The sequence below is a fragment of the Gavia stellata genome, chromosome 21 (assembly GCF_030936135.1).
Source record: "Gavia stellata isolate bGavSte3 chromosome 21, bGavSte3.hap2, whole genome shotgun sequence".
NCBI lineage: Eukaryota > Metazoa > Chordata > Aves > Gaviiformes > Gaviidae > Gavia > Gavia stellata.
In genome coordinates, this window is record NC_082614.1 from 13,788,984 (window position 1) to 14,296,361 (window position 507,378).

The window sequence follows — 507,378 nt, forward strand, 5'->3', positions numbered from 1 at the left end:
AAAGATCTCTTTCTTTCTCTAAACAGTCTCACGCAGTAAACCAGGGTCAATCTAACTCAAGTATGAAAGTCTGGTTTGACCTTTCTGGGATTTAAACACGCTGTACCAGAACATTTAGCTTTTCAGATACGAGGCTCAGCCATGAAACCACCCACTCTGAGAGTGCAACCGGTCTCAACTGCCTTCGTGACTTTTAAACTACACTGAACATTATAGTCATTTAGAAACTCTAAAAACGGAAATGAATTTTCAGCTCAGACTTACAAAAACAATTTCCAGAAGTGCTGAGGACCCACACAATTCACTGGGTCCGCAGCGCGGTCTCGCTGTACAACGCCTGCTGCCCCAGCGATTTCTGGCCCTGGTTTGCATGTGCGCCGTGCCAGGCACACGCTTTAGGACCTCTCCCAGCTGGAGCAGTTCATGGATTCTACCATCGGGAACAGCCGTCCTGAACAATGATTAACTGCAGACAAAGATCATAGTCCTGGAAAAATGCGCAGAGAGGTGCAAGTACAGACAAAGCTGTCTAAGCTCCCACAGTATTATGGTCTGGCTGAATCCTTTCAAAGCCTGTGTTAGGCAGAGCTAGTTTGCGTCAAGGTTAAACACACCAACGTGAAGGTTTAAATGCAGGTATTGCTAACATCCAAGTATCTATTTAAACATAAATTTTCAATCCCAGGAAAGTTAATAACCGATGCTGTTTAAATCTGCTCTTTCTTTAAATCACTTCACGGGCTGACTTAACTCATGATGATGCAAGCTGCAGAAACGTTTTCATTCCAGCTCAAAAAAACCCTACAAAACCAAGAACAGATCGACACCGTACTTTGATCTACACGTCGCCTGTTTCGGCCATTTCCAGGAAGCTAAAATGCTGTTCACCTCTATTGAAATAGTAGAGGAGCATTTTAATGGCGTTTAGCTAAGAATAACGTCACCGTTTCTTCCCAGTTTATTAGCAGACTGTTATTTAAAGCAATTGTAAACCCGGGAGGCTGTTGCAGGACTGGCACAAGCAAGGGCCAGGCGTTTCAAGATGGTCTGGCCGGACAAGGCGCGTCTCGCAGGGAGGGAGCGGAGGGTCTGGCGGCCGCCATGGCTCCGAGCGCCGCAGAGCGCAGAGGTAGCGTTTTAAAGCCAGCCTGGCAGTGCGGAGACATTTTTTTTTTTTGCTTCCCCTCCATGGAAACGTGTTTTATGTTTTGTGCGGACGGTTTGTCGCTTGTTCTCGACAGAGCCTGACCCGGTGAGGACGGAGGGAGGGGGGGAAGAAGAAACGAAGAGATGAGCGTAAGCCCTCGCGTCGTTGCGAAAGGCGCGGGCTGCGGTGCCTCCTTCGCGGCAGCAACCCTGCTCCCTCGCAGGAAAACACCCCTGAGCCTCGGCACATACCACAGCACAGGTTTTACAAACCCACGGAGCGGCTGGTCCTGAGCCGCAGGAACTGGCGGGCAGGGCGCACCCTGCCCGGCACATGCCGCTCCCGCAGGCAGCCTCTGCCAAGCAGCCACTTACCTTCTCCCTCCCACAGGGTCCGCAGGACGGTCCTGCTCTAGCCTTACCAGGGAGGCCACCTCTCTACAAGTGTTTGCTTTTCCTCCCTCTCCTGCCCTCTGAAGTGGTTGCTCAAGCCAGGCTTCCCTAGCTCCCCTAATCTGGGTCTGCGGTGGAGCACAAGGTGCAACTCCCCGCAGAGCACAGCCAGGCTCGTGAAGCTCCGAAACAACCCCCACGCCTCCACCCAAAGCGAGCTGCAGGAAAATCTGCTCGGAAAAAAAAAAAAAGGAAAGAAAAAGAAAAAAAAATAAAAAAAAGGCACATTAACACCTCAGACGGCCACGGCGGCTCGCACTGCAGCACGGCAGCCGGCTCCGCGCCAGCCCAGCCCCGGCTGCGGGCCCGGGGAACCTCGGCGCTGCAGGCCGGCCGGGCCGGGCCGAGCCGAGCCATCCCACCCGGGCTGCGGGCGGGCGGAGGCAGGGCAGCGGCTGGCGCGGCTGGGCGATGGCGGAGGGGGAGAAAGCCCAGGAGGGGCAGAAGGCAACAAAGAGCCATGTGACGAGCGGCGGGGAGCGGCGGCCGCGCTCCCCCCGGCGCGTTGGCGGGGCGCAGCGCAGCCCGCTCCAGGCGGGGAGGCTGGCGACGCCGCCCTGCTCCTCCCGCGGCCAGCGCTGCCTGCTCATTTGCCTGGCTTCCCTCCCTCCATCCCCCACAGCTGCCTGTGGGGGTTTTTTTTTGGGGGGGGCTGTTGTTAGTTCCTCTTAATTTTTTCTCCCTCTGCATTAGGCTACTTTCATCTTTTGGTATTTATAAAAGCGAGCGGGAAGCTGCGGCGGGGGGAAGGGAGGCAGGCGAGGGGCGGGCGGCGTTATTTATAGGCACCCAGGGCTTCGCCTGCATTATGCGAGCTGCCTTTGTCCTGCCCGGCCCTCCCCACCCCCGGCCGGGCTGGAGCACCGCCAGCCCCGCCGCCCGCAGCGCTGCCTCCCGCTGCTGCAGGGCGCTCCCTGCCGCGGCCATGTTGTGCGCGGCAGCCGCGAGGAGAAAAAGCTGCCAGGCGCCCCGCTCCCTCCTCGGCTTCGCCTTCCACAACCCCTCACAAAGCGGTGGGGGAAGGGGGGGGGGGCGGGAAAGGGGAGAGAGGGGGAGAAAAAAAAAAAAAAGGCAAAAAAAAAGGCCATTTCCCTCCAGTGATCGGGACGCGAAGCGCCGCCAGGCAGTGGGGGAGAGCCCGCCTCGCCGCCGCCCCAGCCCTGAGGAGAACGCGGCGCCGAAGGAGAAGCCATGATGGCGGCTACCCTCACACAACATGGAGCGCGACCGGGAGCGCCCTGCCCGCCGCCAGCCGCCCCTCCCGGCGCCCGAGACACGGTGCTTCCGCAGGCTTTCACATAATAAAACCACCAGACTTCGGCGGGGAGGCCATTTCATGGGCTGGGTGGCTGCACTAAAGCACAACTGCTGTGAATATCAACTGCGTCACGGCTCTCCAACTGTAAAACTCAGGCTGCAAAGGGTCCCTCACTTGGAAGGAAACTCCCTCATTTTGGATTTACTTCCAGACCTCCTTTTTCCCCCCTCTCTCCAAGTCTCCAAGTCACTGCCTCTCGGTATGAAGGATTTTACAGTGCTTTTTAGTGAGACATCCGCCATTAAGACTCACCGTCTTGAAAAACGCCCCCCCCATTTTGTTGCCTTTTTTTTTTGTCGCGCTTCTGTAATTAGACGGATAAAACATGTAGGGGATCCCTACCACCACCGCCTTTTCGCCTTTTTTAAAATCAACCTCACTAACATCTTACTGTTCGCAGGCAGATTTTTTTTTTGTGCGTTCAATTTAACAGCCACGTAACGCCTGCAATGGATTCACAGCGTCTCTCCGCAAAAAAAAAAAAAAAAACAAAAAAACCCCACAGGGCTGCGGACGACGAAGCGCTTTGTGCAGAAAAAGAAATCCCTCCCTGAAAAATAGACATTTCAGAGACGCTGTTAGATGTATCTGAGGAGAAGGAGATCGCCACCGCTCCTAAAGACGACCATTAGGATCTTTCCACCCAGGACAATAACATTAGCCGCACAGGCCTGGTCTATATGTTTCTCTGCAAGGGCAAAAGGGTTTACTTACCCGCGCACCATAGTTGAATGCCGCTCTGAAGGTGAAGTTGTTAACGCTTTTTTAAAATAACGGCTATAAATACATATGATCTGGATCATCACTTCTCTCGTAAGTTTGCAAGTCAAAGCGGATCTTGTTAAGATAGTTACGGATCTTTGTAGGGCAGTGGTCTAGCATCAAAAAAAAAGGGGGGGGGGAAATGCTATAGAAAAAGTTATCCAGCTATGTTGACTGACCGTACGCAGCAAGGACTCCTACTCGAGGCTTAAAATCTACCTTCCTGTGGCAGATTTACTCTGTACATAAAAAGGACATTCAGTGTTTTTCCACGGAGCACGCAGACACTAAAGATGTTCTCCTAAAGAGTTCTAGGCTGCACGTTAGTGTGAAAACACCTGGTTAACACTTACTGGTTGTAAACAACTGCTAAGCATCTCTTAGCCAGGTATTTTGCTTTAGAAGTAAAATAGTTCAAAAAGCATAAATTGGTTTAGATAAACAGACAAAAACATAAGACATGCAAATGAAGGCTTAGCAATAAGGACCACTTCAGTAACATTAACATGAAAACTACACTTAGCAAGGACAGAATGGATTTGGTACTTACAACGTAAGAGGAAAGAAAAAAAGCTTATCAAAGTAAAATTGCCTTTTTTTGCCAGAATTCACTATTCCTACGCCTATATTTAAAACATTACCTTATAAGCACCAAAGGAGTTAATAAAAATGGCCAGGAACCAAGTGTTTAATACAGGAAATACTCTCTAAAATTTATTGTTCGGTCATCAGAGAGCTCTATAAAGCTTAAAAACCCCCAAAACAACAACAAAAAAATATTAAAAATAATGTATTTACTTTCTTTTTGGCATTCTGTTAACTGCTGACATAGGGTGTGCCATGACCTAGTTACACAAGACAAAGATGGATCCCGAATCATGAGGGAAAAAAAAATCCGCATTAATTTTTTTTTTTAAAGGTTTTGTTTGGTTTTTGTTTTTTTAAAATCTTCCTTCTTCAGTGAGTCCTCTAGCCTGGTGCCAGACATTACCACCACCCCGAGCGCTTCCCCGCGAGTGGACGGTGTGGATTCACATGGCGGATCCCCCTTTTGGAACAAAGGAAAAGCCCAGTTGGCCATTTCGCTCCATTGCAGAAAAATGGCTGCCTGATCTGTTGGCCTCTCCTTAGCTGTCTGCTGAAGGATGTTTTTACACCGCCGTCTAATAACTCAAGCCCCATGGAAGCTGCTCGCCCATTGGCTGCGGCCGCCCCGCTGCCTTTAACCAGCCAATTGCCCGACCGCGGCCGGGCTGCCGCGGCCCCGCGGACCGAGCGCAGCCGCGCCATGCGCCCACCGCGCTCCGCCCGGCTCCGCGCCCCGGCGAGCGGCGGAGGGACCGCGCCGCCCGGCCTTTAATACCTAAAACAAAATGGAAGCTCCCCGCTGATTGGCTGCCGCCGGCCCCGGACTTTAATAAGCAAAACTGCTCCCCCCCTCAGCCCCCCCCCGGCCGTGTGTCGCCGAACGGCGGCGCGCCCCCCCCCTCCCCTCCTCTCGCCGCAGCAGAGCGGCGGGCTCGGCGCTCCGCCCGCCCCCGCGGCCGCCCGGTCCGGGCTCGCCGAAGTCTTTCCCCTAAAAAAAAAAAAACCCCAACTTGTCCCACCTATAGGTCCATCTTGTTTAGAAACAGTTTGCGCTAAGGTAAATGCAGCGGGCAGATTCCACTCACCCCCCCGCATGCCGTTAACCCCGGGGCGGGGAGGAAAAAAAAATAAACCCACCCCGGCGGCGGCCCATGCGGCGGCGCTCGGCGGCGGCGGGGCGGCGGCGGGCGGCCGCGGGCCGGGGGCTGCGCGGCGCGGCCGCCGTGAATGTGCAGGCGGCGGAGGGCGGTTAGGCGTTCGCGGCGCTCGCAGCGGTGTATTGTGGGAGGCCGCCGCCGCCAGCAGCGAGCACACACAATATGTGGTGGCTCGCGAAAACGGGAGGCAGGAGCCTGGCGGCCAGCCCGCGCCGGTAACCGGCCCCATGTGAGACGGGAGCTCGCCTTTCGCCGCCCGGAGACGATCGGCCGCCGAGCGCGATGTCTTTCCGAGAGATCAAGGCGGGGGAAAAAGCCAAGCACCCTGAAGATCATGGCAAAAAGCAGAGTTCAAGTGAGATTGGGTCTTTTTTTTTCCTCCTTCTCTCCTCCTCCTCCCTCTCTGCCTCTTGTCTGGCTGGGGTGGAGGGGGGACCCGGCTGGCAATTCCCCCATTTTAGGGCTCGCTTCGCCGTGGATTTCCTCCCTGCCTGGGTGTGTAGAGCGGGCGGCTCGTTTAAAAAAAAAAAAAGAAGAAGAAGAAGAAGGGGTCTTTGTTGGATATTTTTTTTAACTTTATGGTTTTCCGTGTGTTTTTTTCTTTTCTTTTCCCTTTCCCCCTTCCTCCCCCCCCCCCCCCCCCGCCGTCCAGGTTGGATCAACGGAATGGAGAACAGCACGCAAGCCAGCACTTCTGTCGAGAAAAGAAATCACCATTGGAGAAGTTACAAGTTGATTATTGACCCGGCTCTGAAAAAAGGACAGCACAAACTCTACCGTTACGATGGGCAACATTTCAGCATGCCTGTGAGTGGGGGGTCGTGGGTTTCCCCCATTGTGTTGTTCCCCCCCTCCCCCCCCGCCTCCGTTTTACCGGCGTTTCGGGGGCTGGGGGTCCCTCCGGGTCGTGGTAATCCCCGCCGTAGCACATGTGTGTGGGAGGGGGGTCTGGGGGGACACACACAGCCACCGAAGTTACTGCCACCTGACACTGTGTATTCAACTGTCAGGAGCCCGAGAAGGAGCCCAAACCTGCGGCTTTATTTCTGTGTTTCCAATCTGTGTGCATTTCCCAGCAGTATTGCAATTTGACACGTGTGTGTATGTGTGTGTGTGTGTGCTTTCCCCTTCCCTTGAGACAGCCCGTGCTTCCTTGGGGTTTATTTTTTCTTTTATTTGTGTCTTAAATTTCAAGCCTTGTTATTGTTGGTTTTGTGCTTTTTCTCCTCCTCCTTCCAGAACTCGGGAATCGCTCCTGTGGATTGTGTCAGGGATCCCAGAATAGGGCGAATATGGACCAAAACTAAGGAGTTGGAGCTGTCTGTCCCCAAATTCAAGGTACCACCCTCGACTTTTGGGTTTAGCTCTGTATTCTTGTTTATCCGGGAGTGAAGCTTCAGTTCCAAATAGTTTAATGGACCGTTTAAATGACAGTCATAGTCCTATTAACATTATTATTTGGCAAACTGTTTAACAATAATCCTCTTCTATAAAGATAACGAGAAATCGATGCATCTGTCTAACGAGATCACTTGAAGGTTTTGGAGCTGTGTCTTGGGGGATCCTCGGGTGGGGGGCAGCGGAGGGGGGCTCTCTGCTGACGGTACTGCTCAAAATACATATTTGTAGCCCAGAAGGGAGCCGGTTTCAATGGATGGCTGCAGCGGCAGAGGCTCTGCTCTGCTCTGGGGTTTGTCCCAGAGCCTTGGAGGCAGTTTTCTTTCCCCAAAGTTTGCAGGACGCTTTAACCCTCTCCCTCCCGTGCCATCCGTATGCCCTCCTCCACGCTCGTTAACGATGACGATTATTTTTATCGCCCCCCCACCTTGTGCCCCTTTCCAGATTGATGAATTTTACGTGGGGCCAGTGCCTCCCAAGCAGGTCACCTTTGCCAAGCTGAACGACAACATCCGCGAAAACTTTTTGACCGACATGTGCAAGAAATACGGCGAAGTGGAAGAGGTGGAGATTCTCTACAACCCCAAGAACAAGAAGCACCTGGGCATCGCCAAAGTGATCTTTGCCACTGTCAAGGGTGCCCGGGAGGCCGTCCAGCACCTTCACAACACCTCCGTCATGGGCAACATCATCCACGTGGAGCTGGATACGAAAGGTGAGGGGGCACATTTCGGCCTCACGCGTTTGTGGTTTGCAGTGCCCCTGCCCGTCCCTCTCCTAGAACGAGAGGCTGTTGCAGCCCGGCGATTAAAAATACGAAGGGAGCGCTCCTGTCCCCCTGCGAGCGGGTCTGGTTTCTGGGGCCTTTGCAAGTCACGTGGAGCCAAATGTGTTGTCTGTTGCTAGGAGACAGCCCTGTAATTTGCAAAATGCTGCCATCCTGCCCATCCCCTGCCTGTACCCTGCCCCGTCCCCTGCTCTCTACCCTGGGAGGCCTCCCCAACACCCCATCTCCGCGTCCCAGGCTGGCCCCGCTTGGCTACCTCCCGGGGCTGCCGGCCCCCGTGGCACCTGGCTTTTGCAAACTTGGGATTTTGGGGCAAACCTTGGGGGTTCCTGGGACCCAAATGTCTGGATTCTGGTGGCGGCAGCAGGGCTGGGTGCTGTCCTCTGCATGCTTGGCATTTCATTGATACTTAGCAGCAAACTCGAGGCTGGCAGCAAAAGAGTGCACACACAGCACTTGTCAGTGTGTGTGTGCGAGTGTGTAAGTGTGAGACTGTCTCTTAAAGCGACAGGAGCTCCGAGTCCTGGACTGACTCTCAGCCCCAGAGCCCAGCCCTGGGGAGCCCAAGAGAGTTTCTGGAAGTATGAAAGCAGCGCATTTCACCGCTTTGTCTTTTCTCTTTCCTCCAAGCATGTTAGTGAAGGGCTTTGCTAAAATGTGCCCGAATTTTAGAAAATGTCTAAAGCTGAGGAGGTGTAGATCAGTTGCCGCTTGTACTTCTTCATTCCGAACACGGCATTTCTAGTTTAAAACTGACTTACTGCACTCTTTCTTGGGAAGAGGACATTGTTAACACCATTTTCTTAAAAGTGCTGATATTTTTGTTCTGTATTAAAAGGCTTCAACAACTTAGTGCACAGCCTGTACAGCAGTTGGTGTGCCACATGTGGTAAGAGGCTATAGCAGGACGTTTATTGACATTACTGATCACCGTTAGAAGAAAAAGCACAGTGGTAGTATAATATTTTCTATTGTGAGCTAAACTTGACCTTACATATGTATACTTCTATATACTTCTAGATTCTAGTATCGTTAATTTTTACAGACAGGCTCCTTCCCCTGCTTGCTTTGAAATTCAAAGGTAAAAATTACGTCTAAGAACAAATTAACCATTTGTAGACTTAATAATGTAAGCTAAAGCAGACTCGTAAGTGGTGGATGCCTTAATGAGAGGCATCTTAAACAAGGTGATTGTACTGCATTCCTCCTTGTTCTCCTCCGTTTATAAACTACTCTGCAAGTCTTGAACAGACAGCTGTTCAAGGAAGTTAGCTGTGCATCAGGGAAATGAGGGGGTTTTATGCTTCTGTTTCTTGGGAGAAAACATGGAAGTCTTAGTTTCAAATTGCATTTTTGTTTTGTTTGCCAGCTGTATGCTTCTAATGTATTTTTTTTTCCCCACGGTTGCATCTCTTTCATTCTAAAAGAGTAGGACGGTCAGTGTGCTATAATCTGTCAGAATCGAGTAAAAATGTTATTCCTAAAATAGCATTAGCAAGGTTAGGACATTCTTAAAATACATATGTATAGGTTTCAGTATTTCTTTCTAGTATTCAGCTTTTCAAGAGAATGAAAGGTCAGTTAACTTGATTTTCATAGTCCAGCAAAATAAATGTTAGGAGCAAAAGTGCTGTTTTAGCTGTCTGGCCAGAGCACAGGCCTGGGAATCTGGAACTAATAAATCCAGTCTCCTCATCTAAGACAGGCTAGTTCAAAGCAACTTCTCTGCCTCAGTTTATCCATCTGCAGAATGGACACACTTAATAATTACCTGTCCTTAGAGAAATAGATAGGAATTGTTTCACATTCATGAACCTCTTTGAAAATGAAATTGTAATTTTTACTGCATTACATTGGGGATCTAGGAAGAATTATGAAACTTTCTAGCAATTATTTTGTATTTATTTAAAAACAAGTTTTGAAGTAAGCCTAACATTTCTATATCCACGTCGTTGTAGTCTTATGGGGGGGGCAGTGTGTGTTAATGTTTCAAGCATAATATTTCAAGCATCTCTTCAAGCTTTTGTCTTGAAGAGACCTATTTCGTTATGACTTTAGTTGAACTGGAACAGTTTATATAGTTGAGGATGTGGCTCAGGACTTTGTGAAATGAGATTTGATGACCAAATGTCATCTGCAGCATTTATTCAAGATAAATGAGTCTTTTCCAGTACGCGGAATCGTGCTAAGGGGTGCTTTGCTTTCAGATTGCACAGAGTGATTCACAGGGAGTTTGGGGTTTGATCCTGCAGGACTTCCTCCTGAAAGTAGTCCTGTTTTGGGGGAGATCTTGCTGAATTAGTGTTCTGGGCTCAGGTGCTGGGTCTGTCCATTTTCCCATGTATTTTTTATCTTTCAGAGCAAAATTCAGACAGTTGTGGGGTCTGATACTGTTGCCTTTGAAGCTAATGACAGATTTCTTACAGACTGCAAAATAAGCAGGACTGGGTTTTTGTAGTAGTGAAAAATCCAATATTAAGAAGCTGGGTCTTTGTAGAATTTAGGAATGAAAAGGCCTAAGGCTCAGTAACGATATATGGGACAGTATGCTTCTCTGGCTTTTATTCTTCGAAGGATGCCACTGAGCACACCTTAAACTAGGGGGAAAAAAAGGATTAGTTGGTGCCTTTTTGGAAAAGCAGCGTTAACGGTTTTGTCCTCAGCATTCCCATGCATCGTGTTTGCATTAGTAACAGCCAGTTTCTACTAGCAAGGTGTGTTGGGAGAGCTTTCTGAAGTGGCTCTGGGTGTTGGCAGAGGCCTGTCCCTTGGGTGAGAGTTTCACTTCTCAAATCTGCAAGCTATTTGCTTGGCACTTCGGAGAGGAGGGAAAGTGCTGCTTTCCAGAAAGCATGGTAGAGAGCGGAGCTGCCAAGCAGGCTGAGAGGAGGAAAAAGGATTTGGAAAGCTCCTTGTCTTGGCTGGAGAAGGGAGTGTCTGAGTTCACTTGCCTAGCAGATTATTTAAAAATGATCCCTGTGAGCCTCAGAGGTGTGATACCTGCTCCTCCGTCACGCGGATGCAGCAGGCTGGGAGTGGTAGCAGGGTCGTGCGGGTGTCAAGAGTATGTATTTTTATGTAGGCTGTGTTACTTCTGTTTAATCACCTCTTCCATTGTGGTCCATGCAGGTGAAACCCGCATGCGATTCTATGAACTGCTCGTTAATGGTCTTTACACTCCTCAGACCCTTCCCGTAGGCACTGAACAGGATGTGTCGCCAACTGTGAATGAAAGTCTCCAGGTATGTTTGCTTGCCTTTTTTTTTAAGAATAATTTTCTAGAAAATTCCAAACAAATTCATCATTAACCTTAATGTTTTAACACTTTTAATTTAGCTTCTTTTTTTCTGTCTTGCCATAGTTTCAGTGGATGTTACTAATTCACATTTAAATATAACTTGCTCATAATTACCATAGCAAATGTAACTCTCTGCAAATGCAGTGCATGTGGCTAATCTGTATGCCAGTGTCTGCATAGCGTGGTAAGTGCTTTTTGTCTTTTGGAATGAAAAATACCTACAGAACCGACAGCATGTGCCCTATTAACATCAGAAATTCCTGCAGTTAAGAGGACTGGATCAGATCTGCCCCTGAGATGAGATTATTCCCTTGAAGTCAGGGGGAATGATTTACAATGGTACATTTGGCCTAGCGTCTGCAGTATGTAATCCTTAGCGCGTACGTTCTTCAGGCTTGCTTAAAGGCTAAAGGAGGGGAGGTGTCAGATCTTTAATAGTGGCATCAATTTTCCAGAATCTTCATTAGTCGCCAGAATCAGTTGTTAATAAAAGCAGTGGACAGAATTCCTGAGGGCTTCCAGGGGTCCCTCGATATTTATGGTACGATTCTCTAAATGGCTTTGTATGGTTACCTGCTCCCCTGCGAATCCCACTGGGATGAGGTGACAAGGTGGAAGTGAAGCCTGTTTGTGTGAAGTCATCAGTCCCCTTGGCTTGTCTAAATGTACTTTGGCTCCTGATTGTGGCTTAGGAAACCACTTTAAGGAATCGAATTTGAAAGACATTTGGCAGAGATTTTTTTTTTTTCCTTCTCTCTACTTCTCTGCTCTCTTGCGACTTCTTAAAATGCCGTAATTTCATTAATTCTGTGATCCGCTGTTTTCAGGACAGGTGAGGGCTGTACATTGAACGTGAAAATCCCATTGATCTGAAAAAATAAAATTCTCCTCTTCTCCTCACCCCAACAGCAACAAGGCAAAACCCCAGTATCCTCTTAAGAAAATCGTAAAGAGGCTGATTCTTCCTTACCTCCTAGGAAGGTGTTTTTAAAGGCAGGAGGGAGGCAAGTAATGATTTTGCTGGGAATCCGCTAGGAGCAGGGACTAGCTTTTCATTTCTGCTGGTTACAGCACATCTCAGATAAAAATGGACAAATTCGTTCTTACTCCTTTTTCAGGGTTAACAGCAAAACACTTAATTGATGATATCCCCCAAAGTAGTCCCTGCTGTAATGATCTTTAAGATTGTTTTTCTAGATATTGTGTTCATGCATTATATTATTATCCTGAATTGATTTTTCCCACAATTACCACCAAAATTATTGCATTGTGGGTAACTTTAACTGTTTGCATCATGTTCTGGTCACTAGAATCTGCCAACAAGCTTGTTTGCTGTTGTAGTTTAGTAAAATACTGACATTTGCTTTCCCCCTCATGCAGTACAACAAAGACTTGATAGTTCTTTGAGCCACAATTCCTGCCTCCAGGCCGTATCTAAACCCCACTGAAAAAACAATCCACATCACATCTATACCAAAGGTGCAGAGATGTGGATTTTAGCAGGAAGCACGTGGCTGGTTCCTGAGCCTTTCTGTGGGTTTTAGAACAGTTGAGGAAGAAACTTTCCTGATGTCCATGTGGTCATGGTCTCTAGGGGTCACACCAAGAGCAAGTCCACACTATTGAGTGGGTGAGATGTGTGGCAGGTGGGTGAGAGCTCAGCTTGGGTTTGATGGTGCTGGCGTGCTATAAACAGCTTGTTTTAAGGGTCTCTTTACCCTACCTGTGCTTGGGAGAGTAGCAGCCAGCCTATAGTCTCACCAGTTAGCTGTCCCGGTGTGCTTTGGGGAATTTGAGCTCAGTCCTGCCTCTTTTGCTACCAGGAGGATTCTCACTGAGCTCTTGCTTTGCATTATGGAAAACTGATTCTGGCACTGATGATTGGTGTGGCACTGTCAGGAGTCGGCAGAGTCTGAGTTGGGGCAGGGCTGCTCCTAGAAACCCCCTGAATGTGCCTGTGGAGTTAGTTGCAGAGCAATTACTTGGCTGCTCGGTAGGGTTATAGGGTTTCAGTTTCAAATGCCATAATCAGTAGTGCTCTACCTGAGCACGTGTCTTTGGGAAGGGGTTTAAAATGTGTTTTTAGCAGTTGAGAACTTTTTGTGCCTTTTATACCTGTAGCCGCCTCCTTTGTTACAGATGAACATTCGGTAGGGAGGGTTTTGGGTCAGCTCTCTCAGTTGCACCAACACAGCCCTGCTGCATAGGTTTGGTTGCAGGCTGGCATTTTGCCGATTTGTATGTTTTGATTTGTTCACAAAAAAAGGTAAATTGGTAATTTCATATCTCAGAATTTTCTTTATTATCTTTCCTATTTGCAATTTAGGCAAGCCTTACACAGTTAATAGAAGTTGAAACTCTTTTAGCTAAAAATATTGTGCAAGTCTCCTGTTAACCTGATGCTCTTGGGTGTAGCTTATAAGGAATACTGTTGTACCTGCTTTCTTCTTCCTCCTCTTATAAACAAGTTCCTCTTTGCTTGCCTTTTTCGTTTAAATCAAAGGGAACTGTTAATAATAGATAATGGTTTGTGTTTTCAAGGATGCTGTAACCTATTTTTTTTTGCCATGGAAATCAGTGCAAACTCCTGGGTACTCAACTCCTCTGAAAACCAAACGGATTAGACAAACATCTTTTTAGAAGTGTGTGTTTAGGTGCTTTTCTCTCTTCTGTTTTTATAGTTGACGGATTCCCTGAAGCGCCTGAAAGACAGTAACCTTTCTTCTGCGGGATCATCTGTTACCCCAAACAGTAGCACGCCGTTTTCCCATGACACAGCCTATTCCAGCTGTCGGCAAGACACCCCAAACTCGTACAGCCAATTTACACCACAGTCCCAAGGAACACCTCACACCCCACGGTTAGGGACGCCGTTTTCCCAGGATTCCACCTATTCTAGTCGTCAGACAACGCCTGTGTACCATTTCGGGCAGGATAGTGGGTACAAACCCAGGAGACACGAAACAAAATTTACAGATGCCTACAACCGTCGACCAGGACATCACTATGTTCATAACTCGGCAGGTGTTTACCGAGGGACGGAGCATCAGTTTAGTACGTACAAATCCCATCAGCAGGAGCCAGTTCAGTTCTCTCACACTCCTCCCCTGAGCCACTCTAGTTCTTCGAGCTACAAATCTGCCTTCTCTCCCTACCAAGCACCAGCTGTATTCCCCCAATCTGATGAGCAGCAGTTTCCCCAAACTTCCAGGGAAACAGAGTACCGAAGACCTGCGCCACCTCCCACTGAGATGGTTGTGGAAAGCAGCGCTGCCACTAACATCGATTTTGTCCCGGTGAAGGAGAAACAGGAGGAGCCTCCGCCCTTGCCCGATTCAAACTCTGTTCCTGAACCGAGCACAGCATCCTTCTCTCAGACTCCAGAGAGAAGTGAGACCCCCGGCACCCCCACCATGGAGTCAGAAATGCAGCATAACAGTTTAGACTCAAGGATTGAGATGCTCTTAAAAGAGCAGAGAACAAAGTTACCCTTTCTTAACGAGCATGACTCGGATAATGAGGTCCGAATGGAAGGTAGCCCTATCTCCTCTTCTTCTTCCCAGCTCTCTCCCATCCCAATGTACGGTTCGAACTCTCAGCCCGGTTACAGAGGTCAGACGCCTTCCTCACGCCCTTCCAGCACAGGCTTGGAGGACATTAGCCCAACACCGTTACCTGACTCTGACGACGATGAGCCCATCCCTGGGACGGCTTCTCTGAGTCAGAATTCCCGGGGGACGTCAGAGGCCAGCATGACTCCCATTGATCAGCTGAGCAGGACCTCCAAAATCGAGACCGCGGAGGCTAAAGAAATGGTGCCTGGTGACCAGACTCCAACGTCAGAAAAAATGGACGAGGTAAGTGAGCTGGAACTGAGTTATGAAGCTTCATGCGTATCCCCAGAGCTGGACAGGGCAGGGAATCGCTCTGCTCTTTCAGTGTCGTTAGACCGTAGGGTTTCTGGTGGCTTTTTCTTTTACTCAAGGCAGCTGGAAATGAGTTAGACGTGACACGAAGTGATGGTCTTAATCAACTTGCCAGTTTCCAGCTTTCCTTGTTTATAATAGCAGCCTGCTTCAATTTATAGCTTCAGGAGAGCTCAAGGACTACACAAGCTACGGAAGTTTGGGCAGTGCTCATGCTGTGTGAATGTCCTGAGTGTCGACAGACACTTAAGCCGCTAGAGGAGTTAATCGAGCGCTTTCTGCCATTGCTTTGGTCCCTGAGCGTGGGTGCGTATGTATGCACACACTTGCTTAACGGGGCTTTCATGTTATGCCGAAGTATTGAATGTATACTTTGTTTGATAGCTCTCCAGCTATTTATGCCATCTGGTTTGAACGGGAGACAGTTGCTGGGTTTTAATACTTGCTTTGCTCAGTTGCAAGGGGGAGGTAGTTGGCTTGTGGGGGATGTGCTCCACTGGGTCTTCCAATAATAGAGCGGAGCTTGCTGCCTCTGCTGGGGCATTTGTGGCTGAAGGGACAGCGAGAGCTTAACGGTGTGGAATGGTGCCAGCAGACAGAGAAATTACGTTGCATGGCCTGTCTGTTTGGGAGGTCTGTTGCAACAAATGTGAGTATCGCTGCCGTGGACGTGTCGGTCCTATTCTGCTGTGTCAAGGAACGGTCAAAATACAGATCTTTGCAAATGCCAGACCCTTTCTCCTCAGTGTTTATAATGTCATGCAAGCAAATGAAACTGCTGTCCCTGGTGTGCAAGAACTCTGCAGTAAGGGGACCTCAGCCATCCTAGAGAGCTGGTCTTGTGTAAATGTCCCGAGTGTGGTAGATCAATTTAATTTACTCATGAAAGTTTGCTGGGGTTAAGCTGGCGGAATGGATTTCCCTCCAGCGGTCTGCAGTTGTGAGGTTTTCATCCGAGAAGCAGCTGCATTTCAGGAGAGGAGGAGCTGCTGCTGTAGCTAGAGGCTTTGCAGAGTGCTTAACTGGAGGAAAAGCGCTGCAGCAGTAACACAGTGCAGGTCTCAGTGCTAAATAGAAAAATAATTGTAACTGTACTGGATATTTTGTTTTTTCTACATGCCTTTCCAAACCTGCTTGTCCTTGCAGTTGCCAGTTTAGCCTTTGAAGCAACTCAGCTGCTTGAGGTCTCATTCATCATCTAGGCTGGCCTAGGCTCCCCTGTTGGGAGGCAAGTCCTTGGCTGGTGGGACCTGATGATGTATTAATTAGGAATGGAGTTTTGATTCCTTGAGCTCGGTTTGGCAGGCTTAAGAGGGGATACTCCTAGTTTGTCTAAAAGAATGAGGAAGGCATCCTTCATCTCCTTGCCATTCTGGGCTTGTATCTGCTGTCCTTACTCTTGTTTGAGAGGGTTGTAGCCAATTCTGAGCATGTTTAGGAAGAGGGATGAATGCCAGTATGGTATGTGGGGTCAGGCACTTTCGGTAGCTGAGATCAGTGTTGGGGGACTGGCTGGGATGTTATATTTGTAGGTTTGTGATACCGGGCTGTGGCATGCTTATGTTGAAGCCCATGTTAAGTCTTTGTCTCCCCTTAATGAGATGCTGGTGTCAGAAGTTCACGTCAGTGGTTCTGTGATACAAAATGATACAAATGCCTGGATCCTCTGCAGAATTCAGAAGGGTGGTAGCTGGTCTCCATGCAGGTCATTGCTGCCTTAACTGTCTCCTCCCCCCAAAAAGTTTGATGTTTTTTGTTGTAGCTGTTTATTCAACCCTCCTCTTGGTTACAAATCACACTAAGCTATTCTGGCATGTTTGAAAAGTTGCCTGCGCCTTTCATTGCTCCTTCTGATGCACAAAAAACGATCTCCATGTGTTTTTGCTTCCTTCCCCCGCACTTCTCCCCCCCCAATTTTTTGCTTTAGAAAAAGGCTCTCCTGGCTTCCCTCTCTTTTGCTGAAGGAGCAGAGCTGAACAGTGACTTAACATAGGCTGAAATTTGAGCTGCAGCTTTCCAACTGAGTTAGAGAGGGGCATTGAGTCTGTCTAAGGGCTGGAAAGCTGAACCTCCGGCTTCAGCCTATTGTGATACCACTATTCAACTTTCAGTCCTTCAGAGAATCTTCCAGCAAAACAGAGGGAAGGCAGACCCGAATATTTCTAGTGACTGTGTGGCATGGGGAGCAGAGCAGAAATGATGTATTAGCGTAGGGAGGGCTCATTAAGTATCATAAGGAAGCAATAAAGGGCAGAGAGTTTGAACTTCTTACTTCATATTTGGCTCTTCAAGGGTCGGAGCAGCCCCAGGCTAGCTCTCTCTGGGCGGGTGCTCTAGCTGGGAAAATCTCAGGGTTCATAAGGATGCCAGCAAAGTTGCAGGGAATTTTTTCCTGAGACAATAGGTGCTTTTCAAGGACCTGCTCCTGTTTCCCATCAAAACAAGCATGATTTCTGTCAATGATTGCTAATATGGTAACATTTGTTCTATAGGTGAAGCTCTGTCAAATCGTCAGGGAAGTTAACCACCCCAGACTTGCCATAAGTAAAGGAGGTACAGCCAAGCTCCAGCAATTGCTCTGATTTATCATGCAAGACCCCGGAGTTTGATTTCAAGATCCGGTATGATACTCCTAAGCCAGAGCTTGGCAGGGAGTTTGGGTGTGGGAGAGGAAGGGCTGTGCATCTGTCTGCAACACCTAACTCCGACTAATCTCAGAGCAGTGATTATGGTCTGCAGAGAAAGTCCTGCTAAGCTTAGCGAAGGCACGAGCACTGAGAGGTGGAACAGAGCGGGATGTGGGCAGTACGAGGTAAGAGGAGTAAAGGGATCCTTTACAAACAGCACAACCTGCCAGCCAGGAAGACAAGGCAGAGAGGGCTTTTTCAAGAAACTAGAAGATGGCAAGGAAAGAAAACAGGCGAGCTGCATTGTTATTTTAGGAAAAATTTTTGAGGGTGGCAATGTACGAACTTTCCTTCCTGTGTTCCTGAGAGATAACAAGGAAAGAATTGTAATGATTTCTTTTTCACAGGATCTTTGCTGTTTCAGAAGTGCAAAGGTTAAGTAAGTACAGTTTGACGTTTTGGCATCCCATTTGAGACAGGTCTTGGTTTTGCTTGGCTTGTTATAAGACGAGGCCCTGCCTGTGTGTGCTGGGGAGGGTGACAGCATTATGACAAGTCACGTTGCTGTGTATTGATGATGCCTTTCATGTTTCAGCTTATGAATGTATTCGTTTGTGTGCATAGCCAGTGTGTAATAGGAAGACTGTATGATTGACAGTGGTATTTTTCTAGATTTGTAAGGACAAAAGTACTTTTTAATTGAGGGATCAACAGACTCCTGTCTTCCTGGTAGTTTGGCTAAGCACCTAGTTACTGTGGTGGGAGGGGTGCCTTAAAAATGCCAAAGATAATCGTAAAAGTATAGATCCTGAAACATGAATGAGGTGAGAGCAGTTCTCCTGCTGCTTGCCGTGAATTTAGTAAATGGTTTGGGGAGCAAACTGGAAGTCGCCCAGTGCACAGCAGCCCTAGAGACCCTGAAAGCCACTGCTGTTGCCAGCACCCCTCAGTGTCTCACTCGGCTGTTGTGAATGTTTCTAATGCCGTGCTGGATGCTGAGGTGCCTCTTACAAGACAGCATTGACATCCCTGTGATAAGCTGTGTGTACGCAGCAGATTCTCTTGCAGTTACTCGGGGAGAATTTCTGAGCTGCGCTTACAGATAGATGAGGTGGGTCAGGCTCAGCCCTACAGTGAGCTCTGCTGAAGTCCCTGAGGTTACATCTGGGCTGAATTTGCACTTCACATTGAAGTATCTTCGGGTTCTTGTGTGGTCGCAGCCAGAACTGGAAGAAATTTATGTTGAAGTGTCACATTGTCCCTCTGGAGCCTTAGCAGTATGTGATGACATTCTCCACAAGACAGTGCCTCGTGCCGCTCCACACTGCGGCATCCCCATCCAGACAGGGCTGTGTTTCAGTCGCTGGTAAATGATTCCCCTTTCCTACAGAGCCAAGTTCAACCTTTAGTTGTCACGAGTGCCTGTGAGAGAAAGCAGTGCCCCGATGCTGTCCAGGCAGCGAGAGGAGCTGCAGGGGGTTTCTCTGCCAGCAGTGCCTGGTTGGCCCAGGAGCAGTCGATGTCCCTTGGAGCTGTGCTGTGCAGGAGCGAGTTGGTCTCGGCCTGCAGAAGGATGCTCTCTCCTCGTGTACCCTGCTCCCATCTGCCGGCTGTGCGGGGTCGGAGGCAGCACTGTGTTCCTGGGATGTTGACAGTGGGTTAGATGGAGCCTCCTAAAGATGAACTGAAACGGACTCTACTAAGGGATGTTTCTGCACTGGAGAGTACAGAAGTGATTTATTCAAGGTAAATGCACATTAAGGTTGAGAAGGTAGAGTCTTAAGAGCCAGGAAATTTGATATCTTGGTTTCCACAGTAACTGTGCAAGAGCCCTTATGCCCATAAGTAGCTGTTATGTATGTATAATATATATGGGTACACCTGGGATCCAATTTACAGCTAGAGTGGGATTCATCGTTTCTGGAGGGAGATGGGGGGAAGTAGATGTGGGGAATGGTTGCTCTGAATGTAGATTTTTAATTGAAGAAGGGAGAAAAACCTGAGAGCTGTGATTTATGCCCAGTCTCATAAACACTTTTTCAAATTTTCCTGCCTCCTGAGCTCTTGCGAATGCAATCATGCCTGACAGAACTGGTTCCTAATGGAAACTCAAAAATAGGTATATGTTATGACCATGAATTTCCAGAAATGCAGCCAGCCAATGCCCAGGCAGCAAAGATTTGGATGACTGCTGTGGTTTTACATGTGAATTACACCAGCCGTGCTAAACCTGTGAAATTAAAATGAGAGCGAGCTGCTTAAACTGTGGGTTCAGTTCTGCCCTCCCTGACCCATGCACAGCAGCAGCGAGAAGCCACAGGGACTTCAGGGGATCTAGTGGAGTTTAAGCTTGTTCAGAAAAAAAAGGCAGCACACAAATCCCTCAAAAGGTGATTTAAAGACGACCCTACACTGGGCCCTTTTGAGAGCTCAGAGGAGGGAGCAGGCTGGGGCAGGACTGCAGCCCTACATGCTCCTGGGGATGCTCAGGACTGAGGGTCAGTTCCCATATAACTGGCCAAGGTAAGGATGTCCTGGCTCCTGAAGCAGTGGAAGTGCAGGGTATTGTAATCTTACCTTTTTTTTCAGAGCTGATACTGGAAGACCACAGGCAGGCACTGCTTCCTTGTACATCTGATTCATTTACTACATGACAACCTGCTGCTCCTACAAAAACTTATACAAAGTAGAGAAGTCTGTTCGTGTTTGCTAAGTTGTATTTCACTTTTGCCTTTTTGTATTTGGCTCCAGTTTGATTCTTGGAGTGCTCGCAAGGTTGGTGGTTAGCAGAGGGCTTGACCAGCCGAATGTGTTCAGTGCAGGAAGCAGTGAGAGGTTGCAAGCCAAGTGTCAGTTCCTACAGTCATTTTTTCAGAGCAGAATTGCATAGGATTCACCTGGCGTTCCTGGTGATGCACCCTGTCATATGTGTATGCTCATGGGGGGAAAAAAAACTAACCGGAGAAATACTTGCCTGTTTATGGTTTTGGTTTTTTGGATACCTAACAACCACAGTAGAATGAGAGAACATGTCTCTTGCTGGTTACAGAGCTAGAAATGGTGAAATGCTCTGGAGTGTAACTGAAAAATAGAAAGCAGGCTGTGGTTGGGAGGCTGAGTGGTTCTTTCACTCTCTCATACCAGGCCAAGACTTTGAGGCTTTTGCATTTTGCATACCTAATAGAAATGACATTGCCATACCTTTTTATAAATCACTGTTGCTGATTATACTCTTGCCACTAGCTCAGTTCGTTCTCTGTTTTGCCACCAGTGACTTTCTGTAGATTTTCAGTTCCTGGTGGACTGGGTGTGTATAACTGAATTGCTTGTTAATAGGTAGAGCACTGCTTATTTTGTCTTTATGTAATCTATAGATGCTCTTCTGCACTGGAAACTTCAGATCCAAATTACAATGTTTAACCATAGCATATAGCTTATGACGGAATAATAATTGCAAGTCTGAGCTCTGCAGAACATTTACAGTCAGAGAGCCTGTGGCATCTTCCTTTTGGTGCTTACAGAGTTCTTCCTATGCTTTTCAACACTCAGGTTTTAGCGGTGACGACACTGAATGTTCAGATGTCATAAATGCAGGCTGTGAAGCCTCACATCGAAGTGACGCGTTTTCCTCGCAGTTTCTCCAACCCATTATCATTCTAGTTGTGTTTCGCATCTGACGGTTGTGAAAGGTGACCAAGGGAATGCAGACAAGTTACTGGATGGCAGTGTGTGTTGCAACATGCAGTGACACTGAGAAAATGTGCCAGTGTGTTAGGTAATCAGTAAAAATATTGAGAAAATAATTGCTGTTAACATATTGTGCTGGCAGCCGCCAGAACAGCACTAATTTCTGGGTCTGATTTTGAAGAAGACGGAGCAGCCGCTGTGTTCTATATGTGTCTGTGTCTGACACAGAGCAGTGAACAGACGAGCGCTTATTCAAATTTCTGCTGGCTGTTGCCTTTCCTGGAGTCCTCTAAATAGATACAGTTCATCAGTAGAACGTTTTTGCTGTACGCATTGATTCTGAGTCCCATGACTTTGCCACCCCCCTTCTATTAATTCTAATTTTCAGTTTGGGGAGCTTGTTTGTACCTACTGAAGATGGGGCAAAACTCAAAATGAAACCCATGAGTTCGTTAACTCCGCGCATCATGTACCTGCCCACGAGGGCTCCTTTGACCCAGACACGTTACTGCTGTCTCAGGCTTTATTATGAAAGTGCAGTGCTTACTTTTGGAAATGCCTATTCATCACAAAAAAAAGGTTGCTCAAATTTTTCAGCTCCTAAAATCAAAGTATTTTAAAAAAAATATTAAAAAAAGTCTTTTAAAATGTTTTTTATTTGCTTAGTGCTAAAATAAAGCCAGTGGCTGCTTTTGCAAGTTTCCAGCTGTGCAGACAGGCCTGATGAGGTCAAGATGTATATAAAACAGCAAGACGGCAAATTGGGGTTTCTAATTTCTCCCCAGGTTGGAATAGGTTCACTCCTCTGGGCGTTGCAAACATGTTGCTTCAGGAGCAGTTTGAGTAAAGGAAGTTGTTCGCGGCTTGGGCTTCGGCAATCACTCTTTGCATAGAGGGCACTGTGAGCACCGCGCAGCCACGGCGCGGGGAGGAAATGAAACTGCTGCTTGAACTTGAAGTTGGCAGCAGTTCTTATGGTTTGGAGGTTTGGTTGCAAAAGGGTCAGACAGCTGTAGCAGAACTTCCAATTTTCACTCCTTAGGACGTGGGTGTTTCGACTTAGGCACTTTTTAGTGGCGTTTGGATTTGTTGGCTGCTCTGAATGTGTGTGTTTTGTGGAGTGTATATTTATGTGGACTTGATAACTGTGTACTAAGTGCAATTTATCACACACCTTTGACCAGCTCACCTGCGTTTTGCTCAACGTCTCTCTCCATATCACGCAGTGAGTCAGGGAGATAGTTAGGAAAAAGGCTCTGGAAGTGGTGGGGAGGGGAGGAAGAGGAGTAGCAAAGATGGTCTCACCAGGGTCCAGTCCTTGCCCTTTCCTCCTGGCCTGCACCTTCAAGCATTCAAGGTGGGATGTCAGCTCACCACTGCCCAAATTCCCTGTATCAATGAGTGCAATGGCATGGAGCCTTAGGAAGAAGAGGGCTGTGGATGGTGCAGGTTGGGTGACATGAAGGAAGGACTAGGTTTTATTTTTCCTGGGGTTGAAACAGCCCTTTGCTGGCCTGGTCAAGGAATTGAATGTCTGCTGCTTTCGTGGATGGTGTGGAGTGAGAGTCACTTTCTTATATCCATTTTTTTTCCAAAGAAAGCTGTGTTTCGCAGTGAGCAGTATAGTTTTGTGCTGATGTCCAGGTGGTGTGCAGGATTAACATGTGTCACACATGTCGGGGAGACGTTCCCGCTGGAGCCTGGGGAGGGATTGCTGAAGTAGGCGGCTTCTTTCCAGGTTTCCCTTCTCCCAAAGGAGCTTGTTATTTCTGGTGCCTTGTGTGTCCCAGGCAAAACAAAATATATACATTTCAGGTGATAGCAGTGTTACTTGGTGGAAGCAGGAGCTGGTTTAATGTTGGTGCGTAGCTCTGGAGACAGTTTCCCAATCCAGTGCTTGTTGCTAAGCGGTTGCCAAACATGGCATTTTGGTCAGCAGATGTGGCTGTGGCTGAGAGTTTCCAGTGCAGATAATTGAAATACTGTCTTTGAAGGATGCAGATACATGTGAGCAACTGTTATCATGGTGCTAAAAGCATTTTGCTATTATCCAGGAAAAAAATTACTTGGAAAATATGAAAATCCTTAGTACTACATAAAATTATTCAAATTACAGTAAAACATAAGGGGCAATCTACCGGTTGAATATATGCCATGGAGATGTGTACAAAAGGATGCATTTTGACAAGGGAATCTCAATGAATTTATTTGCTTGTTAATAAAATGTCAGGTGGGATGTATCTCCCAAATTACATCAGAAAAGTGGTAACAGCAGAAGGTTTTGCAAACCTGAGGCGTATTCCAGGTCAGTGAGAAGCAGGCAGGAGGGTGGTGTGGGTTTGGTGGCGAAGGGCAGCCTGGCCCCAGTATAGCCCTTGTGGAGGATGGAGACCTGATGCTGGGGTTGCTTTGAAATTCCCCAGGAGCTGGCATTGTGCAGGGAGCACCCAGCCTGGCTGCAGGACACCAGAAGTAAGCTATGATCTCTGCTGGGTTGGATGCTCAGACTTCAGCTTGAGGAAATCTTGTTGCATGACTTTGTCTTGACTCGTTGCTGGGGTGCATGTGCTACAAAAGGGCTGTGGCCCAAGGCTGCAGTCGGGGAAGTACCTTTTGGCATGGGTGCTGTGGGTGCACGGTCCTTTGGGGGGACCCTGGGTGGCTTTTGCAGCCCAGCCCAGCTGATGGTGTGTCACTGTGGGGTCATGGAGAGAGGGGAAGCAGACAAGGGAGATGCAAGGAACTGTGCAGGAGGGTTTGCACTGTTTTTTTAGGGTCAGCCACTCTGCAGTAGATGCAGCTTCCACATGACCTCTGTCTTTGCTCTGAAAGGGTTTGTGTGGATCTGCTTTCAGGGTCCAAGCTGAAGAAACCTTGAGCTTTAGATAGTACTTTAAAAAAAATAAAATCAGAAGGGCAGCTCATAGTAGCCTCTAGACTTCTGACTTGGGATGGAGATTGTGTTAAGACTAGATTTTATTGTAAGTGAATTTGGGGCTAAATGTACAAACTGAGTTGTAAGAAGGATGAATGTTGGACCCTTGTTATGACCCAGTTTTTGCAGTATTTTTACTACTTTAACTGAGCTCTGGTATCAAGAGTATTGCACTGTCTAACTCTATTCTAGTGAGGCACAACCTTAGTATCGTTCCAATAAGTGAGATGTGTTGATTACGGTAGGTAGTGTTAAGAAGTACTGTGCGGCTCTGGTGCTTCACAAGGTGCTGAGGCTAAACCGTCCTAAGTAAAAAATGATTACTTGCAAACCGCCAAGCCAGCTGTTCCTGCGCAACTGCTAGAAAGAAAAAAAAAGATGCCAGTGCCTTCCAGCTGGTCGCCTGAATCAGTGAGCAATACCTGGAGTGCATGAGCACAGAGCTGCGTTCGGCTGTTTTTGTGCCTTTCTCACAGCTGTTTCACGTACCTCTTTAAATGAGTAACCTGCCTTTTCAAGAGTTCATATGTAACTTCAAACTAATGAACCAATCTAATGGGAAAGTTGCTTTAAAAAATAAAAATAAGAGCTGTGTGATTGAGAGTGGTTTAGGTATGTCTGCTCAAGTATGGGCTGTACTGCTGTGTGCTTCTGCAGGGCTTTGCATTCATCTTGATCATTTTAGCAAAGTTCTTTAAAGCAAGTATTAAGGAAGTGAGTAAAATAAGTGACACCAACGTGGGGAGGCCTGAAAGAGCCTGAGGGATGGGGTGGTCGGTCTGAGGAGCAGAGCACGGGTCGCCTGGCACTGGCTGCTCTGAATGGCTTTGCCCGTATGCACTCAGCCCTTCCTCTTGAGCGGTCATCTGTGGTAGAGCTTGATGAAGGCTTTGCTGCAAGAGAGAACAGAAAGAGGCTTTGGGCTAACTCACAAGCAAGCAAGGAAAAGGCACGTCTTTACCTTTCCTTGGTTGTCTGTGTTGTTGGGGGTTATTTCCTCTAGCTTACTGAAAGACCTTCAGTGGGAGGTCAGAGCAGTTCGTGCCATGCAAAAACCCCGTCAGCAGCAGGGCTGTACGCGGTGGTGCTCCCCTGGGGTCCCTCTGCTACTCATGACCAGCAGATTAGGACGTGACCTTGTTCAGTAGTTGCTGGTGGACCTGTCTTCCACAAAGGTCTAATCCATTTTTAAACCCATCTGCACTTGAGTCTTTGTGGTATCCTGTGGCAATGAGGTGCACAGCTGAATTTTGCTGTAGGTGAAAAGTGTTTCCATGTGTTTGTTTTAAACCTTCTGCTTGCTAATTAGGGGACAGGTGGGAAAATCAGCATACTTTACCTCTTGTCTCTTTTTTGAATATTTTATGCCTGCACAAATGGCAATGGGAACGCAGCCCAGCTGTGGGGTATTTCCACTCTGGTAATTTAGAACAGTTGCGGTTACACAATTTATTTTGTATGTAGTGAGGATAGTTTAATAGCAAAAGTTTGGTATCCTCTAGAAGGCCATGAGAAATGTCATGTCCTGCACAGAGATTATTTTTGTTAAGGGATCAGTCAACAGTTGGCAGCCACAAGGGTTATGTTTCCATCACCCGAGAGGAGTGGTATGGGGAAAAAATTGCCTTTCCCTCACTGAGCAGGTTTTGGAGAGGGACAACTTAAAGGTATTTCTGGCTGGATATTGCTTTAGGCTTTGTCTTAGAGTGAGGAAGATTTTAAATGTTTTAATGACTATGTTGCGTACCTCAGCTGATGTGCTTGATTCTCTCCTCTCTGACTGCATTTAGTTAAATCAGAGTACAGCAAGAGAAGGAAAATCTAAGCAGGAAATAAAGCAGTGAAAAATTCAAGATGCCTCCAGAGAGAAGATCCGTAAGAGAAGAGGAATGTTACCAAAGGGGAACTGTTTCTTGCTGGCCTCACCCTTACTTTTGAGGAAGAACATCTCTACTCAGCCTCTTTAGCTGCTTGAAATAGGTGCCTTGGAGTGAAGTCTCCCCTGCGGTCTAGCTGGGTTTTAATGCATCTACAGCACTTTGCTGGAAAGGACTTGTTAGCTTGTGTTGTAATGCTCAGAAAATGATTTGAGCCTGCTAAGCTCATTAGGGTGCCAGTCATCATTTGTGGTCACTGCTGTGCAAAGGGCTCAAAGTCTGGCCACAGCAAGTTAGAAGTTTTTTGTCTTGTGAGCCTCTCGTTCCCTGGGGTCATTCTCTGCTGCGACATCCCAGCAGTCCTGGAGCACTTACACCACCTGCAGCGGGGGCTTCATCCAAAGTGGTTTTAAATGCTTTTTGTCAAGATGAGGTGGACTGGCTGAATGGTCTTGTCTGCAGCAGTTTTGTTGGGAATTTCAGAAACACAGCAGATGTCCTGTTTGTCCTGTCTTGGGATGACGGCAGCGGCTGTCTCCAGAGCAGAAGGCTGGAAGTTTTCTTGTTTGAAACCATACTGTGTTGCCACTGTGACTGCAGTCAAGATGCTAACAAGGTCATAAAGACCTTATTAACAGTATGTTCCCTCTTTCATGCTTTCTTATTTCTTCTCAAATAGTTGGTACTGGGATAGAAGAGAGCTGCTGGGAGGAGCTCATGAAATCTCAGCAAAAGTGTTCAGGAAAGGAAAAGGTTCACATAAAAATCAGGACTTTAACTCTTTCCCCTTGATTGTTCCACACTTTTTGGAGAGTAAAAGCTGTACTTCTTTAGAAAGGGCTGTTCTGGGCTACCTCCATCAGCTGTGGGCTACAGGCTCTTGGGTTTTCTTGCAGGTGCCAAAAAAGTTGGGCCTCTTTGCTTCCCAGCCACATAAACACATCAGGACTGCACCCTAGAAATTCAGGGCAAGAATAGCTCAAGCTCTTGGAGCGGGGAGGGAGGAGCCAGGCTCATCATTTGGGATGCCTCTTGAGAAGGAAGGCAAGTGTCTGAACTGCTGCCTCAGGATATACTAATGGCATCTGGGTCTGAAAGCAGACGGCAGCAAGCAGAAGGGCATTAAAGATGATACTGATGAACGGTCTAACAAAAGCTTATCTTTTTTTCTTTTGCCCATTGTCCTTCAAGGCCTTTATTCCTTCATTTCTGCTCCTCCTTCGGAGGAGACTCAACGTTGCCCAGGTTGCACTGCAGACGTCCAGGAATTGCAAACGAAACTGCTGTTGCTACTAATGCTGGAAATGCAGAGAGCACTGAACATGCTGCCATAACAGTAACAGCCATGTGATTTCAGATACTCGAGGGTATAGTAGTAGTACGTAAAAGGGGAAGAATATCAAATTGGCCTAGTTCTGCTGATTAGAACTTGTTTAAATACAGTATGTGTACAACCTATTCTTCAATAGGCTGTTATCAGCTAGGAAGCTAGACTGTTTTCCAAGCTTATCTACTTTCTTATCGCCCTGTTGGTTGCAAGATCTGAATTCGTGGCTCTGTTTGACCTAAGTTTTAAGTATGAGGGTAAGCTCAGGGGATGGCATGTGAGCTCCTGCCTGGCACTGAACTGTAAGGTATCTATGTACTCTGCACACTCAGTTATTGCACTTTTTTTTAACTTATAGGTGGACTCTGATCTAATGTTGCCAATTCCCTTCTTTATCTTCAATTGTAAAGTACCTTCTGCTCTTTAGAAGTGTGGGTGCATTTCTTACAGCAGTGTGAAGAACAAAATAGAGCATTTCAGAATCATTTGGGAAATGAGTTCTCCGTATACAGTGTAATTTATCCTAAATTCCTTGCTTTTCTTTGCATCTTTAGAGAGGGAGATGCTGCCTCAAACTCTGCATCTTTTGCGTGTGGACAAACCTTAGAATAAAATCTCCTGATAATAGCTGAGATGGCAGAAAATGACAGAGAAGCCCACTGCATACTTACTGCCGCCTTTCTCTTTTTCAGAGAGACTGTTTAGTTCCTCTGTTGGATTTGGCTGGTTTGTTCCCAGGACTCTGCATCACTGAACCTGGTGTCTGAAAGGGGCTTTACCTGGGTAAAGCCAGTCTGGCTGTATGAAAGTCTTTGGGAGAAGCAGAGAACATTCCCTGACTAATTTATCTGTAGGGGGTATTTTCTTGCCACTCTACCATCCTTTTATGCATGACTTAGCTTCCCAGCCGACTAAAGCCTTTGAAGTTAGATTGCAAATAGCTCTTCAGCTATCCCATCCCCCAATCCAAAATAGGGAAACCAGAACAACCATTGCTGTGGAAAGAGCCTGCCTTGTTACGTGGCTCCCCAATGTTAACACCCCTCTCTCTTTTCCTCCTTCCTTTTCCCTACCTCCTCCTCCCCCCATAAAGAAACCTTTTTTTTCCCTTAATAAGATCTACTTAAGACTTGAGGGAAAAGGCCATGGTTCCATGAGATGGTAAATCCAATTTTAGGGTGTTTCATATGTGATGAAAAACACTATGGCCACATGACGCAGCCCCTGAATTGGCATACATTCGCCCTGCCAGTTCAGATTTGTTCATATAATGCAGAAGGGGCGACTGTCCAGGCAAGCTTCGCATCAGGGCACACATGGGCTGCCCAGGCATCCCTGATCTCGGGCTGGGGGCCAGTGACTCCCCGTCTTGTACTCTCACTGTATTTTGTGATCTGCCCAGTTGTATGATCATGTTTGTCTTGGCTCAGATCTCTGCAGTCAGGGGGTCTGGAAGCTTCCAGTCTGAGCGTTGATGAATGTGGACCCAAAGAATGTTATGTTAGCCTGCACTCTTCCTAGAGCTGTCCCTGCAGACACCAGAGATAGCCCTTCTTCAGTGATCTTGCCAGCAGCAAATGGTATAACCACGTCATATGCTGTAAAGCTTGCAGTTCAGAGCCTCCTTTCCCTTACTGAAGGGAGAAAGACCTGAATTAAACCACCCCTTTTCTGGAAGGTAACGCACTCAACATTAACAGTGCAAACCCCTCGGCAAGTTATTGCCCTCTTTGCCAATTCATCTCTTTAGGCTTTCTGCTGAGGCAAATCTGGAAGTTGTTTTCCCACTGGGTTGATTTATGGCTCTGAGGCTTGCTATCCTAGGAAGCTCTTGAAGTGGGTTCTTGGAAGTCGTGTTGAAAAATAAAGTGTGGTCCTCTCTTGCCAAGAGAAGGGATTTTTGAAAGTTCTAAATGCGGCTTGAGTCTTTTTCCTTTGGGATCACATTTGTGAAGTCGTCTTGTTTATGGACCAGTGAAGATCTGGTTACCTTGGACCACTAATTGCACTGTGTTTGCTTCCCATCTCTGTCCTCTTTGCTTCACGTAGAGTTGTCTGTTCTTCCCTGGATCTCTTGTTAAGTAAAAGAAGTTTTTAGCCTCCTTACTTCAGGATCTGTCTCAACTTTTGGACAGAAGAATCCATGCAGCTTCTACAGCCACTGGAGCTTCTATTAAAAATAGCCTGAATCCCTCATGTTCAATTGTTGCATTTATTTTCTCCTATTTTTGGGGTTTTTTTGTGGACCACTGTTTCATGCTCTGTGTCACATCAGTGATCCTTGGGCTTTGCTTTGGGAAATACTGACTTAAGCTACTGCTCCGTTCCTTTCCATGGAGACATTGATGTTATTTTCACTGCCCTGTGGGGAGAAGGCAGGGGATAATCCCCTCTGGAGTCTGAAAAGGTGCCTCGAAGTGTTGAGACCCATCTCAGATGCTCGAGCCATCATCCGACGGCCTGCAGGAAACTGGCGGTGCAGATTTACATGAGTCTGGAATGCTGTCCTTGGCATTTCTGTCATTTTAACTCATTTTATGATCTTAATTCACTAGATTTTCTAATGATGGCACGGACTGGTGGGCAGCCTTCCAGCTTTTTGGCTATCCTTAAAACACAAGTCAATTTACTTATGTTTCTAGTGTCAGGAAACACTGGAAGTGAGTGAGGAGACCTTTTCCCTTTGTAAGCATTAGCTCCATGTGTTTTCCCCCCTCGAGAGCCTCCCCTATTGTGCACTGGAAGCCCAGGTGAGCTCCTTCCTCGCATGCTTCCAAATCCCAACTTGTGGCATCTCCCCATGTGCAGGACAGTCTAATTGAGGCTGCACACCTGAGGCAGCACATTGCGAAACACAAACAAGCACCACAGTGGCTTTTCCTCACCCCTATCCCCCTGTTCTGGGACCGACAGGGACTTCTAGGGAATTCTCCCTCTATCCTTCTGTGGTTTGAGGTATCAACTTCAAGTTCCCTCTTGGCATTAGAAAAAAAAAAAGAAAGTGGCATGACTTAGGCTGGTGTTTACAGTCCTGTTTGTTTACAATGAGCACTTGAATATTATTGTCACTTGTTTTACTCGTTGCACAGCCCTGTAGGTGTGGGGAGGACAGTCTGTGCCAAAGAAGTGCTGCAAATAAGTACCAGACCAAAACAGAAGCCGAGCCAAGACAGTGTATGTGTCAGGTAGGATATTGTCATCTCACAGAGCTTGAATTCTCTTTTTCAAGTAGTGAGAGATATTTTTGCAATCAATAATAAAGGAAACAAAACACCCAAGTAACTTCTCTCCTCCTGCAAGAAATCCCTGCTCTGTTGCAGCCTTTTTGGTGCCTGTTTTTTGTAGGACATGGTGATGAGTCCATTGCCCTGACCTGTCTGTGTTCTGCTCTGCTTCATTTGCAACCTTTGCCTCTGAGTTAGATTTGCAAAGTGCTGTATAAATATATAACTATATAAAGATCTTGCAATCTTCTGTTCTTGAGATAGAAATACATGTTGCTGAAGATATTTATAACCACTGATCTGTAATGTGTTAATTTTTCCATTTGCCTGTTCCTGAACTGGGCATTTTATTATAGTGCAAATACACCTGAAAGCTGTTTTTGTCCCAATTAAAAGCTGCCGTGATTGTAATCGCATGCTCTGACAGCAGAAGGAGGATGGGTGCTCTCTTAGCTGCCCAAAGGAGGTTGAAAGACGTGACTAACCAACCCAGGGCGTCCGGGGAGGAGGCAGTAAACAAACTTCAGCATAGATCCAGGCTGCAGTGGTGGTGTGCTGGCCGACACGAGGCACCACGGGTGCTGGTGATGGCACGGTTATCTGAACAGGCTTGAAGGCTCACTCGGGAAGGTGCGGGCAGTGGTTTACTCTGTGTTTTTTCCTGCTGTAGCTAAACTGCTGGCAAACCACCTTGGGTAGCTCTGCCCTCCCATGCGCCACTTCTGCGACGCCAGCAAAGTACCACCCTTGTGTGTGTTCTTTCAGAGGGAGAGCTATAATTACAGTTAGCAAAGTAAAAATATTTGTATGTATTGTAAATACGGTACCAAGTCTGCCTTGTTCACACCTGACACCATGAGGCGTGAATGCTTAGCATGATCGCTCTGCCCTGTCATCGTGCCCAAGTGTTGCACTCCCAATAAGCAAAGAGGGCAGTTCGGAGCCATGGCTGCTCTTTACGTGCTTTGCCGAGAATGTGTGGAACCTGCAAGCTCTTCTCCAGCTAAAAGCAGATTAAAAATGAAAAAAGCAATACTGTCTCAAGCCCTCACTGTGCTCCGGTATGTAGATTTTGGACGCAAGAGGTATTTCACTGTTAGCAAAGTGAACGGTGGGATTCTCTGGGCCAAACTTGAATGAGCATGGATTTTTTTTAAAAGGAGTTTTTCATTGAAATTGTGTCTTTGAAGAAGAGTTGCAGGTGACTGGTTTGCATCCTCAGGCTTCCTTTTTGTTCTGGACGGTGTTGTAAGAAACGTGGCAGGTTTAAAATGTCTCGTTCTCTTTAATGTGTTCTGCTGAAGGAGTCTGGGAAGAGAGTGTTGTGTCTTAGACAGCTTGGGCTATTTTCACCCTGGGATCACAGTGTATCGCGTTAGGGCTGTTTCCCCTGTCAAACGCAGAGCGTGTGCAGCGAGGAGCATGGCCCGAGCTTGGCGTGGGGAGGCGGCTGGAGCCGGGGACTAGGAAGTCGGAGGGACCTGGAGTCTATTCTCAGCTCCATCAGTGACTTGCTGTGCGACCCTGTTTGGTCAGTTGTCCTCTCGCCCTCACCTCTGAAGGTTTTTCTTTACATACTTTTTTGTAAGGATAAAGGGTGAGACTTGCTCACTTGTGAATTTTTTAGACTCTTGGATGGACTTAATCCAAAAACAAGTGATGACTGTTTGACCGGGTTATGAAAACCTTTTGTCCAAGAGCCGCTTCTGATTTTTGTTCTAGTTTTATTGAAAAGCTGCTTCTTAACATTTTAAATGGCAAAGATTTTCAGTATTTAAATATGGAGTTTTTTAAGTTTTAGGGCTTAAAGAGTGATTTTTTTTTTTTTTTTTGTTCTGTTTGGTTTCTATGAGTGCAAGTTGCAGCAGGCTTAAAGGTTTGCTACTTCTTGCAAGCATGGGATGCTTCACTTCATTAAAGCTAATGACCTTGCATCGTGCTGAATGCCATTGATCCTGCATTTCATTATTGTGATGCGCCAGAGCTCAGCCAGGCTATGTCAGAGTAGTTGCTACGTTCAGTGATACAAGTTCCCTACCTCAAATATAAGTAACTTGGTACCCAGCAGAATATTTAAGTGGAATTAGCTGTAAGCTGACAGTATTCAAAATGCATTCTGAAATTCTGAGTAAATTCTTTATCAGATGTCCTTTTTAAAAGGAAATGAAAGCATGTGAAGTTCCTCTGCCCGTAGGAAAGGTACCGAATGGCACATACGATGAAGCTCCCAACTGCTGCCGCAGTGTCAGTGCTCCTCTGGGTCTGGGAGAGAACAGCCTCTTCACATCTGGAAACTGCCAGTTCTACATGCAAATATTAGGATGTAGTTTCTTTTTTCCCCGCAGGTATGAACATTTGCTTGCTAAATGCTGGGTATTGATCTGAGATGAGACCGATATCCTGCATTCAGTGGCTCTCTACCCTGTCACTGTTCAGGGTGATTCAGGAGTGAGATCTCAGGATGTTCCTTTCACTTAACTCAGGAGGCTCTGCCTGTGCTAAAACGCACTGTACTGGTATTAAAGGTGGCAGTTAGCATTTTGGGTGAACAATGAATGAGGCCATTTATAACCAGTTACGCTGATGTGAATCTCTCCCAACAAATTTGCATCGTTAAAACACCTTTGGAAAAATGTGTCATGCGTATAATTAAATACCTGTTTTGCTAACTCTTAATTTAATTAATGCAAAGTAAAGATGGCAGCACAAATTAATTTAGTTGGAAATGGCTTTTCTCTCAGTGGGCTTAAGGGAGGTTTTCTGGAGGCGTTGTACCAGATGCCCTCAGAAACGGGCAGGTGAACGCCAGGACTGATTGACACAGTTTTTTTGACAGTGATGGCCATGACATCCTCATAGCAGTACATATGCCATATATCAGCTCACGTTTTTTCCCCCCTTGTGAGAGCAAAGAAGGAGGCCAGCTAGAAGGTGGTTTCTTTGGAAGGACAGTGTAGCTACTTTTCGGCTCTACCCTGAGAGGTATTTGGTAGCAACCACAGTAAATCCAGGTTCAGACAGGTGAATGAAAAAAAATTCCATATAACAAAAGGTTTTTCTATGTCTCCCCTTGGTTTTTCCTCCTGTACCTTGATCTCTCTCACTCAGTTGGTGCCCATGTTTTTCCCCCTTAGATACAACTTTCCTGTAGCAGCTCATCCGCTTTAAATATTCATTCCTCTTAACTTTCTTTAAAGACTTCCTTGTAGATGATCTTCCTTTGGTTTGACCTCTTTCCTAACCTTGTGTATTCTTCCCCCTCCCCGCCTTTTTGATCTTTTTCTCTCTGCCGCTTAATCTCTTTCCCTTTCCATCTTGCTTGGGATAAAACTGGAGCACAGACTGTATTCACTGTGCAAATGCAGGTGAGTTGTCAGCCCAACATTGTAGCAAGCAGGGAATCTGTTGTTGCGTTTGGCAGACCCATCCGAGCACTAGAAAAAAATACAAAAAATAATCTTTCAATCTTCCAAAAATGCTAGTTGTTGCTTTAGCAGTTCTTATTTCAGCTTAAGTAAAAATAAATGCGTGTATGAATGAAGAAAGCTGCTGTGTACTACAACATGGGGTCCAGCTAGTCCTTCCACCTCTCTGCAATTTCAGGATCGGCTTTTTCTATCTGGTATTTCCTTCAGGAGGGAAAACCAACCTCATTTATCAGGCAGGATTCTTTGACACTGAGACTGAGTAAAGGGCTGGTGGGCTCTGGGCGATGGGCAGGAGCACGCGGGTCTCCTACAGTGGGACTGACTGGGTTGGGCTGCCCTGGGCCGGTGGTGCTCCAGGAAGGGAGGATGTGTTGGCTCAGGCAGGCACTTTGGGACTGGTGGTGTGTGCTCACCAGAGACTGATCTTGAGCAGAGACTCAGACTGGTGCTGGGTGGCACTGGGAGGGTGCAGGATCCTGCAGGAGGGACTGGGGATCAGGGAGAGTTTGTGACTTGGAGCTCCCTGTGGCATTGCCTGGTGCTAGCGCTTCTCTGAGACTTCATGGGGTGGCTTTTCTCCATACCCCATCAGGTGAGATGAATGCGAATATGAAGCTGATTTTGTCTGTCTTTAGTAGCCTGAACACTCCTGGCTTCTTATCCAACACTGACCTGCAGCATCATCCAGCTTTTGCAATTGGAGCCAGTGCTTTCACAGTGCCTTTTGTGTTCACTTACTGAAAAACGGGGTCGGTTTCGCAGGAAACTTGTTTACACCTGCCACAGTTGTAATCTTTGCTCTTCCTTTGCCCCTTTCACTGGAGCTGCGGTAGCTGAAACTGCAGAATGTCCTTTTATTCCCCGGCATCCTCGGCATGGGACGTGACGGCAATAGAGCAGCTGGGGAGAGGATGCAGGGTGTGAGACCCACTTAGAACTATGTTAGCCAGATGTGGACAGCTCAAGGAGGAGATGATACAGTTTGGCTCTGGAAGGAGTCAAGTGCAAGGGCTTATTATTTCTACTTCTCCTTTTTGAGCTGTTCATTTTAGGGTTCACAAAACAGCCCTTGGAGTACCTCCCTGCACGTAAAGATGCACAAAAGCAACTCGGCAGCGACGGGAGACTCCCCTCTGCGTTACCATTAGCAGAGGGTCCATAGCACTCGCTGCAGGGTTTGCCAGGCTCATGCTTTCAACCCTTCTGTGGGGTGAATGGTGGTCTCCTTGTTGAGCTGAGGGGTTGGGCATTTTCAGACCACTGAAACTGCGAGTGGCTTTTTGGGGGTGACCCTTGCGGTGGGTGAGCCGGTGGGTTCATGCTGCAGCAGAGGAATGCAGGGAAGCCAGGGCGAGGGGAGGTGCTAGGACAGGAGGATTTGCAAAGCTGCTGTTGCAAGCATTGTGCTCAGCCTGCTCTCTGGTGGTAGCTGCTGTAGCAGAGGTGACCTTTGATAAAACGTGAAGCATTTGGTTTGATTTGGATAGTTGTGGTTGCTCAGCTTCATACAGCTACAGTTCATAGCAGAGTTGTCAAGTCAGCTGCTCTTGCTTTTGTTCCCTTACCCCTGTGCAAAATTCACAAGTTAAAAATGAAATCACAGCAGCTTCAGGATGAGAACTGCCAACAAAGCCTGCTTCCCAGCAGCTCTCCCCAGTGCAGGTTCTCCAGTGTCTGATAAGGGCTGAGCTTTATTGCTCTTTTCTTTCAGACTCGGGAGACTAGTAGGAGAGCAGACAGAAGAGGCATCTGCTGGCACGAAACATGGAAGAAATAAACATCTTTGGGATCTTCAGTCAAATTTGGCTGAAAACAGCCAGCACGTTCCAAAACTCTTGCCAGGATTGAGACACAGAGAGGCACTTAAAGACCACTTGATCTCTTACTGCCTCAGCTGGGCTAGAGCCTGCAGCATCCAGGGCAGGCAGGAGAGCTCCGGCGGAGGTGGAGCATCGCTGCTGTGCTCTGGTCTGCGCTGGTGAACATGGGGATGCTCTTTATTTAGATCAGCTGGTGGCAACATGCAAACTGTTCGTCTGGCTTTTTTGTGTGAAGCCATTGTGAGGAAGGAAGTGCTTGGTAAGTTGTTTGAAGGAGGCAAGCCAGTCTGCTTGTAGAGAGCCTGGGAGAGAAGGTTGTGATGAGTGCTTCTGCTTTTCAGTCCTGAAAATAGCTGAGGGATGTTTGCTGTGACAAGAGTGGTGAGTTTTGACTATTTTAGCTGGGAAAAAAAGGAAGAATGGGAGAAATAGTTTTGGAGAAGGTTGTTGGGACCCTGTCTTTTCTTTGCTGACATCCCACTAGTAAAAGGTCAATCCCATTCATGTTTCCTAGATGAACTGTCAGGGTGTTGGATATGTCTTCCAGCAGTATTTGGTTGCTGTATTTTTTATCATGATTTGTTCTAACAATACCTGAGGGATGTGATAGTCATACATGTGGTTTCTTTGTGCTGGAGACACCTTCAGGACTGAAGTGCTTGTAGGACATAGTCTGCAGATGTGACCATTTGCTGTTGAGGATGGAGCTAGCTTGTAAGGCTTTTCTGTTGTATGAGACCTTATCAGGCAGCTTTGAAACTTCAGAGCAAGCAGGCACCCTCTGTTTTAATTCAGTTTCCATCCCTTTGACAGTGGAGGTGGGACATTGTTACAGCATTTTATATAACTCTGTATTTCTTGTGGCTAGTAAAGTATTCATTTTGCCCAAGAACATGCTATGTCTTTGAATGCCAGCATTTATGACTCTGATGTTTAAAAGCAATTTAGGCAGATTTGGGGTTCTTTTTTTCCATGTGAATTGCTGTTGTCTAGTCAAGACAACTTTTAGTAGCAGCAACCATGTGGAAGTATTGTCTTCCGACAATTAAAGGTTAAGAGTTGGCAGCAAAAGAGCCAGGGATTATAATTAAAAAACAGGGTAATTCTTTGTGCGTGGTGAAAATTAAGGAATAAAAACTCATGGTGTAATGCACCTGTCAGTATTTGATGCAAATAAGAGATAATGTGAAAGACATTTGGATTGTGTGTATTTCGCCGTGCACGGGAGCAATTCCTCCTATTCCATAGAAGCTGAGGTTTTTGTTCAGTTGGTATTGATGCTCTTTTAGAAAGCTTTTACCTCTCTGCTTCCTGAGGTCTGACATGGAAGAGAAAAGCTTCAATAGGCACCAGCTGCTCAATGGGCCCTGTCTTTTCAGAGCATCGTTCGCTTTTCTCCATTCCCAATTAAAATGTGTGTTAAACTTAGCTTTTGTTTGAAGCAGCCAGCGCTGTGGTATTTAATGTAAAAGGAATGTGCTCCTCACCTTTTCTCTCTCTTTTGTCGCAGGGTCAGCATTCTTCAGGGGAGGACATGGAAATCTCTGACGACGAGACCAACCCTGCGCCCATCACCAGTGCAGAATGTGCCAAAACCATTGTGGTGAACTCCTCCGTCAGCAACACGGCCGTGATGGCCCCATCGATCCCCCCCATGCCACCACCGGGATTCCCTCCTCTTCCTCCTCCGCCGCCTCCACAGCCAGGCTTCCCGATGCCTCCGCCGCTACCTCCGCCACCTCCACCCACTCACCCTGCCGTCACCGTCCCCCCGCCTCCGCTCCCTGCCCCCCCTGGGGTCCCTCCGCCTCATATCTTGCCTCCGCTTCCTCCGTTCCATCCTGGCATGTTCCCTGTCATGCAAGTGGATATGATAAGTGTCTTGGGCAACCAGTGGGGTGGCATGCCAATGTCCTTCCAAATGCAAACTCAGATGCTGAGCCGCATGATGCAGGCACAAAACACATACCAGTATCCGCCTTTCATGACGGGCCGGATGCAGTTTGTGAACCTTCCGCCCTACCGGCCTTTCTCAATGGGAGCAGCTCTTGGTCGTGGACAGCAGTGGCCACCACTGCCCAAGTTTGACCCCTCGGTTCCACCACCAGGTTATGAGCCGAAGAAGGAAGATCCCCACAAAGCCACTGTGGATGGAGTCCTCCTGGTCATAGTGAAGGAACTAAAGGCTATCATGAAAAGGGACCTGAACCGGAAGATGGTTGAAGTGGTAGCGTTTCGGGCATTTGATGACTGGTGGGACAAGAAGGAACGTCTGGCAAAGGTAGGCTTTCACGTACTCTGTGCTGGATCCTGGGGAGAACTGTCCATAGTGCTTGTGGCCAGGGCACGGGTAAGCAGGGATCTGGAACTGACTTTAAAAAAACACCCACAACCCTAAAATTTGATGGTAACTAAAAGAGAAGCAAAAAATAAAGCCATGGAATAGCTTTGCTGTGAGAAACCACATTGCTTGAGGCTGTTGAAATAAAGTGGGAGGCATGCGTGTCCCTGTCCCTCACCTGCCTCTGTGCCTCCCCATGGGGCTGGTCTTCGTGCTGAGGCAGGCGGCAGGAGCGTGTGCTGGGAGCAGCAGATCTCAGCCTGCAAATATCTGGAAGGTGCTCAATCACTGCAGGCACCTGCCTCGGGACAAGTTAGCACCTGGGTATTAAACCTGGTTCCATGGTGTCACTCCATCTATGCAGGCATTTCATGCTGCTTTGCCATCAGAACAAACACAGGCTGGGAATTTTAGTCTTTCCTAGTCAGTGATGGAGGTAACCTGTGCAGAGTTATCTCTGAACATGTGTGGAGCCGTAACTGCTCACCTAGGAGTGAACTGCTGCTCTGTCTCACACCGTCCCGCTGATTTGAATGTGGGCCTGAGGAAGAAGTGTTTAGTTCTCAGTGTCATCCCTCTGCTTTGGGGTGCATCTCCTTCTCATCATCCCCTCCAGCTTTGGGGCCACCTCAGAGCAGCCCTTTCTGTGTGAGGGTCTAAGCGCAGCTTGCGGCTTGAGAGGGTCTTGGAGACCATGTTCAACTTTGGCGGCGTATTGCCCAAGCTGGCCTGCATGGCTGCTCCACTTGTCTCGGTAGGATGCACCGGCCATGCTGGGGCATGATCCAGGAGGGATCTGCAAACGAGCTGTTTTTCCAACTGTGTTTCGGAGAGCTGTAATGTCCTTGCACAGGCATCTCTGAGGAGGAGCACCGCCGCAGCTGCTGCTGCCCCAGGGCAGCGTCATGGACTAGGTGACCTCCTGAGTGTCACCGCAGCCCCGTGGAGTGTATTTGTAGGCTTTCCCTGCCGGGGGGGCTTGCACGCTCCCATTAAAGCTGACGTCCACCGAGCAGTAGTCATAGGACAGGACTAGCTGCTCCTACAGACAGAGCACACACACATGGGAGAGTCCTCTCTACTGTGCTCCTTTCAGGAAAGCCTTCAAGAATGCCCCAAAATGCCTTACACCCCAAAAGCCTAGGGTTATTCACTCCCCCCCCCCGCCCCCCAAGTCTCCTTTCCCTTTTCTCCCCTCAGTGCAGTAGTTCCAGGGCCTGAAATTTGAAAAGTTTAGCTGATTTTATTTTTTTTGGTGGTCTGGGGTACTGCTGGCTGCCTCCAGGTAGGGGTTTGCAGGAGGAAATGACCCCGAGATCAGGAGACAAATGTGCAAGGGTTTCTCCTGTCTAAGAGGAAGCTGAACTTCAGCTTCAAAAAACTGAAGTCAGATGCAAAAGGAATGTTTGAAACCACCACGCCGCTATTTTGTGTTCCCCACTTTGTGTGATGAGATCTGTGGGTATTTCCAGTTCTCTGCGCTCCTCCTGCCTCCCCAGTGCATGTACGCAACAGCAATTAACTCAGAAAGCTGAATGTTGGCCAAATACACAAGGAGTTCCAGGGATTAGTTAAGAAAACAGCTTTGCATGAATTGTCTGATCCTTTCTCAGCCAATTTAAAGTGTACCTCAGTCAGCGAACAGCTCTGTGATCTAATACGTGGTGAATTTGTCTCTATCAAAAAAAAGCTGACACTCTAGAAAGGTTCATGCAAGCCTCAAAATTAGTATTACTGTAAATTATTGTAAAAAACCAACAAACCAAAACCAACGCCACAACCTGTAGATACATCTTCTATTTCAGATGCCAGTTTTCAGAGCAGTATCTTCACCACCTGCTTTTGTTAGCCAGTTGCGTGTTAACTCTAGCGCCTGGGAGAGCTCCTTGGCTTTCCAGAGAGGTTGGTAATGCTGCTGCTTAACAGCTGTTTCATGATGGTGTAATTTGCTCTGGCTCGGAGTTGGCTGGTGTGACGTGCGGCGAGAAATCCGGTCCCTCTCCTCCTGGCTAATGCTCAGAGCTTCTGCCTCCTACCAGTGAGCGTGTGCTGACAATTTTGGAGGAGGCCCCTGAGTTTCCAGGGCAGTGAGGGAAACAGATCAAGCAAATAGTTGCAAAAGCAGCAACTGAAGTACCCAATAAATTGTTTTAAACCAGACGTCCGCAGTGAAGAAGCAGAAGCAAGTTGAGGCAGGTCTTCAGTGGCTGCTCGGGCTCTTTTATATCCCAAGCTATGGTTGGATTTAGCATGTTCTTCCCTCACCTGGAATTTGCAGCCCACTTTGGGAAGGGAAGCTGACTGTACCGCAGCAGCTTGCCACAGTCCTTGCCACAGGTTATGCTGGATGTGAGCAGCCTGATTGAAAATATGAAATTGTTGTGTGGAATAACACTTGTGGCTTCTGTCCCGGAACAGAAATGCCAGAACCATTGCTGCTTCAGGGCACCACCTGGAGAAGCCTCTGCCAGACCATGTGTTACTGTCGCATGCAGAAAAATTACACAGATTTCAGAACCTCCTTTCTGCTAGGACTGGGCACCCCCCGACTCTGGTGCAGGACGGGATTCCTTCTCAGTCATAAGCTGCCTGCTTTTGCCAAAGGAAAACAAAATATGAGTATTCAGCTTAAACTGTACCTTCCTATTGCTGGTATCTTTGTGCACATGTGAGGACGAACCATCTGCACTCCTTGCTGGCAGCTGGAGGTCAGTTCCCCACATACTTGGCCAGCACGCTGATTTTTCTAGAACGGACCAAGACCTCCAGGCACTTTGAGCTGAAATGACCCTCCAAAACAGGCCCTGCATCCCCATTTCCTTTCTCCTAACTGTTTTAATTGGAGCTCCTCGTATTTTTCCTTACTGATGGACAGTAGTGAAAGAAATTATATTATTTTCAGAGGTTTGGAAGTATAAATAAGACAACCTATGTGCTTGTTTACATCTTTTTTTCTTTAGAAATAAACGAGGCAGATTTGTAGGGAGAGATAGTATCTTTTAATATCTTGTATCCTGGGACCATCAGCTGCAGCAGTCCTTCCATTATTCCACAGGAGACATCAAAGCTCATCGTGGAAGCGCATGAGCTCCACCATATGCCAGTTCCTACAGTAGGTGTGTCCCTCTTTGGTCAGAGGCTTTGCGGATCTGCTATCTCCCTGACCTTCCCCAAGTGTAAGAGCAGGAAGCCTTGTGGGTTTCTTTTTTCCCCTGACTGACCGACAATATTCAAGTTTAGTAGGACAGCAAATATTATCTACAGAATGCTGCTGGCAGCCCCTGAACCTTCAATGATGCAGAAGAAGGCAACACACTTGTCACCTCCCATGCCTCAGCTTCTCTCTTTTCTCTTCGTTTTCTGGCTGCTATATTCCATCAAAGGAATCGACTTGGGCAGCTGGTTGACTGCCAAGAAGTATCGTGCTATAGGTAAAAGGTGGGAAAGCTCAAGGGTAAAGCTGGTGCCCTAGGTCAGGCAGGATGGAAAACGTATGGGGTGAAAGCTGCTAAGGAGCATGTTGCTAGGGAAGGCAGCACGTACCATGGACCTTGTCTGCCTGAGCTACGGGAAAGCTTTTCCCTGTTCCCGAATCTAGTGATGGGTTTAGGTTTGAAAGCCTCAGTAAGATGCATTAAGCAGAGTGTCAGGTATAACCAGCCATCCCTGGCCACAGAGTGCCGCCGCCTGGATTCTCTACTTGATATTCCCATTAGTCCTGTCCCTTATTAGCAGGAGAGCTGGGCTTACGCTTCCTCTTCGGTGATTACAGCCAGCTTCAGCAAATTAGCTCTGTTAATGTCTGTAAGGGAAACCAACTTTTAGACAGTGTTACGCCACTGGCTGATGCGAGTGAACGTTACCCCCGGTGCCCTTCGCTCAAGAAGAGCGTGGCATGCCGCTGCGCGTGATGCTCTCCCCGGCTCGTCTGCCTCTCCACAGCCACAGAGGTTTGAATTCCTGCTCTTCCTTCACACCTCAGCTCCGGTGAAAAGGGGTTTGTTGTGGCTGAGCAGAGATGAGGCTGTGTGTCTAGTTACCAAGCTTTGTAGACCCTTAGGTGTTTTGCCTAAATATGTTGATTTTCCTGTTTCCCAGGACTGGAGCCTTCTGGCAGTTTTTGTGGACTTGGGCTGTGGTTGCTAAGCAAACGCAGGGATGTGTGTGATTTTTGACTCGCTGTATTGTGCCTTACACTAAAAGGAAGAAAGGTCTTTCCAACCAGAAGGTCTGAAGTTGCTTTCAGTTATGTGGACTAGCAAATGAAGGTAGATAACACAGCATTAGGCTAACTTTGCCTAAAGCATGCTTGAGCTATTTGTAAGAGGTATATGTGTAGCTCTATTTCTCACATAGCTGTGACCAGACCAGATGGGCTCCTGCAGCGTTTGGGAGTTCGGGGGTGGTGGTGGATGAGGATAGTGTATCCCAGCTCCTTAGCTTCCCTTCAGAGATCAGGACCTTTGTACAGTAGCTGCTCCTTGGCACTTGGTAGCTCCTGCCTGGGTGGAGGAGTGTGTTCCCTTGGGCTGTTGAGTTCTGGGTTCGTATTTGCACCTTTTCTTCCTCTCTCATCTCTCCTTTTTATGGCCTTTGCTTCTAGCAGCTGCGTTAGATTCTGGCCGTTTGGAAGGTGGTCACTGTGGTCCCCGCACTAGGCACTTGGGACCCCTGAAATGGGCCATGGGGGCTAATGGGTCTGTTAATTTCCCTGGTCCTTTCTTGTGAAGTGCTTTGGCCTATGTTAAGCTGCATGTGAGGGAACTTGAGATCATGTTTCAAAACACTCAGTGGAGAAAGCAGGAGTGTTTGCTCTGTTACCTGCCAGCGTGATGGCTCCAAATACAAGATCACTCAGTGTCCCATGCTAAGCCGCTGTTCTGGGAGTCCCAGCAGTTTTGTCTTAATAAGTTTTAGTGAAAATAACTTCTTAAAATGCAAAGGGGAGAAGGCTTCTCAGAGGTGGAAAGGTCTCGTTATCAAGAAGAGCTCTTGCACCTTCTCCCTTTCAAATGTGTGTGGCCATGTGGTGCATCTTCAGATGCCCTTGCCTTCAGAGAAACTGATGCCTGGGCAAGGCAGTGATATTCCGCAAACCTCAGCTGTCTAAATGGTTTCCAGCGTTTGTGTGCTCCTCAGGAAACTTTCCCTCTCAAGTGTGCTTTCTCTGTTGCAGGCGTCTCTCACTCCAGTGAAGTCTGGAGGAGAACTGGAGGAAAAACCAAAGCCGAAGGATCGAATCACATCTTGCCTTCTGGAGAACTGGAACAAAGGAGAAGGCCTGGGATATGAGGGAATCGGCTTGGGCATTGGGTTACGAGGGGCCATCCGGTTGCCATCCTTCAAGGTAAAAACAAAGATCTGTCTTCATTATGCTAACGTTCCCTAAAGGAGCATTAGGAGGACAGACCTCTCTAGGTTTGTGCCCCAAAGCCCTACAGGCTGTTAGCCCCACTCTGTGTTCACTTATGGCGTTGCTTCTGACAGCATCACTCGTAAACCACCAGTACACTGTAAGAGCAAGGATCCTCTTTCCCAGCCTTAGCTTTTCATCTACCACTTGTGTGAATTGTCTGTAAAGGATCTCACTGATCTGCAAAGTAAATGGGACATTTGCCTGTGTTTAGGACACAGCGTTTCAGCGTAATTGTAAAAATATGCTTATGCTCGTAGTCCTTTACACAGTTATTTCTTTGCTTAGAATGTCTTGCAGTTCGGCAGCTGAGTCTCACCTGAAGTTTGGTTAAAAGTGTTCTCTGCCTCATGCAAGTTTACAGAATCAGATTTGGAAGCATAGGGTCACATATTTTAAAGAGCGTTTCCATAAAAAATGGAAAGTATCTTAAAAAAAAATGGTGGTGGGGGAGGGCGAGGGAGGGGAGAGGCCTTCCCTGAAATTAAGAGTTTTGAATGTGCAGAAGGTGCAAATAAACATTTGGGATGAGACATTCTGCAGTCTTCATTTAGAATAAAACTTGCTTTGAGGTTCATTAAGATGTCATAGGTTCAGGCTCTCTTTCTGTTCTGCTAGTCTCAGACACATGCATTTGTCACGAGTTTTCTCTGTCATCTTCAAAGTAGCTGGTGATGACATGCACCATGCTGGTTCCCAGAGTGTTTTGATGCAAATTGAAGGGGTAGAATTTCATTCACAGTGAAATTCTGTTTGCAAGCAAATAAAGGGATCAGGAGCTGGGGAAGTGGCCCTTGGTTTCTGGGTCTAAGACACCATGGCAAAGTAAAGCAGTAGCAGTTCGCTGAAGAAGTTGATTTCTGCTGTTTCTAAACTTTTAGAAATGCTAATTGTGTCTTTTGTTCAGGTGAAAAGAAAGGAGCCACCTGAAGCTGCCTCAGCAGGAGATCAGAAGAGAATCCGGCCTTCTACTTCTGTCGATGATGAAGATGAAGGTTTGCAAAGCACATTTGTTTGAAACACAAGAGCAGATGCAAACCACATGCAAGCTGAATTCTTTTAAACTTCACAGCAGTGTGCTCCCTTACAGTTAGACACAGAGTCAAGGATCTGAGCCAAAACCCTGCTTCTCACAAAACTGATCAGCTGGGAGACGTCTTCTCTGGATTCAGTTATCTTAAATTCACTGGCGGGAAATTTAAGACCCACATTTTATGAATAACTCATAACCTATTTTAGTTCTGCTGATGCAGAGCTGGTCACCCAGTAGAGGGAGCTCAGATGAGTTCATGGACTGTTCCAGGGGCTTGCTTGCAGCTGACTCGGTATGTTGTGGGAGAAAGCACGCAAGAGACAGTTTGCCCTGCATTTGATTTTAAAAACAAAACAAAGTTATTTGCTGGAAAAATCTATTTGAAAATATTTTAACATTTTTTCCTGGAAGGAGGGAAGGGTGTAGAGATAAGACAAAGCTTTGAATACCCTTTGTTTTGCACAAAAAAGTGGATTCAGGTTAGTTGTGCCATAAAGTTGATTCAGACTAACAACTGGTTTTGAGGCCAAAGTACCGAAGCAGGGTTTTGTAAAGCACTTAAATAAAACAAAAAGGCATTAAATTTGGCTTACCTGTTCTGGTCTCAGTCATGCCATGTCTCCTAGCTGCTCTGCCTATAGCTTGTCAGCTTTGGCCACCCGCGTTTTGCCACCCTTGGCATTTCAACACTCTGCACCCAGTCTTGCCCTCACTTGCACTGTGAAATTACTAAGCCCCTGTGAGCCTGGGGACTCACACTTCACACGGGCACATTGCTCCTAACTTTGATTTTCCCAAAGAAAATTTTCCATTATGTAGTCAACTCTTTCCCTCCCTTGCAAGGTATTTGATGGCAATTTCATTCTTGTTTTTGCTTACCAGAGTCGGAGAGGGACAGGGATGCTTCTGATACAACATCTGACCTGTCAAAGAAGGATGCAGAAGCGGTGGGGCTGAGGCGGCGACCAGCAAGGCCGCTGGAGCTCGACAGTGAGGGAGAAGAGGGAGATGAGACATCAGAGAAAGAGGAAGAGTCCTCCTCAGAGAAGGAAGAGGAGCAGGAAGAAGAGGGAGGCTTGGTGAAAGCAGCACCTGGCAAGGTGTGTTGGTTTGTGATTGCCGTTTTGAATGCTGTCAGTAAAAGGGAGCCTAGTAATTCCAGATGCCAAAGTTACCTTCCCTAGAAGGTGAGCGCTCCTATTGGGGCCTGTCCTAAGAGAACCTCTGTAAGATTATTCCCTCTTCAGGTTCTCTGATCAGCGTCCCCGATAGTCGCTGGTGGTTACTACAGTGACAGCCAGGTCTCAGAGTCAGACACTGTTCATTTTTGGCAATGTTTTCTTGCAAAGGAGGAAGAGGAGGATGAGGAGGATGAAGATGATGATGAAGATGATGATGAGGATGAAGATGATGAGGAAGAGGAGACAGGCATAGACACAAGTGACAAGGAGGAGGAGCAAGACTCCGACGAGGGTAAGCAGTTCCAGTGGAAGCAGCAAGCCTAGCCTTTGGGTCAGCTGTGGTCTCCCTTTAGCACGTGTGAGCTGATTTTTTAATTTGTGCACCTTCTTTCACTGAAGGGCAGTTTCATACAAGATAACGCGTACAGGTATTTTTAATTGTTACCTGCCAGGCTCAGGTCTGTGGGTCCCTTTGCAATAGCTCTCCAACCCCTGAGTGATCTCGGCCCGGCTTGACAGAGGGACAGAGCTCTTAAAGCCAGCTAAGTTAGTGCTTGTTTTATGAAACGTGTGTGGCTGGGAGGAGAAGGGGCCACATTTCAAACAGGCGTAACTTAGCCGCTAATAACTTTCTGTCCTATCAATCAGTTCCTGCTCTGGAAGGTGGTAGTTTCCACATTTTAAAGCTGTGTATAAAGGCAGCAGAAAATCTTAGTGCAACTCCAGTAAAGAGGCAATCCACCCAGAGACCCACGTGGGCAAGGTGCCAGGCAGCGCTAGCTCTCCTACTCACGGAACTGCCTGTTGTATGGTGATTGTTGTAAGCATCCAAATACATGGATTGTAAGTCTCTGCAAAAATAAATAAATTGGGAGGCAACTCCTTCAAACCCACACACTGCTGTTGATGCTGTTTCCACGCTGTTACAGTGTGAAAGTAGTATTTGCTCCTGTAGTAGACCCTGATTGTTTAATGAAGTTGGAAAGCAGAACTAATAGTAGTTTGTTCTTCTTGTAGATGTAGCAAGTCCCTCATCTTCTAAGGCTGAAGTTGAATCATCCGATGAAAGTGAGGACTCCTCTGAATTTGAGTCGAGTTCAGACTCAGATGACGAAGATGATGATGATGATGAAGAAGATGAGGAGGAGGAGGAAGAAGAAGAGGAGGAGGAGGTGGTTGAAGATCAAGACAGAGAAGCCATGGTTGCTGAGACAGAGCATGAACCTGCTGGTCATGAGCTTCCTGATGATGAGAGGGAGACTATTTTGGAGCTGTATCCTGTGGACGACTACATGGATGCAACAGGCTTGGGACTCACAGAGCCAGCTTTGGCAGTGAAAGAGGAAGGCATGGAAGAAATCAAGGCAGGGGAAAGTGAATGTGGTGAAGTCCCAGAGGCATCTATTGCTGCTGAAACGCTGAAACACTTGGTTATGGAAAGAGACCAGGAGACAAAACTTGCGCTGTCTCCCATCTGTAGGCCAGGTATGCACTTCCGTGTGGTTTGGCATTTTTTACCACGTTTCCAAGTACAGGTTTCTCACAGCACCAAATATATATGCTTTTGTATTTCCCTTGTTCTCTTTCTTCCTCTAGTCTTGGCTCTAGGCTAGGGGTTATCTGTACAGGGAAAGAGATCTGTGCTGAACTTGCCTTCCTAGTAAGGAGTTCTACACAAGCCATCTGCTACTAAAAATACTGTGGTTATTGTATCCAGAATCTTATCCTGGGCCAGTTTAGTTAGTGTCCTACAGGAACTGAACAGTTGTCATCGTCTGAGGGTGACTGATTGGATGGTGTGGTGGCTGAAGCTCAAGATAGAAAAGTCATGGCTGCTAAAACAGAACAGGAATCTGTGCTTAATGAATCATTACTGTCTCTCTTTCATTTTAATATCAAAGCAGTATGTGACTGGGAAGCTATATGGGGCATGTGAGTGGACTTTCAGAATTATATCTGGTTCCTGATATTATTATTTGTGGGGTTTTTTTGCTTAGTCCTTTCAAATGAGTGATACTCCCTGGTTTTCTGGAAGACAGAAATTTTCTTCATTCAATACAGAGTTGTATTTAACCCAAGGAAATTAGAAACCTTTTACTAATAGGAGTGAGATGCATAAAGGTTGACAAATACTGCAGCTAGGGGGGAATTGGAAAGTTAAAAACTGGAGCCAACAGAGAGGGCACATCTAGTGTGGCCTGCAGCGTGAGCCTTGGGCAGGACTGGTGTCTGAGGACTGCGCAGTATTTTGCCACTTGGAGAGCTGGAAATCCAGTCCCTGCACAGGCTATCACTGCTTGGCTGCCATAAAATCTGAAAACTGTAAAGAGGCAAAATGTTAAACTGGGCAGGGCAAAGAACCTGTTTTGCACAGATCCTTTCTAGAACAGGTCAGTGTGCAGAAAGGACGTGAATCTGGGGGAACCTGCATTTGGGCACCTTGATATGTGGAATGAGCTTTACAGGTAAGCTGTGGGAACAAGCTCAAACTGCAGCATTCTTCTTGTGCAGCCCAGCCTGGTCATACAGGAGCTACAGGGATCGAACCCTTCTCCAGTGTCTCTCTGGTTCATTCAGGACAAACGGGGAGCACTTCCTATCCAGCTCTCCAGGCATTTTCACCTCCTTTTGCTCTCCCACTTGAAAATGTTAGGCTGCTCAAAATAACAAGATTCACTGTTGATTCCTTTTGGCCCTGGCCTTAGTGGGGGTAAATAAACTCCAGACAGATGAGCCTGCTGCAGGGAGAGCAGCATATAAATTGTCTCATTGATACCATCTGAGTGTGTCCTCATTCATTACAAGGGCTTCCCGTTTCCTTCATGTGTTGTTCAAGAGTGTTATGCTCCTTCCTTCACTGCTCCCTCCTTGGAGAGCTGAGGGTGCTTCTTGGCCTTACAATTAGTTTACCTTCCCACATCAGAAAGCTGATAGCTTGGGGCTCTGACAGCTCTCCTCCAAAGTCCTCGCCCCACAATCCACTGATTCTTTTCATGTCTGTACAAAAGGTGGTCAGGGGTTTTGAAAGCAGAAAACCTTCGTTCTGGCCCGTGTCGTAGCTAATCCTCAAATTAATAGTGTGTTTTTTTAATGGTCCATTAGGGATGTCTGTGGTAGCATCTAATTACTCCATGCTCTGTGCCTCCAAAATGTAAAGCATTGAAGTTTTTAAAGCCTCCCAGTGGAATTGAGCTGTTCTGTAATTGCGGTATCTTAAACATGCCTTTACTGGCAAGTGGTGAGTAACCGAGCGGAAGCAAAGCTCCTGATTCTCCTCTCTTTTCCCCCTTTTAGAGGAAGAGTCCGAACCCGCTACCATGCTGGAGCCAGAGGTACAGGAGGGTCCAAAGCCTGAATCTCAAGTTGAGGAGGAGACAGTCTGTCTCTCGACTCCAGTGGGAGTCTTTGGAGAACCTCTGCCCAATAAAAGCAGCTTCTTTAGCAAGTCTGACGACAGCAGCTTAGAAGCTCGTGTTAAAACAAAACTGCCCTCAGCAGCAGAGGAGGACAGCCGGCTGCCTCGCACGCCTGGACGGGAGGTGATGATCCATTCAGAGACTGACGCTCTTTTGCTTCCAGCCCACAAGGTGCCATCCTCCATGCTTCCCTTACCATCGACTCCTGGTAAAGAAGAGTCTTTAGTCCCTCCAGAAAAGTTCCCTGAACAATTAATGGTGACCAAAACGTCCGTGGAAGAGGAGATTCCTAGGACTCCTGGGCGGGACATTTTGGCCAAGTCTTCACACCCCCTTGCAAAGTCACAGAGCACGGACACTGTTCCAGCCACGCCAGGAAGCGATGCTCCCCTTACGGGAAGCAGCTTGACCCTCAGTTCCCCTCAAGTCCCAGGGAGCCCGTTTTCCTACCCATCCCAATCTCCTGGCATTAACAGTGGCATTCCTCGGACTCCTGGGAGAGATTTCAATTTCACACCTACTTTCCCAGAGGCTGGTGCTACCATTCCTTGCCTTCTGTCTGGCAAGAAACAGTCAGAGGATGAGCTAGATGAGAAACCCTTTAAAGAGCCTCTTGGTGCTTCCCTTACGATCAGCATGAACAGTGTTCCCTCCCCTATCCCCTTTGCCAGCCCCCCACAAGCAGATTTCCACACGGACATGGGTTTGCCACCTGATGAGCCAATACCTGTAGCAACCCTGCCATGCAGGCATGGAGATGGAAGAATGCCTATTGAGGAATGCAAGGCAGAAGTAAAATCTGTTTTGCTCTCACCAGAAGTACCCCCCGGTGCTTCTATTCTTCCTCCCCCCCCACCACCTTCTGTTCTTCCCAAAAGGAGGCCAGGTCGGCCAAGACGGTCACCACCTTCTGTCCTCTCGTTGGATGTGTACTCGGGCAAAACCATAGAACCTCCTCCTGTGCCAGTGGCCTTGGTGGAAAGTGCTGTGGGCAAAGAGCTGTTGAGTGGACATCCTGATGCTTTCTATGGACTGAAAGACCCTGAAGCCGTCACCCTGGACTTCAGGAATGACGGTTTCCACGAGAAAATAGCGGCTGAGACCGTTGCAGAGAAACTGCCATTTAAGGAATTGGAGAACCAGTGGAATGAAGACTTCAAGGAAGAAGAAGCTCACGTGAAACCTAAAAGACAGTGGCGAAGGCAGAAGAAGACACCTGAGGACCTCCCAGTGATTCCTTCCCCTGAGTATTCCCCACCCCGGCCTCAGTTCAGGCCACGCTCTGAGTTTGAGGAGATGACCATTTTGTATGATATTTGGAACGGAGGCATAGATGAGGAAGATATCAAATTCATGTGTATCACATATGACCGCTTGTTACAGCAGGACAATGGTATGGACTGGCTCAATGACACCCTGTGGGTATTCCATCCTTATATCCTTTCTCACTGCCGCTCTGTGTTATACAACACGTGTAAGATGCACTGGATGGTCATTGTGTAGGACTTGCAATGCAAAAGACCAAGTTTGGTGGAAGAAGCATTTGCTTACTAGAATAGCAATTGCTTATATCAGCGGGGAATTTTAGACTGTTTTATTCCCTGAAGCTGCAATACAAAAATATTGCAGAAGTGGCTGTTCTTGCTGCATTTTCAGTCTAGGACTGCAGGGAAAATCTGCATGTGCCTCTTTTGGGGAGGTTTCTATGCTAGTTTGAGAAGCTTCTGTCTGCATTTAAACCAGGCTTTTTTTCAGCTTGCCTGTGGAATTTCTAGTCTACACATACAGGGCTTTAACTTGGGACTAAAACTTGCTGTAAAAATAATCTCACCATCTGTGCCCAAAATGATGAGTGAGTGGTGCTAGCAGCTTTAACTTGCTTTGAGTTTGAAATACTAATAAAAGCGATGGTTTCTAAGCGGCACATCAGGGACAGACATGGCCCCAGGCTGGATGGGGGAATGCACTGCTAGTGCTGCAGCAGGGAGTGTGTGTAGCACCAGCTGGTGCTGGTGGGGCCGGATCTGGCCCCTTCCCCTCCCTCCCTGCCCATGATCTGGTAATCAGCAGCATAAGCTGTAGCTTTGAATCTTTGGGAGTGTTTTTAGGACACAGAAGCTGTCTCAGAACAAGTCTCTATATGTGTACAGCCACCAGTAGTGATCTCTGGAATAGAGCCTAAAAGGCTGTGCTCATAACCTAAGAACTTTCTAGTAATGTTTTTAGGAAGGATATACGGATTTATATGTTAAAGAATACAAATGCACCACCTTGTGTGTTGCTAGAGCTTGCATGAAGTTAAAATATCTCATCCCTTACTCCCTGCAAGACACGAAAGCAAAAGCAAAAAAGCCCAAACCACTTAAAATAGTCAGAGATATGATACTAACAGAAAGCAAGTGCAGCTCAGTGTGGAGCTGTGCATTTTAATACTTTCTTTCTTTGCATCTCAGAGGGCAACGTGTAAGATTAAATGTATAATTTTCATACCAGTGCAATAGTCTTGAAATAGATTTATTTAAACAAAAAGGAAGTATTTTAAAAGCATCATGAAATGCATCATCCCCAGTAATTCTCAGTCTGTGTCTGCCCCATTTGGGGAAGCAGTTCCAAAACCAAACCTGTTTCAAGGTGGGAGTAATTGGCCCCGCAGTAGTGGGGGACCACAGCCAGCGAAAGGCAGAACGGGACGGCTGAGGGTAGGGCTTGCCTGTGACTGTGCACTTAAGTGTGTTTGCATTTGGCAACTTACATAGTGGAAATATTTGAAATATGTTTCCCTGTTGATAAGGATTATCATAACAGCAGATTTACAGTCACTTTTTAAACCATTTAAAAATAATCTGCAGCCAGTTGTCAGTTCATCCTGTGCTGCGCTGCATGATAGGTGTGAAAGTACCTGCAGGGTTCACCTTGCAGCAAGCTCACACCTCAGCACTCTGATTTCAAGGCCATCACTTCTTGCTTTTTATGGTCCTTCTGCTTCAATTTTTCTGGTGTTAAGGAGATGTTACGACTCACGGGGAGTGTTTTTGGGTAGATCTCAATTGTCATAGGCTTCATTGCTGTGTTTTGGGGGTTAGCTGCCAGTAGTACAGCTCCACTGTCCTTCCAGAAGCCAAAAACCCAAAGGTGTCTTCTGCCTGCTCAATGCAGTGTGTCCTTGCCAGGCCAGCTGCAGGTTCTTCTTGACTGATCAGGACAGTGGGGTTTGAAACATCTGCACAGGGTCTTACCCTTCCCATCAGGATCTGAAGGAGCTGGTTTACGGAGGCTGGTGTGAGCAGCGTCTGTCTCCGAGCCCTTTGGGCTGAGGAGCATCTCTTGCCCATCTGTGCTGCTTCTAGCCCTAGTCGGTGGGGATGGTTCCTGCGGTGAGATCAGTCCAGTGTCTTCAGGGCTTGGGGTGGCTGCAGGGAGTTTCTGGAGATAGAACGAAAGCGTGTCACTCAAAACAGAGAAAATGGTACGTCCAGATGGCTGGGCAGCTGCTGTCTGTGTACGTAGTGGGCGCTGTGGGGAAATCCTTTCTCAAACAGGTTTCTCTTGACAGCTTAACCTTTTTATATTTAAATTTTCATTATCTCTTTACTTTAGTTTCCCAAAGCATGCAGCTAAGAAGGAAAGAATGTGCTTGGTTTTCCTGTAGCCATGTGGGCTTTAGTGATGTTTTTTTATTTTTCAATAGTATTGTTATTTTTTTGCAAACCCTCCCCCCCAACCCTTCATAATTTTCCAAGCTCCTGGTGTTAGCTCCATGTACCTTTAGCAAGTTTTGTCCGATATCCATGGGTGGCTGTGTTTCTCCTTAACTTCTTTCCACCTACTAGCTTTTCTACCCCCAAGAAAAAGAAGCGGGATGATGGGATGCGGGAGCATGTGACGGGCTGTGCACGAAGTGAAGGCTATTACAAAATTGATAAGAAGGACAAACTTAAATACCTCAACAATAGCCGAGCTTTTGCGGAGGAGCCTCCAGCTGACACGCAGGTGAGGACGTGTCCTCCACTGACTGCTGGGGTGTGAATGGGATTTGGCTTTATAACGTGTCACGCACAGTGGCTGCTTCCTGCCTTTTGGCAAGGAGGGAGGTGAAGCTGTTGCTACACCTGTGTCGAGTTGGTCTTCTGGGAGCTGCTAGGGAGGTGTTAGTGTTTGATGTGGGATGTTTTAGGAGGCCGAACGTTCTGCGGTGATGTGTTGTATGTAGCACGAGGGATTGCTTGCAGGGAGGCTGCAGGTGTGGGGTCCGTTGGTTCAGCTTTGATTACCCATTTGTCTTCTCAGGGTATGAGCATCCCTGCCCAACCTCACGCTTCCACCCGGGCTGGCTCCGAGAGACGGTCAGAGCAACGCAGGCTCCTCTCCTCCTTCACTGGTAGCTGTGACAGTGACCTGCTCAAGTTCAACCAGCTCAAGGTAGGTCACCCTGTGGATTGCTGCTTTGCACAGGGGCCGGTTGGGAGCAGGCTGAGGCCAGGGCAAGGGACCTCCTGCCAGTTCGGTCTCACCTTGGCGACGGCCGTCTCAGCATTGGGCACTGCTGTGTGGGCCAGAGGATTGAATGGTACCTGGCTCTCCTGCACTTCCATGAAATACAACTTGATATAACAATACAACTTAATGCAACGTGTAATACAAATAATTTACCTGGAGAAATAGGAACAGAGCAGTCACAGGGAAAACATGACACTGAGTCCAGGGTGCTCGCTTGTGAGAAGCAGAGGCATGAGCTGGCTGATAAATGGCTATAAATAAGCATGTGATGATTACAGAGCTTGACCCCTAGTCAGAACCATCAGGGTTATGCAGAACAGAGACTGATGGCCTCAAAGGGTCTGTTCTCCCCAGCGTGTGGTCAGTGGTAAAAACCCAAGTACTGCAACTCTGTGGGACCTTCCATGACCTCTATCCTGCTTTCCTGTCACTGCGAGATGGAAGGAAACTAAATCGGATTGAAGTGTACCCCAGCATTGCTTGTGGCTTGGAGTGTGCTGCAGATGCTGGACCCAGGGATGGCCTTTCCTTTTCCGTGCTGTGACTGATTCAGGGTTGGGGTTTTGGGGTGTTCTCTTCATGCAGTTCCGCAAGAAAAAACTAAAATTCTGCAAGAGCCACATTCACGACTGGGGCCTTTTTGCTATGGAGCCCATTGCAGCTGATGAGATGGTGATTGAATACGTGGGTCAGAACATCAGGCAGGTAAGCTGGACTGTGGGTGAAATCTGAGCAAAAACCAGCCCTGAAAGAAGCACTCGAGTGTGACAGCTGGGGTTGGAGCCCCTGCTGTAAGGCGTTAGCTGTGTGACCTAGGCAGAGATTGGCATATGGTTTGGAGGTACAAGGGTGGGATTTTCAACAACCCATAGAAACTAAGCACTCAGAATCACTAAGGTTGGAAAAGACCTGTAAGATCATCAAGTCCAACCATCACCCAACCCCACCATGCCCACTCAACCACGTCACACAGTGCCATGTCTGCATGTTTTTTGAACACCTCCAGGGATGGTGACTCCACCACCTCCCTGGGCAACCTATTCCAGTGCTTCACCACTCTCTCAGGAAAGAAATTTTTCCTAATATCCAGCCTAAACCTCCCCTGGCGCAACTTGAGGCCATTTCCTCTTGTCCTGTCACTTGTCACTTGGGAGAAGAGACCAACACCCACCTCTCTGCAACCCCCTTTCAGGTAATTGTAGGGAGCGATAAGGTCTCCCCTCAGCCTCCTCTTCTCCAGACTGAACACCCCCAGCTCCCTCAGCCGCTCCTCATCAGACTTGTGCTCCAGACCCCTCACCAGCTCCGTCGCCCTTCTCTGGACACGCTGCAGCACCTCAATGTCCTTCTTGGAGTGAGGGGACCAAAACTGAACACAGTATTCGAGGTGCAGCCTCACCAGCACTGAGTACAGGGGCACGATCACCTCCCTACTCCTGCTGGCCACACTGTTTCTGATACTCAAAATCTTCGGAGATAAGCTCTCAAGAAGCCCATCCTGAACTTCTGTGTTTTCAGTTAGGTCTGCGTTCCCTTGGGGTGTTTGGGATCATGTATCTGTTGAGTGGCACAAGTGCAGCTCAGGTGAGCGTTGTTTAGATCTCGGCTCACAGATCACTGCTGCGACGTGTCCTGACGCTACACATGGGATTCTCTGTAGGTCATTGCTGACATGCGTGAAAAACGATACGAGGATGAAGGCATCGGAAGCAGTTACATGTTCAGAGTTGATCATGACACCATCATCGATGCCACGAAATGCGGAAACTTCGCCAGGTTTATTAATCACAGCTGTAATGTAAGTATTGTGTTTTTGCATATAATTGTACTCTGACATACTGATAAACCCATTGAGTCCTTGCTAACTTTGATTTGGGCCATGTTCAGAAGTAGCGGGGGGTCACAGGGTTATAATTAAATGTTAATGAGCTGCAGCAGATCAAAGCAGAGTCTAAACTAGCATAAAGAGATTTGAGAGACCTGAGAAACAAAACATGCAGCAAGACGGAGTGCACTCGAAATCCTCCTGACTGTTGGGGGACCCTGACAGAGACATATCTACATAGATACCAAACATATCTAACAAATATTTCCTTAAAACGAACCAAATTTTAGCTTTGTTATTCTGGGGGACTAGTCTCCTTCTAGTGTCCACACGGAAAAAGTATTTTCTACCCTGGCAGGTAGAGAAGCTGCTTTCCTCTCTGCTCTGTGCTGCAGCCTACATGCAAAGACTTAGCTGCCTGACCAAATTATTAAGCAATAGTGGAGCTGCTCTTAGCCTATGCAAACTTGGTGGAGCATCATCCAGGCTCTTTTGCACCACAAATGACCAGAACGTGGATATTTTGGAGGAGCACAAGGAGGGCTTCTCTGTTTTCTGGCTTCACACCTTCTTGTCTCTGCTTCCCCTGGGTCCAGGCTCTGGAAGCGTGACTGAGGCTGTCTAGGGAAAGTACTGCCCTGCTCTATTTTAGCTAGGAATAATTGTGTGGAGGCTGGGAAGCCATGGCTATCGGGAGCCTAAATCGTTACCTGTTCTGTCACCCTTGCAGCCAAATTGTTATGCTAAAGTGATCACGGTGGAGTCTCAAAAGAAGATCGTCATCTACTCCAAACAGCACATTAATGTGAATGAGGAAATTACCTATGACTACAAGTTTCCAATTGAGGATGTAAAAATCCCATGTTTATGTGGCTCCGAGAACTGCAGGGGAACCCTGAACTGAACTCGAGGTTTCTCGTCACACTTGCACCTTCAGCCATGTCAAAACTGTGGTAACCAGGTGTGGTTGCACTTTGCCAAAAAAAGAGGAAAAAAAAAAAGAAAAAAAGGAAGAAAAAAATATTAAAAAAGGAAAAAAAAAAAGAGAGAGGAAAAAAGAGAAGAAAAAAATCAAGCAAGTTTCGCACTTCTGCCAGGATCATGAATGAAAGCAAAAAGCGCACATGCTTACAAGGACTGTTCATGTTTCAGGTGCTCTTTCCTTTTCAGATCCAACGCGCACACAAAAAGGTGACTACCGTTTTGTGGCATGGTCTATCCAAACACTAGCTTCTCTGTTCAGTCCCTACATTAATGCTCCATAATGGGATAATGGTACCTTTTTTTAATTGTTGTTATAAACCTTTGTCTTTTCATAAATGCTGCTACCTTTTTCTCATCAGTTTTGTTGGTTGAAAAAGACATTCAACGTTTAAATGTGAAGCAGAGACTGAAAATGCCATATAGGGTTTGTTGGGAGCTTGATTGACTGAAATTGCACAGATTTCTCAGAGTAAGCTGTAAATAAATGTAAGGTTGATGTTACAGAGCAAGCCAGAGGCTTGAGGGTGTGTGAATGGGTGTGTGCGTGTGCTTGGGTGCGTGTATGTATGGAGTTGTGTCTGCAACGAGACTATAGGTGAACTGTCCTGCCTTTTCATTAGGGATGAGTCTGAACAAGTCCCCTAAGCCAGACACCCCAGGGAAGAGTCAGGTCAGCTGCAGACCTCAACTTAGCGCCTTGGGCTCGTCTCTAATTTTTGTATGCCATGCTGGTATATTGGGGGATCAAAACCTCTGCACCCGTACATGAAAAATACTTGGATACCGCAGTCGCTAATAAGAAGTCGAGTCAGTTGTGTACCTGTAGCATCGTGGCACGGCATGTGGCCTTTGGGGATGCCTGTTTCTTGGAGATCAGTTTGTCTTGCATGCAAAAAAGGCTGAGGCTGAAATTAAGTGGACAATTCAGACCGCGTTTATGCTGTAGAAATCTTACCCTTACAAGAAGCATATGCTACGGCCCACGTTTATAACAGGATTTTCTTCCTGTAGATGGCAAACAGGCTGATGTGTATCTTGTATTAATTTTTCTCATTTTCGTCTGCATTTCCCTGCCCTTCCAGCATTTTACGTGGAGTATTTGCTCTGTCCTTGAATGGGGGAGATGCCTCCTGTGATAGGAGCGAGCTGTGCCGTGCCGCTCTCCTCCCTCTGTTACTCAGTAACTTGCCCTGGGGTGGTCCCATCCCTCCAGTAAGAACATGGTAAAAGTGTCCCCGAGAGTAGGCTGCGGGAGCAATCCTCTCCTCCCCCATCTACAGCATGAAAATGAATGCTTCTTTAAATTTGGAAGGCATATTTTGAAATTATTTTTTGATATATTTTGTCCTTGTTAGATGTGCTGAGGTGAAGGTTGCAGTTCTTCGAGAGGTTCCATTTAAAAATGGGGCAAAACACCAAAGAAATACTTCTTTGGATGTGATCTGGAAATGTTACACGACCGTTCAGGTATAGACAGGATCGGTTTTTCAACTTGCATTGAATTTCTCCAGCTTTAGAAGTAGAGATTAGTTGTACTAAAACCTTTTTAATTGGCTTATAAGGGGAAGTTGCAATGTCATTATGAAATGGGAAGATTATCTGCATAACTAAACATCTTCTCCCCGCAGAACAAATTGTACAGCTGTATTCTTGTAGCCTTTTAAAATCAGCGATAGTTGCTGTATGACCACAGCTCCACGATCAGAGGTTACAACCTTGCAAAAGTGTTTCCTGGAATTTTTTTCAGCTGTTACATGGAATTGCCAGGCCTGCACAGCGGAGTGGAGCTTGTAATGTAGGTTAGACCTCTGCATCTGAATTTCTTCTTCAGGCAAAAGGCCTGAAAGAATGGGAACACACAGACTGCTGCAAGCTGCCTTAATACCGCCTGTATTTCTGTCTGAGGGTGAGGAAATTATCCCTGAGACTGGACAGTCCATAGTCTCATCTCTGTTTTTGTTTTGTTGTTCCCCCCCTGTTTTATAAATCTCTCCAGTAATTGCGTAACGGTGACCCAGAACCTAAAATTATGAGAAGCACAACTAGTTTCTGTCATTGAACATTGGTTGTAACTGCAGCAATGGCAGGAGCATTTGGGAGTTAAACCAGCTGCTCAATTTATTTTATTCTTTTTAAAAATAAGGTTCATCTTGTTGTGTTGATGCTCCAAATGGGATTTCTGCAGCTTGGCCTTTTACTTTCAAAGCTTTGGAAATGCACGGAAGTTTCCTGTGTCTCAGAACTGAAGCCACCGCGTGCAGCAGTTCTGCCAATGTCCTTGGTCTTCTTCCTCTCTGGTCCATCAAACCAGTGCATTAACGGTGGTGTTGTGGGGGTGAAGACACCCCAAATGGCCCAGCCCCGCAGTACCCACTGACAGTTTTGTATTTCCCAGCGTATCTGTGTGCTCTGGGCGGCATTAGCCCCTGCAGTTTGCCTTAATCTTTGTTGAGGAGAGGCAGGGAGGCAGGTCATGGTCTTCTGAAATGAGATCTACAGGTTGGGTTCCTTCACCATGTTTTTAGGAGCACCAAAGGGATTTGGGTGCCGAAGACCATCAGCACCTAAATCCCTTGGGTACTTCTGAAACTACCCATAACCCATCCCTTTTTATGATCCCAGACAAATAATGTGAGGTTTTGGAAGAGCTGAGCTCCCAGTAACTCCCCAGGAGGAAACAGAGATGTTGGACCTGCAGCACTTCTGAAAAATCGCATTGGTCTGATCTCAAAGCCAAACGTGAGGCTTCTCTTTTCTTCCCCATAAATCTTGCTTTGCACAGTCCTCCCCATGCAGCTTCTGTCTTACACTGCGGACCTGCCCCGTGCCCCAAACCAGCATTTTATGGTGAGGTTTTGTAAGTCTGGTTTAGTGATTTCCATGAGCTGCTGCAGTTGCCTGTGGCTGCCCTGTGTCCCTGCAAGGCGGCGGGGTCTCATCGGGGCAGGGGAGCTCTGCAGCCACGGACGTGGTTTTGGAAGGCAGCCCCACAGAGATGCCTTTCTAATCCCTCCTGGGTACTTTGGCTCGTACTTAGAAAGGGGTGAGATGAGAGGAGAAAGGCAGAAGGTGTGCGATTCACACACCAGCCTGGATCAGACCCAGTGTTCGCCTCCCGCGGTCAGCACGGGCGCCCTGGCACCCCATGGAAATAGTGGCAAGGACTAAAAAGAAACCTCACCAGCGCGTGCTGCTTTACAGAGAGATTTACTGAAGTCGTTTTGTTCTCTGAAAGGCATGTCCCCAATTTATCTTCACTTAAATTGCAACCTAAGACAAAAAAGAGAGAGACATTGACTGTGCTCCCTGCAAAATTGTATCTCATTAGGTGAAATGACCCAAGAGAATAGTGCAAAAGTTTTGGAAATATAACTTAAATCTTTAGTTTCCCAACGTGGAGCTGGCTTGAGTTCAGGGTGCAGATGCCTCTGCAGTTGGCGTTTCTGGGAAGCGCAGTCTGTGCTCGCAAATCCTGCCTGCCGCTGCCCGACACCTTCATTTATCCGTTCGGTTCACACCCCTGTCTGCAATTCCAGGTTGGTCCCAATAAGTGGTCTGTGACTATCGGGGGTCCGGGAGGGAAAGGGGCTCATCTTGCAGATATTTATATTGTATAAAGCAGCTTATTTCTACAAGAAAAAAAAAAACAAAACAAAACATTTTTAAACTCCAACAAAGTATACAGTAGTTTCAGTTCCGGTTTTTGTGACCTTTTTCAGGGATCATTTCAGTGCATTTCTGTATAAAATAAAAATTTAAGGAAAAAAGGATTTTGAAGTATAAAAAAAATGCATCTTCTGTACATAGGCAAACTCAAGTATCTTCTCTTCAAACACTGTTTCTTGTAGAAACATGTTGAAATTTTTTTGCTGATTTCTTTGTACTTCAAGAGCATGTAAATAATTTATTAAAAGTGACTATTGTAATTTGGAGTTCTTTTTAAACAGATTCCAGCTCTAAATCATGTCGAGGAAATGGGGAGGAAGAAGGACTAAGTATAGCAAAGGAGCTGGTGGCATTTACAGCTTGTGTCAAGCTTTGTATAATGTAAATTCTGTATAAATATGTTTTTTGTCAAATAAATAGATGGAATTAGAAGCATTAAGAAACTGAAGACAAAAAATTGCCAAGTCAAGGCTTCTTCTTTCCCCCCCCCCCAGTCTGAAACCTAATGTGCAAAATCTATTTATTTCAAGCGAGGAAATGTGTACAGTCTAATAGACAACCTAAAATGTATTTAAGCGAGTTTGCAACTGGATTTTTTCAATTTAATATTTGTTTTGTTTTTATGAGTTTCCTCCTTAATTGCCACTGTAGTATTTGTCCAAGGGAAAAGAAATGCGTCGTAACGGACACTCTAAAACAAATGGGCAGTTTTAAAAGCAAAATGGAAGAACACCCGGCTCCCAATCCTTGCAGTTTTCTGGTTCTATAAACAGGTTGTTTTAATTCACAGTGTGAAAATAAAGGGCCTCCTTTAAAAGGAGGCAGGTAAAATGGTTTGCAATAAATGAAAAATAAAAAAATCTTATTTTTTTTTTAAGTTCCTTAAAAAAACAACTCTGCTTTGAAGATTTAGGATTTCTGCTTTTTCTTTCGTTAAGCAAATTTATAAATTTAGGGATGTTTTGTGCATATAGAATCTGTCACCAAGTATGTACCTTGTTTTGAAGAAAGTGTTTTTGTTGTGGATGTGTCATGCTGTATATATTTGTTCATATTTTTGTGAATTGAATACTATGTACCATTGTATTATAGTAACTTTTATAAAGCAAACCATAAATATACTGACTTTTCTTACAGAAAAATTATGTTGTGCTTAATGTATAGCCAGGGCAGCTTTTTCCTCTCAGACCTGTGCTGGGAACCGTGAGAGCTCAAGGAACCAGATCCAGAAACAGAGCAGTCCAAAGAACTGATTTTCGGCAAAGTTTACGGAAAATACTAATCCTGGTGAGCAGGAAATTACTTTAAGCAACATTATATTGCATGAAAGAAATAAGTGAGTGATTTAAGTTTATAAACTTAAAGAAAACGGTCTTAGGATTAAAAATCCTTACAACCCTTCAGAGCTGAAGCCCAGCCAGGCGCTGGCCCCCCTGCCCCGGAGCCCGGTGTCCCTAACCCATCCAACCTCAGCCGTGCTGCCGGGGCAGGGGAGGGCTCCCTGCTCCTGCAGCCTCTGCCCTGCGCTTTTCCCAGTTCACGTCTTTTTGTATTAAACTCTATGGAGTCAAAAGCCCTTAACCTACAAAGCGAGGTGTTAGTGTTGCTGGTTCGGGTGATGCTGTTGGGGCCGGAGCCCTTTGGTTTCTTTCTTCCTTTTAAATCGGTTTATTCAAATCGAAAATGAATTCTGTTACCTGTGGTTTACAGGAGGGGGGAGCTGGGCCAGCCGCTGAGGTTTGGTGCGGGTGAAGGCACAGCCTGGAGCCGTGCCCCCCACCCTCCCTCGCTGGGGGCTGCTGCCGCGGTGAACGTGGCGAGCCGTGGTCAAAGCGGCTCCTCTGAGCTTTAGGAAAAGAGATGCCCGGAGCAGAGATGAATGGAGTGGCTGAGGGAGGGGGAAATGGAAGAGACGAGAGAGCCTGGGCTGTAGGTGACTTCCCAGCTCAGTTCTCGGCTTCTGTAGCTGACCACGGCAGCTGAAGGGCTGGGGATGCAGGACAGCCCAACCTCGCAGGGCTGGCACGGGGCAGGAGGCAGCAGGGCTCAGCCTGGAGGGTGGCCAGACGGGGCCGGGGCTCGTGTCCGAGGAGCCCATCCTGAGCCGAGCGCTTGGCAGGGGCTTTGGCTGCTCGGGGTTCGAGCAGCTTCGATGCTGGGAAACTTGGGGAGCAGTGGTGGGTGCACCGGGGCTTTGGAGGGCAGATGTGCAACAGCGGGGAGACCTGTGGGCACCGGAGACCCTGAGATGGTCTTCAGCAGTCATGTACTGAGGTCTGCAGACTCCTCGGGGAGCGTTCAACCTGCAGCCGCAGCGAACGTGGCATAGAGGGGCTCCAGCCCCGCCACGTTAACTTACCAGGCACTCAAGCTGTGACAGAAAAGGGTTTTATTGTGTCGGTGGGGAAAGTCCCCTTGCAAAGGACAGTGACAACACCACAGCGATGCCCAGAGGAGACTTTGCACATGCAGCTGGGATCTGAGCCAAGGAATCGCTGCCAGTGCCAGCAATTACTTCTTGAAATACAGGAGAAACCCCAACCCTTCATTAATTCAGGAATTTACAGGTATTAGAGCAAGACCACGTTGCCTTGGGAAGGCTGAAATACTTCAATTCAATTAAGTCTCATTCCAGAATGTTGTAGCTACCTTAACACCATGTGTTTAATCTCAGCAAATTCAAATTCAAGATTGAATCTAAAAGCAATTAAAATAAAATCTTACAAAATGAGACGCACGGAGAGGCAAACGCCTCCGTGCTTTCCTTTCCCAGCTTCCCGCATAGCTAAAATTAACAGAAAACTTTGGATAGGCTAAATTTAGGCACTCCCAGTTGTTTCTTCTGTCTTCCTCCGTAGCTGCGTGTCTTTGGCACATGCCTTAAATCTGCCTTTTGTTAAGAATTTGGTGGTTTGGGTCAGATTAAACTGCTTTTTAAGAGCGTGTTTGCTATTTCCCATGCTCCCTCTCCCAAGAAGTCACTGGAGGGCAGCGCCGGGGCTGGGTCGGGATAGGTGTTGAGTCCTGTTACATCTCCAACTTGGCAGCAGCTTCCCTGGGTTTATGACACTTAGGTCTGGGCTATTTACCAAAACAACGGCCATTTCCTGGTTCGTTTGTGAATCAGCTCGTCAGGGACGAGGGCGGCGTTTTCTGCCATCCTCTAGATGCGCTTGGTCTCCCCGTTGGGCTCCAGGACAGTCAGGTTTCCTCTTGCGTCTTGATCTGTTTCGATGGCTTCAAACAGAGACTTGAAGTTCCCAGCACCGAAGCCCTGCGGAGACGACAACGTTACAGACCGCGGGGACAGGGTCGTCAGCTCGGAACCGGCTGAGGAAGAGCAGCACCGAGAGCTGGCTGGGTGACGGTACTTGATGGCACTGAGGTCCCGAAGCCAAGATCATCATGAAATCCTCAAACCAACCTGGTGGTTATGCCGCTGGATGACCTCCAGAAAGACTGTGGGTCTGTCTTGAACTGGTTTGGTGAAGATCTGGAGCAAGTAGCCTTTCTCATCAAAATCCACCAGGATTTTCAGTTCCTGGAGAAAAGGAAGAGGGCGACAGCTCAGAGACCCGCAGAGGAGCAAGGGGATCCCTCTGCATCACCCTCATCCCTGCGAAACATGTTGAGGAGCTGGTCCAGCCCTGGGTAAACCTTTTCCATCTCATGCCGGTCTGACTCACCGCCAGCTTGTCGATGTTCTCCTTCACTTTGATTTTGGCAGTTTTCAGCCTCTCCCGCAGCATCTGATAGTAGCTGGATGGCACATCCATGAACTGCACGCCCCGCTGCTTCAGGTTGGTGATCTGCAAGGCAGGGGAGACCCCGGCGTGGGTCGGGCTTGGGACTTGTTCGTGGAGTGGTTTGTGCCAAGAGGATGGCCCGGGACGGACAGTGTCGGGAGGCAGAGCGGTACCTTCCCATTACATTGGCCAACGTCGCGCATGGGGACCTGTCCCACCTTCTCGCTTTGGGCACCAGGAACGGGAGGGCCCAAGATGCACTCCCCAAGCAATGCAGGGATTTGGCCACCGTGCAAGGATGCTTCACCCCACCCTGACCCCCGATACCTCTGGAGGCCCTTTGGTCTGGAGATGAGTCCAAAACCAAGTGCTCAACAGCAGCTGGCTCGGTCCAGACCAGCATCGGCCCCAGGCAGAGGTGGGTGATGTGTTATGGTGGCTCAGTCCAGCAGCCCGGGCTGCCTGAGCTCCCCACCGGCCACCCCCCAAGGACAGCACGTGCCATTGGGGTCCCTGCAGACCCCAATTGCTTTGCACTGGAGGGACGGGCATCTCCCAGCAGCTTACTGGTGCAGGCAGGTCCCTTTCCAGGGACTCGCTGGGCTGTTAATCCTGGTTGTAAGACAACCACGGCAGAAAACCCGCTCAGCCTGCCCGTGCCCTCGTACCCCGACGGGGGTCATAGTCCACCACCACCCTGTGACGAGGACTGTGCCTGGTGGGACGGGGTGGAGGCACCGGGACGGGATGGGACGGGGCAGGGGGGTGCCCGGGGCTGCACTCACCGCCGTGATGATGTCGGAGGTGTTCAGTGCGATGTGCTGGACTCCGGCCCCGCCGTAGTAGTCAATATATTCCTACCAGGAAAAAATGTCACCGCGTTAGTGACACTGCAGCTACAGCGTGCAAAGGGCTGGGCGTGGGCTTAAAAGCATGAAAGCAGAATCAGCTCAGGGACACACTGAAATTAAAAGAAGACACTATTGGCGAGATCAGGTGAGATCAGTCCCAGCAGCTCCCCCAGGGTTTGACAGCCCTTGGCAGACCCAAGCAGGGCCAGGGCTGCTTTCCAGCAGCCACCTTAGCACAGCACGTCTGCGCTGGCTCCAAATCGCTGACCCTTTGGCCCCTTTTCCTTCACCAAAGTCCCGCTCGAGGCGGTGGCAACCTGATGGATCAACCCACCGGCATCCGCTCACCTGAATCTGGGATTTCTTCTTGCCAAGCGCTGGCTCGTTGATTGGCATCTTAATAGTCTCTTCGTAGTTGGTGACCACGATGGAGCGCAGGGCGCTGAACTCGGTGTGCAGCTGCTTGTCGTCCACCGACCAGAAGCGGTGGAAAAGCAGGTTTTTCTGGTACCTGCCCAGGCCACAAAGGGCACGATCAAGTCCCTCACTCCATCCCCGCACTAACGAAGCTCTGCTCTGGCTTAATTAGCGTCAGCCCCCACTGTCGGAAGCGGTGAGACCAGCAGAGCAGCGCTGCTGCTCCATCCCGCCTCCCGCCAGCCCTCCCCACTCTTACCAGTCCGCCACTGGGACCATCTGGAGATCAGGCTGGTTCCCCACGACGTGGTCAACAAAGTTGAGCTTGGCGCTGGGTCTGCGGGGGGAAGAGGGGGGCGGCTCTCAGCCGGGCTCGGGGGCACCCCACAGCGCGGGGGGCTCCAGGCTGAGGCAGCGGGGACTTGTCCGGCTCCTCGGTGGGATGTCCCACTGGCGCACGGCGGCAAAGAGCTGGGCAGGACCCTCTGGGAAGTACTCACAGCTTTGGCAGCAGGGGGTCCTTGAAGAGGGGCGGGTGGTACCCGGGTAGGAAGAGGCCCCTGTAGTTGAGCTTTTCTACCAAGGTGTGGGTGGTGTCACCGTACTGCGAGGGGGGGGAAAGTGGTTGCATGGTGGCCCTGATTTTCGGGGACCTCCCGGGTCCAGTCTGCTCCCACGGACCCCGCTCTGGCGCGGGGGCTCAGCCTCCGCGGTTGCCCTGCCACTTACCGTCTGGATCACCGCGAACTTCACCTTCCCGAATTTGTCCTCCTCCACCCAGGGCTCCTTCACCACCACGGCTCCGCGCTCCTTGGCTTTCTGGGCAGGAGAGAGACCCCCTCCTGCCCCAGCTGCTCCGGGCCGGGGGGAGACATCCCCAGGCCTTTCCCCGCCTCCCCTCGCCGTTTCGGGGTGCCGCGCAGGAGGGAGCAGAGGGGCTGCCTACCTGCACGATGAAGTCGCAGTCCTCCACTTCGAAGGCGATGTCCTTCACCCCGTCGCCATGCTTCACCAGGTGCTCCCCCATCTCTGCCCGGAGCGAGAGCAGCCGCGGGCATGAGCAGAGGTGCTTTGCTCTGCCGCGGCCCTTTCCCACTCTCTCTCCCCCCCACGGACCCCCGCGGTACCTACCCTCATTCCCCGGGTTGAGAGCGGACGAGAGAACAAAGACGATCTGGTGAGGAAGAGGAGGACAGGTGAGGGATGGAGCCGTGGCGGTGCCCCCAGGCTGGGGCAGATGCGCTGCAGGCGCAGGGTTTAATGGTGCAAACAGGTTTTGGCAGCACCCGCACCTCCGACGCCGCCTCGTCTCCCCCCAGCCTCCCCCCGGGCGGTGGCACCTCTGCAAGGTGCATCAGTGCCCTTACCTTGTCCTGCTTGATGGCGTGTGAGACCACCTCCCTGCTGCCGGTCTCCAGCCCCCGGTACGCCAGCTCCTCGAATCCCAGCTTGTTGCAGTAGTAGGAGGCAGCCTGCGGGCAGGCGAGAGCCGCCCCGGGTGAAGCCGTGGCGTCGGTGGCCCCCGGTTCCCGCGGGGCTCCCCCCAGCCAGGGCAGCACCAACAGCCCGTGGAGAACGGCTACCGTGGCGTGTGCAAGTCACGCGTGTGCAAGAGCATGCACGTGCATGCGTGTGGATGTGGCATTGTGGGATGTAGCTTGATGGACATGGTGCTGTGTGGTGTTGGGTGGGTTGTGGCTTGTTGTTGTGTGGTGTGGGTGGGTTTTTTTTTTTTCTTTCTTCTTTTTTTTTTTTTTTTTCCCCAGGTTGGACCCGATGATCTTACAGGTCTTTTCCAACCGTAGTGATTCTGTGATTCTGTGATTCTGTGTGCAGGGAGCAGCCGAGCTTTTCTGCTTCCCTCCAGCAGCCCAGGAGGAGCAAGCAGAGGTGAGAAAGGGCCCATACTGGGGAAAAAAAAACCCAAACTCAGCGGGAAGCGCTGCCTCCAGAGCCCTCCCGCACCCAAGGCGGCCAGGGACAGGCAGGGCGCAGCGGGCGCAGGGCTGGTGCACGGCCGGGCAGCAGGCAGGGAGCCGCTGCCGAGGGGGAAACGCTTCTGCCCATCTCCTGTTCATCTGCCAGGTTGGGCAAAAAGCAGCTCAGGTTTGAAGCAGAGGGGTTTTTAACTCGCCAGCGGTCTTTTACCAGCGAGTGATGGAGAGCAGCTACACAATGCCCTATCGCTCTGCGGGTCAGTGACCGTGGTTCGAGCCGTGCCGCGTGTGCTGGTTTGCGTTTTCTGGGCCCCTCCCGCGCACACCCCCGGGCAGCCGCCCCTCGCCTTGCGCAAGGGCCCCCAAGGCCGTTGGCTGAGGCCGTGCCAGTGGGCACGGGCGCTGAGCCAGGGACAGGCTTTGGGAGACCGGCACGACCCCAGTCCGGTGGGCTGCCGGGACGAACCGCCCCCCCGGCTGCCAATAACCAGAGCGGCCGCCCTGTCCCGGCACAGTGGGCACCCACCGTTACCCGTGCCCGGCCAGCCGCAGCCTCTCACCTGCTTGGCATTGCCGACCCAGAAGGTGATGGAGTGGAAATGGATGAAGCGGCCTCGCAGGGGCTAAAGGGAAGGGGAAAACAGGGCTGAGAGCCGCTGCCACATCCTTTCCCGCAGCATTGCTCATCTCTGGAGCAGGGAGAAGTGGCAGCTGTGACCCTGCAAATGCGTCTCCTGCGAATGCATCTGAATTAACCGGGTGAAACCCCGGCTGCTGCCCCGAAACAGCGATTTTCCAAAGCGCTTTACAGTCAGGTGCCGGAGGATCCTGCTCTGCGGGGTGGAAGGTGCAAAGCTCCATCTCGCCTGGGGCTGGGTCAGTCCCGGTGCTCCTGGTGCTCCCTGCAAGCGGCCCCTGCAGCGGGCTGCCCACCCATGAACCTTGTTGTGTTAAAGATTAATTCTCCCCCGAAACGCTCTTACACAACCACCAGCGCCGGGACAAATCCCCCTTCGCTCTGTTCCCCACCGCTGTCCAACCCGCGGCGTCGGGCACCCGGCCGCGATGCGCACCGCTGGTTTGGAAAGCGCTTTAGAGGGGAAAAAGGTGGTGAGTAAGTGCAGCATTTGGCAATAAATGTTGCAACAAATGAGGATTCTGCTTAGGCATCGGCGTCGGCTGGGCAATACCCATCCTCTCCCGATTGTCGCTCTCCTCCCAAACCAGAAAGAAAAAGGAAACAAAAAGTTTCCATCATTAACATTGATTTACAACGAGGAACCACATCCTGGGTGGCCCAGCCAGAGAGCGGTTTTACTTCTGATTTTACCAGGCAATCAAGGAGTAAGGAATGAGTATTATTTGCGTTAACACGGCTGATGTTTCACACCAGGCAACGGGGCAGGACCATGGACGCAAAACGGCTCTTACCTTTTCTCCCTTGTCTGTGTAAGACGTCTAAAAGAGAGAATCAGAGAAGAGAGACGTTAGCGGTTCGGGAAGGTACCTCAGCCCCCAGGGAGCTTGAATGCAAAGGTCAGTGTATGAGGAACAGCTCTTCTGCATGACTTCCAGCAAAGTCCGCATTGAAGCAGAGATTAAACCCGGTAAAGCTCCCAAGACGTCCCGCGCCATCCAGCCCCAGCCATTTAATTTAATTCCCATCCGCTGCCCCTCACCATTTTTGTGATCTGGTGATGTGACAGCGGCAAAGAGGGTGGGAGTCCATGAGGGCGTTTAATATAGCGGTGGGACGGGGGAAGCTCCTCCTCGGCTCCACCTCCTCCCACCCCCAACCCGAAGCATTTGTGACCCAGAGATGTGTTTGGTTTGGGCTGGGATCCGCCAGCACCGTCCCGTGGGCGGCTTTCCGGGCCCGTGTCCCGGGGTCGTTCGCAGTCCGGGCTGTGGCACAGCAGAGTCAGACGTGGCGGGTGGTGAGCATGCGAGCGTGCGAGGCTCTGCGGCGCGGGAGCCCGCTAACCCCACAGCAAAACCTCCCCAGCCCCACGTGTGCCGGGGCCACGGAGGGGTGATGCAAGCGCAGCAGCACTTTCTGCCCCCCTCCGCCCGCCTGCCCCCGGGGACGTTCACCCCTTCGCGGGGACGTGTCCCGTCCTGTGCCCATCGGCCTTCCCGGCCGACATCCAGCTGCGGCATTTCGGCTGCGTGCAGGGTGCAGCTGCGCACACGGCGTCCGGGCGTGGGGCCACGCGGTGCCGCCTTCGGCTCCGGCGAGCCCAGCGCTGCGGGGGTCCACGAAATGTGGGGGCCGCAGAAGGAGGGGGCAGGAGGCAGCCCTGTGGGGGGGACACCAGCACGTGCACCCCGCGGCTGGGAGCGGCGGCAAGGCGGAGCGGCCGGCGGGGCTGGGGCGGACGGGCATGGGGGGGCTCGGGCGGGTGCCGGCAGCGTGGCGGTCTGGTGGTGGGGCTGTCCCGGGGGGGCACAGCCCTGTGCTGCCCCTGCGAGTGCGCTGGGGCACCGGCTGGAGAGGGGCCACAGCAGGGACAGGGTCGCCCCATGGCACCGTCGCAGCTGTATAACCCTGTGGCAGCGACACTGCTGTGTCACCGTCATGGCCGTGTCACCCCACGTCACTGCCACCGCTGCGTCACCCCATGGCACCGCCACCACGGTACCACCCCCGGGCACCATCGCACCTCTGTGACCCCCCGGCACTGCCACCGCTCCCCGCGCCGCCGCTGGCCCCGCCCCCGCGGTGCTGGCCCCGCCCCCGCGGTGCTGGCCCCGCCCCCGAAGCGATGACCCCGCCCCCTCAGTGCTGACCCCGCCCAATCCCCGCCCCGCGGGCGGTGCTCCCGCTGCCGGCCCCGCCCCGCCTCCTGTGACGCCTTTTGTCCGCTCCCGGCGCCCGTAGCGACCGTTGCGGCGGCGGCCATGGCGGAGCCCGGCGGGAGCCGCCCCGTCACCGTCAGCGACGTGCAGCAGCTGGTGAAGAGGAAGGACGAGATCGAGGCGCAGATCAAGGCCTGCTACGAGCTGCTGGAGGGCGTCAGTGCGGCGGGGCGGGCGGGCGGTGGCGGGGCGCGGGGCCCGGGTCCGGCCTGCGGGTCCGGCTCGCAGCCCCACGGCCGCCTCTTCCCTCGCAGCAAAAGGGCGTCGGGATGAACGAGCCGCTGGTTGACGCGGAGGGCTTTCCCCGCGACGACATCGACCTCTACCAAGTCCGCGCCGCCCGGCACAACATCATCTGTGAGTGGGGCCCCGCGGGGGGCGGGCGGGGGGCCCCTTCGGGGGGCCCGTGGGGCCGGGGGGCCCGTGGGGCCGGGGGGGCCGTGGGGCCGGGGGGGCCGGGGCCTCCGGCAGGAGCCCGCAGCGAGAGGCGGCCTGGCCGGAGGCCCACAGGCCTCTGCGGCTGGAACGAACGTCCCGCTCGTAACGGCGCAACGGGCGAAGGACCTGCAGCTCCCGTCGCTCCGCCCGGCCGTCCCGCGTCTTCGAAAACTGCAAACCGGCCTCGCCCCGAGTTTGGTTTTGGGTGATTTCGCTCCGTGCTCGCGGCCCGCGGGGATCGGCTTAGTCAGGAAAACGCTCTTGGCCACAGGTTGTTGCGGCGGCGTTGAAATTCCGCTTCTGCTGTGGAGCCGTTTGGGATTTGTGAAATGCAGCGAAGCCGTTTTGTGGTGTTTGTAGAATAAGCTTTGGGTAGAAAATAGTTTGGTGTTTATTCCTTCCCAGGCTTCCCCCCTGCCCTGTCTTTGGGGATGGCTTTTGTTCTACATACGTAACAGTACGGGGTGTGATGGAAAAAAGACTTCAGCTGCTCAGTGATTTCTAGGTGACCATGGGCCTCTGAGCCCCGCTTCCTTGGAAAAATTTCTTTACGGAGAGAGCGGTGAAGCACTGGCAGAGGCTGCCCGGGGAGGTGGTGGAGTCACCATCCCTGGAGGGGTTCAAGGAACGTGTGGATGTGGCACTGTAGGACATGGTTTAGTGGCCATGGTGGGGTTGGGGTGATGGTTGGACTTGACGATCTTACAGGTCTTTTCCAACCTTAGGGATTCACCAAAATTTGTAGGGTGGTTTTCTCTGTGTTTGACTTCTACCCATAGACACCTTCTGGGCGGTGTGAGCAGGGCTGGCACCGGGACCCAGCGGATACACCAGCAGGAGGTTATGGCTCGCCGCAGCTGGGATCCGAGGCACCCGGAATACCCTTTTCAGCACAGCTGCAGAGGAGAGCATGTGCTGAGAAAGAACCCTTAGGTGTACCTCGCTCCTGCTCCCTCTGTGCTAACGGTGTCACCCGCAGGTTTGCAGAACGATCACAAGGCCCTGATGAAGCAGGTGGAGGAAGCTCTTCACCAGTTGCACGCCCGGGAGAAGGAGAAGCACGCCAAGGATGAGGCGGAGGCGCTGGCCGAGGCAATGAGCCAGAACCAGAGCCTGCCACAGGCTTTTGCCAAAGTGAACGCGGTGACTCCAGGATCTCCTGCAAGTGTCTCGGTAAGTTGGTGGGGTCTGACAGCTCGTGGGGAAGGCTTCTTCTGGACCCAGAGAGAAAACATAGCAGGTGGCTTTCTTGGTCTCTTGTTAATAAGTGGGAATAAGTTGGGGGTTTGATTAGGGTTCTCCCCCCCTCCTTTTTTTTTTTTTTGTCACACTGGAATGTCCTGTGAATAGACTAGTCACTGTGCGGGAGGGAGATGAGTACTCTCTTCTCAGCTGTATCGCTGCACCACACAGCTCATACCAGGCCTCACTGACCGTTCTAGCCTCAGTATTTCTCTTCCCATAGAATAGGACGGAGGAATGAGTACTTCCTTCAATCTAAGGACGTGAGGGGGTGTAATGTAGTTCAGTTGCCCGAATGGAGAGAAGAGTAGCGTTGTGGCACATCTCTCTCCATGTGGCTGGGTGAAGGGTGATGCTGCTGTGATATTACCTGTCTTTGGAGAAGGCAGATGCTCATCTCTTGTCTATCTCTGTCCAGGGACTTCAGGTCGACGATGAGATTGTGGAGTTTGGTTCTGTCAACGTCAACAACTTCCAGAACCTGCAGAACATTGCCACAGTGGTGCAGCACAGCGAAGGGGTGAGCTCATTTCTGCTGTAACTGCATTCTCTTGCCTGTCTCTGTTAGCCACAGCTTTTTCTATGGAGCTCAGATCTCTGGGATCATCATTTCCATGTCAGAAACAGTGTCAGATTCAGTCTGTGCTGTTGTAGCCTTGTTCTTTCACAGCATTGAGCTAATCCTGTTGGATAGAAGAGAGCTAAGAGGTGCGTTCTCTTTTCCGTGAGCATCACATTGTCTGTTCTCCCCCGGGGACTCCCTGCAGCAGCAGGCTGCATTGCTGTGCCACCCTCGTGGACTGGCCAAGGAAGCTGTCGCAGCCACCAGGTGCTTTATAGTGGAAGTGAGAGATCTCCTGGAGATGTCTCCACACAAAACGCTCCTGTCTGTCAGATCTAGCTGCAGGGATAGGAATGGGTGCCGCTGGAGAACACGTCCTCTGGGCCTAATGTTCTTCAGCAAAAAAAGGAAGAAGAGAGTTGACTTGGTGATGGAAAGTTGCCAGCTTTTTTTCTTTTTTTTTTTTTTTTTTTTCCCCTCCCTCTCAGAGACCCCTGAGTGTGACTGTGATCCGCAGCGGCAAAAAAGTGCACTTGGGGCTGACTCCGAAGCGCTGGGCTGGGAAGGGCCTCCTTGGGTAAGCTGCTATTTCGTTTACTAGAACAGATGAGGCTTTCACCCAGCTCGGAGCACGTTTCCTGCAGCGGGGCCAGCTCCGTGCTTTGCTGTCAGCGCGTGTTGCTGCCCGCTCTGATGACCTTCACTGGCGGGTACCAGCTGAGAGCTGGAGGCTGACGGTTTTGCCCAGTGATGTGGGGAGGCGAGTTGCATCAAACATGAGGACAGGGAGGAAGGGCTCAGCAGCTAGTTTGTCCACTAGAGGAAACCAATGGAGGAGGGTTGTGGTGGGTCTGATTCATGCCATGTCAGACCTTCTGTGCTTGTTTGAGAACTGAGACTTTAATGTTTCCTTCTACCCTCTTCTTTTTCAGCTGCAATATCATTCCCTTGCAAAGATGACCATTGCTTGGAAAACAATAAAGCTGAAGCTTGTGCCTGCTTTCTGGACTCTGATCTGATTTGAAAACTTCCCCATGCATTTTTGCCGAAACAAACGTTTCGGAAGCTGTGACCTCTGCGTGCCAGACTCGCAGAGTCTGAAGAGGTTCTGACAGAGTAAGGTCTGACTGCAATTCAGAATTGCACAGGTTCATCAGGAGTAGCTTGCAGAGTCGCAAGGTGTGGCTTCTCATCTCTTGCAACTTGTATCAGTTTGGAACGAGGCTATAGAGGGACCCAAACTTCAGGCTCTAAAGAGCGTGAAGTGCTCTCACTTGGTGATAACAGAGCATTCCTCTTTTTCCCCATAAAATTCCTTGCTGAACATCTTGTAATATATGCTAAAAAGTCCCGGAGCACTTTTTGGTGTCTATAATAGTAGATCACAGTCAAGAAATACGCAAGTTTGATACTTTATCTTCCCTGTGTTGCCACAACTTTTGAAGTCACTGAACATTATGAAAGAATTTTTGGAATGCTTAATTTATTTTAAGTCAATGAGATAAGGAATAGGGGTTATAATTCTACTTTGCTTTACTTAAAGTATTTTGTATGGTCATGATAAAAGTCCTCCTAACCGGATGAGTTTTTTACTTTGTTTCGTTTTTGTTTATTTGTGGTAGTTGGGTTTAGGGTGTATAAGCTCTTCAAGGGGATTTCGGGGATGATTGGTTTGTTGTAAGCTTGTTTCCAGTTTAACTTCAAAATACTCTTCCGAAATAATAAAACTGAGTTATGCCTCTCTCCGTTCTTGTAGAAGTTGTTATTTTGGGCAATAATTGTGGGCCAAGTTGGGTGGGTTAAACGCAGATCTGCACAGACACAAAATGATGACCTGTTGACCATCTGGAGCTGAAGCCCAGGTAAGGTGCAAGTCTTCCGTTAGTGCTTCATAAGCAGGTTGCGGCATAACACATCACACGTAATGAGAATTTTGTTAGAATTGTTATTAACCAGACCTGAAATAGACTGAAAAAGTGGACTAAACCCCAGACTTTTAAATCACTCACCCAGGGCTCTGTGTTAAATTGAGTACGTTTACCCTTTTGATATTTCAAGCGCTTGTGTTTGAGTGTACAGTCCAGCAGAGCAGATTCTCACTGAAACAGTAAAGCTTCAAAGCGAAGCTCCTTGCTCGGTGATTCCTGCAGGCTTCATGGCGCTACAGAGAAAGCGTTGCCACAGCGGCCCGTGGCGGTGTTCCTTGGATAAGATTGTATCTAGACCATCCCCATCAAAGGTAGTCTCCCCCTGGTCTTTCAAGTATTTTAAAAGGACTGAAACGTGGCGCTGTTTTGCTCCATCTCTTTTCTTGAAGAAAGTCTGAGACTGGGAGGTGTTTTGGGGTCCTCTGTTGCGTGTGCATCCTGCCTCGCTTTACCAGAGCAGTTCTGAGGCTAAGCCTGCACTGCTGACCTTCACCAGGCGCTATGACGCACAAAGGCCACCGCATCTCCTAAATCCCCTGTGGAATCCCACTGGAAAGCAGTGTGATGTCCCTGTCTATAGTTACAAGGTAAGTACCCCCGTGGGGTTGTTCTGTAGGAGGGCTGCGTCTCTGCGTGGGGCCAGGGTGTCAAAAGACTTATGTAAAAAGCTTTTTTTTAAATGCGTGTTGTATCAGGTTTGGGAACCTCATTTGTCGCAAAAGGGGTTTTCGTATTTGTAGGGGCTGCTGCGGTTTCTGCGGTGGCTGGCTGCAAGCTGCCCCTGTCTTCTGTCCCGGTAAAATGGAATGCAAGCGTAAGTATGTGGATAAATCGGGTATCAGTTGGCAGCTGAAACGTCAGAGCATCAAAGGGCTGGCCTTGGCCATGCCTACGTGGGAAATGTGTCTCGGTATCCCAGCTGTGGCTAGCTTTTACCCGAGCGGCAAGTGAATCTGGGTCTAGACACCGGTCCAGAAGAAAAGCCCAAGGGACACATCCTTCCAGGCCTTTGCCTTTGTGCCTCCTGGGATGAAATGATCTAGAAAATCCCAACTTTCTGTACCGCTCTCGAAATGAGGTTAGGGGGTCAGTCCAGCCCCGTCAGCCAGGTTAATTCCCGCTCTCGGGGAGCTCGTTTCCCCGTCAGCGTGGAGGGTGTCCGCACGCTCCAGAGGGCTCTCAGCTCTGCGAGGCTGTTGTAGAAGTGCGTCCCCTAACCCGATGTCCTAACCGCTGCATCTCCAGCCCCTCCGGTTGCGTGTCCTGACTAGAACGGGTTGAACAATCCCAACGAGTGTAATTAACACAGATTATGTTGCAAAACCTGCTGTGGATAGGTTTGAGCTTCTTCCTCAGACCACACTCAAACCTCTGCTGTAGGACCTGAGCAGAAGAGGAGCTGCTCATAGTCGGAATAAATAGGATTTTCATGCTGGAGAGCACTCCCTGTATCCTATATGATCAGGGAATGTGGACGCTGCTGCCTGGGAGGAAAAGCACCGTGTCTGAACAAGCCTGATGTGCAGGTGCCGATGCGCTGAACAAGGCTGCCTTCTTGCACCCAGCAGAGATGGGGCTTAAGGACCAAATCCCGGCTCCCGAAGCCACAAAACTCCCCCCGTTCGAAACAGCGGGTTGTGCCCCAGAAGAGGAGTTGAGAGCAGCCGCCTTTTGAGGACCCGCCTCTGCGCGGCAGCCTCTTCGGGCGGAGGGGATAACGTGAGCCGATAACAAAACTCCGTTCCTCTCCCAGCAGGGTACGAGGCTCTTGCCGGGCGGAAGGAAAAACAAATTAGATTTAGAAATTGTTATTGTTTGAGCTTAACAGCGAGGCTGAAGTCAGCAGTTGGGAGTGCTTAGAGCTGAGTATCTGCGGTGGCGAAGGCAATAGCTTGGGGTGGTGGCTGGAAACGGGGTCCCCTGTGCAAGCGCCGTCCTGGCAGAGGGCTGGGGATGGCGGGGGGACCCGGCTGTCGTTGGAGGCTGATTTTTTTTTTTTCTAGCTTTCACTCTGCTTGTCCTGCTCAGGGGTGCCAAGGGAGCTGCCCACAAACCCCCATGGTGGGACATTAGGTAAAGAGCCCTCATCTTGTTCCCCAGGCAGGGCGAGGGTTCGGTCCCCAAGGTGTCCGGCGATGCCAAGGGGGGCTTTGTCCCAGCCCCGAGGAGGATTTAGGCTGGGGGGGGTGAAGGGCTGAATGCCCCCCATGCCACCAAGTTCCTGCTTTGTGCAGGGGGTCAGCACTGCCTCTCCATGGCAGCCGGTGGGGACAAGGAGGGTCCCCCCCCCTCTCTCCCGGCACTTTCCAGGCTGTCACTGGTGGCAGCCGTCGGCGCGGACGTTGGTGCAGCCGTTGCAGCCGTTGCAGCCGTTGCCTGGGAACAGCAGTTGGACGCGAACAGAGCGGGGACCGAAGCGGCGACCGGCGTGATGGTGAGCAGTGGGGTCCCCAGGGGGGTCTCCCGGAGCAGCGGGAGGATGGGACAGTTGGGGAGGCACCAAGGCCTGGAGGGGCTTGGGAACAGCTCTGCGGTGACCCCGGTGAGACCTGTGGGGCCGCGGCCATCCCCGAGCAGCCGTCCCGCCTGCCAGGGGCCAGAGGGAGGGTTTCTCCCGGGCCCCCTTCCCGCTCCAGTGAAAGCTCTCTGTGCACGAGGTTTCAGCGTTGGCTCAAATCCAGACCCGTGAAGCCGGAGAGGAACCAGTTGCCACCCAGGAGTAGCCCTGCTGCTTACGGGGACGGTGACAAAGCCCCATCTGAGGGGAAATGTCCGTGCCTGGCGCTGCGTGCAGGCAGGCGGGGAGGGAGCCTGATCTCAGCTGGAGTAACTGGGGCCGTGCTGGGCTTGCTTGTGCTCAGTGGGGGTGTTACTGGAGCTGAAAAGGGACTCTGGGACCTGTTTCCCAGCTTCACAGGTGCCCTTTCCTCCTGCTGGGCCAAACTCCAGGTCATTGTGCAGCCAAACCCGGGGGGGGGGGAGTATTTCAGAGCCTCTCTGTGCCCCAGCAGCCTGGAAGGAGGGTGAAAGTGAGGATGGATGGCTCATGTGAAATTACACCGGAGGAGCCAACCGGGGGAAGAGCAGGAGTAAGCAGCGAGCCCAAGGAGACATCCCAGGGTGGACAGACAGCTCAGGAGACGGCCGTGTTGCCCGAGCGGGCGAGGGCGGCACCACAGCACGCTCTGCCTGGGACAGGGTCTGCGGGCAGGTCCTGATGGAAGCAGAGCCCCCAGCTCCAGGACCAGAGGGTAATGTCTCCCAGACGTGATTTCTCCCGAGATGTCCCTGGGGAGGCAGAGCAGGGACCACACCAGCGGGCTCAGCGGATGCAGCGTCTCCGCGTAGTCTCGCTCCAGCCATCAATATTTGCTGAGCGCTTGAGAGTTACGTGAGCAGGAGGGACCGTGGCCTCGTCCCTGCGCTGAATGAAATGTTATCTTACCTCCCTTGGAAACAGAAACAGTGTCCAAACGAGGTTTATACCTTGCATGAGAGATTGCTATAGGAAATCGAGTAGCCCCGTAGGGAGAGGCGAAAGCTGGTGTGGAGCCCAAGAATGAGATTAAGCGGCCGGTGCCCCGATTGGGGAAAGCCTGTCCGAGGGCTGCTGTGAGCTCTGATGCCCCTGGGCTATTTAGTACATTTATTAACAGGTTGACAAGGGGCCGAGGAAGGTGGCGGTGGGATTTTTACCTTCGCTTTCTGTCTGCTTGCCAGGCAGCACGGGGAGAGGCACTGGCAGCAGAGCTGGGATCGCTGCAGAGCCCTTCGCAGCCATCTCAGCCCCAGTCCCAGGGCCTGATTCCCTTGTTTTTAACCTCAATTTGCCATCACTCCCTCTCCAGCCTTCAACCACGTGCCCTGTTGCAGCAATCATCAATAATGGGGGGGGGGGGGGGGGGGGAATAGTCAGGGGGTGGACAGCAAAAAGGCCAGAATTTTTGCCTTCAAAGGATCTATAGGTTAGTTCTGGAGGAGAAACATGGGCATCTTAGCCCAGGTGATAGGAGCTGCCCGGAAGAGGTGCTGGTGTGAGACACAGGATGCTGTGGAGGTAGAAAGAGGGCAAGACTAGATGTGCAGAAAGAGAAGCAACTGGTGGGGAACTTTTCCCTGGTACAAATCCACAGGCAGTTTAGGAGCAGAGGAGTATCCTGATAGCGGAGCCTGCCCTGAAAGTGATGTAGGTTGGATCTGAGACGTGCTGGGGTGTGTTCCCATAGCTGCGGACCAGCCCAGGAGCCAGCGTGCACTGAAACCTCTCTCCCTTTCCAAGGACCCCCTCGCTGCCGCCAAGGAGAAGGAAGGAGCACTGGAGGATGCTGGAGCAGATGCACCGTTGGGTCCCCTGTGGTCTCCTTCAGGGATGGGGATCCCAGGCACCCTGCCCAGCACCTGGGCTGGGAGGCAAGACACGACCACCTTGACGACTGCCCTGGGAGCAGACAGGGCTAGGACAACGCACCTGGAGGGTGCTGGACCCCCTGGACCACCCCCAGCACTGCCTGAGCCCAAGGGGGCCGTTTCCAGCCCTCGCTCAGGCTGCAGGGAGCAGAACACACAGCAGAGGAGCGAGGAGGACGATGGGCACGATGGCTCTGCCAGCTTGGTGTGGGCGGCCACGCCGGGGATGCTCTTCCAGGGGGACAAGCAGACCGGACTTCACCCCCTCGTGAGTATCAGTGGGCACGGTGCCACCGTGATGGTGGCAACAACCCGGCTCTCTCCCCCGGCTCTCTCCCATCACCCCAGAGGCGTTTCGTGGCTCTTTTGTCCCAGCTGCTAAGCGCCAGGGACAAAAGCTCTGCCTCTTCCCCGCAGAGCCTGTCCTGGGTGTTGGGCTACAACAGCAGCCTGGCCGTGCACAGCCTGATGGACAGCGAGGACCGGGTTCTTCTCCTGTACGTCTCCTCCCACACAGCGGTCATCCACGATGTCCCAGGGAACAGGCAGTACCACCTGCAGGTCTGGCACGCGGCCCGTGCATCTCCCCTTCCTCCTCCTCCCCTTCTCCTGAATTCTCTCCCTCCGTCTCTTTTCCCGGTGCTTGGGGGTCACCTATAACTGAATCGAGGAGCAGCCCGTGCAAAGGAGCGCATCGTTCTGCTCCCATGCCTGTTGCAATCCCCAACACGTGTTGGTGGAAGGCGCTTTGTGTCGCATTGCAGCGGTGACCACGAGCAGCGTGTGCAGCGTGGCCCCCCCGTCTCCGCCGCTTCTTGGCTCAGGGAGCCGCAGCCAGCGCAAGGCACAAGGATGGGGTGATGGGCTCGGAGGAGCCTGTGAAAAACGGGATGCCAAAGTTGGGCTGGAAGGATGAGAGTGGAGGACCCTTGGGAGGGAAGACATGGGGAGCTCATGAGCACAGCAGTTTGACTGCTCTGAACAGCCAACGGGTCTGGAGCTTCCGAGGCACTTTGCTGCTCGTCTTTCCCCAGGGCCACACGAATGTCATTTCTTGCCTGTGTGTGAGTGAAGACAGGCGCTGGGTTGCAACCGCGGACCGAGGGCCAGATGCTCTGATCATCGTGTGGGACTCCTTCTCCGGGTAAGCTCCCAGGACCCTCCTCTTTGGAAACCTCCTATGTCCGGTAAATGGCTCAGGACTGACTCCAGCCTCAGCTGGGAGTAAAACGGGAGAAATGTGGGAATGGGGTAAAGCAGCCAAAGGAGCTAAAATCAAACCAACGGCTTCATCGTCCTTGTATCACCCACACCCATGGGACACTGAGACGGGGCCGAGCTCCCCCAGACTAAGTACATCATGGCTCCAAGCTGTAGTATTTTCTTAAAAGATCACTGGCGAGTTGTTTCCCAGAGCCATTTACTTGGGAGGAAGGGATGGAGAGGACGTTGAGCATCAGCTGCGGTGCTGGCTGCTCCCGTGACAGCACCAGTGTTTGCAGACTCCCTCCCCTCCACGCAGAGCGGGGTGGGCTGTGCCGCGGATTTTGCCAAGCAATTGCCTTGAACCCGCTGTGCTGCTGTGAGTGCCCACAAGGACTTTGCTCCGTAGGATACCGGTGCGCACCATCTTTGAGAGTCATCCAGAGGATGGGGTCGGTGCTATTGCTATTTCGCAGGATGCAAAGTATTTGGCAACCATTAGTGCTGGTACAGTGCAGGTAAAGAAAGTATCTTCTCTTTCATAGCTTTGCAGGATAGATCCCTGGAAGTTTTTCCCAGCACAGCCAAGGGGAGGGGAGGATTCGGATGGGGAGAGCAGAAAAGAGGTTTGCAGAATGATGGCCTATTTTTGCGGAGGCATTGGAAGACAGATGTGGATTTGACTAAAGTGAATGCTGTGGAGTTGAGAAAATGGATCTTAAGTTGGGATAAAAGCTTCTGACTCCAATGCACTTGCATTGAAGCAATTTCTAGCATTATCCCCTGAAAGTAAGCGCTCTGCTGTCAGGCCATGTTGGGTTTATCCTGCCCCAGTCTCTTATGCCCCACCATCCCCTGCAGCGGGAGGGAATGGGGTTCACCTGGCTCCCCTGAGCTCCCAGAAAGCCACAAACATCCCTTGGTTTTCCATTCTCTGCCAGAGAGTTTGTGTTTGGAAGTGGACTTCGCCCACAGAGAAACCGGTGTGCAGCACAGAGCTGAGGCCTGAATTTGGGTATCAGGTGGGTGACCGCGGCCGAGGGGTGCAGAGGAGCGTGGCGGGGCTGGACCAGGCAGCTCCCTCCTGCGGCCCCGTGCCCCCATCCCGTACGGGGCTGCTGGCTGGAGGTGGGAGGCAGGATCACACCTCATCCCTGCTGCACCCCGATGCAGCGGAGCATCTCGGGGCCGTTATCACTGCTCCTCCGCTGCCCAACAGCCGTGGGACACGGAGGGGACCCTGGGGGGATGTCCTCCACTGCAGCCCTGGGACTGGCCCTGCCAGCTTGTCCCTGCTCACAGAGGAGGGAGCACAGCTCTGGGGTTTCACGGGGAATTTGGCCTCTGTTTTCAGTTCAGTGCAGGTGGTGAAGTGGGTTTTGGATAAAAGCAGATGTTTCACATGAAAGAATAAGCAGAAAGCATTGCTCGGCTTGGCATTAACGCGATTCTCACTTTTTACTTTCAGGATTATGTCATTTTTAACCCCCAAAATCCCTATGAGTTTGTCAGCAACAGCAAAACCCAGGTGATATTTTACCTGTGGGTAAGTAGGGACATGGGAAGTTGTGTTTCTGGTGCCAGACGCGCTCCCAGAGGGTGGGGAGGTGGCTTGGGAGGCTGCACGCTAGCGAGGCAGCATGGGCTGTGGGGCCAGATGTCTGCCCACGACTGGGGTTGCACTTTGCTTTGCAGATCTGCCCCTGCCCTCGCCCCCCGACTCCCTGCTCTCGATAGAGATGAAGGTGGTCTGGCCGGAGCATCGCTCTGCCTCTGCTCCCGCGCTGTCCCCTCTGGTCCCAGCCGTGGCGGCGATGCTCTCTGCCTCTCCCACCCGTGCTTTCCCCCGGGCCCTTTGTGTGCCTCGTGCTGGTCAGCAGCTTTTGGGAGAGGAGCAGGAGGAGGGAGAGGGTGTTTTGTGCTCTTGGGAAGGTCTTGGAGCCTTTCTGCCCCAGGACCCCTGCTTTGGTCACCACGGCGCGGGGCCGGTGCCCAGACGATGGGGCAGGGACACGCTGGCACTGCAGAGCACAGTTACAAAACACTTGTCCTGGACATTTTCTTTGCTTTCCCCAGGGCGATACCGGTTTGCAGTACGGCGCACCGCTCCTGAGCAGCCAGGTGAGCACAGGGGGGACCACAGCACGTCACCCTCTTGGTTTCCTCCTGGCAGCAGCACTGTCCCTTCCCATCCCCTTAAGCAAAAAACAGTGGCCACGTCCCCATCCTGTCCCCCTTGGTCTCCTGAAGGGACAAGCCAGGATTGCCTGAGCTGAGGTCAAGAGGGGTTCTCTCTCCCAGAGATGCCCCAGTGCATCTTCTCCTGGGGCTCTTGCCTCTGCTGGTCCTGCCATGGGACAGGGAGGGAATGTCACACGGAGGGACCAAGCAGGAACATCTCTGCTTGAGGAGGGAAGAGCCAGCACCCAGGACGAACGCATGGCCTCGCTGCTTTCTCTGCAGACCTTCAACAGCGTGGTGGGACACTTCGGCCAGTCGGTTTTTCATTTTAAGAACTCGCAAGCTCTGACGAGCACCTCAGCCGGGAAGCTGGTGGTGTGGGAGGCGGTCAGTCCCCGCACCCCCTCCAAGGAGCTGCGGGTCAAGCCGCACAGCATGAAGGCCACCAAACTGGTGCCTATGCAGAAGGACAGCCTTACGGTCCTCATGGTGTTTGAGAGGTAACGGGACGGCAGTTTTCAGTAGCCATAGGTGAAGTCCTCAGACATTTCAGCCGCAGAGCTAATGTTGATGAACTACGGCCAAGTGTTGCAGTTTTAAGTCACTTGGCAGCGTGCAAGGGCCAGGAAATTCATGCAGGAAAGTGCTGCTGATTTATGAGACGTTGCTCCGGCTTTTTTCACCAATTAATTTGGCTGGGGAAACAAACAAAAAAAAAGGTTGAAAACTCCCGGCAGTGTGATTCCAGCTCTGCTGGGGTAGCTCAGACGCGGCGTTGGCCATGGTCACGGAGGATCGTGGATGAGTCCTGCTCAGCCTCCTGGCCTTTACCGGCAGAGGGAGCAGACAGCCACCAAACGCCTTGACAGCCTTGGGGACAGGGCAGGGGACACTGCAGGGTCACAGCAGAGCCTGGTGGTTTCTGCACAGCCCTGGGCTTTCCCTCTGCACATCTGTACGGGGCTCTTCTCATGCATTTGTGCAGAGAAAAGGGGAAGAGATTTGCTTCTGCCCAAGGATGCTATCCAAGAAATATTTGGGAGTCCTCAATCAGTGTGCTGATTAAAAGCTTTCCCTTCCTCGCAGCTGCATAGTAACAGGTGATGTGAAAGGTCAGGTTAAATTCTACGACGGAGAGCTGCAGCTCCTTGCCTGCTACAGCCACAGCAAAGTGGGTCCCATTCGGTCCATCTCCTTCTCCAAAACTCTTCCTGATCCTCCTGGTGCCTCCCCAGCCTGCTCCACCTCCTGCACCGCCAGCAGCCAGCCCTTCGTTGCCAGGTGAGTGCCCCTTTATAAACCCGGGGTCTTCTCCTGCATTTGCTCTACAGCTTGAAAGCTGGGGAGATGGTCAGCTGAAAGCCGCCCCATGGGCTTCTGCTTGGGCTGGAGCAGGGTTCAGCCCGGTACCCAGGCTTCTGGGCAGGGCAGGGACGAGGAGGGAACGTGCCCCTTTATTCCCCTTCTCCGCAGATTTTCAGTTTGGGTGTTCGTCCCACCTGCCCACCAGAGAGAAGCGGGGGGGGGTTCTCCTGGGCAGCCCCTCTCCGCCTGCAGCCCCCAGGCATCTCCCAGCAGCCCCCAAAACCCAGGTGGGCTCCAGCACATCCTAAATTCTGAACTTGATGTGACGCCTTGGCGCAGGTGAGAGAAGTGTTAATGCGGGCACGGAGATGATCAGCTGGTCCCAGGGCGCGCAGCTCCTCTGTCACGTACCCAGCACACCAGGCAGTGCTAATGCTGAGCCTCCAGCTCCTGCTGGGCCCCTTAATCTCACCCCCGCCCCCCAAACCCCTCCCGTGGATGACTATTTCCAGTTAGACTTTATCGTGGCTGGGCAAGCTCATCTGGGAAGTGGCGGTGCGGAGGCTGCCCCAGCGGCGATGCCACCCGTGCTGGGTTGCACCACATGGACTCGGGAGCCTGGGACAGCCCCAGCCCGGTTGCCGGCCCCTCTCAGCCCCTCTGCGTGACATAGCTGTGTCTGAGGATTTATAGGAAGTCTGCAGGCCAGATTAAGCTGTTCTGCGGCTCAATCCAGCCTGCAAACTGTACGTCTGTCACGCCTGCTAAGGCTCTCCTGGCAATGTCTGTCCTTAGTCGCACGTGTTTTCCAAAGAGCCATGTGGGACGGATTCCTCTCCAGCCTGCAGCAGCGCCCTGGGGAATGGTTTGGTTTTCCCTGTCGGTCTCAGTTGTCTCACCCCTCTTCCCGGGTCGCTGCTGCAGCTCCTGCCGCTTGCAGCTGCTCTGGGCAGCACAAAAAGCAGAAAACCAAAGGGGAAGCCTTGAGCCTGCTCACCTCAGCAGGCTGGTGGGATCAGGTATGGCTGAAGAGCCCAGCTAAGGCATGCAAGAGGCGCAGCATCCTTCAGTGCCCAGGCCAGATGTGCATAAACCGACGGCTGTCACGGGCCAGCTAGCAAAAGAGGCTGCCGTTTCCCCACTCGTGCTTCCCATGTGATGCAGCCATGCGCATCTGTCTGTGCCACTCTTAGATCTCTGTGTGGTCCTCTCTTGACCCTCTGCTCTCAGTCCAGACCCTCAGGCGGACTGACGACCATACATATTTGCTCTGTAACGTGCATAATTATTCAGATGTCTGCTTTACATATCACCAATTATGCAGCGGGACCCTCTTCGCTGCGCTGCGGTCGGCGCGGCTGAGCGAGCATACAGGCAGCCGCTCTGTCTGCGGTGCGGGTCTGAAACTGTCCTCTGACCTTGTCCGTGGCAGCGCGGTCAACATGGAGCCACTGACAATGGTGGCATGGAGACATGTGAAAGGACTATTCAGAGTATCCTCAATTGCTCATTTGTCTGTCTCACACACCAGTGACTTGCAAATGGCAAAAGCTACCCAGATGTCATTCATCTTCTGGCTTGCCTACCCGAGTAGAAAATGGAACTGGCTCCAGTGTCTTCCCCGGGAGATTTACCAGGTCATGAATACAAAGTGCCACCTGCCTCCCAGGTCAAGAAGTGTTTGCATATTGCATATCGCAAAATATAAGTGATTGTCCAGCTAAGTTGCCAAAAAGAGACTAATGTGTAATATAGCCTGGAGGGACATGAGCCAGCTAGTCTGATTCATCAAATTCTGTTCCTCTCACACTAAACAGGAACTTTATCCTTTCAACCTCTGATGCAACTGTGCTCCATGTTGCAACAGACAGGACAAACTTTGAAAAAGTCATGGAAGAGGCAAAGAAAGCTGTGAATGCCCTTGCCTGTCACCCCCGGCAGGCACTCGTTGCTGTGGGGAGTCACTGTGGGCTGCTGAAGGTGTGGGACTACCAGCAGACCAAGTACCTCGTTAGCAGGATATTCACCCAGGCCGGCATCCAGTGCTTGTCCTACGACCCTGAAGGTATCCTGGTCTCATGACCTCCCCATGTGCCAGGCTCTGGTCTTCCCGGGAAGAGCGATCGTGCTGTGAGAGTTTTCTGGCATGCTTTTCAGGTTATTTTCTGGCCGCTGGTTTTACTGATGGAAGCGTTTATGTCCTCGATGCCATTTCCCTTCAGTCCAGCTGCAAAGAGTTCAAGTTCTCGCATGGTCCCGTGACTCATATTAGCTTCTCTCATGATTCGGAGTACCTCGCAACTGCTGTAAGCTTGTTTTTTCCTCTCGGTGATTTACGTGCGCTGCTCGTGGCACGGCTTTTGGTGGGACTGGGAATTGCCGGCCATCCTGCGAGGCACAGCAGAGCGAGCGGTGTGGAGGGCTGTTCCTCCCCAGGGACTTCGTGTCTCTGAAATACTTTTCCTGGCTTGAAGAGTCACTCTGTAAAAACGTCACCAGTCACAGCCGCTCCAGAGACCTGGTGCAGGCAGCATCCCGTTGCTAACTTTAGTGACAAGCCTTAGCTCTGCGTCCTTCTGCAGAAAGGGCTGGAGTGGGGATTTCCTCCTGGCTGGAGCACCCCAAGGGGGGTTGCTCCCTTGGTCCCACATATCGGTGTAGAATTGTTGAGGCAGCACTGAAGCAGTTTGGCACAGGGTTTGTAGCAACTGGTGATAATCTGTAGAAAGAAAAAGGCTCTCCCTTCACGCGCGGATGCCAGGGCGCAGCAGTGGGAAGCATCTTCCTTGTGATTTCTGGGGAGTCACTGAACTTGATTTACTGCCCCTCCGCTGTGAGAGCACGGCAGGGAATGCCCACCAGCCAGCTAGGATGCTCTGGCCAGGCTGAGGACCGCAGCGGTGCTGCCCTTGGGAGCAGCTGCCCAAACCTCTCTGACCCGGTGCTTTATCCTAGCTGTGACTCTAACCCTCCTGCTGGGACTCACAAAACCGAGAGGGCCGAGCTAAGCCCGGAGGGGACGTGCGGGGCTGCCCACTGCCAGCCAGGGAACGTGCGCAGCGATGGTGGCTCAATGACCTTCGTGCTGTCGTTCCAGGATGAGAAATACTCAGTGACTGTTTACAAGAGAGTCCTGCAAAACGGGAGCAGATGCTGGGAACACTTAGCAGGGCTGCACTCCCACTACAAACCCATCCGGAGCATCCTCTTTGGGGTTCAGTTAGACAGCAACGAGCCCAGGCTCCTGAGCCTTGGGGAGGACCGGCAGCTGGTAAGTCGATGTGAAAGGTTAAAGGATAGTGGAGCTTTGCCGTTAAAGTGGGGGCCTAGACAAGAGCATCAAGGGAGACTCAGTCTTTGGTTCTGCAGCTCCTAACCTTCTCCCCACCAGCTCCGTCTCGGTGGGTTGTTTCGCAGCCTGGTTTCAGGGCAGATCTGCCCAGGGTTCAGGGCTGAGGCTCTGCTGCTGCGGACTGCTCGCCCCAGCTGCTTCACGAGACACTAGATCCAGTTAATCCAGAAGGTCCAGGGTGCTGGCAGACCACAGGGGAGTTGCTGTGTTTCCTTGTCTTCCTTCCAGGTTGAATACGACCTGAAGAGCAGCAGCCAGGACCACCTGGTGGTCTTGCACAGGGACCGGGTGGAGCAGGCTGCTGTGCCGCTGTGCTTGGCCTGGTACCCACAGCTTAGCACCGAGTCCTTTATCCTCACTGCCAACAACTACTACAAAATGAAGCTCTACAACACGACGACCAAAATGTGCAGGTAGAGGAGAGATTCACGGCTACCACTGCCTGGGAGATCCATCCTAACTCCATGTTCTCCTCTGTCTAATGTCTGCCCTGCTCCCACCCATGAGTATGTGTTTGCCCATCCGTGACGCAGATAGCGGGATGACTCCAGGGCTCCCAGGTTGCTCCATCCTTGTGTCCACTCTGCTGTCCACTAGTGTGTCATCTAGTAAAGTTGTGGCTGCAGGTGGGTCTCAGCCCACCCAGCACGTTGGACTTGAGACACAGCAGTTGGATGTCAGATAAAGAGACAGGAGCCCACACGAACAAAGCACAAGGACTGAATGATTCCTGATCACTAAATTCCTCTCTTAGCCCCAGCGTGGTCCCTTCTAGCCAGGGACCCTGTCCTATCCTGTCCTCTCAGCCAGCAGTGCAAAGCCTTTGCACCCGCCACACCTTCCCATATCTACCCATCCTGGTGCACAGCAGCCGTTCAGAGATTGAAAAGGTTTTGTGAGCCCTAGAATGGATAAAAATGTTGTTTGCCTTTAGAAAGACCCTTCTGGGACCGACCTATGGCTCCCCGTTGGAGAAGATACAAATCCTCCCAACCAAAACCACTACGGACCCCCACAAACGCTATCTGGTGTACATTACAAAGGACAAGGTATGGAGTCCCATCTGCCCCAGCTGTACGAGACCCCCCACCTGTAGAGGTGGTGGTCCCTGGGGGAATTTCACTGCAGACAAAACCACGCGTACGCTGGTCCTGCCTGAGGGCTGAGCGAGCTCCCAGGACCAGGGCGCAGCCCTCCTGCGGGATCCCCAGCCCTCCCAGGTCCCCCCTTTCCTTACAGGTAGGCTTGCAGGTTTTGCCTGTTGATGGCAACCCCCACAAGTCCTCAGCTTTCATTTGCCACCCGGATGGTGTCTCTGACCTTGCTAGCTCCTACGACGGACACTACGTCTTTACAGCAGGGGGGGACGACTGCACTGTCATGAAATGGGAGGTCAACCTAAAGTGAGTACCGCAGGAAGGAGAAAGGAGTCTTGTTACGGCTTTCCACAGCTGCTTGGCCAACACAGCTGAAGCAAATGTTCCCCAGCATTTACACTGAGAATGGGGCTTTTGTCCTAATAGTTCTCTGTTTGTGTCCAGAGGAGTTAAAGGCAGGTCTCCCAGCTATTTCTGCCCTTATCCCGGTGTATAGGGTGGTGCTGCACGGATGGGGCAAGGCAGCAGGGTGCTGCACGGGGAGCGTTTCTTTGCAGGACTCTCTTGAGCACGGGTCCTTTTGGGGCAGGTGACAAAGCCCTGCAGCTTCACTCTCCTTCCACAACATCATGCCCAAGGCCAGGCCAACAAACCGTATCCGGCTGGGCGGGTCACAGGGTGGAGGACAGGTCCCAGCGTTCACGCAAGCAGGAGACCCGCCACTCGCTGAGAGGAACGTGAGTCGAGGCTGGCAGCATCTCTGCTCAACCCTGGGGGCTGCCAGCTCCCGGACACATGGCCTGCAACTGGGTTTGTTAATAGCGGGGCCTCACGCCCTGTGTTCACACAGGCTCTCCGAAAGCCCTAGCCCAGCACCTACAAACAGCTCAGCTCGGTGGGCACGTGCTGGGGATGGTGGCATGGCAGTGGGGTCAGCCCAGATTGCAACGACCTGTTGGGCCCCAAGCAGCTACATGGGGTGGCAGCTGAAACAGGAGGGACACGCTTTTTGGGGGGGCTTTGCTCCTCTCTGTGTGATGTAGCCACATAGTCAATAGTGGGGATTGAAGCAGCAGACCTTGCAGGCGGTGGCCATAGCGCCTATAAAATACTCCAGACTGGGAAGTGGTACCCAAATGGTAAGAAGCTGAGCAGAGGATTTTCTGGTCCTTGTGAGGGCCTGGCCGCTGTGACGGGGGATTGTCGGGGTTAGGCAGGGGATCAGAGGAGTGGCACTGGCTGCAGGAGGAGCGTATGGGGTGGCTGCTGATACAAAAGTGGCTGCTCTCCAAATGGGATAGGCCAGCATTTACTAGGAAATCCCTTCTGCATTTGAAGACTGGATTTAGGACAAGCCACCTTAATCCTATAAAGCTTTCCTTACATGAGTAAATGGGCTGCAGTAAATGGGGTGGCTGGAGGAGTGAAGGCTGCTTTTGCAAACGAGGATTTCCAGGCTCTGGCCCAGAGTGTCAGCGATAAACCCTGCCAGGTTTCTTCTGTCTTTGGAAGTGTGCGATTTCCCTCTGCCAGCTCCCCGAGCAGCACTGCCAGACGCGTGCTCCCACGTGGCAGGCGGGTAACACGGCAAAGGCAGGATATATATTTTGGTTTCTTTGCATGTCAAGGACCAAAGCTGCTCATTGCAATGCGCGTGCAGGGCAGAGGGCTCTCCCCTCATGAGCGTGGCTGCAGACGCCCGGTAGATACACGTGTACATCGAAAGGGAGCAGGCAGCTGCGAGTGAGCTGAAAACTGCCAGGCCAGCGCAGAGCAACTTCGCACCTCAAGGGCTGGAAAGGAAGCTTAGCCCTTGTCGGAGCTAGAAAAGATAGTGTGGCATGGTCTCTGTCGGTGTGTGGCTGGGTTTTTTTATCCTGGATGTCACCCTACTAGCACAGAACGCGTCTCCTGGTTTCTGGCAAATCAACCCCACTGGAGCTGGCTTTTAGCCCTTGCTCCTATTTTTGCCTTTTGGAGTGCACTGAACCAGTGAAACACCATTGCCCCTCACCGTCCTAGGACAAAGGCTTCGTGGTTAAGACACACGCTGGTCCTGCATAAAACATTTCTTGCAGGTACTGCTCGCTCAGAGGAGAGCCCAAAGGGTGCTGAGCCAGCTCACCTTCGCATACCAGAACAAAGGAAACCTGGGTGGGAAAGCAATGGGCTTATTTATTTTCTTTTCCACTTTGTGTGGCTTAAGCAGTCGGGGGTCAGAATAAGCGACATTTTAAGGAAAGCAATAGAATATAAATGATCCTTCTTTATAATGGTTGGCCAGGGTCCAGGCAACATTGCATTTCTGTGTAATTTATTTTCGGCGCAAAGCTCTTGATGAGCTAATTATCATTTTATTGCTGCTTCTGGCATCTTGTGTATCTCCACTGTGTTTAATACCCAAATAACTTAATTATGAAAAAAGCATGAAGCTTGCAAAAAAACCCAGTGGAAGCAGCACTACAGAGGTGTGTGAAAGCTGCAGCCTTGCTGCCAGGCGTGGGGTATTATGTGGCAATGCTACGCCGTGATTGCGCTACCAGGCTTGGTTTCCTTTTTCATCTGCACGAGCCGAACAGATTCTTTTGGCTCCAACTGCCTATGAAATTGAAACAAAGAGGTGGCACTCAGATGCTTTCAGTTTAATGTAGACTGCACCTGCGACAGTCACCCGTTACAGCAGAGGAAGTAGCGTAATGGATTGCACTGAGTTATTGGGGAAGAATGTGTTAGATCAAGGAACAGGGAGCTTAGGTTTGTGTGGTTTATTGCAAACACCAAGCCCCAGCCCTCTCTGCATGTTCAAAATGCTGATCTAGCTAATTCATCTCCCTCAATGTCTCTATAAGGAAGCAGAAAAGCTAAATGCCAGACACCAAGCTCAAGTCCATGGAAAAGCTCCTGGCTCCCAGCCCTGTGCTCATTCCACTAAACAAGAGGACCATTCAGTAATAATTAATTCCCACACTGTGCTATTGTATGTAAAACCTGGGTATGAAATATGCTGTAGAAGTGCAGGCTGATGATAAAATAGCACACGGTTCAAGGCAATGCTTTTCTTTCCTGAATTCTGAGGCCCAGGGATTTTATTTATTTATTGCAAGTGCCTGTGAAGAATGACTAGAAAGGGAAACATGAAATCTCGCCTCACATGAACCCTTCCTGTACCTTCTTGTCTCTGCTTCTGCCAGTGCCTTGGATGCTGCTGCTTCCCTGGGTGGGGAGGACTTGACCCCATTCTACAACCTACTGGATGGCGGCAGAGAAGGTGAATTCTTCAGGGTAATTATGCTCCCCGTGAACGCTGTCTGGCAACATCTGGTTGGAGTTTAAGATTCATTTATACAGGCGTGACATTTCTTTATTTTTTTGTCCAGCTCGCCTGTAACAGCAATCTCATTGATATGCCTGTTAGTAAATCTTAAAAGAAGTCTTATCTTCCGTGCCTGTTGGTAACTGAACTTTACAGTATCTTGTTTGAATCCCTCGCAGGAACTGGAAGACTATTTTTACTACGCACAGCTGCGCAGCCATGGTATCGATACGCTGGAGACCAGACAGGTGTCAACGCATATTCCCTTGGAGGAAATTCCTTCTGTAATGAGAGCAATGGGATTTTATCCATCAGAGGAAAAGGTCAGTTGTTTTTATTGTTGTTATTAAAAGAAAAAAGAGCAAGATTGATTGCATTTAGCAAGTGTCCCGAGGGCCAGATTCTGACCATTGTCATGTTGGATGGCTCCAGAGTATATTTGCTGGCTTTCAATGTGTTTAACTTGGTCTGCATCAATATGGTGCATCAAAGTGGTCAGAATCTGGCAGCTAATTCCTGAAAAAGTAATGATTCCTCACTAGAGAGCTGGGCAACCTCAGAGGCAGGCTGAACAAACCTGGGATCTGATGGTTCAGAAGTGTTCAACAAAAGATGACCTCAGGGTCTGCTGGAGGTTGAGTGCTTTGCCACCACTGCAGAGGGTGGGTTTCTTCAGAAGGTGAACTGAGAAAGTTAAGGAATTAATCTTCAGCTCCCAAGGGCAGCAGCCTCCAACCTTCCAAAGTCCATGGGCTAAGGTACCTTGTGTGCAGGCAGCAATGTGCTTTGGTCTCTCTGTGACTTCTGCTAGTGGTTGAGCTGCTTTACATGCAGCATCTGGTTGCTGGGCTATGGGCTGAGTCCCTCCAGGTCGGATGGAGACTCAACCAGAGCGTCCTATATGTGTTACCAGCGGGGTGGGAATGTCCAGCTCCATGCAATCGCTCATTTGGACATTGACAGAGCCTCTTTTTCTTGTTCTGCCTGGGACTGATGAAAGAATGATTTTAGATGGAGAGAGCAGCTTTTATTCCCATGGAACTTAAAGCTCTTTCATAACTGATAAACTCTGCAGAAGCTCTCTCTGAGCTTGCCTTTCAGATTGCAGCAGCGGAGCTTCCTATCAAACATTTCTCAAGAGCTTTTTAGCTTCAAATTTTACAGTAGACAAAGACAACTGATTTAATAAGGGTGCTGCTTCTTCCCCTTTTGTGGCTGTTTCTACAAGGCAGTTTGTACTGTATACAAATCTCATTTGTAATGTTGTAACCCGGTAAAAGGGTAATTAAAGCACATACAAAAAAAAAAATTACTGAATCTCATGCAAGGAGATTTAAATAACGATCTCTTTGCACCAGCTACAGCCCTCCAGTGCAGGAGGGGTTCTCCCCAGGGAAGCGGTACATCGCTGTGCTCCCTTCATCTTTCTGCGGGGGAGGCTGCGTTCATCTCTGCCATTGCACAGGAACCCCACAGGCTGCTGAGATGGTGCAGTGAGTCAGTGCCACCCCATCTGCCCGGGCACACTCTCTGCCAGGAGAGCCAGCAGATGGGACGCAGGACCTTTGCCACAGCCACCACCTAACAGACTTGCTTTGGAGCCCCCGCAACCAGCAAATGTTCGCCTGAGTCGCGACTGCTTTGCCCTTGTGTCAAGCTGTGGTGTTATCCCCTTGTACTTTGTTAGATCTTTTCCTTGGCTCATTACATTTTTGCCTCTTGGGGACAGAGAGGACATATTCCCCTGGGAAATGCCTCTGGAAGAATAACTGTTAATCCCCCCCCCCCCCCCCCAGCCCCAAATCAAAATGGAAATAGCATTTCAGGCATGGAAACAGAGGTGCTAAGCTGCTGTGAAACCAGGCAACCTACAGTCTGCTTCTCAAAGCAGGCAGGACAGTATTAAACTCCAGAGAGAAAGTTCATATCTCTCTAGAGTGTTTTAATAGAGGAAAAGCAGGAGGGAGAAAAGGCAGCTTGGGCTGACTAGCAAAGCTTTTGGGAATTGGTGTTTTTCTTTTGTAGTTCAGTGGGGCTCATAAAAAACCTAATCCCAGATCAGCCAGAGCTGAGTGAAAATGACTGTTCTTGCCTGGCGTGACATTCGCTACAGGAAAAATATAAGGCTGAGATTTCCCTCTTCTCCGGGCTTCATTCAGTGGAAAAACTTGTGACACAAGGACAAAGGCCCAAGGCTGAATGCAAAGTCCTCCCCAGGGAGATCTTGCATCAGCTTCCCTTCCCGGGGAGTAGCAGGCTTGGTATGTGTTGGCACAGGGAATTCGCCCGGCATTTCTCTGCTGCCCATGTATCTCCAAAGGGGCTGCCTCTTGGAGCACAAGTACAATAAGGCATGGAGCAGATCCTGCCTTTCGGACACACATCTGCACAGTTGCCAACTGGGCTGACTCACAGCACCAGACTTCAGGAAAACCACTAGTATCCAGCACAGCCGGTGCTTGCCCGTTTGCCTGAGAGAAGAGTGAGTGATCCAGCTGTGCAGGATGTCAGCCCCACTGAGCACATTTCAGATTTGGCTTGTGCAGCGGCAGAACTGCACCAGACGCGTGTCGGATTGGGGCGGGGAAAGATTGCTTATGCTGGCCAGGGTGTGTATGTACTGTGCGCAGCCTGGTTATTTTATATTAATATATATTAATATATATTAAAGCTGGGACTTTCATGCATGTACTTTTGTAGTGGGCCAACCACTATTTACTGGTTTGTGGTTTGCCTGCCCATTGTCCCCAGAGTGGAGAGACAGCTGTGGCAAAGGTACCGGTAACAGCTGCAATGTCACCAAGCGCCTAGCATAAGAAAACAGAGGAAATCCAAAATGACTACTTATCTGCCACCCCCGTCTTTACCTAATATTGCCACAACAAGAAGCGCGTAACCGTTAGCCATGTCCATCCTCAGCTGCTGAGTGCTAGCTTATTACTGGGATATGGTCACGGCATCTGTGGTACCAGTACGTGAACGATCACGGTACATTGGCATTCATGAGATCGGAAACTGGCCTGATGCTTTTCAAAAAGAAAACGTATAACAACCTGTCTTGCCTTGATCTTTAGATTGAAGAAATGATAAATGAAGTAAAATTCAGCAAGTATGTGGATACTGGAGAACAAGTGACAAAAATCAATTTAGGGGATTTTATCAAACTTTATATAAATCATCGACCTGCACTTGGCTTGTCAATGAAAAAAATACAACGAGCATTTCAGGTTCTTGGTTATGATAATGAGAATGGAGACAAAGTTATTGACAGAGGAGACTTACTGTTGCTGCTTCAGTGCAGAGGTGAGTTATTTCTTTTCTAATATTAGTTTTATGCTTGCTAGTTCTGCCTTCAATTTCAGCACGTATTCACTGCAGCAAAAAATTAATCTGGAACTATAGCTTGGTAACCAGGGCAGGCGTGTGGAGCCACCTGTCTTACAATTTTAGATTGAATAATCACATCTATTGTCTCAGCTGCACTTCTTGTACTGCTCTGGGAATCTCTGCTGGCCTGAAGTATCTTGTCTATCAAATGATGAGTATGGATCTTGGCAAATTGTATCCTTCTTCCAATGTACCCTTATCTGAATCACTGTTCTCCCTTCCAGTCACACAGTCTCCAGAAAGGTAGTATAAAACTGAAAAAGAGGGGGACAAGAAAGAAGGGATGAAATTGGCCAGTCCCAGACTGCATCTGTGTGAAAGACTGAAAAGAGGGATGGTTTAGTTCAGCTGAATCAGAGGGAGTTCTGTAAAGGCATGTATAAATACCCTTATGGCCGATGCTATGGGGGGGTAAATAACAAACCTCTATTGCCTTGCTCCTGTTGTAAAAACAGGGAGCATTTAGTGCAGCATTAAAACAGGTAAAGGGAAATGCTGTTTTACTCAGTACATCACCTGCCACAAACCCCTTGCCACAAAGATCCTTGGAAACCAAGGATTCGACCAGTGTGAGAACGGTTAGTTATTTATATGGATGGTATGAACATCCATAAATAGATAGAACAGTTTCATAACGGATCTATAACCTTATGCTTCAGGGCATGAGCCAACCACAAACCGGGAACAAGTGCTATGTCCAGGTTATTCCAGGATACTAGATCAAGACTTTCCTGCACCTTCCTCTTCCTCCTCTGCGTGGAAATGGCTACAGCCGTGGACATGGGGCGACACAGACTGTGGTCTGTCCTATGCCACAAATTCTTCAGTGAGAATAGAAGCTCAAGCCCCTGCAAGTGCAGTGTAGCCTAACCAGCCGTCTGCAAAAGAATTTCTCCCTTTGATAAATATTTTGCCCCAAAATGCAATATGCAAGAACAATTTTCCTTAGGATCAACACTTTCCTGTGTTTGGATCACGCATTTCAATTGGTGATGTGTACCTCTGTATCTCAGAGAAGCCGAATCCTCTTTCAAACTGTCCTGTTTCATTTGTACACTGTTCTTGTTCGAGTTGCCTTCTAGTTTTTGTGCTAACGACACCATAACCCAAGAGGCTGGTTTTGCTTTGATGTGTACAGGAGAGCATATAACAGAGGACGAGCTGGCGCAGTGTCTGACCACCCTGCTGGGCAAGCATCCTGGGGGAGGAGGATCTGAACCGGACACCTACGATCCCTCAGGTACAGGATTAGCATTCCACACAGCACAGAAGCAGGATCGCTTCAGTTCCCAAATAGAATAATTTAAATTGCAAACCCATTACCCTGTTAGGCCAAGAGCTGTCAAAAACGCTCAGACGGGATTGCAAAAATAGTCATAGAGCTATAGATTGTCCTTCATCCACGCAGCGATTGCATGGGTGTATCTAAAAATAAATGAACAATGAAATATAACTGGGACCTGACAAGATTACATTGCTGGCTTGGAACTGAAATTAGAAACACACAGTGGCAGGTTTACACGCCAAAGTCCACAGGCAAATAGGAATCCTACAATATGCAAATTACAGTGTTGATTTCATCCAGGCGGCAATGCCCATTGTAACGGAGCTGTTGATAACTACTGCATTTGTCCACAATTTATGTCCCAGTCTACACCAGTCTAGAACAGCAAATTACAGTGTTGATTTCAGCCAAGTGCCATTGCCCATTGTAATTGGAACCGCTGGTAAGTGCCACGTTTTTGTACAATTCATATCCAAGTCCACAGCAGTCCAGAACAACATCTGGTTAGGGCCATTGGCAACGGGCCGCACGCAGTGAAGGTGCAGCTCCTGAAGGGAACTGCCTAGCACCGCAAAGCAACTTTGAATTCCCTGGATTCCTTGGGATCCTAAAAATCACATCAAATCGCCGGAGTGTAAAAGTTGGCCCCTTGACCCTTCTGAGGCAGGGACCTGCTGCAAGGTGAGACTCGCAGCCTCACGGATTCAGCAGATTCAATCCCTGATACGAATGCATCAAGTATTAAGCTGGTAAACCAATACTTTTTCACGATGACTTTGTACATCTTTAAAAGCATTCCATCTACTTACTGCTGCTTATAAATTTTACTGATGTGGAAAGCCATTTTTACATTGTTACTGTGTGTTTTGTGTTCTTGCTACTGCTGTCCAGGTGCAGCAGCTTTGATTGAAGAAGAAATTCCAGAGGAAATCACAGCAGAGATATTCGCTGCTGACATTCTTGGCTTACCTATTGCTGAACGAGAAAAAAATGAATGGAAATAAAAAGAGAGATGAATCTTTGGTCTACGAAGACACAGAAGCATAGCTGCCACAGAGTTTCCTAGTTGTTTCTACTTTCCAGCCTCGTCTCCTCGACTACCTTCAAAATTTTTATTTTGTGTTTATTAAAAAGTAAAGATCACATAGTTTCCTATTAATCAAACTCTAGCATAAGCCCCCAGTTCAGCCCATGCCACAAACCTACGGGATCAAACCTACGTAGGGAAACAGCGGGATGGCTGTAAAGACTGAAGCAGTAGTTGCCACATTGTCTTCTGGCATTGACCATCCCTACCCCTGGCTGGAACCTTCCTAGAATTCATTTTAGGTGGGTTTATGCCAGATGCAGTCTATTTTCATTAGGTTAAGGCAGTATTTATTTGTGAAACATGACAGCAAAATAGTAATGTAAAAGTATTGTATTGATTAAATACATTGATAAATGTAGTGTACAAAATGCTTGGATAGGTTAGAATGGATTTGTAATTATAAGTGCAATGGACCGCAGTAAAGACAGGAATGCTGTGATACACATTAAAACCAGGTTTCCATTTTGGCCTTTAAAACGTACTCTTTCTGAAAGTAGTAGTTCCAATTAGTAGTGTAATACCAATGGGACGGCATCTTACTGTGTTTGTGTAAACAGCGTAATGAGGCTGATAGAAGTTGCTGTAGAAAGATCAGTGAAGTGCTGTTGAACAGGCTTCCTTCTTTACCTCATCCTCAGCATCAATTTGAATAATAATGTAGGCCCTTAAGAAGCGTTCCTTTCAGTGGCAATGTTTTTTAAACAGAGATCGCTGTTAGGTACTCTGAAAGTACCTGTGATTGTACAACTAGTACCAACAGCAAGGTGTGCGCTAGGTGCAAGGTAACGAAGGAGTCCAGCAGCACTGTGACCAGAGGACACGGGGTATGTGACAGGAGAAATTTTCTGCAGAGCGTCGCTTGGCGTGCACCTCGCTGCCCATTTACCGGTATGTTCGCGTACTTCCATGAATCTGCGTCGGAGCAGACCCCCCCGCTACTCAAAACCAGCCCCATTCCATGGAAATTACTGGAATTATTTTAGGCAGCTGAGAAACCTTACAACCACTGCAAAAAAAAAAAAAAAAATCTGCATACTGTGGGTTTATTGAGTACCCTGTTTAACAAGGCAGATGTTTTGCTTAACAGGAAGCACTGCCAGTCCCCACGCTCAAGGTCTGCAGTGCTGTGACAGCGACTCGCACGAGGGCCGGACGGGGCTGTCGCTCCCCCCGAAGCGGCTCCCCGGGAGCTGGGCTCTGCTCCGGCACCCAGCCGCGGGCCCGCGGGCCGGCTGCCTGTCGCTGGCGGAGCTCCCCCCGAGCTGCTCCGCGCCTGACAACGCCGCGGGGCCGCGCTCCCTACGCCCGGGCTCACGCAGCCCCCTCAGCGCCGGGGGAGGCCAACGGGGAGCCGCGGGGCCGGCCGCCGCCTCACAACTCTCCCCCGCACGGCCACCCCTCCGCGGGAGGGCCCCGCCGGCAGCTCCTCCGCGGGCCCCCGCCGGTTCGTCCCCGCAGTTCCAGGGCGGCTGAGGGGGCGCGGCGGGAAGCGCTGAGGCGGCGTCGCCGGCCCCTCAGCGCCGGGGACAGCCGCGGAGCCAGGCGCCCGGGCCCGCTCGTCCCCCCCCTCAGCCCCTCGCCCCTCTCCCTGCCCGCCGGCTCTACCCCCTCGACGCCGACAAAGGGACCGCGGCGGCCGGGCCGACCCCTCACGGCGGCCGTCCCGCGCGCTGGCCCCTCCCCCTCCCCCCGGCCCCGCGCGCGCGGGCTGCCGGCGGCGGCGCGGGGCGCGTGCGCAGTGCGCGGGCCCCGGCGGGCGGGCGGAGCCGAGCCGCGCCGATCCCAGCCGCGCCGCGCCGCGCCGAGCGGAGGGAGCATTGTGCGGGCGGGCGGACGGAGGGACGGACGGAGGGACGGACGGACGCACGCCGTGAGCAGCGCCGAGCGCCGCATTCCCCGCTGAGGCCGCCGCCGCCCGCCCCCCCCCGCCCCCCGCCCCAGCAGCATGTCGGGCCGGTCGGTGCGGGCCGAGACCCGGAGCCGGGCGAAGGATGATATCAAACGGGTGATGGCGGCCATCGAGAAAGTGCGCAAATGGTGAGCGGGCCGCGCCGCGCCGGGACCCCGCGCCCGTCCCCGTCCCCCCTCGCCCCCCGCCGTCCCCTCGCCCCCCGCGCCGTCTCCTCACGGGGCCGGGGCTCGCCGGGCGGCCGCGGGGGGCGGGGAACCGGCGGCACCCAGAAGCCATTTCGCTCCTGCGAGTCACATGAAGGCGGCGGCGGCGGCGTGTGAGCGCGAGAGGCGGCTCCATTGTGCGGCCGAGCCCCCTCCCCGCCGACCCCCGCCGCTCCCCGCCGACCCCGGCCCGCCGCACCGCCGACCCCGGGCCGGGCCGGGCGGGGGCGCGGGCGGGCGGCGCGTCGGGCCCGGCTCCTCCCGCCGCCCTCCCCTACAAAGGGCCCCGAGGAGCGGGCCTGGGGGAGCTCCGCCGGCGGGTCTGTGAGGAAACAGTGCTCAAAGAAGTATTAAGAAAAAAGAAAGAGCGTTAAAAACGCCCCTGTAAAGCTCCCAAGAGCTAATTTTTTATGATTACCGATTTATTTTGCCTTTCCCGTTCCCGAGGTTTGACCGAAGCGCAGCAAACCCGAGCGGGATCGTCTCCCGCAAACGCTCCGGCGGTTGTAAATCCCGAGCGGAGCGGGAGAGAGCGCGTAATTGCTGCTGGAATTCGCTTTAAATGATATAATTAAAGGTTGTACCCCTAGTGAAGTGATTCCCTCTTGTTAGGCCTTTTATACGTGTTTTGGCATTTTCCCGCTTTTGTCTTTTTTTCTGCTTTTGTTAGGAAAATCAGCGTGAGGTGTTTAAACAATACAGTAAAACAGTCACTGCAATGTTCTGCACAGTCGGTCCAGGGTTTTTGGATGGGATAAAGAGCAGTGCCAGTGTGACTCGAGAGCGAATCTCTTTCTTCCAGCAAGCTGACCGACTGTTCAGTAGTCTTTGTGCATGTATCTTAAAATACTTTCTTGAAACATTTGAAATCCACAGGGAAATCCCTTGGGTTAGTGTCAATCTGCGTAACTCAGCTTTTCTGAACCTGGTAAAATAAGGGGGCACTTTCGTTGCAATCCACAGCTAACGCTTCGCTTTCATTAAAAGAAAAGCGAAATACAGAATTAAACATGTGTTACTAGGGTGAAATGGATTTTAGTGTTTTAAATGGCCTTGAGCAGATGAATGGGCCCGTCGGCTTGAGCCGGGCAAAGAATCGGGACGTGTGTCCAATAACGCAGGGCACGAGATGGGGATTTCAAAGAATCCGGCCATTGTGTAGGGAGCCGGAGCAGCCCGAGCACTGCAGTTCAGTTGGTTTCAGGAACTCTCTTCTACTAGGGTGGTGTTTTTAAGTGCTGTTTGCTGACTGGTGGGCCAGCTTTGAAGGGTCAGAACAATATATAGCGATGTGACAGGACTTTTGTTCAAACAGGAGCGTTGTTGGATGTGTGGGACTATTTTGTCTGTAGGTATTCCATTCATGAGCGCAGCATACTTCCTTTCAATCCTACTTTGTGGATTTCAGAGGGGAGTAGAGGCAGAAGCTTGGCCATTCAACAAAATATCTAATATATTTGGTTTTTTTCTTGGCAAGGGCTCTCTGCCATCATGTCAGTTGCTATGGCTTCCTCTATAAAACAGAAATCTTACGGTATAAATAGGTTTTGTCTGTTTTAACTCTCATGAGAGACAACTTGCTTTAAAGGGTTCCTGTACAGGATCACGCAATGTTTCTTCTGATTATTGTCAGAAGTATTCATATAGCTTTTTGTGTGTGCATCTCACAAGTATTTACATAAACCAGTTTTCGTAGAATCATAATTTGATGGCGAATCTCATGATTCCCCCCCACCTGCAGTCAAGTACAGTGGGAAATTGGCAAGAGAGATTCTGTGTCTTGTGGTTTAAATGTTTTGAGAAGACTTGGCTTGTTAAATTGAACTTTACACGCTAGCAATTCCTGCATCTTCAGAAGAGCCACATAGGCAATTTCCAAGTGTGCAGTTTCATTTGCATAATAGGAGCAATTTGATGCCATCCACAGCTCTTCTGTGGAAATGCAGCCACCGAAGATTAAAATACTTTGCACCCAACATCTCACAGAACAGAGTTTTCTGAGACTTGTGCGCTCGGAGCGCCACATGCCCAAGATGAGTAGAGAGGCAGACCGAGCTGTAAACTCTTCGGAGCGGACAGTGGCTCCGGCGCGTGCTGCCCAAAGCTCTATCGATCCGTGAAGGTGCATAGCAGCCCTGCTGTGCAATATTACTGAATGCCTGTACTGCCACATCTTTGAACGTGCCTATTGGAAAGCAGTTTCCATCAGCGCAGACTTTGTTCCTTAGAGAATATGTGTTCTTTCTTAGGCAGTGAGCCCTTTGATGCAGGTACCATATCTTTATGTGTGTTTGTAGAGCACCTAGCACTTCTGGTATTGCTGAAACTTAGTAGTAAACAGTGAAGTTGTTACGTTTTTATCTTGAGGTTAGTGTAATCCTCTGTCCTTTGTTTGAACCACTCTCATGAATGAGCATCTATTTCAGAAAACGCATAGCACGTGTCTTACAGAATACATGGTTTTGCTGTATTTGGGTGGCAAAAATGTTAAATTTCCATGGCTGAGAGGGTGGTTCTACATTTTTCTAACAGTACTTAAATTTTTTTCTTTCAGTCTGTTTAAATTTATCTCAAAAGGATTTTTTTTTTTTTAATCTCAATGAATTGTGAAAGGTACAGGATTGTTTTTTGTCTTTAACGATTGATGGGTATGTGTAGATTCTAAATTCTTCTGTAGATTCTTCTCTCTCAAGAAGAGAGAGGCAAAAACTATCGTGCCCTCAATCAGCATTAGAAAAATAACAGAAACACTCTTGTTTTATAAAAGTCTGATTTATTAAATGAAAGAAAATGAAGACATTTACTAAAAGACAAGTAATGGGCAGGAGGCAAGCATAAGTGGTAGGACGTCTTGGGAGGCACTGGAATAATTTGCATGGGTACGTAGCACTGCTGAGCTTTTGGACAACTGCACAAACATTTAAGGATGGAGCTATGGTGCGGCTGACGGAGATACGTACCCTGATTTAGAGAACGCACCAGGAGTGAGGAAATGTCATTGTGTTGCCTTGTCTTTGAATTGCAGTATCTTTGCAGAAGTCATTTGACCTTTTTCTGACCCATTAAAGCTGTAATCAAGGAATAGTGATAGCACCTTATGAACAAGAGGTGAACTTGGACAGCTGATGAAATTACTTACAGAAAGTACTAAATATTTATTATGGCAGGGAATTGGCTGTAGAGCCAGACATGACTTGGGATGTAGCTTAAAACAAAGCAAGTTGTGTAAAAGTTGAGCGAAGTTACCACAGGCAGTGAGATCATGTTACCTGGTACCGTTGGTTGGGATCGCTAGCGGTGGCTAGTTAGAGTAGGATTTCTAGACAATGCTGCTGTAGGTTTTCTGTTTGCTGTTTCCATTCAGACTTGCTAAAATATTTTTGTGTGGTATGTAATGCTCTGAGGTTGAGCTTCTGCAGGTTTTGCTGCTTGTGCTTCCTTCTTTAAATAGGCTTTCACTCTGAAAAGTAGTTGTGATGTAGAACTTCTTAACATGATGTTTTTGGAAAAGACTGTTTGCTACTAGCAGATTGCCACTCTAGTTTAGTCTGGGTACATTGGCTGTGTTTGGTTTCCTGCTAAGATTGTAGCTCAAGTAGTGGCAGTTGGAGTAAAAATACCCAGTGCATGTGCAGGAACTGTACTCAAGTACTGTAGTGGCCCAAACATGCTGTTATCATGCTTGAATGATGATACGCTTTTTCTGGCTCATGATTATTTCTTTTTGAGCCAGGATATGCTCTCTGACTTCAGTAGAAGTTGGATGCATGTTAAAGGTAGAGTTTTGTCATGCGTAAGCCATGTTTCTCTGTACTGTAAGAAAAGGTGCTTGTTGCAACGTGGAACTTAGCAGGACTTGTTTAAAAACATGCTGGCCTGTGTAAGTTAAAGGGGACTCTCGTAATGCACCATATTTAGATAAACTCAGAGAGAAGGTATCTTTAACCATTAGTCTTTGTCCATTCGTGCTACATGATATTTTGTTGTATTTGCAGCGTGGTCAAGAATCACCATCTATATTTGGGGCTACTTCACGTTAGTCACTAGAGAAACATCTACACAGCAATAGGCGTGCTCTGGAAAGCAAGCCTACGTTTCAAAAAAATCTTTTTTTGTGCATCCTACAGCACTTTTTGTGTATAATAATGGCATTTTCTTTCCCATTCCCCTTTCTCCTTTGCTTGATCCCACAGGGAGGTCATAATTCTGTGATTTTCACCAAACTCTGTTGCAATGCAAGTGAGTGTGATGTGATAAATTCAGCATTATGACGTCACTTCGTGATCATCAACAGAAGATGGGGTATGTGGGAGCAAATACTTGTGTAAATACAGATCACTATGATAAATGATAGTCACGGTAAAAGGCCAAGCAAGTGTGAAAGCCTTTTCTTGAATGACAATATATTGGCAGTAAAGGCTTTCTGTTTCTGTGCCATCAAATGTTTCTAGCACTCATTGCTGCTGCAGAAGCTGCCTTGACACTTTATGTGTAAGTGTAATATACACTGTTGTGTTTGCTCATCAGTATATTACTTTTATACATGGAATTTGATACTCATCTTTGGAGCTTTAGTGTTAATATAGAAAATATAAATGTATTTAAGAGTCTTGGGCTACTTAGAATGGGGAATTGAGTCTATAATTATGTAAGTTCTAGGATATTAGTATGCCTCAGGCATAAGCACTAAAGAAGCGTTGATACTAATGCTTACCCTACGTATCCTTGGCTGTCCTTTAAATGCTGTGCAGATATGGTTCAGAATTTAAAAATTCTTAAACACAATTTCAGATAAATGTAAGGGTTTGTTTTTGTTGCATTGACTAGTTTCTGAATTTACTATAACTAAAATATTTAAGGTACTTCTCAGTGTGGAAGATTAAAAATATTATTGTATGTATTTTAAGTTCTGCTGTTTTCCATTGTTGTTACGCCTGAGTCATTCGTGGAGGAACAGGGGAGGTTTGAAACCAGAAAAAATGTTTTTTTTGTAAAGCTGTAGAGTTTGTCAGCTAGACCTGGGCAAGTAAAATTGATAATTGCCACATTTTTAGCCTGATTAACTTTCAGGTTGATGGTCTTCCATCAACCACCTTTTCCAATCCATCAGTCAATATAGAGATCAACCTGTCTAGTATAACAGGGGACGGTGCAATAAAAAATATTGCCTAGTGACTGTTTAACAAAGGTGGAATAGAGTTACAGGGGTAGAATTCTGCTCGGGTCTCAGGATGAGTGGGTTCAGCAGCAGATCCATTTTACAGATGGGAAAACAGGTGGAGAAACTACTTAAGGTTTCACAACAGAATGGGCACAAGAGTTCATTAATTCCTCGTTCCTAGTCCGGCATTTGGTCAGCGAGAATATTTTGCAGTTTGTGCAGTTTGTGCAGCATTTAGCAAGCTTACTGTTATGGGCAGTAGGATATATCAGGATATTGTCAATTCTAACCAAATGAAAAGGGAAGTCCCTGATCAGCGGATTGGGATGGTGTCTTTGCAGAAAAGATAAAAAGTTAGTGTTAAGAGTAGAAGTGGGTTTGGGGTGGGTTTGTTTGGTTTGGTTTGGGTTTTTTTTTTTGAAATGGAAAGGCAGTAACTATTACAGATAATATTCAAAGCTTTATTTGCAATAAACATCTTAAATCCTGAAGTTATTTTACCCTGTTGATCTTAAATGTCTGCAAGTCATTACGTTTCTTTGTTAACAAATTTGTGTTTGTGCTGCCAATGATTTTATTCCGTTTTAGGTGAGGTTGTTGCTTTTTTTCTTATTAATACTTTTATGGTCTTAAACCTTCAATACTGTAAATGCTTACGCATGTAAAATATTTGAATAATAGCGGTGTGATGTTGGGTTTTCTTTTTAGCCATAAGTGTTTGCAGGACTGGGATGTTGGTGTACTTCCATCACAAAATATCCTTATTCCCATTATTGTCTGAATTGCTGTGTATTGAATTCAGTAAAAAAATCCCTATAGCTGAGGGTTATCAAAACTTAAAGTGGTACTTAAGAAGCTCAGAAGAATTAAAATGTCAGGGCTAACTTTAATACTGGAAGGAAAAAGTTACTAATATAGGTTTCCTCCTGTGTTCTACAGTCTGTCCAGTGAAGATGCTGTGTGAGGCTGCTTTGAGATGCTAACAGGTATCTTGAACTTTTGGTTTTCCAGTGCAGCATCTCTAAGTAATATTTTGCTGTAGGAAAAGACTAAAATCTTGATTATTTTTTTTTTAAAGCATTTATTCACCTCTCCCCACACCCAAAACAAAACCCTAGCTAGTTTTATTTCCATAATTTCAAAGGTTTTCCTAAGTAGAAATAAGTTTAGTTTGTCTTGTATACTTAAAAAAAAAAATTATATCATGATCATATCCTCACAATTAAGTATGCTCTCATTATTGACATGCCCTCATCTCCACTGTCATTTTTATCACATCCAGCAGTAGAGCTCCAAATTAGTGTAAAATTGGGTTTTGACATACTTCAGCCATCTAGCATACCCAAATGGATGTATCTAAACCCATTGAGGAAGAACTGTGCTCCAGGAAGAGCAGGGGGAAAGAAATGAATCTGAAATAGTTTTGTTCTTTAATTAAGATATCCTTGTGGACAGATCCCAAACTTATCAAATTGCCATATATAGCTGCTTTTTTTTGTTTGTTTTTTAAACAGGAAAGTGTCTCCTCTAAAGGGAAAACAAATAAGATCTGCTTTAGTAGAGGAAATAAATAGTCAGAGGATGTTCGTGGCATTTGTACAATGTGGCTGCTTTTGATTCTGGAAGCCCTTTCTAAAAATGGAGCTATCACATACCTATTTGGAGTCACATCCAGCTTCTCCCATCCTGCAAAGAATATATTTTATTAAAAATTTATAACTGGATCCCAAATCTATTATTTAAATGTGTTTTTAAAAGAGAAAAATGCTTGAGATCTCATGCCAAATTAATTTCAGATGTTCCTGAATATTTAATGGAATTGGTCTTTGTTGTTAACTTTTAATCGATCCATTTGCAGAGCTATATTATAAACCCAGGAACCAGCAGTGGTAATCTGTGACCTGAAAACTGATCACAGAAATGTGATGAAATTTCTCTGGCATTGTGGACCTTCCTTTAATATTCTGATGTAAAGAGCTCAAGGAATTCATCCCTTAACTAAGTGTTCAGCATCCTTTCCATCTCCACACTCTGTGTCTGCGTGACCCCCTAACGTAGTGACGCCCTCCAGCCAGATTTCCTTCACAATTTGTCAATGTCACGACTTCATGGCTGGCTGGCAGGGCTCTGCAAAGAGTGCCGTAGGTTATGCTTTTTCTCTCTCTGATAGCCGTCTCAGCCCTTGCTGTCCAAGAGAGCTAGGCTCTCCAGAGTCTGAATTCTGCATCACGGCACATATTGCTACCAATAAGGCTGTTGGTTCTAAGGCTAGAATTTCAGAGCTGTCTGACAGGAGTGTTGAGTGAACGTTAAATTGCCAGCAGCAAATTTCTACCCAAAACCAAACCTCAGATGGTCAAAATGCCTTTAGATTTCGAATACCATTAAACAGCTTCATGACAATCAAAACACACTGGTCTGTCTAAAACCTCTTCTGCTCTCTAGAAACTTAAGTGAAAATTGTAAGCATTAAAATCTGCATTTTCAATAGCTGTTCTTCTTAACTGTATCTTTAATCCAGATCTTATTACTGCTACTGCAGTTACTCACCTAATCAAGTAACAACCCTGAGAAATCTGGAGGTTAGCAGTGCTCTAGCAAGTTTTTGAAATGCAAAGAACAATTTGCACAGTGCAGTACTAAAGACGATGTAATAGAGATCATCCTACTTAATAGCCTATTTAAATCCTTGACAACTTACAATAGTAGATCCCTTTCTTTTGAATCTGAAGTTTAACTTCTCCTGCATTGTAATTTTATAGGGAGAAGAAGTGGGTGACAGTTGGCGACACATCCCTAAGGATTTACAAATGGGTACCAGTAACAGAGCCTAAAGTCGATGATGTAAGTATCCTGCAGATGTCTTGCTTTTTTCAAGATGTAGACACTCGTGTTTAGGGAAAGTCAAAAGAAATACGCTCTCTATTATTTGAGCCTTTAAGCTAAGACTGGTGTGGTTCTTGCAAGCGTTTGAATAGAAGAGCTCTAGGGAAAGTGTTGATCTCTACAGAAAGTGATGGTGATGGTTCAGTGGGTGGCAGTCTTCCCGGAGTCAGCTTGGATCAATTCTCAGATGACTGTCAAACATTCAGCTTGAAACTGATTTTTGAAAACTTTCTCTAACATAACGATTGGGAGGTGAGGAGGGAAAGCTAAGACATCAATTACTTTTCCCCGCTTTCTGCCTGATGCTTTAAAGGAAAGTAGTTGGTTTGGAACTGTGCGGAGAATGTATTCTGTATGTGCATCACTGCTGTTTTGCTCAAAACTAGGTGCAGTAAGGGTAGGAAAATCCTGTGGAACTGAGATCACTTGTATTAAGATGTCCAGCCCAAGCAATACAGCAGATATGCCTCTATTGTAATGTGTGTTTTCTCTTGATAAATGTTTTGTGTATGCATCACGTTTATGTTCTTAGTGTGCACTGTTCATTTGCCATGATACAAAAATCATGTGGCATAAAAATAAGCGTAAAAATCGAAGTCAATAGGGCATACAAATTGTTTTTCAAAATGAACATGGCTTGCATTTTATAAATTGAGATATCGTTACAGAGAGAAAAATAATCCATGGTACCACAGTAAATTAATGATACAATAGAATATATATCCTAAGTTTGGTACTCCTTCCTTGGGCTGTCATATGCTTTTACTTTATTTGAAATATGAGTTAAGACCTACCTGGAAGAAAACTACTACGTTAATAAATGTGTCAAACAATGTTTTTTCAGACAAGACAGTCTCATGATCTTGTCTTACTCAAAGTCCAAATTCAAGACCTATTTTTGATTAGCGTTGTTTTGACTGAGTTTGTTTCTTTCTGTACCTTTGGTTGTACCACAGATTTCTGTGACTGTCAGAGTTGTGGTAGGCCTCTTGTATTCTTCCAATGCTTGAGCAGCATCTCTGTGAAATAACCCCCTGTGAAGTGGGAAACCTTTCCTGGTTTCTTTACAGAAACTTGTTCATTCTTTCTAGTTGTCAAATGTTTCATCTTGATGTTACTATTTATAATACATAGGGGGAAAAAGCTGTGCTATCAGTGTGAGAGAGTTATTTAGGATATTTAGACTCATGGCTTGTGAAAATTGTTTTCTCGCAGTTAAGCTGTGCTTGCATGATGGGTACCATGGAAATTTGAAATAGAATTTCTAGTGAGTTTCTGGATGAATTTCCAAGGTGACTGGTACCTGAAGTCAGATTCTCTGTTAAGAAGAACGGGTTTATATAATGGTCTTTATGTGCAGAGTTTAATTGTATTTTTTGAGCCATCATCTTTAGGTTTAGGCTCCAGATTTGCTGAAATTGAGACACTTGTTCAAGACCAGTTACTTCAGTGTCCTACAGTCACATTCTGTTCAGTATGAGTAGAGGCCATTGTGTGGCTGCAGTTGCTGCAGGCTTGATGTCATAAGATTTTCTGTATTTTTGCTCTGGAACTTCTCACAATTGCGCAGTTCTCACAAAACTGCGTATAGTTAAAAAATAAATATCAGGTAGTGGACATCCTTTTATGTCTACCTGTGAAGGAGCAGACAGTGTACTTGCTTTTTACTAGAATAGGAGAATGGGATCTCTTTTACTGCTTCGTGTTTCAAATGGAAGTTGTCTTTGATTTTAGTGAACACAGATTAGATTACTTCTCCCTCTTACATGCTGTTCCTAAGCCACGTTGACATTTCTTTGAACTAGATTAGCTAGGCTCTTTCTTCCCACTGGTTTCGGAAGGCTGTTGTAGAACCTCACCACTTTGATGGTTAAACCTTTTTAAAAAAAACTTTTCAGCTTAAATTGCTCGCAGTCATTTTTCAATGTTTCTCTTGTGGCAAAAGTGTCCTTTTTACTTTAAAAACAAACAAAAAACCAAAACCCAAACCTGAGAGAGATTATGCCCTCTTTGAACTTTCATTTTGCAAAGGTAAAGAAGTCCATGTGCTTTCATCTTTGTTTCACATATTAGGGAATAAAATCTGGCTTCTCTGAAGTAAAAATACAATTTAAAAATAAGCCTAATAATCTATTTACAATAGAGGGAAAAGTCCTTCCAGGTATCACTTGTTGAATTTCTTCTGCAGTCTTAGAGAATATTTGATTGTGGTTTTAGTTCCTTCCCTTGTTGGAGGACATTGTCTTACCCGAATGGATGGATCGCCGAGCATTCTTCCTAGAGTCAGGCTTTTAATTGTCTTCTCAGCAGGCACGCAGGATCCTCCAAAAGCAGTGCAGCTGGCTCTTTCTCCTATGAGACCGATTACGTCACTTCTTAATTGAAAATGCTGCATCCCTTAGCAGACGCAGATTTTCCACGTGATGGATGCCACTGTCTCTTCCTTTGTTTTAATGCTTACAGTCCATACTGTTGTTTGGTCATGAGCATGTTGTGACCTATTGTTCATGTAGGACTGTCTTGCTTATGCTCTTTGTTTTAGGCCAATCTGATTTTTCTTAATCCATCTTTTAGTTTTAATGAAGAAACAGCATTAGTTGTAGAGAAGGAAGAGGTCTCTGCAGTATTGGTCGTTGAGAAAGAGGTAAAAAGCTGTTTCTTTAGTGCTAAAATTCTAGATCTGTTATCATTCCTGTTGTGCATGCATGCATATTGTCTAGGTGTATTCTACAAGCTTTCTGATGTGAAAGGGAGGATGTATTGAATTTTGTAGCAGTGTGTTGATATGCATAAACCATACAGTGAGCAGTTAGGAGCTCAGAAATCGGGTAGTTTCATGAATCTTAGCCCTGCCTCTGATCAGCGATGTTCTTCCCTTTTCCTGGTGTAGCAGAGATTCTTTTGACCTTGCTTTTGTAGCTCTTTGGGCTGAGTACAGAGTTAGCAGCCAGCACCTCCCAAGTTCTCCGACTCGGTTTCAGCAAGCCCTTTAATCATTGTGCCTCAGATTCCCTGTTTGTAGAATGAGGGGTATTACTGAGAACTTTTGTACTTCTTACAAAAATTGTGCAGTTGTTTGAAGATGGAAAACATGTTTAAGTGCTAACCTTTAGTAGAATTTCTGTATAAAAACCTATATATCCTAGTATCTTGTGTCATTAAGAATACAATTAGAAAAACAGCCCTGCAGTTATTGGGACTAATGCATTATTGATAATGTCAGTTATTATTACATTGGCTTTATTTCTCACTTGAAATTAAGAGAGATGTTTATAGAAGTAATGAGTGGGAAGGGTTTTATACTGCAACATGGATTTCTCTTCATGGTGATAGTCTCATTTGTTTGTGGTACCTTTTGTTTTTCAGAAAAATAAGAATAAGAAAAAAGGCAAAGATGAAAAATGCGGCTCTGAAGTGACCACTCCAGAGAACAGCTCCTCTCCAGGGATGATGGACATGCATGGTGAGTGGGAGAAGGTCAGCCCCAATTACACTATTACACTGCTATGAAAGTATAACCTAACAGTCTCAAATTCTCTGTTGCTCAGATGTATGGACAACATAATTGAGTCAAAGTGAAAACAGCATCAGATACTCATTTGGTACCTTGGATTTCTCCTGTGTGGATGTACTAGCAGTTGTTTAAATGCCGTTTTTATTTGGGCTGTGTGTGAGGAAAAAAAAAATGGTTAGTGGAGGTAAATATGAAAATAAAAATAGGAATATCTACCATTCAAAATACTACACTCAGGTGAAGTAGTAACTCTGTAGAGTTTGCTGTTTGAAGAACCAAAAACCCCCCAAAGCCTCAGTGGCACCTACTATAATATGTGCAAGTTTTGTACTTTTTAACTCTATAGGTGAGTCAGCTCAAAAGAATTCTGTTAGAGCCAAGAAAGCAAGCTCTGGTTCTGTGCTGTCTTCCTTTTGCTTCAGCTTGATGAAATTAAGTGGTTAAGAAAACATTTTTTTGCTTGCCAGTCAGGCACTATCAGGCCAATTTTTTTTTAATAATTTTTTTTAAAAGTGTGAACTGTTGAGTGTTAACCTGGTATTTATTACAGAGGAGCTTGCGCAGCTCAGCTCTGTTTCAATTTTCTACCTTCTAGGTGTTTGGATAATGATTATGTCTGAGAGTGCAGCACTATTTGAGCTGATAAGAGGGGATCACTTTTTAGTGGGTTGCAAATTTTTCATTTTGGTTTTATTTGTATTGCCTCCTGGTTGGTTTTTGCAGCATTCACAGTGAGTATGGTCTTGCAATTAAAGGATTGAGCAGAATTTTCACAGATCTGGATTAATTTTTCATCTGTTTCAAATTTCTTAGCTTTTGCCTTGGTCAGATAATTTAATTTTCTTAAGTCTTTTTTCTCCTGTTAATGAGGTGAATATACTACTTTTTTTTATCACATATCACTTGTGTTTTTAAGCCATACTGTACAATTTCATGATAAAGTTAATCTGATCAGACTTAGAGCTGCTCTGAAAAGAGGTGGTTCCATCACCAGCTATGTGTTTCTGAAGTCGTTTGGATGTAATGATTGTACAGATGCAGAAGGAGGTGGATGGACTTGTGTGCTAGTAATTTAACTAATAATGTTTTACTGAGTTAGTTTTCTTTAGGGAGTGGAAGCTTCCCTCTTGGTTACCCATGGCTGTTATGCTGGCTTAAAGATTACAGAAGTTGCACCCCACTGCTGTCCATAAAGTATTAGCTGAGATACTGAAACCACTGTCATTGGTTTTCACAGGAAGAGGGCACAGGCAGAGCATTTCCTGTTAACTACCGAGACACAGAATCATTAAGGTTGGAAAAGACCTTGAATCTGTGCTGCAGAACGTTACTGTGATCCAAGTTTTTGGAGGCTAGAGAATATTCTCGACCATTATCACTTAGACTACTGATATTGGGACTGGATGTTACATTTTACCTTGATGGGGTTTTGTTGTTTTTTTGGTTTGGGGTTTTTTTTGACCTTGAGGACACACTTCAAAAGCTGTCTGCTCATCTGGACATTGTAGTGATGGGTATTTGTAAATCTGCAGCATGAACACTTAATTAGCCCGGTGTTATATAGACTGTAAAATGAGACTGTCACTTCAGTTGATCTGCTTTACTCATATTACAAAATTCTGGATTCTTTTGGAAGAGATCCAAGTAAAACACTTGGTTTTATTGTATGATATTAGAGCACCTTTTTTGAAGTTTTCTGATTTTCAGTAGCTGCTAGAAAACTCTTGTTTTACAACATAGGCTACAAGAGCAAAAATTGTGGTGGCATGGAAAAAAGTTAGATGTAGTGTTAGTCTAAATGCTTGGATTTGATCCCCAACAAGCTAGACGATACTATTTGTTATCAGGGAATAATAAAGGAAAAATATGGAAGAATTAAGGTATGCTTTTTATCTTGTTGAATTAGACTTTCTTGGTTTTAATTCTTTTGTTAACAGATGACAATAGCAACCAGAGTTCAATAGCTGATGCTTCTCCAATAAAACAAGAAAACAGTAGTAATTCAAGTCCAGCACCAGAACAGAACTTGGCAACACAAGCAGATGGCACTGAAATAAAGTCTGATGAAACTCAGACAGAAGCAAAGGAGCAGCCTGGTTCAGAAGGTAAGCTGAAGAGACCATCTTCAAAGCCAAACAAAAACTGTTACCCTTTAGTGTATCATTTATTTGCTTATCCATTTTAAGAACTGAATAATAACAATTGGAAAGAAATGGTTTCTGAATTCTCAGCATTTATGTGAAAATGGGCCATAATCTCTCTGGCCTACCGGTGATCCTTCCGTACAACTGGAAAGGTCAGATTCACATTCAGGGTCTTTTCAGAGAGGAAACAAACAAAATACTCGGTTTATTATTATCACAACCTCAGTCTTGAGAGAAGAAATAATTTAAAATTATCTTTAAAATGGCTGCTACCATGTAATCACACAAATCCTGGGAAGTACTACTTTTGTAGATCTGTGACTGTTCGTTATCTAGTGTGAAAATAAAATAGAGGCGAGATACTTTGAAATTATTTTTTTTAATTGTGTAAACTTAATGTAAGCTTTCTTTTTTCTTAACCCTGCTAGTTATTTATTCAGAAGTTACCTCTGAATTCTGTCCTAATTTTTGAAAAGTGTTACAATATTGTACTGCAGTTGTGCACAGATTAAAAATACATGTGGGGTAAGAGATTGTTCTGAACTCCACTCTTAAAATGGTATTTTGTGTAATTGAAACATGCTCTGTATTTATATTCTTGGGAAGATAGCTTTCTTCATCCTATTATAACAGATGAAAGATGTCCTTAACACCATTCTAATGATTTGGTTGCAGAATTCTTCCCATAGCAAAGCAATTAAATTATGCCCTCCTGATTTAGTTCTTAGCCCAGGAGATCCACTAACCAATTTAAATTTAGAGCTTTTATCTTGGTAATACCAAAATGGTTAAGTATGTTAAATGCTGTTATTGTTAATTGGGGTTAAAATTTGACAACTGAATCATCACCAAATTGAAATAAATTAGAACACCATCTCCTTCAAAGAAAATCTCAACTAGCATATTTGGTCACGGTAAACGGTAAGGATTTACTCCTAGGTCTAATATTGTCTGAACCTGCTTGTGTGAAGTTATTACATAGCATACATGCTCCCCTGACTAAATTTAGGTTCAGGGAAAATCATACCAAGTTCTCTGGCTTAGTTCCAGAGCCAGTTACTGTAAAATGAAAGGGAGAAGTAGTAGCAAAAAATACCCATTATTAATGTGGTTTTTTGGTATTGGTTATATGCTGTGTTTAAACATTTATTAAATAATTATTTTATCTACCAAAGTGTTATGATCAGTCAAACCCCTGGAATTGTGACATTGTTCAACTGGATAGGCTTAATGACCTTGTACATCTCTCTCGTGTTACTACACAGAAATCAGGGAGGTTCCCTAAAGGCAGGGGACAGTTTGGGTGGTCAGAAATGCCTAATGTGGACTTCTCAAAGAAAACAGGTGCATTCAAAACATTCTGCTGTGTAAACAAGTCATTGCAGGCATCGGAATAGATTGGGGCTTGGCAGTTTAAAATACGGATCCCCTTGCCCAAAGGCCAGCAGCAGCACGAGTGGTAGCTGTCAGTAGCAACTGGAAGAGAACCTGGCAGCTATGACCTGTCCCTTGTGGAAGTTGCTCTTAAGTGTCATGGGGAGACGCTCACATCACAAAGTGCTCCTTAGCTCAAGTTGCAATGTATGCTCAAATATAAACAACAGAAATTGAAATTCCTTCTGACCCTTGGGACTGGTTTCTTTATCAGTATGAACATGCTTTTCTAGTGAGACATGGAAAGGAAGACAATTCTGTCCGAGTTTGCTGAATATGATCTTTGAGACTGCTCATCATAGGCATCACTTTATGTTGAATTCAATCAGAGAAACTTTCAGAAATGCTTGTGGTGCTTTTTATACAGTACACCACAGAAATATCCATTACTCGCTGGTTATGTCATCTTCATTAACCAAAGCTGTCAAAAAAAACGTTTTGATCTTGCATTTCCCTTCATCTAGAATAAATGTGTATGTTTCTTGGGTGAGGGACCTGTGGAGAGATGACGTCATAAAACGTGACTCCATGCATACTTCTGAGAATTCATTCAAGTCAAAAAGGATTTTTAAATGAGGTGAAGGAAAGCATGGGTTCCACTCCTTACACTGTTCTTGATGTGGATACTGAAAGAAATATAATTGACCTTTTACAATCAAAGGGGTTTGGTTTGGGGTGGTTTGCGGTGTTTTTGTTTTCGGGGTTTTTTTTAATTTGTTTTGTTTTTTTCCGTTGACTCTTTGCTTCTGGACATACTGTGTTAAACTTCCAGGGATCTTTAACCTGTAAAGACATTATAAGTGCCCCATCCCCTCTTCGAGTGAATGGGTGCTTTAACCCTGAGTCCTCTGTAATTCTTGCTTTGAGAGAGAGGGAGAAGGGTTTAGAAAAAAGAAAACAAAACCCCACAAACATTGGAAGCAGGTAACAGCTATAACAAGCTGGAAGACTTCTCCATAAGTTTGCACCAGAATTAAAAATTCTGCAACCTAACGGTTAAGCTAGCTAGGTAGCCAAATTTCTAAATTTTATCTTAAAAGTAGTATCAAACAAGAAAGTGGATTTTAAATATATGGCTGAATTCCGATTCAGATAAATTTATTCTCTCTCCTTAGCTACACAGTTTTAGATCCATTAGTTATCACAATTCAGCCCTTTTTTGTAACTGCCTTTTATTTCTGTTTTGAAGCAAGTTTCCTTGCGGTCAGTCCCTTTGCAAAGTTGATGTTGAAATTTGCTAATCGCATTGATGTCGTTCTGTGTCACAGGGAGTGTGGGAGCTTAGCACCCTCTAGGGACTGATGCCAGCAATTGTATCCTGCCAGCAGCGTGGAGGCGAAGGTCTTCTCCAGTGGCCGCAGCCAGTGGTTTTGGCCCTGGAGTTTGAGCTTCATTCATTATATTCATACTGTTATGTCTGTTACCATTAATGGTTACACCTGGGTGAAATTTACGTGTTCGGGATGTTGCTAAGGAGAAGACATCCTAAAAGCTCCTGCTGGATGCTTTCATTTGCTTGTTTAAAATTATTTCTTGAAATTTCAGATACCTCTGATGAACAGAATTCACAGTCTTCGATGGAAAATTCCATGAATAGTTCAGAGAAAGCAGAAATTCAGTCCTCTGGAGAAAATGATATAATTACAGAGGCATCTAAAAACTCTCAGGTAACTTTAAGCACGAAAGCCCAATTACTTGGAATTTGGAAAAGAGTAGTTTTCCCAAAAAGCAAATGCAGGGAGGCCAGTTGTGTATTTAGACTCATTTCCAAAGGTGACGACAGTAAAGCAGCTGTAAAGAATTAAATGTACATCTGTCTGGTTTGGTGGTTAATTTGATTGGCTTCTTGCATTTCACATAATTTGAACAGTAAGACTAGATTGGTCTGATTTACTTTCAGTTTCCTAAACCAGTCTGTGTTAAGTTTTGTAAGGGAATACTAAAATGTCAGGTTAATACATTGCTTGGACCTAACCTACTGGACAGGCCCCTGTGAGGACCATTCAGAAGTAAAATAACTTCTATAAAAGTAAATGTATATAGCAGTTAGGGAAGCTAATTTTTGTAGATTCAGCGGCCGAGAAGTTTGGATGTTTACTCACTGGTATAGTGAAAAATTCTGGGTGGGTGGAAGAAAGAAATTAGCCTTGCAGTTTGTCCCCCTCACACCGAGATCCTCAGGCACAGCACTGCTCAGTCCATTGGTTTTCCTTGTGGGTGGCTGGCTTGTTTCGGTGCACACCTTGCGCTTTCCAAACCTCGCGTGTTCTGTCCTGTAGAGATTGCTTTGGCTACAGCAGGAGAAAATTCGTGTGCACTTGGTGCGGGTTGTGCTCGAGTGTGGAGCTGAGGGAAGTCTGGGTATAAGCATGCATCAAGGCTGTTGCCTGGAATATTCACTGTGGTTTTTAGCCCGGAACTAGAATTTTGCCCTTTGTCAGTAGACGACAAGAAGTGTAAAGATGTTGAGGTAAGATGTAAGTAGAGGAGTGATTTCAGGGAGCAGCTGCTCTTGGTCACGTCATTCTCGCATCCAGGGATGCTTTGTATGTTACAAATGACGCACCGGGGAATTTGTTCATGCTTTTTGTTTGATGTTTACAGCGCCTGAAATTCAGTGCAATGATAACGTGGTTGTTTTTCTTTTCCCCCTCATTAAGGACTCTGAAGGAGTGCCACCTTCTAAAAAGATGAAAGTAGAGGCTTCCCAACAAAATGTTGAAGAGATTTAGACTATAGATTTTTCTGGTCAGTTTTTATGTAAGGTACATCAGTGGGCTTAATTATAGAACAACCTTACTTAAGCATCTTCTCTTGGATGAGGACAGAACTCCTAACTTTTCAAGTTACCAAGCAAAAATCCAAGAAAGCCTAACAAAGGTTTAACTTCTCAGACACTGAAAACTTTTTCCTGTGAAACAAACATTGAGAACTTTTAAGTTACTGTCTCTGAAATGGTTGGAGTAAACAACTCAGGAGGGGTCTACGCACTGTTTCTAAAGTCAAAATTACAATTATGTTGCTGCTGTATTTTTTTTTTTTTCATTTCTCTATTTAACATTGTAAGATATTTAAGGATGGTACAGGTCAGGTATTAGCTTTCATGTGAAGTTCATTGTTCTGGCGTGATGTCTGCTTTTGTTTTGTGCCTTGTGTTCTGAAAACAGTGCTAACTTTTAAAAATTGTTTTGCAACTGTCTCCTTTGCAAAGTGGCCTATGTTTGTATAATGCCATGTAGTAAGGCTTTTTCTTTTTTTTTCTTTCTTGTTTGGGGTTTTTGTTTCGTTTTTAATTTTTAAATCCCTGGTGCTTAAATTTTTAACAAATAGAGATCAAGAAGCCATTTTCACTCTTGGAGTCCAAGGAGAAAAAGGAGCTTGATATTTTATTTTAGCAGCTATGGTGGAGATCTTTTATTGAATGCATGGCATTCGCAACTGTAAATTTGGTCTTCTAAATACTTAACTTCATCAGAAGTTCACATGATCTGTTTACCATTTGTAGTCCAGATCTGAATATATACTATAACACAACAGTTAAAATGCTTACTTATCAGGTCCAGATCTCTGTACTGGGTACAACTTGCTTTACAGAAAAGTTCCACTATGTACATAAATAGGATCAAAGGGATTGATGCACAGTGAATTTATTTTCAATTGGTCTTTTTGATATATGTTTTCACTGAACTGGATTTCATTGTACTGTTTCTTTATAAGATGTTTACTTCCATGTTCCAGGTTCATACTGTATTAGGGGTTTCTTTTTTTTCTTCCAGCAAGTCTTGTAAGTAAGCCTTGTTGTTTCCATAGTCCCTACATCATCGTTAGAAATGCTCCTTCTTTTCCAATTATGTCAAAGTGTGCTTACGCTAAACTTGATTGATAGGCACGAAGTACGTGCAACTCCCTTCAAATTCCTGGCACGCAGAGGTGCAGAACCATCTGCATCAGGTCACAGGGGCCGGATCTTACAGTGGGCTTTGTACCTCCAGGGTGAGCTCCCAGCGATAAATAACCTGGTGTCGGTGGGAACCGCTTATTTCTCACTTCAGTACGCACGCGCGCGCGTACATACAGATGTACGTACAGATGTATTGCTGGATCGGGCCCTTAGTCTGTCTTCACTTTGTGTGGGAGATGGAACTTGTAATTTAAAATACGATCTCACAGCTATGAAAATGGTTGCATATAGTTTGTAAGTTAAGAACTGTAAATACTTTTTTAAATGAAAAAAATATGCTTCCAGTTGATACATTTTCATAATTAGCTCTTCATTAAGCTTATTTATTTCTGAATCCTCCAATAGTGAAAATGGCTTGCACTTAGACTACTGCATTGCGTTTGCAATTACCACTTTATTATGAAAAACAGTGGGAAGTGGGGGGAGGGAGGAGAGGGAGGGAGGAGTGGGGAGCCGATACTGACCTTCCGTAAGATGTTTGTGGGTTTGAACTCCAAGTAACGTATGACACTCAGTTTTGGAACTTTTCCTTTATGTTGAAATAAAACTTTTAGGATTTTAACTGAATAAAACCTGATTGCAAATCATTCATGAGGACAGTCTGCTCCCTAATAAGTTTTTGGGATTTCTGGTCTGATCATGAAGTCCATTAACATTCTGAAAATAAGGAAATGAGGAGCCAAAAACTATATTTGCACAATATATGCAATGAAACGGTAGAATTCTCTCTTGAATTGTGTGTATGCCGAAAATGTGGATAACTGGTCAATGACGATTGATTTGTATGTATATTACATTCAGATTTAAGTGATATTTTGTGAGAAGTTCTATTGATATATTAAATGGGCAAATCTAGAAAGATTCAAACTTAAAAATATTTTTGATTTACTAACTTTTTGTTGTTTTTAATGCTAAAACAAAACAAATTTGATGCCACCTTTGACAAGTAGTCATGTTTACTAATCCCTATCTTTAGGTGCATCGCAGCAAGTTTTTAATTTTAATTTTGTAGATGTTTCCAAGGGAGTAAATAGACTTTTCATTTAGAAACTAATTCCTGTACTTTAGGAAGAAATAAAATATATAAATAGCACTAAAAATACCTCAAATTTTTCATTAGATAGAAGCATTTATTGGCATTATTGACATCAACAGGTTTAATTATAAACTTCCTTTTCTCTCCTGTGACTTCTGCTCAGAACTGTTCATTGTTCTGTGGCTTATGAGACAAGGCATCATAACCATATTCCTAGAGGCTTTATTTCTAAAGTAGTAATGCTTTATTTACAGCTTATACAGAATGCATTCAGAACTTTTTTTTTAACCAGAGATTCTAGTGACAACAGACAACTGAACAAGCAGATAGATTTGGGTTCCTTAGACCTGTTATTGTCAGTCTCTAAGGGAAGAGACTTTGACATTATCTGGTATGAAGAAATCCAAAATAGTGTATAAGACTGTTATTAGTCTTTTTTTGAAGTGCCTGATAACATTTATGGGCCAACGGATGTGATTAAACACATTTTAATGCCAGAAAGTACAGATGGGACCAAACCAGAACATCGAATTCAAATCGACCTGAGGTTTGAAACCAGATCTAAATCAATTTTTTGGCTTGGACCTGTCTCTACCAGAAACTTGTTTTATGAACTCACTGTAAAAGGGTTTATCGAAAGCATTGAGACGTGGAGCAGAAGGAGAGATGTAATTTTCTTCAAGATGACTGAAAGTTCTCATACAGCTAATGTTTTAGAAATAGTGCAAATATCAAGAAGTGCTTCCTTGCTACAATGCTGAATGTTGGAGCTTCAGTTACAAATAAATACAAAAAAAGAAAGAAAAAAAAAAAAGAAAAAAAAAAAGAAACTAGAAGCAAGCAAGTAAATTAGCTGAGTTTGTGGAACATGTGGGAAGGCCTTCCGAATAAGCGATTTACTCAGCCAAACATTTTATAGCAGAACTATTCCTTGGAATTTTTATGCTTGGGAAAGTAGTTGTTAAACATTCCAAAAAGTGCTGGCACTTACAAAACAACAAAAAATAATCAACAAGGCAGTATAAAATATTGGTTTTGGGTGGCTATCTTCATACATAAACATTGTCATGTTTTGGAATGTTCTTTATATCTAAGGGCCTGTTAGAAGGTGTAAAGAATTTTGTTTTCTTCAATACCTAATCGTTTTCCATCTTATGATTTGTGTGTGTGTGTGTTGTACAGCAGTATAATTTTTCACTTATTTATTCCATCGGTAGTTATGGTTTGTACAATGTACAATGGTTTCATTTAAAAAATAAAATAAAAAATCACAACATGAACGCTGTGTGAATAATTTTTATCAAGAAACTTAATCTTTGTTTTTTTAAATTTACAATAAATTTCTGTTTTTATAAATGGTATTTTTAAATGTGCATTCTATGGTGTTGTCTCATCTGGTAACATGTAAAATGATTCACCTTTGAGTGGACCAAAGGTGTCTTGATATTGCAGCAGGACACGGAGTGGGGCAGGGGCAGTTTGTTGTTGTAGTAACAACAACAAACAAATAGATATGGCCAATGTAATTACAGCAACTTGCAGAATAACTTGGTAATTTAAAGTGCTTGCTGTTGGCTTGGTACTCGGTTAATGTGTTGTGGTAACTTAAGTTGGAGGGAGGAGGGCGCAGTGTGGAAACAGGCTTCAGTTTGGAAGCATGCTCGTCTGATGCTAGCAAGGGTATAAAACTCCTTAAGAGTTTTGGAAAGATTCTTTACATTCAAGATGGATATAAAGTGTCCAGCTTATTTTTAGTGTTCTGTGTGCTCTGTCCCAAAGTAGCCTGCAGTTTCACAGACAGCTGAACCGGTCTGCTGGCTCACCGCTACCAGAGGGGCGAGCCACAGCCAGCTTGCCTGCTCCCAGCTTGGTTTTGTTGCCTCCCTTGCATTTACTGGGGTGGTCATAGCACCCTCTCATCAACCACTTAAATTGGCTAACCTGAGAAGAAAACTACCCATTTTAGTTAGGTTTTTTCCTTCTCTGGATTAGTGAGTAAAATCAACAGACTTGCATAAAGGAATTATATATAGGGTGGAACTGGAAAGAGAGAAAAGAACAGGTAGAAACAAGGATGTCATTCAAGACGGGTCCCAGAAGGAAAGGTCTCTGAACAGGTAAGGCTTCTGCCAGTAAAGGGTGAAGGAGTGAGCAACAGCCTAGCCTAGAAGCAGGGTAGGGAGCTGGAGGTTGGCCCTGTGGTTTGCCTGGGAGCAGGATGGGCAGAGGAGCCAGGGGAGTGGTGGCGGGATGGCTGGACTCCCAGTGCCTGCAATCCGCCCCACAGTCTGAGGCTGTGAGTAAGATTCCTTGAGCTCTTGCCCCTCATCAAAATGGGAATGCTTATCTTCCTGTCTGTAGATTTAGGAGGATAATCTCTTACCACTAAGTGTTGTGGAGTACACCGCGGGTATATTTTTAAACAGCTTGAATGTCTCTCTGTTCAGTGTGTATTACAGTTGAATTCTAAGTTGGTAAATGGCTGTCTCCTGTGCTAAAAGCCTGCGCTGTTGAAGGAACACCATCAGAAGATGGTGGCCTATGTTTCACCTTGCACTGCAGATTGCTAAAAAGAAACAGTAAGAAAAAGCATACTCAAAAGATGCTGCTGTGGCTCCTTAGTGTTTCCCTGCACCTCCTGGAATTCCTTACTGTGGCAGAGAGGATAGCTGGGAGTCTTGACCTGTTGCTGATCACCTAAATGCTGATCTTAAAAAGGTAAACCAAGAGGTCTGTCTCCAAAATAACTGGATTTATTTTAAGAGATGCCTCTTTCCTCGCATCTGCAGTGTTTGCACTGAGGATGTCTAGAGGAGAAAACCCTGAACTGCATCAAGTGGTAGTCACGGCTTTAGACAGCTACACCCGTTTTAAATGATGGGTTGGTGTACTGCTAACTGTTCTTAGAAGATTGCATTGCTACTTAGCAACTTTATTTTAACAAGTTGCCCCTCTTCATACAGGAAGAAGCAATTGTAGATTGCTTATAATTTTGTGAGGTAAATGTATAGGCTGTTGTAATGGAAGTGTTGTTACTGATGTGTGGTTGTGATTTTTTTGTAGTTCAGGTTTAGTTCTTAACAAAGTGCATGTAAGACTTGAAATAGATATTGTAAAACTATGAATGTCGTTTTGAAATGTTTTCATTTTTTGCACTTAAAGTACTCCCAATCAGAATGCCTTGCTGGGAGGTAGCATTGTTTTTATTATTTTTCTTTTTTTTTAAAACCAACTTTGATATAAGGTAGCAATAACCAGCTTTGAAGCTAAATATGACTGTGGCCTTTAATTTAGTCATATGTGATGCTGACTAAGAGCTGAATGTTAGTCTTGATTTTTTTAAAGATTTCTAACAGAGCCCTCACATGATGTGACCATGCCTTACTGCTCCTTTCATGTGTGGGGAAGTATTTAACCTACCAATCCTCCCCAAAACACAGCAATCCGTCTTGATTTCGTGCCCTCTAATGGAGAATGTTAGATCACTGCAAAGGCATTATTGTGATATTGCAGGAATGCCTCTTCCTTCTGTGCCCAAGACTTGCTATCTCTCTCCCTTGAGTTTACTTGGTCTTATTTCCGGTTTTACAAAGGAGAAAAAGTAGCATGTGGCAATTTCATGTTTGGGTTTTTTTCCCCTCCTGAAGATGACTGTGTAGAAGAGCCTGGTTTTTTCTTTTAAGAAAAAGTCTTAGAACTGAGATAATATAAGCAATTTAGTATAAATGCTTTGGAGTACGCCTTCTAGAATACAGTTGCGCTCCAGGTGATGGAGGTTTGCTCTACAGAGCAAGCTAGAGATCTTTTTTTCTTGACTTTGTATATACATACGTATGTATATGGAGTTTTGTGCTGTAAGCTGCTGTTCTCTCCCCAGACTAATACATGTACTGCCCCTGTTTGCTGTGCTTTCATCTTGAGCTACAGGATCCATTGCTTCCTTCATGCTTTTGAGAAGGATGAAATCCGATCTTTACTTCCCCTGCAACAATTGTGCTTACTTTACACATGCCGAGCAGGTAGGTGGGTTAGGTGTGAGCCACCAGGCTGGCAGTAGAAGCTCCGTGTCCCGAGCTTTTCTCTGCGATTCCAGGCTGATCCCTCCAGCTGTGTTTGAAGCCTGTCTGCTGGACGTCTCCAGCTACTTCTGTAGCTGCCTGGTTTCCTGCAGACTGCTTCTGGAAAATAATAAGCAATTTAGTGTATTAAAAATAGTTTAAATCCATGAAATGTTTCTAGCCCAATGACTTACCTCATCAACATTCTTCAGCCAGTTCCTCTGCATCTTCTCATGTTCGTGAGAGTCCCTTGAGCTTAGGGGTGTTTTTTTCTGAGGAAGTGTATTACCGAAGACCTGCAGTTAGCTCCTTGTGATGGTTCTGTTCGAGTGACCACAGCCTCCCCAGGCCTCTTCGCCGTTTTAAGGCCAGAGGTGGCGATGTATTTCTGGTCAAGGCCCACCTCACGTGCTACAACACTGTCCTGCTGGGTGGAAGCGCTGTGCTGGATGGTTTAAACTACCGTGGGAGGAGTGGGGACAGGACGGCACTAGTGTGACAGCAGGGCCTTGTGGCAGCAATGTCTTCTGCTTTTTGGGTGAGGCTGGTGGTGAAGCAAGGTGGCCGGCCGCCGTGCAGGGCTGTTTCATGATGGAAGTGGTGTAAGGGGAAGGGTGAAACACGCTGGGTGCCACTGAGGCGGTGGTGTGTGGGAGGAGGCGGGATGGTCCTGCCCTTCCCTCTGAAGGAGCTCTCTTGTAACTGAAGGGCAGTGGGGTGAGGGAAAGCGGCCTCGGGGGCTGCCTCGAGGGAGAGCTGCCTCCAGCGTGATGGCGGGCTGCACCTTTCACTGAGGGAAAAGACCCTCGGGGGTGTTTTCCAGTGGCCTTCGGGCTGGCTGATGGTGGCCTGGGGCTCTCCCTGAGGGGACAGTGCCTCAGGGGGCCGCGTCGAGGGAAAGCGGCCTCGGGGGGGGCAATGGCGGGATGAGCCCTTTGCTGAGGGAAAGGGGCCCGAGGGGGGGCCGGGCGGCCCGAGGGCCGGCGGCCCGGGATCGCTGCCGCTGAGGGAGGCGGCTGAGGCGGGAGCGAGCCGGGCGCAGGCCGCAGGGGAGGGGCGGTGGCGGCGGCGCTCCGGCGCCTTTAAGCGGCGCGGCGGGGGCCGGCCCGGGGCGGAGCGGGGCGGTGGCGGCGCAGAGCGGGCGGCGGGCTCGGCCGGCGGCTGGCGGCAGCGGGGCCATGGCCGCCGACGTGTTCATGCGGCCGGCGCGGCTCCTCGGGGCGGCGGGGCCGCTGTCCCCCCGCACGGAGCCCGACGAGGACTCGTCGGACACGGACGATGGGGGCGCCTCGCCGGGCGGAGGGCGGCGGTGCGGGCCGCGGCGGGGGCAGCCCCCGGGCCCCCAGATCATCCACTCGGGCCACTTCATGGTCTCGTCGCCGCACAGCGAGCACCCGCCCAAGAAGGGCTACGACTTCGACACGGTCAACGAGCAGACCTGCCAGACCTACCAGTTCGGGGCGGCCCGCGGCGCCGGCGGCGCCGGGGGGCGCCTCAGCATCGACGCCTCCCTCACGAAGCTCTTCGAGTGCATGTCCCTGGCCTACAGGTACCGGCCGCCGCCCGTGGGGCCGCGGGGCGGGGGCCGGGGCCGGGGGCGCGGGGCAGGCCGGCCCGGGGCCGGGGGCGGCGCGGAGGGGCCGAGCGGCTCCCGGGGTGAGTCACGGCCGCGGGGAAAGCCCCGGCTGGGCGTCGGCTGGGGGGGGGGATATCGGCCCGGGGACCTGAGGGCGCGGAGAGGGGGGGAGCGAGGCCTGAGGCGATCGGCCACCCCCGGGGGCGTGGGGGACACCGAGCGTCGCCTTTCGGCGGCGATGCCTCCCCCCCCGCCCCCACGCGTGGGTGTTCGTGTCGGTTTTGTTTTCGGCGAACTTTAGGATCCTTGCGGGCACTTTCCGTAGGCCTGAGACCACGGCGGCAAAGCGTCGCCCCAGCCCTCGCCGCGAATGGTTTCGGGTGAGCGGAGGGGTTGTCATCGCGCCTTGAGCGGGGCTGGAGGGGAGGGAGGGAGGGAGGTTGGCTGGAGCGTGTGGGGCGAAGTGGGACCTCGTCCGCGGCGTGGGAGTGCGCGCTGCCTCTGCAGCCTCTCCGTGGCACTAGAAAATGCTCAGCATCTCACGGCCAGGCGTGGAGTTAGTGAAACATCCAGTGCTGAAGAGTCTGGGAAGAAATCCCTAAAGGGCACAGTAAACGTTTGTGCCCTGGTCTGTGTGAAAACCGGCCAATTTTTCTTTTTTTTTTTTTTTTTTCCAAATTTTATAACAAATTCAAGAAAGCGGGATCTGTCATTGTTTCCTTTGTTCCGGTGGTTGCAGCTGGTAGTAGCACTTCCTGGGTTTATCTGTGCCTTTTGCTCAGACTTCAGTTTTGCTTTTCATCTGTTTAATAAGGCATTATATTCACAGTTATCCCCTTTGTCTGTCATCCAAAATGGAGGCAGAGCTATGGAATAGAAGTGTTTGGAGAAGATGTATGCCTGCTCAAGTCTTTTGTTCCCTGTGATATAGCAGAAATTGGATCCAATCTGATGTTCTCTATTGAGCATATTTTGGAAGTTGATTAAAAGGAATGATGGAAAATGCCTCTGAGCGTATCAACGGAAATATTTATTTTCATTTATAGGAACCATATTAGCTCGCTAAAAGAAAATTAACTTTGCCCACCCCAGATTCCTCTATTTAAGTGTTGCTCAATGAAGAGGAAACAATAGAACTATCCGCTCTGTACAGTTAGCGAGAAAATGTAAGTTATCTTCTCATTTTGATAATTTTTACCAAGCAAGTTATTAGTTACTGGCAAGAGAGTGAATCATAGATAAGGTGTGTACAGCAATGAACATAAATTCTTTGTGTTTACAAAAGAACTAAAAATGTAAAACTTAACTAAAAATTAACCCATCTGCCTTTATTGTACAAGCTGAGAGGAACACGCAAAGGAACCACAAGTATTACGAGGGACAGAACTAGACCTCTCGTGTATCTTCTCATCAGCCTCTATAAGCTTTATTTTATGTTGTGCTACCACTAGCGTATCCTTGGGATTTTGAAACAGGATCACATCTAATGCAAAGGAATAATTCTGTGATACTAATTTGAAATACCGAACTCTGATGCAGATGCATAAATTGAGCACCAAATCTATTTTAGCAGAAATAATTTTATCCTGCTTGCTGGTGATAGTATGAGGCAAGGCTCAGAAAATACCTTCTTAGAGGCTACCAGAGAAGAACATATTCTTAATACTTCTGTACTTGGATACCTTAAGGTTTGCTTAGTTGGAACCATGAAGCATCCTCCCCAGATTCAGCCTGCCTACTCGATGGCTTTGTGATAATTTTTTTAAATCTGCCTAACAAACCAATTGTAAACTTGGGTCTAAAAAGGATTAAAATAATTTTGGGAAGCCTGATTTGCGGTGGTGAATGTGGGTATGAAATGAAGAATCATCACTGTTTAGCAAATGATTGATTAAGCATGTAGGTTGAACCTTTCTACCTTAAAGTGGTCTGTCTGTCCATATCCTCCTCAGGCAGCATACAACACTCGGGTAAACAGCAACTGCCTTTTGTGCTGTGCTTCGTTTGATTTGAACTTGGTTGGCTTATGGGGATGTTTGCAGTGCTGTTGCCTGAGCTGTATCTTTCCCATTATTGTCTATCTGATCTAGCACTGACACAACACGCAGATTCTGTGTTTACACTTTTGGTCCTGCCTTTGCTGGCTAGAAATGCACTCTAGAAAAGAACTGGGGGGCGTGGAAACCAACATCAAAAACTGTAAAACAGAAAGGTGAAGAAGTGTGGTTTTTGCTTTGTGGCTGTTGCAGAACCAGCGACAAGGGGCATGAGCTAACTCCTCATGCTTCTAGAGTTGGGCTAATGCAGATATCTCAAATACAAAAACAAGGAAGTTGCTGTAACAGGGCTCTGTGTGTAATATTTATTTACACTTGACACCCATTGCTAGTATTTCAGTGTTTAAAGTTTTAAAAAGAGGCACTAAACTGTGTGGTATCCAGTAGCTTTACCAATGAACTAGAAAGCAAAGTTTTTCTAGATTACCTGGGTCATTACCTAGGATGGTTTATGTTTGAAAGTGACCAGCTTTGTGCTGAATCATGTTCACGATGGGATGCACAGTGTAGCCTGGGCTCTTTTAATTGTGCTGTAAAAAAAAAAAAAAAATTGTTTTAATATGGCTTTGTGCTGTTAACTGTCAAACTTTTTATGATAAAAAAGCTATTTCTGAACATGGGGGAAGTGATTCCCTCAGGCCTTTGAGCAGTACAAGCTAACCTGATTTTAATTTTCATCATAGCTGTTTCAGTCACGTATCCAGTTGCGCAGCTTGAAAATCCTCATTTCAGATGAGCCGTTTCGCGGGGGGAAAATATGGCCACAGCATACTCCCCTGTACAATTAGGAGATTAAAACAATCTCCTAAATCAATAAGTTACTTATAAACATCAGGGTTTACAACAGGTATCACGTGGGGTGTACTTTGTCTAAATGTCACCCGTTTTTCTCACGAGATACATTGCAGGAACTATACCACGCTGATGAAGGTAAAAGAACCTTGGTTTTCCTCTTTTAGCCCCTTTATCTCGGCCCTTTAAAACAATGTGACCATGCAGATCTTGATGTGTGTAGGTAGCTGTAATTGACCTATGGCAGGCAGGACACTTTAAAGGCAAAAAGATTTTTTAAAATGTGCTTTCCGAAATGAAAATGACCTTTGATGCTGTTCATTCTAATGAGAAACTATGCCAATGGTTATATGGCCTACAATGGTTATTAAGCAGAATTAAGTCAAATGATATGTAATCTTGATATTTAGTTTAGTAAAGCCCTTTAATAACTTTACAATTATCCAAATAATTACATTACCCAAAGGTAAGTTCCCAAAACTGGACTTATTCTGAGGTGTTCTGACCGCGGCATGTCACAAAAGGGGTTTTTTTGAGATTGGGACAGAAGAATTTTTTTCTCTTCATTTTGGAGAGCTGTTGTCTTCAGCGGAAAAATAATGTTCAGCTCCTTGTAGAATGCAGGCTGAAGGCTGATGCGAAGTGAAAAATTATGCTTTACGTAAGGGCACTGTAAACCGTTTATTGCCCTAACAAGCTGGAATATGGGGATGTTAGACTTCCCTGTGGAAAGCTCTGCTTTGGGAACCAATGGCATATAGTTTGTTTAAGGTCCAAAACCTGAAATATGAACTTGGAAATACAGATCTACGTATTCTGAACTCTGCATGTGGAGCTCTGAAAGATGTGCAGTAGGAATCGGTGGCACTGTGCTAGTTTATCTCTAGAGTTCTGATGCTGAGGTGGTAGAGAGGTAAATTGTGCTGGCATGACTAATGTAATCATCGCAGGGAGTAGGAAATGCAATGGAAAATGCCTGGAAAAAGTAGATTTAAGTCTGTTCTTTAGTTCCTTTCTCTAGGTGTAAAATGGGTAAGTGACAGTGCAGACTTCAGTTAGTACTCACCCAGTGTGTCTTATCCATGCTCTGTAAGGAAATAAGAGGCTGATCAAGCTCTGAGACCATGTAAGTCATTCATTTTCTTTATGAAGCTTCCCCTCTTGCAGTGCTGGGGAGAATATCTCTGCAGTTGAAAGGATGGGCTAGTCAGTTGTGCGTAGTCATGTACAACATGTAAACAAAGCACAAGCTTTATTTGAGGAATTATTAAAGATTTAACTCACACTCAATGTAGGTGGTGTTCTTTTTAAACTTCTGTTACATATTGTCAGTTGATGTCCATCTTACTTAGCGGTAGGGTATGACAGGGTAAATGAAGATGACTTTGTGAGCTCATTTATTATTAAGTAGCCTCAGAGTTTTCTCACCTTCTAATAAGAGCTTAAGGAACATGCCAGGTGTTGTACTTTAGGTAAGAGTGTTAACATTGGCATCAGACACTTGTCTAAACCCTTCTGGATCCTGCTTGTTAAAGTTGCACAGAACAGGAGGGTAGGGTCTGGGAACTGTGACGAAGGCTACCTTTTGAAAAGCTTGCCAGGTCATTTCTAGATCTTATCTCTTCTCTTTAGCAATATGACCCCTGCACTTCATGTAGATGTAAGCCAAAAATATTCCCTTCCTCAGTGAACTGACGTTAGGGATCAGCTTGTTTCCAAAGCATGTTTGCCACATGTTCTTTGTGAATGCAGCATGTGTTTTGGGAAGTTCTTAGCAATGGTGATAGCAGGTTTGTAATTAAAAACTTCCAGAATTTAGTTATGAATTTTATGTGCTGCTTGTAGAAATTACTCTGATAAAAACACCTGTGTTCATCCTGTGAATTGAGACTAACTTGAGCAGAGTTGCTGTGTTATGAGTACTCGTGGTTAAGGGTCATTTCAAAGCAAGGATGCTATATTCAGAGTGCAATATGAATCAGGACACTGTTACTGAGCCTCTTACTTTGCTTATGTCAAATGCTTGATACGGTCCCAAGCTTTTAAGCTCTATATAAGATGCACTTTTAAATTCCACCTTGACAACCTTGAACCTCAGAAGGGTTTGCGGAAAGATTGCTGAGCTGTTCTCCTTTCAAAGATGCATTTCTTTTGCCAAAGTAAACATTTAATAGTGGTAGTGTGAAAAGGCCTTGGCTGAAATTAAGGTTTTGGTGTCTTCAGGGATACACATGACTAGGAAGAAAAGACAAATTCTGTAGACAGAGATTTAGATACAGGGACAAATATTTTTGTTTTGCTCCTGGCTATTTTGGTGGCTCTGCAGGTCACGAGCTTTTAGTGGTTTCTGTAGACCTGGCTGTGTAGGGTGTTACTACAGATGTGTGGTGCACAGTAGTAATTTTTCATTAAAAAAGCACATCGTTGATGTAATCTTTTGATTTACCATTTAATCTACATGTTTTGTTGTAGTTCTCTTGTCTTGTGTTTTCACACAGTAAACAGATCTTATTTTCTGGCTTAAATACAACACGGATTTCATAATCATAGTTTTTGATGGGTTGCTGAAATAGGGAAGACGGAGCTAGTTTGTCCTCAGATTGCCAGTTCTCAATAACTTCCGCGTGGTCTGAAAAAAGCTTGGCTGAACTGTGAGATTTGGAATTACTTTTAGTGAAGATTTTATGTTGCATGATTATGATGTGCTTTGAATGAAGTAGAGTTTGATGGCAACAGAAATTAACACATTGATTTCCAGTTCTCTCCCCCTTACCAGGTTTCATTTCTTTCTGCTGAGTAGCAAGAGGAATTAAAGCCAAGAAACCCGAAATTCAGGTCTTAGCTTTACTCATGTTTTTCCACATGCTCCTTTAGTAGGTCACTGAATCATTCTTGTTGTTACTCTCCCATGTGGGGGGAAAAAAAAAATTCCATTCTTTTGGAAGGCAGAGTTGATATACAGTCACTTCAGCAGCTGCTTATCTGTCTGTGTATCCTTGAGCTGTGATTAGTCTTAATCAAACAAAGGGGTATCTAGTGGTGCAGCAAGCTGGAAAGTGGTGAGGAGGAATAAAGGGAGCTTTGTAGCCATGTTGAGCTGATGGCTTACCATTTCTGAGATGTCAGAGAGGCATTTTAAATTTCAAGCCTGTCAATTTCTGTGTAAGTAGGGAGTGAACTCTCTTAACTTGTGTGTGAGTGGAATTTTCCCCCTAATAACAGTACTCAGAGATGTGTTGCAAAGAAGGAAGAATTGAGAGAGCAAGGAGTGAGGCCAGAAGCTCACTGAGATTTGGAGTAAAATTAAGAGGATCTTTGAGGAGTGCATTGAATGAATTAGAAGGGCCAAGATAAAGCCACACAGTGGGGTGGATGGTGTTGATAGAGGAGGTCACAGGGATGGAAATGTGAAGGAAGAAAAAAAGATACTGTGAAGTTCCAGTCAAACAAATGACCTTTCAGCTGCCTGGGTGGGTTTGAGCCTCGGTTACAAACTCACTGAACACGTATGAGTGAGGAAATGTTCAGCGGCAGGGTTGGGCGGAATGGCAGCAAGGAAAGGGAAGTTTCCGAGGATGATAGGGACGTTGTGGAGAAGAAAGATTGGAGTTGTATTCAGAGGAGAACTGATAAAATGGACAAAGGTGAATGGATGATGATAAGTTGGGGAGAAAAGAGGATGATGGTGTAATGCCGTTCAGGGCAGGAGAAATAAGTACGAAAAGGAAGATGATGTGGAAATTAAGGGTAGATGATTGAAGGTATGGCTGGAGTCAGAGAAGTCCAGCATTTTTTCCCCATCGTTGATCTGTGATGGGAGAGTTAGCTAGGAAGCTCTTCATAAGGGTGTGCCTGATAAAGGGAGAGAGTAAGTTAGATGGACCCAGATATGGAAGTCATGGGTGATCATGTGATAAAATGGGGGCAGGAGAGCTGGAGTTCCAGGTTTGGCTCTTCTAATGCTGCCTTGCTTCCTTTTGCTGTTAGAGAGAAAGGTTTGTCTTTTTAAAACAACAACAACAAACCTTATCAGTTTAGAAACTTGGACCAGTTTGGGTTTAAGCTGGTATTTCATTTTTAATTAACAGACTTCAGGCTATATGCTTGCCACTTCCTTTCTTTTGTATGCAGAAATTAATTGCATTTACAGTTTTCCTCATCTGTCCTTTGATATTTTAACATTACTGGCACAAGCAGTCTCTTTAAAGACAAAACTTCTAAGCTACTTCTGAGGAAAAAGACAAGCTTTCTAGACTCTTTGATGGCTATTGAAATATTTTACAGCTTTCATACAATTTTCCTTTCACTCTGGGAAGGAAACCTTTAACATGTCTATAAAACAATTATGAAGATGATTAGGAAAAGTACTTGTTTCAGTTGCCTCCAAAGAAAATAGAGTTGGTTCTTTGTGTTTCAGACAGTGATGGAAAAACCTGAATCTGATTGTTTTTAGTGGAAGCTAGAATTACACTATTGTCACAGCTTCTGAAGCAGGAAGGCTTGGAAAATGGGGTTAGGAAGAGCTAGGTTTTCCAGAAATCGTTTCTAATAGTTTTACTACTAGAATACAAATTCTAAACATGGTCTTTTCAAAGTAATTTTTCATTTGTTTGCTCAAATGGGAGTTGAAAGGTCATTTTTGTTTGTTTTGAACGTAAAACATGCTGTCTTGGTGCCATTCATAATGTAATTAATATAGACAACTCTTTGTAAGTATAGCTGGATTGGCCATCGGATATGTTCTGGTGTGCGTTTGCCAGAGCTTATTTACTTTGTGACACAAGCACAAAGCTTTTCAGTAGCCCTTAGTTTCTTGGCTTGTTGATCTTAGATAAATCAGTGAACTGCTTTTTCCTCCCTTTCTCCCTTCTAAAAATGACCAAAACAGTCTCAACACTTCAGAGACCCAGATGTGTGTACTGGCCTTTTTGAAAGGGGGAAACAAAGGCATGAAGTTTAGAGGTGAGCTAACATAGGAGTCTAAAAGGAAGCCCTATCAAAGGTGAAACTTCAACTACAAACTTAAAGGAAAGGAGGCAAATGGAAGAAGGATTTAGGACGGGAAGAGGAAGAAGATGTGCAGCTTGCTGACACCTCTGTTAGAAGTTGTAACAGATGAGGAACCCTACAGATGCAAATTAGAGGGTAATAAAACCAGGCTGGTATCTTCATGGTGAATATAATGCTTCTGGAAGGCGGTGTTCTGCTGGCTGCCTTTGGCGTTCACTGAACTGCCTGTGGAAAGCACCTGCTCCCTGCCGTGACTGGTAGTTGTGGTTCTGAGAGGCGTCATCGCTCTCCTTGTGAAAGGGCTGTGCTTAGCAGTTGCCAAAGCAGCTTAAATATCTGGAGCATCAGCTCTGGATTGCTGAGTCTATTGCTGGTGGTGGCCTTCTGGAGAATCTAGAAAACCCTTCTGCTTTTAGAACAACGGGAGCTGTATTTTTCATAGAGGAGTTTGGATTTTTCACCTGTGGAGAGCTGTTTGGTTGGGCTTGGAAGTCTAAATGGTATCAGTCTCCCTGAGCTGCCCAACACCTAATTGCCATGTGAGGCATGACCCCTTTCTGCAAGAGAGATTTGTTCAGAAGGCGAATGTGCCACTCCAGTTAGCTGAAGGACCCTGTCTATTATGGAACCATCTTTACTCTGCAAGCAAGAATGACGAGGGCTCCTTGTCTGCTTTCCTCCCTTGGCTTGATGTGCTGCAGTCACTGGACTCTGCCTCACTGCATTAAATGTAGTGTTGGATTGAGCAGATGTTTGTCTTCTCAAACTCCTGTGGGGATAGTGTTTATCTTACTGTCATTCTCATACATGTGATGATCTCTTACAGGTCTCTTACAGGCTTAATGCCTCTGAGGAGGGGGTGTTAAAGGAGAACCTGAATGACACCTTGGCCATTCTGTTGCAGTGTGAACAGTTGGCTGTAGGGTAATCCCCATTCCCTCTCTGTTAAGTAGGTTTTAGTTTGTACCTTAAGGTATTCAAACTCGGGGTGCTACTTAAGAGCGAGCTCAGCAACAGACAGTTACCTTTGTGAAACACTAGTATTTTTAAAGTTGGGCTGTCCAGCTGTGCCGTCAGATGGGTAATAGAAAATGGGATTGGAGAGGACCATAGGAAGCCAACTAGGCCCAAGGCACAGTGACATGATTCCTTCCCTTGGTCAGTTACCTGGGCCGTGGCCACTTGGAAGGTACGAAGCCCAGGGTGTTATGAGTGGCTCTCAGAGCTGTTTTGTCTCCTCTGAGACTGTAAAACAAAAGGTGACAGGCCAGATGGGAAGGGCCTGCAGGCCACCACTTGGATTATCATCTAGCAGGGTATTAGTGAAGGAATCTGATTCTGTTTAATTAGTGATATGTAAGTGTGTTTAGGCCAGACCACTCCTGACCTACAGATAACCCTTTTGACACGATACGTTTTCTGACGTACCGTGATGCTAGGAGAAGGGTTCAATTGTTTAAGTAGCTAAGCATGCTACTTAATGAATTTAATGCTTTTTCTGAAAAGCACAGGAAGATTTTAATAACTTGTTAAATTTTAATGACTTGTTAGACAGCTTTTTGATCCTTGGTTTTATATTCACAGCATAACATTATCTACAACAGTAATCCACAGTTAGAGACTTTCTCATTTCTCTGCTTCTAGTTTAGCTGATGGTGTAGTGCAAGGAAGCGGTGGATGCGGTCCTTTTTCCTATATTTAATGCCTTTTCTTACTTGAATTTTTTATATGTGGGAATGTCTTGCTACATAGAGAGAGAGATACTTTTTTAATACAGTGGGAGATTTCTGGATTTCCAGAGGTATCTTTATTGCTCGTTTATACCACACCAGAGCAAGCAGAGGATATCTTTATGAGTGGAGTACGTATGTGTTGTTTGTGCTTCTCTTTAATTGCAGTTTAACAAAGTTTCCCTTTGCATTCTCTCAGTGATTTGGGAAACAAAGAACAGAATTTTGGGGGGACAGTTCAGAGCAGAAATAGAAGAGCTGGGGCTGATTTCAGCTGAAGGAGCAAAGGAAGAAAGCTTGAGATCTACCCTCTTCAGTCCATAAAGAGCTGTCCTTATACAAGTACAGGGATCTGATGCTTGCTACAGCTTTGTTTCTGCATGAGCATGAAAAGGCTTCTTCCATCTCAGTTGGGAGGTGAAAGAGTGGTCTTGTCTTTGTTGGTGTTAGGTGGGGTTTACTTGTACTAGGGTTGGCTTGTGAATAAGAACAAGAATTGAAGAGTTGAGCCTTAAGGGTGACTGTGAGGGGGTAAGGAGAAGATCCAAATAGCCTTACTCTTGTGTAATAGGTTCGCCCTTCTTGAGAAAGAGGATTGCCTTTATTAGTTTTGGAAGTGACAGCAGCTGCGTTGTTTATACTTGGGTCTTTCAAATCTGGGGGGAAGGTGACAGCTTGCAAGTCTGCCCTGGTCTGAACCCTCTGTGTGGTATACGTGTGGTCCTCTGCACTGCTTGCCTCCTATGCCGTATCTACCCTGGTATTCTTCCAAGAGTCTTGCTTATGTGGATGCTTCAGAGGTAGCTGTGTTGGGAGCTCGTGTGAACACCAGAGCCTTACTGCCATTAGAGTGGTTGTGGTAAATACAGGAGCTTGGTCCTGGGGCTGTGTCCTGCCAAGCTGGGTGCAAGAGGTGTTCAAGGCTGTTCTGTCCTGAAGAGTTTGTGTTGCATCTTGTACTACTGCTTAGAACAGATCCTCAGAAGCATACATAAACAGGATGAGGCCTTTTCTTTTCACTGATGCGTCCAACAGTGAAGCCTGCTAGTCCTCATATATCAGCAGGGGTTCTTTTTAAGTGATATGTCTGTGTAACAAGATCCAAGCAAACATTGCAGAGGCACGAAGGACGCTTTTGCTGCTGGAATCTGTCAAGTTCATTGTTTTCAGAACTCTAGCATGGGATGTTTACTCGAAATCCTGGCCTCTGTTTCTCTCTGCCACTTTGTTTACTCTCCCTTCCCGCAAGGTCCCATAGTAACGGGTGCTCTGCCTGCAGCAGTTCAAGGACACATCAACTGAAGTGACCTTGGCCAGCATGGCTGTGAGACCTCTAGCAGGGCTGCAGCGAATGCAGTGACTTCTCTATCCGACAGCCAGACCGCTTTCCCAGCCCATGTGAGCTAGTTGTCCAAAACGCTCTTCTTGTCCGCATCGCTCTGTCTGTGCCAGGGGCTTCGTCGCCTTGGCTGAATTCTCACCCGGCAAAATTCTAATGTAGGGCAAGGGTTAGACTCAGACCATCAAACCATGACTGATGATACAGAGCCCAGGCCTGTGTGATGGTATTGTTGTGTCTTCGGAGCAGCTGGAATGAAGTGACATTGGGGTTTCACAGTAGACCTAAAAATAACTTAGGCCGCTGCATTTAGTTACTATCTAGCAACTGTACATTCCTGTGAGTGTGCATGTGAGCCATTGCAGGCTCTTCTTCTAAATTCTTCTTGCTGCATCTTGTATCCAGATTTTAGGCTGCTGTTAAATTTATTCACTGTTTGTCTTCACTATTGACACCATTCCCAAAGGGACAGGGACCAAATGGAGCATGAATTGTGGAAGAGCTTCTCAGTTCTTTGTGATTCTTCTTTGAAGTCCATGACTGTTCTTCATTATCTTCTTATTATGCAGACTTTTGCTTTTGATGCTGTGGTATGACATTTGATGTAGCCTGTGTTAGTTATTGAAAACTATTACTTTGTGGTGTGTCAGAGACAGAAGTGATCAACAAGGTAAAAAAGGAAAGGCATGCATGTAGAAGGGGAAACTAAAAAAAAGTAAAAAAGGAAATACCTGAGCTGTGGGCCTGGCAGCTGTTAGAGAGGAAGTGCCAAACAGAAGAGACCAGTGGAAGATCTTGTTGCATTCCTGAGCTGCCAGTCAGTGGTTATGGATATTATCTGCTGCCACATTTCCCAGAGCAAAGAATGATATAATTTGTTATTTTCTAGGATGGTTGGTCACTGCTCATTCTGATGAATTTCTGAACGTTTTTATAGAAGCTGTAGCAGTGTGAGCAAGCTTATCCATGGCAAGTCAAGCTCTGTTAATAATATTTACAGTGACAACTGCCTGCATCAGGAGAGCTTGCTGTATTTGAGTGAGAGGCGACACAATGAAGTCCTAGTTCTTCTAAGCTGCATTGTGGATTCAGGAATGGGCTCTGAAATTTGCTTGTCTGTTAGCAGCACGTAACGATCTGGATGTTACATAGCTTGCTTCTCATGTTAGCTCGTTCTGTACAGTGTCCAGGAAGGTATAAATGTTTCCCTGTATACATTCAAACTCCGGCATATTAGTGTCTGCACAGATACTTCAGCTTAGTCCAGCTTTCTGTTTGATTGGTAAACATCTGTCCCTGACAGGATGGAGGCTGAGAGAACTTGAATAGAAAATACAGTGGTTGCATGCCAGATGTGGGAAAACATGAAGCAGTGAAAGGGAACGATCTACTTGCTTTTGCTCTTTATAACACAGCTTTTGAGAAGAAAAATTGAGAGGAGGGGTTGTAGTGGGGGGAACAGGTTAGTGACCTGGGAACACACACAAAAATGACTTTTCTGGGTTTGAGGATATAGAGCTTTTTAAAAGGAAGGACAAAGTCAAGGGATTTGGATATGATTGCGAAATACTTAGATCTGCTACAGAGCCAGAGAAGTTCTTTGCATGTTGTCAGCTTATTTCAAATGAACCTAGCGTTGGGATGGGAGAACTGACTTGATCAAAGATACAAATATCCTCAAGGAGGAAACTGCACTTATTTCAGGTAATTAGCAACCATGTTTGACACCTAAAACCTGTTGAAAATAGAAACCGGAGGTTGCGAAATAGCCGAGAGCCTGAAGCAGTCTATCCAAAAGCTGGGGCATCTGAGTCTTGCGGTAGTCACCATAGTGGCTGTTCTCCATTAAAAATGTCACTATCCCTCCCTTTTCAAAGCAGAGACCTGCCAAATCAATACATGTATTGAACTCACCCAGGTATGGGGCGGGGGGGGAAGTGTCTATAAACACAGCAAAAGTAGAAACAATGTAGTTCTTCCAATGTACTTTTAGGGAGTAAGTTAATATAATAGTTAATATAATTTTCCTTTACAGTTGAGAGGGGCTGTAGGGGGCTGGTTGTTGGGAGCTGGAGGGAGTGTCATACAAACATGCTCGTCCTGTTCTCGCTCTTCCCCAAGCATTGTCTTGTGTCCACTGGGAAAGCTGGACCTTTGGCCCAACCTGTGTGGGTGTTGTTACAGCTCTTGCTAAAGCAGGCAAGTTCTGGTGCCAAGTACTAGAGTGAGCTAGACAGCGTTTTAGTATCAGCTGTGAAAAAATTCCAGGCAGCACTTTCACTATTTGCTAACCTTTTTTCTTCTAAGTAAGAGATTTGTCTTTTGCCTTATAAAAATTACAGCTTTAGAGTGCTCTCATTTTATAGCTTTTGCTTGGTACAGAAACATGTGTTCTCTTCAGGGCAGCATGGGTCAGTGTATGTCAGCGGCATTTGGTCTCTGGAAGCTGCAGATAAGCCCAGTTTGTGTAGCTGCGTGGCTATTTGTTGTGGTATCAGCCTCGTTCTGTGCTGCTGCCTTCCTAACCGGCTGCCTGAAGGTACTGGATATTCCGCTGTATTGTGAAAGCAGAGAGCCAGTATGTTTGTGACTTGAATGACTCTGTGATCTGAGTCATTCCTCCTATGACAGAGGGGTAATCTGTAATCAAACTGCATGGGAATAAGAGGCATTCCTGTGTTCTGGTCTGTCTCTCTTGCTGTGTGAAATAGTTAACCCTTCATAGGAACCATGTGATTAGATTTTGCTCATTTACTTTATCAAATCAGCAAATGTTACTGAAGAGCACAGCTCAACTTAAAAACTCTCTAAGTAGATGCACAGAAATCTGCAATAAAAGCTAATTCCTTACTGTTTCTAATAAAGTTTTGGTCTGTGAAGGCTGTTGTTTAGGAGCCCAGCATGGATCCCATCTGTTTTCAGTATCCAGTCATACAAGTAGAACACTCAAATCTCCAGTAAAAATCTTAGCGGAGCTTAAGGAGCCTAAAATTTTTATTAGCAGTTTTTATTAGCACATTAGTAGGCTTGGGGTCTGACCTCTGCATGTGGTGATTATAGGCTGTGTGGATATAGCAGGCTTTTTAAAATGGGGAGACAGGTCCTAGGAAGTTTAGAGAGGTTGCTTCTCTCTGTAGCAAAAAACGTGTGAGAAATGTTATTTACCTTTCATTTGAGCATTCCAAGGGACTTGATAAAGTGAAGGTTGATGCTGGTTTATTTTGATTGTGGAACATGGAAAAAAACATGGCTCAAAGAAGAGACTTGCGTGAGGGTCATTTAGTGATGGGGTTTTTTCGTTTGTTTGTTGTAAGATTCAGGGAAGTGCTGATATTGTCATTTGTTTTACTTGGGAAGTCACCTCTTGCTTTGGGACATAAACCCTTGTTCTTGGTAAGGAAAGGGGATAAGTCAGTCCAGCTGTGACTTAACTAGTGCACAGGTGAATGGCATGATAATTTCTGAACTGTTTTGCTGGTAGATATTTGAGCATGGTGGTTACTGTGAGCAAAGGAATGACTTTATAAGGTTATATTGCAATAAAACCAAGGTCTTTCTCTGACACTTACTGCATATAGTGAGATTAAATAGTGCTTTATAAAGTTAACTGCTATGAAGCGTTTGTCAATGCCCTGTGCTGTGGTAAGCATAATGACCATAACCGCCGTCATTATAAAGTAAACCCTACTCTTCAGCATGACTGGAGCCACTTTCCTAAGGACAGGGCTGATCTTCTCTCCATCTGTGTGTGGGACCCAGACATCTCCCTTGGCCTGTCCAATCCTAAATGGGCAACGAGAGCCATCTGGGAAAAGTGTGGTGAGGATAGTGTGTCACGAGCATTAGTATGCTCCCCGCCATATCCCAGTTAATTAACGAAGGGTCACTTGCACAGCCTTTCCTGCAGTGCTGCAGACAAGTTTCCACAGCTCCTGTTTGAGCTGGTGACCCAGACGTGAAGGTCGGTTTTCCACTACTCGTTCTCTGAATGTTTGACCTTCCTAGGAGGCTGTGGTCTTTGACTGGTGAATCCCAGGGAGTTTCACTGCCATGCTTTGAGAAGTGGCTGCTCCTGTAGCAGAGGGCAGGAGGAACTGCCACTTCACAGGTCTATGTGATGTTCACCTCTAATTGAAAGGCTGGTTTTGGTGAAGGCATTGTCAAAGCATTTGTTTGCACTTAGATCAAACAAAGCTCTAAGTAGAGACTTTTCCTGTGAGGTGTGCATGGCCTTTTAGAGGTGCTTTTATTATTATTTTTTTAAAGTCCTTTTTCTCCTCATTCCAGTCTGTTTTATGTTGGCTCTGGAAGGTTTTTCTCCCTATGTTATCTTTCTATGGGATTTTTTTTTTTTATCTTTCAGTAGCCTTAGTAGTAACACAAGGGTGCCTTTAGTCTACTTCTGTCTTTTGTGTAGTTTCTGGTTCAGCTTTTATGTAAACTTTGAATAAACTGTATGTGCTGTTGGCAGTCTTGAGTCTTTAATAACTGAATTTGGTAATAAGTCTGGTGTTCTTCATGCGGCAGGGAGTTGGTTGCAGACAGCTGGTATGAAAGCTTTGTTTCACAAGGGGAGAGGTGGGGGAGCATCTCTTCTTTTTAAAACTCTTAAGTCCCTTTCAGAATAAGATCCCTGAAGTCTTGCAGTATATTTATAGGCTTGTAATGTTGTGCAGAGAATGTTACACTATCCTCTGTGGCAGAAGTGCCCGTTTCAGGTTTCTCTGCCTGTTGAGCATGGTAAACAGCTCTGGGTTCCTGTCCGTATGTGTGCTGCTCAGGGAGCTGTGCTGATCTGCCGTGCTGATATGGTTTGTTTGGGTTTTTCAGAAGCTCTGCATGTGAAAAGTCTTTGAAACATAATTTAGGTGCTTAAAACAAGGTCCCAGATTATCACATCTTTATCAGTTTATTAGTCTCGGCTAAGGCCTTAACATTCAAAAGGATCCCAACATGTTTATAGCTCTCTGTGCAAGAGGGTCCTTGCCAACACCCATCCTTTTAAATGAGAAGGAAGGTGCACTGGACAACTGTATTGGTTCCCGATCATCTGTATCGGAAAACAGCTCTTTGTAATGAATATTCTGATTCTGGGAAGGTTGATGAAAAACCAGTGGCAGAAATCAAGTTTTAGGGAGAAGTGGAAAATTTCAAGAGGCTGTGAAATAAGCGAGTAGGATCACTTCCCTTTATATTGAAGCTGCTCTGAAAACAACACTTCCTACTTTTCACCATGTGTGAGAGTGCATAGGAAACACTTCAAAACCAAGGAAAACCAAATATATTGATCTGATGTGAATGACTTTGTTGATATGTTTATCAGTACATGTTGATCATCATAACAGTTGTTAGCAGTAGGAAAGTTCCTCTACGTCCTCGCAGAGATTTTGTAAGAAAAGATGACAGTAGAACTGATTGTGATATTCTTGTTACGCCACCTGCAATGTTGTTAGATACATAATGTTTCCTTTGCCTCACCAAAATTTTCTAAACCTTGTTTGGGCAGCAGGGAGGCAAGACGAAGAGAAGGACGTGATGGAGAGGAGAAGGGGTGCATTGAGTACAGTGGCTGTCTTCTAAAAGGGAAGCATGCAGCGGGGAGGGAGCTGAAAAGAAAGCTGTTGGTAAAGATGATGTAGCAAAGAAAATCTGATAACTCTCAGTCCTCTCTGCTGCTGATCATGGTGTTAGTTACTAGTGCACCATTACGTATTACAAAGTCACAAGGTACGTTAAAGCTGATGTTTGTCTTCTGCTCCTTTCAGGCAAAGAATAGAGCATGTGTTCCCTAAATAAAAGCTCTCTGGTTGTGTTAAAAATAGTTTTGACAACTTTGTGAATGATGCTGGATACTCATTTTCTGGTCATTCTGGCCCAGGGCACAAGACTGACTGAGCTACATGGACCTTGCAATCCTAGCACCACAGAGAAGGGGAACTGGAGAGGGGCTTGGATTTGGAGTTTTGCATCTCTAGTAGCTTGACTTCAATGCTTGGCCTACAGTTTGCATGCAGAGAACAGCTGTCTGGCATTCTGTGAGCGGGTTTCATGCTTACTGCTTTAAATACAGAGATAACATGATCATTTTGTTACAAGGGTGAGTCCTTTAAAACATGAGGCATTAAGCTACACTGCAGAAAACATTAAGAAGAATTGACTTCCCACCTTCTTACCCAGCAATTACTGTAGGCAACACTGGTAGCACCTCCTGTTCTTAAAGTTGCCCACTAATGCCTGCTGTGTAACGGTGCTTTTGGTCGTTTTAACGGTTTGATCTGAACTTTCCAAGGTTTTTTGGATGAGAAGTTGTTAAAAGTCATTTAGTCTGTCCCACTTATAAAGCTGAAATAACCTGTATTGCCCATATTAAAAAAAAAAAGGGAGGGGGGGCAGGACGACAAAGAAGTTCCAATCATTTTTCAAAGATTATATTACCCTAAGGATCGGAGCAAGGCCTTGAAATTTGATGAGGAGGTGGCCCATGTTTGAGTGGAGTGCTCTGTCTTGCAAAACTGTTTTTCAACTTCGCGAGATTATAATTTTCTAAGAAACTGGAGGTAGCATCTAGTCAAAGCAGTGACCATAGAGGTGGTCAGAGTGTTGACTGGAGGTCCATCCGGCATGGTGAGAGATCAGGAAAGGGAACTGGATGCAGTTTTGCAAGCAAATGCAGGCATGTCATCTCATGTTGGCCAGATCAGAGAAGTGGATAATGAAATGTTAATATGTCTATGCCTCAGTTTCCCACCTGCAAAATGAGGGTGAAAGCACTGTAGAAAAGCTTGTGCGGAATTTGTTAATAATGGATAAATGAAGGTACGAGCACTGAGAAGCAAACAGCATGAGAGGCTACCAATGAAAGTGCTAAATATTCAGGATGTGCTCCATACTATCTATTCTGTACACAGAGGCTTATGATATGGACAGATTGTTTGTGATCCTATAATAAAGGTTTTTCATAATAAGAAATGTGCAAAGATACCTACATATAAATTCAGATGCTTCCTGCCTTTTGTAGTGATTGTGTATACTAGCATAATTTTCCTTTTATGTAGGATTTAATGCAATATTAAACATACATTGGCGTTCACTTCCAACTGAGATTTGAACTCCCCTGTATAGAGTACGTTCTAAATTTATAGTGTAGGTTCAAGCCCGTGCATAAACCACTAATTCTTCTCTCAAAGGTACTTTTTTTTTTTTGACTGAATACTTAGAAATTGTGATGATCTTCACTTTGTATGCTTTCCATGTCTACACCTAATCTGCCAGGAAAATAAATGACAGATTGTGTCTCTTAATGTTTTATACCAGAATAGAAACTTTGGGTTGCAGTGTTTCTTTAAACAAAAATCAGAACAATTTCCTGTGGAGTTTATTTTTTAAATAATAAGCCTGTATTACTGCAAAAGTTTTGTAACTCTCTTCATTGTAAGTTTTTAACTACTGACAATGTTTACAATGATGCTTTCTTCTAAAGGAAGGTTTGAGGAAACCTGACGTTTTTACCCACGCTGATGTCTGACCAACAGATAAGTTCCTAACAGACCCCAGAAATATTTTAGAAAATATGAATATTTTAATATTTATTTGTAAACAGAAAATACTTTTGCCACAGAGTTAAAAATAGATTCTATGGTGTCTTGAATTCTCTAGCCAAGTGGGAGAAGAATTAAGACTGCTTTCTTCTGTCTTTTTCATTGACCAAACACAAGTTGAGAAACGGCAATGCCAAATAAAATGATAACGCAGGTGCAGGTCAGCTTAGTTCTTAGTGTTACCTTTATACTATTTTCATACTGAGCATATTAAAATATTTCATAAATTATTCTGTCTTGCTGGGAAGTCCACCAAGAGCTGGGGAATGTGTAAATTGAAATATGTAAGTCTAATCCTTGCTAAAACTTACTCTTGCTAGTAGCATTTCTAGGATCAGGCGTGTGGCTGGGATATGATCGGCTGGTGTTCTGTCCTTGCTTTGCCACTGACATACTTCGTGGCCGTGGGCAGCTGCTCTCCGTCCTGGTATTTCAGATTTGGGCAAATGAAAGTAGTGGTACTTGCCTCTTACCCTAGGTCTCAAAGCATTGTGCAAGTTCTGTATGTCAGTGTCTTTTTTCATTATGGTATCTCTGGTAGTTCTTTGAAGAAGGTCTTGATTTTTGACAGTTGATGTATGTGACATTTTATAAAGTTTTAATGTTTATAAAGTTACAAAGTACATGACTTTTGTAGATGAGCAAACTTAAGTACAGGAGGGATCAAGGAGTTTTGCTTGAGAGTTAGCAGCGATAGATAGATGGTGAGGCACATTTTTCAGCCTTTTGACTGAAGTATTAGTGACATTGGTTATGAAGCTTTTTCTGTTTTCTTGCTGTTTCAGTTCTGTAGTAAAGTGAGTCAATGTTGGAAAAATGTCTGAAAAGCAGGAACATTTCTAGAAATATCCTTTGATTTCTGACTGGAAATGAGAAACTGTCTAAATATTCTCAGTCTTTAAATAGACACTGGCTGAACGACACTGTAGCCTCCAAGTCTCCTTGATATTTGTACCGTTCTTTATGTTTCCCTTCACCCTGTGCTGTTTCAGCGCTCTTTTCACCCTTTCATAACTTGCGTGAAACCTGCTTCTGTTGAAAGCATTTCTGCAGTGGTCCTTCCCAGCTGTCTGCAAGCCTTCCTCTTCATAGAGCATATCTTGGCCATGTTATGTTTGGCTAAAACTACAACGCGAAACCCCTTCCCTTGATTGACGTAATGGTGGTATGAAAAGCTGTCAGTGTAGATGTGATAATACTCTCAAAACGTGAGTTTTTCAGCTCTTGCTTTTCTCCGAGGAGGCTGCGGTATGGTGCCTTGGCAAAGCACAGCCAGGGTAGCGCTCGGTGTGCCACAATACTTACCAGGTCCGTTCATGAGTCACCAGTGTAGACATGGTCTTTATCAGAGCAAGAGCCCCAGACACTGCAAACCTTCATTTATGCAAATTAAATGAAACTTCCAAACTTTGCTTAAAATAATGTTCAATTTGTAAAATAAATTAATGAAGGTTTATAGTGCATTTGTTGGGGTGGGAATGTTTGCTTCTGGTGTATGACTGATCTTTTATTTTCTTGTTCCTTTTCAGAAGGTGCATACCTCAGCCTTCCTGGGTGAAATCAGTCTAGATAGTATGTTCCTTGGCAGGTGTTGCAATTCCAATTTGCCAATGGATAACTTTGATTTTTGATTTTTATTTTTCTAAGACTTCTTAATGTATAATGCTCATGATAGAGGGAAAATACTTATCTGTTGTAGTATCTCTGTCTTGAAGATTGAAGTATTTTTTAAAAGGAGATGAATCAAACAGTGGGGGAAGGTTTGGTTGTTTTGAAATGTTTGATGTAATTTCAACACAAAGCTCTCTACCGTCGTTTGTGGAGTGTGGGCAATATAACAACCCTCCACAAACCTGGAGTCTGCTACTGCGGGAGGATTTCAGGTAAGGAGGAAGAACTAGGTAGCCAAGAAAATGAGCTGCCCTAGTGCTTGCTTTTAAAATGAGCTCTGTCTGGGATTAGTATCCTAGGGCTGTGACTGGGATTAACTTTGTAGGTACGAATAGTAAGATGCTAAAGCGTGGCCTCCTCACAAGTCCTACACACATTCACTGAGTGTAGAAATGTTTTTGTTTCACTTGCCTGCTTCTTTGCTCCAGCATACAATGCATATAATTTGATTCTCTGAATGAACCTTTGTTTGGGGGAATACTGTTAGTTTTGGCTCTTGGAGAGCTGAGCTGACAGGCCCAACTCCCCAACAAAACAGATTGGAGATTAAAAAACAAACTAAAACCACGCCTGCAAAAAAAAAAAAGCTGGGGAGAAGCCAAAAAGTTCCTTTTCTGTGTTGCTGAAAAAGCTAATCTATTTAGCTGCTGTAATATAAAATCAGATTTTTTTCTATTGCTTAAATTAAGAACCTCATTACCATCACCTGCAATAAAAGGAAAAATCTTAGTCTACCTCAAAAGATTGCATGATCATGTACAGGAAGGAATCGGGGGGGAAGGGGCGTAGGGGAGAAAAAGGCACAGAGGAAGTGGGTTTTGAGGCAGGAGTTAACAAGGCAAAAAAAGAGGTCTTTTAGCACAAAGGCAGTGGGAATCTGTTAACTAAACAGGAAAATGCAATAGGTTTCTGTAGCTCGTTCCTGTAAATGGAATTTACAAAATTCAGATTTGAAAACAAAATAATTTGCTAACAACTATAGTACGCAAGACCCCTATGGTCTGTATGAGAAGTGATTCTGCAGGTCTGCAGTAGCTGCTTTGCAACGTATCTTCACTGTGTTTGCTTAGAATATATATTTGGGCAGCAGGGTCAGGCCTGTGGAATCTGAGCTGCGGCGCTCAGAGGTTTATGTTTAAATTCCACGTACAATAGATCTAGGCCAGGTGCTATCTGAGTGCAAAAGAAAAAAATAACTTCTCTTGAGCTAGAGAGCCAACTGTAGCCAGAAATTTTCCTTGTCCCTACGTATCAAAACAAGTGAAAGATGAGAGGGTGGAAATGAGGGTTTTATATGCAGAGTACGGCGGTATGTCAAAGAAAATTTGTATCCCGCTTCTAGAGCTGTCACTCACACACTTTGAAGCCATGGGCATATAATTCAGTCTCACTGTTTCCGTATTTTTAAGCAAGAGATCATACATTTCTTCCCTCACAAGGTATGTTAAAGACCTCTTATTTTGTGGAACATTTAGTTCCCTACAATCCCAAGATAGCTTGCCAGCTGAAATTCCTTGCTCAGCAACATTTGCATGTTGTGGTGTGGAGAATGAACATAATTTTTTTCTGAAGGGGGGGAGGGCATTTTTCAGACTGGTATTTAAAGCAAAGTCTTCCCTATTGTCTTCTGTTAGAAAAAAATTTGAAACATAATGCTCTGGTATTGTTTTGACTGTTTCTGAGGTAGATAAAAAATGGGGAACTGCAAGTTGAATCAGAAACAGCTTAATAAAGCATTTGAGCTGTATAAAAAAACTGTTAAGTTCTACTGTATTATAGCATATAGTTTCCATTTAATCAATGTGTATTCATACCACCTATTAAATGGAGGTTGTGTAAGCTGACCAGACCAGCCTTCCGACTTTGTCTTGTTTTCGGTGGAATTTATCTTAATATTTCAAACTCTCCTTTTCTGGCCCTTCAGTGCTCTTTATAGAAATCAGTGTTTCTTAAAATGCTAGTGTTTCTTAATGCTAGTTTAGTAATGAAAAAGACTCCAAACTTCTGGGTTTGCACACAGATAAATCATAGAATCGTTTAGGTCGGAAAAGACCTTTTAGATCATCAAGTCCAACCATTAACCTAACCCTGCCAAGTCCACCACCAAACCATATCCCTAAGAGCCTCATCCACATGTCTTTTAAATACCTCCAGGGATGGTGACTCCACCACCTCCCTGGGCAGCCTGTTCCAATGTCTGACAACCCTTTCAGTGAAGAAGTTTTTCCTAATATCCAATCTAAACCTCCCCTGGCGCAACTTGAGGCCATTTCCTCTTGTCCTATCACTTGTCACCTGGGAGAAGAGACCAGCACCCACCTCTCTGCAACCTCCTTTCAGGTAGTTGTAGAGAGCGATAAGGTCTCCCCTGAGCTTCCTCTTCTCCAGGCTGAACAATGCCAGTTCCCTCAGCCGCTCCTCATCAGACTTGTGCTCCAGACCCCTCACCAGCTTCGTCGCCCTTCTCTGGACACATTCCAGCACCTCAATGTCTTTCTTGTAGTGAGGGGCCCAAAACTGAACACAGGATTTGAGGTGCGGTCTCACCAGTGCTGAGTACAGGGGCACGATCACTTCCCTTAGTGCTGCTGGCCACACTGTTTCTGATACAAGCCAGGATGCCGTTGGCCTTCTTGGCCACCTGGGCACACTGCTGGCTCATATTCAGCTGGCTGTCAGTCAACATCCCCAGGTCCTTTTCCGCCTGGCAGCTTTCCAGCCACTCGTCCCCAAGCCTGTAGCGTTGCATGGGGTTGTTGTGACCCAATGCAGGACCCGGCACTTGGCCTTCTTGAACTTCATACAGTTGGCCTCGGCCCATCAATCCAGCCTGTCCAGATCCCTCTGAAGAGCCTTCCTACTCTCAAGCAGATCAACACACCTGCCCAACTTGGTGTCATCTGCAAACTTACTGTCCAAATCCAGAGGGTGGTTGTGTCGCATGGTTTTATGCTGATCAAAGTCCATCTTAAAATCCTCTGATTTAAGGGAGGAGAACAGGGGATTCTTCTGTTGTGAGTCATCTTATATCAGAGCTTGATCATGCTTCTACTGGTGTTGGCAGGAGTTTTTCCATTGAGTTTGACTGAATGGTTTTTCAGTGTTTTAGAGAGCTACTGGTTTAAATTTGAAGTCATCCTAACAGCTGTGGATGGCATCTCACGTGCCCTGTACCTGTTAAGGAAGAAGGTCACCCATTTGCCTTGTCCCTGTTGGGTTAAAAGCATCACTAAAATATCCTGTAAGATCATTCATTAACTGCTTTTCTAGATGATATTTGTTAGCCATACACTTAAAATGCTGTTCATTGCTAATCACCAGTGGAAGGCATCCCTTTAGCGTACAGTCTTTAAAAATCTATGGAGATGAGAAGGGAAGAGTCCTCCATAGGTACTGTTTTGCCTGTGTGTGCCTGAAATGCTTTATTTTGGGTGTTGTTAACATAGAAGAAAATTATGAGATTCTCGGAGGCAAAACTTCGCATAAAAATGGACGTTGTTAAGGTAAAATCTGTTTCGTACCATGTTAGAATATGTACCTTCTCCCTAATTACATTTCAGTTGATTGAAGAAAAATTTAAAAATCAAACGTGTTTAAGTGAGTGAGGTCATGCTCTCACAATGGATGTCTGTTTCTTGTACTTTGCTGCCCATTTAGTGATGTTTGAAGGTTTGTAATTGTTTTTAAAACACAGCTGCTTTCAGTGGGATTTAAAAAAAGAGAGAGTTGTGTTACTTTGACAGATCAGTGCTGCGTTATCTGTCAGCCTGCTTGGATCTCAGTTGCCTGCGGTAGTTCCTGAGCTGGGAAAAAGAATGTAAAAAAAACTTGGGAATGGACTTCAGCCGCTTTTGGCATACCCAGGGCTCATAGGTGAAAGCTGCAGTATATGGAAGTCGCAGCCGCATTTGTCTGCAGCTTCTCTTCTGAAAACACTGCGACTCCTCCAAAGCACGTCGGGGCCCCTGTGTCCAAGGGGAATTCCAGCTCTGTTGGCTGTTCAGCTGAAGCTTTTTTAGTTGGTTCACTGCGATCAAATCACTTGAGGACATTTGGTCTCGGGAGGTGGAGATTTCTACATGGGAGACTGAACTGAGCTCCTGGAATGTGTTGCACATTATCCACCAGATGGTTTTCAGCCACTTTGATTTGATCTGTGTTTGATAGTGATGAAGATACAAAAGTCACATACTCCTCCAGCATTGCTTACATGAGCCGGCACATCCTGGGTAGCAGAGGCTGTCCTTTTGGCAGCAACGACCCCTGCAGAATGCAGCCGAGAGCCTAGTTCCCTCTGCACTCCTCTCCTTGGGCACTGTCTGTGCAGCAGCAACATCTTCTAGGTCATGCCACTGGCTGGTCTGCATGCAGCTGTCCCGGCTTGTACCATGCAATATTTCTTCCAAGCCACCCTTGGGACGCTCTCCTCCTCCCCTCTGGAAGCAGCACTCCTGCAGAGTTGCAGCAGCCGTTGTAGAAAGAGTGAGGACTGTGTGTGCACTGATGTTTTATGCTCGCAGGTACCTTGTGACTGTCTAGGTGGTCAGCAAGTTGCTCTGCATTTCTTGTAGGAGTCGGCGTGGTCTTAGGAGACAGGGAGCTGGCAGGAGCAGCAGCCAGTGGATCTCAGTTTGGGTTTCTTTGTTGTTGTTTTGCTGCTTTAAAATCTGAAGATGGGTTTGATTTCAGTTAGGCAGCTGCTCTCAGTCACAGTGTTGTTCAAAGTAATTGACTTTCCATTGACTTTGGAATTTGGAATAGTGTCTAAATATTGTTGTCAGCTTCATGCTGATTCCTCTCCACTGAGGCTGAAGTCGTTTCACTTATGACCTCAAGCTGGACTTGTGCTTTGCTCCCATGGGAACTAAAAATAATAATTATTTTAAGAATAGGTTCTTAATCACTTCCTTCTTTTGATCCACTACTTTTGTTTAGCATTTTGTAAGAATGTAATAGAAAACATTTTAAACTATTTGTGTTTTAATTCCAGTTTTAATTGGCTCTTTGAAGATGCAAGGAGTGTACAAGAATTAATTACAGTTCCTCTTAGTTTTTTTGTAGAAAAGCATTTGTTCTTGTTATTCTTCAGTGAAGATTATTAGAGTTTTGTTGCTTTGGCAAACTGTCCAGTCACACAGAGCTATGAAGAGATGAACGTTAAGTTGACAGATTTCTTAGTCAAAGGCATGTGGGCATTTTGTCAGTGTTGGTGATACATCAGCATGTTAATCTCCTGTCTCCGAACTATTAATGTACGTATGAGAAACAGAAGAAGATGTACTTTAATCTGGGTTTAGAAGGAATGATAAGACAAGATATGCAATGATTTTGAGGCAGAGGTGGCTGTGCAGTGAACACCATGAAGGTGATGAGATAGTTTGCAGAGATGGGGAAAATATTAAACAACTGGAGATCCACAGTCTGCCCTGACCCACAGCAGCTGGATAACAGGGAGATAAAATACTTCATTTGGAGATCTTCCCATAAACTGAGAGAGTATTGAAACTTAGAAGTGGAGTTTTGGGAGATATATTTCAAAGAGTGGCATACGGGTGCACTAGCACAAAAAAAATAAACAACTGAAAACCCACAGAAATCCAGAAGGGCTTTCCTAGATTTCAGTGAGCATATAAAGTGTGGTTGTACTGACTGTCTTAGAGCCCAGCTATAGAGAATAACACAAGTACATTGATAATTGTTTTTCCTGTTCCTTGCTAATAGTTCACATGGTTTACTATTACTTCCAGTCAGTGACGTTGCTTGCTCCAGCAAGTCTTAGAGGGAGCCGATGTTCTATTTTCTGTACCAAATTTTGTTTGTACTTTATTTCTTCTCAAGCACCAGAGTCCCAAAGGCTGCAGCAGAGCCTTATAGCATGGGCTAGAGTGCTCAGCATGCACCCTGAAAAGGTAGCTGGGCATGGAGTGTGGTGAACACAGGACTCACAGGCTTGTCACTTACCTGCTCTCTTGCTGCTGTGAATTGTCCTTTTAGTGCAGTTGGTATCTGGTCTCTATACCTGTTTCCCTGTGCATACAAAAGCATAGCAGTTTATTTTTAAAGAGGATGGGGGGGGGGGCTTTTCACTGTTGGGCAACATCTCACCTGATGGTGATTTAACCTATTGCTACAACTGGTGTAATACGTAGTAGTAAAATTGAAAGAGCAGAGCTGGCTTTTATTTACCTGTCACTTGGCTGAGGTCTGGCATTTGCTTGTCTGTTACTGTCGCGGTTGTGGGAATACCTGAGTGGTAACAGCAGTTGTGGTGCTAGCAAGGGAGAAAAGAAATGGTGAGCCAGATATTTGAAGAAAGTGGTGGTTTAATATCCTACTATTGGCAGCTCTGGCATTCTGGCTTCTTTTGTGTAGGCTGTGAGGACTTTTTACTTGTTTATAGTATTACAAGTTTTCTTTAAAAAGAGCTATGAGGAGGTTGCCCAGACCAAGTAGGAAACTGGGAATCAGCAGTTCCCCAGCTTCAGGCCTCCCTCTGTATGCCCTTGGGCAAGCCAAGGGAAGTGCCTGGCACTTCCATAAGGCGTACTTCCTATTCTCACAGTGATTTTAGAGCTTAAGTGTAAAACAGGGGCTTTAAAGGAAGAATAATTCAGCTCTTTGAGTTAATTTGTATTGAATATGGGATAGCACATACACAGTGTCCTAGCACAGGCTGGTTCTAGTACATCTTTCTCTCGTGCCGCTGCAATTCATGGTAGAAGTCACTCCGCATTGACCAGGTGCTCAGTGATCTTTTCTGAGAGGGCAAGGTGTTGGGAGGTGACGTTGCTCCTGTCACTCATTTATGTACTCTTCACTACAGAAGCCCTTAACCTCTTGACCTGATGCTCATAATGTTTAAAGATGAACCTGTTGCCTTTGTGTATGTTGTCATACTGATTGCAGTTTGTATTGGTGGTCCGCTTCCGTTGTAGCAAGGATGCACGAACAGCATAAGGAGACATAAGCTTGGAAGATGTATGGCTAAAACCACAAAAAATGAGATGGAGAACGTGGGATAGGCACAATACCTATACTTTAATCTATAGCTTGAAATTTACTACATTATGAATATTTCCTACTTCCTCTGCTCTGTCAGTAGTATGGATTAATCATGCATAAAGGTGTGTTTTAAGGGCTGGGTAGTTTGTGTTTATACAGTGCTTACTGGAGTCCCTGTTGCTTCTTCCTTTTTTCTTCCATCTCCCTCCCACTTCCCAAGACTGTTCATACATAAGCCATTTCTCTTTCCAGCCTTGCCTTTCCTTGGAGAGAAGTTACTGTTTCTAGCCTGTTGGTGATCCTTTGTGCCCAGCTGTGTTTACCAGCATTGCAAAATTGGTGGGTGATGGTTTTTTCTTGGGCCAGAGCTGGCATTTCATTCTTCCTTTCCAGAGTTACCAACCTGGAAAATTGGATGGAACTGTAGAAATGAACTTGTGTTGACTTCATCCAGCTCCTTGGAAAAATCCAAGCCAGAACTGAATGTGGCCAAATGTGCAAAAACCTCTAGGCCAGGTTTTGGGCTTCATTTTGAGCAATCTTCTTCTCAGTTGATGGAAGCTCATAGGCTGGCATTTGAGAAGGGAGGATACTGGCAAGGAGAAAAGTGTGGGTGAAATGAGTTTCAGTCCTGCTGAAGATACTTGTGAGACCGTTTCTGACAGTTGTTAGCAGGCAGATGAGAACATGAAGGAGCCTTGAAAAGCGGTCTCGCCTCTGGCACCTAGGTCAGTAAGCCGAGGACAGCGTACAGCAAAAGTTGTAACTGGCCAAGTATGGCTTGTTGTACTTTTTTCTGTTGACAGTTTGGCAGTTTTAGGGGGATGCTTTGTCTTTAAAGGAGTAGGAAGAGAAAAACTGAAAGCAGAATGATTTGTTGTCTGTTTTGTTTCAGTGGAAAGCTGGTTTCACCAAAATGGAAAAATTTTAAAGGCTTGAAACTTCAGTGGAGAGATAAAATCCGTCTCAATAACGCCATCTGGAGGGCATGGTACATGCAGTGTAAGTATCATGCTCAGTTGTGTCACTTGCTCTAGAAGATTTTCCGAGAGACATATATGCAAGAAGCAAGAGAATTGAAATTGCTGACTAATGAAAAGCTCAAAAATTTGCTGAAGGCCCAGATGTCTCAGAGGCTGTCATGGCAGTGCCATTGGATCAGTGCTTTCTTAGAGATGTCCACACAGAGGCTGTACGGAGTGGTCCAAGCACAGCCTGAGATCTCCCCATTTCCTGTTGGCTTTCTGGAAGGAACCCTGCCTAGATTTTTTTTTTTCACATCTTGCCACTGAAGTGACAGAGCTCTCTGCAGAGCCTGCACGTGCTGAGCACTCACATTTTCGTCGTTGTTTCAGACCTGGAGAAGCGCAAGAATCCAGTGTGCCACTTTGTGACTCCGCTGGACGGCTCTGTTGATGTCGATGAACATCGTCGGCCAGAGGTATGTAAAACCTGAGGAACAGACTAATGAGCTCTAGAGTTTATAACAAGTTTTTCTAGTCCGCTAGATATGAAAGCAGCATAGCAATTCTTTGCTCTGTTGTCTTTATTTAGAAGGAACCATTAATATAAAGCAGACTGAACCCGTTTTTGTAAGTTCATCACACTGAGATGATCAAGGTGCAACCAGAAGGACATTTGTTATCTCTGTAACTTATGTCTGTGTTCTAGTTTAGTAAAACATAAGTCATAGAAGTGCAATTTGAACAGTTAAGATTTTGACAGCCACTGCTCTCTTCTGGCTAGAGATTGCGGAAGTCAGTGGGAAATCGGTGGGACAACTGTTTTCAGGACTGAATCTAAGTGACCCTGTGAGAGTTTTCTGTATTTTATTTAATTGATAAGGTGTGGTTTCAAGACAACAAGGAATTTCTTTTTCTCTGTCAAGGTAACTTCACAAAAAGAGTGAATATGAGTTTGTGTACTTCTGGTTTTGTGCTTTTATAAACATAAATGAAAACAAACGTCTGCTCTCTGGCTCCTTGCAGAAAACCAATGGGGCCCTTGATGTGGCAGTATGTGACTCTATACTGCATAACTCTAGAATAATTTATAGCTCGGAGTTCCAGATGACTTTGTGGAACTGTCTCAGGTTTTTGAAAGAACAGTGTTGATGTTTGTGTTGAAAGATGACCCTCAAACACAAGAAAGTTGTGTGAAGGCTCTTACTAGTCTGCTGTCCCCAACTTTAACGTCTCACAGAGAGCAGTGTTTAAGACCCACATTGTTCTGATCCTTTTTTTGCTATTTGTATGTGGCCTGCAAGGTCACACTTATCCCTGAGCTGGACATCAGATTTCTATTGCTTTGTCTCATTCTTAACAGCGTCTGTGTATGTGTGTGCATGTTCATGTAACCTTGTGAAATTCTCTTTGCCTGTTTTCTGCAGAACAGGATATTGTACGCTTTATACATTATGTTTTAGTAAACTCATTTTAAAGGGGTTTTTTGCTGTTTCCTAGCTGTTAGTTATGGTTGAGCTCATATGGGAGATGCTGACAGTGCAGTCAGACATCATCTCTTGTTTGTTTATTGTGGGAAAGATGAAGTTAGTACTGTCAGATTTGCTCTGTGATAGCTGAACTCTGGGACACTGTGGGCTGCTGATACATGAGCTCAAACAGAATTAGCATGCTTTCTTTTGCATTTTTTCTGCCTGAATATTTGCTTGGGAATTTATTGAACATTCAGCCATTACGTGATTCCGTGTAATTCATGGTATGTGTTTGTGTTCTCAGGCCATTGCAACAGAAGGGAAATACTGGAAACGAAGAATTGAAATAGTCATCAGGGAATACCACAAGTGGAGAACATACTTCAAGAAAAGGGTCTGTTGGTTTACACAGTGAAAGTAGCTTACTTGAACTTGATCAGCGTGTTGTTGCTTTTTGAGTTTTGATGTCACTTTTGCTAGCATGCAAGAATACTTAAAACAGATGATAAACTAATACAGGCATACTTATCTGATTAGTCCCACATAACTAAAAATTACTGCACAGGGACTAATTGTGCATGATTGGGTCTTAAAAGTTTTGCAAAATCAGGTCTTCTACTGACATATACAGGACCCATTCTGACTTTAACGTCTGTTTTGTTCTCCTTTTGCAGCTACAGAAACATAAAGATGAAGATCTTTCAAGTTTGGTCAGGGTAGGTAATACCGCTGATAAGTAGCAGCATTTATGCTTGTAGGAGCTGCAATAAGGAACAAAGCTGTAACATGCAGTAGCTTGCACTGATTGAAATATAAAGACAAGCATCTTGCTTAAGCCTTAATTAAGGTTAGACACCTTAATGTTTCTGCACCTTAGAGAGCAATGTAAGACTTGTAGCTTAAATTGGATGGAGGAAAGGTTGAATGTAAAGTGCTGTGACAGAAGAAATGAGAATTAGCATTGGGTGCCCAGAAATATCAGTCTCTTTGAGGGCTGGTACATTGTTTCCTCTTGTTACTGCATTGTAGCTGGCGCTACTGCCTTGCTTGTCTAACTGGGTCTGTGAAGATGTGTGTGCTACATATTGCAGATCTTCCTGCTGCCCACAACATGGACAAATAATGTGCCAGGATCCTAAAAAAGACAAAATGTTTGAAGGAACAATGGTATGACTATTTACTATGCCCCCTAAAGCCATCAAACCTACTTTGGGCATATAAACTGATGATCAGAAGCGCTGCTCTGATTTTGTTTTGTTTTTGTTTTGTTGTTGTTCTTTTTGGAGCTAAGCATGAGTCTGGATCTGTTCCAGTTTCACAAAACTCTTAGCTGTTTTGGCCATGAGCTCCAATGCCCCATCATGGTATGTTGGTGTAGTTACAGCTGCATGTTGGCTCAGCCACAAGAAGCTGACTATGTGTGCTTTTAGTCTGCAGCAAATGCAAGGCAATGCAATTTAGCTTGCCTGTAGTAAAGGACGGGTACACCAATTCACATTATATTGTATTTTTCATGGATTGAAGGTGCCCACAAGAATATCGGCATACCTTGTGCAAAGTCAGATTGCAGATACACTTAACTACATTTCAGAGATTGAGGTACACTTCAGGATAGGAGTGCTTTGAGTTTTTGCTGTGCATGTTAATTTTAAATCTTTATTCAGACCAAGGGATCGTTAAACTGTAGGTGCAAAAATATACATAAAATCAGTGAAACTAGAAAGTGTTGATGAAGTTATTTTGTCTTTTGTTCTTCTAGTCAACATCTGGTTTTTGGGCAAAAACCTTTCCCAGAGTGTCATGGTATTCTACTGAAGTTTTCTGTTGTTGCTCAAATCAGTGAGCTGAAGTTGTTGGTGTATTAGAAGTACCACTGATTTGTTTCAGTCCATTTGCATGGCTCATAAAGGAGAATTTCTTTCTCTAAAAGTGTGAAAAAGGAAGACTTTTTATATATCTGCATCTGACTGTTTTAGCATTGTCTAGGCAGCCTGACTTTTCTTCCTTTCCTTTGCAGGATGATGACGTGGTTCTCTGGCAAAAAAGAAGGTATGGCAGAGAAACCCCTGTCCCTATGGAGGAAGGCAGCCTCTTGGATGCAGATATGCTTATGTCCGAGTTCACCGACACGCTGTTCTCCACACTGTCTTCACATCAGCTGGTTTCCTGGCCAAATTCCAGGGACATAGGTATTTGTTGACTGTTAGCTATGTTGCAGTGGGAACCTCTAGGAGAAGTCTGGTTTGTTGCTTTGCTGCTCTTCTAGTCTTGCCTAAGAAATTTATCTTACTTTGCTGATACAGATAAAAATACGTCGGAGAATGTAGCTGTCTTATGCTTTATAGGTTATGGAATCCCAGTGATTCATCCAAATTTAATTTCTGTCTTAGCTTCTTACGTGCTGCTCCTAGCATTGTCCTCTAATGTTGCTCTGAATAAATCTGTAATGAGCAGTGTTTACCTTTATCAGTGGTGAAGGCATCATTATTTATCTCAAAGCATATATGTGTGTGTGTATTTTTAAGGGAATGCCTATGTATTTTTCTTTGGATATGTCCCTTAGAACAAGTGCAAGTCACATCTCCTGTAAAAACAATCCCAAGAGCTATACAGTTCTATTGAATGCTCTCTAACTGAAGGCTCTCACTCTCTAATGGGACAGCAGATGTCCACTATGCATCATCCTTGCTGCATGGATGTCTAAGCTGTCTGAGCAACTCCAGAGCAACTGTGGTTTACATGAAGCGTACTTGAGGCAAAAGGAAATAAATGGTGGTTTATTTCAAAATACTGTGCTATGAGCTGTGGTGGTTCAGGTTGTGCTTCCCAGCAAGTTTATGTATTGTGCAGCAGGGGCAGGACAGGAGGTTTGGGAGCAGGAGGAGGTGTCCAAGCTTGACAATCCCCAGTTGTTAGTTGGAGGCTTCAGGTTTCACCTCTTCCATTTCACTAGTTGAAAGTTTCATTGCCCAGTGGTTTTGATTTCAGAACTGTGCTGTAGTTCTGAAGAAAAGCAGATGCTTAGTTCATTTCAGCAGCAGCAGTTTTTCTGTAAACACCCTGGCCAAGCCTGGCTGTGGAGTGCGTGTTGGTGTCCTAGCCAAATGCTATATTCCTACTGCTGTTACTGTGCGAGTGATGTGAAGCTAATCTAATTTGTCTCTTGAATTTTCCAGCACACTTAGGAAATGCTGATATGATTCAACCAGGGCTTATTCCTCTCCAGCCAAATTTTGATTTTATGGATACTTTTGAGCCTTTTCAGGGTAAGAATCACATATATAGTCAATTAATTTCTTTAAAATTGCAGTGATTTATGAACTAGTTTTTAACAGAAGATTAGACGTTGCAGATATCTACTTTCTTTAGAAGGCAAGAGATTTGAGTGAAAGGTGAAGAACACTTAATACATGTTTTCATTGTTCGTTATTTCAAGCAGATGCATATGTGGGTAGACTCCCTTGTTACTGTGACCCCAGTCCTTTACTTACCTGGGTTTGAGAGTCACTTTAGGATTGTTTATTCCAAGGTTTGAACCTGGTTGTTAATTTGCCTTTCAAAAGAATAGCATTTAGACCTTAAGTCATTGAGTAATTAAAGATAGAACATCAGATGTGGACAGGAGAACTCACAGAATCACTAAGGTTTTCCCATTTAACGCTTCTTAGTGATGAAGTGATTTAACACTTTGTTTGCCTTGGAACATTTTCTGGTACTCTCAAGAATTACATATGACATTAAACTACTACTGACAACTTTGGTTATGGATCTTCACGGAAGTCAAAAGTCACATCTCTTTGCTGGGCCTGCATGCAGTCTGCATCAGATAACTGAATTTTCTGGGACTGCATTGAGAATCAGCCCTTGGCTATCTGTGTGTAGGTGAACCTTAAACAGCGGACTGATTTTTGTATTGTTCTCAGCTTTCACGAAAGTTGAAGAAGACTGCCCTGAAGAGATCAGTTCCCCTGGAAGACAACAATTCATTGCTCAGTCAGCAGCAGTTGTATGAAGCAAAAATCTCGTGGTTTCATTATTTGCTAAAAAGTATTTGTATTCCTTTGAATTTTAGTATCTAGAAATGCTGTACCTTGAGTATGAAAAGTAGAAAATTAATAGGTGACTTTTCATATTTCAGATTTATTCACAACCAGTCGTTCCAGTAATTATTTCCCTTCTGTGTCTGCTGTCAGCTCAGCTACAACAGACAGCAGCAGCCATTCTTCCCAGGTAAGAGAGGTTCTCAGTGTTTAAAACAGCCTCATCTCAGACACATATGTGCTAGAAGACTCTCAGATATGAGCCATGTCCTTCGCAGAAGGAGTTTAGACAAGAGTTTCAGGGGTCATGTCTGAATCGGTAATATTTTTTTTTTTTCTGTCAGTCTCCTGTCCCGCCGTCAGGTTCATTGCCCAACACACTTCCAGCAGGAAACATCAGTGATGGACTGATTGCTTCCTCAGTACCTGCTCCTGTCATTCCTGATGTTGGCACTGACCAGTGTTCCAGCATTAGAAGCGGGGGATCTTTCATCCAGCCAGCGGACTTCACTCCTGACTCGTCTCTCAGCGGGCCACAAACTTTTATGCCAGTGTTTCAGACACCCTTGCCACTGCTTCAACCTGCGACACAACAGCACCAGTCCCCGTTGCCTGCAGTGCCTCTGAATTCTAGCTTAAGCTCTCCACCAGCTGCATTTGCTGCACCAGAAACCCAGAAGTTTGGCCTCTGTGAATCTACAGTTATCACACACACAGCTTCCGCTACGTTGACCCACAATGCCCCTGCCACCACCTTCAGCCAGAGCCAGAACCTTGTCCTGGCAACGCAGCAGCCGGGTGCAGGAGTGCCTTGTAACCTGGCTTTCCAGACTACTGTCCTGCAGGGACAGCCCCGTCCCCAGCTGCAGTCCCAACTGACATTTGCACTCCCCAAAGCTGTTCCTCTGGCCAGTGCTGGGACAAGGCCCAAACAGTCACAGAAAATAGTGCCTGCTCCGAAGCCTGAAACAGTGCCCTTATTGTTAAAGAATGCCTTCATCACCCCAGGTGAGAAGCACTGATGGGGTGATGTTTTTCTTTGAGTGGGACTAACAGGAGGGGGAGACCTTCTTGCTTTTCTTGCTTTATGTAATAAGTAAAAATACAGCTTCCTGAGCCTGTCCAAGGGACCCCTGAATCCACTGGTGTGTGGCTACACTGTTCAATGGGATGCTCTGGACTGCTGCAAGGATTGGAAGCAGTTTGGTTGTGAGTGTGAAAAGCCAACCTGCCAAAGGGGGTACCTCCTCGTCAAATTTGTGCTGGGCTGTATAGTTGCATCAGCACGTGGCATGACTAGAGCTCTGTGCTCCTACCCCACAGAAACCTTGGTTTTGATGTTTAATGCTGTTCTGATTAACTCTGCCCCTCAGAGCATTCAACCACAGTAGACTAGGAAATGGTAGGGAGATAGTGTGGGATGGAGAATGGCAGATCTGTCCCTGTCATTGACTCCTCTGGTTACCCTGGACAAGTCACTACGCCTACCTGTGCATCACCGCACTCTGTAGTACCAGGGTACTGACATACATCCTTTGGTAATACTTTGGGTGTATTCTGAGGTTTGTCTTAATGTGCCTGAAAGTCTTTCTTTGAGACCGAGTACAGTGTTGACTAGGGAGCAGCTGTTGAAGTGGACCATGGCATTGGTCCAGCTGGAAGCATGGCAATGTGGCTCTCATCCGCCATCAGTGCTCCCTAGATGGACCAGGGTGATGAGAATCAGTCGTTCCAGTGAGGGAAGGACTAAGAACAGGCAGGGGGAGCTGGAGATCTTTGTCTCAAGCGATCTACAGACTCTTGAGATGTTGTCAGGAGCACGTGGTTTTCAGCTCGAGTATGAAAGCCTAACCGATATGCTGGGACCTCCACGTTGGGTATGATTTGGAGCCATTGGCACTGCATAAGGCTAAGAATAGCAAGTGTGAGCAGAGAGTATTTTGCTTGTGGTGGTTCTTGTGGGAAAGCTCAAGACTAGAGCAGGACAGGCAGTATACTTTTTCTTGGGATTATTGCACACTGATTTTAGACTTGTGCTGGCTGGGGGCCAGGTGACTTCAGCCACCTGAAATGTGCAACAATAATCCAAGAAAAACCCTGCCTGGAGGAGTATTGTTACACAGGCTTTACTAAGGAGTAGGTGTGTCTGCCAGGGCCTGGCATTGTGGTTACCCACCAGAAAAAAAAAAAAAAAAACTAAAAAAAAATCACTGTTCAGGAGTAGAACAGACCCAAGGATCTAATTCTAGTGTGTCACTGGGAGCAAGTTGGCCCATGATTAATAGCACTAGGGTGTTAATGGCAGTGTTTCTGTCTATAGTATGTTATAAAGCAAGAGTCCATGTACCTTCAGCAGTCGAGACATGCATTTCTCACCTAGGAAAGCATTGTAGGCAACTCTCATTTTCAGAAAGCCTTTGCTCCTAGCTTTCCTAGTGCTTCTTGGGTTGTTCCTCACCCCATATATCACTTTCCCAATACTTTATCAGCTACTTCTGGACCATCACAACAAATGGTTTTGCTTCTCATCTAGATTTAAAGTTATTGCTGTTTTTCATTCCTGGCAGTGGCATGTGTTCAGGGATCACAGTGCTTCTGAACTCTACTGGGACACCGAGCTCAGAAGTCAAATCCAAGACTTTACATAAAGACTGGAGCTTTTATTTTTGGCAATAGACTAAACGTCAGTACTTGTAACTAAGGCATTTATGCCTGTCATTTGTGTTCAGGACAAACAAATCATCTCATGACTATAAAACAAATTGCGTTATAACCTGTGTTAGAAAGGGATGTGTAACATTTACTGCCCTGTGACATAAGGACTCAAAAATCTGCACAGATTGTCTCATCGTGTGCAAGACTTCACATGGGAGAGAACTCTGCTATTACCACTTCAGGATAAATGTTCCGATTTTGACAGGAAAGTCTGCAAAAGGTGCACATGTAGGATAGAAACGTGAAAAACCTAAAGGCGCACCTAAATATGTGCTGATTGTTATAGTTACCAAAATGTGGAAGTCAGAAATACCAAGTTTGTGCAGCAGCATTAATGTACTGGTAAGAGTAGGCTCTTTAGCTCAATAGAGATGTCATAAATCCAACTGAACATCAGTGAACAGTGGAAGGGTTGTGATTCCAGCTTTATATGTGGGAACGCTCAGGCAAAGAATGAACTCCCTGTATCAGAGTGACAGTGTTCTCTGCCAGATATACCCATGCAAGGGCTGACACAAGGTTTGTGCAATCCACAGGCCTTTCTAATAAGGCTATACAGAAACTTCAGTTGATTCAAAACACAGCTGTTGTTAGTCACAGATGACAGAGTAGGAGAGAGGACATTAGATAGATACCCTGCACTGTCTCCGTGTTCTGCTGTGTGTGTCCTTTAATATCCTGATGCTAAACTGCAGAGGGTTAGGTTGGCAGTGGCTGAGCTACTCTATGACACTTTTCGCACGTCATGACTTATTAGTACAAAGGAGAGCTGAAGTCAATAAAGGCTAGAATGAAACTGAGTGAATTTGGTTTAGTGTTCTCAAAAAGCATACAGAAGCTGTGTCTTTGCATGATTCTTCCCTTAGTAACAATATAGGATGGTTAGTCATGTTCTCTCTAAAGTCTGGGCCAGAACAATGTCAGCATTAATGCCATGTCAATAACTGTGCATCTGCATTGGTTAAGTTGAGATCTTAAGAGATTTATGTTAGACTAGAATACTGTAGTGGTGAAAAAAACTTTAGAGCAAGGATCCTGATTCCTGTCATGGGGGCAAACCTCCTGTACAGACTTTTTTTGAGAATTTTTTGTAACTTTCTGTGTGGAGACAATTGCTGCTATTCACAGTTGTCTCTAGCTGTCTTAACGCTGCACAACTCCTGGTTCTTTAGCCTAATTTCTGGAATTTTGGTGCTGAGTCCCAATGACATTTGGTTGTCTTGTGCTTGTGTGTCATGTAAAGCAGCTGTAAAACCAGATAGTGAAAGAAGCTAGTAGAGTGAAGTGGTGAGGAAGAGAATTTGATATATATACAAGGAAGCATGAAGTATTGAACGTGCATCCTTCAGCTGGTTTTGTCATTGACCCTTTCTGGGTCAGCGGAGCAAGCCTGAGATCCAAAAGGTGATGTGAGAGGAGAGGTGAAGATGATCTTCCTTCTGTGAAACCCAGCTCTGATAGAATGAAGACACTTTGCACCTCCCTGGTTTACTAGGTCCCCCTGTAAAATCGCCTTGAAACAGTGACAGTGATGCTAGAAGTCTCAGTAATAACTGGTATGTTAGAGTCCTTTGTACTGGATTCATGGGTTTGAGATTATCAGAAAACTGGTGGCACTTTGTGTTGCAATGTAATAGTACCAAATAGGTGCCCATTAATCCATTCCCCTGTTCAATGAAAAGTTATTTCATACAAAATAATCTCCAGCTTTTTTTTTTTGTCTCATTAACTATTCTAACTTGTGTTCTTCAGCTGCCTTTCAGGGACAGTCCAGAGCTGTGATTGTAACTCCAGCACCTTTAAAAAGAGAGGGGATTTTGACGCCAGCCACGTCTCAGTCTAATGTTGCAATTGCACCAGCTGGAATTGTCAGAGTAAGGAGAAGAAAAAAAAATATTTGTTTTTTAGGCCTGTTATTTGCAAGTAGTTAGAGCCGTAATGTGCTCTGGAGGGTAACTAGTCCACTAAATCTCACCTGTTACACAGCATATGCATTTGAGCACTCAGCATTATGTTTGCTTTTTTTTAATTTAGCTACTTTGTGGGCCTGGAAGCACTATCTAGTCTTCACAGACTCTGTGTCACACAACAGTAAGATTACAAAGAGACATGTATACACAGTACTATGAATGGGGATGGTTTGTGCTTTTTATTAATTGTGCAGAAGCTAGAAGGAACCCAGGATGCTCGCCTTTCCATTTACGTATTGGAAAGCATGCCTTGAGTATATGAGTGGGTTTCCCAATATGTTGTATGCAGGAATATGGAAATAGCTTTTAGTATATTATGCTGTTGATGTGTTGTAATACTGCTTTAAATTATGAAAGGCTACTGGTCTCCTGGCAGAAGTGTGACTTCAGTGCCTGCCAAGTCCTTATATATTAGCCCTTGTTTCATGTATTAATCATGTATTAATTTGCTACTTTTAGTGAAAGGCAAGGTAACAAATATCTCTCTCTCTCTTTCTTTGTCTCTCTCTCTCTCCCCCCTTTATTCTTTCTCTCCTCCCTTCTTTCCCTCTGCCCCCATCCCCCCCTTGCTGCTCTCTTTTTCTTTCTCTCTGTTTTTCTCTGTGCTGTTTCTATGCTGTTCCCAGGCTCCCGGGGTGACGGAGTTCCGTAGTAACATTCTGGTTGGTCCAGCACAGCGAGCACCAAGTAGTCAACAAACCCAGTCCACAGTCTCACATCTCTTCTCTCCTAGTGTAGTCCAGGATGTGTTGGTGAAAGGAGAGCAAATCCCTTCCCACAGTAGCAGTTCACAAGTTCCCTCACCTACACCTAGTAAGTTAGAAAGCTGTAAGCATTGTCTCTCCCCTACACATGTAAGTGTGTTTCCATGGGTTAGGCAGGGTGTAAATGGGCCTTGAGGATCCCTGGATAATTTTTGAAGGAAAAGCTTTTTAGGCCCTTCTACCCTGCAGCTTTCGTTGCATCCAGTCATTTGCGATTTTTGTCTTAAACTACTGTGCAGCGTTCCCACAAACTGCAATTTTGTGCTTCCTGTAAGCGGCTCCTTTCTAAAAGGATGTACTGTCATAGTTACCAAGAATTTAAACTCGTTTGAAAGGCATCTGTGTGAAAAGTGCTGAATAGGTTTGTTGTTCAGTATCATAACTATAATTTTGATTGGAGGATCTCAGACACAATCCTTGTTAACAGTAGGTAAGTGCAAAGACTCCTTTTGCATGCGTGTTGATAGAGCGGTATCTGGGCTGGTTTTAGAGACATATTCTGGTTTTGCTGGTAAATGCCTTTTAAGCATTACCATCATAGAATCATAGAATCGTTTAGGTCGGAAAAGACCTTTTAGATCATCAAGTCCAACCATTAACCTAACCCTGCCAAGTCCACCACCAAACCATATCCCTAAGCACCTCATCCACATGTCTTTTAAATACCTCCAGGGATGGTGACCCCACCACCTCCCTGGGCAGCCTCTTCCAATGTCTGACAACCCTTTCAGTGAAGAAGTTTTTCCTAATATCCAATCTAAACCTCCCCTGGCGCAACTTGAGGCCATTTCCTCTTGTCCTATCACTTGTCACCTGGGAGAAGAGGCCAACACCCACCTCTCTGCAACCTCCTTTCAGGTAGTTGTAGAGAGCGATAAGGTCTCCCCTGAGCTTCCTCTTCTCCAGGCTGAACAATGCCAGTTCCCTCAGCCGCTCCTCATCAGACTTGTGCTCCAGACCCCTCACCAGCTTCGTCACCCTTCTCTGGACACACTCCAGCACCTCAATGTCTTTCTTGTAGTGAGGGGCCCAAAACTGAACACAGGATTTGAGGTGCAGTCTCACCAATGCCGAGTACAGGGGGACAATCACTTCCCTAGTGCTGATGCCACACTGTTTCTGATAAAAGCCAAGATGCCTTCTTGGCCACCTGGGCACACTGCTGGCTCATATTCAGCTGGCTGTCAGTCAACACCCCCAGGTCCTTTTCTGCCTGGCAGCTTTCCAGCCGCTCGTCCCCAAGCCTGCAGCGTTGCATGGGGTTGTTGTGACCCAAGTGTAGGACAAGGTCATGTCCCAGGCCATTAGACACTCAAATGGGGGAGTCTAGCAGGATGATGGAATTGCAGCCTATATGTTCAACATGGCTTTGCTGAAATGTGTGTGTGTGTGTGAAAGGAGTATTACATATTGCTATTCGGGATGTATTAGCCTTGTGCCATGAAATACTAAGCTTCCCCAGCAATCTTGACATTTTCTAGCATGTGGTTGCTGCATCAATGAGCATAATTTGGTTGCTGACTGCATTTCAGCTAAATTCTGAATAGAAACTTCTCAGCAGTTACGTTTGCTACAGAAAGTTGTTTGTTAATGTGACTTGTCTTTCTTCCTTTATGAAGGCCGAGACTGTCAGAATTCAGGCCAAGCTTCCCCCTGCACCTCTGAGCAGAGCCCCAGTCCACAGTCTCCCCAGAACAGCTGCTCAGGAAAACCTGCCACTGACCCTAATATGGCTGCATTTAAGGTGTGTGTCCTTTCCTTTTAGGTCCTTTTCTTCTTTGCCTTTGTAGCTACTTTTCTGCTCTGATGTCTGAGCATGGACTAGAGAGTAAGTTGCGCTTCAGAAACGGTGGAGTATTTGTGCCTTAGGCCTAGCTTGCACTGCATCTGTGCTGCTCTGTTCAATTTAAAATGTCAGACTTTAATAATCTACTCTGTTCCTCAGAGATGTGTCCCCAGAGGGGCCAGGCTTAACTGTACCTCTGCAGGTCCTTTACGGTCATGACAGCAGTTCCTGCTGTGGCTCACAGGAGTGTAACGACAGGTCTCAGTTTACTTGGTCAAAGGTTTCAGGCTTAGTTTTCTAAACCATGGCCTTTTGCCATTGTTCTGTTGGGGCTCTTCAGTCTGCAGGGCTCTGGCCATCGCTGGAGGGGGAGTTCTTGACCTGCTGAGTTACTTACATGTCTCCAGTGATGCTATGCTGCTCCACAGAGAAGCAGCTCCACAGACTCTACAAGTTACAGCTGTAAAACACTTCAAGAATTATTGGGGTAAGAACTCGGCGGTCTAGAGATAGCATCTGAAAGCTGGCTGTACCTCATACACAAGCTGACCTTGTCAGAACACTTTCTGTGATGGTATGAGAAACTTACCTGCAAAAAACAACCAATGCAGGACAATCAGCTGTAACCCTCTCACTCATTCTGTTGTGAAAGGGAGTGTTACTTAATCATTTTGCAAGTGCCACCCCCTTTTTGGCTTCTCTGTCTTTTGTATACCCTATGGGTTGATGTCAGCTTGATTACTCCCAGGGCAGAAAGGTGAGTTTAAACACTTGCAGCCTGTGATTGCACTCAATTCTAGTTCTGTTGCAGAGGAGAATCAGAACTGCCCCTTACTGAGCATGCTGCAAGTTACTCATAAAAGTTTGCCGTTATTTGCTTGGCATAAATGCTCACAATCAGTAGTTGCAGCCTATTCTTGCTGCTAGAGAGCAAGTTAACAAAGGAACAAATTATTAGGACTGTCCGATGGTGGGAAAGTGGCCACTAGATGGAGGAGTGTTCTTAAAAGTGAGGAAACTGCAATGAGATGCGCTTTATGGCCATTTAACCTCACCTGCTTTGAAAGGAATTGCTTTGGATGTGTACTGTTAGTAACTCTTTTGTAAGACAAGAGAGAAACAGTGATGTTTTCCAGTCTCTAGATGTATGTTCTTTTGCTCCTCTGCATTGTTACTTAGACTAAACAGTTCTGTATTGCTGGGTAATATTGTTTTTTCAGTTTGGCAAAGCATAGAGGGCACTGGAAATCTCAGTTCTGCTCTTGAACCTGCATTTTCTGTGGTTTTGAGCAACCACTCCACAGCTTTCTTACATTGTTTTCCTCCATTATAAAATGGGTTGATGGTGAGCTACTGCTGGAAAGCCTAGTTCTGCCGAGAATGCATTCTCAAAGTGCAAATTCTTTATTTTCTTCCAAGAATTCTGGTGGAAACAACTTCTGAGTTTTAGTGCTACAAATGAGAAAACGCTAATTCCTGACAACGCTTTTATCCTCAGGGTGGGCCAGAGTTGTGGATTCTTTTTTCTTTTTGTTTTTTATTTTTTGTCAGACTGCCTATTACATCAGTAAACATTATATATGTATTAGCAATAAACGATATGAACTGTTTTAAACTTAAAGGCTTCAGCAAGATCCTAACTAATGACATGCCTTAAAAATTGGAATTTGACTTCAGAAAAGGAAATTGTGTAACAGTCTTAAATAGGAATTTTTACTTTAGGAAGAAAACCTACAAGGTTTGGAATTGAATTTAATACACTGGACTCTTCTTTGTAATAATTTAAATCATTGTTTGCAAGTTTGTAGTCAGGTGGCTTTGACTGGGAAGACTATGAATGCCACAATTCAACAAAAATGACGCTGTGAATTTGAATAGCTGAAATAGTCATAGCAGTAGAACGGTAAAGGAGAACAGCATAGACTGAGCTAATTTTATTTATGCAGAATCGAAGAATGAAGCATATTTCTGAACAAAAACGAAGGTTTAATATCAAGATTGGTTTCAGTACTCTGAACAGCTTGGTTTCAGCCAACTCCAAGTCGGTAAGTAACTTGGCAGCACTAACAGTTTAATATAGAATCTAAGAAAGAGCCATTCTAAAAAGACTTGTTAATAAATTTAATCTCTTTGCTGTTGACTGAGAATGCCAGTCAGTCAGTGAAGGTACTTGAACTGAGGGACTTGGTAAGGGAAGGGTGATAAATCCATGGCTTACAGTCAAAAGAGTGTGTGAAAGTGCTTCATCTTTTAGACATTGTTCTTCTGATGCAGCTTCAAACATTGAACAAGTCTTGTCTGATGAGATGCTGCAGCTTTAGAGCCAACAGGGAAAGAAGAAAAACTGATCTTGGCAATCCTCGCTCTTGGGACCCCAGTAATGAAGATTTTTTGTCATGTTTGCAGCATAAGATGACTTTGCATTTACTGTTATGTCACCTTTCTTCTGACATACTGGCTTTTTATGCCCATTCTGGGTGGGTACTGGTCCCCATAGCTGGACTTGAAAAAGCTATGGTCCAGCCAATATTGTAAGCTTACTCTGCCTGAACCGTGAGCCAGCCAGAAGCCAGGTAGATGGTGTTGGTACAATGCTGGGCCTGGCTTAATTTACCTTGACATTTGGCCTGAGCTAATATACCCACCTATGAGCATAACTTGTTAGCTTAGGCTTCATGCCATGCTAACCAGCTGTGCTGCATTTGGTCAGCTGAGAGCATGGCAGAGCAACATAGCGCACCTGCAAATACTGTTGAAACTGTCAGTGAGCCAAAGGAAGAACCAAAACATCCAGTGAAATTTCTAAAACTTCCTACATCGATGAGATCTCTACCTCCCAGGAGGAGTCAGGAGCCTGGCCAGTTCAGATGATTTTGAAAATCCATCTAGGACTCTTTACATCTAGTATCACCCAGCTGCCTTTAAGAATTTGGCCCTGTGCCCACAGCCTTGCCAATATTCTTGGGGCTGTTTTTTTCCCCGTCACCTGTCTTTTGTGCATAGATTTACAGAGAAAAAAATTCCCAAATGACTTCTCATTGTCAAATGGCTGTGTCCAAATTAAGAACTTATTCTGGCTACATTAACTAACTTAGTTCACTAAACTGAAATCAGAATAATGGAAACACAGACTTGTCTGCACAACAAAATTCTAAATGTCCTTTAAATACCAGTACCTTTTGAAACATGGAAAATATGAAAGCTTATTGTGCAGCATGTTGTTTACACAATTTTTATAGTTTCATACATTCAGGCCATAAGTTGTCAGAATTTCGCTTCCTGATTTGAATAGCCTATTTGAAAGGTAATCAGTTTTGAAAACTCAGCTTTAGTAAAATGTCTGATTATTTTATTTCTCAAGTACAGATTTTTAATTTGTTCCTCAAAACTGAAGAGTATTTTAAAAAAGATCTGGGACGTTGTTTCTGTGTCCTTTGGTGATAGCTAGACTGTGCTACCTTCTGTTTAATAACTTCAGGATTCCCAAACTAAATAATCTATATTGTCAACTTCAAACAATGCTTCTAACAGCACTATAAATCTATCAGCAGATGTAGCACATCCTTCAGTACTTAAGTAAGAACTGTAAGTATTTTTAACAGGATAGGTAATGAAAGAAACCATTATAAATTATTAAAATACTTCTCTCAGCAAAGTAGCAAAAATGTAATTTGTGGAAGAAAACAACCACTGCAGCCACATTTCTCTGTACTAGTGTGCAAATGGGAGTCAGAGAAATGAGGAGTTTAGTATTATCTTAAGTGTTTCGCTCTGCCTATCTGTGTGCTTTTGCACACAGTGAAGGAAACTTAAGAAAAGGTGCTGAAGTGCTTTTCTGGGTGTTACAGCAGGTTAGGGGCAAACTCTTCATCTGTCTAGCTTTGTTCCAGAAAGTGAGCTCTATGTTTGTGTTTGGTCTAGATCAGCCATGCAATCACGCTCCAGAAAACAGTAGAATATATCGCTAAACTACAGCAGGAAAGAACACAGATGCAAGAGGAAACCAGGCGCCTTCGGGAAGAAATCGAGGAGCTAAACGCTACCATCATGTGAGATTTGGGGAGCTTTCTGTAATGAAGCAGAGCAGCTTGAATGTTGCTTTGGCTAACAACAGGGAATGTTTGCCTCAGATGTCACACCAAACAACAGATGGGTATTGAAGAGAAGTAGAGTTGCTACCAACTTCCAAACAAAAAGCATAGTTGCTGTGGGATGGGCATTGGTAGCAAACCGTGTGGATTTGCTCAGCAAGCTCTGAGCATGAATGCACAGCAGTGGCAGCATCAGAAAAGGTGCATCAGGTCAGAATAATTCTGAGAAGAAGCCAGTGACGATGTTTTTTTTAAAGCTATGCTCACTGGGTCATCAAACACTCTTCATCATGGCTTTGCTGTGGTTTTCATTCCAAATGCAGTCAATTTTTATAGGAAAATATAGTTGAGTACATGAGACACAGGACTTGGGAATCAAGGACATGCCACTGACTGAACATAACTCTGATAAGTCACTTCACCTTCCTGGTGCCTCAGTTTCCTCTGTGGGTTTACGATAGTTATGTACTATTGCAAAGCATGTTGACAACCCCAGTGGTTTTTCTTCCAGCTACAGAAGTGTTAGGCTTAGGCATTGTTAGACTTATCAGCAAATCAAAATATTTTTATTTTTCTTTAAAAGTATGATGATGTCTGTTTGGTTTTATTTTAAACTGATCTGTTTCTTAAGAATCTCTGTAACATTTTCTTCTGTAACATTGCTCAGGAGTAACTCTGTAAATTTTTCCTTGACTCCTAATGTGCCTCTTTCTAATTGGATGCCAAAACCTGCTTTGTTCTGTGTTATACTTTGTTTCCAGTTTTGTTGCTTGTAATAAGAAGTGTGTAGCAGCTTGAGAAATGACTGCTGCGTGAATATAGACAAAATTGGTGGGAAAACAGTATGTATTCCTGGCAATAACAACTACATTCGGGGGGGGGGGGGGGGGTCATGCACTGGGAAGCCACCTCAGTCAGGGATACTGGGGATACATACTTTTCTCTTGCTATAATTTAGTCGGAAGAGAAGCCTGTCCTTTCTGGTGGCGATTCTGACCTCAGAACATCTTCTTTTCAGTTCTTGTCAACAGCAGCTCCCTGCTACCGGGGTTCCCATAACACGGCAAAGATTTAACCACATGAGGAGGATGTTTGATGAGTATGTGAGAAGCAGGACCCTGCAGAACTGGAAGTTTTGGATTGTATCCTTTCATATTAACCTGCTGAACTTGAGGTTTGGTACTAATATATTTAGAGTCGAGAACTCTGGATTCTGACGCTGTGACTTTAAGCCAAGTTATTTAAATAACGTATGTCCTCAGTTTTCATTCACATCCGTATGTGGATATGAATCCTTGCCTTATGGGCTGTCGTGTGGCAGAACTGGTTCACCTTAAAGTATGGGAGGTAACTTGAAAGTAAAATGCAATACAAAGGCAAGGTTTTCTTGGTGGGTATTATACTTCAAGAAGTGTTTAGTGGACTGCTTCTGTAACTGTAGCTCTTGTAGTCTTTTGGAAAAACTGAACAGAGAATAACAAAGATTTCAGGGAAAAAAATTATTACTGAAGTACTTAGTTTCTCTTTGCTTCTCCAGTGCTAGCAGCTGTGTTTGTAAACAAATGGTAATGCAGGAGGTAGAAAGACAAACTCAGTGAAACCAAGTTAGCTGCATTTGTGCTGTGCTGTATAGACTTAACTAGTTTGGATCAAACATTATTAGCTTGAATCAGTTCAGGGATATTACTAATTAGCAATGAGCAGCAGTGTTAACCTTCCCTTTTCCCATTAAACTTCATATGTTCATATAGCTATTTATTTGCACTTAATATTTTGTATGTCTGTGTTCTGTGCTGTTTATTGCCCTCTAACTACCTGGATAATATGAGTATGTATGTGCATGCTTGTGCATGCATGAAGTACAGCACTTTTAATACTTTGATATGTGAAAATTTCTTCTTTGGTGTTTCCTGGTTTATGTTGGCCCTAGAAAGACAATCTTCCTTTTAGCATCCTTTTAGGAAACAATTCTTAGCAAGATCTCACACAGTGTCTGATAACTTAGAGCTGGTGCTACAGTGGAATCTCTGGATTCTACAATGCTATTAACTCTGGAACAATTTCAAGTGAATTATGAAAATAAAGGTCTTTAATAATTAAAATGGTTATTTAAAGACAATCCTGCACATGTTTGCTGGTTGGATAGTGTGTTTATTTTATGCTGCTCCAAGATGTTAAACAGCTCCAGAATTTGGAAGTGAGACACTCCTAGAAAGTGGCAGAGATCATCAGGGATGAAGATGCAATTTTGGGTAGCTGGGTTTTGTAGTATTTGGGGAAAGACAAAGGCTTTTGTAGTTGGTAAAAGAGAAGGTTGATAGGCAAAGTAATGTTCCCAAACTTCCCTTTGCAAGTCAGGATGTAACTGTGATGGAACAGTTGTTCTAACAGCTGGATTGAACCCTTAGTGCGTGCTGGCATATTTCAGAATGTCTTGCAGTAAAAGCTGACAAGGGCCAGGGGTGAGTTCTAATAATAATAATAAAAAATCTCCTCATGAAATGACTGTGAGAGAGAGAAGGGCAGTTTCATTACAAGTATGAAAATACCATAGTTTCTGTTGCATATAGAAGGGAAATAAGTAATCTAGTCTTGGGCTACTAGAGATAACCCAAGAATAGAATACTCTTGAATGTTAGAGTATCAATAGAATAATACCCACGTTGTTCTTCCAGTCACTCTGTAAAAGTCTATATGGGCATGCAAATCCCCTCAAGTATTCCAGGCAATTGTTAGATCTGTCTTGATTGTCAGCCACAGTGAGAAAGGTGGGGGTGCATGACAATGCTGAGATTGGTTTGGGCCACATTCTCACATGCTGCTGACTGTAGTCAGAAAATCTCATCTGGAGTAACATGGTAAAACCACAGATTCTGAGCCTTCAGGTGAGTTTTATCATCTAACCAGCTTCTGAAATAAATGTACCTGTAAGCTGGAATCTACTTGGTGAATTATTGTGGCGATAACAAACTATTTAGAGTTCAAATATGGTGACCGTTCCAGGAAAGCTCATCTGAAAGCCTGGGAGTTGGGGCCAACTGAAGCTTGTGGTGGTGTCCTGTGCGTTTTAATACACTACAGGCTAAGAATTCTTTCTGCTTCTTTTCTGCCAGGCAGGTTATTGCCAACTCCAGGCCCATCGTTCCAAGCTGTGGTGATGGAGAGCCAAAAGAAAAGCCTGACAGTCCTCAGCTTGCTACTGTTCTGGTCCACATAGATGCAGATTAGCAAGTCTGGTCCTTGGTGTGGGAATCCGTGCCCCACCATTGATAATCTCTGAGAATATGCTTTGAGATCTTTGTTTAACTGCAGTAGCAGAGAACTTGAGTGTTTGCTGAAAAATCTGAGAAATTGGCTGAATACTTGTACTGTTGGCCTGTGCTGGACTCACTATTGCCAGGCAAGACTCATCCAAGTACCCCACCTTGGATGCATGTGTGGTGTGCTATGGTAAGCGGCGTGGTTACACTAAAGCTTCTATATCCTTTTGCTAGGAAAGCATCAGTGTTATATGAAAAAGCTGGCAACGAAGAAATTGAGTGATTTACATGTATGTAGAAGTTTCAGATACTCATGCGCTTGCAACAGTGCCACAGCATGCAGTTGGTTTGTAGGAGATCAGGTGAGTTGTACAGGAATTTTGCAAAAAATAATGAGCATCACTAGGAACAGAGGTTCAATTTTTTCCTTTGTCTTAGTGTTACAGATTTAAAAAAAATATTTTTTGAAGTGTTGCAATCCCTCTAGTAGTTGAAGTCCGTTTAGAAGTCTGTTGTTTCCTTTGCAGACTAAGCTGTAGTAGCCTTTCCCATAGAATGTTTTGAACTCCTCCTTTGTTGTCTCCCTTAACATCTGATGATTTGCAGTTCAGCATTATTATTAAGCCATTGTTCGAGTCCTTCAATGGGATGGTTTCCACAACAAGCTTTAAGGATCTGAATCAAACTGCAATGGCCTGGTTGGATCAGCACTGTTCTCTTCCTGTTCTGAGGCCAAGTAAGTGAAGTTCTATCCAGCAGTTATTCCGGCTCATAGGAAACGAGGCCATATATAGTACCATTTCTTGAAAGTTAGAGAACGACAAAGAAAGCACACGATGCTGAATATGACTTCCAGTTCCTTTTTATTATCTCAGTGGAAAAATAAGAACCTCTTTTGACTGTGAAGACACTTGGTTGCACACTTATCACTGAAAAGAACAAAAACCCAAATTGCTGAATATAGATACCAGAATTTAAACAGTCTCAAGCTGCATTTAAATTTCAAATAGTCCGCTCTAGCTGGAGTAAGTTTGGCAGTGTGATTTATGTCATTATGAAGGAAGGCTTCTGAGATTTGTATTCAGCTTTGGAATGACTTTCTGTTTGGGCATGATTGCTTGATCCTTTCCCCCTTGCAATTTAGCAAGCGTTTACATTTACAGTTATAATTGCCAAGTGTCACTCTGTTTTGTAGAAGAAATAGGTGGTATTTTTAAAAGTCCTAGATCTCCATTCCTTGCTCCCTGGGCAGAGTTCTTGCATGTCCCTGTTTTATTGCTGTTGCTGTGTGTGGAGGTTTGCATGTTTTGCAGAAGTATTTCCATAATTTTGTCATGTGTGACAGCCGTCCAGTACCTACATACTATCCTGCATGGATCTGTTTGCACTCAGACTAATGGCTTCTCTTGATACTTTTCTGACTTTTTTTTATAGTGGTGCTGAACACCCTCCGGCATCTAAGTACAACCACCTCAATTCTGTCAGATCCATCATGCCTGCCAGAGCAAGCCGCTGAGGCAGTTAACAAGATGAACAAAACAGCTGGCGAAACCTAACAACCAAAGACAATGAGTTGCTTACACAAGGGGTGGAGAACCTGCCAGTCTAGCAGCTTGGCGAGTCTCCTTTCAGTTGGTGCACTTTAGAAAGAATTCTCTCCATCACCCGAGACGTTGTTCAGGGCATCTGGCTCTGCTTTCAGAATATGTGGAAGTATGATGCAACGTTGTCATAATGTTTTGATTCCTCTTAAGTGCTGTGCTGTACTCCGTTAAGTGAGAAAACACCAAGCTCAGGTAAATGTAGCAGGTGTGAGTCCTGCAGGCAGCAATATCTCTCCATCAATGCAGCATGCATCTATATGCAACAAACATATTTCTATGAAACAGCTTCAAGTACTAAGTTCTCTGAAGTGTAAATCTTGTACACCAAGGAATGTTCTCTTAAAGGGGAAATATACTTTCGATTTCATGAAACAAAATGTGCTTTTTATTTTGTTTTCTGGTATTCAGTTCCATTTGTTTTACTTGAATAGTGAAAATTGTTAAACAGGATCATATTACAAACCAAAGGAGAAGAAAAATACGTCAATGATGTCAACTCATGGCAAAAATACTAGAATTAAAATCTCAGGCTATGTTTTGTGTATTTTTATTTTAATGAGTGTATCATTGCGTATGATCAGTTTCAAGACATGCTTTATTTTCTAGCAAATAAAGTAGCTGTTTTTTATTATTTTTCCTCATATAGCCATTGCAAGTGAGTAGCAGGCTGTGCAGTAAGTGCAAGAAAGCAGTTTTAGATTGCATAGAGATTCTGCAATTAGGATAGATACATGAATTTCATACCCATTTAATCTATGAACTGTTTTCTTGCGCTCTGCAGAGTTTAGCTGCCTTCCTCATAAAATGTGCGCATATAAAACACATCCGTAGATAAATGTAGTCGCGCTTCAGAGACAAGAATTGAGTTTGTAATGTTAAGAAATTGGCTTTTTTGTTATCTCAGAAACTATATCAAACCACATGGTCCTGTAGTCAGTTCTTTGCTTCTTTGTCTTTTTTGCTTGTTCTTTTTGCTTTCTGTCTGAAAAACCTGAAGGATTTATCTAAATTTGGTTTGTGTGGGAAGGTTATGTTCAACATGAATTATAAAACATATAAAAATATGTTTAAAACCCAGAATACTGCATAACATTTTTCTGTGACAGTCTCAGCAAGTACTGTGCTCTGCTGCAGATAAACTTAGTCTCGTTACAGCAGTGCTAGTCTGTCCATCCTGAGACAGCACTGGGATATTCATTCCGGCTGATTGTTCGTAGTCTGGAATGATCCTATGACCCTTGTATTTCCACTTGTTACTTGATTCTGATTCTTAAGAGCTATGCAAACTGTGGGTAACGTTTCCGTTGTATCTCCTCTGAGTAGTTTTCTTCCAGTTTCAAAAGCAGGCTGCCTGGATGTGATTAGCAGGCTATCACAGTGCTAAAATGAGGAGCAGCTTAAACATTTGGGCATTGCACATGCTGAAATGGGGTCAGTAGGTTCTCCTTCAGGGGATGTAGTTTTTCTCAGCATTGTCTCCCATCTTCTCCATTTGGTGGGCCAAAGTTTAAAAAGAGACAGTAGGCCTGGGGAGTAAGACTAAGCACAGGGAGTATTTTTCTTTCTTCTGTGTCCTGAGATTTTGCAGCTAATGGCTTTCATTGTAGAGTTCACTTATGTGTGAGCAGGACTGTAGCAAGAAGAAAGCATGAAAGGTTAACCCTCGGGCCCTCTCCCTGAACAGAGGTACTGTGAGTTGAGGAATTGGGGGCTGGAGGGGACTGCTGGGGGGGAAAGGAGCCGAAGGGAAAGAAAATGGCATGATCTAAGTACCGACATGCCTTTCTGTAGCTGTGCAGACAAATCAGGAGATGCTCTATTTTTATTTTTTTTTAACAGTAGATCTGACATATCATTTGAAGTTTGTGGCACATGTGAAAACCTATGTCTCTGTGTCAGAACCAACAAAAATCCAGGCCTCAGCTAAGGAATGGTTTGTTGAAATAGTGTATAAAGGTTGTCATAGTAATTAAATAGCGAGTAGATTTTCTGGGGAGATCTGTATCTAGGCCTTTTGTACATAATGTTGTAATCAATTAAGCAATATTCTTTGGGATGCATCTGGATAAAAAGTGTTGAATAAGTGTAAATTCTTTTTTAAATCAGTGCTTTAAATCCTCCCATTTTTATCATTGATTGTGAACTCAATTCCAGTAAAGTCATTTAACACTGTGATTAGCTGGGGAGCATCCCTCAAGTTCTTTCTTTACTGGGCCTATCTCATTGAGATGCATAGATATCTACATGCGTATTTGCATGTTAAAAATATGTATCCGGTTTTCTAGAAAGAAATCAGTAGGCACATTGTCCAAGAACAGACCCACTTGTGGTTTTGCTGTACTTTTCAGCTGAACAGATTCTGTAATGCCTCCCCTGCAGTGTGGTCTCCTGCTTGTCAGGCAGTGATGGTGCTTGATTTTTACCATTACCGGTGTCAATGACATTAGAGTTTTGTCTCAACAAGCAAAGTGCAGTACAAGCACACTTCAAAGCCCAGGGAAGCCTGATGACTTCTAAGCTTAAATCCTAACATCTCAGATCTCCCTGACTGGCTTGGAAGCTGAAAGGGACCTTAAAGGAATAGGAAAGGATAGCGTGACTGAACTGCTAAAAATTTTGTCCATTAGCAGTTTTTATCTGGGTGTGGAGCTGGTTACGATTGGAGGGAAAGTGCTTATTTTAATAACCTGTGGTGGAGAAACAAGCTCATGGCACTATTAAAAGACTGCAGATCTTAACATAGTAAAGAGAAAAAAATTCAATCAAAGATTGCTTACTTAAGCAAGAGTGTAGGAGGGAGGGAAGGAAAAGTGAAAAGATACCTTCCAAGTAGTGCAATTACCAGAAATTATGTGGCTGCTCTTTGAAGCAGTGATTCAGTGTATTTTTGTCACCCTATTATTGCAAATCAAAATTCTTTTCTTTTATCAGTCAACCTTGTGAGGGGTGTGATTTCACTTCATTTGAAACACAGGAGGAAAAAGCTGTATTATGTCTCACATTTGCACAGTAGAAGTACTGAGGATTGGTATGAAAAGAGATTGACCACGTATGTATTAATTCCTGCGTAGTTTTCCACTTTGGTTTATGTTTGAACTACTTAGTCTGTCTTTCTTACCCATTGAGGAGTCTAAATACTATATTTCTTCAAAAAAAAAAAAAATTGATAACACTTTCTCCCCTAGTTTAAGTGGTCTAATTTCCTCAGTGTCACCAAAGTATACTTAAGCAAGCAAAACACACGGTGCCTATACTCTACACAGCATTACAGATGGTGTGCATCTGTCTTCAGTGAATTGGTGCTAAGCTTTTTAAAGAATCCTCATATAACTGAATACAAGTCATATTCAGTCAAATCCAACATATTTCACTCAATAAGGAAGTGGCTACATAAAATATTCATGGCCTGTGATATGCACAAAGTCAAGCTGAGATTGTCTAGCTCCTTCTGACCTTGAATTCTCTTAATCAGTATATTGTAGATGGCCCACACCCCACACACAAGTTCTGGAGAACTTGTGCATTATCTGATGTAGTTACTAGGCTTGTATGATGCTCCCTGTTAGCAGGAGGAATAAGTGGTTAAAGTCCGGGAGCAAACTAGAATTGAACGAATTAATGAGTCGTAGGAACAGAGACAAACGCATGCTTCATCTTGACACTCTGATCTCTGTACAAAACCAAAGGATTCTTCATTAATACCATTTGACCCGATTGGCATGTTCTTCCATGCTTTCCTAGATCCCTCGAGAAGCCTTCTTTGAAGGGAGACTTACTAGAATGTTTCCATCTGTGCCTTAGATCTTTGGTGTCCTGTATGCATTTGATTTATCTTAAGTCATACATTCTTCCCCCTAATACAGTGCTATGTGGAAAATTCAGCGAATTGACAAAGTGGGGCTTCCCTGGGTTTTAAGAGGATTGTATCTGTGTGACATTACCACGTCCCTTTGAAACTGAGGTGGTGAAAAATTGTGTGTATGTATGGAAAAAATTGCTTCTTTCCTGCTCACTTCACCATCCTCCTGTCCCATGTACATAGGCATATATGCACACACGTACATACTGTCATACCAGAAGTTTGACAGAAACCCTGTAAACATGCAGATATTTAAATCTCTAAATCTGGAATTGCTTGAAAAGACAAAGGGCTGACAAATTGCATTGGATTTTGTATCTTTACTTACTATCTTCAGGGGTTTTTTACATTCCCTTGGGAGTGTGTGTCTGTATGCATGTGTGGTAGAGGTAAGAGGGGCAGGTAAATTTTGTTTTGTTTGCTTTTAAAGCCCAGAACTCCTGAAGAGCAGTTTGAGAACAGGAGAGGGAAGCTCACTGCAGAAACATTCAGTAAGATAATGCTTTTGTAGTACAAATTATTTGAAAGCTCTTTTACTTTCTTTGTTTCTGGAGTGGATAATTCTTGCCTTGATGTTGCCAACAAGAAGATACTGCTGAAAATAGAAAGGGTTTTTAACTATTTTGACCTTCTTTCTTTTTTTCTTTCTTTCTTGGTTCCTTTCCACCTTTATTGCATGGAAAAACAACCAAAATCAAAAGGCTGATGATACCTGGTTTAGGTGCTTCAGGAATTCGGTCATACCGATCTCGGAGGACTATGGACAACTATTGATGAATTCTAGGAGATTTTTTTGATTAGGTGAGACAACAGGACTTTTCCTATTGCTCCTCCTCAATTTATACACTTGAGTTTCAGAGGAGATCATTTGTTTGGGGGGATTTTCTTTTATAGGGCCCCAGTATTGTTCCCATAACATCAGTTTAGGCCTCAAGTTTCCTTTTGTTTCATTCTTGGTTGGCTTTCATGCTCGTTTATTTACGTGTGTTAGAGCAGAAGTGGTAGTACCGAATTGTAGATTGATCCGTAAAACTTTATTCAGTTACAAAGAAACACATCTTAGGTGTATAATAGAATGACTTTCTAGCCATTGTCTGAACTGCTTTTATATCTGAACTTTTCCAACATGAATAAGGTTTTGAATCAAAAGATATCAATGTTAGGAGCAAGCCTTTTAGTTAACAATACAATGAATAAATTGCTCTTTTTCTTCTTCTCACCTTGTATTTAAATGTGTTTTAAGTGAATGGAGTTCATTCCTGTTAAAAAAAAAAGGTAAAAAAAAAAGCTTGGAGGTATGAGGACTTCAGGTTGTGCTCTTGCTTTGCCTAGGTTTCCTGTTCTGTTGCATGACACAACTTCAGTTGTGCTGTTGATATGTAGCACTTTTCAGTAGGTCTGTTAAATTGTGCAATGCATTTTTTATATTTACAACCAAAACAATAAAGGTTATTTTTTGGAAGAAATTGGTTGTAACGCCTTTATTTTCTAACTGGATGTGGGGAAATGGTAAGTGGAATTGTTCCTGGACCGGGACCAGCACCTGCTGGTTTTTTTGCAACTCTGAAAGGTGGCAAGGCCTCATTTCCCTATTAGCAATGCTGAAGTTACCCCTTTGGGATCTGTGGGTTTGGCTTTCCCATTGCAAGGTGTATATCCTCTGTGGAGCTTCTGAAGCTTGGACTCCTTTTAAGAAACTCTGTGCCTCTTGGGCCCTTCTTGACTGAATGAACTCACTCTGATGGGCTTACTTGGAGCCTACAAGGGATTTCTTTTTCTCATGCATTGGCCACCAGGCTGTATTTGCTCTGTGCTGCATTGCTCCCTGTCTCACCAGGGTCAGTGTTAGCCAGATTAGCAAAAATTGAAAATTACCCTCTGTAGTCAACTCTGCTCCCCTTCAGTGAAGCGGGTTAGAGACTGGGAATGAACAGGTGGGCTAAAGTACCATCTCTACAAGTCCAGGTGTCTGCAGAGTGTGCGTGTTTCTTCACCCTAAATAACCAGTGAGCCTGCTCTTTCACATTTTGCATGACATAATTGTCCAAATATATTGACGATCTGATGCGTTCCTAAAGTGATCAGACCCTTATTGTCGTTAATTACATTAAGCATAACAAGGAGAGTGAGCTCTTTTGACAAAACTGAGCAGACAAACTTCTATTTATTTCTGCACCTGCTTTTAACAGGCTGGTAATTCAAAGGTAGCCCTGGTACTTCCCCAAGAAAGGTAAAAGTCTTAAGCCTGTGGGGGGCTGCACCAATGCCTTGAGCCCTGATCGTCTTATCTTCTTGTAGGCTTGGATTTGGGGCTCTTGGCTGACATACTGCCTGGACAGTGGACTCCACAGAGCAGCACTGAGGTTGGATGACACAGTATTCCCATGGAAATGATGTCAGTGTTAGGCATTGAGCTGCTTAAGTCTATTTAAAAAATGAAACGTAACATTTCATCTTTGCTTTAATGACTGATTTTTGTTTTTCCCTGGTAGGACACTTCAGCTCTCTGTGCTTCAGTTGTCGCCTCATTGGTATATTGGATTTTTTTGCCTAGTGAAAGCAGCATTGGGTGACTGAGGCTCTAGCTGAAATGAAAGGTAATAGATGAATGAAAAGAGGGATTTTATTTTAAAATCGTTGCACAAGAGTTGATGCTGGTTAATCTCATCCTTGTGCTTGGTGGCTTTGACTTAATATAGCTTATAAGAACTTTTGATGAGTCAGGCACTGTGGTTCTAGGAGAAGGTATAGCAGTTTTCTAACTCTGTTTGCATTTAATTTTTTAAATATCTCTAGCTTGATCTCACATAAAGCATTTTTGGTAGGAGAAGGCGGTAGATAACAGCGCTATTTAAACAGTGATAAACCAACAATTCAGCCTGACTTCACTCTCGACCAAGCAATACAAATGCTAGTGTTATTGCAACGATGCTATCAAACCTCTCTGGGAGGAAGCTGTGGCTGGAGAGCACTGTTTTTTTACTACTGATTTTGTGATGATTTCAGTGAGGCTGGTACAACTGTAGCTGAGGTGCCAAAAGACAGTTGTTGAAATGGCTTATTTTTGTGGCTGATTCTGCTAATCCTTGATCATTGCCAAAAGTGGACCTCCATTTGCTCTGTAGAAATTATGCCAAATGAAATCACTACTGTAAGAGAATTGACACGTCAGTGGGCAAACAGCTCAGGGCTCTCTTTGTATGTAAAAGAATGGAAAGCAATGCTCACTAGATTTTTAAGTTGTTTTTTTTTTTTTAATTTTAACCTGTATTTACCCTCAGGAGCTCTTCTGTGCCTGTTCTTATCCCTGAGGACTTTCTCCTGAGCGTGCTCATCACCAGGAAGTGGGCAGACAATGAGTAGTTCGGTGTCAGGGAAGTTCCCTGTGTGCAAACACAGAAGAGTCCCTGTTGTCATCCAGAGAGATGTTTAACACGTTCCTGTCTCGGAACAAGGTGTGTGTAATCACAAACTCCCAACGCCTTTCCATCACAAAACGGAAACAAACCCACAAAAGGTAAGACTCATCACGTCCCTAAGTCCTGCTGCTGCCAGCCCTTTTGACACTTCTTACAAAGCCCATCTGTGACTCCTCCATCTCAACTGTTCATTGCTTATAGGCCTTGAAAGCCAACGGCTTCATTTTCAATCAGGATAAATGGCGAACTGCTTGTCAAGAAGGCTTTGCTGGTGACCACGTCATTATCACAGCAGAGATGCAGCACATGGCTCGGGTGTATCCCCCAACTTCCACCCCTCCAGGGCTGAGGAGGGTTTTTCTGAGCCCTGATGATCCCGCACCAGGAAGGCTACAGATCTGCAGAAGTTCTCGCATTGTTCTGTCACGGCTGGCAGCCTTCTCCTCTTGGGAGTGACTTTTCTGAGTCTTTGTGAATGCTCAAGTCATCTTTTGAGACTCTCTGGGCTTCAGCATGAGCTTTTGAGCACTCTGCCTCGGGCGTGGGCAGCAGAGGTCCCAAGAATCTCTTGCAAAGGAAGCCACACAACCACCTCTGCATTAGGGCTAGTGTTGGCTCTGACAACTTCTCTTTACTGTGCATTCCAAGCTTAGTCATCCAAGATGTTACTCTCACCTGTATAATGTCCCTCTCTTTTCTGAAGCTGCCCCATCTTCTCAGAGAAGCAGGAAGAGCTTTTCAAAGAAGCAGCCTCTACATCTGCCCAAGGTTGGCAGGGAACCACCTGTATCAGCATAGACGAAAGGATAGTACCTGAGCAGCCACACATCCATAGGCTGTCTGCAGAACCTAAATAAACTGTCTGACAACATCAGTGGCTGTTTGCTCTACAAGCTCGCAGAAATGAGCATCATGCAGGTGTCAGAAGTGCTTTAGTGGTACAGTTGTGCCACTTTGTGCATCAGACTATCTGCACTTGCTCTTTCTGTCTCACTTACCTAGGCATGCACTTACACTCTCATTCTGACTCCTCAGTGAGGTGCTGGTCATCACGTCCTGACCTCAGCCCTTTGAAGTCTGATGTTCTGGTATCAGCCAACCTATCTGCCTTGCTGCATCCAAAACACTTGTGGCAAAGCACCGTTCTCTTTCAAGCACACGCGAGGAGAACAGCGGCTTGCCACAGTTTTGTATAAGCTTGTATCTCCCTGTTTCAAGCGTGCATCCCATGTGTGTGAGCTCAGACTCTTGAGGTGAGCGGAGTCTGTGCAGGGCTGGCAGTACAATTTTGTGCCCCTGTGGGGAAGAACAACTCTTTTCTTTTTCAGGTTGCTCTTCCCATGACATGAATTGGGACGGACCATCTTGACTCACTTTAACATCTTGTTCAAGCTTCTGAGGAAATCTGTTTCCTTTTTCAAGGAAAACCCTTTCATTTAGCTATTTTCATATTCAGAAGGTGAACGAAAAGATGTGCTTGAGAGAGGAAACCGCAGGGAGTGGCCCTGTATAATCCTCTGGTTCAGCAAAGTTTAAGTGGTTTGTGTCAACCATTGGAAACGGTGATGTCTAAGCCCTCAGGATGTAAATGTCTTCCTTCTTGTAGTGGTTTGCTGACCCTACCTGATAAGGTCAGCATATGTTGCTTCTGCCTTGGGCATAAGCACGTCCCCAGTCAGTGATCCTTTTGCATTCACTCTTCTTTCTCTATTAAAAATTAAGGATATGAGGTTGGAATTGCACCTTTTGGACCCTGGAAAAATTGGTAGACCTGGAACTAAGCAGAGTAATTTGAGAGAGTGCCCCAGCCACCAGTGTGTCTCTGCTGCTCACGGGGGTTAGCACTGAGACTTCCAGGACTGGCAGGTGCCTTTCTGATGCAGAAGACATCATGAGCAAATACCCACCTTTGGACTCGCCATGCTTGCACGAAGCTCACACGGGTCAGAGGTGATTTATTAAAGCATTCTTTGAATTCAAGGTGTGCCAGTATGGCACTAACAAAGACACAGCTGCGCTTTGTGTTAAGACGAGAAACCAGGTTAACGGTCTCAGATCTGCCCGCATCCTTCTGTCTGTCACCACTACATGACATCTCCATAGCGGTGTCTGAAACTGGTCCCATTTGAGAGAAATTCTTCCACTGGCTCCAGCAAGGAGCTTGGTCCCTCTGTTCCTCTTGGGAAACTAGAATACTTTCCTAGGACCTCCCCAGACCGGTGCTTTTTGGGGACTGGCAGTGACTCAGCTGATGTCAAGAAACCACTTTTCCTGGAGAATTCCGGGCAGAACAGGGCCAGTTCTCCAGCAATGGGAGGAAGAAGACCTACAGCTGCATCAGCACGGATGGCACCACCTTGAAGAACCACCTCAGCAGAGTGGTGAGTTGGGCGCTGGCGTATTTTGCATTGAGAGGATTTGAAAGGAGGATGGAGGAGACCAAAATCCCTCACTCCAGCTCCTGTTGGGGCTTTTCACAGCCTCGCAGAGAAGGAGCTCTGGTGCCGCTGGGACGCAGGGGCTCAATCCAGCTGCAATTCCCTGGACATTCAGAGCACAAATCTGAGTACTCCCGAGCAAAGTCAACCCTGCACAGGGCTGTGTGCTGGTATGGACCACCATCAATGAACACAGGGGATGGCAGCAGAAAGAGGACTAATCCTTTACTTGTGTTTTAAGTGGGCATTTCAAGTAAAATTTTTTTTTTTTAATATAGATAAATAATGTTAATTTTTGAAACTGCCTTTTTTTTAATAGATAAATACTGTTAATTTTGGAAAAGATTCTAATGCTTAGACTGGCTTGAACTTTGTGTGGTAATTTAGACTAAAATAATTCTATTATTATTAACCTTCCTGTTATTTGGGATAATCAGGAGTTGATGTGAAATAAAGGAAAAACAAGTCTATGACAAGTCTTATTGCTCCTAGACCGTTTGAGTGTCTTTGCTCCAGGAGCAGTAATGAGCTCAGCCACGTTTCGGTGCGGTGGTTGTGCTGAGCTAATCCGGCACGTTTCCGGCAGAGCTGGTGCTGGCCGTGAACCATGAGAACTGGTAAATCTAAACCAGACTCTGGAGCTGTGTTGCAGAAGCTGCAATAATTCAGCCTTCAGAAGTGGGGGCTGATGAGAAAACAATTTACCCACTGGTGCATCCAAACGAGAAACCAGTTAGGAAGTTAAGAAACAAAACTGCATCATGTCTATGAATAAAAATGGATGGGAAAGGAGGATATTGTGCTGTTTCTAATATCTTCAACATAAGGACCAGAAACAACTAGTTCAATTTGCTGTTTAATAAAACACTAGGTTTTCAGTGCAAAAAATACTGTAAAAAAGAATGATACAGTAAAAGAGAATCCAGCAATATTAGTTTTATTTAATCTCATTTTAATTAAATTCCAGGTTCCATCCAAATACAATGAAAGAAAATTAGTAAAACGATTCACCTACTAAGTAGCAAATCTATCATTCATCCCTTTCAGTATTAAAATACAAAAGTTAAAAATTGAATAAATATCTATAAACTATATAATTGCTTAAATAAATTTACAAAAATAGATGATTATATAAATTCATAAATACCATTCACTAGCAGAGAGAGAAGTACAAAATCAGTCTATTGACAATCAACTTTTCTTTCGAAAAATAATTGCAAGATAAAAATATAAATAACATTAAAATTACTGAAATCATGCTTTCCTGTTTGCTTATTTATGTCATGATTGATTAATTAAATCACTCTGACTTACATTAGTCCATCCTTTTTATAGGTTGTTGCAAATAAAACAGTATAAATAGTTTTATAATAAATACAATCAATAACTTAAGATATTAATCCTTTAAGTATTAAATTAAACTAGACTATATAGTTATAATACATAGAATAGCAAGTACATTATCAATGTTGTTCCTGGCATCAAACTGGTCACATAACTACTGATAGGACACATTTAGCCAAGTCTGTAGTATCTTAAAGTTATTTTTTCATACTGGCATATTACATTTCTGCTGAAGAGTATATTTTTGTTGTATTTTGCATGAGTTGTTCATATTTCTGTAAAACCTGCCAGATGTACATTTTCTTCTCTGCTGTTTTCATCCTCTGGACCTGGCTATGATCCAGAAGGTCCTTCTTCTTGCAGGTGTAAAGTGCAGCTCGTTCGCTCAATGTCACATTTAGCTGATTGATATTTGCATTGACAAACCGAGTCAAATTCTTACCGCAGATTAATTCTATATCGCTTCTCATGTCTCGCAAAATGTTGTAAATAACGTGGAAAATGCAGCAATCTGCGTCAAAAGCTGGGCATTCAGGTATTTTCTTCACCATGTCTGTGGCTCGGCGGTCAGCAGTTAGCCAGCTCCTAATTTTGGGTGTTACAGGGCTACACACGTTCTGTAGGGGAGGAAGAGGAGGGAGAAATTATTAATCTTTTTAGTTTACATCTTTCCCGGTAGTTGCTTCACATTTGAATGTCTAGGCACGTACACACCTATCTTTCAGTTTGTGTATGCTTGGTGGTTTTTTGTTGTTGTTCAATAGCTGTATTAACACCTACACTCCTTTTATCGAGTAGGTATTGCACACTATCTGTGGCTATGACTGTGCAGTACTTTCTATCTTAATAGCCTGCTTGGTTTTCTTTTCAGCTTTTCTAAGTCTTTTTTTTTTTTTTCTTTGCATACGGGCAAAATTTACTCATGCAAGAGATTTGCTTTGACCTGAGCATATTTTCATCTGTTTCAGCAGACATGGTTTTGACTTCAAGAATGAATTCAGGGGAAACGTTTACATTGATTTTTATCAATGTACTCTTGGGAACATGTTCCCAGAAATTGAAATTTATCTGAAGCATTGACACTTGGGTTCAGTGCACATTTTACCATCTCCAAGGAAAGGATGGGCTGAGCAGGATTTTTGGTGGAAGAGCTCCTGACTGCTCTAGTACTAGGATCAGACCGCAGAGCAAGGCAATTCTCTCCATGTCTCAAGTGATCTGACCAGTTCCATCCAAAAAGATGCCTGCTTTGAGCCTACTGTGACTCAGGAGACCGAGAAGGACCAGTGCATTTAGTCTGGAAGACCACAGCTAGCCATTAGCTGGGGGGGAAGTTGCCCAAGCTTTCCCCAGCTGTCCTAGACGTTGCTCCAGCTCTGCCCTAAAATAGCGCAATGTAAATGCTTTCCTTCTTGTATGGAATACAGAGAAGAGACTATTTTAGGTTCTAACCCAAATACTTCTTTTCTGATAGTCTTTCTAGTGTTTTTATAATAATTCAAGAGATTCCTCCACAGACATAGACACAGCAAATGCAAAATAGTACACTTACATAGTTTTTAAACAAGGTAGTTGCTTGTTTTTCTATCACTGACGCTAAGGGCTTTATTCGGGTAGTAAAATGCTTCTGTCTCTGTCCTGTAGTAGATTGGCTTCCTTCTGAGGTGGTTGGTGCCAAGGAGCCCAAAGGAACCAGTGAACAGAAGAGGAAGATTGCAAACCCGTTAAGCTCTGCATTCAAATAAAGAGGGGAAAGAAAAAAAAAAAAATACATTGATTAGTCTCAAGCCTCTACATCATTTTTGCAAAACTTCCTGGTTTTGTGCAGCGTGCTACATTTCTAAAGCGTTAAGTGGCTGAGCCAGCGATGAACATCAACCAATGCAACCTTTCAACGCGTAGTGAGGTTAAGTCGCACCCACCTGCTCGGCGTTTCATGGTGGGCTTGGAGAGCAGCTGACGTGGCCGAAAGCTAGCTGGATTTTGGTGTTCAAGCTGCTTGTTGCCTGGAGTGCTGTAGATGTGGACAGCCAAGCTGCATTTAAGTACTGTGGAGTTTTGCGTCAGTGGCTCCTCCATGGGTGGGTTTTTTTTGTTTTTTTTTTTGTGGGTGATAGTTTGGGGTTTTTTTCTTTTTTGAAAGATTACATCAAAAGTTGGTTCAAATGCGTCTTCACTGATAGTGATCTAGATGCAGTTTCAAACTTCACACAGATGGTGTCCCGAATCATCTATTTGACTAGGAGTTCAGGACACTTGGCTTAGCCATCCCATCTAAATCCTTGGTCTCTCCAAGGTGTAGGATTTACAACATAAGCTCTGTTGTTTTTTTAAAAAACACGCTTGGAGCGTGCAAGCGTATTATTGGTGCCCAAAGCCAGCAACTTTCTCCTGCAGGTTCAGTGTAAGAGTGGGCTAACGCAGGGAGTGAAAAAGCCATGAGGGCTTGTGTGCAAGGCAGGTCAGGCCTCCAGGTCAACATATTATATCCTTTTGCTGGATATCTGTGAGACCCTGTCCCTGAGGCGTGACGTCCTTATGTAACCCAGCAGAGGATGTCGAGGATTCCACCTCCCCATCTCTGTCACCCTTCTCTCTAACTCCCCTGAGGCTATTTTCTGTTTCCATTAACTAACAGCAGGAAATTCTCATACACAGCAAAACAGAAAAATCATTCCTAGGATTTACAAGTGTGAGGCTGTGATTGGAAGAGGACCTGCAGAACTACTGATAGTTTATAACAGAAAGGAGGGCAGAGGAAACCCCTGTGAACGTACCATTGTGAAAACACAAAGTGACACATACACACTTGTGCTTCCCACCTCTGTGATAAAAGATATGCCTGGAAGGTAATCGTAGATTCAAACCTGAATGAGTGTCAAGTCAACAGAAAACTTTCAAGGAACAAAAGCTTGGTGTCAAAATAATCAGATCTGTTTTCCGTGTGAAATAATCGGTCTCTGAAAATAAAAAGCTTGGTGTGCACGTGAACTCCTCTGAAGTGCCTGCGACTGGTACAAGAACTGTTCTCTGGGCTGAATTGATTCCTAAGGCTTGAAATGGGAACGGACGTTTCCCCTCTACCATGGTGCACTCAGGTCCCACCAGCCTGTAACTTCAGGCCTCAGTTGTTTGCTTGAAGCCCCTATAATGAAGATTCACAAACTGAATGTAGTTCTGCCATGTGCTGCGAGGGAGCCTCGGACAGCCAAGCAGAGGGATGCAGCCATCCCATAGGGATGCATTTCTTCTTCCACAACCCATGTTCCCAGGTGCTAAATAATGCAAAGAAAGAGAATGAGTTGTCATGGCCTGTGGCGTGAGGCAGCAGAGAGCATAGCAGAGTGCTGGAGAAGAACCAGAAAAGGACAGTTCTGGCAGACACTTTCTTTATTTGAGGTTTTTATTATTATTTGGGGGTGAAACGGAAAGAGAGAGAGAGAGATGTTTCTTTGTGCTGGGTGTTCTTTAGGAACATCCCTACAAAGGCAATGACGGGTACAGATGGCTCCTTTCAGGTAGAAGGGTGATTGTGGAGGGTTGCTTGTTTGGAAGCACCAAAAAAGCAGAGAGGTGCAGCTGCATTGCAAGATGTGGGTGAGCTGGCATATACAAGAGACCATGGGGCATCGGGCACTGCCAGTCCCCTTCCAGCTGCCCCAGACGGGTACAGCCAGGGAGGACAGACAAGGAATCGCAGCCGGTCTTCCTCCGAGACCAGGGAACACCTCTTCATGCGGCACCAATGGCAATGGGGCCCGGTTATTTGTAACACTGGTACAAATAAGAGAAGCATTGTTCTTACGGCTTGGCTACAAAACACGATTCAACCATGTAATGCTTTTTCAATGATTTTTAGAAGATCTGACTTCATTTTCTACTGAGCTGAGGATAGCAGTTTGCCTGGTTATTCCACTCCATGGCATACCATTATCTCTCGTCATGTGCATGCTATGCACATCCTTTCCTATCTGTACACAGCTGTGATAAGCTGCTGAGCTGATAAGGGAGCAGATCAGCATCCGTCCTGTAAAACCCAGCCCGAGTGGAAGTTCAGCTTTCCACCACGCAACCACCAGATGCTGCAGAGCATCTGCAATTCATTTGGTTAAGTTTTGCTGACACAGGCTGCTCTGTAGGCTCCCTAAAATGGAATTTGTAGCCATTGCCTCAACACCTATCGCTGGAAAAAGCAAATAAACCTCAGAGCACGGAGGCCTGAATCTGACCTAAGACAGAGCTGTGGCATTTGTTCCTGGGGCTCGTCTACTTTTTCCAAGTGTAGGAGCCGGTATTTTTAACTGTGAACTTTGTTTTCCGATGGCCTTGCGCTGCTATGGCAGCGGCGCCCTCCATACAAGTGAATAGCAGCGCTTTCACAGCTAGCTGAGAACCTGACTGCTTCCTCCCCGAAACTTGAGTGACACTCAGGATGTAGATAAGTGAAATGGCAAATGCCATGCCACAGGTCCTTAGCCAGCGGACAGGGCTGACACCGCACCCTGCAAATGCTGCACGAGGCCGTCCGCTCTTTCCCTGGTGGGGAGCAGCCCCCAGAGCCCAGGGGAAGAACCAGAGAACCAGGGGTTTATTCCCAGCCTGGGGAGCTTGGTGCCGTCCCAGGCTTGCTCCGCGGCCCCGCTTGCGGAGCTTGGTCCCCGGTCCCCAGCGCATTCGCGTCCCTGCCATCTCCTAGCAACAGGGATGCATGCCATGGAGCCAGGGATGTCCCTGCCATCTCCTAGCGACAGGGACGCATGCCATGGAGCCAGGGATTTCCCTGCCGGGCTGGGGCTGTATGGCAGCACCCGGCTGCTGCAGCCTCTCAGCTGCTTTTCAGGAGCACCTTCGGCGCCTGGGTCTGCAGGATTTCCCCTGCGGCCTCGGCAGCTGGGTAGGGGGACGAGGGGACCCAGCCATGGGTCGTGGCAGGGGGTATGTGGTCTGCAAGGCTGTCGCTGCCTCTCCTCTCTTCCCTCTCTGCAGAACAAGTCCCGTTTCGATGCACGCGTGAGCCCCCGCAGAGGCCGGCCGGGGCTGAGGGCAGACCCAGCTGGGCAGGAGGAAGCCATGCTGCTGGGCGAGGAGAGCCCCGAGGCGCTGATGGAGCTGCTGAGTGACTGGCACAGCCCCTGGGCCCTGCCGCCGGACAGCAGCCCCCAAGACCAGCACCTGCGGGAAATGGCCGTGCTGGCACCCGAGCTCGTCCGCGGCTCCAACGTTTTCCAGGTCCTCCGGTCCCTGCGGATCGTCGGCAAGGGGGTAAGTGCAGCTGCTAGTGCCTGTAAAGCTACCCATCTCCAGTCCACGAAACCACATCTTCCTGTTGGGAGGGAAAACATCCTGGGAGAAGGACACCTTCCGCATCCCAGGGTTTTCCCAGATGCCAGTACTGCAGTCGGGGTAGAGCTGCTGGCCCAACCACCCAGCGCGTTGCACTAATCCGTGTTACACGTATGTCGCATGGATCAACACTACGTGTCCACATCACCTTGACCATGAGGTGGCTTAGGGACACGTTGGCCAAACCTCTCTCTTTGCAGGTGGAGGAGGTCGATGAGGGTCTGTTGCAGTTACAGCAGCTGGAGGAGCTCATCCTCAGCGCCAACCGGATCAGCAGGATAACCTCAGCCAACCTGCCCTGGACGCTGAAGGTGAGTGAGCGGTGCCTTGCGACAGCAGGACGGGGAAGGAGGTCCCATCTGGGAATGCAGCACGAGCTGAGCAGCTCGAAGGAGTGGCAGCAACGGCTCATTGCAAAGGGTGTTTGTTGTTCCGTCTGTCCCGGGCAGGTCCTGGAGCTCTGCTGCAACGCTGTGGCTGATCTGCAGGACCTGTGCACTCAGCCTCCTCCGGAGCTGCAGCACTTGGGGCTGGGATACAACAGGCTGTGCGGCCCTTCGCAGGACAAGTACCTCACTGCGGACTTCTGGTAATGCTGCAGGCCGAATGTGCGCTCCTGAAAGGGAGGTGGGCCTCACGCCATCCAGGTGGCCCATGTTAGGAAATTACAGCCCTTCAGCAGAGTTGTTCCTTTGCTCTGTGTCCAACACCCGTGCAGAGCGCTCTGTCTCTGTTCACTGTCTTCTGTCTCATGCTTAGAGTGTCTTGGTCAAGGTGTGGAATGGGGAGATCACCTGGGGAACTGCCTTGACACCCTGCCCACCGCAGTTCCCGTATCCCTGGGCAGCTTCTTTTTTCCATACTCTTCCCAAAGCCCCTGCTGGGAGTCTGCCCTGGGAAGGATCTAAAGCTTAGGCTGCGTTACCGAATGATGCAGTGGGGTGGTTGATGGATGCTAAAGGAACATGATTTTGAGTTGTGGGAAAGACTAGCAATGGACCATATGGCTGAGGAATTTGGAATTGGCCTCTTGAGATTGTACCATTGGATTCCCCAGTTTGACCCAGTTTGTACATGGGAAACACAAGTTTTGTTTCTTTTTTTCACCTAGGGCAGTAGCTCTCTATCCTCAGATGGATGCTGTTTGCCTAACCTTCTTCTCTGGGTTCTCTCCTTAGGCCAAATCTTGTCTCCCTTGACCTGAGCTTTAACAATTTCACAGATCTGCTGGGGCTGGTCTCCCAACTGTCCAGTCTGCAGAAGCTCCGTGTCCTGGTGCTCCAAGGGAACCCACTGGCTCTCGTTCCCACTTACAGAGGCTTCGTCGTGGACAGCCTGCCCAAGCTCTCCGTCCTCGATGACATCCACATAGGGCCTGATGAGAGGCACCAGTTCCACAGTTTGGCGAGGCAGCCAGGTGAGCCTTTGCCTTTGAACCTGTCCGTGCCGACCCTGTGATTCGGGAGCTGTTTTCATCGTGGTTGAGCTAGGAGTCCTCAGGGCAAACTCTGGATCCAGTATTTACTTCCTTCTTGCCTCTCCTCAAATGGAGATCTTTCCCTGAGCCTTTTCACCCCCATGGTACAAGTCGGGAGGCAGGTAGAGGACCCTGCAGCAGTGTAATTACAACTGAGGTAGTTTTAGCCTTAGTCAGGTCAAAGATTGCAAGAACAACATAGTCCTAGCACTGCCTCGGTGTCATGGCCTGCCCCCGTCTTTGCTTCCTAGACACCATTTGGTTTCAGACCGTGCGTTTCCCTCTTGAGCTGCTGAAAGAGGAACATCTCCACTGGGAAAGATGCTGCGCTGTCAGCCCGAAGCGATGCCACTTGTGCAGTGTGGAACATCCCTGACTGGGACGAGAGCAGAGGCCTGGGGACACCCGGGGGTGGGAAGCCCCTCTTGGTGGCCCCTACTCAATGAGTTTATGCGCTGGATGTGTTCTTTGGAGTCTGAAACGTTACCCAGGGAAGCGAAGCAACCACGCCAGGAGACGTTTGCGTGGCTTTGGGGTGACCCCATGTGGCAGTGACTTGTCACAGCGTCAGCACAGGGTGGCAGGGAGGGATGCCCGGTGGTGGGACACGATGTCCGGGAGGCTTCTGCTTGCTCTGTACCTTCCTCGCTCTGGAAGGAGCACACTGCAGCTTCACAGCAAGATCGTCTTCCTTTCAGAGCTGATCAGGAGTGAAGCACGAGTGGTTGTGAGCATTGGGGAAATCAAGGGAGTCCCTGACCCCAGCGCTCGTCAGCAGCTGGAGGCTGGTTCCGAGGCCCCCGTGATCACCTACAGCTACTGTGTGACTTACGAGTTTGCAGAGGGAGAGGAGATCGAGGACGGTAGCAGCACTGAGGTTTGTGCTTAACTGAGCTCCTGAAAGCAACAGGCAGTGGCAGGTCAGAGCAAGGGGGACTTCACCTCCGGGCTGTGGAGTGAGGCCGTTAGTAATGGACCTGGTGTGGGCAGTAGCGGTGCTGGGGACCGAATCCACGCATGGCCACATCTGGCATGACAAGTCCCTGCTGCCCACGTTCCCTGTCCCTCTCAGGGAGCCCAGTGCTGCTCTGCAGGTGGGAGTGCATTTACAGCCCCCCTCCAGCAGCAGACACCTTCTCCAGCACTGCTGCCCCCTCCAACGACGAGGGTGGTCTGGGGAGTGGGATTTTGGGGGCAGCTCTGTCCCCTGGTCCTGCAAATACAACCAGACATACCCTGCCAGGAGATCCCTCTCTGTTCCAGGTAACCAAAATCCATCAGAGTCCTGTGGCGGCCACGCTGGATGTGGACAGCTCTGCTAACGACGCAGGAGAATCAAAGGGTCAGCAGGAGCCTGCAGCCACCGAGGAGCCCCAGGCCCACTCTGGTAATGAGGAATTACAAATTAATTGACACCGGTCATGTCCCCGGGGCCCTTCCTGTCCTCGGGAAGGAGAGGTCTCTTCTCAGAGCTTTTTTGTGTCCCTGCACAGCAAAGGTGTTTGTCACCCCTGGAAAGCCCTGGGCAGACACCATCGACTGCAGCTACAGGAAGGAGCACACTGCCAAGGACTTAGTGGGGCTGAAGTCCTACCTGGCGGCTGGAACCATTGTCTCGGTCGTGGAGGAGAAGGTGAGCATGCGGCAGCGCTGGGTGAAAGGGGAAAGAGCTGCTGGGAGGCCCAGCAGTGGTATTGTGTTCCGTCTGGGAGGCAGCCCAGGATGGCGCTGACCCTGGGACAGGGTTCTTGGGCATCCCAGCCCCTGCAGCGCCAGCTCCTCTCTCCTGGCAGGTGCTCTCGTGGCCTGTCGATGCTGATCCAGAAGAAAACACAGTCATGAAGGGGAAGGCAAGACGGGGGCTGCAGAAGGATGGTGCTAAGGTAGGGTGCTGGGAGAGAACAATGTCCAAATAACATCCGAGCTGCAAAAACAACGATGGGGGAACAAGGGTCCTTCTCCTGGGCCAGTTTGGTGTGTCAGAGACTCTCTGCTCCAACCCAGACCTCTCGCCGAAGTCCCCCCTTGCTATGGGAGGAAGGCGGCAGCTGTTTTACGCACATCTTGGTCAGGACGCAGTGGTGGGCAAGGGGCTAGGTTGGCTTTGCTTGCTGTCTGATAAAGGGACCCCAGCCCTCTGCTGAGGCCTGTCCCCGTGCTGGTGCCCTGCAGGTTCCTGTGCCCAGGGAAAAGCAGAACAAGAAAAAGAAGAAGAAGGAGAAGCCATGTGAACTCCGCAGTGACCCTCCCATTCGGAGGACCCTGGGCACCGGGAGGGTGACCCTGGAGACCCTGCTTGCCACTGAGGACCTGGTGGCAACTCTGTGTGACTTTGGGATCCTGATCACTGAGCAGCCGCTGCAGCCGCCAAGTCTGGAGGAGAAGGTAAGGAGCGTGTCCCGGGGCAGGGCTGCCAAGGACGGGCAGCGCTGCAGGCAGGGGTTCAGCATATCCTGCCCTGCAGCTGGCCCAGGTATCCCTCCTGTCCATCCCTCAGTTCTCTCCATGTAATGGGGCTGAAATAATCCTCCCTAAGCACCATCCATCGCTGCTGGTATCGTTATTTAATGTTGATATTAGCAATAAGCACCGCTACTTTTAATGGGCCTAGGAAAACACATGAGTTTATGTTTCCATTTGAGAATATGAAAGCAACCACTTAATGCTTCCTCTGATGCTCTTTCTCTTTCTCAGCATGGCAACACGCACCGGCTGTACTGATACTTTTTATTATTTCCTGGATTCTCTTCTCCCAGAAGCCTGTCTGCTGCGCTCCTGCTTCCCCCATCCCTTTCCTTTGCCCTTTAAATCCCGGTGGCAGAACCCAGATGGCGATAGCTGTCACAGGACTGAATGCAGGCAGTGAATTTCAACACAGCCTAACTATGGAAACATCTCTCTCCACAGAACTGGAAAAAAGGCAAAGACAAGAGCAAGAAACCAAAAGCAGAGAGAGAAGGTCAGGCCAGCTGGAAAACCACAGCGTCTGCCAAAGGTGACGGGGACTGGAACTGGCTGGGCGGAGGGTGGCATGTGCGAGAGCAAACAGCAGCGGTGCCCGGCTGGGAGGCAGCCGCAGGTCCCCGCCACCCTGCCAGCTCTGCCGAGCAGGGCGCTTACTCACATCCTGAGCTTCAGGCTGTGAATACGTCTATTGACTGCGGGGGCTGTGGGGTTAGCCACACGCCCCGGACACCTTGTTGAATTGGTGTCTGAAGAAGCACCGAGGGTGGGCTGCCGGCTGTCCTGGGAGCAGCGCACACCCACCAGCTCTGCGTGCCAGGGGAGAAAGGCAAAGCAGATTTTTGGGTGAGAGATGTGCTGCCCGCTGTGTCGGCTGCCAAATGTGGCCGGTGGCGTGGGCCGGCGCGGGCAGCTGAGGGGAGTGCTGTCTGGGATGCATAATAAGATCCTCATCCATTTCCAACTCACATCTCAAAGCACTATGCAGAGGGGATTATTGTTCTTTCTGGTTTAGAGATGAGATGCACAGAGAGCCCCAGGTGCCGCAGCCAGACCATGGCGGGGCCGGGAACAGACCCAGCTCTGCTGTCACCCATGAAGAGACCACCCCGACCCCTGACAAGTGTCCCCCACCTCCCCAGCGCAGAGCTCTCAGTCTGCTCAGCCAGCAGCGTTGCTCAAACTGCTGGCGACAAACCTCACCCTACCTCTTGCAGGTTATTTTTACAGCAGTCTTGTTTTGACTACAAAAACAGCAGTGCCAGCACATCAGAGGGGTAATGCAACAGCAGGAGGAAGCGGGAGAGGGAAGGGGTGGCAGAGCGACGCTGAAAAGCTGCTCATGGGTCAAGGAGAGCACGGAGCAGGTTAGGCCTCCCCAGCACTGCTCGGCGCTACCAAAGGAGCCTCCTGTCCCCTCTCTGGCATCACATTTAGTCGCTAATATAAGAGTGCAATTAACCCTCTTCCCCAAGAGCTCCAGGCTGCTTTTCCGTGCCCCGTCGCCCACAGCGAGGTCCCCGTCTTGGGGGATCTGCGAGCCCTGCAGTCCTAGGCTGCATCTGCACGACAGCTTTCCCAGCTACCTGAAAAGAAGAAAAAGCTCCTTGAATTACTGTTCCCCACAAGAAGATGTGCATTTGCAATATATGCTCAGACTGCTGCTGAAGCAGGGGGCTGCTGTCAAACAGCTGAAGTTTTGCGGTGGTGCTTTTTACTTCCTTTCCACCCCAGTGCCTGTGGTCAGTGTGCATGCAGGACATCTTCCCTTCAGCTTGAGCGAGAATGAACCCTGCCTGCAGCGGGTTGTGTGGCCGGAGATGGCGTTGGGTGCACGGAAAGCCGCCGCTGATACAGGAAACCCAGAATGGTTAGAGACTCATGCTTAATTTGGTGTCCCCTTATGTCTGTGCGGGCGGAGGCTGGCCGGCTGCACAGCAAGGCCACTGAGTGCGTATTTCAAAAAGATAGCGTCTAAAAATCAGCTGCCCTCACAGCTCGCTACACCCAGCGCCGGCAGCGTCCTGTGGCCGCGCGTGCCACTGTGACTCATGACGCAAGTACACCCCGATTGTGGCCGGGGTGGCAGACGTGGCAGGGGGGCAGTGGGCTGCTGGAGCGCCGTGTCCGCAAGCCCTGGCTGCTCCGCGAGTCACCAAATCGCACCCTGGTCGTTTGGCACCTGCTCGTCACCTGCGTCCACCGCGGAGGTGCGGTGGTGGCCGTGCCCCGAGGCACCGGGGATGGGCTCCCAGCCCTCGCTCTGCTGCAGCCCTGCGTCCAGCCAGGCTGCGTAGGGACCCGCACTCTCACAGCCAGGCGCTGAGGCCGATTTGCATCCTGCAGTCAGCAAATGCACACAAATAATAAGTCCTCTCAGAGGAATTGGGATCCCTTCCAGATGGCTCAAAGAGGAAAGGCAGCAAGCTTTGTCTCGAGCAAGCAATTTGCCTAGACGTTGAAGGATGTCTTCGGAAGTAGTCTCACGTAGGTCTCATTTTACCCCGCACTTCATTTTCCAGGATCCTTGAAATGATCTATTTCTGCATCTTTCTTTTTTCCTAGGAATTACAGAGGACTTTAACAACAAAAAGCAAAACTGCACCCAGATCGATTGTCTGCCTCAAGATGCTTTTTGGGCTTCTTACCCAAAGTCATATTCAAATAGATTTTCCCTCAAGTTGCGGAAGTCAGTGCTAACGCAGTGGGCATTCCCCCCCTGCGCACTGCTGCTTTTAGGGTGATTTACTCTGTAAAGACAGTGACAGATTTACTTCTTTCCCCAGGAAAAAGAAAAAACAAAGACTCTGCTGAACTGGAGGAAGGTGGAGGGCTCCAGCCGGTGTCCCTGACGGTTCAATTCCAGATGCAGTTGCTTCGGTGGCCCTCAGCAGCCGGTACCCAGAGCCAGGAGAGCGTGGCCATGGCAGTGGGGAAGACTCAGTAATGCGTCCATAGCAAAAGAGTGAGTGGGAAATAAAACCCATGGGGACGCTGCGTGGATTCTGGTTCAGCTGAATCGCCGGAGCTGGGAGATGCTACGGGGCTTGTGGTTGTCTGGGGCTGCTGCTGAGCTTCTGCAGGAGCTGCAGCGTGCCGGGGCTGGTGTGGGGTGTGCAGTGTGGGGTGTACAGGGTGGGGTGTGGGGTGTGCAATGTGCAGTGTGGGGTGTGCAGTGTAGGGTGTGCAATGTTCAGTGTGGGGTGTGCAGTGTGGGATGTGGGGTGTGCAATACGCAGTGTGGGGTGTGCAATGTGCATGGTGGGATCTGCAGTGTGGGGTGTGCAGTGTGCATGGTGGGGCGTGGGGTGTGCAGTGTGGGGTGTGCAATGTGCATGGTGGGGTGTGCGGTGTGAGGTGTGCAGTGTGTACGGTGGGGTGTGCAGTGTGCACAGCGGGGTGTGGGGTGTGCAGTGTGGGGTGTGCAGTGTGGGGTGCTCGCTGGTGCGTGGTGCAGGGTGGGGTGTGCAATATGCAGTGTGGGGTGTGCAATGTGCATGGTGGGGTGTGGGGTGTGCAGTGTGCACGGTGGGGTGTACAGTGTGCAGTGTGGGGTGTGCAATATGCAGTGTGGGTTGTGCAGTGTGGGGTGTGCAATATGCAGTGTGCAATATGCAGTGTGCAATATGCAGTGTGGGGTGTGCGGTGTGGGGTGTGCGGTGTGGGGTGTGCAATATGCAGTGTGTGCAATATGCAGTGTGGGGTGTGCAGTGTGGGGTGTGCAATATGCAGTGTGGGGTGTGCAGTGTGCACGGTGGGGTGTGCAATGTGCAGTGTGGGGTGTGCGGTGTGGGGTGTGCGGTGTGGGGTGTGCAGTGTGGGGTGTGGGGTGTGCAGTGTGCACGATGGGGTGTGTGGGGTGGGGTGTGCAATATGCAGTGTGCAATATGCAGTGTGGGGTGTGCAGTGTGCACAGTGGGGTGTGCAATGTGCAGTGTGGGGTGTGCAGTGTGGGGTGTGCAGTGTGCACGGTGGGGTGTGCAATGTGCAGTGTGGGGTGTGCAGTGTGGGGTGCTCGCCGGTCCGTGGTGCAGGGTGGGGTGTGCAATGCGGAGGGGGCAGTACCCGGTGCAAGCCCCCGCGGGCGGCCCGGGGCTGGCGGGGCGGGGCGGGGCGGGGCGGGGCGGGGCTCCTCGGCGGCGCGTGGCGGCGGCGCGCAGGGGAGCGGGGGCGGTGGCGGCTCCCGGTAGGTCTCAGCGGCGGCTCCGCAGCGCGGGGCGGGGGGTTTTGCACCGCGCCGGGGGGGCACCGTGGATCGCCGGGCTCCGAGCCCGCCCTGCGCGCCCCGGGCCGGTGCGGTGCGGCTCCCCGCGGGCCCCCGAGCGCTCCCGGGGCGAGCGGCCGCCGCCGCGCCCGGCGGTGCGCTCCCGTCCTCGGCGGCAGCGCCCGGTCCTGGCGGGACCCAAGAAACAACCGCGAGGGGAAACGCCGGGAGCCGTCCCGTCGGCTCCCCGGGCTGCGTCGTGCGCTCCGTCCCTGCGGGAGCGCGGGCGTGGGAGGGCGGTAGGCGAGTGGGACGTGTCAGTAGACGGGTCTCGTTCATCCCCGGCTTGTCTTCCCCTGACTGCACAGGGCCGGCGCTGCCGCGGAGGTTGCCATGTATCCCAGGATTAAAAACCTGGTACTTTATGCCTTTTCAATAATGCTGCTGGCGTGGCTTTTCTACATGAAGAAACAGGCAAAGTTGGCAGCGCCGTCAGCGGACCAGAAGGCGGATGTAGCCATTCACAACCTGAAGCCTTTGGTTCTGGACGATGCTGAACCCAGCAAGTGTTTGCCAAACTTGACCCTTGCCAATTCTTCTCTCACCCTCCCGGAGCTTCACCGCATCTTCTTAACATACAAGCACTGCCGGAATTTCTCGGTCCTGCTGAAGCCTTCCAGGTGTAGCAAAGAGACGTTCCTCTTGCTGGTGATCAAGTCTTCCCCGATCAACATAGACCGGCGGGTGGCAATCAGGAACACGTGGGGGAAGGAGGGCACCATCAGCGGCAAGCGCGTCAGGCTGGTATTCCTTCTAGGGCGCTCGGAGGCCAAAATCCAGGTGCAACCCCTGCAGCAGCTGCTGGTTTACGAGAGCCAGGAGTTTGATGACATCTTGCAGTGGGATTTCGTTGACAACTTCTTCAACTTGACCCTCAAGGAGCTGCATTTCCTCCGCTGGTTCATGGAGGACTGCCTGCATGCCAGGTTTGTGCTGAAGGGCGATGATGATGTCTTTGTCAACACTTACAACATTGTTGAGTTCCTCCAAGAATTGCACCCGGAACAGGATCTCTTTGTTGGGGATGTGATCGCCAATGCCCGGCCCATCAGGAACACCAAGGTCAAATATTTTATTCCCGAGTCCATGTACAGAGCCCCCTTCTATCCTCTCTATGCGGGTGGAGGGGGCTATGTGATGTCTAGAGAGACGGTGCGCCGCCTCCAGAGCACCGCAGAGGAGATGGAGCTCTTCCCAATAGACGATGTCTTTGTGGGAATGTGTCTGGCAAAGATGGCAGTGACCCCAAAGAACCACGCTGGCTTTAAGACTTTCGGGATCCAGAGACCTTTCAATCCTTTTGATCCGTGCCTGTACAAAGAGCTGATGATTGTGCACAGACTAAACCCAACCCAGATGTGGATCATGTGGACGCTGGTAAAGGATGACAGCATTAGGTGTGCGGTGTCGGTAACGCACGACTACAGAAGGCGCTGGAAAAGAAGCTACTGATGAGCACGGCGGGCTTGTGACTGATGATGGATACAGGGTACTTTTAAACTAAACATCAGGTTGTGATAGAAATGTGTCCTCTACTAACAGCCTGTACTTGAGCCGCAGGGGTTTGTTTTGCAGTAAGTCTTTTTCTATCAGTGGGTTACTGAAGCAGTTGAATTGTCACGGGGTGGGTGAGACACGGCACAGGGGACTCGGCTCAGCTCCTCCCAGCCGGACTGGAGCCAGGGGAAGTCACAACTGCCACAGGGACGTGAGTGAGGGGCTACCTGCTATGGAGGCTCCGCGATGCCGAGGCGGGTGTCTGACCACCAGACAAATTCGGTCTCGTGTAGGAAAGCTAATGATGACTAATGAGTGACAGAGCACTTGAAATTACTTGAAGGGGTGGAAGAAAGGCCAGTGTGGGCTGCTGGGTCCACTACAGCGCAACTCCGCTGTCCCAGGCTAGCAGTCCTTCCGGTCCTACCGGACAGCAGGAGAGGGAGTGGAGTGGGGAAAAAAAAGCCTCAGAAGTGTATTGCCTTAACGCAGCACGATGATCCAAGGGACTGGGCTCTGACTCGAGCCCTTGGGATTTTACAGAAGTTTATTACAGGTTTACTTGCACTGGAAGCTTTTGCACAAACACTTTCTGACTGGGTTTGAGAGGAGCAATATGTCTTGACTAATCACCGTGGTAGTTACAGTGGCTGTAGCTTTTCATGTTGTGTGGGATGTGTTTGGGTTTTGTTTTTCTTGTTGTTGTAACGTTGGGTATAAATAAAATACAGTTTTGAAAAGTGTTTTCACAGGAGTATTCTTGGGTCTCCTGAAAGCTAAGAGAACTAAGAGCCAAAGAAGGCTGATTATCTGGTGCTGGGCATTTGCATTAAGGAGCCGTTGATATTAAAGAGGGTAAAGTTATGTAGCAATGGAAACTTGCCACTTCCTTTGCTGTCAACTGGTACTGTTCTCTGCCCCGTCCAGAAAAGATGTATTGCTACAGAAACAATTAATCTATGAGTGCGCTGGAGTTGCTAATTTGAGGAAAGATCAAGCATGAAACTAAGATTTGGTGATACTGTTACGAAGGTTATCACCTTCAGAGTGTTTTGCTGCTAGCTCAGACGCTGCTGTGCTGTGTGTGAGCAGGAAGCAGCCTGGAAGCTTTAGAAAAAGGTGGAGGGTAGAGAGGAAGTGTGTGATTACAGAAACCAGAGCAATTTGTGTTGTGCTGTTGTCATTGCTGTCTAGTGCCAGCTGCCCAGCATTCACTGCCCACCAGACGTGAGCTGGAGCTTTCAGAGGTGCCCGGGAAGTGCTTCCAGGAGGTCTTTGCTTGTACTCCTTAGGCAGAGAGACCGAGGGCATCCCGAGACCAGAGGTGTGACGCGCTCTCAGGGCAGGCTGGCTGCCTCGCCTTCCACTGGGGTGGTGCAGGGCTGTACGACCTCAGGCCGAGGGACTCCTGGCAGTACTGCTGGTCTGTGTTTGCTCGTGTCTCTTGCTGCCTCGGCTTTCTAAAGCACCGGGTGGAGTTCTAGCTGAGCCCTACAGCGTGACCCAGGCTCTCACGGCAGCAGTTGTCGCTCTTGTGCGAGCTGTTTCTGTGCCAGATACAAGTAGGCATTTGTCTGAAAAAAAATTGCTCTTCCAAGGGGTGACCCTGTGTGTGTCCATACTCATTGTAGTCTTGTACAAGCTGCTACTGCATCTTCTCGCTGCAGCCCTAACAGGGATGAATTAGCTGTATTAGCTGTACCTGAGAAATTGTCTACGCGTACTTTCAGCTATGTTGGCTTTGTAAACAAGGCTGAGTATCAGCAGCAAAACCTCATTTCTGGGCACTGTTCTCTGGGCACCGCTGCTTGTTCCAGAGAAGAGACTGGACGGAGCGGGTACCATGGTACCCTGTGAACTGCTGTGGCAGCATTTTTCTGATCCACGAGATGATTCCAAATGCAAACTCAGTAAGAGAATGTAGCACGTGATGTCATGTCTGCTGTGGGCTTAGGTGTACGGGCTAACCCCCAACAGGCAACTCTCACTTCCTAATGAAGGTGTGGGACTCTTTTCCACCCCGTTTTGGAGGCGATACAGAGCCACTCGTGCTCCTCGCTCCCATTTTGACTTGACTGAACTGACTGGTTGGTTCCTGTCACATCTGAAGGTTAGATGTGTCTGGGTACCGCCTGTGTGCTGGGAGGTAAGAGCAGCGCGTACAGTGAAACAAGAAGTGGGGCAACAAGGGGGGTGGGAGCAGGCTCTGAAAGTGGAAGAATGAGCTGCTTTGCAGACTCCTGTAGCAGTGCTCATCTGTCTTAAGCCGTATCTCTGCCATGCAAGCATCTGAGTAGAGTTATTGTGGCATCCTGAAAGGTACACAACCTGTATGTGCGTGCCAGTGGCTTGGCAGATGTTCTCAGACTGCAGCACGTAACAAACAGAGCAGTTGTGGTTAGAGACTGACCTGAAGTTGCATTTGGCTCTTGAGGGCGTGGTTGTGCCACTGCTGCAAATAATCCTCTCATCATAGTGGTTTTTTTCGTAATGCTGCAGCCCAAAGCTGTGTTTGGGGCCTCCTGACTACTGGCACCACAGACATCTTCCTGTGAGCTTGAATACTGGACTGTGCCATCCTCCTGGGGTACAGCAGCACCCAGTGAGGAGCAGGAGCTAGGAAAGGTGGTTTGTTAATTCCTTTACTATTTAATGTATAAATGTACAGTGCTGTGCAGCTGGGATTGCATTTGTTCAAAAGGCAGGCAAAATGAGACACAGATAGAAAGGCTTATGCTACAGCTGAAAAAATTCCTAGTCAAGCACAACTCAATTTAGTAATGGCAACCTCGACACAGATGTAGTGCATCAGATGCTAATTTGTGGTGAAAAACCTATGATTAATGTGTGTTTTCTTACAAAACCTGATGAATGGGGATTAACTGACTCAAATCAGCAGTGATAAAGTCCTAGTGGATGCTATTCTACAAAGCAATTTCATCTTAAGTTTACATTGTCTATATAGTTAATATTGCAAATTTCACATTAAGCTGGCAAGTTAGAAAATGAACACGGTGAAAGACACCTGTGGTTTTGAAGCCTGCAGTGAAACTTCAAGCTTGCAAAAAGAGAGAATTAAGATTATTTTCCTGAAACTTGTGCTGGAAAGCACTTGAATATGTAAAAGTCACTTTTGCTCGCTGCTTTGTAAAGAAGTACACAGCAGTTGCCACAACAACTTTGTTTATAACCACAGTATCTTGAAAATCAGATCTCCCTTTGTTTCTTAGGGAAGGCAGATGCGTTACAAGTGGCGACTCTTGGGTGAAAGAGGTGGCTGTACTGAACTGCAAAACTTCACTAAGAAGAGCCTGGGTAACTCCATAGAAAGTTTTCAGCTCTACAGCAAATGTTTCCCCTGATTGCAATTAAGTGTAAATTGATGCAGCTGTCAGACTCAGCTCTGTTACAAACTTTTAAGTTCAAACAGAAAACAGCACTTAATCTCTTACCAAAATGGGCACACTCACAAGAAGATGCTTTTGCACAGTTTAATAAAGGTATCTCCTAACAGACAGACATCATTTACTTCACAGGTTAAAAAAGAATGACTTTTAAATACAATTCTTTGGCTGATACCGAGTTAGCCTCTAAGTTAAGAGAGCTCTCACCAACATATCAAACGAGCGGTAGGACCCTCCCAGCAGAGGGACAATTAAACACCAAGCTATCCTTGATAGCAGTTTTCACATTTGCATAGTTAAACATTTAAATAATTGAATCCGTAAGTATTACAAACATAGTTAAGTTACAAACAAGATCGAGGCCTTTCAGATACTTGGAATTGACTTGATTTGTAAAGCAATCCTGTTTAGGGAAAAAAAGGAATCATAGGCCTATTTCACCAGTTTCCCACTATCCCCCACTGAAAAGTTTGGGACCCTTCAATTTGCGATTGACTCTCACGTATTCTATGGTAACACTCAAGTTCTTTTCAGTCCTCCCGAAGGTAAGGGTCCTCGCCTGGCTCTGTATTTCCTAAAATACCCTGTGGCAATGAAGATTCCTCTCCTTGAGCCTTTATGAGCTCTTCTGTTTGAGCTTCAGCTAACTTGGTCTCTGCTTTCTGGGATAGCTGTCGCACTTCTTGCACCTGTGATTTCACCAGCTGAATGTGGCTGCGGGCTGTCACTGAGGCTTGGTCTGCACCTGAAAAGTAGTAATTCAAATACACTGGGTTAGAGGAGCACTCAGCAAACCTTCAATTAAGGAAGTGATTGTCCGTAATTATCATCTGCTTTGCTAAGTGTCACAATAGCTCTTGGGCAGTATTAATGCTAAATGCATTTACTGTTCATTTACTTTAAACAACAATATGCCTACTTTGAGATTTTTTTTTTGCCTCCTTGAATTCTTCCCACCCAAGGAATTACAGCCAGTGTCTGATCAGTGATCAGCTTGTGCTAGTGGGTTTGAGAACTAAGCCCAGCCCAGTCATCGTGTGCCAGGAACGTTCAGTCCTTGTCCTCTCCTGGCACCTACCAGCAGCGGGAATGTCTGTGGCACTGCTGAACTCGGAATCCCTTCTCTGTCCATACTCCTCCTGTGCTCCTACAGAGTCTGTGTCTTTTTCAGGCACTTACAGAGTTACGGTGTCCCTGTATATTCTTCGCTTTCCTCCCCTTCTCCAGTAACTTTGCCAGTTTACCGTAAGTCAGCCCGTAACTCAATCTCAGAGCTATAAAGTCTCTATGCTTTTTGTGAAGGTGTGTACACAGGGAGAAAAGACCAAAACTAACATCTTTCCTGAATGAAAGGCAAATATTCTCACTCCTTAATAAAAGTGCATCCAGCTAGAAAGACCTGCTGGACCCCCTAGGTAGCCTTATTTCTGTGGCTCCCAGAACCATGTTTGAACGCTGCATTTAAAAATGACTAAACACTTCCCTCAGATGTTTTTGGCATGGTTGGTCTTGATCTAAACCACATGTGAAGTTTGCAGGCCTAGTTCTCAGAGCGCTTCTACTAGACCTGTAGCCAATAAAAGCATGTAAGTTCTCCACATCTCCAAAAACCAGGCGCTAGTCGTAAAATGGTGTGTTAACTGAACGTATATTCTGTGTCTCTCTCAACTCCATTCTCATTCAATAAATACTGCCTAAATGCCAGGGGAAAGAAATTCTCAGTATTTCTGCTTGTGCTTACCTGACTGATATGCAGCTTCTGCTGCCATCTCTGAAAGACGTAACGCCGTCATCCAGCTGGATTCCAACCTTAGGTATTCCTGTTGTTTTGTTGTCATCTAGGAGTAAAACAAAGCATTACTTAACTAGATGTAACAGTATCCAAACGCTCTTGCGAACAGTGCCTTTGTGAAAAGGTGAGCAAGCGCGACGAGAACTTTTTGAGCAGAGGTTTAAGAGGCAGATTGCTGACTGAAGGGAGATGATTGCTTACATCAACTCTGGCTCCTATTACCACCTGCCAGACTGCATCCACCTCTTCTGAATTCATTTTCCCAAGAAGATTTGCGTATTGCTTGTAGAGAGACACCAGTGTATAAACTGCCTGCAAAGGAATAATTTCACACAATTATGTGACAATCTGTACATCTCTGATGTTGTCTCAGTGTCAACTCGTGTTAATTAGCAAAATTGCTGAATGGTTCCAAAGGTGCTTGGTTCTCAAGCTCACTGCAATTTTGGAGGCACTGACAGCATTTGCTGTCTGCCTACACTAATGCTGTGGATAGCATCTCTTGATATACTTAACCGTACTAATAAGGAAGTAAACTGGAATGCAAATAATTTACTCAAATTGGCACTTATTTATAAAAGTAAAACTGTATTTTGTTGTTTCAGATTTAAATATGGCTCACTCCGTTCTTCTGATGAAACTCAAGTTCATGGCCTTAGAAATGGGCACAGAAGGTAAACAAAACACCTAAGAATATAGGGTGGTGTATCCTACTTACTCAGTATGCAGGTATCCAGTAACCGTTACGAGTTTCTTTAGCCCCAGTTCTGAGACATGGGTCATTTTGGCTTAAGTTCAAGCTCAAAGCAACAGTCTAAGAAAGCTAAAAATAACTTCCGTGTTTGCTGTAGTGCAACAGTGAGCCCTGCCCCAGTTTCCTAGGGACCTGACATCTTCAAACCCCCACACCTCTTTTATTAAAATTCATAAAAGAACAAAGTCCATTTTAAGTATGGTTGCAGTTAGTGCCAAATAATTTAGTATTTCCAGTACTGACTTGCTAGCAAAGCGTGTAATCTCTCAGCTTACCTTTGTATACTCTGTCAATGCTTCAATCAATGCGTATGTTGTTTGAGAGAGGAGTGTTGAAGTACTGTCTGTTACCAAGGAAACCGCTCTTTTAATCAAGGCATCGTTACTGAGAGAAACCGAGTTTTGTTTCTGAAAGACAAGGCATTTGCATGATCTTTACACTGACTTCCGTGTGGATGTTATTAGTAACAAATAACGGTGAGGAAAAGCACCACTGTTAGTTACCAGGTTGGACAGCCGAATTCTCACTGCTGTTTTGCCATTGTGAAACAAGGCAACTGTTTTTGCGAGGTGTTACTGAAGGTAAGACATTGTCTTTCTCAGTTCTCTTCCTAACAACTACATGGCTTAAACACCTGTGATCCCCAAGAAGGAATACAATTCTGAGGGTAAGTACTAGTTTGTAAAATGCTGAGCAAGTGTTTTTGAATATTAAACTGTTTCTAACGAACGGGTGCTGTATGTGTCTCACTCCTGATACGTTACCTCCACGACTGGGACTGCACACAAGGCCGCTCCCAGCCCCACGCCCACCACTTGGTGCCATCGTCCGTTCACGCCTGAGAGGCAGCGTCTCCTGATACTGGCCAGAACAGGGAAGCTTTGTCTGGAAATGCAAGAAACAAAGTTAAGAGCAAAGAATAACCAGTGTGTGGTGGGAAATAGGTATCAAAGAGGAAAAGAACACCTAGAAGCTGTTCTAGGTGACCTAGTCTCTACCAAGCTTCTGTAATGCAGCTGCTTAATAGTGGATGAGTAATTTTATTTAAAATTCTGTTACATTACTTAAGTGCAAGAAAAGAAGACAAGTGCAGTAACTAGTGCATTATTAATCCTTCGAGAGAGGAAATGTATCTTATCTGGTACCAACACACTGCTACTATTCAATACTGAAAAACAAATTAAAAAGCATGCCTAGAAGTGGTATATGGTGCGTGCAGGTGAGCAATATGACTGGTAATAGTTTGCTGCAATCCAGTGACACTCAGGGCCTCCTGTAGTCAGTTTTATTTACATCCGATGTTGTGTAAGTGTCTGTGGGGTCAGGGCAGAAAAACAGAAGCACTCAGTCAGGAGAAATTTTTTTGTTGTACACCAATTTTCTGAAAATAACTGGTCAGTTTTCCTTCTTTTATGCTGTGCATTCTTAAACTACAGGGCACCAGGGGCAAGCACTGCATGGGTACCACAGCTCCCACTGCTTGTGCTATTTCAGCTGTGCTCCGGCATCTGGAGACAGATGAAGTGCCTTACGGCCACTTCTGTGGCACAGGCCGCCGCTCCAGCCGCAGCCGGCTTGATTATATCGGGCAAACAAAGTGGGTACGGAGTCCCAAAGGGCGGCCAGCGGCAGGGAAGCGGGCCGGGAGGCTGACTTCAGCCCTGTCGGCAGCTCCAGCCCGGTGAACAGCCGCCTGGGTGTTGGCGCGGCTCCACTGAAACGTCCCCGCCCCGCCGCGCCCCCGGGACCCGGAGCGGCGGGGTCGCCGCGGTACCTGAGGAGGGAGCAGCAGCTCCGGAGCCACCGGCTGCCCGCGGCCATCTTGGGACTGCCTGGTGCGCAGGAAGTGACGTCAGCGCGCCCCGGCCCCGGGGTGGGGTGTGGGGTGGTCGCGGAGCGGGCGGGGCTGGTTTCCCGGCGTGGCGCATGCGCAGAGGGCGGGCACGTGGGGCTGGGCGGCGGGTCGCGCGCGTGGCCGTTGGTTGAGGGCGGGAGCGGCGCGCGGCGCGGTGAGGGCGGCTGGAGCCTGAGGCGGCAGCGCCGTTCCCCTCCGCCTGCGGGGTGAGCCGCTCCCGCCGTCCGGGCTGCCCCAGCGGCTGCTCTGCCTTTCAGGTAACGGCCCTTGTCTGGGGACGTGCCATCAGGGGTCTTTGGAGCAGGAATGGCGTTAGGAGTTCTCGGCTTCTCAGCTCGGGCCGTGCTTGCCCAGTTGCTCTGTGTTGCTCTCCTCAGGGACACCTGAGAGGCCGGCCCGGCTCAGCAGAGAACAGCCCTCAGCTGTGTGTCGGGTCGTCAGCAGAAGTGTTGGCTGAGATGGCACTGACTGGCTGCCACAGGTTCTGCTCCCCACCTCCCCACACCCCCGGTTTAATTAATCTTTGTTTTTCAAGAGTATATGATGCCACTTAGCTTTTGGCTAGTGATAATCCCCAGCTTCTCCAGCAAAGGTTTCCTGTATAGTTCTACACAAAAGGCCTTGATCAATTAAATCTATGCATTTTGTATATACCAGAAATTCCTATGTAGTCTCTGTGAGACTCGGTTTACTCAGCAGGGTTTAGTTTTAACAAGGCAGTGCTGTATCGCAGCACATCTTTCAGCTAACTCCATTTTTTAAGCATTTGTTGGAACGCACTGCACATTTGGGAGCGCCAAATAAATAGGCCTGTAGACAAGGTGGTGTCGGTGCCCCCACCCCATGAAGTGTACCTTGTAAAACTGGCAAGAGGGAAGCCTTGTGCTGATTTGAAATGTCTTTTCCCAGGACTTCTAAAAAAAAAAAATCACAAGTAATTTCTGTATTTCTGCCTTCACACCCTTAATGAGGCTGAGTTAGACAAGGCAGGACTTGTTTACTTGAGATGTTGGTCCTGTTTGAATTGTGTTGCCTCCCTCCGCTGCGCTCGGCAGACTGCCGTGCTCGCCAGGCGGGGCGCGGGGTGGGAGAAAACTGCTGGGAGACTTTTAAATATTTCAGGGAAGGGGCGCAAACATCTAGGAGACACAGAGAGCCACAAAGATCAGTAAAGTGCATGCGTGTAGATACATTTTTTTTTTAATCTGTATTCTTTTTACATAAGAAAATAAGATTGTGATGAGGCAGTAACGAACCAAAACGCTTGCAGAGCTGGCGCAGGAGGAAGGGACCGCCATCCTGCGTGCCGAGCAGACGCGCAGGACGAGCTGCACGGGGGAGCCTGTAGCCCCTGGCCAGCCTGCGGCTGCAGCAGCAGACGAGGAGCTCTCATTTAAGCACCAAGAAGTACGTCGTCCAGCCGGCGAGCAGCAGCGCCCCGAGCAGCACGGTGTAACTGAACAGGACGAAGGCCAGCAGCTCCTTCAGCACCTTGAGGAAGTGGACGGCGAAGGAGTCCGGCATGCTTCTCCCCGGCACTGCGGCAGGTAGGGTCTCCGGGGCTGGCTGCTGCCGTCCTCCTCCCCGCTCTGTAAGCAGAGGGATAGGGTGAGTCTTTCCGAGCAAGGAGACTGCAAAGCCGATGGGGTGGCTCTGCTGTGAGGAGAAATGGCTGTGTTCAGGAGGGTTAATGGCCACCCGTTCCTCTAAGAAGGTTGTTAGTGTCAGGTTGGACTTGCATGTGCTTGTTCGGAGTCCTGCACAGGGTTACCGAGCTGCGCAGTGTTGAATAAGAGCTCGGGATCTGATCAAAGTCTCCAAATCAGGCCTGGTAACTGAGCAAATTCAAATATAGACACCCAGGCAGTGGACACTGCTGTGTCGGTAAGGGCCAGAGGCCCTTACGGGGTCCAGCTGGCTCCCAGTATCTTTCCCCTGTGTCAGTGGCTGTGCATCCAGGAAGCTTCATGTTCAGAGCGGTCGCTGATGGTGCATTACCAACAGTGTGTTCTGATCAAAGTGGTCAATTCCTCCAAGGAAGCCGCCATTAATATTTAATGATATAATTGCATCTAATGGAGATACTGGCACAAACTGAGCCTTTTGTTTAAGAATGACAAAAACTGGGGCTTAAATACAAGTTTGCACAGGCAAATATTTATATCTCACGTTAAAAATAACCTTTAAATGGGAGACATGGGATAAGATGCTTTAGAATTAATCTTCTGGCTGTATTTTAAAGTCGTACTTACATATCACTTTACAAGTGGTTGCTCATTTGTTAGTTTAATATAAAATCTGAACTTCTTCACCAAAGTTGTTGGTCCCTTGGACTTAAAGCTGTCTAAAAAGCAATCTAAAAAAGTCTACCGTCTCTCCAATTTACATGTTCTTTTTAATTTTGATTGTAACTGTGCCTGATCAAAAATACCCACACTCTTGGTCAAGCACATAAAGGGAACTTAAAACTAGACTTAAGATAAAGCTAACCTAAAAGGGTTATTTATCTTCTAAACAGTCTAAAGCCAGCCACAGTAAACTGAATTCCCATCCTGATACTTAGAATATTTTTAAAGAGCTCTTGTGATAGAGTTCACTTTTTAAAGAGTGCATTCATTTCATTGTAAGCTCAGGCACATGTGTATATTATAGGAGCTATTGCATTTTAAAACCAGCCATGGTTTCCCAGTTGTTCAAAGCATTGAAGTTTTCTATCTATAGGCTTTATGTGATTTCTGATTACTTAAAAAGATGTTGATAAAGAAATAAACTGCTTACCTGGGTAGGTGATGGGCTCTACTTGGTAAAGTTCCTGTTTCTCTCTAGTTTTGTTCGGCAGCTGTCCCTTGACTTTCTGGCTTCTAAACTGTTTGTGCTGTAGTTTGATTTCCCTTCTTCTCTGCTCGTCCGGGAGTAATGAGGTTGTGTTTGCAGCCCACACGAGGACTAATGCACTAGGTGTGGTCAGGACCGATTATTATATGACATAGCGCCTTTGCGCTGTGCAGCACGGCAGTACAGAGCATGCCAAATAGCTCCCCTTCCCCAGAGTGCTTTTGCCAGCAGTATTTTGTGACTTTAAGCACCATGGCTTAGTGCTACTGGGTCAAAACCTGCATTTGTTTATATGTGGGGTTGTTTCCCTCTAGCAAAGTGTTGTGTCGCCTGACGCTTTTTATTCTGCAGTTCAGTTATGTGGAAGGCTGTTGTGCCTCTTGCTCTGTTCTCTGAGCGCCCTGTGCTTCTGCGGGCCACTTGGGGAGGAGGATGCTCACATAGAGCTGGGGATCGCCCCCGATCTGCAGCACATTGCAGGATGGAACTGTGCGGGCTGAGCCGGGCTCTTTTATCAAAAGAGAGCGAGCACTGAGGCCAGCCTCGTTGCTGCACTGTCTCTAGTTCACTGCTCTAGCTTCACCCTTGCACACCCAAGAAGTCATCCCTACCTTTTAGAGAGGGAGTGCTATGACTCTTTTGCAGCAAAGGGGGGGAGGAGGGAGGTAAGCTGTATGTTTATTTTTAGCAAAACCGCTTTCCGATAATGTTACATGAAAAGTGAAAGTCTTCTGGGGTGGAGGCTGGGTAATGTTTTCTTTTTGCTTGTGAACCAGACAAATGCAGACAGCAGAGAGAAGGAAGAGTATGTACTGCAAATCAAATCTCTTACCTACAAAGATATTATGATGTAGAAAATGGCCCCTTAATTTAATTAGGCTCTCTTGTTATCAAATTATTACCCGCATGGTCAGCAAGGCCTTAGACGGAAGCAGAACATAATCAAGCTGCTCAGGAAGCCTGTTAAGTAGTAATTGCTCCTCCAGAGAATTGATCAATGTCAAGATGGCTTTTTTTGTTGTTGTTGAATAGTTCCAGGAAGAGACTTTGTGTATTTTGAGTGTCCACATGGCTCTTGCTTGGTGGTGGTGCAGGCTCCAGTCTGCAAAAAAAGTATGTTCGTAAACTAAAGTTTACCAAGTGTCCAGCATAAACTATTGCCAAAGTAAGTAAGTTTTGCGTCTGGTGGTACGAACAAACACATTTGCTGGTCCAAGTGAAAGGGTAAGCAAGCTGTTGAACTGGCACTTTGCGTGGTTTCCTTTATTCACTTGTGGTGTAGCTTTTACACATCATGACCTTAGTTCACAGATTAGCCTTATCAGTGCTATTCATCTCCTTGCGATTAGTTGTTTTTATTAAAAAAAAGTATAAAGACCCTCAAGGCCAAGCCAAGGACACTCTGTAAGGATTGCACTGAATGACATTGATTCTTGTTTTTCTCTGCACAGTACTATCTAATTTTTGATCCAAAGCGACTTTTCTTTTTAAATACTGTGAAATTACCTACTTTACAGTGGAACTGCAGAAATAATGCAGAGCAAGGCAAGCCACGTTTGCTCCTTGCTTCATTGTCAAAAGTTGCAGTATGTTTTGTTTTTGTAAGACAGGTCTGCAAGTTGCCTACCCACCTGAAGTAAAAAGTCTCAAGTGATTAAAAATGTATTTTTCTTCAAGGAAGACCATAAATATTTCTGATGTAGTGTGTTTAAGTGGCAGAACAGAATGTAATTAGTGCAGAAGCTTAAAAAACCATCCAGATGTTAGAAAAACAGTTTCAACTTAAGTAACTCAGTTATCCTGGGGCAGAGGGAGAAGGATACAACTAGCATAGTGCAGGGTTTTATTTTATTTATTTTTGTATTCCAAAGAGAGAGAGCACGAGCAAGCACTTTTAAAAAAAAAAAATCACATTTTTATTTTATTCTAATACGCCAGCCGGAGTCACGACAGAGGGTCTCTGTGATGGGGCTGATTTGGCAGAACTCAATCTTACAAAACAAAACAAGTGACTGAAACCCACAGTCATAACTGTAACAACTGGGAAAAATGAAGGGGTTTTGGGACATATTATGAATTATGCAGGATAACTAAGCACAGAAATGTTTGCTGAGAGTGATTTAAGCTGGGGGGAGTGGGGTTCTGTCTTGTTTTTAAGAGTGAAATGCAGTGTGAAACAGAGTCCCCGGTGGTTGCTGTTAAAGCATGTGAGTATAGTGACAGTGACCAGGGAAAGGGCTGAGGGACAGCAGCACAGGCTCTGGTAGTGGTCAGCTGCACAGGCATAAGCTACGACCCCTGGTCCGCCTTCCCAGCCTCTAGCAATTAGCAAGGCTGAGTCTCCTGGAGCCAGAAGCTGCCTCTTACACACACTGGCTCAGCAACACCAAGGGCCCAGCCACCAAGACCATGGAAAATTCCATTTTGTAATTTTGAGCTCTACAACAGCTTGTGGCAGCAAGTACCACAATTTATAAACTGAACAGGGGTGGGGGTGTGAAAAAAGTGTCTGTTTTAAACCTGCTGTTTACTGGGTCACTGAGGTAGCTATTTTTGGCCCGAGTGCCATGAAGGGAGTATCTGTGTGTCTTCAAACATAGCTCTTGACACACTGATGTCATTCATAACCTGGAGTTGCCTTCCAGAGTTGGGGGGGCGGGGTGTACCCAGGACAAACAAGCCACCTCACACCAATCCCTTCACAGGGCGATTGAAGTAAAAGGCTCAAGCATCCCCCTGGTAATTTGGGTGCAGCTGGTTGTATTCGTAGTCAGTGCTGTTGACATGTGTGTGGAGAGTTCAAGGTTTAGCTGTTGCTGCAGGAAACCCAATGAATTCCTTGGCTAAAGCATGCAGGGCAGCGGACTTGAGTGTGGCCTACAGGCAACTAACCATAACAGCTTGTTACTGTACAGCGCAGGCTAAGCAGGTCCTGCAGGTGCGTTACTCTGGATGCCCGAGAGCCATCACGTTTCTAAACCTATGCAGTAAAAGAGTTACTATTTCCCCTTTACAGCAGTTCTTTCCATTGTACAATCAGCTTCCAAGGATGTGAGAAAATTTAACGACTGTGGCCTGGCCTTTGCTGCTGCCTGTTGATGTGAATGTGCTGAAACTGGGGGAAGCACAAATTCCTTGGCTTCCACCAGAAAGATGAGCAGGAAACTGAATTCTGGGTACAGCAGAGGTACAGCTGAGCACAGACCTCCGACAGAAACAGATCCAGTGTATTGATGGAATATGTCAGGCACCAGAGAAAGAAAGACAGACTGGGAATATCAATATGAAATCAGGAACAGAAAACATCCTGCCTCCTCAGCACTTCAGAAGGGTAAAAAGTAATCACATCTCCTACTAACTGAAAGAAAAAAAAAGCAGCAATTTGCCAAATAGAAGAACCAGGGCAAATCCCCGCTCCCGCAGCGCTTTTTTGCCAATTCAGACCACAAGCAGGGATCTCTCTTTCTCCCATTGTTTTTTCATTATTAGTGCCTTTCAGCACGGCTTGTCTACTAGGAAGTTCCACGAACAGTAGGAACACAGGTGCAGAGAGGGATGAGGGTAACTGCATCATGAGCTGGTCTCAGGAGAGCTTCTTTCACTGTTGTGTTTCTCTGACGCTCAAGCAGCCAAGCCAGAAGACCAGAAGCTGACGTGCCTGTGTCACACAGGGCCTCTCGCTTTTACTGTCTCTCGTCACAGACCCTAGAAAGGGGCAGGCTCCAGTTTCTCCATCAAGGATTTGATCCAACTTGTTCCATTGATCAGTTTTGTAGTGGCAATGACGTACTCTGTGCCTCCATCTTCCATTTGGGACAGAAATCTCAGCGCAGCAATTTCTGCATATGTTACACCTCCCAGGAAGAACACCAGAGTGACTCGGTTCTCACCGTGTTGACCTGTGTATTCAGAGAAATTTGCAGGTTGTCTTAGTTTTATTTTTATGTCTCCTATCCATCAACTGTCAGTCAAACTCAAAATGACCTAAAACTAAAACAAATATAGCAGCTGAATTAGAGGAGGAACCTATTGGGCGGAATACCAGACTGGGGCCCAGAAATGCAGACTCTACTCCCAGCTCTGGAGTCTCTTTACAGGATGTGTTTCTGCCTACCCGGGCTTAATACTAGGAGAGTGATGCTGACCTTCTTTGTAAAGTAATGTTACTTATTAAAATCACAGTGTAAGGTTAGGGTTTATTTTAGTACTCTGATGAGAAGTTAAACAAATGTACAGCTCTATAGTATCCTCAGTGCACATGGTGCTGTGCATTAATAGCAGGCTGAATATGTGACTGGACGTTTTAAAGAGGCCAGAAAGCTACCTGTCAAAAATGGGTTAGGTAGATCTAATACTGCAGTGGGGCAGGGAGATGAGAGAGATGCCTGGGCTCTGCCAGCCCTGATTTCAGTTTGCCTCATTCCAGCCTAAGAGAGATGCATCTCCCTTTGAAAAATGGGAAAACAAAGCAATACTTACGCTTTTTCTGAAGGCCAGTAGGTAACTGCTGCCTCTCCTCAAAATGGGGACCCGGCAGCATCTTTAAAACCTCCTCTATGCTCCGCCACCCTGGCCGAGCCAGAAGCTGTGCCAGGCGTACACTCAGTGGAGCATAGCCACTGTACACGTAGGAGATGTCGTTGGGGTTCTGCAGGAGAGAGCAGAGTGTGAGTGAGCAGCAGGCGAGTGCTACTTCATGCTGCAAAACAGCACCATAGAAATACATAAAATAAAATAAAGAAACAGATGAAGGTTTTCCTGCTGCAGATAATTCTGTATTGTTAGATGTAATGTTCGCTGCTGAGGCACCTGTTTACCTGTTCATTAACATCATCCATCCATAAGCGCAGGGTCTTCCTGATCGTTGGGTAGTTATTCCTACCACTTGTTTGAGGTTTCAGGAGTCCAGCCTTTTCTAAGTTGTTTAAGGTCAATATATGTTCATAGCCGTAAGTCTGCAATATAAAGAATTCACCTTTAATACCATGTCAATAATACATGACCAGAGTGTTTAAAAAAAAAGAAAAAAAAAGGCAAAGATGTCAGTTTAAAAAAGTTCTTTGGTTCAGATCTCTCTAGAGTGTATCCCATTTAGTGTTTAAATCATAATAGTAAAAAGTGCAATGATACATAAACCTCGCTGTATCTACATGTTGTAAAACACATGTGAGCACCTCCTGAGTCATTGCTGTCAGCCCACAGAGAAGCCTTAGTGCTCCACGTGTACACGCTGGATGTCAACACTACCCATGTATAAGATGCATCTGTCTAGAATGCAAGTGTTGTAGAGCTGAGGCTTTCATGTGGGTTTTCTCAGAAATTTATCAGTCCAAAAGTTACAGCCCAACCTGGAGAATCTCTCTTTTGTAATGGTCCAGAACCTTCTGCTTCAGTCCACTATTGCATACAGATTGCAAGCAAACGAGACGTAAGATCTTGATTAATGGATGTTTTTGAGCTATGCAGTCTTCAATATAATTGTTAACCTATTAAAAAAAAAAATACATAAGTTGTTATTTAAAGACCTGGAAAGAAAGATCTAGTTTTGCCTATTATCTCCAAAACAGCAAGAAAGAGGGTGCAGCTGCTCTCCTGGCAGCTCAAGACCGTCTGTAAAACAGTGATCCAGCACTGGTTCCACCTAGCATCTTTCTAAAGCGTGCCGATTCCACAGTCAACAGCTAGACTTTGTCTAATGCACTGAAAAAATTCTGATTAACCATCTTACATCTTGCACTGATCCCTCACAGCACGTAGTGCCCCTGTGCAAGTCACAGCACCCCAGCTGTGTACACCTGTGTTACAGGCAATGATAGGTAACCGGAGCCCGGCAAAGCACACAGGACAGCACCGACTCCAAGTACTTTCAGCGATGCCTGTCGCTTGGAATAAACTGCAAATGTGCAAGCAGACGCAAGTGAGAGCTCACAGCCTTGATGCTGGAAGGAGACAGACATCGTCTAGATCAGATGTTTCCTCTCTCGAAAAACCCCAGAGAAATACGCTGGGGTTTTTTTGAAGATGTAAGAGTCACTAATTGTCATTATCTACTTACCTTGTCTGTGTCTATTCCAGACATGAACTCCTGTTCCACTGTTAAATTATCAAAGAAATCTTCAGATGCTTTGGGAAAAGAATGAAAAATCAATACAATAGCAACTGACAGCTTATTTTCTACATTTAACATTTCAGCAGAGATGCACTGGATGGAGCAAAGCTCCATTTCGCCAAGCTGAATGACATCCATCAAGTTGTCTTGCATCTTGCTATATTGAAATTAGTCTGATAGACTGTTCAACAAATACTCACTGGTGATGTCTTTGATGAGTTCTGCAATGGAGGTGTGGTTTGCTAGAGAACTTCTTGCTGCCTGCATGTGTGGCAGCTGCGAAACAAACTGCTTAATCTCTCCAACGGTTTTCGCGTGGTGTCTTTCCTAAAGAAATCAGTCGCTTAGGTCAGGTCTTGTTCAGATTAATTAGCCATGCACCAACTAGATCATTTTATCATTAAAAAGTTTTTTACTGTACTCACTGCAATAGCAGATACAGTTAGATGCAGCCTTTTAGACAAAAGACTTTAAGTGCTTATACTAACGTCACAGCATTACCTGTAACAGCGCTTTGATCATTAGAAGAGGCAGGACATAATACAACAGTGTCGTGGTTTAGTCCCAGCCGGCAACTAAGCACCACACAGCCGCTCGCTCACTCCCCCCCTGCCCCAGTGGGATGGGGGAGAGAATAGGAAAAGTAAAAGCGAGAAAGCTCGTGTGTTAAGGTAAGAACAGTTTAATAAGTGAAATAAAATATAATAACAACAACAACAATAATGAAAAGGAAAATAACAACAACAACAACAAACAAGAAAGGCAAGTGACACAAATGAAAACAATTGCTCACCACCCTCCGACCGATGCCCAGCCCAAGCAGCGGGCCCCCGGCCAGCTTTCCCCCTAGTTTATATACTGAGCACGACATCATATGGTCTGGAATATCCCTTTGGTCAGTTGGGGTCGGCTGTCCCGGCTGTGTCCCCTCCCAACTCCTTGTGCACCTCCAGCCTACTCGCTGGTGGGGTGGTGTGAGAAACAGAAAAGGCCTTGACTCTGTGTAAGCACCGCTCAGCAATAGCGAAAACATCCCTGTATTACCAACACTGTTTTCCGCACAAATCCAAAACATAGCCCCATACTAGCTCCTATGAAGAAAATTAACTCTATCCCAGCCAAAACCAGCACAAAAAGGATCATTAGACTGGTTTTTTCCATTATACTAGTGTTGCCAATGACTTTTCTCCACCTTTGTCTGTTCCTCAGTTTCCCTATCAGCAAAACTACCTTTTTCATGCAAAGATGAGTTACTTTGCTAGCTGCCAGTAAACATGGAGCTCTAGGCAAATGCAGAGATGGGGGACATTTCCCCTCAAAGCAGTAGTGAAACTGCTGCCAGTCACTGTACCTGGCTGTAACAATGTTCCAGGTTTTGAGCAAGGATCTGATGAAGCACAATGCAGACATCAGCTGTCAGAGCAGTCCAGAGGTCTGTATTTCATTTGGGCTACTTGCCTCTTGCTGCAACTTGGAATAAAAATAATAATAATTTGACTCATATGTGAAGGATTTAAATGGGCAAGTGCAGGCAGGAGAGCAATAATGATGAAGACTGCAATTTAAGAAGTCCTCTGCTGCCAATATGCTGCTGTTTCATTATCACCTATTACCTCTGACAATTTCTTAAATGTCTTTTTTTTTTTTTTTAACTACCAGTATGAATAATCTATCTTTAGTGCCTTCAGCACTAATATTGCAGTAATAGACATTTACTAGGAGATGAGGCTGAGCACAGTATTTCAGTTAAGGTACCACTACCTCGTCTTAAATGTGGCAGAAGTGATGAGGCAAAGAAAAACCCAAGGAAATACAATCAAACAGTGTAACAAGTTCTCTTGAGAATCACCATGAAGCCTGAAAGCAGTGATATGGGATCTCAGTTTCTTTATGAATCATCAACAGGATGTTTTCAAACAAAACCACAAACACACCCCACAGCACTCTCCAGTTTTGTCTAAGGTGACACATGAGCATGAATTTGCAGGTCAAACCTCCTGTAAGACAACTGTCTTTCTCACATTCCTGTTGTTTTTTATGCCAGCCATAATACTCTATGAACATACATTCTGGAGTTTATTTCTTAAAGCTTTTTCTCTGCACGCTCAGGGAATACAAAGGGAAAAGGACCGTTCACTTACCAGGTAACAACAGCAACAAAGTGGAACAGCTAAAATTAACCTTTGGCCTCTTGCAGAGGGAAGCAGCACCTGACTGCTCTGCAGACCGAAGGAAGCAATTCCTATTATGGGAACTAGGGGCTAACACAGCAGAAATGCGGTTTAGGCTAGCTCTGAGACAAGCTTTTAACCAGAAGAGAGGTGTGGGGAGAAGAGAGGATCCGCATTACTACAGGATTCTTAAGAGGAGATCTGACCAACACCTACTCAGAACAGTTGAAGTGGAGCTGATCTCCTCCCATGGCAGGGGAACAGACTAGAGGGGCTTCTGAAGACTACCTGGTTTTTCGCTGGCTGGGGATTACTCGATGGCAACAGCTCGAGCTGCCAGTCACATCCCTGCTGAACACAGACTGCGACTTACCTGACGACAAGAACACCCGAGGGATGCACGGTCGGATAGATACAGGCCTCACCTCAAAGGCTGCTGAGATGATCTTGGCTTTCTTGCTCAGCACTGACCCCACAGCATTGAAGTTCTTGTCTCGGATTTCAGCATACAGCTCTTCAGCAGAGTTCAGCTGGAGCTTCTTGGGTTCTGTAGGGAGATCTTTCCCACCCTCACCCTGCTTCTTCGGGGCAAACTTCTCAGGCGGGAGTTTCACATAAGCTACCAAATGCAGAGAAATAACCCTTGTAAGGACTGGAACTTCACCACCAGAAGTTAAGATAAGCAGCCTGTGGAAGTGTGTCCCTTGGGCTGGAAACCGTTGCAAGCAGCAGAGCTGATATAAACGCCCAGACGACTCAGTGCCTATGCGTTAATTAAGGAGAGTCTCCCTGTACTCACCCAGGGATCCAGAGACCTCTACACACATACATGATCGGAACCCAAGCGCTAGCTACTCAAAGAGGTTTGGAGGCCGCCTTCCAGCCAGTCTTCAGTACAGCAGGAGCGATTAAAACTCATAAATGCCTCTCTGGAGTTTTTCTTACTACCTCCTAGGGAGCAGGAGAGCGTGCTCAACGACCTTTCACAAACTGTTCCCGACCCCTCAGTGTGGAACAATGTGAGCCAGCCAGGCTAGAAAGCGAAGGCATATGGCAATATCTCTGCTCCCACATTACGTGTTCTGTGCCACCATGTCTGCACCCAGCCAACATCCAAAATATTCCCATTCAGTAACAGGCACTGTACCCAACTCCCCTTCCTAGGCAAAAAGAGAGCCAGAGCTGATCTTGATGGGCTCTAGCTTGGGACTGAACCATCTCTGCGCTAAGTTCAGGTGAGCTGCTCCCACGTCACTGTCATTTAGCAAAGCAGAAATCCACTTGACACACTGCAACCCGCCCCAGCAACCAGAGACCTCCCCCTTACCCGGCAGTACTCACTGTTCTGAATTCCATAGATTTCATCTATCAGCCCTTCGTACGTCAGCTGCGTAGCTAATGGCGTCAGCAGATCAACGTTGCGGTCCAGCAACAAGAGGGTATCAAAGACAGGAAATATCGAGTTCTGGCTTCCAGGGAACTCGCGCTTCATCCTGATCATCATATTAGCCACGTGCTGAAAACAAACCACGTTGGTCTGGTTATGGTGCAGGCCACAACGGATGGATTTGACTCCTAGGGCCTACAAGCACATGCTCATGCAAGTATAGGGTGCAGACCTGTGTAAGGGAAGAGAATGGCAAGAGGTACAAACTGGCTGACTGACGGGGGCAGGATGGGACAAAGAAAACAACGTCCTTCTCTGCTGCTCTCTGCAGGACAGTGACTGTGGCCGACACACCAGGCTCATCTCAAGCCACTCCCTTGTTACAAGAGGTACCAATTAAACCGTAGGTTGATCAGAGAGAAGGAAAAAGGATGAGTTATAGGGAGAGATGAAAAAGCTAAGGCATGAGGAGTAGGTTACACATTTCCTGCTTTATTCAGCCCTTCTGATACCAGCAGAGTGGCTAAGTGTTAAAACTCCACAGAAAGAAGAACTGCTGAGAACACAAAGTCAGTGTACCTGTGAGCAAAACATACGAAATCAGATAAATCCTCCTGACAGGAAGACTTATGGAACAGCAAAGATTGTTCTTTTGGCCAGAGATGACAAAGACCCGATGGCTATGATCCCGAAATTCCAGTATGACAAGAATGGTCTGTGGCTGGATTCAAAAAACCCACAGGTGCATTTTACCAAACGCTCCTTAAAGCAGTTCCAAAGAACAAAATGCATTTTTTTCAGCAGCAATGTTTGCCTTACCCGGGCACACTCGCCCTTCCCAAAAATCTGCGGGATGGTTCCGTAGAGAGCCTGCAGTGTCATCAGCCCCTTTGCCGCGTGGTACAGACTTGTCTGGTCGCTCTCCAGGTAACATTCCTAAACAACAAGAAGGATTCCCGATGGAAGGTGTCGATCCAACACAGCTGCTTCCACAGCAGAACGTGGTCCATGTGAACGGTTCAGAAGAGACACAGGCTAGGGAAAAACTATGGCTGTTGGCAAATACGGACCTTCCCTGTGCTGTCAATACATCAAATCATTTGATCAAACTAGACACTGTAGTATTTCTGAACCCCACACGCTACTCCCAGTTTGATGGAGGGAGTAAGAGAGCCAGAAAGTGACTGCAGAGAGCCTCTCCCTCTAATTAGGCCAATCTGAGCGCACAACACCTCATCATAGCTGCTGACAAGCAGCTGCAAGCCCTGACGCGTCCTCTGGGCTACACTTAATAAGGCAAAGATGGCCAAAGAAACTCTCCAACCTTTCTGTCCCCAGACGCAGCATTCTGAGAAAAGAGGACACACAGCCGGTATGTGGCAGCTGTTAATGCTCCGTGCAGCTCAGTGCGCAGTATTAACCATCGTACATGGCTCTTTGGCTGCATATTGACACAATCTGTGCTGGCTCTTTGTAACCACTAAGTATTTTAAGCCTCATGAATGCTCAATTTGTGAAAAAAACACCAGCAGTTAAAGCTGGAGGCACTGGGGCGCAGCTTGGTGTAGTGATGGTTCTTTCGGCATTTAGTCAGAAAACAGACAGAGAAGTTCAGGCTCGGCTCAGCGCTCAGGATCAAGTTCAGCGCTCAGGATCAAGTTCAGCGCTCAGGATCAAGTTCAGCGCTCAGGATCACACCACATTTGCTCTGCAAGGCCTTTCCCTGCTGTGCGGGTCACCGACAGACCCTCCGAGCGCCTCTGTAGCAAACACCAACAGCCAACACAAAACGCAGTGTTCTTCCTCAAAGACGAAACCAGCACTTACCTTGAATGCGCTCTCAGACTCCATGGAGAGCAGGTCTCCATCGAAGGGTATCAGGTCCAGGCTGTACTGCTCTCGGTGGATGAAGGACCCCAGCACGCCCTGCTCCTTCAGCCACTGCTCGCAGAGCAGGCTGCGGCGCGGCACAAAGAGGATGTGGAAATCCCTCTGGGGAGAGCGGCCTCTGTCTTCCCTGGAAGAGTCACAGGCACAGCACAGCAAACGGTAACTCAGCTGCGCAGGTAACCAGTGCAGACCGCGGGCTGGGGGCACTGAGTTCAAAGGAAATAGGAATGCCGCGCTTGGTTATTATCACCAACTTCCATTCCTATCTTTGTATTTCAGGGTATTTTTTACCCAGCCGTGTACATCCACCGCCACAGGCCTGAAACCAGGGCAAGGTGACGTGGTTTCCCTGCAGTTCTCAAAAGGAGGGTCAATCACAGCACGACTCATTCCAGCTAATTGGAAGTAACGTACATTCTCTTGACGAGGAACGCGCCCTCTGCATCGCCAGCCGAAGTGAACCCCCCCTCCCTCCCAGGGGGTCTCGCGCCCCACATGAGCCCTGAGAGCGGCCGCGCTGCAGTTTCGGTGTCTGCAACGTAGTTCCCCATTCCGAGCCCGGACGTGACGAACCCCACGGCAGTTTCAGGCCAAACCCGTCTCCCCTCCTTGGGCGGGAGCCCCGACCGGCTCCCAGTAAGAGACCCACGGGTCGGCCCCTCGCAGCCGCCGTACCTGAGCACGTTGTCCGTGACGATGTCCATCAGCTCCAACTTGGGCCTAACGAAGAAGATGACGTTCTTGACGTCGGCCTGCGGCAGGCGGCCCGGCTTCAGCGTGAACATCTTCTCCACCTCGTGTTCCTACGCGGAGGCAGGGGCGTTGGTTACCTGCGGGGAGCTCCCGTGGCACGGCCCTGCAGCTGAGGCGCTGCCGCCGCCGCCGCCTCGCCCGGCCCCGCCGCGGCGTTTACCTTCAGCAGCGAGTACTGGGCGATCAGCCCGAAGGGCCCGGTCAGGTACTCGTCCCAGACGATCGCCTGCGGGAAGGGACAGAGGCGTCAGGCCCGGGCCCCGCCGGGCGCCGCGCCCGCCGCCGCGCGGCCCCGCTCACCTTGGAGCCCGCGCACTTGTCGAGGAACTCGCGGAGCTCCCTCCGCCCGGCCTCGCGCAGCGCCGTCAGGTTGACGCGCCCCGAGCTCAGGTGCGCCGCCATCGCCCTCCCGCCGCCGCCGCCGCCCGCGCCGCTCACGTGACGCCGGCGGTCACCTGGCGCCCGCCACGTGACGGCCGAGGCGGAGCCAGGCAGCGAGAGGCCGCGGCGGGCCCGGCCGCGCAGCGCCCCCTGGCGGGCACCACAACTCCCGTCCTCCAGCCGCCCGCTGCCGCCCGCAGCGCCAGGGAAAGCCGGCGGCGGCCCGCAACGCTGCTGACGTTTTGCTTCCCACTTACTGACAGTGCAGCCACAGGGCACGTTTGTCCCCCAGGGAAAGATGAGGAAAGAAAACACACCTTTTTTTTTTTTTCCAAAATATAACTTTAATATATATATGCATATATACACACACACACACCACACACACCATATAGAAGCTGAAAGAATGCAAAAAAAAACCCCAAAAAAAGGATGTCCCACAAACTGTTTGAGGTGTGCACAGCATACGGGTCTCCAAAAAGCCCCACAGCAGCTCCCTTCCTTACCTGCTTCCCCACTTCACGTTTCACACCACGACCCAGAGCTTGCCCGCACTGAGCGCAATCACAATCAAACCACGAAATGAAAATAAAGGTGAAATATTTCTCAACCCAGTCCAGTGTCAAAAAAAAAGCTTAAAAATCTAAATGTACAAATTCAGCCTTAAAATGGTTTAGTGCAAATATGAAAATTAACAGCATAATTTTAAGGTATTTAAATAGCTTTAATATAACTATAGTGCTTCGTTCCTATACATGTTTTCCCATCAACAGATGCAACAGCATGGGGGCGTTTCTTGTTAGAGTGGGGACAAACCCAGCACCTGGGAAGAAACAGCATAAAGTCATTTGTTAAATCATTTATTTATATTTCACTTAAGTTTATTAAAGGGAGATAGGGTTATTTATTAGCGGAGGAGCAAAATATTTATCAATTTACTGATTCTGGAGTGGATGGGCAAGGGGAAGGGGAGCGAGGGGGTCAAGAAACGCTGTCCCTTTTCCTGACGTTCAGCACACACAAATGCTGGTGGTATAAATCGTCCGACTAGGGCGCACAGACAGTCTGTCCTCCCGCCGCGTGTTGCGTTAGAAGGTCTCGTCGTCATTGCAGTCGGCCGTCCAGTGCCCGAACATCTCGCAGGTATCGCAGTAGGGGCGTTCTTCTCTCCTGCTGCCGTGGTAAGCCGAGTGGGGCGGCTCCTCCAGCATCTGTGCCTGCGTTGGACAGTCTTCAGTGTCGTGAAGGTCAAAGCAGCCGCAGATATCACAGAAAAGACGAGGTTTCTTCTTTGACAGGCTTTCTTCCTCACTGCAAGATCAGCACCAGCGCAAGTCAAGCAGGGTACTCCTCCTTCATCAAGGAGAAAGGCCTGCTTCCCCGCCCCGCGCCATACACTGTCTCATAATTACTGAGACTAAGGAAACACCACGGTGGTCAACATAAAAAAATTACAAAACCCCTTCTGAAGATCTTCTGACATCTCGACTACCTTGCAGTACCCCCATATTCCCTTATACTGTAATATTTACTAAACAAACTGCCCTGTTTGTGTAAATATTTGCACAAATACAGACATTATTTAAAAAAGAAACACATGTAAACTGGTTTCTCTTTTCTCTTGACAGAAGTCACAATATATCAAATAGGTTTTCGTTCTAGCTCCCTGGACTGGACCTCCCCATCTCAATGCAGCTACCTGCCTCTTGAGAGCAAAGACTCTTCTACTCAATTGGGAAAGGGACAAACTCAACCAAGACCAACAACAAACATGTTACGACACATCAGTGTTTGTGATCGATAACTACAGAGGATCATTTTGCACCAGCAGGTACACTGTAGTAATGGACCTAAAAAGGCGGCTGGATTCAGTCACCCTAAATCCAAGGGAAAGCTACGTTTGTCCTTCCTGACAGCTGAAATCAGGCTGGGGCATTGGGCAGCTGACAGAACGGACTGCTACCAACAGTTCCCAAAACACAAGCCGAGGTTTTCTTTAGGATTTATACCTGTCATAGTTATTTATCTCCTCTTCATTGCCATTGAGGGCTGCTTCACACATTCTTTGTATTTTCAAGTTCAATTCTTCATTTCTCCTTTGCAGATCTACTATCACTGAATTCAGGAAGTCGATCTATGATAGCCAAGAACAAGGACAGTCAGCAGGCTGAGAACTGCACTTTGGAGAAAACGAGCAACAAAGGAAAGGCCCTCAAACTGACACGTGCAGATCTCCGTTAACTCTCACTGCTGGATCGCTGCGTTACAGAGAGCACCCACGGACACAGAGAACAAGGGACAGGAACTTCCCAAAGGACCCCTGAGATCCTCAGTGTGATTTCTGACCAGGGAGCTAGGTAGTTCCACCCAGCCAACAGGTCTGACAGACAGCGGTGGGTCTCAACCACCACCGATAGATCAAGTTCTTTTTCTAACATTACATTTTGAACATAAATCTGGTTGTGTAATTCTGAGCAGAACAGCGTCTCTGTTCCTCTGAACCTGCAGCCCCGGGGGATGCTCTCAGCCATCCTGGAGGGGCAGTGGGACAGCGCAGCGCAGCCGTCGGCATCTCCCAAAGCTAGTTTGAGCCACAGAGATCAGTAGGCCAGCACTGCAGCAGCACTGCTGAATGTAATCAAGTCATGCTTGGCAAATTAACATAGTGAATAAAATAAAGGAAGCCGAGAAGTGGAACAAACCTCGTGCTGATTGGAAGGAAGGGTTGCCATCAGCAGGTGAATTCAAGGAGGCAGAAAACCAGAAAAAGATTGGTGGTTAGTGTACGTTAATTACTTCTGATCTCTGTACAGACTAGGAAGGGCATTTTTTAATCAACGTGACTGACATCAGTGATGTAACAAGGACTTTTCTAATGAGCAGAAGCTGCTTCTATTCTAACCCTGTTTCCTAGGCATTTGCTGTCACAGGCCGCCTGTTGCATGGCAGTGCTTCACATGTTCCTTATGACTATCATACTCTTTGATACACATTCTTCCTGTTACCAAGCTCAAGCTAACTGAGCAACTCCCTCACCCCATTGCTGCCGACCTTCATTCTGAGTAAAGTTCTGCAGTTAGGAAGAAGCAAAGATCAACATTTTCAGCTGCAGAAACTTAGAAGTAGCATGGGAGCTCAGGTAGGCCGTTTCTCCAAGGTGGCAAGCACCACAGATTCAGGTGGGCCATGCCTTATTCCTCGTTCACATTGAAGAAACCATTGGAAAGAACGGCAAGGAGCAGTTGGGGAGGGTGCTCTGCTGGGCTGTACCTCACCAACGGGCTGCAGGTCAAAACCGCCACTCCTGCTTTCCTGCTTGCTTCCTCATGTTCCAATAACCCAAACTATTTCTCCAGTATCACTCATCACTTGATTCTTAATATTTACTGTTAATATTTCCCTTCAGAAGCAGAAGGTTACCAGATAAATCTGCCTGTTATAAACCTGATTTACAAAATCTGATAGGAACTGTCTTTTGAAAAATATTTCACTCTGCCTATAGACACACTGCTGTTTTAGCATGCTGACATTCCAGATCAAATACCTGCTTCTCTTTTGCAATTTCATCTTGAAGTACATTAGCAGCAATGTCACCTTTAAAGAAAAAAAAAAACACAACAAAAACAAACAAGGTATAAATATCCAATAATCTAAATTATGAAACATACAATGGCTTAGTCAGAGACTGAACTAATGTCATAGTCTCCAGTCTCCAAAACATCTTATTCTCACTGCTTTCTAATCACTCAGTGTAAGCTTTGGTAAAGGTGACTTCTTTGGGGAAATTTTTGACTGCTGCATTACAGAAACATATTCAATACTGCACGCTACTTACTAAAATACAGAGAAAGTACATATAGGTGACAGCTAACATTACAGATCTGCAAAGGAACGTTCCTCTGTTGAGAGATGAGACTGCAGTGGTACGAAGCTTAAGCAGCTCAGCGTAAGGTAAGCATGAGTGTCTAAAATGGGGGATTCCCAGTCCTGTGCCCAGGTAGGCGGTTTTGTTATGATGCCTACACATTACTTTGCAGCTACAGCAAGGAAAACCAGTATCAGTCTAAGAGAGGCTCTTGCACAGAAGCCACACCACAAACAGGATAAAGTTTTATGGTTTATGCACATTTCATTTCAAGTCAAATCACTTCCCACCGCCGTGTAAATGGGGTTAGCTGGCAATGTCGGTAGCTTTCATATTTTGCAGCTGGTCAGATTTCCTTCACTCAAATCTTACGTGTGTTCTACAACAGGAAAGTTACATGTCTCAGGAGGTTCAATTAGTTAAACCTCCTTTTAACTATCTGGTTAACAGTTGCAAAAATCTACAAGATTAAAGCTGAAGGCACAGAGACAATAGAGAGGCGCTCTTTTTTACCTGAGGAGCCAGTTACAGTTAAAGGCCGTTCGTTGTTTTCCTTGAGTTTTTGCTCCAAGTTCTTCACCTTTTCCTCAAGTTTCAATTTGTCAGACTCCAGTGACTTAACCACTGACTGCAAGGTTTTTGCAGAAGCGTTTTCTCCACGGAGCACCGTGATCTGTAAGAATTAGTTCAGAATGCTTAGGCCTTCCACAATGAAGTCAGAGCACCAAGGCAACGTCCTTGGGAGTAAGGGCTAAACAGCCACCAAAACTACACGCCTGAAGTCACTTAACTGGGCACAGGTATCTAAAGATTTAATTCTAAGGTTTAACTATGCTAAGTTAATAAAGAAAAACAATAGGCCAACTCTTCAGTAGCAAGCATACAAAGTCATACGCTCGTAGCCATAACTTAATCTGAAATTAAGAATCATCCCACTGTTCCGCGTTTACCTCATTTCTGAGTTTTTCCAGTTCCTCATCTTTTTGTGTGATCAAGGCACTAGTAACACTGATGGATTTTTGTAAAGATGCTCTCTCTTCATCAATTTCTTTTTTTAATGTTGATTCTCTAAAAGAAAACCAAATACAACCAGAAATCATCTAAAGAATATATTATTGTAGTCGCCTAAAGAAGTTTAATTTAATTTCAATTATTAGACTACTGTAAGAAGTGGCTCTTAAAAAGCAAATTTCAATTCTGTACTTGACTAAGGTTTTATGTATGTATAAACATTCCTGATGTTACAACTGTGGAAACAAAGCAAAAACTTTACCTAGGTAGTACATGCCAGAATCTGCATATCATCGTATCCGTTTCAATTTAAAGAAACAAGTTAATGGACTGGGGAGATACAGGATAAACAAACATGTTGCACAATGTTCCACAAAACCTAACTTCAGAGTTTTGTTACTTCTTGAAAATTACTAACAAGCAACAAAACAGACATGCAAAGCTCATTATACAAGTTGTCATGCAAAGCACTGATGATGCTGGAAATATCAGCTGGTCCTCACTAATTTCAGCAACATCATTATTTCCGGAAACACGTACTTTGAGAGTTTCTGGGCCTTTAACAACTTCGGTTTCAGCACAAAACGATGTGGGATTTGTACTTCATGAAAGATGGGTTAAAAAGAAACCCTCCAAAGCAGTCACTAAGCCTTTCCGTGTACGTATGTCCAGTTTTCCCAACCTTTTCAGCTGATCTAATAGGAGACATGACTTCTGCCTACAAATCCTGTCCTGACAGTGATCTTAGGGCATCATAGCTATGACATCCTCACACTGATGCTAACGAGTCTTCCTGATAGCTCACAGAATACACACAGATGAATAATCATCCTCTGATGTGAGGGCTGCTGCTACAAAGTTCCTTAAAAGCTGAAAGGTTTTTGTTTTTAAAAAAAAATACTAAAAAATGACGGTTACTCCAAAAATCTATGTTTACTTATCTAGAAGAGAAACTTGCTTTTCAGAGCACCACGCAGCGCCCAGCAGCTAGCTGTCAGCCCTCCGACCTTCTGCAGGTGTAGCCAGTTTTCTGTGCAATTCCACACATCTCAGTTTAGACGATCACGGTCTCACTGCCACAGCAGCGAGCTGCTTCTCTTCTTACTAGCTGAGAGGGCTGAAGACAAACTAGGCTACCTGAATGCGTACCCACTACACAAAAAGCACGGAGTAGCCAGTACTTCAAAGATACCAAGTGACACAACGGTTTCATTTAATAACTAAACTACACTACACTCTCTTAGGACTGTTGAAGGGATCGAGCGCAGAACGCGTCCCTGTGTGACAATGCTCGGTAGGTAGGGGACAGCTATTAAGTTCAAATGGAAAAGTTTTCATATCCACAGTATCTACACTTAGTGAGAGCCATGATACCCAGACCATGAAATACAGTAAATCTCACCGACTCAAGATAAATAGGAAACTCAACAATGAGAGCACAATTAATGCAATTCTTTCATTGTTAAGATTATAGTCGGGAATGGAAGCAGCAAGTGGAGAATCTGGGGTTTAGAGAAGCTGATGCAGCTGCCAAACAAGAACCAAAAGGTTGATTTTGGTTTTGGTATATTTTTTACAGTAAGAGAATTAATATATGCAGAAACACAACAAACCGCAGACTGCACGATCTTGCCTTCAAATACAAGCGATACCCTGTTAACAAAAACCAAAAGGGCAACAGCATTTAATAGATCCCCTCGCCAACCTTGATTCAGCAAAGCACTGAGAGCGTGACAGCAATCTCTGTGTTCTTCAGCAGGATTACATACACGCTCTAGCCTAACCCCTCTTTTTAAATGCTTTGCTGAATTGGATGAAAAGCGCAGGGTGGTGGTGTGGAAAAGAAATGTGCCACCAATGCATGGGACACTGCTGACAGAGCACAGCTGCCCTCTCCAATCCACCGAGCTGCAAATCCAGCGTTTACGTAAGGCAGGGGAAATGGGAAAGTACATCTGGAAGTTGCTGCTCAGAAGCTCTCCTGTACCCGAGACTTCTCCCGGGCTTCCCTTTGCTATGTACGCAGCTGTAGAAGGGCAGATGGAAACCCCAGTGACTCATCCCACACTCAAAAGCTCGTTACTTAGCCAGTGTTTCCACTTTTTGGTCAGATCTTCACCTTAGAGATCAAGACTAAACATATGCTTTTTGTACAACTATGGTTAACTTGCTATTTATTGGGCTTGGTTTCAACCACCACGAGCATTTAGGTGGTTGAAAAAGGCAAACAGTTTGTAAGCGTATAAATATGTATTCATAAATTCAATATACGAGTCTAGAATACTATAACACAAGGGGAGAGAAACAAGAGAAGAAAAGAGGAGAGAAAACAAGGGGGGGAAAACGGTCCCTGTACCGTAGCACTGTTTTTTTCTTTTACAGGGCGGTCTCTCCAGGAACCACGCTTTACAGCTCCAGTTGGAGGCCCTCTAAAATGCTGAATGTAGGAAAACCTACAAATACAGTAGGTGTATGTCACTACTTACTTATACGTAAGTGTAGATCACAGTTCACTTCCAGCATCAGCTGAGAGCCTACCCCACTGATGCTCTCAGCTTCAGTATCGTTTGTAGTATGATTCATATGAGAGATAGTAAACGTAAGGAGCATATGCTGAATGTGAAATAACTACATAGTGATAACTTGTAAGAAAAATCTTGTTGAAACTATTTATTTAATCAGGGGGGAAAAAAAAAAAAGGAAATTGCTTCAGTGAACTTAAACTTTTTCCCTGCCAATTCAAGTCCAAAATACCTGCTTACCAGCAGGGATTAAAAAAACCCAAAACAACAATAAAAATGACTTTGTCATTTCACACGCCATTTTAAAATTTCACTTCCTTGAGGAGGTTAAACCATATGTTGAGCTGTATGTGGAAGGCATGGGAGAGAGAGGTTTTTGTTTTGTTTTAACATAAAAAAAATCACCCAGATTCTTCCCTTACTACAAAAATAAGAAATTCTAAGAATGAAGCAAATACCTTAAAGTGTTACTGGGCAAGCTTTAAAAATGCAAGATAACAAGAACCACATGTTAGAAACATGGAGTAGAAATGCAAAATACTGTAAGGAGGAACTAAATTTGCACCAAGGGGCTTTTTTGTTTTGGTAAAAAATATAGACTTTTTTTAATATATATATATATATTGCTGCGTATTCTACAAAACAAAAGCAAGACACCAAGGGACAAAGGCAGCCAAAATATGTACAACAACTTTACTAAAAAAAAAAAAAAAATAAAATTATTTATTGTAACGTGGATAGACTTTCTTGAGTCTTACCATTAAAGACACACAGATATAGCAAAGGAAGCAAGGGTAGGAAAGGGAAGAGAGAGGAATGAGATGAGTATCGATAAATAGCGCAAGCTCAAAGACAATAAGACAGTTAGCAACCCACAATGAACCTCATGAGCTGAAGTAACATAGAACCCCCTTAGATTCATAAATATCAAACTCCTGTCACTCCTAGCCAACTTCATAGAGGGAGTTGCTAAAATAGAGGAAGAGAATTCCTGTGGGTGGAAGGAAGGCAGGAAAGCTACCGCTAGAGATTTGACCTTATTGAAATAAAAAGATGTCTCTGTTTCAGTATCTCAAATTCTTAAGACAAAAGGAAGAAATCATCGCTCATCTCATCACCAACCTCAGTGGAATTTGCGAATTTAGAGAGACTCTTTTTATTTAATTAGCTCTTCATTCAGCCTAACGTTTTTGTTGCAAATAATGTCATATGCTGGCGTATTTTAACCCCAGTGGCCTGCAGTTTGCTTCAGTGAGGCTGACTGTTTCTTGCTACTTGTTTTACACTTTCTATTGGAGTTTATTCAACACTGTTGAGAAATGTCATTAAGCCAAACTTGGGCATCTCGGTGTAACCGACTGAAGGTGAAGTCATGTGAAAACTCACTTTAATGATTTCATAATTATCTAGGTTATTTCAGGCAGCTCACAGACTAAAACCAGGAGAAGGAAAATCAGAGCCACACACCTTGCTTTTTGTAACTTACTACAGAATTTGTTTTTTAAAATGTATGCTGTGAAACAGAACTGCTGGAAAGTACTGAATGAAGCTTGGGTCCCTCTCTTCCCTCCTCCCCTTCCTCAAGTAAATGTCAGGAATTACACTATTTAAAATAACTCTCAACTATTTAAAATACATGTTTTAAAACATGTTAAATAATAGGCTATAAACAGCATCCTAAGCTGTCAGAAGCACTAATATCCTCCTTTCCCATCCCTTCCTCCACATCAAATATGCTGGAGATGATCCTCAGTTGGTGTAAACATACTAATTACTGTGGATGTCAAATGGTCTTTACACCAGATAAAGATTTCTCTCCTTATCTTCTCCCTCACCTCTTCTTAAAAAGGTAACTTATACTTAGGCTATTCTATGCATCTGAAGGCTGAGTGATCCAGGTGATAAAGTTGGTGAAAGCCGGAGGTTCAGCTGCTCACCTGCCTCTCCGTACAAGAACTGATCAAACTCTTACGTTCTCTGAGGAAGCTTTAGCGTGTGTAACACCCTGCGTGCCTGCTGTCCTTTACAAGAGTGTGAGCTATAACAGGGTATGACCCACCTCCCAAACAGCAGATTATTAGGGAATAAAAAAGGGATCAGTGTATAATACTGAGTAGCTAAGGATGTGCATGAATACCAAAGTGCCACTCACTGTTCTTTGTTGCGACCATTATAAATTCAGGGAATGTTAAATTGTTAAATTAAACGGGCTTGTTTGTTTTTCCTGGACCACACTTGGTGTCATGGGGAGCTGCATCTTTTTCTAAGGATTTATGTAACTACTTTTGAAAAGCCCCCATTTTCCTAAAGACATTGTGGCACTTAGCCAATTAGCTTTCCATACACATGCTGCAGAAAGACAGCACATTTTCTAACTTGGGACCATTTACTGAACAGCACAGTTTACAAATGGATGCCCCAGTCACCCAGGAGAAATCTCCTGGTATTTAAAAACAGTGCTGAATGAACTGCAATAAATACTGCCACAATGAACTCAATATCCCAAAACTACGAGAACAATCCATTCAAGGCTAAGAACTGCCACTTCTTTCTTTCTTTTTTTTTTTTTTTTTAAAATAACAATCCTTAGCATCACTGTATTTTTCCATTATTCCTTAAGAACTGGACAGGTCAGATCTGCATGCATGAGTATTTATCAAACCGATGGACAATCCAATATTCCAGAGCAGACTAAAACCAAACACTAAACTGGTTACTGAAAATGAAGAGAACTACCACAATGCAAGAGGTGCGTAACTAAAGAGGAAATGGTAAATATCACTTCTTAACATGTTCTTACATTAATACAATTACATTTCCTTCTCACTTTTAATAAAGAAAATGGGGAAGATATCATCTGTAAGCCAATCTGTGTAACATCTCAGGACTTTTAACTACAATAGATTTTTTTTTCTTAGTACTGTTTTTGTCATATGTTTTATGAAGTTTTCTGTAGGACTGTATAGTTAAACGCACATCAGAAAAAACAACTTACCTCTTTTTCATCTCTAATAACTGGTTATTGAGTACTGATCTCTCCTCTTCCAGCTAAAACACAAGTACAAAAAGACTACAGTTAATGCACTAGGGACTGTTTCCTTAGTGTAATATATCAGAGTATCATTATCATCACAAAACAAACGTGGGAGAGGCTACAGAGCCTAAAAATCCTCAAAGTAATTGGTTTTCTACTAGGACAACACGTGCACACAAACACAAATTGTTCGGTGACCAAGAATATTAGCTAGTGAGGGGCTATTACTGCTTTATATAGTATTTTCACGTCCTGTGCGCTGAAGAGAGGTGTGAGACTAGCATTGCCTTAGATGATACTTCCAGGCCCCGTGCACACCGAAGAGAAGTGTAAGCCTTTCTGCGCCTGGCTATTAAGTTTAGCCCAGTATTGGTGAATTACTGGGATTGGTGGATTTGCTGTTGTTTTGACCTGGATAATTGTACTGCTGATCCGTATTTGTTACTGTACTGTTATTTAGAGATAAATTATTGATCCCTAAAGCTGTTGGTCTGGTGTCTGTTACTGTATCCTGAACCTGTAACTTGGTGGGGCCACCTTAAGCCCTTACAGCTAGTAAGACCTTCAACTGAAAATACTGTTGCTGCAGGTTCTTGGGGTCCAAACTGACAGGGGCACATAGGTTTAGGAAAAGCAAAACAAAACAACCAATCATAATTTGAACAACAACAAAACTGTAAAGCCCCACCACAGAAACACTGGGGTAACTGAACTTCTGATAAGGTTAAGAAATTAAGTATTTTTCAGGCCAATTAATTATTTTTCACCATCTCCTCCTTTCTTCTCACTCAGTGGCCAAAGTCAGCAATCAGCGCCCTGCAGAATTGCTTTCAGTAGCAGCTACCTGTGCCTTGACTTGAACACAGTCTCTGTTCAGCTTTCACAAGCTTTCAGCGTTCACCCAAAGGTTAGCAAGACATACATTTATAACAGAAACCCCAGAGTCCTGGGAACAACAGCGAATAGTCTCTTATTGACTAAGTACTTTCAGCACTTTGCAGACATTCGGGTTTGGCACAGACAGGCATAGAAAGCGTTAAGCAAGTTGCAATGAGAAGGAAGCTTGGCTGCCAGCCTCCGAGACCAGGCTAAATGCAGCCCACCTAGACAAATTGTCTCCTCCATATTCCTGACAACTTACCTTCTCCTTCCATGTACTGCAGTGCTGTTAAGCCTTCCAGGTTTGAGATTAATTGGTATCATTTTGCTGGGGCTTAATCAGACAACTATATTGATACGAAAAATAGATAGTAGAAGGGTGTAGAGAGACTTCTATTAAGAAGTCTTAAAGCAAATCAAAATGTCTCTCTCAAGGAACGTGACCACAGTAAGACTGCAGAGCAGCCATAGTACTATGGGGGTATGGCCAAATTTTTCCTGCAGGCAAGTCAAACCCAGCAATTTCACCAGCAGCACAAAGTATACCCCCCGTTTCCAAGAATTTTTGTCTGTTTCCTACACAGAGGCAGCCTGTATGAACTCCTTATGTCTGCACAGACTGATGACAAAAAACAGAGAAGGAAAAAAGAATATGAAAATTCTGAGAAATGTTTCTCTTGTAAATGCCAGTGAGCTGCACCTCTCCAGAACCCCCTCTGACATCCATCTATTTCACATGGCCCCTCTCCTCCATCAGACTCACGTTGCAATCTCTTGTGCATCACACTCTTCCAGCTGGTTTTTTGGACTACTTTTCCTCTACCAGCACTAGCATTTCTCTACAGTCACACTGTGCAGCATGAACCTGGCCAGGCTCCACAATCAAATCGCTTCATTTCACCCTAGGCCAGCTCAACTTCCTGGTGTTTATGCTCTTGACTGCCACTTGCAATTGGAAAAAGCTCATACTGACATTATTCACCCTTCGCTCCCCAGAGGCCATGTCCACGGTGCTCCGTGATGCTCTTTCCCCCCATCCCCGAACCCCAAATATACAACCCCTGCCCCTTTTGCATCGGTTTCTTTTAGGAAAACTAAAGCAAAACTTGAGCAGCTTCAAGGTAGAAGGGGAGAAAGGACACCCCTTCTCTCATCAACATTTCTCCAGCAATCCGCTCACTCTCTCATTAGCCTCAGAGCAGAATTCTCTCATACCTTTAGTAAAAGATGGACCAGCTGAGCTGGTAGATATTTCTATGCTTTTTCCAGTGAAGTTAAAATGCCTGGCCAGGTCTGAGGCTCCCAAAATGCCACAACAAATAATTTCAAGCCAGGAAAGTTCCTCGAGCTCAGTATCTATCTGAATGTGAATCTTTAACTAATTACAAACAGCTAATTATTTATGGATCAATACAGAAAAGCACCCCTCAGCATCATTAGTATGAGACACTTTAACCTTTAGATGTCAGGATAAATCATTCATGAAATAAGAGTATGCATTAATTTTGCAAAGTGTGTCACATGCAGCCACAGATTCACTAACCGAATTGACTAACACGCTTGCTAGCATTTATATAGTTACCATAGCGACTGCTCAAAATACTTAAAACATATGCTTGCTACCTTTCTTACCGCATTTTAATAGGCACATGCACAGAAACTCACAGGGACTGAAGCACCGCTACATTCTGTGCTTTCCTCCCTACTGTCCAATCTTTCAGGATCCACTGCATAAAAATACAGCTCCATGAGCAATCCTGCTCCGTGTTAAACCTCTTCATTGACACCACGGACACTTGTTCTCTAAAATTGAATTGAGCAATTCTTCAGAGTAACATTTTTTTCACTCCCCACAGACAGCCCAAACCAAGGAAGGCCAAAACATGCTGCAACTTGGTGCCTAAACACAGTGCACATTCACCCGAGTGACAGCAAAGTAGAAGTGGGGGGGGGATCCCTGAGACCGTGCTAGCCCAAAATACGGCTGTCCGTGCGGGAATCCTCAAGGCCAGCTGGTTTTGTTGCCATTTGATTAAGAGAACTCAGCAGAGTCAGAGGTAGAACGAGGGGACTGTAAGTTCAGGTTCTGCAGGAAACACAAAAAAAAGTCCTGTTCCTCAGGATAACAGCAGGTTTCTATCAGAATGAAGAGGATGGTTAGTGCTTTACACACTCCAGATGAGACAGGGAATGCTTTTTAGGAGAACGTCTGCCTCCACTCCCAAGTAACCAGGAAATACGACAATTCTGGGCAGGCAGACCGCACATTTCACCAACGAGAGCTGAGCAATACTGAACTGACTCATTAGTTAAGTGACGCTCGGCAGGAAACCTGCATTTTAAACGACACCATTTTGCCTGTGTTTCTGCCACAACAGAGCTCCCTGGAACACCAACGGCCTCTTCCAGTCTTTTAGGAGGCCGTGCAGTTCACTAGACCTGAAGACACCATAGCCCAAATTCTACATTTAGGAAATGCAACAGGCGGCATTCCCATGTTTCCAAGATTCAGGTTAGATCTTCCTCGCAGAAGAGGACATAATGCAACCCAAGTGGCTGAAGGCGGCAAACAGACTGTTTCTCCAAGCTCTAGCAGATCTTCCAGATCTTTGGTCTTGGAGCCATCTACTCACGGGCGGAAAAGGCCATGGTGCAAGTGAAGCGAGAATATTCTAGTTTCCAAGATGACTGACTAATCCCTGTGCTTCACAGATTACAGCTGTCCATCCTGGCAATGAGAGAAGGATCCCTGCTGACAGATCCGCAGTAGGCAGGATGCAGACAGCAGGACTCCTTTGCAAGGTCATCTGGGAACAACGGAGGCCACAGACTGAGACTGCAGTGACCACTGCCAGCCTACGCCTTGTGAAGGTTCCCTTCCCTCGGGGACTTTCTGTGTTATCAACTCTGGCTACATACGATAGGCAGAAAGATTTGACCAATGTTGCCGAATCCTTTTCGAGTTACAACTCCTTCTGAAAATAACAAGTTGCCTCAAAGATTCCGAAATAATTTAAGAAAACGTGTGGGAGTGGGGAGCAGAGCTCCCACTGGCTGTTTAGGATGACAGCGTTCTCTTACCACACCACTACTCAGATGCAGCATGAGTCAGTGGCTGAGCCCACACGTCTGGGACTCTTGTTAATCATCTCTAAAGGCTCTTTAGGATGAAGGAGCTTGTGCATTACTCCTGTCAGAAGCCAAAAGGATTTAGAAACTGGCCAGATCTGTAGTCACCCATCCTCAGTATTTCCAAACAGGACCCTTGGGGAAAAGTCAGCCTCAGCTTTAAAAATATTAGGCTTTGCTGCAGGGTGGAAGAGATGTGTTCCACTGTCACTGGAACAGGCACATCCCTCTTCCGCACAAGTGCCATCTCAGAAAGGCAATATATAAACCCGTGTCTTCTATGTTCTTGCTTTTGGACAAGATCTGCCAAGATGTCTTCACGGTGTGGCTGTCACCGGAACTGCTCCACAAGAACTAAACCCACCATATTTAACGACTGTGAATCTAGTTCATCTTTTGGCAAGTACCAATGTTATAACCTGTGTAACTAACATACTTTAGGATTCCAACAACATGTTCAAATGTAATAGTAAAAAAAATAGTAAAAAAAAATTTAAGAGAGTCTTTTTCTCCCCTATAAACTACCAGCAGAAAAACATCTTACATTGATTTAGTCCTCCGACACCCACTACCTGGCTGCTGCACTGCTCACGTACGTGCACAGTATGAAGTTTAAGCAAGCATACACGTGCATAGAGCATTTTAGAGACAGAGTCCAACCAAGTAGTTTTAAATAGTATTCTGAAATACATCCTAAACACTCTCTTTTAGTGGGAAGGGAGAGCAGGAATAAGGAGAATTAAATAGCTAGATTTCCTTAGTACTGGGTAGATGGAGATTTCCACAGTTGTGTAACAAAATTACTCCCGACAGAAATAGCAAGTGTCTGTTAATACATTTGGCTAAAGCATATTTATGCTTATTCCCAAGCCTCCCAAGTATCCTTCATGGGTTACATAACCTTCTGTTAGCCTGCCGTTCTAACCTCCCGATGCAGGTGGCTTCCAAATTTATTTTAAAGCATACTCGGAACACCTCATCTTTCAAGCACGAACATGCAAGTGCAACGTCACCCAGGCATCAGCGGAAACAGCACGCGCAGCACTTTCCCCACAGATCAGGAAACGTTCCAGCCACTCTACCTTCTGATGACTTGTGACTTCGTCCCTGCTCCTGCCCAGCTCCTCGGCAAGTTTCACGTTCTCCTCTTGCAAAGCTGCAAGCTGCTGGGACTTCTGAGCTGCTGCCAGCTTCAGCGCTTCGCTGCGAGGACAGAGAGTGTATCGTTACCATAGGAACGAGAGAGGCAAGAAAAAAATGTGGGAGAGATTCAGCTTCACAGCTTGGAAAAATACATCTAGGTCACGTGTCTGATGGCATCGCTCATAAAGGTGATAATCTATACCTCAGATGCACAGGGATAGGTTTAACCCTGAAAAGCAGTAGCAGCACAAAACTCCTTTTCCTTTAAATGTATCAGATACTCAAAGAAATGGAAGGTAAGTTCAGACTGCTAGTTCTGCATGCTTCCGATGGTTAGCAAATGCTTGGATTTAGAAATACAGGGTAGGGTTTGACAAGAGCATTGGCGAGGTTTGTAGCCTAGGCTTTCTCAGAAGTGAACTTCGTAGCCAGAGGCAAAACATGAGAATTGTTGTTTTGTTTTGTTTTTTTTTAAAAAAAGGGGGGTGCAAAAAAAGGCAAAAAAAAAGAAAAAAAAGAAAAAGAAAAAAGCTTACAGTTCCACTTATTTAAATACTCCCTACAAGGTCTGACATCCAAACATACAAGAACGTGCAAGATCACAGGAGGCAAACCAGGAAAGTAGCTAATCTATTCCATTATTTTAATAGACACAAAACTGAAAAGGAGACAAAACAAAAGCTGAAAGAAAAAAATGGATTTGCAGGTTTCATTAGTCTATGCTGCTACTAATATACATGTGGTTTCCTTAAAGTAAGGTTATTTTCACCAAATTTTTGAAAAAAGTCTTTTGCATGCCTGCCTGTAACACAAGTGACTAACACAAGTTTTTGTAAGATTTGAGAATATCTTTCAAAAAATAAAAAAGATACACTTCATTTCATTAAACAGTAATTTTTATGACTGTGTTTTGTTTTCATGAAAAGGAATCTCAGTACTCCTATGTGCCAATATTACACAGAGTTAAACCCTGACTGGAATATTAAAAATACTTTTATGACTGGGGGAGGTAGAAGAACCCGTAAGTCTGAAACTTACTCAAGCACTTCAAAATACGAGGACTCTATGGTCTATTATCGAGCACGTTTAAACAAAAGGAAGTCTGGTTTACTTTTTGAGGTCAGCATGTAATATGTCTAAGATTTTCCAACCATTTCTTCTATTTGGTCTCACCTTGACCGATTTCCAATCCGATCCACCCAGGCTGGATTAAACAGGCTAGCCCACATCACTGAACATCGATTCAAATTATCTTGGTACGAATCTACTTGCTGATGCAGGAACATACCTATTTTTAACGGCCATTGTTTGCTGAACTGCAGTACTAACCAGTTGTTTCTTTGCTTTTGGCATTAAAGCATAGATTCAGGGCATTATTAAAAAAAGCACACAAAATGCTGGGGTCCATTTGTGTGAAATGCCCTGCTGTGTTTAGTGCCAAGGAACTTTAAACTGATAGCTGCAAGTGCACTTGACAGTACGCAGTACTAAATGAATACACAACATCCAGCCGGTATTTCTGCTTTTCTTCATCCTAGCTCGACACGGGAGGCTCTTTTACGAAGGACACCACTGTCACTGCAACATCCTCCCTCCTCCAAAGGGCACTGCTCTAGAGGCAGCAGCATGTCCCTACCTACAGTCACAGCCCCCGGGGGCAAAATTTCCCATCTACTCTCCTTCGCAAAGGCAAGGGCACTACCTTCATCAACTGACCTCTCAAAGGTGTTCCCTCTCAACCCACATTACTGCTGACCGAGAAATGCCTATTATCAAGCCAATTCCTTACTCTAATTAAAGCAAGGCAACACACAAAATAATTATGACAACAAAGATCAATTAAAAAACAACTAGAGAAGCTTCCACTTATCCACAGTGTTTCATACCACTGGTGATTAGAGACCACATTCAGCAATAGTCTATGACTAAGATTAACGTTAAGAAAAAATAATAATTAAAAAAACACACAAAGTGATCAGGATGATGAGAACACCTTTCGGTGCTGAAGATTTTCAAGGAAGTATCTTCTCTAAATAACTTCTGCTTGACAAATTACAGTCTAATACATTTTGTCCTGCCATGATACCACAGTCTGCTAGCCCCTTGCTGTTCTAGCATTAGAACAACTAGTCTGGAAATAATTATTTTGCTTTGACATTTCCCACGAGCACTGAGGCAGGCAGAATTGCTCACGGGGTGAAATCCTGCCTTTCTCAATGGAGGTTGCTGTCTATACAAGCACACAGGTTTTTAAAAGCAAGCAGTAAAAGCTGTCAGCTGTACAGAAACCTGGTATTAATTCTGTGTGCTGATTTCCTTTGTGTCCTGTCTTCACCTCAGAGCAGTGGTTAAGAACTGTCAGAAAATGACTTATGGAACTAACAATAATAATAATTAGCCAAAGCTGCTTTTAGCTATCAGTCCGGATTCCAGCTCTCACTCCATGAGTCAAGAAATTCTTCTCAGAGTGCAGGTGGGAACACAGATTTGTGATTTAACGCATTACATCTCTGAAAGTTGGGGGACATGCAGCTACTGCAGGGTAGCAGTAACTAGGATTTTTATTCAAGCTTTGATACAATGAGATTCCACAGGGCAAATTTCTTTATATCAGGTGCTTTGCAGCTAATTTGTGTACAATGTTACACATCATTAGTTTGTAGTACCTAAGAGGTAGTTTCTCAAATGAAGCATCTCAAATGATAAGCAATTAACTCTACTTTTACATACTGTATATAGCATTTGTATTGTACCAGTTAGAAAATAAATGCATAGTGGGGCAACAGGAATAAACTGGATAAAGCCATCAATGAAAAATAAAAGCAGAACCAGACTTTCTGTGAACAAAGCCACTTACTACTTAACACTCCAAGCGTATTTATAATTAAATCCAAACACAATTTCTTTATTATAAAGCTTTTAAAATAATCGAGTGCCCTCAGGTGGCAGAACTCTATACTTCCTCCAACAAAAATTATTTCAAACAATGCTTGGAGTGAAGGATTTGCTTCAATACCCTTCAGCAACTCAGGAGCAACATTCTGATTTCAAGTTTTATGCGTGTCAAACTAATATTTAATTTTGACCTAATATCTGCTTTGTAAGTGAGGGTACCGGGGAGGTACTGAAAGACAATTTTTCAAAAAAATGAAAGGTAAATGTAACTACAAAGGAATGGTTTAATTGAAATACTTACAATTCTTTTTTAAGTTCTTCCACTTTCTTGTTCTCCAGATTTAGAAGCTCTTTTGATTTATTAAGTTCCTCTTCATTTTTCAGGTTGTTTTGTTTAAGCATGTCCAACTTAAAGAAGAAAAAAACCCCTCATTACACTAATGAAACTATACAGTTCTTAGGTGTAGCACTCGGAAAAGCTATTCAGCAAAATGGGGACCTGAGCTGTTCCACTTTTTCATCTTTAGTCCTTAAATTAATTCAGTCTGTTTGTACTGAGAAGCATTTGTCTAACAAAAAAATGTTATGAGACTTTATGCATTCAAGTCGAGCAGCACAAAGAATTCAAAGTCCACTGAAGAGCAGCTTACAGTAATCTCATGTATATACCCCGATATAAAAGGTTAAAGCTCCAAAGCACCTCCATTTTAAATGCACATATACAACGCAAAGCACCACTTCTTTTTAATTCAACATTTGTTGCTAAAATTAGCTGGTCTTTATTCCTCTAAGATAGCTGATAAAAAGTTCTGCTTTACCATACCTTAATTTCTGAGAAACAGTAGGCTGAATGTTGTGCTTGCCACCATAAGAAATGAATTCCTTTCAGAGATCTTGTCGCGTGGGACAAATTGTTGTACATCTATTTACTGAGCTTGCATCTACCACATAAACACCACAAGCTTGCAAACCTTATTTGTTCGCATTCAGCGACACATTATATTACATAACAGATAATCTTCAGCCATTCTCATGGCATTACAGGACCCTGTGGATTTTTTTTTTAATCCAGAAAGTGAACCCCTGCCATTATTAACGTCACCACTTTTAATTCTCAAGTCATCAGATCTCGTTGGAAATCATTACTGTTTCAGCACAAGCTGTGGCATTTAGGTTAGCCCAGCTGTTCACTACCCATTATTACAGGCGCTGCAAAAGATAAAAGAGCCATCAAAAAGAGGCCACAGGGTGCTCAAGATCGGCAGAAAAGATGCCAGTTCAATGTTAAGATTAGATACTTCGGGGAAAAAGAGTGTGAAAGAGTTTAGTGAGGACATTCTTCCCTTCTTCAAACCCTGAAGTATCACAAAGTGGTGGGACATAGACTGAAAATGGGTCCCTAGAGGAACTGCTGTACATGTTGGACCGTGAAGTTCTTTGGGACCGTTGTGCTCATGTATTTGTACAGCGCATAGCTCAGCAGAATTTGTACCTTGGCAGACCACAGTTCTGATTAACAGAGAAGTGGAAAAAAGAAATGATAACAATACAGATGTCAAGGTCACAAAGAGGACGTACAAAGCAAGGAGTGCATTATAAGTGAGAAATGGAGTGATAACTTTTGTGGGTTAGTAGCACTGTTAGAGCTCTGCAGCACTTTATCATAGAGCGTGAAGTCGCACCTCATACTTACAACCAGGGAATTGAAGCACAGAGTGGCCACATCTAAGCAACTTATCCAAAGCTATACAGCAAGACCAATTAAGCCTCAAGTCAAACCCATGTCTTGATTCTGTGATCTGCAAAAGCTGCTGTAGCATCCAGAACTCCTATTACATAACTTTTTTTGTTGCTGCACCAAGATTTAAGGGACACGACCATATATTCTGTACGGTACTTGAAACCACATGCAAAATACAAAAGAACATAGGTTGTATGGCTATATAAAGCACACAGATCTTCCGTCAATATGCACTCCTCTAGGAAGTTTTCACAAGCCAGTGAAGACTGATTATTATTGTGGTGGGAAAAATGACAGAATCCACTCTTGCCTCAGCTAATTCTCTGTAGTTCAATAGTTGTTGCTTACAAACTAGGCAAAACTTTTCATACAAAAGCATTTAAATGCGATTACTTCATTCTGTAGCTTCTCGTTTGTCTGTCTAGAGCTCTCCAAAGAGGCCAAAGTTTCAATCTTTTCTTTGTGAATGGCATCCTTCTCTTTGGTCACCTTCTCCACAGTCTGGAAAACATCTTCTGCCATTTTGGCAGCCTATATATAAAGGGGGGTGGGGGGAAAAAAGAAATGTATTACCAAAGGGAGCTTTGAAAGCAAAAGATGAACCACAATACTTTATGCACAGCTCCACTGTTTGCCAGCTGCTTTCCAATTAAACAAAGACTTCAACTGAGAATTGATTTGCATTTTGAAGCTGCATAAAGTATAAAAATAAAGGGACATGAGAAGATTCAGTTCCATGCAGAAACAGATCATAACCCCATGCTTGTGTTACCACTGAGAAAGCCCATTTCTTCTTTTTTTAATTCCTGGATTTCTAATTACCACCACCGTGATTGCTCTTAGACTTCTAACCACTTTAGACAGTAGTAGTTCAATAGATATTCACCTCCAACAGACTGCTCTATTTTCAGAAAATGTGGAATTATAAAAAGCTGTTAAAAATCTGAAAAAGAATTAACAATTCAAATAGGAAATAAAGCCAATTATTGCATTATTTCAGTGTTGCTCATTATGCTCTCATAAAAGGAAATACTTCACAAGTATATTAAAATACCTAGGTAGGTATAATACATTCCTATAGAATATTTTAATTCCAATTTGTATTCAAAGTTATTTTATGGGCTTCAAGCCCCACAAACTGAAATTCAAAACAATATTCAGAATTTGTTGGTAGTGAATACAAAACACTTCTGTGAATAAAAAGAACACCAGAACTGCCAATGTCTTCAGCCAGTGTCTTCAACAGACTGAAAGTTCTATAATGGAAATTTAAATGGTTTTCTATATATGGCTTTTTATTCAATTACGTTTACAGGAGCAGTACCCTGTTTTGTATTTTTTGAGTAACCCAAATTTGTAATTTAACATAAAATTGCAGAGAGACCTAATCTAAAACTGTATCTATTACTACTCTAGCTTTCAAGGTGCAGAGTACTTCAACAGAAGGAGCTGCTCAATTTCTCCTACCAGATTCAGGAAACAAAACTTCCTTTTATTCACAGTTTACGTTGTTTCCTTGCAACATTCAGCAACAGCATAGGCTTTTATATTTAGAAGTATTTTTTAAAAAAATTAAAGCGTCTTTCAGACTCACAGTTACAACTTGAAAAAACCCAAAGTAATATGTTGAGAGAGACCATAATTCCAGCCTGTTTATACTGAGACGAAGTGCTGATTGTGCAATGAAGTGCAGAGAGGAAACCGCTGGGTTAGTGCTCAGTATTAGTATAACCGTATTTGATTGTTTAACTATGTGTTTCAATACCTCAATTTTTTGCGCTACTGTTTGGGCCTGGAGAGTCTCAATTTCTTTTAGTTTCAAAACCAGATTGTTCATCTCCTCCTGCAGCATCTGATTTTTGCCCTGAGAGACCAGCAATTTGCCTGAGAGGTCACTAATAGTTTGTTCTAAAAGTGCTACTTCCTCGTGCAGTTTATAATAATCCTTGGAGAATTTCTCCTTCTCTTTTCGTATTTCTTCCTGAATGATGACCAGACTCTTCTGTTCAGCTAGCAGGCTGTCATGTTCCTGAAGTAACTGTATTCTCTCCTTCTCCATCACCTCATGCCTGCGTCGAAGATCATCTAGGCTCTCGGAGACACAGCTGTGCGAGTCCTGGAGCTCTGCTTTTGATTTAGACAAGGAAGCAAAGTCACTCTTCAGTCGTTCAATACTGGAAGAGAGCTGCTCTGTCTCTGCATAGAGGGTTTCTTTTTCTTTAATTACTACTGCCAGTTTAGTTTCGGATTTTTCTTTCTCCTGAACTAAAAGTTCTTTCTCATTCAGCAATTCTTTATTTTTCTCTCTCAGCTCTTCTATTTCCTTCTCTAAGAAGCTGATGTTGCTTTGAAGTTCCATACGTTCCAACAAAAATGATTCCTTGTCCAGTTTTCTAGCTTCCTTTTCCATGGTTAAGTTTTCTTTCACAGTCTCAACCTCTCCGTTTAATTTCTGACACTTATCTTGCAATTCAGTCCTCTCTCTGGTCAGCATTTCCCTATCAGAGGAACAGGTCTTGAATGAAGACGACAGGACCTGCTTGGCATGTGCTACAGCACCCAGTTCGTTTTCTAATGTTCTTTTGGCATCCTGGGCCTCCTTCAGAAGATCTGAAAGGTCACATTTACAGGCTATTAGCTCTTGATTTTCTAGGGTCTTCTTACTTAGTTCTTCCTTGAGGGCTTCAATGGAATCTTGGAGCATGGTATTCTCTTGGGCCAGAGCCCTCTTGGCTGAGACATCCAGTTCATGTTCTCTCTTCATATCAGAAATTGCATTTGCAGAACACTTGTTTTCATCAAGAAGCTCTGAGTATTTGTTCTCTAGTTCAGACTTCTCTTGAAGAAGAGCTTCATTGTGCCTTTCAAATTGCAAGGACTTACGAAAAACAGATTCCTTTTCTAAGTTCAGTTCGTTTATTTTCTCAGTAAAGACTTTCTCAGCAAGTATGGCATCTGCTGTGGCTTTAGCAAGCTTTTCAGCAATTGCCTTATTTTCATTTAAAAGTTCCTCCCTTTCAGCTAAAAGCCTTCGTTCTGATGAAGAAAGAGCCTCTTTCTCTTGAAGTAACTGAATACATTCAGCATTGGATCTCTCTCTTGAGGCTTTAATTTCCTCAAGAAGACAAGAGAGACTAGCAAGGGAATCCTTCAACTCCATATTGTCTTTCATTGCTTTTTTAAGTTCTTCATGTTCAGTCTCGAGTTCTGTTTGCATCTCTTCTGTTCTCACTTTGAATGCTTGGTTTTCACTAACCGTATTGTCTAAACTCACACGCAGCTCTTCTATGCTTTTAAGAAGCATCTCCTTCTCGGACTGCAGACTCTGACTTGTCTGCAATAGACTGTCCATTTCTTTTTTTAAGGCTATATGTGTATTTTTAAGATCTGAGTGTTTACCTAGGGCTGAATCTCTCTCTGCAGTCAGAGCTGACACTTCTTGGAGTAGCTCTCTTTGATCTCTGGCCAGGGCCTCACAAGAACTTTCCAGCTTCTGAATAACATCATCTTTGTCTTTAACAACTGCATCTTTCTCTTCCAAAAGCTTCTTCTGATAATGCTCCAGTTCTTCGAGTTCTTTGGTATGTTTCTGACATAACACATCCATGGTATCTTTGTTGGCCTGAAGTTCTTTCAACTGTTGGAGCAAGGTTGACTCTGAAGACCGGAGAGCATCATTTTCTTGAGCTATCTTCACAAGGTCTGCCTGTGCTGCCGCTATTTCAGAGAGTAATTTGCTTTTCTCGGAAACTACTGCTGTCTTTTCTGTGCTTTCCTGCTGGCTTTTGGCCTCAGCTTCCTCCTTCTGCTTTAGGATTTTTTTGTTTTCTGAATTAAGTTCTTCATTTATTGTCCAAAGTTCTTCTTGGTCTTGTTGCATTAACGAAATTTTTGATTCCAGTTCTAGAAGTTTTGATAGCAAGGAACCTCTCTCTAATTTTAAAGTATTCTCCTCCTGTGCCAGAGTCTCTTTTTCTGATATCAAAACCCTCATCTTGTCTGACATTAGTTCAATTTCTTTTCTGGCTGATGCTAACACAGAGCTTAAGGACTAAAGAAATAAAGTCAGGGAGAGGGGAAAACAAAAATGAAGTCAAGCAGACAAATGAGAAATGTGGTTTAAGGGCAAACAGAGCTATTGTAATTTAAGTTTTAAAAAAGTGTATACACTGACACACGGTCCCTGTGCAAACTCAACCGTTGACAGCAACCACTCATATTTCATTACAAAACACCCGCCATCTGCAGGAAAACTTTTCAGTGGTTAAATAAGAAAGAATAAAACCATGTTTTGAAGTTTCCTCCATACAAGACTTCATCTTGTTTTTAAAACTACTCTCAATAAATTTTCTGAAGGTAAATTACTCAGAAAGGAGCCACAGAATGATTTCATGAGCATCTAAGTGAATTAAAATGCAGGGAGTTATATTAGGTACTGACTTCCAATTCTCAAATTCACCTTCTATAGCTAATTGTCCTCATGATTCTGTCCAAAACATATTTTCCTAAACACCACATCAGTGGCGTATTTAAAATTAACTTGTGTGTCAATTTATACACTAAATACATTGTTAAAGCATAAAACAAAGATCATAGCAAATAACTAATGAGGGATGAAAGCAAGCAGCAATATCAAAGAAACAGGAGGAAAAAAAAGAAAATTACTAAAGTCAAGCTACATACTAACTAGCTGCACATAACATGGGATCAGACTACGGAACAAAATTTTAAATGTGTAACCACTTTCAAATTAAATAATTCACAACTTATTTTATTTAAAATGCATACATTTAAAAAACAGAGAATAACATTTGGCTCCAGCTGATTGTGCTGAGCCAGATATCTATGAACATAAAACATTAACATCAAAGAACCATATTTCATGGACTCCTCCGTAATCTAGGTAAGACAACCAGTTAGTTGTGTATGCTTCTCTTCCCTAACCAGTATTAATCTACCCTGGAAAAGTTCAAAAAAGAAACACTGCAAAAATCCTACTATGAAATGATAAAGCCAGGCAAAAACCAGGGATTCACTGGAACAGAAAGATTTAAACTTTAAATTACTTGCAGAGTAACAAAGTATACATACTTTGGCCTGTTCTGCTTGCTTTTTCAGCTCCTCAGCCTGTGTTTCTAACTCATCGTTTTTCTTTCGTGCAATTTTCAGTGCCTCTTCTGCATCCAGTAAGTTCTGCTTAAACCCTTTGATATCTGCATCATGTTTAGTGATCATCTCAGAAGTTTCTTTTTCATACTTTGCCTGAAGATCCTTATACTGCGTTTGGCCAGTCTCAATTTGCTTTTTCTGATAGAAGATAAAACAATCGGAAGACAGTTAGAGAAGCAGTGGTACTATATTCTGCACATAGTTAGCTAGTGCTTTTTAAAGTTCTTCTTACCATGTCCGTTAGTTGATCCTGCATATTTTTCAGTTCTGCCTGATGAATCTTGAGAGCTTCTTGCTGACTCTGCTCAGCTTTCTGTGTTGTCTGCTCCACATTTTTCTGAAGCTGAACAGCCTTTTCATTCGCTTTTGTAAGCTCAAGTTGTATTTGCTCCAACTGCCTAGAAAGACCAAATAAAAGAACATTACTTTTTGCTGACAGCACGACAAGCACAGAGATGAAAGATTCTAAATTATGCTGAAGTTCTATATTCTGTCCAAGCATTTAGATTTAATTATTTAACATATAGGGAATGTTCTGCTAAATTAAATACACACAAGTGAGACTGAGCACTTGCTCATGTGCAGGGCAGCACAGCTGCCAGTTACTTTACCCCCAGCCTGAGGTTTTGTAAAGGTAAAGAACAACTACTCTACATACAATTTTTATTTAAAAGAAAACATTTTCTCTTGCTAGACAAAAATGTGACCCAAGTCTTTTATATATCCAAATAAACCAAGCTTATCAGGTAATCAAATAATTAAGCAGCACAATCAACAAAACAGTCTAGATTATGAAAATGTTCATTTACTCTCAACAATGAGAAGCACATTACCTAATAATTTCAGAATTATAAATGTTAGATGCTCTTCAAATCATTCTGAGGAGACTGTTTTGATGAATTTAGTTTGATAGAATAACTTCACTTGTCATATCAATGTGACACACTCGGGAGCATCTTGTTCCGATATTTACACAAAGATAAAATGAGAAGCAGGGAGTACAGGAGTAAAGAATTAATCACAGAATCACAGAATCACTAAGGTTGGAAAAGACCTGTAAGATCATCAAGTCCAACCATCAGCCCAACCCCACCATGCCCACTAAACCATGTCCCGCAGTGCCATGTCCACACGTTCCTTGAACACCTCCAGGGATGGTGACTCCACCACCTCCCTGGGCAGCCTCTTCCAGTGCTTCATCACTCTCTCAGTAAAGACATTTTTCCTAATATCCAGCCTAAACCTCCCCTGGCGCAACTTGAGGCCATTTCCTCTTGTCTTGTCGCTTGTCACTTGGGAGAAGAGACCAACACCCACCTCTCTGCAACCCCCTTTCAGGTAATTGTAGGGAGCGATAAGGTCTCCCCTCAGCCTCCTCTTCTCCAGACTGAGAGTGCAAAGGAAATGAATTATACCAACTGGACAACAGATTTTCTTCATCACTTAAACTGGCTCTGTTAGAACGCTGAGCTGCAGTGCCACTAGCATCTGCCATTGCTTGCCAAGAGACTAGATACATTACAGAAACCTATCCGGTTTTACCAGGCAGGGTAAAAATACAGTTAGCTGTAGTATTGACGCCAGAAAGTTTGTTTCCTAAACAGATCACTTTTCAGACCCAGAATGGTAGAAAAGAATGGAGGAAGAAATAAATAACTTGTGCAGTGGGTGATCATTTAGCTCTTGCTTTCAGGGCCTTTTATTTGTTTGTCACATAAGACAAGTATTGGTGGAATCAAGTAATTAGACCTTTGCAGGTCAGCACTGAAAGCAGCACAATTGCTCAATGCAAAAATGTTCTGACAATGATGAAATACCTTTCTTTTAACCGGAGCTCATCATTCATTTTCGTAAGCTGGGCAGAGCTGTCTCCTGAAGACTTCATGATCTCTGCAATATCATTTTCAAGTTTGGCTTTAGCTTCAATCAGTTGCTGTTCTCTCTCTTCTCGCTCCTTCAGTTTTTTCTCCATCACTGAGCAAGACAAAGGTTAGGAGTCTAGTAAATTTAAGAGAAAGGGTATGCACACACTAGCTAGAAGATAGGAAAGAACCATAAGCAGAGCAATATTGATGCTACGGAGCTTGCAAATTACCCCTTTAAAATTAAAAATTATGATTGTTTGACTTTTGAACTGTTAACCATAGCAGAAGGTTAAGAACTCTTCAGAAATAGTGAAAAAGCAATTGGTCAAGAAATCTTTCTTTCAGATGTGATTCACTTAACTTCAGGCCGTGAGAAGCTGATATGAGTTCTACCCATATCAGAGGGTAACCAAGCAATGTAAGAGAGGTATGCACATCTTACAGGCGAGACAACTCACCAGCTATTTAGTAGAGCAGCGGAACACAAACAATGCAAGCAACATGAAGCTACAGTGAAAAAAATTACTCAGTCCCAGACAGGCACCACCACCAAGGGCAAGAGCAGCCCTTGGGATGACTTCTCCACTCCCAACAATGCCTTGAAAGGCTTGCTTACAGGGTACATAATCATTCTTAGTTTCTTTCTACATTGGTTTTAAATTGAGATATGCAACTAGAAAGATACAGCAAGGCTCCCTCCTATGAGACAGGAAGAAGGAGACAACCAGACTAATGTACAGTCTTTTTGACGTCCTTAAAAAGAAAACCTTACTTATGGACAAGGCTCTGTGAATTAACTATCTTATGTTTGTAATGCTTCAGTCTGGTCCCCAAGCCTTTGTCTGGTATTGGGCCAACACCACAGCATGATTTTGTTGCAAAGTCAAACAAGAATTTAACTATTGATTTGGAATACGCTCAGCCAGGAAGTCTTCTGCCTTACTGCACTGCTTCCTTAACATTACCATCACCTTGCTGGGTCACTATAAACAGTGCCACAAAAGCTCTTTTCTGCCTAGAAAAAAAGCTTTCTTTTGAAGGCATCATATACTACGATGTGGCAAGCTGAGCAGGAGGCATACGAAAGCACAAAGCTGATGCATTTTTCAAAACATTCCATTTTATTACTTCCTTACCAGTCAAACTAGACTTCAGCTGTTCCAGTTCTGAAGACATGAGTGCAAACTGCTCTTCTTTTTGGTTTAGTTTTTTTATTGTTTCTATGCAAGTAAAATTTTGAAAACAAAGTTAGTAACTACTTAGATGCAGACAATTCCACCTGCTTACAAGCTATATTACTCTTAAGAAGAGAAGCTGCAAGTAATCCTGTCCTTTCCATAGCTGCCGAAACTGCTGTACCACCAGATGTAAATTTGAAAGCGCATCAAATACCCCTTTATTTTGCAGCATTTATTTTCTGCAGCTTATCAGTTCTTTGTTTAGTTTAGCAGCAGACATACCTTGCATAGTTTGTTGAACATTTTCTGCTTCATCAGCTGCACTAGTAAACTTTTCTTTCTGAAAAATGGATAAAAACCTAAGGTGAGGTTTGGTAATAGCTGTATAATTCAACCACTGAATTTATATTAGGTATTTTTTAAATATAAAATAGAATAGTCTTCACTCCTGTCATAAATAAATGTGAAGTTTCTGAATTACAGTTTAACATAGATATATTCAGCAACATAAAGCAAGATTTTCCCTTGCCTTGGTTGCAAGCAAGTCTCTGAACTTTCAGAATAACTTCTCCATCAGCTAGCATAGCAAAGGAACTGCAGCCACAGAGTCCAGTGTAGGAGACATGATTTCTGGGCTTCTCAATGCAAGAAGCTATCCGTGCTGCTCATAGGCTGCACAGTGGACATCTGCAACCCTGCGATCAATCTCATACCAGCAGGAAGAAATGCTAGGCTATGGAGAGAAGGGAGGATACTGAAGAAGATAAGCAAGACTCTTCCACCAACTTCAAATATTTACTATGGCCATGGAAAGATTTTATGACAGGGACTGTAAAACCTAAAAGCATCTCTTTTTTTTACTCACTCCGGTGTAGTTTCTCAGGAGAATCCCACCCAACTACAGAATACTTGCAAACTTAATTAAATTTGCAAAATGAGAAATCAGGTGAAAAATGTCTTCAAAAACCATTTGTAAGGCATGTGTATAGCAAGCATTAATTTGTACACAGGCATAATAAAGGACCATGCGTTCCTTAATGAATAGCCTAAATTTAAGCTATGTGCTGCTTTTGATTTGGTTTAGTATTTTATCTGAAATCCATAAACAAGTGAGTTCTATTTAGACAAAACACCTGATAACACAGAACTCAGGTTCTTTTCATTCTGAGATGGATCCTATTAGTCACGAACCCTTGCCTTCTTTTTCATGAGCAAAATAGCTTTGAAAAACTTTGCTCAGTCAGAGTTGATCCTCAGATTTCAATTACACTCTCACCATGAAAACGAAAATCCAAAGGATACAGTAAAAATTTTTGGGTATTACTCACCAAAACTTGAAGTTCCTTTTCCAAAGAATCTTTAACTTGATTTACTGCACTCAAGTTTTTCTCAAGGTCAAGAAGCTTTTGCTCTTTGCCCTGCAGCTCTTTGGCCAGATTACTAGCCTAACAAAGATGATGAAATGGAGTAAAATAAAATTACAAACACGAATGAAAAAAAGGAAAATAAAAAATGGAATCTGAAAGAAATAACTATAATATTAAAAATCAGCATAAGATGAAAAATAAAAAAAATGAACAAAAAATGTGATGTATTAACTGAATGAAGCTGATGACTACATCACAGTACTGATTGCATCTTGGAATATATTTGAAATCATTAAAATTTAGTTCTCTTGGAATTAATGGTGAAAACATTATTTAATGGCAGACATTGCTGAGTACATTCAAAATCTCCAAACAAAGCTACAGCATCAGTTGCATTAGTAGTTTTGGTTCTTCATTGTTTTAACTTTTTTATCTGATAAATTTAGCATTTATGTTTCAACTGGCTATTCAGTTGAAATACACATACAGGGATGTAATTTTCCAACAGGCTCTGTACCACACCCAGGCGCAGTGCAGAAACCCAGTGTGACCTCAAAAATAGAGTCAAAGGTCTGCAGATATCTAGTATCTTGGAACCATCTGTGAAGGGTTTAGGAAAGCTACTTCCAGTTACTTTCCCACTACTTTTACAATCAGAGCTCTAGCTTGTCAGGTCATGCATAGATTGGGGATGTGGGGGAAACCCTTAAAATGAAATTAAATATTTTAGCACTTTTATTCCCAGCTGCAGTGCCGGCACACCTTTCAAGTACTGAATGCCATGCTGTCAACTTTAAAGAGACATTTCATCCAAAACCAAGAAAAATCTTGGTAAGAGGCATCACATTGTAGGCAATGCTTCAAAAATGCTGTGAAACAGTGCCTAACATCTTCACTGCATACCCTTGTCTGAAAGAAAAGTTCCACCAGGATCTTTTTTGCTTTCTTTTGTTTTTAATAGCCTCTTCCATCATCTTGTTTGATGAGAGGCAAGGTAGTGAAGGTACAGAGGAAACATTTCCCCGTTGAGCCCCAAGTCACTTTATCTGAATACCTCTTATCACCGAAGGTTAAAAACTTAAGATGTGTGGATTCTTCTCCCAAATAAGCCAACAAACTAACTTTTCCGTAAACACAAAGCTTTCAGCAGAGGCATGCCGAAGCTTGCAGCAAGAAAGTGCAGAAAGATTTTTTTTTTTTCTTTTGCTTAGTGGTGCAGACCGAACACTAGAAACCTGTTGAGAGACATGACCCAGTTAACACTTTCTCTAAACTTGCTCAGATGGTACCAAGATATACAATCAATAAAACTAGTTTTTTCTGTGATGCATTTGCTATAGCAGATCAGAACAGTACAAACATAAAATAAAAGCAAAGTAAAAATAAAAGGATGGATGTTGATACAAACCTTGCTACTTCCATCAACCTTTTCAGTCTCTAAATTCTGAATTTGTTTCTCAGCTGCCTCAAGCTGCTTGCTAAGTTTCTGGATTTCCAATTTACCTTCAGAATTGGCTTTCTGAAGTGCAGCAAGGTCCAAAAGCTTTTCTTCAGCAGCTTTGATCTGTGGTGTAAGACTATCAATAACTTTGGTTTGTTCATTGTACTTGGCTTGCAGTACCTCTAGCTCCTTTACCTTTATTTCAGCTTCCTGTAATTTGTTTAAAGTGTCTTCCATTTCTACTAGATGCTGATCTTCCACACTTTCCAGTTTGGTCTTCAGGCTTTCCAGGTTTTGCTCTTTCTCCTCTGTGACTGCCAACAGTTTGGCTTTCAGTGATTCAATCTCTTTTAAGTGATGAGATTTTTCATTTTCCTGCTTCAGTTTTAAATTTGACATTTCTTTTTCATAGTCTAATTTTATCTTCTCAGTCTGAGTCTTTAACTCCGCAAATTCTGCTGTGTGAGCCCCGACACCTTTGCTGAAAGAAACTTTTAGCTCTTCCATCGCTTGCTGATGGGAGGCAATTGCAGATTCCAGCTTCGATTTCCATAGCTCTATTACATCTGAATTCTCCTTGTTGGCGTGATCAAGCTTAGTTTTCAAGGATTCATTTTCTTTTGCCATTCTCTCATTTGAAGCTGAAAGTGATTTGATCTCTTTCTGCAATGCTTCTTCACTAATTCCAAACTTCTCTTTCAGTGAATTAATCTCATTCTGATGTTCTTTGCTAACTGCTGCCATTCTTTCTTGCAAAGAACTTACTTCTTGTAACAATGAAAGAGAAGTGTCCACATCATCAATGTGTTTACTAGACTGTAATCTCCCTCGAAGCTCAGCTACTTCCTTCACCCGCAATGCCAGATCTCTTTCTAGTTCCATGATGCGAGATTTTTCTGATACGGTGGCCACCTATGATTAACAGCATTTCAAGAAAAGAAGAAAGAATTATAAAAGATATGTTTAGTACAAAGACATTTAGGCCTCACTGAAAAGAAACCACCGAGTGTTGCAAACTAACATTAGTGTATTCTTACCAGCATTTTGGATTAGAATACCTTTGAGTTTCATTGTCAGCTCCTATTTCTATGGAAATTCTAAAGAAACCTTAGAGTAAATGCAGTTGCTGCTTTTACATGGAAGGCTGTGAAACAAGACCAACTGTTATTTAATTAATTTTAAATTAATTATTTAATTTAATTAACTATTGCTTTAAAAAAAGGAAAAATATCCACATCTTTGTATTACATGCCTATTATATTCTTTCTAGAGGTGGAATTTATTTAAATTCATTTTTCTGAAGTTATCTAGAAATAGCGACTTGCTAAACAACTTACAAACTATGCTTATATACATTAGCAACATTTAACAAAATGTTTTGCAGAACCATTTTAAAGCAGACTGAGAAAGGAGAACCCTGAGGTCAATATTTGTTGAAATAATTGCTTCCAAATTCATCTCATGCCAGCTATGAGACTGTCAGAGAAAAATACAAACTCATTTCTAGCCTACAAATCCTTTGAAACTCCTTCTATATCCACTCTTTTTCTCTCTGAAAAAGTGTCCTCACATCATCTGAGCTTTTCACTGACTGCTGAGGCACCTTGTGGTATGGAAGAGCATGCAACACTACCACAATTATTCCCAGTTACGAAGTTACTGTTTCAACCTCCTTATTATACCAACATCCTGAAAAAGATATTACTTACCTGCAACTGCTTTTAAAAAGTACTTGTTATAGAGTACGTTCTTGGTTTTATAATATCCATCCCTACCTCAACTTCAAGAAAAGCCGCATCCGTGAGCATGACTATATATATATATATCTCTATCTCTCTCTCTCTCTCTCTCCTTCAGAATTGAGGTCTGCTGAACTTCTGACTTGGGACACAGTACGTTCAGTAATATTTTGACAGGCAACAGTATTTCTAATGTTACTGGGATATCCATGAAAAGATTATGTCATGGGTGGAAAAAAAAAAGAACTAAAAAGCCACTGCAAACCATGATTTAGCAAAGCAAGTAGTACAACTATTTAAGACCTCAGAAACCAAGCCCCAAATACTAAGTTTGTGTTAAAGACATTGGCACAGTCGATCTTTCTTTTTCTGGATTTAATGAACTTTGCTACTTCTGAAAATGAACCACACTAAAAATGAACCTTTATGTCAATTCACAGTCCCATTTGCTACTTTTGACTTGGATTCACGTATTAATTTTGCCATTTTAAGACATCTTACCTGAATTCTTCTGAAGAAATGAGTATACATATACAGGCATACACACACACAACACTGAAGCTCAAAATAAATGCTCATTTTTAAAGTGTTCCAACTATATCTATAGCAGGTAGTGATCATGGCAGGAGCAAGGATCTGTTTCAGCATGTGTTATACCCAGCAGACTGTGTCATCAGAAATCTTCCACAACACAAATCAGTCTTGTTATTTAAATAGTGAAAACCATTACCCTAGTGTCTTCTAACTCCCTCTGGAGTTTGTCAGCTTTGGTCTTTTCAAAGAGCAGGCTCTGTTCAAGCTCCTTAATGCGGGCATGCTCCAGTTTGGTCTGCGTCTGTTAGTAAAAAGGGAAAGGAAGAGAACACAACGGTGCCACCATCACATGCCAGCACAAGAGGAGGGAGCCACATGCAGGCCGTGCTGCCAGAGTCTTCTACCAATGATGAGCAGAGAAGATGCAGTGGATAAAATGAACAGGGAAATGCTATGGATGAGAAAGATGGACTGAAAGTGTAAATGGACTGACGTGTAAAAAAATAAAAAATGTAAAAAAAAAAAAAAAATCACAAACGAAGAAATACGAACAAAAAAGTTTCATGCAGCCGAGTAGAAGTTATTTATCAGTACATGAAGTTTTCAGCACAAATTAGAATAGTTATGTAAAAAATATTTATGTGTATATATATATATATCTATACCTGTTCTAACAGGATGATAAGTCCCTTTCCTTGTCATCCTAACTTTTTGCTTTAATGGATTGGGCTTATTTTATAAATGATTTAGTTATTAACCAGGGGACAAAAATTCACAACTGAAGCTCATGTGACAAATCAAAACTTTTTAACTTTTTTTTTCTTTTTAACAGTAGCTATATCTGAAGTCTCAGCCATAAAAATCCTTTTGGCCAAGGCTTGGGAACATTAAGGTTCATTTGTCACTATGCTATGAATTATTTGAATAGAAAGAGAATGGTTGTCTATAACTGCAGAACCCTCCTAGTTTTTCCCCCTCCTCCTCTTTCAGGAAGGAAGCAAGCAACAAGTAAGATTCTCCAAAACCAGGTAAAAAAGTGAATCAGTCTGGTTGCTCTATAGTTACTGAAGTCTAAATACATTGAACAAGATGTGGAAGTAAGGAAAAAAAAAAAATTAAGATCTTTGTAATTCTAATAGGTTCCTAAAGAGAAGCAGGCAGCAGACGAAACTAAGTGAGCAGGTACCTCCTGCCTTTTGCGTACAAAGAGGTAGAATTTTTAGCAAGAACACAGAATACTGGATATTCTGGCTTGATACCCAGATACTCCCAGAGGCCCGCAAGAGAGCTTGTTTGAGAGATGCAGGTAAAGTCCAGCAGCTAGTTCAAATCTGACCTGCACCTCTGAAGTGGGGAAGGGGGTGGTGGAGAAAAAAGGAAAAAAAAAAAAAGAAATATAAAGCGGTAAGAACCAGGTGCCATGTTTATTTCTGAAGTGCCGAGATTTAAGTATTATGTCAATCTTGACAGGTCACTCTTAGTTTAAATTTACTAAACAACCCAAATTAAAAGGATTATGAAAGTCTATTGTTGCTTCACAGTGTCTTTTCCAAAAAAAGCAGCTTTTCAGGGCTTGCCCACATCAAGAGTAAGGTGGATGTCCAGAAGAAGACTGAATGAAGTTCTGCCTGGGTAGGCTAAGATGTGTTTATTAACTGAAGAAGTTACATTCATCAGTCTTGATGAAAGTTCTCCCCACAGCTTATTTGCTGCAGTTAATTTACTGCAGAACAAAGTAACACAATAAGCCCTAAACCATGTGAACTACTATTAACAGAAGAGAGAGACCTGCATCCTGAACACCTACCCATTGAACACTGGATTGAAAGAATCCAAAAAGGCAGGAAGACGCGTGAATAATCCCAAAGGCCCAATGCCACCAAAGGCACAGCGCAGCAGTGTGCACACAGCTGGCAGGACACTGCTGCTTCTCTGATCTTTGTAATAAGATATTTAAAAACCCCTACAGAACTGTGTTATTTATAGAGTGACAAGCTGATTAGTGCTGTCTCCAAAACAGCTGCAGCAGTTAAAGATCTTACGTAGACTCTGCAGAGCAAGTGGGATGGGGATGAGCCTCTTGTTTTGCTTCAGGCCTGTTCTCCTCCAAACACAGTATTCCTTCTGATAGCATCAAGTTATCTTCTTTCCCAAAAGCATGCAGACATCTGGTGGTTTAATTTTTTAAACATTCTTCCAGCTGAAAACAGTTGGCTGTTTTACTATGTAGCTACTAGGTCCAAAACATTAAAATCCACAAACGCAGAAAGTTGCTTCTTAGATTTGGCTATTTTTAAAAATTCCATAGCAGATTTGTTTTTCTATCAGTGGAAGATCTTCAGTGTATATGGGGGAAAAAAGCCACGAGAACACAGATTACTGTTTTTGCCTCCCACAGCCTTTGAAATGGAACTAAGTATTCTAAGCGAAATAACAATATTTGGTAAGTAGCTATAATTCAGTCCCCTCCCTCAGACAGGTTAGTATTAGTTCTGATCCACAACAAAATTGTAAGTTTGAAAAGTAATCTATGTTTAAAAATTGAATATTCATACCTTCCTTGCTCTAATTCACCAAAGGGATCTATTAAAAACCCAAACCTGATACCTGCAGAATTCTCCCTGCATGACTTTGCAAAATATGCTCTCTTAAGTTTTTCTAAGCTACATAAAACCCAAACCACTTTGATCATTAATTTTATAGACATTGCTTTACTACTGCTAAGATCAGATATACCATCACTGATTACTGGGTTTTTTTTTTAATCCCATCTCTTATATATTACAAAGGGAAATAAGTTAAAATCCTACCCAAATGGAAATAAAAGATCAAAAAAAGAGATGCAGAGGTCTTTGCTGGACACCTTTTTCCCCATTTAGGGCATGAGGGATTATCCTTTAATAAGTCTGATTTCCAAGGGGCAGGCTCCAGTTTCCCTGAGGTAAAAATCACTGCAAAATTTTGAATTGCTCAAACTTCTCTCCTGATCATCTAGAGAGAAATGCCTAAATGATTGTTTCTCTTTGAGGAAACCCAGAGCACAGTAAACTGAGAAGAGCAGAGTACTACAAAAAGAAGAAAAGAATTTGATTGTAAACCTTAACTTGGATGGAAAAGAAAAACAGAACAGAAAAAAACCACCACAAAAAACCCCCAAAACAAAAACCAACCAAAGGAAGCATCCTCACCTCTTCCAAAGCTTCGCAGTTAGATTAAGTGTGATAGGGAAATGGGACAAGCCTCATTCTGCCTTGAACCTTAAAGAATTCCACTTAAATAAACTTCAGAGACCAGTCATCAGCTATTTTCAGCACTTGTGTATTCTAGCTACTTCTACACTTCAAAATAAACCTTACTGTTAAGTTCTCCATCTATAGGTCAAACCGTGAAATTGTGCTGAAGCCATAAATGCTGATAATCAGCTCTAGGATAGGGGCAAGACGACCTTCAGTCCCTTCGTGCTGGCGTGACAATCACCGAACATGACTGAGATTATGAAGCATTAGCCTAGAAACTAAGTGATCACCCACTTCTCTCCTTTAGAGAGTGAAGACATCCATTTTTATGGAAAAATTAGAACAGGGAAATCAGGAGTAAAGATAGGATTAAACAAGGAGTGCACAAAACAAGAGAAAGGAAGGGCACATGCAGATTTACTTCTAACACACCGTGAGCCTGATTGGAAGAATAGAGGACACCCAGATCGCTGAAGTAGCTTCGCAAAAGGAACACCTAAGAATGCACAGCAGGAAACCAGTTTTAGTCTTGAGAACTTCCTATCTCAGCTGGGGATGCAGCAGAGGAGGCACCCTGGGATAAATTTTCCTGAGTCCAATCAAAGAGAGGGCTTTTAAATTCCACTATTCTGAGCTATGGAAGCAAGAGGGCTGCTTAAACGTCTTGTAAGGCAATTTCTGTTATCTAGTAACATACCTTTTTCCTACAAAATTCAAAGAGAAGCTATATGAAGATACGGTAAAATCAGACAGCTTTGCACACTAATTCTTCCGATGTTTTTAATCATCTCTCCCCCGGCATTTCATGCCAAAAAAAGAAATAAGGGGAGGTGGGGAACATGCTGATGTTTTTTTTCCTCAGAAAAATTAATCTGCTAATTGCATACGGCATCTATTGAACAGCAGTAGGAGCTCATAGGAAAGCATGCAGGATTTTGTGAAGAAAGCAACTAAAATCCTGCATTTAAATGAAAGACATTTCAAGATCCTGGACAGTCATTTTCTACAAGCTCCTATACTCTTCACTTAAGTGCAAAGTTTTTGACCCTAAAGAATTCTAATGACACATTCGCCCTCTCTTCAGTTAATGGGGATTACAACGTTTAGTCATTACACACATTCTTTTTGATAAATGTTGTAATTGCTCTGAAAGCAACATGCACACAGATACTAGAGTCAATGTTTCAATAACAGATTATGCAGTTAGTGAATAAGTATAAGCATTTTCTGCACACAATCTGTTAACATGGGATGTCTCTGCACATTTAAGTGCCCTCTTACATTTTCTGGGTCTTCCGAAATCTGCCTCTTTCGCTATCAGTAAAATTAAAAAACAAACAAACAGAAATATTTCACCTGCAGACTTAGCACTATCATTCCAACACAAACAACAGGATACATTTCATTATCTTGCATTCAGTTTGAATTCTTGAAGTTATACAGCTTGACAAACCAGAGTCTTTAAGACGGTTTGCCATGACTATCGACTGATTTAAGAAAAAATAAAAAATTAAAATTTTCCATGGACTAAACAATAAAAGGAACATTCTATGAAGAGTCTAGATAGTTATCTTAAAATGAATGGAAGACTAAAATAAAAGAAATGTTATATGAAATGAAAATTTTTCATACGGCTAGCACTTCAATCATAAATGGTTCACAGGAACACAAGTTAATTAAGTTTGTACTTTATGCTGTGCAAGAAGTTCTAATATCTTTCTGATTAGACAACAACAGAGCAGAACAAGTAAAAAGCATCTTGCTTTTTAATTTGAAATTTGGGATAAAAATTGGCAGTGTTCAAATATCTGAGAGTAATCCTTCATTAAACATTTTCTGTTCTGATTGTGTAATAACATACTGTGTTTTAGCCCAACGTTATAGTTATACAAACAGCAGAAAGAGTAAAATTGCACACATTAATTGCTATTTAGATTTCGTGTACAATAACTCTCAGGACAACACATTCTTTGTTAATCAATCTTTCCTAAGGAAAGCACAGGGATTATTCAAAAAATGGATTGAAGACAAACAGGACTAGTCTTCAGTATCAGTTTTCAAAGGCATAAATATCAACTTGCAATTTCATAAATGATTTTTTGCTGGTGGTTACTTTTAAGGAATTTTAGAAATGTTAATAAGATATCATATGAAATAATGTAAAAGATCAAAAAATAAAGTTTTTAATGAATTAATTTAATTACTCTGAACAACTACAGCCGTTCCAGGGTATAACCCTTGCTAAAGTGTGTGGCTGAAATCCTGTAGTTTCAGGGCTGTTAGCTTACTCAAGGACTGCGGAACTGGGAATCACTTTCATGTGCTTTGCGTATGCTTGGACCAGTATTGCATCTATTAATCATTCCTGCGCCTCTCTCTTCTAGAGAACAGTACACTTAATCTGAACTGATTGCATTTCTGTGTCCTACTATATATCCTGTTTACAAAGCTGGAGATATTTTACCTCTAGGTCTCCTTTGGTAATGGATTCTTCTTCTACACGGAACTGAAGATCTTCAACTTTCCTGTGGGGACAATTCATTAAAATTCAGGTAACTTTGAAAGAAAATGCTTTCAAGGTCACTTTTCAGTGGAAATCAGAACTACAGTGACATCATTCTGATTGTACCAGCAAACCGCCAGAAACATTAAGGAGATATCTCTCACAGGAAGCATCAGAGAGAACGAAAGCTACGGTCTTTAAAACAGAACCATTGACAAAGTAAGGCATCAGTCTTCCTGCAGCTCTACAAAGAAAGTATTTTGTTGCGTTTTCTGACGAGTTAAAAAGAAAACCTTTAAGTCATCATTGATTCTCTCATTCTTTCACCCTTCTGCACATCCTCAAAAGAGGTGACCTAAATCAACACTTTGATCTCACACTCTGTATGTTCTACCATTCACCTGAAACAGTCAGAAAGTTAGGACACATCCAAGATACCCATGGGCTTTCTAGAAGTGCTCTGGTCAACTTGCATCAAAACTCTAGCATAGGCAAGCGTATGTTAGGTGTCAAGATGAACTGCAAGATGCAAACCGGGAGCGCAAGCAAGAACATTGACTTGCCTTGCCCGTACAGGAGTCTGAGAATGAGAAGACAGAGGTGAGAAGGTAGTATCTGACAAAAAAGTTATTTCTTCCCTCCCCTGACTCTGATATACCCCAATGAACAAGGGGCCAGACCTCCTCCTTTTCCCCTTGATCCTTTCAACACTGTAAGACCTTGCAAAGGAAGAGACAAGCATGTCTCCTTTCCTTTGAATTACACACACTGCTGGTCCCTGCAGCTTGGCTGACAGACGTAGAAATCATTGCATCAAAGGGAGTTACAAGTGATGGATGTCTAAAATAAAAGGACAATAAGAACTTACTACTGGAAGTGGGTCTCACCAGTGTACTTTGGGAACAGAGGATTAAAGATTATTTGACTTCAAGTCACTTCTGAGACTGACTTGCATACATATTACAGAGAACTTTCAAAGTAAATAAGCCTAGAGTGGTTAGGAGGAAAGAGAAATATTACACTGACGAAGCCATGAAATGTTTTCCCGGCTGTAGGGCGTCACTTCGGTGAAAGGGTAGCAGGCGCACAGCGGCACTGCCAGGCTGCCTAGCAACACGCTGAAGGTGAGCTCAAGGCCAATGGAGGATTGCGGTAAAACAGACCCCCACTGACCTGGCATTCAGCAAAAGTAGGTCCACAGCCAGGCTACTGGAGGTGCTGCAAAGCTGCCTTTCTTTTTTTTTAAATTTAAAAACCCACTGCACTATTTTCATATACAAATAATTCCAGACCTAGTTCTACCACTTGTTTTGAAAATTCAGTTAGAGTGGGTGCCATAAAAAGGCAGCATGAAAATTGTAAAGGAATTGCCCAGGGTTTATTATTGCATTTTCTCATCTGTGATTTCTAGTTTTAGAGAGGCTGACATCTGACTGATTTCAGGGGTGCACACAAGCCTCAGGGCAGACTCACAACGGGTTTCTGAACAGACTCTTCTTTTTCAAAAGTATTCCAAATCCACCAAAATTATTTATCAGATTATCTCCTCACCTAACCTTGACCCAACAATTTATCAGGTTATTTCCTTTCCTAACCTCACCTTACCTATTTAGGAATCTCAGTTCCTGTCCTCAAGGCTTTAACGATTTTCCTGTAGGAGACAGACCCTACCTAGAAGCACATGACTAATAGTAATAAATATTCACAAGAGAACTAAATTGTAAATTCCTAACCCAGTGCTGTCAGGAAATGAGATTATCAAAATTTTAATTTGGAAATGGAAGAAGACTGTTTCAAGAAGATCAGGTGTGATCCATTGATTTCATATGAGTAGGAATAAAATCCTTCATGACAGAAAGCAATACTAGAAGAAATTATTCGCATGAAATTCAGCTATAAACAATAGTTACAGCCTCTAAGCAAGTCCACTTTCTTTGGCTTTCCCTCCCCAAATTTGAGAGGTGGTTTCACAGTATTAAGAAACTGCAGTATGATTTTATACAATAATTGCCCATATCTGCATTATTCAAAATTTGTTTCATATTTGAAAGTCATCACAGCATTTGCTTTTAATGCAAAGTTTGTTTTTAACAAACTTCATTTATACTAATGAAGAAAGTTTTGGGTTACCTTTTCTCTTCCTCAAGCTGATTGAGAAGCTCCACTTTCTCCCTATCAGCAGCCTCCACCATAGCTCGTAGCTGGTCCATTTTTGCTTCCATCTCCAGTACGTGCTAATCAGCAGGATGAATAAGAACAAAATCTACTAAGTTGGGCAATGCATTAATTTCTTCCAAGTTATGTCTCTACACCTCAGTAATCACAATTTGTTAAAGTGACGGGCCAAGGGACAGGAATGGTAACATACTCAAATATGTAGATAATAAAAGATTGTAAAGATGAGTAGAGAAGTTCAACAAAAATTAGTTAAATGAAGTAGATTTGCAACCTCATCAAGCCAAAGCTCCCACAAGGAAGATCTCACAGGTATGGACTACTTTAGTTTTAGAACACCGCCTCTCACTCCCAGACCTTTTCAATAAGAAAACACAATTTTGGAAATTAAGTCTATTAAAGTCTCTATTTTAAGAACAGCAATACTACTCTTACCCGATCATGTCCATCGCGAACAAGTGCTAATTCCTGCTCTATTTCCCCTACGTGACTGGTTGCTTTTGCAACTTCTGCCCTCTCCAGGTCCCTTTCTGCCAGGAGCTGTTCAATATGTTGCTGCTTCTCCTTCAGTGCCTCCTGTAGGGCTGTGGTACCAGAAATTTTTCTTGCATACCGGGAGGATGTTTCTGTCAACTTCACAAAGTAAATACGTTAAAAATCATTCTGTATCAAGTGAAAACAAGGGATATCTCCAGACTCTACAAACATTGGGTTAGTAAAGCAAACGCTTTCTGTAACCTACTGTACCTTCTCCTTTTACATTTAAACTATTATTCATTTTCTAGAATTTAGCAATGGCCATACATAGGCGGTAAGACTGCTTTGTAGCAATCAGCAGCTAGTGTGTAGGAGACAGAAGGGTTGAAGTGAAAACAAAAGGCTGGCCTCAATCAAAGGTGTGCTTACTAGACTCACACAAAGACTTGTTCATTATGTTACTAAGCATCTTTTTGCATTAAGGCAGCCTTTGAGCTAGTTAAAAACATTGTGCTTCTAGCTATCAAGTCATCATCTTGGGTCACCAGCAACAGTATAACATTTCCAAATGCTCTATCAAAAGCTTTTGGAACTCAAACTAGCATTTGGCACCTCTACTATAGCAATAAAACATCCAGGATGAAAAGCATTTACCTTGACCTAAAACCCCAGCCTTATAGCTAAAACCTTGTGAAGAAGAATAATTGGTATCTGGTTAAAACATGCTTTTATATCACTTGGAATTAAATTACTTCTGGGAAAAAAAATCTGAAAGATTAAATTTAGAGAGTATAGATAAAAATGAATCAATCTGGAGGACTATAGCTAGAATGAACCTTAGGGTTTTCCTTGACCTTGCATGATCTCTGCTCCACTGAATGGAACCAGTGTCAGTGAAAATTCAGCATGGCCCTGTCTTCTACTTCCTCAAGAGTTTTTGAGCTAGAAGGGAAAGTAAATAAACTGAAATTATGTAGTAAAAGTGAGCAATAGTTGTGAAAACAGCAAAAACGGAACCAAAAAAAATCCAATACAGCTTTTACAAACTGACTTTAAGCTTAACAGCTCAGAAATTTGTCTAAGTATTAAATGAGAATGACATCTCAGTTAAAGCTTTATTTAAACAAAAACCAATACACAAAGGCTTGCTCTTCTGTTACGTTAACCTTTAGCTCTGTCTAATAATATCGCCCAAGAATAGGAGCATGTTTCTTCCATGATCCCTTCAGAGACCAAAATGCTGAAGAATAGTTGCTATATACAGCCTGGAAAGCTGGCATTGGACAACATCACCAGCAGAGAGCATAACATGGATGTATTCTCCTGTCATCGCAAAACCACACTTCCCCTTCTGTTACCATGATTGCTACACAATCTCTCTAACTTGCCTACTCACAGCCTTGAATGATACGTCTACAATCCACTGCAAATGCTGTATCAAGTGACTCAAAAGGTACGAGATAGAATAAACCATCTTTCACTTTGATGCTTAGATTGGTTGTTTCAGATCCTCTCAGTTTCTAGAAGTTATCTCATTCCATAACGTATTGCTTTTTAACAATTCTAGCTCGTCGAATCAAATTTGACTTAATTCCTGATTCCAAAAGAAATCTGAAAGATTTCAGAGGAACATCAACTTCCTTGGTGTTCCTTGCCAACCTTCAGACTTGGCAATAAATACAAATTGCATCAGACAGCCTTCTTAAGTCATTAGATCACCTACTTTGACAGTTGCTTTTCTTACACAGGAAGAAGAAAACATCAACAGCCCTGAATAATTGAGAAGACTATGTAGGAGCCCAACAATTTCCAGATAAGTTATAGTTTTCCTAGAAATTGGAGCAAGAAAAGTCTGCTGTGTCAAAACTGATTTCAGGAAATCCTGTTTCTTCAGCAGCTTAGCTTTTAAAGAAAAAGTATCAGAATTATTTTGACAGTCCGTTTAACTTGGATGGTAACCAAATGCTCATGTTGCCTGAGAAAAAGAGTTGGAAGAAAGCTGGAATTTTAATTCCAGAAATGATGGATTATAGAAGCTTTGTATTTTATGGCCCAAAACACACAAAAGCCCTGGGGCACAACACAGAAGCAAAATAAGCAACTATACTGTAGACATTTACAACGTGTTACTGCACTCTCTCATTGCTTAGAGTATCATAGCATACGGAATAAAAGGTCCACATTAATGCTTCACCATCAGCTCATGAAGTCTGCCCTGAACCTGAGGTACACCATGTTACTGCACCGATTTCCAACCAGGGGGCACTCTGCAGCTAGAAGTGCAACTTCCAGAATGGATTAAGTAATAAAGTCCCACTGTTTGTGCCAAATAAAAATCCCTTACGCTTTCTGTGATGAGGTATTAACCCTGTTGCCCTGACCAACTGTTGACCTCTGTTCGCTTGTAATCTGCTTCAGTCTTGAAGGACTACGGTAAGTCACCTCTCTTGCTCTGTGCCTGCTGGTCAGTGGGACAGTATGCCAGCTAACCAGTTCCAGATCAGTGGGAGTGATCTCCTTCTAATTAGATGTATTCATGTACTTTGGTTTTAAAAAAAATGAAAAATCTAGGGTGACTGTGGAAAAACCCAATTATTTCTATGCTTTTAATTGCCTTAAAAGAGAGACTTTTTAAAATTCAGCTTTCCCAGAAGATTTCCGTTTTACTGCTGCAACCCAAGATTAGGACATTTATGTAACAGAGTAACTTTAAAAGAATCCATAGTAAGTGTATTAGGTGGAATTAGTACTGTGTTAGAATGCACCTGAGCCACTGTGCTTTGCAACATTTAGCCTTTATGAATTCATAGGATTAAAACCAAATCTAAAAGAAAGAGGCTTCTTGTCAGCAAAGACTTGACAATTGCTACTACTGTATTTCTCAGCTGACTCATCTCTTTAACAGTAAAAGAAAACCTTTTACATTTTAGACAATTTGAAGCTTCTTCCTGCTTAATAACACAAGTTTGATCTATGGAAGCTTTAGTGCATACCAGATGCTCAAACACAAGCCCCATACGACAGGGGTAGTGCTAGGAAAATGAACAATTAAATGGCGATTCCAGTCAGAGAACGTTGATGCCTTTTCAGTTTGGTGGCATCACAAGCCCCTTTCTTATTGCAATAACTCAGTTAGCCCGAATTAACTGTGTAAGCTTAAATATTCAACTATTCAGCTACTCTTCAGGGCTAGCTAAGATTTCCTTCCTTCATGCATGCTTTGAATGAAAAAGAGAGCACAATTAAATGTATATTGTGCTCTCCCCAAGATCTGTTCTACTCTCAATTTATGCAAGTAGACCACAGGCAAGTGCCACGTGGATTCCTGCTTGGGAACGTAAAGCATGCAATAGAAAAAGAAGCTTACTAGTCCTGTACGGCTTGGCTTGCTGCTTACTGAAGATGCCACAGAACTGAGAGAGCTCAGGGAAGATGCACTTGGACTACGTTTCAGGGCTGTGGGAGTCGCAACCACTTTTCGCACAGTTGTCTTTGCTTTCGCCGGTGTTGTTGATGGGAATCCAATCTTTGTAACTTTGTGGACTGGAGCAAACAAACCATATTTTGGTTGACACTGAAAATACCTTTAAAAAAGCAAAGCAGAGAGATGAGAGTACTAAATTAACTTCTGCCTTTTCAGATACATGGTCTGGCTTCACAAAGAATTCTAGATCAATAGTTTAAAAGTATTAAAAGACAGGGTAACGGTTGGTGACAATCTAATCTATATTAGATTGCAATTTTTGGTTTTTAGCATGAGATTTAGAAAAGGGACTTTGAGAGGCTGAAACAGCATGATTATATCAGACTTCAGAAATTCAGAGTAAACTCTTGAGATAGAGTTTTCTTTCCTAAAAATTCCATTCAGATTCAAAGTTTAACATGCATAGCTTTCCTCTTCAATAGGTTCCTCTGAGCTGCCAACAACAAATGTGATAGCAGAGAGTTAAAAATAAAAATCAGGTTTTAATTAAATCAAGTAGGTTTATATTTTATTACATACATACCTATACATGTATGTATATTTGCTTATACAGAACATCTACCTTTGGTTATATATAAACAAAAGCCACTTAAAACTTTAAGTTGTCATCACCTATGTTAAGGTGGCACAATCCTTGTAAAACCTCTTTTTAATGAGTTAAAGGACTGTTCCTTATACCACATCGGAAAGAAAGTTAAATTGTGATGTGAATTAATGCTTTCTAAGTGTGACTTATTGGAGGAAGCAGCTATACTGTTCCCAATATTTGCAATGAGGCAACTATTGGTATAGGAGCTTTCAGTTCCTGTGATGCAAGAAGATTTCCTTTAGGTTCAGCTATTAGATACCCAGAGATATTTTCTTAACTGAGCATTCATTCCAAGCTGAGAAACCAAGCAGACGTTCAAAAAGCAGGAAATTGGGTTTTCCATTACCAGTCTATGAATAAAACTCACATGGGAGTAGGAGAGATCAACTAATCCCATGAATGTGGGGTTAATGCAGACTTTCAGAGATGTGTAGGCGTCATAAAATTCAAATCAGTGTCTAATGATCCCCCATCACCATCATCAGACAGTCAGGTTTACAGCCTAACTACCTTCCCTTGATAGAAAGTTTCATGTAAGATATTAAAAAACCAAAACAGAATATAGAGATGCAAAATCTTTGAGGCTGCTGCTATCTGATAATAGACTAACCTTGTTCCAGCAACGGCTCCATCATTCTTTCCCAGAGGTTCATCCAGTTCTACTCCACACCACTCTCCTTTAGCAAAGTCAGTTTCTCCCAAAAAACGCACAACTCCAGCTTTTGTTCCACCAACCTGAAGCAGTAAGACACAACTGCATTTAATACATTTCCAAATTGAAATACCAAATAGAGCATAAAAAGCTTTCAGTATAATCATGTTCACAAAGCACATTAATGATATGACCAGTTCTTATTTTAAGCCACATATTCTTTTGCCTATGAGTTTGTTTTCGTATGTTGAACAGATCACAACCAAATTGTTTACCAAAGGAAAAAAAAAAAAGAAAAAAATATTCCCTAGCATTTAGTTCTGTCCAATTTGATATTCAGGAAGTTTGTCACGATTGAAGGTCACAATTCTATTAGGTGACTTGATATGGCTATAAGATTAAAAATACATTTAACAAGACTCAGTATAAACAGTGTACTGAATACAATAGATTTGTACTATAGTTTCTCACAAATTTCTATCAGCAAATAAGGATTTCTAAGCATTGCTTATTTCTTATTCTAATTCTGCAAGGAAAAGTAAAAGAAATTAAATGAGAAGTCTTTCTTATTTTCTCTACGGAACAGTTCAGGTAAACTACATAGTACAGGCCTCTTGCATTTAAAAAAACTGATATAAAGCATAATGCTGTGCACTTCGCAAAATTTTAGATGCAAACAGCTATTTGAATTCTCAGGGAGGGGAGAATAATTTTATCTTTTTTTTTTTCCTTCACTTTTTTTAAAACAAAACCAAACACTCCTAAATGGAAGATCAAAAATCAGTTCTTTGCAAACACAAAATATCAAATCTTTACAGCCATTCCAATTACTTATAATGTCTGCAAGATATAGTTTTTCATAATGCCGGGGGGGGGGGGGGGGGGGGGGGGGGGGCGGAGAATTAAATTAAGCGAAGAAGCAAAAGGTGTCCAGCATGACTGACACTTGCCAAGAAGGGCCACAAGCCAGAACTGCAGGATTCTTGCAGGTCAGAATGACAGTATGTTGTGCCCTAATTTGTGTGAAAATCTGTTCAGCCTGCATCTAGCATGACGAAAACAAGAAAATGTGAATGAAAACCTCTTCAAGAGATTCAAGAGATTTCAGGGCAATTGGGTTTTTCTCCACTTGTGTTTTCCAGCACACATTACACAATGAGGAATATTTTGTAGCCTTGGCAGAGAGCTTGGATGTAACCTGCTAACACAAAGACTGTAATTTTCCTTTTTATATACTAGAAAGTGTATTAGGATTTAATCTCATTTTTACATTAGACATTCTATTTCTTGGGGAGAACCTCCCAGGATAACTGGAGAACAAGAGCTTCTTGTGCCATAAATTAAGGTGCACGATCACAGTACACTAGATAATTCATATTAATACACTTGGGAAGTGTTCGCACAAGAGGTTAACTGTGAGGAATCTAGGAATGGAGGACATTATCTTGCGTGAAAGTACTAAGTGTCCACAAAGTACTAACTTAGTGCACAGTAGCTGCAATACACATTTATGCTCTAGCTTCTGGCTGGCTCATCAACTTCGAAGAGTCGACAGCTCTATTAGCAATGCAAGGTTTCAGCTGGCGAGAAAAAAAAAATCCTAATCTACGCTAACCTCAGAAAGCCAGGGAAAAATAATTAACCCTTTTTGATATTACTAAAATGAGAAAGCTGACAGAGACATCTTTCGTCCGTATATAAGGTCAAAGTCCCCTTCTCTCTCATTAGAGGCAGTCTTGAAACAACGTTTAATCTGCAAATTACCTTTACATCTTGCTTTAAGTGGCACTGTATCAAATCATTATTCCTCATGGAATAAAAATACACAAAGTTTATAGTTATCATGACTCAGCCTAATATAGTAACTAGTAGAACATTCGGTATTTGGTGTTCTTGGCAGAGAACAGACAAACTTCCCCTCTCAAAAAACAAGCACGAGTTCTGTCTTAGAAAAAAAAGAATCGTAACCGGCCAAAACAGTCACATGGAATCCAGATCTCCTCTGTGGCGCAGTGGTGAAGAGGGAACATATAACACTTGTTAAAAGTATATCCGGGAAGAACTAGCTCTTAAATCGACACATGTTATTCACCCTCAGGCATAACATACTTTTTCTAGAGGATAAATGTTGTTAACCTAAGTACAAACATAAAAATAAAATTTAACTGAGCAGTGTGAGAGAAAAATATGCCCGTGTCTGCACTATCAGTCCATACTAGGTCTTCCAAGTTGTCCTCCTTAGTCCTTTTCTAGCAAGGTGGGGGGTGGGGAGGAGGGGGGGTTGTTTTTTTCCTTCAAATATAAATTTGGAAGATATTTTTAGGTGAAAAGACTGGTTAGTTCTGTGTGCACTGTTTCCCTACTCAATTTTGTACTGTGGTCTGCCTGAATAAACAGAGTTAAATCAAAGGAGGCTGTAAAAAACCCATTAAAGAAATTAAGACAGGAAAGCTAGAACAATAGCCTAGATAAGGAGCATCCCTTCAAAGACAACAGTCAGGTTTGCAGTTGCAGAGAGAGACTCCTCAGGTCTTCTTACAGAACTGTTTAGCCAGGCCAAGGAATTTTATAGCAGTTTTGTGGATTGGTGGGGGTCTTTGGGTTTTGTTGTTGTTGTTGTTTTAAACAAATAACACATACAACACATAAATATAAGTCAATTACCAGAACACATACACATGCACAAAAAAATCCCTTTTCATAGAAAGGTAAATGGGGTATGCAAGATATGAGCTATCTGAAGCATAGTAGTGGAAAAGGATAACTAGATGCAAAGACTCCCAGAGACAGGAAAAACTGATGCAATCTCTTCCTTCCAACTCAAACTGTAAATAAGCCTCTAGATAAGTAATGCTAGCTCCAGGATAATACAGATTAAACTTGGGTGCAGACTATTCATTCCTTTTTGTTTCCTACCTTGGCCCTGCTCATCTTCCATATTTAGGTAAAAAATGTATGGCATTTATTTTGAAGACATTGCATCCAAATCACAAACTGGGAGACAGGATGCAGAAGAAAAGCTTTGGCAATGACCAGCGCCCGTTGGACCTGCTACAGCAATCAAAGTGGATCTGCATGGGACCGCAACCCAAGGCCTGGTGGGAGTGAGCAAATGGAGGAATTCATCTCCCGAGAACATATGGGGATGCACAACATGAGATCCCCAGGAGAAACAGCAATGTGACTAGCCTTGTAACCATGGTACCAGGGTTATTTTAAAACAAGATGCAAGGAAGAATGCCAAAGAATTTTTGGGTTTTTCCAAACCTAGTCAAGCTTCTTTGAATAATCAGCTACTACATTTCTTCTTTCTGCAAATACTGACATGTCTATCCTTACCAAGAGCAGCAATCAGAGTACACTGCAGCAGTAAAGTGCTCATAACATCAGTGAAGGTCTCTATATGTAGTGATAATTAGTTTCAAGCAAAAACCTTCTTAAGTCTTCAGCTTTAAAGACAGGGTCGGCGTTGCTCTATAAAGCCTGAATCTACTGAAGACTTCCAATCATTCACAGACATCTGCCTCAAAGAATGCATTTATCTCCAGCTGCAATTAAGTACTCTGCATGTGACAACACACCTACCTGGAAAGCATTTAAGAAAATAATCACTTACTCCCTTGGTACTGCAATGTGAGGTGCTACTATACAACACAGTATGGTAAAGGCTTTTCTATGCATAAAAGTTGCTGCACATAACAGACCTACACATAGTGCTCTAAAGGGGAAAAAAGATTAAGATGGGATTACACTAAATTGTATATACCAATATGAAAAAAAGAATTATTTACAGAATTATAGCATTTATTACAGACTTATTGAAAAATTATACAAATTTTTCATTATAAGAATTATACCAAAAAAAGGTTAAAAAACCCCCAACCAAAACAAAAAAACCAGTTGCATTTGCCAGCAGATCTACTTCCCAGTAGTGTATGAAAGACTGAAAAAAAAAAAAAAAGCAAGCCCAGTTTCTGAAAGAAACAGGAAAAAAGTTTATTAAATAGTTTCTAAAAGTTATATGGAAAAATGGGGCATCACTACCATGAAAATAGTTTTCCATGACCTTCATTCATGCTAAGGCAGGTCATTAAATAATAGAACAGAGAAAAGAACTGCCAGACCTTTTTTTAGTCAGTTATCACACTCAATATAGTCAAGCTGTAAAATATAAAGTGATAATATGCCAGAGAATCTAGGTTAGGCTACTGGTCATTGTGGGGTGAGGAAATCTGCTTGGAATTCACTAGTGTCATGTCAAACACAGGGAAAAGGCGATTAAATTCCATTTATCAAATTATAACTAAGCTTACATTAATTTGCTGCAATGGAAAGTGAAGTAGCAAAATGGGTTTGTAAACCTGAAGCAGTTTAAAACTTCCTGATGAAAGCACATCAGGATGAGCACGTCAAACTTTGTGAGAACCTTTGCAGAGCTGCATTTTCAAAGATAAGTACAAGCAGGAAACAAATAAACCAGTGTAATCCAGGAAAAAAAAGAGATGGTCTAAAAAAAAAAAAAAAATGAAAGTGCTATTTAAACAGCATTCATTGAAAAATACAGATCTGTCTGAAAAGAGGACAGCTGCTGTCAGAAACTTTGTCAGCGGACCAGTATCACTTACTCAGGCCAGCTGAGCGGAGTTAAAAGGTGAATAACAATCGTTCTGTCACCCCTTCTGCCCGAGCACTGATTTATGGTGACTCTTGAAAAGCATTGCTTGGATATTTCTGTGTTTGTCACATAAACTGGGCATTTTCATGACCATTCAGATCACAGCACCTGTAATATGCAACACTTGAAAAAGCAAAAAAAATACCCAGACAAACAAACTTACCTTTGAAAAACCTGGGATCTACTAATCAGAATCTTTTTTCTCTTGTTTCTCAAAATTTAGAGGAACCATTTCCAGCTGGCAAAAGCAATTGTATTTAATTGATTTGTTCACCCATTCAAGGCCAGAGGGAACCATCAGATCATCTCCTCTGGCTCTTCTGAAACAGGTCTTTACATTTCACCCAGTTACATCTGTAATTAACCCTGTAACCATACAGAGCAAAGCTGTATGTGTTGATGTTTTTAGATCAGAGCTGATATCCATCAGAAAACATGCTTCCACTGACAGTCTATTTTCATAGTTAATCACTCCATTGTTAGAAACATATTTAAATTTGAAATAAACCAAATTTGACTGTGGCTTGTAGCCACTGACTCTCATTATGCTTTTCTTTGGAAGATTATAGAGCTCTTCAGCAACTGGCACTCAGCATGCAGGAACACACATGTATTAAGCAAGACACCTTAAGCTTTCCCTTTGTAAATTAAACAGATTGAGTTCTTCACATCTTTTATTGCAAGATGCTTTCTCTTGCTTGAGTCACTTTGCAGCTGTGTTCTGAGCTCTTGCCAATGTTTGCAATGGGCTTTTCAAATAACTAAGGACATAATTATACACAGTATTTGAATACTGACCAAAAGCATGGCCAGCACGGCTTAGAGCACCATGTGTTTTCTTTGATCCCTCTGCTACATCAACCCACGAACTCCTCTCCGGTACCTTTAGCTCCTGGATCTTCTTCAGTCACTACTCTCTCCAGCAGACAGCAGTCCATGGCTGTTACACAGCTTATGCTCTCACTCTTAGGCTTATAAACTCTGTCATTAAATGCAAAATACAACCAACAGCTCGCCCTGCTGGAGGTGAAATAGTAAGTCCCTCTGGACTGCTCCATGCGTATTGTTGTTTACCCCTCTGACCATCCAGAGATTCCATCAGGAATGATTTACAATTAATTCCAGAGCATGGATCAAAGCACTGAATAGTATTAGCACTAGATTAGCTCAGAGAAAAACCACACTAGTGACCATATCCAACGGGGGTACCAAGCAAGCCACTTCTTTTTTGGGGGGTGGGGGTGGGTGTTTGCCATCTATTACCCAGTTATTAAATATATCAATAAAGTCCGATGCTGATTTTGAAGTTAGACCGTTAGATAGTATTCAAAATTAAAAAAAAATCCTATCGCACAGCACAAAGTATCTTTGAGTTTTATTCATTAAATCTATAGTTTCAAAGAAGGAAGTAAAACATGTTTGACACAACTGCCATGTTTCAGTTTGTCAACATCTGGTTCCTCTGTCAGTTTTTGCCTGTCTTTTTTTGCCTGGTATTAGACAGTCTAGCTTCAACTTTTCCAAATTATCCTATTTCCTTTCAGAAATATCTGCATAACATCTGACACTTGATCAAAGCATGACTGGAAGAGTATCTACTGAACTTTAAACCTGCCTCCCTAATACAGATTTTTCAAACTAGCCATTCTGTGAATAGCAGGATTAAAGATGTCAGCTTTCCTGTGGCACTGGATATTACGGTCGAGTGACTTTACTACCTAAAAATGCATGAGTGACTACAGCTTTTTCTATTGACAAGAACAGTATTTAGACAAGACCTTGATCACATGGATTCTCTGAGGTGCAAAAACCTGTGAAGGCAAATTGCAGTTTTCCAAAATTGGTGGTATAGACTCTCTACCTTCTATTTGGCTATCTGTTTGCATGAAGCTTGTAAGAACGTACCTTTGAAACGTCTACATTTCTACCCAGTTTGGTTGCAGCTGACGAGCAAGTTCAAAAACAAGGCCAAAGTGGGTAAAAGAGCTAATGTGCAGTAAGACACTCACACAGACACAGTGGTATGACACAACCCTTCACTTTCAGAAGAAAACAGTCTAATAATTAGAAATTATCTGCTATTGAGGTTCACTTCGTTCAATCAACTCATTTAGTCACAAAGGAAGCAATACAAAAACCTAACAGCAATTCCTTACTACAAAAACCACAGGTGAATTTGCCACCACAAAAAAAAGCAAAGGCAAAGACTTAAATAAGTAAATAAATAAATTGTTCTTTCGCCCATCCTGTGTTGAAATGAGCAAGGACAACATGTTCCTAGATATCACTCCCCTTGGGAAGGCAGGGAGACAGGGAGTCCACACACACACACACAAAATCAGTCTTGCATGAACCAACTATTAACAAAGCATGTGGAGAAGTTACCTATTGCTGCCATTATATCCCACTAACTCACACGCAATTTTAAGTTAAATAAGGAATTGCCAAAACCAAGTGACTCACAATTAAGACACAACTCACACCTTGCTGCAATAAGATAATTTTAACATCTTATTTGTCAGTAAGCAGACAGGTCACACACAATATGTCCTGAAAAATGCTTAAATGTAACATTAACAGCTGCAGTTTGCACAGGGAAAAATCACCAAGATCATGAATTACAGACAAAGCCTTTGGAAACCCTCTATCCCTCGGCTATAGTCTCATACATATATTTCATGTTGTGGCAACCACTTCACAAACTAATCTACATTATACTTTACCGTATCCAAAATACTGTGTCTAAATATACAGACATAAATTTAAGAATCACTTTCATCCTTGACTTAACATGACAAAGCCATCAAAATACCTTACAGTCAACTCACCTTAAGGATAAAGCAAAAGCACAACTGAGCAGTTAAACATTGTGGTACATTTGCAGTTACAATAAACGAGGCTCAGGAGAGGACAGCTCCAGCAGAGCACACAACAATCGCTTGTTCTCAACTTCCAAGTTTTTCTTCCTTTTCTATCCTCATATGCATTGTGGCAAGATATTTTTGCATTGCTTTAACTGTAACAATGCCAATGAATATTTGTTTTTCTAACAGTTAAAAACTGACTATTATAGATTTTTAAATAGACTGAACTCAGAAGTGCATTTTCTATTCAGAATGTTATAGAAACTAGAAAATGGAAAACTTAAAAATACCACATGGGACAATGCAGGATTACTGCTAAAGGGAGAAACTTCTCTCTACATGTGAAGTTTCTTTTCCCCTTCGTTGCTTTTAAAAGCCCTGGAATTTAATCACTTGACAGCCTTACGTCATGTTTACTTGAAGATAGGTTACATGGGTGGAAACAAATCTGACAATAATCTCCTATCAGTCTCTGCCTATTACATCACTAAAGAACTTGGTAGAAATAACAAAGCAAGAAGTAACTTACAGTGAGCAGTGTAAAAGACACTAAGAAGAAATTAGACGTTACTCATGCATAGAGAATAACATTGCAAAAAGGCCACATCAGCATATGCCTATAAATCAAGTTTGCAGCCTTTTGTGAACATATGGACGGGGGCCCAAGTTACAGCTTTACAGCTCAGCTCCAGAAGCACCAGATTTGGCAGACCATGACGAAGCTGTAACTGGTTAAATGACTGAAAGCACTTTAATCTCTTGAGAAGGCTAAGGCCCCTTAGGTTGATAAGATTTTTATTTATTTATTTAAAATACAGCATCTGGTCCCTCCAGGAAAAAGCCTAAGATGCTCTCAAAGCTGCTTCAACCTTTGACAGATGCAATGGTTGTCACACAAAGCAGGTTTCCCCCTTTTATTTTAACAACTTGGGTTTGTTAGGTTGGTTAGTTCAAGGGGTTTTGTTTGTTTGTTTTTTAAATCAACTTTGCATTGGGCTCTTAAGAAATCGTAAGTGCTTGCAATAGCAGGGCAAACAGGTTCTCTGGCTGCAACTCAGACAGGAAACAGAAACTGGGTAAGCCTGAAAGTAATTTGTTTTCTGAATTAGTTTTCACCTATTCTTCCCCCATCTGGTTTAGTACCTAGTGACAACACTTCCACTGGCACAAGAAGGGATCACTTTTTGCATAGGAATTCTTATTCATACTAGGTTCAAAATGCTGAAGCTGTAGCCTCATTTTCAGCAGGCAAATCAACTACAGTTGTGTTAAAGACCTTGCACTCTGTCATTAACCCAGTAAAGGCTGGACCAGTGCAATGAAGGAAATGCAGATTTCCACATCAACGCTTCCTACTTTACAGCAATCCCCCAATATGAGATCAGGCTGCCCAGAGTTAATGTCCTCTCTCTAACAACTAAATCATATCCAGATTCCAGAACATACTTCAGATGTTAAGAATGGAAATTACAGTTAATATAGAGCCATTTGAATTACTCCTTGCATTCGTAACTTTTTCTTTGATTTAGCTATATTATTTTTTTCCACTAGAAGTTATACATCAATGCAACAAATGAAAAGCTGAATAATAAGGAGTTACATATCAGAAACCACAATTATTTTAAATACGTACTTTATCTCCCTACATTTTCAACATTTTTACATATTAACATGAAGTACTTCCAAATACTTGTTAGTGAAAGGAAAATTACTGCTCAGTTTCAAGTCAACTAGGCAATTAAGTACATGCTTGCTGAATATGCCTCAGATACACCGGGATTTGAGGGAGACAGACTTCTTATCAGAGATTTCCAAGACAGCAGAGGGCTTGCGTGCTGTTTTAACCTACTCATCTTCCAGAAGGAGTAAACTACAGAAATCTAGAGGACCTCTGCTTTTGCACTGGAACATCCATTTTGGGGTATAATACTTCAGCTCGTGTATTCACTTTGTTTGATTTGCTTTTGATTTGCTTTGACTCCTCCAGAACATCAAGGAAGAGAACTTCTAAGAAAACAGGACAATGTGAATTTCTCCACGACTATTGTATTTCCCTTACAGACACTGACATCTACCACGAGCTATTTTTTTTGATGTTTACATCTCGATTTAACGGCCTGGAACATGTCTTCTTCAAATTGAGAGAGAAAAAAAAAAAAAGTTGTGGCTGACTGTTGCAGCAAATCTACTACAAGTATTTTTTTCTGCAGGCATCCACAGGAACACAACTCAGCTGACATATCACATACCTTGAAGCACTGTCTGTTTTGATGTTAATGAAACTTTTTTTTTTATATATATACAAGGTCTTTTGGAAAAAGATGTTTTCTGCCCCCTGAAAAAGCAAGTCTGCTTGCTTTTGCATCTTTTCATCTCCACGTCTATTGCACTGTGCAGCACAACCTAATATGAGATACTCTAAGCAAGCCTGCATTTGAGAGTATATAGGCGATCACCTCACAACTCTACTTGTTTTTTGCAGTGGAATTTCTTTTCTCTGACGAGCATCTGAATGAGTGTCCCAAATGCTTGGTTTGTATGTAACCATTATTCTTCCTAACGTTACCTGAATTAAGGAAAGATCCTGTAGGGCACCTGTCTTTGTATCCAAATAAATCAGGCACACATACAATGGAAGCCTCTTTTATTACTAAATCTATGTATTTTTTTTAAAGGCATCAGTTCTCCCACAGAAGTTTTGGGGGAACTCTGCATATGCAACCATGCAGCATTAGGCAATTCTAACTGTAAATGCACAAAAGACTGGTGAAACTACTAGAGATCAAAGGAATAAGAAAATAAGCTTAACATTTTTTCTATCCACACAATATGGACCATGCACTACAGCTTTAATAATATCTTCAAGATTTCTTTACACATACAGCATTTAATCAAACTACCTCACCCCAACACGACTGGCTATGAACATCTGATGCAGTAGTTCGCTGTGACAGAATGCAGAAGCAACTGTGAAGAGTTTATAGCTTCTTTTCATGCAGAGGAATGGTACTAACATCTCAGTGGGGACTGAAAAATGTTCCAACAAAGCTTAGCTGTTGGGAAACGTCAGTCTGTCAAGGTTGAAATGTTTTGAACCCAACATTTCAGGTTCAACAAACTTCTGTCAAATTTACACTTGTGTAATGCAGAAAAGATGATGAGGTGAGATGTGAATTGGTAAATGCATTTCTCTGGCATTTAAATATTTGTCAGAATGGCCTCTTGTTTCTTGACAACCCAGACTGGGCAGGAAAAAAAAGCTGTATGATTTTGCCTTTTTTGTTGAAGGTATCATCCAAAAACAGCCAGTTGCCAACGAAAAAAAATTGAACGGATCAATTCAAGGTAAGTCCTATTAAGTACATTCTAAAATCAAAGTTAGAGGAAAAAATTCAGCAGACTGAAATACTCCAGTGTAACTCTCCACACCCTAAGATCACACACAAAGATCAACGAAGTTGAGCCACATCTGAAGTCCATTCCAGAATGTAATCTTAGCTGATGAGCTGTGTCTGTGAATTTGCCCTTAAGGACATACTTTTCCAGTTAAGTATTTCAACAAGACTCCCAAATGAGCTTTTGTCTATCATGAATTCATTGTTCTGCTGAACTGCAACTCTACACTGCTGGAGGCTCACCGTTTTCAAGATGCAATTCTCAGCAGTTGTTTTCGCCATATATCCATAATCATCGCAACATTGCTGTTATTAAACCTTCACAGAGTGTTCAACAGCAGTCAGTCCAAGCTGCAAGAACTGATGAATGCGGCCAGCATTTATTCACTAGAGATCTGCAACAGTATGTTCAGACTGGAGCATGTCTCACGGCTATGACACTACATTGTCACTTAGAGGGGAAATTCTGTGCTGAGGTGGGAAGTACAAATTCTATCAAGCCTCTCATCCTCTTGTGTAACATATTACTGAAAAGTTACTGCTGTCAGTATAAATAAAAAACAAATCACATGCTGTGGAGCAGTCCAGTTGCATTTGTACCTTTGATGGAGATGGAATGGCTAAGCAAGCTACAGTAAGTGACAGGCAGGTCTTTCACAACAACCGGTGCTAGCTGTAGGCTCTGAGGACAGTTTCCAGCCATTACAACAACAGCTCAATTCTACCGTACATAGTGCTGGACAGGAGTTCAGTGGCAGAGAAAAAGAAAATATTAACGGATGAATGAATTATTCAGTGAAGTTTACTATTATTTAGACTAACCTGGCAATTTAAGATATTTACATCTGAATTATTATTAGACATGACATCAGGAGAGTCTGGTATCTACTACAAAACATTAGCATGGGACCCAAAAGGGTTAAAAAAACAGCAGACAAGAATCCTGTCCATTTAACATTCATATTCCTGCGCGTATACTGTCTTATACTGGCATATAAATTACAGACACGCATCACTGACATGCTGTGCTAGGAATTGCCCCAAAACCTCAAACTACAATTTGATGATTCAACAGGAAGACCTAGGGCAAACAGAGGAAGTAGGGAGGATGAAATACTAAGTTTAATCTGTGCTACTTAGCAAACAGAATTTGGGACCTTATTACTATCAAGCTGTGGCAGTTACGATATGCTTCTTCTGCAATTTGCGCTAATAAGATACAGGAAAGTTAGAGCGATGCCTTCATAGGCATCAGAGAATTTTCCCACCCAAAGAGGACATGCCAGAAGATCTCACAAAGATCCTTGAGAAAAAGGCAAACAAGTGGTTAAAAAAACAACGCTGACTGGAAGACAACAGGGCTCTAGTCTCTGACAGAAATAGCGAGGGATAAATGGTAAACCTTTGTTTCCATTGCCACTCCAAGAAAACACATCTCAGCCCAGCTCTAGCTGTCAGCCAAACCCTTCACCTTAATCTCCCCTTCACACTTTCTTCAACTTGGCCCTATGTTTTAAGCTCTCTTAACACAGAAAGAGGAGTCAAATTCTTCCTTTAAAAAAAAAAAATTAAACAAAAATTAAAATATCAATCCACCTTCACTGCAGAAGCATTATCTGGTGGGGCAGTGCAGGACAAACAATAAAATCCATGAGATTTTTTTCTATGCAAGGCTCTTACAGTAACCCCAGAAATGCTTTCTATGCCAGGACATTCGTTCCTGTCCTTGTTTTTACCTAATGGAAATTTAAAAAATTATATTGTAAATAAAAAGAGATTTTATCAAAATAACAGTAAGACAATTCTTCAGCTTAATGACAGACGCAAGTAATTCAAACCTAAAATCAGATCTTTGTTACGGTGATCGTAGATCTGGTGGACACACAAGTATCATTCTGATTATATTTGAAGGCTACATACATAACCTTTAAATAAAGAATACAACATAAACAACGTATCACCAGCTTTCTACTGCCTTTTCAAGCAAAAGGTAGTGTTTCAAGGCAAAGTTTCCCACTTTTCTTAGTAGGTGTAAGTCTAATCAGTTCTCAAAAATGACCCATGCTCTATTACATTGATGCAAATATAAAAGGTATAGAACATAATTATTTTTAAAAAAGGTTTAAACTAACAAAACTTAACTCCCTTTTAAAAGAGTGAAATGATACATCAGCAGAAGCATTTATGGTTCTGAATTTAGGAAGGGCAGCCAAGTAACATGGCACATCACCAACAGAACACATAATTCCTGGGTGATCAGTGGCATTATGTGACTACTTCTGCTGCTGCCTATCACTACTCAGGGGAACAATCAATTACTGAACTGTTAGCTTTCTAAAGACATGGCCCTGATTAGAGCAAAAGAGCTGCATGGAAATCTCACAAGCTTATTTTTTAGTTAGCGTGACTGTAGTTCTTGAAGTTATGGAAAGATAAGCTACAAATATGTTGTTAAAGACTGAATGTTTTCTTTTTAAACACTCGCAAAACACAGTAGATTAAAAACCACCAAATTAACCATTTTATCTTGGTACTGCAAAGATCTTCCTACAGTATGCAAAACTGCATGCAAAGAGCTTGTCCATAGAAGACACTCAATGAAAAGAAAGCTAGAGCATAAATTTACATCACCTTGACCAAGGAAATAGCAGAAAATTTTTGAGTATTAGCAGAAGTTACAATTCATCAATCAAAAAGTAGACAGAGGCTGCAGGGGAATCTTACCAGAACTCGGTCTCCAATTTTGAGCTCCCTTTCTCCTTTTTTTAGTGATCCGGCTTCAGAGAGATTTGATATAGATTCACTTGCAGTTTTTGAAAGATTGCTAATCTGAGAAGGAGTTGAATGTTCCTTAGCAGCAAGTGGTGAAGTTTTTTGCGGAATTCCTGAAGGGGGAAGTGCAGCAGCGGACGAAGACACCATACTAGCAGCTGATGTGGAAGTTGGTGATGTAGCTCTAGAAGGATGAGCTGTCTGTGTACCATTGGCTTCATCTTCTGTCAGCACTTTTCTTGTCAATTTTGATGGTCTTGTAAATATTCCCCTCAAGGGTTCACACTGGAAATAGCGAACTCCAGCCACAGAGCCATCATTCTTACCAATTGGTTCATCTAGAACAATCCCTGCCCACTGTCCTGGGGCAAACTGTGTTTCACCAAGGAACTGAATAAAGCCAGGTTTATTTCCATTAACCCAAACACGCTCCCCGACTCTGAAATCATCCACAAACTCTTCATGTGTATCTGTAGTGGTTGTGCTTGAGGCCTTTTCACTGGAAGCCGCTTTTTCTGCTGGAGCTAGAATCAAGCACAACGAGAAAGCAACAGGAATCAAATACACTAATATTCCAGAGAGCATCATTACTTTGTTTCAACGTAACAAGTATTTGGAAAAGCGTGATTTCTAAAAGTAAGAGCACAATTCCAAATCTTCTTACTTATGAAAACACTGTAATCTCTGGAATACAATAATTCAAAATCTAAGGACAGAGACACTGAATGCATTTAGTGTAGGTTTTGGTAAAAATCTTGTAGATTACAAATCTTACCTCAAAACCTACCCAATCATTTTTATCATGACAAGGTTTCTTCAAGGAAAACTGCTTGATTGCATCCAAGTAGTAACTTGAGATTTTTTGCATGCTGTACACATAATTTTCATTAGATCAGAAATACAAGTAAAAATACCTTGGTGTAAACAGTAAAAATAGTGTATACTCATAGCTTTCAAGGTCCTTTTTGTTAGAAGATAGATGAGGGAAACGTTAAGACATTTAAATATTCCCTTACCAGCTGCAACAGATGCAGGTGTTTTCAGCAATGTACTCCCATGCTTGATGGTCTTTGAAGGAGCCTTAAGTCCACTTGGTTTTAACATACTCATCTTTTTGTAATACCAGTGTTAATCCTCTTTGTCTGTAGCAACTATCGTTTTCCAAACATGGATAAAATATATTATTCTAGGTTTTCCAACTCTGGAATAAACCTGTATATAAAAATATTATACAAGAAACGAAAATCAGTATTTTAACTCCTGCAGAGTAAATTACTATATACACACATAGTCTGTGTATGAAATGCATGATAAGAGATGCTTTACAGTAACAACCGGAAGCATTTCCCAGGATAGCATTTCCAACCCTTCATCTTTTGAAGGACACTTTGTATTAAAAGACACCAAGTCTGAACCTAAACCATCAAAATAACTCACTTCACTGAATGCTGCTGTATTCATCTTGAGCTTTAAACTAAAAGGCTATTTTAAGAAAGAAAAACAAAGCCCTTAGCAGCATTACAAACATTACGCATAGATATAATCACTCTGCACACCCTACTGTTTTCAGTCACATTTTTCAAGTGTTGCAATATCCCAGCAAAAACAACTCGAGACTAGAGAACTAACTGCAAAAGAAATTAAGAGAACCAGGAATTTCAGGATAAAAGGAATAAAGTTTTTAAGAGAGACTGGAACTGAAAAATTAAGATTGATCAACAGAGTTAGATGATGACAACTGAAAAGTAACATCCACCTCAGCTGTACGCGATCTTGTAGATCACACTGGCTCGCAGTCCCCAACACAGTGCCCCAGCTATGCTCCTCTGGAAAGAGGAGGAGGGACTCTTCCTACGTTGCTAGGCTAGAGCGCTGCTCTGACTTGGAAGGCAGCTATACGCTTTTCAGGGAACTATGTCATGAGCGTTTTGCCACAGAAGGCATCTTCCTTTCGATTACAAAAGCTTTAGAAAAGCTCTTTCATCTATAAGAAAAAAAATGAATAGATTTTTCATATTATGTGAATTAAAAGCCAAACTGTAAGGTGACTGGTCTCCCCACCATCTTCAAAGGCATAAACTGTTCTGCATGAACACAGTTTGGATATTTGCTAAGTTTTGTATATAAAAGGCACTGACAGAACAGCTATGCCCACTTAAAAAACCAAACCAGCACGCGTCTAAACAAACACCTGAAAAAAAAAAAGGAAACATAGACATGGAGCAATAGACTGTTTGCTCAACTGTTTCCTCAGAACATGACAAACAAGAACTGCAAAGCAGGTCTCGGTCCAGCCGTTTACCCAGCATTTTGGCACCAATCAGTACACCTGCACAGGCAGAAAGTTGGCCAAATGCAGATTTCCCAAAACGACTATTAGCAGCGCCCAGGTGCGCACACCGGGCGTACAGTATGTTTAAAGGCAAAACAAACACCAGTGAAGAAGCGACTGCTACGCTACAGGAAGGAAGACTAAAGAAACAAGCCAACTGTGTCTTTTACCTACCAGTAAAAGTTTTACCCCTCATGTATTATTAATAGCCAGCACATTAGTGCTCCTAAAAATCGATTCACTGGGGGGGGGGGGGGGGGGGCGGGGGAAGTAAGTATCAGGCACACGGCTTTGTGAATCTCAATAACAAAGTGAAAGATTTCTTCTGCTATTTCAAGATCGACCATGCCAAATTCAAGCCATTTTCTAAGAAGTCTGCAAAAACGTTATACTTTAAAAAGCATTAACTACCACCTTGGCTGTATGGTGTTTGTCTACAATTTAACTTATGCTTCACGAAAACTCTGAAGTAGCACTGTGCAGATTGCTGAACGTTTTTTCTAGCATTGCCAGAAGTATGTCACCCACCCATCTGCAGAGTTATGACTACTGAAGAGAAAAATGTCTCCACTGTTTTTGCAAGATGTATGCTAGTTTACTATTAATTTTTAAGTGAGAGCTTTCATGTTCATGAACATGAAAGCAGAGTTAGCTCTCTAAAATCAAAGCAGGATAGGCATGAAACGCAACCAAGCCATGAAAGAACTGAGAGGCACACAATTACACAGAAGAGCACCTAGAGATCACATAAGATGTAACTTTGGACACAGCAGGAACACTGTGTGTTTTTTTTCCCCTCCTACTACGTAATTCCCTCCCTGCTAAATCCGAGTGCATCATTTTTCTTCATGTTTTGTTTTAGAAATCTTCTAGAACTGCACTTCACTCTTACACACCAAGGATTTGAAAAGCCTTCCTTTTCTCTCTTACACACACGCTACCTACCTATTCTTCCTCACACTGCAGGCCCTATTCCCTCCAATGCCAGGATCTCCATGCATGCCTCCATTACTTTCCTCAACCCATCAAAATCCATGGAACGGAAAAACTGTACAGAATCAAGAAGGATTTGGTACAAATACAGAAATGCAAGAAGTATCAAGGTCAGTTCTTTTTAGTTCACAGCCTTCTCTCTCTGTGCCAAACACCAAATTTATGGAAATTCAACAACCTCGTTTGGGCCAAAGGCAAGTCCCCCTTAAGAAAGACTGCTTCCTAAAACCAGGAAGCAAGAAGCTGTCTTACAGTATTCCACCATTCTTTCCTATATACTACCTCTTTTTTTGCCCCCAAAGAGCATTCCAGCACCACACAGGTAGTAACCATCTATATTGTGCAAGGATAGGTATATTAAAAGAAAACAAACACTAAATTACCCCCCAAAATTACATCTTGTCAGTTTCAAATACTTATTTATTAATAGATGTTTAACAAACCTCAGCTCAACAGAAAGTTAGAATGTTCTAATATTGCATTTCTTGGCTCAGGGTACTCATTCATATTTTAATCTTGCTCTCCACAGTCATGGGTTATGTATTTGCTGTGTCATTTGCTTTTCTCAATATACAGGCCTTCAACTAGGCCAGAAGTAACACAATCCCTTGTGCCCTGGTTTCAGAGTTACTGAAACTGTAGCTTAATTCAAAAAACTGCTAAAATATAGGCAACACATTTTGGTAAATTACTGCCTTATTGCAATAGTGAAAACGCAACTTTTGGTCTTAGAAAGAGGCAGAACCTTCATAGTGGCATTTCCTAATAGAATTAATAAACACTGAAACCACGTAAATTTGCATCAAGTGATCCTAAGTATTACAGACTCCAGCATTTCCTAACAGGCTCCAGATGTCAACTACCTCATTTTAGTTCTCACAAGAGAGAGCAGCTAGCTACTTGTCTCAATTTGTTCTCTCTCCTTCCTTGAATCTGTCTCAGCTCTCCTGAAAAAGAATCTTTATAACCAATAGGCAATAACATTAACTGTAAGTTTCTCAAAAGATCATAACAGGAACCTAAGGAAATGCCCAGAGTCTGATAATACATACTACTTAAGTGTTCAGAAAGCCACAAGTTCTCATAAAAAAGAGATTTTAAATGCGTTACACTTGTGCCATTACTGCGAAATATAGGATTTCATACAATATGAAAACGCATTACATTCTCAAATGAATTGCAATTTTTGTGTGTGTGTGTTGACTACCAAAAATTTTCAAATGCAGACATGAATCCTTGCATTGGCCCTTTTAGCTGATTAATAATACCCTTATTCTTCTTATTTACCTTTTACAGACCTCTAAGTAGTGCATGGATCCAAGCAATCCATGAGCCACAAGTTGAGAACCATTGGTTTAAGAAAATAAATCCTACTAATCCGATAATAGATATGAATTCTGTTGGCAAGTTGAGATTAAAAATAAATAAAATTTAACCCCATAACCCTGAATTAAAAAAGCAGAATATTTTTCCAACTGTCAAAAAAGGAATTCCTATAATAAAAAGAAAAGAGCTGTCCACCACTGTTTCTTTCAAGACTGCATTTTCAACAACTAGTACTCCAAAAAGAACTAAAACACAATTAAATAAGAACACAGGGAAAAAAGTTAAAGCCTCAGCTCACTCCACTTAAGAACCCTATCGTCACAACAAGAATGTAAAAGTACCAATAGTTCTTTAAGCTTAGTTGTTATCTGACAAGCACGCTGCCACCACCACGCTCTCCTTCCTCAGGACAGGTGGTGCCAACATTAAAAGTAAAACGTTTCATCTGATAAAATATTTGAAACAACAACTTGACAATTTAAGGAAGAGACATTTGCCAACATCACTACTCGCGACTACCATGGAACAGATGCAGTGTTTCCATGGAGAAAAGCAAGTTGTCTGTCCATTTGGTACGGAAACAAAGAGGACATTCTGGAATAGAGCAGCATAATGTTTGAATTGACTCAAAACAGACCGCATAATCTCCGTCTTCTGCATGCAGACACATGCAGTCTGACTCTGTGCAGTGTACTTTGAGGCTGGAACAACAATTATTTTAATTGATGATCATCTGCTATCGGTCATGCAGGAGTTCTTCAAAACGTTTCAAATTAAAAAGATTAATATTTAACTTCGTTAACACCATTAAGAGACTGAACACTGTTGGAAAATGCCTTTCAATGCCAACACATTTCTAAGCTCAAAAAAGAGATCACTTCAATTTGTTAATTTTGCTAAGCATACCAGTGCTTTGCAAAATACATATAAACATTAAGACTAACAGATACAGAGTAAATATTCTGAAAGGGTTGTGCAGAATAGAACACTCTGCTGAAAATCTCACCAGGATCTGTAACCAGAGAAAATCATACGCAATCCCTGTGGCAGTCAACTAGCAAGTATCTAGAAAACGAATTCTGACCATACCATGAAGAAAATGCAACACGTACAAATAAATCAGAAGATCCCTTCTGTAGAAAAGTAATATGGAAAATATATTTCAAAGACCACCACAATCCAGTAACTTCACTTTCCCAAGAGAAAAAACAAACTCACCACAAGAAGCACTACATTTGAAATAACAGCCTGAACAGCATTTCTTAAGTATCTGTTTCATACTCTTGATGTTCATACCACTATTGCCAAGCTTTCAGAAGCTCATGAATCATTCCTCAAATATCCTGACAATGGTTTACAGAAAGTAACTCGGAATTTTGAACCTGGAAAGTTTTCTCTTCTGGTCCATGAGTTACTCCAAGAGCTCAGACCCTGCACAGTTACGAACACTCACTACTCCTAAAATTACTGTAATCTTAAAACGTATAAACATCTTCTCTGTGATTCAGATCTAATTCTTATGACAGCTCTAAAAGTTGTATTTGCGGTCTCCTGGGCTGGTTATTATCTTTCTGTAAAAAGTGAGTCTATATATTTCCAAAATCACTTAAAATAATACTTCTAGTTGAATTTATAGGCTTTTGAAATTAATACACAATTTAAAAATACAACCACATTTCAGCTTTGAACAAAATAAATGCCTTCCCATTGCACTGCTATTTGTTTCTTGCTACCTCTTTAAGAACATTTCTCTCTGTGCAAGAATGTTCCAGATCACAGAGACCAACTTCTTTCTGGAAGGTTCAGATAGGAATGAGATTAATTCATCCACAGCAGGTCCACAAACTGACCAAACTGGCACATACTCACCAACAAACACCCTTACCGAACAATTCTGGATGAGGTAGACATAGCAGAAGGGATAAACTGCAGAAAGCAGACAGCCTCACGCACCCTCCCTAAATAGCATTTCCTACTGACACCATCCTGTTTTGTTTCCAAGGAGGAATACAAGTATAGTCCCCCACTACCACATACTATGCAGCCAGACTTCTCATGTTTTGGAAAATTGCAACGTCAGCACACCCTGACTGTGAGAGATGAGCCGCGTCCTGCAACAACAGTCTTCCTGAACACGATGCCTCCTCTGCCACGTTCTGGGTCTACTGGAGCTATTTCATATTGGGCAACCAGAAGGACTGAATCGCCATTTTGCAAGCGTTGGATTACATTTACAATGAAATAATTTCACAGCACACAATATCCATTGTAAATGTCACACTAAGCTTCAAAGTCAGTTCTGTAACAATTACAAGTAGTTAAACCAAAAAGATGGGATTTGGAAGCCTTCACACATTAACTTCTCACAACTTCTCTTGGCATGATGCAGCACATTTCGTATTCCTAGCCATTTACTACTTAAATAAAAGCATTTTGGAGCTATGAATTCACATCAAGGTCTCTCTGCATTTAGCCACTGAAGCCAACTACTGAAATGGTAAATCAACTTCTCTTTGAACCTAATGCTCATGACTTTGTGCAAATTCAGCACATTTTCTCAGCTCCAAAGCATTTATTGAATGAGTAGCAAGTTCAGACTGAAACGAGCCAGAAAGCACCACAGACATTTGATAACAAAGCAAGTCAAAAACAGCAAATTATTACAGTACTGATCTAACAGCCTCTGTAGTAGTCACTGTTAAACCAAATAGATTATCTGAATGTTGCTCAAGAATTTAACTGTACTGTTCAGTGATTAGAGACCGTGGGATTACAGAGGTATCTTCAGGTATCATTTAAGTTGATATGAATAGAATTTAGGAAAAAATTTAGATATAAATGACAAAAATACTCAGAATTAAGAATTTAAGATTTCAATAGAATAAGGGTTGGCATTTTGGAGTCTACATTTGATTACTCATTCAACAGATAGCAATTAGAAGAAAGGGAGCATTTAAAAACATGACTTCAGGTTTATTTTGTCTCCCAGAAACCACGGATTTTGATGTCAATTAAACAAGTAATATGATGATCTGAATATATTCTTCAGGTACATTACTACCATAAGAAAAGACACCAAAATAATACGCATCATTTAATTCAAATGTTTATCATGCCATGAGATCTTATTTATTTGGCTTACTAGATGCTCTGCTTACTGCCAGCATCAGAATATACGGGCTGGCACATGCCTATCAAACCAGTGTTTTTTACCTCACTTTTAAAGGTAGAAAAAAATGTGCATTTAAAACTCAGCTGATCAGGTGGCAAAAAAAAAAAAAAAAAGTAATACGGATCTTTCTCTCAAATCTGTTGTTTGCAGATACTGGTATAGGAAATAAAAATTCAATAAGAAAATAAGCAACCATGTCCCCTAGTTTATATAGGATCATTCTTATGACATTCTACTTCAGCTCATTCCAGCCCAATTCAATATAACCATCATATGAATTCTAGAGAGGTATACCCTTCACAAAGGCAAACACTCATCCTATGTGAACCACAAAGCCTCAGTTTCTCATACTGTGTTCTTAACATAAATATGAATTTTATAAAGGACAGATTCTTGAAGAAGTGCATCTCTGTTTATTTTAACTAGGCTTAACTATTAAACTAATGGAATGAAAGCAATCCTTTGCTCTTCTGAAGTGCCTTCAAAGTTGCTACCAGGATTACTCCAGGAAATTACTGTTGCATGCAAGTTTTAGTACATCTTCAGTCTAACTCAAAAGACAGTTTACTTTTGCTATCAGAAAAGTACAAACCCAAAAGCTTGTAATAAGTTGGGAAGTATGCCCGCTGGTATGACACAGCTCTTTTGACAGCGCCATTGATTTGATGAACAGAACTTGAAAGAAAAAGTGGCTGACAAGTTGCTCAAACAGAATCGTATCTATATGATCACTAGCAGAGATCCTGAAAAATCTTTAAACTCTATTTTAGAGGGCATTTGTTTAGATCAACATTACTTAGTCTGAAGCAACTAGTATGTTCAGCAAAACAAAGACACCCAGAGGATATTCAAAACAGTCCCAACACTGTAACGCAAACACTACACCTTGTCATCACTCATCCCACTATCAAGCACCATCACACCACAGTATAAGGACATCCCCAGAAATAGCTACTGGATTTCTGTAACTTCAAAGAGTCAGTCTCTGTTTCCTTAAGAACTCTGAAAACACTCCTACTTTCTTGCACACTTAGAGGGACTGGGGAAGAACAAAATCTGTTGTTTGGGAATCAATCCAAATGCCCCTCATCAAGGACATGGCTAATCTAGAGCTCAACCAGCAACTTTAGACTTGTTTCTTAACTGAGATAGATAGTAGACACTGTATTTCTTTATCATGGAGATGACTTGAACTGTCTTCCATGTGAGTTCACAGATCCATAGCATACTCAGGACCAAAGACTTTTAGATTATCTTTCAACATCAGGACTTTTATGGCAGCCAGGCCTGCATACAAATCTGTATTTCTCCTTTGATTTTGAACCTGCTGGCTAATTTCAACTAAATAAAATAAAAGGCAGAAGATTTCTAAAACCAAAATTATATTCTTACAAGTTTCACACAAGTAGGCCAACGGGTAGGAGGGAGATTGGTGTTCAAATAGTCTTAAGTTTCTTCCAATAACTTTAGATCAGACCAACTAATTTCTGAAGCAAAATGGAAAACCCAAAGCATTGCCCTCAATACACTTGGTAGCAGCAGGTTATCAGTATGTTTGGAGATAATATAAAATCTGGATATAATATAGTTAGGAAGGCAACCATTATGAGACACAAATCCACTGAAAATTAGAGGGTTTTAGTGACATTGCTAAGTTGGTGAATAAGACACATAGCTGGTTTCCTAGCTTGGAAAGTGCAGGATATTCACTGCAAACTGGATAAACAGGATTCTTTCTGCATATGCTTGGGAAAGTGAAAAGGCAGGGTAAATTCCTATAACTAAGAAACTGTACTAAGAACAAGATGAATCAGATGAAAGATAGTAAGAGGCTTAGGACCTCAAACCATCAGTCAGATATTACAGCAATGCTATGAGAAAGATAATTCATTAAAGCTTCTGCTCTGCTTATGGATTTTAATTCTGCATCAAGGACATTTTAAGTCACCTCATCTTACCATTCTGTAACTTGCTATGCTCATTCAGATTCCTAAATGCCTTGAGATTCTCACTAAAAAAAAATGCCATTGAAACACAAAGAATTAGACTACTGAATATGAAGCACAAATAAGAGAGGATGTCTGTAACAGTAAAAAATTATTTTGGGCTAGCAATATTGTGAGTATTTTTTTCTCTATGTTGCTATTTCTGAGCACAGTCTGTTCAATTTTTTAAAAAGATTCTCATCTTTAATTAATAAGGAAAAGCTGATAACTGTTAAAAAGCTTAAAAAAAAACCCCACAGAAAATACAACGCAAACTCTAACACTTCAAGTTGCCGCTGTACACATGCATTATAAAAATGTCACTGCTATAGTCTATTAAAAGATCAGAAAGCACATGATCCTCCTAAGCACACATCATTCTCTACAGAATGAGTCAAGGATTGAGAAGTCGAGAAAGTTTTCACCTGAGAAAGTAAATTATTGCCACCTCTTCTGGTAAGCCCACTATCAATACTTACTACATTTCCCACGTTTTTCCAAGGAAATGCTTGCCTTTCCCAAAAGCCCTCCATTTTGGTAACAGGAAGAGTAATTTGTTTGCGTGCCCGCACTGACTTACTCTGATGACAATGCGCTTCAACCATCTCAGTAAGTGCATTCAGTCCACAAAAACAATTATGATTTTGGAATAGTAGAGCATGAAGTTTAACTTATTGGGGATCTAAAGTTTAAATGAAAGTTTGAGAAGGAAAATACCATCTCCTGTCAGCCTCCAAACCAAATGCATAAAAACAGAGACACAGGGCTTCTCCCTAATACCATTACAGCTGAAGCAGCTGAAACAAAGATGCTGCTTTTTATAGTAAGAATTTTGATAGACTTGGGTGAAACTGTGACTGTTTCACACTCTTTGAAAACATCAAGTCAGCAACCCCTTTTTAGCTCTCCATGTTCTTAGCCTTTTAAATTAGCACCATGACTGCTATACGGCTGGCATATAATGAAGTAGAAGTACAAATACAGAACTTAGATAAACATCGCTGTGACTGAGTGGATGCCACCGCCAAGCAGAGAAGCAGAATGAGAGTGTCAGATAAGCTAACTCTGTCAAATACCGAGTTTCTCTCTTTGCCTTGCGATTTCCCCTCAAAAATAAGCTACAAATATACACAGCAAGATTCTAAAGATCAAGGAAACTGAGCTGCTTTTAATGGTGTTTCTCCTTGAAAGAGCAGAGTGAAGACATGTCTTACACATTGAAAGAATGCATGGTACTATTCACCCAGGAGTCTTCTGAGATTGTACAAACAATTGATGAGACATTCCAGGTGGAAAACAATTAGGCAGGTGCTACAGTAGAAACTTGTACAGTCTGTTCTCAGATACATCTTCTAAATCCTTTCCAGCCTTTCGGAGGCCAGGAGCTAGATACCAGATATGTGGGTATTTCTAAGGGTCAGTTGTACCACTGTAAGTCATGTGAGTGCAACATCATTCTGCAAAAATAAATGCATTTAGAAGACAGACAGCCAGACAAGCACAGACTTATTAGTAGATGTTTGAAATCATCAGGGACCACGCTGCTGATAGAGCTGGCTTCAATTCTGCTGGTCAAGAAGAACGAAATGTTTGCTCCAGCAGAAATTGGCATCTAGCTGAGGGCAGCTGAGATTACAGCTAATGCTGTATATAATTGCCTTTCATTAAATAACAAAACACCATCCATCTGAGACATTTCTAAACATGCCAGTCCAATAAGGATTCCAGTGCGTTACTTTTTATATGTGCCAGCGGAGCCAGTAGTCCCTAAGGAATGCCAAAAGATTAAACAAGAGCTGCATTCATTCATGGTCATCATGTTCAAACATTAGAAAACTTGCATTCAACATACAGAGTTAACATTTGACCTGACTGTTTTAGAGAGAGGAAGAAAAGCAGTTTTGAAAAATCATATTGGCAAGACAGATCGCTCTACTTCTTTTGAAGGAAGATCTACTTTGAAATATTCTCAGTCACTCCCAAGAAAAACTTGAACAGGGCTAAAAGGATAAGGGAGGAACACTAAAGGAATTGTCCAATCTGTCCAAGCTAAGCAAATAAAGGCTGTCCCAGGATATTCACATTCAGCAGATGATAAACAGATACAGCGTATAGCTCAGACAGGAAACCTACAGGAGCTCTAGAAAGTCATAAAAATCAGCATATACGACCACTGTTCCTTCCTACAGTATAATCACATGAGGAAAGAGGGTGTTTATTTCCTACAGTACACCTCCGTGATGAGGATATGAGACAGCTGTTTTTCTACCCCTCACTACAAAGTTGAGATCTTCTCTAAAAGAAACCATACAAATTATATAAAACTGATTTTTTTGCCAAATAAAATCTCCCTCTTGATCTCTAAAGATATGGATATTTGAGGTCACATTTCCAAGCTTTTCTGCTTCAGCCAGCACATCCCTCTCCCTTCAATACACACAAAGCTTTAGCGCACTTTAGCACAGACAGAAAATCTTCTAGCACGTACAAAGACTGGACAGGAAGAGAACCCTGAAATCTCACAATTTTAAACCAAGAACTAATAATCCTCTGCACATTTTTCAGTCATTCTGCATTCAGTATGTAAATTAAGAAGTTTTGTCAGTACCTGAACAGTTATACGTTCCTTAGACTAAGATACGCTGCTGTTAAGGGGGGGCGAAAGTCATTCACTCTTCCTCCGCAGTATCTGATTTGCTATCTTGTTACATGTTGTAGCAGGTGCACACAGACACACACTTAAGAAAAATCACTCTCGGACATTGCTAGTTTCGGAATTACGTGCATATTTCTGTTCTTTGAATAAAATTCTTTGCAAGCAGCAGGCATAAAGGCATTTCCTCTTTTGTACCTCTTTTCTTTCTTCTTCCTACGTACTAATACAGATAGCGCATGTTTTAAAATCTTTCTGCTCAAAGACCTCAAAGCAACCTGTGAACTTCCATAAAACCCTACCCATTTGGCACACTGGGTAAGTGAGTGGGTGGGGTGGGGAGGAAAGAGTCTTCGTTTCAGAGTCATATTTCTAATCATGAACATACACAGTCACAGACTAAATTTTCTTCCCATGCTATGTTTTGGAAGAGATTTTTTGCGGTGTTGACTTCTGTTTGTTTTTAATTTTTTTTATTATTTAAAATACATACACAAAGATGTTTTAATGAAAGGGAAAACTAACTCCTGGTTTTAATGCAGCAGGAGCCACATTAACATGTGAGCAACAGCCACAATTACCTTGTGCCCCATGACAGCTGAGGCACAGAAAAGAGAACACTGAATTGCCTTAGGTAGCAGCACTAGTGATATAGCGGGAAGCCGGAGGGGCTACGGCATAGCCTTCGCCTGGGGATCCCACAGGTCTAACGTTGGCTATAAACACGGCGGTGAACTCTGGCTGAGCCACCCAGGCCCGTGGGGTGATACAAGAGCAGCTCACCTGGAGATCAGCAGCTCTGAAAACAACGGAGGCACAGGGAGCAGGCATAAACCCCCGAAAAGCCGAGGTAAATTGTAAGTCAAATCATTAAGCAGTAACATACCAGCATGTAAGTGTGGGATGCTGAGAACTGCAGCTCAGCGTTTAGCCGGGGATGCTCAGACCCCTTCCACCCGCAATCATCCCCTGAGGCCGCCAGTAACGAAGCGCAGCGCTGCACCTTCTAAGGGCGAGACTCGAGCAGAGAGGGCGTCCAAGACCCTCCCGTCCCCGCCCGCTCCTCACGAACCACGGGGGCACCCCAGGGCTCTGCGCGCCGGGAGGCCCGCAGCCCACCCGGGATGCTGCGCCCCGCACCCGCCCGCCTCCGAGTTTACAGCCTGCAGCTGCCCCGGGAGCACGGCGGGCAGCCGGCCCCGTCCAACCGGGGGCACGGCGGCGGCGGCGGGAAGCCACACACGAGCGGAATAAGCCCGGCAAGCCCGAGCACACGGCTCGGGAACCGGCCAAACCGGCTGCCGCCACCGCGGCCCTGGCAGGCCGGCGGGGAAGCGCAGGCACGTGTGGCGGAGGGTAAGAGCTCCCCGGGGAGGGCGGACGCCGGCGCCCGGGGCCTCGCCCCACCCAGCCCAGCATCGCCCCTCGGGCGCTGCCCACCGCCCTACGCCCCGCGCAGGGCCCCTCGGCCCCACACAGGGTCCCGCCGCCCCACGCGGGTCCCTCAGCCCAAGGTCCTCCAGCGCCGCGCAGCCACCGCCGCCGGCCCCCGGCCCCTCACAGCGCCTCACCGCCGGCCGCGCCGCCTCGCTTCCTCAGCGCCCGCCGCCTCCGCCCCACAGCCCGGCGCCCGCTGAGGCGCCCGGACGGGAAGCGGAGGCCCCAAGGCGGGAGGCGGCCGGCGGCTCCCCCCGCCCTCAGACGGCGCCGCCGCCGCCAGCGCCGCCGCCCTCCCCGCGCGGGCCCCAACGGCGGCCTCACCGCTGCCGCCTTCGGCTCCGCGCCGCCGCCTTCCCCGGCCGCCGCGAGCGCCGGGCGCAGCTCCTGCCGCCACCGCCTCCCCCTCCTCCTCCACCCGCTCTGCAGCGGCGGCGGCGGCGCCTCCCCGGCTCGCAGGGGGCGGGGCGGGCAGACAACGTCTGCGCCGGGCCGGGCCCGCGGCTCCGCGAGGCGGAGACTGCAGCAGCGGGAACCGCGCCTCCCTCCGCGCCCCGTCCTCGCCGCCGCTCCGCCGCGGTCGCTCTTCGCCCCCTCCTCGCCTCCTTTTCTCTTTGTCTCTCCCCCCCCCGCCCCGCTTTGTTCGCCCCGGGGCAGCCCGCGGGGGTGCCCGCCGCCGCCGGGCAGAGGGGGAAGGAGCGGCTCTCCTCCGTCCACCCCTGCCTTCCCGGGCGGCCGGCAGCCAGCGCGGCGCGGGGAGCGCAGGCCCCGGCGGAGCCGCCCGTCCCGGCAGCCGGTGGGGCGCGGACACGGCTCGGTGCGGGGCGGGGGCCCGGCAGCCGTAGCGCTGAGGCCGTGGGGAATGCGCTGCGGCAGCGGGGGGAAAGGGGGGGAGAAGGGAGCGGGCGGTATGAAGCGCATCGCTCTTAATGGACGAGTAACTTTAGTGTGCTGCTCTTCTCCATTTTCCTTTTGTCCTGACACCCAGAAATGTATCATTCCTTCTCTAAAGTACTGAATATTTTCATTTTCACCGTGTTTGTGAAGCAACACATTGGAACCTGGTGTTACCCCCTTGCTAAAGTTTAAACAGCTGTAGCAGTAGCTCCAACACCATCACCAACAATTTAATACCCATTTTCAAGGCTGAATCACACAGCTCTGCTTCACTTCTTTACCTCTTATAAATAGCCCACAGAGCCCAGCCAGAGCTGGCCCCTAACTGCTGAATTCATCACAAAGCAAACCTCAGTCTGCAGTCTCATAGATCATTTAGTTTCTGCATGATGCCATTCGAACAAAAGGGTGATGAGAAAGCAGTTCCATTGCTGGTGACTGATTGCAATTTGTGTTTCATTTTGGCTTCGTTCTTTGGCGTTAACCCAGCATGGTAAAGCACAAAATGGTGTGACGTAGTCCCCCAAATAATAGGTTTCAACTAGATCAGCACTTAGCAATGTTTGTTAGAATTTCACTTCCTAAATGTTGAATAGAATCTCTTACCATGGCCGTTAGATGTTGAAACAGATACTCGAATCCACGTACAGCCACCCTTCTTTCTCCCTGCAAAATTTGATAAAATTTTTGCTGAATAAGGACTTCAGGGTTTAAATATTAGATTGTATTGAGAAGCAGAGAGACAGCGAATAATTGCTTAAAACGAAAAATTGACCCTGCAGCCCCTAGTTATGGAAATAATCCCTAACACAAAAATTGCAATTAGGGTACAGACCACTTGCCCAAATTATCTGTTGGCTTGAGAGCTACAGCTGTGAACCTTTGTGCTTGTTTCTGGTACCGTAGATTTGAGCTTTCAGGATTGACCCAATGCTAATATAGAATGTGTTTTCCTCTATCGTCTTCCATCATTTTCCTTCATTAATTTGATTTTTTTGTCTCACAGTGAATTTGTTACCATGTAGGTAGATTTCAAGAGTATGCAGTTCAATGCACAAAAGTTTTCATAAGCAATATTAGACTGATGTACCTAGTACAGAGCGCAGCAACTAGAAGTCAGCTTACTATTGAAGACAGAAACTAAGAGTTGCAGCTTTGCACTCTTCTTGAAGAACTTGTAATAACGTGCAAGCAGTAAATAACAGTGGTGAAATAATAGATGACATACACTGCAAATGTGCAAGTAGCTTTCTTTACTCCCTTGCAAGCCTAAAGCTGAAAGAGTCCTGTTACTAAAGCAAGAATTGAGAATGATGTCGCATAGATCAAAAGCTTCTACCTATAAAGTGAATGTGCCACTGGTTTTCCATGTAATTTCCTAGTGAACAGAATCATAGCTTCAAGATCAAAGTAATCTTGTAAGAAACAAGGGAGTTAGTTATCCATCATTCAACCAGTATCAACCTTCAAACCATGACAAAATAGCTTTAGAGCAACTGTAACTTCAGTTCATCCCAATTAGAAATGGTTGACAGCTTCTGTGTACCAGCCTACCCTTAGACAGAGATACATGCAGACTGTGGTAACAATAACATCTAGTAGGTTCACATCCAATTTGTAACAATCATTATAAAAAAAGATGCTGGCGCTATAAATCACAGTACTAGAAAAGACTAAATATGATTGAAAGCCAGAATATCTTTGGTTCCAGTACAAGTGGCTGTCTTTTCTGAACTGCATGATCAGATCAGTCAAGATATAATATATAGCCATTTTCATAACTCTACGAGAACAGGAATTGCTGGGTGCTCCAAGGAAATTCAGGATGCTGACATAACTACTGGCATCCTGGCCACAAGTATAAGGCCTACTTTAGAATTAAAATTGTCCTCTTCAATAATGTGAGAACACCAGTTGAAATTATTTCTGCCCTTTTTCAGATTTGTGAAGGGCCCAAAATTATTGGAGCTTTCAGAACAGCTAAAATGGTGTTCTTTAAGAACTGCATTTAAGCGTGTCCTGACTTGTTTTATATTCAATGGGACACATCCACACAAGTACGAAGATTTTGAGGATAGGGGTTTTTTTCCTCTTGTGCTGCTTTTGGCTGGGATAGAGTTACAGTAGCTAGTATAGGGCTGTGTTTTGGATTTGTGTGGAAAACAGTGTTGGTAATACAGGGATGTTTTCGCTATTGCTGAGCGGTGCTTACACAGAGTCAAGGCCTTTTCTGCTTCTCACACCACCCCACCAGCGAGTAGGCTGGAGGTGCACAAGGAGTTGGGAGGGGACACAGCCGGGACAGCCGACCCCAACTGACCAAAGGGATATTCCGTACTATATGATGTCAAGCTCAGCAGATAAAGCTGGGGGAAGAAGGAAGGGGGGGACATTTGGAGTGATGGCATTTGTCTTACCAAGCAACTGTTACGTGTGAAAGAGCCCTGCTTTGCTGTAGATGGCTGCACACCTGCCTGCCAATGGGAAGTAGTGAATGAATTCCTTGTTTTGCTTCACTTGTGCGCACAGCTTTTACTTTACCTATACCTATTAAACTGTCTTTATCTCAACCCACGAGTTTTCTCACTTCTACCCTTCTGATTCTCGCCCCCATCCTGCTTGGGGGGAGTGAGCGAGCAGCTGTGTGGTGCTTAGTTGCCAGCTGGGGTTAAACCACACCACCTCTGAATGATCTCTTCAATAAGTACATTTGGCAAATCCTATACAGAACTGATGGTTACACCTGCTTCAGAAAAAGCAACTAATTGCCTCCCCACCCCCCCCACCCCCCATATCGGAAGAGCTGCTTCAAAAATCCCAGCACAGAAACTTGCACTATGATTTTCTGTAGTTGTTTCTGGTTTTGTAAAAACACAAGAGGATTCCTCCCTCCCCTTTTAACCTGAGCGGTACATTTTACTCATTGATTTACAGCTATATTGATCCTAAAGAGCTTTAATGTCCTGAAGCTTCATGCTTACTCTTACTATTTTTGGCCTTAAGTTTATGTCACTAAAACTGGCAGCCTTTGACTGATAGGTTACACTAGGTGAAAAACTGCCCTTTTAGCCTTAATTATTATGTATGCAACAGTTCCAGAAAAAGTACTACAGATGCAGTAGTTACTTTCACAGCTTAGTGGATCGAAAGGCTGCAAGAAGTTTTTCCATTCTTATTGTACTTACTGTTTTCCTTCCCTAGGTCAGCCGTACTACCCAGCAGCAGTACAAAAAAGCTCTGCAAGTCCATGTTCTTGGTTGGTGTGCTACACAACACAAACTCTCATCCAATTTTACGTTATTTGTTCTACCCAACATGGCTAAAACAACAGAGAACAGTATTTAAACAGACAGCATTTAAAGAATCCTTTCTGCATGCTTGGTTAAAAAAGGTACTTAACCATAATACTCATCTTGATTATGAGCGTTTCATTTCACAGATAACTGAGAAACCATAGTCTATTAAAAAAGATGGACTATACATCAGTGGTAGAATGATTTGCAAATACCAACAAAAGCTGAATTCTCATCTACAGAGAAGCAAAGCAGAAAGTTTTTTGTTCCTATTGAGAGTGTTGAGTTCTAAAGAAAGGGTAAATACATTTTTATTCAGTCATTGGTTGACAGCTAAATATACGTTGTAAAAAATCTTATGTCAAATATTTGTTGCTTGTAGTTAACTGAAGTTTAGGAAGTGTCCAACTGTCACACATTAATTACCCTGTTATTAAATCCATCCTGTTTGTACACTTCTCCAAGGATCAAGACCAGTTCCTACCTCTGACTCATCCCCTCGCACCCCCCAAAAATTTAAGTATGACTCTACAACATATTCTTAGGAACAGCATCAATCTTCGATGGCATTTACTTACCGGAGGCAATACAGCCGTGTTACAAAATGAAGGTACGACGGAGTTCCATGGCAACTACCAATGCATTTGAAACACTTCAATTATATTTGAGCTTTTCCCTCCTCTTTGGGTTCCGCCCCCCCGCCCTCCCAGCGAGCCTGCTTTACAGAGTTTGCAGTAAAAATAATTCTTCTTAGCAGCTAACACATCTTTCAGGTATCTTCTAGAATCTAAGCTATTTCTCTTTTTGTGACATTTTAAGCACTGTGAATTAAGTTATAAAAATGTAAGTTAGAAATTAAAATCTTTTTAAGAGACAACTAGCCACCTTGACTGATACCCTGAATATTTTGCACAGATTAGATATTTTTAGATGTGCATAAGCACTTTTAAATACTTTTGCTGTTCCAAATGCTGAAAACAAACATGAGTACTATGCCAACAGGAATCTGTGGGAAAATTTGAGTGACGCCTGCTCACACTATACCCACCTCATTACAAATCATTACTCATTCATTTTAGTAAGCTCTAATCTAGGTTATTATGCCACACCCATCGCCATGGGAATGTGACTTAAAAGTACCAGAAATACTTTGCTATTCAGCTTTTTCTCAGACCTTGTACTGTGATCTGATTGCAGTTTCAATATACAAAAACGGTTTGCGTAGTTACACCTGACAGATTCAAGAAATTCAACAATTACAAGCATCTTCAGTGCAGCAACAATATATAGCACTTGATAAGAAAAGTGAAGTATAGATAAATAGCTAAGAGATCAAGATAAATTCATTCCTAACCATGAGAGAAAAAAGCAGGGATAACTCTCCATCCTTAATTAACTGTATGTCTTACAGCAGAGGTAAGTACAAGTAAGAGTTTTACTCATTGGTTCTGCTCGATCTTCTCAGAGCATTATCCATACTGACCACCACCTCCACAGAAAGGACAATTTAAAAGATAAGACTTAAAAGAGCAATTTTAAAAATACCTTTGAGTGGCCAGTACTTTGTATGATTACCCTTATTTAAAAACAGTTACTAAAAGTTAAAAACAAAAATTATACAGTTCCTGCCACAGGCTGTCTATTTTTCTGAGATCAAAACATTTGCATTACAAAAATTTTATTTTAAGAAAAAAGCAGCACTACAGGAACTTTTATAAGTTTTGTTTACAATTTGAAAGGCAAAAGAACAAATGAAAGTATTCTATTCCCAGCTATGTTTTACTTTACCAGGTAAGTAAAGAAATTTTTAGGCTAACAGGGGATAAGTTTTTTGTTAACACGGGTTATACAGATCATTAGTGGAATAGGGTTTGGATTTTGGCAGCCTCAGACTTGAAACTAAACATCTACAGATGTTTAAGATGGATAGAATAAGAAAAAAAGCAAGGAGAGTTCTCAAAATATGATATAGGTGGTCTAAGCCTAACAGTTCATGCTCTAATTCATAACAGCACTCACGGATAGCCTCTAAATACCATATGCAGACAGCCCAAATGCCAGGCAAGGCCTGGCAGCCCAATGCTTTCCACTGACCAGCTCCAAGCAGCTCCCGGCTCAGCATTTTCTTAGTCCCCTGCTGGCAGCCTACCGAGGTGCCTACTTTTGCCTGTCAGTATCCAACTCGTCATACAGATTTTGTCTGTATTGGAAAACATTCATACCACCTATTAGTTATATTGATATCACTAGGAAAGAATGAGCACTGGTATCAAACGAGACTTGACTTACCCCCAAAACCATATTCAGGACAGACAGGGATAATACCAAGACTAAAAGGAGCAAGTCTAAACATCTGCTAACAGTTTTGCAAAAGAAGCACAAAAGCAATATAAAAAATAATTCTGAGCACACGGACAACTTGGTATTTACAAAAGCCTAGCGCCTTTTGTTATGTTAAAAAACAAGCTTGTTAAATGGGAACAATCCCAGTTATGGGAATTTTAATTCAAGCGTGTATGCAGCACGGGCCACACGCTTCCAATTGTAGCGGACTGCAGGTGAAGGACAAAAACTTTTGCTGCCTTCAACAGTCACTTGAGTCAGTTCAGTCACTTTGGACAAAAATTCCAGTGGATGTAAAATGTGAACCCAAACACAGTCCATTCCTGCACCAAGCCCCCCCAAATAATATTTGCTTTAGATACCAGAAGAGATCTTCCAAAAATGAAAAAGATCCGTATCTCCAAGTAGTTTGTGTGCAGCAAATACAAGAGTGGCCAAAGTGATAAAAAAATGCTGAACAATTTAAAATTCAAAGCTTTATAAAATTAAGGATTTAACATATTTAAACTAGAATTTACCATTACATTAAAAACCGTGTTGCTGAAATGACTTCACTTTACCCTTACTCTAATACCTTCAATATAAATCTTGGAAGCAATGAAGTTAACAGCTACTTTAATGATGAGTCTGAGAATTTGTACAAATATTGAAGACTTATCTATTCTGACCAATTAGGTGGAAGGGTGATTTATTATGAATTTACTGTGAACATACAGAGCACTAAAGGGTACTAAGCATATAAAGATGATTTTCATCTTGGGGTTTCTGTAAGGAAGGCAGAAGTACACAAGTACGCCTCTAAAGTTCAGGCTGCATGTCCTACTGAAGAAGCAGCATTTCATAAGAGCTATTAAAAAAAGATGTTCTAAGGTGTGGAAAGAGGACTGCATATTTAAAATATGAGCACCTCAACACACCCAAAAGGTGTGTACACTTGAAATCATTACCTCATGCCCTGCATCACATTATCATCCCCATGTGAATGATGCAGCACATGGCACATAAGGGCTTGTATAAACTGTCATTACTAGCTTTTAACTCCATGGGAGGAGGAGGCATGGAGAAGTATGAGATCTCTATACGCTTCCCAATAGAGACTCCTTTGTAAAGTGCAAAGAAGCTGCAACAAACATACTATTTCGTTATCCATTTCTGTCACAGAAAGTAACACTATTTCTCCTATAAAAGATGACAAAACAAAAGCCTTTCATTTTAGCACACAGAACAAACATTTACCTTGAGCACTGCTTTCCAAATGTAACTAGATAAACTGAACTGGTATATGCTGCAGAAAGTTTTTTCAGCCTCTCGGAAGTCAAGCAGTTCATATATAAAGACACTTTGCTTTTCCTTTCCTGTAAAGTTTAGAACAAAAAAAAAAAAAGAAATAAACATAAACGCTTTAACTACAAAAAGCCTGGGGTTTTCTTAAGCATTCAGATGCAGAGTATACCAACATCATGTATTATAAGGATTTTTGGGGAAATATGCACTATCTGCAAGGCTGAGAAATGTAAAGAAATAGTTCAGTCTCTGAAGTCATCAAAAAAATCTTTGAACATCCCCCCTTCACAAGTATTTTCTTAGATACTTGAAAATACTTTGTTTTACTATGCATGGCACTTGGCTAGGAAGACTTTTTTCATGCATTTACAGAAGGACAATCAAATGCTTTACCAGCGCCAATGAATACTGTTACTTCAATCTAGTGCTCCCTCTGTTGCCAATGCCAATAACACACAGTCATTCTACCTACAGCTCCCTCTGAAGACAAGAGAAGAAGGGAAAAAAAGTGTTAGAACAATTAATTAGCAGAATTATAACACTTTCAAGCTTTCAGAAGTGGGCAATTCTTCAGATTATGAAAACTGAATGACATGGCAAGGTTCTATTTAAGTAGCTAAAATAATTTCAACAGCTTCTTGACTATGGAAAACCTGAACCCAATAGTTCTGACCCTTCCTAAAATATTTAACTTTATTCACCCTCATTTTAATCAGCTTGTTTTTCTAATTATCTTCAGCAGCTCATTTTCAAAAATCAGTAGTTTGATAGTTTAGGACTCCAATTAAAAGAAAATATTTATACAAAACCTCATTTATTAAACCTCTGTACACAACAATGAACATGTATGTACAGCAAGTTTACATGAAGGATGATGTTATAAAAGATACAGTGGTAATTAAAAGTGACCCACATAAATAATTTATAAAAATACTTGAAATGGTGAAGATAATGCTAGCAATCCCTGATCATTTTCATCCAATTGCCAGGATTTTGATGTGGGAAATCTTAACATTAGACCTTTTTAAAAACATTCTGAATATATTAAACTTATCTACAGGATAATTAGCAAAATGTATAAAGTATAGATTATTGTACAAAGGACAGATATTAAAAAAATCACCAATTCACCTGAAACTCAAGGACAATATAAATGTTAGCCAAAGTAATAAACAGCAAACCACAAACTTCTCTTTTTAGAGTTTCATGTATTGGCAAGTAAATTGCTCTTAACAAATCAACAGTCTTGTTATTCCTTAGTGGAAGGATGCAATTTGGGAAAATTCTTCTGTATTTTCTGGCTGCATTGGTGGTCCTGGTCAATACGGAAGCCCTGCACTGACTTCAGTTCCAAGGAAGAACAGGGCAAAGCTGTATTTGTCAAGATTTTCTCCTTCCCACAAAAGGATGAGGAAGGTTATCTGAGTTTGTAAAACTGGAGGAGGAGAGAGAAGGAAGCATGGATTTGGACATAATGAAACAAAGGAAGACCAGTTAAGAAGAAGTCTTTTTCTTTTGCTGGTTTCTTGGGGAATTTTTTAACACGCTTCTTATTCGTAGATAAACACCTGTTGATTCTGCCATATTTTCAAATTCAAATGGTGTTATGCCTGCAGCAAACTTGCTCATATCAGGAACAAGACTGGAGTTTTTTGCAGATGATTCAGTGCTTGTGACCACTTTATTACCATCTGTATTTTCTCCATTGTTAACCTCACGGTTGAGAGCAGGCATGGTGTTATCCAGCAAGCCTTCTGAATCTGTCTTATCAGGATTTTCCTTTAAGTTAAGTAAACTATCTCCTGGATTAGGACTAGTTATAGAACGTTCATTTTCTGGTATCTGTTCATTGATGTTGGAAAAGCTAGTTTCCACTGTAACCACCTTATCAGATGACCTTACTTCTGCAACAAGATCTACTTCGTTCCTAGATGGTGACGATGTAACAGAATTTCCAGTTACAGGTGTATCAACAGGAATATCGGAGTCGCTGTTCGTGCTTTCTGCCTGCTCTAGTGCCGCCCAGATTAATCGCTGCTGTTCCTCTAGCTCTTCCAAGGTCAGAGTATCCTCATCCATGATCGAGTCCACTATTTTTGGCTGAGGAATATCACTGGAAGGATTCAATGGTGGAGTAGTCCTAGGAAGAGGAGGGCGGGTGGGTGTTGAAGGTTGAGGCGGTGTAAGATTTAGTGGAGGTGTTCCTCGTGGTAAAGGAGGAGGAGTTGACATCGATGGACGTCCAGGTGGCAGCGGAGGTTGGAACTGAAAACTGTTATGAGACTGAGATCTTTGTGACACTTCCAGATCTAGAAACAGAAAGACATCTATTAGAATCTGAACTCTAAGACAAAATTCAAAGTGCCAATGCTCTGATTAACTAGAAGACTTATGTCTTCTCATCCTTGGTTTTCAGCTGAGATAGAACAAACTTTTTGAAGGTTTTAATATCCACTGAAACTATGGGTTTGGGGATTTTAACTCTGCTAGCCATTCAAGAAAAAAACAAAAACCTCTTGAATGTATTGAGGACAAACTTACTCCACACTGAGACACACTGAAGGAATTCCTCAGAAGAAATCCAAAAGTTTCTCCAGCTATTCTAACATTTAAACAACACTAAGTCCTCCTGTGAGTTTGACTCATTTTTAAGAAGTTGTGAGCTTGTAACTTCCTACATTATTCCATCCAAATATTTAAGGATTTGGAGGTCTTCGTAACAGAAGTTTCTTTAGGATACACCTGAAGTAAAGAGATCAGAATTTGTAACCTAACATTCCAATTGCTCTGAGCACACTTGAAACCTCCTGCTTGGAACTGAAGATAAAACAATCACAGCAACAGAGAATGCTGCTTGGAGAGAGGCCCAAATGCAATTATAGTAGGACACTACTAGCATATGTTAGCAGTTACATTAATTACCACTGTAACAGATACTAACACATTGGTTTCTCTTTATGAACACTGACATTTCAATTCAGAGCAAGTTATTTTGAAAATAAAAATTGAAACTAGGAAAAAAAATTGCAGAATAACTATACCAGAATCTAGGTCCATGTCAGTTGCTGGTACCTCCAAATTGTCTTCTTTTGGTCGTTTTGAATGATGAGAGCTTGACTGAGATGCAGCCCTTTTATTGCTAGATTTTGGACTTGGCTGAAAAGAAGTCATCCAGGAAAATAAAATAAATTAGTATTAAATTGTACAAGGTAACATTTCCAGCTATAAGAACATATTTAAAGCAATTGCATAACTATACAATAATTTGGTGACCCAGTGTGTAAACTAAACATTGAAGTTTGAGAGATTCAATGCAACTGAACAGAATTGTAATCTTGTTCAGGTTTAAGTGGCAAAAGAAAAGACTGTCTTCATTCCTAACACAGGATTATGACAAAGCTTCCACCTGAACACCTAGATCTTACGAGACTATCACAACACAAGTATTGCCCGTCCCTTCCTGGCAGGCTTAGAATTTACCGTTTGATTCCACATAGCATTACACTTTAGGACTGAGAGCAGAGCCTACATCTTCCATCGTTAACTGGAAGTATTCTGCAATAGACAACACTAGGCTAGAGTCACATTAGAGAAGACCTGAGAATGATACAGGACAGGACTACCATCTGTTTTCTCAAGTCACTGTAAGATTATTATAAATTATGACTTATTAGGGAAGTCTGGAACTAAGACCGTTCTCAGGTTGTAAAAGTTTATAGCAACCTTTTTCCACAACTGTTTGTAAAATATTGCACAATTGGGATCTGCTTATAACAACTGAAATAATGGAATTTGTTCTAAACATGAAGCGCCTTTTTGTTACAACAAATAAGCTAAGCATCAGCATTTCACACCTGGTAGTGTCGACATGAAAGTCTACCCCCTTGTGCAGAAAAGAAGATATAAGAGATCATCATTAGCTACAACTACAAAACATCTTTTTTCTTGCGAATAACGATGAAATATATTTACCGCATGAAAATTAGAAAGGTAGTTAGCAAAAACATCCTTCTGTTGAGATGGCTGCATGGGGATGGAACCAAATATCTGCCATTCCTACAGCAAAAAAAAAAAAGGAGAGAAATAATGTTGCATATGGTTGGCTAATAACATGACAGTAAAACTTAAGAGAAACACTGAGAGATTATCAAGCCAACATGAACTCAAGTTTTCATCAAAAGCCTCATTTATCGGAGTAAATAGATCTTTAGTAGGAACTTCTGGCAAACCAAAGTACTCTCACCTGTGAAAACAAACAACTGATGCAATGCACTATGACCACACAGTAGGAATAACAAAAAAAATCATGACCTTTACAAAATGTCTTGTTAACCATTTCATAGCAACTACTCTTCAACATTTTTAACACAACTACAAACTTCCCCTTGAAATAACTGTTCTGACAAAAAAGGCTCACTTTGGAAAAACTTAGTTTTTAATGAAAACTGAAAAAACTTGAGGAACCAAACTTTGGCTAAGAATACTGAACGAAAAAACACATTTGGAGGCCACTAAATGGGCAAATGTGAAGTTGCGAAAGAAAATGTACACGTACTTCTTTTTAATGCACAGGCATTAACATCAGTGATGACGTTCACTACTAACAGCAGGTTAAAATGCTTTTGAAAATAAAAATTCAGCAGCAGCAGCCACAGGAGATTCCTTGTGCGCTCTAGGCTTAAGAGGGCACCCACTATATGGGTCTTCTGATACAACTTGTTTTGTTCCAGCTGTTACAAAGCTTCCCAGAAATATAGTTTTCTGTAGTTGAAATTGTATTTATGGTAACACCCACAGTAATTTTCATATTCCAAGAACGTTCAAGAAAATTTATACGTATGGAAGGAACAGGCATTTGTGTGTGAAGTTTTGTGTTTAAAAAAAAAGAAAATCAAACTATGCTTCCAGGCTCCTGTTGGTCTCATAATGGAAATAACTTCTACAGAAGCACTATCAGACCATACCCACAAGAGTTGTGACAGGTATCAGATAGAAGTCACGTCAATTACCTCAAGAGCCCCCAAACCAGGTGCTTAAAAATAAGAGCCTATGGAAAGGAAATTGTCAGATGCAGAACACAAAACGTTAAACTTGGCTAAAAGCAATTAATGTTACTTAGCACATTGTTTAGAAGGCGGAGGACAGCCACTTACATCTGGGATCCCACTTGGAGTAGATATATTAAAGCCTGGGTAGTTTATCAACTTAGAGACATCGTAAGTGATGCGTTTTGATTGACGAGATCCTTCATCTTCTGTTCCACCATCATCTATAACAAAATATAATTATAATTGATGCTAATTAAGAACATTACTGAAAAAATCCACAGGATTTAAGAACAAGGTTTTGGGTTTTGGAATGTAAGTGTTGATAGAAGGCTCTGTAACCCAGAGAGGCAATAACAGTGACCAAATCTATCAGACACATGCATGAAGCTTCCCTAGAAACCTAACTGGGTATTCGTAATAACACTACTCTTTATGTACTATTACTAGCCTCAGAATTTGGCATCAGGACTGTTCTCTGAGATGCAGCATAAATGTGGGTCATTAGTAAAAAGCTGGCAAATTACTCGATAAGTTTGGTTTCAAGAAATGTATTCTTTGCTTGCTGGTGATCTTACCATTATTATGTAAGAGTAAGTTATTGAACTTTAAAAAGTATTACGGTTTCTTTCATAAAACCAAAGAAGAGAGAAGCTTATTAAAAAAAGGAAGAGGAAATCTGACAATAGGCTATTTGTAAGTCTTGCATGGTTTTTCACAGAACTCCATGTTCTAATATCAACGGCTGACTGGAGTGAAATCATACTGACAGTCTTTATCTATGCAATCCAATCATTACAGAAGTTGTTTCATTGTCACATCATCGCTAGATGAAAGGGGAGTATTTTTACATGACTTTAGAAAAGAAAACTTGATTTACAATTTTCTCTTCCATGAGGAAGATGAAGTTTTACAAACTAGGTACTTTACTGTCTCCTAAATAGGGTGCAGCCAGTAAATAGCCTGCATACTGAAAACTGCATTCCTGCAGCGCATTCCTCACCTTTTCCATCGTAAAGCGCAAGTCCTGAGTGCTCCATTTCAGCCTCCTTGAGCCAACCTGGAGGATAACCCAGCTGACGCATGCGATATATAAATGGAGGAAGACTCTTATCTGTGACACCAAGTGCATCTTTAAGTTCGCCACTAAGTTAAGAAAACAAACAGAAAACAAAAAGTCCTCCAGTAAAATCCATAATTGAGTTTTGTCAAAAGGAAGTTATGAACTTTTTGTTGAATTTTAAACTATCAAGTTAAAATAACTTAGTTCTAGCTCAAACTATGTTGCCTGTCAATCCCAGATATAACAATTTTAGGTCAAAACCAGCTCTGATGTTAAAGATAACTTTTAACACTTCCATTTCTCCATAAAAGCGTACGTGTGCTTAAACATTTTACGAGAATTAATTCTACGCTAGGAACTTACTCAACTTGTTACTTCTGATTCACAGCCTTAACTGCAGCTATCACCACAGGAAGGGTGGAACTTAATGCAACACTAAATTTACTGATGATTTCTTTGGAAACTGCTACAGACGTATTATGATTTTTTAAAATATTTTGAACGGAGAGAAAAAGAGGGGAAAGGACACTCAAAGTTCAAAATTTTCAGAATCTTGCATGCATTTTTAGTTTATTAGGAACATAATATATTTGCAATTTGAGTAGCCAAAGAGTAAAATTTGTCACCCTACATTAGGGAAACCCAATAGGAAAGGGTAGGACTATTATGCTAGCAATGAGTTTTCATTTGAAAAATACCTGTGCAATTTATTAAACAGAATTTTATTTAGCAAACAAATCCGAACATAAGACACCATAGCTAAGAGTAGCAGATGGACTTAGAGAACTCTGTAAAGTAACATCTGGCACTCCAAAGGTAGAAAAGGTATTCCAGAAAAGCAGTGTAACAAGTAATGGAAGGAAAAGAGATACCTAATTACTCCTGGTTTAAATTTTCCAAACCTCTCTTCTACTTCTTCTGCATGATAACGCTGCTGAAAATTCTGATTGCTCGCTTCACCACAAGCTTCCATAAATTCCTTTCTCTTCTCACTTATGCGAGCTGCATTTCGTGGCTTAAAGATAATACAATTGGGAAGTTTAGATTTCAACAATTTACAATTTATGCACTCCTTCACCCAACATTAAACTGGTACACCTTGCCCTCAGCATGCTTCATTGTTTATCACATGGCCATGTGATACAACTACAGCTGTAACAAAAACTACATAGCAGAAAACCAAGGGTATTTGCATTGGATCTAGCAGAGCTCTAAAAGAGGAGGAAAGACTGTTCAAACTGAAAAATGTCCCTCCACAAATTAGACATTCAAACCATTATGCTACAAAATTAATTTATGTTCTGATTTAGTATGTTGGAATTTGTAAGTATAAACAGTATAATTTAATGAACAGAGATGAATCACCATTTGTACATCTTGACCCCAATGCATCTAATTATTTTTTTTAAATGGTGCAGTTGCACTGAAACATTTCTTGGAGAGCAGCAGTCTTTTGAATACTGATGTAGACTTTACCTTTGGACAGTCTTTCATTTGATGGTCTTCAGAACCACAATTGAAACAATGCGGTTTCGGCCTGCTTAAAAAATGCACAAGAAATTAAGCCTGAAAATAATTTTGCACTGTTAAATGCACTTAATTATTTTAAATCTTGTTAGATTTTTAGATTTAGACTTAGAAAGAAAAAATGTAAGCATTGCTTGCTGATTTCATATACTGTCTTTTGCTTCTCTTAAACTGACTGCTTAATATGAATCTTCAAAATAGAGTAACAGAATATTGTTTATTTCAGAGTCCTAAGGAGAACACCAGAAATGAGAAAAACACAAGGCATAGCACGGGGCGGGGGGGGGGGGGGGGGGGTGGAATATACATGACAGCACTTGGAGAGGAAAGAAAGAAAGACGAGAACTAAAATTACAGTGGAAAAGTACTACTTCCAGGCAGAAATGGAGCTTTTATATCCTGTATAATAAAGATCTATTCCTTTAAGAAGGAATAGAATATCCATAGAATAATTCAGGCTGGATCTTGGGAGATCTCTAATCCAGTCCCTTAATGAAAGCTGGGTCAGCTATGAGATCAGACCAGGTTGCTCAGCGCTTTACCCAGTTGGGTCCTGAAAATCTCTCAGGATGGAGACTGCATAACCTCTCTAGGCAACCTGATCCAATAGTTTACTGTCCTAAAGGTGGAAAAGCTTTTCCTTATACCATGCCGCAGATAGAAGAGCATTCACCGAAGGATTTCTGCTTCTGATTAGATATGTAAACATTAGCTTACATAGTGCCAATAAATGAAAACAAACCCTACATACTAAACCTCATGCTATATCCAGAGGAAGGGAAGTGAAGATGTTAAACAATACTTCCAACTCTAGAGTACAGATAACAAACCCCTCAATTTAATATGCCTGTAGTACATTAATACCTCTGTTTCTCTTTTTATGCTTGTATCATCAGAGGTCTGATCCTTTTTACAATACTGAGAATCAGTTACCAGTAGAGACAAGTAGGAGAGCATGACCACTTCTTTAGGAAGTCCTGGTCCACAGTTTGAACAAGTTATGCGTATTGCGAAATTATGCACTAAAAACCTGGAATGGAATCCTATCTGGCTTCAAGGTTAATTTTCTTTGTAAATTTATACCATGGCAGCAAACATTTTCAACATTATAGGGGGGGAATCTTTATCTCTCACAAGATTTTAGAGAAAGATTTCTTTTCTGAGCATTCATTTTTACCGAATTAGGATGGGAACCATAAGTGAAGACAAAAAGGGTGACACAAGGGTGAGTGTCCAAGGTAACCCCCCCCACACGCACACAGTCCAACCTCTTGAAGCCTCTAATTAAAGTGAAGTGTGTCTTCTGCTTCAACTTTACATAGTATTCAAACAGAAACCTTCTGCGGTGATCCAAGTATTTTATCAACATCCCACATCATGACCACAGCCCTTCAATCTGCTTTTCATTCAGATGGCCGTATTTCTAATCAAACCAGCGTTTAACTCAGCATGCCTCTTTATCTTGGGAAATTCCCACTAAAAGCTTGCCTGGTCTTCATTGCATCTGAAATCAGTGACTTTAGATGCTATGAAGACCACACAAACTGTCGGCTGGAAATGCAATTCGCTTTACTTCTTACCTCCCATAAAAGTTATACAATCAACTCTAAGATCAATCTGTCTTACAAGCCTATAAAATAAGTCAGACAGGAGTTGTTCTACAAAACAGTAAGAATGATGATAGTACACCGGTGCAAGGATGACAAAGCAATCACTAAAAAGACAAGCAACAGAAGAACTGAGCATAAACTTCAGAAAGTTTTTACACATAGATTTTAGGCCCTTCCTAAATAAAGTCAATAAACAAGAGAGACCTACTGACTGCAAAGCTCAACACTGGTTTACTTAATTTAAACTCATTGCCCAAGTATGTTCAAGGGTTTAGTATACTGGGGAATAATCACAGTGTACATCTGAACTTTTCAGCTCAAAACTTTATATTTAAGAGTAATACAAACCTTTTTGGTTTTACTTGTATTTCTTGTCCATCTAGGGAGAGAATCTGGCTGAAAACTTGCTGATATCTTTAGATTTCAATAAGGAACTGCTACTGGATGAAGCAAAATTTCAATCTTGTTTAAAATATCAGTGAAAACCTAACAGTGCTTTGAATAGAATACTGACTCTTCTGGATTAAGTTACAGATGGGTCCCTGATATGAAGCCTATAGAATAAACTATAAAACTGTATCTATTATAAACTATTTGCTAAGATGGGCTTACGCTGTTTCCTCCTATCTTATTTCTATCCAATAACCAATTTTGTTCTTTATCAGCACTTGCTAAAACTACAATCCTCTTGTTTACAGGCAGAAGTTTCAAGCTAATAATTCTGATATGCTTCACAGCAATCTTTTACTAATAACATATTTTGATAGAGTTTCAAAAATATAACTCACTTCTGAAATAGGCAGAGACAGGTCATACTGTACTACTTGTGTTTGGTTTTGGACTTCTATGTGTCAGCTGCTCTGCCCATTTGTCTAAAAATGTACAAGACGACGAGAGGGCCGCAAGCGAACCGGCGTGGTAAAGACTAAGTAAGAGGTTCAGTAGACTTCAGAAGCACAGCAGTTTCCAGAATCTAACAGTTGCTTTTAAAAAGAAAAGCAGATGCCAGATACTCGTCGAACTGACGTGTTAATTGAGTATTTCAGTCATTTAGAATCATGGTACCTGATATACCATTTAACTCAGAAGTGCTATTTTAGGCTTAACATCATCTATGGGAGCTCTAAAGAAAGATGCAGTAAGTACGTTTAAAGAACAGTATCAAAGCTAAGCTGGCAGACATGAAAGTTTAGCCACGCTTAACTTTGAATTTTAGGAGAAATTCCCCTGTTAGGCATCTACTTCCTTCATCCGGAGGCTGGGAGATAGTACATTATCATTTGAAGAACAGGATTGACTTAATGCACTATAACAGAGACGGCTTTCCAAATGTAAAATTACAGCACAGTGCATACACAGTCAAAGGCAGGCACAAGAAGACCCAGGTTAGCCGGCTTATAAATTTGCAATTTTCATTCAGACACAAGTAATTTTTTAACACTAGGAAATGACCTTTATTACAAGCCTGATAACTAGATATTGCAGAAATGAACTGTGAAACTGGTTCTTGTCCTGACTCTGGAGTAGAAGCAATACTGAAAAACTGGGGAGATGAGATTACTTGAGAAAAATGGAGAAATTTCTTGCCCAATTTCTTTTTATCGTGGAGGACTATGATATTAAAAAACACTTTTTCCAACATTTCCCTCAACCCCACCTTTCAAATACTGGCTTTAATAAACAGTAAAGAACCAACTTTAAAATTGATCCAAGTTAAGAGCATTCCATAATTAAATCTTAAAAAAATTTCCCTCTGGCTCCCACACTTGGGGAAAAAAAAACACCTTACAGCATACTGGAGTATGCCAAGCCCTTTTCATCTCGATTTTATAGAGGGAGAATGCTTATTCATATCTGGAATGAGCTGTCATTCCAAACCTGATTACAGACTGGCCCAGGAAATTCCTAAAGTCACAAGATGTATTTAGGTAGATAAGGCATTCACTCTTCGCAAGCATACATCTTCTAAAAATCAGCGAGCCAATCATATCAAAATACTTATATACTTTGAGTAAAAAAGGCATTAATTACTCATTAAAACTTTTCATCTGTAACAACTGATATCTTTTTGATAGAAATGTACAATCTACTGAACAAAATTTGAGTTCAATTTACCGACTGGCATTCTTTGGATTTGACAAACGGAAAAAACCCCTTGTTTTAGTAAACAGGATACTTAGGTATTTCCCATCCTTCTGTCAGCTGTGGATTCTCATTTAATATAGGCTGTCCCAGTTTATCGAGACAGAAATTGGTAAAATACAGAACACTTCCTACAACCTGTAGAAAAAAAGTCAGAAAATTGTCAGAAATGTGTCAGTATTTAGGTCAGATTGGTAGCATTTCTATAAATTTACACTGCTTCAAATACTTCCAGGTTTTTTTCCCCCACTCTGTAAGAATTTACAAATAATATACGCCCACACCTGTACAAGTAAGTATTTTTTTCATTGATGTAGCCAAAACATGCTGAACTTTAACTGCTATTACACTGATAAATGAAATTTAACAAGACCTTATTTTAATGGCAGTGTATATTGAATATTTAGAATGAAGAGTCAGACCTACCGTTGAAGAGTATATAGTCAAAAACTTACACTAAAAGCTTCTTTAATTTTTTTAACAGAATTTGAGCTTGCTGTTTTATAGTCCTCTTCCAAAAGAACACTGGAGGGCTGACATGAAAGTAAAAATGCAAATAATTAATTTAAAATAATGGTAAAAAGAAGAGCTCCTAAATTACTAAAGTACGTAAAAGGCACAGAACATGGAATACAGCTTCTTTTCTTTCATGAAACATTAGTTAAACAGTAGGATGGAGATGTCTACATAAGTCATAATGCTTTCCAAAGTATGACACAGCTCATCTCTAATGTTTTCTTTGATGAGAAATATGCTGCATAAGAACATCTGTATTCTTATCTCAAAAGCTAAGAGAAAGATGGAGAGAAATGGGCCATTTCACCCTTTTATTCAAAATGAATACTAAAAAGTGAATGTTAAGTAAAACTCAAAATTCTAAACCAAGAAAAGAAAGCAGAAATTTCCAGATTCTGTCGTTCATCTGTGCTCTTACATATAGTCAAAGCTGGGCCAAATACAATCAGAAGAGACTAGGTTAAGTTTGTACCTCATGATCTTTTCTCGATTATTTAAACCAACTTACTACTTTTACACAAATTTCACTAGGAACAATTTTAAAGGAGCACTTTCATGGGCAGAAAGGATATTTTCTTTGTCCCGGTCCTCTATTTTTGGAACAAACAGTTATACAACTTTCTTTGTTTCATAGTTGCTTGATTTGCAGTTGAATAGGAAAAAGCATCTAGAACTCAACTATTTAGCAGTGCAGTATTTCAGTATTCCCACTATAAAGATGCAAAAGAAGGAGCACCTAATAACAATTTGAGTTTTAAAGTACCTGTGGCTTAACATTGAAGTGTGTTTTTTCTTGTTCACCTCTCTTCTGCTCTTCATATTTCTGAACTAAATTAAAAACAAAATCTTCTATTTCTTGATGATACTGCCTGTAACGGAGTGAAGTAGTATACAGAAATTAAGACATGAGCAAGATTGAACCACATGCCAGATGTCTTTTTTTTAAGCATTTACCATTTACTACTTCTTAAGTACTTAGAAAAGGGGCAGTCAACTTGTCTCCTGTCCTCCTCCCACCCCCCACCAACATGAATGCAACCTACTATTAGAGAGCACCCTTATATTACTGTGGCAAAAAAATCAACTCAGAAGGAGGAAAAATTTAATTTACTGTATTTACCCACAACACTCACGAAACTCAAACTGCTACTCAGACTCACTCCAAGTTCCTGGAAGTCACACTTCATTTCATGATAAAAAGAGGTAATGCTAATGAAAGCAACAGACCTCCTATCATATTGCTCATTATCCCTTCTCCTCTTCACACTTAACAAGCTTATGTTATTGAATAAAACATATATCCATCCTTTGGGCAAACACTAACATATCCAAACAAACAAACAAACAAGTCCAATTCCTGCCAGGATTGCTTTTTCTTCGGAAGTACTTACTTAGAAATGACATTGTTCATAAATAAAATCTGTAACAGAGGTCCATCAAATTTGGGGTTGTCCACTGAAATTCCACTAGAAGAACAGAGCAGAGACACAGACAATGGTTACTGTATTAGCTTTGCTGTAAATATTCCCTATCTGTTTTATCACAGCAAAGAGTCTGTAGTCCACAGAGGGAGGAAGGTTTGGCCAATACAAGTTCTGTTTTTTTAAGAAGTTCCTATTAACTTAAACAGAAACCATCTTCTCCCAAGCAAAGCAGATTGCCTGGTGTGAGATGGAAAGAAAACAAAACAGAAGAAAATCTCTTTAGTGTGGTGTTCTAACTGCAGTAAACTGTTTAAAGAGATCTTACTTATTCAACTATTTTAATGTACTTGTTCTCCCTGCTGAAATTTACAAAAAACTGTTTCCCTAAAAGCCAGGTACATTTCCTAAACAGATAGATACACACAAATAAATAAAGTTACAGCAATACAAACCAAGTTCTTGATATCCAAGTCTATAAGACTTTTCAAGAATGGTAACGGCATTTTAGAAGCCCAACATGTGAGCAGGGACAGGGATACTGAAACAAGGTTTCTAAAAGATGTGGCAGGTATTATCTCTGACAAACTATTTCAAAGATATACAGGTCATACAAAGTGTTTTAAGTTAGCATTAACATACCTAGGACGAGTCAGAATATTCAGCTTCCTTTTAAGTTCTTGATGTTAATTTATCATTAAGGAACATTACTTTCTTCAGAAGACACAGACCCACACCTTAATTAAGTAAAGGATCAAAACAACCAAGAAAACACCTAACAAGAATTCCACGGAATAATGAATGGGGTTTCAGACCTTCCTTTTCACTGCACAGAGGATTACTGACAAATCCATGTGCTGCTGAAGAAACACAATAAAATGAAAAAACCCAAACAAAAAACAAAACAAAAAAATCAAACAAACAAAGAAAAAGATGAAAAAGGGAACTAGCTGTGGCAATCCAACTAGTATAATTCATTACATGCACTATGGTTGAATTGTCAGATTTATAGTATTTTATTTTAAAAATACCTACAATCGTCACCAAAAAGTCACCAGTAAGACACACATACTTGCAAACAGGAAATAAACTATTAAAAATATTTCAGATTCCACTCTGCTGCAGTATCGAACCCAAAAACCCTTAGGGAGCCAGTCACCATTTAAAAGTTTAAAATTATTTCTACCTATGCTAAAAATGGATTTTCAAAGTGAACGTACAGCTGTTTCTTTTCCCTAGAAAGACAGAAAGGAGCCCAGCTTCAAGTGTTTTAGAAGTCACCCCAACACTCAAGAACTCAACTACCTCCTTTGCCAACTGACGCGAAGCTGGCACGGACCGGGACATTCTGAAGATAAGTTTTCAGAGAAAACCTTCTCTTAAGTGACGGAAGCAGAAGCCAGGGAAAAACAGCCACCTCACCGAGACGCGGGCTCGCCGCGGCCCGAAGCGGGGAGCCGCCGGGGGGAGGCCGCCCCCTCCCCGCCAAGCTCCATTCTCATCGTCCTTCGGGACGCGCCAGGGCTCGGGCTGCCGGGCAGAGGCCGACAGGGCCTTCCCCCACAACGGCCCAGGGCCCGGCCCCACGGAGGTCCCCGCGAGGCGGGAAACGCCGGAGCCCCTCACGCCGGAGGCGGCCGCCGGCCCCAGGAGAGCAGGCGCCAAGGCTGGCCCGGAAGGGAACCGGCGGCAGGAGCGGCGCCCCCTTTCCCCCCGCCCCGCCGCGCCCTCCCCGGAGCAGGCCCTGCCTCTCCCGTCAGGATATTCTCCGCCCGGAGCCGCCGCACCGTCTCCTCGCGGTCCCGCAGCCGCGCGTACAGGTCCTCCAGGGCTTTCTCGGGTCTCTCCTCCTCCTCCTCGAAGCTGAGGCGAGGCGGTGGCGGCGGCCCGTCCTCTTCCTCGAGCTGCTGGAAGAGCTCGCGGTCCCCGAAATCCACCTCGGCCGCCATCTTAAGCTGCAGCAGGAAGGGAGGGGCTTGGAGGGGTGGGAGCTGCCCAGGGGGCAAAGGGCAGAAGGAGCCGCCGCTCGCAGCGGGAAGCGCCCCATTGTGGAGCCGGGGGACCACAACTCCCAGCATGCAACGGCCGCAGCCCGCCTCGGCGGCGCCCAGGCCAGGGCACTGCGCCTCCTGGGAGGTGTAGTCTGCGCTCTGCGGAGGGGCGCGCTGCGCGCTGGGCTTCCGGCGGCGCAGGGCACGCCGGGAGCTGTAGTTCTCGGAGGGCATGAGTCTCTAAGTGGGAGGCCGGCACTTTGCGGGATAGACTCCTGCCTCCAGGAACCATCTGCATTGCTCGGGTTTTTTTTTTTTCCCCCTTCCTCTTCTGAGGAGGGGTGGAGAGAAAAAGAGGATTTTTAAGTAGGCTGTCTGCAGTAAGGCCCCATCCAAACTGCATCCGGCCCTGGCAAGCAGTCCTGTGCCTGGTGAGGCACTGCCCCGTGCGTTTAACATGTCTGATACAGCATTTTGTAAGACAACTTAAACGATCTACTACAAAAGTTAACACACTTTCTGGTATTTTTAAGTAGTGAAGTATTAGCCAGGGGCTCCAACATCTCACCTTTCTCACCAGTGGTTTAGTTACCCCTCTCTCTACTAAAATTTGCAAGTATCAAATTGACAAAAAAAGAAAAGAAAATTAGTTCAGGATTCATCACTGCAAGTTGTACTCCGCACTGCAAATCTCCTTCTTTTAGGAAAATCCTACTTCAAAATAAGCAAAACAAAACCAAACACTATTTCGGACTTCAAGTTCTCCTGACATCTCTTAACTAGTTTCCTTAAGAGTTTGGCCCAAAAGACAACTTAATTAACATAAAGTAAGACCTTAGAGAAAAAATGTCTTTATTATTAACCAGGGTTTTTTTGCACTGGATTATGTGCCTATTGGCCCAGACCGCTAAATAACATCTACACAATGTTTCTTTCATGTTTCAAGAATTGAAAATAACTGTACAAGGTTAAAGTACAAAAGTACACAAGACAGTGGACACGAAATATCCATGTATGAGTTTATCCCATCTGCTGCTTGGTTTGAAAAGTAGAACTTTAACTAAAAAATACTGTCCTTCTATAGTTCTGTCAAGTTTAATGGAAGTGGGTATAACCTGATTACAACACTAACACCAGTATCACTGATCTGATATTTACAAAAAAATTGTATTTTTCAATAAATTAAAGTCAATGCAACACCCATGCAAGCTAGAATGCTAGCTTTTTGGTGAACAAGGACCCAACATTTGAACAAGAACCTTCTTCCACAGTCCCAAACTTTAAAACTGCTTTTTTTTTTTTCCTCCTCAAACTGCATCCATTCCTCGCATTGAAGATGTAAACCCCAATCCCATTCCTCTTTGCGTGTGAGTCTGTGATCTTGCCATTTCATACTGTGCATCTAGATTCCTGAAAACCTCTTCCTGTTGTTTCAGCGTTTTGTAACTCTCTTCATCAACTGAACTACAGCCAGCTTCATCCTCACTCTGGAAACCAGACAGAAGGAAACAAAACATTAGCTGCATAGGAAGTGTTGCTTTCATATACTACCGGTGTCCTAAACGTTAAAAATTTTGCTTTGCTGTTTTCAAAAGCTAGTGAGAATTTAAGCATTTGGTTGTATTGCTGGAACATTCTAGGGTAGCTTTCCTCTCACTGTCAAGAAACATGTAAGAGGCCTTCATCCAGTTCCGTTTTTTAACTCATTCAAATAAGTGTCTCCAATTAACTTACCTATTCCAAAGCAATACTGTTTATCAGATTATGAATATTGGTTACAGTTACCACTGTTGTTATGGATCCTAACAGTTGCCTTGTTAGCCAGAAACATAACGAAATTCTAGAATGTGAACTGAACTCAGATCTAGATGCTGCTTGTGAACTTTAAAAATACTTAAAGTTCTTAGCTACATCAGGTAGAATCAGGTTAACACCTTTACTGGTTAAGGTACGCTTTGAAAAAGAAACCACTATCCTACAATTAACAATAAACTTAATTACACATTCAGAACTCTTTACCTTAATGCCCATCAGTTTTCTGAATTTGACATTTTGGTCCTTGTTTCCAAAATTTAATTTTTCCCATATTTCTGCAGACTGTGATTTATCCTGCACAAGTTAAAAAGAAGATGTATCACCTTTTTACATAAGTTTCCGTTAATATCACAATACAGTAGAAAGCAAAAAAGCGGCATTAAAAATGAGCCCATTGTGTAGTGCTAGCACAGTTGGAAGTAAAAGGTTTCCAAGTCACATCTGACATTCCTGCAGCATCCTCACAGAAGCTCTTTGAGGGAAGTCTACGTAACTATAGATTTCAAAACAGAGGTATATTCTTTACTTGGGTAGATTGCACTCATTTCTGTAAAGTTTGGAAGCCTTATCAGAACATATGCTTAAAGCAAATTATGGAAAAACAAATTTGCTTATTAAAATTAAGCAATATGCAGCACAATTGAGGAAGAACTGCTTAGAGAGCATTCAGGTTTCTTCTTCCCTCCCTTTTGCCTCCCATCAACGCCACATGACCCAGTTTCAGTTTTTCACACCTTATGAAACAGTCTGAAAAGCCAAGTGAGCTTGTTACAAGAGATGGACAATGATAATCTCATGTAAAACACGCTTCCATACTAGCTTAGTGTCGACAGACAAAAATACAAATATTAAAGCGCCATTTTTTCCATAGTATCAGCAGGCAAAACCTGTACTCAAATCCAGTGACTTTCTGAAAAAGCAACCGCCACAGGAGCCTTTGTTATTTGGTGGCCTGTACTTGGCTAACTGCAAGAGCATTTATTTGACACAGCATAAAAGTCTGAAGGCTTATCTGTATTTTTAACTTCTGTTAGTAATGCATTACTCTACTCCTGGAAAGTTACTAGCAGGGTTTGCAGACTTGTTTTTGAAGTCTGGAATTGGACAGGATACAACTATCAAATGAAAAAATCGCTCCAGTCACAGAAAGGAGTGGTCAATTATAGTTTCTATAGCTTAGCCATCACTTTTCAGTAAGAAGAGACCATCTGTTTTTGATACTTAGTTGCAAGTTGCAGGCAAACTGACAAAAGTAACATTTAAGATCCAATTATACCTCCTCAGTTTTATGACATTAAGGGTTTTCTTAAGGCTTGTGTCACAACCATTTGTCATTGAAGATCTAGTTATCTTAGTCCTTTCACTCCTGAAGTTTTACCTTGGGCTGCTGCTGTTAATAGGGAAACTTCATAACAGGTATGAAAGTAATTTTGCTGGAAATAACATTAATAAGCATCCTTAAATTGTCTTGAGTGAAGGATGTTGCCAAACAAGTTTTATGAAAGTAAGAGAGGACAACGTTACCCCTTCCTTTTTGCCTTGCCAAAGCATCTTCCGCTTTTTCTCTTGCTCAGCAAATTTCATTGGATTCACTGCTGCTGGGTTATAATAGCTAGGTACAGCTATTCCAGTCTCTGCTAGTGCTTTTGCTTGTAGTGCTGCCATTTGAGCTGCCATTGCTATTTGAGGAGTTACTTGTGTTCCCGATGCCAGAAGAGCAGCAACGTTAATAACGGAACCTCCAGTGGCTGCAGCCGCTGAAGAAGAAAAGTAACTTGCTATCAAACTTCTTGGAAAAAAAAAAACAACAAACAAAACCAAAACAAAAAACGACCCAAACACTTCCCTTCATCAGAAATAAGTTGAAAATATTTGAATAACAAATGCACGATAAAATACGTGTTACTTGTAAACCAAGAAACAAGTCTCCAATAGTTTTAGTAAACCACAACTAAAAGTGAAACTAATGTATCTCATGCTTCTATACATCCCTGAGCTGGTAATAGCTTTCAAACTCTTGCTTAATCATGCATAAAGGAAGGTCCAATGACCATCCCGAAATCATTTACCAGCCTAACATACAACATTTTTGTTGTATACTCAGTAGGTGACAAGAAATCCTGATCATTTTTGTTGGGGTTTTATGTTTGTGTTTGGGGGGTTTTTTTGTTTGTTTGGTTTGGTTTTTCAAAGGTTTCCTAGTTCTGGTTGTGGTTCTTGCATATGGGCCAAGTTAACAATTACACAGAGACAACCCACACATCTCTTGGACAGGACTGTAACACTCAGCACATAAACCTACACTATCTTCCATTCACACTATTGTTTAGGAATTCATATAATATACATGGACTACCTGCAGCCATTTCCTGTTGCTTCTGTTTTTCAACCATTTCTTTCTCTCTCTGTTCTTGCAGTTTCTTTGCTCTTTCCAGTCTAGAAGTAAGTACATGAAAATAAAAATACTTAAGACACACAAAATCAACAGCAGTAGGTTATTATTGTCATATACCATTAAAATAGTAACAATTCTGACCTTCTGGCTAATGCTTCCTGTGCATCCATAGCTGTATTTCGTCCCCGAAAAGGCGGCGGACTTGGACTCCGGCTATGACTCCTGCTGAACCTTCGGGGCTTTTCAATTCTTTTCTTTCGCTCTCTATAATCAAATTTAACACAGTTACTAAAACAATGAAGTTACATGTGTACCTTAACACTTCATAAAGCATTTGATCACAAGTCTGAAAAATTGCTTAATGATTAATTTGGAGAAGTCTCAAGAACAGCTTTCACAGAGATTATACTACAACAGTGTAACAGCCACACTTGCCCTGTAACAAAGAGCTAAAACTGAAGACTTCCAACTGCAAGATGTAACAGAATATGTAATTCTGGGTATTCATTTACCCTCTTATACTTAGTGTTTAGAACAAATAGATCTGGTCTAGAGATTTTCATTCTAAAACCTGACAAGAAAAAACACTGTGTAACTTTCGGTAAAGTCAATTGCAAGAAAACGGTAAAGTGGATCAAGTTACAAGAATGCTTTAAAACCATAAAAGACCTCACAGCACTCTAATTATGTCAAAAATGGGCATTTTGAAAAGGCCCGATTTAAAAACTGGATTAGTATTCAGGGAAATTACTATTTCTCTCCCCTCTGTATACTCTTCACTAAATATGCTTTGGACAACTGTTTGAGGGAGGCTATCAAGCTAAATGGGAGAGTCGGTTTAAACACATGTGATTTGTCTCGGGTTTGCTCTTGAGAAGGACAGTACTGTGCAAAGAACTGTAAGGCATGCATTATCTGGAGCCTGACAATCTGAAAAGAACCCAGATTAAAAATGTATTTTTAAGCAAAATACCTAGTTCAACACTCCTTTAGTAACCTTCTCCCCACCTCCTCCCAAGTAGAAGTTGCTCTTATGACACAGACATCTAGTCCCATCTAAGCAACAGCCACTCAAAATACACATATAAAATACTATTAGCAGTATTTCTCTTTGCCAGGATCATTAATAGCTACATTACGAGAGAAGGGTTTATCCCTGCTTAAGCCTCTGACACTGATGTTTTAAACAAAGAAGTCACAGATACTAGAAGTGTCCAACAAAGCTTAATTACAGGAGATATCACTCACATTTTCCCCAGATTTGCCATAAACAGTAAGTTGAGATGCACAAAGATGTTTCTGCAATTTTATACTTAAATGTTATTATCAAGCATTTGAGATAATAGCTAACTTGACAACAGCCACTTTAAATGGCATTCAGATATTCTGTTTCTTCTGTTTGCAACTTGGGCAGCATCTACAAACATCATGAAATGCAGACTGAAGTTACAAAGAGAGATCCTTGTTTACATGACAAATCTGGTAGAATACAAAGGAGGCGAGACTTATCTTTTCATAGAAGATGACAAGATGCAGATTCAGGCACTTGGAAGTGACAGATCTGCATTCCTGAGATAAGATGTAATGCATGTTTCAAAGATACCTTCATTTTTCCCGTGCTGACTATTGTAGTTTGGTCTTGTCTTTGGTCTGATGCTTTATTGCACTGGTAAACATCAAGGAAATAAATATTTGAGCTTTTGTATTCAAGTATTTCCATTTGAAACAAGCAGATGGTGTCATGTTTTCCACCTAGCACTTAATCAGAGCAATGCCACAGAAAATACTGCCAGGAGAGTCTACATGCTCACAGAACAAAAAAAGTAGTTTAAATGCTAGTGAGGACAGATCACTTGCAAAACGTGAGCTTGAGATTATGCAAAAAACCATCAAGAGAAGGTCAAGCTCTACTATTTACAAATGCTGCTGTCATAGCCTATTAACTGTAACACAACAAATACGGCATTTCAAGAATGGAGGGAAGTAATTTCACCGGTGAGTTTTAACAGGGTAGGTTTCCATATCATGTTTATCTGGCTTGTGGAGAGTTTTCCTTGAGGCTTGCCCCTAATTCTCATTCCAAAGGCTTCACCTGAGCCCACAACTTCATGAAGTGTTCTAGCTACTGTTAAAAAAGACTTATGCCTCGCTTATTTTCCTTCTCCAGGATTTGTGAGACAAAAACAGCAGTTAAAAGAAATGGATTCTTGCAGTATGTCCATTGCTATCCAACAAGGCATGTTTCCAGCTGAAGAAATTCCTAAGCTATGACTATGCCTTACTTTTTCTTCCCACATTTGCTGTTCAGGTAATTTGAATTCCACTGCAGAAGCAAAAAACTATTCTGGGATGTAAAGTTTTCACGGAGCCATTAAACACAAGATGTTCTAAGTGACTTTTAAAAACAGTAAGTACACATCATCCATAATAAGTGGAAATAATGGGGAACTGAAGCCTTACACATCATGCTGAAGATGGCCTAAATACCATTAAATTCAAGTAACACGTATACCAGTTGAAGACCCAGCTCTACTCACCCCAGCTGAAAGTCTGGTAGAAAATGCGTGCCAAAATAAGGTATGACACAAACCATGTACATCAAATACTTCTTCATAAAGATAAGTCTTCTTAACAGTTTCACAAGTGATATTGTAGCATTACATGAGTTCGCTAGATTCTTAAGTCTCCAATGATCCACCGTAATGTTGAGTAGTCATAACCAACTTCTACACCCTTCAAATACGCAATTTAAAATACTCTAGTGAAAATACTGCTAATGAACTGGGACACTGGCAACACTTTCTTGGGAGCTCTGAAAGGACACCAATTTGCATTCAAACTACTTGTTTTACTTTAAACAAGTAGGAGGGAAAAACCCAGAACTGTAGTAGTCATTAGGTCATATTTCAGTTTACTCCTTCAGAAAATCCTACAGGGCATTAAGAATGCAAAGGTGACACACACAGACAGACTCAGAACTCTACACCAAAATACTGAATGATTCATCAGTATTGGAAAACATTAACTTCTATACAGCGATGAAAACCTCAACTCTAGCATATTCCAGGTAAGTAAGGGATGGATCTCAACTCTGTCGAACAGACCCAGAATAAGCCAGTATGTGTCTATTTAGAGTGTTTCAATCTGTACTTTTAGAATTTAAGGAAGAAATGGAAGCACCCAAGATAAGGAGAAAAAATAACAACATGATCAGTATTCTCATGTTGAACTTGACAAAAAGGAGTTGGTAATCACTAGCACAGATTAGTACATTCAGATCAGAAATAGTCCATCTGACTCAAAATTCACCTTAACACTACGCTAACTGTGCTAGTTCACAGACAAGACATATTTTTAAATAAACTTCGTGGAGCTGACCAGGATTAGCTTCTGATCAGTGTACCTGCAGTGACTGCCAGTGATTTCCAGTTAAACTTCCCTTTTATGATATATACACAAAGATAAATACAATAGTATTTTTAAAGTTGTGCTTTGCCAACCACAATACTCTTGTATCAACACATGAAAGAGTTAGTTGTACCTTATTCTTCAGTTTTTCTCACTTAAATATCCTATTTAAAATAGTAAATTCAGTTGTGGTATAAGAAACCAAAAAGAACTTGAACTGTGGTAACCATTACTACTCAAAATAGCAAGTTATTTACTTTCCTTCTACTTTATCAGTCAAAAGTTTTAAAACGGCGTGTTTGTAAGATACCCACAAAATAACTAGTTAAGCATTTCTAATTGCTAACATGAAATCATGCTATGAAAAGCCGAGAATCTGAGACGCTCATTCTTTTATACATCAGCCTGCCACAGAACGTTCAACCAAACACCACCACTAAGTGTATATGGAAGTTAACACTTACCTGCTTCTACTCCTAGTTCTGCTTTTACTTCTACTTCTATGTCTGTGTCTAGATCTTGATCTAGAACGAGATCTTACACGTCGTTTTCTCTCTCTGCTGCGAGATCGGGATTTTTTCCTATCACGACTTCTACTACGATGACGTCTGAAACACACGTCCCAAATTCTTACATATATTCTCATGTTTAAATTCAGGTTCTACTTAAAGACTTACATACAGGTTCGTCACCACAAGGTAAAATGCATCAGGCAGGGTGGGGAGACTGCAGACTACACAGAGAAGAGTTCATGCCTGGAACAGTTTAAGTTGTAAGACTAGGAGATGAAATGGGAAGGGAACCAAACACTACCACCAGCTACAGACAAGTGAGTTATGCAGAGTTTATGCAAACAATCATACTCATCAATATAGCTATTTTTAGTTATACGTTAAAGTGTACATCTGAAAACAAATACATGGCCAAACTAATCTGATGCAGGAGTCTTGAATTCAAGGCAACAACACTCTCCTCCTCCCAATGATATTCCAATACCTTAGGGAAGAGATGCCCAAATTTCAGCTTGTGAGTCACACACAGTCCCTCAGTGTATTATTAGCTGAAGCTTGTTCCTTGCTATCATGTTTGCTACAGATCCCTCAGCTATGAGCAGAGCTGGCTGAAAAGTTCTGCTGGCAGCAACCTGTTTGTCCCAAGCTATTCTACCATGAGAGTGTGCTAGGTGGCCTATCATGCAAGGAGACTTAGACAGCATTGTCTCTGGGTAAGGTCTTGAATTAGGAAGTAAAAAAGCTATGACACTGCTAAAGCGTATTTTCTTCCCTGTCACTCACAACAGGGAACATTTAATACAATGTTTATAAATTTTCTATACTCTGTATACTAATTATAAACACGAGACAGATCACCTACGTAAAGCCATAGAGATACTCTGTACTTTTACTCAGAACCAATCTGAAAAAAAACCACCAAGTAGCAGCAAATGCACTACCCAATGAAAATTGAAACATGCAATATGAATTGATGCTTTAAATTAGGTCAGGAACATAATTCAGCTGTACTTCAGAAGTCTACACAAATTCCAAATATGGCTTTTGCAAATGCACTTAAAACAATAATCATGTAAAACAACTTACCTTTCACGAGACCTGGATCTTGAATGACTCCGCCCTCTTGATGATTTTCTCTCTTTGCGTTTATGTCTATCCTCGCCATTTTCAGATGAATTTAGGCTATCTCTTCCCTTGTCAGAAGAATGTTCTTTGTCATTGTGGTCTTCAGATTTGTGCTTCTTGGAGGACTTCTCTTTGGATTCATGTCTTCTTGCCTGTTTTAAGAAGAAGTTGGTTCTTTCAGGAAAATAGTGCAACAAAGAGAGTTAGTATGGGTATCAGAAGATAAAAAATGATAAGTTGTGATGCAACATTAGTAACCTTAGGAGTGTGACTCAATCATGAGTGATGGCTATTTTACCTAATGCCACCAACTACCCAAAGCTGCAAATGCACGCTATAATTTCTCCCCCTTTCCCTCCTCCCCACTGTCTAAAGGATTTCTAAAGCATCCATCAAGTATCTTTACAGTGTTTCCATACAAGAGTTCACAGCATTGTAACAATAACTGTTATTCTCAGCTACTGTCTCCATTCCAAACACACAGTAAGTACCTATCTTTAAGTACCTGACAATTTATGAATATGAATACATATACACGCTCACATTTGTAGTGAATATTTAATATTTGCCTAAGCCTACCATGTAGAAAGTTATTAAAATTCATACATAGTTGCAGACATATACTATTTTGCTTTTAGAATGAAAATAGTTTTCTATCCATCATCAGATAATTAATTTTTACAGCAAAACTCTTCAGTCAGTAGCTTCCAACGGTTTTTAAAAAGCAAAGTAGTAAGTTACGTGGTTGACATTCCGGTTTTGGTATTTAAAACTAACATGCATAACTCTGAGACCTCCCACAGTAGTTTTAATTTAAAGATATGCTGTTCCACTATACCGCAATTTCTTCCTGCAGTGCCTCTTAAAAAAAGATTCCTTTTTATAGCTGCAATGCCAAAAACACTTAGCAAGGTCAGGCCTGATTTTTGCCAATGTTTTCCTTAGAGATTAAGTCATGACATCAACACCTTTTCTTTATATATTCCGTATATTTTGAAATCTTTCTAGCACAAAACCATAGTCCACTTAATTCTTATGTTTAAATAATGTTTTGTTTCAAGTCACAATTTAAGCATGATACATTCATTTTTGACTAAAACCAATTCTTCAGAGGTTTTTTTTGCTTATCTAAATCTGTTAACTACTCATAAAACCTTTCCTATAATCATAACTCACTCTCAAAAGAAACAAGTCTGGAGAAGATGCTATAATTAGCTTATACGCATTTATCCAAGCCTTTCTAACTCTTTATTAATATACATCCATTTCTAAATATATTTGATTATAGTTCAAGTATACAATAATGTTAGATATTTTTCCTGCTTTTACAGTATTTTATTCTTAATTCCTTGAAAAATCAGTTGTTGCATAAAAAACACATCTGAAGTTTAAGATGTTACCTGTACATTAAGTATGTATTTACGTAAGTAGTTGTTCTGATATACATATTAAAAAGAAACACTGATATTCAGTATTTAGTCTACAGACAAAAGAGCTTAATCTTGCAAATAAAATGAAAACAGTAAATCTACTGTGGGACATTATTCCTCATCTGTTCACTCTGTGGAACTTAGAAACTGCTAAATAAATTGTGTAAGATTAGATCCAACAGCATGGCAAAACACTGGACATAATTTTAAGCAAGGATTTTTTTTTTAAACATTAAAAAGAGATTTTATTTTTTTTTTAAATCACATCTTCCAGGCACACACTTAGTAATAAACCACCATTATATCCCATAACGGATTTAAGATATTTTTAAGGGAAATATGAGTTTGAATGACTAATAGTTACCTTATCATGAAGTAGGCTTATAATTTTGCTATCTGAGTCTGCAGCGTCTTCAGTTCAGTCTCTTCGCGCATTAGCACGCTGAGTATGATTTATTATAGAAATGTTATCATGTGAGCTAAACAATATATTCAATTTCACAAAAACTCTCCTAGATTATTTTTCCTTTTTTTTTTTTTCTTTTCCTCCTTTTTTAAACAGAGCTTCCATTGGAATGGGGGAAGGAGAAGTTCCTGACCCAAGTTAAAAGTTAAAAAGTCCCTCATCTGACCCAGCCTGCTATTGCCCCACATGGTTAAGCTTCTTTGTGACTATTTCAATGTTCCTGGTTTGCTCGTTTTATCTCTTCTCTCATGTGCAAGCCAGTTATTTTCAAGGTATTATTGATGCTGTCTCTTCTCACATCCCTTTATATACACACGTTTATTTATTTAAAAAGAGACAGACCTCTGAAATTTTTGCTGCTACTGTCATGTTTCCAGCTGACTCAGCTTGTTTGTCAAGCTGTAACAGTCTTTACAATTAAAGGATGCAATAAACAGAGCTCAGTCAGGTGGGGAATTATTTTTAATATACTTAAGTAGACAGGTATGTATCATTGAAAGTCCTGAACATTGGCCAGGAATAAAGCCACCCAAGGCTTTTGGTTAATGGAAGCTCTGTGAAAGTCATCAGAACACCATTCTACTTCTCCACATGAATTCTTTCTTTCGGCTGTTTCCACAAAAAAAAAAAAAAAGAAATTAAGTTACTACTGAAAGCATTTTTCTACAAAACTATTACCTTGTCAACATGATGGCTGCAATCATGCTTCACTATGAAAGGATCTCCATATCCATTTTTAAGCTTAAAGTTTCCAATTTCTTGTACTTACCATAAAGTCATTTATATAGGTTTACACATATGTGCATTACTACAAGATACTTTTAAAGATGTATTATACAATTACCTAAACACTACAAAGTGTTAATTACCTCTTTGCTTCTGCTCCGGCTTCTGTGTTTTCTTCCTTCAGTATCTGGAGAAGAAAACATTTATTGTTACTTACCAAGTTAATGAGGAGATCGGCTGGCTATAATCTTTCTAGTTCCTTTCAGTTATTCTACCCCCCAAAGTCAAGAATGAAGATTTAGAAAACAAACAGCACTATTCAAGTATCTACTGCAGAAAGCAAATGCTAGCTGTTATTCCCAGTTCTTCCTTTGCATTTATTTAAGCTCTGACAGTGAAAAACTAGCTCATGTCGTATTCCAGTCACATTCTTCAGCCAGGTAATCTTATTTTTCTTACAACCATGCAAAAGTATCACAGTCTAAGCATATCTAATGAAAATTAAGACAAAATAGGACAATTTTCTGTTTGGTGTTGTGTCATTCCCTCCCCCAGCCCCCCCCCCCAATCCCCTGAACATTGACAAGACCTTCTTCCTTAGCACTTCTATCATTAAAATTGAAAGCTTTCAAGATAACACATTTAAGATACAAAACCAGAATTAGTAGCTTCCTTTTTTCCCCAATTCCAACAAGTTACTAGAGCTAAGTCTGTATACTTTTTCCAAAACAGCTTTAAAGAGATTTCAGTTCTACAAGCATACACCAGAACATTACTAAGCAACTTTGCTTATATGAAGACAATACCTGACTTCCGTCTTCTTTCCCTTGACCGTGAGCGTGATCTTGAATAATGATGCTTTGATGTTCTGGGAGAACTAGAGGCATCTGATTGCTCCTTTTTCTTCTCTCTTTCTGGAGAGGACTTTTCTGGGGCTACTCCATCTCGTTCAGTATCACTACCCTACACACAAAGACAGAATGTTTAAAAACCAAAAACTTAGGACTGAAAAACAAGAAAAGCTATTCACTTAAGTACTTCCTCTAAAGACACGCTTAAAATTATTTTCTGTAAAGACAATCTTGTGAGTAGTTTGCTCTCCCACTACATTATACTGCACTTTTGCTTTGCTTTTACGTGACTGTACTACACTTTACTTTTTCCATGCACTTTTGAGAATATCGGTAAGACTAAACTCTGATCCACAGTTTTCTCTAAATGGTGTTGTTTGTAGGTAAATTACCTTTTAACATTTCATGACTAAGATTACTTAAGGTCAATACTGGACCAACAGACCTAAGTCACCTCACAAGTTAGGGCATTACTGAGACATAGCACAAAATCTTCACAGTATTTTGAAGTACAGAATGAACTTTGAAGAGAAATGAAATTAGGTATATTGTATTACTGTTAGCTAACTTTTGAATAAGGAAAAACCTCGAACAGTGAGTGCAAAAATGTGTATTTCTATGAGAGTACATATAGGTCACATCCACCTGTCCCAACAATTTCTGTATCACATTTTTCTTAGATGACAAAAACCAAGATGTTCTCTCCATCCCTTCTAAACCTTGTCCTGAAAGGACTAAACCCAGAAACTTATCTTGTGTAGAGCAGTCAAGACTGCTTTGTGATTCAATGCTGGGAGAACTAAATGTACAACCAGCGTACTATGCAATGAAAGGAAGAGAATGGAAAAAGTACACACTAAAAAGGTGAATGTGCTTTCATTAATGCCTTTACAGATTCATTGGTCTCTCTTGTTCTGATCATGTAAATGGCAGTCAGAATCAACCCTTCTGAACATCATGCAGCTGCAGAAGATTTCACTAAGGACATTAATTTGGCCCAGAAATGCTCCTCATGAAGATATTTTGACATAGCAGAGGACTCAAACTTGCATTGTTTTCTACCAGCTGCAGTTTTATTTGCAAATTGAATAAGACACATGAAAACTTCTGAAATGCTGATTTATATACATTACTTTGAAAACAGAGCAGCTAAGTTTTCTTAAACCACAACAGATATTGCAGACCATCATTAATATATTGTGTATTAATGGTAGACTTTCTTCATAACATGCTACAGGTAAATCTTTGGATTTATATTTCAGCTACTACTCTTTAGTCTGCTGAATTCTTTATTAATTTGCATCTTTACAAAGATACATCTATAGTAAAATCTCTTTAAGAGTGAGAGATAAAGCAGCTGTTCACTTCTCCGTTTGCATGGTATACCGGTATCTAGTTCAAAACACACCAGCATATGGACAAGAGCACTGACCACATAAGATTGCATCTGCAGCAGAGGTTTAACTATAGTCTCAGTAACACTTGTGAATACTATTGATACACCACCCACCATCCTGAAAACTTCAGAACATTAGATAAAGAGTAGGAACTGACGCCCCTATTTGTCATCTTAGCCGTCACAATCCTTGGCATTCCACATCTATAGAACATCTGCTTGTCTACACTTCCCCCCCCTTCTACTCAGTCCCTTCTTCATCTAAGATTTCCAAAAGACTCAGCTAGAAGTTTCAAAGGAATTTTGAGATTTCTATAAATTTACATTTTGAAGTTACTTGAGAAGGATAAGGAGAATACCAGCTAACAGTTTAAGTTAACTGGGTTTTTAAACACAGTACCCAACTGAAACTGAGCCTACTACCACATTTTCCAAGGCTACCAGTCTCATTATTTATACACATGGCTGCTCATTAACGCCCTTGGGCACTGCACCTTAGAGAAATCTCTCAGCTCTATAAAAACACAACAAAAAAAAGCCTGACATGACTTTAATGAGACTATTCTAAGCACTTAGATGGCCACAGGCTCATAGTTTCATTGAGCAAGCCCCTCACCTACTACTTTAGAGCAACCTCAAAAATCGTGTATACATTCTAGGTGCAAAACTACAAGTCCATTATTCAAATCCTTTTACAGGAAAATGTATCTTATTCTTAACAGGTTAAGTTATATAAACCAAAAAAGCATCATAAAAACAAAAAACCGTTTCATTTTCTCCAGAAGTTTATGGTTCTCCTGTTCTGTTTCACCACCGGTCAAACTTTCAAGACAAGAACTTAAAATACCAGATTAAAGGCCACAAAGTACTTAAAGTCAACTTTGAAGAGTTTTACCACTTTAGAGTCCGGTTTGTTTGTTTCACTCAAGACTGTTTAGTAACTTGAAAAAAAATTAACCACACCAAGTTTGATGACTACTCTTATTGGTTCTTCAACTCAATTATGGGACAAACATCTTTACACGTTACCAGGCCACACAAATTTTAAAAGAGAATAAAGCTAAACTCTTAGGCCGTGCATAAGCATAAAGGACAGTGATAACTACAGCAGAGGCGTTTCCTATCGATATTAATTATAAAAACAGGAGAATGGGGGATAAGTAATTAATCACTGAGTGCCAGAAGACGCTGAAAACAGCAGGCCTGTGACCAAACACAAAGAAAAATAACAGGACAGGGAAAGCTACGGTAACGAAAACTGAGCACGGCCCAACCACCAAATCGATCCCCTCCCTTCTCCCCTCCTAGGGAACCTGCGCCCTCTGAGAAACGCCCGCTCCTACAGCTACAATACTTCTGTCCCCGGCCAAGAAATGATAGGGCCTCCGCCACAAGGCCTCTGCGCTTCTCTCCAAGCGCCGAGAAATGAAACAGAAACTTCTGGAAACAGGGAGAGAAGTAATGGGTGAAAAGCTGCCACCCCCCTCCCCGAGGCCCATCATGGCGTCGGCAAGTGAAGGAGCGGCGGGCGCCATTTTGTCTCTCCGCGCACACGGCTTCCCGACCCAGCCCTCCTCATCTCACACGCTCTTCCCCCCCGCCCCACGGCAGCCCCCTTCCCAGTTCGGCCCCCTCCAAAAGTCCCGGCGGCGAACACCACTTACCGCCATGACCGAGCGCCCGGGACGTCGCTCCCCCTCAACAACTCCTCACAAGAGGCACAACCTCCCTCAACAGCCGCGGCCGTAGCGTTCGCGAACCGAGGCGACACGCCCCGCCCTCCCTCTCCCTTCAGGCGCCCGGATGTAACAATGGGGCGGGGGGGGAGGCGGCGGGGAGCCAGGGAGCCGCGGTGCGTTCTGGGGGCGGAGAAGGATTAAGTGGTAGCGTAGCAACAGTGCCGTTCGCGTTTGGAGGAAGTTTGGCCGCGCTGCGACCCGTAGCGTTAGCCAGGGCTCCCGCCAATTTGAAAGCCTGAAGCGGCTGAGGGAGCGCGGTGGTGGTTTGTCACCGGCCTCCGGGGCCGCGGTGAGGAGATGGGAGGGCGGCTCGCGGTCCCTGCGGTGGGGGTGTCGGCTGCGTGGCGGGGAGGGCTCTCTGGCGCTGAATTTCGTTCAGCCTCGGGCGCGAAAGCTGTCCTCACCAAGCGGCGTTCAGCCGGGCCCGCTGGGGACATCAGCTGGGAGCCACATTGCTCTTGCGACTTAACCTTGTCTTTTCTAAACGCGCGGTTTGCTTTTAGGAGGCTTATTGTGCTATCCTTCCTCCTAGGCGCAAAATCACGATAGAATAATAAAATCAGTAATTTGTGTGTAGTCGTGTAACTTTTTTAAAGCTCTCTGCTTTACAGCATGTTCCTTAAACGTTTACCATAGGTAAACATGTGGAATGATATTGAACTTCTTGCCAATGATGACACAGGGAGTGCGCAGCTCCCTGTAGGTTTAGGGCACGAATGTGGAACTGCATTGTACCAAGTGGATACGCTACTTCAAATCACGTCTTCAGAAAAGGTAGACTTCGTCAAAGCTGCATTGTTCTTTTTCTTAATAATCACCAGCGCTTCTTTGTCATATTTTCTAAAGTGTTTCAGTTATTGTATATAACTACCTTTTTTTCTTCTTAGGTCTCCGTTAATCCGCAGTTGTACGCATGCAACTCAAGGGATGGCAGTATTATTGTTGTTGACAGATCGGTGGCACTTCTTGACAGTACTGGGCAGTCTCTTCAGATGCACGTTCAGTTTGGTAAGTTCATTCCTTTGGAATTCCACTGGAAGTTAAAACTGATTTTTAACATATATATGTTAGGTTTGTACATGAAAATGTAGCAAGTATCTTGCATGTCTAACTAGCCTGTAAAAGAAAGTACTATAATAAATACCTAAGTAATAACAAGTGATTGCTGGTTCTGTATACAATTAACTAAGTATTTCTGTACATTTTAATTAGAATGCTTGGTAACTTTTCACTGAAATGGGAATAATGGATACCAAAACCACACCCTGTATGCACTTGTCTGTACTTTGTTTAATCAAAATAAATACTTTTGAAGAAATCTGGGACACTGTATTGTCCAATTCCTGTGTTTCAGATACGAATGTCTATTAATAAAAATCAGATCTTAATATTTGACATTTTGCCATGTAACTTTTCAGATACTAATGTGGATGTAGTTGGTATGTGTCAAGAAAAACAATTTCTTGTGGTTGGTGAGAGAAGTGGCAATTTCCACCTTATTCATATACCATCAAAACAAACCTTGCTAACCAAGGTACAGTAATTTTTCTCTTCTAATTTTGCTGAAAAACTTTTGTTCTCAGAATTTCTTGAGTTGTTTTTTCCTTTCTTCTAAATATCAAAATATAAACCTTCTTGTGTTTTGAATACATCTTCTAGTTTGAACAAACAAACAGATTAAAGGGAAACTTTTGTTCCCATAAGCAAAATATATTTAGGAATGGCATGTGTAAACAAAAGCCAGTTCTTCATGAAATAAAAAAGTTTAAAGTTTGAACTGATGATCAGTATTTAAAATAATTTTGGGCTTTTTTTTCAAGTAAAATAGAGACTAATAGTCTAATAGTCTTTATGTTGATTCTATTTTAGATTTTGGTTGAAAAATCTTCAAGTGAAAAGACTTACTTAAATCTCTTTATTGAAAAAGATAATGCAGATGCAGGTAAGAATTTGATCCCCCCCGCCATGTCTCAATGTTTGTGATTTTGTTCCCCTTTAATATGTCTCAGAAGAAGAGACTACAAAAGAAGTAATCAGATACAGCTTTACTTTGCACTGTACACATTAAATGCACTTTTCTTAATGCTTTCCTGGAAAGATATTTAGCTCTCATTAATTATTTTTAAAATGTCATAGAAAACAACAAACATTCAGAACTCAATACCTCTTTCTTTTGAGACTGTGCTAAACATATGAAAATGCTCAAAAGGAAGGATTCCTTCTGTCTCCTTCTTCTATCAGACTTTGGATTTTAGTAGTTCCTGTTCTATAAGCTCCCAGTCTTGTTCTGTCACAATATAATGTATTCAAATGTAGTTTTGTCATGAAACCAGAATTTGCAGTCTGATGGCTACATACAAAAATCATAATTTCAAACAAAACTCTGAGATATAGAAACTTATTATATTCTTTGTTGAAGGTGACAAAATTTTTGTTTAAAAATAGTCTAATCTATTGGTCAGATTATTTTTTTTGTCAGTTATTTCACTGTCCTATGTATAAACAAGTAGTCTGTTTACAGCTGTTGAATACTTCAGTTTGAAATACTTGTATTGGATTTTTTTAGGTGTTTATCATATGTTCATTCTTACAAGCAACGGATTCTTCTGCATTATGTGTCTTCCACTTGCTAAAACACAGGAAGGTAGGAAGATCTACAAACCAGTTGGGATTTCCATTTGAACAGGAAGAGCTGTATTAAAAAAGCTTTTCCACGCGTCTTTCTAATGGGGATAAGATATTGAGTTGGGATTTTCTATGTAACATTAGTTTCTTTTTAAAGGAAAACCGATATACAACTAGTTCTGTGATAAAATTATTTTTGTATTCTTCCAACAATTCCTTTAACTTATGTTTCTCTGAGTCACTGCTTTAGAGAGAGTACTGAATACTATGGAAGCAGGATTTTAAGCCATAATCAGTCTTAGCTGTATTGAAGAATATTGGGAATAATTTAATTTTTTAATGCTGTATAAGTATAGTTATTAGTTAATTTTCTATAACTCTGTACTGTGATCAATAGAAATAGACCCTGTCAAAGATCCTGGCTAAAGTGTTTTTCAGCATAGTCAGGTTCGGATTAAACTATCCTATATGGCGTTTAGTAGCTTTTCTTCAATTTTGAAAAAGTTTGTTTAACACTGACTAATTTTCTTCTTTTTTTTTTTTTTTTTTAATGTAGCAATTGAGAAGGTGGATATGATTACGGCAAAGAAAGTAAGAAATACTTGTAACATATGTGTTAAGTGCAGAGTCTGTAACAAAACTTTGCCCTGTACATTTCATTGACTACTTACCGGTTTACTATTACAAGTCATAATTGTGATTATTACTTTTTCTGTACACAGAGAAGTGAGTTCAAGGTTTTATCCACTGATTGTATAAACAACTTTTTTCCTTTCCCTTTTGTTTGCTTTCCCTTCATCTTCACCCCACAAGTTACAAGGACAGATAAAGACAGCTTTCATTTCCACAGAAGAATATCACAGCCTTGGCTGTCAGAATTTTGTGATAAGTAACTCAGTGAACAAAATCCATTTGATAATTGGGGTAAGTACTAAGAATGCGTTTGTAACAATTGTTATGTGGTCAGTGATGGTGGTTTTTGATCTGCAACAAAATTTACTTCTAGCTGTTTGATAAACTTTTTGCACTAAGACTTTTTGTCTTGCATTTCCTTCACTGTAAGTGTAAAGGTTATCAGTTGTGCAGGCTGTCTGTAGTTTTTCTTGTAAGGAAATAACTGTTGTCATTTCAGAACTTGCTCTGTTATGATGGATGGGGGGAAATATTTTCACCCTGGTTACATAACCTTAGTAAATCACTGTGGTTCCTAGCCCGTACAGGCTAGTCTATTTATAGTCTCGTCCTTGAGCTCAGAGACAAAGCCAAAGTTGACAAGAGTCTTCCAATCAGGTTCACATTCAAGAAAGGCTTGCCAAAGTAACAATTAAGGTCCCAATCGAACAAGGCCCTTGAGCATGAATTAAGTACAGGAACTAATAAAAAAATAAAAATATAGACATATTTTGAAATGTTATTTTGGACTAGAAACAAGTTTTCTGAGTTCATTGACTGAAGCCTGTTGACTTCAATGCAATTTTTCTCAGTAGGTTCAGTGTACATTTCATTCAGGTTTTATTTTCTATGAGAATGGGAAGTGGATGTTTTGAAATATGGCTTGTTTTTAGAAGAGCCAAAAATGTTTGGGGATGCTGACTGTAACAATTACTGTAGTAAAGGCCAGTCTTGAAAGGAGAAAGGAAAAAGGCTAAATTAAAAAAATATTTTTCTGAACATCTACATTCACAGGGAATAAAGTTTAAGCTAGTTTTGCAGCTTTCCAAGTGTTTTTATAAGTTAAAGATCAACTGAAGAAGCACGCCTGCCAATGGCCAAATTTCTAATGGATAACACCATTTTACTTTGCCTTTATGAATAGGGTAAAGGCGATTATGTACTCTCCAAATGGGAGGTAGACACTACCAATAACCAGGTGTCTGTTCGAAGTTTTGCTGATTCAAGTCTGATCAAAGGTAAAGAAGGTTTTTTCTTTTTATAGACAAGTGTAGAATTCATATTTAATTACAGAAAATACTAAGACATTTTCAGTTATTTCATTGTTTTTAGTAAATACATATATACCAAATGGAACACTTCTTGTAAAGGTACAGCCAAAATGTATGCTGCAAAATTGTTGAGTTTAACTTAGCTTAAACAGAATTGTGATGTACGTATCTAAACTTTTCACAGACCTAGGAAGTTAGATGAGGTTAAATATCTGTAGGTTTCCGGTCCTTGATTGTACATTTTAATACATTTTTGCTTCCAATACGTTTCTCAAAAAAAATAATAAATTTATGTGACTATGGGTATTTTTCAGATGTGGTGAAACTTCAAGTTCTTGACAATCTGCTGTTTGTTTTAGATACAGAGGTATGTGTAATAATTTGGTTTAGTCTTTATTTTACAATGTTCTTAAACCAGCTGTATTTATTCTATAAAATAAAGTTGCTTATATTTACAGAGGATCTTGACCTTACTGGTTTGTTTTTTTTCTACTCCTAGTTATTATTTAAGCTATGGAATGTGTTAATATTCTGCTCAAAAAAAGACAAAAAATGTCTTCTATGAGGAAAATATGAAATCCATATCTGATTTTTTTTTTTTTTTTAATCTAGAATATCTTAAGCATGTGGGATGTTTATTCTCTTACTCTAATTTGGGATTGGCCTTTAATACATATTGAAGAATTTCTTCTAAGTACAGAGTCAGACTCTTCTGCAGTCATATGGTAAGTAAAGCATTATAGCACCAATTCTGAAAAGTGACAAGTTGTCTATCGTTACAGGGAATGTGCCACAAACACACGATTTTCTCAGGTAGTGGATTTTTAGAAATCTTTGTTGAAATCTTTCTAGTCAGTAGGACAAAATAATTAGACTCTATGTATCCTTAGCTCTTGTGTTGTAGAAAAGAAAACCTTGGTGCTTTCTGCTTTTTCTTGGTTTATCTGTTGTTTCTGCTAAGGAATCTTGCATGTAACCTGTATCATTTAGGAAATGCTTGTCTAAAATAATGTATATAATATTGCTTACAAGTTTGGTGTTATAAAAAAGCTAGTCTGTCTATTGGATAGATAAATAGTAAGATCTTCATTCTGCGGATGGAGAAGCCAAAATCTGGAGGTGCGTGTAGGGGTTAAAATACAAAAGGAATTAATAGCAATTCAGATTAGAAGACAGGATTCTTGGCTCTTTCCATTGCTCTGTGCCAGTTTAAAAAACTAAGAATCAGATCCATTTGAAAAGCTTAAAAATGTCAGAAATTAAACATATGTCCTTTACATGCTAAAACACTGTTATTTTTGGGTGCCGTATAAGGTTTTAAAATGTACCAGTTTCCATAGAAAACTAAGTTTTCTAAAACTCGTAAGCCAGAGTATTTCACAGATTTAACGTAAGATTTATACAGTATATTTTGCTTTCTTTTTTCTCCCTCTTGTTCTGCAGGCAAGGGCTTGCCAATGTTAAACTGATAGTTATGACAATACCAGATAACAAACAGGTATAATCTTTTTATCTGTGTTCTGTTCCTCAATTGTTATGCAGTCACTCACAGAAAAGAATGGCGGGGGGGGGAGAGAAAAGAAAAGGGGATGGCTAAATATTTGCAGCAGACAGAATTCTCAGGACCTCAAAGTCAAAACTAAATTGTGACCATCTATATATTAGGATATAGCGAGTAAGGGACTATTGCGATGTCTTATGGCAGCGACCAGGGCAAGCTGCCCTGCTGTTTGAGCTTTTTATGGATTCTTAGGGGTTTGTTTGTTTGCTTTTTTTAATGGTAGGCAGATAGGGGAGAGCAGCAAAATTTGCTATTGTCTTATATACCTATACAGATTTCTTTAGAGCAGTATCTCTGCTGTATTCAGCATGTAATTCCATGTACAGTCAGTGGAGCTAATTGAAATAGAATGCCAGGATGAACGTTATACAATTTTTTTAAATGAAACCTGTTTAATTATATGTAATAGGCCTAACATCTAAAACGTCATTAAACTTTCTCAAATTGTACAGGTCTGCTTTTTCATAAAAACTTCTAAAAATAGTGTCTTCCATCTAACTCCACAAGAATCCAGAAGTGATTCTGTAAACATCACTCTGTTGCCGGTGTATGAGAAAAAAGTAATTCTGACTTGTTTGTTTGCTTTCCTTTTTTTTTCTTTTTTTTTTTTAACAGATGAGAAGTCTAATGGTTTTTGCGTTGCCCACTATGCAACCGCTCTATTCTTTGGAAGTATCTATTGTTTCTTCACTTGTTCAAAGTGGGATTGGCACAGTATGTTTAGATGATTTTTTTGTTGTTGTTGTTGTTTGAATAAATATAGTTGTCTTAATAGGTATAATTATTAAAGAAGGCACTGTGTTATTCTTGGTAGATCAGAACGAATTTGTGCTAGAAATTGTGCAGGAACGATAGAAAGAAAGATTAAATTATGTCCCCAAAGATGGAGAAAAAGATACAATATTTAGCAAACTGAACAGTTTGATTCTAGGCCCGGGTCTACTGCAACGTTTAATACTACTGCCAGTTGTTCTTGCTGCTGTTAAGCTAAAAGCTGTATGAAGTTTTAAGTTCTCTTAGCATAGAAAAATGCTCTGGATTTATTTGGGATTTATTTAAGTTTAGATGAGAGAACTGCTTCTTTTACTGTTTAAACTGCTTCCTTATAAAGACTTCAACAAAAGAAGGTCAAAAAAGACGGCAAGAACTTTATGAATTAGGAATGTTATAAAGACTGGTGGAGTGGTGGGTATGGGAGAGGATACCAAGTGAGAAGTCTAAGCAGTGGCTCTTCATTGGAATTGTGAAAGTGAATGTGGTAAGCTCTGGATCTGATGTGCAATAAAATACAAAGTTGATGAAATTGCTTACCTTGTATAAAGCACTTGGCAGAAAAGATTATATATGCAACTACATAGTGGAGAAAATAATGGGTAATATATCCCTTTTCTTTGATGTGAGATGATAAAGTCAAGGTAGGAAATGCCAAGGCATATATTGCCTTTGTGGAACGTAGCACAGCGATCAGGTTCTAAAAGTTGTGAAGATGGATACAGCGTGACCTGCTTACGGCTTGGACAAAATGAGAGAGTGGAATTTTGAGAAGATGATTCACTCATGTGGAGGGTATAACTGATGGTAATTGAACTGGAATAGCAGAGTGGTTTCAGTCTGTTCAGTTAAGGCCCTCAGAGATTTTTAGATGGTGGAAACTATGCGGGAAATAACATGATAACCATATTAAAAAAACAACAAACTTTTCTGAGAGAAAAGCAGTAGTTTGTTTCTAGATTTAGAAACACTTATTGCCATTACAGTTGTGCTTTCTTATGACTGATTTCCCTTATCACCTAATGTCTTCTGTTATTGCATGCTACAGGATACAATATACTTCTTGGAAGGAATTAATGAAAAACATCAGACGTAAGATAATGTTTTGTTTCTTACTAGATCAGTATTATGTAAAAATGGCAGATTACTTCTATGTATAGTTGTTTCACAGTTGATAAACTCACATAGTTCTGCTCATTCTCAGACCCTCTGAAGGCCCAGTTTCTATTGTTGTGATGAGAAGTTTAACGGAAGCCTTGCCAGAAAATAGGTACTAGTTTTCATGAAACACTTTTTTATTTATTTTATTTTTTCATCTGTGGTTTGGCACTTATATTAAAGCAGTATACTTTACTTTATGTCACCCCTAGACTAAGTCGCTTACTTCACAAACACAAGTTCACTGAAGCAGAGAATTTTGCTATTCAATTTGGACTAGATGTTGAGGTAAGTTGTCTGTTCTTGATAGATACATTCGGAGATTAATTAGTATAACTGAACTTAAGAGTAAGGTTCTTGCCCTATAGTCCAACAGAAAGTTTTAAAAATATTACAAATATAGTGGAATGTTACCTTACAAAGCAACTCGCTGTACTTGAAAGCTGATTCAAAATTATATGACTGCATGGTGAACTCTGGTTTTATTTACAATAACTAACAAACCTTGCAATGAGAAGTGGTGCAGAAGTACATCTTCTGATCAAAATAAGTGCTGCTGGATCAGGAGAATGGACACTTGTCCCTTTAAGTAGCAGGAAACAGGGTTGCTAAAAAAAAAAAGAGAATTTTCACATGCATTTATTAACACATAGTCTGGCTTCATTGACTGATTTATTCAAATAATGCAATGTGAATGTTCCTTCTGCTTTTATGTTTCGTTTTGTTTTTTTAAATTAAAAAATAGGCTTAGCTGGCAAGATAAAAAGATAGCACAATTCTTAGGCACTAATTGGTAATCCATTTCTGTAATTAAATCATTCAATGTACATGGACACACTTTATCTCAAAAACATTGTGAATGAAAGTGTAGAGTTGTCAGTTGAAGTCTGTCTGCTTAAAACTTAATTGCATCAAACTGAAAGCTGTGTTTCTTTTTTTTTTTTTTAAACAGCTTGTATACAAAGTGAAAGCAAACACTATTTTAGAGAAACTAGCTTCAGCTTCTGTTGGGACTTATGGTCACGAAGTCTGGCTGGATCTTGTGAATGAAGCCAAAGAAAATTTGCAAAAAATTCAGGTATGTTTTTATTTCTACCCTCTTTCTCTAATAAAGTAATTCAAATTATAAAGGAGCTTGGAATTAATGTCAGTTGTTTCCTTATGCAAACAGGATAGCCAATTTGTTGTGGATTACTGCATAAATGCTCCATGGCCACTGTATGAAACAACTCAAGAAATGTTGAACTACGCTAAAGTCAGAGTAAGGGGTTTTATTTGTTTAAATTGCTTATACTCGTCCATTCCTATTAGATGCTTCTGTACAACTTGAGAGGGGGGACAATTTCAAACCAGTTACAGTCATTCAAAAAGTAAATGCATTATAAATTATATGTTACCAAACACGAAGAAGCAACAAGGCTTGTTCCAACCTCATTCTTGCTATTACTTAAGGGCAAAAAAAGAGCTTACAGTTTTATTTTCACATGAAAAAGCAGGTTTCAGTTTTGAGTAGTAGCTTTTTAAATATTAATTTCAGGACTAAAAGCTCAAACTATGTCACCTTTTTTGTTTTCATTATTTTAGTCTTTCCTGGCTTATCAAACAGAATCAGAGAGATACATATTATCTGTCTGATTCTGCATACATGTAGAAATCCAGTCAGAGTCTAATATTGTAAAATAAAGACTTCAGTTTACAGAGGTACTAAGTTTTTGCTCATGTCTTTATTAAATTTGTAGTACTGTCTGGCATGTTCTGCACGTACTGAGTTGTCAGCCAAAACATTTCATGTTATTTGTTTCAGATCTTGAAGAAAGACGATAGAATCGTTGCTTCATCATCTGATGGGGCTCTGGTATCCATAACTGAGGTGAGGACAAACTTCTTGGCCCCGCAGTATCATATGATAAACAAGTATGATGTAGAGTTTTAAAAACTGTACTACTGTTGAACTTTTTAAAAGTCTAAACAAGATTATATTTTATAGTATGAAAGAGAACCACAGTAATGACAGGTTTCAGAAATAACCAATTCCTTCAGTCATAGAAAGATTCATTTTCAGACGCTCCAGAAATTGAAGGAAGAAGCGTTCTTAAGTGCTTTTAGGTATTTAATTTTGTTTCTTATTTAGTCCTATTGTATACTGGACAGGCCTCATCCACCTTCAAGGGCAATCAGTGTAAAGTGTTTACACAATTGAAATTTTGGATTAATGCTTTACTGAACAAACTTACATATGTAATTAAAGACTTTTCAAGAATTTCAGTTATTTTCCTCCATTATTCCTCTTTGTGATGGTCATTCTAACCATGTAATATCACTGTTTGGTAAGCCAGATACTGACCTTAAATCTCTTGTCTGCATTCAGGTACTGAGAGCTCAGGCAAGGCTTACAACTTTTTATGGAGCTTTTGGACTAGAGAAATTCAGGTTTGTTTCTGTTTGTTCGTTAAGATTTAAAGTAAATTTAATTGTAATGGTGAAGTATGTGCCATTGAAATTAAGATTTTTTTAATTTTTTTTTTTTTTTTTTAATTTCATTAAACTTTAAACCCTTCCTTCTTTTCCTGAAGTTTCCCATCCTCTACTGTGGAGAAGGGAGAATGCAGAGAAGTTGAGTCATCCTATATGTTGAAAACATATTTTATCTGTTGCACATGCACTATCTTCTATAGATCTTGTTTTAATTTAACACATATAGGAGAGGGTGTGATTTTATGCACACACAATCTAACACTACTGTTGTCTCTCAAAGCATATAGTACTAACCAGAAAAGGTTTGAGGTTCTCCCTCCCCACCTCCTTTAGTATTGACATCTATCAATAACAGAGTTTCTTTTCCTCCTTACTTCTAGTGGTATTGCTTGGACAGAATTCTTGAATAACGAAGACATTTTCAAGAACATCCTTTTTCAGCTAGAAGAAGGAAATTTATCTTGTGCACAGTACCTCTGGCTTAGGCATCAGGTGAGATGGCATAGACATCTCTTTGGTATTTACGGAGGATGTTAAGTCTCTTAAATTTTCCATCCTTATTTAACAGAATCAGACCGATGCGGTTATGAAACAGTTCCTCAAAGAAGAAAAGGTCTATGGCAGAATCTCATTTATTATTACAATGATTACCGGTTCACCTAGCTCCTTAGAAGGAGCTACTTCTTCTTGATTTAAGAATAAACTGGTATTTCTGAAGTCAGAAAGCATATTTCTAGGTCTGAAGGACAACAATTCTTTGATTTGTTCTGGTGATTATAATCTTCCAACCACTTTCTTGCAAGCACAGCTCTCAGAAATTTTAAGTGGACATTTGCTGGGTACCTTAAAATCCTTTAGAAATAATCACATAGACTTCTTACTCTGAATGACACATTCATAATAGTGGCTATGGGCTATTACATTCTTTAGTGCAGGGCTTTCAGGTTCATGTCTGTTCTTTTCTTAATAAGACAGAAGTATAGAGCAAGTCCTAAAGTAATAGGACATGATCCTGCAACTGTAATTTGCAAAGAAATTGCTTCAGTTAGGTCTTGCTTAAGAAGAGCAAGCTCTAGGTTTCTGAACAGGCCTGTATTCTTCTTTTAAATTCCTATTTATGATTATTGAGATTTTATCTTTGTATTTATGAAAACGATTGCTTCTTCCTATTAGTGAAACAGCTTTACAAAGTATCAAATAAACATATACTCCATGTTTCTGTAACTGTTCTGTTTTAATGCTTTAGGCAGATTTTGAAAGCAGTTTTGATGAGCAAATGCTGGAGAACTTGCTTAATGCCATCCATTTCACTGTTCCTTTGAAGGAACTGTGTTTGTGGCTTAAAAATGTTGTGATCCCTTTCTTAAGAAGAGCTGTGCCAAAGGGACAGGTAAGACTGTCTTAATAAATGCAAAATGTAGTTTTTTAAGGCTTAGGTAACTTTATGGTCAGACCTACAGACTTTTATTTTTGAATGTCAGAACCTTGTTACTCTATCTTTTAAAGGAATTATTTTCCCTACAGTTTATATTTTAAATGATTTTTAATGGCAAATTTTGCTTTGATAGATAGCATAACTCTACTTATAACTGTATTTTTTTCAGAAAATATTAGCAAAATGGCTGGAACAAAGTGCTCGAAACCTTGAATTAACTGATAAGGTAAGTCATACTGCAGAAACTTTGCATGTCTTGTATTTCTATATGTATAATACAGTTTGCTAATATCAATTATTTTGGACAGGCAAATTGGCCAGAAAATGGACTCCAAATGGCAGAGGTTTTTTTTACAAGTAAAAATCAAGGTGAAATGGGACTGACAACTTTTGGCCAGTGGACTCCTTTGGTAAGAAATGTAGCAAATACAAGGATTTGCTGCTAAGAGACTTCAGAACATACGCTCTGTGCTAGAGTTGGAATGGATGATAGTTAGGTCACTATTGGTTTTGGTGAAGATTGACTTAGTTCCTTCCTTTCATGGCATTGAGTTCCAATCTTCTTGGGTTTAAAGATTAAAAAAAAAAAAGTCAGTGCAACATTAGTACCCTTTAACAGATGTATTAATAGTCTAAATATGAATAATATTCTTGAATATTCTGTAGTACACAAATAAGCCTGAGCACTAAAAAATGCTTAAATTTCAGTAAAGATACTCCTTATGAACTTAAATTAGAAACATGTCTCATCTCTGTCAAAATTTTTGGAAATTAATTGCAATTCACCATGTGTTATGGCCTGAAGAAAACAGGTATTAAAAATCAGCTGGCTGTAAGGTTATGAATACTGCATTTGTACAAATACAAATAAATTATGTATGTTATATATCCTACGTACATTAGCATCTATAAAAGTGGTAGTATGAAAGTGGAGCAGGAGAAAGCTTAAAGCTAGCCAGCTGTGCATTTTAAAAATTGGAAACATTGACTTTCTATGTTACTTAGATGTGCTGTCTTAAACTTCTGAATCCCACGTTCAAAGTGCATAATGTAAAGAAGAGAAATTTACTCTGTTAAGTCCCACTTTCAAATGTACTTGATTTTCTTTGTTGTATGCCATATAAAGGTAACAGTTCCGCATGTATATTCATAAAATCTTCAAGATTGCAAGGCATCAAAGATTGTTTGTGAGGTTTCTTGGAAAATTGCATGAAAAATAGGGTTCTGACTCTAAAGAAAATGTCAGCTGTAGGTACATTGTTCCTAGCCGTTTATCTTACCTGTCCTCGAGACTTCCAGTGAATGAAATGCTCATCCCTCTTCCCTGTGCAGGCTCTACTAGTGCATCGCTGTCTTTATATTTAGAAAGAATCTTTTCCTAATATCTTATCAGAATCTTCCTTGCTGCATTGTAAGTCAACCACCCTTGTCTTATATCAGAGATGTGGAGATTAATTTGTTTTCTTCCTGTTTATGGCAGCTCTTTAATGGTCTTGAAGATTGTAGCAAGTCTTCTAATGTTTCGCTTCTAAACACTGTTTCAGAGATGTGGTGACTGTGAAGAGGTACATAGGTTAAAGAAGCTGGTAAATGATTTACAAGAACTGATAAATCTGTACAGAAAATACAACTGCAGGCTGGCACTTTGTGATTTTGAAAAGGTAATTCTGCAGACACTTCAAAAAGTGCTTTTGAGTAGTGGATTGTTCTGAGAAGGAGAAAAATCTTATAGCATGCAATTTAAAGTCGGACAAAAGATGAATCCTGATGGATTGGTTGGTTAAACTTGTGTTCATAAGCTGCTAAGACTATTTGAGATCTTGTGTTTGTTATAATTTTTGTTTCAACCAGGGGTATAAATATATAATGTGACAAGATACTATGAGAAGGTATGGCTTAAACTCCATGATTTGCAGTTCATTACAGATCGTATATTATGGAGCAAGCATTAGTAATAGAGAAGTTAGAAGTACAACTGAACAGTAAGGGAATTTGTAAAAGAAAGCTTTTATTTGAGCTAAAGAGGGATGCTAGTTCTTGAAATCATTCAATTGATTTCAGTGGACACTGGATGTTGAATTATTTACTAGAGATGTAAAGGATCGTGCACTAATATGTGTGGTGTTCTAACATGGCATTGTTCTGCTTGCTGCCCAGGAAAATGCAACTACTATTGTGTTTCGCATGTTTGATAAAATTCTGGCACCAGAGCTTGTCCCATCCATTTTGGAGAAGTTTATAAAACCCTACCTGTGTGAACATAATCTACAAGAGGATGAACTTCTTCTACAGTATATAAAGGTATCCATATTTTCTTCCTTTTGAAGAAAGCTATTTAAACATGACTAAGCAGAAAACAAATCTGATGACCATTTTTATTTACACTTGAAATTTAGGACCAGCTTTCAGATTAGTTTACCGCTGTCAATGAACTTACTGATAGTTACTATTTCAGTAATAGGGCATTAGCAGATACAAGGGAAGATAGCCAAATCTGTCCCTTAATGTCCAAAAAACTTGTAATTGTTGTTTATATTATGAGATATTCCTATCTTTTCTGAATTCAAATATCCTAATAATCTTTATCAAAATATACAGGATCTGCTAGAACGTTGTCGTACACGGTCTACTTCAGTGTTTGAAACTGCATGGGAGGCAAAGGCAATAGCTGTCATTGGCTGTATCTCTGATACAGATGTAAGTATCAAGTGGCTCTAACACATCAGTTCAGAATGAAACACATAATTTTTACATAAGTGTATGACCACACTTTTACGTGACTGGTATGAGGAGGAACAAATAGTATGCCGTCTTTTTGTTCTATCTTGGTAATCTCCCATGTGATGTTCTTTGCTTGAGAATTCAATTGTAGTTTTGATTTCATCACATGGAAAACTCATCAACTTTTAATATGTATGAAGCTCAAGCTCTACAGTATCGTAAATTACTATAAGCATGTTCTAATCTAACTTGACACATCATACTATGATAATGAATGCCCTTTATGCAAGTGGAGATTGGGCCAGGAAATAAAATGCTTGCCTAAATGAATCGATCACATGTTAAAAATACTTCAAGAGATTACCTTGTAACTTATTTTGAAAAGTAAGCCTTTTATGTTCCTTTTATAGCTGAAATTTGATGCAGTTCTACAGATAATGCATGGTGCTATGGTACCATGGAGTACAGCAGTGGAGCAGCTGGTAAAACAGCATTTGGAAATGAATCATGTCAAGTAAGGCAACATCCACAGTCTACACTTCAGTTTTGTGTGTACTTTCAATTAGAATTCTGTTGGGGGGTGGCGGAATACTGAGTATCTGATGTAGTATGATGATTAAATCACATAGCTGGAGGTAGCAAATAAATTAATAGTAGTCTAATTTGTCCATAGAGTAAAGTTACTGCAGGAAAGTTACCGACTGATGGAGATGAAGAAGCTTTTGCGAGCCTATGGGATAAGGGATACTAATCTTTTAAAGGACAAGCAGATGATAATGGTGAGTGATCAGCATTATTTACTTCTATTAAACAAAAATCCCTACACTTACCTGTATGTATTTTCATATTAGAAGCCAGACTTTTCAAAAAATCTTAGCTGGTAGCTCCCACTTGTTATCAATAGCCATTTTTCTTATCCCGTTGGGACATGGTTTTTGCCTGAAAGGCCACTTTTTTTAAGAATTAACATGTTAGCTTAGCCAAACCTTATTAAGCACAGCATTGATGATATAGTGGTTTCTGTATGGAGGGCAGGAAAGAAAAGAGGAAACTAACAAAATGGAAGGCTAAGTCCTCTCAAGACTTCAGATCCGATTTCTCCTAAGGTCACAGTGAATGATACCTGGCAATATTTTTAATTTTTTTTTTTAGCATCTCCCCTTTATTAGGGAGAAAACATGAGTGTTTCTGGAAAAGTTCCTTGCCATCCTGTGGAGCCAGATGAGTCTCCTGAATTTTGAGAGTTCCCAGGATAATTCTCTTCCCCAAGCCCAATCCTCTCCAAGTTATGCTTTAGACAAGTTTTCTCTAGACAAAAGTTTTAAACTTCTAGGTAACTTGCTTGGTATGAGCTGTACAATTACAATGCAGAAGTAGTGTGTATAAATTACTTCCTTTGTTGTCCTATACATCAACAAACTGAACTCCGTATCTGTTTTCTTCTTACAGAGGCTAGTGAAATACATTCTTAAACAAGATACCCCTACTTCTTTGGAGGATGCTTTGAAAATTGTAGCAGCATATATGTTGCCCACTGTGGAAGTCTACATTCTGAGGATGATAGACCTGATTGACAAAGAAAGGGTACTAAAATACTTCATGTCAGTTGATCTCAGGATTTAAAGACACTGAGGCCTATTTTCAAAACAGGGGCAAGTTGTGCTACTTGCTGAAATCTTATACAGAGTTTTCTTTTTTTTTTTTTAATATTATGGTTGTATTAGTTGTACACATAACTGCCTATACTTAACATTGAAAATGAGACCTTTGTCAGAGTTTTAAACTTCATGAGCCATCCTTCACTTGTGGCAAAAAGGGATGAAAATTATGACCCACAATACACAAGACAAGTTTGGAACTGAAGTCTCTACATATTTTCACATACTGTTTTTGCTAGAGTTGTTGTGGGGCAAGTTGCTTTCTTGCTGACAAAAAAAAAAGATTGTTTCTTCTGAGTAATGCTTTCTTCTAATGCAGCAGTACCCCACATGAGTACAAACCTGCCCCTGTAGTATTGAGAGCACCTGAATGTTTGTCTTGTGATACAGGGTGTTGAATGTTTATCTATTAGTATGAAGTGTTCTTCCAAGTTAATTTCAAGTCCCAGTTTAGCAAAAAAACCCTGTTATCCTTAAACTACATTGATGTCCTAACTAGAAACATTTAACTTTGCTTGCTACATTATAATAGGTGTGATAACCTTTATACCCTGTGGTGGTCTCTGGTTATGTTACTGGGATCTCTTTGACCTGAGGAAAAGGAGGCTTTTTCATTAAAGCAATCAAATTAACTCCTCTGCAAAATAGTGTTTCTTATGTTAACATTTGCTCTCCCTTATTAGCACATGGTATTCTTGATAATCATACTGTTTTAAAAACGTTGCATAATTGCCAATAAACAAAACTGCATTTTAATTTGCCTATTATAACCCTTAGTGAGTAAGCACATAGATTTTGGTGAAAGCCTAATAGATTTAGTAAAAACTATTCAGGGAGTTTAAGGAAGTCATGTCATAGTAAATGTATTTGAAGTTCATCAGCAGAAGATTAATCTTACTCAATTGGCCATCACGCAACCATTGTATCAAAGCAAGGAAGTACACATAACTGAGCTTTTCCAAAAGCAAATGCCCTTTTCTTTTGATTGTTTCTGGTTTACTTTGGTTTTTTTGTTTGTTTGTTTGTTTGTTTTTTCTTTCAGGGAGAGGAATCTCTGACTTTGTTAAAATCTCTGAGTCTAGCTGAAGCTGAGAAAGTTGCAGAGAGATTGACTGTATGGGGAACACTGGTATTACAGAATAAAGCAGATAATTCAGAAGAGGTAGCAAGTCATTTCATATCGTAAAGTGTGTGCACAAATTATTCTAAATACTATTCTTACCCAGATGCTTAAAAAAAGGTAAGGGATGCAAATGTAAAAACTGTCTTCCAGCAAAAAGGGATGATGAACTGGTCCTGCTTTGAGCAAGAGGCTGGACTAGGTAACCTCTTGAAGCCTCTTCCAACTTGAGTTTATTCTGATTCTGTATACTATGCAATTATTTTTTGTTATTTTTAAAGGCATCTCCACACAGTGGCATGGCTATCTGAATTAAATTAATAATTTATAAATCCTGCTGCATTATTATACCTCTAGTCCTATGTATTTTCCAGTTCATTCTTTAGTTGCTTGGAAAACTTCTATTTAAAAACTGTAGGTGTGGCTTTGCCACGCACCAAAGTGGGTTGAAGCTTCACAGTTGGCAGTACACGTTACTGTCTTGCAACCACAGAAGAGAATTTTTGTTAACGGTTGTTTTAAGGAGTTACTCTGGGCAAGAGAAGGAAGAACAAAGGGAGAAGGATGGATATTTTAAAAACTCCCGTGAGAGCTAACAGACTATGTGGAGTACATACATATTACAGCTATAAAATATTTGCTATTTCTATAAAGGATGCATATTTACAATAACTTTCTGTTCCCTTGCTTTTCAACGGGTTGTATCTTAGACTTGAGAATTGTTGCTTAAGACGTTTGTAGAGCATTGCATGGTATTTTAATAGAGTGGAAGCCTGACGGTCACTGTCTGTTACTGGCAACATTTTGACCAAACAAAACACTAACCTCCTTCTTCCCTGCAGCACAAAACACAAATGTTTATGACTAAGACACTCCTGGAAATCCTTAAATTCCTGTTCAGCATTCAAAAAGGTAAGCTGCAACTGAAAAATCTTACATTTTGTTTGTAAATGGAGTCAGGAAGTAATTGTTTTGTCCTCCAACAGACAATCCTCTGAAGAAAGATGAATGTGAAGCAAACCTAAAAATGTTTGAAACACTTGCTACCCTGCAGGTAAGAATCTTTATAGTTTGAAACCTCTTTTGATTTACTGTAGTTATTCCAATTGTTCTTATAATATGGATGATATTAAAAATTAATTATATTTACAACATATATGCAAAGGTTGTTTTCATTATTGACTTCAAAAAGATTCTAAGACTAATCTAACAATTTAAATAGTGCCTGGGGAAGTTCCCAATTACTAGAAATCAGTTGTCCGTTTAAACAAAAAATTAGATACTCTCCCAAAAGTCTTAATAGCTAACACTTCAAAGATTTCATGCTAGAGAACTGTAATAAATTATTAAGGTCTTATTATGGTTTGTAAACTTAAATTATTTAACACAGCATTTGAGCATGCAGTATCCTTCAAGTTTTTTTATTTTGCTTACCTACTGCCTAGCAAAATTTTCTAATTTATTACATAAATCAGTAATTGGTAGAAACTAGTAAAGTCAATTTCGTACTGAAAGTATTCCTCTAAGAATGAAACAAGAAATAAAAACATTTTAACAAAAAAAAACCCTCAACATTTTTAAAGGAAGTTACATGTATACAAATATATAATCTTATTCCTTTGTTGCAGGAAGATTTTGATATCTTTCTTTCAGTCGAAGAATTTAGGAATCCCTCACTGATGTCTAGGCTTCTTGAGACGCACATAAAAGCTTATGAAACTGTCAGATCTCTGTCAAAGCCTAGAAAAGTGCAAACAATGAATTGTAATTCAGAAGATGGCAAAACCAAGAACCATTCTACTGAATCAAGGTTGTATAGACTGGCTTTGCTCCTGCAAAGGTCAGAGCAAGAACTAGGAGAAAAACTGGCCTTGAGAGCGCTAGATGCTGGAAAAATTGAAGACGCTGTAAAAATATGCAGGTAAAACTGCAGAGGTTTTCAAGATTATAATTTTTAACAGGCTTTTCTGTACTATTTCTGATACTTTGCAGAAGTAAGTAGATGTAGAGGAAAGGAAAGGGGGTTTTTTGTTTTAGTTTTTTTTCTAAAAATGAGTGTTTAAGCAATATGCTTATATTGCTTGTATGCAATATTGAGTGTAGAGTTAAGTTGTCGTCTCTGAAAATTGCCATTGGTTTTTGTCATAACATGATTACTATGGAAAAGATTCCCTACAGTGAGAGATAAGTAAGGCACAATATTAAATAACCATTATAAGAGCTTCTCAGCTTACACAGATAGAAGAAAACTATTGTACACTATGTATACCATGTCATGGTTTCTAGCCGATCTCTGCCTCATGCTTAGGTAGTCAGATAATTTAAACTTACTACCACCTCGCCCCAAAAGGGATGAGATGAAAATGTTAAATATAGTTCTTATTATTGATGTGTTCTATGTGGTTCGGTATATATCTCTGAGGTAAGCTCCATTGTATTTTTTCACTTCAGTCACCGAAGTTTTAGTTGCAGTGAGTCATATAGGCAAAATAAGTAAAAGACAATTAAATAATTAGAACAGAATGTGGCCTTAAGTAAAAGCCCTAAGGACTATTTTTTCATTTTTAACATCCTGTTTTTTCTAATAGGGAGTTCTATGAAAATCACTGTAATGAAGAAACAGGGAAGCTGCTGTTTTCAGCATGTCAAAGGCTTTGTCATATGTTGGGAGCTGATGTTCCAATGATCACTCCTAAAGATATGAATCTTCCAGCAGTGATCTATGAAATGGCTTGCCAAGCAGCTACAGTATGTAGTCCAGGTAATTATTATTATAATTTATTTGTGTTCATGTTGGGAATCCAACTTTCCCAACAATATTTAATAAACATGAAAACAAAGTGAATTTCTATACATGCCTCTGTAAAAATAGGTGCTCCAAAAAATCATTTCCTTTTAATAGGACATATGAACCTTCCATTCATAGTATGCTAATGATCTTAATATTTTTACAGATTTGCTATTAGATTCTCTGGAACTATGTAAATATACTTTGGCTGCCAAGGAAATTTACAGACAGTGCCAAATAGAAAACTATGGATTTACAGCAAAGGTATTTTCTGCTAACTTAAATATATTTTTTTTAATATAGGTAATGTCTTGATTGACCGAATAGTTTTCACTGCACATACTTTTTTTTTCCCCTCCCATTTCTCCAGCAATATTTAATCAGTTTGTTTAAAAAGCAAACAACAACAAAACCCCACACAGCTCTACAAATAAAAATTTCCCTGAATATGTGTGCACTTCAGGGTAAAGAGTAAACTGATTTGAGTACTAAAAGCAGTGCAGCTGTGGCACAAGCACAAGTAGCATTCTCAACTTACGTTTCAGTATAATATATCCCACTAATGTGACTGAAAATATTAATGATTTTATTGAATAGCTGCTGCTGCCAGGAGTGCTAGAGAGCAGAGAGCTGACTTTTAAAAAAAGTGTCTGTCTTTTTTTTTTTTTTTTTTTTTTTTTTAAAATAGGTAAAGTATGGCTGGGAGTGTTTGCTTTTTAAATGCATGTATTATATGAAGGCATTCCCAATAGTTTTGTAAAATTTTAAGATGGATCAAGTTCTTGAATAGTATTTTTGGTTTTTGTTCAGGTCAAGCGGTACTTGAAATGAATGGGCTCTTACAGTTTGAGTAGAGTAGATCAAAGTGGCGAGGCAAGCATATTTATGCACCGAATGTTATTTTTCTAAAAAGTTATCCATTTGAAAAATGTTTGCTTATAATATTCGGCCAAGAATGTTTATGAAAGCCTCCATTAAATTAATTAAGAATGCATTTTGGCTGTACAACTGAATAACTGCAACATTAAAGAGAGATGTGGCCACTCTAAGTAGGAAATGTATTTAATGCTACTGGCCATTTAACAAAAAGTAGCATAGTAGAATCCATTTTCAAATAGAAGATCGTGTTCTATTCCTGTATTTTGAAAACTGGAATCTCTTGCAACACTTAGTTTGTTAGTAGACTTACTAGCTGATCTTTTTATTGTGTGTACTTTTAACAATGTTCTTATTTAGACAACATCTTTTGGAGGAGATAAAGATCCTTATGAAGAGTGGACTTACGATGACTTCTTTAATGAAGATGGGATAGTTCTTGATCCACAGATAGCTCTTCCAGTTGCATATGAAACTATTTCTGCTCTTCTACCTGTTTGTGGTAAACTTGCTTTCCTGAACATTGAGTCAATATACAATCTGTATTTCATATTGATTTTTTCCTAGGAATATAAATAATTCAGCACATGTGTGGAAATTATCACCTCAGAAATCTCAATTAGACAAACTCATGGAAGAAATATCCATTGGGGGGGTACAGAATGCAAAGATGACCTTGGTTTTTATTCTGATTCAGGAATAATCTGAATGAGGAATACCTGATGACATGGAGAATGCTCTGGACAAGTGTTACTATAAACCTGCCTTGTTCTTATGATCTTCTCTAAACATCGTCTGGTAGCCACTAATGGAGACAGGATTTTATCAAGATGAATTTCAACTTATTCTAAAATGATTGCCCTTTTATTATATACCATTGTAGATACACACAACTTTTTGAAAATTTCAAGTGTTACAAACAGAACTCTACAACGTTGTAGGTGCTGAAAAAAGAAGCACTGAATATTTCAGAATTACTTATTTTTAATACTTCTTGATGTAAACGCTTTATTTCCTACTGTGTCATTGTTGTATTAAAAAACATATAATTGCAAATACTGTTGCACAGTGCTAAATCTACCTATAAAAGATATGCTTATTTGATTAATTTGAACAGATATATTATCTTCACAGATGAAGTGTTTATGTTGACTGTCTCATCAAGACAAAGGGATTTAAACACAAAGTAGTTACTGAAAACTGTTGCTTTGTATTCCTTTGTGCTTTTGAAAAGATATTCCCTCCTATAAAATAACTTCTGATCAGGCACAGTAAAAAATAGTAGTCCTGGCTTTTAGCATTCATGTGTCTATTTTATATACTGTCCCTGAAGTATGGTATTTTTAAGGTACTTCCAGGCTTCATAGTGTTGCTGAGATCTTGGCACGCTACTGATGTGTAGTTGTCTGTCTTTCAGAGAACAAGCTGTATCCTTTGGACTCTACAAGCCTGGCAAACTGCGCATTTATTAAAGGTATCATGATGGCACATTCACCACGCTAAAAGTATAAACCAGACCACTAGAAAACGTGAGGTTTAAATTAAACCTACACATGCATGACTAACTCATAGTTTTTTAAATAGGTGCCTAGATTTTCCACTTAAAGCCATATTCAAGGGTGGTAGCTTGGTTCAGCACGGAAGGCACCAGTTTGTATGGTAATTGCTACCATTCAGCCATGTGATTTTGGGCATGTTGTCAAAGCCTGTACTTCAGTACAGAAGTCCTACCACTGTGAGCTAGGATCCGTTACAGCCTTTCCAAGAAGATGACCAGCTTCTGGTTTTTGAACTAAAATGGGAGTCTGTGATAAATTAAAAGCCCTGAAAATTTAAGGTTTCAAAGGGAGTTAAGGCTAATCTTGTGTCATAAATTTAATGAAGAAAAAGAGAAACTGCTCTGATATTAATTCCAAGAACAATATGCTTAATATAAATATACTAATTATTTTCTGGTGTTGTTTGTTTTCAAAATATATCACAGGACAGAACCTTCTACTGCCAGCTAGAACTCCCATCTGTGCAGTGCTACAGAACCTCATGGAGTGCAGTCAGTGCGAGTTAGCTTTGCAGCTAATAGTCTGTTCATTTGGATCCTGTCTTCAGCATGGTGTATCAAATAACATGGATTTGTCCCTGAGTGAAAAGGTATGACAAGGATGATGCTGAATTTTCCTGGGAGTAAATCTTAGAAGTATACCAACTACTAGCAAGTTTAGAGTAGTTATATAAGAATTTGATAAGTATGGGAGAGCCTATCGCCATGACCTTTTAAAAATTACTGCCACTTGATCAGACGTTGAGTCATTTGGTGAAAGGAGCTGGTAGTTTCTTCCCTATTTTTCATGGTCTTCTGTTTCTCTTTGCAAAGTATGTTCAGAACTAAACTTCTGGTCTCTGCAGGGAGGCCAGGAATAAAATGAATGTTAACAATGGTTTATTATATTCTTTCACATTGTTTTATCATTCGTTAGTATCGGAAAAGCTGCAGGTAGAATATTCAAGAAACACTCCTCAGTTCAAAAGCACTGGGAAATAGAAATCCTTCTTCTATGTAGAAGAGATTTTTGTAAGACCTTAATTAAATCTGAAAATAATACAATTACTCTAATACCTCCTATTATGTTGTAAACTACAAGAGAAGTTGAAGGCTTAGAATTTATTTTTAACCGTATGCTGTTTTTTTCATAATAGCTACATGATGGCAATATGCTAGCTGAAACCAAAAGCTTTCTCATTGCTATGAAACAGAAGTGTACTTCAGTAATTATGACCACTATCATGACATTACTACACAAGGTAAGAATGCTCTGAGAAGGGTAAGAGTGAGCCCCTTTCTTCTGCTCTATCAATAAAGGGCTACCCTTCCTATTACAGAAGCCAATTCTGAAATTGTCATGTGGCCAAATGCCACAAAACCCACACATTCCGGAAAAATCACACACCTTGGAAAACCATAGAGAAGGTGAAGGGAAGTACAGACCATATTGCAGCAGTGGGAAGGGATTGGGTTCCACAGCCTCATGTCTCAATACCAGAATGGTGCAAGGGTGGGCTGGATGGCTCGGCAGTGTTGGCCTCTGCAGTCCCAGCTGCCTTGCTTCCTACCACAGCTGGAGCACTTTTTCTGAACAGCCTTTGAACAGACACCACCTTCCTGGCAGCCACATGTTGTAGCCCGGGAGTATTTGAGCCTCTTATGGACTGTGGCTCTTTGATTGTACACTAGTAGCTCTGCCTGAAAGGTTCTGTACAGTGGGAACTTCATCTTTGTGGGATCCTTTAAGGACTCCTAAATTATAATAACGGCCTTTATGATCTGTAGGTATTCTCTATCTCACTTTCAATCCTGGTTTCATTTTAGATTTGTAGACTTCTAGTTGAGGGGAGTTTATAAAAAAAGCTATCTGCAAAACCTACAATATACCATCTTCTAAGGCCATTTAGACTAAGGGAAGTTACTTTTAGACTGGCTTCAGTATATTTAGATTTTAAGTTCTAAAACCTGAAATGTATTTTTATTCTTTTTTTTTCCAGTACACCTCTAAATTACAGAGTATTTTTTGTGTATACTTTATACAAAGAGACCTATTAAAATAAATTCCTAAAGTTTATAAATTTTTTCTTTTTTTTTTTTTTCTCCTAAAACACAGGTGTTCAACTGTCGTATCGTAGATCAGAACCTGGCATTGGGTTATTGCACAATTTTGCCCAAGGAAGATATGTTCAATAAGCTGTGGGATGTAATAAACAATACATGGCAAAATTACAGAAAAGTTTTGGTAAATTCACAAGGCAATGTATTTCTTCAACAAATAGAGAATGTTAAAGGGTTTCTTTAAAAAAAGACGCCAGCAATATCATACGGAAGTGCAATAGTTTGCCATTATTAAGGGTATAGCTGTTTGAACAAGTTCCTCATTTAGGGCACCACTGAGAGAGAAGCTACCTCTCTTTACCACAGTGTAAGATTGTGCACAGGCAGTTGCTGTGAATAGTTAGAGTGATTTAAGTCCAAGCATTAGGTTACCTCACCATGACTTGTTCCAAAGCTTGAAATTGTTTATTTCAGGTCTCACCATAATTTATACCTACATTATATTTTGGGGAAATTATTCTTTGGCTGCAGTTGTCAAGAATGGAATGAATAAATAAATACATCTATTAAAATATAAAGGAAGGTGGGAAGTAAAGCATAACAAAGAAATGGAGAGGGAGAGTCACATAGATTTGGAGAAAAGATGATGTCCAAAAAATACCTTTTGCATTAGTTTCACTAGTAATACTTACAAAATATTTTTGAGAAAGAAGCTCAATTTTAAAGTAGCTTTGAACTGCCAGCTCAGGAGGTGGAGTAATCCTGATACTACCTCTGTGAGGTTGTTTTCATTTTACACAGTTGCGTGATCATCTATGAATTGTTTTAAGTTTCTCTAAGGATTTAGACCTTAGGATTCCCAATTTTCAGATTACTACTTATACTTGTATTCACTTCCCTTCTCACTCCTTTTAGGCAGTAGCTCTGGTTGGAGCACAGCTTGCTAACCAATGTGGTGAAGCAGAAGAAAAAAAAAAATTCCAAGAATTGGTTACTGATGCAGAATGGGGTATTCAACTTGGTAAATTTGGTGTAAGTTTGATTCATTTATTTATTTATTTATTTTAGGATTTTATTAACATTAAATGTCAGTATATTCTGAGAGGTATTGTGAGTTTTACACAGATTTCCCATTCAAATGGAAGGAAAGTTGGGGTTTTGTTTTGTTGCTGCTCTAAAAATCTCTGGATTGAAACTAAAGAAAATGTAAAAGGTTAACTATATAAGGAATTAGTCTTGATATTGTCTAAAAGACTTCTTTGGGAAGGAGATAAAATGTTTATTTATCCGTAGATTTCTTTTGAGGCTGTATTTAGACAACCACCAATAAGGAAGAAGGAACTCATAAGAACACTGGTACAAAATCCAAAAGTAGACACAGATCTCATATTGAATTACTGCAGGTAATAATTGAAGCAAATCAATTGTGTTTAATTGTTGCTGTAATAATAACCATGCCTACTGATATCTATTTGAGTTTAAATACTTCCTAATTAATGTAATATTCACATTTTTGTGGGTTTTTTGTGGTGGTGGGGTTTTTTTTAAGTATTAATCAGAATACATACTGGTCTCTGGTGAATTTATTCATAAGGAAATAAGCACTTTGATGACACCAAAGGTCACAGAGGAAATAATATTCTCTCCTCTTCTAGTACTTTCATGCTGGACAGTGATGCCGCACTGCAGCTTTGCATTGAAACACTTCTTCTCCAGAATGCTAATACACATCATGTTGAAGATGACTCTGCAGAATACAGTGAGAAGCAACCTCATTCCACATTACTAGCTAGAGCACTAGAAATAATTCCTCTACTGAAAAGCACGAAAGACCTGGTCACTAGCCTCAGTGGAATATTGTACAAGGTAAAAAATAAAAAAAAAAAAGACAAACCAAAAAAACCAACACACCAAAACAAACAAAGAGAATCTCTGAAGTATGCATCTAGTCTCAAATGTCACTTGAATAACAGATTAATAATTCCACAGAAATTTGAAAAGGGTTTTTTTTCCAATTTTGCTAAAGAATGTATATGTTAAGTTTCAGTTTTCTACATCTCTAGAAAAAAAAACAGAACAACATATCTAATTTTCTTTAAAGACAGGTAGAGTCTTTCTTCCCAACTTCCCTTAAAAAAACAACCAGAAAACAATCAAACAAGAAAGTTGCTTCTAAAAACCATAGCGCACTGGAAATATTTCTAAGTGCTATATTAAAAATAGAAAGGGGCAAAAAAATTTCTATCTTGGGGGTTTTTGGTTTGTTTGGGTTTTGGTTTTGGTTTTTGACGGGGTTTTGGGGTTTGTTTTGGGTGTTGTTTTTTTTTCTTTTCATCACTTCATATTTGGTCTTTCTGCACTATCCTGACAAATTTTTTTAGGGTTTAGGACTATGAAGTGGAAGTCTTTTGTTTTAGAGAAATATGTCATGATGCTTATACTGTTTCTTCAGTGTTATGTCAATGTAGTTGATGTTAAAACTCGAAAAAATTAACTCAGTTGTATGTTTTTATAAGACAAATCATGTAAGATCTTATAAAATTGATCGTTATTTTGAACAGCTTGATCCTTATGACTATGAAACTATTGAAATTGTCCTGAAAGTGATGCAAAATGCTGATGAAAAGAACACCAGTATCCATCTGAATCAGGTATGTCCAAATACATTGCCGTTACCTTGCTAATAGCATCTGTATTCTGTTTTGTCTATTTACTGGTGTAGTTATTCAAGAGTCTGTTGAAATTACTTGAATTATTCTATCTACACAGCTCTCATCAGAAAATAGCATTCAAGAAATGGTGATGTCTAGCTGTTTCTCAGCAATAGCTCATAGCAGGGGTAAAAACTTTATGGATATTTACCAACTCTGCCAAAAAAATACATGCCTCCAAGACTTTGGCACGTTTACTGGTGGGGCGGGGAGAAATATAGTAGTCTTGTGGCTTTTTTGCTTTTTCCTTGCTTTTTTTTCATTTTCTTTTTCTTTTTTTTTCTCCCCTAGGCTTTGAGCCTCCTCAAACATCTGGAATCTTACAAAAGAATTTCTCCACCTGTGGACCTAGAACACCAATATGTTTTAGAGCACGTGATTCCCTTATCTCCAGCTGCTCAAACCAGACTGCCCTTTCATCTGATATTCTTTAGAACTGCACAATGTTTCTGGAACATTATATGTACGTTCAGTATTTTTATGGCTGGATATATGTATGATTCCCTTTCTCTGGTATCTGTGAACTTTAAAGTTCTACAGTATATATTTTATATTAATAGTATTTCTTTATTAATGCAGTTTTCATCCCAAGTACTTCTGAAAGCACTTCTGCTCCCAAATTGCTGCTGGTGAGGTAACTGGCTTTCAGTGAGCTAAGATGAGATATACAATGCAGAATTCTGTCCTCAAATTCTTTTCTTAGGACCTCTCAAAGACCAAAGTAATCCATATATCCCACTTCCCAGGCCAGTGTGGGTAATTAAGATTATATTCTTTCTCTCCCAGTGGAGGTCTGCATCTAACAATAAACTGAAAGTGTTTAATTTCATAGAGAAAGCTGCAAGTGGACTGTGACACTATCATAGGCAGCTGTCTCTTTCCTTTCAGCTGCAGAGCTCAGTGAGGAATCCTTCCCAACACTTCTGTTGATTTCCAAACTAATGAAGGTAAAGTAGCATCTTGAAAGGATTTATTTCAAAATTATTCTTTTCCCCCCACCACAAAAAAGAGCTGTCATCTTTCTTTTGCATGATTTTGGCCTTACTATAGAACTTCTGACAACTCTTAATCTACTTTAATGTTTTTCTAGGTTTCACTAGATACCTTACACATGTCTGCAGCTCGACATGTCTTTGAAAAAAAATTGAAACCAAAAATATTTGAAGTGAGAAACACTGGATATACATCAGTTGTTAACAAGGAAACAACTAAAACTGTGCAGACAATTCAGTCATATCTGCTGTCTATCATTAATCCAGAGTGGGCTGTAGCTATTGCTCACAAGATTGCACAAGAATTTCCAACAGGTAAGGTGCATATGCGATGACTTGAGGGGTGTAGTAATAGGGGGAGGAAAACAGGTTTGAGAAAAGAAAATCTAGCCTGTAACCAAACATTTGTTCAGTATTCTTGGGTAAAAGCTGGGGAAGTTTGAGAATAAAAATACATTTGTCTCCTACATCCAATTTCGAACAGTAGGCTATAACAACAGCCATTTTATAATGCAGCATCACTATTAAACCCTTTTTTCTCTCTTTTTAAGCCATGTTGTCTTGCCTAAAGTTTCTGCATGTTCATACCCTCTTCAGACAAGTTTTCCAGCAAAAGCAAATATTTCAGCCAAATTTAAGCTAGCTTCTCTATTATTTGAATCCAAATAGATAATATTTTTTTGCTCTTTAGGTACAAGATCTTTCCTAATGTTTTAAATAGCTTCTAATTATCTTTTTTAATTCTTCAAAATAAAATGGATATTCTGTATACTGTAGAAAGGATTAATGAAAACTTACTTTATTTACTTCCTCCCCCCCTTTTATTTTTCCTTTAAAAAAGGTCCTGACCAGATTCAGGCATTGAAATTCTGTCTCTACCTAGCTGAGAAATGGCTAAAGAATACTACAGCTAAGGTAATGGTAAACTGCTTGCAAAACTGTTGTTGTATAGCCGGGTACTTATGTTAATGTTTTGTCTTTTAGTGTTTTGGACAGTGGTGTGTAAATTGTATCATAACCAACGCTCATATGGGAAGTACTTTCTTTTGGGGAAGTGACTATATAAGCAACCCCTCAGAAGAACCCTCTCCATCCAGTAACATTCTCCTGTTCACAGTCTAGCAAAAATTAGGCTTACAGTTCTTGGAGGTTGGACAAAGAATACACAGTTTTAAAGAAGAATAATTTGTTCTTTCTCCTGTTTTGTGCATTTTTCTTGCTGCAGGAGAATGAGTTGGACTCTGTTCCAGCTGTTAGATCAATAGCATTATTAACTTCTTTGCTTTGAGTTCCAAGACTCTTTAGCTATTTGTAGTAGTATATATAAAGAAAGTCTGCTTTGGCTTGAGTCTCAGGTTCATTTTTACATGGTTGGTAGGGAAAGGTGAATAAGAATCTCACCCTTGCTTATAAATATCAAACTATATGGAGTTGTTGAGACACAATGAACAATAAATAGTTCTCTGATACTAAGTCACATCTTTGAATAGAATTGTGCCAAAATTAAACTGTAATTCTAGCAGCCAAGGTTTAATATTAAATCTTTTTTCTTCTCCGTTTTACCTCAAAATGTCTTAATTTTACATACTGGTGCATATGTTGTGAAAAAGCCAAATAAAATATCTTTGTTTACAATTTTTTTTCAAAATATGTTTTCTTGCTAGAGCAGCATGGCTAATACTGTCTGTTTACAGAAAAAATACCTGTAGATGCAGGTATTGGGACACACCTGAAGAACAGATCTTGCTACCCAGTTCACTGTTTTAGACTGTAAAAAGTTAAGATGATTTTTTCTAGTGCTTTTGAGTAAAAGGAGGTTGTTTTAATTAAAACTGTGGTGTTTTACTAAAGGATGATTCACATGAAAAAGCGGAAGTCCTGCAGAACAAATTATATATGCAGTATAAGCGATCAGCAACAGAAAATGTTCTAATAACACATAACTTGAACACTGGAGAGCATTTAAAGTCTATTGGGAAACCAGCAAATCTTATCATTTTACTATATGAACACCACAGTATAAATCAAAGAATCCAAAATCCAGCTGGCAGAGATTATCCAGGTGAGTATCCATAATCTGGTTTCAAAGGAGTAAAAAGCAGTTCTTTAAAAAATGCCAAGCAAGATAATACTAGTTTGTAAATGTATTATCTCTACCTATTTATGTAGATATCCATATGGCAGCTAAGGAGATAGCTGAAATTAACAATTTGGATATGAACAAAATTTGGGATAAACTGCTGGATAAATGGCTGTGTCCTACTATACTGCCCTCAGAAGTAAGTCATCACTGGAGATTTGGTTTTGGAGAAAAATGGCCAATTACATAAAATATGTATTTTTTTATCACTTGTGCAAAATAACCTTAGTCTTTTGAACAATTTTCCTTTAGTACTCATGAATCTATTTAAGATACATCTGAATTCAGACTACTGACAATTTCAATAGCTTTCTAATATTGTTGCACACCACTATCTCTAGTGAGAATGATTTGAAATGCTTTCCCTTCTCTCTGTATAGAGATTAAAATCTTATCTTTGGCACTACAGTAAGGTTGTGTAGCCATCCTAAAGGAGTTGTAAATATATTAGCCTCATCAAACGCTGATTCTAGAATCAGAAAGAGAATGAATCCTCTCCTGTTGCAACTTAGCTAACAGAGTTAATTGCTGTCTATGCAGCATGCAGCTGGGTGAGAAAGGGCAGGGAGCAGGCATTGCCTCTGTCTCAAAATACCAGTTAGCAGGCTGAGAAATGTTGTTGACTGCCAAGCATACAACCGAATAAATGAAGGACTGATAAAACCAGAATTCCTTTCCTTGGCTGCATTAGCAGGGGTGCCCAGCTTTTAAGACGGGGTTTAAGCAAGGCTATGACCCAGCTCTTTATCCAAACAATTTAGGAAACTCTCACAACTAGATTTTCATGTGTTTTTAAAGAAAACTCAAGAAATCTTTGGAGATGTACAGGAAGATGAAGAACTCCGAAGGTATGTGTGCGGTCTTACATACAATATGGCGAATTATCATTAACTTGTAAGTTTAACTATGTCTGTCTTTTTCAAGAAACCTAACAGTGTGTGTGATTCAGAACTCGTGTTATTTTTACTTTCTGGTGACATCAGTTTTGAATCATCAAATACTTACTTATGCAATGAAATGCCATTTGCAATAACTTACAGATGTAAGTGCGTTTTTGAGAGGAGCTATTTGGAGCTTTTCTCCTCGTTTTCTATATCCTTGGAATCTCTTATCCTTAATCTCTTTTTGACAGTGAAATATATTTACATTTGAATGAATATTGATACATTGTATTTCAGTAACTATGCTGTACTTGTATTAAAAACAAATGTATTTTTGCAGAGTTATATATCTACTTCAGTCACGCCCAATGGATTATAGTTCAAGAATGCTTTTTGCAATTACAACATCTGCCACATCTGTAAGTTTCTAAATTCTTGTTTTAGCTTGCTACTTATGAAATTTTTACCTCTTATTGAAATCAAGTGTTGTCTGCTTATATGTATAGGTTTCAACCTAAGGCCTCTGTACCTGTGTTTTGGATAGTTTACGTATCTGTATGAGCTCTATGTTTCTCGCCCCCCACCTTTGGAGTAAAACTGGTGTTCACTGAATTTTGCTAGTGACTGTCAAGAGCAGCCCTTGAACTCTGGGTGTTCTAAATTTATTCTTGATATTATCTGCAAATAACTTGATGAAATGCTTTCTAGAACATGCTTTAAGCTGGTGTAATACATTGTCTCACTTCGGGTGGAATTAGAGTGGTAAAATTATTTTAGCAGAACCTTCACCTTCAGTCTTTCACACTTACTAAATGTATTTGTGATACTACAGATCAAAAATATTTTTCTTGCCTGCATTAATAGTCTTAAATCTAGAAAACCACCTGGTTTAGCAGTGTTCTTTGAAGCTGACAAATATTTCAGCTGCTTAGTATAAAAGTGGAACGTGAACCAGTCTGTTACTTAGCATATATTTCCACTAAATGAATCCAGAAATCTTAGTAAGGATCATATGAGACATATATATAACCCTCTTTCTAGTTGTTCAGCCAATTGTTGTGAATTTTCACTGTGTTGTTTTTTTCCCCCCTCAGCCGATTGGTGTTACTCAGTTGACATTTGCTCACAGGAGCAGAGCACTTAAGTGTCTGCTCTACTTGGCAGATACCAACACTGTGGAATCACTCTTCAAGAAACCCATTGAGAAAGTAAAGTAAGATTATTTTTCCTTAAGGCATTCCATAATAATGATGTTTTTTTGGTTTTTAACAGCCATTGGGAAGAAATACATGATATTTGGAGAATTATTTTTTACTAATATGTTTTTTGAGCTTTTAAAATCTATCTCTAAAGTTCGTAACTAGATCTTTTAACTTCACTGTAATGCAGTCCAGTACATCACAGTCCTAATTTGTAAACCTGAAAGTAATATGACATGACGTGGAAAATATTTTGTTCCATTTTGCATAGATTGCAGTTACTTCTCTAGTAACTGAAGCATTTTCTCCTACCCATTTATATAGTACTCTGTTCATCAGAGTTCAGAACCGGTCATCTTGCAAAGACCTAGTCCTCAGCAAAAGTAAGGAACCAAAATCCCAGCAGAATAATGTTGTTTCTCTGAAAATATTTGTAAAACTAACTTCCTTAGAAAAAATCTAGAAGAGAATTTCTATGCTGGTAATCTGAAATTAGGGCCTTTTTAATGGAAAGTGATGTTTTCAGAGTACATCGTGCCAAATAGCTACATGTGGATTTCTGTAAATATGCAGTCTCTGTGCATGAATGAAATGTTAGTTGTAAGAGTTATAGTAACTGGTTTATCTTTAGAGATGATCCAAGCCATCCATTGTTCAGGTGAATGAGGTTTCCCTAAGCAATTACCAGAAAGCTTTTTACTTCATTAAGATCTCCTTCATAAGTACAAATACAGTCTACAGTATTTTTCCTTTTTTTTTTTTAAGCAACAGAAGAACACTTTTCCAATATTATCCTGAGCCTTGATTATGTGAGTTATAATATAATAATCACTGGAAATATCATTAACTCCTGTTTTGGGGGGGACTTCTTTACAGGTATTTTCTAAAATGCTGCATTTATCTGTCAGAGTTTGAAATCTTGAATATTCCATACACTTATGAATCATTTCATAAGAGTCCTAAGGAAGGAATGATTAAGGGGCTATGGAAGAATCACAGCCATGAACCCACGGTATGATTTTTAAATCCTTTGTAATTTTTTGTTTGTTTGTTACACGTTGTGTGAAATGTATACCCTTCTACATAGCATATGCATTTCTAAACAGATGTTGCTCCAATGTACTCTGTCCTATTCATACACTACTCATAATACGCTACTCATAATTGTATTTAAAAATACCAGTGAATGTGCAGTTACCCCAAAGACTCTCCTCTTTCAGAGTGACCAAAAAAACCCACCTGAGGATGTGCTGACTACTGCCCATCACATAATTATTCCCTAGTACTTGCCCAGCTTTTTGTACCCATGTCTCTTGTCTGGGAAGCAAGATCTTTGGTGCAGAAGCCTTTTGGTTTGGTTGGGGTTTGGTTTTTTTGAAGTTTCTTGGACTCATACCTCATACTTTAATATGAATTAAATACTAACAGGTATACACCTTTAGAATAGCTGTTAGTAACTTACATTAATATGCTAGGGATAGGTTTTAAGTTATGCTCTGCTTAGGAATTTGACTTTGACAATTACTTTGTGTTACCAAGTATGTATTGTAAACAGCTAACTTAACACTGAAGACAAGGGCAGGTAAATGACATTACTAAGTAGACAATAGCGTATGACAAAAAAAGTATACTATTTTGTTAAGGCTTCAACAGTAATACTTCTGATTTATAGCCATAAAATGGAAGAAATCTGTTCTTTAGTTGAAATAGACACATGCTAGTCCAAAATTTGAAAATTACAAATAAAAAAAGCTTTAGCCTTCCTACAATTAGAAAATAAAGTGATACCATGTATAGGTGGGTCTTTTGGTTTTGTTTCATTCTCCTCACAAGTGTAATGTAATTTTGAAAGTAGCTTGGTTGTGGCCTTTCAGGAGTTAAAGGTCTCAGTAATGCTGTAAAAATCTAAAATTACACTGGCAAGCAGTAAAGGTTTGAAGATCATGAATGTATATTAAAATACAGTGTGTCCTTGTTGTCCTTTAGGCTGTTAGACTGGTGACAGAACTTAGTCTAGAATACAAAGTATATGATTCCCAACTGTGGAATGGCCTATTACAGAAACTCCTTGGTTTCAATATGGTAAGGAATTTTTAAGCATGAAGTTCTGCAGCGAGGTGAGAAAAAGGCTTTTTTATCTACTGATTTCTAAAGAATGTGATAGATAAACTATAAACTTACTGTGAACAATTACTGATAACTTACATGGTTACTTCTGGCTTTTAGATACTGAGCTGAGGAAGCTTTGAGGATTTTGTGTTTTAGCAGTATTGCTTGATAATTTTGATCTTAAATTGTTCTAGTTTTATTTTTTTAAAGGCACAAAGCCTTTCAGATGCCAAGAGTAAATCCTATGATAATCAATTGAAAAAAGTCTTCATGTTATTATAATTTTACAACATAATATGCATATTTTTGTGTGAATATATACACACATGTGCACAAACTGTGCATAAATGTATGTACATATGTGTATGCATATACATACACACAAAAATATTACCCCTAAAATATATATTCATTATGATAGCCATCCTGATTTTTGTCATTTGGGATCTTAATTACCTCTGATTGTCAAACTTTATGTGATGTTGCTACAGCCTAAGGAGGTAACAGATGTACCTGGCAATGTGCCTGTATCAGGAGCAGGTATTCAAGCTAGTTTTAATCTAATGAGGTTTAGGTACTAACAGCAAAGAAGGTGGGATCATAAACTTTTCAGCATCAGTTGTATTAAGACTACCGGAAATCTTGCGTATTTACTGAGACAACATATGCCACTACTGCTTGTGATAACTTAATTTACCAAACTATAAATCATATTTCCATACGCATCAGTTACTCCTCCCAAAGGAACAGAGGTACCTTGAGGAACTGTAAGTTTGCATCCTGCAGACAAGACAAGCGTAATGCAGTTCTGTAAATTATTGCCAAATCTTCAAAAACACGGTAGCATTTTATAATGAGGTTTTCTTTTTCTCCAGATCCAATATCTAAGAAGAGTTTTGATAGCAATTACTGGCATTCATTCATTATGGGAGGTAAGCAAATATTCTGGGACTCCTAGTCTTTTTTTTCTTTTAACAGGAATTTAGCATCCGATTTGTGTGTGTGTGCGCATGAATGGCAGCCATCTCTGCCATGAAGTGTTATGCGTGAAAAGATTCTTTTTGAATGATTATTTTTATGATAATACAATATGCAGACAAGTATTGTTATTAATCATTGAAATTGCATATTTTGCACTTGTGGTTCCTCCAGTAAACACTTACTTGGAGGGTTTTGTAAAGTTGGACAAAGTAATTTTACCATCGGTCAAAATATGGCTAAATCTTAGACTATGAGATGAGGAAAGCAGTGTTAGGGAATAATTCATCCAGGATAAAAAGAAAAGAAAAGAAAATTGACAGGCTTCTTGCACCTACAGTGGGTCAGGATGTCTCCGTGTCTGTGTTTACAACTACACTTAGTTACAACTGTGTTTGGCTATTACTTTACAACTTTGTTGTCAACAGATTCCCAACTTCAGTCGAGCTTGGCGAAGTGTAGTTCTGTCACCATTTCTCACAGGTAGGGTTGTTATTAGCTATCATGCTTGTATATTAATTTGGTTATATATTTACTTTGTCATGTTTTCTTTATTTCTTAGCTTCATGTCCACCGAGTCCTAAACAGTTAGATGAATGTCGCGAGAGTTTTGTGATTCTGCTCAAGTAAGTAGATAGTACATCCCGCATTTGTATTAGTTTGAGTGGGAATGCCCCTTTGTAATTTCTCATCCAACAACCTGCCCTGGAACGTGCAAAGGAGCTCTGAAAATGGGGGAACCTGAGGCATGAGGAAGAACCTTTTGCCTCTTGTGGGAAGGACAGGATCAGAGCTCATACCCAAACAGAAATTCTGTGCTTGCCTGCAGACTGTTGACAATATATGCTGTAACTCAGTACCTTGGCTGTTTAAACTGTACTGGGAACTGCTCTCAGAATTGGGACAGACTGCTGAAAACCAATTTATCTGCCCAGTTGCTGCCCCTATGAGGGATAGCTGTTCCTGTCCTGACATTTTTTAAAGGACTCATGGTCAACCCTGAAAGTCCAGTTAATATTTTTCTTAGCCCAAAATATAGCACATTTCCTAAAACATTAACACAGAGTATAAGAGAGAAAGAATTCATTTTCCTACAAAGAATAAATCTGACATGACAAAAATGTAATAGCTGCATATCTATAAATGTGGTTAACCTATGGTATTAATGTTCCAAAACATTCTATACATAAACCAGTTTTGCATTGCCTTTACAATGTAAAAAAGCACAACAAATCATTATCTTACTCACCACAATGCCCTTACTTGCTCAAGAGAGGAACCAGAGCTCAGAGAGCCTGACTTGAACCGAAAGTTAGTTGTTAGGAAATACTGGAAAGGGATCCGGCTGAAGAACATGCCTACACTACTGTCCTTGACAGGACAAGAGGAAATGGCCTCAAGTTGTGCCAGGGGAGGTTCAGGCTGGATATTAGGAAAAATCTCTTTAGAGAGAGAGCGGTGAAGCACTGGAAGAGGCTGCCCGGGGAGGTGGTGGAGTCACCATCCCTGGAGGTGTTCAAGTAACGTGTGGATGTGGCACTGTAGGACATGGTTTAGTGGGCCATGGTGGGGTTGGGCTGATGGTTGGACTTGATGATCTTACAGGTCTTTTCCAACCTTAGTGATTCTGTGGTTCTGTGATACTGTGCATATACATATGTACCAAGGCATTACTCTGGGCACTTGGCCAACCCTTCCCCTCAAAATAGGACCTTGGGTGTATAGAAAGAGAAACTGGAGTTGGGGTTTTTTTTCAAGCTAGAAAATTGTCATGCATTTGTATTCTGTGAAACTTCAACTCACGTAGCTTGGCCATTTCTGAAAATAAGATGAGGTAAAAATGTATTGGCTTAAAAATCCCAATGCAGTTTTGTTGACAGTATTAAGCCATCCAGTTATATGTATCATAGGTGAGAAATTCACTCCTAATCTTCTTCTGAAGGTGTCCTGTTCTGGCTGACTTGGATGTCATCGGAATAGCTAAACAATATGCACAGTTGGACCTTCCAGCTTTTGCTTTGGGGTGCCTATTGCTGATTCCTCAGTCCGAGAAGCGAGAGCAGCAAATTCAGGTAAATAATAAGTTTTGTGTTCTGTCTGTGCAAGGGAAATGTCTTTAAGCACGTTATGTTCAACAGAGACTGTAAAAGATGGTAACTTATAATTCCAGCTTATTTAAATATGTCACTGCTGAAAGCTGCTTGGCATGTCCCACCCACATAGGCTACTGCCCTGAATTTGTCCTCCTGAAAGAGATCATGTGAACACTTCCTTTTTTTTTTTTTTTTTAAAAAAAAAAAAGGCAAACCCAGCTAGCTTCAACTCATCCTCAGCAGCTTTGTCATATGACTTTGTCTGTTGTGGATTTGAGGATATTTTGTGGGATCCCACCCATAAAACCCATGGAAAAAACCCAACAAAACCCAAGCCATAGCCATGTACCTGCTAGAGCAGTGTGAATTTGGTGATAACATATATAATTGCTGAGGAGCTAGTAGTGGGCTAGTTTCAGAGCAGATGGTAAGAAAAGTACCAAATCCTACTTCGGAAAAGTGTTGAGTTGAAAGCTCCTGACTTCTTAGAAAGATGCTTGATATGCATCACAAGGTCTGATGTAAACCTTCTTCTGCCTTGAAGCCATATCCTCACTATTCATGTGTCTTGACAGTTTCCTTTCTCTTCTCATTTATTTCCATTAATTTATGCTCTGCATTGTTCTCCCAGATGAAGTGTTATAGACTATTCCCGTATTTGTCGCGAGCAAACTGGCACGAGTAAAGGCACCTTAAATTCTTAGACTTCCAGTCATTAAAGTTAAACTCAGAAAGATTTTCCCAAATTACAGCGTTAGTGTAAGACATTGAGTCTGCTGGCAATGAGTCAAAAAAATCTGTAACAGCTACAGCAAAATACCCCTTGAGACTTAAAAGCAATGAGTACTACTCTTTCAGTCAAACTGCACAGATCCTGGGTTGATAATTTCATATCTAAAATTTCAAAATATTAATTGTTCCTGAATAAATAAAACACTTGCTCTGAAGGGAGAGTTTCTACTTTAACCATTCACTGAATATTAATGTTTTGTAACTTATTTTTGCAAGGGTTTCTTATCAACATGTAACACAGAAACTGTGCTGCAACACATAGATGAACACATGAACACTGGAGAAGTAGTAGCATTTGCTTCTCAGGTAAATAAATAAAACTTACTTCACTTGCCTTTTGACTTTTTTGATAGATAAGTGTACACAGAACCTTTTTTCCTCTCTCTCCTGATCTTGCCAAGCACTAGTTGACATAATGCACGCTTCTAAAATATAGCAACATTTGCAGGGATTTTTGCATTTTTATTGACATTGTGCAACTGAAAAACTTCCTGTGTATATACACAGTACTGTGCTACAGGCTGCCCCTATTTGTAGGACAGCATTCTTTCCAGCAGTACTACTTTATTTTTCTAAAGAAATGTTTTAAGCAAAAAGGCCAAAGGACTTATGAAACTGCACTCTCTCTTGCCTTGCCTTGGGCCGCCTTCCTAAGGGCAAGTTTCTTAACTCATTGCCCTATCGGTATCTGAGATTAGTCTTCATGAAATCTGTCATTTCACAGCACTAAAAAAAAAAATTAAAAAAAAATCCTGCTGTATGGGAGTATGAGCTCTTTTCATTCAAAAGTAAAGTTTGTTATGTTTAAAATATTAATACTTTTCCATTACTAAATCTTATATCTACAGATTAGATCTTTGGTTTTGGACAGTATCATAAATGAGAAGCTATATGAAAAATTCTTGAAAACTAAGTATTTTCCACTATTGAAGCAACAACTGATGAACACTCACCGACTGAAAGAACTGGTGGATTATTTTGCCAAAAAGAACTGGTAAGTTAATAAAACAGGTGATGCATGACTGATAGCAATTACAGAAATTTAATCTCTCCTCCACGACTTCAAATAAATGAAAATAAAATAACGATTTTCTAGTACTTAGTCTCCAAGAACTTTTGAAGTATTGCTAAGTTAAATAAATAAAATAAAAATCTCACCTCGCTACTTTGCATACTTAGGATAGAGTTTTACAGTGTCATTCAAGCTGAAGTAACAGCTTACTGAGCCTGGGCTGGCAAGCAGATCAAATTCAGCTAAAATACCAGAAATAACCTGGCGGAAAAAGCAAACGCTTTTGCTTTGAATCACTTCACCATACCTTCAGATGAATTAAGCTTTGTGACATCAGGAAGTCGCAGCTTCAGCAATAAGAATACTCTGAAATAAATAAGTGAACCGCCTGTAATCAAGACTTAAGAATTAGTAGTTTTCCTGCTACGTTTTTCAAGAGTTAGAAATATCCCTAATGTTCCACGTCAATAAAACAAAGGGCCTTGGCACTGAACCTACTGCAGGGCAGTTCTCAATCAGTTATCTATCAGTGACTCACAGCACTTGGGCTTATTGTGCACAACTACAAACTTTGATTTTAGACCCCAAATACTCAGTATTGCAAGTCACTTTGTTACCAGTTATCCTGCACTCAAAATGGGACAGCAACCAATAAATAACTGTTTAAATTCTAGTATATATTGGGTTTATTAACAGCCACAGGTTAAATGCTAGGCTTGTCATGGCTTGCTTTCCTCTATTGGGAAATGACGGGACCTATCTGACTTTGACAATGTGGGGTCATACCTTATTTTTATACTACAGTGTAGATAGTCTAAATTCTTGGTTTTTTAGAGAACTTGTTGATAAAGTTTTGCCTCTTACAGCATTGATGATGCAACAGCCCTAATTCAAGAGTATCAAAAGAAATGTGGAAATCCTACTCTGGTAGACATACCACCATCTGATCTTCTGAAGGTAAACCAAACCACCTTGACATCATGCAATTATTTTCTCGTTTTTTTCTAAACTGAGATTTTCATTCAACTTTTAGCAAAAATAATTGTTAGCCAATTTATTTTAGTAAAATGTATTGTGTATCATAAAATATCCCTTTATTAATTCAAATAATTAATTTTCCTTGAATCAAATCTGTGCCATGCTAAGCCTTACGCTTTCACGTACTTCCACAGGTCTTAGATTATCTCCAGTTTTCCTAAGCCCTGTTAATACTGTTCTTTTACCTTCCAGATGTATCTGAATGGAGCAGAGGAGACCTGTGTACCAGAGCTGTCATCGATAAGGTCTTGATTTATCCTTTTCTCCCTCCACTGGCAAGATGAGGCCCGTGCATTGAGAATGCTTTTACTGGTCTGGTGGACATTAAACTAAAACCTCAATACTCTTTTACCAAGAGCTACCCTGAGCTCTCCACATTTTTTTTTTTTTTTTCCAACTGTTCTAGGCTGTTTCTTCTCCATACTCTATCCCTGTTAAAACAGTTTAGATTTTCAGCAGAATTTCCTGTTTCTATTCAACAGTAATGTTCATATTCAGCACTTTGATTATAGGAAGGATTAAGGTTTATTTCCTTTACTTCTATATTTTGCCATGTTTAAGTCTGCTGTCAGCATCACTCTAAGATTTAATTCACACAAACATAACCTTGCATAATTGTGATAATTTTTTAAAACTGTAAGCGGTGTACATCATGTAAAACACACTTTGTAGACAAATTGTAATTTTAACGACAGTGAACACAAATAAACAGACTTACATATCAATTTTTGGCCTTACAGTACTCTAGAAACCTTTTTTAATTATGAAATTGTCAGTAAATTGATGTTCCACTCGGTCACTAACCTTCCTTGAATAATGTTTGCCAAGGCTTTCTTTTTAATTTATTCTTTCTGTATGGCTGCAGCAGGATAAAGCAACAGGCATGTGTTTCACTGCATGAAGTAGCAGTTAGCCAGAGGTTCCTGAGATACCAGGCTGAAATGCTTGGTCTTTTTCTAAGGTAAAGCAGATTTATTTTGAATAGAAATAAGTTATTTTGTTAGCTTATGACACAGAAGTAAGGGTTCTAGCTGATGGAAAACCACTAGCGTAACTCAAACCTTCATGACAAATACTGCACAGCTTTTTGCAGATACTGCACTGAAAAAAGTTGTAATACAAAGGCCAACATCTGCGAAGGAAACAGGCCACCGTTCTAAATCTTCTTATGGAGAAGACAAAAAAGATAAAACTATTTTTATTGGCAGGTTAGCCATCATGAGACATGGGAACTGTTAAAATACATTCAGTTCCCTGCAGTCATGAGACAACCACTGTTTTAGTCTGCTGTAGCAGTACGAGTGCCATATGGAATTACATTATTTAAAATCTTTGTATATGGAGCAAAGTGCGTATACATGTAGTGTCAGATATAAGCCATAAATAAAGAAAAGCCTCTCTTCACTGTTTATAGATTTGAGACCATCATTCATTAAAGCATAGTGGGATTGGAAACTGCTTTGATTAATGAAAAGACAAAGAAGTTAAATTTTCTACAGTGAAATTACTACTGTAAGTTATGAGTTAATTGTAATATTTTCAGAATCTATCAATCCATTTTATTTTAACTTAATTGGGAATGTTAAATTGAGAAAATTAAATATCAACTGGATTCCGAAGCAAACATAACATGGCCCCAGAGCCCTCAATCTTTTTGTTCAAGCCCTTTACAAGTACCCTTTAGACGTAACTCACCAAACCAGAGCATCAGGCATTTTAAAAGCAACGACTGTTGGGTTTTTCCCCAACGGTCGTTCATAAAGCTTAATTTTTCTATGAAGTGGAGTTTATTACAACATTAAGGAACAGTATTTAAACAGTTATTTTAATGGCATATTTTACAAATAGATTCATACAGAGAAAAGCAAACACAATGTTGTCTTAAAGTTATTACCAATAAGCTACATTGTTAAGCTGTTAGCAAGTAAGTGTAGTACTGTAAACTAGCAATCAAGTATTGTAGTAACTTGCAGTTCAGAATGAGATGGTAAAAATACCAGACAAGCAAATACATTTTTAAGACTTTTTGTACTCAATTCTTTCTACTTTCACATCATCTCCAATTAGTTGATAGACATATGTAACTACTGTAGAAGCCTGGATATCCATCAGCACAAATGAAGGAATGATGTTGCTGGAAAGAGAGGAAAAAATTCATTAATTGTGCATATATAATCGCCTTAGCAGTGTTTCACCGCCACGTAACAGAAATTGCTCTAGGAAAAAGGGATATGAATTTTGTAACCACAGTAGATCAGATCTGAAGTTTTAAGTATTTCACTCTCATCTGTTTCAGTCAAGGAGATTTAGCAAGTACTATCAACCCTTCCTCTCCCCGACATTTAGAATGTAAACATTAATCTTCATAATGAGTTTTGTAGTTAATTTTTGTTATCAAAAAGAAACCCACCCCAGCTATTTCCCATACTTCACTTACTTCTCTAAGGCATGATAGGCTCCTGTAGCTGATCCTGGATTGATATAGAACTTGTTTTCATGTTCGAATGCCTCAAATTTGTGTGTATGTCCTGAAATTAGGATGTCCACATCAAACTGCCTTTGTAGCAGCGCCAGGCTGGCCATATCACCCCAAGGAATAACCTGATGGCCATGAATCAGCCCGATTTTGAACTGTCCAACAGTTACAACTTTCTGTTCAGGATAATTCAGGTTCTAAAAATTAAAAAAACCAAACACAGATTAGATGTACAAATTTATATTTTAAAACAACTCTATGCAAAACCAAGAAGAGAGGGGGAAAGCTTTTGGAAATATTCAATGTAACTGGCCCTACTGCTACAAAATGAGAGCTACAAAGCTGCTTTTATGAACACTGTGGAGAATGTGGTAGGATGCAAGGAACTTGCAAGATCTGACAAGAGCAGGTCCTGGTTGCTGGAGTCCTAGACACAGCCAAGTATGGAAATTACTTTTATTCATACTGATGACAGATGAGAACTTACTGTGCAATTCACATTATTGATTGTAACCCCAACTCTTTTCCCCAGTTTGCTTTTCCCGTGCTCTTAGTACTACATAACCTCAGTTTGCCCACTTCTACATGAATTACAAATAACCCAAACATTGCCTTTATGTAAAAGATGATACACAAAAAATGTCATTATCAAGAGAGGATACTACCTCATCAAAGTCCCCTCTGACAACGTGAACATCCCCAGCCAGAGTCTTGAGGTAGTCATAAGTGTCCTTGGTGCAGAGGTTTCCTGTGCAGAGGATGTGTTGGATCTTTCCTGGAACTAGCAGTTTTTTGAATTTGGCTGGGAGGCTGTTGCATCGATGTGGAATGTGAAGATCTCCTAATACTAACACCAACTTAAGAGGTGTCATGACAGACAAAAGAAAGATCATTACAGATACCTATTAAGACAAGAATCACTGGCAAACAGAAAGTATTGCAATGTTTTCTTCTGTTTCATAACTTTGCATTTTGATGTAAAAGCTACTAAAATGAGAATGAAATGATGATGGAATATTGCTATATTGAGGGAAAACAAGGGCCCTTACTAATGAACGTAGAATATTATCTAGAGGAGGGCCTTACAAACACAACAGTCTACAGATTTCATTTTTTTTGTTGCTGAAAGCCATTGCAAGGTATAACAACAGCAATGTGTTACTACTTGATGTATTTTACACAAATTTGGAAACTACCATAAACTATCCCACTTCATTTTCCTCCTTAAACATCAAAAAAACCCCAAACAAACCAGGACATCTCTAGTACATGTTCTCAAGCACAGACCTGGCTGAACTGTGACCACTTAAAACTCTTCATCCAAGTTTCCTGCTACTTTAATTAACTTCTGTTTTCTTCCTTATCAAGAAAAAAAAAAACAAACCCCAGCAAATTTGCAACATGTGTTAATAGCTGACCAGAACAGGAAGCTTGTTCAGAGTCCGTATTGTAGGAACCACTGAACAACAGAATAAGACTAACAATTTGAAAAAAACAAAACCAAAAAACCTCAGGGCACTGTGGAGACGAGAGGCCAGACTACTGCACACAGTTGTTCTATTACCAGTCCTATATATTCATAGTTTCAGTACAATAGATGCAAGGAGAATACAAATTTAAATGGGGGCTTCAAAATTAAGGATTCAGATGAAGTAAGATCATAGTTTAATATCACAGGCTTTAAATCTGCAAATAAAGAATTAATGCGAGCAACACAGCAATAAATTAATTATGCAAAAAGGGCATGAAAAGCTCTATAAAGCATGAGGTGTTACGGCACTACACTGTAAAAACACTGGCTCTAGAGACAGTCATCCATGTTAACTTGATAGATAGCTCCATATTAAAAGACACAGTTTGTCTTCTAACCGTAATGCTTTATTAGTAAGACAGTTCCTAAAATGACAGCCATCAAATGTGTTTGTAGAAAACACAGCCCAAATATATTTATATAAAAGCAGTAGCAACTATGCTAAGAAGATACTAATGTTTGCTGTTTAAATTTTTAGGCCATGCACCTACCTTCATGCTAAGAGTCATCAAAAAAAGGCAGAGGGAACTTGGGTGGGTTTTTTGTTTGGGTTTTGGGGTTTTTTTAGATTAAGAACGTCTTCGTGCCATCGTCAAAGCCATGCATCTTTGGACAACAAATGGTTGAAAGTATCGGTAAAGCAATACTAGATTTTTTTTTTTTAATCAATGAGCTATCAATTTAAAACTAACCCAGGAGAGGAAAAAAAAGACACATCTTTGACGGTCTTTCAAGAGTTCCCAGTGAAAAATACCCTCACTAGGATCAGGCTAGAGATAGGCTACTTGAATGCAAGTAAAAAAAAAAAAGGGTAACAAGTGATTTTGATCATTAAAGTGGCACTAGATAGAGTCTCTTACTGACACTTAAGGGACCTGGACATGCAATACCAGTTACGTATTTAATGTTTAATAAAGTTATACTGCCTCTTAAAACACATAACCCCACTGAAGTCAGCAGAGCGTGTGCATTCAACAAAGACCATTTCCTTTGCTGATGAACTGGCAGGCCCCGTTTTCCCCCAAATCACCTTTAAGCTCCCATGAATCAAAGAAAAGCTTGGCAAGCTACAATAACAAAACCAGATTAAAAGCACTGAAGTGTGTTTAATAACCGCAGGTATCTGCGACATCAAATGGCGGCAAAGAATGTTACAACATCTGGCTTTAACTAGGAATTTAGGTGCGATCTTGAGCGTGGTTTGAACAGCAGCCCCTAATTCGTATGTACCATCTGACATTCACATCATCTAGTAACATTAACAAGCCCTTACCACCGGTGTTAGCAACAGCCAAGAGGAGTAAACTTACTCTGTGCCCAGCCTTATTGGAATGAAGAAGTTGATTGCAGACAGGGGGGAATGAAAAACAGGGTGAAACATGATCAATGTTAAACAAAAGCAAGCAACAGAAAAGAAAATATAGCCAAATGAATAGGCAAATAATAATTAATGAATTGTTGATGTTATGAAAGAAGCGTTAAAAAAAAATAAACTAAAAACGGGCTCCTGCGCGCAGCCCCCGGCCGCTCTCCCGCCGGTGACAGCCCCTCAGCACGGCCTCCTTACCACCGGCGGGCCCTCAGCGGGGCCTCAGCTCCTCTCAGCGCTCCCCTCCCGCCCCTCCATCTACCTCAGCTCGCCATTTCTGGGCGGCGACTGACAGAAAACACTCCCTGAGCGCACGTTCAGCACAGCCGCTCCACGGCCGCCGGCGGGGCCCGCCCGCCCACCGCACCGCACGGCGGAGGCCCCGCGCCCACCGCGCCGCCTGCCCAGGCCCGACGGGCCGCGGCCGGAGGAAGCCAGCCTAGGGCCCCCCGGCGCGGCGGGGCGAGCCGCGGCGGGGAGAGGGCCCCGGGGGTGGGGGACGGGGCGTCCCCGCCGCTCACCATCCTGCTCGGCGCCGCGCTCCCTCACGCCAGCCGCTGCGGCTCCTCCCGGAAGCCAGGCCGGCGCCAACCACCCGCTACGGCGCCTCCGAAGGGCCAACCCAGCCCGAAACGCGTTTCTGCGCAGCCACCCCGGGTGGCCACATCCGGGTCTCTGAGGAGCGCCAGGCTCCTCCCCTCGCCCGCTGGGGGGCGTTTCCCGCCCTTTCTGCAGCCGTCGTGTGAGGGGAAGGGCGCGGCGGAGGGGGGGTCGGCAGCCTGCGGCGGGCCATGAAGTGTGTCATTGGGGGGGCTCATCTCAGAGGTACCCGTGGCCCCAGGGGAGGCGGCAAGCCTGGGACAGAGGGGTGTATGTGGGAGAAAGGGGCACCCCAGCGCGGGGCCGCCTCAGGGTGGCACACCTCAGTGCGGCAGTATGTGTCCGGCCTGCTGGCGCCATGGCGCACTGCCCTCAGTGGGCTTCCCCGTGGGGGCCTGCACGAAGCACTGGGAGCTGCGGCTGGCCCCGCCGTGGTCACAGCGGAGCTGAGGAACTGCCTCTTCTTCATCCCCGGGAGCACAAAGGCATTTTTGCGGGGCAAGGGGCAGCCTCTGAAAGTTGTTCAGATTAGAGAGCAGAGGGTTGGATTTGTAGTGCTCTCAGGTGGAGAAGCCATTGCTGATCCGGGTGCTGCCCTGCGCATGCTGTTCTCCTTCCAGAGGCCCAGCTAAACCCGCACACAGCGTTCCGTACAAAATGCTGCTCTGCCAGTGCCAGGGTGGGCAGGGGCAAACTTTGAGACCCGCGGCTGGTTTCTTCTGTTTCTTAGGGCTGCATCTTTACAGATGTCCAACAGCTTACCGCTTGCTCAAACTTGTTGCCTTCTACAAAACGTAATTTCTAACTTCAGTGGTGTTTTGTTCGATTAGATTGAATTGATTTGTGGTGACATCAGGTCATACCAGTTGCTGCAAAGGGATGGATGACATTTGAGGTGCCCCTCATTAGAGGCAGCTTTTGAAAACACCAAGGTGTTTGTGCTACTAAAAAGGAAAGAGTAATGTTTTCCACCATGTCATTGGTTTTCTTTGAAACATGTAGAAAATTTGTAATGTTTTCCCTTAAATTGTTCCGGAGAAAATGCAATATAACTTTTTTTTAACTTAGAATGCATACTGTACTGTTTTCTTTTCCTGCTAGTGTTTGGAAGAGCAATACATGCCATAGCACGTATTAGTGATGAATTTTGGTTTGACCCCGTAGAAAGAGGTGTAAGTGAATTTCATTTATTGTAATTTAAAAATCTTTCTTGGAAGCATAGTATTTATGTTGTTGGATATTGTGTTGTTTTCCTACAGGTACCGTTCAGTCTGAGTTACGTTCTCTCTCAGTTTCCTCCACTTTGAATATGGACAAATGCCATATTTTCTGTAATTGTAATTATGCAGATTACATCATGGAAGATTCATTCCTACTCTGCCTCTAATATTCTTGAATTTTTTGTTACCCAAGCTGAAGCTTGTCCAGGACATCCGGATTAATACCAAGGGTTTTATTTCTATTGTCATGGGTCAAAAGGTTTATGTTTTGTACCACATCAGAAGCTGCCTCTAAACAACATGTTTTTGTACCAGTATGACTCAACAGGAAGAATGCACCCATTAATATGCCTCTGATTAATCAAACACCATTTCCAGTAGAATTAGGGTTTTCTCTAGAGGTTTCTTAGCTAAAAGTGATCAACTCTCCTTAACTTGCTGGGAGGCTGGAAAATCAGAAGTGGAGATAATTTCTTTTTCTACCTGAAGAATTTCTGAGGTGCTAGTAGAGTCTTTGCTCATTTGTACATATCGTGTGGATGGGTGTACAGGAAGATTGTTTCAGAATAAACTCCGGTCCTTCAAATGCCTCAAACACAAGCTGAGCTTTAAGTGTCTCGGTAACTCACGCTTCAGGGCCGCTCAAATGTCCGTAGATTGGATTCCTATGCCTGTACTATACCAGTGACTTCTCACCAGTAATAATGAAGGTGATAAGTTTGAACACGATTGTATTCATAATGCATCTGTATTTATTTTGAGATGTACACATTTAAAGGTTTTGTGGTTTAGGTATAGTACGGAAGCACAGAGATGGCTTTTTTGTTGAAGGTGCGATATGAAATAGTTTTGAGTTAATAAATTATTTTACTTGTATTTTCAGCTTGCCTTAAGATCAGTGAATTCTTCAAGGTCAGCATATGCATATGTCTTCTTCTCATCTATGTTTTTTCAACATTATTGCTGGACAACTGTGTCTCAACCATCTCAGAAGGAAAATCACTTATCTCTTCCATGTAAATTGATAATTAAGGTACATTTTAATGGATTGTTATGCACAGCTTTGTAAGCAGCAAATTAGCCCCATTTCCAAATGAAATTATAGGGGGAGGCTCATGTAGACATGTGGATGGCTCTGAACTCAAGTGCTTCTGTGCAATTCTGCAAAAGAGAGCGTTAGTATTTAATCATGTTTAGAAGGTGTACTTCCTGAGCTGTGCCTTGCGGTTCCCAAAGTCTGAACCAGCTTAATCTTGGGGTGAAGGAATACCCCATTTCTGCCTCTGGAGCGTTTCTCCCGTAGCCTTCAAGAACAGTGTGAGCCAGGAGAGCTTTGAGCAGTTGTTCAGTGAACAGATCTGTTGGCCACGTATTGGAATAGTGGGTGAGGATTGTGAGGATCAGTGTCGGCTGCCTCAGTGTCTGCTTAGAAGGCAGTTTGGGGAAGCCATAAAAGCAGGAGCTTGAGATAAAACTGTACGAAACTTGGGAAATAACATTGCAAAATTGCTTGGTGATTAACCTCTGCACTGATTTTTTAATTTTTTTTTTACAGTCAGTTCTTCCTGTATTTAGAAGTGTAAATGTGCTGGAAAGGAATGTAGAGAAATGCAGCATTTATACAAATATTAATGATCGTCACATAACTTTTCAGCTCCTCTGTAAACATGGTAGGTTACACATGAAGTGACCATACAGAAACAGAAGCAGTTTCAAAGAGCAGGGCAACACAGTATTTAGTGTAATTATTAACTGACTGTTATTGATGGAACATTACGCCAAACACTTTCAGCCTCTTCACATCATAATTTATATTTATCATTTAACATTACCTTGTTAAAATGAAGTTACAACAGGCTTTATCAAACTAACGTTCTTCAGTTCAGTAGTTAATGCATGCTGTATATTAATTGTCAGCCTACTGCTTACAACATTCAGAATTAGGCTGGAATAAATTCTGAAAAAACACAGGTTATGGAAAGGGAGAGAAATCCTGTTTTGGCAGGTGTTTGAACTAGAGGATTTACTGGGTCTTTCCACTTCTAATACTTACAGTTCTTCAACACGGTAACAGGTCTGACATCCTCAGGGCGGCAGAACACCAGGTATATTCATCGGCATTAGTCTTTGCAAAACTCAGGAAGAACCATCATCAATCAACATAGCTTGCTGAGCTGTGCTGTGTAATAGGCAGTAGTTTATTTTGTTAAAAATCTGACTTTTATTACTAATAATGAGATAATATATTGAATTAGGTCTCAAAGACAGTTAAGCTCTCTTAGCTCGTGCTTATCTAGAAATAGCATAGAGACCTGTAGGGTTTGCCTTTTGTATTCCACCACAATTTGAATTATTATACCAGTTAAATATTGAAGCCTTTTTTTCCTCTGTATTTGTTGCACTTGTTGCTGTTCACTTATTTCTTGGGGATTCTTAAAAAACTCAGATGCAGGAGGGGCATAACAAGTAGGATGAAGGAAGTCTTAGATGGCTGGTTAATTCAGTTTTCTGTTTGTGGGTGAGTTATTTCCATGCAGCTAGAGTAAGTCGCTTGGTTACTTTCTCTATTGAGATTTCCTAAAAGAACAATTAATACGGCAAAACATTTAAAATTACAGACCAGCATTGATTTTTGTTCATATCCTTTATACTTAGGTGTTGTAAAAACATATAATCTGGCGTTTCAAGAATGTGATCCGTTGCAGGCTGTTTTTGCAAAGCACATGTGTCCAAACATACTTAAAGTCCACTCCAGGTAATGAATACAAAAAATATTTTTTCTGGGAGTAAAAAAAAATCATACAGGAGGTAACACTGCTCTCATAGTCATTAACATATCTAAATCTGACTAGGCCCCTGTCGAAAATGGACAATTCCTAAATCCTGTATCCTAATGCTTGATTTTTCACATTAAAACTTAAGGAATTTGGATCATTCTGCCACTAATCCTAGTCAGTCTAACCTGGAGAAGTGCGTAATGTATAATTGGAATTCACACGTTTGAGCAACTTCCACCTATGACAAATAAAGTAGTGCTTTAATTTTATAGGCAAAGAATCCAGTGGTTAAAGAACAATTTTTTTAGTGCAATAAGGCAAAGTTCTGCTTTGAAAAGCAGCTCCTGGAAGAATCCAGGGTTTGGCTGGTCGTTGCAAGCGAAGGCAAAGAACAGTTGGACTGTGCTTTTCCTGACAGCATTTCTGTGAAAAGTGGTTCTTGTGCACAGGAGCTCTTGTTGCAATAATCAACCATTAAAGGTGTATAAAGGTATCTCTGTATAGGTGCTATGCATTGTGTTTATAAAGATTATGCAACTTTTAAAACTGCAAGCTTTTGAATAAGGAGTATAGGATGCTGAGGTTTGCTCAAAATTGTGATATATACATATAGAAAGGCAGCAGCAATATATAGATGTGTAAGACTGATTTGGCAGCATACGCAGGCGTTAAATATAAAAAATTTGCTTTTGTAATTACTAGTTGTATTTTTAGATTTCTTATGTACATATTGCTATATAAATAAATTTAAAAGATACAGCACGCTTTAAGGGGTGCACATTTCAAAGGCAGTTTTTCAAACAGTATTGCCACATAACAATATTAATTTCTAATCTGAGTAACAAATGCTAGCTAGTCATTTGTGGCAGGTAAAATTATTTTAATGTTGAATGCATTTTATAGGCTGCTGGCTGATATAATGATTCACTTTCCGACCAGTCTAGAAGAAGTAACCTTATCAGTTACTCCAGTGAAAGTTTGTTTCAAGAGTTACACTGAGGAAGACACGGGTAAGGAAATTCAAAATATGAAACAATATTGGGATTTTAAAACAGGTGAACGAAAGGAACAATAACTACTGCAACATAAACGGAGAATGCATTTTATGGCTGAATGAGATTTGAGAGAGGGAACATATATAGGGAGATTTTAAGTCATACTGCCACCCTCTGGTTTTAGTATCTTTGAAGAAAGTATGTTTCTAATAACGTTTTCCTGGTGTCAGTGGCAGATATCAGACTGAGCAGCCAATTGAAATTATGCCACTTGCCGTAGGCTCGAACAGAGGTAATTACTGTGCTGCAAGAGCAGAAGCATGGCAACAGACAGGAAAAAGGAGATAATTTTATGTTTTAAAAAAGAGCTATTTGAATCTGAATACCATAATTACAGAATTTATATCATTACAGAGTATATTTTAGTATAAGGGCAATACAGTGTGTTAGCTGGCCTAACGCTGCAGTGCTGCGTGCTGCCATTTTCAGATCTCCATCTGAGATGGAGAACAATCTAGATTCTTGGGGTGTGACTCAAACTAATTTTAAAGATATAATTGTGTTTTTGAAGTATAGCTTCTTGTATATCATATAATAAAGGGATGCTTTTCATACTTGCTTATGACCAGCGCTGAGGATAATGACCTAGAAAAAGATGACTGCCTGGAGCATAGGGGTGGGAATTGTGCTGAGAACAGGCTGAAGCAGTGGTGAGCAAGAAGGATTAAGTGCTGGAAACTGAGTGAAACAGGGAAGAAATTACTGAAAATAGAGAGACACTAAGAAGAGTACATTTTGAATGACAAATTTTGTCATTTTAGAAACATACAAGGGTTACTGCAAGAAAGTAAGTGAAGAAAATAGTAGGTAAAAATTTAATGAGATACCAAAAAAACAAACAGTCAAGGAGAAAAAGGAGGAATTACAAGCATTGTTCGTGTTGGGCAGCATGTGACGCAGTAAGCTGCCTGCAGCAAATGTTCTGTATACACTGAAACAAAACGTGTCCTTTGAACATACCATCTGGTGATGGCCTGGGTTTTTCCACGTGCAGGTTTAATTTTCAAAGAAAGAAATTACACCTTCTGCCTAGACTTGTTTTCATTTGCATGTGGTAGGCTCTGCCTTGCAGAAGCTGGCAGGTGTGTTACAAGTATGTATTTTTACAGTTTTAAGGAACTCTACAAGAGTGATTTGAACATGCAGTGGGGCCTTGTTGAAGGCTGAGAGAAAAACACCCTCTTGAGCAGAGAAACAGAAGACTGGGAATAGTTTGTAATACTTTGCTAGCAGCCTGGCTTTGGAAGAAAGCTGGATAGGTGTGTACTGTTTAAGCTGCTGTAGAATTTTTCGGAATGCCTCTGAGATGCTAACGAGTCATGGAAGTACTCTATTTCTCTTCACACACCTAGTAACAACTACAGACTAACCTAATGATAACAAGCAGCAACTGAATACCTGAAACTGAAGTGGCTATTTCCTGTTGCCACTTACGTATCCGGAAAAGATTACAATTTAAAACAAAGAACCTAAGTCCACCTTCATTGTCCTCTGATGATTGTCAGCAATTACGATTAATCTGTTAAAGTCATGCTGCATTTTGATCTTCCCATCTATGTAACAATAAGCAGCTGGTAATACTATTTGTGACAAAGGGCTGTCGACAAAGCAGATTTGCAAGAACGACAGCAGGTATCAGGTTAGATCACATGGTGGAACATAAAATAGGTTGGGTTAAAAACCATTTAAACCTACATAATATACTGTAAACAGAGTGAGGATTTTATTTTACTTAATTATGAAATAAATTCAGATAAACATTTATTAGTTAGTCACTATAAAACCACAATTATTTGTTCAAACGATGCTGATGTAAAAAACCTCATGGTTATAATCATAGTTGAGTTCAAACTTTGCTCCTTTGAGTCCTTGACTTTCTTGTTGTTTTAAACAGATTTTTCAAAGACAATGCTTACTGAAATACAACTAAATCCAGAGGAATTTGACTACTTCCAAGTTGGCGTAGATTCCGAAGTGACGTTTTGCCTTAAAGAATTGAGGGTAAAGTAAGAATTTGTCTTGAAAACAAAACATTTTCCATTAATTTGCCTGCCTTGAGCAGGACAATGCGGAATGCTGAGGAAGTGTTCCACCAGGCCTCCTGACCAGCAGCAGTATTTCACCAGCTGGTTGAGGATTAGCTTTAAAACCCAGGATCTTCAGGAGTCCCTCACAGCAGCCTTTGAAAGGCAAGCGGAACCTTTTTAAAACAACAAAGATGTAGTTTCAGCGCTGGGCAGACACACTGTAACTGTGTGAGAAAGCAGCATGGCCACTGAAGTTCCCTGTGCAGAAGCTTCTTTGGCAAAGCTCCAGGCAGGGAAGGCAAGAAATGCATTCTAGAAGCAGTAGACTTTTACCCTCTTTTTGCCAGTAAACTACAGCTGGGATAAACTTACATTCTAATACTAATCTTCTGTTTTTAAAACAGCGCTTAACCACCCACCCCTTCTTTTCAGGGACTGCTAGCATTTTCAGAAGCTACCAGTGTTCCTGTCTCAATCCATTTTGACCTATCTGGAAAGTACGTTTTGCAACATACCCATCTAGAACTACTGCAGTTGCAACGCTACAGTCGGTTTTTGTCTGCAGGTTACTCAGTGAATATTTAACTGGAACAATAAAATAGATTTTCATTTCATACCATAACCTATATTTCTAATCTGCGATACAGGGTTAAGTAGTTTGTTATTATGCATAAAGCATTTAACATAGGCATCAGAATTACTAAGCTAGCCACGCTGACTAATGAGCACCTATATATAAGTTACCTGGATGCTTCAGGCTCTCAGTCTAATGTGTGCAATGCTTTTATTTAGTAGTCTAAAGAAACAATACCTTTTCTGTTTAAAATACAATTTTAACTGTTACATATTTAAAACTATAATTTGACTAAGTATAATATTGTTTAGTGTTTGCTCGTTGGTGCATTTAGATCTGTAACAGGAAGCCATCTCATACTCTCTAGCAGCAAATACATTAGATTTTCAGCTTTTCAGAGGAGGCACTTTTTAATCTTTACGTATAGAATTGCATGAGCTGTGTTTCCTCCCACAATATGTGTAATTACCCATGCTGTTTAGTCTCTGAATATTTGTGTTTAGACCAATTGCTTTCAGCATTGAAGATATGGTGCTGGAAGCCAGCTTTATTTTGGCTACCTTGTCTGACACGGAGAAGGAACCAGCTTCCCAGCAGCCCACCTGCTTTTCACAGCGGCAGGAAAGGTAATGGTGGGCTGCAGGGTGGGTGAGGGAGGCAGGCTGCCTTAAGAGGATCGAAAAGTGAAGTTTAACGTTTTCCAGCCAAGTCAGAGTTAAGATGGAAAGGAAGTGATCTGCGCATTCTTGCCAGGTATTGGTAAGCATCATACGGATCCTGGAGTCTTTGTTCATAGGAAAACCATGAACTAGACAGGCTCAGGAACATCTCGGCATTGTGCACAGCAATAAAACAGTGCAACAGAGAGTAGTCCACGCTAGCTTCTGCTTTTCTTTATCTCACCAGGGTTCTGTTGCAGTAGGAGGGGAAGGGGAGATACTTGTAGAGAATCTAAAGCCATCATGCTTTCCATTAACAGAAAATAAAGACATTCTAACAGAAACAGGTAAAAGCCAGTTCCTAACCTGACCTACTCTCCCCAATCCAGCTCGAAGACATGTATGGGTAAATCAGAAAAATCCTCCACGGATAAAGGTAGCAATGCAGCAGCAGTTGCTTCGAAAAAGCCACCGTGTAACAGAAATGCACCGAACACAGAGTCAGCGAAACCTGTGAGTCCTTTGGCAAAGCAAGAGATTAAAAGTACTCCCAGAGTCACGGAGAGAGGTGTGACAGGCATAGAAGGACCAGCCGTGACCGAGGCAGAGGGCCAGGCAGTGCTGGAAGGAGAGGCAGCAGAGTCTCATTACCAGAAGGTAAGGAGGCTCCCAATCCTATCGACAGTGCAGTACCTTAGCTGGTGGTGAGCTGAACGCTACCTGTAGTCTGGGGGTTGCTACGCGTTGACGTTTCATTCTCCACGTGGCGTTTTGATGGAACCGGCTTTCACAGCAGCATAGCTGACAAAAACCGCCACTGCTGCGTTTAACTGTAATGCTGGAAGTAGTCACAGGTGGCAAGTGTATTTCACTAGGAAACACTGTAGACTGTTAAGGATTTTAAAGTGGCAAAAGCTTCAGAAATAATTAACCCCAAAATTCTGTATTACATGCGGTTCCTTACTTCTATAAATCTTGCATTTTCCAGTTTCGTTCCTTATTTTTTGGAGCAGTTTCTTGCAAGGAGAAGGATGCCATCAGTCATGCCCTCCATAGTTTAGCAACAGCTAGTGACACCGAAGAGGATTTTGGCAACGTGCAGAGCTCCCCAGTTCTCTGGTAACAAGAAGCATTTGAATCCAAGTAAAGACTATCGGGGGGTTGCCCTGAAAGATAAAAGTATGTATGTTTGACAGGGTAATTGTGGTGCTGTTTCTAGTTTTGGAAAGAAGTTTAATTGCAGTTCAGCGAGCTAGAACTCGATGGAAACTATTTGTATTCTGAGCTTGTGTAATGAACTGCATTTCACTAACACCTATTCAGACAGGCTGCAAAGCAGGAATCCTACTCGAATAGGTGGGGGTTTTTTGCAAGACAGATATAAGAAAAGGACAAACCTCGACTCAGTACCGAGTACTTTATCAGTTCCTGCTCTGTCAGAACAGGTTAAGTGTTTATTCACTGTTTATGTTAAGCAGCAGGCCGGGTCATTCCAAAACCGTTAGCTGCTGTTGTAACACAATACAAATTTAGGCTGTGATTGACTAGAGTGAGATTTGTGCACCCTGCAGGTACACTGCTGTGGATGTTCAGCTCTCCGGTACATTCTCACTAGAGAATTCAAATGGTGTTTATCACTTCAGGCAAATGAAGCTGCTGTTGTAAAGTTAAGAGTGCTGGAAAAATAAATCCATCCACTCCGGCATAGCCAAACACATTATTGCTGTATAATAGCGGGTGTTTTTACAGAAACTTTACAGAAACTTCGTAGACCTAGCATTTAACTGAATAACCAAAGTTGTCATAGAAATGCATTTAAAAAAAATAAAAGTGACGTTTGCAACCACAAGTTTAAGAGGCAGTTGTGTTTCAGACACGCATTATTCTCTTCCCTCTCCCTGCCTCTCCGTTCAAACGCAGGTTCCAGAACGCTGTCCGAAGGTCTAAGTGAGAGCCCAGCACCCCGAGCGTCGCTGGCTGCGCATCTCTGCGCCACCAGTGACATCACTGCATTAACAAACAGAGTTTTTGCAGTCAACTTTACTTTAAAAAACACATTTTAGTATAAATACTATATTTATTAAATATCTTTACAATTCATTTAAATGTATTTACAGAACTATTCCTGCATAAGTTATACCTCAGACATGAAATTCACATAATTGCCTCTTAGGGTAAGCATAGATGATAGTCTCATTTTAACAACAACAAAAAAGCATCCTCATTAGATACAGACTCAGATTTGCTTCATTGTTTCAGCTATCTTTGTAAGAAACTACTTCATACAGTCAGTTTCTACAGACACCACCTGGTTTTTTTCCCCTGGAGAAAGGATGTCCATTACCGGGAGATGGAGATTCCATCACAAAATTCTTCACGTTTGCCAGACCTTTGCCTCTCCCTTCTCCTTCACTCACTCATAACTGTCTGGTCCCAAAATCTGGATTTTGGTTGGGGTTTTTTTTTTTTGGACCATATCTTCTTCACAAAGTATTTAGAGGGAAACTGTATGGTGCAGGTCTCCCAAAGATAGCCATAAAGGTAGCAAGGAACCACAGCATTTTTCCAATTCACCACATCATAGCCCTGTTTTACCCAAATACCCAGTAACGCTGCTGCAGAAATCCCAGCTCCTGCCCGTCCCGAGACGTTACGTGGCTACTGGTGTATAAAACTCCTCCTTCAGATCACTGCTCCCGAACCACCAGCTCCCAATAACCAACACCCTCCGCAGCAGCTGAAAGTCAGCCTGTGCTCTGCTCACACACGCTTCCATTTCATGGAACACCTTTCTTGTACACGCCTCTCCTGAGTAGTCACAATAATCTAATTCCTAGGAAGTGTTACTGCTTCATGCATCATTTAAAGTTATTTTGATAGTATGGGCCCTGTCATTTCCTTTTCCAAAGATCTGTTGTGCGCAGGCAGCTTAAGTTCATAGGAAGAAATTAGGTTTGATATGTTTAGAGTGCACATCTTAAAACAAAAACAATCAAGCATGTGATAAAAATATCAATTCTTTATAATACAGTATTGCTTTATAAACAGATGGAAAAGCTATAAGCTTTACTGGTCTTTGGTGTGTCCGGTGAGGGATAAGCTCATGATTTGTAAATCAAAATCCAAATTTGTTCTTTATTTAAAAAAAAAAAAGTGATATGAGGCAAATGGCTTTGTAGATACTGCTCCGCTAAGAGTGGCTGTAAGAGGGAGCGCGAGGCTTGGCAGCACACCCGCCAGGCGGCACGGTTCAGCTCCGGAGCAGCTGGCCGAGTGTCTCCGCTCAGGGATTCCAGACCCCGGCCCAGCAGCGGCAGAGTACAGCGCACCCAACCCCTCACGCAGGGGTAAGCACTTTTGCCATACTTGTCTATCTGATCCGCGTACATCTCCCAATGTATAGTTCTAGAGTGGGGGGGGAACAACGAGGGCTGGGGGCGAACGTGCTGAGAGCGAGGGGTCAGAGTGCAACACAGTCCAGCTCTGCAGGGGCATTGCTTTAAGGTAAGTTCAAGGGAAAGAATAATTGATCAAATCTGCTCTAATCAAGAAGCATGACACTAAATACTGGAGAATAAAATGTAAAGAGACACACATTTGAGAGAGAAAGGCCCCTCCCAAATGCTAGAAACAAAGCCCTATACTGCAGCGTGAATACATTCCTTCTAACAAGACAGCTAGATACAGCTTGTTCAATTTTAAAAAACAACAAGGACTGACAATTTGTGCAAAGTTATCCACCACTCACTGCTCCATGGATGGCAAAACTAATTAATTTTTCTTCATTAACAGAATCCTCCTCGTACCCTCACCAAAATAATATTTTGGTCAAGTTAGGGCAGTTAAGGCATTTTGACAAGTAATTACAAGGTGATTTAAAATAGAGAGCTAACATTATGCCAATTTAGGAATAGCAGATAAATTACTGAAGAGCTTCCAAATTAATCACTTACTCTTATTATAAATGAAATGCCTGTTACAAGCATGATGCATTGAAATATAGTAAAATGACATGTACATGGTACATGTTAAATGATCTTAAATAAAAGCTTGACATAGTTACGCAAATATACAGTACAAGTCCACAAAAATTCTTTAAACAAGTTGAGGTAACCTCAAACTTAAACAGTTTTAATACAATAAACCAGGTAGTAAAAATCTCCTTTTGAGAGCAGGTAAGATTACTTACTGACCAAGTTTAACTGCACTCACCTAAACAGCAACATTACCCGACTTTTTATATATAAAAACATGGCTTTAATTTATTTCTACATACTTTTCTACCAGCAAAAAAGTTAATGAAAAACTGACCAAAAATATATATATCTTTACAGCTATGAGCTTTTTCTATGAACCTCAGGAAAGAAAGGAAAGCTTGCTGGAAGAGGGGGAACAGATGTGAGCTACTGTAATTCAAAAGGAAATGTAATATTGCGAAGTGGCTGTTAGATAACTGTAAACATCATTAAGGTTCATTCTGAAACCCCTAAACTTTAGTTACTGAAATGTAAGTTTTGCTGATTATTCATTAATAGTTTCCATTTACGTACTTACTGCTGCTGCCACAGCACAAGCAAAGAGGTGCTTGTTTGAGAGTCAGAAAGATAAGGATCGACTGGACTTAAACCAGCGCAGCATATTCGATTCTACACAAGCGAGAATGGCAATTATTAACACAAATTATGTTTCGTTAACAACAGAATTATCTACCAAAATTGAAGACGTTCAGAGTTGAGGATGATCTTTTTGTGCAACCTCCCACTGTAGCATTTATGCCACATCATCCCATGCTGGCGAGAGGGGTTAAAATGCTGGAAGGACCTCAACTTTGGTCAGGTCGGCTTTTTGAGACCGAGTTAAAATTTTTGTTTAAAAAAAAAAAAGTAAAATAATTATCCACAGCCAAAACATCCAGATAGCAGGCCCATTACGGACGAATGATCTGCAGAACTTTTAAGATCACAGTTAAGCACCTGAAATCACGAAACACATTTGCATCCATATAACTTGAACTAAGTATGTTTTTTGAAATTTCGTACTGGGAAAGGCTCCTAGGCTGACACCATGTATGGCAAGAGCAGAATGTTTACAGCAGTTATAAACCTCCTGAAAACTGGAGCTTAGAAACACGAAACCTCAGCTATCACTGTAACAAGACTATGCTTATGAAACTGTGTTCTGGAACATACCCTTTAATGAATAGCAAACGTTCCTAGTAAATAGAGTAATATGCCCTCTTGTAGAGGTTTTAGCTATTGAATCTAGTTTGAAAGATGAGAAACCCATTCTACTCCTTTGAAAGTAAGTCACATTCCAAACGCAGTAACGATGCGGGATTGATCCTCCCCCTTTAAGGACAATGACTAAGCTCTGAAAGACATGCTTCAGGCCTTGAGCGTCTTCATTTCTTGCTGGCAGACAAAGACCAGTGTACTACGAGAGTGGTTCTTAACAGGGACTTCAGCTGCGTCTCAGGACAGGCAACGAGCTTGAGAGCCAGCTGCCGAGATCAGCTGTGAAGGAAGAAAGCAATCCTGCCAGCAGGAAACCGTACGTGTGACGCTAGGAGCTCGGGGATAACGAAAACGCCAGAAGCTGACACTCCGGGCAGATCAGTCTGTGTACTCGGCTACAATAGAAAGAAGGACGGTGATGTCGTCTGGTTTTCCCCCTGTAATGTAAGAAAAGGAAAACTATTTCATCAAACCACATTGAGTTGTCACCTTACAATCTGTGACATTCCTCCATGGAAGGTTCTTTAAAAAGTTTAAACATTCAAAAACCGTTTTGTGTAGACACAAGAACTCTGCTTCCTTCACCTCCTTTCCGAAATGCAGCTGAGGGTAGCAATGACATGTAACACAGCAAAAAAGTGCTCTCCTTTTAAGCTATAGTGAGATCACAGACTATTGAAAGGAATACAGAATCCTCAACATTGGTGTTAGCCAGTAGAGCAGAAAGCCTGTTTTCTAGCAGCTTATTTATTTAGCTAAGAAACATACAAAACACCTTTGTTACAAGCAAGCTGGAATAAAAAAGTCAGTATCTCCTCAGGAATTGCTACCGTAAATCAAATACCTCTTTGGCATTTTCTCCAGCACTATATTACTGTGTATCTTTCTAAAAGCTACTTAACGTTTTTAGCAGTCACTTTTCAAACCTCAACAGCGAGAGCAATACACTCAAATCCTAGAGAAAGAGCTCAGAGAAGAGGTGTTGCATTATGTAGGAAGTCGAACCAGCCCTTTGGACTCGGGAGTTCTGCGGTTTCGCTACCAAGTGAGCTTTGTAGCACCATGGAGCCCAAGCTTACAGCTATCATCTCTACCTTTAGGAAAGGCGCTTAGGGTCTTGCAGGAAATCCTGCCCTCCTGATACAGAGATAGTGAGAACATCTTTACTTGCAGAATTATATTTACTAAAGAAAAAAAGGTGTTTGATAGGACTCTGAACTCTGCCAGGTGTCAGTATCTTTCTAAAGAGTAGGAAATAGAACAAACAGAGATCAGGATGGGGATGCTAATGGTACAAGGGTCAGAAATTTGAACCAAAAAACCACCACCAAGAAGTGGGCAGAATCTCCACTAGAAAGCATCAATAATAGAAGATCTTAAAAAAAAAAAAATCAAACAAAAAAACACCCCAAAAACACCACCAACACCACCACTCCCACACCCGAATTCAAGGACCGAGTCAAGTAGTTTCACTAAGAACCTGGAAAACTTATGTCAGGCAGGATTCCTGGGGCAGGAGTGTACATATTAGGTAAATAATAATAAAAAAAAAAAATCCGTGTGCTGCGTTCCCTGCGTTCCAGCTGCTTCCCCACAGGAGGCTTCTGATCAGCCAGGGCCTGGGATGACCTGCGTCAGGAACTGGGGTCCTTGCCAAACCCAGCGCCCTAGCTTGGCGCTCTACTGCCAACCGCATTTCTTAACACTCTGTTTTCCTATCAGATTTTAGAACAAGAGAACTTCACTTTGCTTAGGATTTCTCAAAGATAGCAGGAGTGGGAGGAGGAAGAAAAAAAATCTTACCTCTCACATTCAATCCATTGTCACATGCAAACTGTGCAAACGGCGACATGTAAGTGGGATCATATGCCAGCTCGTGAGCTTGCTCAGCAATGCTTCTTGCAGTTTGCTGTATACTCTCATAGTTGGAGTTCTAAATTAATGAGGAAAAAAGTTTATTCTTACAAGAAAGTCTACCGGTAGTTGTTTTGCTGATGTGTGTCAGTTTTATAGATCCCGGACCCCTCTTTCACAGATGAGGGCACTAGTTACCACCTTCTCTTCCAAATGGAACCCTCACCATCTTTTAGGCTTTATAAATTTGGGTTAGAACAACTGAAGTCCAGACCTCTACTCCCTACCAGCAGCTGCAAGACTTGGGTTTGGAGGATTTGTAGAATTTAGAAACTTCAAAGACTAATAATCAAAATAGACTAAACAGTCTCACCTGAGGGAAGCGGGATATTTGATAGCTATACAAGCAGTTCTCACTGAAAGAACCACCCTTCCCTCACAAAGTAGGCTCTGTTGAAGTCATTATGTTTCACCTCGAACAGGAGGGTCAGAGAAAACAAGAGCACACTCGTGGAGAAGGGGCACTTTAAAAGGTAGAAGAAAAAACTTTGAGCATGCAAACTTCCTACGGACTGCATTTTAAGCGCCATTTTTTTTTCCTGTTTCAGTAACTCTGCTGCTTTACTCCAAGACTTTTCCTACTCCAGTCAACATGACACGACAACCACCGCTCTTTTTGTTTGTACCTATTTTGAAATGCCTTGTCATTTCAAGAGTCTTCCCCCCCAGTTTGGGGAATTAGCAGGCATTTACATGAGTAACTTTTGGCTGAACCTCATGGGGAACTTCAGTGCCTTTCCCAGACACGCCAAAAGGTGGAGCTCAACTTTCCTCCACAAGGGAATTCCATCTCCAGTGTCCGCCCAGGCCAACCTTGCCTCTGCGCAGCACAAGGAAGGTGGGAGTTCAGCAGACAGAGGTACGATGAGCTGGCTATAGCATCAGTAACAACCATGCAGGTTAGCGACCAGCCCACCCGGCCCTTCCAAACCATGACAGCGTGCTGATACATCTTCAGTGCTGTCATTACCTTTGCTAACCAGATTAAAGCCTCTATGACAGCTTGTGCTGTGGTATGATGACATTTTTCCATTTCACAGCACAGCTTCTCCGTTTCAGACCTGAATATTGCACTGAGAAGGGGGGAGAGTGATAGCGGGGACTGCACGGAGGGGGGAACACAAGAGTCTGCCTGATGTGCAGAGGCCTCTCAGACATTTTGTCTGTAAGGAACCATTCTCCATCTGACACCACCTTTCAGTTACGTAGCTGCAGGATAAGAGCAGGCAAATTTTTTTAAAACCACTCTATAATTCTACATGTTAACCTTATTTGCATTTCATAACAAAATAGGTTCCTCAGGGAGGTTATACATATTGATATCTCTTAAGTATACTTTCCTTTCTGTAAGTAAATAGCCTTAAGCTAAACGCTCTCATCCAAATTAAAATACTTTAATGTATTTTTACTATTTAAAAAGAACACTTGTGGTCACAAACCTGGAAAAGTTGCCAGGATTTTTTTTTTTTTTTTTAACAGAACATTAAAGATTTTCAAGCACACACAACCCACAATTCAGACAGCCCATACTACTTTAGAATTACTGTTTTAGAACCCTTCAGAAAAGCTTCAAGTTATTTTTAAGTATACAGCTCACCCCCTCCAATAACCCCTGAGAGAATGCTGTATTTTCATGTATATCATCCACAACCTGCACATACAGATAAAATACCACGTGTGAGCAGCTGGCCGAGGGCAGTGCCCACTACCGAGCGTCTCCCCCTTCCTCTGCCTCCTCTCCCTCCCATCGCTGGGCAGTGACATGGTACCAGCTGCTACTCAGGACATTTATGCCCAAGCTGCTGCTTCCGGATTCAGCCCAGGTGCAGATCCAAGAGACAGCGCTTTGGGGTCAACGTCCCTTTCTACCGTTCACGTGTGGCATTAACTGAAAAGTCTCTAAAGGATAGCACTTCGTGGTGGGTCTTTTATATAAAATACAGAAGTTATGCGTGTGAAAAGTAATGGTAGTAACTGTAAGCGATAACCAGTGCAAAAGATGGGAGGGATTCAGAATACAGGCACTTACCTTCAGCTTTTTTAGCTCCTGCAGAATCATGTAGTCAGGCATGTTGTCAAACAGTCCGTCTGTTGCAGTCAAAATAATGTCTCCAAGTTGGACATCAAAAGAAGTACTATCGGCAGCATCAGGGCTGTGAAGATGACAGGTATGTTACAGAAAAGGACTCCAGCTTTCACTAAGACACCAAGCAATGTCAAACTAGCACATCAACAGCTTTTGTAATTCACTGCTGTTAATGTGTTTTGCTGCAAAAGAAAGAAATAATCACTAACTGTGGAGCTTTTGCACCAGGATGGCTTGTCAAGAAAGCTACAACAGAAGAACTGTGACTGCAAACAGGTAATGTTCCAGCTATTACACAAAGGATTTGCATTTAAAATTCCCAGATGAACAATCCTGCAAATAATCCGCTTCACCAGTGTATCTCCATGGAAACCATTAAGTAGAATGGCAGCTCAGGGCTTCCTTCTCACTCATCTTAAATATGTAAGAGAGCTAGACTTGAAAGGACAATTCATAACAGGGAACGGCCAAAACACTTAGGGATTCTGAATCACTTTCTAATGCAATGGAATATGAAACATGGCTGGAAATCACTACCAGGAGACCACAGCTAGTTGATCTAGTTATGTCTAACACATTACACAATAACAAGAGGAGAAAATACCTATTTTGGCCATGAATATTGCTGCAAGATCTGATTCTCAGAAGCAGCATAATGCCAAACCCTTCAAAGATTCTTCAGGGGTCTTTAAAAGGCAGAAACTGCTGCATCCCATGCCATTTGGCTATGCCAAAAAGCAGAAAAGCTGCTTGGCTCAACTGATTTGTAGCTTCAGGAAGGTTAACAGAGTTAAGATTGCCTGCCTATTCCCATATATAGCCAAATCTAACATTTAACTGGGACAACAAATAAAAAAAGTACTGGAGAAGCATTTAGACAACATGCATGAGTACTAATTAACGTCAAGAACAGTGCAGATACTAGCCAGAAAGCTATAATCATGATTCAGAATTGAAGTGTGGGAGCTCATTTATCTTGCGCTTTCTTTATTATGTGATGACTCAGATTACTTTGCTTTCCTGACTTCCACTGGACATTATCAATTATCCTTGGGCTTTTTGTCTTCCCATGGATGACAGAGAATCTCAGAGAAATTTAGATTTTCACAGCTCTGGAATTTCAAACAATCATTTAATTTTAGTCTAATAAAGAGGTTAGACTATTTAAGGGTTCTAATTTCAGAGTTCTACCTAGCTTCCTCTCTGCAGTCTTATGATGAAGTAATAAAACCACAAGCAAGAATGGTCAGGAGTTTCAACAACTTAACCAACATTTTCAAAAAGAGCTATTTTGGCATTAAAGTCATAACCGTTACTGCATCAGCCTTGGTATTTCACAGAATCATAGGATCATTTAGGTTGGAAAAGACCCTTAAGATCATTGAGTCCAAACCTTGTATCAAGAACTTCAGATGCCTACCACATTCCCGGTACACTATGGCCACTCTTTGAAGATTTCTTCATCATCTTCCTGTACTCAGAAGAGGGATATCACTTTAATAAGCGTGTAAGCATTATTTGAGAGCTGTATTTTAATACATATTTGAAAGCCGTTGTTTGGGTTTTTTTAAATTTTATATTACTGGTGAGACTTCACGAAGTCAGAGGATGGATCAGCCTGACATTCTTACAGGAAGACACAAGTACAAGTCTGCCTTTGAAACGACTCATTTCTGTGAACAGATTGTCCTTTCCTAATACTCTCATTTCCCAGCTTGGTGTTCCGCCAAACAGTTTTGGTTTTTTTTTTTTTTTTTTTGCTCGTTTTGGTCAAATACAATATGCTGCGGGAAACACAGCTATTTGGAAACACAAGTTACAGTCACATGTCCCTCTGCTCTATTCTTCAAGTACTTGCTACCTCACTGCCAAGATATCTAAATTGGCGTACTCCAAACCAGTCTCGAGAGAGTACAGACAGGGACTGGGAACGAAAGCCGCTGATAAGACAAGCCACTCATGCAGGATGACCGGCGTCTACGCCAGCTGCAGTCTAATTGCAGCAGCTTTATTGAGTAACGTCTTTCCGTGGATCAGAACATGCCCAGTGCGCACCAGAGACTATGGGAATGTGCCATCATGAATGAACAATCGTTAACCGAATAAATTTGGATAGTGCAACAGCATACAAAAGTTGTTAAATACAAGGTGAGAAACGTTCATGTTATCTTAAAGATGGGGAAGCAGCTATAAGACCCTTTGATTGGATACAAACTTAAATCCCACACGCTATGCTGCACTATACAAAGAGCACCGTGGCAGCAAAACTGCAACCTTTTGGGAGTTGATCCCATACAGAGATTAAAAATTCAAGATCCTCTCCCATCTTACCTGTCACTTAAGACAACTCCTTCTGCTTCTGGTGGAGCTATTGACAGTTGGAACGGAGTGTTGAAGTAATGCTGCTGCTCATCCGATCGATGTACTACTTCTCCTCCTCTGACTACCAAAAATCCAGAATCTCCCAAGTTGGCTGTATGTAAACGATGACTTGTTCTGTCCAGAACTACTATACAAGCTGTACTGCTTCCTGAAAGCCAACAGAATACGGTAACTGGAGTTAGCCTTAAAGAAATTGCTTATTCTTTCACTGACTTGATTGATAGTCCAATTATTCAAATACTTAATCAAAGCTTACAAATAAAGAGAAATGAAAATACTCAATAATGCCAAAATTAATATACACTAAAAATAGCAAAATGCTTGAAATTTCTGCAACACAAACTATGATTTTTGTATAGAACTTACTTTTCCCGCTTTGATTTTGGTAAACACATTATGCTGACAAACACCTGTTTTCTTCTACTTTATTTACAGTTTTCCACCCCAACATATGTCAGCACATTCTGCTATAGGACTGGATTTACAGAAGTCACATAAAATAACGAAATTCCGAAATCAGCGAGATAATAGAATTCTAGTGGCATCCATACAATGCTAGGTGCTCTCCACACAGTTTCACTCATCAGCTGTAAACAAGCCACGCCAAGTAACTACTGAATTGCAAGCAGTTCTTAGGTATTATTCCATTCCTCTTGTCAGAACATTAAAACACTTTTCTTCATAGTATGGCTCTGAAGAGCTACCTTCATGTTCAAAAAAATAATCCTGTCACGTCTTCAGGATACTAACTCCACAAGTTTAAAGAAAATACATTTCAGAGACAAATACTATTCCAGATTAAAGTAAGAGAGAACGGAAACGTATCTACTTGTCAACCGTGCTCAGAACTATCCCAGCCGTGCTTGAGGGCACCGAGGAATTATTGATTCATTCACTGGGAAGTAGCCACCAACTGCGCTTGGTTGCAAGCCACAAAAATAACTGTTACTCCAAAGATACCCATCGCAAACAGCAATCACCTGATTTCTGCAAACAGGACACCACATCCACCAAAAGATCTTTCATTCCTGAAGAGGGTGAAATACAGCTAAAGCTGCCTCTACCAGAAGCCCCTATATCACCGGCTGGGGAATAGTCTTCATCTTCTATCCTAACGTTCTTCCAGCAGAAGATTCCAAGCACAGCTATGTGTCGGCCAGACCACAAGCTTGCAATGAGCTAAACTTACAATCAGGCTTGCTAGCGCTGAAGTCCAGCTGGCTCTAGGCATCACCTATTCCAGATGTTTCCCCTTCTAATACAGGGAGTTCCCTGCAACACACTTGCACTTAATTTGTTCTCTAGGGAATATACAGAACCTTCTCCACTCTTATTGAATGGTAAGTCAAAGCAGTATCTTAGGAAAAATTCAGATTTTATATGTGACAGCACCCAAGATTGTTCTGCAATACAAGAACAGTGTTTAAATAAATGGCACAGTTCCCTCCCACTTCAGTTTTATTTTAAAATATTTGCTAGATTCAATTCTGATGAACTAAGTATCAAGACCTAAAGCACAACAGCAAGGAAAAGTTACTGCCTAATGAAGCCCTCTCCCTTCACTTTATTCTAAATAAACTCTAAATGCTCATTGCTGTGGTAGTTTCAGGGTTTTATTTCTACTTCTAAAAATACTGTTTTCGGTTAAAGGAGAAACACTAAGGATCATTAGTTTCAAATTCTAACTCTATTAGCAGAGTGTAACTAGGAGGCCATGCGTGGAATGCAGATCTTGTGACTCAGCATATGCTGCTCTTCAGAATTCGAAAGGTCAAGCCAAGCAGGGCTGCCTCCGTCTACAAAGCCGTTGTGAGAGCTCTCACCAGTGGCCCACTTTGCCGATCGCTTACAGCTACATCTGCTTTGCCCAAATAAGCGCTATTGAACACACAAAATCCTAATGTAATTACCGACCGCAGCTATTTTAGTGATACTTAAGGTCACTTCTGAGGTTCGAACCTATTCTTTAGGCATATAATGCAAGAACATCTGTTCCCAAGCTCAGCAGACAAGTTAAATATAGCTTACACACCACTCTTCTGGCAGAGAAGTTTAAGGTCAGGTGAGAAGCATGCATATCACGCAGGGTAACACTTTCTTGGTGCGTAAGAGGTCACATGCCCTTTAGAAAAGTATTCTGTTTTCAAGGTTGTCAGTTGAGGCCAAATGCTGCCTCTCTATCTGCTCACCATTCTCATGGCAGCTGGATGCCCTGTCTAAAATCAAGTTTGACACAGAATATGCTAGGCATCTGCTTTAGTTTGCTTTCAAAAAAAATCTGCAGTGAATCCCCCACAAAGAATTATAAAAATAATATAGGGTACCAGTGACTGTATGACATAAACTACTTAGGTCAACCAATTAGGCTTAAAGTTCATTGGACATAAAAGGCAACAGGAGCAGTAAGGCAAGGAATGTGCAGAACTGCATCCAATTATCGTCAGAAAATACTTTTGCTTGCATAGCTTCAGCAAAAAGCCACAAGCAACCGTTAAGAGTTTTCAACAGAGAACAGTTATTTATGCATATGTAACAGGGAGAGCGAATGCACATGCCATAGCGTATTCTGCTGCTGAACTCATTTTGCAAACTCTCTGCAAGCACTGGTGAATTACCACCCTTCACACACAAGTGCAGTTTGCCTTTTATTTTATATATATATACACACACAAGCAAACATTCCCTGCATTACTGAATGAATCAAGATAGTTTTTAAACATACAAGAGAAAATAAGGATGCCACCAAGACAACTACATTTCTACATTTTTTGGTTAATTAAGAGAAGATAACAGCCTGCAAATTTCTTGTAGAAGCTGACAACAGATTTAAGCAACCTTGACTAAGTATACATCTAGGTAACGTACAACTCAAATCCGATTTATGTATTTTTGCTCTCTTACCAAGCAAAGGTACTTTGTTCTGCAGCAGCTCACAATAACCTGCGGTGAGGATCCCAACAGGATTACTTGGTACAAACCGTCCTTCTTTTACTAAACGTTCACATGTTCGCATTAGAGTCCCTGAGAACTGAGAAGGGTCAACCCCATAGTCTCTCCAGCCACCTACACCATCTGCTACCCCTAGAAGAAAACAGAAAACGAGAGTTACATGAACAAAATTGGTTTCCAAACCAAGGGTTTTAATTTTTGACATCACTTATGATATTCAGCAACTAAAAAGTAGGACATAGCACCTGCTCAAAAAACATTTTTCTTTAAGAAAAGAATTTCTAAGCATTTGTAAGATAACTTCTGACACCAGCTCCTAGACAAATCTCTAAATATAATCTGAATTGCTGAAGAGAAGGTAAGAGTCTAATGCTGAAAACTCTGTGAGGAGGTGGACTTCACTAGAGAACAACTAATGGGGAATTTGGGGGGAAGAGGGGGATTCAAGCACATTAACCTTTGGTTAGACCATTAAAAAGGAAGAATAGTTTTAATTAGTTTTAATTAGTTTTAAATATGAAGGTTGTTAAGATTTTAGATAGGATAGAAATGAGCAAGAACCTCTGCCCCATTATTCAGCAGCCCAAAATTTTTTCTCAAGCTACTTGCTCATACAAAGGATAATGTTTTCTGTTTGGTAATACCAATTTCTGTACAAACCAAACTTCCATTTTAAAAGTGTGTTCAAAAAACCATGTAACCAACACAATGCTGGAACCTACCCCTGCAAGGATAGTTTGTTGCTTTCAGCTTCATCCAAGAGAATGAAAACTGACTATGATCCAGTCAATTTTCATTCAGTTACTCAAAACATCCTAGATAGCAGAAAATTAGACCAATTCTGCCAAAGCTTGGGAAGCTTCTGAGAAACCACAGAGACAAATCGCGAAGATGCACATAGAAAAGGGGGGTGGTCGGAGGGAGATAAGCAACAGACATGATATTCTGCTGCCCATTTGGCTAAAGTATTTTGAACTTCCTCAATTGGCTTTAACAATAAAAGTAAAATACTGTCCAAAGGTTTTATTTATGAAATTAAAATATTTTCATTTGGCATTTTTTCCAAAAATCTTTTTGATCCTTAGCGTGTCAGGGACTAACCATTTCAAGCACAGGTTTCTGTAACATAACAAAGCTAAAATACTGTGGTCATGATAAAAGTGCGAAGAGCCAATTTCAGAGCTCAGACTGTGCTGAGGAACAACAGCCTCCTCAGACAAAAATGCCGCTGTTAGCAAAGGCATGAAAATTTGACTTTGAAGGTAAAACTAAGTTTGCCTCATCTGCAAATGCCCTTCACATGGGACACCATCTGAAACTGAGACGGAAGGTTTAGAGCTGACCTTGGCACGAACTATAATCTGACAGGAGGTTATAGCCAGATTCTGAACAGCCTATCAACATTAATCAGATTTCTCCCAAAAATAGTGCACAACCTTTTAGACACCTGCTTTGTCCGTTTGCTTTCTTAGAAGAACACTATAGGAAGGCAGATCCCTGTATTCACCTCTTCAGACCAGACCCTGGGAAGAAGCTCATGCAAAAGCAACCCTGGTATTCTCAGAAATGCCTTTTCTGGTTGCTTCAAGAACAAACTAATCCTCTCTTTACAGGTCCCACGACTGCAGGTTAATACTGGATTAACCCTTTGCTTTCTGCTGCCACGCAGACAAGTCTAGAACAAGATATTATTAAGAAAAAGTTCTAAATCTAGAACTTGAAATAAAAACTAAGCTTCAGTTCAGATGATGATGCTTGCTTTACATGAAGTTACCAGATGAGCGGCTTTTTTCCCCTCTGAGATGAACACAATCCAGATGTACCTTTGCCAGCTGAATACAGCATTGCTTCACCGACAACAGGGTTAACGCAATGAAAAGATGATGTTTGACAAGTACTGTCCAAAGCTTTTAGCTCCTAAGGTGCTTACAAAACAAGCTCATCAGAAGTTATGGACTGCCCTCAAGTGATCAGTAAACCATTTTTGCATTAGTCTTCTTGGGAAATATTTAAACAGAAACACTACAGCATTAGTATACAGTACAAGAAAGCCACCATAGCAAGCACCTGATAAGGTTAATTATCAAAATATTTCAATTTTTAAAGCAAAAATAAGAGTATGCCACCTGATTTTCTTCGCTCACTTCTTACTCCAGGCAGGAAATCTGAATCCGTAATCATGGCAGCACACTTCATACTCTATCTCGAGCCATGAAATGGCTTTGTCTGTCTGCCTTCCTGTCTGCTTTTTGCAAGCTATAAACAGCTTTAAGTACATTCTGCCAGTGCCTTCCAAAAAAATCATCCCCTAGACAGTTCACAAGTAGGTCCTCTGCCTTCGCTTTGTACCACACTTAAGAGAACAGATTGTCTGCTTAAGAACCAACAAGACAGTTGTGCATTCCTTCTCCATCGCTGGCACAGAAGCAAACAGGACCATCGCATTCATGAGTGGGCCCCGGAGTGTGCTTTCACTGTGACACCTCCACGACACCTCATCAGCTCGCTAACTTGTGGGCCACTGCTGGCATCTGTTTCTTGTCCTTGCCCAAAGCGGACAAAGTGGGGTTTTTTTGCAAAGGTTTTGGTTTTTTTTTTTTTCCCCTCTTTTTTTTTTTTTAAACTGTATCTCTTAAGGATGATAAGTCAGTTCATTCAATTTAAGCTAAATGACCTTGTTGGATCCCAAAGCACGCTCCCAAAACCAAAGCAGTCAAACGCTTCCTCCTGCTCTGGCACAGAGCCACGGATTACTGCTGCCATCGAGATCAATGGCAGTACAGAGGCAAAGCACATTCAAGAAGCTCTATACCACACGGTGCCGCCTAGAAAATATCCACCTGTACTGGTTTTGCCTTAAAAGAAGATTTTGACATTCCCTAAGATCTTTAGCCATCGTGTCCTACCTTCAGCATGGTTTTAAAATAAAACCAGTATCTTTACATTGTACATTCTCAACATAAACTGAACAGTTTTATGGGAAAGGAATACGTGATTTTAAAGCAGATTGAACAAACTGCTACTGAAATAGATGAAATGTAAATGAGAATAAAGTTTAAGAAAACTTTGTGATAGTTGATATACAGCAAACAAGGAGCAAAACTATTTGTGAGATATTTCAAACTCCAGAAGTAGCAAGAACTGAAAACGCAACTCATAAAAATTAACTCATTTTTATGTAATAGCATGTTTTCCTTCTGTCACCAAAGGAAAAGTCAAAAAGATACTGCTACAGGCAGTATCACTGCCAAGGAATAATGCCAAGCAGTATTCATTTATATTGTTTTCATTTAAGACCAAAAAAACCTGTAAATATTCAAAATAACTACTGTTTTAACAAGTGAAAAAGATTACTCAGGTTTTCATTTTCTTACATTTCACCATAAAACATTAAATATTGTCTGCCAGTATCCACCATTTAACTTAAAATAACCATCTTACAAAACAGGAATCGCTGGACATTTAAGACAAACTGCATGGCTGAGAAGAACTGCTGAAATTGAACTGTACGCAATCCTTGATTTTTTTTTCCTAAGCTATTCAGTAAATCAGAAGATTTTATAGAAAGAATATTTCTTTGGATATTCCCTGCTCAAGCCTATGCAGAAATCACACAAATGTCCATGTGACATGGCGAAGTGCCTGTGGCTACATGAACAACCACTGTAAATAAAGCAGTTGAAAATTTCACAATAAATTACTTCAAAAGAATAAATGCTTCTGAAGTATTTAACTATATTATGGAGACCTTTCAGAATCTTTGACAGTTAACACTCCACTACATTGCCTTCTGCTGGGGAACACACAGATACTACTGCCAGATTAAATACTCGCTGCATGTGTCAGTCCAAAAACTGGCTCTTTCTAGCTTCTTAAAGATTCAGCGTATCAAGATCTCTCATAGAGAAACAGCTGGGATGAAGTTTCAAGACAAAGCACAAGTGACTGACGCTGCAGCACTGAAACTTGTTAAAATTTAATTTAAAATGCTAAAGGCACCTGGCATAAAATACCAGTTGAAATACAAACATAAAGCTGTTTTGACTGCCAACACATAAGGTTAACTGCAGAAGCCCAGGGAACAGCCAGCAGTGCTGATAGTAATCCGTGCTTTTCACCACACACTTTTCTAAGTCAGATCCAGATGTTCTGTCTAGTTCCGAGCAAACAAACTAAACAGGCTTAAACAGGCTTAAAGTTCAGAACAAACCCACTATACTAATCAAACCCTGTCTAATATAAATAACGTTATGAGTGGAAGTTCCAGCTAGCTGGCAAACATACCTGCCCGTGGTCAGAGTCCAAAAATATCACCCTGTCCCAAAAATCTCTTGAAAGATGGATACTTTCAAACATTGCGTCAGCTAAGAAGAATAATCACACACAGAAGCGCCAAGCAGGCACAAGTGTGCCAGCAGGAATTGCTTTTGCACACAACCACAATTAACTTTGTAAGACACTTCACACATCCTATTGAACTTTAAATTTCTTGAGATCCTTACCTGAATTAGCAATGAATCACTGATAAAAGAACATCAAAAGGATATATTTGTGACTGAATTTATTTTGCATCAAATATAGAAGAAAGGCTAGAACGGTAACAAAGTGCGACCTGTTACACTACACAAGTTTGAAATACAGCACCTTGTATTTGTCAACATATCAGAATTGAGATAAATAGATAAGATTTCTGGTTTTATCAGCGATGAGATAAAACACACACCTAGATAGGTTCTCCATCCAAAGCAAGTCACGTGGTCAAAGCCAGCACTAACTCTCAGCGTGTACGGGACCACAACGTTACAGCCAAATAGTGTCTACTTCCCCCCCGCCCCAGGTTTTGACAAAGAAATAACCTGGTCAAATACAAATCCCTGAAGGCAGATTGTGTGTGACTGATAACTAGTTACAAAAGGAAGTTACAGTAGACCTTAAACTACCCTTGCATCAAATAGGAAAGTACTGGAAGAGAAACTAAGTGATAATGAGGGACAAAAAGCAAGTGGCAAAGTGAGAGATGATGTTGAAGAACAGACTGAAGAAGAAACAAGGAACTGAAAACATTAAATTGTGCAGCTGCTTCCAGGAAAAAAGCAGCAGTTCCTTATATCTTTTTCCCCTCCCTGCTACAATACACTGTTGCTCCTGAAACAGGTTTTTACCAGGTAGATCTCCTACCTCTTGTATTTAAGCCTGAGAAATCGCTCAGTGGATTTTGGGAGTTACAGGAGAACAGTAAACTATTATCTCTGAAAGTTTCGTAAAAACTTCCCTACGTAGTTATAAGTACTTAATCTCTCAAGGTGTTGAGCAACCCTGGAACTTACTTTTGTAGCTGAACTGCTACTGGTGGTTGGCGCTTAAATGCTGAAAAGGGATAGGTACTGTAGAACAGACACCATCCAAGCTGTACTGAAACTACTTACAGCCTGAACAATCTCAGGCTCACAATACTAATAGCGCAGACGAACCAAAGCAAGCAGTGGGAGATTTCTGCAACATTTCCTGCGACATAGGTATGATTAATGTCTCACCTACTGTACTGTGTTCAGCTTTGCTTATTTCCTTCTGTGATTTCTGACAGAACCTGCTTTTCGTTCAAGCTAAGATCTGTGTATGAATGGAAAACTGTCTGCCACCAACAAGTATCAATAGCACTTAAAATAAGCGTTCAATTGCAAATTCTGATCGGAATACGTTGCATGCAATGCCCTTCCAGAAACCGTGGTAAAGAATAACCAGATTTTAGTTTCATTCTCGGAAAGGGAGCTACCACATTTCTAAGAGGTTACATTCAACACTACTTAAGAACAGCCCTGCTGACATTTGGATTAGCTGTATTGACAAGACTGTCAGTGAATATGATTGTTAATGGGTATGTTTCTCAATCATCTGTAGTTTCTCTACAAATGACAGTATTGACGCTCCCATGTTAAACAGAAAATTTCATTTGGTCTGCTACAAACTAAGACACATTTACAGTTTTTTTTCAAATCACTGATTACACCCTCTAAGATGTCCTGAGTTCTCTCAACAGAGCAGGTGAAAGGCTACTCTGAAGTAAGCAGGCGACTTACCTCCTTTAGTGTGATAAGGCAGCAATCTCTTTAATAGGTATGATACCAAATAAACCACTTAATACAGTCTTACGTGACCTTCAGGCATGAAAGTAAGAATCCCTTCCTCCTCTATAGTTGCCAGAACAACCTTGACATTTCATCGACAAATCCTTTTACGTTTCGTAGTTTACTTTTCTTGATGACAGTGAGACTAACAATACTCTGGGGGCTTTGCCACTCTAGAGGTTTACATACCTCCTACACAGGCTGCTGACAATGTTCAAGTAAAGTGCAATTCTTTTCAGTCTAGAGTAGCTGCCCTACAATACCGCCTCCTCCCCCCCAAAAAAAAATTAAAATCAAGATTGGCAGCAGAGAGAACAGTTGCCAAATTTTAACTTTGCAGTGGACAAACAGTACCCTGCTGCCAGACAGTTTTTTCCTACTACTGCTGGGGGACAGAAATAGTTTGGAAGACTACTCAAGTCACACTGGCTACACCCAAACTTCTACCCAGCACAGACATTGTATAAGTGATGCTGTCATGGGATGCGCATTGGTTGCTGTAATGTTTCAATAATGAGTCACACAACAGCTTGGAAAAATCCATAAAAAAGTAGCAAAAACATCAGGAGCCTGATAAGGCAGGAATAAGCAAGAAAAGGCAGATCCCAACAAAAGAGAAAACGAACACCAGCATGAGACTTCAAAATTTACGAACAAGCTTCTATGCTTAGTTTTGTTAAATAAGTGAAATGTTTATATAGTGTTTAAGTTCATTTTAAAATTTGTGGTTTGCTTCCTATGCACCAAAAATTCTACTCCTATGCTAATTAGAAAAAAACAAAGGTGTCTGTTTCTGAAGAGTTTTGGTTTTGTTTAAAAAGCAACATTTCTGTCCTTTTAAATTACAAAGGCATGTGTGAAGAGGTATATAAACACCTACCAAGTCTCAAGAAGATATTTGAATATTCTGAGGATCAGGACAACCAAGACACTGACAGCGAACATACAAAAAGTTACAATATGGTACAAGCAGCAGCAAAAAGGAAACATGGGCCTGAATTGTAAAGCTCTAGAGATTAGTATTAGTAGTAAAGCCATTTCCTTTTCTCAGAGTGATCCCAAAGGAAACACTCTGGTTTTGAGTTTCTTGTTTCTCCCTGTGCTCAGAATGGGAAGAGCACATGCAAATTTAACAGGTATATACCAGACAGAAATAAAAACAAGAGACAAAAACTCCAAGGATTCAAGAACACCAGTAACAGGCCTTCTCAAGCCTTTAACGACTATGGGAGGGCTGGAAATAACATGAATCTTCATAAGCTTTCTGTTGATCTTACTATGAAAGGATAAAGCGCAGATGAGAAAACACTGTTAAATTTTCAGTCTTAAGAGCATACGTATAACAAAAGAAGTGTTTAGCGTTTTTCTGTCTGCTATAAACACGCTGCCTAGTCAACTTTTGTTTGACCTAAGAAAATGAATCCCCAAGCACTCATGCCAAACGGCTGGGAGTAGCTCTTTCACCATCGCACCACACCCATATCCATCCCACACAGGCATGCTTCCCATGCTTTGGTTCTAGAAGAGAGACTGGCACGGAAGAATTTTAAATTAATTATCTGGCATGGCTTTGTCGCTGATGACTACTAAGGCAGACTAACTCTAAGTGATACACTTGAAATTTACTGTTCTCAAAAAGCACTCTCACTAGTGTTCACTTTGGCTAAAACCACATGAGCCCCTTCATTAAATTAATACTGAAAAACAGCTAGAAAAGCAACAGTTCAGCTCAGTCAGTTTTGTTGAGGTGCAGAGTTAGGCAAGGTATTGAGTCAGTACAAAATGCATGAGGGTCTTTAAAAAACAGGTATGGAACCTCAGATTTGTGGTGAGAGTAAGAAAAATTGAGGGCAGGAAAACGCTGGTGCTGAAACTCTTGCAGCAGTGCAGAAGAACTGGTTGAGAAAGGGAGAGCAAAGATATGATCGCAGTAGCAGAAACAAGGAGAACACAACTATGTCTGATGAAGAAAAAGCATCAAGTTAGATTGCATCAAAACCCATCCTGAGTGTTACTGTTTGCAGAATGGATCCTGATCTTGGGTTTTTGGGATGTATATTAGAAAAGCAATAAAGAAGCAATATAAAAGTAGCTTTACAGGGGAAAAAACCCACCAACAAACCAACAGCTTTTCTATTTAAATTATTTTCTTCTTGGTATTTGAGACATCCTGGTCGGAAGCCTTCTTTGGTGTTTGATCCTTAAGTAGAGTTACAATTCTGTTTGTTTTCAAGTTGCCATGAAAATTAATGCAAAGACCAACTCAGAAATGCGATTCTCTGCTGATTCCAGCAGGAAGACAAGACAAACTGTAGGTCCACATACGGTAATTACCAAATATGGCCAAAAAACCCTAAACATCATCAAATGGGTCTAAATCTACCCGCTTTCCCACGCAAATTGTCCACCTGTAAGTAAAGGAGATTCTGTATTTCTCTTAGGGGCAAATACCGATCGCTCAGTTATTTATCAGTGCTGGCCTAGCATGAACTTTAAAGGCAGCCAGCCTTAGTCACATGTTAACGTAAGGCTGTCCAACAGCTAATTCTAACAGAAGAAAGTTTCTCTGGAACAGGCACAACAGAAAAGATGCAGAGTATCTAAAAATGCATTGACCAGTTTTCCACATCTCCTTGAAAGCTGTAGCATCACTCTTACAGTAATAGCTCCCTTGAGAATCATCAGCAATACTGTTACCTAGCACCAAGTTAGAGCTTCCTAAAAAAATGTCTTGGCTATATTAAACGGCAACCAAGTTACAATGACAGCACCAAACTGTGAAGAATCACCGAGCACCGTCACATCACAAGACACTGCACTGCAATCCCACCAGTTTTAAATGTAAAAAAAAAAAAAGGGGGGGGGGGGCCAGGAGGAAGGAAGCTTTTTTTTTAATGTCAAAGTTTTGGTGAAAATTTATTTCTGTCAGTTGCTCAAAAACTAACTTTTGCAGAGTGTCAGTTAACCAAATTCAACCTTGACTACACAGGAGAAAGGTCAAGCACTGTTAAAAGCAATGCTGCTCATAAACTGAAGATTCCCCTGATTATCTGTAATTATTCACCGCTTCTAAAATTTGAACCCTTAAGATTCATTTTGCACGTGAATCCAAACCAGGGAGTGTAATCAGGATAGAACCTATACTGGAATTGAAGTTTGACATTTGAAACCGGTCTCAATGTCACTTTGCCTTTCACTTGACAAGGACACAGCACGCGCTAAAATCAGGAAGTACCTGTTTCAATGATCCTTTATGTGGAAATGCAATACATATATATGGGGCTTGGTTAGGTTTTAAAGTGAAACGCACTGCAAGTTGTTTCTCTGGCTTTCGGAGCCACTAGGCCTTACAGGCACCTACAGGTGAAACGCCAAGGCTGGGCCCCAACGCCCGGCACCCACACCACCCCATCCCAAAGGCAGGCTGAGCGAGGCGGGCAGCATGCTGCAAAGACCATGAAAGCTTTCTTTTGAAGCAAAAAAAAAAAAGAGATTCTCTGGCAAGAGAATGCTGACATTTATAGGCAGAACCGGCTCCTTTGTCTGCGACCGAAGGCCGAGCCGCTTCGCCATGTGCGGCTCAAGGAGGGGAGGTCAGGACACCGACGCCACAGCCACCTCAGCACCCCCGAGCAGGGCCCTGCCAGCACTTACCCAGCACGTCTGCCGACCGGTGCCGGGCCACGAAGCAGGCGTCATCCCCGTAGCACATGCCTTTCTTGAGGATGCCCTTGCGGAAATCTTTGCCGAAGCCACAGCTGGCTGTCACCAAGCTGTAGTCACGGGAGTCCGTCTGCGAGAGGCCGCCCAGGACTGCCCGGGCCACCAGCCTGCCATAGGAGAGCACCGAGAACATGGCGTGGGGCGCCCAGCAGCCGAGAGCCAGGAACGCGGGGAGCCACCGGCGCAGCCGCCTCCTGCCCTGCGAGCGCCCGCCGCAGGGAGCCAGCCTTCCCCTGCCCGCCGGCCGGCTCGCCTCAGCCCCCGCCGGCCCGCGCTGCCCCTCCTCGGCCCGGCCCCTCAGCCTCCCCCCCGCCGCGGGCCGCCTCGCCCCTCCGGGCCGGCTCCCGCCCTCGCCCCCGCCGCCCGCGCGGCTCCTCACGCCCCGCGCGCCGGCCCCTCACGGCCGGGTTGCCGCCACCCCCCCCGAGGGGGGGCTCTGCCTCCTCCCCAGCCGGCCGGCGCTGCCCCGCGAAGGCCTCCGGGCGCCCTCCCGCCGCGCCGCGGGGTGGCCCGGTCAGAGCCGGCGGTGCCCGCTGCGCCGCCCCCGCACCCCGCCGGCCGCCGCCGCCATCTTCGCCGCGCGTGCTGAGGCCCCGGCGCTCGCCCAGCGAGCAAACGGGCGGGCGGCGAGGTCAACCCCGCCCCGCCCCAGCGCGCTTGCGCAGGGGGCCGGCGCCCTCCCCCCCCATTGGCTCCCCGCCGCGCCTCATTTGCATGTTGCGGGACAATAACACCGGGCGGCTCCCGGCAGCCCCCGCGGCGGCGGCTGCGGCACGGCGGGGCCGTGTCCCCCCCGCAGCGCCCCGGTAAGCGGCCCCGGAGCCCCGCGGCGGCCGGGGAGAGGGTTCCCCGGCCTGCTGCGTTTTTACCGGCAATTATTCCAATTACGTTCTCACCGCCGGGGCCAGCGAGGCGGCGCCTAACCCAGATACTTGTCCTCCACGCCCATCTCCGGGCGCGTGTCTCGCGTGCTCCGAATGACTCGAAGGGACTCGGTGGCCGTTTGTACTTTCTGGCTATGGAGGACGGTTATGTGAGTCATACCACACAAAAATGTATTTTTAAAGGACAACCCCTCCTGTTTTTCCCTGGCAGGGCGCAGTTAGGGATAGAGCCAGCTCACTGCGGCGCGTGATGTTTGTGTGGTTTCTGTGGAAATCCATGAAAGTGCGGAGCGTTAACCCATTTTGGGTAATGGACGCGAAACGCCAAACAAAACCCTCGGGAGAAGGCCACAGTATGCCGTCACCACGCAAAAACCACTAAAATTACTGCAACTGCGGGTAAGCGTGTGTCACAAAGGCGGCGAGCCAGCTCTCGGGTGTCCCCGCGGACAACTTCAAAGATACCAACAACTTCAAGGTATCAACGCTCCCAAGACCCACCGCGCTCGGAACGGCCCCGTTCCTTATCTTCTGCAGCTCGGTTCTCCGTGCCGCTTGTCGGCGTGCAAAATGGCTTCTCCCTTCGGAAGTTCCTAGCGGGTAGCTCTGCACAACCTGCCCAAATTTATTTAATGGCTCCGCGTACACACGCTGCTGCGTTTTATAACCCAAGATATGTAAATAACAAAACAATAGATGGGTGTCAATAAAGCAGAGGTAGGAGTGAAACCTGAACCCCGAGCTGACTCCAGTGAAAGGAAAAGCTGTGCGGCATACTCCACGGACCCAGCCCACGGGGAACATTATTGAAGCAGCGTCATTATAATAGTGCAAAAAGACGGCAGGCATTTCACTTGCTGTCTATCTTGACAGAGTCAATATTCCTCCCCTTTAAACTTCTAAAGGCTTAAGCAACACATGAAAATTTTCCGCCTAAAGCTGAAATTGTATCCAAACTTACTAAAAAATTAATCTGCCCGTTAGAAAGGGGAGAAGGAAAGCGCAGGGACACGAAGAGCAGCCCAGGCCCAGCCTCGGTGAATTAGGAAACTGCCACATGGCTGAATTTGCCAACGTGCTGGAGATAAGGTCGTGCTGCCATCGAGGCCTGTTGGGGTGTGTGGATGACAAACAGTACTTGCAAGCTGGCTCTCAACAGCAGCAAACGTTGCTGCCTCACCCCCTCCCGTATCCCTAGCAGGAAAGGGAAGCACATATTTTCAGAGTCTGCCCCACAGAGTCATTCTTTCCCTCCCCTCATTCTCATTCTTCCTCCTTCTCATCCAGGTCCCTTCTAGAGTAAGTCCAGCCCGGTCTAACCCCTTTTTCTTTAACGCAGCAGATTTCAATACTGCCTGCAGTGCCAGAGTGCCCTGAGGCAGCTCTGGTCAGTGCACGGTGCACCGTCCTGCACTGGCTGAGTGTGCGTTGCTTCTCAACCCGTGATCCCCCACCGCACTTGCCACTCAACCCGAGTTCTCTGTGCCTCATCACAGCGTGTTTCACAGCGTATTTCCCAGAGCTGGACAGGACGCTCTCCGTACCACTTCGCCAATCAGCCATGGCTCGCAGGTTGAGAAACTCGGTGTGAGCGCAAGGCTGTCAAACACGCTCGGCAGAGCGTAACTCCGTGTTTCGGTAAGGGTTCCCAAGCCAAGGCGCACCGTGAGCAGCTCATACGCCCTCCATCCCTGGTCACCCACCCAGGTTTGCCCAGGCAGCCAAGGAAGACTACATCATTTAGGTGAGAATTAGTAACCTTTGCCGAACTCCTTCACTCCTGCATGATGACGCTGCACCCAGATGAAAAATCGCTATTGGTTTTCATTCAGAGGATCACTCAGCTCCTGTGAGACAAAGAACAACCATTTGTTGGCTGAACAACCATCTGAAAAAGGACAGAATCGGTTTTCCCCACCGTTCAGTATCACTCCTGATAGATCTCCCTGTAAATCCCTCCCAGTACATGCCCTGCTGTCTCACTCGGTATTATTCTTGCACCCTGAGGGTCGATATCCTGCCAAGTGCTATTTGTTTAAAATTCTCGAATGCACAAATTTGGCACAAAAACTGGGGCAAAGGGCATCCCCCTGGTTACTGCAGCTGGGTGGAATCTTCCCACCTCAAAGTCCAAGATCCATTTACATCAGTTCATTTAAGCTGCAAAACAAAATGAACTCTTCCTGCTAGGCTTGCTCAGACAGACTCATAAATGCAACGGGGAGCGCTAAGCAGAAGTGCTGTACAATGTAATCGACTGTTGAAGGCACAAGCAGTTTTTCAGCTTGTATTAAGACTGATTCACTGGTAGCTGACGTCAATCCTCCCTCCCTACTATCTTAGCCTTGGGATTGGAGTATGATAAATACTACCTGTAATGCCATCTGCTGTACAGAGACAGCCCAGGCTTCGCACTATTTGTTTAAGGGCTAATGTTGTGCTAGACCAGAATGCAGTTTATTTCAGCCTTATTTGACTTTGTTTTGACTCTTAATTAAAAATGCCTGTCCACTTGAATTTTTAAAGTGATCTGTCATAGAGCAAAACCAATGTTTGCCTTGGAAAGACAAAGAAGTTCAGACAGCACAGTTAGCATCAAACAGAAAAATAATGTGAAAAGGACAATGATACCAGACTTCTCCACAAAGAAGAGTCAAGAGAAGATGCAGAGTCAGAAGATCACCATCTCAGGACGGGGAACTAAGACCTCCCAAACTGTAGCTGTCTGAAATCCTGGAGAGCTGATTTATTTTGTGTATCAGTTTCTCCTTCAGTTACTTTAGAACCTTACCCAAGTCATCCAGCTTCTCTATAAAATACAAACTATTGTAGTTTAATGATGACTGTAACTTTTGGTCAGTGGTAAAACTGTTTTGAATGGCATCAAGGTAAAAATACCTATTTAGAGCAAGTAACACACATGCAAAACTCTTTCCTCTTAGGATTTTCTCCTTGTTTTAAAAGTTTAAAGTAACAGGAATTATACCACTTCCTAGAGAAGCTTTTCAGGGTGGTAACTCTGCTGAGCATTTTTTGTTACTAAAAACTTCCCAATGCTAAAACCCGAGTCAGTTAAAAGCCTTCTATATGGTGTGTTCAGGAAGAGCAGCACACATTCAGCCAACAAATAGCCTGAACACCTCGTCCATCATAATTTATGAAGACCATAGTTATTAAGCTAATTCTACTCCGAGTTAGTTTAAATGTCCAAAAATAGAATTAAACTGTTTAATCAAAAGGATATGTGTCCATGGGCAGAATTTCTGTCACTGTCCCGCTGCAGAGAAACATGTTGACTTTGCCAGTTTACTCACTTAGATCTGCATATTCGTAGCTATGTTTGGGACAGATGTGAGTGCACTATTCTGAAAACTCTAGTGTCTTTTGTTCTGAGGAAAAACGATAATTTTGTATGTGTAAAAGTAATTACATTATTTAAATCTTAAGTGATTTTAAAAAGGAAGGGCTGCGGTGGAAATTATATAGTTAAAAATTTAAATTTAACTGAATTATTAAAATAAGCTTGGATGAGAGAAACTGAAATAGTAGTAGTGCTTTTTGCTTAGCCTTAGCGTTTCATAAAAGACATCTGTATTAGTTTTATTTGTGTTTATAATCAGTTACTTCCCCTGGTTTTACTGTACTTGATGGGACTTAATCCTGCAATGTTTGGATTGCAAATACCATGCTATAATGCTTAAATGCACATCAAAATCTTGCTGCTTAAAATATAATTAAAATAGTAATAGAGTAAATCCCTTAACATGTTTTTTAATAGACAGCAATCTACTGCATCTTAAACTGCTTGAATTTTCATTTTATAGGACCTCCCACATGAGGATCACAGTGCTCTTTTTAATTATTAATTAACTCATGTTGATAGGATAAATGAAAATCTCTGTGATGGAAAACATGCATTATTTATTAATGTCCTGATCTTGTCCTACACACTGTGGAATTTGCTCTTTGGAACCTGCTTCAGAAGTCTAACACAAGGGTGTTTTTTGTGGTGGTGGGATTTTTCAAATGGTTTTTCTTATACTTGGCTTTTGCCTTGCCTGTCTTCTCTGTATGCCAAAGGTGGGTTTTTTCTATTTTCTTTACGTTTCTTTCTGCAGGGACTTTACTCACTGCATTCTCTTTGTGCGTACATATTGCCTGAGAGGCTTCATGACTTTATTGAACTATCACATCCTATAGTTAAGGAATTCAGAGTTAGTCACTTAAGCATTAATAAAGAAGAAACTGAAGTGACACAACAGCTATGTTTGTCCTATTCTTTTACAGCAAGTATTGGAGATGGGTTTAGGTGAACTGTTGGTCCGAGTAAAGCCCTAACTTCTTGAATAAAAAAAAAAGGTCATGAGAAAAACAGATTAAGTACATTATACTTTGCTATTAAACAGTTGCCCAGTTCTATTCTATTTCAATGATAGATGCAGTAAGAAATAATACCTCCTTATTCATCCAGCTCCTGCCCACATGCATTCAGGGTGCAATCTGTGCTTGGGAATAGCTCACAGATTTCAGCAAGGCTTGGTTTTTCATCTAGGAGTCTGGTCCCCTGTGCACCATCAGCTTTGCAAAGTAACTCTGGATGCAGAAAGGATGTATTAAATTATATTTTCCCTTGTGAATTGTCAACAGCCCTTTTTACTCATTTTAAATCCATCAGAAATCTGTAAAATAACAAGTAGGGGTACTTCAATATTAGTTATCTCATGTCATGACACTACAGTTGAACAAGTGATACAGAACAGGACCAGGGATGATAAACACTAAGCTAAGCACCATTCTCCCTCCAAGGCCGCAAACTAAATTCCAAGTTTCAAAATTTGCAGGACTTCTAGGTAGGAGAAGTATCTTCATCCTTTTAACTGACCATATGTAGTGTATGGGAGAGTAGTCAAGGAAGTTCAAGGGACTGTAAGCCCCTAAGTCAGCTTCACCCAGAGAGACATCTGATCTCAAACACACGGCAGCGAAGGAGAGAGCAGCCACGTGCTCGGAGTGTTCCTTCCTGCAGGCTTGCCTCTCCCAGCTGGGCCAAGCACCGCAGCAATTAGAAGTAAAACTCCAAAATCTATTTTACTCTCCCTCAAGCAAGAGGATGCGGAAACTTCGCTCACTTAATTGTGACAACAGTAAAGAGCTTCACATGCCTTTTAACAGGCAGGAAAACAAGCCTCCTTTACGTAGGGGACTGTTCCCTGCCTAAGGCCTCCTTCTCGAAGCTGCAAGACTTTCCTAACCCTGCTAGCTGTGAACAGGTCCTCGGCTGACTTCTACAACCTGTGCCTATCTGCTTTATCAAGCAGGGCCAAAGCCACTAGAGTTTTCAGCACAGTTCACCAATATCTGTCCCGAACATAGCTACGAATATGCAAATATAAGTGAGTAAACTGGCAAAGTCAACACATTTCTCTGCTGTGAGACAATGAAAGATAACTGCTTTTTAAAGGTTCCCATGATTTCCTCCGAATATAGGCACATATTCTCTTCTACGGCTGCAGCCAGTCCTGGCACAGCCTTAGTGAGAAGCAAAAAGGAGGAGTCCCATAATGCCATTTTTACAGTCACTTTTCAAAATGGAAGCGTAGTTGAAGTTACTGTTATTCTTCGAGCCTGAAAAAAACCCCCAACACTAGTAACGTCATTTAGGAGACCTTATTGGAAGGAAATGCATGAATGTTTCCAATTGAATCAAAATAATCTCAGACACAGCAAAGAAACAAAGAGACTAAACACATCAGTTCTTCCTTCCCAAGGAAGAAGGCATATATGGTAACTTTGGGTTACATTTGTTTTAACAGAAGGAATGCAGAATGGAGACCCAGGTGAGACTATTACCACACATAAGGTACACAGAGGTCTGAGGTACAATGGACTACACTGGATTCTCACCTTCATGTCACCATGTCCTTAGAAGAACGAGGTCTTTCCAAGGGGAAGGATGACTCCAGGATTTTGCCACGTGATATGGAGCTATTTCAAATCCATCCTAAGTTACCAGCTCTTTGATAATATCAAATGACCTTGGTAGCCTTGTACTGCATGAGGCAGACAATAGTCTGTCTTGCGTAACTCATCAACACCTTTGTGAATAATTGGCTCTTGTGCAGCAGAGGACAGTGCAAAGAAGCGACAAAGACGCTGTGTGCGCTGTGGAATTATTTCAGTTTTCAATAGAAGAAGCTGGAACATCTGCAACGTACTAAATGTGCATGCCAGCGTGAAGTTATGCTGTTCAGATGTTGTGACTGGCACAGGGAGCAGCCAAGTGTATTAAACGTAGAAGAGAACGTGCCCTCTTGTGGTCTTAAAGCTTTTGTTGGCTTCCCTTCAAGACGATAGGCGTGAACCTGGTCAGAAAAATAAGAAACACTGTGTAATGATGTACACGTACGTGTAAAATGTACTTGCCAGGTTGATGGAGGAACAAACGTCGTAAAGTTGCTTTTGATCAGATAATGCAGAAGAGGGTAGTCTCTTGGTTGGGACTGAAGCCTGGATGTTAGCATTTGTTAAGATAACCTTACGGAACCTTGAACACCTCGTCACTCTCTAGCTCAGTTTTTCCAAATTACTACAAAAGCACCTGTATATATTGCAAGATTACTAACAAGATTAATTAATGAATATGCACAGTGAGTATTAAGGACCCATGGCATTTTCAAAAGGAGAAAGAAGTTGGCAAGACTTTAAAAATTAGTTTAAGAAATGCAGATTACTAAAAACGAAGTTGCAAAAATATGCTGAACAGAGGATTCTGTGGCTCACAAGGGGCCATTCCCCACATTTGTTTTTTTGTGTACGACCTTCCAACAGCATTTTTGCCCAAACCACGTTCGTGACTTACACTTGGGTTGCTACACCTTAAACCTTTTCCTACTGCCCTTGGCGTGGTACGGAGCAGCCACTGACGCCCGGCTGACCGCCGCGCTGGGCTGTTTCTGAAGGGGCCGGGTGCCACGAGCGGACGCCTGAGACCACCGCGACAGCAGCGGTGAGGCGAGTAGGGTGGCCTCGCAGGAGGCCACGTCCAGCCAAAGGCCCAGTGTGTGGCCTCGCCCTGAGCCTCCCTGTGCTGAAAGAGGCAGCGGGTGGCCGGAGGTGGCGGGAGGTGGCCAGAGGTGGCGGCCAGCCACGGCCGCAGCGCTGCCTCGCCAGGGCCCGGCCTCCCCTCGCCGCCCGCCATGGTGCCCGCGCTGCGTGACCCCCTTCCCGTCGTGCCCCGCGGCCGCAGACCCCTTGTTTCCCGTGATGCCCTGGGGACGGGCGGAACGCGCCCTTCCCGGGATGCTCCGCGCTCTCCCTAGCAACCGCACCGTTGCTAGGGGCGGCAGCCATGGCGGCGGCGGCGCCGGCGCTGCGGCTTGGGGCCTTTCTCCTCCTTCTCCTCCTCCTCCTCCTCCTCCTGCCGCTCCGGGCAGCAGAGCCGAGCGCCGAGCCCGCCCCCGAGCCCATGGTCAGCGCGGCGGGCCCCGCGGCGCCACCAGAGACCCGAGCTGCCGCCCGGGCGCAGACCCGCAGTGGGCCGGCCGCGGTCACGGACGGTGGGTGCCCTGTGGGGCGGGGTCTGCGGGGCACCGGCGACTCTTCCCGGGCCAAGGGAAGCCCCGCTCACGGCCTCTCTCGGGCCTCCTGTCGTCGCTGGGCCCTTGCCTCCCCTCCGGCTCCCATTGCAGCCGCCCGGGGCTGCGACAAGCCTGCGCGGCAGCTGCCCTGCTTCTCCCTGGGGGCCCCTGGGGATTTACCGGGACTGTGCTGCAGCGCTGCTCTGAGCCCCCCTCTCTAGCAGCACCCCACTCCAGCCAAGGCTCGGAGCCTCCTCGGAAAGGCAGGCTCAGCAAGCCCCTACACAACCTTTGGGTCCTGGGCACGCTGATCCCAGCATGCGCGGTCCTGGGAGTTGGTGCTGGCGGAGGGCAGGCTCTCCTGCCCACCCAGCACCCTGCTCTGAGCCCACAGGTTAGAGCCTGGCCTTGCAGAGGAGACCGAGGCTCACACTGTGCGTGCTTGGAGATCTCCGCTTGCACGCTGAGCTGGTTGCGCACATAGTTTGCCCCAAGACTCCTTATTCAGCCCCATCTCTGTGGATACATAGTGGTGCCACGGCAGTATAGATCACAAATTTTTGTTATTGTGCTATCAGAAGGTGTTTCCCCCTGCCTTCTAATTGGCAGGTATACTTTTATTTAACTTTTGATTTCCCAGTGTTGTTGCCATCGGTTCGGCTTCCCTAGATTACTTGCCAAATTAAACATGTTGTCCCAGTGCGTGCCTCCTTAGGGAAAAGAGACTTAAATCTCTGCTCTCAGAGACATAACCTTGCAATCTAATCATCCATGTTTAAACTTCTCTTGTTTACAAGGTGAGTTAAGGATCCCAGTACTAAACTCTGCTAATGGAACAGTCAGAACTTTAGAGATTCCAGGAAATACCTGGATACTGTTCAGGTGGTCAGAGAACATCTGGGAGACCGTAGAGAAATGGGCAACAGTCAAGCTGAAATAAAAGCAGCAGTAGTTATGAACATGGGTGTTCTTTGAATGTCTTGCCTACGAAGTGCTGTTCTTCATTTTCCTTCATTTTCAACATGCTGTGCTATTCTTAAGTTTAGATGTATTATAGAACAGCAACTCTCCTAAACAGTTCAGTAGAGTAATAGCTGTTCTTTGAATTTATAAACTTGAAAACCTAAGAATATTTTAAGACGTTGCCAGATGTATTTTATCGAGAGAGTTTACGGTATTGCTAGCAATTACTTTCTGTGTTATTACAATATTTCACAGTATCTCAAGACAGAGAGAAAAAACAATTTCAAAGAAGTCAACTATGGTTATGTTGGCACATCAGGAAAATATATTACTGGACCCTGGAACATGCTCAATACTTGTAAACATCTCGCTGCTCTATCAAAATGTTTCTTTTTTTTTTTTCCAATAAGCTGAAACAAGTTGATAAGCATACCTGATTTGTATCTCTTTTTTTTTTTTCCTCTGCAGAGCTGAATATATTTTCATACCTTCAAATTTCCTATTAACTCAAGTTGCTTTTTTTTTATTTCACAGGGAACACACCATCGGATTTTAGTATGCCCTCGGTTTTGTTGTTGTGTTCCAAATAGATTTGCTAAGTAGCAGAAAAGATGGCTTTTAAAAATGACTTAAAAAAAAAAACCCACGTGAATTTGGATATAGACTTTTGACCATTGTCAAAAATAAGGCGAGGTGAAAAATGAAAGTGTTATGGAACATGCTGTAATGTGTAAAGTTCCAATTCTAATTCTAATTTAAATCTCTCCTCCAGTCGCCAAGCTGTGTGTTTGTGATCTGTTGGTGGCACAGTGTGATGTAAATTGCTGCTGTGACCCTGATTGCAGCACAGCAGATTTCAGTCTCTTTACTACATGTTCGGTTCCTATTGTCACGTAAGTGGATAAATAGCTGTATGAAATACAAAATCCTGTTTTATTTGCTGCGTGCATTTGTAAGGGCTTTATCCTCTCCTCTTACTGATTCCTAACCCCCCTTCCCCCTGCCATCCTAAGTCCTGCCTACCCTTTCTCCAGTTCTTCCAGCACTAGGCTTGTAAACTTTTGGCCCCAACCAGGTAGAACAGCAAATTGGCCTCCCACCCCAGTTTCTCATTCACTTATTCCCTCTTTTCTAAACTCGTGCACCTTGCTTTTTTCCTCTTTCACTGTCCTACCGTGTATGGGCGCTTAGGTGGCGATGCCTTCTGTTGGGGGAAGAATAACGCATCTTTAGACTTTCATCAATATAATGCAGTGTCTGGAAGTTAAGAAAGCTGATACCATGGGACCATCTGGCCACCTTCATAGGTCATCAGCAATTTATCAGTAACCTCTTTCATTATGGGTTATGATATCAGCTAGAAACTTGATCAATTCAGGGCTTAATGAAGTAGTGTGAGCATTGTTCTGATCCTAATTTAACAAGTCAGTGTCCCGACCTGCTGCCTCGCTGCCAGTCTGTCACTTTGCAAACAGTAAAATGCAACATTATCATCAATGAAGTAATGCCGATAGTTGTTTCTGTGCTATTTACAGTTTATCTGAAAACACCTTCACCCAATTTCATCTTCTCAAAAAGGACTTAAGAAAGCTCACTTCAAAATCGTAATTGAAAAAAATCTCTCGGTGACTTCTCGGAACAATAAGTACAGCTCTTCAACCCACCTTCTGCATAAATTATGCCAATCTGAACACTGGCGTTTATTCTTGGTACTTTGAAATTTGAATTAGCAGTCATCCCAGACTGGCGTTTCTTATTGTTCTTGCACACAATGACTACTGCCACCCATTTATAGGTATTTATATATATCAGAAAGGTCTAATCAACGCCTCCTGAATGTCAGATTAATTGTCTCAGATGACTATTCTGTCTTTGTCAACTAGAAATGCATAAAAAGAAGTTGTGTTTCTTTCCCCAAATTCTTTTGTGTCAAATGTTCGTTTTGGATGAAAATCCTTGGGATTTTCAATGACTGCAGGTATTGTGGATCTCATTCTTTACATCTAGATTTATATACATTTGCATAATTGTGTTAGTTACTGAAAGGGTTCGATCAGAAGTAAGAGGCTATGTGGTCTCTGAAACAGCAGGAAAAGGGTGTTTGATTTATGATGTGATCCTACTAACAAATGGTTCACCTCATGGCAAAGTTAAACTCCATGCTTAAAAAGTAATTTCTAAAATTCATTTCACTTCTTCAGTATCTGTCCTTGACTGCTTTAGTTCTGCCTAAGTACCAGTTTCACAAGGAGCATCATCTTGTATTTCTAGCATGTAGGACACACCAGTACTCTTCAGGGTAAGAACTGGCACATTCGCTGTGCAGCCTACTGCAGTTCCGGGCTGCTGTTGATGAACCCATGGCACATCTACAAATACTTTTCCTAGGTGGGATGGGTTATTTCACCTCCCCGTTTCTCACTCTGCCATTTCTTTTATGTGCACCTCGAGTAGGACTTTTTCCCACCCCCCTCCAAAGTGAGTATTATTCTAATATTCACAAAACCTTTTTTCTGGCCTACATGCCATCACGGTACCGTAAAGGTCATGCTTCCCGCTTGTGTTGTATAAATAAAAGTGCTTCTGAGCTGTGTATAGCCTGTGATACACCCTGCATTTGTGGTGTCTCACACCATCTGGATCTCATCCAACTTGTCATTTTAGCTCTAATATTATTAGCCAGGCTCTTCCCTTCTCCCTGGTCTGTCTCTCACCTTTCTTTATCCTGCTGCTCACCTGTTTCCTCTGCTAGATAAAACATGTTGGAGAATTCTCTATTATTTATTACTAAGCACACCGTATAAAGCAATGTAAGCCTTAGAAAGGAGGCACAATTTCTATACAAATTGTGTTAAAAAGAGTAATCTCTCTTGTGCTTTTTTGATGCTGCTATTTTTGAATACATTAAAAGAGCTTTAAAATGTGGTAAATACTAACTTATAGGGGATCATTGATTTTATTATTACTGTTTGCAGAGGTGACAGCCGCCTGTGTAGTCAGAAAGCTGCTATGTATTCACTTGATGTTGAAGCAAATCCACCAGAAAGGATATTTAAATTAATTGACCAAGTCAATCCCAGTGTTTTCTGCATTCATGCTACAAACTGTAAGTAGAGTTGTTGCCAGTATTAAGCGTTGTGCTGTTATTTTTATAAGCTCTTTAGGTACCAGAAACAGACTAAAAACAACTAAACCTGTCAGAAAACGGGTTATTCTGTATGCTCGCAGACCGTATGTTGTAATCTTTTCACTTGTGAAACTACGGAGTTAAAACATCTCATACTCTCTTAGTCGTCTTTGTTGGGGAAAAAAAAAAATTAGAAGAATTTAGAATCCTCAATAAATCACATTTAAAGTTGTTTCATGGGAAACCGACTCCTTCCCGATCCGTTACTGTAACTATGTAATAATAACCAGTGGTACAAATCCTTTATGCCCAGCTTTGAAGTAACTTGCAGGGAAGTGAGAATTGATCAGTATTGTGTTCTCTTAATTTAATTACGACTGTGCAGTAGTCATCTGAATACTTAGCATGGAAACTGTAGACGCTCATTGACATGTCTTTGTTTTGGAACATACGCTGTTAGAAACCATGATTTTGAAAGCAAGGCACTTGCATCTTTCCTTGAATGTAAGTTTGTGCTTTCATGGATCTGGGTGAAATGATGAATTAAGATATTGCCTAGGTTTTCTCTTAAAGAAAAGACAAAGCTTTTCTTAAAGAAAAGCTGCGTTGGTATTTATCACTGAGTTTTTAACAACTCCAGAAGGAAAAATTGTTACGAAATACTGTTTCTGTATCTTTTATCCTAAAAGTTATCTCATTCTTTAAAATGTTTTGACAGATAAGCAAGCACTCTCCTTCAGTTCCCCTGAAATGCCTACTTCTGAAAATTTTGATCAATTGCTTAAGCGGTTTGGAAGTGCAACATTCAGTGCTAAGCCTGACAGCTGGAACACGAACACAGATGCTCAAAATCCTTCTGATGCAAATGAAACTTACAGATACGAGGTAAATAATTATCTGATACAATTAGTATTAGATTGTTCCATAAAAGAACAAGCTAGCGTTGTTTGCATCTGCTTTTTAAAAAAATGCAGTTCTGGAAAAGACAAACTTTATTTTGGTCTTTAAATAGAGAAATGTAAAAATAAGAAGTGTAGCATTTTGTGTTACCTTACTTAAAAAGTGAGCTAGATTTTTAAGATCTTTGAAAAATAAGTAGCTTTTTTGCTACTGTAAACATAAAGCTATTAGCAGTGGCTTAAGAACTGATGCACAAAGTAGTGCACAGTATTGACAGATACAGTATAAGTATACTGTGTAAGTATACTTATAAGTACTTCTTTTATACAGATTTGTTGTTAAATCAAATGCTCTAAAACTTTTCATGGACTGAAACACACCTATATACGTGAATATGTTGTTTTATTTGGCAGTATGGTGTTCCTGTACAGACAGCGGATGCATTTCTAAGACTGCCTAGTCCTGTTGTCTCCTCTTGGTGCTCTGATGCGAATCCTGCAGGTTGGAAAATGCGTTTGAATTCCGGTTTATTTGCTTTAGGGTATTCTACTCTGACTTGAGCTTAACTAGTCAGTGAATTGGCACACACACAAACGTAAATTCAGATGAAGATTCAGGAACAAATGTTTTTCAAATAGCTTCTGTTTCTCTGGGTTTTTTTTAGACGTAGATTAGAAGTTGTGTTGCATCTGTATTAAACATTCAAAGTTAGATATGTGAATCCTTCAGAATCTTGTTAACGGGTTGTTTATCCAACAATAAAACATCCTATTTGACATAATTGGTTAAATAAAATAGTACAAGGGTGACACCACGAGGGAAGAGGGTATTACACAAAGCAAGACCCAACTGGGCAACCTTTGTAAGATGTCCCTTTGGTACAGTAAGGTTCCTTTCACAGCCTGAATGCAAGTCTGACTTGACTTGCAGGCTTGAGCTCTACATTTTAACCTTTCACATAGTTTCCTGAAAATCTGCAGAGGGGGAAAAAAAAAACCCAGAAGCCAAACCCACACACCTGCATTTTCCAAAACCCATTGTTATTATTAATTATGATATCATAACAATCATGATGATGACCTTAGGAAAACTGAAGTTTCTTGTGAAAGAAAAAGATCTTATGAGATCTCAAAAATGAAGTAATAAATCTTCTAGCTTTTGTTAAGCTTCTATTGTTAAGAAATAATATTTTGTCTCATAGCATTTCTGGAGAATCTAAGAAAGTATCATTCTTCGTAGCTCACATAAAACCTTATCTGCAATAGAAATTATGTTTACTTTCACTTTTGCTTATACTTGAGGTTCTTATATTGTTTTTTATTTCTGCTTTTCATAATTATTCTTTAATTTCCTTCAGTAATGCTTTGTGACTTTTTTCCAGGGTTTTTAGTAAACCAGGCTACAAAGTGCACTAGAACAGTAAGTGTGGAAGAATGCGGCAACATTCAAGCGCTTAATATGCTGTTCTATATCAACTCCAGCATTTTAGCAGTAAGTATGATTTGAAACAGTTATATAGCTGACTGTTGATATTACATATCTTTTTGTGTCTCCAGAATTAAGTAACTTCTATTTACTAAAGATACGGTGTTTTAGTTGCATTTTTAAATTGGAGGTTGGGAAAAAAAAATCTCCCTATGTAACAGACTTTAATACAGAAAGTCTTTGGAAGTGTTTTTACTTCAGGCTTCGGTAACAAGCATTTACTGTTCTCTGCTTAGCCAACAAAAATCATGGTCTTGAAGAGACAAGCTTGTATTACTAAGCTAACACTTACTGCAATAGCAGCAGTTTTATCCTTTTATGCATGTCTGAGCTTTTTCCAAGAAGCCTATTACAGAGTGCATAATTCTAAGAAGTCTGGCTTTTAAAGAGTTGGTAAACCTTTGTGTTTAAAGAAGGACCTGTAAGGTTTAATCCTCTGCGTATGTACTTTTCTTACAAGCCTCAATTTTTAATAGTGAGGTATTGCACACACATGCAAAGCCTTTCTTATACTCCTCAAAGAACATGACCTTTTACCCCACTGAGAGCAAATTCGTTTGTATCCAACCTACTACTGAATCCAGTCTGTGGTTATTTTTTCAAAGCTAAGCTTACTTTTTCATTCCTTTTTGAACTGGAGGATGTTGTCTTATGTATAAATAAATGCCCTTTACAGATATTCAGGAAGACAAAGAAATCACGCATGCAAAATTGAAACTGAAATACATAATACCTTAACCTGAAAGCTCCTTCCAGAAGCCAAAGGTCATCAAAACCCAGTATACTCTCCACCATTAAAATATCTTTAATTTATGTAATTATTTAAATTAATTGAATTAGTACTCCATAGTGAGTCACTGCTTAAAGACCCCTTCCAGTCTCCTCACAGATTCCAAAGCTATCAACAGTAAAGGAAAGCCCACTAAGTAGTTCACATTCTCACAGGTGGGATCATTCTCCTGATGGTTGAGGACCTCCTTGAAATCAGCGAAGGGTTGCTCACAAATGTTAGCTTTTGGTCATCCTGCTGTGGAAGAAGTGGAGAAAACTCTGCCTTGGAAGGCTTTGAGTGTCTCCATGTGCACCCAAAATTAGAGTTCTTGGTGGCTGCAGAACCAGAAGAGAAAAAGCATGCCTCGGGACAGGCTCCAGGCAGCTGAATGTCTTTTTAAATTAAAAGATGAATTCCCCTTCCTCACTAGAACAGTACATGAACACGTTACCCACGTGCTGCTTGCCAGTTGTAATGGCCCAGCTTAGGAGAGGTCAGATTTCTGTCCAAAGTCCATTGGATGTTCAGAAAGGATCGGATGCAAGAACTGGAGAAGGCTGAATAGATGCTGGAGATGGTCTGTGGGAAGCTCCCCTTCCCAAAGGGAGGTGAAGATGGGATGTGACAATAGAAAAGTGACTTGGTATTGGGGACAGGGTGGTCCCAGGGCAGAGCGGGGAGCCTGTCCAGTGCCAGCAGGTGGAGCTGCCGGCAAAAGAAACGGCAAAACACATCACCCCAGGGAGGCTTGCTGGGAGCCCTCGCTGAGAGGACTGGTACAGCAGTTCCTTCAGGAAACCCCATCGTTAGGAGCCCATACTCGCTGCCAGGCTGAGCAACTTGAGTGATACGAAGGTCTCGGTAATAGTTGCAGTTCACCTCTGCTCTCTACCCTGGCCTGTCCAGCAGACCCAGGGGGCATTGGGGATGCTTGGAACCCTCTACAAAGATACTCACAAAGTTGCGATGCTTCATATTATGGTTAGCATGGACTGTGCAGCTGCAAAGTGACGCGCTGCTGCCTGCCCCTGCTTGCCTTCTTGGCTGGTGGGAAGGTGAGTCAGTGGGAGGCAGCAGTGAGGCTGGAGTCCTGTCTGTCAGTGACCTACGGCAACATAATCCATCACCCCAGTCACAGATAAACAGAATTTTAGGAGCTGTGATCATTCCCTCTACCCTAGTCAGAAAGAGCATGCTTCCCTAAAGGGCGACTCTAATCTTTACAAGCACTTTCATGCATACAGCTGATTCTGATGGCTGAGCTGTACCTCAAGATGTTGATATATATGTATATGTGACAGTGTCACAGACTTTACCTGCATAACCTTTAGGTCTCCAGCTCATAGGAATGTGTTCTCTGCCGTGACGTTAGATGAGCAGACTGGTCTCTGTAACCTGTCATAATTCTGCAGAACTTGCTTCATGGTCAGAGTTCAATTTTTGGTCCCTTCCCAAAGACGTGAACCAAAGACTCATTGGGAAGTCACAAAAATAAGACTTGTGACAAAATGGAGCTCTGTGTGAGTATTTTGCAGGCCTGATTGATGAACTTGGTCTGACATTTCTGCCTTTTCCATGAAAATTTAGTGGAAATTTTCCAGTGGGGCAACTGTGTATGTCCATGCGCTGTATAACAAGAGGGCTACTTGCTTCTCATTTCTTTGTTTAGAGACCGTGAAACTATGGACTCATTACTGTCAGAATGGGACAACAAAAGCTCTTTATTTCTTTGGGTACGAACAGCCTGGCAGACTTCCTAAACTGCCAGTCTATGAATAGTTACAAGTGTTTTTACACAGATCTGCGACAGGAACAATGGTCTCTGACGCCCTCAATAGGTCAAACGTTATGATGCACAGTAACAGTCATGCCAAACTGAGATGCCTTTTTTTTGGGCCACCTTTCTGATGCAAGTAAACTTTTTCAGTGTTTCTTAGTTCTGAGTTGCAAATAGAGTGTCCAAGGGAAACACTAGATTCATCTACTACTTACTGAATGCCTTGTGTATTTATTGGGAATGTAGTCAAAGCTAGACCTGGTGGAAAACTGACGGAAGTCACTAAGAAATTTTCCAGTTACTGTCAGAGGAAGAAGAGGATTTTGCCTACTAGCCACAAAGAAAGGCAGTTATTTTCACACTACCTGGATACTGTAGTATATATCCAATGACTTCTGCGATGTAAAAGTTACTGTAATGCTAGAGAGTTAAACAGGCAAAGCAGTTAAGCCTTAACTGCTATTTGTAATAGGTCATACTTCTGCTATTGTTTGAATTTGTTCTTTTATTCTTCTCTAGGTGCCCAAATCAAGTCAGATGGTAAGTATCACTCTAAGTTAGTTGGAAGAGCTGGGGGCAAAATTCTTACTCAATTATAGTCAGTGGGAGTTTTTCCACTGACTTCATCAGAACAGAGGCTTTATCCTTAATCTTTACATTAACCAATTATTTCTATCATTTGCTATCATCAGTAATGATACTTAGCAACTCCAAGATAATATCCTACCTGCAAACATTTAAGCCTGATGCATTCCCCTCATATAAAACTCTCTCTTTTTAAGTAACTCTCTCTAGTTACTTTAAAATAGAACCTTTTGTTAAACTTCAGCAATACATGTAACATAGTAGTTGTTCAGAGGATTATTGACTGCTGCCTCTGTGGAACAAAACCCAGAAGCATCATGAATATAATAATACAGAAAAACCCAATAATAATTATACACAATATTCAGAAATGACATGAATTTGTTTTTCAGGTTAATATTGCTGTCCAGTCCATAGTTGTCCAGTCTCTGAATGGAATGCGGACTTTACTTAATGGTAGTGATGTCCTCAGGCTCCCTATGATTTTGGATGAACTGTGCATAAATATAGTTCTTGGGGTAGGTATGACAGTTCTTTTCCTCCTCACGTTTGATGGAAAGCATGTATGCATCAAATCACTTCTGATTCATGTATTGCAAAGATGTGAGAAAGGCCGTGCACAGTTTCCATATATTGTGACATCTCCAAAGCAAATGTGACAGGAGAAGAACTGACTTTGGGATAAAAGAGAATGTTTTGCAACAAAATAATAACTATATGCAACATAACACGGAGACAGGATTAAATCCTTTTCTATGATGACTGTATGTATATGACATAACAGACAACGAGTTTAGAATCTACATTATGCTTGGGAGAAGATGACTTCAGGCACAGTGGTGGCAGAGACAGAGGAATACACAGTGCCAATCATCTCATCTTTTCATCTTAAATGGATGAACACGGGGCTTATGCTTAGAAGAGGTTTATCAAGAAGTCAGTTTTGAAGAGGCTCCAACCCTAGATCCGTTTCCGACCATTGCTAATCAGCCCCTTGGTTTGGTAACAATCCTGTCGTTTATACATAAATCTGCCAACACGGCTACTTTGTGAACGTCATATTTTTGTTTGTCAGCTCAGACCACCGCTTTTTTCTTGCTTTTCTTGAAACTCCCTCCCTTTGCAGACAGGAAATGAGTGACGAACTAGAATAAATGGGCAATATTTCCAACCCACGTGTCTTAATTTGTAGGAGAAACCTAGATCGGCATCTGGAGGGGAAGTGTCTAATCAGTCCCTAAGTATCAGTGCTTATAAAAGCATATGCCACTTTGGATATAGAGGCAGGTCTTCGTGTTTATAATGCACAGTCATTGTAAAATGACTAGCCACCCACTGAGCAGTACTTCAGTTTCTCCTGTTTGCCGGGCCCATCCTTACTGCAACTGAGGATGTAGCATATCTCTGCCATGTAGTTATTCCTTCTTAAGCAAGGAAAAAAGAAAACAATACTTACATAGTTTGAAATTCCTTTTTTCTAGTTTCATACTCTTATATATTTGTTCTAACTAATATCTAAAATGTTTCCTTTTCAGGTGAGTTATCACATTACATACACAGACGCAGGAGAAATAATAGAAGCAGCTGCTTCTTTTGTCTTGGGGGCAATTAACAAAGAAGCACTTTCAATACAGCAGAGCTTTGAAATCAGCTTTACTCAGGTAACTGCTAGAGATGTTACGGATGACTTGCTGAAAGACATTTAATTACAAAACTTATTAAACTTGAATCAGAACAGTTGTTAGCAGCAAGGTAAAATGTAACTTGCCCTGGATACACAAATGAGGCAGCATTTCAGAACTGGGCAATAAAGGTCTCCGAAGTCTGTTTTTCACATTTAGAAGAGTCATCTTGGGACTCTGTATAACTGTATCCAGTGAAAGCAAAGCCTGCCCCAACCTTAGAGAACAGTTATAATCTTACAAAGCAGTGTTACTACTATCATTGTTCAAAGCAGTTAATAATCCTAAAATAAGTGAAATATTTCTGTGTTTTCCAACCATTTCAGTATGTGATAAGAATCAATACTGTACGTTTGCATTGCAGGTAAATACAAAGCCGGTTCCTCTCAGTGGTAATCCTGGTTATGTTGTTGGACTGCCTCTAAGAGCAGGCTTCCGGCCACAAGGATATCCTTTCTCTTGGATTGAAATTTTGTTTGCAGTGCTTGTTCTGGTCCAACTTCACAAACACTTTCTAGCTTGGACATCTATAAAATATATCTGTTCTTTACCAAAAGTAAAAGTGTACTTTTTTTGGCTATGTTTTAGAAGTAGCGAGTGACTCAGTCCTGACTGCAATCTCCTGGGACTTTTTAGTGAGACAGATTTAGACCTTCATTGTATGCTCTAGTGCTTCTTCACAGTATGTGAGGAGTCTTGAGCTATTATAGCATTTTCAGATATATTTTAAGGATATGATTAAGGATTCTTTCTTCATTATATACATCAAATACTGAATTTCCCTTTAACTGTGTGTTACATCTGGCATCATTCAAAATACTAACAAATACAGTCAACTTACCATTCTGCAAAGTACATCCAACCAGGACTGTCTGGCAGTACAGGGAGCCAGAACCCCAATATTGTTTGGTTATAACATGATATCAGGCTGTAAGTTACGGTAAGAGGACTTTTTTTTTTTTTTTTATTATTTAGTGCTTTTAACCCTCTGAGAACCCTTTCCCTTAGGATCTGTTCAGGTCCTGGGACATTTATACAGCTGTAAGAGTATTTGGAATAGAGTATTTAGTTATAAAAAATGTCATTTAATTAACAATGGTCTTTCTCTTGAAAAGATTCTGTACATTAACAACTGCAGCCAGAAGGCTTGAACAGTGCATGAGAGCAAGGAGAAATTATTACTGTGCCAAACAGATGGATTTTGCTTTAACTCATCTTTTTCTTTTTTTTTCTGGAAGAATTACAGCAGCTATGAAATGCCAGCCCTTGACTCAGACCCTCCTAGATTTACTGAAGGGACAAAGCTTTCCTGAATATGTGGCCTCATTTGGAAATTCTCAAGCCCAGGATGTGCTCGACTGGGTGCCAGTAACTCACCTCCACACCTCAGAACAGGTGAAAGTTACACCACTACCACCACCCCCTTCACTCTCGCTGTCCTCTCTCCTGAGATCTGTACCTGTATTGCAACATCAGCTTAGGCTTCTCAGACCTATAGAGAACAAAATTTCAGAAACAAACTGGAGGAAAGTCCTCCTGGAATATTAAAAAACAAGGGGTTTCACTCTTGGTGTAAGGACAGAGTTTACTTTTAATCAAGCTGGTATCCAGGCACCTCAGTTATGCATCAGGACAATACGCTAGGTACAAACCAACCCAGTTCTAGCCACAGTTTAGTCTCTTGCTGTTCAGGTGGGATAAAACGCACAACTGGTGAGGTTGAAAGAGTGAAGTAACAGAATCAATGCTTCCACTTGGTGCTCTTACACCAGGTTAGAGTAAGATAGTAAGAATCCTTTACAGCGCAGAAACAGTGAGCCAAATGACACATTTATTCTCAACATCATCTGTACTAGCCCTTTTCCTCCCAAAGCAGTACAGTCCCTGCTGTTGGTGGTGGGCAGTGCTGCTTGGCGCGTGCTGAAGGACAGCACCTTCGCAATGACAGCTTGAGTATAGGTTTCTTGCACGGTTTTGCAACTAAACAGTGAATGATTTCTGGAACCAGAAACTTGGCAGTTCAAGAAGAAATACTTAAAAATATTTAAGATTGTAGGCTTCAAAATTCTGCCCTGGCAGAATTAAGGATTTTCTACTGTCCCAGCGGTATTACTGAAATAAGTCTTCCTACTAAAAAGAGCCAGCTCAGCACTATTATTAAAAGCTAATGCCCTGCCCTGCTCAGGTAGAACAGTCCTGCTGAAATGCAGTTACAGAGTCGGTTTGTCACCTATGGAGAAACTGCCGGGACACCCCTCAGCCAAGGCTGCAAGCACCTGTGCTGCCTGCACAGGCAGCAGTCCAGGCCACAGGCGTGGCGTAGTTGCTCTGGTAACCTCCCGGAGTGAGCTTTCTGGGGGCATTCTGCAGTTTAATAAGATGAATAATTAATGTGGTTGCTTCTGTACAAGTCAGACAATGACAGAATTCATAACATTTTTCAGAGCTCATGCCAAATACCAGTATCACTTGAAATAGAAGTGAAGTGGACTAAATACGGATCCCTAGTCAATCCACAAGCCAGAATAATGAATGTTACAGCAACAATTACTACCACCACCCTGAAGCAGGTATGTAATTAAATTACAGGATTTAAGATAAAAAGAATGGCTTGTTTTGCTTAGGTATCAGCTGTGCGACAGTGACCCAGTTAATCTGTTTAGATAAAGGTAGGACTTCAAATTAGAATGTATTACACCCAACAGTTTCTGTTCCAGCTCAAACACAACTGTGGGCTGCTTGCCAAAACACACTTCAATAAAAATCTATACATCATTCATTAAAAGAAACATGGAACTGTATATGAAAAAAACCTTCTTACAAATAACAGCTGAAAATATAGCCCAGTCCAAACACAGCAGTTGTACAAAGAGAAGACTGAAGCTAATGACCGTTTGTATTTTCATTGCAGCTTCCCTCAGGAAGGGAAAGGACTATTCCTATAACAAGTTCTGTTGTTTTCACTGATATTTCTTCACCTGCGGAGCCAGGCTATAAGGCTTGGCCCACCATTAATGCCAAGTTACCCTTTGATTTTTTCTTTCCATTTGTCTAAGGTAAGTATGAATTAAAAAAAAAAGCACCATATCTCTGCTTTTTTCTAATTTTTAGTCCATTTCCTAAAGAAGTGAGGTTTATCCAGTCACTGTGATGGGCCATAGGTTTCTTCTAAATTGTAGACGCACTGGGTTAAAATTGGCCAAGAGAGAAAGGGTGAGCCCTTGTGAGGGTTCTCAGAAGCCTTAGAGCAGAAAAAAACCCCACATTAAGTGGAAAATTCCCAATTATACCTCTGCCGAGAGGAAAAAAGGTTGCACTATGATGGTGGCTCTTGCTGGCCAGTCAGCACATGTACAGCCACCAGCCTTCCAGCACATCGGATGCTCTGAAGTAGCACTAGTCCGAGCTGCCTGCCCAGCAGTGTGGAGGCAGGAGGGGAAGGGAAGAACATAAGGACACAGCACGGCTCCAGAGGAAAGTAGGCTTCATTATTCTGCAAACAGCAGAGCTAAATTGTTAATTAAAATAATCATGTGCTATTAGATAAGGCCTCTGCTTTATCTATTTTCATAGATGAGTAAGTCACATATTTCTAGCTATTTTTCCCAACCCACTAATTAATTACCTTTCATTTAAAATATCCGAACAGTTAAGTTATGCTTTCAGAAAAGCTCAATGACCCTTCCAGCTGACTCTGGCTGAAATCAATTGGAGACGCCTGCTACAGTCAACGCCTTTCAAAATTCCCCACTTACTGAATCTTACTCTTCAACTATAAAATAGTCTCACCACAGGGACCATCTAGTACCTGAAAAAGTTCACGTCGTGTTCAAACACCAGCCCGGTCCTTTAGAATATGCTTTCTAATGGCTTTTCTGGAGTCTAACTGGTCCCAGCAGGCCACTCACCTACATCTGTTCTTACATATTCTAATTCTTTTAATGCGTTGATTTATGAGCTGTGGAAACAAAGAACATTGTAGCCCAGCGGGCTGCAAGCGAACACTTAAAATGGAAGAAGAGATGAGGGAACGCAGTATCAGAACTCAAATCTGCTGCTGAGAACGAGGCATTGTTTGACTTACGATGGCACGTTTGCCTCTGTTTTGGTGCTGATTTGATTGTCAACTAAAGGAGTGGTATGTTGGTATTTTTGAAATTAACGTTATATAAATAATAAAGTGGCACAAGCAGCAACAGAAATGAGGAAACTACCAACAATATGAGAAGAATGGTTGGCAAAGAAGAGATGTACTAATGATGAACGGGCCAGCTTGTAGAGAAGAAATGACCTTTTCAGCCTGGGTTCTTATCATTTGTACTGCAAGTTTCTACAAGATGTTGCAAACAAAGAACACTCACAGAAAAATCATATTACTTAAATTAAGTGGTACTTTCTTGGATGTATAGCTTGTAAAGATGTGTCTTTATTAAATTATTTTGTGGTTTTGACTGTACAACTGTACAAGAAAGGTCTTATGAAATCACTGTTTACAGGGAGTATGCGTGATTAATTTTCCAGCAAAACTATTTTTGCAATCCCAAGGTCTAATCACAGCGTGGTCAAATAGAAAATGTTTATAGACAACACTATACAAGAGAAAGCAAAGAGACAGGAAAACCTTTCAGGTCAAACTGGTAGATGCCAACACTGCACTCTCCAGGGCAGACTTCCCCACCTCGGAAAATTGGCCTCCTATTTTTGCTCGCTGATGAGTCCGTGCTGTTTTAATATCATGTTAAGCCTCTCAATTTCTTGCTCCTGTAGGAGACAAAAGTCAAATCATTAATATAGCTCTTACCTGAAAATAAGTTTCGCAGGTTTCCACAGATCTTCCCGCTGCTGTAATTTATCTCACGCTGCAGTAAAACAGGACAACCTGGCTAGAGTAAGTAGGACAGAGGTAGCCGTCATTCCTGTGCAAGCGAAGCAGCTAAGGGGAGTGCGGGCAGGACAGGCAGGGCTGTGGTTCTTCAGCCCAGCCTTCCCCACAAGTTTCTGATGAAGAAACCAAGCTGACAGTGGCAACCTTGCAAAAGGATCCCAAGCCAGCTTCTCCTGGGGAGCAGCCAGCAGGTAAACCTTGTTTGGCTTTGAAATGTTCCTTACCTTCTCTACGCAGCTGCGTTCCAGTTGTTCAACCTTTGTCGCAAGTTTCAGGTTTGCTTGCTTTAGCTTGGACACTTGTTGTTCAGAGCGGGTCTTTACCGATAAAATGATTCCTGTGAAACAATGCACAGTGGATTGGTTTTACAATGTAAAACAGCCACTAGCAGGAGGTTAACAGTACACAGGGTCTGTACTCAAGGAGTTAAACGTGTTCCTCTCGAGCTCTGGTTCTGTCATCTTCAAACCACCCTTCCCAAGTGCTTTTCTTAATGAGGAGGGTTTTAAATTAGCGACCCCAGGGATCCAGATACCGATACTCTGCTGGGAAGCGGCAGTCTGGCCTCTGAGCTGAATTAATCAGTCAGACTGTCACTCAAATCCTGAATTTGAATCCACTCCCTTGGCAGAGCCGGGGTGGGGGGGGATGTAACTGGCAGCTTTGTTGTCACGAGGGTCTGCGTTTTAGCCAGTTTCTTGCAGCGGGGGCCTTGCTCTAACAGCAGTGCACAGCACAGCCTGGGGCACACGGCTCGTGTCCCCTTCCCCGGGGCCGATAGCTCCGGCCCGGTGTAACGGGACATGGCACATCACCAGGTCCTGAAGGTTTTGGCTTCACCTTGCGCGGCTGCAGTAAGGGCACGCAGTTTCTCATTACAGCGGAGCTGTCGCTTCTCTGCTGGAATGTTGTTAGGTTATTACATGTGAACTCAGCCCCCACAGCAAAGGCATTTTCTTCCCACCCTTTTCCGGGGGGGGAAAAAAAAAAATCTTTTAGTAAGAGCATCAAGAACATCACGTTCTTCCTACCCGACAGAGCTCTCCTCCGGCTGCCGACAGAACAACGTGCACGAAGGCAGGCAGCGATGCGTGCCTGTGTTTCTAGTGCTACAGGCAGCAGGCTTGGGGTTTGGGGGTTCGTTTCTCTGAAGACAAAGCGGCAATGCTGCTTATTTGCATTGATAACATCAAAGAGTCCCCACCTGCCTGTAACCCAGTCCCTATCAATCAACAGTGACCAGAGGCAGCGAACCATGCCTCGGCGCAGACACACCACATCCGAAGCTTGGGGCAGATTCCCTTTATCCCCTCTGTTGCTCCAGGCAGGTGGGCATGGCGAGAAACTTGCAGGGGGAAAAAACCAGAAGCACCCCAGGATAAGGTGATTTACTTGTAAATGCAGTACTGGTTTTCTGCTGTAAAATGGCGTGTCAAGAGACAGCGAGGTTCCTGTGGCTCACGCAGCTGCACACGAATCCACTTTCACTCTGAACTAGAAAGAGCCACAAGCTGCTCTCACATCTTCCCTTTTCCCGGCCAGCGCTGCCGATCAGGCACGTTCTCCCCATCAAAACAGCAGCGGGGGCTCAGCCCCGGCCATCCTTTCCTTTTATTCCAACTAACAAGACTTAAAGCTGCATCAAGTACAGAGCACTCACAGGCACTGGGGTGACAGCACTTGGGCTGAGGTTTCATGCAGGAATTAGGGATAATCCTACTGCCACATTTTTGGAATCCCAAAATCTTTCCCCAGAGAAGGAGTAAAATGTTTCCAGCTACAGTTATTTCAGAAGGGTCTGAATTTACATCTATTTGCAAGAATTTACAATTACAACAGCAGAGTCAGTAAAGTCTGATTTGGGGACATTTTGTATTCCTCTTTTTACAGCGAGCCCTTTGAATCCAAGCAAGAAAGATCCAGAGTGAGATCAGAACATTCCCTGCGGCATCCCTGGAGGGGATGACAGTCGCAGCAGAACATCAGAGCAGTAAAACCCACTCTGCTAGAGAAGTGGATTCAGGAGGGCAGGCGTCTACCCTGCTCCCCTGTTAAAGTGTTTCCAAAAGGAGCCTACGATGCAAACTTAAGACGTGAGCCATCCCGCTCCAGGAGGGAGGGATGCAAGAACAGATCATGGGTGGTTTTTGGGGGAACGTGCCTGACGTTGCCATGCTAGAGCTGGGCATCTCCGCTAGCCTGGGCCCGCTGGTGTGCCCCCATCGCCGAGGCATCGCGCCGACACAAGCTGCTCCAAAGAAAATGATGCCGTGGCCTAATTAAGGACACACTCCAACAACGAAAACCGCACAGGGGAAACTCTGAGTTCGCTGGGAGTGCAAGACCCCGGAGCCTCGCAGATGGCTTTGAGAAGGGAACAAAAACGCGAGCCCAGATAATTCAGGTAAGGTCTGCAAATCCAGCCTGCGCGGAAGGGGAAGCTCCCGACCGGCCGTGCGCACCTACCGTTGATAATCCTGGCCACCCGCCACAGCCGCAGGAGTATCAGGAGCCCAACAGCTTCAAACTCGTGCTCCCGGAAGATGAGGACGATGTCAAGGATGAACGACACGATGACGACGATCCCATCCAGCACTTCGAACTTGTGGTGGAAGAACTCCCGGCGGTAGACGAAGACTTTAAACCCCACCTCAACCAGGAAGATGGTTAGAATGGAAAGGGAGAGGTAGTGGAAAACCTGGGAAAAGACAGTGCAGGTTTAAGGCCAGGAAACCCTCCTGGGCAGGCTGGAAAACCTCTGTCGCTCAAGGGCACGTCTGATTCTACAAGGAGGAGGGCTGGGGGACTTTTCTTCTGCTCTAAAGGACAACCAGAGCGAGCACTGCTGGGCAGCCAGTGGCTTTGGGTAAGCAAGCCAGACCAGGAGGTGTGAAGACGACCTGGAGAAGGGTGGCAAGTGCGATTTAGGTCTGCCACAGCCTGAGGAACCGTGAAGCTGCTGCACGGGCTGGCACGAGCCGAGCCAGGTTGGTCCCGCACACTGCAGGGCACGCTGCTGTCACACAAGTCCCTGCAAGACCTTTATCCGTGTGCCTGCGACTGCCAGCTCAGCAAGGCTGAAGGTCCAGGCGCTGCCTGCCCGGTCGTCCTATCTAGCAGGCTTTGAATACCAAAAGAGGGAAATCATGGCTCACATTGACATTTTCCTGCATTTTACCTTTGGGGTTATATTATATTTGTCTGGATGGATAATTTTCAAGTCCATAAGCAATTCTCCGAGGACCAACAATGCATCCAGGATAACCAAGCAGACAACCAGGATCTGTTGGAGGAAAAGAACGGATGTGAATCCCTTCCCAGCATGGATGGATCAGCAAGAGGAGCCAACGCAGCCTCCAGCTAAACATGCCCCAACGCCCTGTATCCCCGGTTTGGCTGGTTATATTTCGCAGACCCTTCTGTTGCTCCCGCCCAGGACTCCCACTCCCGCAGCCCCTGGTTGGTGGGTTATTCCTGCGAAGTCTCGCCCGTACAAAACCACTTGGCTCCCCACCAAACCCAGCCGTTTCCCACCACTTGGCCTGGGGGGGTCTCGGGGAGCTCGAGCCGTGGGACAGCATGTGCCTCCACCCACACCGTGGCAAGCGTGCACCGAGGCTTGTCGCCGCTCAGGAAACATCTGCAGCCGCTGCAGAGCAGCTTGTTTCTGACAGCACGGCCCAGCTCGGCAGCAGCAACCGCTCTCACAGGCAGCACGAGCGCTCATGGCTGCTCTTGACCTGCCTGGAGCTCCCTCCCACATTGGTTCTGCTGCCACACATGCCTTTGGCCAAGTCTCATCTCCCTTTGGCCCGGCTTTGTTCTGCCTCACCTGAAACCTGTGGGAGCTGAAGAGCTTTTTCATCATGTCCTGGAAGGAGATCCGGCTCCTGGTGGGCTCCAGCTTGATCTCCGAATCTGGCTGCTTCTCCCCAGCCTCCTCCTCCTCCTCCTCCCATTTCTGATAGTCATTGCTCCACTGCACGGGGTCGTCCCCCACCACCGTGAAGTGCTTCAGGTACCTGGACATGGCTCTGGATCAAGCTGGCATCACCCTGTCAACGTCTGGGGGACAAGAGCAGAGCGTCACCTCCCCACTCAGGGCCGACTGAGGATGCCACATCTTCCCCGTTTCACCACAGTGAGCGTGACAAGAGCGTGACACTTCGTTCAGACATGGCTGGCCGGGCAGCGTGGACAGGCCCTGCTGACGGGAAATTGCTTAACGGTGGTGCTGCTTGTTTTGCATCACCTCCCACGGTGCGATACGGAGCCCCCACCACCCTCCCCGGTGCTGTTTGCATCGCGTCCTGCTGCTCTACAACGAGGAACTTCCTCGCGAGGTATTTCCAAACATCTCAAAACAAAGCATCGATTACAGGAGAAAAAAACGCCAGCCCTTATCTCGCATCTCGTGATGCAAGAAGAGGCAGCTGCCAATTTCCCGTTGGAAGGAGCCATTGTGTTCCTACTAGACGCTGATCGATGGAGGTTATTGGTCAGAAGCTGGAAGCAGGCGATTTCCTCCCCCTCATTTGCGCTCTCATCCCCTACACACCAGGGCAGGCTGCTGTTAGCGTCAGGTCCAAGACAGACCCTCCGCTGCACTCCCAGAGCTGCCCTCGTCCCTTCACGTGGCCGCGGTTACAGCCCAGCTGCCCCTGGGCTACCCGGAGCATCCTCACCCTCCAGCCACACCACCAAGCTGAAGAACAGCATAATTTCCCTTCACTAACATCAGAGGCCCCCATTTTTTCAGCCTTTGCAGGCAAAATAAGCGGGTGACCTCTCATGTTTCATCCCGGCTGACGCTGTCCCGGCACACGGCCCCGCTATCTCCTCTCCCCGCATCCCCCAGAGCCGACCTCACCCTCGGGCACCCCGGCTTCGGCCCGTCCCTGTGGGCACCCAGCGAGGGGCAGGGCCAACCCCAAACCCACGGACAATCCCGGTTGCAGCTCGGCGCTGAGGATGGCTGCAGGAGACTCTGTCTGCGCCCACTCTCGCGTTCCGCTGTCACAGCCCCGCCAGCTCGCCCTTCCTCTTTGGGCAACCTGGCGAGACTGCCTGGCCCACAAACCCTGCCGAAAACTGCTCCGGCCGCCAGCCACATCCCCATCCCTGGCGGGGCTCTCCGAGCACCTCTCCTTGGCCAAAGCCAACCGGGGAGCTCAGCACATGCCACCCTGGAGCTGCCGTGGGGCCGCCTGTGCCCCCGGGCTGCTCTCCCTCCGCTCCGCTCCCCACAAGCGGAGGTCCTGGGGGTCCCGGCGGGGTCCGCTCACAGCGGCGGCGGCTGTTGGAGGGGACACGGGCTCCCGGCCACCTCCTCACCCGCTGCTGGGGACGGAGGTGGCCCCACGCCGCCGTCACAGCGGCAGCAGCCGCGGGGCGCTGAGCGGGGCCCAGCGGGGAGCTGCCGGGGCGTCGGGCCCCCGGGCCCCGTGCGGGACGGCCTCCGGGCTCGCTCGGGCCCCGGGGCCTGGAGCCGTCGCTGGCGGATGGAGCGACCGGGCGCGGGGATCGCCAACCCCCCCCCGCCTCCGCCACGCCGGCCCGGAGCGACCATGGCAGCTCCCCGCTCCCGGAGCCGGGCGGAGCCCCGGGCCCCAGCGGGACCCCCGAGGGGAAGGACGTGGCGGCCCCGGGGGGGGGGCCCCGCTGCAAACACCCCGCCGCGGGCCGGCACTCACCGGGCCAAGCCCCGGCCACCCCCCGCCCGCTCGGCCCCGCTCCCCCCCCCGGGCCCCGGTACCGTGCGCGTCCCGGCTGCGCCCGCCGCCGCCCTGCGCCTCCCCCGGGCTGCGGGGCCTCCCCCGGCCCGGCCCGGCCCCGCCTCCCCCGGCCCGGCCCCGCCGCCCCCCTCCCGCCCCGGCGCGCCCGGGGGGGCTCCGAGCGGGTCCCGGGGTCCCGCCCCGACGTTTCCCCTTTTTCCAGCTCTCCCCCCGCCTCGCTGCGGTGCCTCCTGAGCGGGGGCTGCCGAACAGGAGGCGCCGGATGGAGCTTAAACTTCTTTTTCTGTGGTTTTTCAACTTTTTGCCGGCAGCCCCCGGCCCGACCGAGCGGGCGGGCAGCGCAGAGCCCCGCCGAGCCCCGGGCCCGGCTGCTGAGCGGGGGCGCCGGTTACTCCCACCGAGTAGGTTGAGGTCCAGGGATCGGCAGGATTACCGGAGTGTAAGCCCTAGAAATTAGGCCTGGATTAACCTGCCTCCATTTATAGGCTCAGGTTTTATCAGAAGGCCTCTTCTTATTCAGGGTTCCTCCCCATCTTTCAAACACGAGCTGGTTTTGGAAGCGCCCTGAGCAAACGCAGCTGCAGAGAGGCTCAGGGACACATCCCCGCCACACCTCCGCCGGGGCAAACCCGAAACAGTCCTGTTTCTCCCCTAATGATGAAACACCTCTCCGGTTTTACACTTTCAAAGCCTAAAGACATTTGTTTCTTGGAAAAGGTTTCCTCCTGGAGAGTGCCTAAAACTTTTCCTAGAACCTAGAAGTTTTCTAGTGCCTCATCCCAAAGCGCACAGGCCTGTCCCCACCACCACCATCATCATCACCATCCTCCTCCTCCTCGCAGCAATGGGGAATCAGCACAGGCAACGCACCCCTGGAACCCCCAAACTCCATCACCCAAAGCACCTACTTGCAGAGATCAGCCAGGCACCCAGGAGCGTGGGGCAGCCCTGGAGCAGCCGCAGGGAGGAGTTTTATCCTGGGGGTTTCCAGCTAATTGAGGCATTTTGGTCTCAGCTGACTCCAGTAAACACCAGCTAATGGTGGAAAGCACCAGCTCGGGGCTGGAACCGCGGATGGTGGATCTCCTGAGAGCTCAGCAGACCTGATCTCCTTTTCAGTAAGGAGTGCAGGTTTTAAGGAGAAAACAGGCAGCTTCTGCTCCCCCATGAGCCGAGTCGTCTTCATACGGCACGGGCTCACCTGGCCCCCGAGCACAGCGGCTGAGCAGAGCTACGAGGCTGGTGAGGGACGTGAAGCCTCGTTGTCAGAACTCAGATAAAATCCCAGTAATCAGTACGGGCACACAGAGCTCCGAGGGGCTGCATGTTAACCACGGCCGCGAGGTGCCTCGGCATTCTAGCAGGAGGAGATGCTGCCGGCAGAGCCACAAAGCTCTTGGCGAGGACCAGGCGGGTGTCCAGGGCACGATTTAAGGGTGAATCCAGTGTTATAGGACTGGAGCAGGGGGAGCTCAGCTGCCTCGCCCCAGAGCCCCCCTCACACCTCTTCCCAGCCCGCCGGTGGGTTAAGCTCCCAGTTTCTACACTTCTTTTTAAGGTAACAGCACCCTTTTTCACGAGCCAAGTCTATTAACCTCCTTCTGAGCTCTCTGCTCTGCAACGATGGGGGTCAGGACCGTGTGCCTGAGCTGCAGAGGATGAAGCTCACAAGACTCCCCAAAGCACCGGGGGCAGAGCCTGGAGCCCAGTGCCACCCTCAGCACCGCCGCCAGCCCCGGGACCGCCGGTGGCTGCCGCGCCCCCGGGGCAGGACATCAGTACCAGCCTCAGGGCAGAGTTGCCCCCCCCCCGCCCCGGGCAGTGAAATTCCAGCGTATGAGGGACTGATGCTGCTGGGCACCAGTGCCAGACACCTGCGCTCAAAGCGGGACAGGACAGAAGATGGCCAGTGGAATGAAGAAGGGATTGGACTGTGTCTTACAAAGAAAAACAGCTTTTTTCACTTAAACAGAAATGCCCATGAGCACAGGCAGCTCAGCCCACCTCCAGCACCCCGCATCGGCCCCTCGCACCCTCCAACGTCCCGGGCGCTGTGGCTGTGGGGGTCCCGATGCTTCACCATGCAGAGGGGCCTGATGCTGCTGCACCCCCAAATGTTCTTTTCTAGATCCAGTTCTCATTCAACAATTAATATCAGTCAGAGGTTAAGCTTGGGTCTAAAGTACATCGTACACATCAGGGACTCGTGTGCCCGAAACTCCTGTAACCTCCCATGGAGGCCTGAGCACCGTTGGGGATCGGGTCTTACACTGCAAGCAAAGCGAATGTTTTGTTGCTGGTTTTAAAGTACCACAGCTTCACCTAACAACTCAGGACTGAAAGCCACAACAGCACTGACGGGTCCTAAAGCAAATCAGGAACAATCAGAGATGACCTCTGCTGAAAAATAGCCTTTGGACAGCTAGATGGGGAAAAGGACTCTTGATTTCAGAGAAACTAAAGAGAAACACACCACTATCTAGGGTAACATCCAAATCAATAGCTAGTGCCTCAGACGTCACCAGCCAACACATTTATGTTAGACTGTGGTGTACTGCACAAGGCCCAAGACGAGGATCGAAGAGAATTTGGGTTTATCACAACTTTCCTGCTACCTTTTGTGGTGATCTTCAGCAAGGACGGGTACCCCTCCCTGCTACAGCCCGCCCTTCGCAGCCTCCGCAGCGCGTTGGGCCGGCGGGGCTGCGGGGAGACGGGCCGCAGGAGGCTCACAGGCTGTTCCGCCCATTCCGCGTGTGAACTAGATGTTCCTACAAGCATCCTTATGGAAAAACAATAGGAAATGGGCAGCTGCTGCTCCTTCTCTCCCTCCACCGATCAAAAAACCCAACCCCGACAACTGGGCATAAAATGCAGCTCTGAGCTTTTGATCAGAACCCGTGGCAGGATCAGCCTCTGCAGCGGAGCGGGAACCTTTCCACCTCCTCGACAGTGCCGTGGGACTTCTTCACCCCGCGCAGCTGGGGAGGCCGAGGTACGTGAACCACCCCAGGGGAATGCAGCCAAGCAGAAAAGGCAGCCCAGAATAGGCACGTGTGTCACTAAAACCACATTTGAGAGACAAAACAAGTCAGAGAGGAAAAAGGTGTGACACGCGGAATGGTTGGCGAGCTAATGGTTGCAGAGACGGGTTAATGCATTCCTTCAGATACAAGTCAAATAAAAACTGGTTCCATATGTGCTCTGTTATTCGCTAGATCAATAAAAGACACGCAGGTGACTATTTTACAAGGAGGGAGAAAAATTATAGCGCTATAAAGAAAACCACAAATGTGATTTAAAGGGTGAAAGTAAGTTTGTGAGAAAGCCTTTAACAGGCAATCTCTGACACCTAATCTAATGAGCTCATCAAAAGTTACCAAAAGGTGGTTTGATTAATTAGCTTTAGAGGAAGGGAGGGAAAAAGAAGTCTTCAGAGCAGGAAAAAGGCTCTTTGATTTGGCAGAGTAATACATTATAAAATAAAGTCCACGGCTGGGGACTGCCCAGAAAATGCATTCTTGTCAAAAAAGCTCAGCTCGCTCCAGAAGCGCAGGGGAACTCATCCGCTAAGCGGGACGCCGGAATGGAGCCGGTGGTTTATCCGAGCTGGGCGTTTCAGGGACAGAAACTCCTTCTTCACAACCGGACTCCACCAAGAACCAGGACCTTCCACCACTGCCGCCCTTTCAGCACAGGCTGAACAAGCCACCTCATTCGACTTCTACAAATCTTGCAGTATTTTCCACAAGGCACGTGAGAGACGCAGTGGCAGATGAAGGAATATAGACCAACGGTGCATTCCTGTCGGGGCAGGCGAGCCGACTGCCCAGAGCTGGCCTCACACCTTGCCCGTCACCTCCAATCCAGCCTGCTGTAGCTGGTGCGCACCAAGCCTCGCTAACGGGCCAGGCAGCAGCGGTAAGGTTTGCTGAACTTTCCTTCTTTGCCAAGAATTTAGTCCTTTTAATTAAAAGAACCAGGGGAAATTGGTCTTGTCCTCAGCTACGACCCTCTTAATTCTGCAGTGCCAGCAAAGCGGCACTTGTGTTCAAGGCAAACACTGCTCAAGACACAGAACAATAAATGCGCGCCAAGGCTTCATGCGTGTGCCCACCCGCTCTGGTGGGAGGGGGCCTGTATTTAAGGGCAACACGTGCGTTAAAGCTCCAGAGCCGGATCTGAATCCAACACCCCTCTTTAAAAACAAACCTCTAGTGCTCGTAGCTTAGACAAATCCAAACCAAGAATTTATGCGTTTCCAGAACAATTTATTTATCTACGTCAGGTCCTTCGACTGCAGCAGTGTATACGTTGTGATAAATTGACACTGAGAAGATTTAACAATTTCTTCATTTAATAAGTGATTTTCACTACAGGGTATTGTACACTGTTATCTGTTCAAAAAAGATTAACAGTTTTTAAAAAACAAGATTCTGTGAGAGATTTATATAAACTGGTGATCAAGATCAACACCTCTGGTTGGCTCATCACGCTATTTTCTAGGCTTCTTTGTAGAACAGAAGTCTTTAGGCTAAAACGCACAAAACCGTTCTGGCAGACCTAGAACCATTTCCGTAACCTCCAGCGTTCTGACACTGGTGCCACAGGACTGATGCCACTGTAATCCCGTCCACTTGATCCGGAAACTGTACAAAAACGTGTTTACTTTGACCATAAACGGAACAAAGAGCTTAGCATTTCTACTTGCTATTTCAGGTCAGGACTTCCTTTCATCTCCAAGAGAAGGCGTGAAGGGAAAGCCCTGCCAACTCAGCGTGGTGGGTCGCGTACAAACAGTTTTCTAAGCGAACTTTGGCTTCAGGGAAGAGACACAAACGCTTAAAATAATGGCTTTAATTGTCATTTGAAGTATACGGAGAGGGATGTGTGTCTGAATGAAATATACATCGTACCAGCGATGCTGGCAAGGTTGAAGGTTATTTCTGATGTTGACAGCAATAAAACTAACGTGTACATGACAAGACATTAAAAGAAAAGCAATCCCTTTAAAACAAATTTTAACGTAAAAAAGTTCACAGTGGTTTGTATAAACAGTATGTAATTTCTGACAGTAACAAATTTCTACTCTCACAGCACACTAGTGCCCTCTTTAGATCCTAAAGAAGAAAACAAGCATTTACACTACTCATTGTACAGATTCAGAAAGTCAGTTGTACAATTACCCCTAATGACAGGATAAGATGCTGCGGAGTGTACAGCTGTAACACCAACGAAAGGAAAGTTTAAAACTCTTTTCCTAGGAGGGAGAAAAGTCTTTCATTTGCTGTTACAACCAGCAAATGCCATTCATCAAATCAAAAGGAAAACCACAAACACATTACCTATTTTGAGCAAGCTGAACAGTACACATTACAGTTTTAAAAACGGAGGTTATATACTATAGTACAAGTCCCAAGAAGGCAGCGCCAAAGTGACTATTTCTTTGCTTGTTTTGTGATCATACCCCTGGGAGGCGTTACGGGTCTGCTGGAATTGGGCTTCTTTTTCTCTGCGGGTTTCAAGATCTGAAAAGATAGTTCAGTCACTTAGCAAAAAGTTTTAGCTTCCTTACCATCAATTAACTCACTAGCAAAGGCATTACACAGGTCGTCCGGACAAGTCATAGACATGCCAAGAAATAAATATGTTTCCTACGCAGAGCTATGACAGGGCTTAGAGCAGCTGATCCGGGAGCCCATGCCAATGGAAGCAGGCTAACAGCTGATAGCTTTGCTTGGATGATTTAATTCCAGGCTAAAACAGTTCACCTACTCACACCAGCAAGGGCTTATCACATTTTTGAGGACATGAGTGCAAACACGGCCCTGCCTACATGTGGTATCTGTGAAGATCTATTTGAAACAAGCATTATGGTTTTGTAACAGTAAAGTATCAAGTCAAAACAGCAAATTTAAAGTGTGACTACACTAACTAGGGGGGGTAAAATCTTCAGATACCATACCTGAAAAGAGCACATTAGAGTTTCATCCACGCTCATCATGGCACCCGCATTATCAAATTCTCCACAGTAATTTGGGGCAGAAAAGAGAGTTACCAATTGCCTTTTTGCAAAAAATTCATATCCATCTTCAACAACCTTTAGAGAGAAAAAGCAGAAATATAAGACTGGAGAAGTTCTTCCTGCCAAGGTGCAAAGCAGCTTAAACAGAGCCAGCAGCTGAAAAAACAGCTACGTCTAAGGAGCACGAGTTCCAAACTTTTACACCAAAACAGGAAGACCATCGCAGGATCCAGTTCAGCAACAGAGTCTGTTAGCAATGAGAAAAATGGGATTCTGCTAGGTTCAAGACAATCTTGTTTAGGAATCGGAGCCACAGTTTAGATGCATTAAGAAAAAAAAAATGTTCATTACACAGGTTGTTAAACATTGGGACAAGCTGCTCAGAGGTAGCGGAATCTCGATCCTTGCAGATATTTAAAGCTCAGCTGGGCAAGATCCTCAGCAACTCGGGCTTACACCAGTTTGTCCTGTGTTGAGTACATGTGTGTAGGGTTGGACCAGATGACCACCTCAGGCCCCTCTGAACCTGAATTATTCTACGGTTTAATGTAGAAAGTTAAAATACCTGATGAGCTCTACATATGAGATCCAAATCATGTTTATGGAGAAACTTAGCAACCACTTCAGCACCAAATGTGAAGGACACTCCTCTGTCATTTTCACCCCATCCTAAGACATCCTTGTCAGGGTCAGACCACAGGAGATCACAAAGTAGACCTTGATCTGGCACATCAGTGGGGCGCATAATTCGTCTTATCTGTTCCATTGACTGAAGGTCTGGTGACAAGCCTGTTCAGAGTTAAGACACACGCAGTTCACGTTTTAGTCCAACTGTGCTCTGCAAGACTGAGGTATTAATTCAAGGAAAAAAAATTGTATTCAAACTGATTCATCACTGCAGTTTTACGTAGTTCAATGGCAATGTTAGCTGGCATTTTTTAAATCCAGCATTTGTTTTAAAGCTTTTGTAACAGAAAAGTCACTTTCTAGAAGATTTACTGGGAGCAAGATAAGCAAAGCGTTTCCACATTTTACAGGATTACAATAATCTCACTGTAATATTTTGCAAGTGTCTGTTAAAAGAGCTGTTAAGTAAAGGAGGCATTAATACTAGAAATCACGGGGTATGTTTATTTTAATGATCAGGCCTAGTAAGATGAAATACCATATCAAATAGACCTCATACCATTTTTCACTGCTATGTCTCCCTGGGCAACTGTAGTTACTTGAAATTGACAAAATATTTAAGGTGCAATATGTATTTTATGACTTTGAAAAGCTGCATGAAGCAAGTATCACATAGCATAACAGAGCCAATTTCTACAAATGAAGCACCGAACCCATCAAGTTGGACGGGACTTTGAACAACCTGATCTAGTGAAAGATGTCCCTGCTCATGGCAGGGGGGATGCTACTAAATGATCTTTAAAAAAGTGCCTTCCAATGCAAACCGTTCTATGAAAACATATGTTTTCAGAATGTACATAAAACTCCTAGTCTAAAAAACCTACAAGGATTCTTTACTCAAAAGGAGAGGCTATTAAATATGCCTTTTGGTATAAAAGGAAAAGCAGGTCACTCTGTCTGAAGCTTCAAAACTACCAGCTCAATGATTCACAAAACTGACGCTAATCAAGCTCAACCCTACCTCATACATGAACCAAGGTAGAGAAAAATCCCTCAAGTTTTAAAGCTTCAGCAACGTAAACATGAAATTGCCGTGACTGATACTAGACTATTCTCAAGTATCAACTAAGGAACTGTAACTTACCCCCATGACAGCAGAATATTTTCTCATCCACAATAGCTGCAATTGGTAAACAGTTAAAACAGTCTGTGAAGGTTTTCCACAGCTTAATATTGTATCTTCTCTTACCTAGAAGACATTTTGAGGAAAAAAACAGTCAATATGCTTTTCTAACACAACTACAACCAAGCTAACATGGCTGCCTTAAGTTTACCAAGACTTGCAAAAAGTTAGCATTAAAGCCTATACACAATTTATCTTCTCCGATACCCACTGACATACTTTATCACTTGTAAGAGAGTTGCAAAGGTCTCTTTCAGCGTGGCAGAGTGCTCTGAAGTGGCTCTGAGGACAGCACAAGTCTGTTCAACAGAATGACATTCCACTGTTGGCAGCCAGACTCTCCAGTCCCAACTTTGCTTTGGAAAATTATCCCTTGGAGAATTTGATCCATTTGAGAAATTCTTGCCATTTGCTGTTTTCTTCGGGGGAAGACAGCAATTCTTGGAGAGCAGATTTTCTTTAAACTTCTGCTAGTGCTTTACCACATAAAGTCTCTCTAGGCAAAGAAACAGGACTGAAAAAACTGCTACAGTTTTGCTTTCAAAGGGACTCTCCCAACAGATACGAACCCTGAACATATTTGCGATATATGACTAAGCCTGTGATTAATCTCTGAGGAGTCAAGTCTGAAATACCACACATCTTTTGTTTCCTCGCTGAAGGAGAACAAGACATGGAGAGCACATCTTATAAGCTATAAGCCAAGTATGTCCCGCAATGCAAGTTGTGAGAACACTTCAGTGCACAATTAAACAGTTTTATCTGGATTTATTAAATCGCATCCTTTGAAACATGAACATATACTTCTACTTTACAGCAAGATCGCTTGTTATATTATAGGGTAAGGTCTACGTAGTCTCCATCACAATAGACCTTAATGCACTCTGCAGTGACAGAGCTGGCGTGTCAACTGCGTAGCAACATTGCATTTGTTCAAAAGGAGTGCTCATGATACCAAATAAACACAAGCACATTTCTTCATTAAAAGGCTGACGCGCTGGTTCAAGTAACAACATTTGCAGCGGAAGCCACCTACTGAAAGAGGAAGTACCTGGTGCTCAATCCAAGCACACATCACACCGAAGGCTTCACACATGCTTTGCCCCATTCGTGAAAGGAAATAACTGGTTTTGGCCACAGCAACAGCACACAATACAGCAGGACTGCATCCAGAGGAGGGCGACGTCTTTTTTTCTTTTTAACATTACAAAGTTACAGGTCTTAATATGAAGTAGATTGCAAGCACTGTAACATAACCACAGTAAAGACCAGCCCATTCTCCAAGTTAAGTTGTAACACAAGTATACATGATCATCATCCCTCAGATGAAAGAAACAGAGGCGAACTTTTGCAAAGCACCTCAAGTAAAATTCTCTAATCTCTCATTAGATGACCTTATCTTAAGAACTTTAAGAATATGTACCAGTGAGAACTGTTAGTTAACATAGCGGCTCATAAATAAGATTACCCACTTGCATGCTGCTTTGTACTGTGAGGATCGGACTCCCACAGGATCGGGGAAAGGACACATTTCCCCTCCTAAAATAGGCCAAGGGCCCTCCTGAAGTGTGCAAAGGGAACCGCAAGTTAGGAAAGAATCATCTGACACTGTGACACCAGCACCTCCTACCCTGCTTTCCCAAGCCAAAGATGCACACATCCGTATTACTTACATTCATCGTAAAACCCATAAATTCTATTGATGCTGGCACATTCATGGTTTCCTCTCAGGAGGAAAAAATTCTCTGGATATTTAATTTTGTAGGCCAATAGAAGACAAATTGTTTCTAAAGATTGTTTTCCTCTGTCAACATAGTCACCAAGGAACAGGTAGTTGCTTTCTGGTGGAAAACCTCCATATTCAAAGAGTCGAAGCAAGTCATAGTACTGTCCATGGATGTCACCTGTAAAGAGTATTCAGAAACTACATGTAAGTGACCCTTTGTGGCATTCTTTGATTCCAGAGAAAGAACAAATGAATGACACTTCAGAAAGAAAAAAGCTTGCAGTTAGATACTGCCTTCAACATACTTAAAAATTACAGTTAATGTATATAAAATTATCACATTCTGAAGTTTAACATCTAAGTAATGCAATGGTTAACTGCACTAAGATGAAGTATGTAGCTACTTAAAAATATTCACACGGGTGTAAAAAAATCAAGATTCCAAGAAACCACCTGCATGTTCAAATGAAAAATCTGACGTCCAGTTAAATCCTTTACTTGACGGGTGGCTGTGAGATCAGGAACCTTTACCTCATTTGCGGTATTTCCACACAGCATTAGTAATATTGGTGGAAAACTGACCACTTGGGGAATGTGCTTTCCTTTGTACCGTGTCTGGTGTTTTCTTGAAACACTCAGTAATTCAAATTCTAGCAGTGAAGTTGTATCGAAAATAAAATTGGTATTTCTGCCTTTGGTTTAAATAATGGTTTTGTTTCTGACAAGCAGAGCACTAAATCATGGTTTTAGACTACCAATGTTATAAATATTGAACAAGCTACTTCTATTTGAAGTAAATCCTCAGTTTTAGAGCAGGATAAAATACTGTTTGCTGGAAGCTTTTTAAAGTGCATTTATTGAGGCTTTTATTTTGACATTCTTCATTCTTTTAGCATAACTAGACATGTACATGTGTGCAAAATGAGCACCACTGTGTACAAGTACGGTGAAACCAAACTAGAAAGTGATTCCAAGAAACAGTACAGAAATTCAAGTTTCCAGCAGGATTTTAAAATCTTGGCAAACCACTGTTCAACTCTGAATAGCAGCTACAATAAACTGCTGTAGTTCTGCTTTGTTTCCCCTTGCTCAGTCATGACTGGGCCAAACATAGATTATTTTGGTCCCTACTCCAATTCCCATGTCTGTTACCTCCTCCCCACTCCTCCGCCCTAAGCATCCAGTAGGGTTTTACTTTCCCTTTTGCTACAATCATTTATTAGTTTCACTGTTAATACGTGAAAGAAAGAAGCATCTGGCATTTGTTCTCTGCTTAAGGTCTGCATTTACCTGAACCGCCCCCCCCAAGCATCAAACCAAAATCACAGTACTCACCACATATTTTCAATGGAGCTTCAAGTTCTAGTAGAATAGGCTGACTCAGAAAGATTTCTCTGGATTTCAAGCACAGTCCTCTAATTTCGTTCTCTTGAAGTTGGACATTTTTGCCTGGTTTTGATCCTCGCACTGTTGGAAGGAGTCAGAAGTCAGTTATCAAAATCAACAATATCCCTAGTGTTATTTTAAGAGCCTGACTAAATGCCACTGTACTACAGAATAAGAAGATAGCAGGGTAGTATCGGTCTGCTGAGGTCAAACTGCACTGCTGTGTCACCACAGAAAGGGTGGTGTGTTCTGTTTCAGTTGCATGTTAATGTCATTTAACAGAATTCACGGTTCAACACTTCCCCCGTTAAATGCCACATTTTATCTAGCATCAGTTTACTTCTATTTAGTTATAAAAAACATCTTGGACCATGTGACTATATATAATTTTTTTTTTTTAATGAAGCAGTTATAAACTTGTTCTCTGAAAAACTGTCTGAACATGAGAAAAGGAAGTCTCCCATTTAATCATTGACATAGTAGCTCAAATGCGCAAGCTTCCCTAAACTATCGTATAACCTTGCTTGCCCAAGACAGCATCTAAACAAAGACGACTACAGTACCAATAAATATGGTACTGCCCCATTCTACACTGCAGTTAGCACACATGGAAGAAAAGTAAGTATATGATTGGAAGGTCAAAACTATACATAAAGAAACACTTTTGAATCACAATGACAAAACAGCTCTCCTTATCATTGCCTCTGAGCACAGTAAAAGACTAGCTAGTAGGAGAGCTATCTGCTCAGATCACCTTTCCCCTCCCCAATCCTTCACTCCCCCTTCCACTACTGCTTCAATCTCCCCCACTGCAACAATTCACAGTAGTTGGTTCCCTTTAATCTCCATCACAGCTTTCTTGCCTAGTCTGGACAACAAGGACACCTGCTTGGCCTGAACAAGTTTCTACAGCCACTGGCACAGCTTTCCCTCCATTTATCTATCACCCCTCCATTTCTGTTGCCCAGAAACACAGAGGACATTTCTATGGCAGCAATGCTGTAACTACAGCTAAATTGCACGCAACAGCATTTATCAGGGTTAGGATAAGACTAAATAAAAAAACTGTGATTATGCCACTACTGGTGAAGCTTATTATATTTTTATTTGGTGTCAAAACCAGGGACAACATGGAATACTGATAAGGCTGAAGCAAAAAAAACCCCATAGCAAATTCCAGTAAGGTTATGGAGTAAGAGCAGTCATCTTCTACAACATAACTCATTGATTTAGCCACAAAGCCGAATGACCTCAGAACTTTAGCCTCAGATGCCCGGCAACATTCTGGAAACACCTCCAAAACCAAAATCACTACACTGGTAATACTGCCTAGTTAGGTGAGTTACTGTGTACAACTCATATGGCATTGAGACTGAAGAATCTATGCTCTAATCCAAAAAGGCTCAGTCTTTAGTTCCAAAAAACCAAGCAACAAGCCCGGATCCCTTTTGAATACAAGAACCTATGCAGTATTATCTTCCTGAATTCCTGAATAACCTTTTAGATACCATTTCAATCTAATTCCCTTGATACTGTTTAAACTCAGCGTGAGAAATCTGGAAGCTACAGGTGACTCAAATCTCTGTACCGTCACTACATGAAATCAAGAAGTGCGAACTGCAGTAGGAAAGGCCGGGGCAGGGGGCATGGTTTAGGAAGAGTAAGAACAAAACCAGTTGCGTTCCAAAGGGATTACAATTTCTCATTAGCACAGTTTCCTACTTTTGTGCAAACCTCTGACCAAGAGTAGAAAACATTGTTCAGTCAGCATGCGTCTTATCTAGACCAAGATTAAAATAATGATTGTGTAATACCATCCATAAAAATCAAGTGTCATTGGTCGCAACCTCTACCAGCACTTACAGCATTACTACCAAACCAATTCTACCCCGCATACTGACACCCAGAGACCCTAGTCATGGTGGCACAGGCTGCCCTGCAGAATCATTGACAATACCCTCACACACACACAACCTTTCCTCAAACAAGCTTCAAAATGAAACTTTAGTTCAAATTACAATGTATAGTGACAGTGACATTAAGTTAATTGCAGGTCAAAAGTCGTGGCTTTAATTATGTTATCTTTCAAGCAACACACCCTCCTTTATTATTCACTGCCTATGTATTATCACTCAACACTAACATTACATGGCAACACTGGAATTACCACTAAACTTCATGTCTTCCACTAAAATATTCGAAGTAATGAAGCATATAAATGAAAGTTAAATCTTTGTCACAGCAGTTTATCACGCATGAGGCTTTTCATCCACGCAGCAATTTTTTCATCCATACAGTAATTTTCCAAACACTCCTGAGCAATGAGCAAGTTACTCAAAATGCCAAATATCCAGAAGCAATAAAGAACAGAATTTATAGAATGAAGTGACCAGCTGGCTGAATTTTCTTTGTTAAATTCTCCCCTACTCTTAAAATTTTACACTTCACCTTTGTTTTTGAGACAATACAATATACTTGTATTTAGCTTTCTGGAAAGCCAAAAAATCTAACTTTCCATAATATGGTCTTGTTAGAAATTGCTAAAACCAAACCCTGTATCTCACATCCATAAATTAAAAAGTATAAAGTATTATACAGACTATGTAATGCACTGACTCACTAAAGCTCATGAATAAAGCATATGCATTCGTTTTTGCTGAAGATTAAATGAAAATCTGAAAACTGACTCTTTCAGATACAAGCTTCCTGTGTTTCTCCAATATATTTTCATTGAACCAGTATAATCTTTGCGCAGTTTTAGTCATCTGCTTGTGGGAAACCTTGACAAGATAACATGATGCTTTGTTGCAGTTCACAAACTCACTAGCACAGATACCAGAAGGATGAAAGAACAGGACAAATTGATTCAGTTCTGTAGCACGCTGCCTGCCAACGACATTTTGACCACTTTCATCCAACATGGAATTGGCACAGAAGAAACAAGAGTGTTCAACTTCTAACATTGACCTATACATCCTGAAAAGCTGGAAAAAAATATTTTTGGTTTCAGAAGAATCAAGTATGCAGAAGTGCATGTTGGTTTGAGAAATCTATATTTTTAGTGCAAGGATCTTCTGATCCACAATGGAACAGCTAGCAAGGAAATGCAGCATGTTCAGTCTGAATGACTTCTTAAAAGGTTTCTCTGATTGAGTCTTCAAGTTACTTAGTCCCACTAGAAAGGCAAAAATAATATACTATGAAAAATATGTTGTGTTTACAGTTTCTTTTCTCTGCTTTGGACCAAAACAAGGCAGCCTGTAGAGATCAGACAGTACGATACTAATTGGCAGCTTGGTCATAAAGTCAGAAGAGCAGCTCAATAGTATTGTACATGCACGTTTGTTCTTTCAATGAATAAAAAATAACCTCTCTCAGAAATGACAGCCTGGAACGGACAGCGGAACAAGCTGAAGACTAATCAGTTGAGGAAAAAAGTCAGCCCATTTAAAATAATATTTTATTTATGTCTTGTCTCAACATACTGCTGCACTATTTCCAGACACTAATATATTCCCATCCTCTTTTAGGCAGAGATGCTCCTTTTCTTAAAAATAATTTTTCGAGAGCTTGAATTTATCCATGTCCAGTCTGGGCACTCTTCTAACAAGTAAAATTTTCTGTACTGTGCAAATAAGAGAAGTTTTATGAAAATAAGCTCTCCAGTGGACGGAAAAGACTACAGAAGAGATCCCTCCCTGGAGCCTGGATGATCTCTGCGGAGGTACTGGCTTGAACATAGGTTCCAACTATTAAAATCAACGTTGCTTTCCAAGACAAGGAGGAAAACTGCTGGAAAGCAACAACCGATAACCGACTCTCAAATGAAGGTGTATTTTAAACAGAGGGGAGCGCAGTACGACAGCCGCCCAGCAGAGGGGGAAAAGGGAGTAAAGGAAGAAGAGCAAGAACTTAATGGCACCCCTGTCATTTTAGTGCAAGCCAACTGAGCTACTCCAAAGCATAGCTGCAACTGCCAGGAGTTAAAACACCACCTGACATCCAGGATAACTTTTATACATTTCTTTGTGAAGGATAAATGGCTCAAGAATTGTGGGATCTAGAACGTACAACAGTCACACAACCACATGCATGTAGACTACAAGACTTCTACACCACATCCCATCACTAACATTCTCCAATGTTTGGTTTGGTGCCACACTCCTTAAACGAAGGCAAGTGCTATTATAAAACTGAGTATATTACCTCATTGAAGGTTAGTATGAAAGGGATGGATACTTAGGAAAGTATTCAAAAATAGCCGAACATTTGAAAATATTAGAAATTTCAGTGATCCAAACATCTCATTTTCCTTCAGTATGACATTAAAAGAAGCAATTGAAACTCTATCAACTAAAGTGCTAGAATCAAGTTCTTGGGCAGAAAATGTTTTAAAGAAAGTAGTCTATCAGGTCAGTTCATTTTTTGGCTTATTAAACAAGTCTCCCAGTTTTACCGTATTTTACATTAAGATGTCTGCAATCCTAGAGACACTTCCAAAAATACTCCTGGTTGGTTTTAATCTTGTTTTCAGCAGTTCCTGATGAGTTTCACATTCAGTTTTGCATCATAGGCACAAAGGGAATAAATAACTTGAAAGTGGTTGATGTAAAAAAGGTTTTACTTTACTGCAGGCACTACCAACTTTGATCAGATCATTCCAAATTCAAAATTGAAACTGAAAAGCAACTCCTCAGTGCCCAAGCCTCTAAAAAGAAAAAGTTCTAGTCTGCTTTTTAGTATGACAAAAGTTCACAGTAGCATTATCAAACAGAAGATCCCGCGTGACTGCAAAATTCTCATCTTGTAGCATACTTCCGCACTGGAGAGAGCTCTGTAGCAACAGGTACTCACACCGATCACAAATACTCAGAGATGACAAATGCCTCCACCTCACTGACTGGGCAACACACACAGACTTATTTGCATCCACAGCAGTGATAGGAATCCAATGCTTGTCTTCCAAACGCAGAGCTCCTATTTCCCATTATTAGAAACGGCTGCAACACAGCAGGAAACAATTAACATTAAGCTACACAAACTATGGAAAATTACATGGTTTGAGGTCAACAAGTGCTGCTTGTCTATTAGAAACTTTATGGCAGTATCCCAACTCATCAAGTGAAATCTGACCACATTTCAGATTAACATCTGTAAGAATCAGACAGAGACTTATCTCAGTATATGAAGCTAAACAGAAAGCAAGCCTTCAGAACCAATCAATCCTGTATTTAGCAGGAAGGTAAAAAAAAAAAAAAAAAAGAGATCTGCATTTCTAAGAAACAGCCTTCTCTGTTGTCAGCAAAAGTTTATCCATACCCTTTGACTTAACTATTTTTAATAACTGGATGATCCTCTTTCCCCATTTAAAGCAAATTAGAGATAATATCTCCTTGACAGCTATACAACAGGCTTTACTGGGAATAGAAATCTGTGGGTGTATAAACAGGAAAGTTTGAGGATTTGGAGTCTTTTCACCGATTTTAGTGCACTAACCAGGATTTCAGCTTTCAGAATGGCTACCACCATTCTAGCCTTGGATGGCTTTATCCAAAGCAGCCTCCATTCATTACTTAGTTTTCCCTTATCAGCATTTGCAGAGGCTGCAGCACAGAAAAGATTTTCAGAAACATATTTCAACGTGGGTTCCTCTTACCTATGTTGAAATTGCGTTATTTTACCCTGTTATTATCATTACCATGGTAAGACCAGTACATTTCAATCTTGTTTTCGAGATATGTTATTATAAGCTCCGTTTTCAAACCAGACCCTACTTATCTGTGAAAAGCTGGTAATGCACTAGATGAAGGAAAGGGGTAAGGGGCTCAAGCTATAGGAACACCATCTGACATGACACAGAAGGGAAGCCATGCTCACACTCAGGGAGTCTCGGGATTTGTCACTCATTCTTTGTCTGGAGCTGAGCAGGAATTTTGCCATTTCCTGGAACCCTTTCCGTGACCACACAGATACCACTGATTTTTCATCTTACAGGGAGCTTTTCTAGCATCTTCTTGTCTACTGACAGTTTTGACTTAGCAGACACGCACAGCCGCAAGCTCAGAACCATGAAGTTACTGCCTACAATACTCCTCCTAGAAGGAGGGTAATTTGCTCTCATTTTTGCCCCTTCTTATTCCTCAGTAAAGTGAGTTAGTTCCATAAATATTCGAGCCTTTATCCACTATCAAGGACACTCAGGAAACATTTCAATACTCAGTGCAGGATACTGTCATTTACTATACTTCAAAAGCCTTATTCTTGTGAAAATCGTTGTTAGTACAGTTAATAGAAGTGGCAAAATTAGACAACCTGTACTCATGAAATTGTTCCTAGCAGAACACAACCCTCATTAATAAAGAAAGCAGCAAATATAAATTCAATTACAGCAAAAAAAGATCAGTATGTTCAATGTTTTCATTGAACGGCTTTCCAAGGTTGAGAACAATGTTACTGGAAAATGTTTTTTTGTGACATTTCAATGCCAAATGGCTCTGTACTACAAACATTTGGAGCAAGAAAGACTCTTCAAATATTTACCTTAGAATGAGAAGCTAGATACATACTTCCAGGCCTTTTAAAGAACAAACTAATAATTTCAGCTAACTAGCCTAATGTGGGCAGGAAAATACCAAACATTTGGGGAAAATGTAAGAATCATGTCATTTGATCAGAGATGTGAGGACAGAAAGCAAGTAAAAACCCCTCACAAATACATTATTAATATCTTATATTAAGAACAAAAGTAAGAGTAATTTATTATTCACCCTTGAGCCACTTCACTCTACCTTGACCATTAGACTAGATTCACTACTGGCACAGCTCTCTTGGTCTCTTCCAATAACGCAATGCTATAAAACAAAAAAATACCCGCTTAACTGTATTTTCTCAGTGATTTGAAATATTTCGTCAAGTATCTCCTCAATACTGGGGTTTGTTACCTTTAAAAAGGAAGGGATAATGCCCCCTGTTCATACCCTTTGCATTTTATTAGCAAAATCACCTAAAGCTAACTGTTATAAAAATATGGAAGTATACAGTTTAAAGACTGCTGTAATGGAATACCAAATTGCTCTAAAAATTAAAGCTTGCACAAGGATTTGGGCAACTCAGTTTGTAAGCTGATTATTAAAACGGATTTTGCAGTGTTTTCATGCTTGAGAATGATTTTAATCTGTGCACAACCTTGTCTGAAAAGGATATCACTTGAAACAGAGTTCTGGTACAGACACACCAGACTTTGTTTAACTAACATTATGCGGTTGTTCTACCAGAACCACACTGAGAAAGAATTTCTCATTTGCTCCAAATCTAAATAGTATGAGAATCCTTACACATACTTTAGGTATTTTTTCCCCTCCATTTAATACCATGCAGACCTCTGCTTTAGAAGTTCAGTCCTGTCATCTACCTAGTTGGACCTTAATGATTTCAGGGAAAAGATGAGTCAAGATCATTTTAAACAACCAAAGAGAACGGCATTTGCACAGTAGTTCACGCAATTTAGCGCTCTATCAAAAATGCAGCAATGCTAAAATGCAGTATCATTTTGCCCTTTCTAGGAAAAAAAAGTATAAAAATGACAGACTGCCACAAAGGTCAATCGCTACTCTGCCTGGAAAAGATCCTTATAATAGACATTTAATAAGCAACAAAAAGCACACTAGCATAGGTTACTAACTTCAGTAATTGTTTTAAATATTGAAAGACAACCATTGCCTCCAGGAATCCAAAATCCCAGCTGAAATGTCAATAAAGGAAAAAAATTAATTTCAATTCTGGCAGCTGATGCAACCTCAAGTAACATCTTTAGTTGCACGAACCACCTCTTAAAAGATCTTGTCAGTAAACCTTCCGAAGCCTGATTCACGAACTCTCATCTCCTCCAAACGTATAATACTGATCTAAGCTGGGTAAGAACGTAACATACTGACGTAGTACATCTTACTACTTTTTGAAACTTTAAACAAGAGAAATCATTCAGATCTTTCTAGGATTATCTCATTCCATGTTTTTGGTATTAAGAACTTACACTTTGAGAAAATTGCACTAGTTACACTAGGGGAAAATCAAGTGAGAATTGTAACTAATACCTGCGGAAAAATTGAGCATGTATTAATATGTTACCAAACATATGACATACAGGACCTGACATCTACAAATCGTACTACTAAAGTTTCAGGAAAATCCTAGTCTAAATTTATGAAGGGAAGCCTTTAAGTAATTTAAACCAGGGCAGTTTAAATTGGTAACAGGCAAAACCCAAAACGGATCACCGGAAAAGCCCCATTTACTTTTACTTATTCTAGTTTAATAATCCCATAATACATCGACAGGATTTTTAACTCCAAATAATTTCTAGAGTAGCACTATCATTCCTCTGTCTGACCTTTTGCTATCCAAGCCATTACACAAGCAAAATCTTCTAAGAAGGAAAGGGTGCAATACAGCTGAAAGACATTTCTTCACCATTTGTCTCAGCAACATCTCAGATGACTTTGTGCCAAATGGAAAAAAGTTAAATCCCTGACCAAGCTCTTCAAGCCTAAGTCCAGATGAGATGCCTGCCCTGACATATGTGAAATGAGGCTGGATCAGGCTATCTTCCTTCTCTGGATAATTACGACTTTCCTTGATGCCTGGAAGAAAATTTGTCATTGGCTACTTCTCAGCCTTTTGCCCCAAGAACGATCAGTCGACAATTCTAACCCAGTGCTGACCCCTGCAACCAAAGGGATAATGCTGAAGACACCCCCTGCAACTTGCAGACTTTCCTCTGATTTAGAAACTCCCACGCAACTCTTTCCAACCCAAAGCAATAACAATACAAGTCAGTAAGCCCTTCCACATACTCTCTGAAACACCAAACGCCAACCCTCTATTTGCACCTAAAAAAGCCACCGTATGTTATGAATTAAGAGCCAAAGTCCCATGGTAGCATTAATGCAGGCAGCTAATCAAAGCTAAACCCACGATATCCTGAAACCCATGCAAGTCTCCTCCCGACTTTCTGAAAAGCTGCCTCGACAGTCTTTAAACACGCGAAGTCTGATTCCCAGAGCCCAAGACTAACCCACCAAGCACAGACCCCATGTGCATGTGTGCCAGGCAAGAGAAAAACCCAGGGCTTTTTAAACTCTCTCCTACGAAAATACTACTACATTAAGCATCTCCTTAGAGCTGCAGGGGAGGAGAAGGGGGGCAGCCGGCTGGTCCCAACACTGCCCCGGGAGCGCAGAGGGGAGAAGAGGGCAGGAGCAGCTCCGAATCACCAGGGCTGAGGAGGAGTCGGGGCTGCAGGGCAGAGCCGCCCGGGGCGGCGGCGAGCCCCGGGAAGACAAAGCGCCTCGGCGCCCCTCCATTTTGGTCCCCCTCGACCCCACCGGGCGGGCAGGACGCGGTGCATCCCCCGCGGCGGCGGCGGCTGAGGTGGGACCACGGAGGCGCCGCACGGGCGGGCTCCCGGGCACCGGCCCGGCCGCCACCCACCCCACGGCCACCCGCCCCGTGCCTTCCCCGACCCTCACCCTCCAGCAGCCGTTGGATGATGCTGTCGATGTTGAGCTTGTCTATATCCGCCATCGCCTCTCAGCGGCCGGGCGGACCCCTCCCCGCGGCTCCCCTCCCTCCGCTCGCCGCTTGGCCGGCCCGACTTCTCTCCTCGTTCTGCCTCGTTCTTCCCCTTCCTCCTCTCCTCCCCGCTCTCCTTCTGCCCCCTCTCGCTTCCCCCCCCGCCCCCCCCTCGACCGCCGGTCTCAGCAGAGACCCAGCACTGAACAAAATGGCCGCCGTCTCCTCAGCGAGCTCGGCCGGCGCACGGATACTACGAGCGCGAGGCGGCTCACCGGAAACCCTTTATAGGCCGGGCGGGAAGAGCGGGGCGGCCGAACGTACCGCCTGCGGCCCGCACCCGCGCGATCCTTCCGCTCGCGGGAGGTGAAGTAGTGCGGCGCTGCCGCCTGACGGTGTTGGGGCTGCCACAGGGCCCGCCCCGGCCTCGGTCCGTCGAAACCTGGCCGTGGGCTGCGCCGGCAGGCCGTTTGGCGTCTGCCGATGGCGGGAGGCGGTGGCTGGGGTCGGACTGCGGTCAGTGCTGCCTCCTCACGGCTCCCGCTCGGAGGCTACAGTTGCTTCGACTCCTCAGGCGGCCGCAGCTTGGCGGGAGGCGTGAGGGGTGCGCTCCCCCTCCAGGGAATGGCTGCCTCCCCAGCCCTAAAACAGGGCGAACAACACCAAAATCACACCTGCAGCTGCCGTCTCCCTCACGGGGTGCTGCGGCCTGTGGGGGGAAGGCCTGTGGGGCATGTGGGGCCGTGCTGTCGGCGGGAGGACCAGGTGAAGGTGGCGGCGGCCCTTCCCGCTCCCCGCGTGCAATGGCCCGGCCCCTCACTCCAAGAAGGACATTGAGGTGCTGGAGCGTGTCCAGAGAAGGGCGACGGAGCTGGTGAGGGGTCTGGAGCACAAGTCTGATGAGGAGCGGCTGAGGGAGCTGGGGGTGTTCAGTCTGGAGAAGAGGAGGCTGAGGGGAGACCTCATCGCTCTCTGCAACTACCTGAAAGGGGGTTGTGGTGAGGTGGGTGTTGGTCTCTTCTCCCAAGTGACAAGTGACAGGACAAGAGGAAACGGCCTCAAGTTGTGCCAGGGGAGGTTCAGGCTGGGTATTAGGAAAAATGTCTTTCCTGAGAGCGTGGTGAAGCACTGGCAGAGGCTGCCCAGGGAGGTGGTGGAGTCACCATCCCTGGAGGTGTTCAAGGAATGTGTGGACGTGGCACTGCGGGACATGGTTTAGTGGGCATGGGGGGGTTGGGGTGATGGTTGGACTTCATGGTCTTACAGGTCTTTTCCAACCTTAATGATTCTGTGATTCTGTGACGTGCAGCCTCTGGCCCGCAGGGTCCCTTCCACAAGACTGACGGCTGCTCGGTCCCCATCACCAGCTCTCGCAGAGCATGCCCCGGTGCGTGCTTGCTGCTGGGCTGTGAGCTCACGTCTCCGCTCATACATGGGAGTTTCTGCAGCCTGAGCAAGCTCTTCAGCTCCTGAGCAACTTCAGATACATGGCTCAGCCCCTGTGAATACTTGAAGTAACAAACGTACAGCTCTCTGAAATCCTTATGGATGGAGAAATTAGCCTACTCTTTCAAGAGCATCTTGCTATTTTATTTCACACTTCTGCTGTTATTTTATTCTATATGTAGCTACGGCTTGGCTACAAGCAATTAAATGAGGTTCTGCTCATAAATTGGATTGTATTTGCAGGGGAGACGGGCTGTGCAGGCCTTTCCCACCATTCAGTTTGCATGTCTGATTGACTATTGTTTAATTGCTTTATTTACTCCTACTTTAATTTGCAGGGATGGCTGTGTCAACCTTTCTTCCTCCCCTCCCTTCCCCACGTGAATTGCTCCCACTATGCATGCCAGATTCCTCCTGCTGACAGTTATACAATATTCATAACAGCTTATTACCGTGGCAGGGCCAGAGCAGAGTTCGGGTTCGTGAGGGCGATAGAGCGAAGGACTTGCAGTCTCAGCACACCTCCGATCTGGTGGGAGGAAGGGGGTCAGAGGACGCAGACAGAGTCTACATGAAACGCAGGTGCTTGCCTGTTGCAAAATGCAGCTTCAACACTCGACTTCCCTGAGTGGACGTTTATCGTAGCGAGCACGCCCAAGCCGATATGCTAATCTTAGTCACGCTGGTGTAAGCCCAAAGTAACCCCATTGAAGACAATAGAGTTACTTCAGATTTACTTCAACGTGACAGCCTTTGCAGATTTACATCTATTTTTGTGCTGCACCTTCCCGGGGAATGGCCTCCCCCTGGCTCTTTTGCACCGAATGCTTTCTTTCTCTTTCAAATCCTTTCTAATTCTACGGGGCAAGTTGTTCTCTTGGACTTAGCTGAATTATTTAAAAAGGGAAATTGGTCCTGTGTTTCCAGAGGAACCTTCCTGGTCTTGTTTTCCTTGCTGGAAATCTCTTCATCTTCTCTCATCCTTCAGCTGTTACCCCCACTCCAGGGATGAGTCCTGTGAGGATCTGAGCACCTTTGGTGGGGTGCTGAGTCCCCTTCACTCCTGTTAACGCTCTGGGAAATGGGTGGAGGGGGAGAGCTCAGCACCTTCCAGGGTGCGACCCAGGAGATGTACTTGGGAATTCACTGGGAACACCGTACTTATGGAAGGAAGGATCCGGCCCTTCAAAAGAGACCGGTCAGGGCAAAGAATACATCTCACTTGCTGAACTACGTCAGGCGAGGTCCAAAGCACTGTCAATTCTCATTAAAAGAGGCGTAGCCAAAGGGAAGGGAAAGAAGTGACAGATAAAGGTGAATCTGTCGAGGCCCCGTCATCACCTTAATAACCAACGCACCTTGCTACAGCTCGGTGTCTCGACAGCAGCCACCAACGCTTGGTGTCCGGTTCAGAGGGGGCTGTGTTTTTGCACAGGGTCTTTTGCATTTACATGAAAAATCGGGACCCTTACTTAACAGCAGTAGACTCAGTGACGAACCGGAGATATTAAAATGCCACCGCAAAATTATCTTTTTAATAAGCTAACTTTTCTCTGCTGGAGATAACAAGCCTCGCCCCACACCAGCTTTTCTGATTAGAAAAGGGACCCAGCCAAGGTGTTATAAATATCCTGAAACTATTTTGTTCTCCGGTGTTGCTCACAACAATGATTTATCTCTAGTAGGGGAACAATCAGGGAAATCCCTTTGTCCTTAAACTCTGCACACAGGCTTGAAGCATTCCATAATTTTGAAGCTTATGGTTCATATATTCCCCCCTTCTTTCTATTTGTCTACAATTCGCATTCTAGTTTGCTAAATACATGGTGATGTACGGTTTGTCTCGCTCGCAGCTCTGAGACCTTTGTGTCTTTTCCTCCTTCCCCCCCCGAAATTCCACAAATAAATCACTGCTTTGCTAACATTCCTTGGAAGCCTCCGTGTAAAATATCTTTCCCCACGGATTTGTCTTCACTATCTTATGCGCATGCCACTTCTATTTATTGTATGGTTGCTCATAATCTGGCTATGTTTAAAAATATATATATTATATATATAATACCCACCTACATAGAGGAGCAAAATAAGGAGCGTTTCATTATTGTTCTGTACGTATATGTACATAATATATGCGCACACATACATAGACAGCATGTATAATATAATATGTATATACATGATATATACTTACACGTGTACATATATATATATGCAGATAATAATGAAATGCTCCTTATTTTATCCCTGTAGGTAGGTGGATGCTAAGAAATGCGAGTCGCCCACACTTCCCCTTGCCTTAGATTACATATTTGCTAAGTCCGTGAAATTCAATGTGTTTGTGTACATTTCAAACAAAGATCTACACGGGCTGTTCAAACACTGCAAAAACAAGAACGGGTGACTTGTGGGTCAAATGTTATTTTTCCTAACGCGATACACAGCCACGGTTTAAATGTTTTCATAACTCCTACTGTTTGCATGCAGATTTCCTTGTGTTACCATCAAGATAAAGCTTTCTTGCATGCTTCTTGCTTCTGATGTCTTAAATATTTTGCTGATCCCCAGATTTCAGATGCTGCAGAGTTTTGGGGGTAGACGGTGCCAATTTGTCAGACAAAAGAAGAGCAGCTGGAACATGCCGCGAGGCTGATCTGAAGATGTAGGGGTCCATGTCCTGTTCGGAAGGGAGTTGATGACGCACAGGCAGGTGTTTTCTTAGTGTCATATTTTATTTACAAAACAGACAGTGCAGTGATCTCCCTCCAGCAGTGAAGCGTGCAGGCTGCGGGCAGGCGGCTGCACCGTGCAGGACCTGGCGAGGAGCTCGGGGCTGGCTGCTGCTCCGCAGTCTCTGGCTTCGCCTTGGGGCTCACCAAGGACTCAAACCATGTGCAGAAGCCGAATGAAGCCCCATCCCCAGACACCCAGCAGCAGGATGCCTGCCGGAGACGTCGTTACACTCTCTCTTCTTACTGGTGTACCCTGCACACCAGAGCAAGGCCTTGATTTCCACTGAGCCAAATGTTTCGCAGTCTCAACACCTTGTTTCCATCTGAGATTTCCCACCAACGGAAGCTGTCGACAACGATGACAAGTCCATCTCAAGTTTGTTAAAATCACATTTTTGATAAAAAATATTAAAAGTTTCTGCTCAGAAAATCTCAGGACAGGCTATTTTGACATGGGAAAAATGTGATTTGCCGTTCCTCCCCTCCTACTTCTTTTTTTTTTTTTTTTTTTGTTAAAAGTTGATGTACTTCATGGGTTTCTGATGAAAGGTATTTTCAAATGGAAAAATGTTTTGTTGGTGAGTTTTGAAAGGTTCACATTGGCAAAAATACTACCAATAAAATCCTTCTCATATAAAAATGTCCTAAGTTGCTTTTTTTCTAATATAGCAGTTACCACAATAGGATTTTTCCTGCTATAGCTATTTCGATTAAGAAAACACAGCACATTCCACCCTTTTGGTGAATTTCTTATGTGAATCCGACTTTTAAGGCTAGACCAGGCACAAGAACCATTTTGATGTGTCTGTGGTCGAGCATCCCTGGGCAAGCGTGGCAGTCATCTGCTCCTTCGCTTAGAAAAAAGAGGAGAAACAGTGCGAAAGGAGGCTTTGTCCTACTTTAAGTGGAGAACAGCCGTGGCGGATCAGTTGATGCTGCTTTGGCAAGGAGTGGAGACCCCGTCTTCCCCTCTTTGGTCAGGAATCTCTACGCTCCGCCAAAGCCTGAGTTTCATAACTGGCTAGAAAGCTCTTGCAGGTTTCCGTGGGGCTCAGCTGAGCCGTTCACAGAGGGGGAAAGGGAAAAATGTACGTAGCAGCCAGTGCTATACATCCAGCAAAGGGCTTTTCAGCCCTTCTTCAGCTGGTCCATGGGGGGGCAAGCACAATTTGCCTTTTTCTCTTTGCTGTGTGAGGGGAGAGGCGTTGGGGAGCGGAGTGGCTCTCTGCATGGCTCACCTCAGTCTGCCTGGATGTGGTTACAGAGGGATGTGAATTGTCCCATGGTGTGGAGCAGACCTGCAAGATGGGGAGATGCAACTGCTTCTCAGAAAGATCAAACAGGACATTTTGTGTAGCTTCAGCTTCACGTGGCTTGAAGAAAGCACTTCGTGCATGTTCCTCATTGCATTGGCCAGAGACGCACGTTAGCAGCCTGGGACCTGCAAGTGGCTGGGCTGGGACACAGCTGGTTTCTTTGCTTCCTCTGATTTTACCCCAACATTACTCTGCTTCATGGATGAGCTGCTTCTCTAATTAAAACCGATGAAAAAGGAGGATCAGGAGGGGTGCCAGGGGAGTGGGAAAGTGGAAATAGATGAAGGTCTGTTGATTTGCCTTTGGTCAAATGGCTGCCGTGCCTCTGTGGCCCCAGTGGGAGAACTGAGCACGAGATGCAGGAGTGAGAAAGAGACCTTCCACGCACCCTGAGGGTTCCTGACTCCGCTGGGGATTTTGAAATGCAGATGAAATACACGGGAAATCCCACCTGCAGGTGCCTGCAGGCTTCCCGAAGGCTGGTGCACCAAAGCCTTCCCAGGCCTGGGACAGGTTACAGGTGTTCAGAGGGCAGTGGCTTTGCTGGTCCAGGTTTTATTTTCCCTTACGCTCCTCAAAATCTAGAACAATCCCACTGACGGCTCTCGGACACCTGGAGTTTCTGCTTACACGCAGTGTTTGAAAACGTGGTCCGCTGTGGAGGTAGCTGCCACGTGTGCTTATTTATTTGTTTCTATTCTCACCTCCTCCTTGCTGCTCGCGAGCCTGGCAGATTTTCAGGAGCCGGGCTGCTCTTACATAACGTTGCGCCAAAATCTGCACAAAAGGATTAGGAGGGATCCGTGGCTAGAGTCACCTTTGATCCCTGGACTCCCTTCTAGTTTGTCCACACAGCTCAGGCACGCCACTGTGAGCTGCTGCTTTGTCCTGGGGCATCCTCTGCCATCGGCATCCCTCGGGACCGGGCGTGACGTGGAGGACGAGGTCTCCAGCCGCGCCGCTTGGCGAGTGGTGCCTTTGCCGCAGCCGCCTTCGGCTGCCGCGTGACGGCATGTGTGGTCGCGCGCTGGCTCTCCTGGGCACGCAGCCGCTTACAAAAGCAGCATCTCCCAGGTCCCTGAGAGAGCGTGGCCAGAGTTCAAGCCTGTATAATTCATGGTAATTATCCGGTTGAGGGAGTGGGTACGAAACTGATTGAACTCATCTGAAATCGTCAGCCTGAGTCGCACTGAGCTGTGTTCTCGACTCACCCACATCCAGAGGACGCCTTAAGCAACCCAAGGGACTGCTGGGATGGTCTCTGCCCCACGTTGTGGGCAGCCTCAACCAGGCAGAGCCCCTGGCAGCCCTCGGAGAGGACACGGGGGCTCAGCCCAGCAGCGGAGAGGGAGACCTTGTAGATCTCTGGCAAGCCAGAGAGCTTGCAAAGCGCTGCGGGGTGCACCCGATGGAAAGGTGGGCAGGGCTCACCGCAGCACCCATGGGGCTTTGGGTGCTGGTTTAAAACAAACGTGACCAGGTAGCTGCCATCCCGTCTCTGGGTCGCAGCACGGACAGACCCAAAGCGATGGAGCCAGGCTGTCTCCTGCACCGGTCTCCAGCCGGGCGCCTTTGCTGATAAATTGCGAGTGTTTCAGTTTGGGTGCGGTTATAAATCTAAGGGCTGCGAATGATAGCGTACACAATAGTGGTTTTTAGCCAATAAACTGGGCTTTTACGTAAATGCTTCCATACACACGTACACTGTTAGGTGGCAGGTGAGACAGGAGATTCAGAGACATTAATCTGTGGAGAAAAGGGAGCTTTGGAAACTTGCCACTTTTGTTCCAGTCTCTGCTCTCCGGGAACTCGATTTTCACCTTCTTTCCCTTCATGTTTTATTTCACATGATTTTTTGCCTTTTAAAAATAGATGCCTCGTTTGCAGTAAGACAACCCTGCGCGTGTTAGCGCAGCGGGTGAGACTCATCCCAGTGCAAGACTGGGATCGGGTGAGACTTCAGCATCGCATTGGCTCCGGGTCAGCCAGCCGGGCAGCATCTACATCCCGGGAGCGGGGCTGATGGTAAATTTCTTCCTCAGAGTGAATGGCTCTGGGCATGGGCAGTCTGTTTCTTCCATTTAAAAAGAAAAAAAAAGATTAGAGGAAGCATTCACCCTGCAGCCAGAACAGCTTTGATTATTCAGGGATGCACGTAGGGTTCAAATGTATCATTACATCTTGTTACCGAAGTCCCATCCTGCCCTCCCATTCCCTTCCAGGGGATGCGCACCACCCAGTTTGGTGGGTTTGGGTTGGTTATAAAGTGGGTTTGCAGAAATTAATGTGGTTTGGGGGAAAGGGAGAGGAGTACAAAGGCAAACTATGGGCAGAGAGTGAAACCTGAGTGTGTGTTGCCTTGGACAATCACGGCACATACGGAAAGGGAACAAGTGTTGTAAAGCGGAGAGGACTCAAGCACTCAGCGCTATCATGTCTTATCTGGCTGCAGCAGAAGGATGGGCCTTATGTTTCCATCCAGACACGCATTGGGCAGGACTCGCGGCCAGCCGCCGGGAGCCACCCGAGCTCGGCCCATTGCCGCCGAGCCGGCACAAGCCAGGATGCGCCCAGTGACAGTAGCCGTCACATCAAAGCTGGAGAGGAAAGAGACACCCCACCTGAGGCTCTGCAGACCTGGCGAGGATCAGACGGAACCTTCTCATGGCACCTCCCAACACTCTCATTGATTCAGCACATGCAACTTGCCCAAACCTGCCACGGGGACAGGTCCGCTTCCATTGCACATGAGGAGGGAAAGCAAATTTTGAGGCTAAGAGGCAGTATTTTAGAAGGAAAGTACTTTGTGAAAGTTTGTGCATGCCTGAAGGTTTTATCTGATGATAAATTGAACCATCATAGCTTCTCCTGTGCACTTCTTCATGGGACACCCTTCCCAACACAACTGCCTCTTCCTAGGTAGTTCAGCCTGAAACACGAGCATCCGGAGATGAAGCAGGCCAGGAACATCTCCAGAGATGGAGAAGCCCTGCCAAGGGTCAGAGAAGCCCATGCACCCGCGCAGCCTCCTCTGCAGCCTCCACCGAAGGTGAAAGCCTTGGTGGCCTCCAGCCCTTGGGCTTGACTTACGCTCATTTTCCCACACCGTCTGAATTCCCTGCAAAGAGTTCCCTCCGTAATAAGCCTGCTGTGAATTTAACTTTTCTAACATGGGATGAGGAAAGGACCAGCAAGAGCTGCTCCTTGATAGCTCCATGCACCGACGGATTTATGCCATGAGCTTCCCAGGAGAGGGGGTTCGCTCCAGGCAGTGACTGCATGGGGGATGCTTCACCCCACCTCCTGGCTGGGTGACCCCCCTCTGCCGAGCCGTCCTACCTTTGCCACTTCTCCCAACGCAACCTCAAACAAGTGTTGGGTATTTTTTTTCTTGGTAACATGTAGGTCACTGGAGAGCCTTAGGGACCTGACAGCTGACATTCATCCTTGACTTTGAATCCTTGCGTCAAGCTTTCCGGAGGCGATAGAAGTGCAGTTGCTGGTGAGACTGACTGCCTTTTGTGTGGCTTCAATTAAACGTCTTTCTTGGCATGGGATAGTTGCCAGCGCTCTTTTTTTTTTAATAAAAGAAACGGGTTTTTTTAGATATATATATAGAAAAAGTCCCACCTGGCTTTTTGGAAGGGTTTCAGCTGGAATGTAACAGATCCCATATTCTTCTATAAAAAGGTGAGCCATATTTTTTAGCTGAACTTTTCTGCCTTTTATAGCTGCGATTTGGCACACACGAGGTGCAAGCAGCGGCAAGGTCACTGCCCTTCCCCAGCCGAGGAAGGAAAGCCACAGCACGTGCCAGGGCTGGCAATACGGGGGCAGCTGCCGAGGGGGGATGTGAGCTGTGGGACCCCCGAGACCTGCTCGCCGTTGGGGTCTGCGCAGGAGCCCTGGGGCTCGGAGACCCCGGGAAACGCACGTCCTGGCCGCTGCGGAGCCAGCCCTGCTGATGTGATGCCTTCACAGCTGTGACCTCCGGAGAGGACCCATGGGGACGGTCATGCTGGAGCACGTGCTGCTTCCCCCAGCCTTTATTTGCTTTGTCTTCACTGCTCTTTCAACCCAGGCTAGCACCAGCTCTCTCTCTACTTTAACAACCATGTAAGCACGGGCAACAGGTCCAAACAAGGCAAGCAGCCACCATTTCCTCTATTTTCTTTCTTCCTGCACCCTTTTAAATTTTGGTTGCCCAAATGACCTTTTCCAAACCTGGGTGTCCTCCTCCCTCGTGAGCCATGCTGTCTGGTGTCCCGCGTGCTTCGGTGTCCTGCGTGCTTCGGTCCCCGCTGCCATCTGCGGAGGAGGAGGTGGTACAAGCCAGCAGCTCTTTGCGGCGGTGTTACACTGCTCGGCCGCAGATGCATTTTAATTGATTTATTTAATTATCTTTTTATCAAGCTTTCACTTATTTTTATTATGCATTTACTTACCAAGGGTGGGTATTTCAGTCTCTTCCCAGCCCCAGCTACTGAAGCGACCTGCCCCGTCTCATCCAGACTCGCTCCTTCCAGCAGCAGTAGGCGATGCCGGAAACACACCAGGAGCCGCAGCACCTTGGCCCAGCGTAACGTTTGCATGAGGAAGCAGGGAGCGGTGAGGAAATAAAGTTCAAAGATGGAGAGGTGTGAGTCACTTGGTGAAACTGTGATACCGCTTCTGAATTCCCTGGGGCTTAAAACCAGGGCACAAGGAGGGATTGGAAATCCCAGGGTGCAAGTGGCCAGGATAACGAGAACACACTCAATCCTCGTGTGCCAGGAGCTTGGCCATGCCAACGAGCTCGTTTCTGTTTGGTGTTTTTTATTACGCTCTGATTAATATGGAAATTGTCATATATGCCCATGCGGGGTGACCACGCATCCCCGGGCTTTTACTGGTCCTGCTCCGGAAACGCCTTTCGGGCTGTGGGGTGTCCCCGGCTCCCCTGGGTTGCAGCGGGAGCATGAAACGACGCTTTAAATCCTCTGCTCGCTGCTCCCAGGTTCTCCCAAGCACAGCCTTTAAATGCTGTGCCATCAATGCTTGATTAATTAATGCTCTTCTCTTTCACTTGTTTAATGATGATATTCAGTGATGTGACTGAAACTCACCTCCCAGGGCGGAGACAGTCTCATGCACTGAAACGGGCTGGACCTGTATTTTTAGTATTTTCAGCTCAGGATTTGAAGTTTCTTGTCATTTCCTTGTCCCTCTCTGAGTCACACGCCAAGTCCTTTCTGTTGTTTGTTGCAGATGTTGAAGGTTACAGTAATGCGGGAGTTGAGCGCTCGGCTTTCGGAGGGAGAAGGAAACGAGCAGCAGGATGAGCTCTCGCTGCTCATCGGCACTGGGCACCCGAGCTTATGGCAAAACTTCAGGGAGCTCCCGTTTATATATGTTATTATAGAAATAATGTATTGGAAAAGGCACACAGCAGGATTTAAGGCCACTCCGCGTGATTGCTCAACTCAGCTCAAAGAGGCGAGGGATCAGCCCCGTTGCCCTGGCCTGGAGATGAGCACAGCAGGGCTGTCTGTCTGTCTGTCCGTCTGTCTGCCCAGGGCTCCTGCCAGCTGCTCCCAGGCCCCAGAAGCAGCCGGCTCATGGCACCAGAGGGGCTGGGGGGCTGCAGCGCTGGGTGGGTGAGCCAGGGTGCCCTCCTCTACCACCACGTCAGCAAATACTCCTTAACGTGGCTTCTCGCCTCTGCCTGCAGGCAGGGATTTAAGCCAGAAACGCTGTCAGTCGGGTTTGTCCTGCCAGCCTCAGCTCACCTTGGGGGTGTCAGCCCTGCAACAGTGCTTAACCCGCAATGCATCTCCCCAGCTGGATGCTGGCATCCGTCAGGACTGGATCCTAAACCTGGGACACTGGTGTTTCCCTCCTTGCCCTTACACCTCAGATTTCCAAACTCTTCATCAGTCAATAGACTGAGAACTGAGACACTTCAACACATGGATGGAGCAGGCGTCTGCAGGCTGCCGGCACACCAGGCTTGTGCTGCAGTGCCAGAAGGGAGCAATGCGGTGGTGGTCTGGTGTTTGCCTGCTCTGCTCTGTGCCGGGGCAGACTCGGGTCCCCTGGCAGGACGAGCTGTGTCCGGGGAGGATGCTCAGTGCCGGAGCAGAGGAGCTGCTGGAAGATCTCTCCCCCAAGCCCCGCAGCTGCAGGTTGATGCAGGCGGAGGGAGTGGGCTGAGCTCTCAGTTAGGCAACGTGCTCTTCCCGCTCAGGTGGGTCCGCGCTTAACTCGCTGTCGGAGAAAGAGGACACGTGTGGGGACGAGCGTATGCGGCAATGCGGGGCCTTCCCAAGGCATCAGGCTCTTGCGCTGGGCTGGAGCGGCAGATCCGGAGAGGACCAGACAGGCTGTCGGGAGCACTGAGCATCAAAGACACTATGAGGCCTCTGGAGCTTTAGGGTTGGGTTTCTTCACCCTAGGGGTGCACCCCAGGGCGTAAAGCCCCCACTTCTGATGCACGGGGGTCCACAGCCCTCCTGGCCTGCCCGGGGGGGGAGCAGCAGGGATACAGGGACTGTATGGCAGCGGGACCATCCCTGCACGGTGCTGACTGCCGGCTGCGTCCCCTCACTCACCCCCAGCTTTGGGCACACCAATTTTTGCCAGAGGGATGGGTGGGACTCCCTGGGGAGCCCAGCTGGGCGGTGGTGCCTGGGTGCCCTCCCTCCCCACCTCGGCCCAGGGATTTCAGAGGTGACGGACCATTTTGCAACCCAAAAGAGGATTTCCCACCGGCGAGGGCTGCGCCTGCCCTCTGAGAGCCGCACGTCCGGCTACCTCCTTTCCTCCTCTTGCAGGAGCAAAAAATTCGACAGTGAAAATGGAGCTGAGGGCAGCACTAATTGCTTAAGAGACGGCATGGTGGCCTGGGGCCGGGGGGATGGCACGCCGAGGGGTTTTAAACCGGCAGATGAGCGTCCTGTGGGATGTTTTGCCAGCTCAGAAGGAGATGGGAGAAGGCGCTGCGCTGAGCCGGGGAATGCACTGCACAGGCGGGTTTCTAGGAGCAGCACAAGTTGAGCTGGTAAATTATAAAATGCCACACTTGAGGTCTGTTATATAACGTCCCTTTACAGAACCTGGGAGCTAAATATAAAAGAGAGTTACATTTTGGGCTGGTGTAAAATGATGCTCCAGAATGGGTTTGTGTGGGAAGGAGCGCTCTGCAGCGCTGTGAGAAACGGAAGGGCTTTCGGGACCTTGGGTTCCCTCCCAGCCTCCATCGCTTGTTTTCTCTGCAACCTTGCGAAAAGCATTTACTCCCCGGGTCTCAGTTTCCCTCTCTTTAAGTCAGGAACAATAAAACCTCCATTTCCTTGCAGCTGCGTTGTCAAGATTAATTCACGTCTGCAAAGTGACCTGCAAATCTATAGAAACCTGAACAGTATATCATTATCCCAATCTAAACTTGGCATATAATACCAGTGGGCCAAATTCCCCTCCCACACTGAAAGAGAAGGGGTTGTGTCAGCATAGCCAAGAGGAAAATGCCAGCCACCATTCCTAAGCAAAAAATCCAGAAGAGAAAAGCCTTTTTGGGCTGAGACCATTTTGTTATCCTTGAGGAAATTCCCTCCTTCATTAGCTCCAAGCAGAAGGATCAGCTCCCACACAAATCGGCTCATGCTGAAGTGCGGAGGGGGTTAATGGGGGTTTTGGATGGCTCATCCTTCCCCTCTGGGGTGGTATCTGTGACACTGGGCTCCTGCAGGACCTGCTGCCGCTGTCACCGCTCTTGCCCCTAGCAGGTGACAAATCCAGGAGCATCTCCCATGGGAAACGCAAGCGGCAGCGGAGCAATGCAGAAGCGCAGAGAGATGCTGTGTGTGATATGATATGTACGTGATGTGATCCAGCCTGCTTGGCAATGATTTGGGGCCATTTTGCGCTCCCTCAGCTCCTGCCCTTTTTCTCTTCAGCTGTATTTCCACCACCAAGCCCAGCATGGTCCCCAGCACCCTGCGCTGCTCGGAGGATGCTCGCTCCTGTCCCTGTTCTCCGTGAAACGCTGCGAACAGCCCTGCCTGTCTTCCTTCTCCTTCCTCCCTGCACGCAGAGTGAAGACCACCGACACTGGGCAGTCACAGAAGACCTTAGGCAGATTTTCAGGTCAGGTTTGACTGCTTGATTTGGGGGCTCAAGGAAGCCGGGTACAAACTGAAGGACAGCTGAAGCGTGGGACATCAGAGAAAAGCCTGACTGGGATGAGCTGGGAATGGTGCTGCCGCAGTCTTGCTCCCGCATTGATGGAGGGACGGGAAGATTGAGCTAGGATCAGCCTAGTTCATCTTCTCTCTCAACCTAGAGAGAGCAAGGGGCAGCTAACGGAGGGCTCCCCGGCCAGCAGGACCAGGGAGCAGCTCTCCTGGGCTCATGTCGGCTGCTCATTTCCCCCTCAGAGGCAGCTCATGCCCCATTCAGGAGTTGCCTGCAGATGGGAGAGGGGGAGACCGCTTCACCCCCTGTCTTTTGCTAGGATGTGGATGATGCAGAGCATCGTGGTCCCTGAGCAGAGGCTGAAATGGGGATGTAGGAGCCCCAGGAAGCCTCGTCACCCCCCTTGCAGCCCTCCCCGCTGTGCAGTGCCCGTCAGGAGCTGTGTTTCGCAGCCCGTGCCTGGCTGCATGGCCGGGACCTGCCCAAAGCGGATGCGCAGCCCCTCCAGGTATGGTGTGTGGTTTCTTAAAACCACCTGATCAGCCAGGCCTGATCCTGCGCCTATGAAACCCATCCGAATCGCTGGGAAAAATGTTTTCTGACAGGATGGAGATTTGCAGGGGAGTTGCCAAGCAACTGGCGCAGCTCTGCCGTCTCCTGCTCCTCTCCTCCCTCCGAGCAGTGAGCAGGCAGGGGATGGCTGCATCCCTGCATCCCTCTGTCCCGGCCAGCCCAGCACTCCCCGGCCGTGGCACCCTGCCTCCGCCTGCCCGGGGAGGTACCGCTGGGAGAGGCAGGGACCACTCACGGTGGTGGGACAGGGTGCTCCTGGCCGGTGGGGATGACAGCTCCTGCACGCCCAACCCACGGCAAATCGCCGTCAGCAGCCGGGTCAGAAACAGGCTCTCTCTTCCAACCCATCGCTGAGCTGTGCAGCTTCCCTTTGAACTAGTCCCAGAAATGCGTGCTAACACACCAAGCAAAACACCCAGGGAGACTCATTATAACCCGACTTTGATTAGTGTCACCTCTGCATTTCCTTGGGAGTCGCTTCAGATTTACACAAAGAGAAATATGCAGCCCTCCCCCTTGGGATTTTCTTTTTTAAAGCTTTAATTTAAATCAACTCTTGAGTAACAACCGCCTGTTACAAAAATCAGCTGATGTCCCTTGTAAAGCCTTGGACCTGCGGTGAGGGGCATGAAGCAACGGCTGACAGGAGCGGAGGCAACTGATAGCTGCGATCTTGCAAAAGATCAGTTGCTGAGTGAGTGGCAATAAACAGCAAATCCAGCCAGCTCGTAGAAATGGCAAATGGACCAGACTGTTCAGAACAATCTGTTCCTTCTCCAGAGAAGGGCTGTGGTGCTGGCAGCAGGCTGGGAAAGCGGCTATTCTTGGCGTGAAGCTGGTCTGAAATTCTGCTTCAGAAAAATGGCAGGGCCAAGACAGGGTAATTACTGGGAGACATGTCCTAAATCAAATAAAAGGGCTGCAAGTGGCTTTGCTGGGCTGACTCTTCTCCAGGGAGGTTTGTGCTGAGGGAGCCCTGCTCTGCCTCGTCCCACGGATCTGCTCGCCGCCCTGTCCACGGCATTCTGCTCCGGCAGCGCAGCCGCCAGGCCGACGCTCGGGCAGGGAAACCTTGCTGATCCGCCTCGGTGGTTTGCCTGCGTTTGGCCATTACTGTCTCACACTGTCACCTACTTAATCGGGCATTAGCGTCACTGAGCCAGAAGGAGGGCAGTCGGTGCACCCAGTTTCTTGCCTGGTGCTGCCATTGCTGTTGGAAGGGGACACCCCAGAGTGCCCCAACCTCTCCCATAAAGCCAAAACTGGGGAGACAGAAATGTCTGGGACTGTATATATCGACACCACACCAGGCTGGACCTGGGGTGCAGTTCCTCCAGGCAGATTCATTTCAGCTGTCTGGCTTTCCTTGGGGCTTTGTGGGCTCCCCCAGGGTCCTTTCCTCCTGTGCCCAACCCAGAGATCAAGCGGCCTTCATCTGATTTGGAAAAGAAAAGCAAAAGAAGATGAACTGAATACAGATGGTGCAGAACACCCGTACAGCAGTTTAATTAATTGCCTTTAAATGTTAATTCAAAATAGTTTCCCTGAGTGATCTTATATAGGCAAATCCGCAGTTGCCTTAAGCCACTTCCAGAGCGTGTTCAACTAATAAGGTATTCTTAGTCCTGATCAAGAGCATTGCACGGGACGGTAATCAGGAATGATTAATTGAAAATAGCTCTGCTAAAACAGGCTGTACCTGCTGCACTCTCCCGTGCTGCCCAGCTCTGCCCAGAGCTGACGGGGAGCTGTTGGGGGGCACAGGGAAGGGACTCCCCCCGTGATGTGCTGCTTTTTCAGCCATAAATCACTCTCCCACCCATCTTCCCAGTGCTCTCCAGCTAGATCTGCACGGAGGGTTTCCAGCACGGCATCTAGGTCTGCCGACAGACTTCCCTGGGGGAGAACAGGATCTGGGAGGCCACAGTAGGAATTTATTAGCTTGGCTTAACCATAGCCAAGCACCCCATCGGACCTTCAGAGCTATTGCGTTGCGTATCCCGCTCCTGAGCAGGACTGCGTCCTGCTTGGGTTTTATGCTGTAAAATGGCTGTGTCCCTCCAAAACTGCTGAGGGATCAGCAGCCCTGCTAAGAGCATTACTTTGTGCAGCTTTGCCTGAATCACAGACAAAAAAAAAAATATCTCTGCACAGAGAACCCCATTCCCGGTCAGACAAGACCCCGTGTGACAGCAGCTTCGGTGGCGGCTCTGTCCTTGAGTCCTCTGTTCTCTTCTCTTGCTTTAGCTAAAATCCTCCTGCGGTGTACGAGCGCTTGCTCCGTGCCAGGTTTGACCTCAGGCCAGCGAAATGTTCGGAGGTCTTTTCTTGCTTTCAGGTGGCAGCACATCCTCAGCTATTTTGCTTCTGCGTTTTCCCACCCGCGGCGGCAGCCTGTGAGCAGTAATTCAGCACGGTGTACCTGCTGCAGTCAAAGGTGTCTGTCAGTTAGCACAGAGGGATGAAGCAAATCCGTGTTATTAGGCTCCGTCGCAGGGACTGAGCCTGCAATGGAAAAGAGTGTTGCTGTCCCAAAGTCAAAGCCTGGGGAACTTGCTCCTAAAATGACCCTTTAAAAAATTCCAAGTACTGCCATGAAGGAGTCGGTTCACTGCTGGAAATCACATTTCACTCAGTGTCAGCAATTCAGAAGAAACCCATCTGCAGGAAATTACAATGACAATTTCCTCTTTGAGTGAAGAGGAATTACAGCTGTAATTCACCATAATGGAGGAGGCAGCAAACAGACTCCTCTCTCCTCACTTAATACCAATTACTCGTAAAACTCGGAGCCATGTGCCCCTACAGAGACGTCTCTATCCCGTCCTGCTACCAAGAGGCCATTGCTGCTGCTCTCGCAGGCTGTCAGGAAAAACCTACCCAAAGGTGAAAACCAGCTACTTTTGTGCTATTTTGTCATCTCTAATGACGGATATACATTCGTTATTTTTACCCTGTAAACTCTCAGTGTGAGAAGAGTGTCCTGCTGCATGCTTGTAGAGTGCCTGGCGTATTTGGCTCTGATGTTGTTGAGATTTTAAGTGTTAAACCAGCAAAATAGCATCAGATGTTTGCAGTCTTGTTTCAGATGCTGGGCATGAGAGCCTCCTCTCTCGGAAGGGTGTGTGCCGAGGAGGGGAGGCAAGAAGAAATGATACCATGCAGGGAGAGAGCGGCTCGGCATTGAGGACTAGATGGTGTGTATTTTGAAAGAAAGTTTTTCTGTAAGAAACACACAGAGCAAAATTGAGGGCGGTTGCAAAAGGCTGCAGGTCTACAACTCTCAGTGTGCTTGCAATCCTTGCAGGACCAAAACTGGTCTTGCCCGTTGAAAGCTGGCATGGTTCTGCACGTACGACGATAGCCAAAAATAAAAACCTGGGTAGAGAATGTGCTCATGGGAGCAAGGTCTTGGTAAGGACAGACACCGTGAGGCCAGGGTATCACTCCAGGTCCACGGAATAACATTTCAGCAAAGATGGACCTAGCGTGTGTCTGAATTCAGGACCTCTTCCGTAAGGTTTTGCCGTCGGACTGCTGGCTGAGAAGCTCTTTCCCCATCACTGGCCGCCTTAGCAGTTGTCAGCATCTTCCCGCTCCTCCCAGCGCTGCTGCTGGAGCTGACGGGAGTTTGATTATGATTTAATCCAGGCTTTTAGAGGAGGGAAAAAAGAAAGTTTTGACAGTTCCATATATAGTCCTCTGACTCACAGATTTCATGTGTCAAACACCGAAGACGGGTTAAGTAGAATTAAGTTCTGGAGTTGTTATAAATAGGCATTAAGTAACATGAATGTATTACATTTGCATGAAAATATGGGCCTGATTCTCTAGCTTACCCCAGAGATTTTCTTTGACGTGGATGGGACGCTCCCAGGTAGGTGAGCTCAGATCAGAGCCAGCCCAGCTCCGACCGTCCCCTGCAGCCACCATTTAACTGGACCCGATGAAACGGGGAAATCATTGCTGAAGTCAGGAAGGATTTACGCTGCTTGCACAGATCAGAATTTGGCCCTTAAAATAGTACAAGTAGTTTTAATTAGACCCCAATTCTGCAGCTGAAGGAATAATTTCTCGATGTCAATCAGTGCTAAATGTACCTATCAAATCTGGGAAGATGGGTTAGGATGAAAATTGCATAGAAAGTCACTTTTCTTCTGTTTCTCCCAGAAGATGGAGATGCGTTGGATTCAGATGTTACAGATGATCTCATCCTGCTCCGATTACCATTCTGCTCAGCCACAGCTTAAAGGTCCATCCAGACAATGAAGTCACCCTCACTCACAGCAAGTCTGACAGTTGAGCATTGTTTGGGTGAAGAGAGTCCCCTTTAGTAAAATAAATGCTTCTGCAATGAGTGTGACAGACACAGACCCTACCAAATCAGATCCCTCCTCAACCATTTAATTTACTGACTTGTTCATTGCTAAACAATTGAGAATTGGTCCATGGAGAAGGAAAACAAAACGGACAGATAATATGGGCTGTATTTTGAGGCTGGACTAGTCCAAGCCAAGGGAAACCAGGCTTTTGAGCCACGCAGCGGCATTATTTCTGGAAAAATAATGTCCACCCCTGCAGCTCTACCTTTATTCTCAACTGGGGGTTTGGCCCTATTTCTGCCGAGGGTGAAGAGAAGCAAACCGGAGAGAAGGGATCTGCAGTATGACACAGCCAGGGCCACCGAGTCAGAGTGACAACCTCATCCCCAGAGCGGTTGTCGTTATTATCCCACGGAGCTGTTGATCATGCAGGATCAGCATGAAAAGCTCTGGGATCTTCCCTCGGCCCTGGCGGGACCCTCAGGCTCCAGTGCCTTCCCAGCATCGCTCTGCCCTTGGTTGCAATTTTTCTTATCTAGGGCCACATTCTGCTTTCTGCCGTGAAAATAATTTCCAATTAAATGCATCCTCAGAGCCTATCTGGCTGTGAATTAGCTTGGAACTTGGTGACTGGCTTGTTAGCTCATCAAAGTCTCCAGGATAACGGGGAGGTGCAGCCTCAGGAGCGATGCGCTGGTTGGGGATTTTGCTCATCGCCTTGAACTCGCCGCAGCCCTGCAAACTGGGACGCGGATGCCCTTTGCTCACCTTCAGCGCTTTCTATTCCCCCTCATCCCAGAGCTGAGTAAGCAACACCAGGGCTACAAAACACAGCCCTGCTGCAGCCTCCAGCGCTGCCTCGTGCTTCTGCCCTCCAGGGATCCCAGGGTGTGCCGAGTCCCTGGGAAGGAGCCGGCCACGCGCTCCAGCTTATGGGGAAGGGATTATCATGGCTCTTGTGCCTCAGCCCACGGCTCCTGTGGGCTTCCCTGCATGGAAAGGAGAGAAGCAGGCGTGAATCCTCAATTTGTCCCCTATATCGGCTGCCTATATAACAGGCTCTGCGCCCAGGGACCTTCCCCGGGATGGCAGTGCCAACCATTGCCACTCTCCCGATGGCGGGCACCTCGAGGGTGTCTGCATGCTGAGGGCAATAGCAGTGATGTGGTGATTGCTGCCTCTCCGCGAGCAAAACAGATAGAAAGCGGGTAGGAAGCCCGGGGAGCTGGCTGCGGGGCCGGCGTGGAAGGGGAGGGAATGGCAGCTCTGTGGCCCCGAAGCGCTGCTGGGGACGGCGAAGCCCTGGGTCGGAGCGAAAGGCTTCAAAGTCCCAGGTTATGGGACGATTCGAACACTACAAAGGGAAGGAAGAACCAGTAAAAGGAGGGTTTCTGCTTGCTGTGGACACGCAGCCAGGGAGACATCGGAGCACATGCTTCAGGGCTGGTTTTGGGGCATGGAAACCCCTTTGGTCCAAGTAGTGTGGGCTCCCAGCACTCCCCATGGGGCGGGTGGGGCGGCCACCCCCTCACTCCATCCTCCTTGGTGACGGTTCCCATGGAGAACCTGTCCACACTCCGGTGTGATGATGCTGTCGTGGCAACCAGGCCAGTGCCCGTACCACAGAACCTGGAGCAGTGCAGGGTGCAGGACGGGACCGGGGCTGGCTCCCTGCTGGGCTCTCACCTCTCCTGTGCTTCCCACTGGAAACAGGGGCTGTTCCTTGGGGATATTCGACTGCTGCTGTGGTTCCATCCCCTGGCTGGAGAGGAACCGCAGCACCCTGTGGCGGGGTAAGCAGCATCGGGGGGAAACAGGGGAGCCCGAGGGGCTGCAGCGGGGCTGGGGGGGACCAGCTTTGGGGGTGAGGGCTGCGGGGTCAGCCCCAGTGCCCTCCCTGGCTGCTGCGGGGTGGAGGCTGAATCCAGGCGATGTCCCCTGCTCGCGCTCCCCGGGGGCTCTGCCTGCCGGCACGGGGGGCCTGGCCTCGCTGGGATTTCTATGGAAACCCAGGTACCGAACAGGGTGGAACAGCTCAAACCATCTGTTCTTCCCCTACTTATAAACTCGATAAGAGGAGCGTGTTTCGCGATGACATCACTACAAATGCTCTCCTTTTATTCATCGCGCAGCCATCTGTGATGGTTTCCTCATGTGCCAAACACGCGAGCGGGTGCTGAGGGATGGGCAGGGGAACACAACCACCCCCTTACCCGGGTTTCATTTTCCCCCTTGGAAAGCAGGCCTGGCCCCACGGAGGCTTGTCCCCTTCCCGAGGCATCCGCAGAGCAAACGGTGGAGTTAGCTGGAAGAAATGAGGGGCTCGAAGGTAAAAACTGAAGCACAATCCAAAGCTGAGCTTCTCCACAGGCGCTACGGAGGGTCTGCCGTGGGGATCTCACCTGTAGAAATAAATGCTGCAGCGCGGTGAGCCGGACCGGCGGGGGGGAGACAGACGTTCTTTTGCCCAGCAAGGCGTTGGGTTGTGGTGGGGCTGATTCTGCCCGGCCTCCCGTGCCAGGGATGAGGCCGTTGCCTGAGATTTGGGTGTTGGGGGAGGCAGGGTTGGGGAATATGGGTCAGCTGAGGACACAGGTAGTGGTGGATCTAACTGCCGCCGCTTCAGTGCTTACCTGTTAGGCGGTTTCTCAGCTAGAAGACACCTTCCCACAGCCAGGGACGTGAGCATTCCCGCTCCGCTCCTGGGCAAAGTCAGCTGGGTTCATTCATGTCCCCAGCACGGGTGGGTTTGGTTCTGACTCACGTGGTCCTCGCAGTCGTGCCAGGTGTTAAAAGAGGTGACAACCTGCTGTCACCTGCCCTCCCCACTGCTGGAGGTCTGCACCCTGCCCTGGAATCGAGGTGTTGGCTGTGGCTCAGCCGCCGTGGTCAACAGGCACCGATTTTGGTTGCTGTCAACACCTCCTTGCCCTGAGGAGTGGTGTTAACATGGGGGTGGGTTACCCAAGAGCAAAGCGCCCAGTGGACTTTGCTCTGAGGCGCACCAGAAGCGCTCACGGAGTTGGTTTGCGTGGCTCAGAGTTTCGGGTGGTAATGAATATCTCGGGCGGCAGCGAAGAGCTGAAGGTGGTGACAAACAGCTGGAGGTGGTGATGCCATTAACCCGCTCCCACGTCTCGGGCTCCGCTGGCCACCACTGCTGGTCGTGTTTGCTCGAGTGACCAAGCTCTCTCTCTCTGTGGCAGCGGGGAGGGCCCTCTTTGAGGCAGAAGCTTTCGGACTTCCCTGCGAAGGAGAAAGAAAAGCTGGCTGAGGCCGAGATCAGGAGACTGCAGAAACAGTTTTGGATAGCAGCGGAGAAGAGGAAATCTTATGGTGCCAACGTGAAGCAGCAAATGCAGGCTCAGGAGTGAGTGCAGCTTCGCGCGGCTGCGTTGGAAACTTCCTCCACGCCGAGATCTGGGGACCCTGGCACTGAGATGGGGAGGGGTAAGGACCTGACCCAGCATTGCAGGTGGGATGTGCTAAATGTCATTTGTTGTTCCATTTCTACAGAAAAGAAATAGAGTCGCTGACTCAAGAACACAAAGGGGTGTCGTTAACGCTGAGCCAGGTCACGTCCCTGAGAAATGAGAAGCTGGATGACAGAAATTGTATGGAGCTCCAATGCCTTTTGCAGACCAAATATCAGTACGATTCTCTGATTAGAGACAGAAAAGCCCTGTTAGCTGATTTGGACAAGCAGGTAAGAGCATCTGAACTGTTCCCTGGCTGAGCGTGGTAGAGCAGAGCAGAGCCAAAGAGCGAGCCCTATGGCTGAAATTCCTCCACGTAACATGCATTTAATTCAGGCCTTGGAATATAATGCTGCCTCCTGGCAAAAGACATGTGACAATGACGAATGGATAGAGCCAGGCTCCTATTCAAGTCCACAGCACTGGCTAGAAGAGTAAGGTCTGACTCTCAACCTTATTGTCCCATCAGTCTCTGCAGCTCCTCTTTGATGGCACACACCTGCCTGGGGTCATGCAACATCCCTCTGCTTTTCCCCTGACTGTTTTTTTTTCTCCTGAAAAAGAGGCAAAAATGGAACATTTAGTTGTGCTGCCCGAGACATGGCAAATAGAGGAGCAGCAACATCTGAGGGATGTCCCATCCCTCCTCCTGAGGACAGGCTGGTTGGATTCAGTCAACGGTGGGGTGGGGGGCCAAGGGAAACCCAGTGCTACAGAGGTGACAGGTCCCTGCAGCTTTCTGCTCTGAACAAGCCGCCCAGGACAGAAGTCAGGGAACGTGCTCGGGTAGTTTACAGTTGCTAGAGGTGCTGCAGAGCTTTCCACAACAGGGTTAGCTTTCAAGCAGGGATCTCTTGGCTGAGTCATACCTCTCCCACCTGCCCCCCGCTTCATTGTTCTCCAACTATTTCATTCTTCTCGTGGATTATTTCCTCCGGCAGCTCCCCGCTTCTGGCAAAAGTTTTCCTCCACTCATTCCCAGGGAAGACCGCACAGATCCCTGGCTGGCCAGCCTAATACCACACCAAAAAACCATCCTCTTTGCCTCTTCCACTCTACACAGCGTGCTGCTGCGCCGTGTTCAACACCTGCTGAGTTTCCCTCCAAAGGCAGCTGTGTTTCCTTTGTGACACGAAAATAAACCCATTCCTAGTTACAGTTTATGTTTCTGCGTGTGCAGGATGGGATCCTTTGGGATTAAAGCTGCTTCTATAACTGTGAGCTCATTAATGACATGGCTGCTGTAGTTCAGGTCAACAGAGGGTATTTTCTTTGGCTAAGTGTCCTGACAAGAGTCCAGAACGAAGGGGTGGAGATTATACTTTTTTTTTTCCTCTGTGTGTGCAGATACTGGAGCTGGAAAAAAAGATTGTGAAGCAAAACAAGAGAGCAGTGAAGGTGAAGCAAGCGAACGATAGCAAACGGCTGCAAAAGCAGATTGAGACACTGGAGATGCGTCTAAACAACGTAAGAGAACATTTCGCAGACCTTTGGAGACCCTGTGCGGGGCCACGCTGGGGCCTGCGTGCAAAGTGCTTTTTGGTCAGGACAAAGGGTAGCGGTGCAAATGCATTTGGTTGACACAAGCTGCATAAAGGACCTGGCTTGTTCCCCTGCCCTGATTGCTCCCAGAATATCTCAAAGGCTCCTTCAAGCTTGGTGACCCAAATGCAGCACTTGTGCCATGGCAAGAAGCCCGAAGGTCTGCACCTGTTTAGTGATAAAACGGAGCTGCCTGAAGCCACCTTGCCTTGGACAACGCCAGCTCCCGGGCTCTGCCGCGATCCGCCTGGCCTACCGTTGCATTCCCTGTCTTGGGGAGAAGCGTAGTGCAGGGCCAACTTAAAATCTCTTGGGCCGTGTTTGTCCCAGCCCTGGTCAAGGTCTTTCAGCAAAGACCTGAGCCCCCCAGTCCCGCACCAGCTTCAAACCCTTTGCTTCCCTTTCCCCAGGTCACCGTTGATTTCAATACCATCCTGACCAGAAATAAGAAACTCCGCGAAGAGATTGAAAACCTGCGAATCCAGAAAGCCATTTTGGACAACTGCTACTTGAAGTTTCATAAGAAGCTGGACCAGCAGAGGAGAAGGATGAACGCTGCTGTTGAGCAATCCGGACAAGCCTACGAGCAGCGGTACGTGGCCTTGCGAACCCTCTGTGGCAAACTCGGCACCGAGGGGCAATGCCAGTGATGAGTATCGATGTAAAGAGAGACCGACTGCAACTTGATGATCACAACTTGGACTTGATGATGTTACAGGTCTTTTCCAACCGTAGCGATTCTGTGATTCAGAGAGGATTCACCGCTCTTGTCTAGAGCTGGGCGCTAAGGGTTAGGTGCCTGGTCAGTGCAGGGAGACTGGTACCTCCAGGGTGATTTACTCCACCTATCCCAGACGTTTCTTGGGATGGGGTGGATTGCCCCATGGAGCAGTCTCTTTCCTCTGAGTCCCACCTGAGCCCGCACGGGGTGATGCAGCAGACCTGGAGCAGAGGCCAGCCAGCTCCCGTCGAAGTGAGCCTGGCTGCCACAGCTGGGTGCTGCGTCCGAGTACAAAACCCCACCAAGAGCTACGTTAAGCTTGCTGCTGGCCTTGGGCTAACGCAGCTGCATCTGGGGGAAAGCCGGGCGACGTGCACAGCATCACGGGGGCTTTGCTAGGTCAGGCACAGGGAATGGCCAGGAATACAACTCTTTATACCTACGCATGGTGTAACCTGCTGCTCTCTGTGTGCAGGATGGAGGCTCTGGCAAGGATCTCGGCCATGAACGAAAGGCACAGCAAAGACACTGTCCAGTACAATGTTGAGCTGCAGGAGCGGGACCGTGTCCTTGACCAGGAGAACAAACTGAAAACCTTCACGCTCACCAAATTTACAGATCGCTCTGAACTGGAGGAACAGGCCAGAAAGAAAAAAGGTATCAGATGAGAGAAACCATGTGCAACTGGGACCGCAAACCAGGAGTCTGCAGGGTTGGCAAAGGGGCTGCTTATAGCACTGCACCCCAAAGGCAGGACCTCTCCCCCGCCTGCAGGCTCCTCCACCCACCCTTTGTTCTACAGAAGGAAAGGATGAACAGTGATAACCAAGTGAGGGCACCCAAAACCACGTGTCTTGGGGTGCCCTTGGGGGAGAGGGAGGGATGGGGAGGCAGGCAGCTGCCTCCATGTGCAACCACGGCTCCTTTTATCCTCCTGGGGAGGGCTCCCACTGTGTTTGCCCCATTCCCATGTGGACTGTGAGCTCCTTGCTTAATTTCTGAGTGAAATAAAGACACCTTCTGCCCCCCCTGCCCCAAGCACCCTGCGAAACCCCACAGCACCCGCAGGGGAAGGCTCTGCAAAGGGCAGCCTGCAGGGACATGCACAGCCCAGGCTCTCCGTCTCGCCCTCAGCCTTGAAGGCAGCCCAGCGGGCCAAGCGGAGCCAAGGGGAGAGCGCTGAGAGCCGGGAGGTGGCTTACAAATGCCTGCTGGAGCTGGCGGAGGACGGGGACATCGACCGGCTGGTGAACAGCTTCATCGAAAAGGAGCAGAAGAACTTTGCCTGCTTCAGCTACATCACCGAGCTGAACAATGAGATGGAGAAGATGCAGGGGAGGATCAAGGACCTCCAGGTCTGTTCCAGGCTCTTCACGTCTCCCCTTTCTCAGCTGATGCTTTTGGGCTGGGGTGGGTTTTTCCTCTCCCATGTGTCCAGCATCACCGCTCACACCAGAGCCCGGCTCACAGCCTGCCACACGGGTGGGATTAGGGGAGTGCAAAGGGGTGGCCAAAAATAGAACTCCCATAGACAGAACGCTGCGTTCTCAGAGCTAAAAGTGTCTCAATGCTGCCACCGTGTACCCAGCAAAAATATTGCAGTGTCCAGGAGGGCCAAGAACTGCCTCGGCCGTGAGTGGGGCCGGCTGCAGGGAGAGGTGCTGCCTGTCGTGGGGTCACCACCTGCCCTCCTGGGCTGGTGACAGTGGTCCCCGGGGGGGTCAAGTGGGGTGTCCCTGCTCCCAGGGTGGAGGGATGGTCCCCAGCCTCTGTTAGGCACCTCCGGTGGGCGTTCAGCCAGTACCCCCTCCATGTGCTTGTGGTTACACAGAACGAAATTACGGCCCTCGTGACGGACCGGGAGTATGCAGAGAGCAGCAGCCTTCGTGTCCTGCGGGAGCTGGAGGTATGGCAACCCGGATTTCCCTCTGCAAGGGCAGCAGATCCCTGACCGTCCTGGCACGTGTCCTAGGGAGTCTGGTCCTGTCAACGCTGCTCTGGCCAATGCCTGGAGAGGCGTGGGAGGAAAAGGGCGCTGCATCGGCTTTGGCAGCCCTGTCTCCCAGTGCACGGTGAGTGGGAGACAGCAGAGCTCCTGCCAGCCCGGGTTCTCCAGCGCCTGGGGCCTCGTCTGTGGCATGGGGATCTTGGGATCCCCTTCACAGAACCTTTCCCCTGCAGGGATGGGAGCATCCCACAGCCTCTCCTGGGATGTCTCCATTGTCCAGACTGGAACTAGTCAGCACTGGGGTGGGGGGGAGAGCAGGGGACTGGTGTGACACCTAGCAAAACCTTTGCTGACAGGAAAAACTAACGGAAACCACCGAGGAAGCCAACCGGTATGAAGACAGATGCAAAGAGAGCAGCAAAGTCCTGGGCCAGCTCGAATCTGGCATGGAGACCCTGCTCAAAGAAATCAACTGCGACGCTACGAAGATAGTGAAGCAGCTCGGAGTGAATGGGCAGATCACGGATCTGAACCTGATGCAGGCTTTTGGTAGGTCAGGGCTGCCCATCTTTCCCCACCACATGGCCCGGACCTTGTATGTCCACCACCTGCTTGCACTGTTTTAATTGAGCTGGGTTTCCCCCCCGCCCCATCATGCATGGGTGTCCCTAATGTGAATTTGGGGTACTAAATTCCCAGCCAATTCAGGAGCAGTGGACCCCCAAGCCCTCGTCTTGGCGCTGGGTGTGGGCCCCAGCCTTGGGGGGCTCTCCCCTGGGGATACGGGCTGCCCGACGGCCCTGCCTCGGGGAAATCAATGGATCCCTTGCTTAGCAAAGAGCCGGGGGTGGGTTTGGGCAGGGGCCCGGTGCTGGGACCCTGCGGGACAGTGCTCCCTCCCGCCCAGGTCTCCTGGAGAAGAAGACCAACGAGCTCCTGCTGATGGAGTCCGTCCTGCGCTACACATCGGCTGACGGCTCGCATCCGGCCCAGTCCGTCGCCAACCCGCTGCTGGGCGGCAGAGGGCTCCTCCGGGTGATGGATCGGGCCCAGCTCTGTCCGCCGCCCCCCGCTCCGGACTGCACCGCCGACGCCGTCGACGCCTGTGAGTGCGTGAGGTGGGAGGGAGGGGCTGCGGCCAGGCAGCCAGCCAATCCACAATTCCCCCCGGCCGCCCAGCCAATCCCCCGCTGTCACCTGTCCTCCCCGGCCAACCCCAGAGGGCCTGCCCCTGCCCACTGGGTACATGAGGCCTGTCATGGCGTGCGTGACGGGGTGGCCATTTTCTTGGGCAGTGGAGGTGCCGCTGGACCACGGCCAGCTGCGCCAGCTGATCATCCAGAGCCGCGAGAAGGAGAGGAGTGCCGCCGCCACCGCCGCCACCGTGGGCAAGAAGGGGAGGAGCAGCGTTAAGGTGCGAGAGGCCGTCAGGGATGAATTCAATAAACAGTTTCGCTCTTGAGCTCCCCCTCTGCTTCTGCGCCCCGGACGTCCTCCCATCTCCCTTCTCCTCTGGAAGGAGCCCAACGCCTTCTGCGGGCTTCAAAAGCTCGCCGGGTGATATTTCGGCATGGCTTTGCCCACTGCCGACAGCAGCCGCGGCCGGGGGCGGGAACAGCTGCTCTCCGGCGCGGTGCCATCCCCGTTGCACAACCCAACGCGCTTCCCGTGGCCCGGCATCGCGTGGCTGCTAGGGAGGAGGTGGGGACCACGGTCCCGGTCCTGCGCCATGCCTGCCCAAGGGGCCCAGGGAGGGCATGGGGGGACGCAGCGGGGGTGAGCGTGCTTGCTGGGTGTTCCCTGCTAAGCTGGGAGGAGCAGACAGCTCTCTGCTGCCCAAAGCTGAGCACAGTGCTGGTCCTGGGCTGGTGGGACCAGGTGGCTGCTAGCCACAGCCCAGCGCGAAACGGGCTGTTTGGGGCTGGGAGCTGGGCCAGGCTGGGAAACAGCGAGGCGGAGGGATTTGAGGGCACACGAGGGTGATGCGCAGCAGGGCCGGGAGGCTGGGGGCAGCGGGGTCTGGGATGGGTCTGGGGGATCCTGCTAGGCACAGACGCACCGTGCAGACGCACCACGCGGGCCCAAGCACAACTCACACCACCGACGGGATTTCCTCTTGCCAAAAGGCAGTTTAATGTGGACGCCATTCACGTGTTCCCCAGTGGGAGAGGCAAAGGGACCACCCCATACGACCTAGAGAGAGGCGATCTCATGGTGCCAGCCCCAGCGCTGAGCCTGGGCTAGTCCTTCTCTTCGCCATGCGTGATGACGTGGACAAGGTTTTTGTAATCCAGGTTGCCAGATACGTCTGGAGGGAAGGCTGCAAACATCTGATCGACCTGCCGGGAAAGAGGCAGGGTGAAAAGGCGGCAGAGAAGGGGTTTGAGGCTGGGGCTGGGAGGAGGGCTGGGGGTCTGTCGGGATGGAGGGTGCAGGAGGCTGGAAGAGGGTGGGACAGAGCTCGTACCTCTTCCTGGGAAAACCTCTCGCCCTGCGTCATCAGCATTTCTTTGATGCTGCAAACAAGAGAGCATGGTGAGCACCAGGGAGGCCTCGGTGGGGACGCCTGCCCTCCCCCCAGGGCACCCCTGCACTCACTAGGCAGATTTCAGGCCCTTTCCCTCTGGATCGAACACCTTGAACGCGTTCAGGATCGTCTCCTCCGGGTCGGCACCTGCACATGACATGGCCACGGCCATTGGAGGTGGTGGAGGAGAAAGCCAGTTGCAGCCTCCTGCTTCCCCCAGCCTTTGGGGGGAAGGTGGGGGGCAGGCTGGGAAGTGGGGGGCCCTGAAGGGATGCCAACCCTGCAGCTGGGGCCTCAAGCACGGGTCATGGCATGGAGAGGAGCAGACGTAGTGTCGTGGTGTGCCCGCAAAGCAGGCTGTGTCACCACCACCCTGGCATCTGGCGTCTATCTAATCTTTCGGGTGTATTTATAGAACTCCAGGCACAGGCCCTCGGGGCTGTGTAGCCTCCCGGAGATCTGCGGGGAGGCTGCATGCCTCCAGTTGCGTAAGTGATACAGGGTGCAGCCAGACGGGGCTGTTGGGTCAAAGTCATCCTGTAGCCAGTGCCCTTGCCAGGGCGGCCGTCAGTGCCACCATTGGTGTCAGCAGGCTCGGAGGCGCTGCAAGATCTCTTGTCTCCTTTTTCTCTGAGGACAGCAGTATCACAGTCTGTTGGGTTTTTTTAATGGCTGGGGAAACTGAGGCATGGAGACCTGCTCATACCCCCCAACAGGTTGGGGAGACACAGGATGAGATCCAGGTCTCTGGAAGGGCAGCCCCAGCCCTGCCTGTGGGACTGTTGGTATTGCAAGCCAGCATGAGTTTTGGGGTGCGGGGACCTCCCTGGGGATGTTGCTCAGGGTACATGATGCTGAGTTTGTCCTATCTGCAGTGTCTCGGGACGGGGAGGCAGGAGAGCGCCCAAGTCCAGGATTTGGAGGACAAGGACTGGAGCTCTTGGGGAGAGTGGCTGTTGCCAGTGATGGTCCCACTGAAGCCTCTGTCTTTGGGGGGGTCCCTGTGCTGCCACTGGGAGCAGGTGGCACTGAGGGATGCGGGCGGGATGGGTGAGGGAGATTATTTCACAAGTATCCCGTGGTTGTCCCCAGGTGTCACCTCTTGGCCGTGGTGTGGGAGGCATCTTTGCTCCGACCCCCTTCCCGGGGTCTGCACGCTGCGGGATGGCAGTCAGTGCCACTTGCCTTTCCGTTAGCAGCTCCCATCTGAGGCCTCCAAGGAGCCTCTGACGGGTCTCACCTGGAGGGGTGACGGAGGCCCCAGGAGCTGGGTGGCTTCCCCAAGTGGGACAGGTTATCGGTGGTGGTGTGGGTGCCCGCGGAGCACGCCCCCCGTTCCCCAGGTCCCCTCTCACCCTTGAGTTTCTCCCCAAACATGGTGAGGAACACGGTGAAGTTGATTGGGCCGGGTGCCTCCTTTATCATCTCATCTATCTCCTCGTTTTTCACATTCAGGCGCCCTAGGGAAGAGCAGCGTTGGGTGAGTCGTGTGTCTGTGTCAAGCTGCAAATGCCTGCTGACCTCCAGGCTCTGCTCTATGTGCCGGGCGCTAAAGGACGCCCCACGGGAGCCTTGCCCTGGAGGTTTTTCCCCCAGCCGAGGGAAGCTGGCGAGCCACCTCCGACAAGGAATGGCAGTAGCAGGAGCGAGGAAGGGAGAATCATGTGCTGGCAGAGGACAGGTTGTCTGGGTATCTCCAGCTCTGGTTTCTCAGGCTCCAGGATCACAGAAGAGAGGGCTGCAAAGGACTGAGCTGTGCTGCTTCCTTCCCTTGCCACACTGCCCCATGGATCAGCCTGCTTCAGCCCTCCTCGGGAGATGTTTTGGGTCAAAACCCCCAGCACTGTGGTTCCCCCGGCTCCTGGTGCCAGAAGTGAACAGGACTGGATGCCTACATCCTTTTAGCTGAGGTTGGGTTGTCTTTGGGACTCCCTGGACCCATCGCCGGTTCGTGCTGGCCTCCGTGATGAGAGAGCCAAGCTCACAACTTCACAGCCTCCCACAAATCCCGTAAATCCCCCTAATGCCCGTACACCCGGGGATGCCATGGGCTGGGCACAGCCCGGTGCTTCTTAGCACGCGAGAAAGCAGGGAGCATTCGGCTGTGTATAATCCAGGAGGTGGCTCTTCTCGAGTACCTATGGGGTTAAACACCCGCTGCTGTGGGAGCTGCTCTGTCACCCCCATGGGATCGCACAGAAATGGTATCGGATGAGGAGGTTTGCAGCAAAACAGGAGATCCAGTTAACCGCTGGGGCTTGGTTAAATGGGGGCTCACAGCTGGTTTCTCACTTAATAGGTCTAATGTCGTTGAAGTTGTTGGGGAGGGTCCTAAAAGGGGGCTCACCGAGCGCCGCAAACGTGTCTCTCAGATCCGCCTTGTCGATGAAGCCATCCCGGTTCTGATCCATGATGGTGAACGCCTGGAAGCACAGGAGGAGGGCAGGGAGCACAGGGAGAGCTGTCGCCTTTGCAAAGGCTTTAGTACCCTCCTCCTCCCATGGAGTTAGATGGGAACAGAGCGCTTCAAGCCCTGCGTAAGATGGGGCTCCGAGGTCCTCACCCAGTGAGGGAGCAACAACCATCACCCTAATCCAGCAGCAATCCTGGCCCCTGCACCCTTGGGTGATGTGGGGTGATGGCTTCTTACAGCAACCCAAACCTTAGCGCCCTACAGACCCTCTCCTTGGCTAAAGCCCTCTCACCCCGGCATGAGACCGGCTGGGAAGGACAGCCTGAGCCATCAGCTCCCCCAACTGGGACCAGTTATCCCTGTAACTGGGATCTACACGGGACCACGTGCCAGCCGTGCAGGGGGTAAGTCGTGAAGAGCTCCTGGCACGTCAGGTGGGAGCCGGCTGGGCCGTGTGCTCCTGCTCTCCTGGATGCTGCCGGCTCTTCTGCGGGGTGCAGGCTCCTAGGGAGCTTCGAGGTGACGGCGTATTTAACAATGTCACCGAGTTGTTATTCGCACTTTTAAAATAAAACGACTCAAAACCGGGCTCATCGCCTCTTGTTGCAAACCAGCTGTCACCGATCTGAAAGCGCTGAGGAAAGAGCTGAAGGTCACATTGCATCAAGGACCCTCGGTCATTTCTACCAAACCCACCTACCTCTTTGAATTCCTGGATCTGGGCCTGCTCGAACATGGAGAAGACATTGGAATTAGCACCTTCAATCCTCTTCTTGGCTTTCTTGGGTGCCTGCAGGGGTTCAAGCATGTGTCACTAACTCACTGGCTTTTTATGGTGTGGAATAAAAGCATGGAGCTACCCTATTCTTAGTGGAGAGTCCTTCAAGGTAGCTCTGGGCTGGTGCTGCTACTGCACTTGGGTGCTTGGTGGTTTCCCCATGCCTTGCTCAGGAGCTCTGGCACGTGCGACCCTCCAAGATACTGAAGGACATTAAGATTCCTGCTTAAATTGCAGCTCCGTCTTTGCTTTCCTGATGAATTTAGGCAAAAAGGTCCAAGGAAAGATGAGCTGGGAAATCACTGCCCCGCCAAAGGCTACGGCAGGTAAAAGGATCAGCACTGGGGTGAGATCTTCCCTGGTGGAAGCCCGGGTTTGGGAGTGCTGCTGAGGTTGCATGCAAGGGCTGCGCTTGTTAGGTGCTTCCTTACCTTTCCATGCCTCTCGTTAAAAACACACCACTTATTAAAATGTTCACTTATTAAAAAAAATCTGCCTCCTCCTGTACTGAGGCTTGAAACAACCAGAAATGGTTTGATGTGTCTGTTGAACAGGAGCGGAGGACAGAGCCGCTCACCCTCCCACCCTGCCCATCGTCCCTTGGTGCAGCCGCGCGCTCCGGCAGCCCTTCCCTCTGCTCGGGGGGGGTCTGCCAGGAGGAGGCGGAGCGGGAGGGTTCTGGGGGCCCTTCCTTTCGCTGCATGGAGGAAGGGAAAGCAGAAAGATGGCATTTGGACCCCAAAGCAGTCTGCCCCGGTTAGAAAGCTCTGCTAGCATGGGAGACACCTCTCTGTGCCTCATGGGATGCTTTCAATGCAGCCAGATGCTCCACGGCTTGCTTGCTCACCCCCTTTCTGGGGCAGGAGGGATCCTTGGCCGCTACATCCCTGTCGCCTCCATCGTTCCCTGCCCGCTAAAGCTATCCTGGTGAAAAAAACCTAACGGATTTTGCCTCTTCCCGCTGGAGCTTCGGGCTCTCAGTACTCACCATGGCTTCACACAGCCGCCGATGTTGCTGTGAGAGGCGACTTGGAGGCAGTCCCTCACTTCCCCTGGGCTGAAACAATAAATACGTCTCACTCCGGGTTAAAAATAGCCCCATGCCCACTTTTGGCTGTAATAGGTAAGTTAGCCGCCCCCAACCCTGTTGTCTCTGACTTTCTCTGTCCCTCTCTCTCTAATCTGGAATAGCAGCTTGTTGTTGTCACCGGCTGACGTGACATGTGAGCCAGAGAGGGTTTCAAGGTTAATGAAGTGCCAGGCGGCCCCGCAGCTCCCACACTGGAGATGCTGACCCACAGCGGGGACTGCACAGGAACAATCCCACCTGCGTTTGTCACTCGGGCTGCGGCTGGGCTTTTCCCCTCCGCTGGGACACGCGGGGAGGACTTGGCTCGGGGGGACCCCCGGCTACAGTCCCCCAAGCCGTGGGACATGGATGTTTCACCACAGCCCTGCCAGGCATCTCTGGGAGCCTTCGTGCCCCATCGCAGCGTTGGCATGGCAAAGCCGGGTGCTGCTCAGCTGCTGGAGGCGGAGGAGCCCCGCTGTCCTGGGTGCCATGGGGTCCCATCGCTGGCAATGCTCGAAGAGCGGAAGAGGCTGCCGGCCACCCCGTCTCTGGACAAAGGGGACCATCCTGCCGCAGCGCCAGCTCAGACACGGCACCCCGTCCGAGAGCATTGGGATGAGGCCGGAGGCGGATGCTGAGCTCCCGCAAAGCCGGGCAGGCACGCAGGGCTCCTCTCTCATGTGTCACCCCCCGCCGAGGCACCTGTCACCCTCTTAAGCCAAACACTTGCTCACCCTGGTCCCAGCGAGACGCAAACAATTAACTCTCCCCGTCCCGGGCGCTGGCAGCCGGTGCAGGGCCACATCCTGCAGCACTCAGCAACGGTGGCACTCACGTTGCCGGCTGCCGTGGCTCACCGACCCGGGCACGGCACGGCACGGCTGCCTGGCCGGAGGGAGCCACTGAATCGGCAGGCAGGCGGGCAGCAATCCTGCAAAAACCTCTGCGGGGGTCCGAGATCTGTCCTCGGCACCCTTGCGGAGCAGAACCGCTGGCGAGCAGGGTGGTTCTGTTTTGTCTTCAGTATTTTTAGCTTGTTAATTTTATCTCCCCTCCCTCTCGCCTTGCCCTGGCGGTTGTGGGTGTGCTGGGGTGGCAATGGCGCGGGGGCCCAACGATGCCCGTCAGCCGCTGCCGCCGGCCCCCCAGAAGCTCTGCCATGCCCTGCACGGCTGCAACCCAGCGGCTGGGGTGCGGGGGGCTGCCGGCCTCGCTGCCCGCACCGCTGCCCGGCGTCATCCCCTCGTGTGCCGAGGAGGCTGGTGGGCGAGAAGGGAGGGCTGGGATAGGGCTGGGAACAAAGGCAGCGTGAAAGAGGATCCCCGGAGCTCCGGGCTCTGCCCAGACGCTGCCCTCCTTCCCCCAGAGGACACAAATATCGTGTTTAATCCCCGGCACTCGCCGCACGGTCGCACCTCGACACCCGGCTGCCATGGCCGAGCCAGCGAGGATGGCATTACTGGAGGATTTAAGTGGGCAGCAGGGAAATACGTAGGGAAAAGTGCCTGGAGAGCAGAAAAACTCCTGATCCAGGAATGACCACTTTGTCTGGATGGAGCTGCAGCTAAGGGAAGGGATTTCAGGATGGGTTTGGGGGACTGTCTGAGCAAAAGGGCAAGCGAGAGAGCCAAGGGGCTGGGCTGGGGCGAGGACCAGCTCCGGGCATGCAGGCACAGCCAGGGATGAGGGGGATCAATCTCGGCGTGGACGCTCCCCCCTCCTGCCAAGTTCAGCTGGATTCATCGCCAGCCGAGCCCAATTACCTTAATTTGTGGCATTAAGGAAAAATCCATAAGCATCAGGGAAGCGATGTGTAGCAGTTTAACGGGACCGGTCGGCCGTGGAGCTGCCGGCGCTGCCTGGGTGCAGCCCGTCCTGGCTCCACGTCCGTGCTGGGGCATGGCTGGTGGCATGGGAGGCAGCCCTGGAGCCGCGGAGATTTCCCAGATATTTTTTTTGTGGGGGGAAAGCACCGTTTCTGCCCGCCCAGCCTGGAAGAGGTCAGACCTCGGTCTCTCCCCAGTGTCGCCCGCGTTGTGGTTGGGGGTGAGATGATGGCTGGGGGCTTCCAGGGGGTGGCTGCGCCGAGCGCGGCACAGAAATCCTGGCCGGGGATGGGGTGCAGATGGCTGCCTGTGTTTCTGCCGTAATTTGTAAGACGGTGCATCTGCTCCGCTGCTCACTTCTCGCTGTCAGACGTAATCCTCTGTGCTGCACGGGGCTGGATCCTGCCCCCCCGGTGAGGACCCTGGTCCAGCCTGGCAATGGAGGCAGCTCCAAGCACATCTTTTCTTTCTCCTGCTGTGGGTATCAGGGGACTTCCTGGCATCCAGGAAAAAAATGAGTGCTTTAAATCCATGCGTATGTACGTATATGCCTATAGAGCTCTGTAGTGAACAAAAGAGCTGTTGGGAAGTGGCTGCAGCCTGTGAATGGATGTCAGGGAATAACACACATATCTGTGCCATGGCAAAATCAAGCATCGTCCCTTCTTATCTGCAAAAGAGCCTGTGTTTTACATGAAAAAGCCTTTCTAATTAATAGGACAGCCCCTCTTGAGCTCGATAAAAAATGGAGTCAAAAGGATTTGATTAACCCCCGCTCTTTTCAAGGCGCGTGCTCTGCCTGAGCGAGACGTGTGCCTGCGCCCGAGCCAAGTCCTGCCCGCGGCCGATAACGGGCTGCCTTCGCCCCAGGGGAGCCCGGCAGCATCACGCCCAAGGGTAGCCCCATGTCTGGACATCAACGGAGCCGATTTGGGGGTGTTGCGGCCCCAGGGATGGCCGAGCGCGGCGGCCGTGTCGGAGTGCCGGGATGCTCCAGAGACAGCCCGTGTGGCGCTCGCTCCACGCTGTTGCGGTTTCCTTATGAATATCTTCTGCTCCAACCGATATTTTTTTCTGCGATCAGATACATTTGACTAAACTAATACATATGTATACACGCCAGTACATTCCCATTCAAACCAATGTAAATTACCTTTGACCAATACATTTTCCCGGGAAATCAATGAATTTTAACACTGGATAATATTTATGAAATTGAATTTTTTATTGAAGCTAATGCAATTCTCTTCTATTTTATGCATTTTTATTAAACTAATGCATTTTAAATTAAACTGTTGGATATTAACTACAATGGCTGTTGGTACTTACAGTAAAATAATATATGTTTGCTGAAATCAATACATATTCCAAACCTAGGAATTTCCAGTTAACACAGCTATATCAAGTATAACAAATGCATGTAGCTACTTAATTTGATGCTTATATACGCGGGCTGGTATATTGTTTATTGGTAATGATTATTTTTAAAGGGAGAAAGCTTATTAAAGGTAGAAAGATGGATCCTGTGCAGCTCAGAGCTTGCAGTTTGAAGCTGGTGGCAGTGGCCACCCCGTCCCCAGTGCTCACGCCGAGAGGGGCTGTGGGGACGGCCCGCGTGTCCTGGGGCTGGCTGGTGGCTGAAGCCCATCTCTTCTGCCACGGATGGCCTCTGTGCCCTCAGCCACATCCCTGTGCCTGGGTTCCCGCTGCAGGGGGGTTTGGGGGCACCCTTCCCTTTCCTTGGGCTCGCCCTTGCTCATCATGCTCCCCCCCCAGCCCCTTTCTCCTGGCAGTGTCTTCAGGAGCTTTCGGAGGTTTTATCCATCTCCCCTTGGTGTTCAGGTGGTTTCAATGTTTAACAGCTTATTCCAGACAGACTTAATTTAGCAGCTTTGCCTGATTCAGCTCCAGGTTCACTCAGAAGGACACATCACCGCAGTTAACGTTCAGGAGGATTTGTCCAGCTCAGGGGGGCCGGGGAAGAGCTGCCGCCCGCAAAACAGAACCGGGAGCCGGATGGCCTGAGGACAGGGCAGGTGATGGGGACGAGGATGGCCGATACCCCCACCCTCGAGCTGCTAGCCCGTCCCAGGGATGTGCCCTGCGCTGTGCGCAGGATGCAGCCCCAGGAGGAGGCAGCGTCCCGGCCTCCCGAGCCACAGCATTGATGGGGGAAAAGCCATAAATAGCAGCATTATCCGCCGTGCGCACGCCGAATGGCGCCATAGTTGAGATAATTTGGGTGAAGTAATAAAAGAGGAAAATTAATTAAAGAGCATGGTGCTAATTGTAGGGGGAATGTGCCTGGAAATAAGTAGCCTTGGCAGAAATGCGGCTGGCGGAGGGGCGCAGGCACCCTCCCCGCGCATCCTGGGGCACCCAAGGGGCCCCGAGGGCTGAGGCCGGGCACAGCTCAGTGCACGCTCTGCAGGAGCCGCAGTAGGCACCGAGGGAGATGGAGGGGTGCTGTGCCCCCCCGCCCCGGTGTCTCACCCTGCGCACTCCTGTGCCCCCATGCCCCGCCGTGTCCCCCAGTGCCCCTCTCGGGTGTCCCCCCCGCGGTGTCCGGCCGTGCCCCCCCCCGACCCTCCCCGGTGTCCCCCGTGTCCCGCCGTGCGCCCCCGGCCCGGCCCGCGCTGCAACGGCGGCGGCGGCCGCCAGGTGGCGCCCTTGGAGCGGGCGCGGTGCGGGCGCTGCTCCGTCCCCGGTGGGGCTGGGGGAGAGGGGCGGGGGGAGAGGGGCAGGGAGAGGGGCAGGGAGAGGGGCGAGGGGAGAGAGGGGCAGGGGGAGAGGGGGTCGGGGGAGAGGGGCAGGGAGAGAGGGGGACGAGGGGAGAGGGGGGCGAGGGGAGAGGGTGTCAGGGGGAGAGAGGCAGGGGGAGAGGGGCGAGGGGAGAGGGGCGAGGGGAGAGAGGGGCAGGGGGAGAGGGGCGAGGGGAGAGGGGCGAGGGGAGAGGGGGCAGGGGGAGAGGGGCGAGGGGAGAGGGGAGAGGGGAGAGGGGGCAGGGGGAGAGGGGCGAGGGGAGAGGGGCGAGGGGAGAGGGGGCAGGGGGAGAGGGGGGCGAGGGGAGAGGGGCAGGGAGAGAGGGGCGAGGGGAGGGGGCAAGGGGAGAGAGGGACGGGGGAGGGGGCAGGGAGAGAGGGGCGAGGGAGAGGGGCAAGGGGAGAGGAGCAGGGGGAGAGGGGCGAGGGGATAGGGGCAGGGGGAGAGGGGCGAGGGGATAGGGGCAGGGGAAGAAGGGCAAGGGGAGAGGAGCAGGGGGAGAGGAGCAGGGGAGAGGAGCAGGGGGAGAGGGGTGAGGGGAGAGAGGCGAGGGGACAGGGGCGAGGGAGAGGGACGAGGGGAGAGGAGCAGGAGGAGACAGGCGAGTGGAGAGGGGCAGGGGAAGAGGGGCAGGGGGAGAGGGGTGAGGGGAGAGGAGCAGGGGGAGAGGGACAAAGGGGCCGGAGGGAGAGGGCAGGCTGCGGGGAGAGGGGAGCTGGCCATGAAGCCACATCACCTGCGGCAACGGGCTTCCACGCTCTCAAGCAACACTTTACATCGGTTGTGAGAATTCGGGAAAGAGACTAGAAGGGCCCCACGCCCCTCCTGCTGCCCTGGGCTGGCGGAGGGCTGGCGGAGGGCTGGCAGAGCCCGGCATCGCTGGGACAAGGCCTGGCCTCTCCCGCTGGAGGAGGCAGAGACCCTGCAGTGAGGGGCACGGCGGAGGCGGCGGGACCACTGCCAGGGTTCCCCGGACACCAGGACCACAGCTCCGCTCGGTGACAGCTTGCAGGAGCCATGCTGCTTCCCGCGTGGGATTGGGGACAGAGCTCCGGGAGTGGCTGTCTGGGTCTCCATGAGGGTCTTTCTGCTCTGCGCCCAGGGCTGAAGCTGGGCCCAAGCTCCTGGCCAGCCCCAGGGCCTGACTGGTCCCCGCTCGCCCTGACGCCACTGCTGTCCCTCAGTGTGGCTCCTGGCATCCCCCTGGCCATCCTCGGGACAAGGCGGCCGAGCGAGCCCACCATCACCGCTGGCGCGTGGCTCTGGCTGCCAACATCGCCCCTCAGCCGCCTAATGGGGCCGGATCACCGCACAAAGGACTTATCATGTGGATCACAAACGGCAGGAAGGCGAGAATAAATTAACGCCTGAAATGGGAGTGTGCTGAAATCTAACTTTCTTTTTTTTTAAGTACATAGAAAAGCCCCTTCCATATTTTAATTAAAAGCCTTTCAGCAGAGGAGGCAAGGGGCTGCCATTTACAACGGGCTATTGTCAGGCGCACAAAGCAAACCGTTCTGGAGACAAACTGATTTATTAACCTGCGCCTCGCAGCGCTCCCCGGGGCGGGGGAGCTGTGGGTGGCAGGGGGGCGGCAGGACCAGGCTCCCCCTGCTCTCCTCAGGGTGCCCTGGGACCAGCACCTGAGGGGACACAGGGACGCTGGGAGCGGGGCTGGAGCGTGCTGCCCCGCAGCTCTCCATCCCTCTGTGCGGCACCAGGCGCAGCCCCTCTCCTCTTCCTCACGGCTCCCATTGATTTATTAATGATTTGGCCAAACAGAAACATTCCTCCGAAGCCCACAATTTAATTTGCTCACCAAAGATGCCAAGTTAGTTTTATTTCTGATTTATGAGCAGGCTCTCCTGTTCCCTCGGCGGCAGAGCGGGACAGTGATTTATGGCCATGAGCTCAGCTTTGTGGGCACAGGGAGAAGGTTCCCTTGCTGGGACCCGTCTCTGATGGTATCCAACAGCAGATGCCTGGAGCATCTTGGTCACGAACAGCCTGAGCCATCCCCACCGCCGACACGGAGAGGATACCTTGGTATCGAACAGCAGAAGCCAACTGTCACCCCAGCAAAGACCATCCATCCCATGGGTTTATTGACCCACCCTGTAAACAAACCTCCCCTTGTGCATGGCCCTGAGAGAGGGATGGAAATGAATTCCCACCGGGGGATCCCACCTTGCCCAGCCTGTGCTCTCACCCCTGGCTAATTACAGCCTCATTAAGCCAAAACAGAACCACCTGCCTGGCACCACCAGCAGCCCTAATCTCCCTACGGATCTCAGTGCCTCCCCCTGGTTTGGGCTCTCTGATTTTTGCGGTTGTGGGGTTAAGAGAGGGTCTACCTCTATCTCTTG

The 507,378-nt window shown here is 44.1% G+C and overlaps 23 protein-coding genes across 34 annotated transcripts; 11 read left to right on the forward strand and 12 right to left on the reverse strand.

The window, feature by feature from the left end:
- Positions 1 to 5,706: 5,706 nt before the first annotated feature.
- On the forward strand, positions 5,707 to 56,428 carry SETD1B (SET domain containing 1B, histone lysine methyltransferase). The gene is made up of 18 exons (XM_059827725.1): positions 5,707 to 5,779; positions 6,077 to 6,231; positions 6,664 to 6,762; positions 7,267 to 7,537; positions 10,739 to 10,851; positions 13,589 to 14,764; positions 37,269 to 38,039; positions 43,276 to 43,446; positions 44,420 to 44,507; positions 45,428 to 45,645; positions 45,895 to 46,018; positions 46,744 to 47,211; positions 49,021 to 50,577; positions 52,966 to 53,132; positions 53,430 to 53,561; positions 54,225 to 54,344; positions 55,300 to 55,437; positions 56,195 to 56,428. The coding sequence occupies exons 1-18, from the start codon at positions 5,707 to 5,709 to the stop codon at positions 56,366 to 56,368; spliced, it is 6,015 nt and encodes a 2,004-aa protein (XP_059683708.1). The 3' UTR covers positions 56,369 to 56,428.
- A 6,527-nt stretch (positions 56,429 to 62,955) lies between these two features.
- HPD (4-hydroxyphenylpyruvate dioxygenase) lies at positions 62,956 to 69,645 on the reverse strand. The gene is made up of 14 exons (XM_059827923.1): positions 69,640 to 69,645; positions 68,497 to 68,523; positions 67,626 to 67,688; positions 66,496 to 66,600; positions 66,260 to 66,302; positions 66,075 to 66,157; positions 65,858 to 65,947; positions 65,629 to 65,732; positions 65,388 to 65,465; positions 65,060 to 65,222; positions 64,646 to 64,717; positions 63,801 to 63,923; positions 63,539 to 63,655; positions 62,956 to 63,388 (listed from the first exon to the last, which is right to left on the reverse strand). The coding sequence occupies exons 1-14, from the start codon at positions 69,643 to 69,645 to the stop codon at positions 63,278 to 63,280; spliced, it is 1,185 nt and encodes a 394-aa protein (XP_059683906.1). The 3' UTR covers positions 62,956 to 63,277.
- Positions 69,646 to 69,966: 321 nt separating this feature from the next.
- Positions 69,967 to 73,908, forward strand: PSMD9 (proteasome 26S subunit, non-ATPase 9). Its single transcript, XM_059827730.1, has 6 exons — positions 69,967 to 70,080; positions 70,179 to 70,281; positions 71,342 to 71,535; positions 72,023 to 72,124; positions 72,655 to 72,743; positions 73,099 to 73,908. Exons 1-6 carry the CDS (start codon positions 69,967 to 69,969, stop codon positions 73,124 to 73,126), a joined length of 630 nt encoding a protein of 209 aa, XP_059683713.1. The 3' UTR covers positions 73,127 to 73,908.
- A 987-nt stretch (positions 73,909 to 74,895) lies between these two features.
- On the forward strand, positions 74,896 to 96,681 carry CFAP251 (cilia and flagella associated protein 251). The gene is given in 25 exon segments (XM_059827924.1): positions 74,896 to 74,987; positions 76,405 to 76,528; positions 77,103 to 77,255; positions 78,374 to 78,483; positions 78,628 to 78,769; positions 78,919 to 79,062; positions 79,536 to 79,645; positions 80,114 to 80,222; positions 80,646 to 80,726; positions 81,173 to 81,250; positions 81,781 to 81,825; positions 82,168 to 82,385; positions 82,972 to 83,166; positions 85,008 to 85,255; positions 85,348 to 85,496; positions 86,288 to 86,461; positions 86,771 to 86,955; positions 87,477 to 87,591; positions 87,782 to 87,945; positions 90,831 to 90,921; positions 91,132 to 91,275; positions 94,027 to 94,255; positions 95,478 to 95,579; positions 96,516 to 96,619; positions 96,621 to 96,681. Coding segments are annotated over 25 exon segments (3,357 nt in total). The 3' UTR covers positions 96,672 to 96,681.
- Positions 96,682 to 98,659: 1,978 nt separating this feature from the next.
- BCL7A (BAF chromatin remodeling complex subunit BCL7A) lies at positions 98,660 to 118,340 on the forward strand. Of its 2 annotated transcripts, none has more exons than XM_059827701.1 (6): positions 98,660 to 98,751; positions 106,753 to 106,834; positions 110,243 to 110,339; positions 112,328 to 112,495; positions 115,514 to 115,635; positions 116,629 to 118,340. In XM_059827701.1, the coding sequence occupies exons 1-6, from the start codon at positions 98,660 to 98,662 to the stop codon at positions 116,698 to 116,700; spliced, it is 633 nt and encodes a 210-aa protein (XP_059683684.1). In that variant the 3' UTR covers positions 116,701 to 118,340. The 2 variants fall into 2 exon arrangements, with proteins under 2 accessions (XP_059683684.1, XP_009815095.1); XM_009816793.2 differs by lacking the exon at positions 98,660 to 98,751 and adding an exon at positions 103,097 to 103,131.
- Positions 118,341 to 124,201: 5,861 nt separating this feature from the next.
- Positions 124,202 to 179,781, forward strand: MLXIP (MLX interacting protein). Its single transcript, XM_059827603.1, has 17 exons — positions 124,202 to 124,572; positions 152,694 to 152,800; positions 153,154 to 153,239; positions 154,537 to 154,626; positions 154,907 to 154,948; positions 156,250 to 156,421; positions 157,409 to 157,498; positions 158,371 to 158,462; positions 158,617 to 159,280; positions 162,740 to 162,861; positions 163,584 to 163,770; positions 165,341 to 165,465; positions 167,454 to 167,552; positions 169,429 to 169,556; positions 170,617 to 170,740; positions 173,465 to 173,594; positions 174,293 to 179,781. The coding sequence occupies exons 1-17, from the start codon at positions 124,202 to 124,204 to the stop codon at positions 174,412 to 174,414; spliced, it is 2,751 nt and encodes a 916-aa protein (XP_059683586.1). The 3' UTR covers positions 174,415 to 179,781.
- Positions 179,782 to 190,320: 10,539 nt separating this feature from the next.
- LRRC43 (leucine rich repeat containing 43) lies at positions 190,321 to 197,752 on the forward strand. Its single transcript, XM_059827867.1, has 12 exons — positions 190,321 to 190,416; positions 190,509 to 190,784; positions 191,066 to 191,176; positions 191,315 to 191,454; positions 192,044 to 192,282; positions 193,041 to 193,219; positions 193,606 to 193,729; positions 193,836 to 193,975; positions 194,136 to 194,225; positions 194,515 to 194,736; positions 195,250 to 195,337; positions 197,592 to 197,752. The coding sequence occupies exons 1-12, from the start codon at positions 190,321 to 190,323 to the stop codon at positions 197,750 to 197,752; spliced, it is 1,866 nt and encodes a 621-aa protein (XP_059683850.1).
- A 1,638-nt stretch (positions 197,753 to 199,390) lies between these two features.
- On the forward strand, positions 199,391 to 200,521 carry B3GNT4 (UDP-GlcNAc:betaGal beta-1,3-N-acetylglucosaminyltransferase 4). Its single transcript, XM_059827837.1, has one exon. The coding sequence runs from the start codon at positions 199,403 to 199,405 to the stop codon at positions 200,519 to 200,521; it is 1,119 nt and encodes a 372-aa protein (XP_059683820.1). The 5' UTR covers positions 199,391 to 199,402.
- Positions 200,522 to 204,051: 3,530 nt separating this feature from the next.
- On the reverse strand, positions 204,052 to 208,337 carry DIABLO (diablo IAP-binding mitochondrial protein). The gene is made up of 6 exons (XM_059827814.1): positions 208,291 to 208,337; positions 207,281 to 207,401; positions 206,792 to 206,923; positions 205,964 to 206,074; positions 205,712 to 205,808; positions 204,052 to 204,715 (listed from the first exon to the last, which is right to left on the reverse strand). The coding sequence occupies exons 1-6, from the start codon at positions 208,335 to 208,337 to the stop codon at positions 204,501 to 204,503; spliced, it is 723 nt and encodes a 240-aa protein (XP_059683797.1). The 3' UTR covers positions 204,052 to 204,500.
- A 1,423-nt stretch (positions 208,338 to 209,760) lies between these two features.
- On the reverse strand, positions 209,761 to 209,895 carry LOC132318847 (uncharacterized). Its single transcript, XM_059827554.1, has one exon. The coding sequence runs from the start codon at positions 209,893 to 209,895 to the stop codon at positions 209,761 to 209,763; it is 135 nt and encodes a 44-aa protein (XP_059683537.1).
- Positions 209,896 to 213,853: 3,958 nt separating this feature from the next.
- On the reverse strand, positions 213,854 to 223,918 carry VPS33A (VPS33A core subunit of CORVET and HOPS complexes). 2 transcript variants are annotated; one of them, XM_059827522.1, is made up of 13 exons: positions 223,817 to 223,918; positions 223,677 to 223,742; positions 223,439 to 223,566; positions 222,701 to 222,890; positions 221,693 to 221,809; positions 220,828 to 221,002; positions 219,912 to 220,105; positions 217,516 to 217,642; positions 217,262 to 217,329; positions 216,555 to 216,692; positions 216,024 to 216,161; positions 215,686 to 215,854; positions 213,854 to 215,105 (listed from the first exon to the last, which is right to left on the reverse strand). In XM_059827522.1, exons 1-13 carry the CDS (start codon positions 223,916 to 223,918, stop codon positions 214,912 to 214,914), a joined length of 1,806 nt encoding a protein of 601 aa, XP_059683505.1. In that variant the 3' UTR covers positions 213,854 to 214,911. The 2 variants fall into 2 exon arrangements, with proteins under 2 accessions (XP_059683505.1, XP_059683506.1); XM_059827523.1 differs by lacking the exons at positions 217,516 to 217,642; positions 219,912 to 220,105.
- A 3,353-nt stretch (positions 223,919 to 227,271) lies between these two features.
- Positions 227,272 to 298,473, reverse strand: CLIP1 (CAP-Gly domain containing linker protein 1). 3 transcript variants are annotated; one of them, XM_059827471.1, is made up of 23 exons: positions 298,454 to 298,473; positions 285,248 to 285,443; positions 284,184 to 284,755; positions 270,484 to 270,608; positions 269,168 to 269,384; positions 265,759 to 265,956; positions 265,279 to 265,382; positions 263,110 to 263,170; positions 255,104 to 256,048; positions 253,657 to 253,773; positions 252,611 to 252,668; positions 252,287 to 252,370; positions 251,103 to 251,259; positions 249,518 to 249,683; positions 249,208 to 249,423; positions 245,900 to 248,167; positions 244,510 to 244,647; positions 242,677 to 242,783; positions 239,420 to 239,540; positions 234,291 to 234,343; positions 228,713 to 228,830; positions 228,276 to 228,435; positions 227,272 to 227,491 (listed from the first exon to the last, which is right to left on the reverse strand). In XM_059827471.1, exons 2-23 carry the CDS (start codon positions 285,339 to 285,341, stop codon positions 227,394 to 227,396), a joined length of 6,177 nt encoding a protein of 2,058 aa, XP_059683454.1. In that variant the 5' UTR covers positions 285,342 to 285,443; positions 298,454 to 298,473; the 3' UTR covers positions 227,272 to 227,393. The 3 variants fall into 3 exon arrangements, with proteins under 3 accessions (XP_059683454.1, XP_059683456.1, XP_059683455.1); XM_059827473.1 differs by lacking the exon at positions 245,900 to 248,167 and adding an exon at positions 261,927 to 261,959; XM_059827472.1 differs by lacking the exons at positions 285,248 to 285,443; positions 298,454 to 298,473 and adding an exon at positions 261,927 to 261,959 and having other exon boundaries at positions 245,882 to 248,167; positions 284,184 to 284,414.
- An 8,344-nt stretch (positions 298,474 to 306,817) lies between these two features.
- ZCCHC8 (zinc finger CCHC-type containing 8) lies at positions 306,818 to 321,219 on the reverse strand. 5 transcript variants are annotated; one of them, XM_059827527.1, is made up of 14 exons: positions 321,036 to 321,219; positions 319,913 to 319,955; positions 319,241 to 319,315; positions 318,613 to 318,718; positions 317,789 to 317,866; positions 317,368 to 317,471; positions 315,540 to 315,605; positions 313,531 to 313,591; positions 312,927 to 313,069; positions 311,995 to 312,137; positions 311,100 to 311,215; positions 309,919 to 310,002; positions 308,988 to 309,102; positions 306,818 to 308,255 (listed from the first exon to the last, which is right to left on the reverse strand). In XM_059827527.1, the coding sequence occupies exons 1-14, from the start codon at positions 321,217 to 321,219 to the stop codon at positions 307,441 to 307,443; spliced, it is 2,133 nt and encodes a 710-aa protein (XP_059683510.1). In that variant the 3' UTR covers positions 306,818 to 307,440. The 5 variants fall into 5 exon arrangements, with proteins under 5 accessions (XP_059683510.1, XP_059683509.1, XP_059683511.1 ...); XM_059827526.1 differs by having other exon boundaries at positions 313,531 to 313,594; XM_059827528.1 differs by lacking the exons at positions 313,531 to 313,591; positions 315,540 to 315,605; positions 317,368 to 317,471.
- An 883-nt stretch (positions 321,220 to 322,102) lies between these two features.
- On the reverse strand, positions 322,103 to 337,143 carry RSRC2 (arginine and serine rich coiled-coil 2). 2 transcript variants are annotated; one of them, XM_059827699.1, is made up of 10 exons: positions 337,050 to 337,143; positions 333,945 to 334,101; positions 333,282 to 333,325; positions 330,478 to 330,668; positions 329,344 to 329,487; positions 325,613 to 325,735; positions 325,433 to 325,512; positions 324,601 to 324,833; positions 323,281 to 323,370; positions 322,103 to 322,748 (listed from the first exon to the last, which is right to left on the reverse strand). In XM_059827699.1, exons 1-10 carry the CDS (start codon positions 337,053 to 337,055, stop codon positions 322,569 to 322,571), a joined length of 1,248 nt encoding a protein of 415 aa, XP_059683682.1. In that variant the 5' UTR covers positions 337,056 to 337,143; the 3' UTR covers positions 322,103 to 322,568. The 2 variants fall into 2 exon arrangements, with proteins under 2 accessions (XP_059683682.1, XP_059683683.1); XM_059827700.1 differs by lacking the exons at positions 333,945 to 334,101; positions 337,050 to 337,143 and adding an exon at positions 332,311 to 332,388 and having other exon boundaries at positions 330,478 to 330,690; positions 333,282 to 333,312.
- A 259-nt stretch (positions 337,144 to 337,402) lies between these two features.
- On the forward strand, positions 337,403 to 378,187 carry KNTC1 (kinetochore associated 1). The gene is made up of 64 exons (XM_059827925.1): positions 337,403 to 337,413; positions 337,761 to 337,898; positions 338,012 to 338,132; positions 338,543 to 338,658; positions 338,994 to 339,066; positions 339,691 to 339,768; positions 340,306 to 340,340; positions 340,563 to 340,673; positions 341,566 to 341,659; positions 342,007 to 342,059; positions 342,305 to 342,417; positions 343,136 to 343,190; positions 343,869 to 343,967; positions 345,073 to 345,116; positions 345,229 to 345,294; positions 345,395 to 345,470; positions 346,135 to 346,260; positions 346,354 to 346,443; positions 346,987 to 347,052; positions 347,551 to 347,612; positions 348,038 to 348,149; positions 348,904 to 349,047; positions 349,262 to 349,318; positions 349,401 to 349,502; positions 350,637 to 350,753; positions 351,250 to 351,393; positions 351,691 to 351,789; positions 352,224 to 352,327; positions 352,487 to 352,592; positions 353,263 to 353,397; positions 354,514 to 354,633; positions 355,434 to 355,503; positions 355,578 to 355,645; positions 356,220 to 356,512; positions 357,180 to 357,352; positions 357,546 to 357,645; positions 358,621 to 358,757; positions 359,673 to 359,729; positions 360,240 to 360,403; positions 360,950 to 361,054; positions 361,909 to 362,037; positions 362,769 to 362,885; positions 363,147 to 363,256; positions 363,509 to 363,719; positions 364,415 to 364,504; positions 364,856 to 365,027; positions 365,453 to 365,511; positions 365,655 to 365,871; positions 366,398 to 366,471; positions 367,408 to 367,618; positions 367,726 to 367,835; positions 368,495 to 368,544; positions 368,918 to 368,996; positions 369,672 to 369,790; positions 370,653 to 370,788; positions 371,763 to 371,858; positions 372,761 to 372,817; positions 373,292 to 373,346; positions 373,426 to 373,489; positions 374,806 to 374,935; positions 375,965 to 376,054; positions 376,597 to 376,742; positions 377,627 to 377,717; positions 377,991 to 378,187. The coding sequence occupies exons 2-64, from the start codon at positions 337,767 to 337,769 to the stop codon at positions 378,048 to 378,050; spliced, it is 6,690 nt and encodes a 2,229-aa protein (XP_059683908.1). The 5' UTR covers positions 337,403 to 337,413; positions 337,761 to 337,766; the 3' UTR covers positions 378,051 to 378,187.
- A 1,187-nt stretch (positions 378,188 to 379,374) lies between these two features.
- VPS29 (VPS29 retromer complex component) lies at positions 379,375 to 383,734 on the reverse strand. 2 transcript variants are annotated; one of them, XM_059827641.1, is made up of 5 exons: positions 383,696 to 383,734; positions 383,116 to 383,127; positions 380,940 to 381,131; positions 380,236 to 380,471; positions 379,375 to 379,932 (listed from the first exon to the last, which is right to left on the reverse strand). In XM_059827641.1, the coding sequence occupies exons 1-5, from the start codon at positions 383,696 to 383,698 to the stop codon at positions 379,815 to 379,817; spliced, it is 561 nt and encodes a 186-aa protein (XP_059683624.1). In that variant the 5' UTR covers positions 383,699 to 383,734; the 3' UTR covers positions 379,375 to 379,814. The 2 variants fall into 2 exon arrangements, with proteins under 2 accessions (XP_059683624.1, XP_059683625.1); XM_059827642.1 differs by lacking the exon at positions 383,116 to 383,127 and having other exon boundaries at positions 383,696 to 383,728.
- Positions 383,735 to 385,914: 2,180 nt separating this feature from the next.
- Positions 385,915 to 393,224, forward strand: RAD9B (RAD9 checkpoint clamp component B). Its single transcript, XM_059827832.1, has 9 exons — positions 385,915 to 386,010; positions 386,550 to 386,664; positions 387,650 to 387,749; positions 388,675 to 388,781; positions 390,721 to 390,827; positions 391,286 to 391,350; positions 391,931 to 392,053; positions 392,476 to 392,743; positions 393,075 to 393,224. Exons 1-9 carry the CDS (start codon positions 385,915 to 385,917, stop codon positions 393,207 to 393,209), a joined length of 1,116 nt encoding a protein of 371 aa, XP_059683815.1. The 3' UTR covers positions 393,210 to 393,224.
- Positions 393,225 to 394,073: 849 nt separating this feature from the next.
- On the reverse strand, positions 394,074 to 416,675 carry PPTC7 (protein phosphatase targeting COQ7). Its single transcript, XM_059827822.1, has 6 exons — positions 416,431 to 416,675; positions 406,604 to 406,783; positions 403,652 to 403,850; positions 401,264 to 401,387; positions 399,124 to 399,253; positions 394,074 to 397,757 (listed from the first exon to the last, which is right to left on the reverse strand). Exons 1-6 carry the CDS (start codon positions 416,630 to 416,632, stop codon positions 397,699 to 397,701), a joined length of 894 nt encoding a protein of 297 aa, XP_059683805.1. The 5' UTR covers positions 416,633 to 416,675; the 3' UTR covers positions 394,074 to 397,698.
- A 13,110-nt stretch (positions 416,676 to 429,785) lies between these two features.
- TCTN1 (tectonic family member 1) lies at positions 429,786 to 439,318 on the forward strand. Its single transcript, XM_009807731.2, has 11 exons — positions 429,786 to 429,935; positions 430,364 to 430,451; positions 431,332 to 431,441; positions 434,504 to 434,524; positions 434,962 to 435,087; positions 436,105 to 436,230; positions 436,616 to 436,698; positions 437,051 to 437,191; positions 437,490 to 437,646; positions 438,696 to 438,821; positions 439,163 to 439,318. Exons 1-11 carry the CDS (start codon positions 429,801 to 429,803, stop codon positions 439,304 to 439,306), a joined length of 1,257 nt encoding a protein of 418 aa, XP_009806033.2. The 5' UTR covers positions 429,786 to 429,800; the 3' UTR covers positions 439,307 to 439,318.
- A 1,339-nt stretch (positions 439,319 to 440,657) lies between these two features.
- Positions 440,658 to 446,927, reverse strand: HVCN1 (hydrogen voltage gated channel 1). Of its 2 annotated transcripts, none has more exons than XM_059827811.1 (6): positions 446,892 to 446,927; positions 444,969 to 445,201; positions 444,315 to 444,419; positions 443,603 to 443,834; positions 441,361 to 441,473; positions 440,658 to 441,012 (listed from the first exon to the last, which is right to left on the reverse strand). In XM_059827811.1, exons 2-6 carry the CDS (start codon positions 445,164 to 445,166, stop codon positions 440,947 to 440,949), a joined length of 714 nt encoding a protein of 237 aa, XP_059683794.1. In that variant the 5' UTR covers positions 445,167 to 445,201; positions 446,892 to 446,927; the 3' UTR covers positions 440,658 to 440,946. The 2 variants fall into 2 exon arrangements, with proteins under 2 accessions (XP_059683794.1, XP_059683795.1); XM_059827812.1 differs by lacking the exon at positions 446,892 to 446,927 and adding an exon at positions 446,471 to 446,484.
- Positions 446,928 to 451,206: 4,279 nt separating this feature from the next.
- Positions 451,207 to 467,454, reverse strand: PPP1CC (protein phosphatase 1 catalytic subunit gamma). The gene is made up of 7 exons (XM_059827553.1): positions 467,346 to 467,454; positions 457,768 to 457,899; positions 456,380 to 456,610; positions 454,668 to 454,772; positions 453,462 to 453,685; positions 452,837 to 452,971; positions 451,207 to 452,399 (listed from the first exon to the last, which is right to left on the reverse strand). The coding sequence occupies exons 1-7, from the start codon at positions 467,398 to 467,400 to the stop codon at positions 452,310 to 452,312; spliced, it is 972 nt and encodes a 323-aa protein (XP_059683536.1). The 5' UTR covers positions 467,401 to 467,454; the 3' UTR covers positions 451,207 to 452,309.
- Positions 467,455 to 487,503: 20,049 nt separating this feature from the next.
- Positions 487,504 to 495,095, forward strand: CCDC63 (coiled-coil domain containing 63). The gene is made up of 11 exons (XM_059827926.1): positions 487,504 to 487,739; positions 489,134 to 489,316; positions 489,463 to 489,652; positions 490,770 to 490,889; positions 491,375 to 491,556; positions 492,161 to 492,342; positions 492,820 to 493,040; positions 493,517 to 493,591; positions 493,990 to 494,182; positions 494,541 to 494,738; positions 494,929 to 495,095. Exons 1-11 carry the CDS (start codon positions 487,504 to 487,506, stop codon positions 495,093 to 495,095), a joined length of 1,947 nt encoding a protein of 648 aa, XP_059683909.1.
- Positions 495,096 to 495,739: 644 nt separating this feature from the next.
- Positions 495,740 to 500,477, reverse strand: MYL2 (myosin light chain 2). The gene is made up of 7 exons (XM_059827635.1): positions 500,340 to 500,477; positions 499,274 to 499,363; positions 498,508 to 498,583; positions 497,516 to 497,620; positions 496,232 to 496,307; positions 496,101 to 496,149; positions 495,740 to 495,972 (listed from the first exon to the last, which is right to left on the reverse strand). The coding sequence occupies exons 1-7, from the start codon at positions 500,451 to 500,453 to the stop codon at positions 495,874 to 495,876; spliced, it is 609 nt and encodes a 202-aa protein (XP_059683618.1). The 5' UTR covers positions 500,454 to 500,477; the 3' UTR covers positions 495,740 to 495,873.
- Positions 500,478 to 507,378: the final 6,901 nt, after the last annotated feature.

Bases quoted from the DNA above. Each gene is read 5' to 3' on its own strand.
- CLIP1 (XM_059827471.1), bottom strand. From the start codon at position 285,341: ATGAGTATGTTAAAACCAAGTGGACTTAAGGCTCCTTCAAAGACCATC. The intron at 239,541-242,676 runs GTAAGTATTTCA...CTGTCCTCGCAG, and splicing joins GAAGAACTTAAAAAAGAATT to CGAAGCGCTGAAGCTGGCAG. The intron at 227,492-228,275 runs GTAAAAAAGAGC...TTTTCTTTAAAG, and splicing joins AACTGTAACTGGCTCCTCAG to GTGACATTGCTGCTAATGTA.
- VPS29 (XM_059827641.1), bottom strand. The intron at 380,472-380,939 runs GTAGTATCCTCT...TTTAATTTTTAG, and splicing joins TCAGAGGGGACTTTGATGAG to AACCTGAATTATCCTGAACA. The intron at 379,933-380,235 runs GTAAGTGAAGTA...CTCTCTTTCCAG, and splicing joins GCCTATCATGCCTTAGAGAA to CAACATCATTCCTTCATTTG.
- MLXIP (XM_059827603.1), top strand. From the start codon at position 124,202: ATGGCCGCCGACGTGTTCATGCGGCCGGCGCGGCTCCTCGGGGCGGCG. The intron at 162,862-163,583 runs GTAAGGAGAAGA...TGCTGTTCCCAG, and splicing joins CACCAGCTGGAATTGTCAGA to GCTCCCGGGGTGACGGAGTT. The intron at 165,466-167,453 runs GTGTGTGTCCTT...TTATTTATGCAG, and splicing joins CTAATATGGCTGCATTTAAG to AATCGAAGAATGAAGCATAT.
- BCL7A (XM_059827701.1), top strand. From the start codon at position 98,660: ATGTCGGGCCGGTCGGTGCGGGCCGAGACCCGGAGCCGGGCGAAGGAT. The intron at 98,752-106,752 runs GTGAGCGGGCCG...GTAATTTTATAG, and splicing joins ATCGAGAAAGTGCGCAAATG to GGAGAAGAAGTGGGTGACAG. The intron at 112,496-115,513 runs GTAAGCTGAAGA...TTGAAATTTCAG, and splicing joins GGAGCAGCCTGGTTCAGAAG to ATACCTCTGATGAACAGAAT.
- RAD9B (XM_059827832.1), top strand. From the start codon at position 385,915: ATGCATATGTCTTCTTCTCATCTATGTTTTTTCAACATTATTGCTGGA. The intron at 388,782-390,720 runs GTAAGGAAATTC...TGTTTTAAACAG, and splicing joins TTACACTGAGGAAGACACGG to ATTTTTCAAAGACAATGCTT. The intron at 390,828-391,285 runs GTAAAGTAAGAA...CCTTCTTTTCAG, and splicing joins TTTGCCTTAAAGAATTGAGG to GGACTGCTAGCATTTTCAGA.
- SETD1B (XM_059827725.1), top strand. From the start codon at position 5,707: ATGTCTTTCCGAGAGATCAAGGCGGGGGAAAAAGCCAAGCACCCTGAA. The intron at 46,019-46,743 runs GTAAGCAGTTCC...TTCTTCTTGTAG, and splicing joins GGAGCAAGACTCCGACGAGG to ATGTAGCAAGTCCCTCATCT. The intron at 50,578-52,965 runs ATATCCTTTCTC...ACTTCTTTCCAC, and splicing joins CCTGTGGGTATTCCATCCTT to CTACTAGCTTTTCTACCCCC.
- ZCCHC8 (XM_059827526.1), bottom strand. From the start codon at position 321,219: ATGGCGGCCGAGGTGGATTTCGGGGACCGCGAGCTCTTCCAGCAGCTC. The intron at 317,867-318,612 runs GTACTTTAAAAC...CTTTCATGTCAG, and splicing joins ACTTCAATGTTAAGCCACAG to CCCTCCAGTGTTCTTTTGGA. The intron at 312,138-312,926 runs GTATCTCTTTTC...TTCTTAACTTAG, and splicing joins TTTAAACCAGGAGTAATTAG to TGGCGAACTTAAAGATGCAC.
- HVCN1 (XM_059827811.1), bottom strand. From the start codon at position 445,166: ATGTCCAGGTACCTGAAGCACTTCACGGTGGTGGGGGACGACCCCGTG. The intron at 441,474-443,602 runs GTAGGTGCGCAC...ATTGTTTCACAG, and splicing joins GGTGGCCAGGATTATCAACG to GAATCATTTTATCGGTAAAG. The intron at 441,013-441,360 runs GTAAGGAACATT...TGTCTCCTACAG, and splicing joins AACGCAGCTGCGTAGAGAAG to GAGCAAGAAATTGAGAGGCT.
- PPTC7 (XM_059827822.1), bottom strand. From the start codon at position 416,632: ATGTTCTCGGTGCTCTCCTATGGCAGGCTGGTGGCCCGGGCAGTCCTG. The intron at 401,388-403,651 runs GTAAGATGGGAG...TCATCTTCACAG, and splicing joins GGAGTTGTCTTAAGTGACAG to CCCTGATGCTGCCGATAGTA. The intron at 399,254-401,263 runs GTAAGTGCCTGT...TCATTAATTTAG, and splicing joins AGGAGCTAAAAAAGCTGAAG to AACTCCAACTATGAGAGTAT.
- PPP1CC (XM_059827553.1), bottom strand. From the start codon at position 467,400: ATGGCGGATATAGACAAGCTCAACATCGACAGCATCATCCAACGGCTG. The intron at 457,900-467,345 runs GTGAGGGTCGGG...TCCTTCCAACAG, and splicing joins CATCCAACGGCTGCTGGAGG to TGCGAGGATCAAAACCAGGC. The intron at 452,400-452,836 runs GTATGGTATCTG...CTATCTTTTCAG, and splicing joins CTCTAATGTGCTCTTTTCAG to ATCTTGAAACCCGCAGAGAA.
- HPD (XM_059827923.1), bottom strand. The intron at 66,158-66,259 runs GTAGGTACCGCG...CGCTCCGGGCAG, and splicing joins TCTCAACCCGGGGAATGAGG to AGATGGGGGAGCACCTGGTG. The intron at 63,389-63,538 runs GTTGGTTTGAGG...TCGTCTCCGCAG, and splicing joins TCCAGCGGCATAACCACCAG to GGCTTCGGTGCTGGGAACTT.
- MYL2 (XM_059827635.1), bottom strand. From the start codon at position 500,453: ATGGGGCTATTTTTAACCCGGAGTGAGACGTATTTATTGTTTCAGCCC. The intron at 499,364-500,339 runs GTGAGTACTGAG...GAACCCCTGCAG, and splicing joins GGCGGCTGTGTGAAGCCATG to GCACCCAAGAAAGCCAAGAA. The intron at 497,621-498,507 runs GTGAGCCCCCTT...GCTCTTCCCTAG, and splicing joins AGACACGTTTGCGGCGCTCG to GGCGCCTGAATGTGAAAAAC.
- TCTN1 (XM_009807731.2), top strand. From the start codon at position 429,801: ATGCCTACTTCTGAAAATTTTGATCAATTGCTTAAGCGGTTTGGAAGT. The intron at 429,936-430,363 runs GTAAATAATTAT...TTTATTTGGCAG, and splicing joins ATGAAACTTACAGATACGAG to TATGGTGTTCCTGTACAGAC. The intron at 437,647-438,695 runs GTGAAAGTTACA...AACATTTTTCAG, and splicing joins ACCTCCACACCTCAGAACAG to AGCTCATGCCAAATACCAGT.
- LRRC43 (XM_059827867.1), top strand. From the start codon at position 190,321: ATGGCAGCACCCGGCTGCTGCAGCCTCTCAGCTGCTTTTCAGGAGCAC. The intron at 191,177-191,314 runs GTGAGTGAGCGG...TGTCCCGGGCAG, and splicing joins ACCTGCCCTGGACGCTGAAG to GTCCTGGAGCTCTGCTGCAA. The intron at 195,338-197,591 runs GTGACGGGGACT...TTCTTTCCCCAG, and splicing joins AACCACAGCGTCTGCCAAAG to GAAAAAGAAAAAACAAAGAC.
- LOC132318847 (XM_059827554.1), bottom strand. From the start codon at position 209,895: ATGCCGGACTCCTTCGCCGTCCACTTCCTCAAGGTGCTGAAGGAGCTG.
- RSRC2 (XM_059827699.1), bottom strand. The intron at 329,488-330,477 runs GTAAGTTGTTTT...CGTGTGTTTCAG, and splicing joins AGATCCAGGTCTCGTGAAAG to ACGTCATCGTAGTAGAAGTC. The intron at 325,736-329,343 runs GTAAGTGTTAAC...ATTTGATTATAG, and splicing joins AGAACTAGGAGTAGAAGCAG to AGAGCGAAAGAAAAGAATTG.
- VPS33A (XM_059827522.1), bottom strand. From the start codon at position 223,918: ATGGCGGCGCACCTGAGCTCGGGGCGCGTCAACCTGACGGCGCTGCGC. The intron at 221,810-222,700 runs GTAAGTGCTGGT...CTTGTTGTTTAG, and splicing joins AGTCTGAGAGCGCATTCAAG to GAATGTTACCTGGAGAGCGA. The intron at 217,330-217,515 runs GTGAGTATTTGT...CTTTTCCCAAAG, and splicing joins ACTCATCAAAGACATCACCA to CATCTGAAGATTTCTTTGAT.
- KNTC1 (XM_059827925.1), top strand. From the start codon at position 337,767: ATGTGGAATGATATTGAACTTCTTGCCAATGATGACACAGGGAGTGCG. The intron at 340,341-340,562 runs GTAAGAAATACT...TCACCCCACAAG, and splicing joins ATATGATTACGGCAAAGAAA to TTACAAGGACAGATAAAGAC. The intron at 352,328-352,486 runs GTAAGGCAACAT...ATTTGTCCATAG, and splicing joins TTGGAAATGAATCATGTCAA to AGTAAAGTTACTGCAGGAAA.
- DIABLO (XM_059827814.1), bottom strand. From the start codon at position 208,337: ATGGCCGCGGGCAGCCGGTGGCTCCGGAGCTGCTGCTCCCTCCTCAG. The intron at 206,075-206,791 runs GTAAGCTGAGAG...ATTCCTTTGCAG, and splicing joins CATTGACAGAGTATACAAAG to GCAGTTTATACACTGGTGTC. The intron at 205,809-205,963 runs GTAAGCAATCAT...TTTTACTCCTAG, and splicing joins TAATAGGAGCCAGAGTTGAT to ATGACAACAAAACAACAGGA.
- CCDC63 (XM_059827926.1), top strand. From the start codon at position 487,504: ATGGAGAACCTGTCCACACTCCGGTGTGATGATGCTGTCGTGGCAACC. The intron at 489,317-489,462 runs GTGAGTGCAGCT...CCATTTCTACAG, and splicing joins CAGCAAATGCAGGCTCAGGA to AAAAGAAATAGAGTCGCTGA. The intron at 492,343-492,819 runs GTATCAGATGAG...TCTCGCCCTCAG, and splicing joins ACAGGCCAGAAAGAAAAAAG to CCTTGAAGGCAGCCCAGCGG.
- PSMD9 (XM_059827730.1), top strand. From the start codon at position 69,967: ATGGCGGAGCCCGGCGGGAGCCGCCCCGTCACCGTCAGCGACGTGCAG. The intron at 70,081-70,178 runs GTCAGTGCGGCG...CTTCCCTCGCAG, and splicing joins GCTACGAGCTGCTGGAGGGC to CAAAAGGGCGTCGGGATGAA. The intron at 70,282-71,341 runs GTGAGTGGGGCC...TGTCACCCGCAG, and splicing joins CGCCCGGCACAACATCATCT to GTTTGCAGAACGATCACAAG.
- B3GNT4 (XM_059827837.1), top strand. From the start codon at position 199,403: ATGTATCCCAGGATTAAAAACCTGGTACTTTATGCCTTTTCAATAATG.